Here is a 552,833-nt window from a genome sequence, read left to right as displayed (position 1 = left end):
TTCTCTCCGCACCTTCAAGACCCCCGAGCCCTCCTCATCTGGTACGCAGTTTCCATTTAAAATGTCACGTCCCGAACTGCACATTACATCAAATTGTACTTAATGGCATCCAGACAAACTTTTATGTCCTTCCAACATTCTCGCGCTCACTTTCGCTTACTCCCTCCTATTCCCCCGTTGCTTTTCTTTTCTAGCTCGTATCGCAGAGCAAGCAGTATCTCCCTCTCCCTCAGCAACATCTGGAGTCCATTCCAGGTGGAATAAAGAAGAGGGAATATAAATGGAGAAGTGGGCCTCCGTCTGCAGAGAGTGAAAGTTATACAATGGACAAATACGAGGAGGAAATGACACAGAGAGTTATTAGGCTTTAGAAAGAAACAGACTCTATATCATTTTTATACAGGACGTGCAGACCCAAAAAGACAAGAAAGCCACACTTGAAATCGGTCTAATATGATTTGGTGCTCAAGTAACATTTCTTATTATTAGCACTGTTGAAAACAGTTGTGCTGCTGAATATGCTTGTGGAAACCGTCATACATTTTTTTTTGGAATTCTTTAATGAATAGAAAATAAATTTATTTCAATTGGAAATCTTCCCACTGCGCAATGTGACGTCGGAATGACGTCTTTACTATGTCATTTTTGGACGCCCAATTTTGGTCGACTGAAGGGGTTGTTTTGTAATGTCGCCAGGCAACGTCTTTTTTCAATGTCTACCGCACGTCTAATGTTGAAGTCCATGGGACTTCCGTGGGGTTATTTATAGTCCTAATGTGGTCGTCTGTGGACGTCTTTTCAACATCAAATTTAGACTATTAGACTATCTATTAGACGTGGTTTTTATACAACTTCTATAATAGTCCCATGTTTCAAAAGGGTGGAGGATCTGTTTTCTGTACTATGTATTTACATTTGGCAGACGCTTTTATCCAAGTGACTTACACTTACACTCTTCAGTTATCACCTGCTGCTGAGACAATCAAATGGAGTTTTTGGAAAATGATCTTAAAAAATTATAAATAATCTGTATTCATATGTATTAATCATGTTGATTAAAACAATTTAGATATTTGTAAATAAAAAAATATTACATAGTAATTGTGTAAATTTCCTGCACATGTCATAGACGTCCAAAAAAATTACCCAGTTCAAAGGTCAAATGTTGAACGTCAATATGGCATCTAAGTTGGGTCATTTGGACGTCCAAATAGTGGACTAAGTTCGCACGTCGAATAGATGTCTAGAATTGGTCATGGACCGACGGACCCAATATAGACATGATCTGCACATCTATCCGACGTCCAATGTGTAATGGGTTTTGTAACATTAATGTAACAATAGGTTTTTACTGTCACTTTTGATCAATTTAATCCGCGCTAAATTAAAGTATGAAATTCTTTTTTTTTTCTCTTCTTCTTCAGAACCACTGGGTATATATAATTGATTTATTCACAAATCAGTTATGAAAAATAATAAATAATTAATGTTATATATATATAAGGGGACTAATATATATATATATATATGGGTGTAACTGAGTAAATGTAATTGGGATTACATAATCAGATTCCAAATTGTAATTAGATTATATTACATTTTAAAATGCTTAAAACCACGTTACAGTTACTTTTTGTGCATTACATTATTACATATTATTCACACAATGGTAGTACATTATTCATAATTTGTTGATTCTAACTAATTCTTCAATTTACTCTTTTAAATGGCCCTTCTAAAAAAATATTAATTTTCATTTGACATTTTTATGATTAATCAATCAACTCAGAATCCCACTGTTCCTTAACCCAGATTGGGAAGCCCTGTCATAATAATGCTTAATGCTTTTTATGTTGTTGATAACAAATAATGGAAAATATCAGGAAAAATCAAGAATGGTACATTCAAATCTAAGTGATAAATGAGTCATCCAGATTACGTTACAAACAAAAATTTGTCTCATGTAATTTGTGATCAGTAACAGACTATATATATATTATATATATATATATACACACACACTTTAAAAAAAAAAAAACTTGTAAGTGCTATATATAATTTAATTATATTTTATTGTATTATTTTTTATATAAATGTTGAGTGATTTTGGTTTTCGGTCATGTGATATCAAAGACAGCTACTGCAATACTACTGACTTTACTTTTAGACACTACACATTAGACAGTTCCTCCCAGGGATGAAGGTATTGACCCCTGGTGAGTGATGTTATTTCCCGTCTCTCTATCTCTCTGGTGAGGTCACTATCTGCCTCCAATCCACAGGGAGATTTAATACTGGTTGAAAAACACAACCAAATGTATGAAAGGCACAAAAACAAAAAGGCGGCCAACAAATATATAAAGAACACTTTGTGAGTTCATTTCAAAGCAGTGTTGGCCTGTGATAAAAGGATATCTACTTGATCTGAAGTCAAGTGACTCAGATATGAAAGTTTTCAGCAGGCCAGTGTTTATGTATAGCGCCACCTTGTGGTGTCTGTCTGTTCTTGCTATTCCCGTGATCTGTGCCTATATGGATGAGTTTCAGGGGTGAGCATCTCATCACTTTTCTTCAACTATAGGCACTATCAATACGCAATGGGGTATATAACACAGGAGAAATTTTTTTTTTCGTTCATCTTTTTTCTTTTATCATTTCCACCAAATGTCACTTCCACTAGATATGGTGTAGGCTATTGTGTTTAAACTCTTTTGTCTGGCTAAGACAAATAGATAGCATTTTATATATATATATATACATATATATATATATATATATATATATATATATATATATATATATATATATATTTATTTAACCTATTTTTATTAATTTGACAAAATTCTAAATTACAAAAATATTCTGTTCACAAGTGATTTTTTAGGTTGATTTTTTTACGTTTTCCAATTTATTCCATGCATCATATTTCATCTGCACTCTAAAAAATGCTGTGTTGTTTCAACCCAATTTTGGGTCAAATATGGACAAACCCAGTCGTTGGGTTACATTTTTAAATTACATTTTTAACCCAACGTTTGGGTTTCTCCATATTTGACCCAAAATTGGGTTGAAACAAGCCAGCATTTTTCACTGACATGGTCTTCTTGGTAAATGTGTACAATATCTTCATAAGTCGCAAATTTGTTCAGTGTGGTGGAAATTGTCACAATTGAGAGACAGTCACAAGTTAAATGGTATGAATCATTTTCACACAATATACACTGGTTTGGTTCATGTTTAATTTAGATTATGCTACTATTATATCATTTATAAACATGTATTGATTCATTTTGTTATGATGGACTTGGAAAGTAGGATTGAAAGTCTTGAAAGTAAAACAATACAATCTGTACATAAAAGACAACAAAATAAATTGAAGGCAAATCAATAATAAACCCAAAACAGATTCAAATAGATAAATAAATAAACAAGTAGCTAAAACATTTCTATAAAATTCATATAAAAAAAAAATCTGTTATTTTTAATAAAATAAACCCCTGGTTCACAAGTTTACAAAAAGTTGCAGAAACACCTATAGATAATAGAATGATTCTGAACTTGAATCATAAATGATTTTGTGTTTGGATAAAGGATATATTTCCACAACGACATAAAACAGTGTGAAGACCAAGTATGTGCATGTGAGCCAATATTTGACACACTCGCTCCATATGAAGTTGGGCCTCGACAATGAGGTTAGAGAGCAGGAGTTAAGTGCGGACCACTTGAATGTCCATCAGCCATTCCGTCAGCGTGTCCCATTAGGAAATCAGTCTAACAAATGTCTGATTGCTCCCATTTCCCTGTTCACCAGGGCACAGTTCCTGTCTTTAGTGTGAACCGCTGATTCTGTTTAATGGGCTTTCGGGGAAAGATTGATTACAGCGATGTCTGGAAACAAGCATGACCTCACACACGTGAACAAAACACCAGAGATAACAACCCATGACCTTAACTGATTGCTGGGAGAAACCGATGTCCAAAAATATCAAACAGCGCAGGCAGGTCATTCATCTCCGCCAAACAATGTAAATGGCTCCGGCACAGGTTATTTTTATGAGAGAGTAAGTCTTAAATGAACTGAAAATCCCCATTACTGTAACTGAAATGATTCATAAGGCTGGGTTAAGACTAAGAGAGGATGCATGTTTGACTTGCACTGCACCACATGGATGTCGTACAAATTTCTTAACCAGTGTCAGAATAACAGACTACACTGGCATCAACACTTTAAACTAATACACATGTCATCACGTGATTCAGATGTCTTTATAATGGTTTGGAGATAGCTGGTGCGGATTGACAGGGAACCAGCCAACCTCTGTGATGCAAAGAAGCCAACCACTCGCTTTGGAAGAAGCCTGATTCCCTCAGCCATCACATACCTTAACAACACACATCGCTGAGTGGAAAAGAATTCCCCCCTGGGGACAATAAAGTCAAAGTTAAAGGAAGCATCACTGCTGTCCCCTAGTGGTCAAACAGAAAATCAACAAAAATATATTTTTTTCCTTTTCTTCACAATGCCTTTGTGAGATGGTTTTAGTTGCTGTTAAGCTGCTGCTGCTGCTGCTGCTGCTGCTGCTGCTGCTGCTGCTGCTGCTGCTGCTGCAAAAAAAAAAAAAAAAAAATATATATATATATATATATATATATATATATATATATATATATATATATATATATATATATATATATATATTATTTATCTCACTGTTCAGATCTTTTTTCTTTTTTTAGAAAAAACAGTAGAATTGTAATAGTAACAATTTTTTAATGACCACTGACAAAAAATGCTGGGTTGTTTCAACCCAAATTTGGGTCAAATATGGACAAACCCAGCCGTTGGGTTAATTCTTTTTTTTTTTTTTATGTTAACCCAACGGTTGGGTTCGTCCATATTTGACCCAAATTTAGGTTAAAACAACCAAGCCTTTTTTAGAGTGTAAAACATAACTAACTATGTGATGTCTGAAATATTCCAGCCTCAGGCCGCTCCAGATCCCGGAGAGCTGCTTCCACTCAGACGGCCGGTCAGGAGGTTTGGAGACTCAGTTCTGGTGATTTAGCTTCTAGCTTTGTCTTCTGAGTTTTCTGGTTCTGTGTTCACAGGTCCGGCTCACAGGAAGAGGCAGAGAGGCAGCCAGCAGAGCCCAGATGATGGATGTCTGTCCAGGCGGTCATGTGGAGGGTTGAGCAGCAGAGGGACGTACATCGTACAGTTGTGGCAACTGGAGTTTGTCCAGGTCCGACAGCCTCCAGGAGATGATGTGCCCTCCGCTGCCAGGTCACGTTCCTGTGGAGCCAACAGTGACCTCGACTGGCCTAACAGCTCAGGGTGCCGTGGAGGTGTCTCCTGCGAACAAGAGCTCAACAGGTGAGATTGAAATAAGGCTGGGGGGTGTAAAGGATACAGATCTTGCTATTTCGTGCTTAAGACTGCTTCAAGTTTTTAACAGGTTCAGGTCTGGTCATATTTGCCGTTGCTCAGACGGAAACTTTTTTTTTTTTGCAGAATATTTCTTTCAGAATTTTGTTTTTCCAAAATATTTTAGTTGGACGTTCGTCTAAAATATGTGTATGTTTCAGAACATTCAGAGAACAATCAAAAGTAACGTTCACATAATGTTTGCAAAATAAAAAAAACAGAATGTTCCCTTAACATTCGCATAACCAAGAACAAAAAAACTGGATATTATTACTTAATATTGTGAAATAAGACTTTGGGGCATTTATGCAAGCATTAAGCAGAAGCAGGGCTGTCGTATAATATATTTGCATTGTTTGGATTTTTACAGATAAGAATCGAACAGTAAAATATAGCCTAAGTCTAAGTGTAATTTTGTCATTGTTTAATTTGAGGTCAGAGATGTTTCTAATAGTTGTCTTTCAATAGTTTTTCTTCATTTCAGAAAAACCTGCAGAATGTAGGAAGAGGAAAGGAATTTGTAGTTTCCTCTTGAGCGCGTGGAAGGCTATGAAACGTAATTTCGGCTGCTGTTGTCACAGTGCTGTGGATGTTGTGGAGCCTTTCGTCCCTCCACCAGATCTGGACCCAGAGCCTGATCCAGATCACTCGGCCGTCAAGCCAAATAATGGTAAATCCATAGTCATTATTTCATGAACATTATTTTAAACAGTATTTGCGTCTTGTTTTCCACTAAAAATATCTTAAGGCTTGTTTTCCGAGAATATTAACTGACTGGATGACTGGAGATGACTGGATCGGGAGGATTTGGCAGGGTGTACGAGGGAACACGGAAATTTGATGGCAAAAAGGTAAATATTACCAAACTGTACAAACATTTTCCTCTTGCATGCATCAAAACATATTTAAAACAATGTACAGATGGTTTAATACTTGGTGCAAGGTCAGGTGCCTGAACTGTTATTGATTGTCGTTGTTTTTTTGTTGTTTTTTTGCAGGTTGCCATCAAGCAGATGAGCAAGATTGACAACAATTGTTATCTTGATATTGTAAGTTGGTCAAAACCTGAATGTGTATTTAGTAGTTTGAGTGCTGATTACTGTAGTTATTAATACACACGTAGGAAGCATTAGCTGTAAATGTTATAGACAAATAAGCCTGGAACCACCAAATAACTTTGAGCTGCAAAGGCTCTGTATCTACAGATATAAAAGCAAAGTACATATAAAAATGACATGTTTTCTTCAGATTTGTACCCAGCTAACCTTCTGTCTGCTACTTTTCTCTAGCCTGGGCATCCCGAACCTCTCGTAACAGAACAACTGCTAATGATGAGGCAAGAACCCAGAAGCCCCTACGTCATACAGCTATACGAGTGGTTTGAACACCCTCGAACATTGCCATAGAATGGAAATCACACAAGCCAAAGTTACATTTGAGAACTCCAACTTATCCAAAGGTGAGTGAATAATATTGATATCTTTGATAAACACATGAAGCAAAGGCTCTATAATTAAAAGTGAAGTATACTCTATCTAAGATTTTTCTTTTCACCAGTAAGAGTACCGTTTGTGATGTTTGAGTTGGGAAAAGGCGCCGAAGCATATTGAAAATATGCTCTCTTTTTGTCGCTCTAAAAACAACATTTATGAGTTGACATGTTCATACAATTTTGTATTGGATAGGAAATAACATACTTGCTGACCTTGGTGGAGGACTTGAGCTTGTGACGTGAATCGAAACCCGAAATCCAACCTCAACTCGACAGGGAACTCAAGCCGACCCACACCAGACCACTCAGATCCTGTGAACATGAGAGACTGCAAGACTGGAAACAAGTCATCAAGTCGTCACAGCCATATTCCCATCCTTCTCCTCCTTATCCATGTTCACCAAGTATAGAGTTAGCCGTAGCCACAATGCAGAAGTCAAGTCAATCTGATCGTCAGAGACATCATTATTCACGTACCCACCAGAGATGAGACCGATTCAATCCCATTTCCACAAATATACCAGTGACTTCAAATAGAAGGTGGCATGGTCAAACAAACTGTAACAATTATAAATCAACATGTGTACACACTCTTAAACTTGTTAAGTTAACTTGTTTTATCAGGCTGTTAGACAAAACAGAAAGGGTGGTGGGTTAGCAGTTATGTTCTCCTCAAAGTTAGTAAAATAAAAGGTAGTTGCAGCACCAAAAAAAAGAAAGAAAAGAAAATCACATTATGGAGGAATTTCAGTTTGGCTTTAGAGCTTATCACAGCAGTGAAACTGCCCTTAAAAAAATAATTAGTGACCCCAGAATAAACTCTGATAAAAAATAATGTGTCAATTCTAGTTCTTTTGCAGCGTTTGATACGATCAATCATGACATTTGAATCGATCGTTTAGAAAAACTAGTAGGTATTTTTTATTCTGTATTAAATTGGTTTAAAATGTATAATAAAGTTAGACATTTTTGTGTCAAAATCGGAGAGCATGTATCTGAGTAACATGAAACCCACTTTGGAGTCAAGCAAGGAAGCTGCCTTGGTCCTTTATTGTTTTCATTGTACATGCTGCCAGTTGATGACAATACCAGAGAACATACTGTAATGTTTCCATAGTTACGCCGATGACACACAACTGTACATATCTGTGAAGCCAATTGTCACAGTTTTGGGATATGTTCCCTGGTGTCCACTAGAGGTCCCCTTTCCCCACGGTGTCATTCTCACTAGGAACTTCATTCCCCACAATCCTTGTCTGCACTCATCACTGTTCATTGTACCCAGCTGTTCCCCGTCATCATTGTCAGTTCTGTGTGTATTTATACCCTGTCTGTTTTAGTATTTGTTACGGAGTCCTTGTTATTCGTCACACCACTTTGAGGTCTGTTTTCCGCTCATTCTTGCCTGTTCTTGTTTGGATTGGCTTATGGATTTTGACCCCTGCCTGGACTGTTTTTGTATCTCGGATTTCCCTATTAAATTACATACTACTGCACTATTGGATCTTCCTGTGTTTCCTTGAGTGTGGATCGTGACACCAATTGACACTGAGGCTATTAATTTGATCACTAAATAAATGTATGAGTCCCAATTTTCTAAAATTAAATGAGGACATTTCATTACTTGGCCCAAAAACTATAAGAGAACTGTTGTTTAAGAATCTAGTTCAATTGACTCCTCGGGTACGACCAGAGGTAGTCTTGGGGCATTATTTTAGATTAATAAGGTAACAAAATCTTCTTTCTTTCACTTTGGAAACATAGCTAAAATTGGTCCTTTTTTAAACCAGAAAGATGGCAAAAAATTTTTTTAAATAAATAAATCATGCTCTCTTCTCAAGTAGGCCTCATTATTGTAATGCACTTTTTACTGGCCTCCCACAAAAATCAATTAACAGACTCCAGCTTATCCAAAACTCTGCAGCTCGGTTATTAACTAGAACCCCCAAAAAAGAGAACATATAACACCAGTTTTGGCTGCACTGCAATGCGGCCGTTGCAAATTATGCCCTTAAACTATGGAATACACTACCGTTAGACATTAGGGAAGCAAGTACACTTTTTTTTTTTTATTAATGTTAAAAACATATTTTTTTTACTCTGTTCTACTCTGGATTATAGTTTATAATTTATTTATTTTTTATGTTTTACCATTTTGTGTGTTGTAGATGATTACTTTCATTTCATGGTTTTTCTTTATATGTTTTATGTTTTGTAAAACATGACCGGGATTTTAACGGTAAAAGACTAAAAATGCTACAGTGAAAAACTGTTAATTGGTTAACAGAAAGTTTCCTAACTATATACGGTAACTGTGATAGATCTAATGGTACATTTAATGTAATTTTACTGTAAAATACCGTTAAATTGACAGTTTTTGAAAGTGGAAAAAAACAACTCTTTGTATAATTTACAGTGAAAAAGCGTAAATTGACATTCCAACAATTCCCTGCGTGACACTTCACATTTGATGTATTTTTGTTGAAATAACGTTTTTTTCATAGTTTTCTTAGTTTTTGTCCAATCAGTTATGTAAATTAGGGTTATATGTTACATTTAATGTTGTTAAATTAATGTTTAAAATTTAATGTTACCATGATGGTGTTTAATGTTTGTGTGAATCACACTATGCAGCTTCTATTAGTATTAACTTTCTTGTTGAAGAGCTGCTTGTGATGAGCTTTGATTGATCATGTGACTCATCACTGCTGTGATTATTGGTTATCAGTGTATTACAATGGTACAAAACAGACATTAATACTTCACCAGGTCGGTAAATTAACATTATATCAAATAATAAAATACGGTTTATTACTGTAAAATTTAGGTTAAGTCTGTAAAACCTAAAAGATTGCTACCGTATTTTATACTGTAAATTTCTGGCAACCACAGCTGCCAGTATTTTACCGTAAATTGAACAGATTTTTTTTTTGTATGTATCTTTATGCTCAATGGTATTTTTGCTGTTGATATTCATCTGTGCAATTATGATCATGTAAAGCAATTGAACATTTTATGTCTGAAAGGTGCTATATAAATAATTTATTATTATTGATTATATTTGCTTTGTTTTAAAAGCAATTTTTGTATAGTAATGTCATTTTACACTACTTTATCTATAGATCTATATATTTAGCTGTTTTTTTCCTTCCCTTAAATTGTGTGTATATACGTTTCGTTGGTCTCTTACTTTGTATAACCAGCTAGGCTATGTCTTAATAAAAAAGTAAAAAAAATACTTTGTTTTTAAAAGTTAAGAATCATCTTTACTTATAAAGTGCATACAGATTGTTTCAAAGCAGCTTTACGGTGACAAACTGGAAAATAATAATCAATGAAAACAATTCAATCCTCTAAAATTCAGCTCTAAGACAGTAGTGTCATTATTCTGTTCATAGTTCAGTAACTGTGTAAAGTTCATCAATTATGTAATGAGTTCAAAGCAGCTCTGCAGAAAACATTGTCATTATTCAGCTCAATAATTTTGACAAACATTAGAAGTGGCTCTTAGCAGGATTATAAAAGAGTATGACATGATCCCTTTAAATAAATGCTTTCAAATAATAGAAAACGTCTCAAGTTACGACTGTAAGCTATGTTCCCTGAGAACAAGGAACAAGACACTGCGTCGATGACACTATGGGGAATGCCCTCCACGTGAACCGGTGTCTGAAAGCTTATCCAATCACGGCAATCGTTTTTGACCAGTGACAGCCTATGACGTCACTATTTGTGTGACCCAGAAGTATAAAAGAGATCCTTTAAGGGGATTTGGCCAGGGGGTCCGAAAGGAGTCCTGTCCAGTCACTTTCTGAGGGGGACTAAAGTCATCCCCATTTATTTATTTATTTATTCATTTATTTGACATGGACATTGCAATTAAACATAGTACAAAACAAGTCTCTCACATTTGCCACCAGGGAGGCTGATCTGGTCTAATTTACTGACCTAGTCTTGCCAACAACCAGTCTGTTTCCTAAACAGACTCTCTCACATTATTTGCCTCTACCTGTGGAGGTATCCGATAGGGAGAACTGCATAAAATGGAAGTAGTCACTCACAAACGGGATCATAGACACAGGCATCCTGGAGAGCAGAACTTGGCATAGAGCTTTTATAACCCTTGCAAACGAGGGGAGTTACTATACTCAATCCTGGATCTACACAGTGCTTTGAAGAATAGTGGAGGCTGGGCACTCTAAACAAGGGACCCTAATAAGGGGAGTGTCTCCAGCTCTAGGGATGATCTAACATGGAGGCCTCGTTAGAGTCCTTCGACCTCCTGACCAGACTTAGGGTTAAATTTGGTGTGTATATATATATATATATATATATATATATACTACGTGTACTAGGAGTGTAGGAGTGTAGGAGTGTATATATATTATTGACCAGGTTCTTGGCCAGAATCAGGGAGGCTTGATCAGGGAGATAAACTGAAGGGCTCTAGCTCTAAAGAGCCTACACTCCTAGTACACGTCTAAGCCAGATATTGAAGAGGCCCCTGCGAGGGCAGACACCTGAATATCATACGTCTGAAGTTTACAGCTATAGTCTCATTAAAACGACTCTCTAAAGTGAGAGGAGACCTGCTATATAAATACAACGTGGCAAGGTGGCCTGACGAGGGCCAATGCTTGGTGTTTTGGTCTATCTGGAGCTTTATACAAAGCGGTGGCCTCAGAATAATAACCCCCAAACGGGAGGAAGCCATCTCACACTAAACTGAATTTATCTGTTTGAAGCTCATCTGCACGATGGCCTCACTAGAGAATATTCTATAAGATGAAGCAAACTTGTACACTACTGGGTGACCACAGATTGGCACTACCTACTACATAAACCTGATGACTGACACAAGAACCTATGAAAAGGTATGCAAGCCTACCTATAAAGTGGGGACTCCAGGGCCCTATTTTGTAATACTATAATAAACTTCCTATTAAACACACCCCTTAATACTTTCTAAACAGGGAACCAAGGTCTATTTTTTTTAACAACCTTTTTATTTGGACCTACCAAGATCATCCTGCTGCTCGATTAGGGACATCTTGTCGATTAGGGGCATCGACACATAGCAGTGTTCACGCATCCCATCAATACCAGCATAGTTTACTCGCTGATGGCGATGGATGCGTGCTGAATACGGGTTCTTCAATGCCTTCTTGATCTCAGTGTGTAGCTCATGGGAGCTAGGGAATTATGGCCAGAAAGGAACAGTTAATCAAGCCTGCTGCGAATGGCTCCATCCCTCACACACTCCCACGGCAGCTGAAGCACGCTCCATGGCTGTTAGACAATAAGTGATATGAGAGATAATCATGGAATGAACATACAACATAGCTGCCTCTGTTGACATATAATCTCATATCTAAAATTTGATCGACTAAATTTGACCCGGTTCAGAACTTTTTAACTTGAGCCTTAAAAGAAAGTCTGGAATCAAATCACAACTCCAAGGTACTTATATTCAGATACAACTTGTAGCCTTTCCCCTGATACAACCATATCTGACACTACACTTGAGCTGTTTGTTTTGGTAAAAAAAAAAAAAAGAGACTGTTTTAGAGATATTTAATTGTTTGATTTAATTGAGATTGATAATTTAATATTTAACTGTAAACAGCATTGTTCTAGCCAAGCTGTGACATTAATCAGAGATGTTCTAAGATTGTTTGTGACTTGTGACAGTGCTCCCGAGTATATAAATAATGGTGTCATCCGCATTTGGATCTTAGTGTTCAGGACAAACGGATAGAAGATCATTGATATACAACGTAAATAGCAATGGACCCAGAATAGATCCTTGGGGAACACGTGTGGATATACTTAAGAGGTCTGATTTATAATTCTGAACAAATATAATTTTATCCACAAGTCTCTGAAGAAAAATTAAAACTTAACTTCAAATTAATTTAGACATACTGTAAGAATTGCGTGGTTTACAGTGTCAAAAGCTTTCGTGGTCAAGAAACAACGCCCGACAAACCCACATTTGTCTAAGAAGATAAATACAAAATAACTATTTGCCATTTCAGTTGAATAATGTGCTCTGAAGCTAAATTGCATTGGATGCATAGCAAATTAACTAGTAGATAATCAGTGATTTGCACCACCATCAATTTCTCTGCCATCTTTGAGACTATTGGTAAAATACTAATAGGTCTAATTACGAACAGCATGAGAATCTCTACTTTTCAATATAAGCACTACAGCAAATGACTTCCAAGCACATGGGAAAAGGTAAAAGGTAGTGTAGTGCATCTCATTTTCCCCTCCAACTTTAAAATCGTCCGAAATTGTTGGTTTACCTTTGATTTATTTAATTTTTTTTGTAAATGCCGTTTGATTTAGTCTTTGCACGTTCGCTTTGTAAACACTAGGTCGGTACTTCCGCCTATGTCACGCGTGACCTTTCAACGGGATTACATAATGCGCGACGAATCGCAGAGTTAAAGCAAGACCAGCATTTGTGGCTAAAAAGTATATAAATGTTTATTTGTTTTAGAAAATGGGCGATCGTTTCGCTAGATAAGACCCTTATTCCTCGGCTGGGACCGCAAGCCCTTCGAAGCTGCATTGAAACTGCAATTTCGGACCTTGAAAACCGTTGTACCCCATTGAAGTCCACTATATGGAGGAATAATCCTTGAATGTTTTCCTTAAAAAAACGTTTCTTTTCGACTGAAGAAAGACATGAACATCTTGGATGACGTGGTGGTGAGGAAATTTGGTTCCACTTTATTTTGATAGTCCACTTTAGACATTCTACTAACTATAAGTAACTTTACAACTACAAGTCAACTAACTCTCATTAGACTATTAGTAGACTGTAGTAAACTGTCAGTAGACTGTTAGGGTTCAGGTTAGTAGAATAAGTTGACTAGTTGCCAAGTTACTTATAGTCAGTAGAATGTCTATTGGGGGACCAACAAAATAAAGTGTTAGCAAATATTAAGCAGACAGTCTACTAATACTCTAATGACAGTTAGTTGACATGTAGCTGCAAAGTTACTTATAGTCAGAATGTCTAAAGTGGACTATCGAAATAAAGTAACCGGAAATTTTAATTCTGAAGTGAACTAATCCTTTAAATTCTCTGTTTAGTTATTTTATTACTACATCTGTGAGTCAAACATTTTAATGGACAAATATCAGTTCACTTTAACTATAAGATGCTTCAGTAAAAATCAAATGAATACGGAATTTAACCAAAATACCCTAACGAAGCAAAATAGACAAAACAATTCATCCGCTGATAATCAAAGTTTTTATTTGAAACTGAAAAGGTAAAGAGAGGCAACCCTACAAACACAATGTGAGGATTCACGATTCATCTGACCTTGGCTTGATGTTTTCACTCTGATGCTCTTTTCTCCTGCATTCAAAGGACACAACTGTGTATCTGAGCATGATCAAACCTCTCTCACCCAAAACTACACAATACAGTCAAAATGAAACATGCAACCCTGAACACAAACAAGTGCGTGCAAACCCCTCCGCTCAGTCCAAATACAGTTTAAAGTGAAAAATAAACATATTTACACATTTATCATAATTTCTTAGATTTCCCTTATTTAATACAAAGCAAATGGCAAATAAACGAATGCTTGTGGATGGAGGATTTGTTGTGGATGATAGTTTCTTTTTATGAAGGGAGAAATATACATCAAACTAAGAATCACTTCCAAGTAATCATCAAACCCTTCAAACAGGTGCAAACTGAAATACGTGAAACCGTTTGCAACTTCACAAACACACCAAGGAAACCAGTCCTGTATGCATTAGCGCTGCTGATGCCCTCTTGTTGCATCTAACCATTTGAGTCATGGTATATTGAATAGCTCTACAGATTTCAGCCAAAAATACAAACTATTTAAGATAAACCCAAGTTAAATGTCTATCGAAACAAGCTGTTTTCAAAGCATAATACAACATGTGGAAGTGGCAGGCAATGTAGAAATTCAACTGTAATATGCTCACTGTTATAGAAATGGCACGCACTCTAATGCAGACGCCCTCTTCCAAATCCAATAGTCTCTAGTTGTGGGGTGTAACAATAACTGGAGGAGAGGACTTAACTGTGCCAGGTCCCAAAGCTTCAAGTGACATTATGCCAAACCACTCTTCTTTGGCTCACATTGGACAACGTAACAATGAAATCATCTTCTCCTCCCTATACTCCTAGCCAACTAGAGGAGTTGGTGGTGGTGTCAGGAGAGCGGCTGATTGGGCGTCTCAGTGGTGTGGGGACACAACAGAGCGAGGGCTACCGCCGGGAGCCAGGTATCTTTCCCTGGCGTGTTTCTCACAGAACATGTTGTCCTCCACCCAAAAGTGACCGCGCATCTTTAGGTTGAGCCCACATTCTGTACAGGTGTAGCACTCTGGATGACGGAAGCAGTCATCTGTGATCCTCACAGCCTGAGTGCTGAAAGGAGAAGGAGAATTATTTTAAAGTCACTGAACACAAGGTCTGTTCTATAACTAAGTGAGCTATTTGCTGACTACCAAGTAGGCAGCTATCTCCTTAACGCTGGAATACACTACATGACTTTTGCCTAGATTTATGGTCTGGTTGATCAGAGCCAGTCTGCAGATTTTGAGCAGTCAGAGTTGACAGATTTAAGTGTATGATGGGCACAGACTCCCATTTTCTTTAGCTTCAGACTCCGATTTCATCCAGTTGGAGGATATCAAACATGTTTAATATTTTGAGTTGATTTCAGAACACATTGTTTTCATTTGTCAGGCATCTCCTAGCAATGAAGCACATGTTTCTGTGTTAGTTTGTTGTGCTCGGAATAACTTGAAAGTCTGGTAGTGTGTGAACCAAGTTCATAAGGTGCTTTATGAGATGCCTTTTAAACAGCACTGAAGTACTGGCACTGAAGTAAATTAGATTGTTGTCTATCTTTTGGAACAATGTTCTTGTTGAGGACCCACCTAAGGTGCCTTAATGTCTAGGTTTTGAAAAGTGTTTGTCTCACTTCATGAAGGTGTTGAAGTGTAATTCTCACATGGTAATATACAAATGAATAACCACTGAGATTGTTTTGTCTCAGTCCTACTCAATCATCAACTTTAATAAATGTGAAAAGATGAGAACGATTCTTCCCTTAAGGCTAAACATCACACAATACTCATCAAGTTATCGGCTCAATGACCTCTTATGCATTATGCAATCCCAGCGTGCCTGTGCAAAGGACATTCAGTACAATGGAGTGTGTGCAGAAACTGAGGAATCCAGGCGTTTTATCTTACACAATACTGGTGCCACATTTTTCACAGGTGTGGTGTTTCTGCACTCCAGATACAGAGGACGTGACCTTGGAAGGGCTTGGTGACATCTTGCTTGGATAAAGGATGGCACCCTCTGTGAATACAAAAATAAAATTACAGCGTCTGGTGGGACATCATTTCCCTTTTACCTCCACCCACATTGACTTTGTCCAAAGCTCACCTTCACTTACAGCAGTTTTCAATTTAAGCTTAATGTTCTTTAAAACATTAGGCATGCACTAAAAACTTTAACACCATGGTGTCTTCTGACAACACTTCAGAACACTTCTGACAACACAAACAACACTTTCTGATGTTTTTCTTTTTCGATTGTTTTTTATAACCAACACCTAAGTTGGTCTATTATTATGGTTTCAATAATTTCGGAACAATCTTGAAAAATGTGAACTAGACTTTATTAGACATTCATTCTAAGCCTGTGACATTAATTCCCCAACACACTCCGTTTATGCTGTCTTACAAACCTTTCTCATCAGCCTCCAGCACCTCCTGCAGCATCTTGAAGGTGTTGGATTGGCGAGGAGCCGCACGCGATTCTTTGTTCTCCTGAATCATCTTGTACACCTCTGATTCTCTGTCAAACCTCTGCATGGCAAAGTCTGAGCTGAAAGAGAGAAAGAGTTCAATCATCTACAAGTTGAACTTGACACCACCTTTAAAACACAAGCAACCAGCAAGACACAATCCAACAGTGATGTGTATATCTGTAGTAAGAATGAAGGGCCTCAGTAATCTTCTTTCATCTCAATCTATGGATTATTTAGAAAATATACCCACATTAGTGTAACATTATGGAGGGATCAGTCCTGGTTTTGTACTACAGAAGATATAATTACAGTTGCCTGTAAGGCAAAAGTGCGTATGCTTTCATGGCAACTTCATAAGTGAATTTGAGTCTATGGATATTGTATAATGTCTGCTGTGCTATTTTGAGCATATTATGACTCGTCTTGACAAGAAACTAATATTTTCGAAGACAACACTTTGACAAATTTCATATTAAAAATCTATGGTGTGTTAGGTAATTGGGTATTTTACATTATGGAAAAAAAATATACAAATTAGCCTTTCCACATTCCTTGGTAGCAGAGATCTCTGTATTAAGTAAACTTATGTGGATTTGAGTCATTCCTGCCAGGTAAATCTCAACACATGATGTTTCCATCAAAGTATAAGACTTTTTCTCTCCAATGTTCTTCCCTCACTCCCGTGGTCGACCCTAATCTCTCTGAATGCAGCAATCAGCAGAATGTACTCGGGGAGTAAAAAGATTGGGGTAGAATATGAGTGGGGCTTTGAGAAATGGTGTGTGTTTTAATGACAGGGTTAATGGGCTGATTAGAGTGCAATTACAGTAGCCGTCCAGCGGGAGGTTTATGGCTGCATTTTTATGCATAGTCATAAACAGAGCTTTCTCGCACACATGGGCATCCTATAACTGCTTTACACATATTGGACCTTTGCCGTACAGACAAACTATACAGCCTAGAGGAAAACATACATGCATGAGAATAAACACTTTACCCACACACATACACAACTGTTCAAAATTGAGATCAGTAAGATTCAACTTTTTTTAACGAAATGAATAGCATAAAATGTATGTGAGTGTGTGAAGTATTCATTTAATCATGTTAATTTTTTTTTCTTTTTTCTTTGGCTAGAAGTAGTTCTGAATGGCCAGTAACTTAATTTAGAAGCCAAATATGCCGGTGAGTAAAAAGGTTATTGAAACCCTGCATGTCTGTATTTATCAGTTTTGCCTGGATTTAATATGTTTGTTGGAATAAATGTTTGCTGTATCAGGTTGCAATTGTCGTTCCTTTTTTATCAGCAAGCACACAACAGGATTGACAGGACTGGCCTTGTGATAGTTTGCTAATGAGTTAGTTGTCAAAACAAATGTTATCAGGATTTCGGTGTTGTGCAAAGGCCATGACATGGGGTGAGAAATGATTTACCAGTAGACAAAATCCAACAGGACTCTTGCCCTGACAAAAAGTGAACGCTTATTACTGTAATGTCAAACAGAGGCGTAAAAACTACAATATCAGAGTGAAATGAGATTTAAAGTGTCCGTCATGAGGGTTTTATTGAGTTTCTGGGTGTGGTTGTCACAAGAAACCTGCACGACAGCATCTCATAACTGACATGACTGTTTGTGTGTTGGAATGTGTGCTACCATATGATACTTGACAAAAAGTAACATGTCCAAGAAATGACCGAAAATTTAAAGAAAGGAGCATTTGGAATAGTCATCAGTGAGAAAAAAAAAAGTCTGAAGAGTGAAGACACTATAAATCTCCCAAAAAAATGGCATGTTCACTATCTTAATGCAGGCTGTTCAATGAGACATGCTTCAAATTGAAACCAGACAGTGAGTTTGAGTTTCCGCTGAAAACTCTCCCAGCACCTCTCAGTTCCCCATAGGGTCGACGGCTAAATTCATGGGGCACAGGAGAACATTTTTATGGGTGCGCCACCTCAACTGTCTGGGACCAAAGAGTTGGTTATAGAATAGGGGATCATAGGGGGTCAAAGGAACCGGTTGTCCCCCTCGTGTTGCATCCACAATCCCCTGACATGAATACTACCCAACTGCAGCACTCATTTATGTTTTGCATTCTGAATATATAAACGGCACCATTTACTGAAGTAAAGACGACATGCATAGAAAAACATTTCATCCATCTGCAACCCCCCACAGATGAAATATGATTACAATCTTGCTAAACAGGCTTCAGATTGAAAAGTGAAAAGTCGACGCAGCATCATTACATTACAGTGAAGAGAACAGAGCGGAGCGCTAGTCTCACATTACAATATTTCATCTTCCCCTGCAGACTAGCCTGTCATTTGCCATGTAAGTTTGAGGAAAATATCTGAATAGTTTGGACTTACCTCAAAAGCAAACAAAGAAAAATTCCTATCCAACTAGTTCAACTCTTGTTGGAACAACAACAGAGCCTACGGTGACAACTGCACACACATACACATCTAAAACTCCGGCATACACGCACACGCACACACCCCTCTGTCGAGTCTTGACGAGATGTAAGAAAGTTGAGAGATTCAGTCTGAAAGGTGTGACTTTAGGCTGCCTAGTATTGGTTGACAGCAGAAAAGGGGTGTAGTTAATAGTTTGACATTTTCGTATTGGTTGAGCAAAAGGGGGTGGGGTCATTGGTATGTAGAAGAGGGAGAAGTGTGTGTGTGTGTGTGTGTGGGGGGGGGTAATAAAAAATATAATCCATTTCTAGAAAGCAAGACAAAGTGAGAAAAGTACAGTAAATGCATTTTTGGGTCATTAGCCATGCAGTGCGATCATTTAGCCATCTGACAGGAGCCAAAATAAATCTGTTCTGAGAACTGTTTAACTGATTTAAATGCATTATGAAAACTATGCAATTGAACCACACCTAACCTTCTTATTCTCATTTTTAAGAAATAATCTTAAATAAATAATTCAATACTGTGTCCAATTTATTTCCGTATTACATATTAATTTGTAAAAGTATAATTTTAATAGTAATGTAGATTTAAAAGTTCTTCTGGGTGACCTGAGAGGAGAGACCAGGCAAATGTGCATATATGTACCTGCGTCGAGGGGAAACGGGAGGCTCTCGATCGATGGGGCTGTGTGGAGAGTATCGCCCAGGGGGAGTTGGAGTCCGACTTGATACTGAGTTACTGCGGAAATCCACGGAAGAGATCTCCTGCAGAATACACAGACAGGTCAGAATAACGCACTTTGCAGTGTTAGCTGTACATGCCTAAGACTGTGTGTGTGTATGCTCAGCAGATGTCAGAAAAATCCCAGGATCTTCCCTCGGTCTCATACCCCATGCTGAGGCACCTGCAGTTGCTTAGAGACGTCTGGGGTTGAGCAACCTTGTGTGCGTGTAAGCTCAGTCCAAAGGCCAGAAATACTGCCACCCTTGTTTTTTTCTTAATAATGATAAAATCCAGGGAGTACCAAGATATGTAAGTGCAAATGTAACCAGCATCAGAAAGCGGTTTTCAAAATGGTTAAAAAAAAACAAATGATTAAAAAAAAAACATGAATGTGAACTACTGCTCTTCTTTCAAGTAGCCAGCAAACAACCCAGATCTATATTCCATTGAAAATCACACTCCAGCTCACACCAGTACAGTACAGTAAGAACAGTGTGACAGTTTGAACAGAAATGTATTTCAAAATCCAAATGAAATATAAGTAGCGTGGACTTGGTTGTTGATTGGATGAAGGCGCATCTGCAGTGACTATAAGAAAGGTAAGGGCATTAAACGGACAATATGATTGGAGAAGTCCTGCATACGTCTCCAGAGAGAAGTATGTGGTTTCAACGGAGGGTCGAATTACAAAATTATCTTTATGTTATACCTTCACACACAATACAAAAATTCCACACCATAAATCACACTATACCAAAATCCACATCATGGATGTTTAAGGCTGCGTTTACACTTGGCATTAACATGCGACCTGTATCTGAACAAACGCATAAGAAAAAGCTGATAAGAAAAAAAAAAACGCATAAAAATGTCAAAAGGGACAGAACTGCATTCAGATCTGTAAGTCAGACTTTGTACAGGCAAATTCCTTAAGAGTTTCCTCATGAACATGATTTGATCAACTCTGGAGACCGTTTAAAAGAATAATTAATGTAGAGACAGAACACAAACAGGGGGACAAAGATGATAAAACAAACAGGGGGACAAAGATGGCAAAACAGAGCAGGTGGGAGAGACTGATACCCACAGTGGTGTTCCTGGAGAGCCACAGCCCTGCAGAGTTTAGTTCCAACCCTTCAACAACTCATAACCTGTAGTTTTCAAATAAGCCTGAAGGACTTGATTAGCTGGATCAGGTGCTTTTAATTAGGGCTAAAGCTAAACCCTGCAGAACTCTGGCCCTCCAGGAACTGAGTTTTGCACACCTGACTTAGAGTACGTTTACATGACAACAATGTAAAACCGGTTCCTGTGCTTTTTTGCGTACAGCCGACAATGTTGTCAAAACCATTCCCTTTCATACGGATCCAGGGAAATGACTACAAAGCTATATTTAGGTCAGGTCAGTTTTTGGAGATGTCACAGTAAAGAAGCACTACATGCCTATAGACTGAACACGCCTGTGCATGATGTCACCGCTTTTTTGTAGTTTACACAAAGATGATAAAAGTAGTGTTTTCAAAAACTTGCGTTTTGAATCCCGTTTTCAAAAGGTTGCGCTTCTGACTAAAGCTGAAAGTATGCAGATCTGTCAACATTTCAGCTGGTCTTAGTGTCCAGATAATCTTTGACTGTGATCTTAGCAGGATTCTTGGCCACAGAGACCGAGTACAATCGATTTCACATTTACAAGAGGAGCAGCTGTGTGGAAAGTTTTTCGTGCCGGTCTTGTGAGTTCCTGATGGCCGTGCACATCTACTGGAACTGTTGGGAAAGAGATGAGAGTGATGGAGAAGGCATGCTTACAGATGTTTGGCCCTAATGCTGATTGATGTTGTCCTGGGCAGCTCTTTTGACACCAGCTGTACTAAATAGAGGAGTCTGTTCCCAGGCCAGCTCCAAGATGACAACTTCCACCTGGGGCTTTTTGGCTCCATCCATCAAGTTTCACAAAAGTGCAGCCAAGAGCATTTCCGCCCACTTGAAGCAATTATCAGCTGCTGTGACGATCAGTTACACTGCTGGAAAGTTTTGGCGGTAAACACTAAAGCAAACTCAACTTTAAACACATTTAGGAAGTAAGAATACAGAGAATTGAGGTAAACTGTGCCACTTTCTGTGAACGGTCAAGTCATGGGAAAAAAGTTAAATTTTAAATAGAAATCAACAAATACAAGTGGGAATCAATGAACTAATGCACAATCCCACTCCAAAGCCTTATTGGCGGCACATTATTTTCTTATGCAGCAGGAAAAAGTCATATTTCAATATGGTAAAACAATTATGTATATCTATATAAAAATGCTTCTTTTACTAACTCTTAATAAATTTATTATATTAATAAAAAAAAAGTTTTATACATTAGAATTGTATATAGTTTAGCCCATACAATTGTTAGATTAATTGGAAAACTAGATGTATTAATTTTGGCGGTAAACCAAACAGTTTGACATTGAGGAGGGAAAAAAGGCAGGAGGGGGCGCAGAGAGGTGTATATTAAGAATCCGACCACTAGGGGGAGTCATATACACGTTAAATATCAATCTTATGAAGGAGGACAGTCAGCTTCCAATTTTTTTTCCTCAAGCATTGTTATGGTTTTTATGAGTAACTCATTGCTCACAACATTTCTCCGAGTCAAAAAAATGGATTAGTTTATTTGGATAAGTTGTACGAAGGAAAGTGCCCATTTTCCCTTGATCCAAACAAAAGTTTCCTGTAGTCTAAACAACTTCTGGATGGCAGCAATGGCATCCAGGCATTCAAACAAACTTCATGGAAAAGTTTACAAGTATTTGCTTTTGAATGTCCATAGTTTGGGAACTCCTTTCCCACCATGTTGCTTTCTTTTCTCCCCGCCACCCCCACTCTCTTTCTCATCATTCTCACAATTTTATTCAAAATAAGTATGTGACTATTAATTTCAGTGCATGTTCATAGGTTTTAATTGGTCCAATAATCAATGTGAATCACACAAAGCACACTTGTGGTATTTTCTACATTTTCAAACTCGTATCAAGTGCAACCACTAAAAATATATATTTTTCTAGTTTTCAATATTTTCATCCATCAACCCTATCCCTTTGTTTCTTCCCTGTTATGTAATATAAAGCTGTCACCTGTCATCGGTTAGCAATCGGTTAGTTCTATCCTAAAACAAACGAGTCAACCTAAATAAAAAATCAAGCAGATCAATGTTGCCGTTTCTTAACACAATCTGTCAAGATTGGCAGAAAATGAGTTTCCCAGAACACACACCCAGGCACAAATCTCTGGAAATAGACCGTGCCAAGGACTTCTGTCACAAACCGACACAGACCGGGAGTAAACTACCTAGTCCAGAGCGTTGATGCAGGGTTGCCGTTAGGTGATGGAGAAACAATGCAACAGAATAGAGTTTGAAAATGAAGAAAATTAAAGTGGGTGATGCTCAGGGTAGTGCCCTTACCAAATTGCAAAAGAAAAGTCTGTGAACTGCATGTTTCAGAGTAAAGCGTGACACTCAGTGTCTGCTTGTGTGAGCCAGTTACGCTGTATGTATTGTTGCACTTTGTTATTGTATTACAGCATATCATAGATTTGTAATTAGACGTGTTTGTATCGGTTTTACACCAAAATAAAAGCTCAAGTTTAATGCATGAAAGTGAAGAAATTAAGACATAAGTATTGTAATTTTACTACCATAAAGTAAATTAAGATACTGATTATGAGGGGAGACTTGACAGCTGGACATACAGTAACATGAATCTGGTGAAAAGAGGAGGAATTTTCCAGGCTAGGTAGATGTATGACAAGATTACACCCCCTCCCAAAACAGTGACACAAATGGCCCGCTGAGGGCTTGCAGCTGTAACTCACTGAGCTGGCACTGCTCTCGCCTGCTTATATGCGGTACCCATCAACAGCACACAGTTAAGATCTAGACAAGCTTGCCAGGAATGCAGTCAAACCCAAACATGATCAGAATGGGAGAAACAAACAGACTCAGACATGGAGGCGGAAGGAAGAGAAGGTAAACCGCCTTTGCCACTCCATTAATTGACTTGAAATTGACCTTGGCTGTTCAGTCACCAATGAAACGCAAAGTAAATCCAAACAGGTCAATCGCATTTGTGCTTGACCATTTATAGTGTTGGTGAAGTGTTTTACTGGGGAAGGGGTGCATTCCCTTCTTGCCCTGTGTCTGTGAGGATGTAAGCTGTGTTTGTGTTGGACTGAGGTTATGAGAAGGAAAGGAAAGGAAGTCCATGTGCAATCACAGGCTTTTCCTCAAAGCCCAAACACACACACACACTCACTCACTCAAGTCTATCTTCTGGCTGGCACAGGTCAGTGTGCTTGATTAGCTTTCATCCGTACCGTAATCAGGACCTTTAAACATCCCCAGGACAGCACTGCACATACACAAACATTCACACACACACAACCAGCCTATCTACAAGACCATCTGTGGCACTTGGGTTTAAAAAGTGCACAGATGTGCTGCTTTTGATGATTTAAAATGGTCACGAATGAGCTCATTAATATTAATTAGAGTATGCACTAATATTAAAATTAGAACATTCCCAAAAAATAAATACAGACAATTACAATAGGGTGTGTGTGGTAAGGACCCTTACAATAATTTACCATGGTACCACTGTTTTTTTTACCACCGTCCACAAAAATACAATAGTTAAAGAGGATGTTAAAACATATCAGAACTCTTTCAAACAGTGTTAAGAACATGTCAATTTGTTTCACATGTTACCACAGTAACCAATGTCTTTAATGTAGAAAAATAGCCATATAACCAAAAATATCTCTAGTAACTATGGTATTTTGATAAACTATGGTTACCATAAAAAATGTTTTGTAAATTCAAAGAACATGTAGGTGAAGGCAACTAATGTGTTATATTTGTTTTCTCTTCTGATAAAACTGATGTTTTTCTAGTCCTCTTCTTGCATTCAGGCACTAAGCATGTTTTTCTGAGTTTCGACGAAAACTTTCAATATCTGATTTGTCCTGCGTTACTAATAAGTGTGTAGTACTTTGAGCAGATTTATTAGGTTAAAATTATGATGTTCTCTAAAAATAAGCACTTTTCCATTCAAAAAGGTGAATTTTCTATTTTTTGTCTAGTTTTCATTCATGTAATTTGAGAAAATACAGAAACTCAAGAATATAATTAACATTACATTATTCCCTATTTATTTTCCATTTTCCATTCATCTTATGACAACAAGGTGGGGTTGTTTTCACATTCAGCCTTCGGGGGTGGGGGTGGGGGGTTAATGACAAATGGGGAAAGAATCAAACGTAATTGGCTCTTTTTAACTGAAAGTTAAGACTGCCTTACATGCGTTATATTGAGCTTTACAATTTCTCTCATTCATTTCTATGAGTTTATCTGCCCCTCCTTACTCCGTCTCTGCTTTTTCCATACAAAAATGTGCACACAATTGCATGCGACTAGATTTAGCCTGCTTTTTATGATGGTTTCAATTTTCAAAGCTATCACCGAGTATTTTTATAGTGACGTGCCATGGGTTTGTTTAAGATAATAATGTAAAAACCACACGTATGATTTTGATTTAGCACCCTTGCGGCACACTTGAGCACGACAACTCCCTTCTACACACGAGCCATAACATTTCTGATTGGGGCTTCCTGCCGCATGATTAATTTTGTGTGGTACATATGGCATGAATATGTATCAGAGGACACAGTGCAGCACATGGTGGGGGAAAAATAAACACTGTTCACTTTGAGATTAGGCACAGGGGTCTAGCACACTCGCTGTAGCCAAGTCTTCAGCAGAGCTTCATGGAGATGTAGAGAGTTTATTCGAAGTAGTTAAGATCGCTCGCTGCAGATCAGGATTTACAGATGCTGTAGTCAGCATGTTTCATTTTGAAATACTGAATGGTTTAGTCTGATTGGAGCAATGCATTGTGGATGCTTCCCAAAAGAACCTTAAGTACAGCTTTAGGGTTACCCACCTAGATCTTAAAACACTTAGCTGCATCACAGTGATATGTAAAACACGAAAATGAGGAAAACTGGGGGCATATGGACGATCTGAAACACCAGAACCAGAGTATGACATCACCACCGGCTAACATTCATCTACCTCAAGGGAAGATCATCACAAGACTAATGGAGAAACAGATGGGAAAAGGGGAGTAATGAGGATTTCCTGGTTATTTTCTTTTTCCAACTTTATTTCTGGAAATTAAATTAGCTTGTGTTTCATTAAGTTGTAAAATGTGTTCATTTATTTGTAGTCCCGTTTAATTTTTGTTAGTTTCAGTTAACTTCTATCTTTATGTGTGGACTTTGTTTTAAAATGAGTTTCATTATATCTGTCCCTGTATATTTCTTTTGATCCTTTTGGTTGGAAGAAAGAAATCTTATCTGGTCAATACCTGTCCTGCCTATTCTTGGTCCTGTTTATAGAAGTTTTACAAACGTATTAGAAAAACAAGAGTCTCTAGATCAGTGGCTATTAACCAGGTGTCAGAAAACTTCAACCTCAAGATGACTTGATTAAGATAACTATTTTGCACCCTCAAAACAGGACTCCTACAGTCTTGAAAATCTTGAATATATGAGGAAACCTAATTGTTAAAATGTAATTTTTAGACTTAGACAAATTCTCAGTGTTAAGCGCGATGATATAGTAACATATTATGCTGAAGGCTGCTTTTAAATGAACATTTTCTCAAAGCAAAACTTACAGCTAGTTTACGTTCATTGTGTTTTACCGTGAAATGACAGGTCCGTGTCTTTATTAAAATCAACACATTAAATGATTTATTTCTCATCCACCCGTGACCCACCCACAATTTTTGAAATGTTTTTGTTTTTTTTGACCTGCCGATTTGAGTCAAAAAGTTAGAGAACCACTGCTCTAAATGATACATGCAAAACAAATTGGACCAATGACCTTTATATGAAAATTATATGAACAAAATTCCAAATTGGAAACCCACATGACCATCTGATTCATGTATGCTGTAGAAATCTGAGTTACAAGCGAAAACATCTGTCGAGATTCGAAAGGGATTGTCTCACCGTTTTGGTCCGTTAGAAATGTTAGAAAAGCATTTTTTAAAACAAAACAGTGGAAATTGATCGAGACAGAAATAGGATATCATTTGACCATCTGATCCAGGAATGTTAAAGCATCCGGAACAAAAAAAAAAAAAAAAAGTAAATTAAATTAAACCTAGATTCAGATAGATGTGGTAAATGCGTGTACATAACCCATGCCCTTCTTATCTCCTTAAACTAATTCAGACAATCTTCATTGGGCAGATACATGTGACTTTGAACTCATTCAGATGCCTTTGATTTGCGTGTGAGTGTGGTGTAAGGACACGCATGTTTACTAAAAGGACAAACGCAGACGTTCAGCATGTGTAGAGAAACAGAGACAATGGAAGAGAAATTCTAAGCATGTGTTTGCATGTTGCTACTCCAGACAGCGTGACACGGTCCTGACCCAAGTGTCACAAGATAATGTTATTATGTTTATGTGAGGAATACTATACAGCAACTATGCATGACAGCTATAGCAAGTCAAAATTAAAATACAATTTCAACAAATAACCAAAGGATATGCATCATACAGCTGCAACGAACACATGCGGACATGGTTAAGATGTTTAGTTGAATCTGTGATGGTAGTTGATGCCAGCTGTGCTGGTTTCTGTAGCGCACAAACGTGTGACCTCCAGAGACTTTTATGGTCTCTACAGTTTAAAAACGACGGTGCAGTAACCTCAAAAACATCCAAAGGGTGACCGTTTTACAGGCAGATGGGAAATTGACAAGACAAAGGTGTATAGAATTACAGAGTGAGACTTCCTCTGGGCAAAGAACGACTCGCATAGACTAGGGATTCTCAACCAGCGGGCCAAGACCAAAGGAAGCACACTTCCCAGGGATGACTTAAAATGATTTAATAGAAGACAAACCAAGCTTTACAATAAGCTAAATGGATAAAAATTACATTGTATTTCTTATTTTTACTTATTTCTTCAATCTTCAAGAAATAAGTTAAAAAACTATTTTCTTTTTTTTCTTAAAGGAGTCATGATGTCACGGTGGGGGAATTTTCACACCGGCAAATAGACTTGCGACACCGACCAGGGGCGGGGGGTGGATTTACTACTTATGCCTGTCTCCCTTGCCAGGGTATGGGCCGACCAACCACAGATCTCCAGATTCCTGTCTTTGGCCATTCTTTCCAGCTGGTTCCAGGTGTAGCCCATCTTGGTGATGTCAGCCTCAAGGTCACATCGCAAGGTGTTCCTTGGATGGCCTCTTCTCCGCTTTCCTTGGATGTTCCACTTCAATGCCTGGCTGTTGATGTTGGTTGATGTTTTACGAAGTGTGTGCCCTATCCATCCCCATCTTTTCCTGATCTCTTCCTCAACATGGAGTTGGTGAGTGCGGTTGGTACTAATGGTGTCAGAGAATTCTTCTGAGACAGCTGTTAATAAAGTTAATCATCCTCCAGGCTTCCACTCCATGCAGCAACACTAACTTCATGTTGGAGTTAAATAGGCAGATCTTTGTTGCGGAGGACAGGTCTCTGGAGTTCCAGATGTTGTTGAGCTGTATGTAGACCACTCTTGCTTTGCCAATCCTTGCATTAACATCTGCGTCTGTTCCATACTGTTGGTCAATGATTCTGCCCAGGTAGGTGAAGGACTGGACATGACCGGATCTTTGTCTTATTCAATGTTAATGGTGAGGCCAATCTGAGATATAGTTGACACTACATCCGTTTTCTCTTGTATCTGCTGTTTGTTGTGGGAGAGAAGTGCAAGGTCGTAAGTCCAAGTCATCGAGCTACGTCCACAAGGTCCACTGTATTCAGTTCTTTTGCTCTCTCGTGGATTCTTTCATAATCCACTCAATGGTAAAAAGGAACAGGAAGGGTGAGAGGCAGGTATCCTTGTGGATTTAGGGTATAACATTGTTTATAATTTGAGGACATCTGAGACTCTGTTAATGTCATGGATATTTAAATCACTTTTGCTTTTGAATTCGCGATTGTGGTGGTAGTGGTACTGACCGCACATTTTACAAGATATTTGTCAATGACCCAAATGATCAGGATCTCTTGTGCATCAAATCCTCAACCATCATCTTTGTCAGTCATCTCACCTTAATTTTGTCACGTGGAAAATTATCATTTATTTAACTGAGCTCCAATAATGGCTCGTTTTGTGGGATTGTTTTGAAAGTAAAAATTATTTGATAAAAAAAAAAAAAAAAAAAAAAAAAAAAAATCACGAATGACTAGAAAAGTCATGTAAATTCATTGGTAATAAAAATGTTAAACATTCAGCAAATGAAACTTCTGAAATTATGGAATCCATTTCATTAAAAAGTTATTGCATATTATAATAACACTCCTGGAAAACACACAGAAGAACTATAGAAGAAATATATTTGAGGGCCTTCAAATACTGTCTTAGACTATGGGATTTTGGTACAAGCAAAGTGACCCAGTGCAGATCTGTGCAAGAACCCATTTTACCCAGTGTAAAATGTGGCAGATCTTCTCTTGTTGATACCATGTTCAAAATTAAGTCCTGAATTAAGTGAAGGGTTCAAAAAAACCTCAAAAGTTGACCTCTTTAAAGAAAAAAAATTTAAATTGCGCTCAGAGACGCAAGTACTCCGCTGTTGGTACACCTACATGGTTTGGTGGTTGATGCATAATATGACTATTGGTGTCCAACTGGATTGCAGTTTTTCCATTTATGTGAAACATGTTTAACAGTCTCACATTCAGAAATAAATACTGCCAGAAGACTAAAACGTCATGTTGTAAACAAGGTGAACTGGGACATTTGCATTTGTGTGGCCAGAAACTGTGATGCACAATTTAACAGGTGGACAATGCCAAGGGCATATTTTCAAAGTACGCCACAAGGAATTCAGTGTGCACACGGTGGTCGAAAACAGTGCTACCATAACAGCCTCAGAGTGCATTGCATGCTGGACAATAGCAGCACACACTTCTTTTCTAATGAAGAAATGTGAAAGTGGTCCAACTGTAGCCGAGAATCAAACTCATTAGGCATCTGGTAATCATTAGGACCTTGTTAAAGCTGTGGACTTCATGAAGATTATCATGGCCCCCAACCTCCTTTCCACACTTGAATCTAACCCCAGAAAGAGGAAAACTGAGTGACAAAAACAGCCTCAGTCACCACTAGTTACCATGTCTGACTGTCCATAAATGGATGGAAGTTAACCTTTATTCAATCTATTTTGTTTTTGTTTTTAGGACTCTTTAATGAATGAAATGCTTCACATGCAAGTCATAGCTAAGTCATAGTAGGTCGAGCTTAAACCACGTTAAATGTCAGTTCAAGTCGTGACATCAAAGTGTGTACATTCAGAAATGTACCATTAAATGGTCCTAAAGGTTGAAATAATATACATTTTAAGAGATACAAATTGTAATTCACCGTAACCATGCTTTCATTCCTCTGAAAAGAGGGTATGCGTCAAACACAGGCATGATATGTTGTACGGTCTACAGTATGAAGAATGAACAGGAAAGATGACAAAAGAAAAACAACAAGTTATTGAATTAAAGCTCAAAGTCTGGCCCGGCGGCTCTGTATCACTCATGCTAATAGAGATAATGATCTCCATCTAAACCATGCCTGACAGTTGATGTGGTTATTGGAGTAATTAGTGAGCTTTATAAACCACTGCTTGATAGGAGCCACCTGGATGAACAGTGTCTCCTGTTCTCTGCTACTGGTCTCAGTATCACTTTCTTTGTCTGTCTGCCTTCGGTTTAATTTGGTGTGTGTTGTCATGTCGGTGTTAACGTCACAAATACTTTTCTTTAGGCCCTGAACCTGGTCCCTTGTTTTCAAAAAGTAAGCTGCACACGCACGATGTGCGCACCAAAATTTTGTACTGTTCTTACGATAAAAATTACATTATCTGGACTCTCTGTGAAGTATAAGAAATGTACTTATATCTTGAATAGTATAAGGAATACTAACATATACGGCTTTAGAAATTACTTTTGGAAGTAATTCCTAGTCTAATGTGACAGAGCAAGAGAAAGATTCTTGGTTACCTCGACAATGTATGGAATGTTGCCAGTCCATTCAGGTCTATTCAGTAAAATTGCACAAAAAAAAAAAAAAAATACAGGCCCCATCTCTGCACGAGCAAAAACTGCCCCATAAACCCCAGCAGGTTTAGGTCTTTCAGATCAGTTGCCATGGGACGGTATGGTGACTCTGATATGGTAAGACCCCTCTAGATTTATCAACAGCAGACTAATAGTGTCTAACACACTTGCAAAGTTCAACACAGAGCCCCCATGTTTTCAAGTCCAACCTGAAATAGTACTTTGTCCCTGTGGAGCGTCTCAGGAAGCGAGAAAAGGGAAGAGAGGTGGGAGGAGGAAGACAGACCAAGCCAAAAATGATTTTAGTCTGTGCTCTGGAAGCGCAAATCTTATTAAGTCTTCAACGAGAAGCAGTCTAAGGAAGAGAGGAAGCTGACGGGTAAGAGACTTGTTTTGAGGCTGGGACAGCAACTGATCGACCGTCTGCTGCGGGCCAAGCCTTTATTTGTGTTCTGAGGCAGAGACCGCAAGCGAGCGCTCCATTGAGCCACACCCCCTGCCCTGAGTGAGTGTGCTCAGACAAACACACACACGTCTGCCATCAAACACAAAATAGAGGGTGAGCCCATCTTTTTAAGAGTAGGGCCACTTCACCCAGCTGAACTGATTGAGAGAGGAGATGGAGCATGCCAGTATTCTGCCACACTGAGTGGAAACAAATGAGAGAAAAATATTTAAGAGAGGACATTTTTGTAAAAAGAATATAAATATCACATTTGCATATGATACTTCTGATATTTTGATTATATATGGCTAAGAGAGTGCGTTTGCACCCGTGATAGATTGTAACTACCGTATTTTCTGTAAAATAATTGGTACCGGCTCAAAATCGCATCGGAGTCCAAAAATCACGTGATGTCCGAGTTGGTACTACATTTGAATTTAAATTTACTTTGTGACCGCTAAAAACTTATGTTATAGTATAAATATCGGTAGTATGAATTTAATCTTGATGTACTAGATCCGCTATGCTGTTACGGTCATGTGACCTACCAGCATCAGTTAACTTCCATTCATAAATCCTCTCCCATGGCCTGATGGGATAGTAAAGTGTCCATCGAATGCGCACTTCAGAATCTCGGCAGTAGTAGTAGGTCATCTAATGAAGTTAGATGGACTTTTCACCAACTGTTTTTCGAATACTATGTATTTTGACATACTACTCTTCTGGCGTACCTTTTTCGTATACTATACAGTAGGGAAGTAGTTGATTTCAGATGCAGCGTACAGTATATATGCAGGCAATAGTCACCAAGTGAGCTTTAACATATTTTTATGCAAAATATTTAGTTAAACAATCATTCTATAAGTCGAAAGCAGTGACAACAGTGTTTAAGAATGAATGTTAGTTTTATCAATTGTATTTAGTATGATGTTCTCAGTTTGGAATACTTGGAATACTTGTAATACCCTCAGTAGTGCTGTCACCTTAAATGTTTTCTTTCCAGATAATACTGCTCTGTAGAAACTGCTTAGATTGTAAGTACATATGGTTAGATGACTTCAATGATGTAAAATGCTTTTCTTTAAACAGTAGCTTATATTGCAGATATTTTTGAACATGACTATTGTATCTATTTTTAACTCCATTCATTTAGCTCGCAACTTTTGAAAGCAGTTTCAGAACTGTCAACACTGTCTGTGCACAGGTACTTGGGCAAAAGCAGGCATTAACTGTGCGATTTCAGCAAGGTTACCATCTCACGCTGTACAAGTAGATCACATGCGATGTAAAGCCAAACCTCACAATTTATGTGCTCACACTATACAGTCCGATTGTCGAGCTGCTACTTGACTGCTCACTATGTTTGAAATATGCACGATAACCAACCGTGACGGGTTGCGCTGATAGACCATGATATTGAGTATCCAGAGATATCGTCAAAAGCATCAGCTATCGATATCAAGAGGATTTGGCATTTCCAATTTATGTATTAAATTGTTATTATTATTAAGATTAGGCCTGCTTTTATTATTAAATTGCCAATTCAAATAATTTGCCCCGCAATAATTCATAGCACATAACCACATAACAGATGCGATGCAAGATTAATAAAAGTTTAGATGGATTAGCTTACTCATTTAAAATTATTTAAAAACATTTAGATAGGTTATACAATGAATAAAAGGCCTATAATCTAAATTATTATCCATCTATAATATGTCCGAACACTGCAATAATCAGTCAATGACAATTAAGAGCAGCTTTATTTCAAAAACAAAGTTCGCACATTGCTTGTGTGATATCCACTGACTTGTCTTCATGACTTAAACGGAAAAATTTCCATTATTGCCACATGCCATTTTTCTTTATCACTAATTGCAAAATGATAAACAAGTTCACATTTCCAATGATAATAAAATAAAGTAATTATTAAATAAATTAGAAAATAAAGTTAAACAGGGCGAAGAGGCGCCGGTGTACCCGCAGATGGCTTGGAAGACGTGGGTAATGGTTTGTCCATTTTGCAACATGAACCGAAGGTAAATTGCAGCTAGTTTGATAGCGAGTTTATACATCTTTTAATTTTATTTCTTGCTGCATTAAATATGAAATGGTTTAACTTCTGTTTTCTCGCAGATGTGAGGGAAAAAACACTGTGTTTAGGGCAATCGGTTTGCAGCTCTGCTTCAACTGTGCGATTCCCTCATGAGTGGAGATCAAAATTTCAGACATGCCAGAAATTCATCTGACCATCTGATTGCCGGTTGGGAGAGGTTAATTGCCTCTCGCTTCCCTCTGTACACTGCACGACAATCGTCGCACGACAAAGCTAAAAATCGGCCTGACTTCGCACAAGTAAGAATTTGACTCAAAATCGGACGAAAATCGCACAGTGCATGCCCAACCTAAACCAGCTTGGTGCATTGCTTATTTTTATCTGAACCCTTAAGCCCATTCACAGGAGGCGGCCTGCCACTATGGCAACCCTCAGCAACCACAAAACAGTCACCACAGGCAACCCAGCTGGGTGATCGGGCACTAATAGCAATGGAACAGGGAGTGATCCGTTGCCAAAGCCACTCTAGGTTTGGCTGCACATCTCCCTCCCAAGAGTACCATCATCAGCATGGGCATATCCTAATGGACTGAACACTTCTTTCCACCCACTGTTTTCCTCCTCAAGGTGAGTGTGCTGTAAACAGGATCATTCTCAAATGAAAGCCCTCGGAAAGATGAGTGGAAGGCTGAGGAGAGATGGTAGATAGAAAGTAGTCGACATATAAGCAAACAGTTTATTGACCGTATGATTCATAAATATGGCAAGAGCTGGTTGAAATCATCAGTTTGGTAATTTCCAAAAAAAAAAAAATTACAGTAGAAATTAAACTAGACATCCTTCAGCACAACTACTGTATATGCTTTGCTTGTTCTCAGTTAGTGCATGTCTAATTTTTCCACAAGATGTTACATAAAAAGACGATCTCAGCCAAAATAAGCTGCAAAGTTGACCAAACTTTAGCTATGTTCCAAAACTAGTGAGCGGTCATGCTACCTTGCAAATGGTGAAAGCTTTATTCTCACGGATACAAAGCTAAAGCATTTCTACAACAGAAGGCTCAACACAGGCTTTCACAGTAGTTATGTTTCAATTATAGGGGTCATGAATTGAGAATCTTTGATCTTTTGACATATAAAAGGTCATTGTAAAATTGTAAAAAAGACCGTACGCTTCAGAACCGTAACTTTCTTGTCCAAAACAGCTTTTATTGAAACCAAGCTCAGACCAAGATGTTGTCATTACGTCAAAGTGCGACGAAAAACTGCCTCTGCAGAAGATCAATGCCTACTTCACCATTGCCTCTTTAGCCCAGCCCACTGATTCACACATCTAGTAGTAAATACGAAAGAGATGCAAGTACACAGGATTACTCCAGCAACAAAACCATAGAGATACCTGAGGATTACAAGTCATTTTGAAGTGCTAAGTGTGGAAAAAAGTTATTTGCAAAACAGAACTTTAATTTTAACGAAGTTCCAGTCAGATTACGTCAGTAAGGCATTGTTCGTTTAATCACAACATTTTGGTGTGGATTAGTTTTTTTAAACAAGACAGTTCGACACAGGCTTTTCAGAGAGACTGAAAATAAAAGATGCAGTGACGACAGTAATGTCGAAATACTCAGTGTTTTTACCATGTGTAGTTTAGCACTATTGAATAATAACACTAAATAAAACACTATACTGAATAAAAAGCATGTAGAGAATTCTGCTTTTGTTGTTCCGATCTAAGCCATTTGCTGTTATCCTGAATAAAAGTTTCAGTGGCAGGGCTCAGACAGGGGTGCCAGGAATTTAGTGATTCTGGATTCTCTGCTTTTAGTGTTATTTTTATTTCTTATGCAGCTGTTGTGATTATTTTATGACTATTTGAATTACCGTTGTGTATGAAATGTGTGCATCTGATTTTAAAAAAAATAGTTGGATTCAAGTGTTTACATGTCCCGTCAATGCTTTATAAAAGCTTACGTTGCAAACGATTGTTAATAAAAAGATTAATGCCAAAACTCACATTTCTGATAGGCTCCAGCTACGCAGCACCGCTCTGCTCATACGGGTAGCATGAATAATGTAACCTGGTAATATGGGTGCCAGAACAAATACTCAATACAGGCCTAAGAGTGATGTAGCCATTATGTTCAAGCTTCTGGAAAACTTTTTTTTTCTGCTAGAACAGGAAGTAGATTCAAAGGCACTTATTGCAGTCTTTCAACAGAAACATGATCAGTCTTCCTATTTCCTTACAACCCTTCTAGTCTCACTCACGTCTCATCGTCTATCACTCTCACAGAATGATGGAGAGGACGGAAAGGGAGCAACAGAGAGAGAAGTGGAAAAGAGGAGAGTGGTACAATGGCCGCCTCTGTGCCTGTACAGCCGCCTGAATGTGAGGAGAGGAGGGAGGAGCGGAGGGTCTGACCAAAACGACCAGTGTCGAAAGGGGGGAGAGAGAGAGAGAGAAAGTGAAAATGAGAGACAGCAAGCAGACGGGATGAATAAGGCCTCCTCAGCCCATCTCCACCAGGCTCAGCCGCACAAGGACAAGCCTGTGCCTCAGAAGGGCGAGAAAACCAACACCACACACCTCGAACGATCTGCATCAGAGGCCTTATTGTACACGCCACTTTTCCCAGGATACCCTACACCCCCCGAAGCCGCACTAATGGATATTCCTGCTATCTTTTCCTCCCTTAACTCACTCTCTGGAGATTATACCTCTACCTGAACCATACTTAAAGATCACAAAGGACCATTAGAGGAAAAAGACCCCCTGCACCAGGCACAACTGGTGTACAGATGTGTGTACACATGAGTATGAATGTAACAGACAGTGTTAAGTGGGGACGCTACCAAGTATTTCAGTAGTATTGATAAATTTGTGTTTTTAAAGATCAACTAAGTGACCAATAGATGGTGGCATGGTCAGAAATAAACTTTCCATCAAGGGGCAATATTTTATTTACAGGGGCATTTTTTTTACCCAAAGGCAATTTTTTTTTATTTCCTTATTTAAAATATCCGTGTTGTCTTCATTAAATTTTTGTATTTAATTAATTAAATCAGAACACTATAGATTGTTGCCAATAAAATGATCTCCAAAAGTCATCTTTATACTGCAAAGAACATACAGAATCTGCTTCTGATATGGCATGTTCAATCACACAGACTGCTCAAAGGTAGCATACAGCAATTTCATAACAATTTCACTTAATGTGCTTACAGTAGCTTCAGTGTATTTGTTGTTATTAGCTCATAGTATAGCTAACTTCTTTTACATAAAGGTAGCTGGACTGTAACTTGTCAAGCTATAGTTTTAAAGTGTCTGACGCAGTGGTTTAGGTTGATCCAAACAACACCCGATTAATTATATATAAATCTAAATTCATGTCCAGGTTACATTTTCCCAATTAATTTTCCATTTATTAAAACCATGAATAAATCTCATCAAGTTTGGTCAAAATCTCAATCAAAATCTCAATCATACACATTTTTACATTTATTCCAAAATTCCAAACTTAAAATGGTAAAAAAAATTTAACAATATATTTCATTTGTGAATTGATGTTGAGCTGTTCTTTTAAATAGTCAATTTACTTACATCGGTCATCAAGCTTGGTAAAATTTCACAGACACGATGATGTATACCTTTCATTTCAGCAAGCTGATTGGTCGCAAAAAAAAAAAAAAACAGCCATAATGTTTTCATGTCATTTCAAGTTTGATTTTGACATGACTTAAAGCGATGATATCTAAGTGGTCGAGTTTACTTTTTAATTAGTCTTCTCAACAACGGCATAATTTTGTTCATTCAGCCCAATTCGTGAAAACGCAGGAACTAATATCCTATCATGTCACATGACTTCCCACCATTCATTCTCAATTACCCCTGTTAAAAGTCAATGGGCTCTGGGGAGTCAAGAGAGACGCGGACTCCTGCTGTAACTTTACCTGCGGGTGTCGCTGTCGAACAGTGTTACTTTAGAAAAACAAGTGATTTATACACTTTTTAATAATCACACTTTGTAATATTTGTGTTTTAATTTTGCAATATGGATTTTCTCGCCCAATTTTTTTGAGGCGGCACTGCCTTTCTCGTCGCCTTGGAGGAAACACCCCTGCTAAAAACATGTACTTGTAAGTACAGAGAAAGAAAACTCATTTGGTGCACAATGTGCTTTCCATTCATTTCTACAGCCAAACCACACACAAAAATGGAACTCTTTGCACCAATTATGCCACAAAATTTCAAAATAATGCGTGTAAGATGTCAGAAAGATCACCACACACACACTAAGCACATCCTTACACAGATATTATGCCAAGACTCTCAGTGTTAAATGCTGGAGCTAACTAAGACTAGAAGAATGCAAGTTTTCCCTGAAGAAGAAGAGAGGAAAGAGTAGGACTGAAGGGATTCCAGTCTGAGGATAAAAAACGAGGAGAGAGCTTGAACAGATCTTAAAATTCCAGTAGAAATATGTGAGGCAAAGATCCTAACACTCTCTGGCATCAAAGTGCCTTTTGGGATCTAACAAATACCACAATTATACTAGAGTCCCCCACAACAGACCTTCATGACAGACAAACATAAAAGACTCTGAGCCCACTGATAGTAAAGAGCAAGCCGACTGTTTATGTGCATGTTTGCGTGTCCAGTGTATCTGACCACAGACGAGGCAGCAAATCAACCCTGCTGATACACCTCATTTGCTGCTGTTTGGCATGGACCAGCCTTTCATCCCTCCACTAAAACTGCCTGCTCTATAGCAAAACAATCTAAACAACAGATGCCGCTGTACCCTGTAACATACATGTTATGAGAGAGCTTGAGAAAGAAGAATGAGAAAAATGTTTTGATTGTGCAGAGAGAGATTGAGGGCTATGAGCAGAAGGTGACGACCCTAATTTGGACTGGATTTGTTTCGGCAGTAAATTAGTTGGGTTAACTGGATGGCTGGCTTAGATTTATTGGGAGGCCCAAAGTTTGGATGTCTGCGGGTCAAAATAATAGCTGAGATATTTCATACTTCAACAGTGGCATGCAAGTAGGGTGTCTTGAACATGATGGTTAAGTCTCCGTCTGCACCACACTCTCCCAGTAAGCACATGTGCACTGGTGGGATATCTGTGTGAGAATGTATGATTAGGGCTGCACTATTGTGCCAACAAAAATCCTATTGCAATTATTTTGTCATATAATGTGGTTTGAATTGTAATATAATAAACCTCTCATATTGCTGATGTCTAATAATCCAGGAAAAATAGAACAAAATCTAAAACTAAATTGAAATAAGATGTGCAAAAGCTAAATAAAAAAGAAATGCCTTTTTTCAAAATCAACAAAAAAGACAGTTACTCTTTACAGGTGTTCACGCCTACACGCCACACACCAAATCAAAACATACCAGTTCTCCTTGCATACAGTGTTATAGTACACAAGTTCAGACAAGACCACTCTGCATCCGAAATCGAACACTTCCCAAATATACAGTATGCGAAAAACAGTACGCCAACAGAGTATTATGTCCAAATACAGTTTGAAAACAGTAGGCAAAAACTACCTGGATGGCTTACAACGAGATTCTGAAGTGCACTTTCAATGGACACCTAAACATCCCATTAGGTCACAGGAGAAGATTTGTGAATGGCAGTAAAGTGACACAACTGATGCAGTAGGTCACAATGACAACATGGCGGATATGCCATTTGGGAGGCATCGTCAAACTTAAGTCCAAGTCCATATTTTCAGGAGCATCGTCTTGGACTGACTCGAATTAGCAGTCTTGGCTAGTCATAAAGAATATGATCTTATACTGATTGTTCACATGTACCTTGACATAAAATGAACATAAATCTATTTTTTGGTCCACTTCAATTGCAATAGTGTCTCCATATTATGTCTACACTGCTAAATCTGTTGAGTGTCTTGTGTCCAGATGAAAACTCACGCATGCAGGACTGTGTATATCCAAATAAGATGGCGATCCCCTCTGAACTACATGAGAACAAGTACATTACAGCTTCATCATTTTTGGACAAACTATTCCATTCTTTCTCCCTGCCTAGTGTTGCATGGATACGGTATTTTCACAGCATAACGCATCTATATTGAGACGTTTTGTTGACAAAAGCCAGTGCTCAGTGTCACTATCACCATGCTGGCTTCTCCCAGACCTCCCATGAGTTTCGTTTAGAAGCATTCAAACGGTCATCTTTAAAAGGACCAAACATTTCTGACAGGGGAATTGGGATGTTATTGAGTTTAATAAGCTGTGTCATGAATGTGTGTTTATTTAACATCTACAGCAATGATAAAATGACTGGAATGTTTTCAACCATCAAAGGTCCTGGCTGTTTTTTCCTGCTCTGACATCTGCCTTGTAGAAACATCTATGGGACTGAGCCTTTTAGTAAATAGCTGACATATCTCGGAATAACTTTCCCACAAACTTTATTTGCTCAATTTTCGTTTTTTGGGACAGGCTCTGGAATGCTTTCCCTTCAGATTATTGCCCATTCTACCTTCCCATTTTCTACATATCCCCCAAGATGGTACAGAATCAGTGTAGCAGAGAATAGTGGAGCAGCACTAATAAGTATAATAAATATCTCATGGGCACTGCACTACTTATGATGCTAATAAACCTGGGGTTAAAAGAAGTTACAAGAAAGGTCAACCACATTGTTTCAATGATATTCTAGATTAACCATTTCCAGGTTGCGCTCCCATGAACATCAGCATATAGTGAGGTGACCTTTTTGAGTTTATGTACTCACCGCCCCCTATGAAAATATTGGAAATGCTAACCCTTTTATTGCAAACGGTTTTTACGGATGGAAATCATAATCTCATTTCCTGAGAGTGCGATCCTGGAGCTTGTTGTGAAGAGGCATCCCAGTTAAATTGTGCCACTGAAACCCTGCTTTTCCCATGAAGTCATATATAGGCAGCGACTAAAGGGATTTATGGGCCACATTTCAGGAGCAGAGCATAGCAATCCTATTCCGTGAGAAGACTCAATGTACCATGTACTACGAACATGAACGCACATGGAAGCCCCTCAGAAGCATTAGGCAGAACTAACATCAATTTTCCGTTGCAGATCCCATCAACATTGAGACTTACCAGACCTCATCTCACAAGCTTCACTTGCTCGTTTTTGACAACTTGTAATGCATCCAGTACTGATTCACTAGTATAATAATTGAATATGAACTGCAAAATATAGGCTATTTGTTTATAGAAAAAATGTATAATCCTAAAAAAGATATTGATGACTCATCTTGTTCATATGGGTATTTGCACATTTTTGTCCGATAAAATAGTCTTCTAAATGAGAATGGCACATCCTCCTAAATGTATATGTGTTGTGTTTGTATAGGACATTGTGATAGTCTTTTTTACATCTGATTGAAACTGGTAAAAGCAGAACCTTAAGTTTTTCACAACCTAAGACGTCCTGCAATCAGTGCTCCAGATCTCTCCTCACTTGTGTGAAGGCTACCGGCTATTTAAAAAAAGAACAAGCCCTTCAGAATGTCCTGCCCTCACTTTCTGTTTCAATAGGACATACATCAACACAAAAGAATACTTGTCAAACCATTTCATGGAAACATGATTGGTTCATTTGTTCATCTGTCATTTGTTCTTGGGGTTTATATAAAAGAGTTCAGAGAGTGATTGTACCTGAGAGAGGGGTCGGGACAGTCTGTGACTCTGTACGTTCTTCTCTTCTGAGGACCAGGAATAGAGCTGCAGGCTGAAAAACAAACAACATTTACCTTAAGTACACCATACAAAGAACATTTCTGAACTGGTGTTGAATTCAAGGACACTTTGAAGCAAACTACAGTTGACATGAAATGGGTTGCAGTTACATGAACTTGAGCCATATAGTTTAAGTTTTTTAAACAATTCAGAAGGCAGAAACTGGACCAAGAAACTCAAGAAGTAAACAATAATGTGAAAACTACACAGACATGTTAGAGAAAAATCATGATTCACAGGCACTTACCTCTACCATAATTATTGTATAATATACACTACCATTCAAAAGTTTAGGGTCAACTTTAAAAAAAAAAAAATATTTCTAATATTTTTATTCAGAAAAATTATATTATATTCAGTAATGTATTAAATTGACCAAAAGTGACTAATAATGTTACAAAAGATTTCAATTTCAAATGTGTGTTTTTTATTTTATTTTCTATTAATTTAAGAATTCTTTAAAACAACCATTTTCAACATTAATACTGTAACTGTACGTTCACACCGCCGGCGGCGAGAGCGTCAAATTGGCCGGAAGCCATTCATTTTCAATGAGAGCCGGCGGCGACCTCCGGCGAGGGCGGTGCGGTGCGTCTTGGATGGCGAGAGCGGCAAGAAGAGTTGAAATTTGTCCACTTTATGGTAATAAGCTATGACGCGGTTCGGCGGCAACCAGCGGCAACCAATCGGAATGTAGAAGTCCTCCGCCTGAGAGGATACCAGAGAACACAATCCTGTAAACTTTGGTTCCGACCACATTAGTTCCTAAGCAAAATGGAGGAAAAGTTAATTATTTCTGTTGCGGTTTTCCCGTTATTGTACGACGTGTCCCTGTTTACATACAGGGACATTAATAAAAAGAACGACGAATGGAAAAAGGTGTCTGAAATTGTTGGTGTTTTGTTACTTTCACATTTAAAAGATTTTAATAGGTTAACTTATACCCTACGTGTGGCCAGTATGCACAAAATAGGATACTGATTTAGGTTCAGTTCTTATTTGCTTTGCGGCGCCTTTAAATAAAGTTTTAAAAAAATCACGCATTCTAAAATCTACGTCAGAGCGCCAGAGAGTCCCCGAATCTCACGGCGTCGATGGGAGGGCGGCGAGAGCGAATTTTGCCGCTCTCGCCGGCGGCGGTGTGAACGTACAGTAAGAGATCATGAAGCTCACTTGTCAGAAATATTACTTTTTTTTCTAATTTTGGAGCCTGCTCTAGTACCAGTACACTTGTAAATTAAGTACATTTTTAATAAAATGTACCTTTTGTGTTAGAGAAGAAAATAAGTAATACACACTTAAAAGTGCATCACAGGGGTGAGCAAATGACCGAATGGGTGACTATCCCTTTAAATGATAGAATTTAAAATTATACAGCATTAATTGTAATGCACAACAATGATCTTATTGGCTGGGCGATATAAAAAGCAACAAGTTATTGTCTCAACACCATGCTGTGCTGTAATGCATTTGCCAGCTTAATCCAAAATTCATTAATCTAGTTCATAATCCATCGCTAAATCCAATTAAATGAGCTTCATCAGCAGTTACATGTGGAATGTGCTGCAGCCTGTCAGGGGTCATTTACAGTGTTAAGTCTGAGAAGAACAGGTAAAGAGAGAGTGTGTGTTTCTGTCTGAGTGTGCGTGTGTGAGAGAGAGAGGGCTTCAGGAAACAGACAAACGAACATTTCACCTGCAGTCAAGCACTGAGCTATGACCCATTCATCAACCATGTGCCGACTCTACTGGAGACCTGGTACAAAAAAAAAAAAAAGATCTCCACAATGAACTTCTTGAAGCAGAGGAGTCTTAACATGTCCCCTGTAGAATAACTTTACCCTCTAATCATAAAGTTCCCTTTGTCTGTTAAATTTAAAACTGCACTGTCAGAAACTGCATCTATTTTGTTGAAAATGAAAAATGAAAATAGCATGCCCTCATACCATTCCAAAACCATATGACTGAGAATGTCCAATCTGCTCTTTTCCATACAATGAAAGAGAATGCTGACAGAGGTTGTCAAAGGCAATATTATTAAATTTATAGTATTATACATGAAAAAACAACAACAGAGTACCAGTGTCACTGTCAAGTAGAATTGCAACTATAAAGCAGCTCTCCTGTGTTCATGTTCTTAAAATTACATCTGACCTTGATGGACTGAACAGGAGAATTAAACCAGAGAAGATTTTAACGTCAAATGCGGAGCCCCAGAGCACACCAACGGTGCCCGTTGCATAATAGACACAGACCAATGGTAGTTTGAAGGTGTTTACCAGCGATAGTGAACTTTTCTGGAAAGTGTGCTTTGGCAGGAAGTTTCAAACTCCTGCCAAATAAATAAAAACAAATTAGATAAATACAAACAAACTTTGTTTTGGACTGATTTTGTTCAAAATGACATTAGACCAGTTTGTTCTTTGATCCCTAAATATATCGGGGCCTTTAGTCAATAATGACTTAAATTGAAAACGAACATCTAGAATAGACTGAAATTTAATTTTTCATAAATAGCTTCGGCTCTGTAAAAAATCGTATGGTTTGGTGGAAAAACAACTGCAGTGTTTTACCGTTGCTGTCAACTAAATTTATTTTGAAGTGAATTCGAGAGGAATTTGTGACTTTTACACCCGTTTATCCATCAAAGTTTCATAAATCGGTAAGCATGTGCTTTTTCTCTTTTGCAGTGTGCGGACTGCTGAGGGGGCCACTGTGTCTTGATAAAACTGTCTGTTTACTGATCGTTGCATGCAACTTCGGGTTTGTGTCGGGCTTTAAATGTAACTGTACTGGTCAAGTCAGAATAACCAATCTCGGGTACGGGCTGAGTTCAGGCTTCATTTTAAAGCCAGTGCAGACCTCTAGTCAATCCCTCACTCAAATTTCACATATACCTTCAGGAGACTTGGAATACAGCACACGAGTCATTTGGCCCACTTTTAGTGTTCCTGGAGCTTGAAAGACGTAGTTAAAATCCACTTTCAATGCATGTAATAAAGCAAGTTGTACATTCTTCTAAATATCTCTTTGTTTTCAACAGAAGAAGAAAAAGGAACATTTGCTTAATATCAACTAATTTCAGTCATCCAATCATCTCTTAATTAATGGATTGTATTTTCTTAGCAAACACTTCGGTTACAGAAATACTCTCTCTGTTTGTACAGCTGAACATTTGAAGTAAGTAATTAAAAGCACGGTATAAAGCATCAGTCATGAAAACATCAGCCGAGTGCTAGAACATGATTTCCTAATCCTCATGGTACATTAATCCTAATGGAGTTTGCATTATGCATGTTTCATAACGCATTTCACTACTGCATTATGCTTCAACAGTGCTGACTTTTCCTTTTTCAATAATACTGAAGGACCACAAAGAGAAAAAACATGCTCATTTAAATGTCCATTAGTGGGTCAAGGTACAATCCTAAAAATTGGTAAAAGCACTGCCAGCAAGCAATCCTGTACCAAAGTAAATCCATCTTGTTGTGTTACTGCTATAGTAGCAAACCTCAGTACTCTACTAACGTTGTTCAGTTGTACCTCTTATTGGTGGGTGTGATCCTGCCCCCTTTGCGGTCAGGGCTGGATGGAGGCTCAGGTGAATATGGGCCAGGAGACAGAGACGCTGGGCTGGAGATGGTGTACTCTCTGTAGTTCTGGTTCTCATCTCGACTCACCTGCACAGCCTCCTGCACACCCAAAGGGAAAAACCATAGATCAGTAACAGATCCTCCTCTTTGAATCACATAGTTTTGACTAGTAGTAAACACGGGATATGTTGATCAAATGTGAACATGATGTGGTGACGACTATTGAGACCATTCCATCTCTAGGCCTGGGCCTTCAAGTCTTGCTCATTGTTAAACCCTCATGTGTGCCTTCTTTACAAGTTCTCACATGGTCGTACGGAAGGACTACGAGACTTATGGGGCTCCCAATCCTTTCGATCATAGTATCTGTTACAACAGAGACCCGTCCAGTAGCCCCTTTAGCATTTAAAACACAGGAACTCTGTCTGATTTATAACATTCCCAAGTTCCTTTCTCGTGTCACGGATGCAGACATGCAGAATTATTGCCGTACAGAAATGAAAAAGAGGGAAATAAAGACTCAAATGTCTTATTTGAGCTCAACCTGTCAAACTATAAATCACTGATAAGCAGATAGTGGTCCACCTTCTCCTAATGGATACCATGCAGGCAAGCTTCAAATCTGAGAGATCCAAACACTAAGCCTTGGGTCAGTGGTTTAGTAGAGTAGCACTCATGACAGGCCTGTAGCAGCGATGGACTGCTGTTTTGTTGCTTCTTGCACTCAAAGCAACATTTTGAAAAAAGAAAAGAAAAGGATGTTACTTCAATATAGTATACACTACCGTTCTCACCAAGGCTGTATTTATTTGATTAAAAATACAGTAATTTTTTTATACATTTAAAAAAAAGAAGAAATTTATTACTGTGATGGCAAAGGTGAAATTTTTGGCAGACATTAATCCAATCTTTAGTGATCCTTCAAAAATCACTCTAACATACTGTTTTGTTTTGGCGATGTTGAAAACAGTTGAGCTGCTTAATATTCCTGTTGAATCCGTAATAAATTTTAGGATTCTTTGATTAATAGAAAGTTCATAAGAACAGCATTTGTTTTAAATAGTTGATTTTTTTTGCAACATTATAAATGTTTTTTTACTGTAACTTTTGATACATTTAATTCATCCTTGGCTGAATAAAAAATACATCGTACAGACCCCAAACTTTTGAACCGTAAAATAATATTGTATAAATCAGTGGTTCCCAAACTAGGCACTGCATGCAGACTTATAAAAAGGGGGGCGTGACAAGGCTAAGGACTGGTGTACAGTCAGCAGATTGCTATAGAAAAGAAACTGATAAGAGCCCTCTGCTAAATTTTGCCGCTTGTGGGACAAAATATGACATTTTACATCATCTTGATTTCATCTTTTATCATCTCAAGATGACTCGTAGTACCAGCTTGAGCAGTCTATTATCAGTTGTATTGCTGTTGTCGTGGAATAGACCACTAGATGGCGTGATTGAAGAATCCGAATATTATTTAATGATGCGTGGTTCTGCACGAAGCATGATCAAGTTTGTAAAATGACTGTCAGTGCCAGGTAAATGTAAAGCAGACGATGAATCTACTCCAAACGTCACAATTACCAAAACAACATCAGAATTGAGAATAATAATGCGACCAAAGCAGATAAAACCCTTTATAATCTTTGATTCGGTCTACTGGAAGTGGTGCGAGGTCACATGACAAATTTCCGACAGTAAACTGATGCCCAGTTCCATTTCTGATGTACTCCAAGCACTCGCGCAACTTCTGACTGGACAAAGGGACAAAATGGATTTGGAACATTCGCTTTGTTGCGTCCAGTGTAGACAGCATCCAGACAATAAAATATGACAGCATATGGCCCTCTGACTCACAGTACAACAGTGTGTTTCGTGCCATTTAAAATATTAAACGCAGAATATAATCATTAAGATAAAGGCATAACAAATATAAAGTTGTTATAAAATATAAAAAGCAAACACCAAATCTGTGACTGAAGAACTACAATTAAATAATAATAAAAATTATTAGTTTAGCCAGTCCTCTCTCTTACAACCTCTGATCATAAGCACAGCCCCTTTGCACGAGTCAAAACTTAACAGTTAAAAAGGTATAGTTCACCCAGAAAGGACAAACGTAAATGATTCTGTCATTTGCCCATAATCATGTTGTTTCAAACTTTCTTCTTCTGACTTCTGTCCTCTTTGACTTCCATTGTATGGACACACACACACTTTGATATTTGCTTTTTTTACTGACCTGGAAGCGGCCAACCAGTTGCTCTGTGATTCCATTGGTCTGACCAGGAGTAGGAGGAGCAGGTCTGTGTGGAAAGATTCAAACATTAATACAAGGCTTTTTTATTTATTTTATTTTATGAAAAGGATCAGTGTGTTTAAAACCAAAATCTGTAACTTTTGGTGCACTTTTAATCTGGGTCAGTTTCTGAGCATAGTTTTATGATAAAATATCTGGACAAATTTGACAACCAGGAGATGCAAGCATGTTTTATAAGTCAGATACCATATGCTCCTTTGATAAAGTAGCTGGATAAACTTATTAAATTCCTTCAAAAGGAAAGAAAATCTCATGTTATCCTGAGACTTTTTCGGCTATCAAGTAAATATGACAGACTGACAGAAAGAACCACATTGGAATCTCCACTGCCTTACTTCAGGAACTAAAAGTTAATGACATTTTCTTTCTCATCTGGAAGTGCAGATACTAGCACATTTAACAAAATGCAGAATGATAATGACCATGAATACAAGTTGATGAAATTAAACCGAGAAAAGACAGACTTATTTAAATACATTAGCAGAACTCGTGACCAGGAAGCACCACATGTCTGAAAACGTTTATTTATCTTAAAATTAATCCCTGGCATATGTTCGCTACAGACAACTCTTTATAGCTTCATGAGCAAGGAATTCCACACAAGGGCCTTATTCAGAGCTGGTGCTCTGCATCTTCAGAAACCAGTCAAACCCAGGAAGGCTTTATTTCTTATGAAGCCAAGATCGGTTTTTGGAAAGTATTTTATTTCTTGAAAATTCTGCTATATAAAACACCCACTGGCTGCACTTGTATTCCTTCACTCCGCCAGTTACTTAATAAAAGTAAAAGTTCATCAATTAAGAAAATGGATTCCCTCAGGCCACAAATCTGGTTTATTTGTTGAACTATTTCCGCTTCAAACTAAACTAAAAGCTTTGGTCCAATGAAGATGCTTGACACTCCTGAAACCCACACTTCATTAAGAGTGCTTTAAACAGTCAGATTTAATCCTGACCTAAAGAAATTGAGTGTTTCCATTCCTGTTAATGAAATGTTTTACTGCGAGGTTAAGGGAGAGCATCCTCCTAGTGATGCCAGCAAAAACAAGACGTGAACAGCCCTGGCGGACACATACATTTGACCAAGCCTCTACCTTTTGCTGCTTCTACTTCCAATTGCTTTCTCTCTCTTACTTTGTTTCACTCAATTTCATCCTAATGTCATACTCCCTTTGATTTATTTTTTCCTCCTATTGGATATTCCGTTTTCCCCCTTCACAGTTTCTTCTGTCTCTGGCTCAAAGCTGAGGTCTGTAGATGAGCTTTGGAGGCATCTAAATACAGAAATATTGTTGATGCGTGTGGTGGTATTTTTAAACAAGAGACTCAACAGTACGGTAATACATTATAAACATGACTGAAGCTCTTGTAAAATACTGCACTGTGCTGATCCACACAAATCGGTCTCAGCATGACTGCACATCAAACTGTAAAACTAAATGGTTTCCATTATAACAGCACAGTCCAGGACACCCTAGGCCGTAGGTCGATGATCGACTTTGTGGTCGTTTCATTTGACCTCCGGCCGTGTGTCTTGGACACTCGGTGAAGAGAGGGGCGGACCTGTCAACTGATCACCACCTGGTGGTGAGTTGGTTCCGATGGCGGGGGAGGAAGCTGGACAGACTTGGCAGCGTACTGTAAGGGTCTGTAAGCGTACTGTGAGGGGTCTGCTGGGAACGTTTGGTCGAGCCTCCTGTCAGAGAGATCTTCAACTCCCACCTCCCGCGGAGCTTCGACCGGATCCCGAGGGAGGCTTGAGATATTGAGTCCGAGTGGACCATGTTCTCTACCTCCATTGTCGAAGCGGCCTCTCAAAGCTGTGGCCGTAAGGTCTCCGGTGCCTGTCGAGGCGGCAATCCAGTGGACACCGGAAGTAAGGGATGCCGTCAAGCTGAAGAAGGCGTCCTATCGGGCCTGGTTGGCTTGTGGGACTCCTGAGGCAGCTGACGGGTACCGGCAGGCCAAGCCAAGCGGCCAATCGGCTTCAACTGGTACAAAACGCGGCAGCACGTCTTCTCTTCTACACCTCCAAACGCTCACACATATCGTGCTTCATTGTCGCCACTGATGAGGCCAACTGCCGATGACACAACGGTAGTTGGCCTCATCAGTGGCGACAATGAAGCACGATACAGAGAGGAGGTGGAACTACTGTTAGGTTGGTGCCACAACAACAACTTATCTCTTAATGTGGACAAAACACAGGAGATGGTTGTTGACTTCCGCAGAAGACAAGCTGACCATCTTCCCTTGTTCATTAGTGGCTCAGAGGTGGAGAGAGTCAGAAGCACCAAATTTCTTGGTTTGCATATTTCTGACGACCTCACCTGGTCTATCAACACCAGCACTGTTATGAAGAAGGCACAACAACGCCTGCACTTTCTGCGGAGACTAAAGAGAGTCAGGCTCCCGCCATCCATCCTCACCACCTTTTACAGAGGAACTGTGGAGAACATCCTGACCTACTGTATCACTGTGTGGTTTGGAAACTGTAAAGCACATGAACGAAAGTCCCTGCAGCACATAGTGAGGACAGCTGAAAAGATTATAGGGGTCTCCCTACCACCCATCCAAGACATCTTTCAGTCACGCTGTGTGCGCAGAGCTTCTGCCATTATAAAGGACCCCTCCCATCCCTCACACAGTGTGTTTGTCCCTTTACCATCGGGTAGGAGGTTATGCAGCATCAGGACTCGCACTGCAAGATTCTGTAATAGTTTTTTCCCTCAAGCTGTCAGAGCCCTGGATACCCGGGTCCCATTCATCGTTTCATTGCCATAAACTGCTGCTTCTCACTCCCCACCCCCCCCAATGAAGGACTAAGAGCCCATAAATGACTGTGAACTGTCACCTAAATGAAATGGGCATTAAAAAATGGTCACTTTAATGGTCTTAGGACTTTCTGCTATGCTTGATTTCACTATTTTACTGTTTTATTGAAATTGTTTATTGTTGCTATGTATTGTGTGTATCAGATGTTGTTGTTGTTTATTTTTGTATTGGTTGCACCTCGGTCTGTATGGAACGAAATTTCGTTCGACTGTATACATGTATACAGTAGAATGACAATAAAGTTGACTATGACTATGACTAAGCACACTTACGAAGCATCACCGTGTTGAGTGTTTTTAAAAGTACAGCTGAAAACATCTATTCAGACAAGCTTTTAATACGTAGCCACCGACTCGACTGCTATTTTTATGTCTCTATGTTTCATGTTTTACTAGAAAGCGCCTTGTGCACCTTTTGGATGTTGTAAGGCACTCTACAAATAAAATTTGATTGATTGATTGATTGAGTGCATCCCGGCTGGTTGTGGAGGCAAAAGCTCGGGGCTGGGAGGAGTTCGGTGAGGCCATGGAGAAGGACTACCGGCTGGCCTCGAAGAGATTCTGGCAAACCGTCCGGTGCCTCAGGAGAGGGAAGCAGTGCCCCGCCTATGCTGTTTACAGTGGAGGTGGGCAGCTGTTGGCTGTTGAAGTCGTCGGACGGTGGAAGGAATACCATTGAGGAAGCAGAGGCTGAGGGCTCGGAGGTGGACTCGTCCATCACCCAAGCTGAAGTCACAGAGGTAGTCAAAAAACTCCTCGGTGGCAAGGCACCGGGGGTGGATGAGAACCGTCCTGAGTACCTCAAGTCTCTGGATGTTGTGGGGCTGTCTTGGCTGACACGTCTCTGCAGCATCGCGTGGCGGTCGGGGACAGTACCTCTGGGATGGCAGACCGGGGTGGTGGTCCCTCTTTTTAAGAAGGGGGAGTGGAGGGTGTGTTCCAACTACAGGGGGATCACACTTCTCAGTTCGCATTGCCGGCAGTAAGTCAGACTTGTTCCCGGTGCATGTTGGACTCCGGCAGGGCTGCCCTTTGTCGCTGGTTCTGTTCATAATTTTTATGGACAGAATTTCCAGGCTCAGCCAGGGGCCGGAGGTTGTCGGGTTTGGGGACCACACGATTTTGTCTCTGCTCTTTGCGGATGATGTTGTCGTGCTGGCCCCTTCAGACCAGGACCTTCAGCATGCACTGGGACGGTTTGCAGCCGAGTGTGAAGCGGCTGGGATGAGAATCAGCACCTCCAAATCCGAGGCCATGGTCCTCAGTCGGAAAAGGGTGGCTTGCCCACTTCAGGTTGGTGGACAGTTCCTGCCTCAAGTGGAGGAGTTAAAGTATCTTGGGGTCTTGTTCACGAGTGAGGGAAGGATGGAACGGGAGATTGACAGACAGATCGGTGCAACTTCTGCAAAAATGCGGTCGATGTACCTGTCTGTCGTGGTGAAGAAAGAGCTGACCCGCAAGGCGAAGCTCTCGATTTACAGGTCAATCTACGTTCCTACTCTCACCTATGGTCATGAGCTTTGGGTCATGACCGAAAGGACAAGATCCCAGATACAGGCGGCCAAAATTATCTTTCTCCGCTGGGTGGCTGGGCGATCCCTTAGAGATAGGGTGAGAAGCTCGGTCACTCGGGAAGAGCTCAGAGTAGAGCCACTGCTCCTCCACACCAGATGCCTCCTGGATGCCTTCCCGGGAAGGGAAGCTGGAGGGACTATGTCTCCCGGCTGGCCTGGGAACACTTTGGTGTTCCCCCGGAAGAGCTGGAGGAAGTGTCTAGGGAAAGGGAAGTCTTGGCATCTCTGCTTAGACTTCTGTCCCCGCGACCCAGCCCCGGATAAGCGGAAGAAGATGGATGGACAGCACAGTCCATCTAATCTACACTAGTGTCCATGGTTTCTGCTTTGTTAAAAATCACACTGTCAAGACACATTTATGTTCAAACACCATGTAAAAGTGAATTTTGCATAATATGTCCCCTTAAAAGACATTTTCAGAGACAGGAGAAGAGATATTCTGAGAAGAGACAGTTGCACTTGACCGTAAAAATTAACTAAAATTCTCTCAACATGCCCAACAATAAACACGTCTTAATTGAACGTAAACAGTCAAGAAAGACAGCGCATGTTTTCAGTATCAGGTGTACTGGCTCCATGCATTATGTCTTAAAGTGACAGCAGCCTAATATTCCTACTGTGTTTTAATGTTAATCAAACAACAAAAGACAAGAAAATCACACACTTCTTGACTGAATAGCTTTTGTAACTTAAATGATTAACCTTTATTTAATTTATAGTGAAGATATGCAATGTTATTTTACATTTGATTACTTTATTCAATTTCTGTACCTGAAAACTACTATTAGATACCTTATTTTATTTGTATCTTCTTGCTCTATTTATTGATTTATTTATGTTTGTACTTGTAGTTTGATTACTTGTTTTTATTTTCATTATTTTTATTTGACATAACCGAACAGTACTGAAACCATGACCCTAAAAGCGTGATAAAATCCGAACCATGAGTAATTTGAAACATTACACCCCTAATCTACACTGTACAGATACATACAGCGATACCAGCCCGACAAAGAACTTGAGGAAACGCTGTTGGAACAGCAAGGCATTACACTGACGACATTCACTTGTGCCCCGTTCAGTCCTCAGCAAAGATTGACACTCAATGACACTCATATGAGCCTCAGACTAAAGACGACTAAAACAGCTTGTCTTCTGATGCTCCTGGGCAAAGATCTACAGCATGGCTGATTTCATGCATAAATTCCCAGCAAAATTCTTAGAAACTTCGTCCATATTACAACATGGTTTCTGAAGCAACTTCTTGCAAGACGTTTATTATTTGGAAGGCGTTGCATCAGAGCGTCTTAACACACTACATGTACTGCAGCATTCTGGTCATATTTTCAACTCACTAGAGATTAAATCCTTACATAGAATCTACATAAGAATGTCACAGAAAAATGTGAGATAAAATAAGAAAAGGAAAGAAAAAAAACTATAAAACCACATGAGACAGACATCAAAGGGTCTTCACCAGCTGGAGAGTTAGCACAGGAGCCATTAATACTAGATTGTAACCCAAAGCCAAGAGTTATTCGAGACAATAAAGAGACGACGACCTCCTGACCAGTGTTGGGAGTAACAAACCAACTCTAGCAGCAATACCAACTACATTTTACAGTAATGTGAAAGTAGCTCAGATACCTTCAAAACCGTATACAGTAGCTTTTGCAGTAAAAGGTTAATTGTGTTCAGGCCTATGTTTTGTGAGAGTTTCAGTAGGTGTGCTGATAAACTGTCTGATTTGCAAGAGGAAATACTTAACGGCTTAAGGAAACTCTCATTCATGCCAACAATTCTTCAAATTCTTCAAACTGAATTCAAGACACGAGTCAATGTCCCTCCACTATTACATAATGTAGGCAAGTTTTTTGTAGATGGATTTTTCAGAAAACTAAAGGAACAAGTAGAGCAGGAAACTTCCATAACTCTGTATCTAAGTATACTAATTTGAACTTAGAGGGCAGACACACTTCCTCCAATGCTGTGGGCTACAGGAGATACACACACACACACACACAGCTAGTGTGCCATTGTCGGCCCAGTGTTGTTTCTGGCCTGGTCAGAGACATGAGGTCAGAAGGGAAAAATGTACTCACATGGACACAGGGCTCAAAGTGCATGTGTGTGAGAGAGCAAAGGTACATTTGAGGCCAGAACTTTGTTTACTGGTGTTGACATCTAAAGATGAACAAAATTGCAGACTTCGACTAGTTTTTCAGTAATCTTACTGATTAGTTGATCTAATTGAAAAGTTGACTAATTGATCTTTAGAAAGTCCTGTATAATTAGACTGGCTTTGGGTTCATCTGACCCCAATGTGTTTTAGGGGGTGTTTATGGAACTGGTGTTTAGGAGCAGTTTAATCATACGGAACAAATTTCTAGCTCCTTCAAACATTCAGTTGTTACTTAAAGGAGAACTCCTTTAAGTTTGGAGTGCTGTCAATACAGAGAACAACGATAAAAATCAGTGTTGCCTACACTGTGTTATCCTCTTTTTAAAATTTGCACCCTGTTGACTTCAATTTTGGCAAGTTTTAAACCTGCTTTTAGCCTTTTAACATCCTTGATGTGTCACTACAAGTGCCCAACCATGTGAGTGATTATTTTAGAGTGAACACGGTGAATCTGACTGCAGTAGATTTGAAAGATATGAATAAAAATTATGTTATTTCAGCCAGCGCAAATACCTGTATTTACTTCCTGTTTTCGGTCGAAGTCCAGAGTAGTCAATTGTCGAGTTCAGGCGCGTGATCATAGGTAACTAAACCTATGCGCGTGAACTCGACAATCGAGAGAGAGTTTATGGATAAGACTTTAATGTACACTTTTTATACAGTGTTTATTCCGCTCTTACAGGGATTTTCTGGAGTAACTAACGCTTGATATTTTGTGTGATGTACAATAAACTTCATTGAACTCAGTATTTTTGGCCATCATTCAGACGGGGTGCGCTACAGCAGGCTTGTACTAATAGTGGATAAAAGCCGAAGACAAATATGTTATAACCGTAATTAAACTAAACTATACCCGTTCTACCTCCATACAGCATATATTCTCTGGCTCTGTGGGCATTATTGTCAGACTCTGGGTCGAAATGAACACCACTATCCGTTTTGATATTATTCCGTAAGATGACACTGAGCTAGAGTTTGTGAGGCTCCGCCCTCTTTGCCAGCAGCAGCTGCTCATTTACATTTACAGGGATACACACTAAAACGGTGCGTTTTTCTGAGCCCCAAAAAGTGACAATTTAAACATGCTGTAAAAAATGATATGTTGGGTATTTTGAGCTAAAACTTCACATACACACTCAGACTTATTTTACATCTTGTGAAAAGGGGCATAATAAGTGCCCTTTAAAGCACTGTTTACAAGGTTACAAGAGTCTAATCAAGTGCGCTTTGAACCGCTGTGCCTGGTCAGTATGGATCAACTACAATCCCTATACTTGACATCCTGCGATGTGACATCGCAATATCGATGCTAAAACGTTAGATCGTGCAGCCCTATAAAAACATATTCAAAACTTTAATGTTCGGCACGATTAATCACGTATGAAAAATGTGCGATTAGTTAATTAAAACGTGAGTTTGGCAAGCCATTTTAGAGACTTCAGTATTCCACAATACAAGTATAGAGGAGTTATGCATGCCCAAAAGAGCTGCCTGGAGCCATTGTCAATATGGACCTGAACGAACTGAAGTCACTTTTGAATGAAAAGATTTTGATTTCGATATTTCAAAATCCAACCATCGCTGTCATTTCAGTCAAGTACTAATGAAGTCATCTTCATTTATATAGCGCTTTTAACAATGTAGATTGTTTCAAAGGTGCTTTACAGAGATAAACGTATAATTTAAGGTAACAGATTGTTTTGGCTTTAAAATTGAAAGAAAAGTAATGTAAATAAAGAAAAAAAGGGACCCTTACCTTTCTACAAGCAGTTGCAGTTGTGTCGTGCAGCTCTTGATTTTGTTTTGTGCCTCTACATTCAGCATCTCGCCAGTATTGAGCCCATTAATCTCCATGATGATGTCACTGGGCTGAAGACAGGCCATCTCTGCCTTACTGCCAGCGTTCACCTTGAGAGAGAAAAAACATTCAACCAATTGAACTCTTAGTCTGAACAGCTAATAGACCTTCAAAGAATGTAGCCCAATAAGAAGAAAGCTACTGAATTAGTGTCAATAAGGTATTCCATAATACATGCAATTATTTTTGCCAATTCTGCTCATTTATACTAAGGTAACAATATGTAACTTACCAACTCGTGGGTTGAAATATTAGTAATGTTTTTTATTGTGTATATTAATTTTTTTTATATATATTTTGTTTTATGTGTAAATTTAGTTTTAGCACCACAGACTTTACTTTTACAATATCAACCTACCAATGGGCTTACTTATAGTGGTGTTATAGTTGGCAGAATCTTAAAAACAACTCTACAAGGACTGCTGTCTATTGAGCAAAGCTTAGAATTCCCTCAAGAATCAGTCAATAAGGCCACAACCTCATTAGTAGCAAAAGAGGAAGGCAGCCTGACTCAAAACACTCAAACAGCATGGCACAGAGAGGCCTTGAGGACTGCCAGTCAGCTGTTGATGTTAGCTGAAAGCAGTAGGGCAGAGGTGCCATGTCTGAGTACCTGCTCGAGAGCCAATTAACTGTTGCTACAGAGACGCACAATGGAGCACACCTTATGTAATCAGAGTGCGCCTCGCTTCACGCGGAGCATCAATATACCAGTGGTGTAAGTATTTGAGCAAAATGTAATTAGTTACTGTACTTGAGAATCTTTTTGGCTACTTTGTCGGTTTACTGAGAATCAAAGATATTAGCATCTTACTCTCTACTTGACTACATTTTTTAATAAGTATATATACACTTTACTTCAATACATTAGTGAGGAGTAGTGCAATTACTCGTTACATTTCGCATGGCACCTTTTTGCGCAAACAGTACTTGTTGATACTCTCGTGCAGTTTGCCCTTGCTCATCCTAACTTTTCAAAAAGGCTATATTATTACTTCATTAAAGGGTAACTAAACCCTAAAACAACTTTTTTTAGTTAATGATCTGTAAGACTGGGGCTTTATTAATGCGGTTCATCGATTCAAGTAAAAAAAATTTACATTTGGGTATAAAGTGTTTTAATTCTACAATATATGGTGTAAAAACGTCTGAGTGCTGCCCTCTTCAGGTTGAACGGTGGCTACTGCAGTTGAATTTTCCTATTGGAAGTTGTGGGGCCATGAGACGTAAGAGGGTACCAACTAACCATGCCCTTGCCTACAGAGAGACGCGTCTCAGGTGCACAGTTTCAACAGCTCTGCACATCGCGTCACCAGTCTGAACCAACACTAACAAAACAGTCCACCAATGGTCAAATGGAACGCACCTTGCATGTTTGTGTACATCTCACTCCTTTTCCTGAGAAGCGTGACTGATGCACTACAAACAGAGAGAATGTATATCTCATTTATGCTTGCCCTTAGCAGAAATAGACTCCCACATTCTTAAGACTATTTGCAGTACATCCACGGCAGATAAAGACAGTGCTGATGCTTTGAAAACAAAACCAAAGGTTAAAAAAAATATATATATAAAAGTGATGTGAGCAACGCTATGCATTTTGCCACCTTCTCCTGCCTCGTCGTTATAAAGCAACAAGAGTAAAAAGCTGCTGCTTTGATGACGCAAATGAACCGCGGTTCTGACCCAAATAATATAATGTGTACACAATCCAACGTGGGTGAAGGAGAGGGGGTGCAATCGGGTTCGGACCAGGGAATTAAAGCAAGTGTGCAAGCACCCTTATATACGAGATGAGGACAAATGAGGCTAAACCTTCCAGTACAAGTAGGCTTTGACTATTTAATTTGACTAAACATATGAAGAGACCTTTCTGAAGAATATTGGTTTACTTATGCCTTCGAGCACTTTGTTGACATTTAAGAGACTGTTGAGTCGACCTTGATTTTTTGCCATTTTGAAGTTCAAATTTATTTTTATTTTAGAAAATAAACGTGATTGCTCTCCTCCTCACAAATATTGTTTTTCACCGGCATGTCTCTTGCGTGTAGAGGACTAGTGCATCTTCAAGCCTACAATGAGTACGAGTAATACTTAAGGGTACCGGTATCTGATTTTAACAGTACTTAAGACTTTTACTCAGTCACACTGGAATTAGTGACTTGTAACTTGTCATTTTCGCTGCAATTTATCTGTACTTTTACTCAAGTATGGTTTTCAGGTACTCTATGTACCTCTGGAATATACTTACCCTCAGTGTATGATGGCAAAAATTGACCTGAGAAACAGATTACCCTCATACTAAACTGCAGAATTTAAATTATGCAAAGACTGTCAGTGGTGTCAAGTATTTTTTAAAGGAATATCTAAGTCAATTGGTAGTTTTCGGGAGACAGTTTCTGAAGTGTGTCTCACGCAACCCAAATCACAACAGTGTGAAATCCTGGAGGGTCAGGAAGGGTTAGTTCAGACAAAAACAATGCAAGGAGGGGAGCACAATATTTGTGCCCATGCCAAACTCCTGCCACTATACTCTGACTTGGAAAATTGCATCAAGCAAGCATGTATGACCTGTTTACCATGATAGATAGAAAGATGTGCATTGATCAATGTTTATGTGTGCATAAAAGTCAATTAAATCTGTTCATCATATAAAGCGACCGTGTCTCTCCAGAAGACCTTTTATGATGGCTTTATGAACATTTTGAAGCGTCAAAGGTTTGGTTACCTGGACTTTCAATGGAGGGACAGAAATCTCTTAGGTTTCATAAATAAATAAAAAAGGAAAATCTTATAGGTTTGGATTGGAACAACACAAGGGTGAATAAATGACAGAATTTACATTTACTAATACTAACCCTTAAAAGCAAGTTTAAAACCGAATAATGAGAAACAATAAGGAAAATGAGAGGCACAAAATTTTGAAAGTCTCAATGTTTTAAGTGGTTTAAGTTTAAATGCAATGGTATTCTGGATTCCAGTGCAGATGTGACCAGGATATGAAATGAAAGGTTCCATTAGCTGCCTTTAATTAGAAACACTGTGGTGTATTTCTGGATCACAACATGGAATTAGTTTTGTAAAAACTGAAAAACTTTTTTTAGTTGAGAGGAACTGTTTTAATTTAATTGGAAAACTGTCCCAAAGCCCATGAAAAACAAAAATAAATGGGTTCCAGACTAGGTGGCAGAAGTACAGCGGATTCTAAACTTCTCAAATGAAAAACAGTCTTTAAAAAATGCCAGAGCCTTAAAAGCTTGAATGCAGAAAAGTGGATTGATAAACCTGTTGTGAGACTCGAATTCACATAAAAGTGTGAACCTAATGATTCATACTGTGGCTAAACCTAACTGTAGCTTAAGCTCAAAATATTTTCTATTATTCTAAAAAGAGAATGGAGAATGCCGGTAAGGAATAAGAAGGGGAAAACAATAGCTTGACCATCCGCAATGCAACACAATAACCAGGAACTTCCACTTTAATTATCCAGTTCTTGTTTGGTTGAAGTAGTCAAGGAGACAGAATGCAAAACAGTAAAACACCAGTGAATAACACAAAAAGTAAGGCATCATATCAAGGGTTTAGGTATGAATGTTCATTGCCTTGATCACTAATGCAAAAATCAAGGAGATGAACCATGTTCTCTGGACTGGTGAACAGGGAGGAAGATTACCTTGGAAACAGTTATGGCCTTCTTGAAGTCTCGCCCTCCAGATATTCTGAATCCCCAGGGAGACGGGCCAATCAAATTCACTGTAAATGGCATCATGTGACGACAGGCTGCTACACAATGCTTTCAGGAGTGCTGTGGGATGATAAAAAGGGAGTGTGAGAATAGAGGCAAAGAAAGGTGAAAAAACCCAACAGATGCAGAGACTCAGTCAAGTTTAATTTGACATCAAGCTGAAATGCCACAGATGTGTCTCATAGTTTCCACAACTCTGAGAAACTGGCTGCTGTTGAAAGGTAAACTGCTTTCACCTGTTCTTCAGAACACCTTTCATCCCTTTCCACATGACTGAAGCTCAAATCCACCGACACTGTAGCAACCAAGAACCATAGAAAGGTGCCACATGACTGACATTCCAGGAGTGTGTTGTTAAAGATGTTGCACCCATAAGGAGAGTGTGAAAGCACTCGAGTCAGTTTGAGTTTAACTCAAAAATGTAATATTGTCTTCATTATTGAGGATTAAAAATAGATATAATTTTAGCTAGGGAATGGGATGCACTAAAATTTCAGAGGCCAAAATCAGTGACCGAAACGGATGTTTAATTAGTGCTTCTCCAATAGCACATTTTGACGGTTCATGGATAAGCGACAACAGTTAAACATGTCAGCTGTGTGGACACTAGCTCTGGATTGACAATATTAATTCGGTAATGAAATGGTTTCTTATATCTAAAACCTTTTAGTCTGTTCTGTTTTCTGTTGATGTGTGAACAAAACTTCACTAAACATTTGTAGCGAGCCTGCCATTCAATAAGTAGTCTCATCTTTAAAATTTATGATTTTATTAGGAAATTCAGACAAAGGTCTTTTTGGCGATCTTTAAAATAGTGTGACAGATCACCACCTCAGCTTAAGTGGCATCACGGATCAAACCATCTCTTTACTAGTTACAGCACAAAATAAACATGTCTGAACACCAGAAGGTATGTTGAAATATATTACAACATACCGAAATTAATCATGTCTTGTGTAAATCGCTAAGTGTTTAAACCGGGGAAAGACATCAATAAAACATCTGGTAGGATATACATTGTCACTTAACGTTACATTATCCTCAAGAAAGCTATTAAATGTCAATAAACTCAGTTAGAGCATTTTTCTAAATAGGCTATATGCACTGTATTACATACTTATATTTTTACTTTACTAAAGTTAGTGAGGTCTTCATTTAATTTATGTTTGAATAAATCTAAATTATGAAAACAAGTTATTACAGTTTATTGTTTAAATTTCACAAACTGGGGTAGAAACAATTGTGAAAAACTTGATATAGAATTTTGGGGATTTGCAAATAGTTATACAAACAATTTAAATGTTTGTACAACTCTATTTTAGCAAATTATTGTTTATTATTAAAACTTTGATTATTATTTATTAGTCTTTTTTCCACTGATGAGCCATCATTATAAAGTAGTCTGACACAGCTCAAAGTAGATTTAAAATGTTAAAATAATAAATCCATTTTAGAGTTTGTTTTAAACAGATAATTAGATTCAATCCGAATTTTAAATCAAATTTAAAATGTACTTATTCACAGACATGAATGTCTACAGAGCTACAAAAATCAAGAAAAATTCATGGCACAATAAAAGTGCATTAAACCATAACAAACTTCGCAATGTTGGTAATTTTAGATCAACAAAATAATATTGCAGCTTCAGCAAACATTCATATTAAAAATTCAGCCAGCCCTAGTGTTGATTTTAGTAATCTTGAACATTCAGCGATGAGCTCTATGGAGACATGATGGTTCATAGTTCCCACTTGAATGCCAGAATGCCATTGGGACCAAAGCAGATTCTTTTCATTTACACAGCCTCATGTCGTTCCAAAACCACAAAACTTTCCTTCTTCCGTAGAACATAAAAGGATAAATTAAATTCCATGTTCGGCCAAGACTGCGCCGGTCGCTCTTCAATATGCAATGGACTACTTGCACTGAGCTTCGTGACGAGAACTTCATTTAAAACAATCATTGCATTTTTCCTATATTTCATATTTGTTTATTCTGAATATATATATATATTTAAAACATTAAATCTCAAAACATTATGGAGTCTCTTGAGCTTCATTAAACAGTCTATGTAAATGCATCTAAACCCCACTTCAAATGCAGCTTCTGTTTCCTCAAATGTAGAAAGATGCTGATTTCAATACCCATTTGATTGGAAACAGCCCTACATTAGTGTCTTATTTAATGATAAAATGTAACATGAAAGATGACATTTAATAAGGTTAGGGGGGGGGGGATCTTCTTTCTAAAGATTAAAGATGCTTTGGAAATCAATTAAAGGGGGCAAGAAAGAACTGATAGATTATTGATAAGAATATTGTTTCAGAAAAAAAGACAAAAAAAAAAAAAAACATTTACACCAAATATAAAGCACATACAGTAAGGCTTAATGTGTCGAGCCCTGCAATGGGAGTGCATTGTAGTTATAATACAGGCTTAAATTATGTTTAAGGCAGTGGTTTTCAATCAGGACCCACATTTGAAAACCACTTTTTTAAGAGATATTCTAAGAATTTTGTATGATCCCTTTAAGAATACTGAAGACTTAGTGAAGCACTGGCCTGCAGCGGCCTTCAATATCTCACAAGGTGTTGAACTATTTACCTTACAGCTAAAACATGCCTGGACGCTTCAAAAACCAAGACAAGTGACCTACTGTATGAGAATCGTATATCTTGTTAGCATATTGGCTCTGAAATGTTATCTGTAATCGTTTTACCAACCTTGTTTTTAATGCAAGAGCAGATGCAGCCATTTGTATCTTAAATGTGTGAGGCTTCTGGTTTAATGTATTGTTATAATTATAAAACATACTGGGTTTGTAGTGCAAATAACTTGCACTGCACTTTGTTATTCCTCTAGTTACTTACCTCGAGCAGTTTCTTATCTTACTTCTGTGTTGCAAAATAAGGTGGATAGCTAAATATCTCAGATTAGGAATACGCTGTAAAACTACTGTTTTAATGGGTGGGCAGATTGTTTTCTCCTTTGATACTTAACTAAGGTTTACAGCCTTTATCTCTCCCTGTCTGTCCACTTACTCACCCTGATTTGACCTTTGATAGTATCGATATTCTTATGCAACACCGATGTCTCATCAAAAGTCCCCAGTCATTAAAGGGCAGGTCCATCATACTCTTGAATGCACACAAAGTCATTTTATATTGGCCATTTATTTTGGCTATCTGATATTATACATTAGGAGTGCTATGACAAATATTTGATCACTTATCTTATACATCATAATTTTTTTCTGGAAATTCCACAGCAAAATGTTTCACATTACATAAGCATGTGTTGTTTTTTTAATTCAGCCTATACACAAAGAAGCTGACAATTTTTACTTGCATTTTTCATAAATTTGCGAACAAGTGAGCGTGCATTTTAATACCATGCATATTGATAGCGGCTCATTGATGCCCGCAAATGATAGGCCTATATACACAGTTAGTATGTATGTATGTATATATATACAGTATATGTATATGTGTGTATATATATATATATATATATATATATATATATATATATATATATATATATATATATATATATATATATATATATATATATATATATTTATTTGTATATATTTATATGTTTTTGTATATATATATAAATTTGTACAATTTAAAAGCGAAAGTGAAATAAAGATATATTTCATATAGATATATTTTCCACATCTATGTTTGTTTTATATATTTTGTGCAAATAATTAACAACATAAGTGAACCTCAAAGAACATGTCAAAATAAAAAAGACCCTAAAATATATGCGCATCACTAAATGTAATACTTTAAGAATAATAGTTACAAACTAAGAGGCAATACAACTACTCTAAAACATTTGAAACACACCTTTGTATTGTTTTTACTAACTCTTACGTGTAAAGCATTTAAGATGACTACTAATAGCATAAAGCAAATCCAGTATATTCAGCTGTAATATAATATGCATAATCTCTACCAGCTGACACCTTTGTACAGTTACACGGCATAGTGTCATACAATCTGACCTTATTGCATTTACAGTATCAACTGCATTTTGAAAGCACCACATGGTTCATTCAACCTTGATAATGATGTAATTAAAGGAGGAATTTAAAGAATTTGGACATGTAAACACAGTAGATAGGTCACCGTCTGTGTCACGCTGTCCTGAATTTAATATCAACAGAAGAAAGTGTGTGAAAGCTTGAAATTGGCTCCATTCACGGGACAAACATAAACCCACACCAAGAGCAGTCTCCCCTACCACCATGACCCAGTTGAGGCTACGGATGTCGCTGCATTCTTGGAGAGTTTGGTCCGAGGGAATGCAAATCTACCCCATCATTAGCTCTCCAGGCAATTAGCAGCCTTAACGAGGCCTCTGTCGGGGAGGATCTCTCTTAATTACTGTGGGCTCCAGAGACTCGGGCTGCTCTGCGTAGCTATTGAGTTATGATGTAATCACAGTGGAGGCGGCAGCCACATTTCCCTCCCTTCAGAACCTCAATTAATCCAACATGTTAGAGTGGATCCTCGGCTGCTCTCATTAGCACCAGCTGAACAGAACAGAACATTAAAGATTCACATAGAATCAGTGTCCTTTTATCATGTTTTTGTTTTTTGTGCACTGAATGTAGAAGACAAATTCTTATGGATTGATCTGAGAATGGCAATTCGAAATGGCATACGATTTTAAATTCGAATGATATTTACATTTATAAACTATTCTTTTCACTGTATTTTTAACCAAGTACATACGGTCTTGGTGAGCAGAAAAGACTATCAAAAACATTACAAACTCTTACCAACCCCACACATTTGAGCGGTTGTATATTTGAGTCGACCATTCGAAATTTTCGCACAAATGATTAATCAATATGTTCTATGCATTAATATAGCATCTAAACCGAGAAATGCACAAAAGTTGGTCTGACAACTGTTACCAAATGGAACTGCTGACAACTGTTGCCACAACATCCAAGATTTTGTACCTGGTTTTGAACTTTTTCCTGTTAAATTTCTCAAATCAGTCATTTTCAATCACAAAGGGAAGGAAAGGCAGGGAGGGAGAGTAACTAAGCAAGATAAAAATAGACATTGTTCAGCTGACTGGGAAAGTGAAAGTATTTGCCTCTCAAAAATAAATGGCAAGTTTAGGGGAGTCCATGTTTCCATGTGTTGGCATTTGCCAAAAGTCCATTAGTTTAAGTTTCTTTTGCTTTTCAGTGGGAGGAAATTTAAGGAGATGTGAGCACGGAAAACTGGCAAACTAGTGAACCTGTAATGCGCAGTTGTGCCATTTAAATACATAGTAACGGCACATTGGATTTAAGCTGATCCTCTTGCTGTTCTTATACAGTATTAACAGTGAAAGGAAATTGTCTTCTTAGGGCAAATTTTTGAGTATTGAGCAGCTGTTTTCTAACAACACGTCTGATTTTGTTCATGTCAGCATGGGTCCATGTAAACTAGCAGACAATACAACATTCCATCACAAACAAAAGCTCACAGGTTACGGCCATCAGAGACTGGTATTACTGGTTCAAACTGGCCGTAAATGGAATGGAGCCAACTTTCCCACATCTTTCATGTTTTCACAGACTACTCACAGTGGCCAGTGTCATGACATTTTTATTAGTGAGGTATACTGCTATAATACAAGGAGGATAAATCAAAATCCCTCAGAAGTATTAGCAGGTATTTGTTTCTATTTAAAAGCTATTGAGAGGATCGGAATGGAATGGTGATGTGGATGAATCGCGGCTTTAGAACGTTGTTGTACCAGTGATGCACTAAAATAAATTCCATACATCTCATTTTATAAATGCCATTCTTAAAATGAACATCAGAAGTAAAAAATATGCAATCCATTTGAAATGGCCAACTTAATCTAAGAAATCAAACAGTCAAATGGGATAAAGAATGCCACTGAAAAATATATGCCATGTAGTTTCCTTGCATTATGATTATTGTACATTAAACATGTTCACTTGGTCAACTAAAAATACAACAATCGATGCAGGACCAATTCATACAAACTCGATACCTTATTATGAACAGGATGCCTCAAATAAAAGCGTGTCAGTCAAGGTACACCAAGGTATTGTTGTTTGTTACCACCGTTAGCCATTTGTCCAGGTTTGAAAGTGAAAAATATCAGTACACATGGCAGGCTGTTGTTGTAAAGTAAGTTTCATTCATAATGGTTCCCTCTTTGAATTGGTATAAAATTTCATATCAGCAGGCTATTTTCCCTTATAACAAGCAAGCTACAGTATGATTGTCATATTCCAGTTTGAAAACAGATATAGCCTACAATAATGCATTTTAAACATCAACAAGAATAATTTGAATATAACCTTTGTAATAATATAAAGCAAAACATAAATGTGGAAAGAAAGTCAAATGTAAAGACTATTTTTTTTTAAGTGTTGACTTGTAGAAGCTGTCTAGTCTTTACTATTCTAACCACATGATTCTGGATAAATTGAGGAAAAAAATGTCCTTATAACAACATCTCTTACAAAAAAACATGTTTATTTTAGTAATTCGCAAAACCTCAGACTTAATTGCACACAATATAATAGGGGTTCTAACAAAATTTGAAGCAGTCAATGCAACAAACAAGTCAATCAAAAATACATGTAAAAAAAATATTTAGCTTACGCCAAGGTATGTCAGACCAAATTAAAGAAATAGTGAGGAATAGACTACTCAAACTGAAAGTGTCTGTTATAAAGTATTTTTCTACTCATATTTTCAACTTATTTTGCAATTCAATTTAAAACTCAAAGTAGCGAGTTAAGGCTTTTTTTTTTATATATACCTAAATTACAATGGCTGAAATTTCAGTGCAAAGCTCTAAGTTTCAGCCAGTGCCTGGAGGTCTGTATTCTGAACTACATCATGAAGAAATAAAAAAAATTCTAAATCAGACACTGGCCAAGGCTGAACGTTTGAATCTTACAGGACATAAGTCAAAAACATTACAACCCTTTCACATCCAAGTGAGGGGGTGTTCGAACCCATAAAGCTGCCCTTTTTTTTTTGAATGGTACGTTGGCACTCAGTTTAAATTTGAGAAGGTCAGAGGATTTCTGAGGAAAGGCTAAAGAGCTAGTGAAACATTATATAGCCAACGATAGTTTTTAGCACCTATCATTACAAAGTTAGATTGAGGATGGAGAAAGGGTAGAATCTCACAAAACCTGTCAAACATGGAGTCATATTTCACCCCAAAAATAAAACAATAAAAAATTTTCTAAAAAGAAACTAAAGCCTATTTTAGAACTAATGATGTTTTGCATTGTCAAATTCTCAGAACAAATAGGCTAAAAATACATACCGAGTGACTGAAACAATCTTTGTCATAGAATAGACTTGTTTGTTCACACTAGATTTACAGATTGAACGTCCTTCCATTTATTTTCAAGATCTGAGGTGGAATATCCATTGTTGCTTCCACTATAAAAGGTCATGCAAAATGATATTAAAACTCACATTAGACGCTTTTTAACATTAAATAAATCACATAAACAGTACCTGGGATTATCAATGTCATACTTTGTGTGTTGTTCCAGCCGCAACATAACAGAAAAAAAAAGAAAGCGTTTCTAAAAAAAAGTAGGCCTATGTATTGTTGCATATCACAGTCGGTTAGCTAAAAATCTGATTAACATGGAGATACCTTTTATCACATGTTGCTTTGTCGTGTTGCGTCTGGTTAGAACAATGGTTAGTCGCATTTAGCAGATTAGAACTGTGCAATTATATGGTTCATAATCAAGCAGCTGAGATATTATAGTAAAGTATATCTCTTTACGTGATACAGTATACTGGTAAAGTTGGATATGCTTATAGTTGTAGCAGGTTGGATTGGAAGTATTAGTTTGTTATGTGGTAATGTTGAGGGTTAAGAAACTTGGACGTTTTTTTTTTTTTTCTCAATGGTACACACTGTACATCGTTCATTAACATCTATAGTCCACTAGCATGCAAGCCAAAGTACACTGTGAGAAGGAATGAAAAACTCAATTGCTATTTTGCATTAATTAAATGAGAATCGGATTGCAAATGTTGCCAATTTTGCATAACTGTCATGAAAAGTAATGGTGCAATGCATAATCTTTTCTTTAAGCAAAATATCATTTCTTAAAAACAAATTCTGTGAGATTAATCCAGATTAGCTTGATTTCCAGATCTACTGCTGTTTTATAAATTAAAAGCACCTCGTCAAGCTTTTTTAATAATTTCCCACCCTGGCACATTTTCTCAGATGCTCAGAAATGCTTACAGAAATCCTACTCTGCTTCATTCACGGTAAAAAACGAAGTGACCAGACAGTAAGGTCAGCCAGGAAGCTCTCAGACTCTAAAAAGAAACAAATAAGGCTGAAACATAAATTAACTATATATTCAATGTAAGCATCATAATGCTTTAAGAAAAGTCTGGACGCCTGGTTCTGCAGTGATTACTGCTTCTGCTTATGGCCTACAGTCATCAAACTATCCAAGATGCTTCAAACTGTTTTGCAAAAAAAAGGTTTCTCATCTCATGTTATTATAATGCTCTCCCAAATATCTTGTTTAAACAAGTTAAATTAGTGCTAAGTTCAGCCAAGGCAATTGTCATGCACTGCGATGTGCACACATTTACCCTGAGGTACATCTCTGGCATTTAATAAAAAAAAAATTGTGACATGGTAAATAAAGCATGATTATTTTATTTTCACAATGGAAACACCTTAAGTGACTCATGGGCTAAAAAGCAGTTCTCCAAGAGTAACGGGAAAAGATGCCAATTTCAGTATTTGGATCTGTGGGAAAGTTATTACATCGGAATAGGAAGCAGTTATATAACAGTTTTGATTCAATGAAGTGAATGTCTTCAGTGGGTGCTTGAGTGCCTGTGCGAGGCTCTATTCCTAAACTTTGTCCTCATTTGACTGGTTATTTTGGATTACAATTACGGTTAACAATTCTGGTGGAAGATGTGAAAGAATTCCGGTACAACAATAAATGACGATATGATCAAAATTAGATGTGGCATGGTGTATTAGCGTGCGCACGCACGCACGCACGGACACACGCACGCACGCACGCACGCACACACGCACGCACATAAAATAGCCAGGATTTTTCTCAATGATTACAGAGGATTAAAATATGTACTGTACACTACACGCACACACACTTCATATTTGTAGTCAAACTCATTCACACTTGTCTCAGACTGATATTACTACTAATTGGGTTCATTTCACTGGGTCGGAGAGCAGTTTGCATACATTTTGGCTTTTAAATGGACTTTAGAACAAATCATATTCAGACCATCTCAGGAAGTGGACAGTTTTTCTAATATTGAAAACATTGCTTTTGGCAGAAAAACTTTAAAGACTTTAATAAGTCCCCCACAATTGAACATGAACAAAGTTCAGCATTAATAATGTTTTCTTAATTAAATTAAGAAAAATAACTTTATAAATTATTTTAATTACAGACCTGCTTCTCAGTCCAACTTCAACAATGTTCACTAATTTATTACATTTGACAGTCATGTAATGGGGAATAAAGACTGTCAATAAGTAGTTTTATTTTGCATTTGATTACATTTTTCAATTCCTAAATGTTGATTTGATATTGCTGTTTTTGTGATAGAACAGAAAAAAAATACAATCTATAGGACAAATCCTGTATTTATTACTGACTGTTTACGTGTACTGAATAATTACTGGAAAAAAATGAAGCAATGTTTATTTGAGAATTATTAGATGCTACAAGTACAAGCCATTATTTATTAAAGTTTAACTTAATACTATTAGTTATTGGCATTGATGTGAAATTGGTATCAAGAGTTGTGAAATAGTGTGAAACTACACACTCCCATCACCACAGACTCATGTGACTTTTCAAAGTCACACTTGCACTACAATACATTTAGACATTTGGCAAATGGTTTTATCCAAAGCAATAGTATACATTGCTAGCATCTTTACCTTGCAATACCTTGCATTGCTAGCACCTTTAAACAATGTGACCAGGGTGTGTTCTGAGTTTGAAATTACTCTACAGACGTAGGAAATATTTAGTATTACAATCAAAAAGATTCAAAGAATGAGCAGTACAGTAGCAAATCCATACACTGATTCTATTCTCGCATCACACACCAACCCTACTGAACATACTGTGCTTTTTCTCACATGATCCACTCCCATGAGTGAGCTTAACAGTCACACCTGCCTAACACACACCCAGTCAGTACAGCAGCGCACTAATGCCACAGCAACACAACACCTCCCCAATCTGGTGAAAAAAAGCCAAAATTAATCATTCCTCACATTTTATCACATTCAATGTCAGTGAGTCAACTCTGCTACCTTCCATCTTAATGATGTAGAAACATCAAACAGGGTACAACAACGTGGACAAGAAAAGATTGCAAAGGGCGTTGGGTGGGGACGAACAATAGAAGACATGACCTCAGTCTGAATAATGGACGGTGTGTTGGTATTTGAAAATTTCACTAATGAATCATTACAATTCCACATTCCAGTATCGGATAATTACTGTGAGTTGTCGATTTTTGGTTGCTTAAAGGATTCACTCCTCGGCTGTTGTGTTTGGCTGTCATAGAAACAGAACAAGAAAGATGTTATGATCATGACTCAAGACCAGGAGGTATTCACAAGCTCTACGTTCTGACAAGTATGATACATTCTTACCCACAGGCCACAAAGTCACAAAAAGCTTGGAAAGAAAAAAATAGAAAAGAAAATTAGTTAATAGGCTACAATGGTGGTCCTTTGCTTTACAAGACATAGCATAATGTAAGACTGTCACGACAGCAACGTTTCAGTAGTTTATACCAAAACCTATATACCAACAAGTAAATATTATACCAATACAGTCAAATGTCACACTTCTTGATATAACAAAATCAAATAAATAAATATATATCAGGGCTGGGCAAAACATTTTTTTTTTCGATTAATCAATTTTTAATATGTAGTCAATACAAAATATAGACAGTAATTATAGAATCTTAAATCTCAATCCAGATCCATTGTGCAGGTTTCTTCTTTAAAGGGGTGGTTCGGGATTTTGGACATCGGACCTCATTTTCAAGTTAGCCTAGTTGTTATTCATCAGTGGAGACAGTTTTCAAAAATGTTCATCCAGTCCTTCCAGTTGCTTAGTTCGCCGATGCTAGGCTAGCGCGAGTCAACGGTATAAGCTAGCCTGCCATTAAAAACTGTTTTACCCACTCCACAGTACACCAAAAGCAAATAAATTATAACGCCAGACTGTCGATGTAAATGTCTATTGAGAGAATAATGTTAGAAATCAAACTACCGGTTCTCTTACATCTCAATGATCGCATTACATTTACAGGAACTAGTTTCTCAGCAGCGGCGGAATTTTACTTTGCTCCGGTTAGTAGTACTGCGCCGAAAAGTAAACACAGAACAGAAGCGCGCACTACAGACGGGACGTCTAGCTAGCTAGTAGTAGCCATGAACAACGATATTGAAAAACATTTGATTGTAAACTAAGGAATTGGCAACATGGTGATTCGTTGTGCATTTCGAAATTGTAAAAATAAACCAAATAGATGGTCATGCAAAAAGTTTCCACAAATTTCCATTGAGAGATCCAGAAAGGAACCAACTGTGACTTCTTTCTGCTGGCTTGGACAACGAGACACCGGCAGAGACTATTAAAGTTGCGAATTTGTAGTGATTATTTTAGACCAGACGACTTTGAAAACCCCCATCATCGAAACGTTCATAAGTCACTGACAAGGAATGCAGTTTCAGCCGTCTTTCCATATGCACCAACAGCAGATGAACAGGTAATAACTTTTGTCAGGCTACTAAAGCTATCTATGAAGCTAGTCCCTTTCATAACTGATAGAATGACAATGACAACGTTAGTGGAGATAACGTTACAGTTCAATTTATGCCCTTTTAGCATTCATCTCGATTAGTTCTTCGTCTGTGTATTCCGGCTCATACATGTACAGTTCGTTGATTAAAACACATTCCTCGTCTCCAAAGTCTGAAACATTGGCATGGCTTTCAAACGTGGCCATAGTCCTATGTTGATTTCTTAGTGAAATATCCTCTGCTTCTGTAGTGATGAGTGTCAGCGGCAGGTAAACACACTTGCGTCATGTGGAGACTCTCTCGGTTGCCTAGGTAACTTAATATCACTCCGCCGCTGCTGTAGACTGTGCTAATAAATACAGGGAACAAAGTATAACTCTTGCAATGCAATGAAAGGGTAGTTTGATTTCTAACATTATTCTCTCAATAGACATTTACATCGACAGTCTGGCGTTATAATTTATTTGCTTTTGGTGTACTGTGGAGTGGGTAAAACAGTTTTAAATGGCAGGCTAGCTTATACCGTTGACTCGCGCTAGCCTAGCATCGGCGAACTAAGCAACTGGAAGGACTGGATGAACATTTTTGAAAACTGTCTCCACTGATGAATAACAACTAGGCTAACTTGAAAATGAGGTCCGATGTCCAAAATCCTGAACCACCCCTTTAAGCTGTCCAAACTCTGTCATAAGGAAGGGATTGCAATGATTTATATATATGCAGACACAGCCATGAGTTCAGATCATCTGATTCTGAATGGACTCAATAGCAATGATAGGCAGTGGTTAAACTGCCGTGACTCTTTTTGCAGAGGAAGTGGTAAGAGGAGACCAAGTTTTTGGTAAAGTATGGCTGGAATAGAGCATAAGTTCAATTACAGAAAACACAGGGTAGATTTTTCCCTGAAGAGAGAAACTGTGGTGGTGCAGACAGACACGCCATCATTATGACTACCATATTATCCTGTTCACTGACTTTAAATAAGAACATAGCCTTTTAACTGCTACAAAACAGAGACGCAGCACACAGGAAATGTGGTAAGAGACAGACAACCAGCAACAAGATACCACATTGTGCGCACAAACAACTGAGTACTAGAAATGAGAAACACAACCACTCTCCATCATGCAGAGTGTGATCTTCAGTGAGTGCATCTTTTTTTGCCCTTGTACGGAGATGGTTTGGGCGTATATTATGCTAATAACTGTGCACCCTCATTAAAGATGCAGTCACTCATACTTAACTTCACAGTTAAGAGGAAATGCAAGCTCATGCAAAGAAGTGTCTCGTCTTCGAAAGTTCAAGTATGATGCAATTGCGACTTGCAAATTCATACAGAAAGGTGATGTTTAGTCAATGAGAATCTAAATCTCAAACATTTACCCTGATTGAAGGCAAAGTAGATGGTATATTTTCACATTTGGAATTTATTATTTGTGATTTATTACAAAATATCCCTAGAGTGAGATGTGATATATCCTGTTGTCAAATTCCTTGCAAACTTTATTTGCTCAAAGCATATGTGTGAACGCACCTTTGTATAATTTAGATCATTCATTCATTCCTTTAGAACAAGGCTTAAAGACAAATTTGTGCCTGTGCACCTCCTTGCGCGAGAAACTTCTCTTAGTCTGCACATACAGTATAAGAAAAGACAATTATGAATTGAAAAAGGTTTCTTTCATCATCAACAGCTGATAACAGATCATATCAGAGTGTGCCATTTCCTTTCTATTCGAACAAATGGTGCAAATTCTTGCTCAACCAGAGAGAGACAAGAAATTTTAGTCCCAAGTCTAGGTCTGCCCCACCAGATTAAATGTATAATAAATATTATTTATATTACCTCTAATGAAGTCTTATTGGTAGAAATATGCCAGTTGCTATTTTAAGTTTACTCTGTATGGTTACTTCTCGTTTTATTTTAGCACTACTGACTGAGCTATTTTAGCATTTATGCATCACCAGTTGTATTGATATTTTGAATTAGCTAGTATATTTATATTTTCCATTCTTATTTAGTTTATTTTTCATAAAATAATTTTTATTTGTTTTAGATTTTTGTTACTATTAAATATAGCAGTTTATAAATATATAAGGTCTGCAAAGTTTTAAAGAACAAAGTACACAACGTTATTGTTTCTTAAAGTTATTATCTCCTAAAAGAACGAACTGATTCTGAACTGCCGAAAGTTCCAGTCTTAGTTCCTGTTACATACCTACGTAACACAATGTAACAAATTTGCATAATGCCAGCCAATGCTCTTCATTGGCTGCTGGTAAACGTCTACTTTGACCCAACCTAATACACTAGTTGGAGCTGAGGCCTGGAAGAGCTTGGTTCATGTTGTCGAAATGTCAAGAAATCACCGTTTTCAGCGCTGGGGGAATCCACTTTCCTCACATTTCAAAAGGATAAGGATTGACGCTGAAATTGATACTGATTAAAAACAACACCATTGTTCCTGTTTGTATCACTGTATTGTATGATTCACTGAGAAAGCCTCCGGAGCAGAAATTCAGGTTTGGTAATGGGCGTTTCGTTTCTGATATGCGCTGTAAGTGGTAGACCAATCATAACTAACTGGACTGTCTGACCAATCAGAGCAGAGTAGGTTCACGAAAGGGAGGGGTTTCAAAGTACATCAAAGTACCGCGATTAGAGCAGACGGCTCCTTGTGCTTTTCATATAAACTTCCCTCGTCCACTTCACGAAGTGGAACTCACTTCAAAATGGCGGCAGGGATTCCCCCGAGGGGAAGTGCTTAGGGAAGTTCGCTAGTGCGTGTCTAAAAGTGGACTGGAATGCACGCTGCACAGACCGATCGGTGAATGACATCAAAGTACAGCGAGACCGCTTCAAAAGCACAAGGAGCCGTCTGCTCTCTAATCATGCTCGTGGTACTTTGATGTCATTCACCGATCGGTCTGTGCAGTGTCGGTTCAAGTCGAACAAGCCTTAAGGCTGCGTTTCAGTCCACTTTTAGACAGGCACTTGCGAACTTCCCTAAGCACTTCCCCTCGGGGGAATCCCTGCCACCATTTTGAAGTGAGTTCCACTTCGTGAAGTTTATATGGACAGACCCTCCTGCCCTCAATTTTGACAGTCTACTTTATATGTACACTTCAGGCAGCTCCATATACCACAATGCAACATGATTGTGACATCACCGCGTAAATTAATCGCAATATGCATTGACGTCACAATCGTGTTGCATTGTGGTATATGGAGCTGCCTGAAGTGTACATATGAAGTAGACTCGCTCCCTCTGTCAAAATCGAGGGAATGAGGGTCTGTCCATATAAACTTCAATCGTTCACTTCACGAAATGGAACGGGCTTCAAAATGGCGGCAGGGATTCCCAGAGGGGAAGTGCTTAGGGAAGCTCGCAAGTGCGTGTCTAAAAGTGGACAGGAACGCAGCCAGAGACTGTCACTGCATCCGAAATCGCATACTTAGTTCCTACTGTATAGTAGGCGAAATCGCATACTTCCTACTGTATAGTAGGCGAAAAACAGTATGTGACAAAAGTAGTAGGCTATGTCCGAATTCACAGTACTCATAAAAGAGAAGGCAGAAAATACACGGATGATCTACTACTTCCGTCAAAGATTCTAAAGTGGACACTTTACTATCCCATGAGATCATATGCGACGTAACTGATGCATGGCAAGCATGGCGGATGTAGTAGGTCCGAATTACATTCATACTATGGAACTAGGGCTGTGCGATATTGAAGAAAAATGCGATATGCGATAACTCCTCAAATAATGCGATATTCGATATGCGATACGATAATGCTTAAAGTGTGTCAAATAAACTTAAATTATCTTTAAAATATATTTAAAATGATATAACCTACATGTGTTTCACATTCTTTTTATGACTAGAAAACATCCTTATAACTTCTGAAAGTGAACATCAGTGTTTTACTGTAGCATAAGAAGTGTTATTTTAACATCAGTGTAAACCACAGGGGTTCAGGTTATCCTACATTAGGTTTATATAATAAAAGATACTGAATCATAAAATGTAAAAATAAAACATTGCTTAGTTTTCACTGTATGAATTAAATATATCCTGATATTTATTAAAGCTAAAAAAAACTTTGTCTTTTGTTCATGACCCCATTTATTGCATGCTGTTGCGATATGCATATTGCGATATATGCATTTGTGATATTTCGATAAATTCGATATATTGTGCAGCCCTATATGGAACATACTTTTTTAGCTGTTTTGAAGTAATAAAGCACCTACTCAAGAGAGTATGTACAATTTCGGACGCAGCCTGAATCTTCAAACAAACCGTAAAGTTTTTTTGTAAAATGACTGTAAAGTGTTTCCAGAAAAAAATTAAGAACTTTTAAAATAGCATAATTGGGGCCCTTTAAGGTTTAATTTATTTTTATTTTTAATGCTTCAACTTAAACTTGTTCCAGATAGTGGCCAAGGTTAAGTTTCTTTAATTTATCTTTTTATTTTTACTTTAAGAAAAATGTTTAACGATAATCCTGAGACTGAAATTTAGACTATTGTTTGCAGAACCAATAATTTCCGTGCCAAAAAAAGTACAATGAATTGAAATGTAGACAAAACAAATGAATGAGAAGAATGTGTGTTTTAGGTGATGGAAATTGGGTAAAGCGGAGTAACAGAGAGGGAGAAGGTAAAATCGAGGGATGACAGAAGAATTGCACAGGTGGAGACAATAGAGAGGTACAAAAGCACTTCCAATGGGTTGGTCATGTGAATACAGAAACATGTCTGGCTTTTTCCCCCATCCATTCAAAAGCACTGCTCAGTCATCATTCACATTCAGTGCCCAGCCTCAAAACTGCTTTCTGCTCACTTTAAACCTACAGAGAGCTGTGTTATATCAACAATACAACAGCAGCTGGTAGAAACTGGTGATTTTTTTTTTATACAACTTCTGATAAGCCAGACATCTATATTCATTTCTGAGGCTATACTGTACCATGCGCCTTTGGACAGTGTTGATGCCTGATGTGTTAAGCTGTAACCCTTCACATTATTCTGCATAACTGAATACAAATTATTCCAGTCTATCCTGGGGTAAAACCTCAACCAGAATACAAGAAAATACATATCCTCAAAATAGTAAAAACAACTTGTGTACATAAACTAGTTTCTTATCGCTGTCAATTGAAGAAATTATGTCTCAAAACCAAATGAGCTGCCTGACAACATTTTTGGTATCATAGGCACAACAAATTAAATGTTCAAATGCAGTGCACACTGACATACAGAATCTCATAATGTTTATCACACCAAAAATAATAATAATATATATATATTGTCTCTCTTTACTACTGTCTCAAATCCGAGTCCATTATAACGCAACACGTTTTAAAGCTTTAGATGGAATAACATCTGGTTTCTAAACTCAACTCCTTGGTCATGTTCAAAGTGTAGTGTGTCCCAACACTAGTGTGATCACAATCCATTAGGACCTCCACCTCCAATTAACTTAAGTCTAATGTGTTCTCTTTGGTCTTTGTGAGAGCATAGTTTGCAAGACAAAAGAAACGTTTGAACCCTCTACTTGTATCTATTTATTAAGTCTGGCTAGTTTAAATCTCATTAAATGTACAGTATAGTTTTTGTCTAATTTTGAAGTTTTTAAAAATCTGCTTCAAAAATATACACACAAACCGTAAAGTATCCCATTGAAAATGGGCTTTTGAGTGATGGAGAACTACATGCTCTACTCTGAATCAAGCTGCAGTGTTACAGCTGTTGTGTCGATTTACATGGCACATTAGACGCAATTCATCACTTAAACGAGCTGAAACATTCAGTTTTTCGACAATTTCTAGGTAGGATAGTTAGACTTTTCAAGAAAAAACTCTGGATGCAATAAAACAGTTGCGTTGCAGCAGTAGTAACAGTGAAAGAGGATGCTGAACTGATGCCACGTTTCTCACCTGAAGTAGGCTACGCAAATGCACATGAATATAGGTAGCACTTCTAAAAAAAATTAAAAGTACAACATAATAACGGTATATGTCTGATAAACTTGAAGACCTTAAGGTAAAAAATGCGCTTACCTGGTAAAGAGTAGTCGCACTGTGAGGAGTGTAATCACAACGCGGGGTTTGACACCTGTGCGGATGACGTCAAAACCACGCACGCGTTCTGTGTGAGCGCGGATAATCGCCGCTCTTCTTGCACAGTCTCACTCAGTCAGTTTCCTAATGCAGAACTGATTGAGACACTCTCAGCGAGTCAGTTTTTAGGCTGTGCACTCCATGTGACCAAATTCTCACACCGCCCAGGTTTTTTTTTTTTTTTTTTTTTTTTTTAACTTTTACCAAGAATGTTTCCGCTGTAGAGATGATGATGAAGCATATCATGCGCGCGGTCCACACTCACACATGCCACGTGTTGCTGTCAAAATAAAGGCTGGGGGTGGGCACGCGGGGGTGGCACGCGGGGCGGGTCGAGTAGGTGGGACGAAACAGAAATATTATTTTAAAAGCAATTATTATGAGACTCCGTGCTAGTGCGCCACCTGCTGATGATGATAACTAATGTGCCTTATTCTCTGTTTAAAATACAATTATTTTATATCTTATAAACATTTAGAATTAAAATTATAAAGTCTCCTTATACTATATGCAGAATATATAACTATAAATATGTGTATATACAAATATAATATTACAAATATTTATATATTAAATAAATGCTGTTTTTTTTGTAACTTTTTATTAATCAAAGAATTCTAAAAACAAGTAGCCTATCATAAAAAATATTAAGCAGCACAACTGTTTAGAAACTGTTAGAACTAACGTTGATAATAAATCACCATATTAGAATGATTTGTGAAAGATCTTGTGACACTGAATACTGGAGTATTCAGTATTCTGAATTTCAGAATACTGAACATACACTGATTCAGTACACTGAATTTCAATGGCTAATGAAAATTCAGCTTTGCATCACAGAAATAATATAAAGTAGTTTAAAGCTTAAAGTTTGATTGATATACAGACAGATAGACAGATAGTTTACAAACTTTTGACTGGAACTGTATATAAATTAACATATTATATTATATTAACAGTAGATATACAGTGTATTTACCATATATAATATATATAGGCCTACTATATGTTAGTAATTTAATTGCAATAATTGGATAATTATTTATACAAATCTAAGGTACTAAAAACCTATGTTATATATACATTTATATAATTTTTTTCACAAGTCTAGAATTAGTTGGTTATGGCATCATAAGTATAAAGCTTTTATCAGTGCAGCGTCACAAATCTACCTAAATGTACTTTAAAAAACTGCAGTCTTTAAAAGATGTATTATTATTTGTCTGTTTTGTAACATAAACATAATGTGTCATTCGGCATTCCAGATCTCATAAAATCAGTCTAAATCGATCATGCAATCTCAAAACACATTAAGTTAAGGTTGTTCATTTGCGTATGTGTTTTGGAAAATGACAATTGCCTTTTGCTGAAAGATAGACGTCTGTTCTCAGGACTAAATTTGTTCTGTAGGTGTGTTGACTAATGAAAGACAGCTTATGAATAACAGCAGAACCATTTACTGTAGACCAGCCACTGAAAGGTAAGATTGGACTGTGTAAAAAAACTGCAATGAATTCAAATTAGGCTCTTAATGAAAGTAACAAGCAACCAATGTTTTTTTTTTTTTTTCATTATTTATTTGATCATTATCAAAATCTGTGAGTACCTTACATACTACAATACATTGTGTGTCAATAAAAATATATTATCTTTTTTTCCCATTATTCGATAACTGTGCGATAACGATTCAACAAACTGTACAACAAAATGCAATCAGCTACTTCAGTTCCCAGAAAAATTTAAACAGAAGACAAAAGGAGTTAATGATGGAATTCAAATGAATAGAATGAACACCGGCATCTTCAACAACCATTTTTACAGCTATAATAAACCCACAGTAAAAAGACCTCCAGCTCTTAAAACCTGTGCACGTGTGTTTTGACATGATAAACACAAGCTGACTTCATCTTAAGGCGTTGCTTTCAATTAGTAAAATCACAAGAGCTCATGATACAGTTTTCTTAGTTCTTCTTTTAAGCAAATTAGTAATATGTAAACTCATTTCAAGATATATTCTCTAAATTTGACCTAATAAAATTTTGCTCAAGTAGCACACAGTTAATTACTCTTGTTTTAATAATGTTTAGATGTTTTTACTGTATAGTTATTATTATTTTTGCACTGTGAATGACTATAACTGCAAATCATGATGTTCATTTGATCAAGACTAAAAGTCCCGTTCACACTAAGAATGATAACGAAAGGTAACAACAGTGATAACTTTATTAGCATCCACACCAGCAAACGCTAGCGGTCTGTTTATTCTATGGCGCTGTTTTTATCGTCTGTCACTTTAAAAGCCGGATGGATTCTGATTGGATGTCAATATTTTTATCGTTCTTCAGCTGGAAAAAAATCCAACAATATCGTTTCACTGTGCCGTTACCGTTGTTGTTATTGTTGTTGTGATGTGGACTCTGCTATTCTTTTATATTTATAACGATTTTTATAACTAACTGTATCTTTATCGTCAAGGCCTATTAACACCAAGGACGATGACCATAACAATTACGATAGTTCTAAAAAATCATTCTCAGTATTAAAGAATAGCAGATCACACCAAAGCTATAATGATAACAGCAGAGAAACTAATCACTTTCAGAACGATTTTATACAGCTGATCAATGACAGCCAATCAGAATCCATCCTGCTGTAACAAGCTTGAGCATTTAAAGTGACAGAACTTTATAGTTATCTTTATAGTTTATAGTCTTTGGTGTGAACGGGCCTTTATAGTTATCTCATTGGTGTGAATGGCCCTTAATTGCATTAATATGTTCAATTGAATATGATTTTAGATAGGCCTATGGATTTAAATAGTTTATATAGTCAGAAACCATGTTTAATCTAGTTTGGAAGGAACCCACATCTGATTTTTCTCTGAGCAGGAGACTTATCCATACAAACGAGTTTGAAACAGCACTGTCTCAACTCTTTCCCTGTCCTAAAGCTTAAGATAATGTTGCATGCGTGTTACACAATAAACGTGAACCAGTTTAAACATTTGGAGGCAGTTGCATTAAGCGTTTACAGACACTTGATAATGATTGCAAAGACTGCGGCTGTTATAATATGATGTGGCGGTCAGCTAAGCCAGCAAGTAAATGACAACTGTGATGATCGTTATTTTGTAAAAAATTATGTGTTTTTTTTAAGCATGTCTTAGATCCAGATCCTCAGGATAGGCTATGTAGTGTTCATTGCGAATCTGAAACCAAAATGGAGGTAAACTTTACAAAGACATTCAAATTGGGTAAGTCAGCTAAGATAACGTCAATAGTGTTGGGGGGGATATAAATAAATGTAATGATCTTTAAAGCATAATGCAGTGAGGATTCATCACAAATACACACATGTGAGTGATCATACTGTGACAAACTCATCTGTGTCCAACATCTGTAAGAGTTACTATGGGAACATGGGCGCCATAGTAATAAGGTGAGGAGTGCACATGCTTGGTGGATGATGTGAAGGAAGAATTTGTATTTATTTGTGTGTGAAGAGGGGCAGTAGTTTTGTGTATAGTGAACAGTGACAGTACAGACATAATGTATATTGGATTGATTAGTGGTTCAGCCTGTAGTGTCAGTGAAATAGAATCTGCCAGGAAGAATTGGTGGAAGCTCTTAAACTGGTGCCACATAGTTGCCAGGGAATGTTCCAAAAGCTTGGGTCCTTTCAGACGTACCTGACAGGAAGAGAAAATAGTTGTCATTTTAGCAAGAAAACAGATGGCACAAATATCTACCACTCTGCTAACACACACAAAAACATGTTCTGTTGATTATGAGATGCACCGATGGTGGAAGTTACTGTAACGTCACAATCGGCCAATAGAGGGCAGTACAGGGAAAGTCTTTAAAAGATACATATTTCAGTTTTGTTACATGCTGTTTATGAGTAGAACTGTATATTCCGCTGTGATATTATCTGAAACAATTTATATACACTACCATTCAAACCTTTGGATTCAGATTTTTTGTTGTTGAAAGAAATGAAAACTTTTATTTATCAAGGAAACGGTAAATGAAACAAAAATGACAGTAAAGACATTTACAGGGCCCTATTTTAACAATCTAAGCACATGGTCTAAAGCGCAAGTGCACTGTCCGAATCTACTTTTGCTAGTTTAACGACGGAACAATGGTCGGTGCGCCCGGCGCATGGTCTAAAATGGTTGTCCCCATTCTCTTAATGAGTAATGGGTGTGTTTTGGGCTTTACGTGCGTTAAACCAATCAGAGTCTCATCTCCCATTCCCTTTAAATGCCAGTTGCACTCGCGCCATGGCGGATTCGCTATTTACATGGCGGAATTTGATAGTGGAAAGACCGAACGAGTCTCCAGAGGCAAACGGATCTGCTCGTGCGCGAAGTAAAAGTGTGCAAGCAGACCATCTACGGGACAAGCCGGATTCCACCATATCTTTATATACACAATAATAAATCTTTTACGTTTTAATCCTTTTATTTTTAATATTTGACAGCAGCCCTGTGTGTGTAATAAGCAGATTGTACGCACCTATAGGCTCTTTAAATAACAAAAAAAAATACTGCACCATTGACTTTAAACTAGGTTTGTGTTGGTCAATGGCGCAGTCTGTTTCTGTTGCCTCAAAATACCAACACGCCAACAATGTGCCTGAACACACCGCGTTTTAAGACCAGCAGCCCATGGGCGCACAAATGGGTGCAAATGCATTTGCTATTTAAACAATGTGGCAGCAGGACGTGAAAATGATAACTGCGTCGGGCTGAAACTGGCACAAAAAACTTGCGTCGCGTTCATCAATGCTGAGCAGTTGTGCTGCTTAATATGCTCATGGAACCGTGATACAATGTTTCAGGATTCTTTGATGAATAGAAAGTTCAAAAGAACAGCATTTATTTTAAATATATATTTTTTTGTAACATTATGGGCTGCATTGCGCCAGGTGTATGATATAGGGCCCATAATGTTAAAAAAAAAAAAACTATATTTCAAATAAATGCTGTTCTTTTGAACTTTCTATTCATCAAAGAATCCTGAAACATTGTATCACCGTTCCATGAGCACATTAAGCAGCACATCTGCTCAGCATTGATAATTATAAGAAATGCACCAATTCAGCATATTAGAATGATTTCTCAAATATAATTGATCTATAATACAAGCGATAGATATGATACAATTCCACCATGCATCCCTAGAAACGGTGATTAGTCTCGTTACCTGTAAAACAGTGGCCGGAATAAGCTGTAACGTGGAGCAGACTTTATGCTAATAGTGTAAGTAGAGTTTTCTTAAAGGACGATTACCTACAAACCAGCCGTCGTCACACTTCTCTATAACCTGAACCAGGTCTCCTTCTCTCAACTCCAGCTCGTCTTTATTCTGGGGGTTATAGTTGTAAACCGCTTTATACCTGAATGCAAAGAGAAAGAGTGAATGAAAAAGAATGATATCAGTACAATATAGCTGGATTTGTGTACAGTTTTTGGCACATATTTGAAGGAACAGTTCGCCCAGAAATGACATCCTGTCATGATTTACTCAGCAAACCTTATGACTTACTTTCACAACGTTGGTGAGTAAATAACAAGGAAAGTAAATAACAATCATAAAACTAATACATGTACAATTATATATCCATGTCTGCTTGAATTAGGTCAGACGTGGTGAATAATGTACTCACAGTGGTCGTGAATAACCCTTGTTCACAGGAGACCGTGATGTGGAGGGAATCTTAACCTGTGTGTTGGGCTGTGGAGATTGTGTTCTGGTCCCATCCTAAGAATGATTGTTCAAATTTAGTTTTTGTTTTCCTATAAAATATTTGTTTTCTATTTTAATATATTCTAAAAACGAATGTATTCCTGTGATGGAAAAGCTGGATTTTCAACTCTTCAGTGTCACATGATCCTTCCTTCAAATATGCTGATTTGGTGCTTAAGTAACATTTCTTATTATTATACAGCCTGTAATTGACAATGTTATGCAGCAAGCACAGCGGTAACGGCGAGTTAACAAACAAAGTCTTTATTCCAAGTAATAAATACGCAGGAGATATCCTTGGAAACACAGGCAAAAACACAAACTAAAACGAGAGCCAACAATTTTATCAATAAGATCGTTTTTCTCACAAAATCTATAACTTCCTGTCACTGTTTGGATGTGGTAAAAGACCCAGAGATGTAGCAGAAAATGTCTGGGAGATGGATTGCATTTTATTCTGTCACTGGCCATCACTCTAAACCTTGAGATCAGGATTAGGCATAAAACAATGTGAAAATGGGCTGAGAATTGAACAAACAGATGTGGCCTGTCTCAGTGGAAGACAGGAATCATGTTTTTGTAATTAAGGGATAATACGAGAGTCCTTCACCTTACAAACTGTTGTCGAAAGCAAAAATGCTATGAAATGCACGTCATATTTTGCGAGAAAGTGTGACATTCTAGCTAAGCAAGTTGTGCTGCTTAAAGGTGCAGTGAGTGATTGCTGAGAAACACTGTAAATCAACACCCTAGCAAACCATTTTGTGACTATTTGCTAGATGTCTGTTCTGTGTGTGCTGAAAACAATATATAGGGGACGTATCTGCTCATGATGGAGAGAAAGTGAGAGAGCGGGATGTTTGTGGAAAGAGAGATGGCTGAGATATTACCAAAGGTTGCTTTTTTTCTGCTCGATACTAGAGTGACATTGGCTGTTTCTAATTATGCAAATTATGCGTTCTCACACTACGTCATCATCAACCGTCGAAGTTCAATTCCAATTCTCAAGAACGCAAGTACAGAGGATGCATGAAAGTGTCCGGATGCGTTCTTGATATCGAATACAGACTCGAGTGAATCGAACCATTATAAATCCCAGAAGACGCTGCGGGCGGGTGACGTACGGAAGCCTGTGAGCTTCAAACTTCTTGTTCACTTAAGAGATTCCCCATTCACGTTGCAAGCTCGCAAATACGTGACGGCTCGTGAAAGTAAATTTGTCCGTTTGTTTTGCTTAATTTTAATAAAGTGATAACCTGAAGAAACCCTGCAGTATTTGTATTGGCATAATAAAAAAGAATCTTACAATGCATAGGTTACACATAAACTACTTATTTTCATAAATACACGTGTTAAAATAAAAAAGATATAAAATTATATGCAAACAATGTCAATAGTAATATGAAATAAATGTTTTATCAGGTTATGACACTTGTTTATGATGTTATGTAGTATTTATTGTGCATTAGCTGCTACTTATAATATGCTGGGACGGTCAGTTGAGCAGCAAGATCGCAGCACATCTCAATTCTCACAAATATGCGTTCTGTGTCCTCGCGTCCTTCTGAGTTCGTTCTTTCAAGGTTGTCTAGCAAGACAAGTATCCAGGAGAACGCAAGTCCGTTCTTTGCTTTCTTGGAAGTGAGAAACAGCTATTGGTTATTTTGCTGTTTCACAGAACCAAGATATGCTTTTGTTGTTGCTGAATCACAGCATATTTGCGTGAGATGTCTGATGTTTTGTTGCTTGTGTTGCATGGTGTGTTTGTTATTTTGGGAGCGGAGAAATGAAGGGAGGGGTTTGTTTGAGTGTCAATTTCATATATCAACAGTGTTTCTCAGAAAACGCTTACTGTACCTTTGATATTTTTTATTGGATTAATAACTTTTTTGGGATTTATTGATGTAACATAAGTGTCTTGTCTTTACTGACACCTTTGATCAATTTCATGCATACTTGCTGAATAATATATTAATTTCTTAAAACATCGTACTGACCCCAAACTTTTGAACAGTAGTGTACCAATGTATTGTACATTGGCCACATTATTTACCACAATACAAAGTATTTACTAAAGAAACATCGGTAACACTTCACGAGGTTAATTAGTTAACATTAGTTAATGTATTAACTAACATTGAGCAATACATTTGTTACTGTATTAGTTCATCTTTGTTAATGTTAGTTAAAGGGCACCTATTATGGAATTTTGAAATTTACCTTTCATGTAGTGTGTAACATAGATCTAAGTGAACAAAAACATCCTGCAAAGTTTGAAATATGAAAGTGCACCGTATATAAAGTTATTGTCTTTCAAAAGTAAGAGTCGACTCGGAGTCATTTTTATGAATCGTTAGAAGACCGAAGCTTTTTCTCTGACTAGATGACGTCAACTTGTCAAGTTATTTGAATACGATACGCCCACTTATTGCGCTCCAAGGCAAACTTGAAAACATCATGGCGACGAGACGCTGTGTTCTGAAGTGCGACTCAAAAGCCAACTTTTTTCATCTGCCCAAGGAGGAGCATTTGAAGACTAAGTGGCTACAATTCATATATACAACTATACCACAGAAGTATAGTCCGAGCCTTGTGCTTTGTTCGCGCCATTTTGAAGACGATTGCTTTTTAAATGCAATCAAACTTGGATTCGCGAGTCGGCTGATATTAAAGGAAGGTTCATTTCTAAGTGTATTTGCATCAGCTTCCTCCTCCGTATCACAACCTGTAAGTGTTATTAATAATTGTTGCTTTTATGTTTTATGTAGCATGCTTTATTTAGCTTCTAGGTCTTCAATGACAATTGTATTGAGATATGTGAAGTGTTTGTCGTTGTTTTCGGAGTTGTCTTAAAGAATAGAATAATACCTCTTAGTAACGTAACTGCATTTTTTTTTTGTAAAAACGTTATGTTTATGCATCGGGCTAATGCAAACAAAGACTGATTGTGCTTTTACAATATGAACTCTGGGCTATGCTCGCTAACATAACATTAAATTCTTTATCTTATTTTTTGTTTTTTTACTACAAAGTACAAAGCAGTGGACTATAATCATTATTATAACACGATTTAATTGATAAAAGCATTATTGTACTCCGTGTTAAACAATAAGTATTATCTCTGTAAACACTACTGGGTCATCTGACCAATCAACGCAGATTAGCGTCGCGCAAAGGAGGGGTTTGGAAAAATGAGTCGTTGAACGAATCATTTGGGAGTCGGTGAGCAAATCAGGTAAAAATAAATGCATATTATACGACAACAAAAGTGTTTTTTGACATTGCATGCACGTAAAACTGTTGTTGGGGACTCCATAAAACAACATTAGGAACATTTTAAATGTCATAATAGGTGCCCTTTAATAAAAATATAGCTGTTCACTGTTTGTTCATGTTAGTTCACAGTGCATTAACTAATGTTAACAAATACAACCTTTGATTTTAATAATGTATTAGTAAATCTAAGATTAACAAATGCTGTTAAAGTATTGTTCATTCTTAGTTCATGTTAACTAAGGTAGTTAACTAATGTTAACTAATGAACCTTATTGTAAAGTGTTACCAAAACATCTGCTTAATAGGGCCTGGCTCATACAGAAGTTCATACTGTACATGTAAATATACAGTATAGTAGTGTTTCTCTGCACAAACCTGTGTGATGTACGGAGGACTCGCTGGCAGTCCCGGGCCCTGCGGAGATGTCAGCACATGATTGGAGGGTGACACAGGTGATCTGGTGTCCTTTTCCAGTGGGTTGTGAGGGTGCAGCAATCCCGTCCAGTTGTTGCTGGGTGGGGTGGATGAAGTGGGGCCAGGCGAGAACAAAAAGTGGTTTGATGGTTTTGGGGAGATGGGCTGTGCATGTGACAGAGGGGAGCGTGATTGGCTGGAGTGTTTGTGAGGTGAAAGCTGGGGTTCGGGGGAGCGTGACAGCGGAGACAGGGGGGAGTGCTGTGGCCGGCCGGGACTGAGGGGCTCTGGTGTAGGAGTGGGAGAAGATGGAAAGTCATCACTGCTTTTAGTGCGGGGCATTTTGTTGACCTGGACGTAGCTGATGGGAAAGATTCCACTGCGGGTGGTGCCAGCGATGCGACCCTCCAGCCAGTGATCATCAACACGCCTGACGATTGAGATAATCTCGCCCTGAGACAGAGACACAGAACAGAACAAGAGAGAAGAAAGCAGTTGAAGCTGTGTGGATGTGAAATATCATCGCTTATTACACGGTTCTTCTGAATACTTGACTCTGATTGGTCATTTGCAGCGTTCTGTGGTTGGATATTTGTGTATAATGGTGAAACTGTATAATTTACTATAATTGTTCCAAGCAACCATTTTTACTACATAGCTATGCTAGTTAGGGCTGGAAGTCGATCACAAAGACTTGATTTACATGTCTGAACATGACATGATTAAGATTCATTACCGAAGTTACCAAACGTAAGCCTTAAAGCAGTGGTTCTCAGCCTTCTTGACTCCAAGGCTTCCCAAGTGTTCATGTTCATTTACTGGAAAGGGATTTTAATATTTAAATTTGATTATTTATATATATTAGGCTAATAATTAGGCTATTTCATATATTCAGTTTTTCAAGACCCTCTGGTGCTTTTCGGCCATTTTTTCCCCCCGAAATTTTTACTTCATCAGAATGGTATGAAACTTTGTATAGGTTTTGGCACTTGCTATGTCAAAAAGGTTAAATGGTCCTGTACTCCTCACAGTCAAAAAATGACCGCATTGGAAATGATTGGGAGACGAATTTCATCTAGTGAAAACTTTTGGTACTGCACCCAACAAAATCTTACTGAAAGCTCATTTTTTGAGATATCAACTTCAAATTTGGAACAAAACTTGTTTAGATTTATGGCTTTGATTTTCTGTGCAGATTTAGAGTAAAATGTGTTTTTTTTTAAATATATATTCATATTATATTCATATATATTATATTTCATATAAAAATTGAAAATAGTATTTTTGTAAAAAAAAATAATAACGTAAAATTCTAACTTTTTTAAGTTTGCGTTATTAAACTTTATTCACCTGCGATAATTTGTCAAGTGTCGTCTTTAAAAAGAGATCAAACTCGAATCTGTGCTCTAAAGTGTTCAAGATTTACGACAGTTTAAGTTGGAAATAACATTTTCAGGTCTATGCTCAAAAAGTGAATAAATGGATTATAAATATATATAAATACCGGTATATAATTTAGTACCAAAAAAATCCCCTAAAAATACAAAATATTAAAATAAAAAATATTTCCGACCTACAATATAGTACTTTCATTCTATTAAAAAAAAAAAATGTCCAGACCACTGTCTTAAAGGGATATTCACTGTAATGAAAATTGTCACCATTTATTCACCCTCATTTCTCCAAACCTACGGCAGTGGGAACTATTCCTTTAAATCTAGCAATGGGGATTTTGATACATTACAGTGATTCAAGTTGATTACAGTTCAAGTAAAATAAAGATTTGTTCATGATTGAAATACTAAAATGGATGGCAGCTACACACTTATTATTACTTGAGTGATCAACGCAACTCGTGAAATAAGAGGTAAGTGAACACAAGAGCATGATTAAAGGCAATGAAAGGTCACAAAATGTTTATACATTTCAAACCAGCTGCAAATGCTATTAATAAGGTTTCCACGGCTCACTTAAAAAAACGAGAATAAAATATTTTGTGATAATGAACTGTACATAATAAATGAGTTGTAGTGTATGGTAGAGTGTGTGATGTTAATGGCACCTTTCTGAAGGACAGTTCCACAGGGAGGTCGGCATTGAAGTTGAACAGGGCAGCAGCCTCTCCAAACTCCAACACCTGGACGGTAGGAGACTTTATTGGAGTGGGCTTCTCCGTTGGAGGAATAATCTGGAAAGAAAAGATATTAATGACAAAAGACGACGAGATGCAGCGTTTCATTTGCATACTCATGGACATTGATTTGACTGCACTGACACTATCGAAAGTGAAGTAAACGTGAACTGAATCGAGCTGGATGGTGACATCATGAGCTACTTTAAAGCTGAATTGAACTCATTTCATTGATGAACTTTACACAGTTATTGAACTGAGCTGAATCAATACTGAACTGACTTCATGAAAATGAAAAAATGAAAAAATGACACTATTGTCTTTTTTTGAGCTGCTTTACATCTTTGATCATTATGTTCTTGTTTATCCCATGTAAATCTGGTTTGAAATAATCTGTACTGTATAAAGCACTATATAAATAAAGGTGACTTGACTTGACACACCTCCACATAGCTGGTGGGAAAGATTCCCACTCTCCCATGATGCTCTCCTTCATACCAGTTGGCATCCACCTGTCGGTGTATGTACACAACATCACCTTTTTGTATGGTCAGCTCCCTATGGATGGCAGGTCAGAGACAATAATAATGGATTAGGGAAGATAGCTTGTGTGATTATAAATGTGGTAAAAATTTATTAAATTAATAATACTGAATAACAAATCAGAGAACTTTGTTTAATTTTATTTTTAGTAGCATTTGCCTTTTTTTTTATCAGACTTCCAAGTAACCATCTACCGTATCCAGTTCTGAAAATAATTATGAATAATGAAATATGAAATATGTGTTGTGTCTTTTGTTTCTACTTACTTTGGTGACTGTGCTTGGAAACTAAATTTGGCCCGGGCTGCTCTCATCTGTGTAGAAGAAGAAAAAACAGGCGTTCTTTCTCAAAGTGTGTGTCAAATATGTACTTTCCATCCAAACTTCAAGGAAAAAGATCAAATGCTGTACCTTTCTCTCTTCTTTCTTAGGTAAGAAATCCATGTCTGAGGATGTGCGACCTGGGCAGGGAAGAGAAGAACAGATATCAGCCCATAATATGCCAAAATCAATAGCAGAATTGTATTTAATATCCATGTTTGTTTGCAATTATTGGTTGCTTCTTCAACTTTAAGCACTTTTGCGTCCCAGGGTGAAGAATGTAGTGGTCATGTGATGTACTTGCGGATGATATGCGCCCTGGATGAGCACTTTTGAGCTCCACAACAGACTTACAACTAACAGTCAAAGCGCAATTACATAATGAAAGTGCGGACTCAGGTTCAATTTGGGACAGGGTCTTCTTTTTCATCAAAATAACGTTTTTTTTCACTCAAGACCATTTCAGTGGGGCTCCAGCTCTGCACACGTTAATGTGTTTAGAGTGGCGGACTCTTTCTGCATTAATCTCCAGGAAAAACAACTGGAAAAATCTAATCTGCAATCAAGACCTCCATCCTGCTCCTTGTTACACATTTCCTGTCCTGATGAATAGTGATTGACTTCATTTGTTTTCCTCATTTCACAGAAACGTGTTTACTTTGTATTAATTGTGCAAATTGTGCCTCGGGGAATGAGAGGAGAGGAGAAGATTGGCAAGAAGTTCAAGGAAATAGGAAATGGAGGACAGGAGGGGATAGGAAGATGACCGTATCTTACCATCAGCATGCATGAAGCTTGTTGCTGTGCCCTGCTTTACAGCTGAGCAGGGGATTATGGGATAGCTGGAAAAGAAAAACAAAATTATCATGTGACACATCTATACCATATAAATGAAGAACACTGAAGTCAAAAACAGTGAAGCGAAAATTCACATTAAGTACACTGACATTATTCCTTAAAAACAATTATTAGTTATTAGTATGTAAGAAGATCTATTTCATGTCTCGGATGTTTTGCCTGGACAGCAGAGATTAAATGGAGATCAATTGGAGACGTTTCTAGAGTCTCCTCAGGTTTTCCCCCCAAAGAAAGAAATCTTTAGATAAAATCTCAACAATGTCTCAAAATGTGCTCAAATTTGCCATGCAAGACACCAAAATCTGCAATCGAGATGAACATGAACTCCAACATTTCACATCAAAATCTCTCAAGACCAAACAATCTAAGCTATTCACGTTCATTTTCAACAATTCCATATTCATTCCTATTTCACATTCATAAATGGAGACAACACTGATACACAAATGAACAACACAGATCTCAGTCTCCTGAGCTTTGAAAAAAACAAGCTTCCTCTGAGCTACATAGGAGACTCAAGGAAGACAGGAAGAATTCCATAAAACACAACAGATGGTCTGTCTCAGCTATGAGGATCCAGTTTGAACTATGGGAATATTTATGAATATGGGACAGACCTGAGAGATTTAACTAATGGTAGAGGTTTCTGCTGCTCTAAACAGCTTTAAAATATAATACTGTGCAAGATAACACTGTATATATAAAATATCTCTTGTTTTAAGTGTTCTTTATCCCATGTATCCCAAATAGTTTTCCTCATTTTAAGCATAAACATCATACTTTTGATCAAGTAAATGTGCCTTTTTAACAATACTTCTACATATTACAGTTTTTTTTCTCTTGTGGAGATGAATGTTTGACATTGAACTGTATAATGAGTTATATATATAAAAAAAATAATGATGTTGATGAAATGGCAGCATAACAATTTTTGAACCAGTTAACAGGTTTTCAGCCCCAGGGTTGATAATCATTCCAGAAAGAGGGAAGCTGTAAAACTGTCCTCATTCTGTATCCTTTTTGTAGCATTTATGGCATTGTGAGGGTGGGGAGGTAGTCAGCAGGGGGCTGAAGGGGGCAGAAAACATCAACATGCCACAGAAAAACAGAGGGAGAACTCAAGAATGTGTCAGATCCAGTGAGATATGGGCCCCTGGCGAGCAAATACTGAAGCTTAAGGTGTCAGAATGGGCATGAACATCTGAAGTATAGGCCTGGAGGGACCTAACTTTGCCTTTTATAGCTCTGCTGTGTCAAAGCACATAAAGAGGGGGATAACTGCATGTGGAGCAGCGATGCGGGCTGAAAAACTGTGGAGACACAGACATCCAAACTGTGTCTAATACAGTTTAAGAACCAATACTGTGCCACTTTATTAACAGGATGAACAAGGTCATGTGAGTAAAGACTGAGGCATCCTCAATTTTAATGCCACACACACTTAGACACTCTCACAAATACACGAACACATGTACAGGCACACAAAGAGCTCAGCATGGGGTCGGGTATGTGGGCCGACGGCCAAAGAGTCAACAATTAACCAATCAGATGAGGAGACAGGCCGGGCATGTCATATGACCTTAATAAGAGAGTGAAAACAACAGGGAAATCTGCTGCATTTGTCACACTATTATAATTAATTAGTCAGACGCATTATCAGATATAATTTATACAAAACATTCCAAAGACGAAACTTGTAATTATGGCCTTGTCAAAAGATTAAACTACTTCATCCCACCTGTTCACATAATATTGTGATATAATGGTACAGATAACACATACACAGATAAATTATGATGCAGGATGATTATATTATATTATACTTCAAACATTACTTATATTTCCATGACTTAAAAGCCATTTATGGCTATATAACTTATATAAAATACTATTACTATAGATTAAGACTGACCCTATCTCCTAAGTTTCTATTAAAAACAACTTTTTTTTAAGTTTATTTATGAGGTTTTGTTATATTTTGCTGACTTTTCGGAGCAGATTTCCCCCAAAGTATAATTAAGTAAACTCAGAGACTTACCTGTTTCCTTGTCTGCTCTCTTCTGTTCTTGTGGCTGCTGTGTTGGCTTTAGCTCCCTGAAATTAGAAAATCACTATTTCATTCACCTCTAACACACATGAACTCTCCTAAAGACACAGTTCAACAGGAGTATTTGGGAGCAGCTCGAAAGCAATCTCAAGAGGCGGTGACCATTCCTGAACAGAGAGCTGCACTGCTCCCCTGGGTCCTATACTCCATACATTTAGGTTGCAATTGTAAATTAGAGGTCTGGGTTTGGGTTAATATTTCATAAATAGCTTGGGGTTCGGGACTAAAGAAAAACTCTATCTATCTATCAATGTGTGTGTGTGTGTGTGTGTGTGTGTGTGTGTGTGTGTGTGTGTGTGTGTGTGTGTGTGTGTGTGTGTGTGTGTGTGTGTGTGTGTGTGTGTGTGTGTGTGTGTGTGTGTGTGTGTGTGTGTGTGTGTGTGTGTGTGTGTGTGTGTCTTGATGAAATTGTGTTTGTTTACAAGTATTTGTTTACTGATCGTTGCATGCAATCCTAAAATACAGCATATAATAAAAAGGTATTTGCTGTGAGAAACGGACTTCGGGTTCAAGCTTAAAATGTAACCGTACCGGTCAGGTCGGGTGGGGATAAACGCTCTCGGCTAAGGGCCGGATTCGAGTTTCAGTGTAAAGCCCGTGCAGACCTCTATTGTAAATCTGAATCAGATGGAACTGGTCATGTGAGGTCATCAGCTAAGAAGTTTGTAATTCACAAGCACATGGGGAATCATAAAGCCTGCACAATTAAAGGTGCAGAATTCGTTGAACCAAAAGCTTTTAGATTGAAGGAATTGTTCAAATTTTAGCGAAAAGCAATTTAAATATCAGTCTGTTTTCACATAAAATCTATGGATTTATATTTTGTTATTTTTGAAATTGTAACTGATTCAGTGTCGTTTAATTTGCATGGTATGATACAGAGAACTTATGTCTATTAATATTGTCTAATATATCTTTGTTCGTTTTTATGTATTTTTATTAGTGCTGGGCAACGATTAATCGCATCCAAAATAAAAGTGTGTGTTTACATAATATATGTGTGTGTGTACTGAGTATAATTATTTTTTAAATATAAATACACACATTTGCATGTATATATTTAAGAAATATATACTGTATATATACATTTATACATCATTTATATTACATATAAATATTTTATATATAAATAACACATTTTTGCATGTGTATTTATATATACAAAATAATTATACACAGTACACACACATATATTATGTAAACACAAACTTTTATTTTGGATGCGATTAATTACCGATTAATCGTTGCCCAGCACTAATTTTTATTTTATTTATATGTGTGTTTGGAAAGAAATGAAGGACAGTTGATGACAGAATTTTCATTTTTGGGTGAACTGTCTCTTTAAGAATCACAGAAAGAGAGTCATGGCAAGAAAAGGACCAAATAAACACGGCTGGGATTTAAAGAGCAGACATTGTGCAGGCTGGCGTGATTCAAAGGCAAGATCAGCGGTGGGCGGCTGCAGACTTTGGCTGTTCAGCGTGACAGGATGTCATAGAGAGGTTCAGCATGACAGGAAGTGATAGAGAGCATCAGCATGCACAGCTGTCAGAGTAGGGCCTACATCCAGCGACCTGAAGCACGCTGGCAGGAAGGTAACAGCAGTGTCCAGAAACGGAGAAAAAAGCCTTTGACTTTTCTTTTTTTTTTTTTTTTTGGCACAACAAGTACGAGATTATGACTAATACCTTGTCTGAAGGGTGCGGGAATTTTTAAGAAATCGGTGAGGTCATAATGGATGACTAAAGTCTGACTAGAAGTCCAAAAGATTAAAAAAACATTTAGAGAGATTGATACAGCACGCCAAACACAACTTCTCAAATGATCTCCATGTCTTATCTAACTGCAGTGTCTGTTTTTCTTTGACGCTCACTCTCTAAACCCTATTTGTTTTGTATTGAAATGAACAGGCCACAAACCACAAGAAGTTGAACTGAAATTTAAATTGGAATGGCAGGAATGGCCATATATATATATATATATATATATATATATAATATATATATATAGTGAGTGTAATGTGTAGAATGGAGAGTCAGTACCTCACCCCTGCCTCGCCGCTGCTGCTTCTCTGACAGTTTTCTCTCCAGACCACGAATGTCTAAGTCCAGCTCGGCCTCAAAGCGGTTCAGCTCCGACACCAGTGTCGCCTGGACAACAGCATGACAACCAGTTCACACACACGGCATATGCATTTTTATGTAAAACTATTGGTGTGGTATTTAGATTTTATGTAAAACTCAACACAAATCTAAATGTAATCTGGAACTTCATGCGATTTCATGGTAATTGAACTTTGACAGTATAAAAACACAAGGTATTTGGCGATTAAGAGCATCTCCAGTATTTGCAGAAGAGAATGCCAGAAAAGGAATAGCCTTCATTTATTCAGATTATGCTGAGTACACAGGAATAGTTCAACAGCATGAACATATTTTCTTCAGAATAAAGACTTAACCAGATCATGGACCTTTAATCAGAAAATGATGGGCATTTTTGTATATTGTAACAAATGTACCTCTAAAAATAGCCATATTAACAGTATTGCATTTATTTGTAATAGATTCGCTATTGATATAATAATAAAAGAAAGCGAGATTTGTTCAGATTGATGTCTGCTGTAGAAGTGCAGACACTCACCTCTATAGATGGAGATCTGGGTTGAGGTTTAACCGGGGTGTGATATAAAGGCAGCTGTGACGCAGACCTCAGAGACTAAAAACGAATCAAATACCAACTGAGACTACAACATCATACAATGTAATTAAGTCACATTTAGACAAATGTAATTGTTACCTAAAGAGCAGAATTCAATGGCAGCTAACAACATTACTAAAGCCAGGCCAGGCATCCAGAACACATAAGACATGATAAGTAATTCATCTTTCAAATATGTTAAAGTCCCCCTGTAGTCAATCATTGTATCCCTTAAAACTCATCTTTGATCATCAAAATGACATATTTAAACTTTTTTTCCTTGGAAAAAAATTCTTCATGCCTTAAAATAGCTTGAATGAAACTTTACAACCTTGCCTCATTCAGTATACGCTGTTCTATGAATATGCAAATTTGCCCCGCCCCTACTCTCTCACACCAGCTCAGAGATCCACTCGTTGGAGATCACACGTTGACGTGATTGGTTACAAGGTAGTTTGTGACGTCAGAAACACCAGTGATTTCAAACTGTGTTTTTGAGACTGTCTTTGTATACTCAGCAATGGTGTTTGACTTATGAATTTGCAAATGGTTTGTCTTAAAGCATATTAAAAACACCACATAGACAGATAAACAACATTAAAAGCTTGATTTTCAACACGGGGGACTTTAACAAAGCAAAGCTGTCTTTAGTAGATGAGATGATAGCTGTCACATTAAGGCAAATGAGGGAAAACAGAATGAAAAGAAGAACCAGCACTTGGTGCTTTTAAATCACACAAGCGGTTAACAGGTTTAATACGAATCACAAGACAGCCCTCCTTCACACAGCTCCACAACTGGAGATGAAACAATAGATTCTTTTATTCTCTTATTCACACAAAACCAGGCATAAAGTCAGTCACAAACAATCAGGAGTCCTGACAAACATCTTAATCTGAGAATTTTCGGAGAATTTAATAATCCCAATTCTCTCATGGCCCCCGAATGACACCACTTCATAGCCCTCTGTGAAAAGTTTTGAGAGTGAATGTAATCGAGACTGAAGTCTCCAGATATTTAAAATGTATACACTACTACACTACACTACAAAAAATGTCATTTGTTTACAGTAACAAATTACTTTGTAACTGGCTATAGTGTTATATTATCCTGACATTAAAAAGGAGTTTTATTGTACATTTATAACTAGCATTCAAATTAAATTAAATAACATTGGGGACACTCAATATTCAACAATTTTATTGATTTTACTGCACTGACACTATTGTATGATAACTGAACTGAGCTGGAAGACGCCATCACTGTTTATCTGCAGAACTGCTTTATAGATTAAATGAACTCAGTTAATAATTAGTTGATTTAGTTTGAAATAAATTATATTTACAACAGAAATGAATCAACACTAACTGACTTCAGCTGAACAATGACACTATTTTCTTTTAGACCGAAATGAACTCTGTTTGCATCATTTAAGTCCGCGTGAACCGGAAGTTGCAAACGACTTTTCTCAAGTGTTGTGACGCATTTCCGAGGGAAAGGGAATATTGAACAGAGGGCAGGGTTTTACTTCAGCGCTCCTCCTCCCCATCTCTCGCCCATAGCAGAGTAACGCTTTGAGGGGAGTGGCTAAGCGTTTAAGCAACCCAAGTTGTCAAGCCTATGTCATCAGAAAAGAACGCCATTCCAGACCCGGAAGTAACTTTTCAGACTTTGATTAAAGATAACTTCGGCAAACAATTTTTTTCCGTGTATTAACTTGCACAGATTAATTGTTTACCACAAGACGAGTAATATCTGCTAACAAAGTAAATAGGGTCAATTTTGATTTCATGCCGACTTTAAATCATTTTCCTGTTGTCACTGTAAAACAATCTGTATTGTATAATGCGCAATATAAATAAAGGTGACTTGACTTGATTTATTGTGTTTATGCATTTTGAGGTATATTTTTGTGCGAGGGGAACACATGGATAGCACTGTTATAGAAATCCAATAAGAAGTCCAATAAATTGGCAGCTTTAATTGTGTGATTCTGCTCATTATCATCAGGTGTCTTCAATAATCAAACAATCATAACTCAATTAATCACTTAAGTACCTAAATAACTCGGTTACACTTTATTTTAAGGTGTCGTTGTTACAGTCAGTGTAATTATGTATTTAAGGACTGAGTAATATTAAGCAACTAGCCTACATGTACTTACTATAGGATTAGGATTTGGTTGAGGGTAGGGCTGTAACGATTAATCGCGATTAATCGAAATCCAAAATAAAAGTTTGTGTTTACATAATATATGTGTGTGTATTGTGTATAATTATTTTGTATATATAAATACACACACATGCATGTACATATTTGAGAAATATTAGCATTTATATACTGCATATATATTTTATATGATTTATATTATATATACATATAACTATTTTATATATAAATAACACATTTTTATTAAATATATACATGCATGTGTGTATATTTATATATACAAAATAATTATACACAATACACACACATATATTATGTAAACACAAACTTTTATTTTGGATTTCGATTAATCGCGATTAATCGTTACAGCCCTAGTTGAGGGTTAGTTGCATGTAAGTATGCATAATTTGCTGTTATTACTATGGTAAGTACATGTAACATGTGTAACAAGGACACTGTAAAATAAAGTGTTACCATCAACTCTAACACTGCTTCGGTGTTACTTTAACACCCACAACACCGTTATTTTGGTACTGATGTGTGAATGGACTGGTACCTGTAACGAGTCGGAAGGCTTGTGTGAACAGCGCATGTATTTACCGGGAAAGTAATTCTGGTCCTTTTTACAGTAATATACCAGGACTGCTTCTTGAAAGGAGCAATTGATACAGTGTCTTTTTTTAATGCCTCTCGGGAAGCTGTCATCCTCTCCTCACCCAGATTCTGCCCAGCAAAACGGTCACAACTACTGTACTTTCCCCAGCACCTTCTCACCCTTTTTTCCCACTTCTAGTGTTCAGTCCAACCCACTCACAAATGCCAATGGACAGTAACAAAAAGAGCATTCAACAGACACAATAATGCTTTGGACGAACTGGCAAACTAAAAAAATCAGAATACTTTTCCTTACAAATCATTATAATACACGGACCCCACCAGTCTTTTTGCATGTTTAAATGACAATATTTCTTGTTAAACTGCTTTAATGCTCAGGTGATGGTGGATGACAGCTGTCTCTTACCTTGTTACGATCTTCTATCGGTTCTCCCTTTCCAGGCTCAAAGTCAAAAATACTCTTTGGTTCTGGGTGCTTCCCTCTATCGCCCAGATCAGCCCTGTAACAAAACCCCACGCACACACACACACACACACACACACACACACACACACACACACACACACACACACACACACACACACACACACACACACACACACACACACACAATCATTGTTGGTTCTTGCAGCAACAGATTCTAACCTGCCCAGTGTCTCTGTAACTTCTCTGTCTCGCTCACCAGTCAGGCAGGGCTCCGTGAGGGGTGAGAGTGAAGGGGTCCGAGCGCCCGTCCTGCTGGGCAGAATCTGGGGGAGGCGATGAGGATGATGACAGATTCCCTGTACGCATTAAAAATGAACGCTTGCAGCACAATGTAGGCTTCTGTCTGGCTGAGTTACAGAATACAGAGCCCAGGGAATAAGAATAATGTTTTCATATAAAATATAACTATTTTGCTACTTACTTTCTCTCCAGTCAAGCTCGGGCTCTACAGGAGTAAAAACAGACAAAATGAAATTAGAAGAAATGAAACTATGGTTATGAGCCGACACTTGAATTTTTAAAATGTAGTAGTATTATATTATATTACATTTGATATTAAATAGTAAAGGCTAATTTTTCCTATTTCTACATTTAAGTTAGCGTTGCTGTCATTTAACACTCAAAGTTAATATTTACAAAACACTAATGATTTTTCTCAATTTTTATTTTACATTTATCTAGAAGAAATAGTATAGAATTGTATACACTACTGTTAAAAACATTGTGTTCAGTAAGATTTTTTGGGTACTCTTTATTTAAGGTGGTCTATAATTAAGTAATAATATTAATTAACAACATGTTCTTACTATATGTTTGGTTTAAGGTTAGTTGCATTTAATAATTTACTGTTATTAATATAGTTAGTACATGCAAAATGTATAATAAGGACACTGCAAATTTATCAAAACTGAGTATTTTTAATTTATAAAATGCAAATAAATGCTGTCCTTTTGAACTTTCTATTCATCAAAGAATCCTGAAAAAATATATATATATATATTAAATATTAAGTAAGTCATAATAGGAAATGTTTTTGAGCAACACATCAGCATATTAAAATGATTTCTGAAGGATCACACTGACATGCTGAACATCACACATTGATTAAATAAATGCAGCATTATAAAATAAATGCATTATATCAAATAAAATCTTGTATGCTTGGTGAACAGAAAAGACTTCTTTTAAAAACATTAAAAAACCTCCTCAACCTTAAACTTTTGACCGGTAGCATAGATTGATTAGTATAGAATTTTAACATCATTGTGTATCAGTTATTGGCCATTACAACAAAAAAGAAAAAAAAGAAGAAACATGCCAGAATGATTATACTGAATGCCAAATCAATATATCCCTATAATCAATTAAATGCATGAAACTAAGAAAACATGTTCTATCTGTACTTAACTTGGCTGTATCTTTATAGTTATTAGCTAAAATAATATCAATATCTAAGGTTTGATGTGGTCTGGTGAGTTGTGTGGTGAGTTTGAACTATCACCACCACTATCACAACAAGGCAGATTGTCTGTGTAATAATTGTACTCTAAGTCTCTTTGGATTAATGTGTCATTTCAATGAACTACTTACTGTATTATTTAAAGACCAGATAGCATAAGCTTATCATAAGACAGCCCGCTCTTAACTTCTTTCTCTCTATAAGCTCAATAAGTCTGAGTCAAACAACGTGTCTATGGAAATACATTGAGAAAGCTGTGTTACACTGCCTTACGCCATTCATAATTACTCAACTACATCAGTGCTTTTCCAGTTATTAAACTGCAACAGCAAACCTCTGAACATTAATCAAGCTCAGGACTCTGGCCAAGTGTCCTACAGGGTTTTTGTGAAGTTTCGTAACAGTAATTAGTGGTAAAGCACTGTATAAATTTCAGCGGGAGTTTGTGTTACAGCAACACTCCACATTTCTGATGCTGTTCTTTTGCTGTTGTCCTAAAACCAGTTTTATTTGTTATTTACAATTATAGTTTGTGCTCTTGAAATCGGTATCTTCTAACTCAGAGTGTTCACTGATGAAGGAGAGGCACGGTGCTGTATATCCTAAATCCCATCATGCTCAGTAAAGCCTATCTGGTTCCCACTTTCAAAGGGGTCGATTGTGCACTTTCTCATTGAGTTCCACGTGTGGTGAAAGGTTTAACAATGTTCGCGAAATGAGGTCTAACATTTCTAAGCCGGAGTTTGGCTTTATTCTTTCTGGACCATGCAAAATGTGACAGACAATAACAGAGAGGAATTTCCTCATTGTTTCTGAGAGAGAGAGAGAGTGAGAGCACATACCCTCTGGTCTCTTGTGGATTTGTTTGAACATGCTCTTATACCAGTCCTTAGGCTTGTTTACGCTCTGGTGAAAGACAAAAAATGCATTGTTCAAAATAAAACATATAAATGGCATAAACTCTGTACAAAATATTTGTGATTATTAATATTTTTGTATTGTTTACAAATGAAATGTCTCAACAGAATAAAAAAAGCTCAACGATGCATTCTTATAAAGTTCTAAAAATCAAATACTTGAATATTAAAATAAAGAATGCATAAAGTGCAACATATGCATTTATTTTACCAATGTTAATGAAAATTAATTTAAAGGGCCTATATGTAAGAATTTCCATGTATTAATCACAGCTTGTAATTGAACTTTAATAAGGCGAGGCCTTCCCCGATTTCTTAGGTTGTCTATAAATGAAGAACTCGGGACGTTTTTGCAGGGAAAATCATAAGGATATGATTATGCACGCTCTTGAGAGCCTCACTTTCGTTCTATGAAACTAATGCTTATAGTTTATGTTATCAATGTTCAGGATAATGCCGAAAGCAGGGCCGGCGATTGCTATAGGCGAACTAGGCGGTTGCCTAGGGCGACAAATGTGTTGGGGGCGCGGTAGAGATGCACGGTAGGCGGTTACAGCCGGGCGGATGACGTGACGAAAAATTATATTTTAATTAGATTCGGTCGGGTGGCGGGCGGGCGGTTGAACCAATCAAATGAAAAATATATGTATACATTGTTAAATATTATTATCTGACTATACCTACATCCAAAAAAAGAAAATAGAGGAATGATATTACATGCCCTTCATGAGGCACACGTGCGCGGTCTCTTGCTCTCTCTGCCGTGCACGCGCTACGCGGTTTGGAGCACAGTCTCTGTCTCGCGGGCGCGCTCGCTCTAGATTCCGGGAGATTTTAACTAATTTGCGGGCATCAGTGAGCCGCTATCAATATGCGGGAGACTCCCGGGACTTCCGGGAGACTTGGGATGTATGCATTTCTATACTAAAATAATATCGGCATTATAATTATTGATTTTTCATTAGGCTATTTTTTTGGTGCTCCCTCAGCTCTTGGTGCTCTACGCACATGATGATGCGCGTGGTGGGAGCGGCGGCGCTGTCCTATAGTCGTCACCCTGACATGACAGTGCATAGAGTTTGCCTATAATGTAAATTACTTGTTATTTTATTCAAGCTTTCTATCTATTTGCTAAAAAATAAAGTGAAATATGCATTTCTTTGCAGATGAAATAATAGCCCATCCGCGCATCTCTAGGGCGCGGGCTCCCTCTTGGGTTGCCGTTACGTTACGGGGGCGCAAAACTCAATCTCGCCTCGGGCAACCAAAGGGCTAGAGCCGACCCTGGCCGAAAGAGACCTTCTGTAGGCTAATATCAATGTGTCATGTAAAGAAACGGGATTAATTCTCACACAGTCAGATATATATAGTCTATGGTCTCAAATATACTTAGGCTATAATAAAAATCATAACAGTGTAAATTGAATCACCTCATTTGTGATTCCAGTGAATTGCAGAGCTGGTGCAAACATGCAAACACTATGAGATCAGATGCTTTCTGAACTGCTGTTTTCTCTCCGCTGGGTGTTTATTTTGTTATTGAGAGGAAAGCGTGCAGCACGTATTTACGTTACATATTCATCTCAGCAATTCTCTGTTTGTGTTTTTCAGGAAGATGTAGCAATGGCTTCTGACGACTTTTGCCGTTTTTGTAAATGACAATTTTAAATCGCTTGAAACAGATGCGATAGCTGATTCGAACGAGTGATGTGCCACGGCGGCATCCATCTTTGTAATGTACAAAATCTGCGTCACCGTCACTGCTCTGTCGTCATCGTGTAAAGCCCGCCCCAACGTTTCTGATTGGTGCCGCGATTTCGACGTATTAGAAATGGGTTTCAATGGGCTCTTTGCCAGACCCACTTGCAGAGCAAATCTAAATTTGCCGGAAGTGGTCTGGGTTTTCCCAGGCTAGCATCACCATTCATCTTCAGGAAATATATCTTGTATTATATAATATTTTATATCTTGAATATGTCTATTTAAAACAAGAAAAACAATTTGATAATGGGTTAAGAAAAATAAACAATATACAAGAGATGTTCTTAATATTTGCTTCTAAAGTACATTAGTCTTGTTTTAATGGGATAACTGGTATGCATGCATGGCTGGTTTATACAGCTATAAGTACAGTACAACAGGATAAAATGGCCATGGGTTTTTATTGTAATTTCCAGCTCACTGAAGGTGTGAAGCATGAATGCATTCTGGGATTGCAGTGGTTCAGAGAGAGTATGCTGGGACTCACAGATCGGGATGCGATTGGCATGCCCGTCTCATCTACAGGACCGATTCCAGAGAACTTTATTAAGCGCTCCTCTCGGGTAGCAGAAGTCCTGGGCAATGTGGCAGAACCTCCACTCTGTATTATTCCACCATTGGACAATCCAACTGAAAGGGACGAGAGGTGACAAATTAAACACATATGGAATTGCATATTGCCTATTTTATTTCTAAATTCCAATTTTACAATTCTAATTGTAGGACAGAAACCTATTCTTATATTTACTTATCACCACAGATAATACATATTTTAATTCAGTCAAGTAACACCAACACTAATCAAATGTTTTGATACACTTAATATGACAGATTGAGTCTTGTAATTAAGTCGATTATTTACCATTTGTCTGAGTCGTTCCATAGTAGGATCCGAAACTGTGTGATGGGAATCCACCTCCATTGAGCTCTGCGACCTGATGAAACATTAGTTCACAGTCAGGGATATATTACAAATCACAGTGAATTAAAGAGAATCAATGCAGGTAAATAGGAAACATTAGATCAGTAACACTTAATGTGTTATCATAACACATTATAAATGTCTGAATTTCATAGCATTATAAAATATATATCCAAGTGGCATGTGCAAAGAAATGCTTGTGATATCTTTAAAACTGTAAAAAGGATTCATTCTGTAAGAGTCCTTTTTTAATTAATGCCACAAGGGGGCAGAACGATACAAATGATGTGCCTGAAAACCATCAGTCCAAGTCAGCGTGTAACAAAGTCAAAGCAGTGATTTTTTGGTATTATTACGTAATTCACTATTATAGTATGTATTGATACTTTAAATTAGCTTTTATTTTTTTATTTTCAGTTTTTTATTTGAGTATAATTAGTTAGTTTAATATAACATCATTAGTTAGTTTAGTATAATATTCTTTTTTAATAATATTTATATAATTATTTGTATTATTTTATTATTAATTTGTATTTAAGATTTTTAAGTTACATTTTTCCATCTACTATTTATATTTTATTTCAATCAACAATTTTTTTTAAACTGAATAGAGTTGAAAATAAATTTGAAATAAAGTTGAAATGTAAGAAAGTATTATTATTTGGTATGTCTCCTTTTTGCTTTAATAACAACAGATCTCAAGCTGCATAAACTCCACAAGTTTGTGTAAAACCTATAATCATCATGTTCTCTAGAATAATTTGAGCATTTTGTACTTCAATGGAAACAAGAACTATAAACCCAATATGATCAATGTCAGATATTTACTTTATATATATATATATATATATATATATATATATATATATATATATATATATATATATATATATATATATATATATCAATGGGTTTAAGTTATATTTAGAATCCTAGATTTTCAATATGTCTTAGACCTTTGGATACAAGTGTATATGAATAGTAAAGTTCCCAGCATGCATATGTAATAATGTCTGCAACAGTAGTGTGTTACGGATGTGCTCTTGCCTTGTGATGTGAAGACGAAGAGCCTGAACTGTTGTGGAACGGACTTAACGGAGGCGTAGGAAGACCAGGAGAGATTACTACTACTTCCTGGCTCATATCCGGAGTCATGAAGTGCTGTCTTGATCCACTGACGGGAAGAGCCTCATCTGAGAAGATGATCCGCGAGCCGTTTAGATGATCATACACCTCCACACTTTTCTGAGAGAAAAACAGAGATTTTAAATGACTTAGAATCACAGTTTCCGTGAAATTAAATAATGCATGAGACATTCAGTCTTTATTGTCAAAAACATGAAGCTGTCTAGCTGGTTTGCTTCAGCAGTTACCGGTAGACACTGTAACTACACCGTTCAGTGTTTATTCCTCTATTGACTACACTTGTGGAAAAGAAGTGCACTTAATTGTGTTGAATGTGCACATGTTGCTTATCAAATAAGCAACACTGAATATTTTTAAAAAACTGTATTTTCAAATATTACAATATTATAGGTCAACTTAAAGGAGAACTCCGGTCAATTTTAACATTGAGCTCAATTTTTAGTATATTTGGAGTGCTGTCAATACAGAGAACAACGACAAAAATCGGTGTTGCCTACACTGTGTTATCCTATTTTTAAAATTTGCACCCTATTGACTTGAATGGGGCAAGTTTTAAACCTGCTTTTATCCTCTTAACATATTTGATGTGTCATTACAAGTGCCCAGCCATGTTGAGTGATTCCTTAAGAGTGAACACGAGTGAATCTGACTGCAGTAGATGTGAAAGATATGAATAAAAATGATGTTATATCAGCCAGCGCAAATACCTGTATTTAGTTCCTGTTTTCGGTGGAAGTCCAAAGTAGTCGATTGTCGAGTTCACGCGCGTGATCATAGTAACTAAACCTATGCGCGTGAACTCGACAATCGACTACTTTGGACTTCCACCGAAAACAGGAACTAAATACAGGTAAATTGAGCTCAATGTTAAAATTGACCGGAGTTCTCCTTTAAGAGTGCTTAGAGTACTGTTTGTTAACACACTCAAGTACTTTACAAAAAAGCAATAATGTCAAATTAAAAGTTTTATTTTGAAGTACATTTTAAATCATTATGCTTTAATAGTCATTTGTCAGGCTTTAAAGCACACTTATTTTGATGTGTTGACTAACATACTAAAGCACATGTAAATACTTGATTATAATAGATTATGAATGTTATTCAATATTACAATTAAACTATTTCAAATGTACTAAATTACTTAATCGTTACAAATGCGAAATTAAATATATATTTAAATACATGACATACAAGTTTCAAGAGAAATAACATATAGTATATTACATTTATAATATACTATAATAATATTATATATTATTACAGTAAGTATATTTTAGTGCTTCATTTGGCAGTACACTTTAACCATATTTCAAAGACAATGGGAGTAATTATGAAATTACATATAAATATGAACTTAAATCCTATCCTAAATGAATCAAAGAAGCAAGCTTTACTTTAACTAATTGCATTTATTGTCATTTAAACCATAATTAATTTGAATTTCAGACAGTTCAGACTTGGCAGGTTTGGTTCAAGTACAGTGAACTCTGGTGTGATTGTTCTGTTAGTGCGGTTCATTTGAAGAAGTGTGAACGCTGCCATCCAAACCTTCCAGTCCACTTCCAAACGAACTATGGTACGGTTCGAATGAAATATGAACGCAGCATGGACCAAAGACATCTAAACGAACCAAAACACAGGGTGCAACCCTAAAGGGTTTTACCTTATGAGTTCTCAGCTTGTAAAACAATATCACATGTACGCAGATACAACAAGGGCATTTAGCCCAGCACACATTGTTTTGGATGTTCTGTCGCAAAATATACGCCTTTTGTTTTTGCTTGTTTGTTTTGTATTTTTAGGTTGGGTTTTAACAATGACAGTGTGAACGCTAAGAACTAAAACGACTAAATGCATCTCTTTCTTTTTTGGTCTAGATCAAAAGAACCAAGAGAATTTTACCTGTGACTACACACTTGTAGTCCAAAAGAACTACAAGTGTGAAGCCACCCTAAGTGTCCGAAAGCATTACATTCAGTTCACAACTAAGAATATTCGTTTATAGTATATCATTTCTGTAATAAGTACTCACAGGGGTCGTTTTCACAAGGGTAGTGATGCATCAAATGTTCCAAATAATATTTGGCCAAAAAAGCAGAATTTTTCAGTTTTAGTCAAAATAGTATGGAGGGCCAAAATCATTGACTGAAATGGTTTAATTAGCGCTCTGATGACACAATTGAAATTGCAAACATTGCATTGCAAACAATGTGGAAATGCTTCAACTGGTAAACATGTCAGCAGTGTGGACACAATTCACTGTGCTGCTAAAATAATAGCAATGGTAAAATATGTTTGACTGGAATATTGAAGTAGTTTGTTGCTGAAGAACTGGTTTAATTTATCACCCAAGTTAATCACCCCAATTTAATTAGTGAAACTTTCATTTCGATTTCAGTTTTCGGCATTTCTGTGCATCACTACTATTGACAGCTATTTAAATGTTAAGTTATGTTATGCTATGCTATGCTATGTTGTTATGCTATGCTACAGTATATGTTAAGCTATGTTATGTTATTCAATTCACATGAATTTGTAAAGCGCTTTTCACAATGCATAGTTATGTATTTCAGAAATATAAAAATCAGACGGTTAGCTAATACTGTATTCATTTAACAAAGTATTAATTTAAGGCAGAAACAATGAGCTCATTGAAGTAATGAATAGGTTTGTTGACAAATTGTAGCATTGGTGCATTTTTTGCTATGTTGTGTTATGTAATATTTATTATTATGTTTTTCCTGTGACCAATTAGAAGGGCTTTGAGATTTTGTCCAAACTTTAGCAATGACGATATCTCCTCTCCTGTCAGTTTGTTACCTTTTTTTAAGTATCAAAATGAAATTATCAATCTGTTCCCATTTAGATTTAAGACCATGTTCCACCTTCTTACAGAAAACGGGCCCTTTGAGGTCTTAGTTAGCGGTGCCACTAGTGGCAAGTCATTACTACCTCATTATAATGCCCTGTTTAAGTGAGGTCCCTCATTCAATCTCACTGAGGAACGATTCTAGACCAACTCGGTCATGGTGAGGTCACCACAGTGGTGATAACAGGTTAGGATTTCTGGATAAATGTTGCATTCCCAAACGTCTCCCTGGCCTTCTTTCCTCTCCCTCTTGACTCGAACCCCACCATACCTCACTTTCTGCTCTCTCTGTGACCTGAATAATGCTCCTGTTCTCTGTTTGAACTCTAGGGGTCATGGGAAGATCCCCGTGTTCTCACAGATGGTGAAACTGTATATTGTTAAATCATGGAGATGCCTTTGTGAGCTGGGGGAACAGGGACTGGGGCTTTTTCATGGAAATCCAAGTCTAGTCCATAAATAGCTCTCTCTTTCTCTCCTCCTGTCATTGTGTAATGGGTTGTTTGTAACGTTTCTTTCTTTCTGTGTTTCCAGGGCATCTTTCGAGGTGATGCTGAACGGCCCAGGAGCTGCCAAGGATCATAAGTAGGTACAAGTGCAAAGTACTTCACATTAACAGAAGTTACGCAGTTAGAGAAATGCAGAGAACAAGCTTTGAATTTCAACAGATGCTTTGAACGTTTGTCTTACCTGAGACTGCATGTCATCAGCAGGGATTCTAGTCAGTAATCTCTCAGATCTTACACTTGCTGCCTAAAAAACACACAGTACATAATGCATTAAAAATACTCTTATTCCTTGACAATGCAGCCATCATGTAGACACTTTAACTCAAATACATATTGTGATGAAGCACCGTTTACGGAGGAAAATCATTCAATAATAAATCATGAGGACTTTTTTTTTATATAATATATATATATATATATATATATATGATTTATATCAGTGATTGACAACAACATTTAATAACTGGTGTAATTTTCAAACTGTCATAAAATAACTAAATCACTACCACTATTGCTAACTATTTAATGGAAAGTAGCTAAAGTCTGCTAGAAAAGTTGCTATATAACATCATGCAATAATTAGTATATGTATGTGATTGTGTATTTTCATTCTGTCAGATCAATTAATCATATAATCACGATTAATTGCATCTAACATAAAAGTTTATAAATATATATGTACACACACACACACATTAAAAATCAGATTTGATTAATCGTGATTAATCGTTTTGACAGCGCTAAAATTTGTAAATATATTTCTATATAATTATATTTATATACTGTATTTTATATACACATATATATATATATATATATATATATATATATATATATATATATACATATATATACAGTGCTATGCATAAGTTTAGACACCCATGCTAAAGTTGACTAAAAAGAGGAATAAAAAATCATCTTTTGGATATTGAACTTAATGCCTTAATTTAAAAAAATAGGAAAAATCCAACCTTTAAGGACACCAATTTTCTTTGTGAATGAATAATGTATCGTAAATAAATAAATGTTCTTCCTTAAAATACAGGGTGCATAAGTTTGGACACCCCTATGTTAAATTCCCATAGAGGCAGGCAGATTTTTATTTTTAAAGGCCAGTTACTATATGGATCCAGGATACTCTGCATCCTGATAAAGTTCCCTTGGCCTCTGGAATTAAAATATCCCCACATCTAGAGATTGGCATGGTTTTATTTCAGTTAGCCTAACAGCTGGTTTGATTTGCATTGAGAGATTATCTTATGGAAAGTACTCCATGCCAATCTCTAGGTATGGTGAAGGGTGTGTGATGATGTGGGGCTATTGTAATTCCAAAGGCCAAGGGAACTTTATCAGGATGCAGAGTATCCTGGATCCATGAAGTAACTGGCCTTTAAAAATAAAAATCTGCCTGCCTCTATGGGAATTTAACATAGGGGTGTCCAAACTTATGCACCCTGTATTTTAAGGAAGAACATTTATTTATTTACGATACATTATTCATTCACAAAGAAAATTGGTGTCCTTAAAGGTTGGATTTTTCCTATTTTTTTTAAATTAAGGCATTAAGTTCAATTTCCAAAAGATGATTTTTTATTCCTCTTTTTAGTCAACTTTAGCATGGGTGTCTAAACTTATGCATAGCACTGTATATATATACATATATATATATATATATATATATATATATATATATATATATATATATATATATATATATATATATATATATATATATATACACTGTCCTGAGAAAGCACAAACCCCATTGCAGAGTTCTTTATTATAAAACTTATGGTTATAAAGTTTATTAAAAAATAAATTAAGTTTGGAATTTAAAAGCTCACCTTAAACTTGCCAATGAAATAATATTCAAAAGACTGGGGCACTGTTAAATTAATTTATGTTATGTTTATGTTATTTATGAATGTGTTTTATTTCATTTACAAATGTTAGTATAAAAACAGCGATGAATTAACAACTTAATGATTTGGACCATTTTAAAATTAAAATTAAATTAAATGGTCCTGAATGTTGATTGGTTTAATAAACCATTACAGTATGTTTCTCTCTCATCGACACACATTGATACATTCATGAATTCAATGAAAATAATGTTTGCATGTTTTGCACTCTTAAGGCCCATTCACACCAAGGATGTGTGAACTATAGCAATAACAATAATGAGTTTTAAAATAGCTCTAAAAATCGTTCTAAATATAAAAGAATAGAGTCTAAGAGTCTACACCACAGCTATAACCATTAAATAAATTGCACAGTGAAATGATATTGTGGGAATCACTTTCAGAACAATTTTTCCAGCTGATGAATAAATCCATGATGCTTTAAAGAGCTCGAGCATTTGGTTGGACGGAAGCTTTTTGTGATGATTTTGTTATCACACTCTGTGCTCAATGTACCACCATTTAAACTCAATATGTGGTGTGGACTTCTTAGAGTTTGTTTTGCTAAACACTTTTTTAGTATTTTTTGTCTGACAATAATTAATTGTGAAAAATCAGAAAAAACTACAAAAATCCCAGGACTTTGAAACCAATGATGTGGACATTCCTGACCTGTTGCTGTGGCAATTGAATAACTAAACAATGACCAGGGGTCAAACTTTCCAACAACCATAACCGTGTGAAAACCACAACGAGAAGACCCATCAATAATAACTGGTGTAAAAATCTTCACAAACAACTGAACCAAAAATGTTTAAAACAAGCAAATTTCAAATAAGAAAAGTTGCTGCTCTACAAAAAGTGGTGTTTATAAACCACATAAAATGTAGTCATCATGGCAACCGGTGAGTTGTCATATTTCATATGACTTTAGCTTTCCATTTGACATCAATGTTTCCGGCTCTGAGAGCAAAACCCTAAACCTACAGTAGCACTCCTAGAGATGTGTTTTCCATGTGAGATGATTAACTATGAACAGGAGACCATAATGATTGCCGTCAGTTTCCAGAATGCTGTATCCACTGCTATGAACACTGGGCTTTTCACACAGAGGATTATATGTTGGGTTATTCTCTTTCTCTCTCTCGGTCTCTCGTTCTCTTGGCCCAGATGACTCACCAGTCTTGAATGAGTTCCATTACATAACAGAGAAAACAACAATTGAGTGTGGGTTTATGTATGTGTGCTTCACAATGATCTCTCAGTATGTGAGGGTCCCACAATGGGGGTGTGTTTATTTGCATGAGTGATGCTGCTTATTAACATAGATAGTTATGTCTTGTATCAATTAGTGATAGTGAAATCTGGGACAAGTGAAATACATTAAACTTGAAAGAAAGAGTTCGCTCAAAAATTAGATTTTCATTTATTCACCCACATCTGATTGGAAAAAAAGAAAAAGATATTGCATTGCTTTTGCATTCGGTCGTGAAAGTTTTGCGTTCCATCAAGGGACTTATTTTCTTCCAAAAATACTGCATTCCCCAAAGAAACTTTGCGATCTCTCGCAAAACTTTGCGTTCTCACTCAAAACTTTTGCATTCCCCCAACAAACTTTGTGTTAAAATAACGTTTTCCTTCAGTCTCATTTTACTTCCATCATACAGAGCCCCTAAAGGTTCATGGTGGTGGAAAAAAATATGAGATGGGAGTCAAAATAAGTTAACCCTAGTGAAAAAAGACCAAAATGTTTTTAAAATACATTTACTTTATACTAAGTATACTACAAATCCATATTTACTGACATATCGCTTGAGACTTACAGAACTGATGTAAATATTATAATTCAACTTTTTTTGGAGTACTTCTTTATTCCACAATGCACATTTCTTAATATAATGTGTTTACTTTATAATGTAAAGTAAGGATAGTATGACCACTGTATAATATCAGTCTTTAAATGCAAGATATTTAACCTAAAGAATACTTGCAATAGCAAAATCAAATATACGTAATATATCTTTGGACCTCAGCATTACTTCTGGATAACTAAAGTGTATTAAGTACAAAATTAGTTGTTCTAATAGACTTGAAGTATATTAATGCAGACTTTAAGTTAATTAATTTACTATACCAAAAGTACAATTGCAGGGTATTTATATTAAGTTACATAAATATGTAAATGTATTTTTAGTATACTTTGCATAAAATAAATGTATTTCAAATACAGTTTGGGATATATATTTATTTTTCACTAGGGAATACTTTTGCGTTCTCTCGCAAATATTTAGTGATCCCCAAAAAAAACTTTGCGTTCTCTCTCAAATGTTTTGTGTTCCCCCAAAAAATGTACCGTTCTCTCTCAAATGTGTTACGTTCCCCCGAGGAACTTTGCATTCTCGCGCAAATGTCGTGCGTTCCCCCGAGGAACTTCCTCTGGGGAACACAAAATATTTGTGAGAGAACGCAAAGTTTTTTTGGGGAAACGCAAAACATATGTGAGAGAACGGTACGTTTTTTAGGGGAACGCAAAACATTTGAGAGAATTCAAAAGCATTGAAATCCAGTTTTCTCCCATCACAATGTCCCTTTAGGGGCTCCACTATTTATCGGTGCAATGCAACATTTATTTGACAGCAAAGTTCTTGAGCCAACTCAAAGTTTTGCATATTTTCTCTGTAAATGCAACAAAAAAAAACATTGCAATACAATTCCTCCCATCACAATGTCTGCCGTGTTTCATAAAAGTTTTGCAAGGGAATGCAAATGTTTTGCAAATGAACGTTAGGTTTCTGGGGGAACGCAAGTTTTGCCATTTTGCAACTTCACATTTCATATTTCTCAAACCTGTATGACGCTTAGCAAACACTTTTATCAGAAGACTTTTCTAAAGCATTTTTGGAGTTTGGTTGCATCCATCCGCATTCACTTTCATTGTATAGAAAAGAACAGCCAGGACATTCTGCTAAACTTCTCCATTTGAGTTAGTAAAAGGAAAGTGGGTTTGGAATGTGAGGGTGAACATAAAACATTACAAAAACATATGGAAAACCAAATTTTCCATAGCATGCGCCAAATACCCTGTATGTGTGTCTTTCCTTTCATGAGGTCATGTGACACACGCAAGGATCACGGCTGTATTTGACAAGTCAAAATCTTACAAACAAATTATTCATGTTCATTCTCTTCAGTTCAGTTTGTAAAAGGGCCAAATATTTCAGTTCATTGAATTAAACACTAAGACCATTCATTCATACAGCACGTTTTAGAATAAAGATGAGGACGCCCAACCTTTTGCCTGTTTTTGCATTTAAAAATATAAAAAGCTTTTGTTGCAGACTGGCGTGCTTTGGGAAGTCATATATCAGAGTTATTTAGTCAAGATAAAAGAAAGAATCATGATACTCAATAGCCAATTCAGAAACTGTACAACGGAGAGTGAAGGCGTGTTGATTTATCGCACTGTATGTCTCCACATGTATGGAAGAAACAAAGAGATTTGTGTAGATGTGGGTGTGTGTAATTCTACATGTGTATGAACCTGTCAGTGAACTACATCCTGCACATAATACCACACTAAACTAGGGATGGGTAATGGTTGTCATTACTGAGGTTGACTATTTACAAAAAAAAAATGTATTTATTGTTTTTTAGTTTATATTTTTACTGAGTTTTTTTGTTGTTTGTTTTATTTTACTTTATTTTATTACAATTTTTTTTTTTTATTCTTCTTGCACTCTAAAATGCTCTTGCAGCAGCCATACACACTAACATTAAAACATTTGGGTTCATTATATTATAAATTATACTATAAACAATATCATAATATCTTTACGATCACCAAAACTTTTTGGGCGGTAGTGTACATTTCAATTATTTTAAGACTTATGGGCCCCCCATGAAAGGGGCACTTTTGGAAGGTTAGTTGTTTTTTAACACAATAACGTGTCTAATATAAGCTTCCCCCAAAACAAACAACCAATCATATTCAGGTAAACCCACAATCAGACTAATTATGTGGGCTTCCTGAAGACCAATTAGTCGAATAGTTGTTAAGTAAACTTACTGACTAAGTTAAAGGCAAGTAAATGTAAACAGTAAACAGTTTACTTTACACCTTGACATGCGAGTGAAGAGACTGTACATTATTAGAGAGAGAGAGAGAGAGAGAGAGAGAGAGAGAGAGAGAGAGAGAGAGAGAGAGAGAGAGAGAGAGAGAGAGAGAGAGAGAGAGAGAGAGAGAGAGAGAGAGAGAGAGAGAGAGAGAGAGAGAGAGAGAGAGAGAGAGAGAGAGAGAACCCAACAACATTCTCTCTGGAATAGTTAGAGGACTCCTGAAACACAGCCTAATACGGTCACGTCTCTCAGATATCCGTTGGTAAAATATGTTCAGATTCCTCCTAAGAACACGTTGAGCATTAAAGTTGTTTGTTTTGAACGCTCCAAGCAATTTTTTCAGATTACAAAATTTAAACAAGCATCTGCAATGCATAAATGCTACATTCTTCTGACTGCAGGCTAAAAGGCCTGATTTATCCTTTGTTTGCGCTGGATTGTGTAAGGTGTACGTGCACATTAGAAGTATATCTACTAAATCAAGCTTTCCCACAATATTAATCTTCATCAATATTGACAAAAAATCTGATTTTAGATATCAATTCAGTAGATCAGGTACTACACTACCGATCAAAACTTTGGGGTTGGTATTTTTAAAAGAAATGTACAACAGTAATTGATGAACATGATCTATCATAATGATCTAATTAAAACATACTTGTTGAATAAAAGCATTCATTTTTAAAACCTTTTGAACAGTGATGTATATTTGTATATAACACAATTCTGAGTTGTTCTAGCTTGGAACAGCCAGTACAGACTGAAGAAAAGGGGAGATATTGGGATGATGTGGAGAAGTGGGATGAGGAATGTCCCTGTGGAGGACTCTGTAAACTTGGCAATGACATCACACACGCTTCCCACAACTTTGAGGTCACTGGCACAAGACGGGACCACTGGCCTGTCCTCTGAGAAATGATCTGAGAATGTCTTTGAAGCTCCACATTGCAGCATGTGTTTGTCACCTGCACAGTATTTACTAGGGATGATCTAAACAAAGTTTGGCCAATCAAAGTCTTAAAAACCTTTATCTAGTTTAGATAGATAAAATAGATTTAAAAAAAATGAAAATCGTCCACTTAGACCGGAAGCCGTCATATTGCATAACACAGTAAAGTGGATCCTGATTCAACATAAACACCAGTGCATCCTGACTTTCATCAGCCAGCCTATTACAATAGAGCTTCTGATTTTAGAAAGCTTGAAGTGTGCAGTATGCATCAGACAGTCTCTGAATGTCCAATTAAAGGGATAGTTCACCCCAAAAATGTTGATTCTGTCATCTTTTACTCACCCTAATTTCGTTCCAAAACCATATGACTTTCTTTCTTCTGTGGAACACAAAATAATTAAAATAAAAAAGTATCTTTTTTTTGTCCACCCAATGAAAGTCAATGGGGTCCAATTTTGTAATGGACCTTATTGACTTTCATTAAATGTACGAAAACAGCTGAACCATTCTTCAAAATATCTTCTTTTGTGTTCTGCAGAAAAAAACATGAAACACCATTGACATGAAGGCTAGTAAATATCTCTTTTAGGCTGCGACTACTCAAGGATAGACCAACGTTTTACTCCCAGGTTAAAGTTTGTCCTGTTTCATGGGAAAAGAGCAATCTAAAATGTCAAAACACTGTTACTCTGCTCTTAATTTAGCTCTTATCTGCGTTTCATCTTGTTTTATAGGAACAGACATGCAGGAAATCTGTGACACGTAAATGAAAAATCATTAGCATTTAATCAGGGTTCTGCTTTTTACGAGCCACTAAGAGTTCCGGCACCAACGTTAAGCATTAAGGTCTTTCGCTCCAAGCAGCGAACATGTCTACCATCTGTGAGGAGAAACGAGTTTGATTAGGACACAAAGTCTGCTTAATGAATGTCTGGTAGACTGCAGGGGTCAGTAAGTTAATTACTGAGGTCAAATCACTTGCACATGTTGATGATAAATCAAGCTGCGGTGATGCTCTGTGTTGCTTTAGTCAGACTGTTTTCAATAAAACCTTATAAAGCACAAACTCCATTCATTGTATAATTGTATTCTAATTCGTTTACATCAATGAGATGATCTACTTAAACCCACAGCCTGCATTAGCCCTGCAATGCAATGTTATATTGATTCATCTATTCATCTATGTTCATAGTGACCCATGACAAGCTCTGACAGAACGGTATCCGTCCGCATTCTCCTGTCTGTAGCACATACTCCCAATGACATCATGTCTGGAACGCTCCCCTGTGTTACATTGGCCTTCAGGTGGTTTTATTTTCGAGAAAACAATTGAAAACCCAATCTTATTACATCTTTCTTTTATGGCCTTTCTTTTATATCTTTTTAAATGGCACGGGAAACTATCCACATGTTCAAACTCTGAGGGAATCAAAGACTTTTAGGAAATAGGTAGAAAAGTGAAATCATGTTTTCCACGGGAAACTTTATAGGGATAGTTCACACAAAGATGAAAGTTATGTCATCGTTTACTCATCCGCATGACGTTAGCATATGAATTTCTTTCTTCCGTGAAGCACAAAAAGTGAATTTATGAAGGAAATCCTGGAGGCCTTCTTTTTTTCAATATAATAAAAGTAAATGAGGATGGGGCCGTCAAGCTTCAAAATGGCCATAAAAGTAGTTCATATGGCTTAAGCGCTATATATCAAGTCGTGATGGAATATGATTTCTGGGTGAAGTAGCGACGTCAGATTCATGAACAAATTCCTTTGAGTTGGATCTTTTCAAATTGAACAGCACATTGGAAGAGAAGATTATTATACAAAACTATAGTTTGACTTGGAATACAGTGCATGAGTCATCTGGACCACATTTATGATACTTTTATGGTGCTTTTTTGTCCCTTTTGAAGCTTTTATGGCTTTGGTCCCCAGTAATTGTAACTGCATGTTAAAGTAAATTTCTCCTTTTTTGGAGATAGAAACCTTGGAACAACATGAGGAGGATGAGTAAATGATGACATTTCTGGTTGAAATAATCCTTTAAAAGGCAACGTCACCAGTGTCCTGGTATCCGTAGTTCAAGTCTCTGATATGAGGGAGTGAACTATGAAACATTTATGAACGAGCTCCACCCGTCTACTCAGCAGATCCACTGACTTTAGTAGGGAAGGAGTGCACTACAGTTTAAACACATGTGAACAGCTCTTACATAATACTGAGTCACATGTTGTACACCGGGTATGATACGTTTTTACAGATGCTTTTTGGCCACCAGTTGGTGTACTTAAACTATAAGTGTTTATCAATTTATCTATTATTTATTCTAGACATCATGACATTTTGGTGAGTGTAAATGAATATATTGTAGGAGACGAATCTTTCCTCAAAGATAATGACTGCTAGTGCTCCTGCCAGATGTGATGTGACAGTTTGTTTTAGCATGCACAAGCACATTTACACATGATTGCATTTGATAAGATAAAGACAATCTGTAATTCGTGTAGTGATCAAGGCCTGCGTGTTTAAAGCTACTTGTTTCAACGAACCAGGAATATCTGAGAGTAATTTAAATTTGAGTGGTCAACAAAGGGTTTGATCCTTAAAGAAATCTTTATATTAATTTTTATTTTGTTTTCCAGTTATCTATATATCTAAAGGTAAATATCCATTTGTGAAAAAGTGTGACATTTTGATTAATTATATGATATTGTACTTCAAACTAGAAGTAACTTTGCAGCTACATGTCAACTTACTGTCATTAGAGTATTAGTAGACTGTCTGGTTAATATCTACTAACACTTTATCTTGTTGGTCCCCAAACAGACATTCTAAGTAACTTGGCAACTACAAGTCAACTTGTTCTCCTAACCCGAAACACCTAACCCTAACCTAACAGTCTACTGACAGTCTACTACACTACTAATACTCTAATGAAAGTTAGTTGAAAAGTTACATAGTTAGTAGAATGTCTAAAGTGGACTATCGAAATAAAGTGCAACCTAAGTATTTAAAAACTGTACTTGCAGATGTCACGTTTGGTCTGTGTTTGAGTTGGTTTTCACTGTTTCCTTTGTGTTCATTTGTTACCATGGTTTTGATTTGCTCTTATGTGTCAAACCTGTGTTTATTTATTACCTTATTTCATCCCTAGTGTTTATAGATGTGTATATAGCCCTCAGTTTTAGGGTATGTTAACACAACAACGATATGCTTAAAACTGAGACATTTTTCCTTTGATTTTTCCCATAGACAGTATATAAGATGGACACAGCTACCCCATAGATTTCAATGGAGAAAAGTGAAGCCCATTTGAAGCACTGATCGCCAGGCGTACTGCGCAGGCTCAAACTGAGCTTGGTGACGTGAGCAACGTGTCTGACAGTTGTCCGTCTTCTAGTAGCTGTGCCGAGAGAAATCTGAATAATTTCCTTCCGAATCTCGTAGAGACGGAGAGCTTGAGTATCAGCTGTCCATGAGCTAGCAGCAGGAGCAACTTTATCACTCTCTATGGGCTTCTCCCTTGACTTTATCGGACTTTATGCCTCCACGTCCCCCCGATTGCTTGCGAGCATCTCCGCCGGTCTATACGGCAATTTCTCTACAGTGCGACAGAGAGTCGCGTGGTTATGACGCAATCGTTAGCCTATTTTTACAAAAACGGCTTCTACGGGGCCATAAAGTAAGGTACAAGGTAATGGAGCCTTTTATACATTGTCGAGTTTCTTTAGAAATAAATAATGGACAAATTAAGTCTTTGGATGTCTCAGATGTAAAGTTATTCGCTGTCAAAGTGACGCCAAAATGAATGGGAGTCAATAGTATGCTAACAGCAGGTGAAGTTCCGCTACAATGGCGGCTCCCGGGGAGGCTTCAGTTTCCGGCGGATGGATTACCCCCATGATTTTTTTGTGTACAGACGACACCATTGTCAAAACGATCCCCATTCACATGGATCTGCGAAAAATACTAAAAACGCTGTATTCTGCTGCCAGGCCATTAGATGGCGGTTAAACACTACAGACTGAACACGTAATACGCATGTGCATGACGTCATCGTCTTCAGAGGTAGCGTTTTTGTTATTTACACGGAGAGCGTTTTCAAAAACTTGTGTTTTCAGGCACCCAAAACTATGTGTCGTGTAAACGAACGGCCAAAGCGCATTTTTACGTTTTTAGTTGAAAACGGTCTCGATGTAAACATCGCCGTTACATTAAACGCCATTTTCGTTTCAATACGCTCTCAGTCCACACTAGCGTTTTCAAGCGTTTTCCAAAAGTTTCTCGCCCACACTGAAACGTCGGACAATGCTAAATTCATCTAACTGCGCATGCTTGAACCCTTACGGAGAAGCTCACTGAGATGATACAAACAGAACAAGACAATCAAGTTATCATGCAATTCTTCTGGCAGGAACATTTAATTTAGAAAAATATCTCACCATTCACTGATGCTTCCAGGTCGCACTCAGTCACATGTTTGGTCTAAAACGCAACTGCTCTCATGTTTTGCCGTAGGAAATGCGAGTAAATTCTGTCATCTTTGTAGGACTGTGATATGAAGAGTGTGCAAAGTGACATTTTAGCAACTGTGTGAAAGTGAATAGCACATAACAGGCACATTACCGGTATACACATGAATATCTACCTGTACAATATGTGTCACATGACTAAACGTGCATTGGTTTCAAATGCCTCTGTTTTCACAGTCTATACTACAATGCGAAAACTGCATTTTTTTCCGTTTTTCAAGTTTGAGAGCGTTTTCAGTTTTCGTTAATAAAAACGCTGTTTCAGTGTGGCCTGAAGGCCAAAACGGAGAAAAAAATGTGTTTTCAAACGAAAGTGAGGACAAGGCCTTAGTTAGTCTTTTAATATAAAATATTTATATTAAACTCTGCCATGGAAACTATGTATAAACCTTATTGAAATAATTTTAATAATCAGTTAAAAAGGAATTTATGCCTGCACAATATATCGTAGTAGCCACATTGGACCAGTGGTTTGGAAAATGGTCAGACTTCTGGTCAGACGTTATTCGGCGTGCAATTCTCACAGTGCATTGTGGGTATTATCTAGCCGTTGAGCATACATTGGTTGTACCATCGTTATTGCGTTGCATTGTGAGATTAAATGAGTGCACTCATTAACGTCCACTATGTTTTCGGACACCACCACAAATGGTTGTCCCTCCATAATAGTGTCCTATTTAAGGGTATAGGGGCCCAATTCGGACAATTTGTTTTTATGTTACCCTAAGAAGTGTTATTTTGAGTTTGTTTTTATAAAGAAAATATGTAATTAGATCCAGCTCTTTTTTTTCCTCTTTGCTAACTCAATCATGCTGACAACAGATAATATAATATTACCGGTAATTAAATAAAAGGCCACTTGCACTTGAGAATGTACACTTAAACTAAAACTTAAAATGCTTATATATATATATATATATATATTGCAGTGAAGCACGTTGAACATGCAAGCCACTGGCATTATTATCAGTGAGGGAATGGAATGGTGATTAATTCGTCTTGTTGACAGCAGTTTGGATCTTTACATCATTGTCCAAAGATCAAAGGTCAAAAGAGGCACAGGTCACTTTGAGGCTAAACATTCTGCTTTTCAGGACAAGTGAAATTTATGCACAGACCTTTTTATCAAAAGCCATAATAGACAAGCCGAAGATAGAACTGTACTGACAAGATTTCATTGTTATGTCAAAATACAGAGGAAAAACTTGTCGAATTTGTCCGGTGGCCTTGATAACAATAGCAAGTCGATTATTTGGTGTGAGAAAACCCCTTACTGGAAATGACTTACATGTGGGGGTAATGCACACTGAAAATGACTAAAAATAGATTTGATTCAAGAATTAAACTGACTGACCACACCTTATTGTTATTATTGGAAAGGTACCAAAGTAAGGGGTCACACCGAGTATGCAGACATTTATTACTTCTTCAGAGCCTTTAAGTGTCTGTTCAATCATTAACAGACTCACTGGATTAATGCGAGTCATTGGAACCATGTGTTTAACTACAGTTTATAGTCAGCATGAAATTACAATTTTGTTTAACTAAGAACTGTCTCTCAGCTCAGTACATTTTTGACCATTTTTGTGAATCCCAACTGTCCAAATAAGAGCGCTTGCACGCCATTCCCCAGCGAGTGATCAAATGAACTCTACCCTGCATCTCCATTTATTTTCACAACGGCATCTGGAAAATGTCCTGAGCGTAGGCGGGTTTGTTTGTTGCACTGGGGAAAATGACTTTTCAATCATGTAGTTTACATAAATATATCAGCAGATACAGTATAGTATACTTTCATGAGGAGTAATTAACTGTGCCTTTCAATTCGGTGTACACATGTACTCTAGATTCACATCTATTATATCATTAATATTTTCTACTATACACATCTACATCCTACATGCAGTGACCCCAACAACTATCTGGATGCTCAGAATACACAAATCTATCAATGTATTTGCATTATATAAGAAAGCTCTGAAATAATTAGCAGAAAATATTTTGTATGCAACACAATGGAATTCATACATTTTACTTGTGGCTTAATTCAAATAGTTTTTGGTGGCCACTCTACACATTAACAGGCTATAGCAACATATAGACTATATTATTATATATAGTACATGTATGACTATATTATTTAATGAAAAACTTATTTCATTGCAAGTAATTCATGTATTTTGTATTAATCCTCATGTAGTTTATCAGTAATCCTCTCCATTGTCTGATAAAATCTGAATGAGTCACATCAATCTGTTGCCACTTTGTTTATCAAATGAAGGTAAATGTCGGAGAGAGCTTTTCTGTAGTGATGTTATGCATGCGTGAATGTTATAGAGATAAAAGAGAGTAGAAAGACAAAAGCATAGTATGAGGTGAGATTGAGCCGAAAGATTCAACATCATGACTAGATCATATCACTTAATCGAATCTGTCTGGACGATACGAGTCAGATCTTGGATAAAATCAATGGCACATTGTGCGACAAACAACCAAATGTGTCAAACTGAAAACATCGTAGCCAAAACTTTGGTCCCAATTATCGCGGTGATGTTAGAAAAGAAATGGATGAGATTGAACAACAACAACAACAAACTACTGGAGACGCAACAAAAATAAATGACCATGTTGAGTGGTTAAGAGTTACTCGCAACTCTAGTTTAAATGTGTACATAGACATTTTTGTTGCTCATGACTTCTGGTAAGAAATAGCACAGAAACTGGACAAATAAGAAACTTTCTAGTGTTTGTGCGCACCGTTAAAGTAAAGTATTGAAAGCATTTGCTAGCATTTGTGTCAAACCTTAAGTATAGTCTGGGCTTTAGAAACTAAGACAAGAACACAGACAGAGACAAATTCTAAAGACAAATACTTAAAGTGGAAAAGTGTAATTTAAGTGCAAAACATAATTGCAAAAATAATGATTGTTTTCAGACAGGTTTTTTTAGAACACTCCCCCACTTCTGCCATTGGTTAAACAAAAGAGGTTGCCCCGCCCCAAACACTTCATTGGCCAAGCTGTTGCTGTGCTAGGCTGTTTGGATGCTCAAGCAAACAATGTTTAGATAACACCGAAATGTCCAAACAAACAGTCCCTAACGAAACGAAGACAACCCATGCCACCGATGAAGAATATTGTAAGAAGATAAACACCCCCTCTGGTGAAAATCAAGTTTTTAAAGTTGTTTATATGTCTATGTGGTGTTTTTAATGTGCTTTAAGACAAACCATGTGCAAATTCATAAGTCAACACCATTGCTGAGTATTTTCAATTTTAAAACTGCAGTGAAAAAAAGACAGTCTCAAAAACACGTTTTGAAATCGCTGATGTTTCTGACATCACAAACTTCCTTGTATTGTAACCAATCACGTCAATGTGCCGGCGGGCTTTAGCATATCATTAACAGCGAACTAGCAGGGGAGTCTTGAGATGCCAGGTTGTCCCGGTATATTTTTTTGTTGATATGAAAAATCGGGTGGATTTAGCAATATAGCGTGGTAATGATGTATATTACGATGGTATGATGAAGTATGCCTTTCTCCACCGACATTTCAAAGTGTTTCTGATGATTGTTAGAAGGCAGACTGAAATGGCGAACGGGAACATAGTTTGTGTCACATTAGCAACATGATTTGATAACTTAGTCAAGCAAAAGGCTAATCATATTAATTACCGTTATGTGTCCGACGTTGTAAAGAGTGATACCATTGTGCAGCGTTTACCTCAGTAAGTTGGCCGAGTGAATCTCTGAGCTGGTGTGAGTGAGTGGAGGCGGGGCTAATTAGCATTTTCCACGTATACTAAATGCAGCAAGGGTGTAGAGTTGCATTCAAGCTATTTTAGGGCATGATGATGGGTTTTTTTCAAAGGAAAAAAACATTTAAATATGTAATTTAGGTGATCAAAGATGAGCCTACAAATGGCTTACTTATAGGTGTCTCTAAGAGAAAGTATTCTAAAATTAAAAATAATAAAAACAGCGTAACAAAGCAAATGTCCGCCTCATATGTTTCATTGCTAACTTTTCTCCTCTCTCTCTTTTACAGGTCTGTTGCTCTTGACTTCTTGATGAATGCAAGCGGACACCATACAAGGCTTTGCTGTGCGTCTGTTTACAATCTCCTGTTATTACATGATACACACATTAATCAGCAGCAGGTCCATCTGATCACCATGTATGGTCGTCCATCGCTCGACTCAGGAGGGATGCATCCCACAAACAATTTGATAGCGATGAGTCAAAATGGGCTCCTCCACATGGACTCTGTGCACCATCCAAAATCAACTACATTCTAAAGTGTGGAGACTGCGAAACCCTTTTGGACCTGTTGAAGATGATTCAAATCAGCAAGACGTCTCTTCGTAAAGAAAATGGCATTTTTTGTACCCTGATGTATTTATAGATCAAAGGCAGGGAAATGCCCCATACTATGAGGGTCCCCATAGAATGGCATGCTTATGTAAAGCACACGTGCACACACACACGCACACACATATATGTGAGAATATTCTCAGAGGGATCAGTGTGTGTTGCTTGGGTCGTTCTCATGGACCTGACAGGTTCAGAGGTGAGAAAGTACACCCTTCCCTCCATGCTTTTGTCACTGGAACACGCAGTAATGGAGCTGACACTGAAGTTTGCACTCATTTGCCTTGCAACGGTGAGAAACACCCAGATAGACGTGTGGAAATGCAGGACATATTCAATGAGATTAAGCTGTCAGTCACTGACTAGAGCACTCTGGGAAAATATTTTAACTAGCATAAACTATAGCATGGGGATATGTGAGGTTGAGAAAAGCAGTATTACACTAATTATTCATTTATTTCAGTCTTAATATTAGCTTGATATCTTGATGTTTTATATTATATATCTAAGGCCCACAATACAGTATGTCGGTTATCTGAGTTTTTTTTTTTTTTTTCTCATTTATCAATATCAGGTGATATTGTACATTATAATTTCCCCCTTTTTTACATTTATATTACCTTTTGGTAATATACGCTTATACGCTCACTTAGAGTTGCAATGTAACAGAAGTAGTGACAGATCTTTTCTTCTGTATTGTGATTTACATCCAAGTAACAGGTTATCGAAAAAGAAAAAGAAAAAGAAAATTTAGTCCAGGGATTGGATGTTGACAAATATGAAAGCGAGGTTGAAGTCTATTGTAAGAAAGTGAAAGGGTTTAAGTGGAATAAATGAAGAAGTCTTTCATTTCAACAGAAGATCGACATTTTATAATTGTTTATGATTTATATATTTAATATTTTAATAATTTAATATATATATTGAATATATACATATTTTGATTTTTTTTTTATGAAACAAATCGCTCACAGTAAGATCAATAGAATGCATTTAGAAAATTGACAGGGTGAATTTTCATTTCATGCCAACTTTAAAATGAATCTTTAAAACACTGATAATTAAAATATACTGTTAAATGTAATCTTGAGAAGATCTCAGAATAATCCACTTGTCATACTCTACATTATAATAGGCTAGTGTGATGCTAAAGTTCATTTCAATTCATTACAATTTTAGTTTTTAGTGTTTTATTTTGAATTGATAGAAAATAGTAAAGATTTTTAAATATAACCCTTTTTAATGGTTTATAATGAGCACATTTTTAATGGTTTAAACCATTTGCATTTTGTACATCCAAAATGTTTGCATGATTTAATAACATTAAATCATGACATCAAACAGAATGAATGTACAAAAGTATTTCAAATGAAAATGTAAAGACAACAAACACTGTACATGAACAGAATGAATTTGAGGTCAAACTACAATAATCAAATGTCAATCAAATCACACCACTCTAAGCAGGCAAATTCATTACAGGAAAAACAACTGTCTTAAGGTCCAGCCACTTCAACATATACATAGAAAAATCACTGTAAACGCAGAACACCATACAGGACTCCAGATTTTGGCTTTTCTGCAGTATTAATGCTCTTTTCCACTACTTTGAAAACTCCCACCAAAGACCTTTAATCCTTCAAAGAGAGTTAAGAATCAACTTCAGAAGTAAAGCGGTCTACCAGCCCAACACAACCCTGACAAAACTGGGCCAAAAAGAACTGCATGAATAAATGAGTTGGTTTACATTATCATTGTGCTTTACAATAATCATGCTAACAGGCTGATGGCTGTCAGATGGAAAAAATCAACTCACCGGTTTGTGTGGGTGTGTATGTGTGTGACACGCACAGATTTCCCAGGATGACACACACAATTCCCTACGTGCTTTGTAGAAGCAGCCTGCTTTTTCTCTCTTTTCGTCTGCTTTAAAGTCAGTTCCTTCTCTCTCTCCCTCACTGGTTTTTGCTCCCGTCTACTTAACCTCTGTTAAGTCCCTCTCACATACTGACACACACATGCTCTCGATCTCTCGCTCTCTCTCACTTTCTCTCTCTCACTCCACCACTACAGGACTTCCTGGTTGACAAGGGTCGCTATGGTAACATACAGACTGTGTGCAGAGGCCTGGCTCACTTTTGGCTGCCTTCACTAAAGAGCATTTGAATAGGCAGTCAGCCTTTTGTGGCCATAAGGTGATATTTCACAGCACGGGGTTAAAGACTGGAGAATTCAAAGACCAAACCACATCCACCTCCTGACGTTTCTCCTCTCATTCCGCTCTGTTCTGTCCTTCCTGTGCTCCCACCCCACTGTTTTTCTACGAGCCACTGCTTATGTGTGTCTGGCCATACATGGCCAACCAGAGGAGAACAGAAGTGACTAAGTGAAAAGTTCATTTATGCTTGAGAAATTTTTTAACAGATAATTTACAAATAAATTGAGGCAGAGGGCTTGAATTGAGAAACATGCTCAATATGTCAAGAAAGTGTAAGATTTAGTGGAATGGTCTCAAACTACGGGAAAACATAACTTGTGAAAAAAGTAGGCCTACACTGAAATGTATTGTGTACAATTATAGAGTACTTTTGCACACCATAGTTGCAATTTATTTGATCAAATGCAGTAAAAACAGTAATATTGTGAAATAACTGTCAAAATAACTGATTTCTACTTTAATATATTATAAAATGTAATTAATTCCTTTAATGGGAAAGCTGAATTTTCAGTAGCCATTATTCCAGTCTTCAGTGTCACGAGGTCCTTCAGAAACCATTCTACTGATATGGTGATCAAGAAACATATTTTATAGATGTTGACCTTATCATTATATAAATTACTACTCAGACATTGTACATAGACATGTCCTGTCATCTTCTTAGGAACTGTGCTAAAGGATACTGAGGGTAATTGTGGATTATTACAGTACAGGTACAAAGTACGCATGCTTTGATTTACAAGACTTAAAGGGATAGTTCACCCTAAAAATAAATTTAAGTCATAATTTACTCACCCCGTGTTGTTCTAATGCCGTATGCCCTTCTATCTATACCATTCTAAATTGGCAGCACTAATACTTTATAGTAAGTCAAAAGTACCCTACTAATAAATGGCATGCAATTAAAATATATTGTATGGTGGGGAAAATTATGTTTACTGTCACTACAAATAAAGCTCTTTCAGATTTTGCTAAGCCATTTGACAAAATAACATCGTCTCTGAGGCATGGTACACACATGTTACTCGCGGTAAATCAAGAAAACAAGAGATTCAAACAAGACTAACCGTGTTGAACTATATAACAATGTTTAGTTTTCTGTTGATAAAGGTCTCCAAACAGCTGCTCACCTGCCTAATAAAACATAAAGCATCTTTGGTGTTTCTGTGGTTTTTACGGAAGTAAATCAAGGGTAGCACAGATATGACGTAATTGACAGGCGATGCAATGACAGGGTCCATTACATTTAAACATTTTTAGAAACATTTGGGATAATGTCAATACACAAGACAACAAATATATATACGTCTTTTAGTGGTTTTTGGATATTTGAATCCAAAATATCTTACATGTACACATTTCCCCAGTTGCTCTGTTCCCGGGAGTTCAGGGGAGAGTTTGCCAGGACGAGGTTCTTCTGCTACTGTTCAGGCCAGCACAAGTATTGTTCTCAGACCTGATGGCTCTCCTGGATGGCTCTCCATTGGCTGATTTCCCTCAGGAGGGATCTTCTGTCTCAAGCTGAGGGCACCATTTATCACCCCTGACTGGAGATATGGATCTCCATCTGTAGGTTTGCACCTGAAGGGACCAAATCTTGAAGTCTAGTCTCTCAACCAAGGTTGTTGAGACCATTCTAAACTCTACAGCCCTCTACCTCCCCTCCATGAGGAAACTGTGCGCATTGAAGTGGAGTCATTCAAGAGTTTCAGCCTGAGATTTGTCCATTGTATTGGTCTTTTGAGTCAGCTACAGAGACATTTCTGACTCCTCTTAATATAGCATTCTTACTTGCAATTACTTCACTGAAAAGGTTAGGAGATCTGCAGGCCCAGAAAAAGATTTTCTTTACCCTAGACCGGGTTATGTGCCTAAAGTGCCTACAAGTAGCACACTACTGTTTTGCAGGCTTTTTGTCCTCCTCCTTTTCAGATGGAGGACCAAGAGAAGCTCAATTTGCTTTGCACTTAATTGTTACATCCACTGCTCATCTCAGTGGCGTAAATATGACCAATTGTTGGTCTGATTTGGTTCACCCAGGCGGGATCCTTGGCATCTAAGCAAAGAATAAGCAATGGATTGAAGATGCTATCTCTCTGGCTTTTTAGGCGCATGGTCTTCCTTTGCCTCTAGTCATAAGAGCCCACTCTGCGAGAAGTATGGCTCCCTCTATGGCATTATTATCAGGGGTTTCCCTTCAAGAGGTTTGTGATGCGGTAGGCTGGTCCTCTCCACATGCCTCCATCAGATTTTATAGCTACCAGGATAGAGTCCACGGAAGGATCTCAAATGCTTGTGACTTAAGTTTGTGCTCATCATTATGATTCACACTTGGAGAGGCATTTGTTTAGTATAGCGTAATGGGTATGATCATTCCCTTTGCGTTAACATTATGATGCAGCGTTGAGTTGCCTCAAAAGGGAACATCTCAGTTACAATTGTAGAAGGGAACGAGTGTTGTTTTGCCATAACTTCCTGCATACCTGAGAGCGATTTACTTCAGCCAATACATTATAGCTTCAACGGTGCACCGTCATCCGTCACAGGACGATGTCTCGCCAATGATGAGATTGGAGTGATTTCACACATGCTTTAAAGGGGTGGTTGAGTATGATTTAACTTTTCTAACTTCAGTTAGTGTGTAATGTTGCTGTTTGAACATAAACAACATCTGCAAAGTTACAACACTCAAAGTTCAAAGCAAAGGGAGATATTTGCTTTTAAAGAAAATGACTACAACAAACAGCTGGTAGGGACTACACGACATTCCTCCCGGGTTAGTGACATCACCAACCCTAGAATTTACATAAACCCCGCCCCCGGGACCACGCAGTCATTGTTGAGAAGAGGAAAAGTTGTTGTATAAGAGTACATTTGTGAGTCAGTTTAAACTTTAGCACCCATCTTTTCACATGCAATAGAAAGTCACTCTGTGTGCATCTCACAACAGTTCCTATACGAGCGATTTATAGATTACCATGACAGAATATCCTATTTGAAGATAGTTAACTCCACATCAGCAACATAAATTCATCAACTAACCATTCAGAGACGTCCTGTTGCATTCTACATGTTGTCACTTCTTCTTGAGTCTCTCCATCTTTGTCTGACTCCGTTTTAACATTAAAGCCAGAACAGTTTCTGTCATTTTAGTGTGTCTGTGTGAGGTAATCGCAGCTGCTAACACACAGGAGCTATTGAAACCCCGCCCTCTGCTGGAGCTCATTTGCATTTAAAGGGCCAGGCACAAAACGGTGCGTTTTTGCAAACCCTCAAAAAGTGACAACTTTAACATGCTTTATAAAAATATCTGTGGGGTATTTTGTGCTAAAACTTCACACACACACTCTTGGGACATCAGAGATTTATTTTACATCTTGTGAAAAGGGCATTTTACCACCCCTTTAAATGCAGTTAGGCAGAAGTGTTCCCATTGCATCAACATTCTCATGCAGCGCTGAATTCCCTTCTGAGTTACCAGGGTTACAGTCGTAACGAGATGTTTTTACGTTATCATATCATCATTCATAAGTAGTCATTTATCGTATGCATTGATCTGAAGTCTCAGGGGAGCAACTTGAAGTTTCAAGAGCACAACGGTGATTGTTCTTTAATCCCCCCTTGTGGAGTCAAACCTACAATCAGGTCTTTAACCACTCAGCCACACCACCATCATAACAAGCAACAAAACAATGATAAAATGTATCGGGCACAACTGTTTTAGTTCTGTGTGTGTGTTTTTATGAATTTTAAAGAGTGAATTCTTGATTACCTGAACTTATTTATGCATGTGTGGCATTTTCCATTGCTGGCTATTTTCCACTGGATCTTGGGAAGCCAGCTCGTTCTTAATAATTCATTGGTTTGGCTCAGTAGGCCAAACCAGTCTTAAATGGTATAGTCTTACAGCGTGTGTGTGTGTGTGTGTGTGTGTGTGTGTGTGTGTGTGTGTGTGTGTGTGTGTGTGTGTGTGTGTGTGTGTGTGTGTGTGTGTGTGTGTGTGTGTGTGTGTGTGTGTGTGTGTGTGTGTGTGTGTGTGTGCAGCAACCAGACTATTGCAAAACAGAAGGAGAGAAGAAAATACATTTCACAACTGACAGTTTAAACAGGAGAATGCATGAGGTGAGACCAGACGAGAGGAGAATACAGGGGTCTTATACTGGAATGAAAGTTCAGCGTGAGACAGAGGAAAGAGAAATAAACCATTGAGAGGGCAGAGAAGAGTGAGTGATGAACTATAGAGGAGAGGAGAGAGGGCTTAATAAATGAGAGGCATGTTATTAATGGCCGGTCTCCTGCAGCGAGCAGATATTTGTGTCTGCCAGTATGGTGATCACTGGACCGAAAGAAACCTCATCATAACCTGATAAACAATCTACCATTCTTTTTCAGTTCTGTACTAAATGAAACGTACAGATAAACCTCATAAAGAAAGAAAGCACATAAAAGGCCTTCTTTAAACCAGGGTTCTACTGCATTTGTGAAAACATTTGCATAAAAAAGCACAATACTTCAACCAAAGCGAATGTTAAAGGGCACCTATTATGACATTTAAAATGTTCCTAATGTTGTTTAGGGAGTCCCCAACAACAGTTTTACGTGCATGCAATGACAAAAAACACTTTTGTTGTCGTATAATATGCATTTATTTTTACCTGATTTGCTCACCGACTCCCAAATGATTCGTTCAACGACTCATTTTCCAAACCCCTCCTTTGCGCGACGCTAATCTGCGTTGATTGGTCAGATGACCCAGCAGTGTTTACAGAGATAATACTTATTGTTTAACACGGAGTACAGTGATGCTTTTATCAATTAAATTGTGTTATAATAATGATTATAGTCCACTGCTTTGTAGTTTGTAGTAAAAAACTAAAAATAAGATGAAGAATTTAATGTTATGTTAGTGAGCATAGCCCAGAGTTCATATTGTAAAAGCACAATCAGTCTTTGTTTGCGTTAGCCCGATGCATAAACATAACGTTTTTACAAAAAAAAAATGCAGTTACGTTACTACGAGGTATTACTCTATTCTTTAAGACAACTCCGAAAACAACCACAAACACTTCACATATCTCAATACAATTGTCATTGAAGACCTAGAAGCTAAACGGTGCTTACTCAACAAACAAAATAATTATTAAGCATGCTACATAAAACATAAAAGCAACAATTATTAATAACACTTACAGGTTGTGATACGGAGGAGGAAGCTGATGCAAATACACTTGGAACTGAACCTTCCTTCAATATCAGCCGGCTCGCGAATCCAAGTTTGATTGCATTTAAAAAGCAATCGTCTTCAAAATGGCGCGAACAAAGCACAAGGCTCGGCTTGGTATAGTTATATGAATTGTAGTCTTCAAATGCTCCTCCTTGGGCAGATGAAAAAAGTTGGCTTTTGAGTCGCACTTCAGAACACAGCGTCTCGTCGCCATGATGTTTTCAAGATTTCCCTGGCCTTGGAAATAAGTGGGCGTATCGTATTCAGATAACTTGACAAGTTGACGTCATCTAGTCAGAGAAAAAGCTTCGGTCTTCTAACGATTCATAAAAATGACTCAGAGTCGACTCTTACTTTTGAAAGAAAATAACTTTATATACGGTGCACTTTCATATTTCAAACTTTGCAGGATGTTTTTGTTCACTTAGATCTATGTTACACACTACATGAAAGGTAAATTTCAAAATTCCATAATAGGTGCCCTTTAAGGGATTAGTTCAACTTTTTAAAAAAAAAATTGCTGATAAAAATGCTGATAATTTACTCACCCCGATGTCATCCAAGATGTCCATGTCTTTCTCTCTTCAGTCGAAAAGAAATGTAGGTTTTTAAGGAAAACATTCCAGGCTTTTTCTACACAGAATGGACTTCAATGGCAACCATCTATCCCAATGTTCAAAAGAAGGTTCAAATGTCCGTCTCAATGCAGCTTTAAAGCCTCGACATGATCCCAGTCGAGAAATAAGGGTCTTATCTAGCGAAACGATCTGTCATTTAAAAAAAAAAAAAAAAAAAAGTATATACTTTTTAACCACAATTGTTTGTCTTGTGCTGGTCTGCGACACGTCACGTATTACGTCATCACGTTGGAAAGGTCACAACATTTTTTTTTTTAATTAAAACAAAGATGTCGGACGATATTTAGATGGTTGCCATTGAAGTCCATTCTGTGAAGAAAAATCCTGGAATGGTTTCCTCAAAAACCTTAATTTATTTTCGACTGAAGAAAGACATGGACATCTTGGATGACATCGGGGTGAGTAAATTATCAGCAAAAAATATTTTGAAAGTGAACTTATCCTTTAAGCAGCTAAAGTTCAGCTTAATGTTTCCCTCCTACATTTAAAGGTTTCAAGACGATTTCAATTGTAATCTGCATTAAAATAAAGTACATGGCTTTGTAGATGAATAATGATAATACGAATGAAATGTTAAATGTACACTACCGTTCAAAAGTTCTGGACAGTACGATTTTTTTATTAATACTTTTATTCAGCAAGGATGCTATAAATTGATTAAAAGTGTCAGCAGAGACATTTATAATATTACAAAATAATTGTATTTCAAATTAATGCTGCTTATCAAAAGAATCCTGAAAAAAATGCATCATGGTCTCCACAAAAAAATGGTTTGCAGCACAACCGGTTTCAACATTAATGATATAAAAAAAATTCTTGAGCACCAAATGAGCAAATAAAAAAAAATACATTTTCAGATATTCAAATGAAAAACAGTTATTTTAAGTTGTAATAATATTTCACAACACCGATTTATTTACTGTATCTTTGATCAAATAACCTCACCCTTTGTGAATATAAGATTCTTTTTTTAAAAATATTACAAATCTTACCCATCTCACATTTTTCAACATTAAAGTAATTAATATAATACTATACACATTATTACAGACTTATACAATACATTTTATATAATATAACAGGGGGTCTGTCTCTGATCTGAAGGTTGTCAACCCTTACTTTAAACAACCCGCTGAAATTACACTCTGAAATGGCTATGTCAACTACTTCTACACTAAATGACATGTTGCACCAATACTGACAAAAATATAACCAAGGGCTTAAGAGATACTGTGAATGGCAGCTAACCACTGCTGAATAACAGCATGACTGGCATGACTCAGTGTTGCGTAAGAGGAAACTAAGTTCACCACGATGGTAAATATTTACTCTTGACAAGTCTCAGACCGCACCGCTGATATATAACACTCAATAAAAATTGATTGATTGCTGAGTTTGTGACCTCAACGTTTGAATGTTGTGGAATAAGGAGTGGCTACTGTGCATAAAATGTGCAAGATACTAAAACTGTGCAAGAACTACAGCCTATACCGATCAAATTCAAGCAGCCTCAAATCTATGAAACAATAACAGCAACAATAGTCCAGACAGCACATCCATCTGATGCTTTAATAGACACAGACTCTGCACATTCAGTGGAGACATGGTTTAGCGTAGGGAAAACAAATCACGGTTATAGTTACCCCATTTCTATGAGGAAAAAGAAGAGAAATATCAGCAGCTTGTACTGCAGCATAATCGCACCTCAGGCGACCACAGTTCAAATCCAAGCTCATGGTCCTCTCTCTCCCCCATTTCACTTCCTGTACAACATATATGCTATTCTATCTATAAAATAAAATAAATTAAACAGATGAATTATGTATGATAATTACATGATTGTATGATAATTGACAATTATGTTTATAAAATGACACCACAGGAGATGACCATCCCTGGCAAAATTATCATGGAGTGCAGCGTTCTGCTCAGTGTTATTTTAGTCTTATTTACTGTACAGTATACTGTTATTTATTCATATTTAAAATTAGTTGTCATTTTAATTTTAGGCAAATAATTCATATTTTTATTGTGATTTTTAGTTCAGTTTTTTGATACATAATTCTATTTAGCTTTATTTATTTAATTTTGTATGTTGTATTGTGTATTAATTTAAGCCATTTAAAAAAAAAAGTCTCCGTTGCCAACATTTCTAATTTTCATTTAAGTTTTTTATCTAATATTTATACAAAGTTCTGTCATTAAACTCTAGATGTCGCAGGCTGAGAGGTGATAAACTCAATATACTTGAAATCCACATGGTTCTCTATAGGGCACAACTGATTTGTTCCTGCTGTATCAGTAGCCAATGAGCTGCTTGCTGCTCAACTTTCAAGTACTTGGTCAGCAACTGCCCATAGCAGTTTGCAATGCCCTTTTAGAAGCCCTCCACCTTCCCCAGCTCCACCTGTATAGATCTGCTATGGCAGCATGTCATACTTGCTCACAGCAGAGTGTTGTGTATGTATTGGCAGAAGCAAGTCCCGTACTTGCTCTGCAGCAGCAGCAATAACCAACAGCAGCAGCGTAGCAGATATATTCCGACAAGACCAAACATATCAACATTGCCATATCCATTATCATGCCAAACACTCTGATAGTTGTCAAGACATCAATATTTTTTTTCAGCTTTATTTCAATTAATGATTTTTTTTTTTAAGTTTTTGTTTTAATTAACAGTAACAAGAGTTCCGCTGTAAAAAGTAATTTTCTGACACTTATCTATTTCCTATTTAATTACTTTTCACTTTTATCTTTACAAACAGTCAAACCAGCTTCTGACATGCTCATGCTGAGATGTGCGATTCCACCTGCATCTCTTATCATCCTGTCACTCACTGTCTTCTTTTAGCATCCATTGGCAAAAAAATAAGTTCTAAGAGAAAATAAAAAATAAGAGAATATCCTTTCAATATTTTTCCTTAAATTAGTAAATTTGTTTTCTCCCACGTAGTGGACAAGGCCTCCTTGCCAACTGTATCTGTATGAATAAAAGACCGTTGCCAAACTGTCACACGGGAAGTAGTATGACAGGAAACACAGACTGACAGGAATCTAGCAGATCAGGCTCAACAGCTTCTCGTGGGACGATACCTCTGACAGCTAATTATAATATGTAGAACTTCAGACAACTGGATGTTTATTTATGTCCTCTAAATAAGGTAACTTTTACACACTAAAACATAGCAGCTGGTTAATGCCAGATTTTTTTTTTTTTTTTTTTTTTTTACTGAAAAACATTTTTATTTTTACTGATTAGTTGGAGGAACATGCAAAGACAAAGAACCCTAGAATCCTAATAACCATCTATAAAACCCCAGTTCACATTGTCACTGACCAAGTGGATCTGTTTTTGGTAAGTATCAATCCCTTTAGCAGAATAAGATGTCTTACAGGCTACTAAACGAAATTGCCAGCCAATTCACACAAAGTACCAACATTTGATGGCTGGTGGGTGTGAGTCTCACTCCCTGGGTGTAAACCGTCAAGCATGCGTCTCCACAAATGTTACAGCAAGAAGGAAAGTGACAGAAAAGTTTATAGGTGTTTCAAGATCACCTTAATACTTACTTCAAAACATAACAGAGGCATACTGTTGAGTAAAAGAGAGTGAAGTTTGAAGAGAACTGAAAGAGGCGTATTTACCGTGAGGAGATGTTTCCCAGGAATGAGTAGCACAGAAAGAAGCAGAGAGAGGGAACAGATTACAGCCAGCTCTGTTTTTGCTGGGAGGGCGTTTGCAATTTAGTCCGATTCTGTGACTCAGCCTTTGTGTGTGCGCGCGTGTGTGTATGTGTGTGTGTGCGCTTTTTTATGTGATTTATGAGGACACAAATTTGTATAATGACATGTGTATTACACTGGTATTACACCTTAAACGTGATTTATGAGGACATTTCATGAGTCCTCATGATTCAAATAGCTTAAGAAACAATGTTTTATTAAAAATGTAAAAGTGCAGAATGTTTCCTGTGATGGGTAGGTTTAGGGATAGGGGCAGTATAAGTGGATAGAATATACAGTTTGTACAGTATAGAAACCATTAGGCCTATGGAGAGTCCTCATAATGTAGTTGCACCAACAAGTGTGTGTGTGTGTGTGTAATACACCATTCTGGGCAAGCCAGGATCATACATGAAACTCTCTGTGCCTAACGAGTCCAACGCTCCGTAATAGTTTCCATCCCATACTCGCATACATATACACACACATGCACAGCTGGAAATAATAGAAAGTCCCATGCAGGCAGAGTAGAAACAGCCTCTTGTGTGTTAAAATCAGAAGAACAAATGAGTGCACTTCCCTTCCCACACACACAGACGGCCTGTTTGATCTGCAAATACATCAGCTCATTGTTCACTTGAGGACAGATAATCACTTTCTCTCTCCCTCTGACATACTATTATCTCATGCCTTCATGTCTTTTCTGTCATTCAACCGAACACAGCCTCGGGGCTTCCTTTATTCCAGTCATACTGGAATAAATACTAAGGAGTAATACTAATAACGCAACACATGTCAATTGAATTGAAGATGTGCTCTCTGCTAGAGCATGAAATGACACAATCAAATAACATCACGATATATCCTTCCAGTTCAGCCACACAACATGCTTTCTGACTATTTCCACTGGCAATGAGGTTTAGTGACCACTTATGTCCATTAAATTAGAGGATACTTAAACTACTGGGCTGACCGGCTAAAATGAGACACTCTATATTAACATCAACCTAAAAAACACATTTCAAATTACTGTCTATGGTTGCATGATGAGAATATCTTGACATCCGCCTGCTTTCTTTGAAGTGCCAATGTTCAATTCATGAATGAGTGAGATCTTTTCATTGAATTGTGTAAAAATCACTAGACTCAATAATCCATTCGCAGTTGGAAGATTATCAGTAAAGATCTTAAATTTCAGTGTTATTCATTTACTTATGAAGGTAAACAATGACAGACATTTTTTTATTTTATTTTTTTAAATTCCGTTTAGGTTGTAAAAATATTCTTAAACCAGCACTTATACACAAAATGAGTAATCAGCATATGATGTTAAAACATGCCTCTTTTGAGGAAGTAGTTTTGTACAAATGTGGATAGAGCTGAGGTTAACTGTAAAACTGAGCATAAACTGTAAAACAATGACAGCTTTGCTTTTTATTCTGAGAACTTGTTGGAAATAATTCTTTGGAAACTAATTCTTACACACAGTGACGCATGTAATGCACACTTCTGAAGAACCCTTCATCACAGTCTTATTTCAGGTAAAGGAGGTTTGACGTGGATGAGATCATTCATCCCTATTTACTTAAACCATCCTTATGTCTCTGATATCTCACAACAATAGCCTAATGAGTGGTTGAATGAGTCACAAAAAGACTGTGATTCAAATGAATGAAGTCATTCAAGATGGGAAATGACTAAAACTATATATAGAGTTGCACTTTTGAATGGTAGTTTTACAGTATATATATACATTCAGACCAAAAATACTGGAGGAACTGTTCTGTAGTGAGCCAAGGACGCCTACCGTGCTGCACGTCTGCTGATGATGAGGATGTTTGTTTTCTTCATCAAGTGCAATCTTCAGTTCACTCAGAGGCATTCTCTATCCCCCCACTCGGCTTTGACTCAATGGCTTGGTAAGCCCTCCCTCGCTTCTTTTCTTCTTCCTCAAGCTCTGTTCTGCCATCCAAAATAAATATTTAACAGTCAGACAACGTGATCAACAACCAAAGGTCACGTCCTACTCACTACGCCATTCTCCTCCCCATATTTTTTTTTTATGAATTTCTCACACGTATACAGTAATTAGATTTCTGGGGTGTTACTGTAACTGTAATTTAATGCTGATAACTCATTGGACTCAATGCCCACTGCAGAACCCAACTGGAACAAGTTATAGAGGGGTGCATGTATGACATCAGAACCCGGAAGACTAATTCGCCGCTGGCTCCTTTGAGATTTTCCTATGGGTTTTTTTTCGGTTTATGTGTAAAATAAAGCCTGTGGTAAACATTTTAAAAAAAAATGTAAATGTACACACACCCATAGTGAAAACGCGATTTTGATGCATTTTTGAAAACAAGTAACCAGATAAGACAGCTTGGGGAGTGTGTGCAGTGTACTGTACGTTGTAGAACAAAACGTCAAAGTTTCGTCAAGTTATGTTTACCACAGGCTTTATTTTACTCTTACATTAAAAAGGAAAATAGGAAAATCTCAAAGGAATCAGCAGCAAATGAAATCAGTCTTCCAAGTTCTGACGTCATACCTGCACCGCTCTATACAAAAAAAAAGTAGAAAAGATTTCCATTACAATTAAGTAAATATTTCACCTTACTTAAGGCCACTGTACTAATGACCCTCAGTGAATTTCAGATTAATTCGGATGATCTGATGTAACCCAACAGACAAAGTAGCAAGACGGACTGTCACAACTGCATTTCTTGACATAAAAAATATTGGCAGCAAAAAAGCTATTGAACACTTCTGCCATTATTGCCCAGTACAAAAAAAAAAACATAGTTAATTGAACATGTGCTAATATTTTAATTTAGCAAAGACATTTTCCAATTGTGGGGCATGTTGTTGTGACACTATGTAAGTTGTCACGATGGAAATGGCCATTAAAGGAACACTTTTTTTTTGGAAATAGGCTCATTTTCCAATTCCCCTAGAGTTAAACAGTTGAGTTTTACCGTTTTCGAATCCATTCAGCCGATCTCTGTGTCTGGCGGTAGCACTTTTAGCATAGCTTAGCATAGATCATTGAATCTGATTAGACCGTTAGCATCTCTCTCAAAAAAATGACCAAAGAGTTTAGATATTTTTCCTATTTAAACCTTGACTCTTCTGTAGTTACACCGTGTACTAAAATTGACAGAAAATGAAAAGTTGCAATTTTCTAGGCCGATATGACTAGGAACTATACTCTCATTCCTGCGTAATAATGAAGGAACTGTGCTGCCGTACCATGGGTGCAGCAGGCACAATGATATTACAAACTTAGTGCCGGTCACGTTGGAAGTTACCGAGCTCGGGACTATTTTCAGGCGCAGCGTAATATCATTATCATAAAAATATGATAATGATAAGTAAGAATTGATGAGCCAAAATATTATGACCAGTCACAGGTCAAGCAAATATGGTTGATCACCTACTAACAAGCTCACGTGTCAATGTCTGGGTAGATGTTAAACAAACAATCAGTTCTCGAAATCAATGCGTTGGATGCAGGAGAAGTGGGCAGAAATAAAGAACATGCAACTACCTATCAGATCTGGGGTGGCCACAGGGGTGGCCAATGAGCTTTCAGGGGTGGCCCTGGCCACCACAGGCCACCCCCTAGAATCGCCACTGGGAAGGCCATGTTTGTGCGCGCCATTTACCTGGGGGAAGTGATGGCACCAGGATGCAGTGGAGGGAGTGTGATGCTCTGGCCAATGTTCTTCTGGGAATCCCTGGAACCGCTCCCATTCGTGTGGAAGTAAATTTGACACATCCCACCTACCTAAACATTGTTCCAGACCATGGTACACGGTACACCCCGTCGTGACACTGGTGTTCCCTCGTGGAAGTGGCCTCTTTCAGCGGGATAATGCAGGATGTTCAGGAATGGTTTGAGGAACATGATAAAGAGTTCAAGGTGTAGCCTCCAAATTCCCCAGATCTCAGTCCAATTGAGCATCTCTAGGTCTTGGTACCAGATACCACAAAACACCTACAGGGTCTAGTAGAGTCCATGCCTCGGCGGGGCGGAGCTGTTTTAGCAGCAGGTGGAGCACAAACAGCATTAGGTAGCTGGTCATAATGTTTTGGTTCATCATATGACATCATATCATCACACACACCGGCCACTTTAATGGTATATCTGTTCAACTGCTATTAAAAAAATATTTAAAAAATTAACAATACAGATTCTAAAAAATTTCGGACACTTAAAAAGTGTAAACGTTCTACATAAGCAAGATATCATTCGTTAAATTCTATAAAATTATGTTATGTTTTATGTTTCTGACAAATATATGCCCCAGTTTATTAGTTTGTATTAAAACCATTTAACCGAATGAATGAAAAACTGTAATTAAAATACATACTGTAGTGTATACCTTTAATACTAGGCCTTTAAACATTTGTGGGAAAAGGCTTGCCCTGTGAACGCACTTTTAATCTTTGATTTCGAAAATTACAATCTTTCAGGTATAGCTGATTGTTGTGTGAAGTGTCAGTGTGGTTTTATTAAGTTCATTTTTAACCCAACAGCTAAACGAAAAATATGATACAGGAATTGTAGTTTAGGACATGATTCACAAATATTATTCTAATTCTAATTTAAGTACTGCTATAGAAGCACATATTTGTCAAATACGACTTGTGCAAATAAAAACTCAAAAAACTTCCATGTGGGTCAACCAGCCCCGGTAGCCTACTACCGTATTTTGGATATTTTAAGGTTGAAAGGTCATGTGTGTCACAATGTTGACAATGTAGATTTGTATTATCAAATTCCTCCTAATTTCTTCAGTATTTCTCCGTATTCAGTAAAATTAAAAGAAAACGATAGTGTTAACTTCTAGACTGTAATGTCTAAAAGCCAGCCAACATGCAAACAAACGAAACCAAATATAGCACTTTCTCTTATTAGTAGCAACTCACTGCATTTCTCACGCCCAAATCCGTAATTCCTCTTCCCCACCCTTCCTGGATATTTTCAACTAACGTTACTATTTTAAAGGAAAAAGCTCACCCCCTTTTAAATGTAGACTTCTTCTGCAGCACTGAGCCTCACATATTGAATGTTGAACATGAGCGTCGTAAAAGAATTATGATTATTTAGAATAAACGCTAATCAAACTTTTGTCTGTTTCTTCTGTGTTGTTGGGAGTTTTTGTTTTCCTACACAATACTGACACCTGGCGGAAATGTTCAGTAGTGCAAGACTTACGCTTTTTGTGAGGTCACATGAAGCATGACAAGTCAGTCCTACAAACTGTTTACATAAAATGTATTTAATACAAAATTAAAAAAACATAGTTCATATTACATACATACATATTTACAATACATATATTTCAATCATATTACATACATATTTACATAATAGATTAAGAACATAATTTGATATTTTCGCAAATATATTAAATAATCAGAGTGTAAAATGATTTACAAATGAGAAATAGTGCAACTTACGGAGCCCCTAAAGGAACTTTTGCAAAAATAAAAAATATACAGACTTTCACATGCTCACAAAAAAACACATTTGCACAGTGCAGTGATAGATTTGTACATTAAAGCAATTCTGAAATGATTTGTACAAAATACATTCAACAAACAAGGCCATGTGGCCACCAGTTTAAATGGGATGAAATCTAGTCATATGGTTGGAAGGAACCCAAGGTCTGACGACACAGAGGACAGGTCCCAAACGTCATGTAAACCCTCATGCCGCACGGAGTACAAACACATTTATGACCACAGCTCAAACGAACGTTTGCCACATCACTGTAACACACTACACATTCCTCACAGTCAGGAGTTTGGTGATCTGAGGGGGGGGGAAGAGAAGTGATCAGGGGCTGAAACTACATCTACTCCTAACTCCACCATACAATGACTGGCATGCACTTATGTGATTCTTACCTGTGTTGACAAGATAAGGGTTTCTCAGGATTCTCTGCCCCAGCGTGCTCATGTGTTCCTTCTTTATTTGTAGCATTTCTTTATCTTCAGTGTGTTTGATGTGTGTGAGAGCAGGACAGGACCTCCTGGTGAAGATGCAACGTCTCTTTTTGGAACCTATAACGCAGATACACAGATCACATACACTGTTAGCAAGGGGGAAAAGAACAGACATAGATGATGTACTGTATGTCCCTAGTTTGCTTAAGCCTCGGGCCGCAAGGGTTCTGTGAAATCTTGAAAGAATTTTTTTTTTTTACAAACAATTTTTTTTTAGAGCGGTCAAAGTTAACACGTATAATATTATTTCATTAGTATCTTAAGTGTACGTGTTAACTTTGACCGCTCTAAAAATATTTTTTGGGTAAAATTTTTTTCATTTTTTCAAGATTTCATATATATATAGGCTATATATATATATATATATATATATATATATATATATATATATATATATATATATATATATATATACTAGATCATATTTGGCATCAAACATTTAAAAAAAAATGGCTCTTTTTAACAGAAAAGTATTATGGCGGTGCAGTGATGATACCAGAGTAATTCCAAAAATATAGCACAAAAATAACCTGTTTTTTCAACAACAACAACAAAATAACTTTTTATGCTCTCAGAACACACATATTCACACATCAGAAGCCTCACCAAGCATCATCACTGACGTGGTCTGTCCATAGACGTCCATCATCGCCCAGACGGGCCACTTGGCGTTCAGAGAGGTTTGCTCTGTGAGCGTTCCGCCATCAGAACTCCGAATGCGCAGACAGCCGTTCTTCTTCAACCAGAACTGAATCTCTGAGCCAGGGCGACAAATGCCCACGGGAACCACCACCGCCGCGAACAGTGGAGAGTGGGTCAAGTCTGGGATGGCCAGAGGGGGTAAAGTTGTCTGCTCGGGTAAAACATGCGTGAATCCGACCCGCAGTGCTCCGTGCCAACCCCGCACGCAGTGCTCGACTCTCAGGCGCACTTTCTCCTGTATCTTCACCTGTCGCGCGCTGAACGTCAGTCCGTGGCAGAATGTGGAACCGTCCCTGGTCACGCGACGACCCCGGTCACTCAGCGTTATCAGAGGACCCTTCACTTCTGAGTGGAAACAAATCGCTCTCAGGCTCCCGTGCGCGTGACACACGCACTTCACTTTATCTGGAAACGAAATAAAGAGTTTGTCATTAAGTTGGCTTGTGAAAGCCAATTTACTGAAATCCTATTTAAACTTATTAATGGTGCTTGCCTATAGGCAAAGCAACATTAGTGTTATTGCTCATACTTATTATATTTATTATTATTCTTCCACACAAAAGTTCGGCGCGTAACTCGCCCCGCACGGTTTGTCACAGACCCCTGAGTGAGGCGTCACATCGACTGGCTCATTGAGGAGAGGTGTGCTATATCTTTTCTTAGCGATCGGGGGTGCGGTGTTTGCCCCAGGGGCAAAAAAGTCGACGAAAAATCCCATAGACTTAACATTGCGTCAAACTTTGACGAGTCATAGCTCAGAGCGAGGATTTCGTAGAAATGTAAAATTTACCACATTTGAAGAGGCTGGCAGGCTCTGTAAGAACATACCTCACAATGGGGTAAAAGTTGCACCCCTGGGGGGCAGGAGCGGCCCAAAGTTTCCCATTGACTTACTATGGTGAAGGACGGCCCATGTAATGCATGCGTTTTGTAATGCATGCGTTTTTCCTACTATGGTAAATTGCATAGGGATTTTGTATTGAACATAGCTCTGGATTACAGTGTCATAGAGACAAGGGGGCGGGCTCATTTTACTCAGAAGACCAATCAGCATCTCAGGATCATTGTGAAGCTATCAAGCTACGCCCTAGCAACCATTGTTGAGCAGCTTAGCAACCAAAATTCACAGACTCATAGCTCAGAGCAAGGATGTCGCAGAAACGTGTAATTTGGCACATTTAAAGAGACTGGCAGGCTCTGTAAGAACATACCACACAATGGGGTAAAAGTTGCACCCCTGGGGGGCAGGAGGGGCCCAAAGTTGCCCCAATGAAGTACTATGGTGTAGGACAGCCCATGAAATGGGCTGTCCTACACCATAGTAAGCGATATTCTATTGAACATAACTCTGGATCACATTTGAAGAGGCTGGTAGGCTCTGTAACAACATACCACACAATGGGGTAAAAGTTGCACCCCTGGGGGGCAGGACCGGCCCAAAGTTGCCCCATTCACGTACTATGGTGTAGGACAGCCCATGAAATGGGCTGTCCTACACCATAGAAACCGCATTTGTATTGAACATAACTCTGGATCACAGTGTCATAGAGACAAGGGGGCGGGCTCATTTTACTCAGACGACCAATCAGTCTCTCAGGATCATTGTGAAGCTTTCAAGCCACGCCCTAGCAACCATTTAGAGCTCATTAGCAACAAGCTCCATAGACTTCCATTGAAAGACATCAAAGGGATATCTCAGGATATAAGTGTCATAGAAACATGAGGGTGGGCTCGTTTGACTCGGGGCAGCAAACAGCCAATCCCCAATCACCTCAACACTTCCTAGCCCCTCCCTAGCAACCATTGTCGAGCAGCTTAGCAACCAAAATTCACAGACTCATAGCTCAGAGCAAGGATGTCGCAGAAACGTGTAATTTGGCACATTTAAGAAGACAGGCAGACTCTGTAAGAACATACCACACAATCGGGTAAAAGTTGCACCCCTGGGGGGCAGGAGGGTTCCAAAGTTGCCCCAATGAAGTACTATGGTGTAGGACAGCCCATGAAATGGGCAGTCTTACACCATAGTAAGCGATATTCTATTGAACATAACTCTGGATCACATTTGAAGAGGCTGGTAGGCTCTGTAACAACATACCACACAATGGGGTAAAAGTTGCACCCCTGGGGGGCAGGACCGGCCCAAAGTTGCCCCATTCACAGAAATGGGCTGTCCTACACCATAGAAACCGCATTTGTATTGACCATAACTCTGGATCACAGTGTCATAGAGGTAAGGGGGCGGGCTCATTTTACTCAGACGACCAATCAGTCTCTCAGGATCATTGTGAAGCTTTCAAGCCACGCCCTAGCAACCATTTAGAGCTCCTTAGCAACAAGCTCCATAGACTTCCATTGAAAGACATCAAAGGGATATCTCAGGATATAAGTGTCATAGAAACATGAGGGTGGGCTCGTTTGACTCGGGGCAGCAAACAGCCAATCCCCAATCACCTCAACACATCCTAGCCCCTCCCTAGCAACCATTGTCGAGCACCTTGTCAACCAAAATCCAGAGAGGGATATCTTCCATTCTGAATGTCACAGAGACGTGGGAGTTGGTTTATATCATTCATACTGACAAGCAGCCTTTGGAGTTTCATGATTGGCAGCTTCCAAGCCACTCCCTAGCAACAAAAGAGAGTACCCTAGCAACCATTTTGCAAGACCTATATCTCTGCATCAAAACATCGTATAGAGATGGGGGTTGGTTTATACATTCACACTGACTTTGGAGCTTCATGATTGGCAGCTGCCAAGCCACTCCCTAGCAACCAAACAGATTACCCTAGCAACCGTTTTGCAAGATTTATATCTCTGCATCAGAACATCGTATAGAGATGGGGGTTGGCTCTTTTGACTCATGCTAGCAAACAGGACTTGCTACATGCTACACATGCTAGCAGTGAATAGCTACATGCTAATATTGATTAGCTAAGTGCTAAATCATGCCAAGAATATGCTACAAACTCCATAGTAACCATCTGTGACAACTACCAACCACCTAGTAACACCATAGCAACTACCCAGAATACCATAGCAACTGCCTAGCAACGCCCTAGCAACCACCCAGAACACCCTAGCAACTTCCTAGCAACACCCTAGCAACCACACAGAACACCCTAGCAACTGCCTAGCAACCGCCTAGCAACCACCCAGAACACCCTAGCAACCGCCTAGCAACCACCCAGAACACCCTAGCAACCGCCTAGCAACCACCCAGAATACCCTAGCAACCGCCTAGCAACCAACCAGAACACCCTAGCAACGCCCTAGCGACCACCCAGAATACCTAGCAACAACCTAGCAACACCCTAGCAACCACCCAAAATACCTAGCAACCACCCAGAATACCTTAGCAACCGCCTAGAAACACAATAAAACATGCTAGCAACATGCTAATCATGCTAGCATGACGTTAGCAAGATGCTAATCATACTAGCATTATGCTAGCAACATGCTAATCATGCTAGCATCTTGTTAAAAGCATGCTAACATCATGCTAACAAAATGCTCATTTTGTTATCATCTTGCTAAAATCTAGCTAACCGCACACTAGCAACCGAGTGTCGAGTTTTGCCACTGCAAGCACCATTCACATTTTCTTCTGGAAATGTACATTCTAGTTAATGGTGCTTGCCTATAGGCAAAGCAACATTAGTGTTATTGCTCATACTTATTACTGGTGCTTGCTTTAGCAAGGCAACAGTATTGTTATTGCTCATACTTATTACGATTATTCTTATTCTTTTTATTCTGGACAAAGTTCGGCGCGAAACTCGCCCCGCACCGTTTGTCACAGACCCCTGAGTGAGGTGTCAAATCGACCGGCTCTTTGAGGAGAGGTGTGCTATATCTTTTCTAAGCGATCGGGTGTACGATGTTCGCACAGCGGACGAAAAAGCGGCCAAAAAAGTCCCATTGACTTAACATTGCGGAATTTTCAGAAATTCGAATCCCAACTGTCATTTTTCACACACACAGACACAAAGGGCCTGACACCCCTGCATGTCTCCCCCTCTCTCTCCCTCAGAGGATTTATATTATCCAGCAGCCAATAAGTAATGGCCTAAAATCTTCATAGGCACACCATAGCAACCAGTTACAGCACCCTAGCAACCATAGGCTATAGGCACGAGGCCGCAGGCCTCGTGCACTCATTATAATGCACTCGTTTAATAGAGATTTTAAATACTCTATAAAAACTCACTCATAGGCACGAGGCCGCAGGCCTCGTGCACTTATTATAATGCACTCGTTTAATAGAGATTTTAAATACTCTATAAAAACTCACTCATAGGCACGAGGCCGCAGGCCTCGTGCACTCATTATAATGCACTCGTTTAATAGAGATTTTAAATACAGAACTCCCTAGCAACACCCTAGCAACCACCCAAAATACCTTAGAACTCCCTAGCAACACCATAGCAACCACCCAAAATACCTTAGAACTCCCTAGCAACACCATAGCAACCACCCAAAACACATTAAAAACACCCTAGGAACCACACATAACACCCTAGCAACCACCCAAAATACCTTAGAACTCCCTAGCAACACCATAGCAACCACCCAAAATACCTAAGAACTCCCTAGCAACACCATAGCAACCATCCATAACACCCTAGCAACCACCCAGAACACCATAGTAACCACCCAGAACACCCTAGCAACCGCATAGCAACCACCCAGAATACCCTAGCAACCACCTAGCAACGCCCTAGCAACCACCCAGAACACCCTAGCAACTGCCTAGCAACCACCCATAACACCCTAGCAACACCCTAGCAACCACCCAGAACACCCTAGCAACCAACCGAACAACATGAAAAAGCCATATCTCAGCAGCAGAACATCGTACAGACATGGTTGTTGGCTCGTATGCAAAATCGTATGCAATCATGTACCACACTCTAGCAACCGGGTCGTGTTTTTTGCCACTGCAAGCACCATTCACATTTTCTTCTGGAAATGTACGTTCTAGTTAATGGTGCTTGCCTATAGGCAAAGCAACATTAGTGTTCTCCTCCATACTTATTATTTTTTTTATTATTATTATTCTTCCGCCCAAAAGTTCGGCGCGAAACTCGCCCCGCACCGTTTGTCACAGACCCCTGGGTGAGGTGTCAAATCGACCGGCTCATTGAGGAGAGGTGTGCTATATCTTTTCTAAGCGATCGGGTGTACGATGTTCGCACAGCGGACGAAAAAGCGGCCAAAAAAGTCCCATTGACTTAACATTGCGGAATTTTCAGAAATTCAAATCCCAACTGTCATTTTTCACACACACAGACACAAAGGGCCTGACACCCCTGCATGTCTCCCCCTCTCTCTCCCTCAGAGGATTTATATTATCCAGCAGCCAATAAGTAATGGCCTAAAATCTTCATAGCCACACCATAGCAACCAGTTACAGCACCCTAGCAACCATAAGCTATAGGCACGAGGCCGCAGGCCTCGTGCACTCATTATAATGCACTCGTTTAATAGAGATTTTAAATACTCTATAAAAACTCACTCATAGGCACGAGGCCGCAGGCCTCGTGCACTCATTATAATGTACTCGTTTAATAGAGATTAAACTCACTCGTAGGCACGAGGCCGCAGGCCTCGTGCCTGACCTTAGCCCTAACCCCATAGTAACCATCTGTGGTGCCCTAGCAACCAACCAGAACACCCTAGCAACTGCCTAGCAACCGCCTAGCAACCACCCAGAACACCCTAGCAACCGCCTAGAAACCACCCAGAACACCCTAGCAACCGCCTAGCAACCACCCAGAACACCCTAGCAACCGCCTAGCAACCGCCCAGAACACCCTAGCAACTGCCTAGCAACCGCCTAGCAACCACCCAGAACACCTTAGCAACCACCTAGCAACCACCCAGAACACCCTAGCAACCACCCAGAACACCCTAGCAACCGCCTAGCAACCACCCAGAACACCCTAGCAACCGCCTAGCAACCACCCAATACACCCTAGCAACCGCATAGCAACCACCCATAACACCCTAGCAACCGCCTAGCAACCACCCAATACACCCTAGCAACCACTCAGAACACCCTAGCAACGACCCGAACAACATGAATAAGCCATATCTCAGCAGCAGAACATCGTACAGACATGGTTGTTGGCTCGTATGCAATCATGTACCACACTCTAGCAACCGAGTGTCGAGTTTTGCCACTGCAAGCACCATTCACATTTTCTTCTGGAAATGTACGTTCTAGTTATTATTATTCTTCCACACAAAAGTTCGGCGCGTAACTTGCCCCGCACCGTTTGTCACAGACCCCTGAGTGAGGTGTCAAATCGACCGGCTCATTGAGGAGAGGTGTGCTATATCTTTTCTAAGCGATCGGGTGTACGATGTTCGCATAGCGGACGAAAAAGCGGCCAAAAAAGTCCCATTGACTTAACATTGCGGAATTTTCAGAAATTCAAATCCCAACTGTCATTTTTCACACACACAGACACAAAGGGCCTGACACCCCTGCATGTCTCCCCCTCTCTCTCCCTCAGAGGATTTATATTATCAAGCAGCCAATAAGTAATGGCCTAAAATCTTCATAGCCACACCATAGCAACCAGTTACAGCACCCTAGCAACCATAGGATATAGGCACGAGGCCGCAGGCCTCGTGCACTCATTATAATGCACTCGTTTAATAGAGATTTTAAATACTCTATAAAAACTCACTCATAGTGCACTCATTATAATGCACTCTTTTAATAGAGATTTTAAATACTCTGCGGCCGAGTGCCTAACCTTAGCCCTAACCCCATAGAAACCATCTGTGAAAACTACCAACCACCTAGTAACACCCTAGAAACCACCAAAAATACCTTAGCAACCGCCCTGAACACCCTAGCAACCGCCTAGAAATGTCCTAGCAATCACCCAAATACCCTAACAACCACCCAGAAAACCTTAGCAATTGCCTAGAAACCACCCGGAACACCCTAGCAACCACCCAAAATACCTTAGAACTCCCTAGCAACACCCTAGCAACCACCCAAAATACCTTAGAACTCCCTAGCAACACTATAGCAACCACCCAAAACACCTTAGAACTCCCTAGCAACACCCTAGCAACCACCCAAAATACCTCAGAACTCCCTAGCAACACCATAGCAACCACTCAAAATACCTTAGAACTCCCTAGCAACACCCTAGTAACCACCCAAAATACCTTAGAACTCCCTAGCAAAACCATAGCAACCACCCAAGACACCTTAGAACACCCTAGGAACCACACATAACACCCTAGCAACCACCCAAAATACTTTATAACTCCCTAGCAACACCATAGCAACCACCCAAAATACCTAAGAACTCCCTAGCAACACCATAGCAACCATCCATAACACCCTAGCAACCACCCAGAACACCCTAGCAACCGCCTAGCAACCACCCAGAACACCCTAGCAACTGCCTAGCAACCACCTAGAACACCCTAGCAACTGCCTAGCAACCACCCAAAACACCCTAGTAACCACCCAGAACACCCTAGCAACCAACCGAACAACATGAATGAGCCATATCTCAGCAGCAGAACATCGTACAGACATGGTTGTTGGCTCGTATGCAATCATGTACCACACTCTAGCAACCGAGTGGTGAGTTTTGCCACTGCAAGCACCATTCACATTTTCTTCTGGAAATGTACGTTCTAGTTATTTTTCTTTTTATTCTTTTTATTCTGGACAAAGTTTGGCGCGAAACTCGCCCCGCACCGTTTGTCACAGACCCCTGAGTGAGGTGTCAAATCGACCGGCTCATTGAGGAGAGGTGTGCTATATCTTTTCTAAGCGATCGGGTGTACGATGTTCGCACAGCGGACGAAAAAGCGGCCAAAAAAGTCCCATTGACTTAACATTGCGGAATTTTCAGAAATTCAAATCCCAACTGTCATTTTTCACACACACAGACACAAAGGGCCTGACACCCCTGCATGTCTCCCCCTCTCTCTCCCTCAGAGGATTTATATTATCCAGCAGCCAATAAGTAATGGCCTAAAATCTTCATAGCCACACCATAGCAACCAGTTACAGCACCCTAGCAACCATAGGCTATAGGCACGAGGCCGCAGGCCTCGTGCACTCATTATAATGCACTCGTTTAATAGAGATTTTAAATACTCTGCGGCCGAGTGCTTAACCTTAGCCCTAACCCCATAGTAACCATCTGTGAAAACTACCAACCACCTAGTAACACCATAGCAACCACCAAAAATACCTTAGCAACTGCCCTGAACACCCTAGCAACCGCCTAGAAATGTCCTAGCAATCACCCAAATACCCTAACAACCACCCAGAAAACCTTAGCAATTGCCTAGAAACCACCCGGAACACCCTAGCAACCACCCAAAATACCTTAGAACTCCCTAGCAACACCCTAGAAACCACCCAAAATACCTTAGAACTCCCTAGCAACACCATAGCAACCACCCAAAACACCTTAGAACACCCTAGCAACCACCCATAACACCCTAACAACCACCCAAAATACCTCAGAACTCCCTAGCAACACCATAGCAACCACTCAAAATACCTTAGAACTCCCTAGCAACACCCTAGCAACCACCCAAAATACCTTAGAACTCCCTAGCAACACCATAGCAACCACCCAAAACACCTTATAACACCCTAGGAACCTCACATAACACCCTAGCAACCACCCAAAAAACCTTAGAACTCCCTAGCAACACCATAGCAACCACCCAAAATACCTAAGAACTCCCTAGCAACACCATAGCAACCATCCATAACACCCTAGCAACCACCCAGAACACCATAGTAACCACCCAGAACACCATAGTAACCGCCTAGCAACCACCCAGAACACCCTAGCAACCACCTGAACAACATGAATAAGCCATATCTCAGCAGCAGAACATCGTACAGACATGGTTGTTGGCTCGTATGCAATCATGTACCACACTCTAGCAACCGAGTGTCGAGTTTTGCCACTGCAAGCACCATTCACATTTTCTTCTGGAAATGTACGTTCTAGTAATAATTATTATTCTTCCACACAAAAGTTCGGCGCGAAACTCGCCCCGCACCGTTTGTCACAGACCCCTGAGTGAGGTGTCAAATCGACCGGCTCATTGAGGAGAGGTGTGCTATATCTTTTCTAAGCGATCGGGTGTACGATGTTCGCACAGCGGACGAAAAAGCGGCCAAAAAAGTCCCATTGACTTAACATTGCGGAATTTTCAGAAATTCAAATCCCAACTGTCATTTTTCACACACACAGACACAAAGGGCCTGACACCCCTGCATGTCTCCCCCTCTCTCTCCCTCAGAGGATTTATATTATCCAGCAGCCAATAAGTAATGGCCTAAAATCTTCATAGCCACACCATAGCAACCAGTTACAGCACCCTAGCAACCATAGGCTATAGGCACGAGGCCGCAGGCCTCGTGCACTCATTATAATGCACTCGTTTAATAGAGATTTTAAATACTCTATAAAAACTCACTCATGCACTCATTATAATGCACTCGTTTAATAGAGATTTTAAATACTCTATAAAAACTCACTCATGCACTCATTATAATGCACTCGTTTAATAGAGATTTTAAATACTCTATAAAAACTCACTCATAGGCACGAGGCCACAGGCCTCGTGCACTCATTATAATGCACTCGTTTAATAGAGATTTTAAATACTCTGCGGCCGAGTGCCTAACCTTAGCCCTAACCCCATAGTAACCATCTGTGAAAACTACCAACCACCTAGTAACACCATAGCAACCACCAAAAATACCTTAGCAACCGCCCTGAACACCCTAGCAACCGCCTAACAACCACCCAGAACACCCTAGCAACCGCCTAGCAACCACCCAATACACCCTAGCAACCGCCTAGCAACCACCCAGAACACCCTAGCAACCGCCTAGCAACCATCCAGAACACCCTAGCAACCACCTAGCAACCACCCAGAATACCCTAGAAACCACCTAGCAACCACCCAGAACACCCTAGCAACCACCCAAACAACATGAATAAGCCATATCTCAGCAGCAGAACATCGTACAGATATGGTTGTTGGCTCGTATGCAATCATGTACCACACTCTAGCAACCGGGTCGTGTTTTTTGCCACTGCAAGCACCATTCACATTTTCTTCTGGAAATGTACGTTCTAGTTATTATTATTATTCTTTTTATGAGACTAAAATTTCTATATCTAACTCCTCCTAGAGCTTTAACTCTACATACTCCAAACTCGGCCCAGACACTCAAACTGTTCTGACTCGCGTTGCTATATCTTTTTAGACTGATCGGACTTACGGTTTTCCTATAAATGACGATCAAACTCGGAAAAAATCCCATTGACTTAACATTGCGGAATGTTCAACTAATTTAAACTTTAATCTAATTTAAACTATTTTTAACTGTAAACTACTTTAAACTTTAAACTACTTTAAACTACTTTAAACTTCAAACTAATTTAAACTTCAAACTATTTTAAACTTTAAACTTTTTCAAACTATCTGGTCCAAACTTTCACAAGCCAACTTAAAGTTTGTTCAACGAACTTTTTAATCTTTATTATTATTATTCTTTTTATGAGACTAAAATTTCTATATCTAACTCCTCCTAGAGCTTTAACTCTACATACTCCAAACTCGGCCCAGACACTCAAACTGTTCTGACTCGCGTTGCTATATCTTTTTAGACTGATCGGACTTACGGTTTTCCTATAAATGACGATCAAACTCGGAAAAAATCCCATTGACTTAACATTGCGGAATGTTCAACTAATTTAAACTTTAATCTAATTTAAACTATTTTTAACTGTAAACTACTTTAAACTTTAAACTACTTTAAACTACTTTAAACTTCAAACTAATTTAAACTTCAAACTATTTTAAACTTTAAACTTTTTCAAACTATCTGGTCCAAACTTTCACAAGCCAACTTAAAGTTTGTTCAACGAACTTTTTAATCTAGTTTGAAATTCATATCTAAGTGACCACGCGGTGTATTGTGGACATTTCTGTTATGATTCATCTATCTTTTTTGCAACTTGTGTTTTCTCGGACTTTCCAGTAGCCTACATCCGATTCGCGAATCGTTCTTTTGAACAGAATCAACCGATTGAGAAAAGCGGTTCGACCGACTCCGTCCAAAGATCGGACTCGGGCGTTTCTCGAGGTCAAGTCAAAAATTCAGGTCGATTTGGAATCTTTTCCCAGTCATCCCAATGGCAAAAACGTCACATTTACGACGACGAGACAGATTGGTTTTATCAATCAACACACACATGAATTAAGGGTTTAATCTTCACAGAGAGAATATTGTTTAATGTAAATGCAAATTATATTAAAGGTTCTAATTAACATGAATCATGTCTGCAACAACCTGAAGTGGTGGGACACATGAAATGAAAATAAACACCCTATTGAAGCTTAAAAACGTAATACATGTATAAAAAAGTCACTCCGGCATAAATGTAATTTGCATAAGAATTTAACTGGTTCTTTGTTCTGTTCACAAGAACCGATTCGCGAACTTATAGTCGTTCCGGCTGTTCACTTTATAGCCACCAGAGGCCACCGCTGCTCAACTGTCAAAATCACTGTTTTAGAAAGTGTCCTTTCATGCATCACATTCTCGTATATACTTGCTAAGTTGTTATGATCACACTACGCACATTATTGAGCTCGGATTCTTCAATGTTGCACAGTAAATAATCATTTAATATTATTGACGCATAATATAATCTATAATCTATTTATTTATTTACAATTTTATTGTATAAATTACTGTAAATTAATTGGAAGGTTAATGTTCTAAAAAAAAAAAATTTACATTTAGAAACTTGCTAATTATTTTTTTTTAATACCAACAGAACTATTTTTAAGATTGACATATTGCTTTTTCATTAAAGTGATATTGTTGAAAAGTTCAAATTTGGCTCTAGTGTCATCTTCTTACCTTTCCTTTTCTCTGTCATCCTGTTTTCTTAAGCAGCTCTTGGTAGGTTATCTTCTATATGCTATTTTAGTTTCTATATCTAAGTAGATGGGGGACTTTGTTGCTTTCTAACTTGCATGAGTTGTGGTTTTCACCTAAACACGAGGATATTATTGGATGGAGGGACTAGGGGGCGGGGCTATGGAAAGTTTCCTTTGAGAATGACAGCAATAACCGCTCGGAATCTTTTAGATATTTAGTGATCGATTCGTTTTTTGTACGTATAAACTGGCAAGCAAAAGAAAGTATTTGGGTAGTTTATTTATTTTGCCTAATAGTCATGCATAACATAATTTGTCTTTTTAGTCATAGTTTGACTAAATTATACAGCTTTGCAGGGAACATTAGTAAACCTGAATAGCTTTGGATGTAAAGCGAATAAAGAGGCTCATCAAATTGGAATAAGTAACTTCATATAAGAAATATCAGTAATTCAGTTAGAATGATCTAAATAGCCTGATGCTGTACAGCATCAGCAGTGTATATACCAAGGAACAAAATAGCAAAAATACTATTTAGCATAATTTTCCAGTTTAAAGAGTGGAAAATCATCAAATAGGCAAGATGTTTATCAGATGTGATCTTCCTGACACAGTCGAGCATGTTTTAATAAAGTGTAAAGGTTATGGCAATGAAAGAATAGAACTTATAAAGCACTTAGAGATATCAGGGTCAGCTTATACTGTAGAATTTGTTAAACAAAGATACAACTGTAAGAGTGTTTAATATTCTATTTAAATTTGTGGGATTTAAGATGTACGTGTAATTTGTTGGTTTCTTTTATTACTATTATTATTATTATGTAGTTTTCCCTCAAAGTCAATGCTCCACACTCCATCCCAGTAAACCTTCAAAGAAGAAGAAGCAGAATTATACAGATTGGAAATGCATTCTATAAAGTGATATTTATTTGTCTGTTTTCTCCACACAGTCAGTCTCACATTTTATTAATTTTATGTTCAAGTGGTAAAACTCGATAAATTCAGTGTAAATTATTCACTTTTTCATTCAGCCATGCTGCATTTCAATGAGCCATAGAATGGTGTAATTTCGCACGTGATCTGTCGCCGTCTAACATCTGCTGGGTATCAAATTAGACGTCTACATTTCTATGTAACTGTCTTTAAAAAGTTATTAACACTCTTAAAGTAAAACAAATTGATGACTAAATTGTAAGACTAGTTTATGCAACCGGCACAAGGTAAAAATATCTGCGTGCACGCGCATTTCCCCCAAGTTAAATTTTAAATAATCCCCATTTGATCCATAACAACATCAATACATTCGCTGGGCTATCCGCGTACAGGTTATAGCCTTGATTCTGTGGTTGGTTTACGAGGCACACGTGAACAAAGTTGTCCATTACAGACTCCACCTCCACCTCCACCTCCTCCCCCTCCAGGCCACTAGTCACGACCTTCAGCTTGACGGATTCAGCTGCTCATATAAGCGCCAACCCCACTGTCTGACTGTACCTCATGCTGTAGGAAAAATACTGGATACGTTGCAAACTATTTACTCCCAGAAGACCGTTTCCGCTCTTTCACTCAGCTCACATGATAAAAGTCAAACTAATAAGACAAACTGTCATGTGATTTCCTTGAAATGTCTAGTCAGTGACATCATCTTTTGAGCTCGTTGTAAACTTGTTCCTCGGTTAAACCCATCAAAATAAAATACTTTAGTGACTTGTACATTCTTAAGAAATATAATTAGATTCAAACGGCCGGATGATAATAAATAAGTAAAGTTTAATTCAAAATATATTGTTTAACATCCTAAAACACATTCTGAAAATGTATAGACTAGATGTAGAGGGCAACTAAAAGAGTCAGGAACCTAACTGACATGATCAGGTAGCCTACGCGTTTCCCAAAAGCATCGTTAGCCAAATATTGGCTTCAGGGAATGCACCGCTGTACGGTGTCCTTTAGCCTAGCCTACATTTCCGACAGTTTGAAACGTAGCAGACATAACCATCTTCTGAACTGTGAACAGGTGATTCATTCTGAATCCGTTCACTTATGGACTCCATAGTAGCTTGTTTGATCATGGACAGTCTCATAATTTAAGTACAAAAAAAAGCTATAGGCTATTAATATTAAGATATTATGATATTTTATTTGCAGGGTACTGTCAACTTCAGAAACCGTTGCAGTTATAGGCCTACGGTAGGCTAGCTAGCCTATGTCTAATAAAATAGGGTCATAAATTAAACAAATTGCGCAAGACTTACAAGTCCAATTAAGACTTTTATAACGTGAGAAGATTGAGAATGGTTCTCTTTAACATGTATGATATTTTATTACAGGTTGAACTTCATCTAAAACTGTGATGGCACGAAAGAAAACACATTTATTAGGATGCATATCACACAGCTGGAATGATGTTGGACTGCGCAGACCTCATTTACATCGAGTGATAAAACAATAGCTTTTTTTCTGACAACATATTTTAAACCAGAGCATTTAATCATAACTGACCTCATGTCAGGCCCAGTTCTAGACTGTGGTTAGTCATAGTCATATTAATATGTTCACTATAAAAATTAAAACGTTTTAATACAGCACATGCTGTGTATGATTCATTTGTAAATTTGTAAAAAACACACACACACACACACACACACTTCTCTGAGCATCTTTTAGTAGCTTATTTACTTTATCTATGAAGCTTATCTGAAGATAAGCTTTACACCAGAAGTAGAGATGAACAGGCTGCATTTATTGACAACATCAATACATTCAGTAGGTTATTTCCTTTACGATATGTGATAAGTGATATGAAAATATGATATGGCATTATAATTTATAAACTTATCATCAGTTTAAGAATGCATCCATTCACACATCCACAGTAGTTGTATTGACAGCCGTACCCTTGGCCTGAAGTAAGCTCTAAGTAAGTTCAATTCACAATGCGCTGAATCAGAAATGGTTTAAGGGGAAAAGATGTGGCCAAAAGTAACATTTTTGACATTTCATTTAAAAACAATGGCTGTTAATAGGGAGCTGGTCTTCTCTTCTGCTGTTCTAACAGCTTCTATACTGTAAAGGCTGCAATGATTTGATCCCAATCTGTCATAAGATCATCAATGGGGTCTGATTTTGGGTGATGTCACTCAAGCATCAGACAGCAACATAGTGTCGGACTCGGCCCTTGGACTGTCCGGGGCACATCTGGTACATGTGGATTCAAGGCGTATCAGATGTGGATCAGATCTGGGTCGACATGTGTGTATCAAGATGCACTACATGTATGTTCATGTGCATAACTCTGGACTCTTGGTTTTACCTGTTAGTAAAGGGCATAGACTTTGGTATACACTTTTGTTATATGTACTTTATGTGTGTGGTTTAAATGTGTCTGCCTGAGGAAATTGAGTCCGCAGGATGATTCCTATTGGTGCATTGACCAAGACTGAAAATGGCAATCGTAGAGATTAAAAAACAGTAATGTAGATCAGTGTGTCATTAACCCTTAAGAAGTTGAAGTAAAGAACTATGTGTATTGGATCCGTAAATTAGGTCTTAAAGTGACAGCAGCCTAATATTTCTGCTGCAGTCAGTGTTTTTAATGTTAATCAAACGACAAAAGAAAAGGAATATTTGTAAAAAGAAAAACAATTATTTGTAACTTTAATAAGGATTAATCTGTTAATTCATAAACCGAAGATCCATTATTTATTCTGCATTTGATTACTTTATTCAGTGTCTACCTGAAAACTATACTGTTAATTGTCTTTAATAATGTTTTAAATTTATATTAGTTAGGTTAGTTTTAGATTTAAATTTTCACAGCAGGTTATAGATTTTGGTGTCATAACTGCCTGTTTTTGCCAAAACAGTTTCATGGCCGGTAAAAAAAAATTTTATATAGCCGGTAAATTTTCTTAAGTCATCGGCCATTGGTGTGGTAAAAAGTGTGTGTGTATATATATATATATATATATATATATATATATATATATATATACTGTACATACATACTGTATATATAAATTGAATAAATGTATTTTCTGTTCAAGCATGTACACACACACACACACAGATAGATATATATGTGTGTGTGTATAGTGTGTGTACATGCTTAAACAGAAAATAAATACATTTATTCAATTTATATATACAGTATATATATATATATATGTGTGTGTGTGTGTGTGTGTGTGTGTGTGTGTGTGTGTGTGTGTGTGTGTGTGTGTGTGTGTGTGTGTGTGTGTGTGTGTGTGTGTGTGTGTGTGTGTGTGTGTGTGTGTGTGTATAGTGTGCATGCTTGAACAGAAAATACGGTAACACTTTATTTTGATGGTCCCTTTTGAACATTCTGTTAACTATAAGTAACTGTGCAACTATGTCAACTAACTCTCATTAGAGTATTAGTAGACTTTCTGCTTAATATCTGCAAACTCTTTATTGTGATGCTCCTCCAACAGACACTCTACTGACTATAAGTAACTTTGCAACTACATGTCAACTTATTCTAACCCTAACCCTACCAGTCTACTAATGCTCTACTAACACTCTAATGATAGTTAGTAGACATGAAGGGGCAATGCAATGTTATAGACAACAGAATGTGTTAAAGGGACCATCCAAATAAAGTGAAACTGAAAATACATTTATTCAATTAATTTCCACATTTCTCCTATGAAGCAATTATAAACATACAAAATAGTGGTTATCATGAGATAAATGAATGAGTAAATGATATCACAAATATAGTGACCTTTACTCAGACACTCGAAGTGAAAGTTAAATAATTCTGTGTTTTCTGAATATGTTGTTGACTGCTTTGCAAAGCTCTCAAGCTTCAAACCCACCAAAGAGCAAAACACAAATGAAACTGCCCACATTTCAAGAAAAATTCTGTTGCCAGGTATTTCCCAAAAAATTACATTACACAATTACACAAATAATCCCAGCCAATGACCAAATTACCAATAGCAAATGTGCAATAAACTGTACAGGAGGGGTCAAGATAATAGCGATGCCACTGATTGTCAATATTGTGGATTAACTTTTTTTCTTACCCTAATCTGGCAATGTATGTCCCTATCTATATCACAGACAGACTTTTCAAAATGTGGTAAATAACAGCATGAACAATACTATATAACTTAATTTTCTTTTCCAGCATCTTAAGACAATGTTCACAATTAATTTTAGCAGTTGTATTGTTTTTTTTTACTGAAGAAAAGTAAGATTAATATGTAGGCCTAACTACTTTCTGCAAAGTTCGAATGTTCATCTCCATGAGCGGACATGTTGATTTTAGGTCAGACTGACTGACAAAATGCCCACTGAAAATGTAAAAATAAAAGTCGTATGACCCACATATACTCAAAACAGACGCAACTATGAGAAATATAACAGTATTGAGTGAAAAATTATTTCTTATGCCTCCTTCACTGGACTAAAGAGTATATATCTTGTGGTGTACACACGTTGCCTGTTTAATAGCATGCTATACGGTCACTGTTAATGATTACACTAGCTCAATAATACTTTTTATGAGCGTGCAAATAATGTACCTATCCATTCTCACCACAATATTTAGGTTTCTTTTTGACAGTTAAGGTAAGGTGTGGCTCCTTAAACATCCATGCAATACTTCATTTTAGAAATAACTTGCTGTAAAATACACAATGAAGTAACATACTTACATACTTTCATCGTGGTGTGAAACAAGAGAGCAAGGGACTTTTCTTTTCTTTTCTTTTAGTTATAAGTTTTATACACACACACGCACACAATTATAGGTCTATAAAAATGTTAATATATATATTCTGCTTAAGCATGTATATACACATTGTGAATGTACATGCTTGAAAAGAAAATACATTTATAGATTTAATTCATTTCCACATTTACCCTTTTGAAACAATTATAAACGAAACAAAAGTTGTTGTCATGAGATGAATGAGTAATTGATATCATAAATATAGTAACCTTGACCCAGACACTCAAAATGAAAGTTAAAACAATACTGTGTTTTCTGAATATGTTGTTGACTTTGCAAAGATCTTGAGCTTTAAACCCACCAAAGAGCAAAACACAAATTCAAGTGTCCTTGATCCAGTACATTTTAGAAAACAGTTTGATTTAAACGCATATGGCTCATTGAAATGCATGGCCGAATGAAAAAGTGAATAATTTACACTGAATCGAGTTATACCATTTGAACATAAAATTAATACAACGTGAGACTGTGGAGAAAACAGACAAATAAATATCACTTTATAGAATGTATTTCCATATCTGTATAATAATAGTTTTCTTGGGATGGAGTGTGGAGCATTGACTTTGAGGGAAAACTACATCATAATACTAATAATAAAAGAAACCAACAAATTACACGTACATCTTAAATCCCATCCATTGACCCTTTCTTTGAGATATTTAAATATAATATTGAACACTCTTGCAGTTGTATCTTTGTATCTTTGATATCTCTAAGTGCTTTATAAGCTCTATTCTTTCATTGCCATAACCTTTACACTTTATTAAAGCATGCTCGACTGTGTCAGGAAGATCACATCTGATAAACATCTTGCCTATTTGATGATTTTCCATTCTTTAAACTTGAAAATGATGCAAAATAGTATTTGTGCTATTTTGTTCCTTGGTATATACACTGCTGATGCTGTATAGCATCAGGCTATTTAGATCCATCTAACTGAATTACTGATATTTCTTATATGAAGTTACTTATTCCAATTTGATGAAAATGCTGCAAAATAGTATTTTTGCTATTTTGTTCCTTGCTATATACAGGTCCTTTTCAAAAAATTAGCATATTGTGATAAAGTTCATTATTGTCCATAATGTAATGATAAAAATTAAACTGCACACCAACTGAAATATTTCAGGTCTTTTATTGTTTTAATACTGATGATTTTGGCATACAGCTCATGAAAACCCAAAATTCCTATCTCAAAAAATTAGCATATCATGAAAAGGTTCTCTACACAAGCTATTAACCTAATCAACTAATTAACTCTAAACACCTGCAAAAGATTCCTGAGGCTTTTAAAAACTCCCAGCCTGGTTCATTACTCAAAACCGCAATCATGGGTAAGACTGCCGACCTGACTGCTGTCCAGAAGGCCATCATTGACACCCTCAAGCAAGAGGGTAAGACACAGAAAGAAATTTCTGAACGAATAGGCTGTTCCCAGAGTGCTGTATCAAGGCACCTCAGTGGGAAGTCTGTGGGAAGGAAAAAGTGTGGCAAAAAACGCTGCACAACGAGAAGAGGTAACCGGACCCTGAGGAAGATTGTGGAGAAGGACCGATTCCAGACCTTGGGGGACCTGCGGAAGCAGTGGACTGAGTCTGGAGTAGAAACATCCAGAGCCACCGTGCACAGGCGTGTGCAGGAAATGGGCTACAGATGCCGCATTCCCCAGGTCAAGCCACTTTTGAACCAGAAACAGTGAAGAGAAGCAGCACTGGACTGTTGCTCAGTGGTCCAAAGTACTTTTTTCGGATGAAAGCAAATTTTGCATGTCATTCGGAAATCAAGGTGCCAGAGTCTGGAGGAAGACTGGGGAGAAGGAAATGCCAAAATGCCTGAAGTCCAGTGTCAAGTACCCACAGTCAGTGATGGTCTGGGGTGCCATGTCAGCTGCTGGTGTTGGTCCACTGTGTTTTATCAAGGGCAGGGTCAATGCAGCTAGCTATCAGGGGATTTTGGAGCACTTCATGCTTCCATCTGCTGAAAAGCTTTATGGAGATGATTTCATTTTTCAGCACGACCTGGCACCTGCTCACAGTGCCAAAACCACTGGTAAATGGTTTACTGACCATGGTATTACTGTGCTCAATTGGCCTGCCAACTCTCCTGACCTGAACCCCATAGAGAATCTGTGGGATATTATGAAGAGAAAGTTGAGAGACGCAAGACCCAACACTCTGGATGAGCTTAAGGCCGCTATCGAAGCATCCTGGGCCTCATAACACCTCAGCAGTGCCACAGGCTGATTGCCTCCATGCCACGCCGCATTGAAGCAGTCATTTCTGCAAATGGATTCCCGACCAAGTATTGAGTGCATAACTGAACATAATTATTTGAAGGTTGACTTTTTTTTTGTATGAAAAACCCTTTTCTTTTATTGGTCGGATGAAATATGCAAATTTTTTGAGATAGGAATTTTGGGTTTTCATTCTAAAATATATGAGAGTTTAATTTTATCATTACATTATGGACAATAATGAACTTTATCACAATATGCAAATTTTTTGAGAATGACCTATATGTATGTACATGCTTGAAGAATACATGTATTCAATGTACTTCCACATTTCTTCTTTGAAGCAATTATAAACATACAAAATGGTGGTTATCATGAGATAAATGAATGATTGAATGAGTAAATTATATCACAAATATAGTGACCTTTACTCAGACACTCGAAGTGAAAGTTAAATAATTCTGTGTTTTCTGAATATGTTGTTGACTGCTTTGCAAAGCTCTCGAGCTTCAAACCCACCAAAGAGCAAAATACAAATGAAACTGCCCTCATTCCAAGAAAAATTCTGTTGCCAGGTATTTACCCAAAAATTACATTACACAGTTACACAAAAAATCCCAGCCAATGACCAAATTACCAATAGCAAATGTGCAATAAACTGTACAGGTTTATATATTTTGGATTCACTTTTTTCTTACCCTAATCTGGCAATGTATGTCCCTATCTATATCACATACAGACTTTTCAAAATGTGGTAAATAACAGCATGGACAATACTATATAACTTCATTTTCTTTTCCAGCATCTTAAGACAATGTTCACAATTAATTTTAGCAGTTGTATTGCTTTTTTTTTTTTACTGAAGAAAAGAGGGATTTATATGTAGGCCTAACTACTAAAAGTTCTGCAAAGTTCGAATGTTCATCTCCATGAGATGTTGGTTTTAGGTCAGACTGACAAAATTAACACAGAAAATGTAAAAATGTAAAAGTCGTATGACCCCACATATACTCAAAACAGACTCAACTATGAGAAATATAACAGTATTGAGTGAAAAATTCATTCTCATGCCTCCTTCACTGGACTAAAGAGTATATTGTGGTGTACACACGTTGCCTGTTTAATAGCATGCTATACGGTCACTGTTAATGATTACACTTAGCTTAAATAATACTTTTTTATGAGCGTGCAAAGAACGTGCCCATTCTCACCAGAATATTTAGGTTTCTTTTTGACAGTTAAGGTAAGGTGTGGCTCCTTAAACATCAATGCAATACTTCATTTTAGAAATAACTTGCTGTGAAATACACAATGAAGTAACATACTTACACTTTCATACTTCGTGGTGTGAAACAAGACAGCAAGGGACTTTTCTTTTCTTTTTACACACACAAACACACACACACACACACACACACACACAATTATAGGCCTATAAAAATAAAAATATATATATTCTGTTTAAGCATAGGCCTATATATATACATTGTGAATGTACATGCTTGAAAAGAAAATACATTTATAGATTTAATTCATTTCCACATTTACCCTTTTGAAACAATTATAAACTAAACAAAGGTTGTTGTCATGAGATGCATGACTGAATGAGTAAATGATATAGTAACCTTGACTCAGACACTCAAAATGAAAGTTAAAACAATACTGTATGTTGTTGACTTTGCAAAGATCTTGAGCTTTAAAACCACCAAAGAGCAAAACCCAAATTCAAGTGCCCTTGATCCAGTACATTTTAGAAAACAGTTTGATTTAAACGCATACTGTCTATGTTCTATTCTTGCCAGGTGCCATAGTTTACTTTACTGCAACTATCTGTTTCTGCTTCTTTCTCATATAGTGTGTGATTTTATAAAATACCTTATATCCTACATCACATATTTTGATTTGGACATCTGTCACTTTATATATTATATCAGAATACTATATTAATGGTGTTGCCTACTATGAATATTAAAATACGCCGAACCATGTGTCCTCCTGTATCATAGCTACATGAATGACATTTGCAGAAAAAAACCCCGCGTGAAAATCAGTTCGGTATTCAGTGATGTATGAAATGCGCTGACAGCTCATTGCACCTGCCTTACAGATTACACTGAGTGGAGCGGGTGACCGGTCTAAGATGGCGGCCCCACCGCACCATAGGCAGTAGCGGTCGATCTATCTATATGATGTCTATGGTTGCCACCCCTATCCGCCCCTCAGCGTACTCCACAGCTGACAGCTCAAAGACCACATGGGCTTTCCTGAAGCCAAATATGATCGCAAGTTCCGTCGATATCAACACAATTCAACCTAACGTTAACTTGTAGCCATAGTGGAGGCTTGCGAGAGACAAGTGTAACTTATTATCCCTTAACCTCAGTGAAGTAGTCTTGTCAAAAGTAGCCTACCGGTAGGCCTACTTTATACAAAGTAAATAATTAAATTGTGCAAATGTGACGATACAAGTCTTTCTGCACGGTTTTACCGAGTAGTTAATTAGATACACGCAGATAGACCGAGATAGACGGCTGCATTCAAACGGTCCACGTTTACAGCGTTCCTGTTTGCAGCGCTGAGCACTGGAACCAATCAGAGAGAAGTCTGTTGAGCACTGTAGCCAATCACAGAGAAGTCTGTTGAGCATTGTAGCCAATCACAGAGAAGTCTACAGAGTGTAGCGACAAATCAGAATTCCCGTCCGCTCAAAATGTAAAAATATTTGAAGGGTACATTTTAATGTAGCTATTATTTACATCTATATTATTAATGTTAATAATTAACTTATTTGATTTATTTTTTTATTTTATAATAAATAAAATAGTTAAATAGTTCAAATTCTGTTTTAAAATGTCTTGCTATGTTATTGCAATTGGTACTCTGAATTTAACCTTGTGAATAATAAAACAATTTTTGAATAATAGTAAAAAATAAAGCAATTTTGGGTGTTGTAAGGGGCCCATCCCTTGGTTCTGTGACTGGGGCCCAACATTTGGTGCTACGCCCCTGGGTTTGGCGTCTGGCAAACTGGTTTGCACTTTGCAGAATGATTGACAGATCCAATTATCTTTAATCTGCTAACATAACTTTTAAGTATGCAGTGAATTAAAATAAAGCCATAAAAGATTCAAATAAATATTAAAGAGGAAAATGTTTTGAGGTTTTACTCTACTTGAAATATTTTTATAGACCTAATAGTTCCTAATCGCCATTGTATGAAAACACAGTTGATTCGCTGAATTGCTGTTGTTTATCCCTCCTCCCCACCAAACCAAAGAAATAAACTCTCAATTTGTTTCTTTTTTTAAAAACAGTTTTTAGAGGCGTGACTGACATTTGAGTTGCACTTTATTTTTAAAGTACATGTACTTACAGTGTATACTTAGCCTAAGTGAATACATATATAATACATATATACATAAATATATAATAAAAATATACAAGGTACAACAGGGGTTAAGGTTAGGTTTAGGCGTAGGTTCATGGTTAGTACCTTACCCAGTTATTGTAATTACACATGGGGAACAGGGCTGTAAAATGAATGTAAACATGTAAAAAATATACAGCATGTACAAATAGATACGCGCTTTCTTTTCAAGTAATATGAATTATTAGCTTGTAGTAATTATATTTTGGATGTGAATGTTTCCATTATATACGTTTATGTCCTTCCAAATTCAGCTGAGTCCCGGATTGCTCTCAGAAGCATTCTGTAAAGTTCCACTTCATCTTTTACCACCCTGGGCAGGAACAATCCCATCATGCACGTGTTGGCATATGGCAGACGGCATCCACGCTCCTCTGGCGGGTAGAAGTGAATGCTGGGCTTCTGGGAGAACCCAAGCGGTGGGACTTCATCCGCCCCAGTTACGAAGGCCAAAATCTCCTCAAAATGCAACTTATTTTGTGGAGCTTTTTTATCTGTTGAGGGAAAAATGACAAGCTCAAGTCTTAACAAATTGCCAATTACAAGCACAAGTATGCAATTGCACCGTTTATTTCACAGTTCACTTGCTGACTAGGAAACTCACCCTCAATCATCTGAAGCACCAGTTCCCAGTAATGTAAAGTCTCCTCTTCAGCCGCCCTCTTCTTGGTCCCTGCGTTACTCCAGTGGATTTGGAACAGGGCTGTGAATGTGCTTCTGGAAAGGGGCTCATGCATGTTGGTAAAGATGGGCAGAAACTCAATCCAGTGAGATCTTACCATATCCCAGAACTGTCCATAAGCATTCAGTCCCTTTGTGAACTGGTGAATCATATTTGATGTTCTGTGAAAATTAGCAGAGACTTTTTAAATGACTATTCTTATAATTAAGCAATATCACACCACAAATATTACTACTGTAAGTAGATAATTATATGTATAAATACTGAACAGAGCTCTTGAAACGACTAGTCAAATTACAGGACCGGAACTAACTGTCGTATAAGTTCTATGAATCGCCTACGAACGGAGCTTTCACACTGAACGTGAAACAATTGATTGCCTTCAGCTAATTCACGCCTGAACGATAGGTGGCGCTGACTAGGGCTGCACGATATGAGGAAAAGCTGCGATGTGCGATAACATTGTTTAATATTGCGATGACGATATGACTTGCGATAAATGTGATTGTTAACTATACTGTTCCCATGTCTTAGTGCTTTAATAGGTTCTTTGCGTGATAGGTCAAACGTTTATTACCTGCCTGGTTCAAAATACACGATTTTAGCGCGATTTTGGCACGATCCGTTTGACGTATGGGTGTCGTGGAGATTCGTAATAACGACAACGGGCGTCGGGACGCAAGATTCGATCGTAACATCTCGTATAGTGTGTCATAGTGGCCGACAACCTACGTCGCGGCTGCAATGCTTTACGACAGAAAGACTATAGCATGTTTAATTCTTTAACGGTCCTCCACGACGGGTTGAATATGTGAGCGAGGCGAGACTTGAGTGAGTGCAACAGTGAGTGTGTGTGTGCGCCAGTGAGTGTGTGCGTGCGTGCGTGAGCGAGTGAGTGAGCGAGCGAGGGACAGTGTGTGTGTCTGTGCGTGCGAGTGAATGTTTGCGAGTGAATGTGTGTGTGTGACGGCACGCGATGACTGGTCGGAAAGCAACGTGTAGTCTGACATGTTTCTTGTCCACGACAAGATTTTAGGAGTCAAAAACGTGTAAGTTAGTGCTAATCTGAACCAGGCATTATTCATCGTGTCAGGCTGTCTGTTGCGATGTGTTCATCGCGGGAGTTCATATCGCGATGACGATGAAAATTCGATGTATCGTTCAGCCCTAGCGCTGACTGAGAATTTTGTATGCGTTTTCAAGCTCTTCAGATCGCATAATTCAGTGGGAAATGAATACAAATGATAATCTGTATAAAGTAAGAATAAATCTGTTCTCAGACACCAATGATACAAGAACTCAACATCCATTCTATTCTCTTCTGGAATACTTTTCTTCAGTGTTGACGCAGGTTTTCAAAACAGCGGCACCACTGTGGCTCAGGTAAGCGCAAATCTAATTGGACGGCTCGTTTCATTGTTGACACACTGGTCATAAAAAAATCTTGCTTTGTCATGTTGCGATTGATCGCGCCCGGTATGAATAGTTCCATAGGGATCTATTGTTTCTATCCAAGAGTGTCCTCGCGACGTACATTCGCGTCACTTAATCTCACTCAGTGTAAAAAGCCCTTTAATTTGATAAAAGCAAGAGTAAGTAACGTTTATTATATGAGTGATCACATTTTAATATAGATACATACCTAAGATATATGCAATGTCGAACTGCATAGGAGTAAATCTTTGGTACATCTCGGATGGAAATTTCAGGTCTGTATATTCCAGGGAATCCACAGTCACAGATCCAGTCGCCATGCTCTCTCTGAAGCCTAGAGAGGTCTTTCGTCGTTTTACATGACAAAATCTGAACGCAAGATAAAATGGTTAGAGATCATGTAGCTAAAGAAGGAACAGATTGATGGAGAAAGGGATATAAACCTTTTTCAGTTTGTCCTGAATGTCAGCATCTGGTATCAGGTGCCAGTCGAAGTCTACCAGTTGACATTCTTGGGTGCACATCAGCTGGTACAGGCAAGGGTCAAAAGCTTTGAGTCCTGGTCCGCCATGAGCCACAGACCACGCAATCAGCTTCCCTGCCAACTCATACTTGCGTTCCTCCAAGGCCATCTGGTCATAGGTGAAGAACAAGTGTCCAGACGGTCCCTCAAAGATCCCCAGTGAGCTTTGCATTTCCATCATCAGGATTCTGAGGCAAAGATGAGGTAAAGATGAAACGAGATGCCATTCATGTCAAAGCTGTAACCTCACTAGTGCAAGTTTCATGTTTAAGAATGAGTTTTCTACTCTTTAATGAATCCGAATTTTTCATCGTAAGTGACATACCTAAAAAACTCTCTCCGTGGACCTCCACAGTCGAGTGCTTGCTCACCAACAAATGTCACGAGGGGTGTTTTATTCCAAGTGAAATCGCAATTGGAAAGCATATCTTTAGCACTCTGCAGCAACTTCTTGCGAGAAACCAATACTGAAACTTGCCCACTGGCACTGAGATGCATAAGCTGAAACTCTCTGAGCAAAGAGCCAACGTCCATGTCCTCCTGTTGAAGAGATGTGAACACTGCCTCATGCTGCCTTTCCGCAATGTCAATGTCTGTAAGGTGTGTGTCTCAAAATAAAGATAATTACCATTGAAGAGTTTCGGCTTGAATCTGAAAGAAAACTGTTGGTTGAAGTCAGCCGGTTCCTCTGTTGTGCAGGATCAGGAGGAGAGCGTGGTGGTGAGAAAGCATTTGTGTTCATGACTGACGATAGTGTGTGCGCAGTCATCTGTGGAAAATGTAGTAGCCTAGTTTAATTGTATAGTATTGTCAAGTAATTGTTAACTAGCAGGTTGAGGTGCAAAAAAAAAAAGTGCCTGTGCTTAAACATTGACCTTAGTACTGTGGCACTTATTACAGTATTTCAGAACTGATTAAATAAATAAATAAATAAATAACAATTTCCTACTATACCTCATTTAAAACAATGTCCGTCTCAGGAATTATGTAAAGTTCGCTATCACCAAGCTCCTTTTTTATTTTCTTCAGAGTGTCTGCATGTAATAGGCTAAGTCTTCCACGTTTATCAGCCTTTGCAAAATGGAAACCAGTCAGATTGACCAATGGATAACTGGAGCAAATGAAGCGATTCAGCTCTCTCCAAGTCCAGTTTAGATCTAATCCTCTTGACTCCTGACTCCTTTGGACAGGGATGCCTAGAAAGCATCACATAAGACATATGGTAAGATTCTTAATGTTTCAAACTGGGGTTATTTGTAAATGTTATGCGCACTATGAGAACTGTCGATGTTCGATGTGTCGACAGTTCACGTAAAGTTCCATCATCATTTACTCACCCTTGTGCTGTTCCAAACCTGTATGAGTTTCATTCTTCTGTTGAACACAAAAGAAAATATTTTAAAGGATGTTGGTAACCAGACAGTTGACAGCAGCCATAGAAGTCAATGCCTGTTTGGTTACCAACATTCTTCAAAATATATTTTTGTGAGTTCAACAGAAGAAAGAAGCTCATACAGGTTTGGAACAACTTGAGGGTGAGTAAGTACTGACAAAATGTTTTATTTCTGGGTGAACTATCCCTATAAGCTGAAAGTAGACAGATAATGTACCTAAACCAGCTCTTGTGAGATTTAAACGTTCTTTGGTGCTTGGGAATGTCGTCTGTTTGGCGTACTGTACAAGGAAGAGACTTGGTTTCCAGTATGATGCTGTTTTCTGGACCGTTCTGGTGTCTAAGCAGAATACAAAAAAAAGTCAATGGAATCAGAACACTGGGTTCTAAAACTAAAAAAATATGCTTGATGGATGGTTCATTATTAATGTTGGCGTCTTAAGAAAATCTTTTCACCTGTTTTATGGCTATAAATGTGCTCTTCCTCTGACATTTGTCTCTCAAACTTTCTCGTCAACCAGTCGATCCCACCGTCAACGGGACAAACCGGACATGATGTTCGACTCCCCCTCCTTGAGCCTACAGCACATTTTTACAAAATATTTTATAATCAATTCTGACTGAACATGCAAAGAAACGTGTTTTTTTTTCTCATCCTGTACTTACCCAGAAGGCGAACGGCACTTGTGCTCCCGTACAAATCAATGAAAACCCACAGTGGATTGTTCAGGTTCAGTCCTTTTGTTTTGAGGTAATATTTCTCCCCACCTTTATCTTGGATAATAACCATGCTTGCATAGTTAATCCAAAACTGAAGCTCTACACCTCTCCTACACAAGTCCTCTGGCACCGGCACAACGCAGTATCCCTGTGCGTCCCTGAGGTCTGGTATAGAAGCAGGCGGTATATTGTTTCTTTGTGGGCAGATGTTGGTGAAACCCACACGGAGAGCTCCATCCCACGATGAAGTGCAGTCCTCAATACATATACACAGCTTTTCGTCCACCTTTACAGTGCGGCTAAGAAACGCCAAACCATTCAAAAAGGTTGAGGCGTCTCTGGATGCGAGTTTCCCTCCTTGGCTGAGGGACACATATTGACCTGTCTGGTCCACATTGAAAGTCATCGGACCCAGACATCGACTGCCACACATGCGATCGTGCCCTAAAAGAACACAAATGAATCTTACAGTCAGACTGACAAACCGATGAACATACTGTAGAACCACTCATGTATTTTGACCAGTTATACTCACTCATTGTTGGTTTGTCTTTGCCTCATGAAAAGGTCCTGATGTTCAAGACGGTAAACTATACCAAAAAACTATGTGTGACTGCTTTTACAGTTCAAGTCGTTGTGAGTACCACAGAACATGAAGCCTGTTTTACTAGTTATACTGGCTGAATGAAGAAAAGAGAAGAAGGGGACGGGCTTATATGCAGGTGAAGCCCAGTGAGGAAAATTACTGGCTTACTGTTTGTAATTTGGTTTTGTTATTACACTGTAATTATATTACAATATATATTTTTTTGAATCGGATGTTAGGCAACTCCCGATTCAAATAATGTATGTAATTTTGTCAGTTTCATTTCCTTAGAAATGTTTGAGAAATTAGGTGGAGTTGAAAGGTGTTGGGATGGGGTGTTGGGAAAGGTGTTAGGTGGAGTTGAAAGGTGTGGAAACTCAACATAAAAACATGTTGAGATCCCAATTTACTCCTAAATATATACAGTATATATTATATTATTATATATATATAATTGGGATCTCAACATGTTTTATATATAATATAATTTAAACACTGGCACAGATGATAACTTATTATTTCTCATCAGTTTAACTCAGCTATAAGCTAACAATAAGCAATATGTTTGTAACAGTATTTATTAATCTTTGTTAACATTAGTTTAAAAAATAAAACTTTTCATTGTTAATTCATATTAGCTCAGGTCAATTAAATAATATTAATGTAATATCTACCTGATGATGTATTAGTAACTGTTGAAATGAACACTAACTAAGATTAATAAATGCTTTACCAGAATTGTTCATTGTTAGTTCATGTTAACTAATGTTAAGTAATATTAACAAATGGAACCTTATTGTAAAGTGTCACAGTTTAAACGTTCACATATAATCACAAATATTTCGGATGAGTTCATCCAGAGAACAACAATCTTGACCTGGGAGTTTATTTTTATTTTGAATGCTTATAATCCAAGCTACAATAGAACGTTTAAGTTGTCACTTGGCTCGTTGAAATACTGGGGGAACAAGACGTGGCGAATAGTTTCATGACAGGTTTTTTAAGAAAATAAACACCCAACACACTGTATTATTCTTAATGATGTTTAGGGTTTCAAGCTAGAAATATGAATCTGACGCTGAGATTAATGCAGGGATTTCACATCATTTGAAATCGCCAAAAGGGGCTGCATATCACTTTAATAGAATTCCAACGCAAAATATGTTTATTTATGACTCACCTAATTATATGAATGTATCATACAGTAAATAGTTCAGGTGTGTTTGAATATTCATGAAAAGCCATGCTGTAAAACCTGAGTTTCCCTTAAACAGCAGGACTTTTCTCTGAAAGCACAACATGGAAAATCCAGGGGTTGGGACCATCCCACTTTCCATTTCTTCATAAACAGGTGTGTGGCAAGAGATACTGTCATAACGAAAGCAAAAGTATGACTCCTGTCCACACGTGAGCTCTAAAAAATATATCTTTGTGTTTTGGCATGTGTTTGGTTTTTAATCTTTAGACATAAACATTCATGAACCAAGCACTAGACACAATCATAGAAATCGCAATCGACAATAGAAACAATAAAAACTCAAATCAAATAATAAATAAAATGTGAAATGTGAAACTAAACCATTTACTTTCTCCAGCGTAAGTTCTGAATGTTTTCGTTTTAATCGCATCATCTCTTTCTTTCATCATCTCATTTTTTATCTTTCGTCGTTCTGTGAAGTAAAGCAGTGATCTGTAAAAACACGCGGAAACTTAACAAGTAAATAATGATGAAACCTGATCATGTCTGACATGAGGGTTGGAGATCTGTAAACACAGCAAATGACTTCATCTGTCTATTTATAATAAATAAATAATTGCTGTGGACTATTTTTCAGATTAGCACAATCTACACTTTTTGTATTTGACCCCTCAATATACATGGATACACAGACAACCTAAACATTTGTTAAAATATATACACAATTACATGTGCAGTGAGCGTCTGACCTTCCATTTCTAGCTTGACGGATGAACCGGGTGTCACGTTTATCAGTCACAATCTTTAACATCTTTTTTTTTTTTTTGCAGTATTGCTTGCGCAATATGCAGTAGTTGAAAAATTCCTTCACATCCACAATTTTCCAATGAATCAGTTGTCAAAAAGTCTATAATTATCAGCTCTATTTAACATATTTATTTCAATCCATTCTGGAGAATAATGGAAACGTTCACACACTGTGCAAGTCCAGATTTTACAGGGATGTCATTTCCAATTATGAAGAACTTGCAAGAGCTTTCTGCAAACATTTGGTATGTGTGTTGAAGCAAAACAACAAAACAAATCCAGAACTTTCCGAAACTATAAATACCCTTAGAGAGCCTAGAGATGAACAGATGAAGAAGCCCTGACCAGTTGAAACAAGATATGGAAAATTCCATGTAATTTGTACGAAAACATCCCCTTTCTCTTAAGTTACAACATATAATGGTAACACTTTACAATAAGGTCTCAGTTAACATTATTAATGTTGTTCATGTTAGTTCTCAGTGCATTAACTAATATTTTCTATTAAATCTCTTTGTACTAAATGTCTTAATTCAAAGCCAAGTTCAAGTTGAGACAAGTTCATCAGAGTAATTCTCCCGCTGATCACAGATTGCCAGTTGTTTTTAAAGCATTGACAATCCTGTGTGAGTCAGCTTTATATATTGTATTTTCCAGAAATGAAACAGTACAGTACAGTATTACAGTACATGTGCACTTATGAGGACACATTAGTTTATAAATGTACTGATTGGTTGATTAACTGCTTGTTGCTCTTGTCTCCATGCACTGACAGGGATTGTCAAAGGTCTCATATGGAGATTGTTGATGTCTGACATCATGACTGTCATCTATCGCCCTCTACAGGGGAAATCAGGTTATAGCCCAAACTATAAAATACAGACAGGGAATGTATCATTATAAAACCTAAAAGTCAGTGGAAGAGGTTTTTAAATAAATGTCAGGGAATCCCTGCATAATATATATATATATATACATGGTGACCAGACTGTGCATAAAGCATTGATGTTTTTTTTTTTTCTTAGGGGTTTATTTAGCCTAAATTAAAACTAACATATTTTACCTTTCTTATTTTCTCTCTTTCTTTCCTCCTCCCTCCTTCCTTATTTCCTTTCTTTCTTTCTTTCTTTCTTTATCGTTATTTACTTTTGTCCTCATGTCCTTCCTCGTTCTCTCCTTATTTCCATTCTTTCTTCCTCCCTTAATTCCTTACTTCCCTTCCTTGTTTATATTCTTTATTTCTTCCTTCCTCCCTTATTTTCTTTCTTTCTTTCTTCTTCCTACTTATTTCCATTTTTTCTTCCTTCCTTATTGCCTTTCTTTCTTTCTCCTTCCCTCCTTATGTCCTTTCTTTCTTTGTTTGTTTGTTTCTTCCTTCCTTATTGCCTTTCTTTCTTTCTCCTTCCCTCCTTATGTCCTTTCTTTGTTTGTTTGTTTGTTTCTTCCTTCCTTATTGCCTTTCTTTCTTTCTCCTTCCCTCCTTATGTCCTTTCTTTGTTTGTTTGTTTGTTTGTTTCTTTCTTCCTTCCTTCCTTCCTTCCTTCCTTCCTTCCTTCCTTCCTTCCTTCCTTCCTTCCTTCCTTCCTTCCTTCCTTCCTTCCTTCCTTCCTTCCTTCCTTCTTATTTCCATTCCTGCTTTCTTCCTTCCTTCTTTTCTTTCTTTTATTATTTTATTTTTTCTTATTATTATTGTTATTATCTTTATTTATTTTTTTCTAACACACACACACACACACACACACACACACACACACACACACACACACCTTTTTATACCTAAAAAACAACCGCTGACCCTGCACCACTTGTGAGTGCTTGTGTGAAGAAATTTAAGAATTTATGCATGAACCTACACAATCAATATCTCAGTACAAACTGTAATTGTAAAACCCTTCTTGTGCTGGACAGAATATCAAACAGACTAAGACCAGAAAGTCAAGGACAATTCCTAGTTAAAGGTCAGACTGACAATTTAACTTTTGCTCTCAGAAAATGGGTGTACGTTGCTCTAGATTCTTTACACTTATTTCATTAAATAACATCATTTTGTTATTTGTCATTATATTTGTGTGCGCTTGTTACACTTAAGTGTAGAAACAATTGCCTACAAACCACCTTTACATCTTTGAATAAACACATTAAACATTTGACTTTTTCCATTTTTCCATTTGTTGACCATGAATCAAAAGTCCTTTGATACTTTTGATTAAAATTGTAAATTGCTCTACAATCCCAGAAATACAATTTAGATGCAAATGCATATTTTGCGGAACTACGCAAGTAGAGAGGGGAAGATTTTGCAGCTCACATTAGTAAGAAAAAAAAAGATCTGTCAGACATAGTCACCAAACATCTTATTCATCTTCCACAATGCCACAATCATTATGAAGAAAATGATTATGTCAAATATATTCCCAATGACCATTGAAGATGACAAAAATCCCATTTCCTTGTGTTACGCTTCCTAGCTGCTCCTCCACAGCCACGGCAGACGGCCCATTAAAAAGCTACTCATTCTCACCCAGACTTTTTAAAAAACTATTAATCTGTTGACAACCAATCAAAGGCTGTCCCACTGCGAAAACAGACCAATGAAGAGATCAGGCACGTTGAGCGCTTAACCAATCAAGACAGGGCATTCTAATTCTGTCCATCATTATGTTGGACTGTGTAAGGTACATCTTATTTATGACCTGCAACCAGAGAGCCAGTGGGACATTTGTCTGTGCAACTGAGAGTGGCGCTGGGTGTTCACTTTGGAGTTCCAGCATCCATTATGGACTAGTTAAAAGAGTTGAGAAGAGGAAATAAAAACAGACTCTTACCTGACCTTTCAGACCTTTGGAACCTGGTGTGATGTGAGGACCACACTGAGCGCTGGAAATACTCCAGATTATTATATCAGAACACCGATTAGAACTGGACTAGACCCTCCGGAGTGCTGGATGTCAGGACCTCGGTAAGAATCAGTCTGGAATCATCATCATCCTAGTCATTGGAAACTGAAGAAGAGCGCACAGTTTCCATGGAGTCCAACATTTCAGGGTCTTTCCTCTTCAACAACAGCTTGAACCAGTTCCCCTCAGACATCAAGGCCCCGGTGTGCCAGTACTCCATTCCCAACTCCTTCTACAAGCTCAGCCCCGCCAACATCAACGCTCAGCTCCAGGCTGGCACTCCGCATGGCATCAGCGACATCCTGAGTCGATCCCTGATGGGCGGCCCGGGAACCCCTGCGCTATTGTCCGGGTACCCCACCATGGGTGGCTTTGGGACAGCTGTGCCCAGTCCGGGGGTGTATTACAATCGGGATTACGCCCCATCGGGACTGAGCGCTTTCCCTAAAGCCGGTGTTGAGTGTTCGGGTATGAAGGGCAAAGGCAGCAGCTGCTGGGTGGATGGAGGGTACGAGTGGAGAGGAGCGAGACAGCAGTGCGCCAACAGTAAGTCATTTGAAAAGAGTGTTATGTGTGATGTCATACCAACAATGTGACATTTACTTATACTAATTATTTACTATTTAGTACATTTGTGTAAATTGTTTGGATATCATACATGCAGAATAATAATAATAAAAAAATTTGACTGTATTTAAGGACTTGACTTGATGTCCAGTTAGTGCAAAATGATTTAATATTAATATTTTTAAATTACAGTGGAAATGTTAAGATTTAACAAATCAGTGTGATATTATCACTGTATATAAAATTGACTACTGTATATTATGTAAATTATAATTAAATGAAAGTTTGTGGACAATATTTAAAATGACCTTTTTCAATAAACAAGATACACATTTTTTTTAATAAAAAATACTTATTAAACAGTTTATTATTTTAAGATTTAAGTGTAAAGTTTTAACCAATCAGCGTGATATTATCCGTGTTTATAATATTGACTGTATATGATGTAAATTAAATTTAAATGAAAGGTTGTGGAAAATATTTCAAATGACTTTTTATCAGTAAACAAGATATAAAGAATAATTGTTTAATTTAAATAACTGTAGGCCGATTGTTTTAAACAGATCATTATTTTAAGCTTTAAGTGGAAATGTTAAAAAAAGATTACAATATAAAATAATAATATCAAAATATTATTATATTAATATCATATTAAAATAATTATTTGTATACAATATAATAAACATGATAACATAATTCTTTCAAACATTTGACATTTTCATAGACATTTGTTGTCTATGAAATAAAAAAACTTCTATAATACCAGATGTTTCTTTTATTTAAGGTTATTCTATTTATTCCAAGATCTCTTAGTTTCAGTAACTATGAATGTTTCAAACATAAAATAAAATTGTTTTAATTTCACCGATTCCTGCTTTGAAGTCACACGGTTAAATAAAAGAAAAATGAAGTCATGTAAAATGTGTCAGCAGCACATGCAGATTTAGTTGGGATACACAATCTGGTGTTTTCTCTGTAGACGGTGGGCATCACACTGAGACGGCGGGGAAAAAGAAGCACACAAGACCCACTTTCAGCGGGCACCAGATCTTCGCTCTGGAGAAAACCTTCGAGCAGACCAAGTACCTGGCAGGACCAGAGAGAGCCAGGCTGGCATACTCACTAGGCATGACTGAGTCACAAGTTAAAGTAAGATACTTAGATAATACTACACTGTAAAAAATATTTTCATGATTTGTTATCACAACTTTTTTTCTTTTGTCAAATCAACTTCGATAATTAAAGGGATAGTCAAGTTCCCCAAAAAAATCTGTCATAATTTACTCACTCTCATGTTGTTCCAAACCTGTATGAGTTTCTCTCTTATGTTGAACACAACATTATATAATTTAAAGAATGTTGTAATCAAACAGTTGATGCAGCCATTGACATCCAGGGAAAACATAAAAGTCAATGGCTAGTCAGTGGTGACCAACATTCTTCAAAATATCTTATTTAGTGTTCAACAGAAGTGATACACTCATAAAGGTTTGGAACAACATGAGGGTAAGCAAATGATGACAGAACATTTTCATTTTTGGGTGAACTATCCCTTTAATGTGGTTCAGATAACGTATTTTGAGTTTCTGAAATCTCTTTTTTTCTAGGCTATTAACTCACATTTGTGATTTCAATAAACAACCAGGTTACTTAAAAAAAAAAAAAAAGTTAAACCCACAATAACAGTTCAGGACTGTTTCAGACAGTCAAATTGGTTGTGGATTAAAGTTGGTAAAGTTGTTGAGGAGCAAACAGCTAAGTGGGTTATTTCTAACTGACATTCTCAAAGGTTTGTTGTGAGAGTTTATTTATTTGTAACGAGTTTTAACAGCACCTGCGTGACTCTGACACGATAATGTGATTCCTCTCAGGTGTGGTTCCAGAACCGGCGCACTAAATGGCGGAAGAAGAGCGCGACGGAGCCCAGCTCCACACAGGCCTCGCGGGTGGAGAGTGGAGGAGACGGCTCAGAGAACGAGGTGGAGGACGAGGAGTACAACAAACCGCTGGACCCCGACACGGACGACGAGAAGATCCGACAGCTGCTCCGAAAACACCGCAGAGCTTTCTCAGTACTGCGCCTGGGACCGCATCACCTCTGAAGGCGAACGCACGTGCAACAGGCCGCTGTACCATTATACCAACATACAAACACGCATAATCGTAGCCTACACTCAAAAATAAAAATAAAAATAAAAAAAAGGATCTCAAATTATACGAATACACAGTATAACCGTTCTCGGTAAGACTTCCTAAGAAAATGACCACCATTTGTTTTACCAAGGGAAAAAAGTTACAGAAAATGGAACCTGCTATTAAACAGTCTATAGGCTTTTCAGCGGAACACGTTTAAACAGTAAAATAAATAATAGGCCTATACAACTATTAATGAAATGGCTAAATGTTTTGGGCAGTGTGTAGCCTATAAATGTATTAACGAAAATAAACACATTTGGGGACTAGAATTGTGAATAAAAAGATTAGGCTATTGGGATATTGATTTCTCTTGTGTGACAACTAACTTAGGCCTATTATTAGGCTACTCTGTATAACTTATTATTTTAATCATTTTATTATTGAACTATTCATGGCTATTCATTTGATTATGCATTATAACATTTTATATACCATTGTTATTGATATTGTGTTGTTGTAATACAATGTATTATCTAAATATAGCCATGAATAAACCGTTATAATTTATTATAGGCTGTAACTGATGACAATTATTTACGAGAACATACAATTGACTAAATTTACAAGGCCTTATGAATCAATTTTAAGGCATTAAGAATAGATTTATGTTGCATTATAAAAGCTTCAAAGAAAGTGTTACACTGTAAAAAGTGATCAGTTGACTTAATTAAAAAAAAGGAGGAAACCTGTTGCCATAAAATTAAGTAAATAAATTATATGCGTAATTGAAAGAAAAAATGTCAAGTTCCCATAACTTATTTTTTTCAATTACGCATCAAGTTTATGTACTTAATTTTATGGTAACGGGTTACTTCACTTTTTTAAGTTAAGTAAACTGACCCAGTTGTCTTTGAATTCTGTATTGAATATTGCTCAAACTTATTCAGAGATAAAATGCATTATAAATGCTCATGAAACAAGCAGATATGGTCAAATGCAATCAGATACATGAATCAACACCGAATGAACTGTATTCTCACTCTCTTTATAGCATTACGTCACTGTAGATGTCATTCTTCCCTTTCTTCCAAGTTACAAGCATTTCATGTTGTGCCAGTGAAGTTGAACTAACCTGCAACTGCAACCTTCTCAGTCCATAAATCAGGTCAAGTTCAGACAGGGATGTTTAGTAATAAGACAGCATGTTTTCCATAATGCACATAATGCATAAAGCACTGTATTTATTGATTTTTTTTAACTCTTGAAGACAGGGTATTACCCTGATATTACCCCAATAATTAATAAATTAATCTCAAATGTTTAACATCTAAAATGCATATAATCTAATGTATATGATCTGTAAATTAATTATGAAGGAAATGCACAATAAATTGCTGTTTTGAATGTTGAGTTTGTTCTGTTATTTTGAAAATCTGTTCAATCTTTTAATGTTTTAAAGAGGTAAATCGAAACTTTTCACCATGCTAGATAGTGAACATTATGAAAGGAATGAAATCTTGAGAATATTGAGTTACATTTTAAGTTAATGCCCGAGTTTAACCTGTTGAGGAGGGGAAAAAAAGGCAGTTTGAACCATCAATAAATGTAAAACTTACTCTGATAATTTTACAGCAAATCAGCAGGCACTGGATATAAAGTGGTCATTGTCAGTTTGATGAATATCATTTAACTAATGGCTCCTTTGAGACCAGTTGTCTACAGGGAAGCATTAGTCAGATCTCACATCCTTTAATCTAAATGAGAGAGCAGATGGTGAGAGAGAGAGTGTGTGTGTGTGTGTGTGTGTGTGTGTCTTGTTTGGCATCTGCTTATGGACGTCTTAACTGCACACCTCAATTAAAGTGTCTTATAATGATAATGACTCTGGATTGATCAATTAATGTGAACGGATTGATCAATTAATGTGAACGGAGTCAATGTGAAACAATTGACTAAACAGGCATCAATGGATCTTCTCAGTGATGCTAATTTTAGCACCAGTTGCAATATTTAAAATATGGAGAAACTCAACGGCTGCGTCCGAAAGCTGAACAAGGCTGCCTCCGCAGGCAGCATAGGAAGGCAACAAGGCACATCCGAATCCAATGATCGTGTCACATCCTGCCTCTATCTCTATCTAATGTATTTTTGTATAACAATATTAATAGTTCTGTAATAGTTAATACTTCCATCTCTAAAAGATTTAACATTAACCGTGGTGTACGTCAAGGTTGCCCAATTTCCCCCTTTTTATTTTTGTTGGTAGTTGAATTATTATGCATTGGTATTGTTAATAATCATGTAAGAAATTATAGTCTGCCCCGATCCAACTTCCACTCCAATATATACATTTATATCAGAATGTTCCTTCACTTAAAAGAGCTTAATTATCATATAGAGACAATTACATCCAATCTCAGTAATATGTAAATAGTATCACAGAGGGCAACCAACGACCATTTTGATTACAGGGACTTCAAATAGCTTGTCACCTTAAGCATTTGACCGTTCTAACAGAAGATCAAAGATGTGATCACTTCAGATAGATTGTATTACCTAAACCTTTTGCTGTTCTGATTTCATTTACATTAAGAGTTGACCATTTGGGTTGATCATATCCTGAACAAATGGTAGTCAATTGTAGAATGGGAATGGGACACAGAGAATCTTCTCAGACAAGGGGGTGTCTCAACTTCATTAACATACAGACCACAGCTGTCACAATAAGAGCAACTTAATTTACATTAAGAGTTGAAAACTGTATTAGGATAAAAGGTTTGAGATTTGGATGATCTGGGTTCATTCTGACGCCGGTGAACCCAAGGTGCTTTTGTGTACCTTGCCACTACTTTGCTGTAATAAACTTCATTTTTGAGATCTTCGACGTCCACATCATTTTTTCTTACAATCAACAAATTCAAGGTCTCACAATTTTTGGAAAAAGAAATTAAAATATCACAATTAGCAGATGACACAACCTTATTTTTAAAGAATATATCATGTATTCCTGATGCTATCTCCTTCATCAATACTTTCTTTAAAGCTTCTGGTTTAACTCTAAATTTATCCAAAAGTGAATCCTTCCGTTACACAGTTTAAATGATAAAGTTGTTGCTGACATTCCAGTGAAACCCTCTCTTAAATACAACAATAATTATGGTAACAAAGGATGTCCTAGAAAGACAAAGTTTAAACTTCTCCTCTAAATTAAAAAAGACCAAAGCATTATTAAACTGTTGGTTATAACGCAATCTTTCTGTTTATGGTCGTGTCCTATTATCTAAAGCAGAAGGCTTATCTTATTTGTCTATCCCTCCTTCCTTATCTTTGTATGTTAAAGACTCCTATTGTAAAGATATCAATAATTTGTTTTACTCTTTTGTTTGGAAAAACAATTTAAAGAAATTAAATTTTAAAATGCATTTCAATATTTAAAGGGGACTAACCAAGCAGTCTTCCAATTAATATTATCAATAATAGAGTTCCACAAAAGGTTCCTCTAGGTGGTATTAGGATAAAACCCACTAGTAAGAATCTTGAGACAAAACAATGGCATTGACATATTTGAAGATATACCAGAGCAAGTTTCTTTAAGTTAAAACAGCTCAAACATGCACTTTAGTGATTCTCGTCTGTGAAACCGGACAAATATGTTTATTAATAAAAGGAAGACTGGGGTTAATGGCTGCTGAAAATTCAACTTTGCCACCAGAGAAATAAATCATACTTTAAAATAGATTCAAATGTTTTTTTTAATTGCAATTCATTATTTTTTAAACATTTTATACTGTACTTTTTTTTGTAAATAAATGCCTTGTTGAGCCTAAGAGACTTCATTCAAAAACACATAAAAATCGTACCGACCCCAAACCTTTGAACATTAGTATGTGTGCATATATTCAATAGCTATTCAAATTTTTCTATCTATCTTTATTTACCCAATTTAAATATTCTGTTGTATGTATCTATTAGGCAACAAAAACAAAAAACGCACAATTCAAATGATCAGTTGATGAATATATACATTTTATTAGGAAATAAGACATAACATATTTGAGAAAAACATTCATTGGTGCTGCAGAATGTATAGTACAGTAAGAGGGCCAGTCTAACATTCGACAGCACATTCGTACACTAAATGCACTGCTACTGTTTTACTGCATCTTATGTCTGTTACAACCGATCTGCCAAACACAAGGTCTGTCAAAAATCATAAAATGGAGGGGGAAAAAATAGGAAAAAAATATATTTGGCACATTATCAAGCATCATGTAGCCTACATCTTCAATCACAAGAAAGTCGAGTCTTTTTTTCTCCTGCAGTTTTTAGGTATGAATGTGAATGTTTAAATGGATAGTTTGCCCCAAAAATACAAATTATCCCTCAAGTTGTTCTAAACCGGTATGAGGTTGTTGTTTTTTTCGTTCTGTTGAACATACAAGAAGATATGTTGCTGGTCCCCAATGACTTCCACAGTGTGAAAAAAAAGAAGCAATATCTGCTTTTGTGTTCAACAGAAGAAAGAAACACAAGTTTATGACAGAATTTACATTTTTGGGTGAACTTTCCCTTTGTTTACTCCGAACAATCTATAATTTCATAATGGCAAATGTTCTGATCCTATCGACAAGTTTCCTCCTGGCCCAGCAGTCACCATTTATCTTAAACTTTTCACCATCCCACTGTCTATGTTCCTGATAGACACTATATAACAATATATTTTTCGATGTTTCTAGGGTGGGTCCATGGCAAAACCTGATTTCACCAAGTACAACATGTTCCTGCATCAACATCTTTGCTGATCCTGGAACAACATTTTAACCAATAAGATTTGAGAGACGAGTTTGCAGTTTATGTCAAGTTTAGGCTTGCAAACATGGTTAAGTGTTTCTACATCAGTGGTATTCACAGATTTGTTACTCTTTGATTTTAGATCCACTGATGTAGAAACACTTAACCATGTTTGCAAGCCTAAACTTGACATAAACTGCAAACTCGTCTCTCAAATCTTATTGGTTAAAATGTCCATGAAAATGCCTCAAAGTCTATTTTTGTTTATTTTAAAGAAGAAGAAGAAAAGTCAAAGACACAGAAAGTAGAAATAACTTAAAGGTTAACATACAATAAGCAATGTGACTGATTTCACAATTGCTATGAAAGAAAGATCCCTTTTATTACGGACTATGAATGCTCACATCACTGCTAAGTAAAATACTTCCCCAAGACCAGTGCAAACATGAATGGCTACATACACGTGTAACTTAGCATGCTAATAACAGTGCTCATAAATCTCAAGAGACTGTAGTGTTTGTGTTTATCTGTAAAATCTCAAATGCTAAACGACATCGATGCCGTTCCTACAGCGGCTCCATGGCCTCCTATTGAACCACGGTTTGAAGCGATGCCCCAGAGAACAGTAAATTATGTTGACCGTACCATGAATCAACTTCAACAAGTCCATTATTGACAGGTGGGCTGTACGATTTTAACCCTCACGCGTAAATTATGCGTGGGGGGTGTTCAGATTAGATTGATTTAAATCAATAAATTCCGGTTTGGTTAAGAAATCACGGCCCTGTCATATCTGGATATAATCCCTTGTAGAGATGGTTTGTTTGATTTGGGTTTGAAATGAGAATCATGTTGCTGAGGACATTTAAAGGGATATTTTACTATAAAAGTGTGTCAACTTAAATCTTGCAAACGTTGGTTTGATTATTAATACATTTCTGAGCATCAGTGACTCCAAACATCTCCAGATGGATAAACAAAGTGATTCAATAACAGTTACGTAGCCCTACGTATTTACAATTTAAAGTCATTACATAAAGCATAACATTACATAAGGTAATTTACCACACAGAATCCTACTATATGAAACATGGTAATTACAACTAGCTTTAAACACATTTAACGCTGGACCAACACCAATGAAAACCTATATAGAGTGGTTAAACTTTACTAAACAATACGAAATACCCTAAATCCAACGCAAATAAAACAACAAACAGATCTCCGAACGCTATGCTCCACATTAGCATTCCACATTGCACTAGTGCTCTAATTAAAAGTCTGGGGGCTTCCAGGCCAGGGCACTCTGGGTGGGATTTCCATAATTCACAAGTGCTAATGGCTTTATAACTTGTCCCTTGCTGTCCTGTACATATTCTATTGATCCGAGAGTCTTGACTAACAACCCCGCAGAGACAATGACTGAAGCTGAAGAACACGCTGACAGCCATAAGTGCTGAGGCGAGTGTAAATGCAAAAACACACGATTATGAATCCATGCTCACACATGCAGGAAGTATAAGAACTGAAAAGCAACTAGCTGAAAGCTACAGTGTCAGGCCGCACTTTACTCGACACACATGCGCACGGATGATGAACGTCAATGCAAAGAGATTCAGGAGTGAAACAGCAACCAAAGCTTGTGAGTCGCAGCAGCTTGCGTTTGGATACGGTGTGCGATTTTCAGCATACTTGTACTTGCATTCGCATACAATGAGCAAAAGCAAACGAATGAGGTTGTAATTCCCACTCTATGCAAAGTCTTAAGCTTAGTTGTTTGTGAAAAGTCCGGAGTTGAGAGCTTTGAGAAGTCTTTGTGTTCTTTCTCTTGGTCCTTTTTGATTTTGTCCTATTTTTCTTTGTTCAGACATTTCTGAAGTCACGCTGACTGAACATACCTGAAGTCTTTGTTAAATGTGCATTATGATGAAAGTAAAACATATCAGAAAATGAAGGACAGTTCTTGTCCTTTACATTGCGTGCCCACTTGAGTTTGCCAGGAGATTTCAGGGGGTCCTGTAGGGGTTTTCTCATTGTCTCGGTGTGTGAGAGTGAGTGTGTACTTGTTGTAGAGCCCTGGCATGATCGGAAGAGATGACCACAGAATAACCTCTAGGAACACGTCATTAACACAGGAAGTCCTAATAAAGAGAGAAGGAGTGTTAATCGACTTGAAATGAAAACAAATTAATCTTGCACATGACACCTTTGTAAATTATATTTTGGTTTTACTGAAGGAAAAAGGTGAATAAAAAATGGTATGTGACCAGTTACTTGTGCTAAGACATACACTTCCCATTATATATGAAATCATTTTAACCCAAAATCTTTATCTTGATAAAAGCCACTCTATGGTTTTGTTCATCTAGCGGAAATGTGTTATTATTATTATTAGTAATTGTAGAAAAAATTTAAACTGTGTAAATAGAAAGAATGAAATTGTGTTTATGAATGGACTGAAATGGATTTATGAATGTATAAGAATTAAACAAAAAAGCAGAGAAGTTTGTGTCATTTTGTCTTTTTATTTATTGTAGTGTATTTCATTCCATTTTAGTTTTGTCCATTTGAAATAAAACGGTTCTTTTATCTTTCTTATAAATTTGTTCTTAAATAATTTAAAATGGTCATTTATAATGTTTGCATTATACCAATGTAAAGCACTTTGGATTACCAATGAGTATTAAGTATATACACATATGCTATGTAAATGAACTTGCCATGCTTTGCATGCTCTTCTATAATCTGTCTGTACGGTATCACAATTTGTGCAGTTTTGCATTGCTTGGTATCGTCTAGTATTGACATTGCTTTTGTACAATACTGAACTGAATGTACAAAAATGTTTATATCAACATCTTTGTTTCCAGCCATTTAACGTTTTTGCAGACTGAAATGTTTTACAATGTACATTGTATTGTCTTGCACATAATATATATATATATATATATATATATATATATATATATATATATAAACTGCACAATCCACTTTAGACCCCAATTCTTAAATTTAAGCACCAAAGAATACTAATGTCCATAATTTAAGTCTATTTGGAGATTAAACGACAGACCAGCTGCAGTAGCAAACCCATCTAAACAATAGACAAGCGTAACCTATAGAACACACATAAAACTGGCAGCAAAACAAAATCACTGCCCTAAAAATGCCAATATGCGACAACAATGCAGGATAGATTAGTGTTCTGTGTATCTGTAATTAATGAACACTGGTGCGTTTATGGTCCAGCGCGGTGGAATTGCTTGCGTAGGCTCGAGAGCCAGGGAATCCAACAGACATAGATCAGGAGACGAGCAGCGGGACCCGTCTTCCATCATCTCGGCTCAGCGCCACAGTAAACGAGGGTCGAGGGGCTGCTAACGGCTCCTCGGGGAAGATCAGAACAGAACGCTTAAGTGGACTGACGGACATTCTGCGACTCAATCTGGAAATGGGAGAGGTGTACTTGGGTGGTTGACAAACAACGTGGACATAAACCTTTTTTCAACATCGAGATGTTATGCCCTTTTTTAAAGTCTTGATTTTGTTTAAAGGGCACCTATTATGGAATTTTGAAATTTACCTTTCATGTAGTGTGTAACATAGATCTAAGTGAACAAAAACATCCTGCAAAGTTTGAAATATGAAAGTGCACCGTATATAAAGTTATTGTCTTTCAAAAGTAAGAGTCATCTAGGAGTCATTTTTATGAATCGTTAGAAGACCGAAGCTTTTTCTCTGACTAGATGACGTCAACTTGTCAAGTTATTTGAATATGATACGCCCACTTATTGCGCTCCAAGGCCAGGGAAAACTTGAAAACATCATGGCGACGAGACGCTGTGTTCTGAAGTGCGACTCAAAAGCCAACTTTTTTCATCTGCCCAAGGAGGAGCATTTGAAGACTAAGTGGCAACAATTCATATAACTATACCACAGAAGTATAGTCCGAGCCTTGTGCTTTGTTCGCGCCATTTTGAAGACGATTGCTTTACCAACTTAAATGCAATCAAACTTGGATTCGCGAGCCGGCTGATATTGAAGGAAGGTTCAGTTCCAAGTGTATTTGCATCAGCTTCCTCCTCCGTATCACAACCTGTAAGTGTTATTAATAATTGTTGCTTTTATGTTTTATGTAGCATATGCTTAATAATTATTTTGTTTGTTGTGTAAGCACCGTTTAGCTTCTAGGTCTTCAATGGCAATTGTATTGAGATATGTGAAGTGTTTGTCGTTGTTTTCGGAGTTGTCTTAAAGAATAGAGTAATACCTCGTAGTAACGTAACTGCATTTATTTTTTATTTTTTAAACGTTATGTTTATGCATCGGGCTAATGCAAACAAAGACTGATTGTGCTTTTACAATATGAACTCTGGGATATGCTCGCTAACATAACATTAAATTCTTCATCTTATTTTTAGTATTTTACTACAAACTACAAAGCAGTGGACTATAATCATTATTATAACACAATTTAATTGATAAAAGCATCATTGTACTCCGTGTTAAACAATAAGTATTATCTCTGTAAACACTGCTGGGTCATCTGACCAATCAACGCAGATTAGCGTCGCGCAAAGGAGGGGTTTGGAAAAATGAGTCGTTGAACGAATCATTTGGGAGTCGGTGAGCAAATCAGGTAAAAATAAATGCGTATTATACGACAACAAAAGTGTTTTTTGTCATTGCATGCACGTAAAACTGTTGTTGGGGACTCCCTAAACAACATTAGGAACATTTTAAATGTCATAATAGGTGCCCTTTAAATAAAAATTATTTTTCCACATATTTTAGATTGTTGCAGCACCTCTCTTCCCGGACTGCCAGCAACGCTCTGTTTAGTTCTGGTTTCTGTAAAGCCCATCCTTCTAAAAACATAAAGTGCTCTGATTGGACCAGTGTGTTGTGATTGGTCAACCGCTTCCAACGTGTTTTGGAAATGTCCCGCCCTTCCCATAACTGCGAGGTTCAAAACACTACTAACACAACTCAACCAGGCCTCACCCCCTTTTTTGCGTATGCCTTGGGTGGGAATTATTTAAATATTAGGAATATTGTAGCTTTTGTTACCTGTCAAAACCAATTTAATCACCTTTTTGTCTTTGTTATTTCCCTTGTGTGACGAATATATGTGTAAAAGTACAAACATTCCATATTTACTCAATGAATATTAAGACATGCATGGAACCCTGAAAAACAGATTTTATACTTATAAACAAAATCTGTGTTGTTTCAAAAGTATAAAACCCAACACAAACAAACAAATGAAATGCCTCACCCTTTGACTCTCCTAGTGTCGATGTGCAATTTTCTTCAGTGGAAAAAACAGGAAAACAGGCTGGAGAAAAGACATAAAACATAACCAATAAAATAGTCATTCATTGAATCATCCATTAACATTCGTTGAAACATATTGATTTGTAGGGGATGTTTGAGAGATCTGATCACCTTGTGGTCTCCCATGCAGATGTCGGAGCCCAGTGTGTTATAAACAACACCACTCTCACTCTCTTCCCTCTGCGGACAACACACAATACATCAACAACAAGCGATACAAGTCGCTGTTCATTCATCTCAAACACGCATATTGCATATCCTTTGGAACCAGATGATTATTGATTTAACACATGGATGTGTAATACAGATGAACATATTTAGTTATGGTGTAAAAGAATATGTAAGAAAAGAAGAAGATGAAAAAAAACTTCATTAAGATCACAATAAAAGTTATAAATGTAAACCGACCCGGTGAATGATGTCTACAGCGCCGTGGGACATTAGGATGCGGTCACACCATGCCGGGCATCGTGTGTTCATGTACTGTGTAGGTTTAGTGTAGTCTTCACTGTATGGGTAACTGGAACATTAAAACCATACAAGCAGAACTCAGACATGAACTTTACACTGTTTTGGACTGACAATTACAATTCATTATTTAACCCCTCACTTTGCAGGCACGTTGAGAAAAAGTCACAAAATGTCAAGAAAAAAAATCATAGGTTAACCGGTATTTCAAACATTTAAATGGGTCAAATTGACCCACAACATATTTAACTACTGTAATATCATGATGACACACTACCGTTCAAAAGTTTGGGTCCGGAAAGTTTTTTTGGGGGTTTGAATAATTCGCTTGGTTGGGTCCTTACCATAGACTGTAAAAAAAAAATAGGTCCTTACATGCGCTTCGTGAGGCACACACGCACACTAGCACACACACGCAAGGTCTCTCGCTCCCTTTCTCTGCTGTGCGCGCGCTACACATGCGCGCTCTTGCTTGCTCGATCTAGATTTCGGGAGATTTTTTAACTAATTTGCGGGCAATTCTGAAATTATCGTACATTATGGGATTTTTTTCATTATTGATCGTACATCGTACAGAGGTCAAAATTATCGTACAAATACGATAATTATCGTACGTCTGGCAACACTGGTTTTCCCATTTATTGACTGACAGCTCTCCTGTCCTCATGTTCAGAGAAATCAGGAGTAATAATTAAAATGTTGAATAATATACTATTTATGTATTTAATCTCACTTTATTAACCAGCGCCTTTGCTGTTGACTTTCGGTGGTCCATACAACTATACAAATAAGCAAACATGACTTTAGTTAAACATCACATTTGTGTGTCTTTCTTCTTATTTTTTGCTGAAGTGAAAGTGTTGGACTTTCTTCTCCTGTGTCATCTCACATTTGATGTGAAAAGGCCATTGCATTTGCCAAAAATAGAACCTTTGTTCAGTTTGTTGTGGAGAGAAAAAGTAATGTAATGCATTTTTTTTCATAAAAAGCAACTAAGTAACCTTTTTCCTGAATTTTTAGGGAGTAACGCAATATTGTACATTATTTTTAAAAGTAACTTTCCAAAATACAGGTCTTCAGTGTCTCATGATCCTTCAGAAATGATTATAATATGGTGTTTTGATGCAAGAAACATTACTTATTTTTATCAATGTTGAAAACAGTTGTGCTTGTGCTGCTTAATATTTTTGTGGAAACCATTATTTTTTTCAGGATTATTTGATGAATAAGAAAGTTATTGATGAATAAGACATTTTTATATTTTCTAACATTATAAATGTATAAATGTAACTTTTGATCAATTTAATGTGTCCTTGTTAAATAAAAGTATTAATTTCTTCCCAAAAAAAATTAAATAAAATCTTGCCGACCCAAACTTTTGAATGATAGTATTCAAAAGTAATGTATTTCTGTAAAATGCTAATAAAAAATTTTAATAAGGAAATGATGTGATGTAGGACCTGATTTTACAGTGTCCATACAGATCTGATTGGTCAATGAAAAGTACAGCTAATAATATTATAATATATATTTTGTTAAATTATATACTTTGCTCTGCTTCTGAAAAACGTTTCTTTTGTCAACAAGTCTGATGTTATGTTTGATTTTTACCGTTGGAATATTATGTACTTTACATTCTCAGGTGTTTTTAAAGTTGCTCACCTAGGAGGAAAGCGGATATCCTCCTCTGTGATGACGTCGTGGAACGCAGAGCTCTCCTTATCATACTTCAGCAGCTGAAAGACAGAACTCATTTCTAGTGACACACTCTTTTGATTCAATTCTAGTCAATGTCCAATTTCTTAAAACAAAGTTCAGACCTCTTTTCCGTTGTTTTCTCGGAACGTGGCCTGGTGCAAGTAAGCAAATAACTTGGTCTCTATTTGAAGGAGAACCTAGTGATGGAGTGATAAAAAGAAGGACAGAAAAAAAGAATGAAGTATTGAAAAGAAAGCAAAGGAACAAAACATGAGTAAAGAAAAAATAAACACAAGGAAAGACAAAGAGTAAAGACAAAGGTGAAAAGAGAAGGACAGAGGTTAATGCAGGGCATAAAAAACTAGCAAAGAACCGAGAGTAACTCCAACTTTGCTGGCACAAAAAAAAAGAAAAGAATCCCAGGTCTGCAGGAGTGATCTAAATGCAAGCTCGCATTTTCAGGACTGGCAAGAAGTCAATATCAACCGTCCAAGAACCATAAATCTGGCTGGACAGTGTACTGGATATGTCTGAGCGCACACAAAAAGAAAAAATTAATCATCTCCTGGATGCTAAGTCAGAGCCTTTAACATCTATGTTTACAAAACCTCAGGAAAGCAAATCTCGGCAGATCTGCTGGTGGCTCTGTAATTCTGCATATTGGTGAATTAAGATTTGATATATATAAATCCTCAAAAAAAAAAGCCTCACGAAGGCTGAACTTATTTGATCAAAAAATATAGTAAAAAGTGTAATATTGTGAAATTTGAAATGACTGAATTTTCAGCATCGGCATTGTGAAAGTGTCTTATTTAATTTATCTGTGTCCGCATTTAATTGCAACAGATTGTTACAGAGGATTTCTGTCAATTTTGCTCAATTTAATGCATCCTTGGTGAATTAAAAATTTTGTGAAACAAAAACTGTTTATGTACAACAACCAACATTTAATAGAATGTGTAAATGGCCCCTAAATTTACCTCAGACAGACTCAAGTTAACGTTTGCAATGTCTACTGAATGACTGAATCTAAATCTGTAGGCTTTTCTCAGAAAATATTGATATATGCAAATTTTTGTGGTTAATTTGATGAAGTAATCATCTTAAAATATACCTAATTCAATTTCTCTTTTTATCAAAACAGCTTTAAAAATAAATAATCACCTGGTGGTCTTTCTCTTCACAAATGATTTTTTCTACCTCGTTGCTACAGTCTTTTTTTACCGTCTGGATATCAGCTGACATGGAGAGGTTCTGAACACAAACAAATACACATATTAATCTTTACATCATTTATGTGTGTATGGTCTCTGGTGTGTGTGTGTGTGTGTGTGTGTGTGTGTGTGTGTGTGTGTGTGTGTGTGTATGTGTGTGGAATATATCAGTCAGATTTACCTGTACTAGACTGAGTGTGTCAAGGCGGAAATTGAAATCCCCAAACAGGAAGAAGGGAAGAGGACTGTAGCTGTTATCTTTTATCCTGCGAGACAAGAGAACGAGTTTGATATGGGACCACAAACCACATTACAACTCAAAGTCTTTTCTGCTGAAAGACAACATAACAGCATTTAACTGATGCATTTCTGTATGTAGGAGAAAACTCAACTGCAAATAATGTTGACGTGGACTCGATACTATGCAGGCTTTGATTTGATCATGATGAGTGAACTATGATATTATAGGTTGCAGTTTTCTTCGATTGCTAAACGACAGTGAGCACAACTGGAGCTACATGTGCAAAACTCTAACTACAGTCTGCACAGCAGCAGTTCATGTGGACCAAACTCTAGTTCGTTTTTCATTGCTTGAACACAGTTTTCAAAACTCTACACACTTATCCCATGACTTTAACCACAACCTGCACAACACTGTGGATTTACAGCACTTTGTTCAAATGCTAACACACTGCTGTCAAAACTGTGAACCACACATTCAAAACAGAATAGATTTCAGCCTTGTGTCTTTCAAACACTGCTGATTGCAATTTCAGCCGAAACAGGTGAGAGTTACATCCTTACAGTAAATGAGAACATTACAGGAATATATTTGTATTGCAATTATAGAATATTTACAGAGATATATATTACAGTAAGTTTGACTGTAAAATATATTTTTAGTATATAATATACAACAGGACCCAATGGCTGGCCCTAACAGGAGGAAGAGGAAAAATATTTTCACATGCGCAGGAAAATGCTATTGTTGACATGGTTGTTGTCAACAATGCAATACTGTAAAACTGCAGGAGATTCAAGATAGAGTGCTGGCTGATAATGATATATTTGAAAATTTTTATTCTGTCAGCACAACAACTATTGCTCGAGTCCTACAGAAACACCAAGTTACAATGTAACAGTTATACACTGTACCGTTCGAGAGAAACAGTGAACAGGTAAAAGAGCAAAGATACCAATGTGTCCAGGTAAGACGTCTGAGGTTACACACACAGCAGAACAGGGGGAGCCAGTAAGAAACCCCCAAGTTTTTGTCATAGTTTGCGATAACGTTGCTTTTCACTGCTCTGCCGCTGTCACAGACTGGTTTGCAGCACATCGCAGATTTATGGTTTTGTACCTGCCTGCATATTCACCCTTCCTCAACCCAATAGAGGAGTTTTTCTCTGCCTGGAGGTGTAAAGTGTTTGGTCACCACCCACATGACCAAATGTCTCTTTTGGAAGCCATGCGTGCCGGATGTGAGGACACGAGTCCAGAGGACAGGGATGGATAAGGCACTCCAGAAGGTTCTTCCCCAGGTGCATGGCAAGAGAGAACATTAGATGTGATGTTGATGAAAACCTGTGGCCTGATGCTAGGGAGAGGCAGGATTAGCCCCTCAATTATTTGTTAGAATTACAGTATGTACTTTTAGTTTCTACTTTTTTTTCCTCATTACTGTAATTCCGTAAATTACTACAGACTATTGAAGCAAACTGCTCATTTTCATTTACCTTAAAGAATTGTTATGTTCTAAAAATGTAAATAAATCATGCAAGAATGTCAGTCTTTTCTTTGAAGAAAATATTACTTTGTATGGAGTCACTGAAATTGTTCAAACTGTAAAGATGAAAAGTTTGTATTTTCTGTATTGATGTTTGATGCTAGTGTTTTTACTCTCAGTGTGTTCTGAGTGACAGTGTGTGTTATCTCAGTGAGGGTTGTGCATAGTGTTTGGCTGCACTGAGCCTGTTTTGAGCCATGTGTTAAGAGTTGTGTTGCTTGGAGTGAGTTTTGAAGGTGATGTGAACGGTTTAGCTTAGGTGACTGTTGGTAGTGCAGACTGTAGTTAGAGTTTTGCACATGTAGCTCCAGTTGTGCTTACTGTCGTTTAGCAATCGGAAAAAACTGTAATATTATTATACGTCAGGTCAGAGGTCACTCTTCCACCGGAACTAGACTCGCGTATGGCCGTTATCGGAAGCCAGTGATTACCAGTTTATAAATATGGATATTTTTCTTACAGTTACGCATTGCTTCGCTTCAGAAGGCCTTTATTAAACCCCTGGAACCATATGGATTACATTTATGATGAATGAATGTGCTTTTTTGGGCTTCAAAATCTAGGGTACCATTCACAACCTGGGAAGAGCCAGGCATATTTTTTTTATATAACTCCAATTGTGTTTGGCTGAAAAAAGAAAGTCATATACACCTAGGATGGCTTGACGGTGAGTAAATTATGGGATATTTTATAAAAATATATGGTATCCATTTTTGGGTGAACTAACCCTTTTCTGAATGCAGTAATAACGTGCACTAATGCATGCTATTTAATTAAATTTTCATGTTGTCTTTGCATCCATTGTCATTTGTATTACTTGAATGTATTTACACACATAATTCAGAAGCACAAACCTGTTGATGACATATCGGAGAGCTTTCTTGCGGTTTGCGGAATACTCTGATGGACTAGCGTTGCAGGCTATGAGGTTGGAGGCGTCGTGAAACAGGTGAACGTTCACCAGGTCTAAACCCCTGCACACACACACACACAGATAAACACAAGATATATTATATATGGGGGTCTCTGTGTGACTGATGTGGGACATTAGCAGATCGGATGGAGTTCACAGGCTCCGTTCATTTATCACTCAGTCTTCAGGTTCCTGTACTGCTCTATTATACTGCTGTCATGCGTCTGCTATTAATGCGCTTCTGATGACATACTATTCCACTAACACACAGCTAACACAAAGTGAAGCCAAAAAACACTTACACGATAGACTGTAAAGAAAATTACGGGGGACATCTCAAAAGGTGAAGAAGAGTGTGAGTGAAAACATACTGGTTGTGAATGATCCATCGTGTCCTCATGTAGCCTTTTCTGGACCACTTGAACTGTAATAAAATGCACACACACATGCATTATAGAATTAAGGAGGCGTCCATTTCATTTTATAGACAGAGTTCGAGTAATGACAGTATAAAAAAAAAAGAATGTTAATACATTTAACATTTTAGCAATAACTGCATGTTTAATATTTAACTTTAATTTAAATGACCAAACATTTTGATTTTGTATATAACCTTGTTTCTGTATGATTTCCCCCTCATTATAAAATATGTAGCATTCATTCAAATTGTGAAAAACATAATTGTGACAACTAAAAAACATAATTTGGACCATTTGTACAGCATGATGGGAAAATCAGTCAAAATGAATGAATTAATGAAATGTCTTAAAATAATGACTGATAGTTTGTTCTGCTTCCAGTTTCTTTGTGTTTCAAAGTTTATGTAACAAATGCTCTAAATGAGAGCATTTAACCAGTATAAGTATTAGTAAATTAAACTGGAGCATCCCGAAAAATGTAGTCAAAACAGAAGTGTGTGACACGGCAAAGAGAAAATTCACTACAATTGTTTGAACACTACACACACACTTACATCAGGCCAAAAGTTCTTGGGGAATTTCTCTTTTTTCATGGTAGTCACTCCTTCCAGGGAGCCCACGTACTTGTTATGGCCCGAGACAGCTTTAAACTCCTTCACTACAAGGAGGAGGAATAAACAAACAAGACATATTGTAAGAAAAACATGCAAATGCAAAATCAATATACTAATGTTGGAGTTGTCGTGCAGCTGTAGGCTGAGAGAGCAGGATCTATGAGACACTGATTTGATAGGGCACCACATTCATTGGTCCACTGATCTTAATGGCTCTTCTATTAGTCCTCTTCTTGAGAGCTTATTCATGAGATGCTGTGACTAGAACAGATGAAGGCTCGAGGAAAAAAGCTTATGAGGTTAAATCCTGTTCTATCAGAGACAAAGGAGAACATTTATTTCTGTTGTGTTGGTTGGAAATTCATCTCTGCTAATAGCATTAAATGTCTTGTTTTTCGACCAGTAAGATTGTGTGAATTTCACAAATTAACTTTTTTTTTCTTCTTACAAATTGGGGAAATCATTGTACCATTTAACCCACTTCATTACACAATTTCCACGAAATATTTAATCCTGATCTTAATCGTTAATATTGAATAAAACATTCTGAGACGCAACACTGTTCTTCAACTGAATTCTATGTATTCACCTGAATTTGTAACTTTTGAATTATTTTTGATGTAAAGCATCTTCATATTTTTACTTCACTTTATTAATTCACATTTTTTCCAATGGAGATTGATTATCATTTGTTTTTCATGACTGTAGTTATGTCTGTTAATACAAAGTTTTTAAAGCCAGTTCATAAACGATTTAGGATAAAAAAATATAAAAAATGTTCTTTATGTTATACCATATTTGCTCTTTATGTTATATTACAACAATTTACATTTTTGGGATGTACTTAATTGTCATGAAAATAATGTCACAATGCAAAAATCTTAATGGTCCTAAATATATTTATATAATTTCCTATTATACAGCTCTCCTAAATGCTTGGCATTCAGCGTTCAAATATTTCTGAATAAATCGCAGCTCCACAGGTAACAATGTATGACCATCTGACCACTCCATAACTGCTAAACTACTTTGTTTATTTATTGATTTATTAAAGCCATGTAATAAGCAGGATAATACACAATCAGTCATTATTGCAAAACAAACCCCAACGTGGTGATCAGGATTTTGCACTATGACCAAGACTTGTTCTTGACAGGTTTTGTGAAATTCAACCATAATATTTGAAGTAGTATAAATACTTAATAGTACATTTATCGAAATAAAACTCTTACCATTGAAGTCATATTGTTGGATATTTTTCAGTGACTTGTGGATGAAATACATGCTTCCCAGAGCCTAAAATCAAATAAATCAATCAGTCAAGCAAACAATCATACATGATTTCGTGTGATCTTCTAATCGAAGCCCTAATAATATCCCGAGTGGATACAGGGCTAATGACCTGACAGCTTATAGTCATGCACAAGAAGGGGTTAATGGAGATCTCCAATGTCTGAAGAGCTGCTTTGATTTTAGATGATGTTGATGATGTACTCGCATCATAATCATTAAGCCCTGACTTTCAAGACTTTGTTACAGTCGATTTTCTTCTGTCTGTAAAACAGAACTACCCAATCATAAACTTGCCCATAGTTTTGGTACCCCAAAAACACCTAGATGAGCCCATGCAATACTCAACTCACAAACCTCACACACGCACACTCCCCGCGTTTTCTGACAGCACGCAGAATGAATTTAATGTACTAGCTGCTTGCTCCGGTGAGCGCACATCAATCCAGCTCCGCAGAGATCAATACAGACAGAAAATTAAAACAATCACACAGGGATTAAACACAGGGCCCTGCTGTTGGCCTAACACGAGCCGCATGGATGGCAGAGAAAAATGACCTGCCATTGAGGGATGTTTTGACATGAAGCACACCACACCGTAAACACACATACACACACACACACACACACACACACACACACACACACACACACACACACACACACACACACACACACACACACACACACACACACACACCACACACACACACACACACACACACACACACACACACACACACACACACACACACACATTTACTTCAAAATATCCATCCCAGGAGAAAGAAAGAAATCTTGTGAGAGAAATTATACTTTTTTAATATGACAGTGCTTTCTAGATGACCAGTCTTGAGAGACTGGACATTACAACAGGCACATGTGCTACTCGAGCTCAACAGCTCCGCCAGGGAACAGAAATTATTGGGGAGAGAGATGAAAAAATTGGACTGGGAAATGACGCAGACTGGATTAACCTTTTTTGGGTTTGTCTGTTGAGAATGTTATATTATAAGAGACTTAAACATTTAAAAAATCTTACAAACCACAGAACATTTGATCAGTAGTGTATTTGTTTTGTTAGCCATGAGCAAAGACAACAGACTTCAAATTACATACTTCCAGATTTAAATTCTTTAACACTAACACTAACTAAGAACTAAAAGCCAATATATTGTATTGCTGTAAAGTGGCATTAATGTTGATTGACTGTATTTGAAATACCACTGGGCTATGGGGAAAAATTGTTAAAAAAATTATAAAATCTTGCTAAAATTTTGCAGCTTTTTATAATGAAGGTCCTCATTGCAGTGCATGAACTCTCACACACAGCCATCGGCTGTGTTAACACCCACCTTCATTCTCATTTGTCTCACATCATCTGTATTGATTTGTAATTAGTTTTCTGAGGGTTGTGAATCATCGCTTGACTGGGAAGAGAGTGTGTGTGTAAATGCAGAGAGCGTCTGGCACACATCGTACAAATGGTGTTTAGATAAAAAAATCACTTTTAAGTCAATACATTTTTATTAAACTCTGCACTGGCCTGATTGATGAAGATAGGTGTAAAGCTGCAAGTGTGCTGATCTCTCTTTAAGTGTGAATGTGTGTGTGTGGGGCTGTGGGTCCCGTTGAAACAGGCTCATGATGTGATGAGCCAATTTTTTGACATTTGTATATTTGACATAAATGTATAATTTGGGAACAAAAACTGAAGCAGGTGTGGCAAAGGGCCCCACATACAGAAAAACTCACTAACCCTCCTGCATCAACAAAACAAATACACTCACTCACTCACTCACTCACTCACTCACTCACTCACTCACTCACTCACTCACTCACTCACTCACTCACTCACTCACTCACTCACTCACTCACTCACTCACTCACTCACTCACTCACTCACTCACTCACTCACTCACTCACGTACACATTCAGTTTATTTATCATGTTCAGATGAGAGGGGCCTAATCAATAGTTTTAATCTGGAGTTAAACGTATTGACTCGGTCTGCTGCCTGGCCACTCCCGCACATTAACCCAGTCCATCAAGGTACAGACCATACACATTGTGTACAAACACACAGACAGCACCTCTCACCTGGGTGGGCTGAGGGTTAATACCCTGCCAAACACCAGCAACTTCTCTCTATTCACAGATTTTACTAAGTTACTTTGAGTAATGAAAGGGGTGCCCCCGGGCTCTATCTTTGGTCCATCACTGTTTTTAGATAGTAGCTGGCCAATAATTTACTCAATAGGTCTTTGTAATTTTATATTTTAATACGGTCTCCCACTGTATGTTCCATTTTGAATAACTTAAACTTTTCAAATCTGTTGTAGCACTTTGAACAGTTAAAATAAATTCAAGGGTTTTGAAATTATGAATCAGATTTTTTTTCAGAAATCGGACTGATCTAGTTTTTGAGTTCAACTCACTGACTCAATGATCTGGTCGCAGTCGCTAACAGCTTACTGTGGGGAACAATTATCAGTTTAAAACAAAATAATATATATTTAATAATATACAAAATACAATTTATTCATTCTTTTGCAACATTTAAGTAAGCTATTTTCTGTGGATGTGGGAAAGACTCCCAATTCATTAGCCACTAGAGATAAACATCTACACTACAAGAAAAACAAAGTGCAGTAAACAGTAAAACTATTTGCACAATGTGGTTTTATGTTTATGATAATACATTAAAATTATATGATAACAAATACGATCTTGCAATATCCAGCAGCATAGTGGAAGCGAATAGCAATGCAAGCTTCGCAAAATCAAATTTCAAAGGCCAACGCTGCTGTTACATTAAACATAAGGTGGACAGATTAATATTAATGTTTTTTTATGTTTTTTGCACCTTGAAAGCAATTAATAAATGGTGACAGAATTTCTATTTTAAGTGGACCATCACTTTGAAGCACTGCTGTGAGTGTAGGTAAGAATAGCACTAGAATCACAGGAAGGTGAGTAAGGTGAGTATTGGAAGAACAATCTAAAAATGGTTGTAGAGCTCTATCTAGTGGACATACAAACCAACCACAGCACTGATGTTGCAAAAGACAACACATTAAGTAAGTGCATGACAGTTAAAAGTGTTCCCCTTGAACTAAATCAATAGGGAAACAAGTGAAAATATCAGATATTGCAACAACTGTAACACTCACCGTGAAACTGTCCACAGCCTTGAAATGACTGTCTACATAGACACAGACTCTATCGAAGTCTGCCATCTCAGAGCTGGACTCTATGGTCCTGTAATCAGAAGAAAGGAAAGGATGAAAACAATATAATTCTAGCATATATAGCAAAATGGAAACAATAAATCCTTTGTAATCTGTTTAATACACTGCTATCACATCATTCAAAAAGGACTGAAAAAAAATGCTACTATCACATTATTTGGATATTTCTGGACATGCAACAATACATCAGAATACCATGTAAATACCACATGAACACGGTAATCAGTGATCTGAGTCTGACGATACTGCCACAGTACTTTTTAATAAGGTGACTCATTTATAGCACACGATCCATATCCTCACCAGAAAAAGTTCTCTGCGTGGCCCATGTTCATCATATAGTCCTTTCCACCAACTTCCTGAAAGTGCAGGGCGACGAAGCGTGGCTTGTACATGTGGACCGTCTAAGATGAGAAGATTTACATTAGACATACAATTAATTCACTATTGTATTTATCAGCTGTTGCATCACTGAATTCATTAAATGGACCAAATCATGAGATATAATATAATAATGGCATGTTTTTTTAAAATAAAAAAACATACTGTAGCTAGCACTGTAGTGTAACTTCTCCAGTCACATAGATGTAGAATAGATAATATAACTCCTAACCCCAGAAAGCCTAACCATTAGAGTAAGTAGAGTAAGATTTGGGGGAAGTCAAAATTGTGTTCATGTCAGTCTGATCTTAATAGTGTCAGGGTTCTTTCATTTCTTGGTTTTGTGACAGAGCCCTGACACTCCTGTTTTGTCTTGTCTATGTGCCTTGTTTCATGTCTTGTTTTGTCTCGATTTGTGTAAGCACATGGCTTGTGATTTGTTTGACTTTGTTTAAGTCAAGCCATTTGATTTCCCCCACGGGGTAGTGTTTGTTTGTATTTGTTTTATTTTATATACTTAATAAAAACCAATTTTTCTGCGATTGAGTCCTCGCCTCATCTCCCCAAACCTGACAGAACGAACCAGCTAAAAAGAGGATTCAGCAGAAAAATGGGCATCTTCCTTTTCCCATCTCCCTGCCCCTCCGCTCAGCAGATGGTTTAACGAAGCAAACTCCTTTCTCTTCGACAAGGGAGAGCTCACCAGTTTGTGTTTGTAGCGGAGGGGCTCAACATCAGCGACGCAGTGCTCAAGGACATCTTCAACAACAGCCTTAATAAGCCTGTCCGTGCCTGGGAGATGGGAATGCTGGGGATACTGTCATTCTGGCAGTTTGTGGGGTATGTGTACAACCGTGGAGAGGAGGTGGCCTTCCGCCTCTTGGCCCACCTCTCATTCACCTTACAAACTGCCAAGTCCCTAGTCCTCCGATGACCCCTTCTGGGAGAGGGAGGAAGAACAGGTCTGCTTCATCTGCCTTCTATCCAATGGCGGCTGAAGCACCCCCATTGGCGGCTGATGAGGCTGCAGCACCCCCAAAGTTAACCGAAGAGGCTGCAGCGCCCCCTGAGGTGACCGAAGAGGCTGCAGCACTCCCTGAGGCGGTAAGTTCCTTCCCGCTGCCTCGCCCTTGCAAACGGAAGAGGAAGAGTGTCTTCACTTTCACCTGGTCTGGTGGTCCTAGAGCCCCCATGTCCTGTGGTCATAGAGCTCCCAAGTGCGGTGCTTCCAGAGCTCCCTGTTATGGCCATGGAGGCCATCCCTGACAAGCCTGCTCTCCCTGTCTGTCCTGTCGAAGATGCTACCCTCACCCTTTACGTTGCCGCGCATGCCTCCCTGTTGGCTACCTCAGCTCTAACCTCTCCTGAGCCAACCGTTTCCACCATCAGTCCTGCCACGGCCAAGAGGGCTGTCTTCACTTTCTATGCATTGGCCATTCTGCATGCATGAAGCACATGAGTTCTACTGACCACGGACCAGTCTGTCACCCAGAGCAGCCCCCTGTCGTCCCAGAGCAGCCCCCTGTCGTCCCAGAGCAGCCCCCTGTCGTCCCAGAGCAGCCCCCTGTCGTCCCAAAGCAGCGCACTGTCGTCCCAGAGCAGCCCGCTGTCGTCCCAGAGCACCCCGCTGTCGTCCCAGAGCACCCCGCTGTCGTCCCAGAGCAGCCCGCTGTCGTCCCAGAGCCCCCCGCTGTCGTCCCAGAGCACCCCGCTGTCGTCCCAGAGCACCCCGCTGTCGTCCCAGAGCAGCCCGCTGTCGTCCCAGAGCAGCCCGGTGTCGTCCCAGAGCACCCCGCTGTCGTCCCAGAGCAGCCCGCTGTCGTCCCAGAGCAGCCAGCTGTCGTCCCAGAGCCTGTTCCAGAACCCCTTGCCGTCCCAGAGCCTGTTGCTAGTTTGATGGCTGGCCCAGGGCTCCTTGCTGGCCTGGAAGCCATCCAAGAACTCACTCCTAAGCCCTGGAAACACACTCTTGTCCATATCCTGAAGGCTGGCCAGACCTCTGCCCACTGCACTGGCAAAACTACCCTTAGGATTGTCACCTTTATGATGTTCCTATTCCTCACCCTGGTTCCTGTCATGCCCGAATCTAACCAGTCTGGACCGCCTGCACTGCTGGCTCCACCCAAGCATCTTGCCTTGCCAGCTCTGCCTGCCCTTTCGACTCTGTCCTTGCTGTCTGCCCTGCCGGTACCACCCTTGCTGCTAGTTGTGCCGGCTCTGCCTAAACTCCCTGCACTGTCGGAGCATGCCTGGTCCGTCTCTCCGGCACCACCCTGGCCCTCAGCCAGGATTCCAGATCCGCCGGAGCCCGCCTGGTCCGTCCCTCCGGACCCGCCCTGGCCTTCTGCTAGGACTCTAGCCCTGCCTGAGCCTCCTTGGCTCAACCCTCCCGTCCCTCCCTGGTACCTTCTAAAGACTTCCAGGACTGTCATGCTGGCACTGACTTGTGATTTGTTTAACTGGCCATGTGCTTGTTTTGTCATGTATGGTGTGAGCACATGGCTTGTCATGTGTTTCCTTGTGCCATGTGCTCTCCTGTCAATTGTCTAACCCGACCACCTTGTTACCAGATAATTGACTAATTTGCCCCACCTGTCCTCCCTCATTACCTGCTTTGTTTGCTCTCCCTATTTATTCTCCCTGTGTTTTCAGTCCTGTGCTGGTTCGTCGTCATTTATTCACCCTTGTGTGTGTGTGTCAAGTCATTTGTTTCCCCCCACGGGGTAGGTTTTGTTTGTATTCGTTTTATTTTGTATACTTAATAAAAACTTATTTTTCTGCGATTGAGTCATCGCCTCATCTCCTCAATCCCCAAACCTGACAGATAGTTTGTGTGTTTTGTAAATTTTTATAGAAAAATACAAATAAATATATAATTTTGAGCCAAGTGAATTTTAAAAGCAACTTCCAAAAAAACGTTATTGCTATCTTTGATAAAGTTGCACAAATAATGTTACCAGGTAAAAAGACAAACACAGACAATTCAAATACAAGGTAACAGATTTTGTATGCATTAGATCCAGAGTTTTTCCAGCAGGAAAATAATTAAATCTGTGATTCCTCACAACGTGACAACAACAGATAACATAACATGATTTAATGGTGTTCCAAAGACAGGTTGTATAAATGAGACAAACACTTTTAGGTTTACAGTGGCTGAGTAAAGTTCACTCTGCAAAGGTGTGTGTGTTTATAGCAGGTTTGAACAGATGGAGAGCTTAGACAAAGAAATCTCCGTGTGAATATTAGAACAGTAAAGAGCATGTGAAAAAAAGAAGCTTGTGTTGTTTAGTTTTTCTACTTTGCTACATAGAGCAACATCAGATGTGAGTGTTTGAATGAGAGACACGTGAAAGGCATCAAACTCACCTTGAAGAACTCTCGCAGCCAGTCTCCTTCAATTTCACCCACCTGAGAAAAAGAACCAGATTTCCCTGTTAGTGCACTTTAATAATACTAATAACATGGTCAGGTAATAACCACTGCTTTAACCCTTGTGTTATGTTGCGGGTCAATTTGACCCGTTTCGATTTTCTAGTTGTTGGAAATACTGGTTAACCTATGTTTTTTTTTCTTGATATTTTGTGACTTTTTCTCATTTATCATCATGAACATGCATGCAAAGTTTCAACATGCTGATGTGTTTTGACAAACAAAATTACTATTACGTTCGTGATGTTCGCGGGTCAATTTGACCCGCATATTTTAACGCTCTAAGGCAACTGTACCGACCCAAAATAATAACATTTATTGGTTATATTTTGTTATTGTGGCTTTTTACTACCTTATGAAGCTAAAAAATTAGCTTGTCCATATTTATTTCAATACAGAAAAATATTTTGTCAGCCAGATTGTAAAAATTAGCTATCATTTATTTTTTCAAGCTACCTGAAATAAAATTAAACCTTTGTTTTTTTTTCTTGATATTTTGTGACTTTTTTTCATTCATCATCATGAACATGCATGCAAAGTTTCAACATGCTGATGTGTTTTGACATATACAAACAAAATTACTATACGTTCATATTATTACTAATAGTGTCAATTTGACCCTCATAGACAGCTATTCAAAAGAAACTGTACAGACACAAAATAAAAACATTTATTTTATGTATGGCAGGGCACTTGTGATGTGAGGTGTGCCCATCCAAGTGTGAGAGCAAAACCAGCACCGTGTGTGAAGTGCAAGAAATTCATATGCAGAAAACACACACTTGCTGTGTGCTCATCATGTCAGAAGTAACTTCTTGACTTTATGAAATGAGTCTACAAAACAAAAGTTGAGCCAACTTAGGAAAAGTAAACATTATTTTCATTATACAGCTAAATTTAATTTATCAGTTATTATGTTCTAAGCATAAAATGTAAAAAAAAAAAAAAAAAAAAACGAAAAAAAAAAAAAAACAGTATACTGTTAATCAATAATAATACAATTTTGTCAAAACAAAACAGTTTTAAAAAATGGTTAAAAAACATTTTCATAAATCATATGTTCATATATTTTTTGTTGTTGTAATGTTTGACAAATGTTTATATTAAAAGTTTACAATTTGTACCTGAATCTTTGATGTTTTTCATAGTGTCATTTTTGAGGAATTGTATTGAATCCAATTAGGGTCAATTTGACCCGAACCATAAGGGGTGTACACAGAAATCCAACATAACACAAGGGTTAAGCTTTGAACTGCATTGTGGATTACATTTACTGGGTAATGGATCTCATTTCAATTCAGAGATATTAAGTTTGAGTGCTTTGATTGTGTCATTACAGGTAAATGTGCCACTGAAGGTCTTTATCAAACCAGTCCAGTAATCACAAGTGCCATTTTAGTTCTCTAGACAGACAGACAGATAGACTTGAGGTGTGTTATGCACTTTGCACATTTACTTTGTATTTCACAGCTGAATTTTAAATGATAATAAAACAATAAAGCAGCTGTGAAGCGATATATATCACCAAGAGTCTGAATGTTGTCACCCATCCATGGGGTGAAAGTACAGTACATCCCTCCCATTAGATTATCGAGTTACTCTAACCCCTTTACCAAACTGGACAAGAATAAATACATATAATAACAAACATAATATTACAAATATGATCGTATATGCAGCATATGCTGCTGACAGAACAGATCTAAAACTCGAAGAATGAAGCTATTGTGTGTTAGACAGGCAAACATTAACATTTAAAAAACGGAATGAATAATTTAAGAACTGAAAGCAAAAACCATTTAAAAGTGAGTGTGTGCGTGTGTACTGGCGGACATCTTTGTTTAAAAAAATGTTAAACAGTAATCTGAAGGCTTTGAGAAGCAGGTTTCAAAGTCTGATACTTTAGACATAAATGTATGAAAAGTAAAGGTACTGTTTCAATATCATAAACAATATATTATATGTCACAGGCTCAATTTTAAGACAATAACTTAGCATGTAATTATAAGTGGAAGAGATTAGCTTGAATTATAAAAACATATGGACCAGGTTGAGATGCACAAACAAAGAGCGAATGTTTTGATAAAGGCACAGTGTTAAAGGATAATTCCGGTATTTAACACCTTGAGTCTATATTGTAGTTTGTTTTGGATGAACAAGAGTGTTGGACAACATTTTTTTGACAATGGTTCCTCTCTCGAGTTTTTGACTATAAAAGAATTGGCCATGGACCCATTTAACATTGGAGTCAATTGGGCATGTCCGAAAATGTCATTAAAACAGCCAATAATGTTCGTTTACAAAACTGTTAAACTCACCGAGTGGTTAGTGGTGTTCGTTGATGATTATAAACAATATATCGTCACAATATATGATTCCAATCCGTTTATTTTGCTATAGTGGAACTATTTTTTCAACAATGGGATTTTACAAAATGACGAATAAAACACGACAGAAACTGTATTTCGCAACACTTTTTGTTTCTGGAACATCAACTAACATCACTAATCACTCAGTGAGTTACACAGTTTTGAAAAATAATGTTAAAGGTTGTTTTAATGACATTTTCGGACATGCCCATTGACTCCAATGTTAAATGGGTCCATGGCCAATTCTTTTATAGTCAAAAACTCGAGAGAGGAACCATTGTCAAAAAAATGTTGTCCACCACTCTTGTTCATCCAAAACAAACTACAATATAGACTCAAGGTGTTAAATACCGGAATTATCCTTTAAGCTTCTCAGAAAAATTTACCTATATGAATGGCCTTGTATGGCAAACAGAACCTCAGATCTTTGATCTCCTGAGATATGGACAACACAAACACATACAGTCATTTGTCTCCTCACCCCTTAGAGTGAAGTTGCGTGAAATCTTCCTTCGCTCCTGCCCTCCCTTCACATTTGTTACTTCTCCCCCACTTCCTTCCCTTTACACATTCTTCTCTTCACTCAGTTCACTTAGAAAGATTATATCAATTATTATAATGTTCTATGTCAGTGCAAATGAATTAACAGTCACGTTTGGTATCATTTAAAATGTCTCAGTGAGACTGGTACAATGGCCTCGTCTCCACAGAAGTGAACCAAAAGGTAAAAAAGATTTCAAGAGTTTAGAGATACTTTGCTTACTGTGGTGGATGTGCTAACTCCTGTTCCCTGACAAGGGTCAAACCCCCAAGGTCTATAACCCTAGTCAATGCAAATTCCTGTTGTAAGTTCATGCACCACATTGGTGGGATGTTTTGTCTTGGTCTAGGTATTTAAAGAAATGCTTTGACTCATTATTCAAGAGCATTATCTTTGAATTGATTATGTAATTGACATGACTAATAAAAATGTTTTACATTTGGATTTATTGTGATTTACTGAAATTATTATCTCTACTAGATTACGTTAAGTCTATAACACCACAAGCCTACACTCAGGTTAGTAATGGACTAAAATACAGCTCAGCTGAAGTTGTAGAGCTCCGACTAACACATTGGTATTAGTGTATACTTAGAATGTAGAGGCTAATAATGGGTTTTTCCATTTAGAACATCAGAGTATGTTAGACCAATCTAAATAGGGGTGAGCCTCAACCTCTGATTATTGTATAGTATTAATCTAACTAAGTGTACGTGCGAAACCACGGTATGATTATACAAAGTTACCATTAGAGGACGTTAAGTTGGTCAGCTTGGTTCTATGGTGTGTGCAGATCTATATGGGGACTACATATATATTTTTATAAATTAACAAGCATGGTGCGTTTATCTAAAAAGTAGTAGTAAATCGCCTCTGTTAATGACCAAGACTGACGAGTTTGTGATTATGAGGTCGTATACCCGGCCGGTGCGAGACTCAAAGTATTTTTCGGATTATAGGAATCCGGATGAATGATCGATTGTAATTTCAATAGAGTTAAAGAGTTAAATAGAATAATCAAATGTGTAGCTAAACTATTATACAAATGGCCAATAATCAATTATAACCTAAATTCGTGGTCATAATAAAATGAGTTAAATTAGTTAAATTACTTTGTCAGTGAAAAATAGAAACGAACACGCAGAAACCTTCACCCTAATAATAATTAGTTGTGGTTTTACTTATTTTATTTATCCAGACTGTGATCTATTTCAAAATAATTATTAGATATTGTCTTTCAGAAGAAATGAGATAAATGAGTTTTCATAAAGACATTTAAAAGGGTGGTTCTTGGCCAGACTGAAATTAAAACTGGACCAAGCTTTCTGCTGATAGGCAAACGTCTGATTGTGCAAGACTATAGTTTGAGGCAGTCTCTAGGGAATGAAGTAGAGCATACAATATGCGTATATTTGAATCTGAAGATCTGTGACCTGCCGCTGCAGGCCATGCATAGCAGAAATGCCTTGTATTTAGGAGAGTAGGCAAAGGGATTAGGATCGACTTGACAAAGCCAGCAGCCATATAGCTCTAAAACATTATATGGGTTCAGGAAGGAGCTTAGATATTTCAGTTATGAAGGTTGATATTGAGAACTAGGTTTATATTTTAGACGTGTGATGTTTTTTAGCACTTCAGGCATTTCAAGCGCACCCTTGTGAAAAATAAGTACACTTTAACATACTTTTAAAAACTGGGAATGTCATGTTTTTGGACACTTAATTACATGTTAATTGTGAAAATGAAAAATTATTTATTATAGTTTAAATTGTTATGAAATCTAATTAGCTGAACTTGCTTTTTTGACCTATGTGATATGTGATTATAAATGTAATATTCAATAACACTACAGTACAAATAATAATCACTTTTAAACTTTAAAAGCATTTTTAGTCAAAGAAAATAAGTGTACTTCTTTCAAACATTTAAATAAAAAGTTTAAAACACTTAAACGTACAACTTTTCATTTGACATAATTTCAAACGTTTACTTAAGTGTTATGAAAGAGTCATAAAAGTGCACTCGTTTTAAAGAGGTCATATGATGCTTTTTAATGTCTTACTTTTCCTTTAGTGTGTACGGTAATATACAGTGCTATGCATAAGTTTAGACACCCATGCTAAAGTTGACTAAAAAGAGGAATAAAAAATCATCTTTTGGAAATTGAACTTAATGCCTTAATTAAAAAAAATAGGAAAAATCCAACCTTTAAGGACACCAATTTTCTTTGTGAATGAATAATGTATCTTAAATAAATAAATGTTCTTCCTTAAAATACAGGGTGCATAAGTTTGGACACCCCTATGTTAAATTCCCATAGAGGCAGGCATATTTTTATTTTTAAAGGCCAGTTACTTCATGGATCCAGGATACTCTGCATCCTGATAAAGTTCCCTTGGCCTTTGGGATTAAAATAGCCCCACATCATCACATAGCCTTCACCATACCTAGAGATTGGCATGGTTTTATTTCAGTTAGCCTAACAGCTAGTTTGATTTGCATTGAGAGATGATCTTATGAAAAGTACTCCATGCCAATCTCCAGGTATGGTGAAGGGTGTGTGATGATGTGGGGATATTTTAATTCCAGAGGCCAGGGGAACTTTATCAGGATGCAGAGTATACTGGATCCATGAAGTAACTGGCCTTTAAAAATAAAAATCTGCCTGCCTCTATGGGAATTTAACATAGGGGTGTCCAAACTTATGCACCCTGTATTTTAAGGAAGAACATTTATTTATTTACGATACATTATTCATTCACAAAGAAAATTGGTGTCCTTAAAGGTTGGATTTTTACTATTTTTTTAAATTAAGGCATTAAGTTCAATGTCCAAAAGATGATTTTTTATTCCTCTTTTTAGTCAACTTTAGCATGGGTGTCTAAACTTATGCATAGCACTGTATCTGTTTGTGCATGTATTATATCTGCAAAGTTACAAAGCTCAAAGTCTCCCACAAAAGTATTTATAACAGAGAACACTGATGACCTGCCTAAAACGCCTTGATTGAAGTCCAGATATGAAATAGTATATGATATATTGGCATAATGCCCGGCCAAAGGCATATGCAAAGACAAAAAGATGAGCCTTCAGTAAATTGTAGTGTTGTCTTTATGTCTGAGAATTTTATGTGAAAGCAAAACCCCTTTGTTTGGCCTTCTGAAAATGGATGAAATTAGGGATCTGTAGTTCAAATGTATTTTATTTTCAAATGAAAGAATGTAATGCTTTTTTAATGTGATATGGTATCACAAGCATATCTGTGGCAAGAGCTCTTTTTTTAGTCTTCTGCTCTCCTCATTATTATTTTCTCTTTTTCTTTGTATTTCACTGTAACAGAATGAAAAATGACAACATATGTTGCATTTGTGGTCTGCTCTCCTGGTTTACTGTACGATACATCACTGGAATGCACTAAGAATCTCTCGTTTTCTCCCCAAATCCTCACGTCTCTTAATACTCACGTCTCTTTCCAGGTCTCAGACGCTTTAAAATGTAATTATCTCCCCTTTTTACCTCTAATCCCTATTAGCAGGACATTTCTAAAGCAGGTAACTAACTACAGCATTTGTTATCTGTCAAAATGGCACTTGCGGGGCTTTTACGGAATACCCAAAACCTCGCGCCAAAAGGATAGCCTATATACAGTTCATTTAGTAAGCAGAAATCTGAAATTTACCCTAACAAGTTAGAGAAAGAAGCTGATCTCGATTGAAGTCACAAGACCGATTATCACGTTGATGGATAAAAATAAAAAGGAAATTAGCAAGAATTACACAAATACTGTAGACAAAGTATCAATTTATCTATACTGTAGATAAAATAACTTAACATAGTGCCTTCCCCTTTGTTTTCTTTAAATGTTTAAGCCATGTGGGTAAACTTGCAGATTTCTTTTTAAAAGAAGTCCGTGTTGTTCCACCCAATGTTGATGGCTTTAAACAGTTCATGAGTTGTTGAAATATTTCTCCAAGCTAGTTTGAATTTATTGTGAGACCACAATTGTGGTGGACTTGTGCTCAAACTTCTTGGTTGCCTTTGCAATTTGGGCTGTATCGGCTATAATAAATAAATAGTATCGGATCATTCCTCTTTAGATAACACCTTTTCAGTTGTGGGAAGCAAGCCATTCTGCAATATTCTCCTGTACTCGATTGTAAATGATTTTCACAGTGAAGAAGCTCGCCAATACCAGCAGCTAAAAATGCTCCACACAATGAACCTCTTCCTCCATAATTCACTGTGGTAGAGATGCACGTGTTTCATTGTGACTCCACACAACTCTTTAGACCCACTCTGAATCAAACTTCCCATATTCTGACAAAATGTTTTTCTGAGACGGCAATGGCTTTTTAAGAAGTGCATTTGCTTAAATTTGGCTAATTTCCTGACCAATAATTTGTGGTTAAGAGTAAAGGCCATTGCCAAATTCGCATCCGAAATTTTCGCACGTTAAAAAATAAATACGACCTCACGTTATGTCAATCACGCCTCCGAAACTTTCGTCCGTCATAAAAAAAATCGAAACAGGTTCGATTTTCTGCGTTTTTTGCATCCGTAACAAGCAGTTTGAATGGTGTTTGAATGGTGCTTTGACAATTCAGAGCCACTGAATCACGAATACGAAAAAACGCATACGAAAATTTCGGACTCAGTGTGCAATGGCCTTAAGACTAATAAAAGTTTAGTGTTTAGCCATTTTGGGCTTGACCCATTTTCTACTTAAAAAGTACAATTTCTGATTAAAAATTACAGTAACATTACAGTAAGGTATTTGTAATTCGTTACTTCACACTCTGCTCATGGATTTAGTCAAATAAATAGTTTTAAAAAACATCAGCCGCAGATGACTGATTGTTACACAACATATTCAAAGATATCTGTATCTACTTCCTAATAACACAGGCTGCTACAAAACAGACCAGTTTTATCAGTGTCACACTGACAGTCACAGATATGTGCCCCGTGGTCTGCTATATTATAACCACAAGTGTGAAATTCCTGTTAACTCAACACAGAATAGTAAGGTACAGGACCTTTCAAAAATCATTGTCTAACTGTGTTAGAGGGCAGACCACTGCCAGTCTGTCTGCAGGTTGTCTAAAACATAGGCTACTGTTTAACATATTGCAGTTTCATTTTCTTTTGTGTCTCTTTGATGCAGTGACCACTAAAAAAAAGTAAAAACATAGACCACTCCCTTCCTCAGCCTGTCAAGCATGCAGTGAAACCAGGTCACGCGAATTTGACTGCACAGCCGTAAAAGAATGGATGGAAACAGCAGACCCTAATTGTAGAGAATTTGACAGAGCCCAGAATAGAATTGCATCTGATGCAATTTACAATGTTACTTTGATCTTATAAAGACCTTTTATGGGCTGTCGTTCACTATCTTTGTTTTCTTAGTTCCACTGAATTTGAAAGGGTGGGGAGGCCAATGGAAACTTCCTTCATTTCAACTCTCAAGAGGATTTCACAAATTTGCAATGCATCATTTCCTGTTCCCTGCTCCTTAAAGTTGACTTAAAATAGCATAGAACTAATTTCATTGAACAAGCGTACTTTTAAGTGTCAGGTAAACACTGCAGTATCACTAGCAGAGGGACAAGAAAGCTTTAACCAGCTTTGATGAAGTGTTGATAAAGAGTTCATCAGATATAGTTGCACCTCTGCATTCGGTTATTCCATCACAGACTGCATGAATGTATGATTTTATCTGATATACATGTTCAACTCTCCAAAAGAAGCCAACAGTTTTCAAAAAACGATCACTCATTGCATAAAAAAAGGGCATTGACAATAGAGTCAGCCAGCTTCACGCAAGTATGCAAAAACTAAATGGTTGTTATTCAACTGTTGCTCTGCAATGACAGCACAATAAATACAAGATAGTTTATGAAAACACGCCCTAGGCTCCTTAATGTGCACTATGACTTGCGGTCATACATTTTCTGATACATTTTTGACAAATGTGATAACTGCTTATGAGATCTGATATGTATTGGAAAAACGAATAGCCTAGACAATTTTTTAGTGAATTTTGCAACAGAGCACTTTAAGAAATATTTGGATTATTAAGAAGAAAATACATTATTAAATACATTTATATTCTGCATGAGAATATACAACATGAGGTTTTATTTTTAGGAACATGGAGGGTTTGTTTAGCACTGTGACATCATAATTTTACAGTAATGCAGATGAAATGATTAAATATTTCAACATTTGGTAACACTTCATTTTGACGTACTTACACATTACTACATGTACTTACTATAGTAACTGTAAATCATGCATAATTACAAGTAACTAACCCTAAACCAAACCCTAACCCGAACTAGAGTAAGTAGGCTACATGTAGTTAATTAATATTGTATAAAGTAGCCTACAATTTTTAGTAGACATCATGGTGATATTTGCTGACCACTTATTACTGTTATATTTGTGTATTTATTTACTGAAGACTGAGGTGAACCACCAGGGCTGATTTGATCAAATGCATTGTAAGTCTAAGTGGATCATAGAAACCATTAGCACCAATTGTCTCTACTTACTGTAGGCTCAATGCTTTTAGGAAATGCCCTTTGTTTTGATTAAGCATTTTCTGTGAGATCCGCCCTTTCACTAAATGTTATCACCTCATTAGACATGATGAATCACAGCTAAATGCACTAAACTCAAGGATCTTGCTAAACTTAAAAGGTCTGGTAAACCCTTCTTGTAGATAAGAAAAATGTAACCATTTTTGGAAGTCTGCTACAACCAACATTTGCTGGCCTATTCAAAAAAAGAAGCGACGAAGGGTTGAAGTACTTTGGGAAAAGATATTCATCTGTTTACAGTCACAATGGGCTGTGACATGTGCTTTTTCTCAGCCAAACATGGCCCGAGGAAACTGGGTACGGGGCCAAATTTCCACTAGTACCCTCAGTCCTCCATACACACAATGAAGCCAATGCTCTAACAAATACAACTAAAACACAACCCCGGAAAGACTGGGCTGAACATACATAGTTGGAGGCAAGATTTTAACTAGATTTAGATTTTCAAAACAACAAAAATAAAGCAACAATGCTATAGGGGGTTGTTGGACCTTCAGACTGACAGCAGAAGGTCTGGACTCTATCGCAGCTTTCATTGGCCAAGGACCGCCCACGAGGACGTTTGACTGACATGTAACGCAACCAATCACAGTTTGTTTTCTTCCCCAACAGACCGGCGTGCATCTATACATTTTTCATTCCAGAATGTTGTGCAAATTTACCACAACAATGGAGCCACGAATTTCACATACGGTACTTTTGAAAATCCCATGTTTAGTTGATTCTGGTAAGCACTCATTGACACAATTGTTAACACAACGGCGTTCTTCTTCCACGAGGGAGTTTGGCGCCATGGCATTTGTTTCAAGGCGGACTGTTAAAAAAACACAACACACACGTCTCCTGGACATCCAGTAGAATTCAACCAATCAGATGACGACTTTGAAACTCCTGAAGTGTTTCCAGATAAGTGTGCCATATGCTTCAGACGTTTAGCCAACGGTCCGTGGGCATTGCCTGGCTTGGGCCCTCCTTAAGTGTAAGTGTGTAGTTTTCTATCCAGTTTTAACATCTGGAAATGTAATTATATAGAAATGTAGTATAGAATCCTTCACCTCATCAAGCCTCATGATTTGACATGGGATCAATCATGCCTTTAACGCAAGCAGTGGACAAACTACTTACGTTAAAAACTTGATGAAAAAATTGAGCAAAAAGTTCTATCCAGGTCAACTCTTTTACCATACTTGACAGAATTTTACAGCAATCCATGTTTTCACTGTTATATGGTGGGGGGGATGCTATTACAAATATTCTGAACATAGTACAGTCAATCTCCGGATCCAAAAACAAGCGAAGAAGCAGAAACAAGCAAAAGAAGGATTGCTTATGCACATGTAAGCTAACACGATCATAAAACATTAAAAAGCATATAAATCAAAACTGCCAAATGCTACTGAATGAAATGTCGACCCAGGATGAGGTGTAGCACTGTGAGGCTTTGGGGGTGTTGATGGACGGCATGTCAACAATGTTAACCCTTAATTAAAACTTATCTTTGATCACTACAATGACATACTTAAATGTTTTTCCTGTGAAAATAATTTCTTCATGCATTAAAAAATATTCAATGTTATTAATGTTATAATTAGCTAATTAGCTCCGCCTCCCATCAATCACACGAGCCCAGAATACCTGATGCAACTTTACAGTAGTAAACGCTACACGATAGCAAGTGGAAATACTGGTTTATTCAGCCATATATGTTTGAACTAGAAACTGATTCAGGAGTAGAAGTGGAAGATTTAAATATAGCTACAGGCTCTTCGAATGGTAAATTGTTGTATCGTTTTCTACACTCCCCTGCACTCCCCTGTGTGTTTCTAAATGTTTCCAAACTGGTGGGTGTTTATAAATCATCCAAAGAAAATGATGCCCTTCACCAGACCCGACCCCTAGACCCTACTCTCACTGTGATCTGGGCAAATCAGGCGACGCGGTCGAAAACGCCCCTCTGTTTATGGCCTCGCCTACTGATCTGGTAACTCCCATTACTCTCCTGCAGAGACCTATAGAGTGTTTAAGGACTTAAAAGTGGATCGGGCAGTTGAGACAGAGTGTAACGTGTCTCATTACTCTGAGAACTAGCGTACGCCCGCTGGAGGAGAACGTAATCGGCAACACAGGATAGCTTATCTTACAGAAATATAATATATAAAACTGACATTTGGATATTTGACTCACCAGTGACCAAATGTTTAACTTACTGCACACGTAACTGTATTTTTAGTGCATACTGAGGGTCAGGATCCCACAATTTACCCATTCGTTCCAGCCTGTATCCACTTTTAAGTCCTTAAACGCTCATTTTTTTAGGTCGACAGCTTATAAAAATGTATTTCTGGGTTTCTTAGCTTGTTTGCTGTACACCTTGTCACACAGCAGCTTTTAGGCATTTTTCTGTCTTTTGTTAGAAGCAAGAAATGACAAGGAGGGAGCCTCTCGCAATGCAAAGTCAATGGAGACGGTTGGACTATTAAACAAGTAGGCCTACAAGTAAAACTGAAAACAAGTACTAGTAAAACTAGTAATAAAAATGTATGGGTCTGCCAGTTTTAAAGAATATAAAAAACAACTTGCAATAAACTATTGCATTTTTATACACACGCAGGAATGCCAACATTACTATTCACGCTTCATTGTGAAAGCCCATGTAGCCTTTTTTTTTTTTTTTCAGTATAGACTAACATTCTCCCGTCGTATTCTAGTTCATAACTGCAGGCCAGAGTTTGTAGTAGTAGTCTAATGTTGCAACAGCTCAACTCCACAGTTTCGCGGTAGCGCTTTGAATCATCTCACAACTGGCTGTCAGTTTCCTGTTTTATTTGAATACACACAAGGGCCGGTCGCGCGGTGTGTGATAGGTCGTTAGATCTGTGGGGAGGTGCAGTCAGACAGCTCACAGTGAATGGGAGAGGATATCACTCTAGACTGGGGACTCGTGTGCTAAAGGCCCAGTGGAGCGAAGGAAACCTGAAGTGGGTTCACAGCAGTCCCTGCGATATGGAGGAGCCGCCTGAGAACGTCCAGCTCTATCACTGATGAGAGAGAGGCGTCGGAGCCGCTCGCGCAGGACGCGTTCTTGCGTTCAAAAACAGCGAGACGCAGCGCTACAAAACGCTGGCGTCTCGAGAAGCGTTTTAAAAGTTGAACTTCTTTTAGATACGGTGACTTAAAACGAGACGCACAAAGCTGAAATGAAACGGTCAAAGATGCAGTGTTTACATAAAAAATAAAAAAAACAGCGCAGAATGACGCATGGCGGCGTCCCTTGTGAACGGCCCATTAATATTACAACGGTTTGAGTTATACAATTATACAGACTTAAATATAGCGCATTTCAGAGCCGTTTAAAATCCAGGAGGGTGATTTGGCCTACCTATATTCATATAACGACTGTTTTTAAGATTACCTAAGCAAAGACAGAACAGCAGATTACTAACGTTAGTCAACTGCGTGCAGTTGCAAAGGGACCGGTTTAAATAACAAAAGTAAAAAACAATTCGTTGCGTTACTCATTTATGATGTTGAGCAATATTCCACATGGAAAATTATACGGAAAGTAAACTGAGGCGACTTACATTGTCAAACAGTGATCCAACGTTTGCAGTGACTAGTAAGACGTCCGTGTACATCTCCATGATAAGAAGCAAGCTGGAGAAAAGTCTTATCTTACGACGGAAATCCCACTCGCAGGTCTTTATTGCAGGAATAACAAACGGCTTAAAGATACGATTACAAAACTCTAGCTATCTCGCCCTGAAGACAGAGCCCCCGAGAGCAACGCTCGCATCTCTAACGTTACTCCTGCTGTCATGAGGAAACATTCACATTCACGGCGTTTCTCTTCTTCAGTTGCTCAGCGGTGGACACGGAGGGATTTCTTCTCCTGTCTTCATGGTAATCGGACTATGTTCTTAAGCTGAATTAACCCAGCGTCGAAGCATCTGTAGCCTCGGAGTTCCTGTCGTTTCAGACTAAACCAAACTAGTTGCGCTGTCAATGTTATGTTGCACGCGAAGCGCCGCCCTACACATGTAGTACTGTGAGCTACTGTACAAATGAGAAGCGTCAAAGTTTCCGTGTGTCATTCAAACCTGACTGAAGCGAGGTATCTAGGCCTTCTGTACTTACTGAATTTGTGTCAGGTCACGTACACACACACACACACACACACAAACGTTTTATGGGGACTTTTCACAGACAATTATTTTTATACTGTGTAAACCTATACCCATCACAGAAAACTTTCTGCATTTTTACATTTTCAAAAAACTTTATAATTTTTTAAATAAAAAAAAATGTAGGACGACGATTTCAGATATTTCCATCTTTGTGTGGACATTTTTTCCCCATAATGTATAATAACACCACAGTATATATATATATATATATATATATATATATATATATATATAATATGTAAATTCATGTTAGTTACACTTAATGTTGTCACATCTTCCTGGTTAAATAAACATATAAAATGATAAACCAAATGCAATTATATTTTGTATTTTTACATTAGCCATGATGTCATTAATTCATTAAAACCAAGTATAAATCCCACAGTAGCACTGTGAAGCTTTGGGGATGTTGATGGACTTAATCTACTCCATCTATGTTTTGATCATAGTTCTGAATCTGACCCAGACGTGGTCTTTAACAAAAAACATGATTTACTCAGTATTTTGTTTAAAATGTTGCTTAGTGTTGATCAAAAATGTAGATAGAATAAAAAGTTGTTGTTGTTGTTTTTTCTCCAGAGCAGAGGCTCTGTTCTTTGTTCAGATATTCGTACAAAAAAATATTCTGGGGGCCATTAAAGTTTTGTGAAAATGATCAAAAATTCTGCGGTGCTGGGGAAAGAGTTAAAAGTGTCTTACGTCTGTCTATGGTTTCACAATATGATATCACCTGGTGCTGGCATTAAACCTATACAGTCTATTTAACCATTGTTTTTTCACCAAAATATCGACTGTCCAGTCCACCATAAAGAAGAAGTGGAAGATTTAAATATAGCTACAGGCTCTTCAAATGGTAAATCGTTATGTATCGCTCTCTACACTCCCCTGCTTCACAGCATAGTAAATTATATGCAAAAGCCCGGCCACATGTTCACGGAATTGGTTACAACATATTTGTGACGTAGACGTAGAGAACAAGGGCGATTTCGCAGAACAAAAGTGTGTGTTTCTAAATGTTTCCAAAATGGTGGGTGTTTATAAATCATCCAATGAAAAATGATGCCCTTCACCCGACCTGACCCCTAGACCCTACCCTCACTGTGATGTGGGCAAATCAGGCGACGCGGTCGAAAACGCCCCTCTGTTTATGGCCTCGCCTACTGATCTGGTAACTCCCATTACTCTCCTGCAGAGATCTATACTTGATTTCAAACCAAGTTTTTGAGATTGTTTTTGGACAGCTGACAGATGAATTTGCATATGGTTTGTCTTAAAGTATATCTTTAAGACAAACCATATGCACTGTAACACATATAAACAACATTAAAAACGTGATTTTCACCACGGTGGGTCTTTAAAGATTACGAGAACACATTACTTATCATAAAAAATATGATGTGCACGGATCAATCATTTATAATAAATACTGTAACAATCCACAAACATACAATCCACATCTTAAAAAGATTTGCAAATTTTGATTTCATGGTGACTTTAAATCATCACATAGATAGGTTACAAATCACTTGAATAAGGACTAGTAAACAAGTACTAATGAAACTGAAAATAAGTACTAGTAAAACAAGTAATAAAAATGTATGGGTCTGACAGTTTTAAAGAATGTAAAAACAACTTGCAATAAACTATTGCATTTTTATTCACACGCAGGAATGCCAACATTACTATTCACGCTTCAATGTGAAAGCCCATGTATATATATTTTTTCTTCAGTATATAGACTATTTTCCCGTCGTATTCTAGTTCATAACTGCAGGCCAGAGTTTGTAGTAGTAGTCTAATGTTGCAACAGCTCAACTCCACAGTTTCGTGGTAGCGCTTTGAATCATCTCATAACTGGCTGTCAGTTTCCTGTTTTATTTGAATACACACAAGGCCCGGTCGAAAAGCGATTATATTTAAGTGGCGGAGTTGTTTACTTAGTTGTTAATTAGTCTTCCCATTGGCATCATTTTGTTCATTCAGACCAATTCGTGAAAGCACATGAAAACAAGAGGTGGGATTTATCGCACAAACCACTCATATTTAACCATAACCAGGCATTGCCTCCTCTCACGTGATTTTCCCCCCATCTCAATTACCCCCCATCAAACCAAGCGCACGCTAAAGTTTAGGGGGTCTGTTAAAAGTCAATGGGCTCAGGGGAGGCAAAAGAGACACAGACTCTCACTGTAACTTTATTTGTTCCTTAAAAAAACAAGTGTAATATTTCACAAGTGTAATAAATCACATTTTGTAATATTTGCATTGTTTTATTTTTATAATATGGATTATATTCTCATACAATTTTTTGAAGAGGCACTGCCTTCCTTGCCTCCTCGGAGGACAGGAGGAAAAAAAATTTTTATATACACACACATTTATTTTTTTATTGTTTGAGAAAAGGAGAAGAGCATTAAAGTAAAATGTCTGCAACCACATTTAAATCGGTTTTTGGAGTTTGGAGATTTTAGGTCACTAATCCAATAAGTAATTTTGTAACATGAATCATGTGAACTCTTTTGTTCAGAAGGTCAGATTTCTTTCCATTGAAGCACAAGATGCTATTTGGATCGTTCTCACATCAGGCTGGAAAACATGATAATCAGGTTTTACACAAACTTCTGTGGAGTGCAAACAACAGAAAGCAATTGAAAGCAAATGTCTGGGTCTCAGGTTAAGCTACAATATGCGTTATTGTTTAATAACGATGTCATATGCTATATTCATGGTATTTATAGCATCTCATGTAATATGTATTGCATCATGGCATATAATATGTTTTTTAAAAATCCCATTAGCAACAAAAACAGATGTAAATTGTTTATGTTCTGCATCTGTGCTGCTGCAGTACAACAAATTAGATAAATGAAGACATCAGTTCATAATCTAGTTAGTTTGATGGATTCCGAGCTGGTAAAGGTAAGATAATTGTGCAGAAACTGACGCACGTTCACATGCTCGGTTTGCCCTGGCAGACACTTAAAGGACAATTCCGTTGAAAAAATAACCTAGGGGTAATTAACACATGGTTACCGAGTCGATCGTTCTCTGGGATACGTTTTCATGATAATCGAATGTAAAGAGTTTTATCTCTAAAAACATATTAGCTTATAACGCTAGTGTCACGATCCACACTCACGGAGACAGGGAAGATCCAAGCGCAGTACTTTTATTGGGGAAATCCGTAAGCATAAATCCAGTCCAGGCAATAAGTCGTCATCATAAATCCAATGCAAAAACAAGAACACAAACAGGGAACAGAAGTGGCGTGATAATAGACAAGGAATCCGTGACAAACAAAGAAACAACAAGGGTATATAAACACACAGAACTAACAATGATAACCAGAGACAGCTGGGAACAATGACGGGAACAGTGACGAGAACAGCTGAGTGCAATGAACAGATAAGTGCAGACAAGGATTGTGGGGAATGTAGTTAACAATGACAGACACTGTGGGGAACGAGGACCTCCAGTGGACACCCGGGGAAACACAACCAGACACCGTGACATAACCCTCCTCCTACGGAGAGGCTACCAGACGCTTCAAGACATAACAGACAACACAAGAGTCCAGGTAGAAGGTGAAATGGTGGAGGATCAGAGACGGGACGGGGGGCCAGGTCCATGGAGGGGAACAGGAACAAGGGTTGATGACTTAGCCGGCGACCCGGGCGAAACCGGGCGGAGACGTCAGTCCATCGGGCGGCCAGGGCGGAGCAGACAGTCCATCGGGCGGCCAGGGCGGAGACGACCCCTCGGGCGGCCAGGGCGGAGAAGGCACCGACTCAGGAACAGTCACGGACACCGGCTCAGAAACAGGCACGGACACCGGCTCAGGAACAGGCACGGACACCGGCTCAGGAACAGGCACGGACACCGGCTCAGAAAGAGGCACGGACACCGGCTCAGGAACAGGCACGGACACCGGCTCAGGAACAGGCACGGACACCACCGGCTCAGGCAGAGGAACGGACACCACCGGCTCAGGAACAGGAACGGACACCACCGGCTCAGTAACTGGAACGGACACCACCGGCTCAGGAACAGGAACGGACACCACCGGCTCAGGAACTGGAACGGACACCACCGGCTCAGGAACAGGAACGGACACCACCGGCTCAGGAACAGGAACGGACACCACCGGCTCAGGAACAGGAACGGACACCACCGGCTCAGGAACAGGAACGGACACCACCGGCTCAGGAACAGGAACGGACACCACCGGCTCAGGAACAGGAACGGACACCACCGGCTCAGGAACAGGAACGGACACCACCGGCTCAGGAACTGGAACAGACACTACCGGCTCAACGGCGGCCATCTTGTCTGGAGACACTGGCTCGGCAGACGTGACGTGAAGCTCAGGCTCGGCAGACGTGACGTGAAGCTCAGGCTCGGCAGACGTGACGTGAAGCTCAGGCTCGGCAGACGTGACGTGAAGCTCAGGCTCGGCAGACGTGACGTGAAGCTCAGGCTCGGCAGACGTGACGTGAAGCTCAGGCTCGGCAGACGTGACGTGAAGCTCAGGCTCGGCAGACGTGACGTGAAGCTCAGGCTCGGCAGACGTGACGTGAAGCTCAGGCTCGGCAGACGTGACGTGACTTGAAGCTCAGGCTCGGCAGACGTGACGTGAAGCTCAGGCTCGGCAGACGTGACTTGAAGCTCAGGCTCGGCAGACGTGACGTGAAGCTCAGGCTCGGCAGACGTGACGTGAAGCTCAGGCTCGGCAGACGTGACGTGAAGCTCAGGCTCGGCAGACGTGACGTGAAGCTCAGGCTCGGCAGACGTGACGTGAAGCTCAGGCTCGGCAGACGTGACGTGAAGCTCAGGCTCGGCAGACGTGACGTGAAGCTCAGGCTCGGCAGACGTGACGTGAAGCTCAGGCTCGGCAGACGTGACGTGAAGCTCAGGCTCGGCAGACGTGACGTGAAGCTCAGGCTCGGCAGACGTGACGTGAAGCTCAGGCTCGGCAGACGTGACGTGAAGCTCAGGCTCGGCAGACGTGTGCTTCCTCCATGCATGTAGAACAGGCAATGTATAGAAGAGGAAGACCACCTTCTTGACCATGGCAGGATGACTGATGATGGGCAGTTCTGGGATGATAGCGGGCTGGACGGGCAAGGCCTCCGGGACGACAGCGGGCTGCTCGGAGGGGACGGCCTCCGGGACGACAGCGGGCTGCTCGGAGGGGGCGGTCTCCGGGTCTTTGGGAAGACTGGCGATCTTCCTCCTCCTCCACCGTTTCTGATGGTGAGGCGGCGACATCAAACCTACCGCCTCTGGGGATTCTGTGACGTCCGTGACCGCCTCTGGGGGTGTTGCAGTCTCCTGCGAGGGTATGGAAGCCATGTCAGGAGACACAGGCGGGAGTGGTGTATCCCATTGGCTACGATGATGAAGGTAACTGGTGAATCCCCAAAAGTCCAGGATCTCCAGCCCCTTCATCTCCCAGCCCGGCAATGGGTCGTCAAGACACTTATTAAAAAGGTCCTTGAGTGTGGCCTCATTGTATCCCATACCTCTCGAGAGAGTCCAAAAAAATTGGGATAGATCACCCACCGACCGGCCCTGCTGACGTAGATAGGCCAGATTACCAAAACGTCCCATCCTCTCCTCAGCAGTGCTTGGAGGAGCGATACGAATACCCGTACTGTACTGCTGGATCTGTGCATATTGACGGATTCCTTCTGTCACGATCCACACTCAAGGAGACAGGGAAGATCCAAGCGCAGTACTTTTATTGGGGAAATCCGTAAGCATAAATCCAGTCCAGGCAATAAGTCGTCATCATAAATCCAATGCAAAAACAAGAACACAAACAGGGAACAGAAGTGGCGTGATAATAGACAAGGAATCCGTGACAAACAAAGAAACAACCAGGGTATATACATTTACATTTATGCATTTGGCAGACGCTTTTATCCAAAGCGACTTACATTGCATTCAAGGTACACATTTTTACATTTTTATCAGGTCTTGCTTTCCCTGGGAATCAAACCCATGACCTTGGCGTTGCTAGCGCCAACGCTCTACTGTTTGAGCTACAGGATAGCATGTAAACACTAAACACACAAAACTAACAATGATAACCAGAGACAGCTGGGAACAATGACGGGAACAGTGACGAGAACAGCTGAGTGCAATGAACAGATAAGTGCAGACAAGGATTGTGGGGAATGTAGTTAACAATGACAGACACCGTGGGGAACGAGGACCTCCAGTGGACACCCGGGGAAACACAACCAGACACCGTGACAGCTAGTATATGGGGCATAGAATAGGTAAAAGTAAATCGCTAGTTAATACCACTAACAAGGCTCAAAATATAGCCTCACACTAACACGGTAGCATAATGAGCGTCCCTACATGCAAACCGAAGCATTGAGAACTATGTAAGTGTACAGACAGTTTAATAAGAAGATACTTTATAAAAACAGTACATTACGCGTATACAGGCAGGAGCCATCTTGGAAAACAGTCTCGACTAGTCGAGCCACGAACGCCGTGCTAAGTGAGCTGGTCGATAGGAATTACGTTTGTGAAATCTACCTACCACGGCGTTCGTGGCTCGACTAGTCGAGACTGTTCATGTTCCTGTTAGTGTGAGGCTATTTTGAGCCTTGTTAGAGGTATTAACTAGCGATTTACTTTTACCTATTCTATGCCCCATATACTAGCGTTATAAGCGAATCTGTTTTTAGAGATAAAACTCTTTACATTCGATTATCATGAAAACGCATCCCAGAGAACGGTCGACTTTGTGAACCATGTGTTATGAACCCCAAGGTTAATTTTTCACCGGAATTGTCCTTTAGTTGGAGTCAGTTTGTCATTTTGAATGTTCCACCAAAACTGATTTGGAGATCTGGAACTCATCCCATGGTAATGCAATAGTTCACCAGATGAAAACTATTGGCTATTTTAAAGATCTGTTAATATCTAAATCTAATCCTCTGTACCGAACATGTGAAAGCAATAAGCATGCGGTTTACTGCAGTTTTGTGTGTGTGTGTGTGTGTGTTGTGATCTATCCATCAGCTCTTTGGCTGGGTGAAGTCATTGTATCCCCTCTTGGTCTTCAGGATGTTACCTAAGAGTTGGCACTCTTCAAGTGAAAGTCACCATGAAGGAAATTCTCTGTTTCTCAGGTCAGACTCCAGCCCAGCAACGGCAGGCTGAATGGATGTTTATAATTCATGTTAAGTGAAAGGACTCTGGCAGAACAACTTGTCCCTCTGGTTCAGTGCTCGACAGTTCTCCAGTAATCCATCAATATAGGGCCTAAAACCAATGTCCAGTTCTCCATTTTTTTTTACAGCTCCGCTGTAGCGATGGGACATTCGAATCATTTTACTGACTCGGATCTTTGAGTCTCGTTCAGCAAAATGAATTAATCTTTTTTTGAAGTCATTTTGTTCATTTCAGCAGAATATCATTTAAACGTTACATGGTTATCGCCAAATTCCCTTACGCATTAGCTTACGCAAAGTTGATCACATTTAGAATAAGAAAAAACTATTATATGCAGCCATAAATGATGAGAAACAGCAATGATTCATTCTTTGCTTAGCCGGGTCTTCAGGCAATGCAGTCTTCTTAGTTCACCTCACCTCCCTATCCCTTTTGTCAAAAAAAACGAACTTGCTTGTAAGGAAGGTTGGGAATTATTAACTAATTGCCAAATCCAATACGGCTGTCACAAAGAACGAATGACTCAGACCCGAAGGCTTGGGAGGTGAACTAATCATTTCTGTTTCCTGTACAGAACCTTTGAGATGTTCACAAAATGAACAAATGCGAAAACTCGTTGTTCCCGAGACACATTAAAGATCCGTTCAAAATTCAAAGGATACAAGAAACTCTTCTCGTCATAAACTTGAAACTCACAGAATGTTGTGTTGAAGTTGTTTTTATTTTCTTGTATGACATATTATATATATTTGTACAAGACTGTATCACATTAGAACATGTTTGACGTACAGTGACGAACAGGTGGATGTATTGGCAGGTGCTGTTTTAGAGCGTGGCGGCAGTCAAATCACTGGCAACATTGTTATGACATTGTTATACGTTCCGTCAACACACACCCACTCACCTAATGTGGATGGTGACATTAATCCAATTCACTGACAATGTGCAAATATCACACTTTCTTCTTGTAGGATGGACTAATCTACAAGATATTAAGATTCTTGGAGTGTCTACTGTGCATAAAAGTAGCCTTGTTTACTACAACATCAAAGAAAATGTCATAGACACAGTAAATGATACAAATCCTCATGAGAGCCAGCAAAAAGAGGGTGTGTGGGTGTGTTTTTTAAAGATTCTTGTCATGGTTTAAATCCTCCAATGACATGTTTGAAACATAAAACATTATTGTTTTTTCATAGTGGACACCAGGATCTATTCATTAAAAAATAAAGGCAAGTTTATATTAACAAATGTTTTAGAACTTTCAATGACAGCTAAATTAACTATAAATAATAATGTACACACTTATCACTCGAGGATGATAGTGAGGATGCATTCAATTGATTAAACCTAAAAGTAAAGACATTTATAATGTTACAAAATCATCATCATGGTTCATGGCATCATGGTTTTCACAAACACAACTGTTTTCAACATTTATAATAATGCAAAATCATAATACGCTGATTTGTTGCTCAAGAAACATTTCTTACCGATCATGTGACTCTGGACACTGGAGTAATGGCTGCTAAAAAATAAAGCTTTGAATAAATTCTGAATAAATAACTTTTACAAAAATAATTATATTTCACAATATTACTGTTTCATAGTATGTTTATTTATAAGAATAAATGTGGCTATAGTGAGCATAACAGACTTCTTTCAAAAAACCTTTTAATGCTAGAATTACAAAATAAAACAATACTGTGCACTGCTACTTTTTCAATATTTTTTTGATGATTACGATACAGATGATTGATGATTTTGCAGAAGCAGATGTTTTTATAAATGTACGAAATTTCTAAAAACAAAGAAAGGAAGTTGTCAAGCCATTTTGTATCTCAGAAAAGCCTGCCAGCTTTAAGTTTTAAAGAGAAGACTGAATTGCTGGATCCCAGAAGGATACTGAACAGATGAATTGCAAAAAAAATATAAGGGAAAAAAGCACAATGTCAATGAATTGGAATAAGTCCTATATTATCAATGGCTCCCACAATGAAAATCTCCAGTTGAACCTCCAACATAAAGCCGAGAACTAGTCCTTGAAAACATGAGCAGCTGTATATGCTACAATCCTTGACATGTTTATACGAACTCTCACTACGTTTGCACAGAGCCGTTTATATGCACTCAGTGACTGGGTTAAAAGTGCAGAGAAAAGAGTCATTCCCACACATTGAGCCCAGCAGCTGAATCGTTTCATACGCTGGTATGCGGTCGTACTATTTCAGATCTCAGTAACGATCTAAAGCGTTAATTATACTCAATCAAACTTTATTACAGGCAGACTTGTCTTTAAAGATGTAATAAGTGGAGTAACACAACATGGCGCCAATTCAATTCCACTTTCAAGCTTGTAGATGAGGGATAATTATATTTAAATACATGTCTCACTTTCTTGAATCAAAACTCCATTGTACTGTACATGCCTCCTTGAGCTAATATCCAGGCTCTGCGAGACATGCTGCTCTTACAAACGACTAATGACATGATTATGATGATGGTTGAATGAGAGATCCTAATAATAACCATCTAGGCTGGTGCAAGATGGCTGCACACACCCGTATGAAGGTTGATATTCAGATAAATATATCACCCAATACAAACTAATCATATTCACTAGAAGCCAAAAAGCTGAAGTGACTAAGAAACCGCTTTACACATGTGGCTCATGTTTCTCAATCTTTACCACAATAAGCTAAACAAGCAACATCTTGTTTGTCATTGGTTGTAACCAAACATAGCCCTGAAATAAAACCGGTGGTATATTTTCAAAAAGGGTTCACGTTGTGAAACTACTATCGATCATTATCAATTACTATCGCCCTTTAGTGTTTCAGTTTTAGAGCTAGATAGTAGTTGCATACAGCGTTTTCTCCTGCACAGTATTTAGCTGTTATGCCAATGTTTTTTGTTTTTTGCAACAACATGGCAATTTCTTAGCTGAGTTAAGGCCTTAATGTTCTATGCGAAAATTTAGCACAATAAATATTTTAATTTGAACAACACGAACATTAGCATGCCGTAAATCCAACACTTTTCTAATCTCTTTTCCATCGCACTGAAAATAAAATTGGCCAACCAATAAGATTTGCACTTTTGGTCACATGCCCAAAGCCACTGCTGTTGCATAAAACTATGACTTGGTGGTGTTCACAAAAAGACTGTTTTGCTAAGAGACAGTGAATAGCACAAAAGGAAACCGGAAGCGGCTCTGCCTCCCAAATCAATCTTAAATAGTCCAGATGAAACTCGAAAAAATTAAAATATCGTGCAAAAGTTAATTTATTCAACTTAAAAGGTGAAACTAATATATTATATAGACTCATTACATTCAAAGTAAGATATTTCAAGCCATTATTTGTTATAATTTTGATGATTATGGCTTACAGCTTATGAAAACCTTTTCACAATATTCTAATTTTGAATTTGGGGTTTTCATAAGCTGTAAGCCATAATCATCACAATTAGGCTATAAGGCTAATAACAGACAAAGGCTTGAAATATCTCACTTATTAGTTTCACATTTTAAGTTGAATAAATTAACTTTTGCACGATATTCAAATTTTTCAAGTGATGGATGGAATTATGTGAGATTAGAATAAGTGTGTCCCAAAGCATAATATATTGAAAAGAGTGTGCAACAAGTCCCCAGATGGTCCACTATTTCTGGTATATTTTCGAAGTGTGGATCCGCGCACACTCTTTACGGCTAATATTGCCCACAACCCATTGAGAATTCAGTTCAGAACTACAAACACAAATAAAGTGTTAGAAAACTACAAACATGGTGGATGTTTAGATGAAGGGGTTTGAGAGACTTAATAATCAACATTTAACCTGATAAAAAAATATTATTTAATGTTATCCGTGTTATCTTTCATCTGCAACAACACTAAACTTTTATAAATATCCGTTTGGCCATTAACTGTTAAGTGCATCATTATGCCAAACTATTCGTTTCTCCACATGAAAGTGCTACTTCTTTTCTCTCCGATACGGTATAGGAAATGAAATGAAATGTGTTAACTGTGACAAGATGATTGGCAGGCCAGTTTGCAGCGATAAGATGCGCGTAACTATGCGACAAAGTGACTGTTAAACTTATTTGTTTGAAATAGCTTTTAATCGATGATACAGTGTCATGTTATCCGTTTTATTGTCTGTTATTTGTTTTATTTCATTGTGTTTATGTGTATGCTATGTACAGCACATTGGTCAACAGTTGCTGTTTTAAATAGTGCTTTATAAATAAAGTGACATTGACATTGTTAAAAGACGCAATTTACTAATGTGATAGTATTTCCCAAAGCTTGTCTACTCTTTTGCTACACAGTCAAAAGTATGTACTTTTTCTTCACATAAAGAGTACATACTTCTAGGGCGTAGTTTAAGTATAGGCAAATTGGGACGCTGAACACTTGTATTTGGTGAAAACATGTAAATACTGTTCCTTCCATCACTTTACATGTTCATTCAGCCGGTCTGCCTTTTTTACACATTGGTCTAAACAGGAAAAAAAAAAAAAAAAAAAAAAAAAAAAAAAAAAAAAATTCACACGAAAATCTGATAAAATGGTGGTCAATATTGCAAAATTGTTTTTAAAATACCAGACAAACAGTCATCGTCTGATGAGTCATCAGTTATCGTCTGAATCAGTCGGATAACTTACTGAATCAAATCAGATTATTTAAAATGAGAAGAGATCCAATAACGGTGTTCTGTGCACTTTTTGTTATAGCTCCAAACTTGCAACAGAGTTTCTGAGTTTTGTTTCTAAAATGTATTATGTTAAAATACTCTTGTTATTGCTTAACAAGTCGTCCCAATTTTAGGGTTGGTTGATCTAAAAAAATAAAAATAAACCCTTTAGGAAACATGTATACAGTACATGCAGCATAGTGTTGTTTAAACATCACAAATAACGTTTTTAAATCTGACTTTATGCAGTACCTGAAGAACGTGAACAGTTCATTGAGTTTTCAATTGGCTGTAGCTTGGCCAATATCATTAAGACTCTTAAGGTTTGACTTCCATATGTGAATGGAAATGGCAAAGACTTCTGGATCTGGCACACAAGGACAAGAAAGATAAAAATCGAACAATACATAACCAATTCTTCTCAAACCCTTCACACAGGCTTGATTGTTTACATGGAGGTATTGTGAAAGGTCAATGCAGATTACATGTCTGCAAAGGTCAGAATAAACTGGTCATCTTCAAATTAAATCGCAGGTTTGCCATGCATGTTTCTGCCGTTTTCTCCAGTTAAAATCCAGGATTAAAGTGACTTGCGCAGCAGAAGTATAGCAGAGAGATGGAAGTGCATAACGGAAAACTCTCGGACACCTACGTGCAGCCTGATGAGGCGTTTCCTTGAACCATTCATGGCCATCAGATTTAATAGTTTATTGCATCCTAATGATACGTTAAGAGTAAATGATAATAAGAGAAAAATAAAAATAAAATGTTAATAAAAAAATAACGAGAAAGAAATCATTAAACTATCACATTGCATCCTTATGACTCCTCGTGAGCCACCCGGCCACTAAAGTCTGAAACACGCTACACTGGCTCCGGTCAAAGGGCCATTACGCATCGAAACGCATCTCGTGGAGTGTTTTGATCACGGCCTGACCTAACACTCGACAAGCTTTGATCCTTTTCACAAAGAGGAATAATTAAACAAGGACAGCTCTTCGTGATTTGAGGTGATACAAATCCGTAACGCCGTTGTCCGGGTCTCTGAACCGTCTCTTGCCCTCCAGGTCCTCACCTGAGTCATCATCCTCTCCTCAAGAACGACTGCGGTCCGCTTGCGTTCCAACCAAAATCTTGCTGTAGATTTTTTGTTGCTCCTCTTTAAAAGCGTCTTTCACTTTCCCTCGTTTCAAACCACCATCCCTAAAGAAAAACACAAACCCAGTTTCAACTAAAAGGACATTTATCTGAGAAGACCAGCTTTCCAATGTTTGAATCAACATGCACCAATGCTAAATTAATATCTAAATGTCAATCATTTGTTAACAAACAAGTATTAATCACTTCAATGAGCTCATTGTTTCTGCCTTAAATCATTACATTGTTTAAATTAATAATTTTTCCGCTAACTGTGATTTTGTATACGCACATTTCTGAAATGCATAACTTAGAAAACAGATCACTCTAAATTGTAATGTGGACTCATGCATTTTCTGTAAAGCTGCTTTGAAACGGTGTGTATTGTGAAAAGCGCTATACAAATGTGAAGCGAGAGGCGTTTCAAAGATGGCCAGTTCAAAGACAGTGAAATGAATTGTCTTAAAGGGACTTTGCCGTGGACGCTTCCGATGACGAAAAGTGATGGAAATTCCTTAAATGGACAGCAGAAGTGTACTTTGGGCTTTAGTACGTCCGCTGGTCTGGTAGCTGGTTTTAGAAGGGTTTTGTCAGGCTAGGAGACCAGTTTAAACCAGTCGAGAGTCAAGACCAGACATTTTCTGGTTTAAGGCGAGACACTACAGGTGAATAGGGTAAAATTTTTAACTTACAGATATCACAATGAAACTTTACCAGTTGATTACTCGCATGAATAGGAGACAAAATAAATGTATTGCAAGTTTTCTGTAATTTTATGTTTAAATATGCTAATCAGGCTATATCTAATTAAATATTTGCATATATGTTGAAGTGACGAATCTGACCATTGAAAAAAACCAAGGTTAAAAATTATTTTTGCATTTTGTTGACATATTCAATGAAAAGACATAACCAGAGGGGATTATCTCCTTTTGTTATCATGTAAATCAGGAAATACTGCCAATAGCCTTAAAAAATTTATTTCCGCCCTATAAATCAGGCCAAGAATGATACATCAACAAATCCCTCTGGATAAACCTTCACATAGTTAGGAATGCGACTGTAAATTTTGGTGTATGTAGACTGTGCTACAGAAACTGTGAGAAAAAAACTCATTTTGAGAAAACGGCCTTTAAAGATCTTTATGGCAAAATTCCACTAATTTCTATTGAAAGCCATGAATTACAGACAAAATATGCTTTATGTAACCCCTCCACCCGGGTGGATAGTACAAATAGTATGAAATGTCAGAGTGCGTCATGTTACGATTCTGAACAAATCACGTTGTCAGCAATTGGCATCAGCATTTCTGACAGCAATGAGATTAGCATTGAGTTAAGCATTGGTTGCTGAAAAACAGGAAATGACCATCTTTGGATCCGACAGCATTGTAAAGGAGAGAGAGAGAGCTTTCTAACGGTATATGTGATGACAAGGGTGCAGACGGCGATCGTGGAGCAGCGGGATGATTTAGAACGCCAACTTTTGATGAATTTAGGCGAAATCTACACACGCAAACAGACAAAGTATAGTAAAATAAAGACCTAAATGTGTATTTTGGACTTTTTTTCAGCACAAGTCTGAAAGAAGACATGTTATTGAAGACAAATTGCCCAAAATCTCAAAATTGACCAGTGAAAAAAAAAAAAAAACTATGTTTTTGCCTGCCGTGCCTCGCCTTAAGACAGCCAGCTGTCACATATCTCTCCATCTACGGCTGATATTAGTATTTGTATTACTTCTCTTTGACCTTAACATAGCCGAGTCCGACTTACCACAGCAGGTCCACCAGACCACCCTGTCTGGCAATGGCTGCCTTTACTCTGTTAGCAAACTGCACGGCATCCTCATCTTCCTGAGGGACACAAAACAGACCTTGACAAAAACCTTGATCTTGCGCTTTTAAGAGTTTGAAATGTATGTGTCATACTTGTTACAATTATTTTCAGCACATTCTATTAAAGGGATAGTTCACCCAAAATGCTCTCATCATTTACTCACCCTCATGTCATCTCTGACGTGTATGACTTTCATAAACAAACAGACACAAACAAAAATTTGATGTAAGTGCGTTGTGAATTTTCATATTTGGGGAACTATCCCTTTAATAGCAGGTTTATCTATTCTAAAACAACGGTAATTTTGCTTAAATATTAAAGTGCCCCCATCATGCTATTTTAAAGGTTCCTTATTTTGTTTTAAAGGTCTCCTACAATAGGTTTGTAATTTTCTCATAATATACATGGCACTTAACCATATTTCTTAAAGAGTCTGAAAACACTGTGTAAAGATTCAGTCTCTCTAAACTCTGCTCTGATTGGTCAATTGGTCCAGTCTGTTGTGATTGGTCTACCGCTTACAGCACGTGTCAGAAATGAAACGCCTATTATCATATCTGAATTTCTTCCTCAACGCTTGATACACAGTGATGCAAGCAATCACAATGGCGTCAGTTTTTCCGTATCAAGTCCTCATCGTATTGAAATGCATGCAAAGAGGAAAACATCACTGAAAACAATCTTCTCGACATTTCGACAATACAAACCACTCTTCCATGCCTCAGCTACGACTACAGTGTTTGAGGGCAGGTCAAAGTAGACGTTGTTCACAGGTAGCCAATGAAGAGCATTGGCTGGCATTATGCAAATTTGTTACATTGTTACATAGGTATGTAACAGGAAGCGAGACTGGAATTGCTGACGACTCGTTTAGCATTTCAAAATCGATTCGTTGTTTTAGAGGACAATAACTTTATTGTTATGTACTTTGATCTTTAACCCCTTAAGACATGAAAATGCACATTCCGAACTTAAGTGGTTGGAATTCAAGAATGCTTTGGAGTATAGTATGTCTTGTTTTAAAGAAGACATTTGGCAGATTTTTGTAGAAGTGAAATAAATTAAGAAAGTTAAACAGAAAAAAGTTATAGAAGTTTGAGTTTATGAAAATGTACAATGTTAAAAATGTTATTATTCATATTTTATATAAAATATATATTTTCAAAACCTGGTGGACTCTAAAAATGCACACAAAAAAAAAATCAAAGCCAAAAATCTGAACAAGTTGTGTTTCAAATTTTAGGTTGATATTGTTTGGGCGCAGTACCAAACTTTTTCACTAGTAGACATTACTGCCCATATAAGGGCGCCTCCATTTCCATATGTTGTTTGAGTGATCTGAACCATTATTTTTACAATTTTCATACAATTTATGAAGTAGACATCCTATTCAGAAGTAGTATTGGAAGTTGGGCAGATTTTGAAATGAATTCAACCTCTAAGAAACACAAAAAGAACACGTATGTGCATTATAGCTCGCTGCCACATCACAAATGGTGAATCTATTTTTTTATTTTTTATATTTAAAACATTTTCAGACCTTCTTTCATGATTTTTCATGTTCATCACTATTTCAAAATAAAGATCTGAACACGCCTAAGGAATATTCTTGTTGCAAATTGATAAATTACGGCTCCTCTGTAATTTATTTTGAAAATCAGTCACCAAATATGTAAACTAGAGATTGCAAGCTTTTCAAACTGTTTTAAATATATAATGGCTGTGGGGTCGATGCCAATATAAGGGGTTAAAGTCAAGCTTTTAATATTGTTTACATGTCTGTGGTGTTTTTAATATGAATTTGGACATGGTTTGTCTTAAAGCATAAGTCAGCACCATTATTGAGTATTTTCTCCTTAAAAGTGCAGTATACCAAGGACAGTCTCAAAATCACGGTTTGAAATCGCTGGTGTTTTTGACGTCACAAACTACCTTGTAACCAATCACGTCAACGTGTGATAGGCAGGGCTAATTTGCATATTCATAGAACCGAGTATACTAAATGAGGCAAGGTTTTTTTCAAGGAAAACATTTTTTATATGTACTTCTGGTGATGAAAGATGAGACTAAGGGATCAATTAATGACTACCGGTACAGGTGTACTTTAAATCTTTGCAGACCTTTTGCATTCTCAAACAGCTTATATTTTATACACTGCATGAAAAGTAATATTCGAAAACGCATAATAAGAGCACTTTAAAACAAGCAATAAGTACACCAAGGAAGGGCTTCAACATTATTCCAGTGATTTTCCAGTGAACTTCTGTAACATTCAAGGTGGGGCGGAACACATTAGCACAATGATTTACCTATGGTGACCATTTCTGTTTTTTTTGAGAGCCGAGAGCCTACACATGCATTAAAAACAATGGTCTATTTGTTTATTTGCATGCCCACATGCAAAAACAGATGTCTATTTCCAATCTGTGGTGGGTGGACAAAACTTCAGACAGGCTGTCCAAACCCACTCAGGCTTATTTGTGCTTGATTTGTGTATTAAATGGACCAATGCAAAAATGGGTCAGTCATACCACAGAGATTTTACTGCATTCACAGAGATGATGAGTTTGCGTGCATGCCGGCCTTACCTGGCGGCTCATCGGAGGCAGGTACCACACACTGCAGACGATGGCCCAGCTACTCATCATTCTGAGCAGATAATTCACCATCCCAAACTTACTGCTGTTCCAGAAGGCGTCCCCAAACCGAGGGTCATACTGCAAAAGCACAAAGACACAAATAAAATACAGTGCAATCCCCATCACATCGCTGATGAAAGAAAAAAACAGAATTTCCTAATGATTTTTTTAGCAAACATATCTAAACATTCTTAAAACAAGATACAATCTATACAAGACAACAAACTGTAGACAATCGCACTTGTTTTCACATTATATTTCCTGAATTAAGTTTTGCTTTCGTTGTGAATTGTTTTCGCTTGTTACAAATACATGTTTTATGTAAGGAATAATTGACGAAGGGCCGATGAATTATGTGTGGCCGCTACACCTCGGGTGTGCATTATTTTCTAATAATTCAACAGATCAGAGTCAATTATTCTGCTTATACTACGGTTACCACACCTCGAGACATTGTTCAAATGATGTATTTCAAGACATTTGTCAGGTTAGGACTAATTTCTTACGCATCTCATCCCGTGCCTCGACCGTTGCCAATTCCAAAACGTAATTTTAGAGCTATTAACAAAGGCTTAAGCCATTGATAGCAAACTAATATAGTTACCCGAGTCTGTGCTTCTCTCAACAGTGTTCGGCAGCAGCGTCTCTACTAATAGTGACACTGTAAGTATATATGCTTCAAGAACAGCATTTTTATTACCTTGTTAGTGAGAAATGTCATGTAAATTTTAAGTTGCTAAACTATTTTTTTGATAAAATCGTCAGCAACGTTGACAACACGTTCCTGTATGCGTGTGTCCGTACTGTATGTGTGTGCGTTTGATTGAAGAGAGTGCGGGAGAAAGACTGTATGTGTTTCCGTACATAATAAAATTAAATTTTGGGGCAAAAAACAAGGAAATAATTATCCTATTGTTTACTATATTGATTTGCTTGGTCTGTGTCGTTGTGGGTTTTGGTTCTTTTGCTGTTGTAGGTTGCAAGGACCTTTAAAATAACTGACATCGTTTGGCAAAATGATTCAGGCATTCAACAGCCCCGTAGTATAAATATCATTTTTATATACAATATTTTATATACAAATCAAACTCGCTAGTGCCATGCACTACTAACTAGCCACGGGAACTTTTAAACTGTTTTAATGGGGAAATTAAGTGATGTTTATGCTTAAAAAACACCAATAAGGTGAACACACACATATAACAAAAAAAGGATATATATAAAAAATAAAAAAAATTAAGATCTTTTCTCTGGAAACAAGTCTGAGCCAGATTTCCTAACAGTTTGCTCCATCCAAACCCTCTTTTGGGGTTAGTGTTATAGTAAAGATTAGGACATCAACATCCCTAATCATCTGCTCTTCATAATTTTTCTTACCATAAAAGCTCATAAAGTATGAGAGGATGTAAACGAGGAGGAACCTTTGAAAGTAGCTTCACAGATCAAAACAAGAGAGCGAAATCTTACAGTCTACCAGCTGCAGCATTAAAAAAACAAGGCATTTCTCTAGAACATTACTCCTAGTTAAAAGAAAAATATTTAAGATTGTAATAATAAATCCAGTATGCTTCAAGCGCAAAAGGCACATGCATGGGCATTGGGCACATTTGCCTATGTAAATGATCAGTGAAAGAAAAAATGTCAAATAAAAAACGTGACTTAAAATTCACAATAATGAATATTTCTTCTTTTAAAGATTTTGATTTATTTAAATTATGCTGTATTTCCAGGTCACAGATTTGCTAAGCAAGTAGGTGACATGAATCATGTGAACTCCTCTATTCAAAAGGTCACATTTCCACAAGATGTTCTTTGGTTCATTTTGATACATGATCATCAGGGTTTCACACAAACTTCTGGAATTTATGCAGCTTGACTGCTGCTATCAAAAATGTGTGGTAATTTTTAAACTTATTAAACTTGTCAAACTGTTAACTAATTTAACTAATGTAGCACGGAAAATAACTAATAACTGAGTCTGATCTCTAATTTATATATTTATTTATTTGTTTGTAATCTTTTTTACCTATGTTCTTAGTATTATTAAAATAGGGGTTGTATGATTTAGTTAATTTTGTTCGCGTATTTGTTTTTAGTATTATCATTATAGGGTATAGCATGTTTTAGTTCATATATTATAAGGTATAGAATGCTTTAGTGAAAGTTTTGTTTTATGAATGTAGTTAAGTAGATAGATTGATGTTGTCTGTGTGAGAGGACTGAATGTGGTTGCTGCTATTGTAACAAATCTAATTTCCTGAGAAGGATTAATAAAGTATATATCTAAATTAGTGGTCTCAGACTACAGTGTGTATCAGGTATTGTTTATGATCATAGCACAACAGGGGTTTTCCTGTGTCAAAAATGGTTTTCATTGGTGGCGGATGAACACTTAATTACACTCACACTAACATCAACACTTTCAGTTCACATGGGTACTTTGTACTGCCTGTACAGTACCCATGTGAACTGAGAGCCCAGTACTGACAATGGCATTTACACGAGACGTAATGCACAGATCATTTGACATATCAGATTCAATATCAGACATAAATACGGTTTTCAGTCTATCAGCGGATATATTAGGGATCCACTGATAGACGCCTGCTTTCAAACGATACCGTGTACCTGTGTAAGCACTCGGTGAAGAGCGTCAAAAATGTCTATTTACAACATGTTTTGGAAGCGTTCATCATTGAAGTAAATCACAGAGATTTATGTTGAGAGCCAGAACACACTCAGAAATGTTGCTCAACAGCGCTCAAAATGCTAGGCGGAAATGCTGGTATCGTCACATTTTTTAAATTTTAAAATACCCAAGTCGGTACCTTTGACAACACTATTGACAAATGTATTTTAAGGAAGAATAAACTTGTAAAAATTTGAATGTACCATGTTTTTTTAAATAAGTTGATAAGTAGGTAAAGGTGTTAGTTTACACAAAGAACAGTTTAAGCTTTCAAAAAATTATAAGCATAAAAATGTTTAATTTACTTTGAAATGTTACATTTAATTTACAGACTGAAAAACGTTTTGTGCTGTTTTCTAACAGTTTGGACAGAGAAAACCTGCACTTAACCTTTTCACGGGCATTTTGTTTTCATAGTTAGACAGATATCGTGATGTATCATTATATGATTGTCTAGGAATACATTGATTATTGTAGAATTGCTGTATCGTGATATTATCGGTATCGTGAGACATGTATCGTATCGTGAAGTACCCTGTGATTCCCACTCCTAGTAAATAGAAACCTTTACGGTTCACCAGGGACGGACTGGGGCTAAAAAACAGCCCTGGACTTTCTCCTTAATAGGCCCATCATCCGGCCATTCGCACCTAGCCGTGCGCGACGGACACTAGCCAGGATGTTCTGATACTATGCCTCAATACTGTAGCCTATCAGACAAGATATTCGCAGCAAGTAACATCTCAAAACCAATGATGATAATTGGGGTTGTGTTTATTAATGAAGCCTCAGCCTTCAAATGAAAAACAAAAAAATTTACAATGCCATTACATCTGCATTGAAAATAAAATACAAATAATGAAATGTCACTGGCTACAGAAAACCTAAATTACACAAACTTGTAATTATAAAACATAAAGTTACTATATACTATAACTTATAACTATTCAAATATAATGTAAGCAAATGAGACAACTGTCTATTTCTGCAGATATATTCATCTATATTCGTCATTCAAAAAGAGAAACCAACGTTGCAGGCTGCAGATACACAAACCATAAACAAAGCAGTGTGTGCTTACCATTTTGAATATCAATTTTGCAAAACACTTTCTTTATTCCACTCTGCTCATGTTAATATTGAAATATTTGCCAAGGAACACTCAGGTAATATGACATAACATTAGAACAGCCTTTTTGACTTCTTTGCTCGCTGTTTGGCCATTATTATCGTGCACTGACTCTTCACTAAGCCGAACAGCCAATCAGAGTTCCCTCTTTCACCAACGGCTCGACGCCCGTTCAACATGTTGAATCGGCCCAAAAAAACCTGATAGCTTCAGATTAGAGCCAACGGTGCGGAATACACCAGAAAAACTACGTCGGCCGACGCTCAAAAACGGTTGGTGTGTCCCGGGCTTTATACTTTTTTTTGTGCCGACACAAAAAAACACACTCCGACACACTCTTTTTACAAACGAGTCATAAGCCGTTTCGTCATGACGAAACATTTGCGTATTACCCGCCTACTTATTGTGCGCGCAGACACCAGGGACCTCAAACCGGCAGCTGATTCCTGTGGATTCTGGACAGCATCATGTCGAGAAGACGCTGTGCTCTACGATATGAAGGTAAAGACATTTTTTTTCACTGCCCAAGGACGAGAATGTGAAGAATCAGTGGTTAAAATAAATCTTTACCACGATACCACAGCAGCATAATCCTAAACTTTTGCTGTTACCTTTATTTTACTGACGACTGCTTCTCAAATCTCACCTTTATTTTACTGACGACTGCTTCTCAAATCTCACCTTTATTTTACTGACGACTGCTTCTCAAATCTCACCTTTATTTTACTGACGACTGCTTCTCAAATCTCAGAGTTCAATGCAGGATTCGCAAACCGCTTGCTCTTGAAAGATGGTGTTCAAAATATTATTTTTTTTTTTTTTTTTAGTTTTACATTATGTAGGTCTCCTGCTAACTGGCTAACTTACATTATCACTGTCTTACTGAAATACTTCTGCTAATCAGCTGTGGGACACTATTACCTAAAACTGTGTCTATTAATGCAAATTGTCTGTCGTTCTCACTACTTTGAGGAGAGATAATGCATGGAGCAAGATTTGTTTTACCAACGTTTATGTAACAGCAGTCATTCACGCTAGAGCTCGGCTAATGTATGCACTGTTATTGATACAGTTTCCACGTATTCACCTCAATATATTAGAAAAACACTGTAAATAAATTAGTACAAGTAAAATAATCAGTTTATTGAAGGACATGCACTTGTTTATGCAGATAGTGAGGAACTACAGTTGCAACATCTCATAATGTACCTCAAACTGAGTAGTGCATCACTGAGAAAGTCCTGCTGGAGACGTCCTTGCGATGGAGGTTCGGGTTGAATAACTAGTTCTTCCAATGTTTTATCATCGGAATCGCGCTCGCATTGATAAGGTAAAATCGACGTCATTGTTCGTTACTGTCTTTAGTTTACGGTGTAGTAGGAAGCCTAAGGACACGCAGAGCTGACGTTTTTATGGCAATGGACATTTTTGTTTTCGACGCACGCGCTGTACGCGGTAAACCAATCACAACAGACTGAGCTGTCTGGCCAATCAGAGCAGAGAAGCTCGCGGAAAGGAGGGATTTAGAGAGATTGATTCATCTGACGAGTCGTTTAAGAATCATTGAAAATGTGGTGATGTGCAAATGTATATTATGAGGAAATTAAACAGTTTTTTGACCTTTTTCATGCATGTAAACCTGTTGTAGGAGACTCCAAAACAACATTAGGAAACTTTAAAATAGCATAATAGGGGCACTTTGATCAAGGTCTGTTCACATCCCTAACCAGAAATCTTTATTAGGGAAGTGATATTTTCTGACCTTTATGGCGACGGGGTAGACAGTCGAGCCAATTTCAAAGCTTCCTTTCTTGAACATCATTACTGATGTGTTATTAATGCAGGTACCTGGACATAAATTATAAGATGAACACATGAAACAAACAGAAGACCATATTAACTACCAGGTCACTTATGATTGCAGTCACTATAAGCTTACATATGTAAAACACTCATTAGAAGAGAAACTGTAACGGGGCAATTGTAATGTTTTTCCATCAAATTCTTTCTCTGCCTGAAAAAAAATCAAGAGTGATCAAAAAAATCAAGGCCAGTTGCAAAAACGTCTTACAGAAAAAGGTAGATTGGTCTAATTTGAAATCTGAAAAGTAAGACTGATTAGCCCTAACTAATTTATTGTTGGTCCAACTAGTTCTTAAGAAAACAATCTTAACACAGTGGCTATGTTTATGGAACTGGCCCCAGTTCACTTTGTAAGAAATGTTCAAAAAAACTGTCATTTTGAGTTTTGGATGTTTGGATGTCCATTATTTGTTTCCTGCTGTCAAGTTATAACGCCTTTGAATTTAACATTATATACACAACCATTCAAAAGTTTGGGGTTAGTAAAGTTAAACAAATATGTATATAGATATATTTTTTAATAAAAATAAAAAAAAGATTATTAGTTATTATGAATTGCTATAATATTATGTTATATAATAACTATAATATCTTACAGTATTTTTGATCAAATAAATGCAGAATAAGATACATCTTAAGCATAAGATCTTACCGACCCTTAAAGTTTTGAATGGTAGTGTATGTAGGAAAAAAAATGGGTAGTCTCCCCTAGTTTCCCTTTCACATCAATAATCCTTTCTGAGAATGAGTTCAGCTTACCTTCAGGGAATATGAGGATAGGCAGTTTGCTTTTGTCTTTTACATGATCGCTCAACCTGAAATAAAACGCATTAGATTAATGACAACAACGATATGTGAGAGTGTTATAAAAGAACCAGTTTCAGTGTTAAATATGTTAATTTTTTAGAATAAGAATCCAGGGACCAGTTGCATAAACGTAACCACTATATTAACCCTACTCCTCTCCTTGGGTCATTTTGACAATTTTTAAGAATCAGGTGTTCATCCGAGTGGTCTAAAGGGCTTGCTTTAAACTTTCACATTTTAGGAGTTTTTGTGGTTGTGATGAAAAAAAATAACTACACATCCTTCCCTCATGGGTCAATTTGAAAACCAGAGAGATGGAGAAGAAACGCAAGGAATGTGCAGAGAAATAGCGTGGAAAAAAAGAGGCATGACCTTCAAGTGGCTGATGAGGACAGTGAGGAGGATAAGGAGAGAAATGAGTGAGTGTCGAGAACTGCGGCAAGCAGAACTTGTCTACTTTCAGAACACTTAGGCTATGAGTGTAGGATCCCATTACCCAGTTACGCATTATTTCCACATCTGCATATTTGCCGATTACGCATTTCACCGGAATTGTAATGAGACGCGTCTGTAAACCATGTTTTCCGCCAAAATAAAAAGATCATGTGCTTATCGCTTTAAAATATAGAAATTAGTACAAAACTGATTATGAAAGTTTATTTTATTTTTCAGTGCATTTGTTTTACGATATATGGCTTTTACTATGGAATGGAATTAATTTACTCATGGAATTAATATTATAACTATTATTATGTAATGTAGACAGATACTATATCACAACTAAAAGAGTTTTGAGTTTTTCTTTGTTCAATTTGCACACTGAATATGGGTTGGAGCTCTTAATTTTGAACTCTCAAAGTGCACCAGATTGATAAATTTAACATTAAAAAGCACAACATTTACTTACCCCTCTAGAGGGACAGAGGTCCACTTTTCCAAAAATCCTGTGAGCAACATGGTATTGCTATGCCACTGCAGCTTATAGCTTGTTTTAGGATTAATCACTATGGATTATAGTTCAATTGTATTTAACAATTAGTAGTTACTTCAACTGTTAACTTACTCATTCCTACTCACTCATTACATGGCATTAATGGTTTTAAGGAATAGGAGTTGTATACATTTTCAAGGGAGTGCAAAGATCAGTTGTGTTTATGATCATATGTAGTGGGTTGGTCTGTGCCAAAATGCCAGGGCCGATTTTTTGTCCCTGTCCAGTCCTGCCCCACACACACGCTCAAATAAAGGGATACGACTATAGAACATCCCCAAAGCAGAACACACTCACAAACACAAACACACAGATGTAAACCACTCACAAATGCATAATAAAATTAATTTACAAAATGAATATTTTTTTACAAAATATTTATTTTTAAATGTCTAAATATATCTATGAATGCATAAAAAGCTAAATTTAAGTTTCAAATTTGAGTTTTGTTCTCATATTCCAGTTTATTTGCTTTATATAAAATATCCAAAGAGAAACTTTAGGCCCCTCTCCTCTAGCGGCAGTATTCATAAAAGGCAGATTGATGTATTTTTTTTCCACAAGAGGTCCGCGAGACTCTCAATGAATGAATGCATGATTTATTATTGACGTTTTCACTAGAATTGGACTGGAGTTATGTCTTTTTTGTGAAACAATGTAAAAGAATGCTTATTTTCAATTCAAATAGTACAATTCAAGAATCTAGAGGCAAATATTTGTATTCTTTATTTTTTTCACCCAAAAATATTTTTAAAAAAATGCATAAAATGTAAAGATAATCTTTTATCATAATAGACTGATATAAGATTTTTGAAAGAAAAAAAAGTAGTGTAATTTTTAGGCTCTGATTCATTTAAAGGGGTCATGAACTGCATTTAAAAAAAAAATCTATAATGTTCTCTGAGGTCCACTAATAATGTTATCAAGATTTTTACATCAAAAAACATCCTATTTACAGCAGTAGTAATACGTTTTTGTCTATCCTGTTTCGACCCTCTCTTTCGAACACTCAGGTGTGATAGGCGTGCCACATTCAAGACTTGGAAGTAAACGCCCACTGCTATGAGTGGGTAACAGTTTTGCATATTAAAATATTTTAAACGTCCCTGTCATTACATGTGTGGAATTGTTTTGAAAACGTCTATTCATAGTTCATCCTTCTCGATAAAGTGAAAAACGTATATTGTCATTTGAAGCGTTGTGTTTTAAATAGAATGAACAGTGTTGTAATGTCTTACTGATGACAAAACAAATGCTGCTTTTATTCAGAATCACAGTGAATGGCTCAGATCAGAACAATAACAAAAGCGTTCTCTAACGTGCTTTCTTTCGTGTCCTATAAACCAATGCATTAACCCCATAAATGCCATAGCAAAGGAAAGAACAGCGTATCACAACTGTTCAGTTTGACTGCGGTGCTACAGTATAAAACAATCTGTATCAGACAAAGCGATAGTGACACATGGTGAAAACACAGTTACTCACACTTGAGTATTGCAACATATCCAATGTAGTTGGAACTGCATCATCTTTTATTTTCAATCTCTCTGAAAAGCCTGCGTCTAACGGTGTCTTGTTTAAAAAGGAATCTGCAGTAAAATGAAGTCAATAAATGAACAGTGTCTTACTGACGCAATCTGACTGGAACTTCATTCAAAATAAAGTTCATCCAAGCTTCCTTAATGTTACAAAATGATGTTTTTCCATAACTTGGCACATTAAAACGTTTTGTAATCCTCACAGGGATCTCTATCGTAGTGTAGCTGGAGTAATCCTGTGTTTGCTTCTCTCTTATTTTCTTGACATGTGTGAATCAGTGGGCGGGGCTAAAGAGGTCATGTGTAGAAGTAGGTCTGATCTTCTTCTACATAGGCGGTCTTTCGTTGGACTATGGCGCAATAATGTGGCAAAATACGGAACGAGACGTTTTCTGAGCTTGGCTTCAATAAAAGCTGCTTTTGGACTAACAAGGAAGTTTTGAGTTCTGAAACTTACAGGATATTTGTATAGTACAATGACCATTTTTCAAAAGATATGTCAAAAGATTAAAGTAAATCTGATTTCTAAATTCATGGCCCCTTTAACCAATGGGTTAAATCAGTCTTACTTTTCCAATTCAAATAATACCAATCTACCTTTTTATGTAACGGACTTTAAAAAGTTATGACCGGCCTTGAAAAAAAAAAAAAAAGACTTGTCTAAGCAGTTTATGCAACTGGCCAAAGCACTTTTGTTCAAAATACAAAGAAATGGGACAAGTGTTGATGCTGAGTTACCTTTTAGCCACTAGATGGCGATCTTTGACTTCTAATCGCTCAAACCAAATGTGTGGACAAGCTTTCACCATCGACCTCTGAATGAGTCCCATCAGCCCCCCATGGATCTGACCCACCTTTAACACACACAGACAATTTATTTACCCTCTGACCTTCTTTCTCAAATACACATGAATACACACACACACACACACACTCACCATTGCATAGCATCCATCACTGGCCAGTATAATGACATCAATGGGTGAAGTGTGGTTGGCAACACAGATGCCTCCATTCTTGGGTTTATTTTCACTGTTCCAGAGAAAGACACAGATAGGAGATAGTGGGCAGAGAGTGTAAATAGTTACAGGAGAAACATGGAGAGCATTGTTTATGGTAAGGTAAACAGGTTATTGTTTATGGTAAGGTAAACAGGTTAAGAGTTTGTGTTGGCAACCAATACCGGTAGTTTATTCGCATCTTCATATTAAAAGGAACCAGTTTGACTGGTCAAGGGAGAGATCCTGAGAGAACGAACACTCTTTATTCTTATCACATTTTAAGAGGCCGAGAAGAGAAGAGAGAGAAAGAGAATGCACAGGAGGTCAGTGACCTGAAAATAGCACAACATGATCTCGTACAGGAGACGCAGGAATGACAGGATCAGGGGCTGAGATAATGACAAGGAGAGCACTGGAGAAGTTCAAAATCACATGAATCAAGTTTACCTGACCTGTAACTAAGACACAAAGCCCCCGTTAACTCACTGTCACCTTCCTGTGTCATGAACTCTGACCCCGCGCTGTTTGTGTGTCAGATAACATCAAAATCTGAACCATCTATACAGAACATGCTAGAGGACTTCACATTCTCAAGAACCAGTCCTCATTCACTGTAATTGCATGGAAAAGAGTGACTAGAAAATCCTTGTTTTTCTAAAAAACCTTTTGTGTCCCAAGGAGGATAGTCAGACAGGTTTGAAGAAGTTCAGAGAGAACTGTGAGCGTGTTATTTAGAATGTATGACTGGGTGTGCGATTGGGAGTGTCATTTGAGGTCATGATTGTGAGGGTGTTGTAGCATTGTAAGCATGTGTGTGATTGAGTGATTGTTAGAGTGAATGATTGTGAGCATGTATGTGTTTGTGTGTGTGTGATTGTGAGTGCCTGGTTGAGAGAGTGTAAGTGGGATGCATGTGTCTGACTGGGAGTGTTTGATTGTGACAGTGTGTGTGAGTGTTTGTGAGTGTCTGATTTCGAGTGTGCATCTGTGTGATTGTGAGTGTTTGTGTGATTGTGAATATGGGTGTATTTGTTTGATTGTCAATGTCTGATAGTGAGAATGATTGTTAGCATGTGACTGTAAGTGTGTGTGTCAGGACTTATCATCCGATTGTGGTTGTATCTCTCTATTAGTGCTACTTGATCTTAGTGCTGCATTTGACACCATTGACCACAACATCCTTTTAAATAGACTCGAACATTATGTTGACATTAGTGGAATTGCACTAGCATGGTTTAAATTAAATCATACTTATCTGACCGTTATCAGTTTGTAGCAGTAAATGAAGAGATGTCTTATCAATCACAAGTTCAGTATGGAGTACCACAAGGCTCAGTACTAGGACCGCTGCTGTTCACTCAGTACATGATACCATTAGGAGATATCATTAGGAAACATGGAATTAGCTTTCACTGTTATGCCGACGATACTCAGCTGTATATTTCTTCAAAACCTAACGAAACCTACCATTTCACAAAATTAACGGAATGCATAGCTGATATAAAAAATTGGATGACTAGTAATTTCCTACTACTAAATTCAGAAAAAACAGAGATTCTAATTATTGGACAAAAAACTTCCACACGTAATAACCTAGAGTACTGTCTAACACTTGATGGCTGCTCTGTCAAGTCTTCGTCGTCGGTTAGGAACCTGGGTGTGCTCTTTGATACCAATCTTTCATTTGAAAGTCACGTGTCTAGTATCTGTAAAACCGCTTTCTTCCATCTTAAAAATATATCAAAATTACGCCATATGCTCTCATTGACAAATGCGGAACAATTAGTTAATGCGTTCATGACCTCAAGGCTAGATTATTGTAATGCTCTACTGGGTGGCTGCCCTGCACGCTTAAACTACAGCTAGTTCAAAACGCAGCAGCTCGAGTTCTTACCAGAACCAGGAAGTATGACCATATTAGCCCCGTTCTATCAACACTTTATTGGCTGCCTATTAAACATTGTATACATTTTTAAATATTGCTGATTACTTACAAAGCACTAAATAGTTTAGCTCCGCAGTACTTGAGCGAGCTCTTAACGCATTATAGTCCTTCACGTCTATTGCGATCTCAAAATTCCGGCCAGTTAATAATACCGGTACCTAGAATATCAAAATCGACTGCTGGCAGTAGATCCTTTTCCTATTTAGCACCAAAACTTTGGAACAGTCTTCCTACCATTGTCCGGGAAGCAGACACACTCTGTCAGTTCAAAGCTCGATTAAAGACACATCTCTTTGACCTAGCATTCACATAATGCATTATTCTATAACTCAATGTTAGGCTGCATAGATTAGGTCAGCCGGAACTGGGAACACTTCCCTTAAATCCTGATGTACTCGTTACATCATAAGAAGAATGGCATCTACGCTAATTTTAGTGTCTTTGTTTATCCCGAGGTTTTCCCGCAGCCTGCCGGATCCAGGCCGTATCCAGATCTGACGAAGGACCTTTGCCTGGACCTGATGATAACGCAGTGCTGAAGTGCCAACTAGCCTCTCCCTATGGAGGATCCCTTTATCACACTACAGATAAAGCATTGTGGAAAATTTCGCGTATCTCCCCGTAGTGATAAAATAAATTAAAATTCTGTATCAAATTTATAGGCAGGACAAGTAGTTTGTTTAGGCTTGGTTTGTAGAGAATTACAAACATGCACACATATATTCAAACGCACATAACTATAGAATTAATTCTTAATGCGCACGTGAGCGCCATCAGCGTTTATCACAGGTTCGCGTTTAAAGTCTGTGTAGAGAGAACGGTGTCGTCTTAGCGGTCTCTAATTTAATAACAAATTATCCTTTCGACGGAAGTGAATCAATCAAAACTAACTTTAGCTGGAAAATAAGATTATTTAACATTATTTAAGAACCTCTATAAAGCCAAAACAATCTGTTACCTTAAATTATACGTTTATCTCTGTAAAACAGCTTTGAAACAATCTACATTGTTAAAAGCGCTATATAAATGAAGATGACTTGACCTGACTTAACTTGTGTGTGTGCGTGCAAGTGAGATGGTGAGCCTCTGATTGTGAGTGTATGTGCGCATTTGAGTGTTTGTGAATATCTGATTGTGAGTGATAATGAGCATGTGCTTTTGAGGGTGTGTGTGTGTGTGTCTGTGTGTGTGTGTGTGTGTGTATGTGTATGTGTGTGTGTTTTTGAATGCAAGTTTACTGATTTTGAAGATGTGTGTGTGATTGACGGACGCTATGCAATGGTGAATGTGTGTATTTGTGTGTTCTGAAATGGGTTAATTGTGTCTGTGTGTGTGAGTGTGTGTGTGAGTGTGTGTGTGTGTGTGTGTGTGTGTGTGTGTGTGTGTGTGTGTGTGCTATAGGCTGATTGATAGTGTCTGACTGCAAGAAAAATTTAGCATGTGATTATGAGTATTTGTGAGATTGGGAGCGTGTATTTTCTGTGTGTTTCAGGGTACGTTTACACGACGATATGCTTAAAACAGAGAAGTTTTTCCTTTGAGTTTTCCGCATACAGACGACATCATTGTCAAAACGATCCCCATTCACATGTGTCCGTGAAACATGAATTCTGCTGCCAGGCCATTAGATGGCAATTAAACACTATAGACTGAAAACGTAATTTGCATGTGCATGATTTCATCATCTTCAGAGATTCGCGTTTTTGTTATTTACATGGGGACCGTTTTCAAAAACTTGCACTTTGAAACCCGTTTTCAAAAGTTAGCATTTTCAGGCACCAGAACCGGATAAAAAGTTGTATGCTTTTAGTTGAAAACGGTGTGTAAACAACCCCTTATTGCAACACTCCCTGAGTGTTTGTGAGCGTCTAATTATGTGATTGCGATAGTATGAGTGTGATTTATGAGAGTGTTTGATTATGGGTGTCTGATTGTGAGCATGTGTGTGTGATTGACAGAAAGGGTTAATTGTTTCTTTGTGTGTGTGTGTGTGTGTGTGTGTGTGTGTGTGTGTGTGTGTGTGTGTGTGTGTGTGTGTGTGTCTGTGTGTGTGTCTGTGTGTGTGTGTGTCTTATAGGCTGATTGATAGGTAGTGTCTGATTGCGTGAGTGATTGATTGGTAGTGTCTGATTGCGAGAGTAATTGTGAGCATTTTTGAGATATTGTGAAATATCTGATCCTGCAAAACGCAGTTGCTATTTACATCATACGTCTGTAAACTTTTGCATTACCAAGGCAGCGACTGACGCATTTGTATTAAAGTACATTCCAAAAGAGCGCTGTTATCAACCCAGCCAAACATATCCGTACCGGCTAGGCTGGGTTGACACGGAATGGAACGGTTAAGCAACACGAACGGTTTGGCCCGATGGTGGAAATATAGATAGATAGATAGGTAGATATACACTATATATATATACTATATACACTAACTATAGTTATATACAGTATATAACTATAGTAAGGTGTATGATTGCGAGAGTGATTGTGGGTGTGTGTTATGCATTTTTGTTTGATTGCAAACATGTGACTGTCAGATTGCACATTGACACATAATGCCAAGGCTCCTGATGGTTGGAGATTTCCAGAAAGCATGCGTATGATCTGTGGCGTTTTACCTGTGATGGTATGTGATGATAGCAGTCAGCGCCCTCACACAGATACGGTAACACATCAGGTGCACTGTTTCACTGAGAAAATTTTTCAACCTGCAAACACACACAGGGATGCGTTAACGCCCATATTAAATAACACTCCTGAACAAACTTATAACTAACTTCAAAATATCTGACAATTTATTGGTCTCACATATTGGTCCAGAACTAGTATAAGAAAGCAAAACAAATGACAAAAAAGGCTTTTTTAATATAAAATCAAGTTTCTTACCTCCCATTGGGCAGAAGACCAATAATGGTGGTGAAGACAACCAATAGGCTTATTCCTGTGATAGCTAATGTTAGCCTGATAAACAAAAACAAAAAAAGAAGACATTGGAACAATCATTAAAAAATTTACCCTTCAAACATTTTTGTTTGCATTTCTCTGGATTTGTGAAAAATAAGAAGGTATGACATGATCCATGTAGAATAAAACATCTTTTTCTCGAAGACTGTCTTCATCTCATACAAGTGTATATCACTTTAATATTGTATTATTTTAATTAAATTATTGTATAAAAAAAAAAAATAATAATTAAAAGAACCTTTTAATTCGCAACAATTTACTGAGTGTACTTTTAATATCGAAGTCAAGTTTTTGATTTTCACTGGAGATACAAATAAGAGAGAACTGGAATAAATACAAAAGGAAAGAGAGGGACTGGAATATGGGGTGTGGAATCGAAAATACTTAAGGTCAGGAATTGGAAACTTGTAATAAGATGAACATTTAGATTCCTCTTATTGATTCCTGTGTGCGCATTTTAATGTGATTTCAAACCATTTTCAAGCGCAAGAAGACACGAAAGGTAAACTCACTTCTGCACTCCTGCTACGCTGTTTTCTTTGTGCACACATCCAGAGCCGCCTCTTATATACACATATGAGGCCGTCAGCAGCCATATCACCCTGTAGCCCAAGACTGGTTGCCCACTGAAGCTAAGCAGGGCTGAGCCTGGTTAGTACCTGAATGGGAGACCTCCTGAGAAAACCAGTTGCTGCTGGAAGTGGTGTTAGTGAGGCCAGCAGGGGGCGCTCACCCTGTGGTCTGTGTGGGTCCTAACGTAAGATACAAGGTAATGGAGCCTTTTATACATTGTCATGTATCTTTACTCTTTAGAAATAAATAATGGACAAATGGAGTCTTTAAACACCTCAGATGTTAAAGTTATTCACTGTCAAAGTGACGCCAAAATTAATGGGAGTCAATGGAATGCTAACAGCAGGACATGGTCTGCTAATCAATGGCGGCCCCCGGGGAAGCTTCGGTTTCCGGCTGATGGATTTCCCCCTTGGGTGTAACCCCGGCATCCTGGCCAAATTTGCCCATTGGCCTCTTTCCATCATGGCCTCCTAATCATCCCCATATACTGATTGGCTTCATCATTCTGTCTCCTCTCCACCAGTAAGCTGGTGTATGGTGGGCGTTCTGGCGCAATATGGCTGCCGTCGCATCATCCAGGTGGATGCTGCACATTGGTGGTGGTTGAGGAGATTCCCCCTTCCATGTGAAGCGCTTTGAGTGCCCAGAAAAGCGCTATATAAATGTAACACATTATTATTATTATATAGTGTGCAATACTGAATTGAGTTCTCGTACACATCTTCTCGCGCTTGAATGACCAAAATCTACAAAATCTTCCTGAAGAAGGTGCAGCACGGCAACACCACGTGACCGTAACCGCGAAAAAGACGATACTCCAGAATCTCTACCAGTTAAAGCTGCAATGTCTTTCTATCTTTTCTCGCAGCTAGGGGTCGCTAACCTCTTATAATAACAAAGGCGTAGGTTTATGACGCAGTGATAAGGTGAATGATGGGACTTGCTGCCAAGCTGATGGATCTAATAATGTTTATGGATGAGTGAAAACATTCATGTTTTTAACATTACAGAGGTAATTTCTTCACCGGTCGCGATTGCTAATAAGAGACAGATATCACACGTGACGCGAGTCCCGCAGATATAAAGGAATAAGGATTTAATTCTAAATCCTTATAGGAAAGATATTGCGTCATTGACGGGCACATTTTTTTTCCGGGACGGCAATTATCTAAAATGGGAATTTCTCTGAAATAAAAAAATCTTTGGAGACTTTTGGGATATTGTAAGTATACAACTGCAGGAAATATATCACAGTGTCACATATATCACATAAACCACCGCCGTCGGTGTATGAATCGGTGAATGTGAGGCAACATGTAAAGCGCTTTGGTGGCCATTGGGTCTGTGAAAGCGCTATATAAATGCAGTCCAGTTACCATTTACCAGTGTGCAAGTGTTTTTTGGATATTGTACTACAAAATTCTTACATATTGTACCTTTAATCGTGTCTACCGGTATTAGAATTGGAATCAATAAGTAGAATCGGAATTGATTGATTTTCAAACAATAGCCATCCCTACTGGAATTTGTCGCAGGTCGAATTCAAACCTACATCCTACATTCGTTTTTATGTATTATAACGCCAGGAGGCACATGCACTACCCACTGCACCATAACTTTGACCTAATGAATGCAGAAGTGCAATTAATCGCACAATACCCAGGTGGGCACATCTGATTAAACAGAGCTCAGATATCAGGCACTCTTCCTCATCTCAAATGTGCACACAGGATGGTGAAGTGTTTCTATTAAGGGATGTGGGTTAAGGCCATTGCCCTGACTGACATTAATCCTACAGAAGCTCCATATGGCCCTGAGGGGCAGCAGAATTAGCCTGTATTTTAAGACACTAAATTCAGACTTGTGTGCCAAAGCAGAGCAAATGTCTCAGAATGGACCAATTAGAATGATGTCAAATTATAACATCAGCCAACCAAAACTAATATTTCATATTTATTCTGACAGGACTCTACAAAGTCATTCAAAGTTTACAAGTGCTGCAGAATTTTTTTCTTTTCTGTTTTGCTATATTACATACAGTGGACCTCAAAAAGTAGTTACTGTACCCAACAATACCATATATCTTATGTATATTTCAGAGACATGTAAATGAGAGTAACAGCAGTGCCCTCTGCTCCTTTCTTCATGAAGCAGCCGTTTCTAATTTGAATACTTTGTTTGGTATTCATACTGTGTAAACATACTGTGGCAGTCAGCGCTCAGTCAGGGCAATATCATAATAATTTGTTGCATATACCATGGTGTTATTTTGCACGCCAAGGTACTTCAAAGATAACCAAGGCACTACCATGGTACATGTACAAAAAGACATAATTTTAGCATGGTACATGTGTCAAAAAACAATGGTAATACCGCAGTCCCTCAAGCATTTATGGACTTGTTTGTTGTTAGCATTGGCCTCATTTTATTATTTATCATTTTAGAATTCTTCTCGCTAATCTTCACATTTGATTATTCCATAAATATTTGAGATTGGATATATACCTGCCAATATTGGATATTTAATTGTGGTGCACAATCCCTGTTCTCTAACACTCACTAAATGTCAAATGTAATCTTTGGTAAGCCTCAAAATGAAAATCCATTTTTTCATACTGTACATTAAAATGAAGTGATGCAAAATTTAGTGATTACTTTGATTTTAGTATTTGATTTTTAATTTAGTTAGACAAAACACCATAGAATTATAATATCAGGCATTTATCGGTTATCGGCCATAAAACGAAAATAATAATTAGCATCAGCCTGAATTTGAATATCTCGGACTTTTATCGAGCCCTATTTTTCTTCTTGCTCACCTGAGGGGCAACAGGAACCCGTAACGGATGATGACGCCAAAACCCCACAGCACTGTCAGTCTGGTGCTAATGTGCTGGAAATTATAGTTGCTCCTGGTCAACAGGTTCCAGGACTCAAGTTCTTCTGCCGAGAAACATTTGGTAACCTCATCATCTACGATGCTTTCAATGCCACGGCGGCAAAAGTAGAAGGTGTCTGACATTTCAAACTCTGATGAGGAAGGGGAGGGGCCTGTTGTGGTGGAGGCGGAGCCATCCAACTCTCGACTGCTCCCGTTTCGCCGAATCTCTTTGAGCTCATCTTCCAGTGACGTGGGTTCTTTAGCGATAATGCCTGAGATAAAATGAAATGCAAACATACAGAGCAAAATTCAGGACATTATTTAACAGAGCACATAATGTCACAATGTAGGGCGTAAATAAATACATTTTGAAGAGAGTGGATTCTGGAATCCACTGCTGCTTCGATGTATATCTAATGACTGATTATAATCAAGGTATTTATCAATATTTGTCCTTCTAAATATCAAAGTTGAGTTGAATGACTTCTCTAAGCTTATGAGATTTTACTTCGTTATAGAAGTCACCAGTGTGATTACTGAAATGTTCTTTTCATGTATTCTTTAATGTCTGTATTAAATATGTGAGAGTTGACTGAGGGTCTAGCCCATGCCAGGAATGCATTAACAGTGTTTGCTCATTTAGCCCAGCTTCCAGAAATGAAATATGGATTTGTTTTGTTTGAGAAAGGTCTTCAATGTGTTAAAACAAATATATCTGTTCTTCTAGCTCACCATGACGACTATAGGTCACAAGGGTCATTGGAACCAATAATTTAAGTGACCATTTCTTAGCATTTACTTTCCTGTTCTATATTAAAGTGTCCTCTCATTGAGAGAAAAAACATGTTATCTTGATTTTTTGGGAAGAATCTCCTGTCTATAGTTAGTGCCTGACCCAATCCAACCTTGAAGAAGCTGTGTGTCTATGTGTGCGTTACTATTCTTGGTTACAGGTTAAGGAACAAGTGGCATTATTGGATATTGACTGACTTGTTTTCTTCGACATGCTGGCACCTAGACACACAGTCTTGTGACCTCGGAGGGCCATTTGTACCTAACATAGGGTCCAGGTGGCAGCCGTACAGACTATGGAGATGTGCTACTACCTATCAGTCCATGTGTGGAAATGTACTTTGTTTATCTATTTCTCAGCCAATCAGAATCCTTCAACCTGAAGCAATGATGTAGCTTAGACCTTGGTGAAGGGAATAATAACTCTGATCTTTGTAACTGTAACAGGGCGGCCTATGAACTCCTTGGGAGTCTTAAAGCTGACTTCTGCCTGATGAAACTGCAAACTATCCTCAGTAAAACTTCTTTAATTTATTATAATTCTGACTCTTGTCTTAAATTGACTGCACTTCTAACTCCTGGTCTTAATTAATCATATCTGGTCCTTGGGTCTTTAACTGTAAATTCCCTAAAAAAAAAAAAAAACATTATATACAGGATTTCCACACCTTGGTTAACTTCAAATTTAAGGACTTTTCAAGGACTTTCCAGGTCCAATACCCTCAAATTCAAGGACTTAATGTGGGGACACATTTCAAGTGAGAGCAAGGTTACACCGTGTTACCTTGTAAGATACATGGTTACAGTTTTCATTGCAACTATGCAAAAAAAAAAAAATGCAGAAAACGTCTTGCACAAAATAAATCCAAGCACTTTCAAGGACCTGTATCTATGTATGGTTATTTTCAAAAACTTCCCAGGGCCTTGACATGTTTTTTTTGTTTTGTTTTTCAGATTCACAAACTTTCAAGGATTTTAAGGACCCGTGGGAACCCTGTATATAATGACGTGCAACAACTCAAGCAAATGCAAACACAAGCAAATGGGACACAAATGTGGTGTGACCGCAATTAGTTATTGCCTGATCTTTCTGTGGATAGGTCAACTGATAAAAACAACCACAGTACAAGTCCTGTGAGATCAACCAAGCACAGGAGACACACCAAAACAAGCAATGTCACTTAGATTAACAAGCAGATGAGCACACAGGAGCAATAGATCATTTTCCCATAGGTGTAACACAGTGTACACAGACACTGACGTACTTACTATTAAGACTGTAAGGCTTGTACAGAAGATGGTTTTTCTCCTTGGCTCCTCTTTCCATCCTCACAGTGGCCCACTGGAAGACAAAGAAAGAAAAACAAACTCAATTTAATGTTATCACTGAAACATACTATTTACTTAAGAATTATCTAGTTAATAATTAGGGGTGATCTAAATATTGAATTGTATACAAATATATATATTATTTAAAATATTTATATTTAACTCTGATCATGAATGAAAAATCTGATTATGGGTAAAATATCTAGTATGTAATATAGCAAATAATGTGCAGTCAGCCAGTCATTAATAAATAATAAACCACAAAATAAATCACTTATATTTCCTCTGTGGGTTATATCAAAATGGCCCTTAAAATAAAACTGCCTATTTTGTGATTTGAAAACACATTGAGGTGGACTGCAGCACAGACACACACACACACACACACACACACACACACACACACACACACACACACACACACACACACACACACACACAAACACACATACACACTGAATGTTCCCCCAAGGAACAACAAGCACTTTATTGAAAAAGCTGTGGGAGGAGGAATAATGTCAGCATGTTAATTCAGGCATGTGGAGCACACAATACACACAACTGACTTGCACTGAGAATCAGTATCTGAGGGGCTGGTATTGATATCTTGCAAAATTTACCACAGGTTTTGCTTGACCTTCAATGGTTCAATATCATATTTTGACACAGGGATTCTTAAGGTTAAGGACAGAATGTACACGTCACAGTTGTCATAATGTTGTTCCTGGTGCTCGAGGGACAGTAAAACTTTCCAATCCTAAAAGGGTATGTTTGTTTCAACAACAATAATGTACTAAAAACGGAAACTTTTTATTTGGCGCTTTTTGCATACAGATGACAATATTGTCAAAGCTATCACTGATCACACAGAACCGCGAAAATGACTAAAAAACGCTAGCCAGCCCAGTAGTTGGCGATGTCACTTTGTAAAGAAACACGCGCCTATAGATTGAATAGTTATACACGTTATGCACGTTTTTGTAGTTTATACTGATAAATTCCCATAGAAGAAGGCATTTTTAAAGGCCTGTTATTTTAATGGATCCAGGATACTATGTATCCTGATAAAGTTCCCTTGGCCTTTTGAATTAAAATAGCCCCACATCATCACATACCCTTCACCATACAGAGATTGGCATTTCAGTTAGCCTAATAGCTGGTTTGATTTGCATTGAGCGATGATCTTATGGAAAGTACCCCATGCCAATCTCTAGGTATGGTGAAGGGTATGTGATGAGATGTGGGACTATTTTAATTCCAAAGGCCAAGGGAACTTTTTCAGGATGCATAGTATCTTGGATCCATAAAATAACTGGCCTTTAAAAGATAAAAATCTGCCTGCCTCTATGGTAATTTAACATAGGGGTGTCCTGACTTATGCACCCTGTATTTTAAGGAAGAACATTTATTTATTTACGATACATTATTCATTCACAAAGAAAATTGGTGTCCTTAAAGGTTGGAGGTTTCCTAATTTTTTTAATTAAGGCATTAAGATCAATCTCTTTTAGTCAACTTTAGCATGGCTGTGTTCACTTATGCTAAGCACTGTATACAATGATAGGCAATGTTCCCTCTAAGCTCTGCGCACTTCTGATGCCACGGCCCCGCAGAAAGAATAAAATGCCACGTGAAATGTGTGGGTTTAAGTGAGAAATAATTGCAGTTCTCTGGTCAACAGCTATAGAGTTGGTATCGCTACAGAGTGCAACTCTGCCGTCATTATGTTAAGCCCGCCCACCGACTCTAGTATACACGATGTGATTGGCCTGACTATAGTTTGGTTTTTCCAGTTCGCAAGCCAACAGAGAGTTGCTAGACGACGTTGGCTGCAAAATAAAATTAGCTGACGCTAGGGTGCGTCTAGATTTCTAGGCTACATTATTGTCTGACTCCAGGTCGAAATGAACACTGCTACTGAGTTTCTGTTTGGATATTATCATTGCGTGATTGTCCTGACACTGAGCACGGGCTCGTGAGGCTCCGCCCCCTGTGCCGGCAGCAGCAGCTTATTTGCATTTAAAGAGATACACACTAAAATGGTGCGTTTTTCTCAGTCCCAAAAAGTGACAATTTAAACATGCTGTAAAAATTTATGTTGGGTAATTTGAGCTAAACCATCACGTACACACTCTGAGGACATCAGAGACTTAGGGTGTGTATTCACACCAGGAAAGTCCACTAGTTTACTTGCTTTGGTCCAGACCAAATACAATGTTGATTTTTTTTTTTTTTTTTTGGTGTGGTTTGCTTTCACACTGCCCTTTTTGCAAGTGAACCAAAAATTTTAAACAAAACCACATGTGTGCTAAAGTCATCCATTCATTGGACAGACATTCTCAAGCAGGGAAAAGCAGGAAGTACAAAAGCAGGCAACTTATGGAGATCTTCCATAGTGCAATTTTTATTCTTTTACTGATTTGGTGTTTTCAGCTACAAACGCAATATGAAGACACTTATGAACATCATATGATACAATGTCATCTATACGATGTTGGAATTAGGATTTTGCGAAGACGAAGATGTGCTGCAAGACGGTTCTGGTGGAGAAAGCATGCTTTTTAGAACCTGATAAAGTTCTAACATTATTAAAAACAAGTGAACAGTCAGTAATAAAATAAGAACAAATACACAAATTACAAGCAGAGATGAATATGAAATAAAGTCTAATTCAACAGAAAGTCTAATAAAACAGAAACTAATAATTAAGCCTAAATGTAAAATGTAGAAATTAAATATATAGTTTCATCTTTGTTAAAGCTGTATTTTGTTGTTTTATTAACATTAATGACACAGACAACAGTAGGAATATTGGGTTTCAGCTCGGACCGAGAATTTTTTTTTAAGACGAGTCCATCTTAAGGAAAAGCAAAAGAGGAATCAATTCGGTGTTCGAGTGCTATAACAGGCCTCTCTCTCTCTCGATCTCTCTCTCTCTCTCGATCTCTCTCTGCACGCGAGTGCGATTGCTGTATTCACAGCTGCCCAAAAGATCCACACCAAAGGGGGAAACGAACTTGAGTTCGATTCAATCGAACCAAACAAGGCAGGTGCTAGTACACCCTTATTTTAAAACTTGTGAAAAGGGGCATAATAAGTGCCCTTTAATACCCAAATAACATGAAATTTGACTAGAATATCACAATTATTTCAAGAATTTCTCTGTGTCACTGAACCCGTTTGTTGAAGGACTGTGCGAAGTCACTCGTTTGCAGAAGAGCCATAGTGTCAGGCAGAAAAAAGAAAGCCACACGCAGTGAGATTGCACATCAGTTACATAACAGTTTCAGACGGATGTGAGGTGATGTTGAAATAAATCAACCACAACTGGAGTGAAGCAGGCCCCTTAGCTCTTCACTTCACCTCCATGCCAGTCTCTAAACTTCTTTATGATTACGAATACGATACGATTGTCAGCAAAAGAAAAAAATTTTTTTTAGAAACATTAACCAGATGTGCACTTGAGCAACATGTCCTCATCATCCAGATTTAATTTCTTGTAGCTGGCCTCTTACTTAAACAGAAATGGTGTTCATACTTCCTGTAGGTTCAGGACCAATAAAAACAATCCAGTGAACTTCCAACTCAATTTACTGTACATCAAGATGGCCAGAATAGAATAAGACTATGAATATGCAAAACATATAAATTCTCTACTAAACATCTAATGTCTCTACTGCTAAAAAGACTTACTAACACAACAAAACCCACTCTAAATCCAGCACATCTATAGCATTACAGACTGATATCCCTTCCACATTCATTGCTAAAACACTTCAACCAAATCTCTACCGTTCTTGCACAGAACAACCTCCTGGACAACAAACAGTCTGGTTTCAAAAGCGAACACTCAACTGAGACTGCCCTACTCTCGGTTAGTAAAGCTCTGAGACTGGCAAGAGCAGCTTCCAAATCCTCAGTACTCATCTTGCTGGATCTGTCTGCTTCTTTTGACACAGTTAACCACCAGATCCTCCTGTCAACCCTCAAGACAAAGGGCATCTCAGGATCCGCACTCCAATGGTTCAAGTCTTATCTCTCAGGTAGGTCCTTCAGGGTGTCGTGGAGAATTGAGGTGTCTAAGTCACAACATCTAGCTACTGGGGTGCCTCAGGGCTCAGTGCTTGGATCACTTCTCTTCTCCATCTACATATCATCACTAGGATCTGTCATTCAGAAACATGTTTTTTCCTGCTATGCTGATGACACAGTATCCGACGGATGGTCAGCCTGCCTGACAGACATTTCTTGATGGATGAAGGACAACCACCTTCAACTAAACCCTGCAAAGACAGAGCTGCTTGTGGTCCTGGCCAACCGAACACTACATCACAACTTCTCCATTCAGTTCGTCAACCATAACTCCATCCAGGTCAGCCAGGAACCTTGGAGTTGTAATTGATAATCAATTGAACTTCACAGATCACATTGCTTGAACTGCCTGGTCCTGCAGATTTGCCCTGTACAACATTAAGAGAATCAGGTCCCTCCTATCAGAGCATGCTACACAACTCCTTGTCCAAGCGCTTGTTCTATCCAGACTGGACTATTGTAATGCTCTCTTTCTTGGCAGGACTTCCAGCAACTAAAACCTCTGCAACTTATCCAGAATTCTGCAGCAAGAGTGGTCTTTAATGAGCCGAAAAGAGCACACGTCACACCTCACCTCATGAACTTGCACTGGTTGCCAATTGCTGTTAAATCGCATCAAATTCAAGGCACTGATATTTGCCTACAGAACAACCACTGGCTCTGCACCCCTATACTTAAACTCAGTACTTTAGACCTATGTTCCCTCCAGAAGCTTGCGTTCTGCAAGTGAACGGTGCCTTGTGGTTCCATCTCAAAGAGGAGGCACACAATCACTTTCACGGACATTTATCTGGACTGTTCCAAGCTGGTGGAATTACATGCCTAACTCAAACCATGCTGCGGAGTCTTTAGCCATTTTCAAGAAACTGCTGAGGACATCTCTTTCATCAACACTTGACCCATTAATACGAACACTTACTATATGATATCTATTTTTAAAAAAAACACACATACAAACCTTGCTACGTGTACTGTGCTAGCCTAACTGGGACTGGTCACAGCACTTATTGCAGCCCTATTGTTAGTTTGATTGCTTATATTGCTCTCCTCATTTGTAAGCCACTGTGGATAAATGCGTCTGTGAAATGATTAAATGTAAATATAATTTTGTTCTGGAAGCACATGAGAAGTACACACTACCAAATGCACTCCATAAATAAAAGAGTTTCAAAATCATATCATGTTAGCACCATAGTTTTTTGGACATGTATCATGAGAGTACCATAATAATATTATTTTATATACCTTATAATTTATATACCTTAAAGCAGTGGTTCCCAAACTGTAGAGTAAAATTATAATGAGTTCTATTTGCTTTTTTCGGGTCCCGCCACTCGAGTCGGGTATAGACATGTTGTTTCAGTAGTTGTGGAGTAGATTCATCTAGGGCTGTTTTCGACTAAGGATTTTCATAGTCGAATCTGATTCGTTAGATTTTGCCATAGTCGACTGATAGTCGAACCTTTTTTTTTTTTTTTTAGATAGCAGCTAGATTTTTTCCATTTCAAACAAAAGAGCTAAAAAACACATATCACACATATATCATAACATTTCATAAACATGAGGAGCAATATGAGAGAGAAATTTGGTGATCGTTGTTTAGGTAGGCTACATTAAACCACGTAAAGCTTTTTAACACACATGAGAACCGCGTGGAGTCAACTCACAGCCGCTCCGCAGCCCAGCTGAAAATGTGAAGCAGAAACGCTTAATATCAGATAACGTCCATAATAATTGGACTCCGGGTTCGATTTTTTTTTACCATTTTCAGTGGTTATGAGGAGCAATATGAGAGGGAAATTTGGTAATCGTTGTTTAGGTACATTAAACCACGTAAAGCTTTTTAACGCACATAAGAACCGTGTGGAGTCAACCCACAGCCGCTCCGCAGCCCTGCTGAAAATGTGAAGCAGATTTTTGAATACATTTTTATTTATTTACATTAGTAAGCTACAGGACATCGTCTTTCAAAACATGACCTGCGCGAAAGCGAAAAAATAAATAAAATTGTACCCAGCCCTTCTGAAAATGCGAATGCGTCTCTGTCCCTCTGACTATGAGGTTCATAGTCGAATCAGACCTCTCCGAATCGAATCGTCGAATCCTCGACTATTAGAAGTCAGCCCTTCATCGTCTGCTTACATTTATTTGGCACATGCAGTCCTTTTTAACAAACTTGTCCATGCTTTGTACAAAACCATTCATCATTCATTTATATTTTTACACAGTTCTCTGAAATACTCAATTTTGTGCTACAACTGATAACAGAGCACTCAAGCAGGAATCACAAAAGATCTCTCACCCCAACTTTACTGTCAACTCTATAGTGTCCGGTAAACAAATGCAAAACAAAAAACCCACAAATAAATCAGTCTGAAGAACAATTATCTTAAAGGGATAGTTCACCCAACAATGAAATTTCATTGATTCATTGAGTGAGTCATTAATTACTCACCCTCATGTCGTTCAAAACCTATTACCCTCATCTTCGGAACACAAATGAAGATCTTTTTTTTTTTTTAAAGAGAGATTTATGTTCCTCTATTGACGGCTACGCAACTACAACTTTGAAACTTCAAAAAGTTCATAAAGAGATCATAGAGCTGATCCATATGAAATAAGTGTTTTATTCCAAATTTTCTAAAGAGACTTGCTCGCTTTATATGATGAACAGATTGAATTTTGGCTTTTATTCACATAAACATTAATCAACTCACAAATCAGTTGTGTTAAACGGAAGATCAAGCATGTTCGCTTGACGTGCGAGAACCAATGAGGTTCATTCTCGTGTTATGCATCACGTTTGGTTTAAGCTTCTATAAGAACCAATGAGGTTTGTTCTCGTGCGTCAATAATGTTCGGTTGAGCTTCTGTTTATGTTTACTTATCAATGTTTAAATGTGAATAGAAGGCTAAATTAAATCTGTTCATAAAGCAATCGAGTCTCTTCAGAAAATGTGGGCTAAACTGCTCAATTTATATGGATTAGTTTTACAATCTCTTTATGAACTTTTTGAAGCGTCAAAGTGGTAGCTGCGGAGCTGTCAATGTAATTAATGACAGAATTGTTCTTTTTGGGTGAAGTACCCTTTAACCATCCTGAAATGGAACAAGATGATCTTCCAACTCACCTTAAACACCTTGAGCAGTGTCTTCATGTAGAGTCCACGGATGCCAAAAGACAGACCAAAAATGGCAGGAACAATGATGAAGACCAAAAGCAGTGTGACCCACAAAGTGAAAGAAATGCCCAACAGCATGCATATCAGATTACTAAAAGGAGATATAAAAGGGCCCATTTTTTTTCCTTTTCAAGTTTCTTTCAGGAAGAAAGTAAATAAATTGGGAAAGGGAAGTGGCCTCCCCAAAAGCCAACTTTCTCAAGCACTTTTAGGGTCAAAGTCTCCAGAGCATGATGTGGAATGAGTCCGTAAAGAAGACTGGTGTCATTATAAAGTCTTTTATATCCATTGGAGTACAACTGGATGAAGCAAACACATCTTTCGATGTGTGGCACTGCCCAGGGGCGATTTACTTCGCTTTTAATGAATTATACATTAGCAACTTTGCAACTTCAGATCCCTGTAGACTCACAGAACACGACACCTCTTCCCTCTTCTCTGGAGAGGGAAACCTGGAGAATCTGAAAGAAAACAGATACAGGTAAAGGATTACAGTTCACTCAAGTACAACCTTATTAAAACCAAACAGATAGTGACACACCCACCAAAGTAAACGCAACTGGTTGATCACAAAGTCAAACAAAGTAGCCTGCATTCAGTAAAAGCTACACTGTGATCTCAAACAAGGAGATATTTGAGCTCATAGAGCTCCCACGAGTACAGTGGTGGGAGACACACTTACATAACAGAGAAGAGAAGAGAAGAGAAGAGAAGAGAAGAGAAGAGAAGAGAAGAGAAGAGAAGAGAAGAGAAGAGAAGAGACTAATGGAACTAATGTTAAAATTTTACTCTAATAGGTGAAAGTATCCAGACAAAAATATACAAGCAATCTGTAACCAGTGTTGTTATTGTTAACTAAGGGGCCTTAACACCAAACCGTTTTCAACTAAAAACCGACAACTTTTTAAGCGTTTTGGCCGTTCATTTACACAACAACAGTGTTTTGGGGGCCTGAAAACGCAAACTTTTGAAAACAATACTGTTTATTGTTGTCTCCGTGTAAACTACAAAAATGTGAATTTGTGAATGGTAGGCCTACCCTTAATGTACCCTAAAACAATTTATGTATTTTTGGTAATCGAAATAAAGCTGAAATAAAATATTAAATTAAATATATAGATGAACGAAATATTAGATGAAAAACTTTAAATTTCATAACAAAACTTATGAAATGCTGCTTTGGCAACTGACTGAAATAAATAACTTTATAAATAAAATGGGAATAAACTTCATTAAAGCTATATAGAAATATTTCACAATATATATATTAAAAACGACTAAAGAACATTACTAAATTAAACTTAAATGAAAATATAAATTTAAATATTATACTAATAAATAAAATAAACACTATACTAGTATATAACTAATACTAACACTGTCTGAAACTGACGAAAGAAAACTGAGATACAATGATTTTCACTGAAGTAAGTTAAATTTGAAGTACTACTACCGGTAATCTATGCAAAGTAACCTGACTAATCACTTTTTTTTTTCTTACTTGTATTTATCTTTTAGAAAATGCCTGCAGTTAATTTGATTAAATTACATCTTAAAATGCATTGCTTTAGGTTAAAAGTAATTCCTTAATTTTTTTATTATTTATTTAAAAAAAAAATGTAATTGGCGGTTTAAAAAAAAGTAAAATGAATGGGGGAAATTAATTTGACTTGTCAACTAAATATGACAGACGAAACTATCTATATTATAAACCTCAAATGTAATTTTGATGTTTAAATGTAATTTTAACGAGTTAAAAACAATTCTTAGAAACGTAGAGTACAACTAATCAGTTTCAACAGTCCTCGACTAGCAGCAGTAGCCTAGTAATGAAGTACAAATTACTCAAGACAAGTACTTACGCCTCATGTTATAATCTGTTGTGTCGCCGTTTTAAAAAAAAAAAATTAAGTAATTGATCCACTTGACTAGATGACTTTATGAGCAGGTAATCTCTGCCAGCTAAAGCTTTCAGCTAGTTGGTTGATGAACAGAGGCGGATGGTCTTTTTTGCCTATCATTTTACACAGACATGCTCATCCTAGCATCACGTGTGCTGGTATCTATAGAAACACTTACTCGGCGCTTTATGGAGCTGCTTCGTCCTCAAGCTGAAGCCGCGTTTTTATCGTGCTCACCCGACACCGGCAGAACAGACTGTCACGGAAAGGATGCAAAACAGAAGATCCGCATGTCGTGAGTGACGTACAAACTGACGCGTGTCCGTGACCACACCAGGAGTAACGTATTTACATGAGAAAGACGGATACTTTCCACCAGGGGGCGATTAGAGCATAGAAATATAAGTAGAATCAACATTCGACCGCTCAAGACACGTCGGCGAGTCCGCCATGTTGGAACGGTCAGCGTTTCGTCACTCAAAGGTGCCACAACATTGGGCAGAACTGGTTGTGAAATGTGTTGTTTTTGTCTTTTTATATGTACACTCACACTGTATCTCAATATTACAGGTTTTTACTATGGTACTTTTTATGGTTTTACTTTTACTATGGTAACATTTTAATGTTGTGTTACTTACCTGATGGTTTCATCTTGTTAATTTAGCAAAGTCATCTGATATGCATACATGATGCAGCGTCTAATTACGTTTACAGACGCTCAGTCAACTCACTCTCGAGTATTCAAGGCCCGGCCGTTTCAATATGGCGGATAAAACAACCTTTTTTTTATGTAACTTGTAGCCTAATCACAAACAGATGTGTTTGGTTGATCATGAAAAGACAAGTAATAGGTTTATGTGATCACGCTGTCTCTGTGCTGCTTCCACTACAGGTTGGAAACTAATTCACATCGGAACAATGACACAGAGAAACTCCAATAGTATTTAATATTAAATGGACATTGAATAAGTTAAATCCATTCATTTTTTTTTTTTTTTTTTTTTACCAATTACAGGCAAATCCCAAGCCTCATCCCCTACCCTAAAAAGTTAATTTTTCAAAAAACATAAGAGGACTAAAATCCACCTGGTGGTGCTGCAGGACTTTACTCGATGCCAATTGCAGTACAATTGCCATTATAATTGCCACACAGACATGATTATGTCATAATAAGCATAATGTTAGCTAACATAATACCTTTTGGTAATACTCCACGATTCACTGAAAAGGTTTCAACTCATCAGTAAAAATCAAAATCAAATACTCAAATCATATAAACTAAATGTTTGTTGTGTGTTTGATATTGATAACACACATAATATGTGTTTTGACTTGATGTCAGTTTATTATGAAATCATATCCGGTTTCACCATGATAGAAATAAAACAACCTCCAAATGAACTACAATAGGCCTAATGCGATGATCATAGCTAAACAGATATGTGTGAGGTATGTAAACCAATGCCATATAATATGAACCAGTTAAAAACACTAATAATAAACATACCGGTAATTTCTGTCATGACAAGTCTTGGCAGCTCATGCCAACTCTCGTGTTTGGTGTGGTAATGGATATGGCAATGTTAATGTATTTTTGGAAGATCTGATACACTGCTGCTGCTGTTATTCATAGTTTACAGTCACATGACTGTCGTGGAGTCCTGGAGGGCAAAATAGCCATAGAACTTGCAGCACAAGCATGTCAATTTTCCATCTTAAAAACAAAAATATGTGAACAAAATGCAAGTTTTGGGCACTTGTGATCCATGCAGCAACTGCTGTGGCTGCAGTATTTCAATCACTGAAAACAGCAGAACTTCTAAAACGCATCGTTTTGCCCTATTTTACAGAATTTTACGAAAGGCTGTTAGAATTAAAGTCCCCCTGCAGTCAATCATTTTATCCCTTAAAACTCACCTTTGAACACCAAGTTCCCCCAAAAAAACTACACCCTTGCCTCATTTAGTATACGCGGTTCTATGAATATGCAAATTAGCCCTGCCTCCACTCACTCACACCAGCTCAGGGATCCTCTCGTTGACGATCACACGTTGACGCGATTGGTTACAAGGTAGTTTGTGACGTCAGAAACACCAGCAATTTCAAAACGCGTTTTTGGTTCACTACAGTATTAAAGGAGAACTCCGGTCAATTTTAACATTGAGCTCATTTTTTAGTAAATTTGGAGTGCTGTCAATACAAAGAACAACGACAAAAATCGGTGTTGCCTACACCGTGTTATCCTGTTTTTTAAAATTTGCATCCTGTTGACTTCAATGGGGCAAGTTTTAAACCTGCTTTTAGCCTCTTAACATCCTTGATCTGTCACTACAAGTGCCCAGCCATGTGAGTGATTCTTTTAGAGTGAACACGGTGAATCTGACTTCAGTAGATGTGAAAGATATGAATAAAAATGATGTTATTTCAGCCAGCGCAAATACCATAGACAGTATATAAGATGGACACAGCTACCCCATAGATTTCAACGGAGAAAAGTGAAGCTCACTTGAAGCACTCACTTCCTGATCGCCAGGCGAACTGCGCAGGCTCAAACTGAGCTTGGTGACGTGAGCAACGTTTCTGACAGTTGTCAGTCTTCTAGTAGATGAGCCGAGAGAAATCTGAATCATTCCCTTCCGAATCTCGCAGAGACGGAGAGCGTGAGTATCAGCTGTCCATGAGCTAGCAGCAGGAGCAACTTTATCACTCTCTATGGGCTTCTCCCTTGACTTTATTGGACTTTATGCCTCCACGGCCCCCCGATTGCTTGTGAGCTTCTCCGCCGGTCTATACGGCAATTTCTCTACAGTGCGACAGAGAGTCGCGTGGTTATGACGCAATCGTTAGCCTATTTTTACAAAAACGGCTTCTATGGGGCCATAACGTAAGGTACAAGGTAATGGAGCCTTTTCTACATTGTCAAGTTTCTTTAGAAATAAATAATGGACAAATGGAGTCTTTGGACGCCTCAGATGTAAAGTTATTCGCTGTTAAAGTGACGCTAAAATGAATGGGAGTCAATGGAATGCTAACAGCAGGTGAAGTTCTGCTACAACGGCGGCCCCCGGTGAGGCTTCAGTTTCCGGCGGATGGATTACCCCCTTGGCAAATACCTGTATTTACATCCTGTTTTCGGTCGAAGTCCAAAGTAGTCGATTGTCGAGTTCACGCGCATAGGTTTAGTCATAGACATGTATAGAAAGGCTAGATGGCTTACCGGCGCTGAGAGCCAATGGGACCCGACGACGTCACACGGCGGCCATCTTAGGACAGGACCGCTCGTCCAGTTATAACATTAAAGTCTATTGTGCATGTAGTGCTGAAATAACTATATTTTGCTCAATTTTCAACCGATTTTCAAACGGCTTGGTGTGTCATAAACGTCAGGGATGCGGCTATTTAACTGCATACTTGTGAAAAATTATAGCCACGGAGTTTATTAAACATCGGCATCAGCACAAATCATAGCCACGTTAATAAGGTTTGTAATAAACCAAACCGTTTGTAAATCCGTCAAGAATTCAGCAAGTTGCGAGCATTTTAGTTGGCGTATGTCACTCACCTTCCGTCCACAGCAGCAGGGAGCAGCAGCGCAGTCTCCTGACCTAAGATGGCCGCCAAGTGACGACACAGCTGACTCCGCCTTGAGCCATCTAGCCTTTCTATACATGTCTATGGGTTTAGTTACCTATTATCACGCACGTGAACTCGACAATCGACTACTTTGGACTTCGACCGAAAACAGGAAGTAAATACAGGTGCAGTCAGATGCAGTCAGATTCACCGTGTTCACTCTAAAAGAATCACTCACATGGCTGGGCACTTGTAGTGACAGATCAAGGATGTTAAGAGGATAAAAGCAGGTTTAAAACTTGCCCCATTGAAGTCAACAGGGTGCAAATTTTAAAAAGAGGATAACACAGTGTAGGCAACACCGATTTTTGTCGTTGTTCTCTGTATTGACAGCACTCCAAATTTACTAAAAATTGAGCTCAATGTTAAAATTGACCGGAGTTCTCCTTTAAAGAGAGAGACATACTCAGCAATGGTGTTGACTTATGAATTTGCACATGGTTTGTCTTAAAGCATTAAAAACACCACATAGACATATAAACAACATTAAAAGCTTGATTTTCCCCTCAGGGGGACTTTAAAGGCCTGATCAAGCAGCATAGGTGGAGGGTGAACCAATGCGAGGCTAAGGAGGTGCTTAAACCATATTGGTGCAACCCACCCTTAAGTGCCTTAATGTCCAATGATATTAAAAGATCAAATTACGTTTACACCTTTTTGATGATGCATACTATATACAGGCGAGAAGATGAGCCCGGAAAATTAAGGCAATGCATTTTCTTTAATGGTTTATAGTTTTTGTGGAAACTGTATGATGTGTCCTTGCTGAATAAAGTATTAATTTAATTTAAAACTTAAATTGATTTGGTTGTAAAATAAATAAATAAAAATCGTATTGAAATTTTCATTACAGACAGACTAGCATACAAGAAAGCGCATTTTGTGGATAATTCCACCCACCCAAATCCTGACGTCAACCTTAAATCAGGAAACTTGACTGGTCAGCTGGGAAGCGGGACTTCTGACCTCTACATGAAGGCTAACCCGGAGAACAGAGCCTGGCCAGACTGTTTTCTAAGGAAAGGTTCATCTTTGAAGTGGCACAAATGATGCCACTGTTGACCTTTAAATGTTAGGGGGACAAAATCATTATCCACATCTGATCTGAGAACAGTGGATCTCTGTGATATAACTGTTTTGGGGCAGGTTAGTGGGTGCGAGAGCTTGTCTGAAACCAGTTGTGGGGATTTTAGATCAAAAGGAAACCATTCTTATCATACACACAGAGGAGAGAGAGATGTGGCTTATAGGACATTACATGTGCTGTGATTGGCCACTGTGCATTGAAAGAAATGATGAACAGACCAAGCCGAACTTACACATTCAGTTAATCACAGATGAGCAACTCCACCACAGGTCATCCAAACAGGTAAGGGCAAAACATCATCACAATACAGTTTGGCAACAGTTCACTATAATTTGTTAACATTAATTATTATTAATGCATCAGTTAGATTATTTGTATAGATTATAATTAGATCAACTATACTTTCACAGCTTTTATTAATAAAGGTTATGACTTTCTATGTAACACACCGTTGTAAATTAACACAAATGTATTATGAACAAACGTGAATTAACAATGGGAAAAAAAATATTATTAATAAAAAAAAATATTAATTTTTATAAATTATTTAAAAATAATTTATTTGAAATATCATTACAGTTTATAATAATGGTTTTCTATTTCAATATATTTTAAATGTAATTTAGGCTATTGCTGTGATGGTAAAGCTGAATTTTCAGAATTACTCCAGTCTTCAGTGTCACATGATCCTTCAGAAATCATTATAATATGATGATTTGACAGAAACATTTCTTATTATCAATGTTGAAAACAGTTGTTTTAATATTTTTGTGGAGACCAATAAATTTTTTCTGTATTGTTTGATGAATAGAAAGTTGAGAAACTGCATTTATAAATATAAATATTTTGTAACATAAATGCCTTTACTCACAGTTTTGATCAATTTAATGAATCCTTGCTGAAAATATTTAGTATTCATTTTAAAAATTAAAAATATTAAAAATATTAATTAAAAAAACTTTTGAATTGTAGTGTAATGGTAGATGAATAACTGTAATAGGTTTACATTTTTACTTCTACTTACGAGTTATTGGTTCAAAGTTTATAAAAAATGTATGAACACTTGTTCAACTGCAACAGTAGCCTATTATGCTAATAATATGAAATAAGAATTGTGTTCAGATTTTTTTAAATAAATGAGGAACATTATTTTATTAAAGTGTCTGAAGATTGTTCTTGACTTATCAGTTGATAAATACAGTATTTTAGTAAAAATGTATCATTAAAATAACGTATGCTTAATTTTATACCAAATTAGATTTGTAATTTTTACTACTGTACTGTAGCCTATACTATAAATACTGTATTTATCAACTGATACGTCAAGAACAATCAAAATCATTAATGAGTGGTTAAAAATAATTGGTACCATACAAATATTCAGTAAAAATAACATGTATTAAAACTATTATATAACTACTTTTCAATCATTAGGATTTCTTATTTGAGAGACAGTGACTTAATATAAAAAATAAAATAAAAATTAATTGCCTTCAACTCCTTTAAAGGGGGCAACTGAAACAATACTTCTTGTATTAAATAAATTCAATATAATGATGCAGACTTTCTCAATATAAATATACATTACTATTACTGTTAGCACATATAAACGTTTAGATTTGTTTTAGTGTGTGACTTACAAAGGAAAATGCAAAACTTAACTGAATATAAGTTAAGCTGGTTATAATAATTTGCACAAGATAAAATATATTTCTTCAAATGAGGATTATAGAAATGGTCATGTTGGTGTAAAATGTCATGACAATATTGTTGATTCATATTTTTATCATGTGCATCCTTATGTATGTATGTATGCACTATTTTATATAATTTTGTAGTACAAATAGTGCAATAGTGTGTCTGAAAATTAATTGGTTACCATGATTAATGTTTTACAATGATCTTCACTTTAGAATACTGATCAAAACAATTAGTAGTTCCTTCTGAAAGACGTAATAACACAAGTCATTACTATTTAAACCTACAAAAAACTCAAAAGTATACAATGACTTCAGTCAATATTAGAGAGTAATCATGCTTTTAACTTCAGAAAACTGATCCAAATCATTAGTAATTCCTTCTGAAGGATTTGGTCTTAAGTCATTACTAGAGGATAACCATTACCTTCACTTTAGAATTAATTACATTATGCATTATTGATGTTAATTATGAACCTGTAGTGGTTCTCTGAGAGGTAGTTATTGGCTAGCTACTGTAATAGTGAACTACCGCTTTCAACTGAGCGCTAATACTTACTAAATCGTTAATCAGAGTTTCTTGTTAGTTAATAGTTACTAGAATGTTAATAGTGCATTACACATTTCTTCCTGTGTAATTATTCAATAATGACAGAACTGTATTCCAAAGTGTCACCAAATAAACTTAGTATCAGTGTATAGTGTAGTGCGTTAATACACGTTAAATCGAGTATTAACTTTTTTTTTCTTTTTTTCTTCAGCATTATCAATCACAATGTGGATCCTTCAGAAAGTACAGGCGGGAGCAGAAAGTCTTCCGATGCAGATTAATCATCTCATCAGCAAACATAAAGAGGATATTTCAGCCAAGACCAGCGTCCTCAATAAACTGCACTGCAACGTCCTCACACCCGATCAAATTCCTGACTTTTTTCTGCCGCCCAAACTGACCAAGCACTGCCTCATGGCAGACGCAGGAAAAATTGTGCAATGTCTGAACGAAGAAAAAAAAGTCCCCAGCTCAGCAAAACCATCGTCAAGACCTGGTACTGCCCAGCCACTGAGAGTGAGTCTAAACAAATCTACAGCAGCCTTGAACAAACTCAAACCCATTCCATATTCACTGAAATGCTACGAGTACGGCTTATTCGAGAGTCCGAACACGCGTCGCAAAGAGTCTTTGTTCCATTCGACACTTACCAGTTACACACTAGAGCGGATGACCATCAAAACACCCAAATTCTCCTGTAGAGCAGTGCTGAAAGCGGCCAGCACTGAGAGTGACACGCCCTCTGCTGACTCCTCCCCTTATTCCACTCCTCCACCAATCAGAAGAGAGGATTTCAACAGCGAACAGTTATTGTCTGAAGATCCAGTTCAGCAAGATATCCAAGCCTCTAAAAATGAGAAAAATAAAGTTCACTCCACTCCTGACGAAAAGTCCATGTCAAAAGTGCATCACCATGCTAAAGTTATTCAGACGTCCCGTTGCACCAAACTAGCCCCGCCCATCCAGTTCCCACTGGACATGCTGCACTGCCAGGAACGCTTCCATCAGGAACACGTGCTTCCTCTTCCTCAGAGAGGCCGTGTGCGCATTTCTGCCTTCAGGTCCAGTGCAGCCAAGTGCTCTATGACAATCCGCATCCGCGTAGTCTCTGTGGAGGGCTTGAGAGATCCTGGTGACCCTCGACCTTTGACCTGCAGCTTGACCCTAAGCCTCACCCCAGGCAAGCTGCAGAGGCAACACAGCGCCATCCTCAGGAACTGCCGCAACCCTCTGTTCAATGAAGACTTCTTCTTTCAGGAACCAGAGGAGCAGCAGGGCATTCTGGGAGATCTGGCCCTCAGACTGAAGGTGCTGGATAAGGCCTCAGGATTGGGCAGAGGAGTGGTCCTGGGAATTGTCATCAAACCTCTCTGTCAGCTACTGCCACTGTGAGACTCAAACACTCAAAGAAACATACTCCATATTTGTAGTTTTCCCCCCAAAAAAGTGTCATTTTGACTGTAATAGATCCCAATTTGTAGTTCTAAATTAGCAAGTATTAGTGTGTTTGTTTGAGCCATTAAAACGTTATATGATGTACTGACGTCATGATCAAAAATGATCTGGTTTATTGATATCGCAAACATGTTGCGTTCCCCTAAGAAACGTTACATTTGCTAGTTAAGTGTTTGCATTAACTCGAGAGACTTCTGTGAGAGAACACAAAAGCATTGAAAAAAAGTTTGTAATATCATTGCGCTGCTGCACCCATGGTACGGCAATGAGAGTATAGTTCCTAGTCAAATGCACAGAAGTCTCCTAGTCGAGAGACTTCTGTGAGAGAACACAAAAGCATTGAAACATATTTTTTTCGTAATGCCTGCTGACGCTGCGGTACACAGGGCCTTAAAAAAATAAAATAATTATGGATGTCAATGGAGGAGAAGCTTCACTCACTACGCTGAATTAATAGTTTTTAGGGGGAAACGGCTTATCATTTAATGATTCATCTGCCCGTCGGGTAATCTTCAACATGTTTGAGCTTAATCATTCATTTTGGATTTAGCTATTTTTAGAGTTTACACTGGAAAAAACACTGAAAAGTCACAGACGCTTAAAGGAACACTGCAATGATATTACACAGTGCCTGAAAATAGTCTAGGTAACTTCCAACGTGACCGGCACTAAGTTTGTAATATCATTGCGCTGCTGCACCCATGGTACGGCAATGAGAGTATAGTTCCTAGTCAAATCGGCCTAGAAAATCGTAGCTTTTCATTTTCCGTCAGTCTTAGTACACGATGTAACTACAAAAGAGTCAAGGTTTAAATAGGAAAAATATCAAAACTCTTTGGTCATTTTTTTGAGAGAGATGCTAACGGTCTAATCAGATTCAATGATCTATGCTAAGCTATGCTAAAAGTGCTACCGCCAGACCCGGAGATCGGCTGAATGGATTCGAAAACGGTAAATCTGTTTAACTCTAGGGGAATTGGAAAATGAGCCTATTTCCAAAAAAAAGTGGAGTGTTCCTTTAACAGGTATGATTCAGTTTACGGCACTTCTCATTCATTTCTATGGTATCTGCAAACAGTGATTGACTGTCAAACATCTCTGAATGAAATTCAATGATATCAAGGTTGTAATGTGATTGGTTATCAAGGCACACATGATCCAAGTTAGTCGTTATGCTTTTTCCAATGGTAGAGCCAGACCATATCTCCCAATAATAAGACCATCTTTGGTGTCCCTTTAAGGAAAAAGGAAATTTTTAGGAAAAATTTAAGGAAAAATGATGCTCATGTTCTCTCGCTAACCTTTTGTGCTCTCCTGAGAATCTTTGCATTCCCCTGAGAAACTTGGCATTAAATAGAAAAACATTTTTGTGTTCCCCAGCGAATACAGAAGAATTGAAAAAAAAAAATTCTCCCATTTCATATTTTTTTCAACATGATGTGCCATTAGGGCCTCCATAGTTTTGCACAGTTTTAAAGCTCTTTATTTTTTACCATGCTAGGTAATTACATGCTTGTTTTGAGCTGTGTGTTTGACAGTAATTCATTTATAAGATTTAAACATAACCTTTACAACCAGTCGTAAATTATGAATTGTAAAAAAAAAATAGGTCTTTTGAATTTCTCAAATAAAAATACTGATGTAGTATATCAAAAGCAAAATATTTAGCCAAGTATGTGCTGATCATTGACAATTAAGCATCATGATGTTTGTGTTGCTTTTTATTGTGTTGTAAGTATTTACTGTATGTGGCAGTGTCTGACATTTTAGAAACATTTAAATAAACATATTAGAATCTAAATCTCTCTTGATGTGGATTAAAGAGAACACCAGAGAACAAGATTAATAAAAGTTCAGAAATAATATAGAATTCCCCACGCAAATTTTTAAAGATTTAGGATTAAAAATTCGAAATGAATTGTTACCAAATAAAGATAGCCAGTTGGACCCCTCCAGTTGCAAATTGGACTTACAGTGAGTCAATCCCCTTTATGGTTCTGGAGAATTCCACCACTGATCTTATATTAGGGCACCCGTGGCTAGTGCAACACGACCCAGACCTATCCCGGACCACTGGAGAAGTCCTGAAATGAGGCGATAGCTGTGTCCCAGGATGTTTCCGTCATCTTCCTCGACCAGTACAGCCACTTCCGGTGAACTCAACATCCATTGACAGCCCTGTGGAACAGCAATCTGTGGATATTCCAGCCTGCTATGCCCCTTTCAGTGACGTGTTCTGTCCCAAAAGAGAGTCGCTGTTGCCTCGACACTGGCCATGGGACTGTACCGTCGACATTTATCTGGGTGAGCCATTGCCCCATAGCAAAATCTTCCCTATATGACTTCCAGTACAGCAGATGATGGAGGAGTGCAGAAGAGGCTTCTTCTATGTGGCAAAAAAAAAGGGTGGAGGCTTGCAGCCTTGTATTAACTACAGAGCTCTCAACTAGATGCACAGCTGAACTCTTGTTTATCCATGTGTTCAGTCTATCGAATCCTAGAAGACATTGTATCAGACAGAGGTCCACAGTTCCTCTCCCAGGTATGGAAGGCCTTTTTAAACTCCTAGGTGTGACCGTAAGTCTCTCGTCTACCATCCTCAGTTGAACGGGCAAGATGAGAGGAAGATCCAGGAGATTGGGCACTTCCTGAGAACCTTTTGCCATGGCCACCATAACTCTTGTAACCAATTCCTAGGCTGGGGCTAATACACACAGAACTCTATTTGTCAGCCTGGCACCATCACTGGACTCAATCCCCTTAAGTGCGTACTCAGCATACCAGCCTCCACTGTTCCCATGGTCCGGGGAACCACCTGATGTCCCATCAGTCGATCATTGGTTCCGAGAGAGTGAGCGGGTCTGGGACGCTGCACATCACCATCTGCAGAGAGCAGTGTGCAGACAAAGACCCAAAGCGGAAGTCTGGAGAGACGAAACACCAACATTTCAACTGGGACAGAAAGTTTGGCTATTTATCTGTGCCATCAAAATGCATCTGCCCTGCAAGAAATTGAGTCCCAGATACGTTGGCCCTTTCACCATCACCTGTCAGATCACCTCCCAGTCACCTACCAGTTAAAGTTACCTCTGCACTACAGAATTCACCCTTCATTTCATGTCTCCCTGTTGAAACCCTACCACTCACCTGTGTCTGTTTCCTCCACAGCAGAATCCCCCCTGATTCTGGAGGATAGAGCGGTCTACACAGTCTATGAGATCTTGGACTCCCGACGCAGTGCTGGCCGTTTAGAGTATATCAGGGACTGGGAGTGCTAGGGGCCAGAAGAACATTCATGGGTTTCCAGGGATGACATCCTAAATCCAGCCCTCCTGAGACTACCGTGAGACTCACCCAGATTGTCCAGCGCCTTGAGGAAGAGGCTGGACACCGAGACGTAGGGGTCCATGGCTCTCAGGAGTTGGAGGGGGAGGGGGGTGTACTGCCAGGCTCCACCATCAGCCAATCACAGAGGTCACAATTATCAGAGTACTGACACCTGCACCTGCTTCACGTTCCCTCATCATCTCCCTCTGCATTTAAGCACACACACCACACAGTCTCATTGTTTGGTCTCGTTTGCAGTGTTATTGCAGTGTTACTTCCCTGTTCCTCGTCGAGGTGTGTGCTCAGTCATCCATTCGTTAATCCATCCACGATCAATCCACCTGCATTACGTAGCTCATCTTTATTAAATAAAGAAACAACTCTTAATTTTATCTCTGTCTAGTCTCTGTTCCGTAAGAAGTATAGTACAGTATTTACTAGCTTTTTTAAAATATATTTTCAGCTTTCACTTTCATTTTTGTTTTTATAATTAACATTTTTAGCTTTAATTATTGTCATTTTTATTACATTTTTTTTTTCGATTTCGCTATATTTTTGTTTCTGTTTTAGTATTTTTTCTTTTTAAACATAAAAAACTAAACGTTTTAGTTAACAATAACAACACTGGTTTATTCTGTCACATTCAAAGATTCACTCGCCGATGAATGATTCCAATCATTTCTTTCATAGGCTACTCCACTCTTATTGGATAATATTGTTAGTTCATAACAAACAAATTGTCTAAATTACCTTGGTGGGGCATGTTGTCACATTAGGAACCTGTTTGACACAGTTTTGAATGTCAGAAAGTTACTTTTTATCAGAAGTACTACTTTGTCAGAAAAATACTATATATATACACGGGTGTGTGTGTGTGTGTGTGTGTGTGTGTGTGTATTATATGTTATTTTATGGCTTTTCAGGTAAAACTACACAGTAAAACAAATGTGGAAACAAGATGTGACAAAATGTCCCAATATCAATGTGACAATTTGCCCTTATTCATTAACTGAATACAACCTCTGAACACAAGAGGGCGAGTGTGAGTTTCTGTGTCACATCTCGGCTTTGACTTCCTCAAGCACTCTGACTTCGATCTTTACAGGAAGGAGAATGAAAACCAGTTAACAGAGGCCAAAGTGTTTGACTAATTGAGATGATTATTACAAAGGTGTACAGTCTATGAACTTTTTTCTCTCTCACACACACACAAACACACACGTTGCAGGAGTGCACATGTTGTAAGGCCAGTGTTAAGCAGATAGAAAGAGAGTCCTAATTAGTCCAATAAAAACCCAAGTGCCTGCTCTAATAGAAAGATAAATGTGCAGGGAGGCAGCACAGGACCTTTCCTTTAACTGCTGTCAACAGCCAATTAACTCTAAATGAGCAGTGTGTGCATCTCTGAACACTCATCAGACACTGGCTTAAAAAATGAGACTGCACGCATGGACACACACACACATAAACACGTTCACTTAGCTATCTAAACGGGGACATTACATAGACTTCTACTGGTTTATATATACCGCTAGTATACATTTAAGTACTGTAACAAATAAATTGTACTTTTACATATAAAGAAAAAAATATTTACTATAGGCCTAATTGTCGTATTTCCAAAAGGATTTTTTTCAGGTTTAACTTGGTTACAAATGGTAAACTTGAAGACCACACTGCAACCAGTCAAGGGAGAGACCGGGGCAGGTTGTCACAGGGTTTATAATCTCAGGAACTATGAGGTTTTGAGACAAAAGTCCAATTAATTCTTAAATGTATATGGTTTCTAACAGTGGTTTTTGTGTTTTCAAACATTTAGATTAAAACTCTCCTAAGTATTTATTTATACATTTGTAAAAGATAACCGAATTATAATATCATCATATTTTTGCTGTAGTTGTTGGTAAATAAAAAAGATTAAGAATAAAACCACACTGACATACATTTAGACAAAAAAGTCAGTGAAAATTTGCAGGCAGATGTTAACTAAAAGGTTGCACTGTGTGCTTAAAGATATTTTTCATAAATGTCATAAAAAAATTTATTTATAGTAATTTAAAAACATAATGCTTCCAGAATGTGTCTGTAAAATTTCACCTCACCCCTTTTTGGGTGAGAGCAAAAATACACCGTTTTTGTGTGCATCCCTTTAAATGCAAATGAGCTTCTGCTCCCCACCCCCCTTCAGAAGAGGGCCGATCCTTTTCACGAACTTCGGATATTCCGAACAAAAGACGCAAATAATCTCACTCATCCAAAGTCTCAGAAATAACCATCAGTGGAGTGCAGCCTTATGGAGAGACTTAGGAAGAGGTTGCTTGCACCTTTGGCACCTGGACGTTTTTGAATGGTTAGTGGATACATTTATGTAGCTGTTAGTTACATTGATTCATCTCATCGACTTGCATGTACCGTCATGTTTAACTTTTACACAAGCTGACACAGTTCCCAGAGGTCTTAGACAGCTGTGACATTTTTTTGCAGCCGACGACAGAAGTGAATGCTTTGCTCGAATTTTTGCCATTGTGTTGGTTACACTGTTGTCGCTTGCGAAACCAAATGGCGGCAGATTAAGGGGAGGTAATATTATAATAAGATCCCCTTACGCCAGAAGGGGAGCCAAATCTGATTGGCTTATTTTTTTTACATGCTTGTAGAGAAAGGCTTACCAAAACAAATTCAGTTAATACAATGAAGAAGAATGGTTTAATAAACAGAAACTCAAAATAGTATGTTATCTTCACCACATTAGTTATTGAAGTTGATTTGACAAAAGATTATAAGTTGTGATAACAAATCATGAAAAAATGTTTTACAGTGTAGCACTTACCCGATTATAGCACTTAAACACGGAAAAAGTCAGATTTTCATGATTTGTCCCCTTTAAAAAAAGATTTACTATAATAAAAAAAGTGTTTTAATTACTGTACTAAGACTGTACTAGGTCATGTCTCCCCTATACAGTTCTTTAGGACAGCTAAAAGTTGTGAAAAACTTCAAAACTTTCAAAACTTCATAAAGGCCTTAAAAAACACTGACACTATGCCTTCAGAATTCATGAAGTAATCAGAGGAAGTAGTCAAGCCCCAGACAATCTGCTATATTGAGCACCATTAACACGGGACTTGGCTGCATCTAACAATCCTTGTTAAAAGGACAACCTCCAACCATTTCAATTAGCCCAGAGGGCAGTCCGAACGTGGCTGTCTTTTCTTCGTGAATCACTAAGAAAGAGAGAGATTTAGTGATCAGCACTGCAGCTCTGGTGACCTCTACTCATCTTTTGTTAATGCATGGCAGATGAGCTTTTTATTATGAGTCGGTGACTTATGGCTCGAGGTGTGTTGAAGGGGAAAGGCAGAAGGCACATGCCAAGTAATGAAGCTCAGCCCTGAAAGAACACATCAAATGTGATTTCATTGAACTCCAGCACCTGAGAGCTGCCATGAATTAAAAGCTGGAGAACAAGAAACTACTGTATAATGTCTTTAAGATCACGTCCAGATACTTGAAGAGCTCAGTTTTAATTATAGTCTACCAATAATGTTCAACATTCATGCATCTTACAAGAATTGTTATTGTTTCTAAATCTGAATACCTGTCATTTTTACTATTTCATTGTAGTCGATGTGTCAGTTTGATGTTTGCACAAGCACTTTTTCACAAGTTGGTATGATTCTTTAGGGTCTTCATGTAAAGTTTGTAACATACTTTGGTTAAAATTCCTCATCACCCTTTTTACCTCCTCAAAAACAGCTCTTTTCACAGCGACCCGTTTCGGTGCACACCTCTTTAAATGATAATGAGCAACTGCTCACCCCACCCCCTCTACCGCCTTGGTGGACGGTATGGCTGAGGGCGGAAATATGCTAATACGAGACAGTCCGTCAAGGGTCGTGGGCGGAGCATGAGCAACATGACATCATATTGCTCAGAAAATCCAAACGCTTGATTAGTGAGAGTGTTTAGACTTTTTGAGGATTAAAGAAAAGGAGTGAATGGATTTGTTTTCCTTGTATAGTGGTTGTGTCCAATAAGCAAACACCATATAAAAGTGAATTTTGCATCCGATGACCCCTTTAAAACTAAATTAGCAATATTGCAGTAAATGATGTCTCAAACTAAGGGATGGTTGAAATTTTCAAAGTTCTGTCATGAAACTCTAGATGGCGCAGGCTAATAGGTCCTCAACCTTTATGCTCGTAATCACATCATCTATAGGGCGCAGCTGATTGGTTCCTGCTGTATCAGTAGCCAATGAGCTGGCGTGCTCAACCTTCAAATACATCGGTAGCATTTGCTTTAGCAGTGCAGCGCGCATTCAGAAACCCTCCACCTTCCCCAGCTCCACCTGTATAGATCTGCTACGGGTAATTCATGTACGCTATAGATCTTATTTAGCCCCTCCCATTTCAGCTCGTTGTCTTTTGTCTTCCAGTCTGTATTTTCACAGTGATCTTGGGTATTTATGAATGAACGGCTTGTTTAAAATCTTCCCGGTCTACTGACATTTGTTAAGACATCTGCTTTAAACATTACAATCCTCATGATAACTTTTGTTAACTTTACAATAAGTGAATCCACTTTACCAGCTAATTACTCCTCAACAGCGATGCCATAGAAATATAAAGATGGACCGCCCGCTTGTTTCTCTGGCGCATAAGGTCTATATTGTACAGCAGCAGCAGCAGCATGTCCTACTTGCTCACAGCAGTGTGTCATGTATGTATTGGCATGTAGCAAGTCACGTATTGCTCTACAGCAGCAGCAATAACCAACAGCAGCAGCGAAGCATTTCTATTCCGCCAAGAGCAAATATATCAACACTGTCATATTCATTATCATGCCAAACACTCTGATAGTTGTCATAACAGAAATACTTTTCAGGACAATTTATTATGCTCACTGTTTTTTTGTTTAAAAATGAAAAATAATAATTCTAAGAATGAAAATAAATCCAAAAGCAAGTAAATCTATACATAAAGGTATCTGAAAAGGACCAAAAATAAAGGATGAAGGCATAGTAAAAACTTTAAGATGGTAAATATAATAAAAGTAAACATGTTAAAATTTGTAAGATTTATCAAAAATAACCCCCTTAAAACAAGTACTATTCAGAAGTGTGGGATTGGTAAGATTTTTTTATGTTTTTGAAAGGTCACTTATACTCAACAAGGCTTTTGATGAAAAAAAAAAAAAAACAGTAAAAACGGTAATATTGTGAATTATTACAATTTGGAATAATTTATATTTTAAAAAGTAATTTATCCGATCCGGTCCACATGTGGTTTGTGTGTACCAGATGTGGGCCGGATCTGGGTCGACACGTGTTGCTGTCTGGGTATTCCTGTGATGTCAAATTACATTTTTAGCAGCCATGACAAATATGTTCTGAAAACTTTTTCCAATATGTTCTGAAAACATTATTTTTAAATGTTTTCAGAATGTTACAAATTTTCTTTTCTTTTTTAATGTTTTAAAAAATATTTTGGCAAACATTGTGGGAGTGTAGCTTTTTTTTTTAATGCTGAACAATTTTAAAACGAGTAGTAAGTAAAAAAACGTTGGACAAACGTGCAACAAAACTTGTCATAAATAACGTTTTTTCTGCTAATGGTTTGAAAATATTATATAATGTTATGTAAGACTGTGTACAAATATTCTATTCATTTTACTGGAATAAATTTTTTTTTCATAACTTTGAGAGAACCTTGCAAAACATTAGTTCTGAGAACGTTTCCTGTTAGCATGGGATTACTCCAGTCTTCAGTCTCACAGGATCCTTGTAATATCTGATTTGGTGCAAGATACATTTCTTATTATGTATTGAAAACAGTTGTGCCGCTTAATATTTTTGTGGAAACCATGATATATTTTTATACGAAAGATGCAAGATCTTTTGATGAATAAAGTTCAGATATTTTGTAACATCATAAATGTCTTTACCAATGTTGGGGAAAGTTACTTTTAAAAGTAATGCGTTACAATATTGGATTACTCCCTGAAAAAGTAACTAATTGCAATAGTTACTTTTCGTGGAAAGTAATCACGTTACTTTTGAGTAACCTTTTCTCACCTGGGCTGGACTTATTAATATAAAATATTTTTGCTTGTTAATATGGTTGAATTGGATCTTCGAAGGTCACATATTTATAAATTGCAGCTTTGCGTAACATTCTGAGTTTGAATCTCACTGCTTTTATTCATTTTAAGGAACACTGAATCAGTTTTTGTGCAAGTGAGAAGAGTAAATGCATGTTCACATTAGCAGAACTACAATAACCATCGTGTTTACACACAACACCTCTCCACTTACAATTTCTCTCAACATGAGGACAGGAGAGCAGTCAGTCAATAAATAGGGGGGGGGGGGGGGGGGGGGGACTTGCGTAACTTAGGCCTATATGAAAAAGTAACTCAGATATTTTGTTAAAAACTTTTACTTGTTACTTGAAAAAAGTAATCTGATTACGTAACTTACTGTCCCTTTTGATCATTTTTTTGCGGATTTATTTTTCATCTTCCTGACTCCAAACAGTGAAAATTGAATGGTGTGTGTGTGTGATCTGTTGTTGAGCGAGTACGTTCTCCATCACTATGTCTAAATATGAACAAACAGCCTTTACATAAAGCAACTTAACAGTAAAAAAAGAAAATCCCCTGATATAAAGATTTCAAGAGACAGACAGATTAAACACTGAATCTGTCAGTTCGACTATGTGTTATGAGGAATTAAGAAAATATATCAATTATAATAGTATCAATCCACACTTGATTTGCATCCAGAATTCTATAATTTATAAAGAATTATACATTTGTACTAAGTTGCCGTGCGGTTGCCGGGGCTCACGGTGGCGAGTAGCTTCATGAATTAAACGGTTCATTATGAAGGCTAGGTCTTCGCAGTCATTAAGACGGGCATGAATGTGTCACCTCCACCCCTGTTGAAGTCAGAGTAATTAACAATAATACCTCATATCAAATTCTGCTCCTCAACAAGCCGCAGACCAGCAACTTCACGATGACCTCATTCCTATTCATCATACTTTCCATATAATCCATATTAAAGACTCAAGAGTTGAAAAAAAATCTGCATATCCTTCTCATCGAAAAGTCATAGCACAGTCATAATTGCAATAAGAAGTGGTCACATATTTGCTTGAAACGGGAGGATTTTCTTGTGCACCGAATCACTTGGCGTGTTAGATTTTCACATGTCACATTTTGTTTGAAATTTACACTGCTGCTTATGGTTAAAGATGAATTTGATGTCTTTTAAGATGCCAAGAGATTCAGATGTCAACCGTCAGACTGTAATGAATCCAGAGAGTAATGAAGAGAGAGGAAAGCAAGTGCAAGAAGGAGAGACGGATCGTTTTCATTGACTAGATATGACGTGGGTGTAGTTTTCACATCAGGCAGCCACTTGTGCATCTTATTTGTTCAGAGGGCAGGTTCGGCTCACTCCTGGTGTGAGTGTGTGTGCTGCAGCGCGCGTATGAAGATGTATAAAGGAGCCTTTGCCATGCTAAACAGTGACACTCTAAATGGCCTCCCAACTGGCAGCTTTTGTGTTGTGAAGAGGACCAGCTTCTCAACTTCAAAGGTGAAATTTATGTCAAGACGAGCATGGACAAAACAACTTTATCAAACGGCTGCTTTTGAAGTCATGCGGCCGTCTCCTCCGGCGCTTTATGTGAAGCACAGACACACACACACACACACATAACCTTTCAGCAAAGAAATCTACGGTCATCCCAATTCGTGGTCTGTTATTTTCATGAAATATAATATTATCAAAATATTAAGAAAGTGTCACTTCTATCAGGCATTCAAAAACCAGACCACGGTTACATGACTGAAATGGACTTTTGCTTGTACAAAACAAATGATTGCTTCTTGAAAGTTCATGTAATTTGACTTAATTTCACTTTTTGTTCTCTAAAAATCTCCAGCACATATTATCTTTAGATTAATGTTTGATGCTTTAAATGCAGGAAATATTGCGCTGAACATTTTTTATGCAGGGAGAAAAAAGAATTCTGCATATGCTTTACTTTTTAATATCAGGTTAGGTTTTCTTTACTGTAAAAAAAAAGTAGCTGCCTTAAATTTTAAAGTACAATCAACTTGGATGTTTAAGTAATTTCAACTTAAATTATATTAAATTGACTATAACTTATTTTTAAAAAGTTGGCAATTGCTTTAATTATTTTGATGAGTTAAAGCAATGTTAAAACATATGTTGTCATAACTTATTGGTCATATCTTTTTTTACACCTGGCCAAATTAGAAAGTTGCATAAAAAAACGGATCTCAGAGAATGAATCGACTCCAAAAGAAGATCAGACATGTGAACCCATAACTTATAAACACTCAACATCAGGATGGATTATGAGGAAAATGCTCCTCTGCTGGACGGCACCATGTTTTCTGTAGTTTGGCAAACACTCTTTCGTCTCTGTGCCTTGGAGCAACAATTGTCTTAATGTTCGAAAATGTCGAGGAAGCGAATCCATTACTATTAAGCTCTTTGTGCTTGTGGACGTTCAGTTACTGTCTGTCATGGATTCACCGTTCAAAATGTGGATTTGCTGAAAGAATTCACAAAGTGGAACACAATATTGTAAATATTCTGTGAAAGCACAAAATAAATGATACTAAATAATATAAAAACTATTTCCTGTTCACAAAAATGTCAATTTTGTATTAAACAAAATGAATTTACAGATACATTAAGTATATTTTAAAGAATGTTATCTATTAGCTACTACCTTACTCATATGCGTAGCATTTATGTCTTTAATTGTACATATAGAAGAGTAAATATATATAAATATACTGTATATAGAAGAGTAAATACAGCTTAGGGAGCACTATAAACAAATAAGAAAAAGTCACATAGAAAAAAAGACATTCCACTGCACAGAAACTGGATTGAAGTGTGATTTTACTCTAAAAATACTTCATTTACAAATCGTATACAATTATACTGTTTTTTGAAACGCACATGCCACCTTAAAACAGCACACTTATACCAGGCCTGCTTTTGTTCACTATAATTGTCTATTCGATTGTTTAATTGTCATAAAATATTTAGATGTTGTGTTAGTAAATACCACGAGTGCAATTCAAATGCTGAAATTGATTATATTCTACACATATTTGCATGTATAACATTTATGATAATATATAAGAACATTTTAACATAAATGTATTTTCTATTTTACACAAATACAATAATTTAGCAAAATTCACTTTGGGTTTTTTCACGACTCTCTCTCAGACACAGAAATCCTCTTCACTGTTTGAACAGTGTCATACGAGCATGCAAGCCATAGTCGTGTGCAAACACACCATTTCTAAATTCATTTTACAGTCTGTGTATCTTTAATGTTTATAAGGCTTCATTTGTACATGTTTAAAAAATGTACATCAGATACATGTTGTTCCTTATACCAGTTTATACAGTCCTTTGTACAGTACACAGTTTTTAAAAGAAGTTTAACACATACCTCATCATTCAACAAAGCAGAAAAGCGCAGAGCCGAATATGATGACCTGCATTCTGCATGACATAAACTAAAGCCTGAAATACAGCCATAAAGCTTATTTAACACTTTTTAAAAGGACAGTGCAGATCTTCTGGAAAAGGCTTGGCATCTCAAATCAGTCCACAGCCGTCCCCAAAAGCATGCTCTACGTACCCACCGGTCCTTTTTTTTTTTGGCTCAGGACTGCAGGAGAGCATGATGGAGAGACCCGCTTTTTTCCTCAACAAGAGTTGTTGCGTCTCTCTCCATCAGTGATGCGCTTCTCGGGCACAGCTGTGTTACTCCCGCCGTCATGCCAGTCAAGGAGGGGACCGTGCCCAGGGTTGCCGTGGGTTTGATGGGCACTGGCACGGCGGGCATGCTCTGGTGTCCCGGGTGGTGATGGTACAGCCCCTTCACCGCCACACTGAACGGTGGGTAGTCTGACGACACCGGCTCGGACAGCATGCCAACGTGCGGCCACACGGAGTTGACCATGCCGCCCACGGGCACGGGATAGCCGAGGTGATGCATGACCGAGGCGATGGGCAAACCACTGGCCATCACTCCTTTATAGTCTCTGCCAATCAGGCTCTCGATGGCGAACGGGTGCTTGAAGCCGCCGCTCTGCCCGCCGCCAAGCGTGTAGCTCTGGAAGTGAGAGAGGCGGCCCATGGTGCCCAGGTACTCCGGATGTCCCACGCCCAGCTTGCTTGGATGGTGGTGGGATTGATGCAAGGGGTGCTGGGAATGGTGAGAGTGGTAGGAGTGCAGCACGGGGCCACTCTTGCAAGCCGAATGCTCGACCCGCATGAGCTTGAAACGCTTGCGGCGGCGGAGGAAGCTGCCGTTCTCGAACATGTCTCCGCAGTCTGGATGCAAGGCCCAGAAGCTGCCCTTGCCCGGTTGGTCGGGGCGCCGGGGGATCTTGATGAAGCAGTCGTTGAAGGAAAGGTTGTGCCGGAGCGAGTTCTGCCAGCGCTGAGTGTTCTCACGGTAATACGGGAAGCGGTCCATGATGAATTTGTAGATGTCGCTGAGGGGGAGCATCTTCTCCGAGGAGCTCTGGATGGCCATGGCAGTCAGAGAGATGTACGAGTACGGAGGCTTCTGGTCACTGTAGGAGTTTTTGCCTGGCCGAGGCATGGCTTTCCAAAAAATGATGTGCAATAACACTCAGAAGCAAGCCAGCATATCGTCCATTTCAATGAAAAAAGAAAATCATTCAACGTGCTATTGCTTTGATTTACGTCATCTGTTTGTTTACATCTGCTTTATAACACCATAGTCATGGAAACAGCTTAAAAGTCAAAATCCACAGGATTAAGGCAAAGCCAAAGTATGTCAAGGAAAACGGGACCGTTTTGAAAGTTACCTCTCTAAATGATACTCCCGCACGCGCGCGCGACACCTGCGTCCTCTCAGAGCGCGAGAAGTTCTCCCGGAGGATGCGCGCACTCGGCTTTGACTCGCAGTAGATCCGCGACGCTTTTGTAAGAATGGCAGAGGTCCAGACCCCCCGCTAGTTGCGTTTTATTATGATGACACTGACTTTAGGACGAATAAGGGGTAAATAGGGGGAGGGTCTGACTTCATATGCGTTTAGTCCTATTCATCTGTACCAATCAGAGGCAAAGAGCAGCACGCGCACTAATGAGTCTGATAATGATAACACACACTGCAAGACTAATGATGTGAATGTGAAATGTCCATATACTGTTTATGGAGAGTTATTAGAATTGTTTTAAACGTCTATAAAATCGAACTTTTTGGAATTTTACTTAAACAAGAATAGCCTTTAATATTTAACGTGTGTTGTTTGCTGTCAATGTAATGTCAAACTGTTTTCAATTCACCTTCAAATATTGAGCTAATTTCAACGTACAAAAAAACAATTTAAAAAGTGTGTACAGTACAAATAGTATGCACAAAGAGACATTCAATTTCCTGTGCAAACCACACTATTTATATTATTTTAAAAAAATTAGTTTCTTTTTTTTTCAGTTATGTACATTTGAATTGTTTTATTTTGCATGTAAAACTGTTTGGTTATTGTAAAACATTATTTTAATGTATATGAAGCCTGATGGGGATGTGTGAGTGAGTAACACAGTTGCTGAAGAGATGCTAATAAACTTCCATTATGCCACCTGTGTTATTACAGTAGGATTATGAAATATAAAGTCACAAAAATTCCATCTAATATTTTTTTCTGTTATAGATGAGACAAACATTTACAATGAGGTTGATTTGTTCTAAAGATGTTTTCACATAAAAATGAACCAGGCAATATAGAGAAGAATATGCTCATTTAGAAAACAAATATATTTACGTTTTTCTTCACTTTCTCCAGCATATCTTGCACAAACTTCAGTGTGTTACGTTTAATCTGTTTAAATTCGGGTCAATGCTAATATTAATTGTAAGTTGAAATAACATTATTCATAATATTAATATACAGGTGAGTAGCTTCAGAAAGAGATGAGCATTTATGTTCATTAACTGAACCACAACATTGTCCGACAGGAAACTTTTAAAGTCTTTCAACTGACAGTGCTGTATCTTGATTATAACTTATTAAATAAGGCTTTTTTTTATCACAAGTTTTATAAATGTGTTTAGTAGTTTTGGCCCTTTCTCACCCCAGCTACAAATAAACGGCGTTAAAAATAAAAAGTAAAATATTTGTCATAACATAATTCAACCAGGATCAATCAAGATTGGTCCAGACTGTGAAATGTGGAGAGAGATAGCAGAGAAGGAGAAAGGGAAAACAACAAGAAAACCAGATAGGCCTACCCAGAAAAAAATATATATTTTTAAAAAATCTATCCATAATTTTGCTTCCTGAATATGATCCATCATAAACTGCATAATATGTAACCTTGTCATAACTGGACACCAGCATAAAAACGTTTCTAACATAATTTAACTCCTTTCTCTTGAGCAATTTCAGGTAAAACATTTATGACAAATCATTCAAAAGCTTAAAGCGCACGCGTTTGCACGCACCGAGCGCGCGCCAGTTTTTCACCAAGCTGAGCGGAGTCAGAATCAACCTGTCAAGCTGTTTGCTCTTTGCTCGTATTTCACAAGGATAAACACTTCCCCACACAACCCCCGAGAACAGGTACTCGCGGTAAACAGAATAACAAAAGCTCCGGCGCTCTTGTGCGGCCAGGTGTCACGGCACGGTCCCACCAGGCGCCTTCTTACTCGGGTTCCCGGCGGGTCGCGAATACATTACATTAATTAAGCCTTCAGTGATTTACCTTCCTGAGAGAGATGTCCAACAATATAATTAAAGGCGTAGTGGTTATATTAGCGATGAATATTCAAAACCGTGTCAATTAATTAGCCAACAGATCTTTCTCATTTTGTTCCTGAAGAGCTCCGGTGTTTCTCTAGTTTAAAGGTTCACCGGCGAACGAGGCGCATGCATATTTCACGCCCGGCGCCATTATCCCCCAGGCTTAATGTCTTTTGAAATGCAACTTTAGCTCCGGACCGCTGACGAATAACGTGTGTTTATGCGCGCCTTTGACACGCGAATCATGCGGAGCGCTTGGCACCGGAAGGCCCCTGCGCGAGGCTGCAGCGGGAGCGCGCGTGTTCCTCCTCACCGTGTTGTTTAGATCAATATTAAACCTGCTCCCACAAAGCGCGGTGTTAAGTAGACAACACGCTGATATGCATAAGAAATTAATTAGACGGGGTTTCGCTGCATTCAACTCCTGGACAAATAACAACTTGTAAAGTGCACCTTCTGGGCATATTGAACATATGCTGGAATTAGCCTTAATTGACTAATTACATAAATTACTCATTAATTTTACAGCACATCAATTATAAAAGATATATCAATTAATTTTGCATAAATTAAGGACTGAACGTGGCAAAAACGGAGACGGGGAGATGAGCGCGCGAGGAGGGGGTCGGCTCTGGGCCGCGAGGCGAGGGTGGGGGGTCGAGGGGGGGTGTTTCGTCTGTTTGTTCCAAGATGCTAATAATTATTTTTTTCAGCTTTGGGCGAGAGATTCTGACTCTCGTCGTACAATAGGAAATGGAGAAACCCGCAATCACGGTCGTAATAACAATAATGTTAAAGACCCCTTACTAAGTGAGCATATAGCGTTGCCGCAAGGACGAAGCATTTAAATCAATTAGAGTGGTCCTATTGGGAAATGAGACTTTGGCACCAGCAAGAGGACTTCATGGCCACCAAATGATTTATTGATGCCGATTAACATATGATCGCTTTAAGTGTGACGAGGTAGTCCTCCCATAAGTTAAGGTGATCTGTTTAATGTCTTCATTTTAAGATGGTGCCGCATTTCAAAGTTGATAGATTCTAGATCCATTGCATCAGGGCATATGCCGAGTTCTCAAAGTAAAAGTTATATGTGAAATGCTATAAGCGATATTTCAAGAATCAACCCTAAAGCAAAGTTTTAATATGCTTTATCTGTCCATAAACTCACGATATCTTCAAGATGCCGCACTTGAAGTAGATTTAGATAATTGTCCTTCCTTTCCATTGCCTCTGGTCTATATATTTATAACAGGCAAACTCATTCATCTTCCTACCTGCGGATCAGGCCGACATACACAATTGAGTATAAAACCCATTCACATACTTAATATGGAATATACATTTAGGTTTTCTGTATTTGTATTTTTTTCTCTCTTTCGCTCGCTTCTCTCTCACTCACACATACACATTAAAACTATCTATCTCTCTCCCCTGGTGAGAGCTTAGTGAATCGTGCAGTTGGCAGAGTCTGTCTCACCCGCCACACACACACACACACACACACACACACACACACACACACACACACACACACACACACACACACACACACACACACACACACAGGGGCCCACAGTCAGTGGCCCTTACCTACTACAACCCTTTGTCATTCCTTACCTTTAGCAATCCATTCCTTACCTTCCACAATTCATTTATTTCGTATCTGCATCAACATAATCCTGCTATTCATGCCTGCTGTAATTCATTCCCAACAGACCTTCAAAAATCGATTTGATTCCTTATAAGCTAAAAACTTTGGGGCCCGGTAAAATCTGTCAGACCCTTCTTCAGCTCAAAATGTCTTTAGGATTTGCACCAAAAAATGTGGGTTGTTGTATGTATAAGTTGTATGTGACATAGTGAATCAAACCACTTTATTGTTACATATGTTACATGTACTTACCATAGTAATGACAGTAAATTATGCATAATTACATCCTACCCTAACCTTATAGTCAGTACACGTTGTTAATTATTATTACTCAGTACTTACATGTATAATTACATTGTAACAAAGACACCTTAAAATAAAATGTAACCTATTAATATAAATTATATTAATAGCAACATTTGAAGCTATAGCAGATAAAATAAACAATAAATATGATTTTAATAATAGGTCAAAATTATTAAATAATTAATAATCCTAATAAATCATTTGATATAAAGTATAATATAATATGGTATAGTATATTATAATAAAAAATAATATTAGTAATAATATTAGTAGTATTATTCATATAAAATGTTATTATAAAATAATATACTATACCATAATATATATATTAAATTATATATTGTTGAAGCTATAGCGGAGCTTCAAAGATTAACATGATATTACAATACAATAAAAAATTATATGAAAAATAAAACTATTATTTAAAGCTATAGCGGAACTTCATTTAGCGACATAGATAAGCGCTAAGATACAAGGCTCATTATTTTGTGTTATTATTTGAGATTAAAAAAACTTTATTGTGTTGTTTTATAGGTTGTATGTGATGTAGTGAATCAAAACCCTTGATACAAATACAAATGTTTTAATAATAATAATGCATTATTTAATATTATATTAGGTTACACTTTATCTGGTGTTGTGTTACAGTGTAATTATACATTTATTACTGATTAATGATAATTAACAATGTACTTACTATAGGGTTAGGAGTAGGTTGTGGTTAAGGTTAGTTGCATGTGATTATACATAATTTATAGTGTGTAGCAAGGACACTAAATATGCCATCTGGGCCGGATCTGACACTATGTTGCTGTCTGAGATAATATAATCAAAATGAATATCAGTAGTAGGCTAATACTAGAATTTAAAGCTAGTGGAGCTTCAATGGCCAGCATTGAAACAACAGAGGTCCAAGCGATTCAGGCTATTTCTGTAGAGGCTATATTGGATTTGAATGTATCCAATTCATAGATGGAAAGTGTTGCACTAGCTTGTGAGAAACAAACGAGAGCTGATGAGAGTTTTTAATTTCAGTGACTAGGTCAGTATCTTATCATAGATGTTGAATCCTACAAGACTTGGGTAAACACAAGAAAACTTAACACAATCTCCCCCCAGCCCCACGACCACGAGCGCCACAACTAAATTAACAATGTGTTTAACAACGCGAAAGATAGACATCCTTCTTAATGCGTTAAAGAAGTTCATGTGGAAACTGAACTGTGCGATAACGACCATTTGTCGGGGCTGCGAGGGCCTCAGAGTTCAAGAGAGACGGTAAGCGAAAGCCCGCTTCCTATCCGAGGGGTGTCGAGCGCGGCCCCGCTATGCTTGTGGGTGGCGGGCGAGAGACATCGTCTCTCTCCAGCGACGATGTTCTCGCTCGCCCCTCTTCCGCTTCCACTGACAGCTCTCCCCCTCCAACTCCTAATGTCCCCCGTAACACTCACTGTTCTGATTTTCATAAAGTCGTTCTTCTCCCCTCGCTGCCCAGTGTGTGATACCGGGATATGTGTAAAATAAATGATGTATATAGCTGTAGGGGGAAGCCTTCCTCCCCCAGAACTACCTTAGCGTCCAGGGAACATTGAACATTAGATCCTCGTTTAGTGAATAAATAAGCATTCAACTGAATGGCAGTGTTCGTGTTGGACTTTTTTGTGCATATTTTACCAGAAAAGGAGCTAGGCCATTAGGGAGTTAATATCAAATAAATCTCCACTGGTCGACTGGCAGAAAGGGACCGGCGGCTCTGTAGCGCCCTGTTGGGTTACTAATGACCTGAGCGGGCTTCAAATGAAGCCGTCATATGCATGTCATTTGCAGTATGTATATATTTATATATTATCTTCTAATTGTGTTTGAGAAGAGAACAAAGCCACGAGCGCAGCATTTAGGATCAGGCCGTAAATGCTTTGCAAAGGACTAAATAAGCTTGCTTTGATTAGTGGATGAATGTGTGTGTGTGTGTGTGTGTGTGTGTCCATGTGTGTTTGTGTAGAATGATACTTGCTCAGTCAAGTGTGACAATAACCATGGAAGTCTGACTCAAGATCGCAGTACTTTAGAAGGCCATAAAACACGCTAAGCTGAGACAGTATTATGTTTAGTAGCTGATACCGGTATGCTGACATATATATTTTAATTTTGATAACTGATAAATTGTTAGTATCTTGTCTAAATACATGAAATAATAAACTTAAATCAATCTTTTTTAACAAGTCAATTTAGGCACCACAACGTTAAAATATCTGTATGAAAATAGAAAATCAAATTTAGATCTGCTAAAGACACATTTAACAGTGTCAAATTATTAGTGTTTTTAAAGATTAAAGGGTTAGTTCACGCAACAACAACAAAAAAATCGGTCATAATTTAGTCACCCTCATGTCGTTCCAAACCTATTCAACTTTTGTTAATCTTTGGAACACAAAGTAAAATCTTTTTGATATCCGCTCATCATTTTTGTCTATCCATTGAATCTATTCACGCAATCAAATGGTAAACGGACTGCATTTATATAGCGCTTAAACAGACCCATGGCCACCAAAGCGCTTTACATATGGCGCCATCCAGCTCGTGGAACCGGGGATAGAACCACCAACCTTCTGGTTTGTAGACAAATCTACATGAACCACTGCCGCCCCAATCAACATTTCCAAGCTTCAAAAAGTTCATAAAGATATTGTAAAACTAATCTATATGAAGACCGAGAATGTCATCATTTATCTCATCATTGTCATCATTTACTCACCCTTAAGTTGTTCCAAACCTGTATGAGTTTCTTTCTTCAGCTGAGCACAAAAGAAGATATTTTGAAGAATGTTGGTAACCAAACAGTTGATGGGTCCCATTGACTTCCATAGTATTTTTTTCTACTATGGAAGTCAATGGTTATACCATTAACTGTCTGGTCAACATTCTTCAAAATATCTTATTTTTTGTTCAACAAAAGAAAGAAACAGGTTTGGGACAAGTTTAGTAAATAAGGTCAAAATAATTTTTTTTGGGTGAACTACCCCTTTAACTACATATCCCTTTAACTTACTATAGTTACGGTTAGGGTTTGGTTTAGGGTTAGTTACTTGTAATTATGCATAATTTACTGTTATTACTATAGTAAGTACAAGTCACCAAATAAAGTGTTACCCAAATGTCTTAAGGGTTTGGAATGATATGAGGGCGAGTAAAAGTATTTTTTGGTGAACTATCCCTTTAAATTTAAGTGAGCATTACATGACTATAAAAGCAATCTAAAAGTAAAAATAGGATAAATAAGCATGGACAGTATCCAGTATCACTCAACCAATACTGAACGCCCATAACCAATATCGCGCATCCCTAAGACAAATCTTCACCGTCTATTAACTTTTTACTTGGTAATGAGAACACAAATTCTACTTGACAACAGTCAGTCACCCACTCTTTATAGAAAACACACAAGTTTTTCCTTTCTTGTTCTTGTAGCTAATTAAAACTTAAGAAAAAAAAAATCAAACAATGAGGCCTAGTTCTCTGCGGAGCTTTGAAGCCATCTGGAGCTCTCGCAGCCCCTCTCGTTTCTCTCCATCTTATGTGAAATTAAATATGCACAAGAGAAACAGCTTAGTGAATAGTGTTGCACTTTCAAACAGAATTAACCAGCGATTTTGAAACAACCAGGCCTACTAAAACACTCAATGAAATCCTTTCATTGTAGCTGATTAGTTACAGTCAAACTATCCATATGTACACAGCGCACACTGTGTAATTGATAACTATACAGTCCTTGAAACGATTATTGCGTCAGTGTGTTACGGGGGTGATTAACCAACGATTTGTTTTTTCCCTGTATACACAGTCATCCTTCCTGTCTGAGGAAAATGTTCACAACATATTGGCCTTAGCTTGAATCACTAGATTAATGATTATAGATTAATGAAATAAACATTCACCTTTATGAAAATTCAAGTTCATTTTCATCTGGCAATTGCAATTAAACACGAATAATAGTATTTAGAATAATAGAATAAAAGTTTGTGTGTAAAAAGAGCAAATTCAAATGGGTGGCAATGTGGTTAGCTCATTAGCATTTTAGCATAAACTCCAGGCTACAGAAACTCTCAGTAATTTAAACTTTTAAACCTTTTCTCTTTTTCCCCACATTCTTACAGATAGATAAAAATCTCATAAAAGCAAAAAGCAGGGCACATATTATGATGGGAGCAGATCTGAGGTTTGAAGCTAACCATGGTCCAGTAATTAGCATGTGCAGGCGCTGCGTTGGTTAGCAGTCCTCGTGCTGAGGAGTTGATGAACTGTGCTAGAGATAAAACCCTGGAGCCACACACAAATAAATCTGTCATTTCACACGTTATCATATTCATGAGCGTGTGAGTCTGAGTGTGTATCTGTGTGTTTGTGTGTGTGTGTGTGTGTTGTGTGCGTAGCACATTACAGATGTTACAATAAGCCTACTTGTGTGTCTCAAATGTGCTAGCTATTTGGGAAACGATTGCTTTTCAGACCAGAAGTTTTTGGGTATTCTTTTCCCCGGGAGTGAGTCTACATGCTGCTAGTGTTTTTGCCGTTTGGGCGAAAATGAGCGAAGAGCTAACGATGTTTGTCATGTGTCTCCAAGCCGCCTGTTTGTTTATGCTAGGCCAGTTCTGCCCAGTGCTGCCTGTAAATAATTACCCACCCTAATTATGGCCTGGAGTTAGCAAGCGCGCTAAATGCTTTTCTGATGAGTACTGCCCTGGGTTAGCAGGTGCTGGGTGGCCCTCCTAGGGACTCAGATTGAAGAGGGGGCCCATATTCCTCCCTCGGGTCCCACAGGCGAATGGGTCGTGTCGCTTCCACATACCCCCCGAAGAATAATGTGTTTTACGCAGGGGGGCGGTTCTCCACACAGGGGGCGTAACATTGTGTGCAGCTGGCCCCTAGTGTGAGATCCATTACGCTGGCCTTAAGATCGCCTTGTTTTTAAGGACCTTTGTCATTAAGATGTGTCTTGCTGATAGAAATCAAAATGAAGTGGTGAAATTCACTGGAAAAATGTCATCTAATCCAAAGTCCTTGTGGTGATAATCAGGGGAATCGTGCAACTGAACTTGACAGCCAGTTATTGTTTTATTATTAATTTTGTATGATTTTTTAGTATGTGAGATTTTAATAGTAACTTCTGTGGAGGGTGAAGAGATTTGATTAAATTTGATTCCAATGTAATTCAGACTGGTTAGATTCAGATTATGATTAATTTGGGTGTACTTCACTCAAAATTACCATTCTGCTTACAGAAATGAATGATCTCTCTCTGCTAATGCTGTAAATTAAACATGGAGGTATTTCAGACTAACAGGCTCTTCAGTCACAGTAAAATCAAATTTTACATTTTATAATGGAATATTGTAGTATTTATTATAAGTGTTTTATCATTGCAAATCATTATTTTAAAAAAAGAATGTGCCCTCATAATGTTTCATTAAAATAACTTCTACTGGCGCTAGGGCGGGAAAACCTGTCACACATGAGATCGCAGCAATAGCAAACGACAATGATCTAATGAATTTCCAATGGACAAAATCAAGTCCCACCCTACATTTTTTCTTGTTCGAGAAGCAGTTTCACTTAGTCATACATTACAATAGGGAAAGAAAGAAAGTCCATTTAATGCCAACTTTAAGAGTCCGTAATCAGGTTTGGCCCATTCACACTGTGATGAAGTCGTGATGAACCAGAAGTAGCAAAAGAAATAAAAGTAGGTTGGGAACTTGGCTTTATGTAAGCTATCAACTGTTGATTGGAGTTTGACAGTAGCAACCTTTGTTTCACCCGTTTCACGAAAAGAGCCCCGCCTCCCATGCACACACTCAAGGGTCGGAAAATGAACGGGGGCTCAGGGCTAAAACGGCAACAAAATAATAAAAATGCCCCCAAAATTTATAGGGCAAAAAAAATGTCCCTGTATGAGTTCTTGTTTTTATTCTTTATAAATATAAAGATATAGAGTGCTGTTTCCCGAATATCAGCATGATTGCAAATGTGATAGATAGCCTACTAATTTTATACAACAGTTCAATTAAAAAACGGTAACATTATTGTGACCTTCATTTTAGCCTTAGAACATCTGTTTTTGCTCTATTTTGCCAATGAAAATAGTTTCAAACAAATCCACTGTATACAGCCATTGCGCATCTTAGAGCAACACAGTGCTGCTTTGTTCTGAATCAATCCGCCGTTCTGAACAAATTGGTCTAATGAATGACTCAACCACTAAAGACGGTTAGTTGCTTTGTCCCTGAAAGAATCAGCCGTTTTAAGCAAGTCGTTTGACTGAATGATTCAATGACTCACTCGGTAAAACAATGATTTTCCAGCACCCAATGGCAGTTTTAGTTTCATTTGAATTTTTTTCCCATAATTTCATTTTTCTATATTTCTATCTCATGCCTGTGGCTAATAAAATCATACCTGCATGCGGTCCACCATGTTGCAAGAAAGACTGGCCGCACTTGCCCAGATGTCAATTGAACACGATGTTATGAGATCTCTGGAAAATAAGGATAAACTTGTCAGACCTTGCCATTGGAAAGCCAACATCTTACCATTAAAATTACACATTGTAATGTGTGGATAGTGGTATACAGTATAAATATACTGTTAAGAGTGAAATATGACTTAACATTGTTTCTTTGAAACGTGCTTCCGAATTGCAACGGTCGCCTGTGGAATTTGAGAAATGGTGTTCCGTTAAAAAATGGAGGCAGATGAATGTAGTCAAGTCAAGTCACCCTACTATTTATATAACACTTAATACAATGCAGATTGTTTCAAAAGTTAATTTCGGTCTAAAAGCTCTAAAAGAAAACTTTCATGGTTCAACTGAAGTCAGTAAGTGTTGATTCCGTGGTTCCGTTTGAAAGATCATCAATTATCAAATTAGTTCATTTCATCTATAAAGCAGTTCTGCAGAAAAAGTGATGTCATCGTCCATCTCAGTTCAGTTCTTATCAAAAAGAGTCAGTGCAGTCAAATCAATAATATTGTTGAATAGTGTGTGTCCCCAACTGAGCAAACCTCTCCATTTATCTGTGTCTGTCATGAATGTGCGCTTTAAGGGCGGAGTTTAACGTCTGAATGATTGGAGAAGTCCTGCATATGTCATCATAAGCCTGTAGAAGATCCAGTTATGACATTTTGATTAAAAAATTTAAAATGTAAGAATGATAGGATGCATTTTCATTTCATGCCGAATTTAAGATGATAATAACTAATCCACAATGTACAGAGTACAACGTTCTGTTTACAGTGAAGTTCTGTCGCCTGCCGCTTTAAATGCTCAAGCTCAACTCTGATTGGCTGTCAATGTTGTAATCATTCATAAGTTGTTCTGAATTTTTTTCTGAAAGTGATTACAATGATATCATTATTCTATGGAAGCTTGTTTCCGCCACGGAATAAAAAATAATAAAGGTAATTGCGACTTTTTCCCCCTCAGAATTCCGTGATAACCCGCAATTGTGAGTTATAAAGTCTGAATTGAGAGATATAAACTTGTAATGAGAAAAAGTCAGAATTATATAGGCTACTTTATATCTTGCAATTCTGACTTTATAACTTGCAATTGCAAGTTTAGCCTATATTTCACAATTCTGACTTTATAACATGAGAAAAAAGTCAAGATGTCGAGAAAAGTTGAGATGTGACTCGCAATTGTGAGAAAACAGGTCAGAATTGTGAAATAAAAAGTCGCAATTAACTTTTTATTTTTTATTCTGTGGCGAAAACAAGCTTCCATGTTAGGCCTACAAGGGGCTAAAGGCGCACCGGGGTAAAAGACGCCTCTAAACCACTAGATTGCACAAAAACCTGCTACAGCACTTTCCAAAATATCCGCTTTTCAAGATCAACCTTAGAGATAATTACCATATTTATAATGAAACCATTATTTAAAAATGATATTAATCATATCATATAATAAAATATAAATTATTGTTACTACAGTAAATCTATAGCCTATTAAACAATTATGGGATCTCCAATGCTTTAAGAATCTTTCTTTTTTTAATTATTTGTGTTTTTCTTAATATATTTTTATATTACTATATTTTAATGACAGTATATTAATTGAACAAAAATGAATTCTTTTATTTATAAAAATAAACAGAAAATAGTACAAACTTTAATAAAGTGATCGGTTTGAACAAATATTAACTTGGACATTATTTCAAACAAAATTGTAATATTATTTTACCTAAAGTATTTGTAATAATGTGTGCCCACCTTGCCACCTCATACATTTATACGATTTTTAAACAAAAAATAAAAATAAAATATTTTCACAAAATCTATTGCAACGATTAGAACGAATTTTTTTTTTTTTTTTTTTTACAATTGTCCATGTTTTAAGTTTTTGACAGCTGGGTGCAACGTTTATTCCAAAAACATCTGCGCCACAACTGATTAAAGATACTCTGTAGCCTACAATCTGAAAATAAATTCCGACGTAAAATCCACAACAATGGTGTCAAGCGCTAAAATACTTTTCCAAAGAGACATGCTGAACTCCGTGTTCGCGGAGGGGTTGGACAGGGGGGCAGCTTGTGTGTGTGCCATCACGAGTGCTGTGTGTCTTGTAGCATGTCGCATCAAACTTTTACCCCCCACGGACGTGCTCAGTCTGTCTCCCAAACTTGCGCAGACTTGCATTATGTCAGCTCGCGCTTTGCCACCCCATTTGCTGTAGCTGTACTGCTGTGCGCGCAGACAGACTTATCAATCAAACGCGGCTTGATGGATTCTTCAGAACGATGGAACGATCGCCTCAGAAGAGCTGCGGAGTCTCGGAGCGCTTTTTTCTTTGACATAAGGGTATGCAAAGAGTGTAAATGGATGAACGGTTGATTGATTCTCGCCAGCGATGTTGTTGACAGCAGGAAATGTGTTTTGCATTGACTGTGTTTGCATGGGAATTTGCACGGGGCATGAGTTATCGAGCAGGAGTTTGGACCTTAGGCGATTCTACATAATGATGGCAGGTCGGAGAAGCCGAAATTCACTGTTTAACAGCCGTTACCTGTGGAGGGCCCGCAGAGAGAGAATGTACAACCACAACAAAACAAAACATTACATATTTAGAAAGGTTATAAGGCAGAATAAAAATGTTGTTCCTGGCAAAAATCTATTTTTTTGTTGGATAATAAAGATTTATCACTCAAATTGTTTAATGGGTGTCGTCTTGACCCTCAGGCCCAAAATATAGGTGATACCACAGGGTTCTAACATTACTGACTGTCCTTGACAAAGGCCCTGTGTTTAGGTATCATTACTAGAACTGGCAGAGAGATTCACATACAGTGTGTGTGTGTGTGTGTGTGTGTTTGGAAGAGTGTTACTAAGACGGGTATCAAGACCAGATATTGTCAGAGCTCTCATCAGGGTATCTGTGGTGAAAAACGATCCTGTCCTAGAGATGGTAATAATGCAATGGCTGCACACAGTTTTCCTGTCAGCTTTACTTTTCCCCCTTCACTCGCTTCCTCACTCCCTGCCTTCCCGGCAACCTCTCCATTTATCTGTGTCTGTCAGTATTTCCTGCGGAATGACCTACAAGGACATACAACTAAATTTAGTTCTTTCTTCAACGTCTCTCAGTCAGATTATCTGTAGAACAGATCTGTATAATAACATATGCACTTTTTTGTGGGTTCTCAGCATGAAATGTGCTATTTTTGAGTGTCATTTAACACACAAACTTTTGGAATGTCTCACAATTCAACTTCAAATGTGTTAACTATTACACAAAAAAATTATTCAAGATATTTAGGTGACATCTTTGTCCTTCACGTCCCTTCATAATTCATGTTTAGTTGAGTTTCTGAAGTAGTCTACTTAATCCCACGAAATGTCAACAGAATCTACATCTGAAGTGAAACTGTAATGATAAAGTCACAATAAGAAAGTGTGGTGTAAAAGTAATACATTTTTAATGCGTCTCCAAATATCAAGTTAAAAGTTTGTATCCATGTTGACCCATATCATAAAAAAACAAAATGATCAAACCAAAAGTAATCTCTAAAAGGTAACTTCTAGATTAAAGACTAATGCTTGAAATCTATATGTAAGTGCATTTTAATAAAGAAATTACATAACAAGCCTTCATTATGATTATGAGAACATAAACAAGATTTGAAATAATGTTCCTTTAAGTGCATTTCAAACAAAGTTACTTAAAACTTTGAGGGAATATGATACATTCGACGATAAACACATAAATAAGAGATTTTAACAATTGCGCTTCGCACACACACCCAAAAACAATCAAATTTTGTTTTCGATCATTTCAAAAGTCATAAAAATGCGATAAACACTGCAGCATTAAAGTAAAAAAAAAGCAAACATGACGGCATGTGTGATTAGCCTCTCCTTCAAACACGAAATAATCGTTGTAGACACTTTTTCACTTCTATTCAAAACACACATGGGGGTCCCATTACATCGCTGTAAAGCTTCTTTTAAAAAAAAGGGTTCAAAAGCAACCATGAAAAGAACAAAACAAAAAAATCCATTCTCCGGAGACAAACAAAACCATTAATTAAAACAAGCTCTCAAACATCAATCTCTCTGCCTGTCACAAAATTATCATAATCTGGGAATGTTAAGAGTCTGTAGAGTAAACAGTTAATTTAGAGGAGTATTAATCAAAAAGTCTGGCTTTCTGTACCCCCTCTGTGCTGTGGCACTTGTACTTTTTCATCTAGCACACTTGCACAGAGTGGGGGCAACTTTTATTGCACTTTTTCACACGTGGGCTTAAAGGACGCCATGTTGCAATTTTCATGAAACCCTCTTTACCTTCAGTTTTTTACAGGAAGGTTTAATCCTGAGACAAACATTCACTGGTTTGGTATGACATCCAATATATTTTAAAAACACAATATTTTCATAAATGGATATATTTTTTAACAGAATTTCAGTAGCACTCCCGATGTACAGATAACGCATGTTAAACGTGAGGTATCTGGGCTGTGTTTTCCACCACAGTGTCATTAAAGGAATAGATCACCCTAAAATAATCACTATAATCACTGGCTTCCGGCAACGGCCGTACACACGTTACCAAGAGAGTCGAGATCCGGCGGAAGCGCTTGACGTAGTCGTAGCGTACGCTTAGGTGAGAATTGACGAACGCGGAGGTGCAGAGGATAGAGCAAAACAAAATGCCAGTCATTAATTAGAAGTCTAAAACGAGAAGTTTTAAAGTAAAATGTAGGAGGATTTTTATATAAAAGAAGAAGACCCAGACAACAACATAGTGTCGGCCCAGATCCGGCCCACTTATGGAACAAGTGAAATCTCTTTATAGCCAGTGATTATAGTTTATAAAATTATAAAAATTGATATTTTTCTCACAAAAACACATTGTTTTGCTTCAGAAGGAATTTATTAACCCACATGAGTCGTACAGATTACTTTCATGATGGATGGATGCCTTTTTGGACACTATTCAATGTCATTACAAAGCTGGGAAGAGCAAGGATATATATTTTTTTTAATATAACTCTGATTATATACACCAAGGATGGCTTGAGGGTGAGTACATTTTTAATGATTTTCATTTTTGGGTGAACTATCACAAGGTGTAGTCATGAAGTGCTGAGCTGTGGGGCTCACACGAGTTATGCAGGTTTGAATCTAGCCTGCAATCTGTTTTCACTCCGATTCCTCTTTCTCTATGATCTCTGTCTAATAAAAGAGGCAAAAGCCCATAGTAGTGAAAACATTAAACAAATCTACTGAGGACGTTTGCCCTGTCTATTATCAGCCCGATCAATCGTCTGTGAGCGCTGTAGCTGCAGAAAGAGGAGAGCGGGGCAGAGATGAACAGATGGCAAGAGACTATCATAGCAGTTGAAGGTTTATTCACAGGTGTGTTTGAGGAGTCAGTGTGTGTGTGTGTGTGTGTGAGGGGAAACTATAGAGAGCTAGAGAGAGACTGCTTCTGTAATAATGTTGGAGTGGGTGTATAATGTGAGTATACAAGCTGTTAATCTCTCCTGTGTAGCTGTGTTTAAATGTGTTCATGCTTCATTAAGCATGCATTACCTGCTTCATTACTGCTGTGTTGCAACCACAGCCAGTGAGTCTCATGCTCCGAGTGTGGGTGTGTGTGGAAGTTCATCGCTTTCAGAGACTGACCTGGGCCTGACGGGATACACTGTCACACCAGCTAACTCCTTAGAGGGATTTGCTTTTTTTCCTGAGCTTTTTCTTGCTTTAGTTTCACTTAATGTTGAAGTTAACATGAGGGTGGGTCAATAATGACAGATTTTGCATACATTAATACACAAACGTACATTGATTTTTCTAGTCACTTACAATATGTCAGTCTTTTCCAATTGTTTAGCCTAACCCTAGCTTTAATTTTTTGAGTGCACAACTGAAATTTCAAAATCCAATCAACAAATGAATGACAGGTAGAAAGTCCCTGCTTTACATTTTATTCTGTAATCTGTTGCACTCGGATGTATGTCACAATGCAGGAAAAAAATGCTGTTAGTTTCATCATGATTTTAAAGTGACATTTTTTTTATAAAGAAAGAGTGCGTGTTTTGACTGTAAAGTAGGCTAGTTGTAAAATTCACAGCAACATATTAGTTAAGCTTCATTCACACCAAGAACAATGACTAACAATATCTATATTAGCATCCACACCAAACACACAATAACATTCTGTATAGGCTTTATAGGCTAACACAAAAGAAGATATTTTGAAGAATGTCGGTAACCAAACAGTTGATGGGCCCCATTGACTTCCATAGTATTTTTCTTCTTCCATAGTAAACGGGGCCCCTCAACTCTCTGGTTACAGACATTCTTCAAAATATCTTCTTTTGTGTTCAGCAGAAGAGAGAAACTCATACAGGGTTGGAACAATTTGAGGGTGAGTAAATGATGACAGAATTTTCATTTTTGGATGAACTATCACTTTAAGCACTCAGGTATGTATGCTACAGGTATGTCTTCTGCCTCTTGTAAAGCAGGATGAATTCTGATTGGCTGTCAATGTTTTTATCGTTCATCATAGCGATTCCAATTATATAGTGTCTCTGTTTCTCTAACTATCTTTATTGTTATAAACCTAGTTATCATCCTTGCGTTAACAGGCCTTAAAAGGGCCTTAAGCTACTTTTTGAAATCAGTAATGATGCACATTTCTACAACTGTAGAAGTCAATTTTATGCTTTTAGGAGCTCTCAAAATAATGAAAACATCTACTATAATGTATGGGATAATGTACACTATTGTACCCACAATGTAGCTACACTGTAACATCTCTTCCTCTATTTTGAGTTCTTTTTCATTCAGCTCTTACCAGTTAAAGGTTTCGTTTTCTTGCTTTTCCAGAAGACTCTGGAGCTTCTAGCCATCTATCAAAAGTTCAGACCACCGAGGTAATTTTACTGCAAAATGGTTGAAATTCCTGCCAAGATTAGCATTTGTCTTTGTGTGAGAGAGAGACTCCTCACGCAGTGATACCGGGAACAAGTCAAGAGAAGTTGCACCGCATATTTACAAAATTGTTACAAAAGAGTGGTGGGTTTTTTAAAAAGTGTTTCATGTTGCTATTGACCAGTCCCTGTCAAATTTAAAATGTTTTAAGCACGCAGTTTTTATGGTGTTAACCACAGGGTTATATGGAGCATTACTGTTATGTGTGCGTGGTTATTCACAGGATGTAGCCTAATTGTGAGATTGAGATTGTATGAAAATATTACATTTAATTTAACCTTAAAAGTTAAAGAGTTATATCCAACATAATACAAATTATATGATAAATCTCCCGCACAGGGGTGATTCTAGGGGGGCTCAGCCCCCAATGAGGATATGACTTAAAAAATAATTGAATATACTAGTTGCATACTAACAATACAGTTAGTTCTATCAAGCCAATCCCTGAATTTTGAATTAATATCGTTTTAAATAACCAGCTAATGTTCAATAATATTTATTAAGAATATTTATTAATAATATGAAACTGTAATTGACAATATGTGGGTAAATTATTATTTTTTAAATCAACACATGTTAGTTTTTAACTACATTTGTGCAGTAAAATTAAAAAGATCTAAAGTTGATAGATGATAATATGATAAAGATGATCTTTTATCATTTTCATTGGAGATAACATGGAAAATGTGCCATGCTTTAGTGGAGGATTTCTGTCACCTGGTGGAAAACAAACACACTTCTAATATGAAAAAGTTTACCACTTTGAAAATGACATAACCAGTAGATGACTGCAGAGGACCACTCATTAGCTCATTTGCCATTTCCACTCCCTTTTATAGTTCTTTTGAATATAAATTAATATTATTTAAAAAATTAGCTATTGGGTGGAAATTTAGGGGCCTTTCTAAACTTGTGATGACTGCTCTCGTGGTAAAGAGTTGTGAAAAATATTTTTATTTAGGTTTTATTCCGTTACATAATAATAATTGGCCCAAAAGAATTGACATAAACATGTGACGATATTATAATATTGATGAATATTAATTGTATTCATATTTGAAGATTCTTTCCTTAATTTTTTTCCATCATTTTTTCTTTTTCATTATTTATTTATTTATTGTTTAAAAAAAATTTTTTTTTATAACAACAGTATTAGTGTTAAAACAGTGGATTAAGGACTTTGAAAATGGAACGCAACTGTATTTTTGTTTGAGATTGCGTATATGTTTTAATTTGAAATGAAATGAATTGATAAATTGATAATCTTAATTTAACGACATGGCTAATGCAAGAAAAAGCTATTATTTAAGAGAGTATGAGAGGAATCTTGTGTTACTCAAATGATGGAAGAATGATTGAGAGAACGTCACAGCACTCTCACACCTCCAGATAAATGGCGACACCTTCTGGTCACTGACTAGAGAACAAGAGTAAGAATGGTTGTATAAAGTAAACAAATTTACATGCATGGCTATAGGAAACTCAATTTATGCAAACGAATAGACTGAGAAATTGTATATATAGTGATTTGTAAATATATATATTTATAACAGTACATAATAAATATATAAATTATATATAAATGTTCACATACAATTTATTCATAATTCAAATTCATACTGAAGCTATTTATACGGTGAGGTAATTAAATATAATAATAATAATAAATATATAGGACTAATTCAAAGGTATCGAATAATCATATGATATCTGACCTTTTGTACAGATTTTGTCATGATGACAGGACGAGTTGGGAAGGTCTCTGGGGTTGGTTAGTTTGATAATGTGTAGTCTACTTTATTATCCCTGCCAACATTTATGAACGGACAAAAATATGTAAAAATTATAATTTTTATCTAGTCACTTAATTAAAGTCGTACAAACTGAATTATTTATTTGTACACCAAAAAAAAAACATAGGAAAAAGTGTTTGTCTTAGTAAAATTGCAGGACTTTTATTTTGAATTATTCCTAAAGGAAATACGTAGCAAGGTCGTTGGTGAAAAAAACCCTGTAAGTATGACGTGCGACACTCACAGTTGGCCGACCGGTCACATAATGTAAGGAGCAATTCACAGACCTGTGGTATCTCAGAGGATATTCTTCATTCACTTCTTCATTTAGTCTCAAGATTCACAACAGCTGGGACTGAGACATCAAGGCTCTTCATTTTAAAACTGATATTTCCTGTATATATAAAAACGGGTATTAGATAAGAGAGAAGAGTCTAGAAGAAGGGTCACTGTCCTCACCAAAGCGGACACCTGTCTGGATCTCTGACTCACTTTAAACGCGTTGACATGAGGAGTTTGCCTTATTTTTGCCGGGGAGAGGTTGTCCACGGATTCGGACGGGGAAGCAAAGACCTGGGCATCCCAACAGGTGAGAATAACACTTAAATAAACATTTCATCCAAATAATAAAACTTCTGACATAATTTCCTCACTCTTATATTGTTTCTCACCTGTCTGACTGTCTTCCGTGAGACATAGAAGTGAGCGTTACTTTTGTTGAATGTGAAAAGATGCAATAAAAGCATGCAGTGGTGACGTCAATGCCTAACATTCGGCTTAAAATGACGATACGAAAATGAGTAACGTTAAATCATGTTTGGGGTGAAAAAAATCGTAAAGTAGTATTTTAAACACAAGATGTTATAATAATTTGATAATGTCTGCGCTTTATGAGTTAACTTATATTTGTTATGTCACGCGGAATTAAACCGCTACAATTTGTAACGTTACTCCGTTGTAAAAATCGATATCAATAAATAACGTTACGTCTGGGGTTGTTAATTCACCCCCTAATTTATTCATTTATCTATTATAATTTTTATTTGATTATTATTATAATTTTATTTTTTGTGTTATTTTATAATGACTTTTTTTTTTCTTTTCTTTTTTTTACAAGCAAACCCTGGTCTTTTACATAGTTATTTGTGGTCACACATGTGGACCATGTTCAACCTTGAAAAAATAAATAATCATTAAAAAAAAATAACAACGTTACGTTACTTGTTGAAATGAGTTCTGCCCAAATTAATCTTTAACGTGAATCTGTAAAATGCTTGATTATGAGCCACATTGAACAGTCAATTATTTTAGGATCAATAGAGCAGTCGGGTTCGGAAGTAAAAAACATTCCATTCACTTTTTTTATTTTTTATCATACCTTATAAACCTTTACAGACTTCTACTGTGAGCTATGAGGTTAATCGATGGTATGTTGAAGCCATCAGTTTGCATGATGTCAACCATTTTCTTAAATGATCATATTTAACAGCGGGATTCCTGATAGAAAAACTACATTACCCATGATTCATCAAAGTTAATTTCCCAATCAGAGACTTGCGGTTTAAAACATCATAATCAAAACAATCTCTGCTCTAAAACTACTTAAATACTTGTATGTATATGCATATTTTGCATATATTTTGTAAACGCACATCCTAATAAAATGTTTTCTTTCCATTCCGATCTCAGCAAACTTCCCAGAGTCGGTTGTGGACAATCTCCCCGCTGACATCGGCACCGGCATCTACTACGGATGGGCTCGTGTGGATAACGGAGACATTCACAAGATGGTGATGAGCATCGGCTGGAACCCTTACTACAAAAACACAAAGAAGTCTATGGTATTTCCATATCAACCTTTCTAGAGGGTGCAAACATCTACAAGCTGAAGAGTTGATATCTTTGCATTCATTAAATGTTAATAGTGACGTAAATAATTAGTAGGCCTACATTATACATGAGTCTGATATCAAATTTAATGTATTTATCGCTCTGTGTGACAGGAAACGCATGTGATCCACACGTTTAAGGAAGATTTCTACGGTCAGATATTGAGTGTGGCCATGGTTGGCTACATTCGCCCTGAGAGAGGATTCACATCGCTTGGTAAGACACTCTGACCCGCTCTCTTGAAATCACTCCCACATCACATGATCTCTTTGACGCCACAACACCCTGTTCACTCACCCAAACAAACTTGTTCACTCGGTTACATGAACTCACTGCTGTGTCTTCCTCACAGATGAGTTGATAGCAGCGATTCATAGTGACATTGAAGAGGCGAAGACAAAGCTGGACCTGCCTGAGCACTTGAAACTGAAAGAGGATAACTTCTTCAAGACGTCAGTATCAACAACAGCCAATCAGATTTTGAACGGTCATCGACTGTAACACTCACTTTCATGATCACCTCTATTTAAAGCCTGTTTATTCCATATGCAATTTGTTATTTATGTAAAAAGATGTCTGTCCCCAAGTGATGCTTTGGTCAAATGTAGGCACTATATGTGTATGTATGTTCATATAGTTCATCAGCTTTTGTTTCTGTATATATAGATAAAAGGATTTCAGTTACTAGAATGACTGAGGTATTATCAATGCAGTTCAACGTCACAGAACCCTTCCCAGAATTCCATGTTTACCACAGTCCTATCGCAATGATACTGTGTGAAAGTCAGGGAGGGTCCAAATAGATTCCTCTTTAGTTTGATTATTTTGCCTCCACCTTCAGTTTAATTTCACTATTGTTTAAAAAAAAACTCTTTACATCAATAAAAAGCTTTAACAATAAGTCAAAATCGGTGGTCCTCCTCTTTGAGGTCAAACTGTTTTTTATGGTTCTCAGAGAACCGTGAGTAGAGGTGGAAGTCCAAGGTTGAGATAAAGAGTTAAAGCCTAGGTTGTTGTACTATGAGTGTACAGACAGAACAAACAGTGAATGAAGACACTATCTGGATGTACATAAGTACTGAAATTATTCCAGTGGTCTTAAATATTGGTGTGTACAGAAGTTCTGTAGCCTATATGTTTTGACAATGTACATATGCACTAGCGCTAACCTTCACATAAAATAACGGCTGCCTTTTTTCTTTTCCTTTAGTTTAACATCTGATAGAGTTTTACATTTGTAAAGACGCTCAACAAACAAGAGTCAAGTTACATCATAAGGTTTACAAATGTCTTTTTGATTTACCCGTTTCTCCATGTATCATGTGTAATGCATGCTTGAAACGTTACAGCAATCCTCTGTAAAGGTGTGGTCACATTAGTGAAATTTCGTGGGCAAAAAAGGTTAATTGTCAATGTTGTAGCAATGACCAAAGCACAGCTCACGCAACTTTAAAACCAACACGCTTTCTGTTGACTGTTGGTCAAAGCAAGGGCATCCACCTGACCCGACTTGAACCCGTTGTGAAATCTGAGGAAATTTTCCGTCCTCGCGCGAAATTCAGATCACGTGGATTCCCATTGAAATTACTAGATTTCGCCTGTGAAAACTCACTGATCAGTGATAATACGTGACCACATCTTAATATAGGCACCGAAAATGCTGTAATTTTCACAAATATGTTTATACACTCATCTAGACAGGACCTTTATATGTTAAACTGCTGATTCTTTAAATGTTTGGTAATGTGTGCATGTATTTATTTTTTTGGTCAGGGCAGTGCCTTAGATATGTAACATACTATCATACAGTGCACAACCAAGCATTCCTTCAATGTTGATACATACTTGTAAGCATTAAACAAAAATGCCTTACATGGTGTTTTACTGTTGTCTGTTATTGTGAAAGCACATGTAACTCTTTCATGATTTCACATAAATGATAGAGATGGGAAATGTGAACCAGGAATGAATCATTTAGTTGTGTGGTAATAGTAACATCTCTATTCTTAAATGATCTTGTCAGTCTTCCTCATCTGGTTGGCTTTACTTTCACAAACAGAATCCTGTGATTTGACTCAGTTTGATTTCTGGTATCATTTCCCTTACTATAGCTAAATATTTGTTAATCTTCAGGGTGAGAGGTTGCTGTAAAGATAATGTTCTGAAAACAGCTTTAGATATCCTCAAGGCTAAGTGAACTGGCTCTGATTTTATTTTGTTCATGATACAGTACACACATATAATATCAGCTGACATGTCAGTAAGGGTTTCCCATGCAATCAAAAAGTTTAGCTGGATTTGATCTAATGGATTACTTGACTGTGTTAATCCTTGATCACATGTACACTTGAGTTCAAAAGTACGATTTTCTTTTTTTTACAAGTCTAATCCCTGAGCCCAATTTAGGAATGGTAATGCACACTCATTTCAAGGGTTTGAAAGGTTAGTTTATGGTTTACTGTGCTAAATTAATCAAATTAATGTGAAATATAAATACTTTCTGGTTTGCAACAGCAGTCTGAAGATCAGTTCTACATATAACTGAACTGATGTTATCAGCACTTCATTTAATCAAGTGATCAAACTTAACTGACAAAACCACAACAACGAGCCATATTGCTCAACTCATCATGTAGATAACAGACTGAATAATCAGCTATTGTTTGAAAAAGACTGCCGTCATTACACTATAAATCATTCACAGGTCTTAATTACAATCATAAAGCAACAGGCATGACTTGAGCATATACTGATGAAACCTCCACATGATATTTAATATAACTTATATTTGCACCATCCAAGCGACTCTCTTCCATAAGAGTAGATGGGGACCGGGGACTGTCGAGAGAGAGAAAAGCCCCATAAAAGCATACAAACAGTAGTCCATATGATTCATGACATGTGATCCATTTCAAGCCTTTAGAATTTATTTTTCACTGCATATTTAAAGGGGTCATGACATGAGAAATCAAATTTGCCTTGAGCTTTTGACATATAATCTTTTTACTATTAAAACATCCTGCAAGTTTCATACCTCATCATAAACAAAGCATTTATTTAACCAAGCTCCAAAAAAATGGCTTGTTTGGATATTGTGGGATTTGTGAGGTCACACGGGCAAATACATTTGCATATGACTTCCTCCAGAGCAAGACATCACGGTACCATAGACCCCGCACTGGCTTTCAGTCGCTAAATGGCTGACACTTGCCATCACCAGATGTGAGCGTTGCGTCAAAAGCAAATCGAACCAATTATAATCACTGACACGGTCTATACTGGATGGAAACGGTATTCAGATGCCCGTTCTCTTTGTGACATACTCCATGCGCCGGAGTCTGCCGACATGAGGACAAATGGACGAATGAATGGAAGAGTAAAGGAAAGTTTGCCTTGACGTGTCCTGTTTAAACCGCTTCAGAAGGATAACAGCATCAGAAACAAGTGGATGGTTTATTTTTAATGGAGTCATGGATCAAGTCTGAGGATTATGTTTGTTCAGAGAATATATATATATATATATATATATATATATATATATATATATATATATATATATATATATATATACACAATTTTTTTTTTTTGGTGCAACAAAAACATCATTAACATTATAAATGAACCTTAACGGAGAACGCTCAAAGAAATAAAATAAAAAAATCCATTAATCCAAGTCAAAATATAATAAAAAATTCATGAAAGTCACCATTGAAAAAGACCAGATAACTCAGAGCGTTTTATTAACATTATTAGAAGAACATATGTTCTAAACTTTGAGAGAACGTTCCCTGTTAGCTAGGAAGAGCTCGTACATTCTTCCAAATATCTTCCTTTGTGTTCAACAAAACCGAAGAAATGGTCACAAGTGTTTTTAGAACAACATCATGGTGAATAAATGATGACAAAATTGTGATATTTGGGTAAACAATTTCTTTAATGGTTGATTGATGAAACTTAGTGGGTTTCTGCATGTCAAAATATTAATAAATAAAGTATTGTTATCCACATTTCAAAGAAAGTAAGCACACTTTTTATGTTTTATGTGATAATATACATCTCGTCATCATATTCCAGCTCCACCTCCCCCTCCTCCTCCTCTTCCCCCTCCAGCATGCTGTATTTAAACTTCCGATACACTATCCCGTCCCTCCCCATGTAAACGATATCCTCGTCCACCTCCTCCTCATCCTCCTGGCCTTCGTTTCGATCGCAATACTCCGGTATGCTGTCATTGAGGGTTGCAGAGGTGAACGGGCCGTCTGAGATTTTGGCATAGCCGTTTGATTTGACGATGGGCTTTATGGTGAACCTCGACCGAAAATGCAGGAAGAGAAAAATGGCAAGCCACAAGCTCACCAACACGAATATGAAAGTGAAAACAACAAGGCCAGGATGACCCAAAGTCGCTAGGTCGTTGGTGAAAAGGTTGTAGTTCAGGGCGAGAATGCATTCATCTGAGAAAAGAGAAAAGTTAAAGGTCACATGCAGGAGTATTCAATGGTTCCTTGAATACAATGGCTTCACATTAAAAGCTCAAGGCGTTTAATGTACAAAAGCATAATTTAGTAATATCTGCCACTTTGAGTTACAGTAGTGCTATCGAACGATACAGTAGCTAGAGAATATTATGTGAATCTTACAGATTGATATTGATGGCTCATTAATGGCATGCAGTGTTGGGTGTAATGCATTAATAAGTAACAAATTACTGTAATTAATTACTTTTCCCTTGAAAAGTAAAGTAAGGGATTACTCTTAACGTTTCTGTAATTTAATTAGTTACTTCTGATGTAAATACTGTGTAGAACTAAAACAATTCTTAATAAATCAATAGTGGATTTAACATCAAAATGTAATGTCTAATGTTAAAATGTATGTTTTTAAATGTAACCTTCTCCCTTTGAATACTTTAGTCAGTTAATGCAATTTCATATTATCATTTATTTGAAAGAATCAGTTTAGTTTCTATCCTTGTATTGATCTGGTCGAGGTTGATATGGGGTTTAGAAAGTAGTTAGTAATGCACTACTTGTGAAAGATTAGAAAGCTCATTTATAATTAATAATTCCTTTTTTAAAGTAACTTACACAACACTGATGGTATGTTGTCATTACCACAGAAATTACATTTAAATTTGCACCTCAGTTTTTTGCACCCACGAACAAAACGAAAAAGAAGAAAAAAACTGTACTTACAATAGAAATTCGTGAGTTTATTTTGTCTGGGTTTATGAGCACAAGTGTGAGCTTGTATTTTTGTTGTGAGTTATTATATATATAAATATGAATATAAATATAAATCATTATCTTTCATGTAAAGCAGTTTAAATATCAGTGTTGATATTGTTAACTAAAACTATTAAAATGTTAATTGAAATAAAATATAAATTAGAATGTTGCCTTGTCATCTAAGCTTTCAAGCTAAAGTTGAAGTGCTAAAACTAAGGACTAAAACTGACATCAAAATTTAAAGCTAAATAGAAATATTGAAAGACAAAAGCACATAAGATAACTAAAACTTAAACTAAACTTAAACTAAAAAAGAAATAAACTAAAATATCAAAAAATAGTTCATTTATATAATATATTTTTTAACATTATCAGTAAAAACGAAATCACTATGAAGCATATAATCAATAATGAATTAATTTAGAGCTTGTACCATTCAGTTCGTGGCACTGGCAGCATTCCGAGTGGATTCTTGAGGAATCCATGAATGTTTTCTCTCCACAACAGGGAAGACACCTCCCATCCTCCGAGAGGCGCTGAAGAACAGGGCACCAGGTGCAGTTGTTGGGTCCCGGGCCTTTACATTCAGTGCAGGATGGGTCACATGTTCCACATGTGTTACTCTGTGCAAAACACAAAGAATGTTAGAAAGAAAATTGGTCTAGATCTGGCCAAATCCAGTAATAAGAAAAAGGTGTGTCCACACACACTGATTAACTATTAAGTGTACATTTTAATGACTAAGAAAGGTGTTGGTGCCACATTACAAGTATACACACAGTATAGTCACCAGTCAGATTAGTACATGACTGATTTGTTAAAAATGTATTTTAAAAACATTTACCACAAGAATGGGATAATCTCCGGTTAGACATGTAGATGAGCAGATTCCTCCAAACATTTCATAACCGTCATAACATGATGTACAGAAGATCGCTCCAGAGCCTACATGACACCACAGACTAGTTCAATCATGTTGAGGTATACAAATCATATCTTCATTCACTCACTCACTCACTTTTGTAAAGATGCAAAAATGAAGCTCATGGTTAGGGACTTGCAATGCAATGGATTTGAATAGGGCCACATTTGGGAGGCTTTTTGTAGAAAGCAAAATGTAAAGATAGTCATTTTAGCCATTATGTTGCCATGACAATGAAGATGTACAATTAATTAAACTTTACACAGAAAATGTGTAAATAAATTATCATATTGTTTACATCTTTGTGGTTATACTATTGAAACAGAGTATTTTAAAGGCGTCATGAATTCAGAGAAAACAATCTGTGAATCCTTTGGCTGTTATGATTTGGTTTCATTACTCAAAACTTCCTTGTTGGTCCAAAACAGCTTTTATTGAAGCTAAGCTCCCGAAGCGACTGGTTTCAGATTTTGTCTCAGTAGTCATGTGATGAGTCTTACCCTTGCATGTTTTACAGGTGGAGTGGCATCTTTTGCACTCTCGGTCCAAAGAGTGAAGGAAATAATTCGAGGGGCAAGTATGAAGACACTGTCCGGACTTTCTCATCAAAAAGTATCCTTCTCTACAACTGAGACAGAAACCGCTGCTTCCTAGGCATTCCTCACATGTGTGGTCACACGCTTGACATGCTCTGCTGGTGGCATTCACAAAGAAACTGCAGGGGAAATACATATATGGGTTATAGAATAAGGCTTTTTTAATTTTGGGAATTAATAAAATCACAAAATGTGTACATCTTTAGTTGCATCAAAAGCAATTTGGTTAGCCTAATTATTACACGGCATTTTGAGAAAAAAACTGATTCTGAGACAAATGACCCAGATTATACCAAGTCAACCTGCTCAAGCTGCATCTATTAAAATCCTCTCTGGCAGTTATGGGACATCTTGCTGCACAAAATGGATGCAGTATGCTGCCATTTAGAAATATATTCCAAGAAACTGAAATAGTCAAATATTTGTTTCAGCTAGAACAGGATTACATGCTCTGGTGAGCAGTGATAGTGACAACAGCACTGTTAATGTGAGTCTTGTGACGCATGGAAAACCCCTAAGAGGATCCACTATGTCCATTTATGGCCTTTCAACAATCTACTCTCTATTATATAGTTTAAGTAGTTGGAAATTGAACATGCTGCTGTCATTTATTCACCCTCCTGTCGTTCCAAACTCACTGTCTTCATGTGGAAGATTTTAAAATATTTGTATTTTTAATAATGGGCGAAGTAACCGTTTATTTATGCTAATGCTATTGTCATTTTGCTATTTACATTTAAAAATGTTGGGGCCTGTAAGTGTATAAATACACATATACACAGTTGTAATCTAAATTGTTCAACCCCTTTATGGCCCTTTAACCCCTTAATGACTTCTGCAGTCTCAAAATGATTCAACCCCCTGAATAAAATCCTTTACAACAGCACAAATCTGCAAAACAGGTGTTTGCTCAAGCACAGCTGAAGCAACTAATACAAGGGCTTCATTAGTTGCACCAGGTGTGCTTGAGCTAGAACACATGAAATACCTGAACTGGGTAGGTTTGTTGAGTGTCACGTTTGCTAGCATGTTAGAAATATGGCTCAAAATAATGGTCCAAAAAGTTAAGAGAATATATTTTTACCCTTCACAAACAAGGAACAATGTACAAAAAGAAAGCGAAGGCACTAAATGTTCATAGAGACACCATTGGAAGCATAGTTCGCAAGTTTTACACTACCTGGACGGGGCAGAAAAAGGAAGATATAAACGGCTGCAACCAGATTTCTGAGAAGGCAGGTTCAGAAAAACCCTTGACTGACTGCAAAAGACCTGCAGCAAGACTTGGTGGCAACAGGCACTGATGTTTCAGCGAGCACAGTAAGGTGTGTACTAAACGCATGCGGTTTCCATGCCAGAACTCCAAGACGTACACCACTACTGACCCAAAAGCACAAGAAAAGTTGTCTCTTGCAGAAAAGAACAATGTCGAAAGTTAAGCATGGTGGTGCTCAGTGATGCTCTGGGGCTGCTTTGCATCCTCTGGCACTGGAAACCTGTAGCGTGTGGAAGGCAAGATGGATTCATTTTGTATATCAGGAAATCCTAGGAGAAAACATCATGCCGTCAATGAAGCTGAAGCTTGGGCATCATTTGACCTTCCAACAGGACAATGATCCCAAGCATACCTCAAATTCCTGCTTGGTTGCAGAAGAAGTCCTGGAAGATTCTACAGTGACCATCAGGGTCTACAGGTTCCACAGGGTCCTGATTTGAACCCAAAATCTCTTTTGGGATTTGAGGGTGGTTGCAGGTAGCACGCAAACTCAAGAATATCACTGAACTGGAAGCCATTGCTCATGAGGAATGGGCTAAGATCTCTGAAACGCTGCCAGAAGCTGGTGTCTACATCTCGTTTGTAGCAGGTCATAACAGCAAAAGGGTGTCCTACTAAGTACTAAAGAAGATTGCCATGAAGGGGTTGAATAATTTTGAGACTGCAGAAGTCATTAAAAGTTGCATTTTCAGTTGAATTTGGGGAAACCACTTGAAAAAATTGTTGTGTTGAGCTGTTTTAATTAATTTTGTATGATTTGTTCATTGCAAACAACTGAGTCTGTACATTTTGTGTGAATGTATATGTACATATATATACACACACACACATTGATATTATTATTATTGTTAAAAATAGTTGCTGCTTAACATCGTGGAAACAGTAATATATCTTCATGATTATTTGATAATAGAAAGCTCAAAATAACAGCATTTACTTGAAATAGAAATCTTTTGTAACATTATAAATGCCTAGTACTTCAACTCCTAATGGCTCATTTAGGAAGGAAGAAATTGGAAGGAATGTCAGTAGCTTGTCATTTAGCTGGAGCTTTTCATCCAAAGTGACATACGGCATACTAATTAGAGAGACAGTCTTCCCACAACAGAGACTCAAGCGCACAATGACATGAGATTGTAATGATGGCAGATCCTGGAACACCCCAATTGTTGCTTTTGCATCCCCAATATTCTTAATACATAGGAAAGTATGTAGCTTACGTTGTTGTGATATAACTGTTTTAACTGACACATTTTTATTAGAAAAACAATATAGAGCATAAAGATGCTATTAGCCGGTGTTTGGAGTATTTGGATGCTTAAATCAAATTTTACAATGTCTTAATTTCATTGCAATACAAATGCAAACAAATTACATTAGTGCTTTTCTTGTGCTATATTTCTTTAAAGTAAATGTTATTTAAGCTCAGTAAAAAAAAAGCAAGACACGATGCCCGTATGTGCTTCCCCCTAGAGGCGAAGGAGTTAAAGCACACAAATTGCACTGAATGTGATTTAATTTTAAAGTGCCCGTATATAGCGGTTTGTGAATGTAAAAGGTCTGCAAAGTTTTAAAGTTCAAAGTGCACAACAAATAAAGTTAGTGTTTCCTCAAATAAATAGTCGATTCTGAACTGCTAAAATAAGTCATCAGCAATTCCAGTCTTACTCCCTTTCTCATACCGACATAACAATGTAACAAATTTGCATAATTTCTCTTTAAGAAATGAGGTCATACACAATGTATATTATGAGAAAGTGTTTTTTGGGTGCATGTAAATCTATTTTAGGAGACCTTCAAAACAAAATAAGGAACCTTTAAAATAGCATAGTAGTGATTTTTTCTTAATAAATAAATAAATATGTATATCATACCCTTGAGGACAGGAGGTGAAGCAGCTGTGTCCGAGCAGAAGCAGGCCTGGTTTACAGGTTACACAGTCATTACTGTGATGTCCACGGCATGACGCGCAGTTCACGTGGCACTGAACACACTCTTGCTTGTCCTCATCTGCATAGTAACCACCGGGACACTTGGACACACACGTTTGATCTGACAAATGACCAAAATAGTGTGTACAAATGACATTGAGCATGTATAATGGTAAACTTTGCATTTCTATAAATATTCCTCAGTGCAGCTCTTCAGACATCTTGTATGTTGAACTTGTAAGTGACAGCATTCGTGAAGCTTATTTATCTTAAGACTATTATAAACTCTATACTATAAACTCATTTCACATTTCAGTTTAGTTTTTGTTACTTAGATTTTAACATTAAAGGGGTGGTATAATGCCCTTTTCACAAGATGTAAAATAATAATTTGATGTCCCCTGAGTGTGTATGTGAAGTTTTTTGTGTCTGTCCCTTTAAACGCAAATGAGCTGCTGCTCCCGAAACACACGCACGCACGCACTGAAAATTTCAAACACTTTTAGCCTTTTATGTTCAAACCGAAGTCAGAAAGATGGAGAGACTCAAGAAGAAGTGACAAAATGTAGACAACATTTATGAATGGTTAGTTGATTAATTTATGTAGCTTATATGTAGTTATCTTCTAGTCATTGATTATCATATTCTGTCTTGATAATCTATAAATCGCATTCCCAGGGGGGCGGGGTTAATGTAAATTCTAGGGTTGGTGATGTCACTAACCCGGGAGGAATGTCGTGTAGTCTCTACCAGGCGTTTGTTGTAGTCCTTAAAAAACGATTTCTTTAAAAGAACATTATCTCCCTTTGCTTTGAACTTTGAGCGTTGTAACTTTGCAGATGTTGTTTATGCTCAAACAGCAACATTACACACTAACTAAAGTTAAAAAAGTTAAATCATATTCAACCACCCCTTATGGATTATTATCCAGTTATGGATTATTCCTAAAATGAAATGTGGTGTTCTTACTGAGCAGGAAGGTATTGGGGCTGCAGCTGAGGCACTGCTCTTCGCTCGCGCCCGAACAGCGGAGACAGCTCTTGTGGCACGACTGGCACTGCCCGTCCTCCCCCATGAATGTGCTCAGAGAGCAGTCGCTGAAGAACTCACAGTGCCCGTTAACATCTCTGCTCATGTTCGCTCTGCAGGTGAGGCACGAGGACGGGTGAGGACCCGAGCATGTCAGGCAGGACTTGTCACATTCTAAAAAACAGACATGTTTGATGACAGCAAACAGTTATGAATGACTATCATGATAACATGATAGGGCTGTGGAATTCATTGAATTTTGATTTCGATTTTGGCTCCCAACGATCACCAAAATAGTACAATCGAGTAAAAACTATTATTTTGCCATGTTTTGTTGTGCAAGAACACTCTTATTTTGTCTTGTGCTCTGAATGACACGCGAGTGCACACATCCGCCCCTCCCGAAGCCATAACCTCTCTCAGCTTGAATGTTTAAACTGATAAGACTTAAAGTAAAAATGATCAACTTTAGTTACGATGCAATGCTGGCCCGATTGTGCACTCCTGAACGCGAGAGTGTAGTTTCGACGCTTGCCTTGTCCAACCCATTTTGAGAGCGAGAGAGAGAAGAAATTGCGTCTTGGAGAAAGTGTTCAAATTATTGATTTGATTTTATAATCTCTGTGGATTAATTTAGGCTACATATACAATCTACTTGCTAAAGCGAATCAATGTTTGCGGGGGAATTTCCTGCATTATAAGTGGTAGACCTGCGGGAATTAATAAAATACTTATTGAAGTAGCCTATTATCTGTTACAGTATTTATTTTAATAGTTCAAAAAGTTAAATAAATGGTCAAATTTAGATTTTTTTTTAAAATAATTGTTGAAAGGTGTTTTTAATAAATGCAACACGTTCCCAAAGTCATGTGAAATAACAGTGTTACATAATCGTGATTTCAATACTGACCAAAATAATCGCGATTATGATTTTTTCCATAATCGAGCAGCCCTATAACATGATAGATTGAATGTTACCAAAACATGTCCAGGTGACATTTATATCTTTCTTTCACGCACTCGCTCGCCCACAATCACTCACTCTCGCCCACACTCACTGTCACTCACTCTCGCCCACACTCACTGTCACTCACTCTCGCCCACACTCACTGTCACTCACTCTCGCCCACACTCACTGTCACTCACTCTCGCCCACACTCACTGTCACTCACTCTCGCCCACACTCACTGTCACTCACTCTCGCCCACACTCACTGTCACTCACCCTCGCCCACAATCACTGTCACTCACCCTCGCCCACAATCACTGTCACTCACCCTCGCCCACAATCACTGTCACTCACTCTCGCCCACAATCACTGTCACTCACCCTCGCCCACAATCACTCCCTCGCCCTCACTCACTCACCCACAATCACTCACTCACTCACCCTTGCCCACAATCACTCCCTCGCCCTCACTCACTCACCCACAATCACTCACTCACTCACCCTCGCCCACAATCACTGTCTCTCGCCCTTACTCACTCAACTCACTCACCCACCCTCGCCCACAATCACTCTCTCACTCACCATCACCCACAATCACTCTCTCTTGCCTTCACTCACTCACCCACCCTCGCCCACAATCACTCACTCACCCTCGCCCACAATCACTCACTCACCCTCGCCCACAATCACTCACTCACCCTCGCCCACAATCAACTCATTCACCCTCGCCCACAATCACTCTCTCACTCACCCTCGCCCACAATCACTCTCTCACTCACCCTCGCCCACAATCACTCTCTCACTCACCATCACCCACAATCACTCTCTCTTGCCTTCACTCACTCACCCACCCTCGCGCACAATCACTCATTCACCCTCGCCCACAATCACTCACTCACCCTCGCCCACAATCACTCACTCACCCTCGCCCACAATCAACTCATTCACCCTCGCCCTCACTCAACTCACTCACCCTCGCCCACAATCAACTCATTCCCCCTCGCCCTCACTCAACTCACTCACCCTCGCCCACAATCAACTCACTCACCCTCACCCTCACTCAACTCACTCACCCTCGCCCACAATCACTCTCACCCACCCTCGCCCACAATCACTCTCACCCACCCTCGCCCACAATCACTCTCACCCACCCTCGCCCACAATCACTCTCACTCACCCTCGCCCACAATCACTCTCACTCACCCTCGCCCACAATCACTCTCACTCACCCTCGCCCACAATCACTCTCACTCAGCCTCGCCCACAATCACTCCCACTCAGCCTCGCCCACAATCACTCTCACTCACCCTCGCCCACAATCACTCTCACTCACCCTCGCCCACAATCACTCTCACTCACCCTCGCCCACAATCACTCTCACTCACCCTCGCCCACAATCACTCTCACTCACCCTCGCCCACAATCAGTCACTCACCCTCGCCCACAATCACTCTCACTCACCCTCGCCCACAATCACTCTCACTCACCCTCGCCCACAATCACTCTCACTCACCCTCGCCCACAATCACTCTCACTCACCCTCGCCCACAATCACTCTCACTCAGCCTCGCCCACAATCACTCCCACTCAGCCTCGCCCACAATCACTCCCTCGCCCACAATCACTCCCTCGCCCACAATCACTCCCTCGCCCGCCCACAATCACTCCCTCGCCCACAATCACTCCCTCGCCCACAATCACTCCCTCGCCCACGATCACTCCCTCGTCCACAATCACTCCCTCGCCCACAATCACTCCCTCGCCCACAATCACTCCCTCGCCCACAATCACTCCCTCGCCCTCACTGACTCACTCACCCTCGTCCACAATCACTCACTCACCCTCGCCCACAATCACTCTCTCGCCCTCACTCACTCACTCACCTCAACTTACTCACCCACCCTCGCCCGCAATCCCTTTACTCACTCTCGCCCACAATCACTCTCTCGCCCTCACTCACTCTCTCTTGCCCATTTACCCACCCACGCCCACAATCGCTCGTCCTTGCCCACAATCGCCCGCCCTTGCCCACAATCGCCCGCCCCCTCACTCACTCTCTCACACTCAAAATACAAATAGGCTATTTCAAGGACCAGAGATTCTGTAATATAATGTCATTTTGTATCGTTTTTTATATTTATTTTATAGTATTAAGTATAGTACACTATATAGTATTAAATTACATATACTATTGCATCACAAAATTACATACACTTGCAATATTTCTCAATGTTCCCTTCTTACACACACACACAAGATCAACTGATCACAAATTGATAAAGAAAGAGTCAAAATATAACAACAATTACATTTTCTTTAGACCTTATACCTTATAAGACCATTTCAAAACTGGTTTCGCAGCATGGCACATGCATCTCCTTCCTGTCCAACACTATCTAGTCAATTTGAGGCAATAAACCCATACATAAAGGAGAATAAGTATTATACCTCGACACTCTGCTCCTTCCAGGTATGTTTCTGATGGGCAGCGGTACAGGCACTTTCCGTTGTAACGTACATAAGTCGTCAAATACCCATTACTGCAGGAGGTGCAGTCATCTTCATCAGGACCGTCACATGTTGCACAATCACTGTGACAAGACATACACTGCTTCTGCTCTACATCTGTAAAGTACCCCTTAGGACAGTCAACAATACACTGATCCTCATGCAGGAAGTAGAACGGTGCGCACTCTGAAAAGCAGGAGAAAGATAAAGAACTAAAGTTTGAGAGAGGTAGTGCCACACTTCATTGCTTGACAAAGAGAAGAAAAAGGAACGTCTCTAGAATATATAGTCTCTATTGCTCACCACGGCTGCATTTTTTGTATCAATAATATAGTAAAACAGTAACATTATGAAATATTATTACAATATAAAATTTAAAGAGGCTTCTTTAAAAGAAAAAAAATCATAATTATTCGAAACTGTTGACCGGTAGTGTAGCTGTGTAAGAAATTACTTGTCTTGGACAACAGTAAACGCTACAGTTTAGTGGTTATTATTATAAAATAAAAAATATCAATCTGTGATAAATAATGTTGAGAACCTCACCACTGCATTTGCCCGTTTGTTCGCACTCGGCACAACTGTTTGGACAGAGCTCACATACTCCATCCTTTACAAAGTGCCTGGAAGGGCAGTGATGCACACAGGTGTGTTTGAGACGCAGGTAGTCTTCCTCACAGCTCAGACAATAACTGGCTTCCCCGTGACAGGAAGCACATCCCGCAGCACAGCTGTGACACGCATCAGCCTCTGGGTAACCTCTGCGAGGAAGACACAGATATTATATGACCAGTGATTGAAAAAGTATGTTAATGTGTGGCTGTGTTCACATACTTCAACATACACCTCGCCGGTAATGGGAACGTATGGTACTGTACATACTTTTGAATTAAGAAGTAAGATGCTGCACAGGTATTATAGTACTAGTCAATAAAATTGAGTCTTGATTCGCCGAACCATTTGTCATATACCATATACATATATACATATGCTTGCGTGTTTTAACCTTGTGCACGAGCAAATCCGTTTCCTCTTTTCGCTTGCAAATTACATCATGTAAATAGCAATCCGCCATCTGCGCATTACGCCCAAAACACACCCATTACTCATTAAGAGAATAGGGACAACCCCTTTAGACCATGTGCTGGGCAATCCGACCATTATTCCCGTCATTAAAATAGCAAAAGTGGATTCAGACACACGATCTAAGTGCACTTGCGCCATGCGCTTAGATCATTAAAATAGGGCCCTAAAACTCATCCTTACATAACTTTTAGAAAACATAACAAAACATGAGAAAGGAAAGGAAAATGTAAAACAATAAACATCATTCAGTTAAAACATTTATTTCTTACAATTAACAAAGTTAAATTTAAACGACATAAAAAGAAATATAACCGAATTTTCTCTACAACTGAATAAAATAAAACGGTTTTCTCTACAACTAAAAAGGTTGAAAGTTTTTATTTTTTATAGTTTTATGATTTGCAATGTACTTGCATACTATTCCCGACAGAAAAAGTGCAAACTGTTTGTGCATGAGACCATGTGTGTGAATATGAAGCATTTTTTATCAGTTTTGAAAGAACGTTTTTTACCTCTTACATTCAGGGACACATTTTCCATCCTGCAGATAGAGTGAACCATCTTTGCATTTCAAACACTTATGGGCGTCCTGACACGTCAAACAGCCTGCTGAACAACCTTCACAGCGCCCACTCGTCTGGTTCCCATGAGTCTCAAGTGGACAAACGGACACGCACATCTGGCTGTTGGTAAGAAACATGCCTGTAGAGACAGACAAACGCCCATGTAGACGACATATAGATTTCTAGTATATCCATAATGTTTTTCTGCACATCCATACTGAGAAATATGTACACTGGTCACTGGATGAGCTATTGAAGTTTAAAGGGTTAGTTCACCCAAAAATGTTAAATTTTTCATAATTTATTCACCCTCATGTCGTTCCAAACCTGTAAGACGAATTCATCTTCTGCTACACACTTTGTCGCTTCATAAAGTTCATAAAGAGATCGTAAAACTAATCCATATTAATTGAGCGGTTTAGTCTACATTTTCTGAAGAGACTCGATCGCTTTATTTGATGAACAGATTTCATTTAGGTTTTTATTCACATTAAACATTGATCAGCGAACATAAACAGAAGCTCAGACTTACTTGCTTGACCCGTGAGAACAAACCTCATTGGTTCTTGCTGAAGCTCAAACGTGCTGCGTAACACGCGAATGAACCTCATTGGTTCTTGCTGAAGCTCAAACGTGCTGCGTAACACGAGAATGAACCTCATTGGTTCTTGCTGAAGCTCAAACGTGCTGCGTAACACGCGAATGAACCTCATTGGTTCTTGCTGAAGCTCAAACGTGCTGCGTAACACGAGAATGAACCTCAATGGTTCCTGCTGAAGCTCAAACGTGCTGCGTAACACGAGAATGAACCTCAATGGTTCTTGCTGAAGCTCAAACGTGCTGCGTAACACGAGAATGAACCTCAATGGTTCTTGCACGTCAAGCAAACATGCTTGAGCTTCCATTTACCACAACTGATGTGCGAGTTGATGAATGTGTATATGTGAATAAAAGCCTAAATTAAATCTGTTCATCATATAAAGCGATTGAGTCTCTTTAGAAAAGTTTGACTAAACCGCTCAATTCATATGGATTAGTTTCACGATCTCTTTATGCACTTTTCTTACGGGACATGAGGGTGAGTAAATGATGACAAAATTTAAATTTTTGGGTGAACTATCACTTTAAATGGAGAATTAGATTTTTTTCTTGACTTGATTGTTTCTTGATTTGTTGTCTATTTTGGCCAAACTGTATTTTGTTCTATTTAAATATATGTTTAGAAATCAAGTGATCATGTCACATAACACAAATTTATCATATTATAAATGAACTCAGTGCATTCTTAAACCTGAATGCCTTGGCTTTAAAAAAAAAAAAAAATTTCATGGAATAAATTATCTCCTATCCAAAGAGCACCAGGAGAAGATTTTATAGCACATTCTTGTTTCGCTCACCTTTCTCACAGGAATCACACTGCTCTTTGTCGTGCCCTGAACACGTCCTACAGGAGGAATCACATTGCTCACACTCATCCAGACCTGCACACACACAAAATAAATTAAAATACATAATAAAGACTCACGCTTCTTAGCTAATTAGATTTATAATTAAATTAATATAATACGATAGGTTTACTTTTATTTAAATAATGAATACTTTAAATTAAATTTTTAGAATATACTGCTTTCATACTGTTTAGGAAGCTTTTGTCAGGACACTTGATCTTGCTCTTGTTGATACATTGACCCTTCTCCAGAAACACGTCATCTTCACAGGAATCACAGTCGTCATATTCCGGACCCCCACACGTCCGACACATGTGGTGACACGGCTCGCACTCCTGTTTCTCGTCACCATAGAAACCCTCCTTACATGTTGCTACGCACGTGCCATCTGCAGGTAGACAGAATTTCAGTAAACACACAAGTATTTGGGCAAATGAAGGCTTAACCCTCTAGTGCTGTTTGGACATTTTTGAAAAATAATTTTTACGTTTTGTTCTTTTAGAATATTTTACTTCATCAGAATGATACGAAACTTGCTATGTGAACGAACACATTTTTTTTAGAGTAAAACATGTTTTGAAAATTATATATTTGACTTAAAATTTAAAAATAGTATTAAAATTAAACTTACATAATTTTTTTTCTTTACTTTTTTTCACTTCAACAATAATCTGTGTTAAGTGTCTTTAAAAAGAAACCAAACTCAAGTCTGTGCTCTAAAGCATTCAAGATTTACGACAGTTTAAGTTGGAAATTTCATTTTCACGTCCATGCCAAGTGATTAACAGGTAATAAATGGATCATAACTCTTCCATAAATATAATTTAGTACCATAAAAATACAAAATATTAAATAAAAAAACATTATCGAACTAAAATATAGCATATTCATTTAAAAAAAATTAAACGCAAGCAGCACCAGAGGTTTAGGTAAAAGGTTTAATTGTTCACTATTGATCTAAAGCATGGATGCAAACTGCTGTTATTAACAATGAAAACTAAATCTAACTCAATAAAAAATCTAAACTTACTAAATTAAAACAAAATTAAAACTAACATACCTGGGAACCAAAACTAAAAAACATTTTCATGAATCTAAAACTAGTTTTTGAGAACTAACAACTAACCTACAACTAAAACGTACAATAACAGAGTGAAAACTAACCTAAATTAACTTGAAAATAAAAATACATTTTCATTTCTGGGTGAACTATCCCTTGAAAGGACAGAAGAGAAAATACCATGACTGGTAAGTTCTCTTTCAAGAGGCTCTTTCAAACACATGTCGCTCAAATACAGTAAAGACATGAATATATATATATATATATATATATATATATATATATATATATATATATATATATATATATATATATATATATATATATATATATATATATATAAATATAAGTGTTAGGCCTCATCTAACCTGACAGGAAGAAGCCTTCCTCACACAGGAAACATTCAGAGGCATCACAGGTCAGACAGTGATCATCACATCGAGAACACTTCCTCGACTCCCCTTCCTTGTCCTCAAACGTCCTCTCAGGGCAGGTTTTGTGACAGCTCGATCTCAACCTGCAGAAATACACAATCTCTTACCCTCTAAAATATCAACACACCAATTAAACACTCAAGAAGTCAAAAAGTAAGAGGCAAACTTACTGGTAATAGTCCGGTAAACAAGACATGCAATGCTCTGGAGCCACTGAGGGAAAAATCATACTGTTAATGCACTCTTCACGGAAACGGGAATATATTTCAAAGGCCGCGATTACTGAAATGACAAGGTGATTCAGGAGGAGCTTTGACTGGAAAAGCAATTTGAACAATTCAATTAATGATGCAAGAACGTAATGCTGTGACATGTTCGTTGTCTTAATTTATACAGAACAACTACTTTCCTTGGTTTGACTTTTTATCAAAGTGTTTCGAGATATTTCAGGCCTGGGTAAGATGAGCAATAAAACTGTTTAGGAGGTGCGCCAAAACATTGTTTATCTAACTGAGCTGCTGCAGAAAAAGAAATAAAGTGATGGTGTGAGCGATTATTTACCGTTTCAAGCTTCAAACATGTCTTGTAGTGCTTCTCAGTTCCAAAAATAACATTATTCTTGAAATAGTACATTGACCAGCAGAGGGAGACAGATCGTGGCTCGACGATGAATGTTATTTTACTAAACTACTCCCAGTGTGAGGTTTTTGGGTTTCTAGTGTCAGGCGGTACACCACATCTTTTTTTCTTTTTTTGGAAGGAAAGACGTTAAGTATCTCTCTTATGTTTCATCCAATTTAAATGAGCCGAAAAGCTGTGGGCCGATGTTAGACGTTTATCAGTGTTTTTACCACCTTGATCTTCTGACACACTGACTTGCTATGTCTCACAACCTGGTGAGCAGACTACCTAGACAGCATTTTGGGACATTTTTGAACTACGACGCCCAAAAAAAAAAAAATGCTGCCTTGAAGTGTAGACTATGCAGGAGGCACATGGAGACACAGACCAGTCAAACTCATAAGTTTAACAACTACAACAGATGAAAAGAGATACGGGAAGCTGTGAGACGGGCACAACCCCTATCATTTGTGCACTACACACACATCTAATAAGTGACTGGTGCATCTACAGCAAAAGGGTCCAAAAGTCTGAGACCCCTAGTGAAAATGCTTCCATTTTTTTTGTTTTTATAAATATACACATATTTATATATATGTGTGTGTGTGTGTGTGTGTGTGTGTGTGTGTGTGTGTGTGTGTGTGTGTGTGTGTGTGTGTGTGTGTGTGTGTGTGTGTGTGTGTGTGTGTGTGTGTGTGTGTAAAAAAGGCATTTATATCGTATCATATTTGACACATCAGGCATTTATGGCTCATATAGTATGATATAGTGAGAATATGTAGCTCTTACTCGGAGGAAAAAGCTAAAATTATATTCATATATATTAAATTATATTCAGAGGCCGAAAACGCAATTTGGTGCAGTTGCTGATATTTCTATGGCCAAAACGTAAAAAGGCATTCTGACAGCTTGAAATATAAATGAATGAGATCTTTATAGCAGTATAACAGACTACTTGCATAAAATGCATATAAATATCAGTAATCACTTTATATCCCCCAATAATACGTCTTAGTTTATTAACAAAGCTCTGTGATTTTTTTTGTGGGGGCAAAAAAATATGTAATGCAATACACTGATGATTGAGAGATTTGTTCCTCATAATCCTGTTTTATATTTGATATACACATTTTAACACGACTTTTCAACCAAAAAACTAATTTGTAATTAAATATTACTAACAATATAAACATTTATTTTGTTTAGTTTATAAAAATCATTAAAGATTCAATAGCAAAAAAGACGTGGTATAACCTGAAAGGAGATGTTTTTACAATTATACTAAAACGCCATTTATTAAATAAAACTAATCAGACGTCAGACGGCATGTAGTAAATAACAACAGTTTTGATCATGTTGATAATTTATGTAACAGATATGATACAGTAAGCTTTATAGGGTTAATAACATAAGAATAAAGAAATAGTGCATAATAATGCAAAAAGTGTAAAATACTAAAATGTGGTCTCACGTTTTTATTCCCTGCTGAATGTGAAACAGAATAATAAATCAGATGTTTCCAAGACTTAATGCTGACTAAAGAGGTCCTGGGTTTTTTGCTGAAGATGTGATGCACTTCATTTTTTAAGAGCAAACCTTGTTCGCACTTCCATCCAAATGATGATATACTGACCAGTGAGGCAATGCTGACAGCCCTCTTCACAGGTCACACAGTCTTCATGATCTGGATCGGCTTCTTCACCTGTACAAAAACAAGCATTACACCACAAGTCAGCACTTTCATGTTCAGAAGTAGTTTTGAGAACATGGAAAAAGAAAAATGCACGTTACAGATGTACATAAAACTAGAGCATGTGTCTGTATTAGCATGTATAAAAAGAGAGTTAAAGAGTGTGTTTGAGTTTTAAAAGACAGGAAAAAGCAGACGAGACTGAGACTGTGCGCGCGTGTGTGTGTGTGTGTGTGTGTGTGTGTGTGTGTGTGTGTGTGGTAGCTGGAGGCCATAACGCAGGACCCGTTTCTACACGTCTGCCACTAATGACAAGAATTCGAGTTTCCCCACTCTCTCATTTGTGCTGCTATTTCAGTCTGACTTCTGCAGACGAGCTCTTCCCTCATGCTCGGCACATCTTCCACCGTGATAACAAATTTGTGAAGATGATTAGATAAACAGCAGTGGGTGTCGTGAGAAGCCAAACAACATCCAGCGAGTTAGATTTACAGATATATATAGGCTAAAGTGATCCAGCACAGCACACAAAAGGAGAGAGAAAAACTTCTGTCTTAGTGGGGAGATTTAAATAAAACAAAACATGTCCTGGTCACACTGTACTGCAAAATCTAAAGATTAAAAAAGTTATAATTTCTAGAGCCATTAAGATTTTGGGACCTTATGACAATTAAATATTATATTCACAAAGCTAGAAATATGAGATCATGCGCTTGTTCATGTTTACTAACGAACTTATTAAACATTACATAATGCTTTACTGATCATTATTTAATGTAAATTGAAATGCTTACAAAACAAATGGCATTACACTTTTCAATTCATGATCATGCACTTCTCGAAAACCTACAAATGATTTTGACAGATGGTTTACAATGATTAAAAGAATTCTTAATAAATCATTAACAAACATTATATAATGCTTAACGGATCATTAGTTCATATATATACAAATAGCTAAGAGATAATATGCGCGTTAAATGTTTAAATTGACTTTTTAAACATTACACAATGATTAACAGATCGTTCTATAATGTAATAAAATGCTAACAAATGTCATTAAAGTTAAATTCATATATTACCAAAGGCACTTTTTTACATTTACAAATGTTGTGAAAAAAATTGGTTTAATTAGTCATTTTAAGCACTATAAATTTTAACATGTTCATTAACTCAAACAACGGTCTGTAGAGGTCATACATTTTATTTTCGTTTTCTGGTGTCTATGCAGACTACTAGTTCTACTATTTACACATATTTACGCTATTTATGTGTTTGCAGTACCCAATCTAAAGTTGAAACTATTCATTATCTGTAAATGTTTCTAAACGTTTAATAATCATTTAGTGCCTTTATGTGCAGTCCTCTCAATGAAAAAGTGTCCCAAATGACCTGAATTCACCCTTTTTACACAACTTTACAAATCATATTTGAATTTTTTGCAGTACCCAATCTATTTATCATTTGTAAATGTTTATAAATGTTTACTACTAGTTATTTAGCACCTTTATGGGCAATGGACGTTTAGCTACTGTAATAACGTTTGAATAAATGTAGTTAAGTTGAACTAAATGCTTGCTAAAGACATAACACATTGTTTTTGTCATTATAATTTGGGTGCAAAACACGCTTTTATTGCCTCAACACTACATCCTTAAACAGGATATTCCTTGAATCATACTTGTTCATTTATCAAAACAATGAAATATAAAGTTTGAACAGTGTTCCCTTAGTAATGAAATTGACCCCTGTACACTGTTGAACCCTTAACCAATCCTTAAACCAACCCGTACCAACAAACCTGTCCCTAACCTTTCCCGTATCACACCTCAATAGCAGAAAAAGGGTTTTGCAATAGGACATCAACACAGTAAGTACATTGTACCTAACAATGAAGTTTTTTGTTGTTGTTGTTTTTACATAAGTACATACATAATGACATCTAATATAAAGTGGGACCAGTCATTGTTATATTGTTCATTTTTCAGTTGAGCATCCGCCGGATCACTCATAACTACCAAACACCTTTTTGCACTTCTACATTAGCTAATATATAAACTGAAGTTTAATGACATTTGTAGATTGACAAGAAGTTCATGATCATATGAATTGAAAGTTTGTAATGTTTAATAAGTTCATCATTAGTAAAGATTATCTCATATTTTCTTGCTATTTTAATATATATTAACTCCGTTAAGCAATGTATAATGTTTTTTTAATGATTTATTAATCAAAGTTATTATAGTGTTACCAATTACATTTTAAAATATATATATATATAAAAAAATAACAGTAGTGTAGCAATTTACTTTGTACATTATTATTTTTCACATTACAGTAAGGAGAATGAGAATTTTTTGCATTAAGGAAAATAAAATAAGAAATTTGGGGAACTTTGTAGTGAAAAGTACTGGCAAAAAAAACATTGTTCTTATACACTGGGCCTACAGTTCATCCGATAATTTGAGTTCCTGAAGAATTTTTATAATAAACTCCCTCACATACCAAAATGAAGTAACAAGAACCTTAATAATCACACAAAAAAAGAAACAATGGAAAAAGTCAAGCAAGCCTTTGGGAACATTGTCGAAAAGTTATGATGCAACTGACCCGCTCCACACAGCAGTCTGGCACACATCCCGTCTTTGGGGTAGTAGGAGGGGGTGCAGTGGAGACAGTGGCCTGTGGACGTACACACGGTGCAATTTGAAGGGCAGGGATCACAAGTTCCCTTCGGAGAATGGAAATAACCCCCTGGACAGCTTTCACGACACTCCTCTTCAAAGAGGAACCGCTCCACTCCCAACTTATCTGTGTGAAAACAGCAACAGAATAGAAACAATGTGAATAGCCTGTATTTTTCTCTGCCAAGCGAGGCGGTCAGACTCGGTTTACCTTTGCCACAGCGAGTGCATTTATCAGGCCCCTCGTCTGAACATTCCAGGCATGTGTGGTGGCAGAGATGACACTGTCCGTCCCTCTCGTGCTTCCCAGGATCACAGCCGAGCACACATTGCCCATTATCAAACAACCTGCCAAAGAATACAAAAGTGAAATCTTTCCCCCACACACCGCACATTCTGTCTCACTGCAGCTGCATTTGGATATACTGCGGCGCTGTAAGAAACAAGTGACCAGTTCACGCCTCACCGAGTGGCCGAGCAGCTGATGCAGTCTTTACTCTCAGGTCCGGTGCACTTGTAGCAGGTTGAGTCGCACAGTTTACATTTATCATGTTCCCTTAAATACTCCCCTGAAAATAAAATACAGACAATAGACAACATATAGATCCATTAAATAAATGACATGAGCTAACTAGAGCATCCTATACTTTATCTAGTGGGAATTTTATTTAGCAGTTGCTCCATCCTTTGCCGGTAAATGAGGGTTGTTTTATCATAATATTAGTATATTTATGTAGCATCACAAATAACTTGGTATTTTTTTTAAATACAAAAAAAAAACAAGCAAAAACCCAAATGACAAATAAACAAACAAAATTAAATGAAAAATAAAACAAACAAAAACTAAATTATATATAAAATAAAGTGGAAAACGTACGGTACAAATAAACAAAATTAAATGAAAAATAAAAAACAAAAACTAAAGTACATATAAAATAAAGCGGAAAAAGTACAAATAAACAAAATTTGAAATCAAACAAAATCAAAATCAAAAATCAAACAAGCAAGCAAAAACCCAAATGACAAATAAGAACACAAACTAAATTAAATGGAAAACCAAAACCAAAAAGAAACAACAAACCAAATGATAAATAAAAAAAACAGAAAAATACAATACAAATAAGCAAACAAAAACCTAAAGCAAATGACAAATAAACAAAACAAGCAAACAAAACCAGGTGGTAAATAAAATAAGCAACCAAAACCAAATAAACAAAACCAGATGATAAACAAACAAATAACAAAACCAAATGACGAAAACAAACAAAACCAAATCAATAAACCGAAAATACAAAGCCAAATGACGAATAAGCACTTGCGAATATACATAAAGAGAGAAGAACAAAGTGCTTACCTGTTCTGGGCTTTAATGAAATGAAAAGACTTCTGGTTGAAGGATTGACCAGCTGACAATTCAGATTTCAGACAATTCAAAAGGCCATGCGTATGCAGGATTCATAAATCAGAACACTCTCAAAAGAAGAAAGCAAGCTCATGCAGGATTGCACACATACAACGCCTTAGAAAAGATGAACTGAAATCGGAATATTTCGAAAAAGGGGATTTTGTGAGTTGCAATAAATGACCACGTAAAATGATCTAGCACTGCACATACACCCAATATCTTTGTTAGCATAAACAAAACAAATCTTTTTTCAGAAATCCGTGAAAAGATTATAATAATAAAGATGACAGTAACTCTAAGTCAAGCCATAAAGGCAAGGCAACGGATTAATCTTACAAAAAAGTAACGCAATGACTCTCAAGATGCCAGAATGGATACAAAACCATCCTAAAGTGATGTCATGGGACTGTGAAGAAAGCTAAAGACATTGAGTTAACCTTTAACCCCCAGGCCGAGCAATCTATCAGTGAGATTTCCTTAGAGAGAGGGCCGACTGACCCTCCTGATGACCTCGGCTTACGCTCGGATACACTCTATTCACTCAAATCTGACAATCCTGATGCAAACGCTCACGACCCTACATGACCGTAATGGAGTTGTCAATCACTGCAAGAAACATCGGTCCAAAGCCAATGTCATCCCTGCGTTAAAGGAGTTCTCACTCAAACGGCTTATTTTAAAAATGCTTAAGATTTACTTTGATATTCGACACAGGATTCTAACATTTGAAAACGCTGAAGTGTTAATGGTTATATTTTATTCACCAGTGACAATGGCTGAGTGGGAGCTGCAAATATTTAAAAAATGTTCCTTCTAAAGGAAACGGCCACAGGTCAAAACAAGGGGCTGCGCGTTATTGTCTCTGTTAAAGTCATTGTGACCAGTGCACATTTGAGTTCAATCTCTCTGTGTCAAATGCCGAATTGTTCTCTTCTCAAAAAAAGAGCCTTTTGTGAGGAAACAAGAAGTCGAATCAGTCTCACACCAGTTCACCACAAGAATTTAACTCCAAACAATATTTTCAAAGTAAGCAAATGGTTCAACAACACTAGACTTTTCTGAGTGGGCCTTCCCGTGTGGCTCTGTCGTGTCCTGGGGAGTTGTTTATGGATCCAAGTCAAAAGTCTCAATGACATTCTGAACTCTATGGCTCGGGTCACTTCTATGCAAGTCTGTGGATTTGTTTTCGCCCATTTACGGCCAAATGAACATTTTCAGTCGGATTCCCCCTCTGGTGATCCTTGCGTGGCGGTCAAAAAATGTTTTTCAATTAAATTAAAGTACTATATTTTAGTTTTTATAATGTTTATATTTAATATTTTGTACTTTTATGGGATTTTATGGTACTAAATTATATATTTATGAAGTAGACCGTTGACCTTAAAATGAAATGTCCAACTTAAAATGGTCTCTTTTTAAAGAAGACACTTGGCAGATTATTTCTTAAGTGAGAAAAGTAAAAGTGAACAAAGTTGTAGAAGTTTAAGTTTATTGTTAGGAAAATGCACAAAAATACTATTTTCAATTTTTATTTGAAATATATATAGTTTTCAAAACATGTTTCAAAATATTACTGCAAGAAAATGAAAGCCATAAATCTAAACAAGTTGTGTTCCAAATTTGCAGTGTATATATCTTTAAAAAATGACCAGTGAGATTTTGTCAGGCGCAGTACCAAATGTTTCCACTAGATGAATTTCGTTTCCAATGTGGTCGTTTGAGTCGTACAAGTGTGTCCATTTTCAGGACCTTTTAACCTTTTCAAATCATGTCCATGATTTTTTTTCCTTTTAGTAAAAAAAAAAAAAAAAAAAAAAAAAAAAAAAAAAAATGTCATTCTATACGTCACTTAAATGAGCAAACAAAAGTAGTCTCATTTAATCTCTCTGAGTCTTGTTTTTATTTTAAAGTTCATTAATAAAAAGATCAGTAAACCATTTGTTTCGTCCAGTCTTCTCTACATAATAAAACATTTTTTTTTCTTTCTTGGCCCTTACTACAAACACATCTTCATCTAGACTAACTGTTCATGGCAGCCGGCTAAAAACAGAATTATAAAATAATTTTAGAAAACTCATCATCCGTTTCCCCCCTTATTTCAATTGAACGTGGGTGCAAAATATATTTTAAGGTTAATAGAGATAAAAATACATATATACATTAAGGAAAAACGTTGCCAGAACAGAGTAAATGCAACACATTTGAACATAGACTGATTCTCTATATAACATTAGTTATGTAACGTTGCATGTATTGAGTTCGCAGAAAACGTACATCATACTACAACTTTTTTTTGCGTCATGAATACTCAATTAGCATTAAGTGGCTGCAACGCCATCCACAAAACACAACTCATTTGGACTATGACCATTTATAAATCTTTTTCATAAATAAAAGGCTACGTCATCTTAAACCACAGCATTCATAAATTAAAGACAGAAATCCCCTTAACATTGAGCAAAAGTGGATTGGTCGAACATGTCCTTAATGAATGTAGAAGTCTAATTTGTGTTGTGTAGTACTATTAGTATAACTAAACATGTCACCTCGTTTCTGGCCTTTATTAAAATGTAATACGCTCCCCTCAAGTATTTTTCTTTTCTTTTCCCAGGATACTGCAATGACATACAGTAAAAATGGCCAGTATGATACAAATAAACATCTAAACTAAAAAATCTATTTGAATTCACAAATATTTGTTGGACGCAACGAATCCAAGACACAAATGTGAATTCAAAAAGCTCTCTCTAACAACACCATTATGTCAATAGCACCAGTTATGTGAATAAAAGACTTATTACTCCCATAAAGACATGGAATAATGAACTATAGTTCGTGGCCATTTCCAAGTTGATTCAAATGGAGCCGTTTTAACTTTTCATTTGCACGATAAATCAATAAAATATAAATAGCTGACCCTGATCTACCCGGACACACTATTCATTTCACATGAACTATTTAGGATTAATATTGTGGAGCGGTTTCATGAAATGGCAAGATACAAAAAAAATGCATGTATAGGGATTTATTTCATTTTTTAAAGGCATATCACGAATGGCCTGGTAAGGTAAAATTTATTAAAAGTGTTTCAAACCTCATTTCAGCTACCACGTCTAAAACCTGTACTTCAGCCCAGTCAATGTTTCTTCATGGCTACACTAACACCGGTTGTGGTTACGCTTAGGTTTCCCGAAACCTATTTTTCCACTTATGAAACGATAATGAAACACATGCACACGCACACACACACACAAACAGGTAAGAGACCTAAGCCTTATGTGAAGAATTTCTGAACAGTGAGACCACCTGACATGACGGCATTCATCTCATCTTGATGCTTTTGCTTGGCTAAACGGGTCATTAGTGTTAGTACAATACTCGTCCCTTCAGGAAAGTACTTCTTATTGTATCTTGTATTGATTTTACTGCAGTCGTGAAGATCAGAAGATGAACCTGCGCTATTCGTTCCTTTGCTCACAGAGGTCTTGCTGAAACTTGTAGAGGTTCTCTGAGTGCGCTTTACTCTGAATATGCACAAACTGGCTTTGATCACTGCTGTCGTAATGCGTGAAACTAGCGGAAAAATAAAGAACCGCCTCTTCAGCGCTCAGCATGTCGCTCCAAATTCTTCTCTGGACCCAAAGGGAAGAAAAAGGTACAAAAATTTTGGCATCCATGCTTTGGTCACAAAATACTGACGTATGATTTGCTGTTTATTACTGATCCCAGTCGCACCACCCTGACAGCTTCTGTCGATACGCACACACGCACACACACACACACACACACACACACAGAGATAAAGGTAGGTTTGTTGTAGTTCTGGCATCGAGAAACCTCACAATGTAGTCCCATATTCGAGGTTCCCGACAGGAATATAAATTAGCGGAACGCGAGCGGCAAGTGGGGCCGGAAAAGTTCCTTCAGCCCTTTAGAGAACATGTTCTACAGCACAGCTGCTGCAGAACCTTCCTCTGGCACAGATTGTTCTTTTTCACTAGCACACAGAAACTTCCCTCAGCCCACGATTCTTCATTTGCTTTCCAGAGAGCAGGAAGAGGAGCGAGGAGCAGAAACACAGCGCGCGATCGGGCAGCGGAGAGAGGAAGCGATGCGGATCGTAGCGAGGTGATAGATGACAGGCAAAAGTTGTTTTGTTGTTTGTTTGTTTGTTTTTATAGAATCCAGTTGATTGTTCGACGGACGGAGGATATCCCGGTGTGATTGGAATCCAGGATGAAAAGATTTGAAGGAAAGATCATCGGGAAGAAAAGGAGAACAAACATTTAGAAAGTGATCAAATAAATCATTTTTACAGTGTCACAGGTTGACGGAGTAACTTTATTTTCCTTTGCTAGAAAAAGCACACATTATGCTCCACTGTAAAAATGAAGCCCACGTTGAACTCAAGGTTCCCAAAATGCACTTGGGTCATCAAGAGGTAACACTTTACAATAAGTTCTCATTTGTTAACATCAGTTAATATCTTAACTAACACGAACTGACAATGAGCAAGACATTTGTTACAGTATTTATTACCATCTTTGTTCATGTTAGTTAATAACGATACAGCTGTTCATTGTTTGTTCATGTTAGTTCACAGTGCAGTAACTAATGTTAACAAAAACAAATTCTGATTTCCTTATTCATGTTCATTCTTAGTTCATGTTAAAGTCCCCCTGTGGTGAAAATCAAGTTTTTAATGTTGTGTTTTTAATATGCTTTAACCATGTCACCATGTGCAAATTCAGAAGTCAACACCATTGCTGAGTATTTTCTCCTTAAAACTGCAGTGAACCAAAGACTGTCGCAAAAACGTGGTTTGAAACCACTGGTGTTTCTGACGTCACAAACTACCATGTAACCAATCACGTCAACGTGTGATCGTCAACGAGTGGATCCCTGAGCTGGTGTGAGTGAGTGGAGGCGGGGCTAATTTGCATATCATAGAACCGCGTATACTAAATGAGGCAAGGGTGTAGAGTTACATTCAAGCTATTGTAAAGCATGAATAATTTTTTTTTTCCAAGGAAAGAGAGTTAAATATGTCATTTTGGTGATCAAAGAGGAGTTTTAAGGGATACAATTATTGACTACAGGGGGACTTTAAAGTAGTTAACTAATGAAACCGTATTGTAAATTGTTATTTGTTACCCATCAATATTTTTTTTTAATATAAATTAGCCTGAAATATTGGGCACATCTCATGAAACCAGACACATTTCACCTCAAAATCAGGAGAAAGGATGTTAAAAATTATATTTTGCATTAAATTAGCCTTATAACTATTTTAAATCTATAATTAAGTCATTTATATGAATACATTTTTATATTGTAAAGTATTTAAGCATCACATTTTTTGTACTGTGAATATAAATGTAAAAGCCCATTACAAAAATGAGAATCAATATATAGAGAATCATGGGAAATAAAAGTACTTTTCAAAAGTTTGGGGTCAGTAAGATTTTTTTGAAAGAAATTAATACTTCATGCATTCAGCAAGGAAACACTTTTACATTAAAAATTGATATTTTAAATATATGCTGTTCTTTTGAAATATTCTATTCATTAAAGAATCCTGAAATAAATAAATAATAATAATCACAATTACATATTGAAAATAGTTGTGATGCCTAACATTTTTATATTGATAATAATAGGAAATGTTTCTTGAGCACCAAATCAGCATATTAGAATGATTGCTGAAGAATCATGTCATGTGACACAGAAGACATTTTTTTAAATTAATTTGTAATAGTTAGTAATAATGTTGGTCAGCATAACTTCTGTACTCAGTATTTCAACATTCTGACGTTCTGTAAAACATCCACGCGCACGTTTATTTTGGGGTGAATTGTGACCTGGGGGCTGTTCCATAAAAGCCGCTTAGAAAAGCGGGGATTAAAGTCCAAAACCAGACTTGAATAAACCTAACAAATAAGTTGGGGCTAAAGCGGTTTCATAAAAGGTAATTCAAGTTCACGCAATCCCACTAATTTGATCCAGGTTTATCTAGTCTAGATAACTGTGTGTGTACGTGTTTCTTAAGCAGCCCTGGAGGTCGATCATAGATCAAATCGATCCACCATCAAACTGCATATATTTTGTGCTGTTTTATGCGTTTGAGACATGGTGTTTGCAAAACGTACATTTCACAGGAATATTCTCCATCTGAAAATCTTAGAAAGTCGTGCAAATAGTTCAATTTTGCTGTAAACTTCACATTGAACGAGCGCTGCTGCGCGCATGCGCGCCAAATAGGAGCGCAATAATTCTCACTATACATTTTGCTTGGAAAATTAATAGGCTATGTGATATTTTATAACACCAGAAATATCTTCTAATTATAATAATTTATCTTTAGGATGTTGGATCAGTTGCAGTGAACTTATATCTCATTAAACTCATATATTTTATACTTATGAAACAATTGCAGAAGTAGGCCTAATTCAGGGAAGAATTTTTTTTTAAGAAACCAAATATAATATAATAAAGATACAAAATATAGTTTTGGGTTTAGGACCTAAGCTACTTTAAAAAAGTAAGAAATAAGTAATAAGTAATTAATACTTATTCAATTAGAATGCTGAGAATTACAGCTTTTAAAGCAATCTTTTTTTTTTTTTTTGGAGAAAGCAAGAATGTTTGGTTAGATTTAGTTTATACAGTTTATTAGGGAGAGGATAACATGAAATTAAGAGCAAAAGTATACATTTTGAAAAGATATGTGCAACTCTAAAATCAAAGAATATTCCATAAAATAAAGGAATACATATTAGCCTATAACTAAATAACCTTCCCTCCCTTAATTCTAGTTATTTGTTATTTTATTTATTTACTTATTTAATATTTGATATTTAAATAATATTACTTTAATAACTTATTATGAATTATGTGTCATTATAAGAGTTTGATATAAATATGTGAATGTTTGATTTTTTTCCTTTTTTTTCATATGTAAAAGTGTCTAACTATGAACTTAATGGTTGTTGTTCTAATTGTTTTTATGTGTTGGTGGGTATTATCACAAAAGAAAAAAGTAGAAGGAAAAATAAGATTTATTGGGGGAAAATATTATGTCTTTAAATGAACTGTCCATTTGTATAATTGTGTCAATTGTATTTGAATTGAAAGACATAATAAAGTACATAAAATATATATATGCTAAAATATTGGTTGTTGGACATTAGATGTGCCTTATTTAGAATTTTAAACCTACAATTTAGTGTATTTTTAGGATAATAACTGTAAAGGGACTATTGTAATGGGGTAAATCAAGTGTAGGTTAATATAGCAATTACTAAGCTCAGATTCATCTTACCAGTTTAAATGTATACGTGCTTTTGTAATTATTTCTTTTAAATGTTGTGTTTCATATTTTTAAAACTATCTAATTAAATCACAAAACATTCAGCCAGTAAGAAAATAAAACCTGTAAGATATATATATATGTATATAAACCCCGACATATATAGCCTATGTTTTTAGGTCTATATTGTCTAATTTATCATTGTAGCCTTATTTAAGTTGATTTTCTTTACTGTATATTTATTTTTGGACTTATAGTGGTTAATAAAGTCAAATAATGGTATGAGAGATTGTCAGTAATTGTGTTCCTATTGGTCAGTGTTAGAGGATCTGTGTAACAACTGAGGCTTAGCCTGACAGTTAGCCTGCCCTGGACCAGGCTAGTTTCCCAGCATAAGTTGCCAGGGTAACTGAGTTTGAACTATTTTAAGTTTGCTTTATGAAACAGAATCAACCGACAATAAGTCTGACTAACCAAAATAAGTCTGGCTTATACTCTAATCTTGGTTTATGGAACAGCCCCCTGGACATGTTTTTCCAAAAAGGCAATATCAGAAAGACAAAATCAACAAACCATGATTAATCCCCATGCAAAAACTAAAATATTTGGTTGTACAAAAGATTCAGAGGAAAGAAAACACAAAATGAAGAGGCTAGCCGAAAGCTAACGCGGATGAATCTACGGTACTCACCATCTTTGCAGATGGTGCTGACGACACACACACCATTTTCCAGGTTATATCCGTTGACGCAAGTGCTGCAGTTCCTCTCCCCCGGGCCTACGCAGGCGTAGCATGTGGGATCACACCTGGAGGCACAATCACACCCGCCACGCGTCAAACGCATCATAACCGCAATGGAAAGACTTTCTCAGATGTCACATTCAGCAGTGAAGTACTGACTTTTGACAGGACTTTTGGACGTCTCCGTTGTCTGTTGTTTGTTCCGCCAAGTAATATCCCACGCTGCAGCCGGAGACGCAACGCCACTCCTCGAAGTAATAGCCCAGAGCGCACTCGTTACACGCTTCCACGCCAGTTCCTGGGAACATGGACGGAATAACATCAAGTTCCCCAAAAAGCAGACCGCAAATAATGTGGAATACACTTTGGAAATGTACACACTTAGAACATTCTTCCTGAAAGGGTTTCTTCTGAGAATGCTCAGAAGGCCATTGGCCGCAGTGTATTCGTTACACAAACACAAATAACTTTTGTGCTAATAGCTAATCTCAGAAAGAATGAATTCACTGATTTAGAGGCGTGGACCAAAATAAACTTGTGCAATTTACATAAGTTATACATTTCAGAAATGTACTTATACAAATCACACAGTTAGCTAAACATGTATTAATTTAATGCAGAAACAATGGTATTGAGGTAAATAGTACATGTTGTTAAATGTTTAGGATATGTAGAAAACTTTTTCAGAGTTAGCTTTCGTTTCTGCTCTGATCGCTGCGTGTTAGAAGTCAGGAATGACAAGAGAACTTTGTGCTTGGTACGTTTTTCCAAACCAAACTTGGGTCTTCAGCCGACAAAGTTTAAATCCTGTCTGGCTAGCATGCTTTTCTTAATATTTACGCATTAAGTTAGTAGGCGGAGAGTAGGCGTCTTTTGTGGCTGTTCAAACACCTTGAACCACATGAGCGTTTACACTATGAAAGCAATCCGGTTGAAAGGGTTTTTGACTAGCTCTGGAAGTGGTTGAAGCTCGCTTGTAATCCGATCGACCAAAATGCATCTTAATACCAAGTGTAAACGGCCTGAGAGTCAAAGGTTTCGATTTACAGTGTGTATTTACAAGCGTTGAGCATTTTAGCCAATCACAATCAAATCAACTTAGACTATCAGAGGTGCTAATCAGTAAGTGAAAATCCGCTGAAAAAAAACACGGTTTCATTTTGTTTGTGCGGCTTGGGATTCCTTTCATTTTAACCGACATAGTGTAAACGCAATGTACATACGATTTCCATCGTAAAATTAAGATAACTCCCGTTTTTAAAATAAAGCTTTCACGAGAGTGCAGAATTCAGTGAGCTTGCGCTTTAGAAAACGACAGCCTTCGTGATTATAAAGGGAGGCTCTTCTCTTGCTTTCTGTTTATTACTCATTCACAATCTGAATACAAGTTTAGTTTTTCACGCTGCTAAGTACACAGCAAAATTTCTGGATTGACAACCGTATTTAAATGTGAGATTAATCGGAAACTGCGATGATTGACAGTGATAACCAATGGATGAGACAAAACTGGACAACATTTTTTAAAGTATACTTAATTCTGCAGTTTTTGCTATAGTACCGAAATTGGTACAGAGAATTGCAAAATGTTACTGGTATTGGTACTGAGTAATGAAATTTTGGTACCGTGATAACCCTAACTGACATGTCACAATTATGAGTTGTCGTCATAATTTCGATTTAGCCAAAACTGGCATGAAAACTCAATTATGAAATTATTAGAACCCAAGTCAGAATTGTGAAATTAAAAAGTCAAAATTATGACTTTTTCAAATCACATGATTCCAATTTATATACATTATGAAAGATCTCTTAATCTTGACTTTTTTTAATCTCACCTTTTATCTCATTTATGCCTGTCAGTTTCAATTGATCTCATAATTTTGACTTTTTGTATTATAATTATGACTGTCATTTTTATAATTTGTCAAAGCATGATATTTTTTTCTTATGTGGCAGAAGCAGGCTTCCATAAAACAGTCTCGACTCTAAAGGTCCATCAAGACGATGTTTATTACTTAAAGATCATTTGAAACGTGATGAGCATCATAAGTGTACACACACATATATATACGCATGTATATATATATATATATACATATATATATATATATATATACCCACTGTTTTTCAAATCTGGTGCAGAATCAGAGCTAACAACAGTAATTGTGCTGGATGAACTATATTCAGAAGCTAAGCACTGGTTGTTCTGCAAAGCCTTAGTAATTAGCTGCCGTTTCTGAACACTGGAGTTAACAGCACAGATGTAATGTCTCAGAAGGCACAGTCTTGTTAAGTCTAGAACTTCAAAATTGCATCATACTGTGCATCACGATGAATATAGCCTCTCGTCATTTTTGGATTAAAAATTGCTAACCAATAGGGGCTTATATGCATTACAAAAAATATAATAGCCAATCAGTGTTCTCTCCCACGGTTAATGGAAAACAAAGGCTACTGTAAAGTAATATTTTATCAATTACATTTAAGTGAAAGGTTGTAATCGAATTCTATTGCAAACCTAAATGGAAAATAAAGTCCTTTAAATAAATGTACAATGTTTACCTGCACAGGTGGCACAAGTCATGTGGCACTTTTCACATGCCCGTCGGTGCCCATTATAATAGGTGCCAGGTTCACAGCTCAGCTGGCACTTATTCCCCTGTAGGCTGTAGACAGAAACAAAGAGAGAATTACTCAAACGGGGTTCAACACTGAGGCTGAGCCTCCATAGGGGGCGCCAGAGCATATCAGGGGAGAAGGATAGTCAATTTACAAGTAAAATCTAAAAATAAACTAAAAATATAAACAATAATAAAAAATATATAAATAATGGCATGTGAACTAAATATAATCAAGAAAATTAATATTATGTAATATTTCTAGACCAGGAAAACAAATTCTAAAATATTTTATTGGATAGAAATTGCTATTTGTGAGAAAAAAAAACCTATTTATTTAAAAATCACAAATGACTAGAGAAGTCATGCACATACATTTATGATAAAACAAAAAAACAAAAAATCACTTCCGTGTGGGTAACATTTGTAATAATTTATAATGTTTTTTAATTAATCACACTTAATGAACACACTCAATTGACAACCTAATTTTTAACATTTTAAATATAAATTATGTTGCTAAACCAACACCTTAATTTAAATGTGAGGAAATATCTCTCAAAATGGTCAGCATGCAGCATTGTAGAACAAAGGTTTTATTCTTTACATTTATTCTTAAAAAAAAAATCTATAAAATAAAAAAATATAATAATAATATATATATATATATATATATATATATATATATATATATATATATATATATATATAAATATATAAACGTGCTCACATTTTTTGGTACCCCTCCACAGAAAATGAAGAATGCTCAATTTTCTTTGACATAATTTGAAACTGACAAAAGTAATTGGCATCCACCATTGTTATTCCATATTTAATAGAAATTCAACTTTGCTTTTGCTTTTTTTATTTTATTCAACATAATATTGTAAATAATAAAACAAATGAAAATGGCATGGACAAAAATGGTGGGACCGCTAACCTAATATTTTGTTGCACAACCTTTAGAGGCAATCACTGCAATCAAACGTGTTTTCAGTAGCTCTCAATGAGACTTCTGCACCTGTTCACAGGTAGTTTGGCCCACTCTTCCTGAGCAAACTGCTCCAGTTGCCTTCTCCAGACTGCAAGTTTTAACTCTTTCCATAGATGTTCGAAAGGATTCAGATCAGGACTCATAGAAGGCCACTTCAGAATAGTCCAATGTTCTGTTCTTATCCATTGCTTTTAGCTGTGTGTTTTAGGTCATTATCCTGTTGGAGGACCCATGACCTGCGACGGAGACAGAAATACTGCCCAGTGTTTCTGACACTGGGCAGTACGTTTCGCTCCAGAATACCTTGATAGTCTTGAGATTTCATTGTGCCCTGCACAGATTCAAGGCACCCTGTGCCAGACGCAGCAAAACATAACCGAGCCTCCTCCATGTTTCACTGTATGGTGTACTTTTCTTTGAAAACATTTTTTCGTCTGTGAACATAGAGCTGATGTGACTTGCCAAAAAGCTCCAGTTTTGACTCATCTGTCCAAAGGACATTCTCCCAGAAGGATTGTGGCTCGTCAATATGCATTTTAGCAAATTCCAGTCTGGCTTTTTTATGTTTTTCTTTTTCCTGGGTCTTCTTCCATGGAGCCCACTTTCGCTCAAAAAGCGACGGATGGTGCGATCAGAAACTGACGTATCTTCACCTTGGAGTTCAGGTTGGATCACTTTGGCAGTTATCCTTGGTTCTTTTTCTACCATTCGCACTATCCTTTTCGATCTTGGGTCGATTTTCCTCTTGCGGCCGCGCCCAGGGAGGTTGGCTACAGTTCCATGGACCTTAAACTTCTTAATAATATTTGCAACTGTTGTCACAAGAACATCAAGCTGCTTGGAGATGGTCTTGTAGCCTTTACCTTTACCATGCTTGTCCATTATTTTCTTTCTGATCTCCTCAGACAACTCTCTCCTTTGCTTTTCTCTGGTCCATGTTCAGTGTGGTGCACACAATTATACCAAACAGCACAGTGACTACTTTTCTCCATTTAAATCTCACAAGATTAGAGACATGTGTGATACTAATTAAAGAAACAAATTAGTTTGAAATATCACTATAATCCAATAATTTTTTTATCTTTTCTAAGGAGTACCAACAAATGTAGAATAAGCAATAATTTATCTCTGTTCACAGCTTCTTTCCATTATTCATACCAAAGGCATGCAAGTATACATGATAAAATAGCTTTTATTTTCAGTACTTTTCAGGAGGAATGAAGCATTATTTCAATGAGCTGTAAGGGTACCAACTAATTTGATCACATCTCTGTGTGTGTGTGTGTGTGTGTGTGTGCTCTTGTTTATGTGATTTATGAGGACACAAATTTGTATAATGACATGTGTATTACACTGGTATTACAACTTCAACGTGGTTGAGGAGATTTCATGAATCCTCAATTCAAATAGCTTAAAAAACATAAAAAACAATGTTTTATTAAAAATGCAGAATGTTTCCTGTGATGGGTAGGTTTAGGGATAGGGGCAGTGTAAGGGGATATAATATACAGTTTGTACAGTATTAAAACCATCATTACGCCTATAGAATGTCCTCACAAGTATAGCAAAACGTGTGTGTGTGTGTGTGTGTGTGTGTGTGTGTGTGTGTGTGTGTGTGTGTGTGCGTGTGTGTGTGTGTGCGTGTGTGTGTGTGTGCGTGTGTGTGTGTGTGAGACTACAAAAAAACATTAATGACTAGCCATATGAATAATTACAAAGACTGTAATTGCAACCTTAAACTGAGGCCAGAAAAATGCATCTCATCTGCGCTCTAGCTCTGCAATCCTGTTTCAAACGTACTATAGTCTAAACAAGTCTGAATAGATCAACAACAACGGATTAAAGTCCAAATGAGTGGGTGAAAAACCTTTACGTATATTTACAGAACACTTCAAAACAATTCACAGAACAGCTGCTGCGTATTACGCCAGATTTTCTGCCATGGCCCATGACCCGTTTTTCTTTTCTCTCTCCATTTTCCACATCTCTCTCTCTCTCTGTCTCTCTCTTCATCTAACGCCAGAGTGGAGTAGGAAAAGCCCAAGTAAAAATCACTCACTAGAGACAGTATTTCAACATACATCTGAACTCAAGAGCTTGACAACGTGTAACAGGATGTTTCCAGTGATAATTTAGTGTCTAGCCAGCGTGGCCTTACCTTGACAGCTCTCAACGTAGAACTAGGAAAATATGGGAGTCCAAGATTCCGACTATATTTCAGTCCAAATCGTAGCCAAAAAAAATAAATCCCTAGGAGGAGGAATATTGTATTTGCAACAGGCTGAATGTGGGGAATTACCTGAGACTATTTTGGCATTCGGTGCAGATGTTCGCCGAGGTGCATTTCTTGCAGTTGTCGCTGCATTTCCGGCACATGGTGGAGTCTGCGGGAGAACAGTCACATTAGGTCTCAAGTTCAACATTTCATCTTCAGCCAATCAGCATGTACCGTATGTTTTCTGGAGTGAGATGGCGTGTGAATGGACTTGCCGAGGTCCAGGTAGAAGCCGTCGGGACAGGAGCTGATGCAGTTGTTGGCTCCCTCCACCAGGTACAGACCCGGGCGGCACGTGGAACACTGATCGCTGCGACTGCCGACGCAAGACTCGCACAGCGGAGAGCACTTCTTACAGCGCTTCTTATCGTCCCGGAAAAACCCAGACGGACACTCGGGAACGCACGTCCTGAGAGACGCACAAGGCGGAGGTGGAAAGAGAGAGGGAGAGAGACAGACACAGACAGGAAGAGCCACATGAGACCAGAAAAATCAACGTGAGGAAAGACTTTCACCAGGAAACAAAGGCAAAAGTCAGGGTCTGAGAAAGCCATCAGCTCCAGATGTGATGCGAGCACGGCTTGTGTAACTTGGGATGCCGGAGAAAATAATATCTATAAATGTAATCAGGACACGTGCACACACGTAGATGGACACAGACGCACAGCTGTTGGTGTTTTTATATTATATAGGTATATAGTTTTATATAGTTAATTTATACTAATTTATATAATTTTTACTAATAAAAGGAACATTTTCAGTAAAACAACCTTTCAGCAAACGTTAAAAACTCCCCCAATTCTTTAGTTACATATGCTTCACATTGTGGTCTTATATTTCATACCAAACTTTCTTCCGTTTTAAATAATAATAATAAAAAGCAGCATTGCTAACAGAGAAATCATTATGCCAAATGGGTCAATAACAAACAAGAGTGTACAAGAGAAAAGAGAAAATCTAGTTTAAAACACACAGGCCAAGTTTTTAGAAAAGTGCTTAAAAAAGAAAAGTTTGAGGTCGGTAAGATTCTTGTATGCTCACCAAGGCTGCATTTATTTGATGAGAAATACAGCAAAAACTGTAAAATTGTAATAATTTCAACGGTTTTCTATTTTAATATAGTTTAAAAAGTCATTTATTCCAGAATTTTCAGCATCTATTTCTATTACAGTCTTCAGCATTACTTGATTCAGATATCATTCTAATATGCTGATTTGCAGAATATATATTCTGGAACATTTAAAAAGTCGTAAATTTTGATCAATTTAATGAACCCTTGCTGAAAAAAAGAATTAATTTCTTTATTATACTGACCCTCAACTTTTGAATAGTAGTGGTTTCTTTTGTGGTTTTATTTTCACTCTAAATAGGTCTGAATACATCTTGATCATGTAAATAAATGTTAAGTAAGGAATAATTGACGACAGGCCGTTGAATTATTAGAAAAATAATGCACACCCGAGGTGGTAATGTGGTCACGACGCAAAGCGGAGCATTAAATAAAAGCATTATTTTTCTAATAATTCAACGGCCTGGAGTCAATTATTCCGCTTATACTACAGTTACCACACCTCGAAATATTGTTCAGATGATGTATTTCAAGACGTTTGTAAATGTTTTTGTCATTAAAACGCTCTTGTATGTAGGACTAATTCCTTGCGCATCTAAACCCATGCTCCGTTGCTAATTCCAAAACGTCATTTTAGAGTTAGTAACGGAGGTTTGAGCCACTGATAGCAGACTAATGCTGGACACACACTTAACGACTAGAAACTCTGACTGTGAATGCACTAGCAGATTTTAAACACCGCTGTGAACACAGACTGAACGCGCTGAAAACGCGTGCATGATCAGTCATAAGTATCAAATTACATTCATAACCGGCCTTACAGTAAGTGTGTCCCCAGCTTTATGCAGTTATTAAAGGGCACCTATTATGGAATTTTGAAATTTACCTTTCATGTAGTGTGTAACATAGATCTAAGTGAACAAAAACATCCTGCAAAGTTTGAAATATGAAAGTGCACCGTATATAAAGTTATTGTCTTTCAAAAGTAAGAGTCGACTCGGAGTCATTTTTATGAATCGTTAGAAGACCGAAGCTTTTTCTCTGACTAGATGACATCAACTTGTCAAGTTATTTGAATACGATACGCCCACTTATTGCGCTCCAAGGCCAGGGAAATCTTGAAAACGTCATGGCGACGAGACAGTGTTCTGAAGTGCGACTCAAAAGCCAACTTTTTTCATCTGCCCAAGGAGGAGCATTTGAAGACTAAGGCCACATTTACACATAGCCGGGTATTTAGAGAAACGAATATTTCTCCCCCTCCGTTTTCAATAATAACATCGTGCACACAACCCGCATAAATACGCCGTCGAGCGCCTTTATAACTATGCTAAACCTATGGGCGGCAGTGTAGGGAGAAGGATAAAGCCATGCAAGCCAATCAGAATCCTCAGAATCGACAAGAGAGAACCTAAAACCCCGTTTCTCCCAGTTGACACGACAACATATAACCGGCGTTTTCAGAAATCTCCACTTTGGCCGGAGTTTTTAGAAATGATCGTTTTCTGGGATAAAAACGGCGTTTTCGTTTAAATGACAGGCCAAAACGCAGAGAAATATCTGCGTTTTCCCATCGTGTAAACGGGGCCTAAGTGGCTACAATTCACTATACCACAGAAGTATAGTCCGAGCCTTGTGCTTTGTTCGCGCCATTTTGAAGACGATTGCTTTTTAAATGCAATCCAACTTGGATTCGCGAGCCGGCTGATATTGAAGGAAGGTTCATTTCTAAGTGTATTTGCATCAGCTTCCTCCTCCGTATCACAACCTGTAAGTGTTATTAATAATTGTTGCTTTTATGTTTTATGTAGCATATGCTTAATTATTATTTTGTTTGTTGTGTAAGCACCGTTTAGCTTCTAGGTCTTCAATGACAATTGTATTGAGATATGTGAAGTGTTTGTGGTTGTTTTCGGGGTTGTCTTAAAGAATAGAGTAATACCTCGTAGTAACGTAACTGCATTTTTTTTTTTTGTAAAAACGTTATGTTTATGCATCGGGCTAATGCAAACAAAGACTGATTGTGCTTTTACAATATGAACTCTGGGCTATGCTCGCTAACATAACATTAAATTCTTTATCTTATTTTTAGTTTTTTACTACAAACTACTAAGCAGTGGACTATAATCATTATTATAACACGATTTAATTGATAAAAGCATCATTGTACTCCGTGTTAAACAATAAGTATTATCTCTGTAAACACTGCTGGGTCATCTGACCAATCAACGCAGATTAGCGTCGCGCAAGGAGGGGTTTGGAAAAATGAGTCGTTGAACGAATCATTTGGGAGTTGGTGAGCAAATCAGGTAAAAATAAATGCATATTATACGAAAACAAAAGTGTTTTTTGACATTGCATGCACGTAAAACTGTTGTTGGGGACTCCCTAAACAACATTAGGAACATTTTAAATGTCATAATAGGTGCCCTTTAATGCAGTTATGAGAGAAAGAGGGAGAGAGAGAGAGAGAAGCATGTGCGTCAATATTATTTATTTATTCATTCAATTCGTTTTAATTAATTCGTTCATTCTTTTTTTCTATTAGTGACCATAGACTAGCCTAATAAATGAAACACAAAGCCCTTTTAACAAGTAGGCCTATCAATAATTATTTATTTGTTATATTATCTGCAATAATTACGAAAACCCGTGCAACAGGACTATCAATTTATTTAAATATTCAGTTTAATTTTCTATTGATTATATATAGGACTATACTTTATTTATTCAAATTAAACTGCATGTTTTCATTGATTGTGAAGTTAGACATTGAAAATTGCAGATCAAGCGCATGGGGCTGCATGGCTTTTCTTGTTATGAATTGTATCCTATTTTCCGTTATTACAGTGAACTATGTGCAGTGATATGGAACTGTAATGCGGTCAAGACCTGCCTGGAACTACTTTAGCCGTGCGGTTCCTGAAAATAATTGCACACCTCAGAACGTTCGTCAACCAATCAGATTCAAACATTCAACGGCCCTGTAGTATAAGTAAATATATTACATTTATCAAAATAACATTTTAAGTTAAAAAGTATTTTTACCATGTATTATTAATTCAACCAAAACGAATCTTGCCATGTCATAAAAAGACCACATTTGTTTGCACGTTGGTTATACCACAGGAGAAGCATTTTTATCACTTGTTTCTATATAATGTATCCGGGAAAAAACTATGGACGTCATGTCATTGACCCAAGAAACATTGTATGTGAAAATTAGTTTAAATGACAAAAACAAACAAACAGAAAAGCAACACACCAATCAAGTATAGTTTTTAAAGGTGTAATAATGTTATGAAAAGCAATATACCTGGTGTTGTTCTTGAACTTGAGGAAGTAGTGGAGGCAGGTGATGCACTGCTGAGGGCCTGGCCCTTCACAGCCGTTCTCGCCACACTCAGGGTGGCAGGAGCCTTTTGTAAGAAAACACAAACTGATGAGTTGAGCTCTGAGACCTTCCACAGATAGCCAGTGATGCACAATAGAATTGGAAAAAAGCACTTACCCACATACTCCTCACTGTACTCGTCATCAGGCTGTGTCTCCGCCACTGAGCGAGGCTTGTCACTGCGGAAGGAGTACGGATGCACGGAGGTACCATAAAGTACCAGAGACCACTCTTTCAGCTTGCCTGGAACAAATTACAGTCCGTGTGCAATGAAGTTAAGCTATCATCTATCATTAAATTAATATCTATCGTCTGTGTCTGTGCCTGTGAGAGAGAGAGATCCCTGTGATATATATATAATATACATTCATAGCTTTTTTTTTTAAGAACACTGGAGACTCGTAAACTATAGGCAATTTATAACAAATCTGCACTAAATCAGTTATAATAAAATTTGGCCATGGAAAGACTAACTGCAATATAACTTTCGTTAAACATTACATCTATGGGCAAATGCATTACAAACATGAATTAAAGGAGTAGTTCACTTTAAAATTACCATATAATTGACTCACCCTCAAGCCATCCTAGGTGTATTTGACATTCTTCTTTCAGACGAATACAATCAGAGTTGTATTAATAAATGTCCATCGCTTTGCTTCAGAAGGCCTTTATTAACCCACCGGAGCCGTTTGGAGTTTGTTTATGATGGATGCACTTTGAGCTTCAATATTGTTGGTTGCAATCCACTGCCATTATATCCAGCTTGGAAGAGCCAGGACATTTATTATATAACTCTCTGATTGTATTCGTCTGAAAGAAGAAAGTCATATACACGTAGGATGACTTGAGGGTGAGTATATTATATGGTAATTTTCATTACTTATCACAAACTTAATTAATTAACTTTTATGTCTCAGGTCTCACTACTGAAATATATATATATATACACACACACACACTATATTGGCAAAAGTTTTGGGACATCTGCATTTACACATGAACTTTAATGACATCCCATTCTTAATCCATAGGGTTTAATGTGGAGTTGGCCCACCCTTTGCAGCTACAACAGCTTCAACTCGTCTGGAAAGGCTTTCCTCAAGCTTTAGGAGTGTGTTTTTTACCATTCTTCTAGAAGCACATTTGTGAGGTCAGGCTCTGATGTTGGACGAGAAGGCCTGTCTCGCAATCTCCACTCTAATTCATCCCAAAGATGTTCTATCGGGTTGAGGTCGGGACTCTGTGCAGGCCAGTCAAGTTCCTCACACCAAACTCGCTCATCCATGTTTTTATGGACCTTGCTTTGTACACTGGTGAGCAGTCATTTTGGAACAGGAAGGGGCCATCCCCAAAATTGTCCAAAATGTATTGTATGCTGAAGCATTAAGAGTTACTTTCACTGGAAGTAAGGGGCCAAGCCCAACCCCTGAAAAACAACCCCACACCATAATCCCCCCTCCACCAAACTTTACACTTGGCACAATGCAGTCAGGCAAGTACTGTTCTCCTGGCAACCGCCAAACCCAGACTCATCCATCGGATTGCCAGACAGAGGAGTGTGATTCGTCACTCCAGAGAACACGTGTCCACTGCTCTAGAGTCCAGTGGCGGCGTGCTTTACACCAATGCATCCAACTCTTTGCATTGCACTTGGTGATAAGGCTTGGATGCAGCTGCTCGGCCACGGAAACCCATTATATGAAGCTCTCTACGCACTGTTCTTGAGCTAATCTAAAGGCCACACAAAGTTTGGAGGTCTGTAGCTATTTACTCTGCAGAAAGTTGGTGACTTCTGCACACTGTGCACCTCAGCATGCGCTGACCCCGCTCTGTGATTTTACGTGGCCTACCACTTCGTGGCTGAGTTGCTGTTGTTCCCAAACCCAATTGCTTCCACTTTGTTATAATACCACTAACAGTTGACCATGGAATATTTAGTAGTGAGGAATTTTCACGAATGGACTTATTGCGCAGGTGGCAACCGATCACGTTCCAACGCTTGAGCTCCTGAGAGCGACCCATTTTTTCACAAATGTTTGTAGAAGCAGTCTGCATGCCTTGGTGCTTGATTTTATACAACTGGAAGTGATTGGAACACCTGAATTCAATGATTAGAGGGGTGTCTCAATACTTTTGGCAATATAGTGTGTATATATGTATGTATGCATGGAAGCGTGTGTGTGTGTGTATATTATATAGTATATATATTATATAGTATATATATATATATATATATATATATATATATATATATATATATACACATATACATACACACACACACTATATATAATTTAGCATACGCTTTTATCCCAAACATTTTTTTTAAATAAATAAATAGAATAGTAAGGTTAGTATTAATGGGTTAGTATTAATGGTTAATCTAATGGATCCTTGATCCTTAGGCGTTTCTTGAAAATAGCTAAAGACTCAGCAGCTCGGGTTGAGTTAGGCAGGTCATTCCATCAGCTTGGAACAGTCAAGGTAAAGGTCCGTGAAAGAGATTTTGTGCCTCTTTGAGATGGCACCACAAGGCGCCGTTCACTTGCAGAACGCAAGCTTCTGGAGGGCACATAAGTCAACAACAATCATATATATATTAGGGCTGTCAATATCAATGCGTTAACGCATGATTAAAGCGTGATTAATTCAAAATCCTTAACGCGTTCAAATTATTTAAGGCAAATCAATTACTGAAGCACGCGAAATTGCGCAATTAACGTAATTCATGTCACAGTTACATTATCTTGGGAGTTGGGAGTTTAATCAATGGCACAAGCACCTGTAACACTGGTGGGCGGGAATTTGTATCCTAACCCTTTAACCCAATTCGCTTATCTGTTTGCAATCAATCACCGCTAAACTTCCCATCGCTGTATGTCCAGATTATATGCAAACTACGTTTCTCGGCTGAATAAAGCAAAGCAGCAAGTAAAGTTTTGATGGATGCGAATTATAATGAAGGTATAGACGATTGCAATGACTAGCGAGTCTGTTATATTGATGTGCAAACAAACCATATGTGCGCTTTCGACACAATGATTGCATTGTATTTATGCACCGACACATTTCAGTACAGTCACATTGTTTTCTTCACACACATTCAGGATAATGTTTTTATCTGTCATGTGCATGTTGCTGTGTTAAGTAATTCTGAATGGATCAGTGTACTGTAGGCGTAAAATGCAGTCAGGTCAAGGTGGTTGGTTTGGTTGTTTTTTTGGCATCTCCATGTGGTCCTGTTCAGTATCACAACTTGGCATGTCTAAAATGTAAACAATCTCTAAAAAGCTCTTTACTGTTGCACTGTATACATACTGTACACTGAATTCTGAAAAGTTTTGGTTTGTAATGTTTTTTTTCTGTGTGTGCTTTGGTGTGCATAAACTTATCAATTATATGGACAGGAGTCCATATAGATCTTATGTAGCCACGCCCCTTTTCAACGCAGTGCTCGTTGTCTGTTGTCTTCAGGTCTGTATTTTCACAGTGATCTTGCGTATTTATGAATGAACGGCTCATTTTAAAATCTTTCCGGTCTACTGACATTTATTAAGCCTGCTTTAAACGTTGCAATCCTCAACATGATAACTTTCGTTAACTTTACAATAAATAAATCCACTTCTAAAGATGGCTCGCGGATAGTGCGTAATCCTGATTTCAGTTCTCTTCCGCAGCTTATATTGCCAAATACACACAAAATGATGTCAAAATGCCCATCTTGGTGAGTGAGTGGAGTAAACAGAAAGCGCGCATGTAACAATATATTAGATTACTGCATCCCTAATAAACCTGCTTCCGTCTGTGTGCGTAATGTCAACAATAGACAAAGAGAAAATTGCTCACTGCTCTTGACAGAATAACTTTTGTAGCTTTAATAAGAATCAGTGTATATTTAATTCATACAGTGAAGACTAAGCAGTGTTTTATTTTTACATTTGATTATTTAATTTCTGCTGTTAAATAAACCTAACGTTAAAATGACACTTGTAAAACACTACAGTTGTAGGGATGCTTTCTTCTCACAAAAAGAATGTGAAACATTCATGTTGGTTATATAATTTTTAGTTTTTAAATATTAAATATAATTTACATTTATTTTACAAAAAGCATTATCGCATTATTTAACGTGTTAACGCATATCGCATTTTTCTTCAATATCATGATGCAACACTACAGTTTTGTGAGAATCACCCTTCAATCTGATAAAAAAAAACATGTTAAACAAGATAAATAAAGTATGTCTAAAGTATGCGATTAATCGCACAAAAAAGGTTTGATTAATCGCATTTTTTTTTTTATTATTTATTGTATCCTATATCTAATGTAAGACCAAATGGTGTTTTCAAAGGTGAAAGAATGGCTCAAGTAACAGATGGTGTGTTTTATATCGAAAAACTACCTGGTGCCTTCTGGCTCCTGAGTTGGGAAGGAGAGTCATAGATCTCTAGTACCCAGTCTCCAGCAGCTTTCTCGCCCCAGCAGTGAGTTGTCATGAATTCCCAGTTCTTAAAGCCCTCCATTGAATGATCAAACAGCCTGCAATAATAAATAGATGCTACATCACAGCACAAAATGCACTCTGCCATGACACTTTAAGCTTAACGTCGACTAGTCGCTGATCATGGCCTATAGCACTTTTACGGTCCGTTTCCAACAGTTAAAATTACAAATTAATACATACTCCGAGAACGCTTTACAAGATGAAGATATATTTGATTTATACCATCTGAATGCTCAAAGTTTATCAGGGAAATGCATGTATTAAACACGCAAGTTAATCGCCGCTCTAAACTAATGCACTGCTGACTAATGACAACCCGCAGCTCGAGGTTCAGGATTATATGTTTATTAATGACGTCATCAGCGACTGGTCGACTCAACTTTAATCACATAAATATCGACTTCGTTCAACCCCTAGAGGAAACTTGGATCCCTTCAACTGAAATTCACAAAGTGCAGTCATTCTTGATCAATGTACCCATGTACTCGATATTTGAGCATAGTCTACTGTACCTGTTGGCAAGCAGCTGTGACTTTGTCCCTGATGGTGAGGTAAGGTTGATTGACAGGTCTCCTCGCCGCGGATGAGTAATTGTGATGCGTACAACCACATGCTCCAGATAAATAACATGATGGTTTGCATTATCCGTGCAGCCTGTTGCCTTGTACACGGAACGAACGACATGCTCTGGACGGATGGTTCTACAGGTAGGAAATTGTTTTATTTGAGCATTTACTATTACTTGTATAACGTTATCAATGTGGCCTAATGCCTCATGTTAAAGAGCTGTTGAATGATGGATACCTGATTTGTTTGTCAGCATTTTCCACACAGATGTGCTGTGGGGGAACCTGTTTCCAGCGTTCTGCCTCTTTCACCATGGCCTCCGCATCCATTAGCCCAAAGCCATACAGGTGACTGACTGTAAGAATATGTACAACTTAACTGTTCAACAAAAAAATAACAATATGTACACAGATTTGGAGTTGTTATGAAAACTAAAACTACCATCAATCATGATGCAGATTGCTGTTTTAAAGGGGAAATTGTATTGTACAGCACAGTCTGGAAAACCTACAAGACTGAGCGTACTCAGAAGTGTCACTACCCATATATTGGTTAAAAGACATGCCAACTTAAAGAAATGAAAAGCCTGTTACCATTATAACCAGCTGCATTGGTTTTCCAATCAGGAGCGCTGAGATGGCCCGCACGAGACGTCTTCACTATAATGTGTTGCACATCTCGCCACGTAAGGAAAGGACTGCAACAGATAGTCAAAATTAGACATGATGGACAGTTACATCTACGCATTGGTTCAAAGCATTACTAAAGAATATCTCCAAACTACACTTGGTTTCCCCCGCTGGTCTCTGTTCACATTATTATATATTATTTGGGTCCGAGCCACGGTACGCTTGCGTCATCAAGCTGCAGCCGCGTACCAATGTTGCTAGGTAAATGGCTACTTGTGTCTATCTGCTTCAAAAGTACTGGAAATGTTCCAAAGAAAGCGGGCTGTCCGCTGAAATCAGTTTCTGCAGAGACGAGACTTACACACATACACATGAACAAGAGAATGTGGTTACACTTTATTTTGAGGGGTCATTGTTACTGTGTAATTATATATTTAAGTACTGAGTAATATTAAGCTACTACATGTACTTACTATAGGGTTAGGGTAGGATTAGGATTTGGTTGAAGAAGGTTAGTTGCATGTAATTATGCATAACTTACTGTTATTACTATGGTAAGTACATGTAACATATGTAACAAGGACACTGTAAAAAAAAGTGTTACCAAGAACGTTCATCAATAGCGGTTCACTTCCGCTATTTAGGGTGATTGCTTTCATATCAGAAGCGAACTGTACCCAAGTTCACATTAACCTTTTTTATGGCGGATTCGGGTACGGCTCAACGGTGCACACCCAAGTCGGAAAACATAGTTCACATCATTCAAAAGAAACAAACTCTGATGTCAAGCGAACCAGGGAGAACACCAAAAGTGATAGTGTGACAGCACCCTTAAATCTAAAAAACTCAAAACCTTCTATCATAATCCAAAGAATTGCACTGGCCACAATTTTCAGCTGTAGTTTGAAAGTTCACTGGCTGGCTGTCTGGTTGAAGCATTCGCTCCCATAATTCACCATACACAGTGAGATCTAACATCAAACCAAAGAGAGATGAATGCCATGTGTCCCTGAATATCCCCCCAAATTATTAAAACATTCTAACCCCATTGTGCTAGGAATATACAGTCACATGGCAGCCATATGTCGAGGTTTTCCTCAATTTCCTGTGTGAAATTAGACACAGTTGAAACTTACGCTACACGGCATTCGGAATCACACCATTTTAAAGTGGCCAGGATGCTCTTTTGAAATTGTGGATTGATGTTCTACGGAAACACACTCTATCATTGACAATACAAAGCTCTCTCACCAGTCCACCAGAACCGTTACGGAAATTAAGCAGCAAAAACTGGTGATATATAGCCATGTGTCATAGTACTGGCGTTACAGCCATGAACACTAATGATTAACCGTAATTAATTTGCAAAACGGCAAAACAATGAAACACCAAAATTCAAGCTTTCATTTAGCTGAAAACTGAAATAAAACCAAAAATAAAGTTTGAGTAAATAACTTTGAAAACTGGGTCATTTAACTTTTTATTGTAATGGCTGACATGTTTACCTTTTCTGCACAGAATAGACACTTGTTGCGTTTAAGTAATGTCAAAGAGTTGAAAACCACCACAAATCTCATAATTATGAGTGGGAAACTCTGGGTTTGTGGGTTCGGGGCAAGTCAATTAGAAAACATGGTGGACGAAATGGATGCAGCGTCTGTAGCTGACAGTAAATTTGTTGAAATGCATGAAATTCTTTGATTGCAACAAAGGCACCTTAAAGTAAAGTTCAGTGTAATTATACAATGAAGTGCGGAGTAATATTATTTAACATGTACTTACTATATATAGGGTTAGGGTTAGGAGTAGGGTTTGGTTTAAGTTTAGTCGCATCCAATTAAGTATAATTTGCTGTTATGACTGTACATGTAAGGTGTAACATACATGTAAGTATATATAATTGTAAATATATATTTTTTAGGCTACGTTGACACGTGGGCGGCATTTTTCATAAACCCGTTTTCAAAAATAACATTGTGCACACCTGTCAGTTTTCAGAAAAGTGTTCGTTACACAAATCCGTGTATATGCCGTCTAGAGCATGCCAAACCTGTAGGTGGCAGTGTAACGAGAAGCTCAAGCCAACGTTAGCCAATCAGAATCCCGAAAATAGTCACATACTGTGACGTCGGTCGGCTGCTTAAAACTCTGTTTGCACGTTTGCATCTAAACTGAGAAAAACAAAGTTTTCCAAAATCTCCACTCTGGCAGGAGTTTTTAGAAAGAATCGTTTTCAGAGGAGAATTCTCCGTTTGCGTGTAAACGAAGGACACAAACGAAGGGAAATGTCTCCGTTTTTCAAAATAACCATGTACGTGTAAACGGGGCCTTAAATTGACATCAGAATTAAAATTTCCCAACTCGTAAATATGAACTTCTCAGGACGACTTAAATGAACGAACATATTCAAAACATGTTAGAAGCGCTGATTAACCATCCCTGTTTCGGTCAATGATATCGGCCATCCAAAACCACCTCACCCCAAACAAAAAAAGTATGTATGCTTTTCTGGAAAACTTTCTTGGCATTAACCTTATAGGTTGCCTACATTTCAATGCATCACTTATTGAGCTCATATTCATACGACCATACATGTTGATCTATAAGCTGTTCAACAGCTTCCTCTCATATTACAAGTAAAGTGGTTGGTGATAACATAGATCATTTGCATACAAATGTCTGTAGATACTTAGTACAGTAGCAAAAACATAAAACATTGTTAAATTCAGAAGGTCAGTGAAAGGGTGAAACTGGATAAGGGTAACTGGAGTGCATAGTATGACCCCTTTGTGACTACATTTACATTTAGCAGATGCTTTTATCCAAAGCGACTTACAAACGAGGAGAGCAATAGAAGCAATTCGATTAAAGACCCATCTCTTTAACCTAGCATACGGTGGTTAAGATGCTAATTCTACTGACGTGGCCTGGAGAGAATATCAGACCCTTTCTAATAAACAGCTGTTAGAGAAATGAGAGCATACAACAGGTTTTGTGAGGAGTTAGCGGCTTACTTTGCTTCCAGAGCAAGAGCAATGATCCCTGCCGCCATCGGAGCGGATGCTGATGTTCCAGTGTGACTGTCTGTGCAGCGCTGCCTCAGATCTGTCGTGATCTAACAGGAGAGACAAAAACGTGACAATTATTCTTGTGTATTGTGTTACCATGTGTTTAAGTTGTGAATAAAAGTTAACATGTACACTTTATGATGTAAAGTAAAAATACTTGACTGCTCCCGTTACAATAAGCAACACGGTAAACACCTCCAACAAACCCGCTCCTTTGATGACACACAATGCACTTAACTCAAAAAATTAATCCAGCCAAAGTTTAATTTTGATTTGTTAAATGCACTTCAACATATTGCAGCACTTACTGAAGAATGAAATATGCTATAAATGTGCCATTGTGCTACACTTAGCAGTAAATTCCCATCACTGAGACATTTGTGATTCAGCAGAATTGACTGGATCCACTCAGATACGGTGTCGGCATCAATTTGAAGTTTGTGAGATTCATGTAATAAAATCTTTTAAACGCATTCAAGAGTTTTGTTTGAGGCTATTTGGATCAACTAAACGAGACTCTAATTTCAGCTGTGGGACATCTGTGTGATGGATTTCAGATTTTATTCTGCTCTAGACATCAGGTACACAAAAAAAATAGTGTGGCTGGTTGTTTTACAAGTCAACACCTAGACCCTTCCTGTCTAACTGGGCAGTAACTGGGCAGCTTTTATCTATTTATTTTGTTTAAGATAGATCAAATCAGAAGATTTACGATATAACTTAGACTAGGATGGGTTTAAAGGGCCCTCTGAAAATGTGAAAAGTGACTGATTATTACACACAAGCACGATATAGTAAATGGACAAAGTTGAGAAAACTGAGATTCCGTGAATTAAAATGACCTAAAACCTGCAGAAGACAACAAAGAGAAGTGCTAATGTCTGTAACACTGGGCCTCAGAAAGTAAACGCGTATTGCGAAAGGAGTTTGAAAGCCAATGTGGAATTTCACACGTCACTCGGAGACAAGCTGAGAGACAAGGAAGAACTGTCGGTCTGTAACTCTCAGCGGAGTGTGTAAAAGTGTGTGTGGGCTGTGTAAACCACAGCAGTTAACACCAGGACAGTCTCATGACACAGTGACCAACAAAGCGGATCAAACACACATGCCCAAAGAAATACATGAAAATGCATTAGATGTCAGAATTATTGGCAGCCTTGCTAAATATAAACAATGAAGCCTGTTAAGAAACATGGTGACTTTAAAGCTAATCCAGCGATAGACCTGTTTTCTAAAAAGCAGAAGATCTAGTTGCAGTTTTATGCATTATTTAGGTAACTTACGATTTTACGGTCGTAATTCTCTCCACTACTGTAGGTGGTGCTGAGCGTTGAGGAACACTCTTCCTGATACCAGGGCTTGCGGCCGCTCTCAGCCGTGCTGCTGATGGATATCGTGTAGATGCTGTTGGTGTAGCCGTCACAAGAACAGTGATCTCGACTCCGACCACCATTTCCTGATGCCCAAACAAAGATCGAGCCCCGTCCCTTCCTGCCCTGTGAGCAAAAACCATAAGTGAACAAGTTGTGTTAAATGTGAAATAAAAAATTAAACAAAAAAAGATTATTTACAGTACACTTATTACAGGAAAATGCTTCATGAAAAATCTGGGCTTTATGCTTAAGAGAACAATGGCTGTGGGGATCAAATTTGACAAAAAAAAATGATAAATTGAATGTTACATTTTAGTATTATTTATATACTATTATAGCATTTCTTATTATTTCAAATGAGCTTTTTTTTATTAATTTTCAGCTTTAATGGTTTTATTTTAATATTACTAAGTTTTAGTAATTGTATGATGTGCTTTCGTAATTTTTTATTTTAATTACCATGAATTTAAATTAAGTCTAAATTTAGTTTTGAATCAAATATTTATATGTTATTTAAGCTTTATTTAAATTTAAATTATATTTAATACTTTGAATTTTAGTTCAATTTTAGTTCAATACTTTGAATTTTTACAACAACAACAATATTGGTTATACTACTAAAAAAAGTCATTTGAAATGTTCATTGAATTCAGATAATGGGATCAGGACGATATCATCTTCAGGCATTAATATCCCCCAGCCCTGTCTGAGATCAGTATTATTGACACCAGTATCGTCTATGAGTCTCACACACCTGAAACATGCCTAAACCACTCCAAACACACCTTTGGCACAGGATACATGCCAATTACTGACTGTGACTCATAACTCGGGGAAGATAAACTAAAATCACGTCCTAAAGTTCACTGCCGTAGCAGGTGGTAGGGTGTGGAAAAGGAAAGGAAAAACACCCTAGGTGGGCCAGACCGATGAAGAGACGTGACTGATGACCTGAAAATTACACTTCCTGATTTATGAACTCCACGTCATATGGAAAAAGACACTTTTACTTGCAGGAAAAACATAACACACTTTCATATGAACTATGTGAACTTATGCAGATATTGTTTATACCAGTCTGATGCCGTTTTCAAAGGCCTGTCTGGCGAGGGAAGCGGGCCCGTCCACGGTTTTGCCATCATCATCTGGACCCCAGCTGGCACTGTAAATATCGATGTGTTGAGGGTTTAGACTCAGTGATTTGGCCTCTACCATGTCGGTCACATCTCCGTCCAACATGCGGACACCTGCAGGACAAGCCGAAAGTTAACCTTATACAAAACACTGAAGATCATTAATACTTTCTCAGCAATGATGTATTAAATTGCTCAAAGGCGACAGTTCTTGTGAACTTTCTATTCATCAAAGCAGCATGAAAAAAATGGATCATAAAAATATGAATCAGCACTGATAAGAAGATAAGAAGTGTTTTTACTGTAGAGCTGATCAAATAGTGAGCACGTTGTGCATAAAAATAATTCTTAGAAGAAAAAAAAATTCTTACCAATCCCAAACTTTTTAACAGTAGTGAGTTTATAAAATCTGTAATATTTTTAAATGGACATGTCTTAATGTCCAAACCATATTGATGATGACAAATCTGTTAAAGTTGTCAGATTAAATGTGCATGACTACAGTGGAGCTGTTAAATTTATGTAATAAATGTATGTTATCATTGTACGGTCATTGTGTTATTCCAACTAATGACATCCAGCTTAAAATCTAGATCTAAATGCTTTTCATTTGATAAAAAAAAGCTTTGTAGACAAAAATAAATTGTGCCCATGTAAAAGATTCTTCACAAAACTAAATAACTTTTTTGTATTATTATTATTATTATTATTAAATGGATGTGTTGGACCAGAACGCACAGAGCGGTAATCAAAGGAAGGCGACTTTGGATAAATATAAGACACTACAATTCTTAGTGGTTCAACGAACCACAAAACGTAGGATTCAGATCAGCAAGAAAATAAATAAATATTATAGGGAAGCAAATATAACTTTGCTTTACATTTATTACTTAAGGCACACTATAAGAACTTTGATACCACAGCAAAAACTACTAGCCTAACTAATACAATTCAAACATTATAAAAGGCAAGTGAAAATTAAGTTTAGAAAAAAAAAAAAGTAGAACAAATACATTAATTACAAGCATAGATAAATACAATATAACAAATTAAGAAATAAAGTAAGGTCTAACTCTAGTATTCAGGTACATGCATGTAATAATTAGCCCTAAAAGTAAAATGACAAAAGTATTCAGTGTATAAATTAAATATAGTTTAATATTTGTTAAAGCTTTTGTTTTGTTGTTTAATTAACATCATTTTATTAATGACACTTTAAGCTAAATTTAAGTGAAATGTAGATTTGGATAATTTAAATAGCTATCAACCAAATCTCAAATCTTCCCTTCCAGGCAAAACCTTTAGAACGTGTGGTTGCTTTACAGTTGCATAATCACCTTTCTGTTAGTAAACTTTTTGAGCAGTTTTAATCTGGGCTTCGAAAATTTCATAGCACTGAACGGCCCTGGTTAAAAATACTATTGACTTACTTTTGGCCTCTGATGTTGGATCTCCAACTATTCTTATTCTCTTTGACATTAGTGCTGCATTTGATACTGTGTATTATACTTAAATCGCCTTGAAACTGTTTTTGGCATTTCTGGCACTGTTTTAAACTGGTTTAGATCGTATTTGACCAGACACAGACAGTTTGTTGTTTTAGTAAAATGCAGGTCTGATTTTGGACCAGTTTCTACTGGCATCCCTCAGGGCTCAATTTTAGGTCCCTTCCTTTTTAGTATTTATTTATTCCCGCTTGGTCAACTTTTACAAACTCTAGGTATTAAGTATCACTTTTATGCGATGACACAGATCTATATTCATTGTAAACATGGACGAAGTGAGTCTCATTGCTCACTAAATGTATTACTGAGATAAAAATCAGATGCTTATTAGTTTTTCTCATCAGCTCCATTAGGCTGGCCAAACACCTATTATCATTGATGGTTCTGTACTTGACTTTCAGAAGAAATTAAGGAATCTAGGAGTGATCTTTGATCCTCATGTACAAAATGTTGTAAAGACTTCTTTTTTTTTATTTAATCTTAGAGGTATTCTAAAATTGCGTCCCATGCTATCCTTTACCCAATACAAGAGATCATTTTTCTCCCATTTTGAAATCATTGCACTGGCTATTAGTTAAATTCAGAGTTCAAGTTCTTATGCTCACACACAAAGCACTTAACAGGCTTCTGTCATTTTAAGACCTAATGCACGATCCAGTATATGATACACATCTGATTTCATACTCTATGAGGGTGCATGATGTAAATGCACTGATTATGCGATTATAATGGGATTTTGACAATATTACAATTAAACTTTACCTCATGTAAACACAATACTTCAATCAAACTAATGCAATTAAGCTTATAATTGTAGTAACCACATTCCCATTAAACTATTTTCAAATCGCATTCTTACCACTCTGACCGAAGCGCGCATGTGCTTGGTTCTACACGGATCCTTCATGAATGAACTCCCGTGACATTATTCTGAAGTTTTCTCTTGTCCAAATCGCTAAACTCTGTCAACACAACTCACTGCACAGTCTCTGCTCCGTATCTTCAACCAGACGGCGCAATGGCAGCGTAGGCAAACCCGGCATTGCGATGTTCATCACGGCGCCGAATAATATCTAGTATGTCCATAAAAATTTATTTTGAATTTGATGCGAGTAGATTAAAACAATGGTCGGTAACATGCATACAGTATGCCTATCTGAGTGTGGTATAACCATACTTATTAGAGAATAATTAGAATAATGAAAATTGCATGTAAACTGGAGTGAAGAGTCTGCTCACGTCATGTAAACATCTCACTGGAATTAAGACCGAAGTCTAATTATTAGAAATAATCGCATTATTTGTGCACATGCAAACGTAGTAGACATAAATGACTGCGTTTATGAGAATATTTGCCGAGATGGGCATATTGACCATTTACATGCATGTATCCTTTTGAGCGCAAGGAGATGAGAAAGAGGAATCAATTTTGTGTTCATCTGAAACGTGCTTCTCTGTGTGTGCGGCTGTGAGTGACGAATTGATTTCTCTTTTACCTCTTCTTGCGCTGGAATAGTTTAAAATCTTGTGTGTAAACTGGCAAGACGAAACACATGCACTCTATGATAGTTAAACTTTGCAATTAATCCACGAATCACATGCGTGCCAAACCGTGGGGTCTGGTCCGTACAGATCACAGATCAACTATGATCCTTTTAACCCCTAACTATTCACAACATACTGATTTGTGTTATTTCATAGTTCTGGTGACTTAACTATTCAGTACTGTATGTATATGTTTTTGTGCGAGAACGAACAAAAGGCAGATTTCCCAGGTACAGTCGTGGGTCTAAATCAGCTACACTCACCCCCAATCTTGGCGTTGTAAGCAATGCCCACCGTGCAGTGGGAGTTGTTGGCGGACGCTGCTACTTCGCCAGCGCACCTCGTGCCATGCCTGAACAGAACACATAAGATGTTAGTGTTAGTAACACACTCATACACACATTCACTAACTGCAAAAAAACTAAAACTGGAGACCCTTACGCAAGCACAGGCACTGTTGCTGAACTATTACACACACTCGCTAAAGAAGGAACGCAAAAGTGGACAGGAAACCGAAGAGAGAGACTGAAACAGCTGGGCTGAAACTAAACATGTGTTTCCACAGCCAGCAAAGCTAAAACACAGTGGCTAAATATTTGAGATTTTGAAGGAAAACATTTGAAGCGGTTCCTCTGCTTCAGACGCAACGTGGATACATTCCTGACCCAAACTAAACCCACATAAATCTAACACAAATCATCAGCAAAAAAATGCACTAAAACATCCACTAAAGACAAAGACCGACAGATGGAGAGAGAGAGAGAGACGGAGAGAGAGAGCGAGAGAGACGGAGAGAGACTCGGCTATGGAACCTCCAGCAGTGAACAGCTGCATAGAAAAACTCATGCTACCATGGTAACCACAGTCTCCAATCTAAGCAATTTTAAAAAAGAAAACAAAAAGAAAAAGAAACGGAGATTGTAAAGATCCACAGCAGCACCAGATTCTGGGATGAGACCAGGGTTCGGTCACCATCGCAACCATAAACATTTACAAGGTCAATAGGTCAAAAGGCCAGAGGAATTCCCAGGTGGTCCGTGTGCTCGATCCCAACGCCAATCCCATGTCTCCCGACTAAAACTATTCCAATGATTATCTAATTCTGATTCTGGTCATATGTGACATTTAATAGGAAATAATCTGTAATAAAATCCCCAAAGAATGACCACTTCTCTTCAAGTCTACACTATTGATCAAAGTTTTTAAGATTTCTAATGTTTTTGTAAAGTCGCCTCTTATGCTCATTGAGACTGCAAAAATTTTATCAAAAATACAACACAAGTCATATTGCGAAATATTTTTACAATTTAAAGTAACTATTAAACTATTTTAAAAATATTTTAAAATGTAATTTACTCATGAGACGGTAAAGCTGACTTTTCAGCATCATTACTCCAGTCTTCAGTGTCACATGATCCTTCAGAAATCATATAATATGCTGATTTGCTGCTCAAGAAACATTTCTGATTATCATCATCAAAATTGAATACAGTTAATATTTTTTGTTACATTTCTTTTTCGGGATTCTTTTAAGATCAAAAGAACAGCATTTATTTGAAACAAAAATATTTTGTAACATTATACATCTCTACTGTCACTTTTGATCAATTTAATCCTTCCTTGCTGAATTATATAAATTATTTATTTATTTATTTAAAAAAAAAACCATATCCCTAACTTTTGAATGGTAGTGTATAAAGACATTTTAAAAAACACAATGACGTAAGGAGTTTATGGATTTTAGATTATCTATACACTAGCATATACAAGACACTAACAGAATTAGCCTACAGTATATAACATACAAAACAAATGTAATTCGCAGGGATGAGCAATGCATGTTGAATAAAATGTTCTAGAATGAAACTTCCTCTCCCCCTAAATTATAAATACTAACTGCCTGCGACTTGCAGTAGGAAATAGCAAATCATGGTTTATGACTGTAATGTAAACTAAAGGCTATTGGCAAAAAAAAAAAAAAAAAAAAAAAACTTTAATACATTTCGCTCCAACTTTATGTTTCCATCCATAGAGTCAGCTATACATAATGTGTATCCTTGCATTACTTTAAAAGCCTCAATACTCAGGGGAGCCAGGTATCTAGCTATTAATATCAACAGTTTAACTAACTTTAACTACCTTGCTTAAGATTATGTAAACTAGCTATGTTTCAGAGAATTCAATTTACAGAAAAAAACAAATCTCTCTCAAACTGTTTTTGAACAAGCAGCGTTGTAGCCACTACCAAAGCTGTGACTCTAATTATTATTTGTAATTAAACATTTGAAATTTAGAGGGATTTATTGGAGCGCGCAAAGTAGGGCTGTAACGATTAATCGCGATTAATCGAAATCCAAAATAAAAGTTTGTGTTTACATAATATATGTGTGTGTATTGTGTATAATTATTTTGTATATATAAATACATACACATGCATGTATATATTTGAGAAATATTTGCATTTATATACTGCATATATATTTTTATATGATTTATATTATATATAAATAGAACTATTTTATATATAAATAACACATTTTTATTAAATATATACATGCATGTGTGTGTATTTATATATACAAAATAATTATACACAATACACACACATTTATTATGTAAACACAAACTTTTATTTTGGATTTTGATTAATCGCGATTAATCGTTACAGCCCTAGCGCAAAGGGCCTTTTTATGTTTTGTTAGTAAATTGTTATTAAATCATCGGAGCGAATTATTCATTCATATGACTTTTTTGACGCATTAGAATTTATTCTATAAATGTTTCTATTTCTACATGCTTATCTTCTCATTAAAAAACTGCTTCCACCTCGATCAAACATACATTTTTTGTAATGCACTTTATTCAATATCCCAATATTCACACAAAAATATGTATATATTATTTGTTTTTTAATGCCATGACAGCATCTTTGGCTGTTTTCATACTGAAAACCAGAAGTTCTTCCTTAAAAATAAATTATTACAATCCAATCAAATATGTAAATATGGGAGGCTTTTTTTCAGATAGTAAATATGCAATATGTAGATGGAACAAGGCCATTGTTGCTCTGCCAAGACAATAGTTGACCTGAAAAATAAAGCTGCCAACTACTGGATCTCTTTTTGATAACTCTCAGTTGCAGCAGGCCATATCTGTGGCAATGCGTGTTGCAGTAGCGCTGTCATATCTGGCTATATTTAACATGATAAACAGCCTATAAAACACACACATTTATTTATTTTTACCATTTTGGGAGGCTAAAATTGACATGTAGCTCCAACAACCAAATGCATTTACACTTGTCCAGTTTCATTAGGATCTGTTTATTAACTGTCTTACTTGAATGCTAGTACATCAACTGTATCTGAAAAAAGTATCTTCTCTCTAATATGTTCTTATCTTTAATATTAAAGATAAATTAATTAAATAAAAAGAGTGAAACGGCGAATTGTCAAAACCCTGCTACGTGACACGAAGTCACATCTGCTAGCAGAATACACGTCAATGAGAAAACCAGAAACACACACCACACCTGAACAGAGCATTCCAGCGTTTTCACAACCGCACAAGACACTGAAACGTTTCCTACAAAACCAATGGAGAAGAAACTGCTAACCGTATTATATATAATATATAAACCCATAAAGCATAGAAAATACACTGTCACACATACACACACACACACAAGGAAAACTCCACTAGTGCTGCATACAGCTTAAAGGTCAGACTGGGTCAACAAACTGTAGCTCCACTGAAAGTCTAGTCTAGTGCAAAGCCCACGTTCATCTGTGAGATATATGAACTTGCACTATTTACAATAACAGCCGCTCAGTTTGGAGCTCAAGAGTCCAGCGTCAGTCAGAACGGCCTCCAGCGGCGAAGCTCACGGTCAAAACCCACCGCAGGGAGATTAAGACTCACATTACACAAACTATCAGCGGAGGAACCAACACAAAACATTCCAGCACATTCAAGACCAACAGCTTGTGTAGGATAGACGCCAAACAACAGGGGAACTGAACAAACCGAAAATACAATACGAGCAGTATATTCTTTTTTAGTATGAAGGGAAAGGGGAGCATAAAGGAAAAATATTTTTTCTACGCTCTTTTGAAAAACGGCCACAACCATTATTCAGTAGCATAAACGAGACCCTCATTTTAATTAATAATAATATTTATTATAATTATTGTTGTTGTTATTATTACTTTATTTATTGGATTATTAAAAATAAATTTATTAAATTATTATTCAATAAGAAATTGTTTAAAAAAATATTTATACTTATATTATATTATTAAATAAGAAATAAGAGAATACATTTTTTTATTAATTAAAATATATATTTTTAAAGCTTTTATTGGATACAAACCCTATTGCCTCTAATTATTATTGTTGTTAATTACTACTACCACTAATATTATTGTTATTTATTATATTAATAAGGGGAAAACATTTTGTTTGTTTTTTTTTAACTTTTTTTTAACAGCAGTACAGAGACGTTAACCAATCATAAAAGAGTTCAGTTGCATATGTAACTCTTTAAAGCTACAGTAGCAAAAACAGCCTTTTTAATTCATGCTAAGAGGTTATATAAAACTAGAGCATTGGCGCTTGCAACGCCAAGGTCATGGGTTCGATTCCCAGGGAAAGCAGGAACTGATAAGAATGTAAATGTGTACCTTGAAATGCAATGTAAGTCGCTTTGGATAAAAGCGTCTGCCAAATGCATAAATGTAAATGTAAATGTTTATTGCAAAAACATTTTTCTGCAAACTATGAACAGACTTGAAGGAAAAAATGTTGTGCTGCGAAAGTAGAATATGCCTCATTCAAAGGAGTTAACTGCCAAATAGTAATGTTGTCTATACTTCCTGTCTGGGTGAGAACTTTTGAACTTTCTGTGCTGGAATCCTCACGGAGACAGAAGAAGGTGGATGGTATTCTATACAGCGTGTCTATACATGCAGATCTAAACCTCCCTTCTCTGGTCTCCAACACACACTTCCTCCTGACAGCAGTGACGGCTTCAAACACTCCTCTCTTCCTCGGGCCACGGAAATACTTCTAATGGGGCTTCTGAAAGTGTAAATTAAGAGGAGGAATAGTTGTGCTAAACGCTCATGCATACGTGCACTCACATGCAGAGACCTCCAGATGGGGGATTGAGGAGCATTTCTGTAATACAGCATTCAGTGGTGTCGGATACAGTCAAGAGCCACTACTCTATTGCACATTAGGAATAAGTATTACATTTCAGCACATAACTCGTCCCACACCATTTGAGTTACGGACATGAATTCAACCTCAGGTGTGATATCGCTTTCTTAAGACTATAATAAAGGGGGGGGGGTGATCCTATAGACTTACACTGGAGGAGGGACAAGACTTGGGATAAATAAATATTTAAAAACCGGTTTTTGTATTAGAGAAATAACAATGTGATTTTTTGCATTACTGTAACGTGAATTGGTGGGTGGGTGAAATAATTTTAAGTTGAAGCACTACAATTATTAATTGGAATAAAAAAACTAAACTAAAACTGAACAAACTAAAAGTGAAAAAAAAATGTTTTAAACCTAAATCATATTATTCAAAAAAACTAATTAATATGACAAAAGTACAAAACAAAAATGTATCTACCCTTAAAATGAAAAAAAAAAAAATCAATCTTAAAATTGTATTTAAAATTATGAATTCAAATATTCATGAAACAGGGTTTCCACACCTTGGTTAACTTCAAATTCAAGGACCTTTTAAGGACTTTCCAGGTCCAATACCCTCAAATTCAAGGACTTAATGTGGGGACACATTTCAAGTGAGAGCAAGGTTACATCGTGTTACCTTGTAAGATACAAGATTAAAAAATAATACTTAAATAACACTGCACAAAACATAATTTCTTTCTTTTGAATTGAACAGTGAAATATGACCCAGGCATGTTCTTAGAAATCACAAATATAGTGCAGACGTCACAAACATTAATTATAGAAATTATTATGAGGCTTTTTTGTCTTTTTACACAAAAAAGAAAGGCAGCTCATTCTATGGAAAAGAGCTTTGTGAACATTCTTCAAAATATAGTCTTTGTGTTCCCAGAAAGAAGGAACAGCATAAAATTAGGAATGAGTGAGTAAATGATTGTCATTTGTGGTTGAACTACCTAGGGGTGCGTTTCCAAAAAGCATCGTTAGCCAACTTATGGTCGCAAGTTCCGTCATTACCAACATAGTTCAACGTGTTGGTGTTTCTCGAAACTAAAGTTCCAATGAATATTCGCAAAGAGTATCGCAATGTTGAGTGGTTGGAACGACAGCTTTTAACCTGTGGTTAGAAGCATAGTTTCTTGTTTTTATGACATGTGAACTTAATCCTTATCTGGAGCAAAATTAGAAAGCTGACATTCAGTACAATTTATATCTTCCATTTCTAATACAGTATATAAGAATTTAATTTACATCTTATTGCCCTGGTTCCACAGACTGGGCTTAGATTAAGCCAGGACAAGGCCTTAGTTCAATTAGGACATTTAAAGCTACAATATGTAATTTTTTTCGCCGCTAGGGGTCGGTAACATCTTACAATAACAAAGGCGTAGGTTTATGACGCAGTGACGAGCTGAATGATGGGACTTGTTGTCAAGCTGATGGATCTAATAATGTTTATGGATGAGTGAAAACATTCATGTTTTTTTAACATTACAGTGGTATGAAGCAGGTCGCGATTGCTAATAATAGACAGATATCACACGCAAGTCCCGCGGATATAAAGGAAAAAGAATATTTAATTCTACCGAACTACCCGCAAGTACTGAATTAATACTCACACAGGTCAGTTTATTTGACGAATTAAACTTGTGAGGTAACGCAGCGCTGTTTCACTTGGTCTAAACTATCACTAAACAGCATTTGAGTGTGTTGAAAGTTATAATGTTATTCTATGTGTTAGTTCGTTTGCTATATGAAACTAGCAGTAAGCTAGATCGACATTAGAATAACAATACTGATCATATTCTAACATTTCATCATGTTGAGCTAAATAACATTGATTTGTTTTATGTACATTTGCTCACCTGTCTAATAAAGTATATGTGCAAGAGCGGTGTCGCTGTCAAGTCGTGACTCGTGAAGCTCTGTCAAGTCCAAGTTTGTCACGGACGTGGAGCTCTCGGCATCTCGAAAACGCCACGCCGATATTGATCCTCATTTTAGTTCTCCTTTTTTGTCCCCAAGTCTGCTTACCATGGTCCATAATGTTTGAATGAAATAAGAACAGCGTGCCGCTAAACGTTACACACTACGCAGTTGTCCGCGTCTGTTGCCATGGTTACGTCATGGCTATGGCAGTACGAGCGGAAACTGAGGATAGCGCGGATATTGCGTCATTGACAGGCAACATTTTTTTCCGGGACGGCAATTATTTAAAATGGGAATTTCTCTGAAATAAAAAAATCTTTGGAGACTTTTGGGATATTGTAAGTACACAACTGCAAGAAATATAGGCTATCACAATGTGCAAGTAATTTTTAGATATTTTATGACAAAATTCTTACATATTGTACCTTTAAGTCGCTTTTATAAACTCAAACAGATCAACATAAAGGAGTATAAGTTATAAAATAAGTTATTACTCCAGTAATTTGCGACAATACGGTTATGGGAAACAGTCATGACTAGCTAGTTTATTTCTTTAATAATGCATCGTACTATGGTATAAGTTTCATCTTTATTCGGGAAGCACGGTTAATACCCAAGCAAATACCCAGAACGATATTCTATCATCAGTTGCAGAACTGCAGTGCTCAGAAACAGCAACACCACAGAGGACTAGAGCCCAGGCCAAGCTTTCTGTCTGAATGGTCCAAAAAAGCTGTAGAGCCATCTGGCACAGGCTCACACACACTGGTAGAGTGAGTGGCAGCCGCAAAAACACATGGGGGTCTCCACCCACTCACCAAACACACCCATTTATACATGCAACAAACCAAATATCAACATTCACCAAATACACACTGATCTTGAGCCAACATTTCCACTCACGCACATAATCTCTTAAAGAATGCTAATTACAAAAATCACTTTTCGCCAAACAAACATGCCAAATACACTTACTTGCACACACAAGCCAAGCGCCATATTTACTCATACACCTATGAAACCCTTAGACACACAAAAAGCAAACTCCAAAAACCCACATTCACCAAACACTCTTACTAGCGCACAGATCAGAAGCCAAATACCCACATTCGCACACACCACAGAGAGGACTGTGCAAACAAAGCCTTTCCAGGGATTTAATGACCTGAAATGCTGAAAGTATTGAGCGTGTGCATGTGTAATGAACTTCACTCTTACTTGTTCTCATTACTGGCATCATATCGGGGCATGGGATCCATGTCATTACCGTTCACGTCATAACTGGCCTCAATATCCTACAAACAGATCAAAAGCAACAAAAAGACTCATGAGAACATATTCAAATGTGGATTTGTCCGTCCGTTACGTTCATGCACCAGTTAGGACATACAAAACATGCTAAAATTGAACAAAAAAAAACATAATTGTTTGATTTTTACACGTGAATGACCTTTTTAGGAACAGATTGAGCTTTTGTGCTTTTGTTTTCCTCAATGGGGAAAAACCCAAGAGTTCAGATGAGCCGAGAGAAACTAAAAAAATTGTTTTAATACGGAGAAGTATCAATAAAAATATCTCTACGAAATTAAAACGGATTATTTACGTAAAAAACGTAACCAAGGCGTTACATATTTATCTACACACAGAACATATTTTCAAAATTGACTTAAAAATGCTATTCACAATCCCTACAACCAAAACTATTTTTATTTCCAATATTATATTCTTACTGGCTGAATTAAAACGCATATGTAATGAGGTCATGTGACAACCATTTAGAATGTTTTAATATGCACTATTTTCACTTTCGACTGTTACTATTAGGAAAAAATAGCAACCACTATTCAGTATGCAGAGTATGCAATACGCAAGAATTCCACAGCCGTACATACACAGAGATACACTTACATAGTTCTGTATGAGATCTGGGTGGTTCCTCTCGATGCCGTCATCCAGAATGGTAACCACCACATCCTTGCCCGTGTAGCCTCTCTTCCATGCGCCCACGATGTTCATGTCAGACTGACAGTTATGGATGTTATCATTACAGTGCTGCATAGACACAGATAAATGAGGATGTGAAATTTTTAATTAGGTGAGGAGTTATATAGTGTATATGCTTACACTAATGTTTGAAGTTTGGGGTCAGTAAGTTTTCGGCAAGAATGCATCAAAGGTAACAGTAAAGACATTTATAATGTTACAAAAGATTTCGATTTCAAATAAATGCTGTTCTTTTCAAAGCATCCTGACAAAAAAAATGCATCACGGTTTCCACACAAAAAAAATGTAAGCAGCACAACGGTTTACAATATTGATAATGATAAGAAAATGTTTGTTTAGCACCAAATTGTCATATTAGAATGATTTCTAAAGGATCATGCGACACTGAAAACTGGAGCAATGATGCTGAAAATTCAGCTTTGCCATCACAGGAATAAACTACATTTTAAAATATACTCAAATAGATACCGGTAAGTATTTTTGATCAAATAAATGCAGCCTTGGTAAGCATAAGAGAATTTATAATAAAGATTAAAAACCTCAAAGTTTTTGAACTAGAGTATAGAAAGTGTTTTTTGGAGGATTGCCTTAATTTAGTGCTTGCGTTTGCAAAAGTATATTAAGTATGAGGCTTTTCAATATTATTATAGATTTTTTTTAAAGCACAGGGTGGACTCAAACCCACGTCTCCCACGATTTCTACAGCTCAATGTGTCGGAAGCATGCTCGCTAAATACAATGTCACAGCCGGAATAAAATCCTGGCTATTTTTGGAAAAGATCCCAAGCACGTGGTAAAAAGCAAACATTATTTTTAAAACGTATCTTTGTAAATTACTGCATCTTTTCCTTGCGTATCTCAGACACTGTAATTACATGTGTCACATGGAACCAAATGTACACTTTCATTGGGCATAGAGTTGGAATTAGACCCCATCCTGGAAAGTCAAGTTTATTAGCTCCCAAAGTACAACTTGCGGGTCAACAAGAGAAACCCGAGCCAAATGGATGCATTCAGGTCAAAGTATTAATGTTATCTGAGCCATATTAACCATTGACAGAGCTGTAACAAACCCATTAGAGAACAAACACTTAGTTCACTCTCGCCGTTTCAGTCTAAGCTATGAATACGATCGTAGACAAAGTGATGACAACAGAAGCAATGTGTGTTACGCATCAAGGTTTCGGTAGCAGCCAAAGTGCAACCTTTTGTACATTCTGGTAAATCTGAATGGCTGTTTATCATGCAAAAAGCAAGGATTTCTTCACATTCCTTATGTGCAAACCAACATGACAGCTGATAAAGGGGTAGTTCACCCAAAAATTCTGTCATTAATTACTCACCCTCATGTCGTTCCAAACCAGTAAGACTTTTGTTCATCTTCGGAACCCAAATAAAGATCTCTCCATTGACCGCTATATGTAACTACCTTTTGGTCGCTTCAAAAAGTTCATAAAGAGATCGTAAAACTAATCCATATGAATTGAGCGGTTTAGTTTAACATTTCTGAAGAGAATCTGTCGCTTTATATGATGAACAGATTAAAATTAGACAGAAGCTCAACCGAATCTGCCTGACGCGCCGAGAACAAACCTCTTGCGGAAGCTTAAATATGTTGCGTAACACGAAAATGAACCTCATTGGTTCTTGCTGAAGCTCAAACGTGATGCGTAACACGAGAATGAACCTCATTGGTTCTTGCTGAAGCTCAAACGTGCTGCGTAACACGAGAATGAACCTCATTGGTTCTTGCTGAAGCTCAAACGTGATGCGTAACACGAGAATGAACCTCATTGGTTCTTGCTGAAGCTCAAACGTGCTGCGTAACACGAGAATGAACCTCATTGGTTCTTGCTGAAGCTCAAACGTGATGCGTAACACGAGAATGAACCTCATTGGTTCTTGCTGAAACTCAAACGTGCTGCGTAATACGAGAATGAACCTCATTGGTTCTTGCTGAAGCTCAAACGTGATGCGTAACACGAGAATGAACCTCATTGGTTCTTGCTGAAGCTCAAACGTGCTGCGTAACACGAAAATGAACCTCATTGGTTCTTGCTGAAGCTCAAACGTGATGCGTAACACGAGAATGAACCTCATTGGTTCTTGCTGAAGCTCAAACGTGCTGCGTAACACGAAAATGAACCACATTGGTTCTTGCTGAAGCTCAAACGTGCTGCGTAACACGAGAATGAACCTCATTGGTTCTTGCTGAAGCTCAAACGTGATGCGTAATACAAGAATGAACCTCATTGGTTCTTGCTGAAGCTCAAACGTGATGCGTAATACGAGAATGAACCTCATTGGTTCTTGCTGAAGCTCAAACGTGCAGCGTAACACGAGAATGAACCTCATTGGTTCTTGCTGAAGCTCAAACGTGATGCGTAATACAAGAATGAACCTCATTGGTTCTTGCTGAAGCTCAAACGTGATGCGTAATACGAGAATGAACCTCATTGGTTCTTGCTGAAGCTCAAACGTGATGCGTAATACAAGCATGAACCTCATTGGTTCTTGCTGAAGCTCAAACGTGCTGCGTAACACGAGAATGAACCTCATTGGTTCACACACGATAAGCGAACATGCTTCAGCTTCCATTTACCACAACTGATGTGTGAGTTGATGAATGTGTATATGTGAATACAGGCATAAATTAAACCCGTTTATCATATAAAGCGATTGAGTCTATTCAGCAATTTTGGACTAAACCACTCAATTCATATGGATTAGTTTTACAATCTCTTTATTAACTTTTTTGAAACGCCAAAATGATAGTTGAGTAGCTGTCAACAGAGGGACAGAAAGCTCTCAGATTTCATTAAAAAGATCTTAATTTGTGTTACAAAAGAGAATGAAAGTCTTACATGTTTGGAACGACATGATTTTTGTGTGAACTATACCTTTAAAACAAGAGCCTGTTTATACAATTACCTCACAGAAATGGTCTCAGCTAGAAGTTATGTTAGAACTTACACTGAAAAGTTCAGCGTATCTCTCTGGGTGGTTCTCACATGTAGAAACTCGGCTAATCTGGTGTGACAGGCATCGTTTCCTTTGAACATTTAAACTGACAAATTAGTTTTAGTTAAAAACACCAAAGGTTTACTACCTGCCATTGCGATTTAGCTAAAAGACGTCTTCAGCAACACAAGATTGGCTTGGTTTGGCACTTAACTAAACACAACATTGTCTTTAATGAAAGCATTCGCAACACCTTTGAATTCTGTAATGGGCAGTATTGCGGACTTCAACAGAATATTCAAATAACATAGGACGTGACTTGAATTTATCCGTCAGGATTTTAAGTTAGCCTATACTTTGACTGGACAATAATATCATAATATAGTAGTCTTCATCCCAAAGTTTCATACTCGAAGAGTTTTACCTTGCTGCTATTAGAAGGAATAGTATGCATTGTGAAATAAGCTTCACAAATAAATTGCACAGAATAAAACCCCCTGTCCCTGTGCCTATTCTTATATCAGCAGAAAAGAAACGTTTTAATAATACATTTTAATGAATAACAAAATGTTTCCTTTCAGAATGAGATGTGCTTGATGAATCATTCACTGCAAGACCTCAGTTAAGCACTTGACTTGAACAGCTCTATAGCTCCACTATTTTTTTTGCAGTAGACTGGGAAATGATACAAACCATGACAATGATCAAGACTTCGCAAGTGTTTTTCAATACACAAGAACGATTTACAACATGTTGAGAATACTCACTAAGTACCACATACTGCTCCATTTAGCATCATTGAAGTAAATCGAGTTGGACTGGACCATGCTGGATTGTACAGGACCAGGATATGAGGGTTTATAATCTCGCTTTATTCTCCTCTTCACGACCTGCTGTTGCACCCATTCCACCTGAGAAAGAATGAGAAGAAGAAATCCTTTAGGAACTGACAAACACCAACATCTTTTCACAACATCCCCTCTCTGTAACAGTCTTCCGATTAAATGAAAGACACTGGAATACAATAATGAGAAACATCCTATATAGTAACAAGAGTACATTTGTGAGTCAGCTCAAACTTTAGCATCCATCTTTTCACATGCAATAGAAAGTCACTCTGTGTGCATCTCACAACAGTTCCTATACGAGCGATTTATAGATTACCATGACAGAATATCCTAATTGAAGATAGTTAACTCCACATTAGCAACATAAATTCATCAACTAACCATTCAGAGACATCCTGTTGCATTCTACATGTTGTCACTTCTTCTTAAGTCTCTCCATCTTTGTCTGACTCCGTTTTAACATTAAAGGCAGAACAGTTTCTGTAATTTTAGTGTGTCTGCGTGAGGTAATCGCAGCTGCTAACACACACGAGCTCTTGAAACCCCGCCCTCTGCTGCAGCTCATTTGCATTTAAAGGGCCAGGCACAAAACGGTGCGTTTTTGCAAACCCTCAAAAAGTGACAACTTTAACATGCTATATAAAAAAATCTGTGGGGTATTTTGTGCTTAAACTTCACACAAACACTCTGGGGGCATCAGAGATTTATTTTACATCTTGTGAAAATGGCATTTTACCACCCCTTTAATTTTTCCTTTTATAAAATATGACCTTTTGTTTTTCAAAACCGAATATTTTCTCAACTTTTATATCTTTTCAAACCTTGTATGATTTTTCTCCCGTCTGCTGAATAAAAAGCGTATTGCAAATAGTTATGAGACACAAATGTGACCCTGGATCACAAAACCAGTCACAAGAAGCACGAGTATATTTGTGGAAATAGCCAACAATACATTGTATGGGTCAAAATTATCGATTTTTCTTTTCTGCCAAAAATCATTAGGATATTAAGTAAATATCATGTTCCATGAAGATATTTTGTACATTTCCGACCGTAAATATATAAAACATTTATTTTTGTGAGTGAATGCAGCACAATCGCAAACATAAATAGACAACTTTAAAGGTGATTTTCTCAATATTTCGATTTGTTTGCACCCTCAGATTCCAGAGATCCACATAGTTGTATCTCGGACAAATATTGTCCTATCCTAACAAACCATACATCAATGGAAAGCTTACATTTTCAGCTTTCAGATTATGTATAAATCTCATGTGACTTGTTTTGTGGTTCAGGGTCACAAATGTTTTTTGAAATCACTGATGTCAAACCTGAAGAGACCACATGTCAATGAATACACAAATGTGAATGAGGTTTGAAATCTACAAAGGCAGAATTTTTCTTTGTCTTTTTGCCATTTTTGGAGACTGGTCCATTCTTGAAACCCTGGTAAGAATTCACTTTCAAAGAGCAGCATGAACAAACGGCTAAGTATCTCCTTTTGTGTTCCACAAAAGAAAGACAATCAAATGTGTTTTGAACAACACAGTGTTCAAAACAGATTTTATTTGACGTTTTTTGGATAAAACAATACAAAACAACACCGTGAGGTTTGCAATGCGTTAAACCAACTCTCCTTTTCAAGATTATTGACGAATAAACGAAGTGTTGTTTATGAGCGGAACCATTTAGTCGCTTTGCAATGTTGAGCAACAGTTGTTTGGAATACGCCGAGTTCTAGTCACAGATGAGCAAGATCAGGAGTCCATATAGACCATAGAACACACAGGTGTGGGGTTGTCATAGTGACAGCCTGACCTTTGGCTCCATGGAGATGAAGCTGTGTGAGTCTCTGCTGAAAAGCGTCGACCTTTTTATCGTCCGGCTGTGGAAGAAATGGTAGTAGTCCTTCAGATCACCAATCTAGAGGAACAACACAAAACTGCCATTTAGTGCATAGCAAATAAAGAAGCATGACATAATAAGTACAATAGATCACCACGTCACAAAATATCAGGTTGCGAAGCAAGAACCCAAACACGCTGCTATACTTAAGAGCAAATCGGGGCGGGTACATCTAATATGTAACAATATCGGTATGAATAAAAGGCAAGAGCTACAGCAATATTCACCCCAGACATGTTTAAACTGGCTTATGTCATTAATTATTTAGAATGTCATTGACTGCAAGATTGGTTACTCAAGAGGCTGTATCACTTTCCACTGAACAGATTCATTTGACAAGTGCAAAAACACCAGGCAGCCATGACACATTCTCCACAGACTACTGTACTCCATAGGGATACATAAGTCTGCCATAAAAACAATGAGTCTTGAAGCCAATGATAAGCCTTGCCAGTTTACAGTCAGTCAAATGGGCGTATAAAGCAAATGCTTCAACATTAACTTGATATAGGGCAAACTTCTGAGTTCATAAATAGCATCTTATACTTTTGTTTATTTCAGAAACACATAGACAGCTAAAACGGTCTCCTAAGGCAATCTCACATTCCAGGATCCTATAGCAGATTCCCACAGGAGGGCATGATGATTCTGACGAGTTGCAAAGTTCAGGAGTGTTTAAGCTTTCATAAGTAGTTACTTTGGATGTGACAACCTCGCAGTTGACGACGGGACTCTTAGCTGGCACAATAAGCACTGATGAACGATAAGATAGCACATTGTGAAATCAGAGATTGAACGCGGTTGCTGTGAAATCTGTAGACACACAGCAGATCTGAGATCTGGCATACAGACATGTTGCAGTAGAGCAAAGTTTAAGACGCCAGCATTAACCTATTATTTATTTAAATGCACCAGCCATTCATTTTTTACCATCAAAGTACTAACTGGATAACGAAACATATTATTAAACTAAATTGTCATGAAGATTTTTTTCTTGCTTCCCGGAAAGAAGATGAAGCTGGATTGAGGCCAAAGCATTTTATGCCACATAATGCAGTTCTTGACTTCAACTAAACTTGGCTTGACAAATTAAAAACCAGACCAAACAGCTGCATTATGTATACATTTAGCTACCAAGTATTTCACTTTATTAAAACATATGAAACGTTAAAGGTGTAACATCTTAAGCTTTTGTAACATTTTCAGCATGTTACAGTGAATGTTACATCATGAATCCTGCTGAAGCTGCATGTCATGCATGGCTTGAGTTCCTAACTTATTGTTTTAACATACAGAAGTACACCTAAAAATGATTTTGAAAATAGCAGATAGATACAAGATAGTAGATCCAAGCAGTAAAGTTTCAAAAACACCTGTTGTTGTTGGGAGTCAGTCAGTGACCTGTTTGTTCACTAGATTTTTCTCTGAGAACTGGGTGTTCTTGGGCTAAAAACTAGTCTTCATGCACATTCATGAAGATTAAAATCTATAAAACATAAATTCAGCTTTCTCAACTATCACAACACAACATGTAAAACTCTGTGAAACTTGTGTAAAGGCTTGACGTGTGAACTTCAATCAAAGCGAATACACTTGAACTGATGGGAAACAGCATTGGACAGCAAATACGATGAAATAACACATGTGAGATGCTTCACAACATCTTTGTGCAGGACACACGTACCTGGCCCAGGTTTCTATACCCATATTTATTGGCGATAAGCCCTGCTTGCTCAGGTCCGCCGGCTATCCGAACAGCCCAGTGGTTGGTGTAAATCCGAGCTTTGCACGGAGAAGACGAGAAAAAAACCAAGCACAGCGAAACCAAGACGCACGGGAGGCTGTTCAAAACCATCTTTCGCCCGCTCTCTCTCGCCTCGACTCTCCCCAGCACCCCCGGTTCAGGAAAACAACCAAACTTCGTCTCGCCGTTCAGTGGGGATTCTCATAGAAGTGTCGCTTGAGCTCCACATATACTCAACAGAGGGTGAGCGCAGGATTTAAACTGGATACGAGCCTCCGAACGCTTCAGCCTGCAGCGCATCGGCCGCACACACTCCGACGCCACGGAGAGAGAGAGCGAGAGAGACACAAGAGTCTGTTTGCACAGCTTTGGCTTGATTTGTTCTCTCTAGACAGTGCCGTTACTTCTGCCTTTTTTTGTAAAGTGGAGATATGGTTCTAGCGCCTCCCTCAAATAACTACAGAGAGAGTCGGGAGAGTACGGACAACGAGCCGTGTGGGGTTACCGGGGCTCCGCAGGGTCTTAAAGACACACCGCGTTCCATCAACACAGATCCGGCTGCGTTGTGACATTTATTCCCAGTGACATTCTTCCCATTATACCTCTGTGAAGATGATGACAAATTATACAGTTTTGGTTTGTCTGTATATTTGTGGCCAGAAATGTAGTTTTATGACAAATATAAAATGTATTAGTTTGTTTCAGTCTTTAATTTGATTGACCATGGACTGGGGTGCTTAAATTTAATATAACAGCACTGGGTTGTTTCACTATATTGACTCACAAATTCTGCATCCCAATTTAGAGGCTGCATCCTAAGGGCACATTTGAAGGCCAATTGCGTCACCGAGGTGTGACAAATCCTGATAGCACGTAGGCTAAGTCTCAGAGATGTCTAATTGATGTGTGTGTTTGCTCATCTGCAATAGCCTGGCTCCGCCCTCCTACATACTTCCGCTCAATTTTAATTTTCCTTCAGTACTACTGGGTTTGTGGTATTCATGGGTTTTCTCTGGTCAATTTTTTACCAGTCCAATCAGTGAAAAGAGGGAGTTTCTGCTCAACGATGACGTTGAGGTTGTGCGCTAGTTTGATTTGAAGTTTCATCATGACCAAACGTTAGCGATTGGTTATGGCAGATCCAGAGTTGCTCTGGGCAGATCCAATAGTTTTAAACTTCAACAGAGTACCCGGCTACAAGGAAGTTGACACTTGTCAATGGAGAGAGGCCAGACTCTCTGTACAAATTAAAGTCTGTTAAGACCAGACTACATAATACGTCTCCTGGCAGACGTTAAATATACAATAGAAATCGCCCTCCAACCAAAATTGGGTTGTCCCAATTCATAGGCTGCATCCTTCGAAGGACTCAGACTTCAAAGGCCACTTTATTTCTGTAGAAAGAGTATAAACTATATAACTATCTTAGTAAGATAGTTAACATTTGGCCCGCTTTAAATCACTTAGAGACTTAAATGGCTTTAAGATGTTTATGATTTAGAATGTCTGTGTGTTATAGTCAGAATTGCGCGATATAGGCCTAAACATGCCATTCTGAGGGAAAAAGTCAGAATTTCGAGTTTATTTCTCGCAATTGCAAGTTTATATCGCGCAATTCTGACTTTATAACTCGCAATTGCGACTTTATATGTAAACTCGCAATTGTGAGAAAAAAAGTCAGAATTGTGAGATAAAAAGTCGCAACTAGGCCGCCCTATACCTTATTTATTTTTCCTTCTGTGGAGGAAACAAGCTTCCATAGAATCATCCATTGATATGAATAGTAGCCTAGCTAATCATAGTTATCGTTCTTGATACCAAAGATGATAGCCTAACCATTTTAAAAAGTTTTAATAATTGTTCTAATTCTGTAAGAATAGGGAATTCCACAACAATAATGATAACGGCACAAACTCCTTTGCGGAAAAACAATAGGCCTAGGGTACCAACTGGCCAAGATTTTGGTCTAAAATATTAAATACTGCCAATTAACTTTTATTAATTTTTGTTTTAGAGCAACATTCACATAATATCAGCATGATGGCCTATACAGCTGCATCAGTGCCCACTGCCCAGTCATATTGAGTTTGATATTGTTTATTGTTGATTTAGGCTATTGGTCATGGTCAGATTTGAGAAACATAGTCCATCAGTCAAAAGTTGTTTTTCTGTATTCAGCTTGCTCTTGAGTAAACACATTGTTTGCCTTGTTGTTTACGTCGAGTCCATTAAATTCTGTCCATAAACGTGTGACTTACAGATCTAAGGTGGTGGGCTGCTTATAATTATTCCTCTCACAGTCGCATCCGCTCGTCACCAGACATACTTTTGATGGCATCATTATGTGGCGAGCGTTACGCGTCGTTCTCATTCACGTCATGATTGATTGATCTTTGTTTTGGTTACCCCTCCGCGCTCTGTTCCGTTTGCAGTACAAGTGCGAATCAGCATAATTGCACTAATTACGGCCAATTTCTCCGTGAATGGAGCCGCTGTCAAATCCTACAACAGACGAGGGACAAGAATATCTCACGGTCCTTATAAACGAGATGAAAGGGGGACGAAAACACCCCATGAACACGCCATTGAGTGCGAGAGCAGGATTGCAATTTAAAGCACCGAGGGTGGAGGAGAAAAGGGGGAACATGCGGAGATTTTAGAGAGGAATCAAGTACCCAGCTCACGGAGGTAGCGGCCGGGAAACCCCATTCAGCGCCGCTTCTCTACCGGGGGGCGCAAATTCCGCTTGACAGCCATTACCCTGCGAGCCCGAGTCGCCCCCCTTCAAGTGTCTTTCTCTAGCCCCTTTCACACAGAGATTCTGGAAAATACACGGATAATGTGACCCGGGATTTGTCCCGAAATCGTTTGATTTTGGTTCATTCACACTGCCTGTGATTTTCCGGGATCTGTGAGTGCGTTTTCACACACATCCCGGTAAGATACCGTAAAGACACGTGACATCAAGATGAGACGTGCAATTAAGCCTTTATTTATCACCTCTTCAGAACTGAGTAAACAAACGTAATGTGCGGAAATCACTGGATAATTATTATCCCATAGAGGGATGGGGGTTTGGGGGGTCTTGAACCCACAAAGGCGATAAAAAAAAGTTGGGGGGTACTGTTGTTGTTGTTGTTTTTTTGTTTTTTATCTAGGCCTATTTATTTTTATTATTTTTTTACAAATAGGTAGCTATCGCCATTTAAGTAGGCCTATGTACAAAGTTAGATTACAAAGGCTGGAATAGCTACATTACACGACTTTTGCCCCGATATAGGCCTACCTGGCGAGTTGAGGTTAGTTCCCGAAAGTCTGGGACAGTCTGCAGTTTTTGGTTTAGTTGGTTAACAGAGTTATTCTTTATTCTTTGGAACACAAAGGTTATTTGGAAAAATATATTATTTTTATGTTCTGCAGAAGAGAGAATAGCCTATGTCAAAAACAAAAAAAATATTATTTTTCTTTTTTTTGGGGGGGGGGGGGGGTAGAATTATGTATTCAATTTTGTAAGTTTTACAAGTATGTCATACAGTTTTGAACAAGAAGGTGACAAGGACAGAGTTTTAATTATGTGTGAATATCCTTTATTTTCCAACATGAGTGAGAAAATCCTCAACCGAAATGTACTGACAAAAATGATTGTTTGATTATATACGCCTCCTCATAACTCCTCAGACCACCTAACAAGGAGTTCTGTAGCTAATGCATAAAACCCATTTATTCATTTGTGCACTTGTTCACCAAATGCAATAAGGGAAGTGGGTCAGCAGCGTGTAAAATGATTTGACTGGTTGATGCAGTCAAGAGTAGGCTATATTACTTGATGGCTTCTCGAAATTGAATTTTTTGCGGGAAGGATTTTATGTTCTAAACGCTGTTGGAAATGAAAGAGACAGTAGTCAAACATCACACGGGATGGGCCCATTGACCTGCATTTGTGAGAGGGACAGCCAGAAAACACACAGCAGCAACACAAAAAGGGCTCTGTGGCCCTGATGGCAATGTGGGAGCCCCTCACTGGTCCCACTGGCAGGAGATCATTGTTATTCTCAGCAAATCAGAGCATGGATGACACACAACTTCATTCTTAGAAACATTTTCCCTCTTTATGAACACACATGCACGCACACACACACACACACACACACACACACACACACACACACACACACAGAGACTACATTATTCTGAGCCAGCTAGCTATTCAGCTGACAGACACTCTTATGCTATAGCAAAGTAAATGAATGAATGCAAACACCACATCAATTAATGCAAAGCCTCAGTGCATCAGAGTAATTAACCCTGCAGGCCGGCACTAAATATGTTGAAGTGGATGAAAATACACAATAGCGTGAGCCATGAAGACGGCATCATCATCTGAGGGTCACACGAGCAGTGTGATACGATGAAGAACAACAATTCACTGCTGTGTTGTTGAAACATCATAATACAACATTTAAAAGGATTTCAATTCCGTCTTCATTTACTCGCTCGCATGTCGTTCCAAATCTGTGTGACTTTCTTCTGTGGAACTCAAATATTTTTTTAAAATTTTACCATAATTTTTTACCATAAAAAGAAAGTCTGTTGTTTGGATCCCAATAAATTTCAAAACATATATTTTTTTGGTATGCATTTCACAAAAGAAAGATATTAAATATATTTCTTATATGTAAAAAAACAAACAATAATAGATTAAAAAAATTACACAATACTTGTTTATTTATTCCTTATTCGTCTTTTATTTTTATAATGACAGTTTCTTGTTAAAAGTATTTTTATTAAGGTAACAAGCTATAAGGGACAGGCTCAGTTATCTTAAGTGTGTGTGTGTGTGTGTGTGTGTGTGTGTGTGTGTGTGTGTGTGTGTGTGTGTGTGTGTGTGTGTGTGTGTGTGTGTGTGTGTGTGTGTGTGTGTGTGTGTGTGTGTGTGTGTGTGTGTGTGTGTGTGTGTGTGTGTGTGTGTGTGTGTGTGTGTGTGTGTGTAAAATACATTTATATGAATTAGGCAATAGCCTATGTTATATAAAAAATCTAAATCGATTTGACAGCACTAATATATATATATATATATATATATATATATATATATATATATATATATAATTTTACAATACAATTCACCTTGAAAAATGATTACATAATTTCAATAATGCTTAATGAAATGGAGGATGCTATAGAATAGTTCCAATCCTGGTTTATCATTGGTCAATACTTTCCAGTCATGATATATTCCACAATAAAATGCTATGGCATTACTGTTATTCCTTAGTAACGTTTGGTTGCGTAAGGGAATGTATCTTCTAAATTTGCTTAAAAATTATGTTTAAATGAACATTTGTGTCCTTAATATTTATATTTTGCAGTAAATGTTTTTTTAAGGCATTTGAGAATTAATTGTGAATGTAGTCAGTCCGCTGCACATTGTGCCTAAAATCCCTTAGCCATTACTACTATACTCTCAATATAGCTCAACCAATACACTACAGCCCATAGCAATAGCAGCATATGCTTAATTATTACAGAAGTTTTAAAAATATATAGTGTTTACATAGTTGTAAACATACTTTCCCCCACTCTGACAATATCATTTAAGCACATTTAAAAACTAGGTTACAGTTTCCAGCATCCCATCATAACACTAACACTGATGCTGGCGCCCTCTAGTGTTCTTACCACACGCTAAGCGCTGAGGGAATAAACAAATACAGTAGTCAACTTGAAGTGGATAAAAAAGTTCATCAAAGCTGTCCTAAGACAAGAACGGGTATTGTTCAAAATGCATGTATAACTGATGAAAGGGTTTTATCCACTTCAAATGTCGACTACTGTATACGGCATACTGTAGCTATATATTTATTTATTGAAAAACATGCAGAATTAGAATCTTAAATCTTAGGATAACAAAATAAAATTTTAGTTACTATATCAAGAAGCAGAGTAGTCATAATTACTGCAGAAACACCAGAGGAAATCTCTAGCCAATAGGGGTCTATGAATATTACAGTATTGGAGAATAGAGGGACGTCCAGTCAAACAGGTTGAAAACCAGTGCTGTAGCTCCACTGAAGGATTTATTGCAAATGGTCTCCAGCGCAGATGCACTGCAGCATCAGTGTTGTTTACAGAGCCAGCTTAGACGAGATAAAGCACCTAAGCTACTTCAAGTCTGTAGCCTTTGCCCTCTAAATCTATTTAGGAGATGTTCGTGAGATGTACTAATTCACTTTAACCTTGATGGGCATTTTATCGTTTCACAAATCGCGCATATGTGTAAAATTACAACGGAGGATTGTACATTAGACATCTAAATACACTAATTAAAAAAAAAAAAAAAATCCTATTTTTCCTATAATTCCCCCTTATTTTTCTCAATTTATGCCACCCGATAAGAGTTTGGGTTCCTTGCCATGGTTGTATGTTGGCTTGCTAAATTGGGGACACTTCATATTTTGCAATATTATTGATTTGGCTGCACTGACACTATTGGATGAGAACTGAATTGGATGACATCAGTTTTCTCCAGAGCTGCTTTATAGCTGAATTGAACTTATTCCATAATTGATGGACTTTATTGAATCAGTGATTGAACCGAACTGAATCAAAACTGAACTGATTTCAGCAGAATAATGTTTACTATTGTCTCTTTAGAGCTGCTTTACTTGAACTCTTTTTGCATAATTGTTACTGTTTTTCACTGTAAAGCTGCTTTGAAACAAGAAATCTGTATTATATAACGCGCTATATAAATAATGGTGACCACTTTAAAAGCAATATTTAACCAGAGAAAATATTAGAATCTGAATTACAGAACTAGAATAACTTATACCTTTGTAAATCAGTGGTAGTCATTTATCTGATGACTACATACAAATTCAAAATTACATTAAAAACAAAAATTGGAAAGAATTTTCAAGTGTCCAATGAGAAAAGAACCTCTAACACTAAAAAAAGTGATTATTCAGGACAAATATTCTGAAATATTTGTTCCTGAAGAATTGGCTACAATTATATGCAATAAAATTATCAAGCCAATATTGAGAAAATCAGGCAATTTCAAACTTGCAATCAAGCATCATATTTCATGTTAGTGTTTTCTAATGTCAACTATTACTGTTTAATTGTTAAAATTAACCAATTCTAATCTTTTAGTAAAATAATGTAAAAGATTTAAAGCTGTATCCCAGATCAATAAAAAAAAGACTAACAACACGGGTGAATAGCTCAGAACCTTTATTCAGAGGGCAACAAGAGTAAAATATAAAACTTATGGGCTGTTTTTCCTTTCTGTCAGGCGACCGAAATGAATTTCCGAACCATTGTACGGGAGAACAATCCCTAGAGGAAAGGACTCGAGTGGTTTGCGATGTCTGAATGGATGAAACCCCCACAGTTCACCCTCCTCCGCCATCAGTGCTCTAGTTCTCATCGCAATGTCTCCAAGTTTTCATCAATGCTTTTCCTTTTAATTTTTTGCTACATCTCTGCAGTTTTTAAAAAGTAAACAAACAAAAGTCCTTCAAAAAAATAAAATGGAGCGACCACATCTCAATGTTCGGCTTCTTAACATTTACAGTATATATAAATACTTACATAAATATCTTACATGGAAAAACCTAATTCAGAGAAGGAAAAAACAAAAATGGGAAAAAAGCAGAGGAGAACTTTGGAGGAGGGGGATGGGGGAGAACTGATACAGTGTGTGTGTGTGTTTCATGTTAGAGTCAGGACAGTGTGGACACAGATTTGGGCGTTTAGATCAGTAACAGTATAAACAGAGCGCTCAGTTGGCCCAGTAAGGAGAGCTGCTGTAGTTGGACTTGCCCTGACTCTTCTGCATGCTGTTGGACTGGCGTTGCCCCTGCAGAAAGACAAAAAAAACATTAACATTTAAAATCATATTTGATACCCACATTTCTAAGGCCTCTAAATGATCAAAACTTTGCTGGAAAAACTTGTACATAATCTAACATGCCCTCTCTTCTGATTAATAGTTTATACTTTTCAGTCAGTAAATTGTACAAACGTCCCCCAGTGCTACAAAGTGGTACAATCTGCGGTGAAAGATTTTTATAAAGTAAACAAGAATAACTCCTATACTGAAAGAAAAATTCAAGATGAACATTTACTTGACTGAAGCAACTTCAGTTTATTTGCATTTTAACAATTGTTTTTAAATGTATTGATAATTGAGTATTAAATATATTCAAATAAACATTCCTCAAAAGCTTGATGCATCATGTCTCAATCGTCACAGTATTTCAACGCATTATATATTTTGCCCCCACAATTAAAACTACAGAGCTTTTTGATCTCATCTTACTAAATTAATATTATTGGGAGATATAGTAGGGGTGGGCGATATGGCAAAAATATCACATGATTTTTTCAGGAAAATCATGATTCACGATTTTTTAAAAATCACGATAAGTTGATTTTACTATTTTGCAAGTGACTGAGCATTACAGCCAAACTAATGTCCCTAATTTAAAAATTAAGCCTTATTAGGTAACAAAATATATATATATAAAAAAGAATAGCAGAAATTTATGCCAAAGTGGCAAAGATAATCTGTCATTTTCTTTGTAATTAAAAAAAATGACTTCATATACAAATGACAAACAGTGCTTTTATTTTTTCAGCTAGAGTAGATCTATTTAGCAGTAGCATTGAATAAAGTAATTATGGTAAATTAACAAATATGAAATTAAAACACTACATAGACTTCACTGTAAAATGTATACATTATATTTATAATTTTTTTAATTAACATTAAAAGGATAATTCCCCCAAAATGATGTCATAATTTACTATCTCAAGTGTGTTTAAACCAGAATAAGTTTCTTTCTTCTGTTGAAAATAAGTTATTTTGAAGAATGTGGCTAACCAAACAGTTGCTGGTCCCCAGTGTCTAGTTTTTTCTCCTATGAAAGTCAATGGGGACCAGCAACTGTTTGGTTACCCACATTCTTCAAAATATCTTCTTTTGTATTCAGCACAAGAAAGAAATTAATACAGGTTTGCAACAACAATAGAGCGAGTAAATAATTACAACATTTAGAAAAAAATTGGTGAACTATCCCTTTAAGGACAAGCGGCAGCATGTTTACTATTAGACTGTCACTTTAAGACCTGCAGGAGACGCGTCTAATATACACTAATATAACAAGCACCAGATTTTCTCTCAAATGTTTGCTTTCACTTTAGACACAACCAACTGTGTTTATGTAAACCTTGTGTGTATTTAACAGTATTAGCGCAATAAGATGAGAAAGATAACAGTCCAGGAAACCAGGCGCTGTTAGACAGGTTGTAAGTTCCTGTGCGCTTCGAGTGTATGCGCTCAGAAAAGCGCATGTTAGAACAGCACATCAGCACACGAATGACATGTTTAACTAGCCTGGTAATACCAGACTCTGTCTACTTCACTTTGCTTCGTAGACAGAGTCTGGAATGGCATAATGGAATGGCTGAGGGCTGAGGGAGCACCCCGCATATTGATAGCGGCTCACTGATGCCCGCGAATTAGTTAAAATCTCCGGAAGCTAAAGGCGAGCGCGCCCGCGAGACAGAGACTGTGCTCCAAACCGCGTAGCGCGTGCACGGCATAGAGGGAGAGAGAGCAAGAGGCCGCGCACGTGTGCCTCATGAAGCGCATGTAATACCATCCCCCCCCATTGTCTAATGGGTCAATAAACAATTCCATCAAAAAAAATTAAACAATTTGGACTAATACTTCATATCTTAGGGGGTTGAGATGCATACCTGAGATAAAGCCTTAAAAACATTTTATTTACATTTCCACCTGAAAGAGTTTTTTTGGGAGCATGTTTAGATGTGATGTACCTGTGTGTCCTGAGCCATGTGGTGGTGCAGTAACTGTGAGGGGGGCTGCTGATGGGGCATTATATGAAGGAAGGGTGCGGGGGCATATCCAGGGGCACCTGCGGGGTTCAACTGGCTGGTTCCTCCCAGAGCCGAGGGCAGGCTGAACGCAGGGCCGGCTGCTGTAGGGAAACCCTGCTTGTCAAATGTCTAGAAGGGGGTCAGAGAAAAGAGATTAACGGCTTTGAAAGGACTCATTCATTTAAAGTTAATTAGAAGAAAAAAAAACATGTTAAATTTTATTCATGTGAAATATTAAAATAAATAAAATGAACTCCCTTGCAGCATTTGTTTTTTTAAGTTTCCAGCCACCACCAGCATTTAAGATTATTTTCACCATTTTCATGGCCCCCGGAATATTTTGTTGTATGAATATCTGAACAAGCAATATATCAAAAGAACCGAGCCTCTGCTTTTTAAGCTGCTTTACTCTTTATCAACACTTGAAAAGCTTGTCAAAGACTATATCCAGATCAGATTCAGAACGATGATCGAAACATTTATGGAGTAGATCGAGTCCACCAAGACTCCAAAGCTTGCACACTCAGTCCTATATCTCGTCCTGGGTCGACATTTCGTTCAGTAACATTAAGCAGTTCTTATTTATATGCGGTTTAATGTTGATGATTGCATTTTACATATGCATCCGTTTACGTATGCTATCACTTGTTTCTGCATCTTTCCTCACACATTTTGATCAGGTGATTCAGCACTCTTTCAGAAGATGTCATACCGCCTCCTAACGTACCGTACAGTTTGGGCTTTTAAAGGGTGTTAAATTAAGGCAGTTAACGCATTTGACCGTCAATTCTGCCTGGTTTTAAATAAATACTTTTAAAAATAAATAACTTTTTAATTTTACTATTTTAAAAAGGGCAGGGGACTGAAGGCAAAATATTGGCACCATACCAGGGATGGAAATTAAAAAATGACAAATTTTCAAAATTTCAAATTCTACCAGCCACTCAATGTTTTTACCAGATGTTTATCAGATGTTTTCTCTGCGGACCTCTTAACACCTGCGATGTAACATAACATTATTTTTGAAGGTGCGCCGCCTCTAAAACGTCCGGGTGACAGTATGCTATTTTTATCTACCCGCCACGGTGGCCGGTAGGTGAAGCGAGTTTACCCGCCACAACACAAAATCACCCGCATTTGGCTGGTGGCGGGTGCTAATTTCCATCCCTGCACCATACAATAATTGTAAAAGTTTAAAAGCAGAGATCAAAGTTAAGAGGGAAAAAAATACTTTTTTCCAAATGTTTGTAAACCAACGAGAGTTATAAGCTGTCGTTTCTCTGTCTGTGACTTCTGGAAATGGCTATCGCTATGTGGCTATGTGATGAACTTTCAATGTGATCGTAATGCTGCCACAAATATGCGGGTCTCTAATGATTTAATAAAATGATTCTTGACTTACTGAAAGTGACCACCCAGACTGAAACCCCAAATAGTCAATTTGTGCTTCGTTTGTTCTGATTTCTGAAACACACCCCTACTCCCTTCATTGCGCCACCCCAATATAATGAACATGCTATGCAACAGGCAACCACTAACAGCTGGTGCATCAGACATCTCACGCAAGTAAGGATGAATCAGCTGTGATTCAACAACAGCAGCATATCTTGGTTTTGTGAAACGGCAATATCAAGGTTACTCATGTATCGAGCAGAAACAAAGCAACATCGGCATTTTCTCAGGTCTTCCCGCTCTAACATTTCCCCAGCGCTCAAAAGCGTCTACGATATCAAGTAGCTCTTGCCTGATCGTAACCCTTCTTTCCAAATTATATTCCTTCGACATTTTCCTCAATCTTTTTCTTATCTCAGCCATCTCCCTTTCTACAAATGTCCCGCTCGCCCACTCTCTCCTGCCAACCATTGCTGATGATGATCCCTGCATGGATCAGTCCAATCCAGTTTTTTCTCTTATTTACACAGCCAGGACTACGTACAAACATTTCTTTTTTCAGCAAACACGTAGAACCGACATCTGACAAATATTAACAATATTGTCACCGCTTCTCTCTGAATCACTTACTGCAACTTTAATTGGCTTTGGTTGACATTACAACTATGTGCACATGAAAGCACCATGTGTTATGAACCTCACAATGGAAGTAGTCAGCCAATCATAAGCAAGCTCATTTACAGACAGAAGTCTTAAAGATACAGCATTAAAAAAATCAGTTTAATCCATTTTATTTAATAATAAAAATCAGACATACTGGTTTGTAGCATTAGTGTGACCATTTACTGCACTGTTAGCAGCTACTGAATTAGAAGACTTGTACTTTTCACAGGAAATAGCTTATTCCCACATTGAAAAATAAGGTGGATATGAAGAGACACAGAGGGTGGAAAATAGTCATTAAAAACTAAATTATGACCGTTTTGGTGCAAGAAGCCTAACACAAGTATGTCCAAGTAAACAACAATGTTTTTCCAAGCCGAAATGTGAACCTCACCTGAGTCTTGCCGTACACTGCTCCAGTGAGGTCTGAACTCGCAGATCCAGACAGTCCTGGTGCTAAGAAAAGGTTTGAAATATGTGAATGAAAACATTTTATATGACTGTTTATTCAATAAAGCCAGACTAGCAAGTAGATAAGTTTTACTGCATGACATTTAATCTGCATTTAATTGCACAAAGCTTACAACTAACTATCATGATAATGAGATAATGGGCACATTACGTTTATTTTCATATTAAACATCGCAACATACATTTATCATTGAGTTTAGGGCTTTTGAATTTGAAATTAGATTAAGTGAAATGTATAATATTTATATGGATCAATTATACACAAGTATATCAAATAAAAGTATGGTAATTCGTTTTTTACATAAGTATATTATGGCATCAAACCGACCCTCACAGTAGGGACTAAGGGATGTGCACAATGACTAATTTCATTAACGTTTAAACGGAAATTTGGAAACAGACTAGTCTAACCTACATTGTTTGAAGAATAACATTGGGCATAACGTGGAATCATTTAGTTAAAGGGATACTCCACTTTTTTTGGAAATAGGCTCATTTTACAACTCCCCCAGAGTTAAACAGTTGAGTTTTACCGTTTTCGAATCCATTCAGCCGAACTCCGGTTCTGACGGTACCAGTTTTAGCATAGCTTAGCATAGATCATTGATTCTGATGGGACCAGTAGCATTTCTTTCAAAATGACCAACGAGTTTCAATATTTTTCCTATTTAAAACTTGACTCTTCTGTAGTTAAACCGTGTACTAAGATCGACGGAAAATGAAAAGCTGCGATTTTCCAAGCCTATATGGCTAGGAACTACTCTCATTCCGGCGTAAGAATCAAGGAACTGTGCGGCCGTACCATGGGTGCAGCAGGCGTAATGATATGACGAAGCACTTGCCGTCAACAAACCAACGTGACAACCTGCTTGCACAGGGAGCGTGCCTTGTAGCATGGAGACATTTGTGAGAGACGATTTAGATAACATCTAAACAGACCCGAACACCATACAAGGGTTAATTAAACTATACGCTACCTCACCAGAACTCTACAACAAAACTACTAACGTTATATACTGTACAAGACGAATGATCGAGGAAACCTAGCACTCACTGATTGCATTTCACAGGAAGATAACAACGGCAGTGCTTTTACAAAAAGTTAAATTGTTATACAGTAGCCTTACTTCCAGTGGTGCGCGGGTTGATCCAAAATGAGCAGGTGCCTGCGGTCACCCGCGGTTACGAGTCATCCAAAAATATTTTTAATGATATTCGGGTCGCGGTCGGTCGTTTGAAATAAAGATGCCAATTAAACATTTGTAATTTATATAGTACTAGACACAATGTTCTATGAAATAAATAGGTGTAGACTTTATTGGCTGAATAACTGCGCGAGGATGACGCACAAGCTCAGTCAGAGATGACAGTGGGAAATCCTTATTTACCTTTTGAATAGGGGTGGGTATTGGCAAGGACTTCACGATACGATACGCATCACGATACATGGATCACGATACGATTTCATCACGATACATCACGATACGATAAATATTGCGATATTCCACACAGTTAACTAAAAATGTAAAACCAAAATAAAATACAAGTTACGGTGTGTGCCATCTGAGTAGTCTTACATCAGATCACATTGATAAATCAGCAGAAGAATTGAGTCAAAGCAATATATTACAAAATTTCCTTTCCAATTTATTTTTTTAGCTGCCATAACAAAATAGACTTGAACTTTTAACAATGGACACATTAAAAACGTTAAAATAAAGTGCATTAGATATTTAAAACTAAATTAAAGTGTAGTGGACAGTTACGGTAAGTTAACTCACTGAGGTTATGTGGGGCTGAGCTTGAATTAAAAAAAAAACATGGAAATAAAGTGCAGATACTCAGGTACTGTCCATGTAAACAATGAAGTGAAATATGCAGCTTTCACTACCGAAATTGAGAGTGTGTGTGCGCTACTGAGTGAGCGTGCGTTTGTGTGTGTGAGTGAATGTGCGTTTGTGTGAGTGAGTGAGCGCGAGAGAGTGCGTGTGTGAGTGAGTGAGCGCGAGAGAGTGCGTGTGTGAGTGAATGTGCGTTTGTGAGTGAGCGAGAGAGTGTGTGTGCGCTACTGAGTGAGCGTGCGTTTGTGTGTGTGAGTGAGCGCGAGAGTGTGTGTGTGTGCGCGCGCGCTGTTTGTGTGAGTGAGTGAGCGTTAGAGAGTGCGTGTGTGTGAGAGTGTGTGAGCGCTGTTTGTGTGTGTGTGTGTGTGTGTGTGTGTGTGTGTGTGTGTGTGTGTGTGTGTGTGAGTGAGCGCGAGCGAGTGTGTGTATGTGTGCGAGTGAATGTTTGTGTGAGACGGCACGCGATGACTGGTCGGAAAGCAACGTGTGTAGTCTGATATGTTTCTTGTCCACGACAAGAACATAAAGCCGCCATACTGCGACATCTAACGTTGCAGGAACGGAGGTTGTAGTTCACCAGGTCACACCCCGTTTAAAACGTGATTTAATTTATTTATTTTTTTAACATCGATTTTTTGAGCTGGAAATCGATGTTGTGTATCATGAATTTAAAAATCGCGATGTATCGCTGTATCGATTTTTTAGCACACCCCTACTTTTGAATGTTGAGCGCGTTATTAACTTTTGAATAAAAGCTGACACGGGACAAAATGCCCGATTTCCCAACACGTTGAACTGAGCAATGCCATGTGCCAATTTAATAGGCTACTTTTTAAAACGCATATGTCAGTTTTATGTATTTGCTGAGAGGGGGCGGGGTTTTTGTTGGGAAAGTCGGGGGAGAGACGCACCATGCACTTCGATTAGACTGGATAAACACATGCAGCATCTTAATTATTAAGAAAATGAAACGAAATAAATGAATAAATCAAGCCTTTATTAAAAAACACTAATCATACAGCATTCAGAAAAATGCGCACCCTAGTTCCTATGGCCCATGACGCTACGATGAGCATTTACTAGCTACTTAAAAAAAAACGCGAGTCAGGAAGCGGGTCGGGTAACTTACAATATTTTCTTTCTTTTTTTGCGGTCCGAGTTGCGGGCGGGTTAGTTGAAAACGTCGGTCGGGTGCGGTTGTTTATACATTGACCCGCGCATCGCTGGTACAGCCATGGGTGATGATGATGATGATGCACTTGGACCTGTCTGTACATTGAAGATGGTTGGGATGGCTGTATCCTTTAGACGCTGTACCGTAGCCTACTGTCCGTGTTTTCTTTATAGTCATCTGGTCCAAAATGCTTTGAGCAAACACGCCATTTTTTTTTGATCGATTCTATCGGTGTTTTAGATCAATGTTCAGAGCAGTCAACCATTGATTTTTTAGTTTCTTTTTGTTCGTTGGTATTCAGTGTAACATTACGGTAGAATATACACTCGCCTTACTATCACAGCCCTTTACTACGCACAGAACCATGCGCACAGTAATTTGCCACCTAAAAACTACACAAACTTAGTCCCGGTCATGTTGGAAGTTACCGAGCTGGGGACTATTTTCAGGTGCTTCGTCATATCATTACGCCTGCTGCACCCATGGTACGGCTGCACAGTTCTTTGATTCTTACGCCGGAATGAGAGTAGTTCCTAGCCATATAGGCTTGGAAAATCGCAGCTTTTCATTTTCCGTCGATCTTAGTACACGGTTTAACTACAGAAGAGTCAAGTTTTAAATAGGAAAAATATTGAAACTCGTTGGTCATTTTGAAAGAAATGCTACTGGTCCCATCAGAATCAATGATCTATGCTAAGCTATGCTAAAACTGGTACCGTCAGAACCGGAGTTCGGCTGAATGGATTCGAAAACGGTAAAACTCAACTGTTTAACTCTGGGGGAGTTGTAAAATGAGCCTATTTCCAAAAAAAGTGGAGTATCCCTTTAACTATGAATTACAATGCACTTCATTTTTTTTAATAGTATTTTTTATTATTTTCTCTTCCAATTAAAATAAATTAGCATAATTGATTGATGCTAATTGAACCGTTAGTTGCTCTCACAATATTGGTTTGTTTTATGGCTGCAAGATCTACCTTTTCCCACGCTGTTGCTGACTCCTTTAGCCTGGGAGCTTCCTCCATATCCTCCTTTCCCGTAATCTCCAGCATGAGCCTGGGACAACTCATCAAAAGCTTAGGAGAAAATAAAGAGATTTCAAAACAAGTGCATTTTCCAGCCAAACATTAACATTAGGACCCTTAAAGGCCCTACTGGACTGAAGCAAATTTACTTCCTTATACATACCATTTTAAGATGATTTTTTGTAAAAATAAATAAATAAAAGCATAAAAATGGTACTTTTGAGAAATGTTTATTTGTAAATCATTGTTGCATTTTAAACTGCATTTCAATCAACTGTTCAATTACAAAAATGTGATTTTTCTTATTTAAAATGAAAATGACTGAAACACTTACTTGGGCCGTATGTGTGCTGGCTGTATCCAGCCTGGTGCTGGTACTGGCTGGACGGGCCCATATTGTGTTGCTTTGTAGATGCTTGGGGCATGAAGACAGTGGGGCCGTACTGGAAGGCACTGGGCACTCCCGCCATCCCGGGGTAGTAGGGCAGGCTGGTGTAGCCGTAACCTGGAGGCAGAGGGGGGTTGAGGAAGGCCTGGGTCTGACCCTGCTGGGGTTGACCTGGGTTCTGCGGTCCTTGATTTTGAGGGGGAACAGCACTCTGTTGAGACTGTGAGGGTGGGACAGATGAGAGACTGTTGGCAGGGGCTGGGGAGTTTGAGTCGGTGCGGCCAAATTTGGTGGGTTCACCTGTACGAGCAAGACAGAAAAGTGTTTTAGGCTGACCAAGTATTGGAATGAAACAACTCGTAGTCCTTTCTGCACTAGCATTAAACAATAACGACAATGTCTGCTTACCCGAGTAGGGATTGCTTGCTAATCCTCCATCTCTGCCAGCTAGTGCTGTGCCAGGGAAAGTCATGCCATAATAATCCTGCATCGAGAAGAGACCGAAAAACAAATTTAATTCATCCCTGAGAAATAAAAATCTTAAAAAGGACAGGTCATCTAAAAATAGCCATCATTTAGTCATTTTACCTTATTATTTAAAAGGGGCATGAGTAGGCTTGCTGCCATGTACGCAATTAAATTACTTGGTACTGTCGTTTTGGTTTTGTATAGAAATAAAAACCATTTAGTTCAGTTGGATAACATGTGCTACAATTATAAACTGATCCTGAGTGTCATTGATAAATATCTTATCTTGAAAAACGTGTGGTCAGTCCTGCCTCTCCCTGTACACAAAGTACGCATGATCGCAAATTTGAAGGTTAAAGTGAAAAGCAAGTGTGCATTCAAAAGGAATTTCAATACCCCGCATAATAGATAGCGGCTCCCTGATGCCCGCAAATTACAGGCCTTAACAGAGTATGGGCGATCTCTTATACAACAATGAAAGTGAAAAGAGCACACATTTAATAATTAACCTTAATTTTATACTACAAATAATAATCATAATAAAATAAGTACAAGTATTTTAGTCATATTGATGTACAATACATTTTTAGCCAAATTGTGCAGCTCAACAAACAAGCACAGCAAACCTGGAGCATTAGAAGACAATATTCCCCAAATAGTGCAGCCCTACTTAGCACAGTTTATTTTGGGGCGAACTTCTTTTAATAGATGAAAACGGAGCATTGAGTCAAGTGTTGTGACAGTAACAGTGGACTATGAAATTGTTACCATGGGCAGGCGGGACTGCATCATCTGTAGGTCTTCATATCCATAGATCGGCTTTAGGGATGAGAAAGTACAGAAAGATCAGACACAGATCAATTCTATCAATGTGATGCAGGCGAGAACACTTGAACACTTCACTTCAACAAAGATAAACAAACCATCTGAGAGCAGATCAGCTATACACTAACCGGGTAAGCAGGAAGGAGGCCACCAGGTCCCATGATATACTGACTGGCCAGCAGCGGCGGTATTCCTTGAGCCAGGTTAGGAGGCGCCTTACCTGATAATATAAAAAAAAAATTGTGGGAAACAAGTTCAGAGTTAAAAATTGTGGGAAACAAGTTTTCAGTTAAAACAAAAAAAATGTATATTACACCAACCACACACGATTTACAAACTGACTTGAAATGCTGATACATTTTAGTTTATACATTTACTTTAAAAAAATAATAATAAATATAGCTGCAAGCAGCGATTACGGGCCCAAGCCGGTGGCACTGCCACCCCGGTGCCTTTAGTTGCACTAAAGGCACCGAGGTGGCGGTGCCACCGGCTTGGGCCCTCCATCGCTGCTTGCAGCTATATTTAATATATATATATATATATATATATATATATATATATAAAAACCGCCACCCCGGTGCCTTTAGGGTTCCTGTGCACGACGGGCAATAACGTAACTCCGCTTTGACTGTCGAGAAGAAGTCTGCTTTAGAGCTTGCATCAGTGTGGGTTCTGCAAAAGTGCGCATCGAGGGCACATATCAACCACAAAGTATGCGTGAGCACCCTTCTGAAACCTAAAATGAAAAATAAGACACCCTACAGTCTCATGGACTTAACGGCCACATGAAATCAGCAGCCATTGTAAGTACACAACACCGAAAATTCCTATGAAGTGTGGTATATATATTCATTGAAATTACTGTACTTTAAAACACTTGTTTAAAAGAAAAAACACATGTATACATAGTATAAAACACTAGATGGCACAATATACCTAGTTTTAATAGTCTTTCTGCCCCCCTCCCCACACACACAGAGACAGGGGGGGCTGTCTGTGTGTGTGCCCTCCCTCCCCTCCCCACACAGACACACACAGGGGGGCTGTCTATGTGTGTGTGTGTGCCCTCCCTCCCCTCCCCACACAGACACACACACACACACACACACACACACACACACACACACACACACACACACACACACACACACACACACAGAATGGCTGGGGGAACTCTGTCAGAGAGAGGCAGAGAGAGACAAAACCACATTCAAACCAAAATATCTGACTTCCTGTTGGTCGGAGCTAATGACTGTAAATCAGAAAGTTGTCCGGCTCGATGTGCACAATATACATACCAAGTTTTGTGACTGTAGGTAAAACTAACCCCCCCACTTTTGTCAAAAGTAACACTTCCTGCTGCCAGTTGGTGGCGCTATAACTTTGACTCACATTAGTCACATCCATGTGATCGCTCTCTTACAACAAACACGCTACTGAAGTTTCATCAAGATCAATTAATGTATGAAGACGTTATAACACATCGTGTTTCTCTTTTCTCGCCATAATTTCATTTCCTCACCACGGCCAAACTGTTCGAGATATCAAAAATCCGTCAGCAATTTAGTATCCTCAATGTCTTGACGTCATGCTGACCGAGTTTGGTTGCGATTGGATGAATTTTCTAGAAAGAGTGTTTCAAATTCCAGGGGCATGCGTTTTCATACCACCCACAATAGCCGACTTCCTGTTGGGCTGGCGTAAAACTTAGAGCACGAAAGTTGTTCGGCCCGATGAGATCTAAATGTGTACCGAGTTTCATATTATTACATGCAAGCGTGTTTGATATATACGGACAAGTGTTTGAATCCCATTCCAGGGGGCGCTGTCGAGCCCCCCTGCCACGCCCGGGTACCAGCTTCAGCCGCGGGTTCTGACCTGTGTGCAAAATTTCAAGAGTTTTCGAGCACGTTAAGGGCCCCAAAAGTTAGGGATGCATCGATCCGATATTCAGTATCGGTATCGGCTCCGATATTGCCATTTTTGCCAGATCGGGTATCGGTCAGACGAGGCAGATCCAAATCCGATATTGTGCGTATACTATTCTGTGCTATTGTTAAGCCCCACAAAAGGCACAAAAACATTATAAAGCACCATAAAGTTGTCGTGCACTATATTATAAGTGTTCGGAAGCCATTATATAGTATAATGTGAGATAGAAATTAATATTTAAGTCATTAAATTCAAGATCACGTTCACTTTTCCCTCCGCTGCGGCTGTCAGTCATTCTCCATTCAGCATCAAGCAGTGCGTCACGTTCGGTTACGAGTCAACACGATGAAAAACTCTCTCCAAGATGATTCAAAGTTACTATAATTATACTTGATCTGTAGATAAAGGGCTATGGTTTTGCATTAAACAACTTTATCTTGCTGGACTTTATTGCTGTACCTTAATCATGTTAACGTTACTTTCTACCGGGTGTCTCTCACAACACTGGAGTAGAGTCAGAGCATTATAATTGTTCTTCACGCGCAGAGTAACTGACATTTAAAACTGTTTAAAGAAAATGCTCTGTTTAAAGAAACTATTGCATAGATGGATAGATACTGTATAATACACTACGCATCAATATGCCTTTCCTTTGTGATTTGAACTTTTCAATGCGGAATCGACGCGCTGCGCGCTGTGACTCGTGTTGCTTCATGCGCATCATTCTGCGCTCGCGATGCGCATAAGCGCTGTGTGCCGCACTGTACTGGAGCCTTTCATATCATAATACAGCGACGCAATGAACGATTATTTCTAGTTCTGTCCTATCTATCATATGTTGCTGCCTCATTAAACCGCTGTGCTATAAATTTAAAACATGTCTCAATTTTATAGTAGGCCTAGTCTATATATAAAATAATTAATCTTTTTGATTTTTGTTATCTTGTTTTTCATGAATGTATTTTACAACAATACAAAGAGCAATGTGTAACGTTTTACCAAATTTAGTGTTACACTTATTGTCTCATATTTGTTCCCCACTAAATGTTTTTTTCATGTTCAGATTTAATACAATTATTGTGCACTTGTGATTTTTTTTTTGGCTAAATTTTACTGCTGAATTATCCACTAATCTAGTTTATAATAGCATTTTTGTCACAGATTATGATCATATTTTTTTTTATTTGTTGTTTTTCTTTATAATGAAGTTGTCTGTATTAAGTAGATTGTGTTTAACACAAAATAGTGACTATCAGTTCAACACACAGAGTTATAGAAATTCTACTTGATTAAAAATAAAAAACTGTGCTGGTATCGGATTGGTATCGGTATCGGTCGATACTCAGAATGTTTGGTATCGGATCGGATCGATTCTGAAAAAATGGTATCGTTGCATCCCTAAAGTGCCCGAGATTTTGCACACAGCAGAGACAGGGTTAAACTAAACTAGCCCCCCTCCTCACACACACACACATACACAGATCCCCCCCTCCCCTCCCCACCCCACACAGACAGACACACACACACAGAATGCCAGAGAGACAGAGAGAGACACAATTCACATTGAAACCACAATATCTGACTTTCTGTTGGTCGGAGCTAATGACTGTAAATTAGAAAGTTGTTTGGCTTGATAAGATCAATACACACGCTGAGTTTTGTAACTGTAGGTAAAACTATAACTAAGTTATAACACACTTTATGCATCCTTTTTTAATCATAAATTCGTTTCCTCGCCACGGCCAAACCCATGTGATCGCTCTCTTACAACAAACACGCTACTGAAGTTTCATCAAGATCAATTATTGTATGAAGATGTTATAACACATCGTGTTTCTTTTTTCTCGCCATAATTTCGTTTTCTCGCCACAGCCAAACTGTTCGAGATATCAAAAATCCGTCAGCAATTTAGTATCCTCAATGTCTTGACGTCATGCTGACCGAGTTTGGTTGCGATTGGATGAATTTTCTAGAAAGAGTGTTTCAAATTCCAGGGGCATGCGTTTTCATACCACCCACAATAGCCGACTTCCTGTTGGACTGGCGTAAAACTTAGAGCACGAAAGTTGTTCGGCCCGATGAGATCTAAATGTGTACCGAGTTTCATATTATTACATGCAAGCGTGTTTGATATACGGACAAGTGTTTGAATCCCATTCCAGGGGGCGCTGTCGAGCCCCCCTGCCACGCCCGGGTACCAGCTTCAGCCCGGCCGCGGGTTCTAACCTGTGTGCAATATTTCAAGAGTTTTCGAGCACGTTAAGGGCCCCAAAAGTGCCCGAGATTTTGCACACAGCAGAGAAAGGGTTAAACTAAACTAGCCCCCCTCCTCACACACACACATACACAGATCCCCCCTCCCCTCCCCACCCCACACAGACAGACACACACACACAGAATAGCAGAGACAGAGAGAGACACAATTCACATTCAAACCACAATATCTGACTTTCTGTTGGTCGGAGCTAATGACTGTAAATTAGAAAGTTGTTCGGCTTGATAATATCAATATACACGCTGAGTTTTGTAACTGTAGGTAAAACTATAACTAAGTTATAACACACTTTATGCATCCTTTTTTAATCATAAATTCGTGTCCTCGCCACGGCCAAACCGTTCGAGATATCAAAAATCCGTCCGCAATTTAGCATCCTCCATGTCTTGACTTCATGCACACCGAGTTTCGTGGTCATCGGATGAATTCTCTGGGAGAAGTGTTTCAAATGCCAGAACATGCGTTTCCATACAGCCCATAATAGCCGACTTCCTGTTGGACTGGCGTAAAACTTAGAGCACGAAAGTTGTTCGGCCCGATGAGATCTACATGTGTACCGAGTTTCATATTATTACATGCAAGCGTGTTTGATATATGGACATGTTTTTGAATCCCATTCCAGGGGGCGCTGCCGAGCCCCCCTGCCACGCCCGGGTCCCAGCTTCAGTCGGGCCCTAATGGCCGCAGGTTCTGACATTTGTGCAAAGTTTCAAGAGTTTTTGAGCACGTTAAGGCCCCCAAAAGTGCCCAAAAGGTAGTAAAATAATAATAATAAAGAAGAAGAATAATAATAATAATAATAATAAATATATATATATATATATATATATATATATAAATAAATATAGCTGCAAGCAGCGATTACGGGCCCAAGCCGGTGGCACCGCCACCCCGGTGCCTTTAGTTGCACTAAAGGCACCAGGGTGGATGTGCCACCGGCTTGGGCCCTCCATCGCTGCTTGCAGCTATATTTATTTATATATATATATATATATATATATATATATATATATATATATATATATATATATAAAAAACCGCCACCCCGGTGCCTTTAGGGTTCTTGTGCACAACGGGCAATAACGTATCTCCGCTCTAGAGCTTGCATCAGTGTGGGTTCTGCAAAAGTGCGCATCGAGGGCGTGAGCACCGTTCTGAAAACTAAAATGAAAATTAGACACCCTACAGTTTCATGGACTTAACGGACACATGAAATCAGCAGCCCTTGTAAGTACACAAGACCAAAAATTCATATGAAGTGTGGTATATATATATATAAATTTTTTTAAGGGACAAGACAGATCATTTGACTTGCCTGACCTGATTAGAACAGTGAAAAAATAAAAAAATAAAAAATGGGTTGTGCAAAAAGGAAAACAGAGAACTTTTGAAACTAAAAAAATAACATCCTAACTTTGACAGAAAGTAGTCTTTGATAATGTTTAAATATACATAAAAATGCAGCATTGAATTAATTGAAATTAGTGTACTTTAAAACACTTGTTTAAAAGAAAAAACACATTTATACATAGTATAAAACACTAGATGGCACAATATACCTATTTTTAATAGTCTTTCTGCCCCCCTCCCCACACAGACAAACACAGGAGGTCTGTGTGTGTGGCTGCGATGTCAAGATTGCAGTGTGTGTGTGTGTGTGTGTGTGTGTGTGTGTGTGTGTGTGTGTGTGTGTGTGTGTGTGTGTACGAGGATCGATCGAAAAATGGAGACATAAAAACATACTCCGTCATTTTGTTCATACAGGACATCATTCAAACTGCAAAGTGTTTCCTTATATTTGTGTGCACTTGCAATAAAACACAACATTGTGCTTTTGTTAAACTATAAACTCTTGTCAAACTGTAACATACAAATGTCACCCAACCAAAATCACACACACACACAACAATGTTGACTGTTTTTGTTCTGTTTCAGCAGCGAAAATAGTTAAACAAAGATCACAGCAGAACCATCGCGCATCTCACAGTGTTTTTTCATTAGTGAATGATTCCGCATTTTGAAAGAATCGCTTGACTCAAAGATTCAATGATCAATCCATAAAGATCTGTGTCATTCATGAATGATTCAGTCGTTCGAACGAATGAATCAATGACTCGCTCATTAAGACGGTCGTGTTTTTTCATTAGTGAATGATTCCGCATTTTGAAAGAATCGCTTGACTCAAAGATTCAATGATCAATCCATAAAGATCTGTGTCATTCATGAATGACTCAGTCGTTCGAACGACTCGTTTGAACGAATGAATCAATGACTCGCTCATTAAGACGGTCGCCTGGCGACACCTATAGGAGGTTTAGTGTTATGTTTAAAAGTAGCCTTTCATTCTTTGCAACGATCGTTAATTAACTTATATTTAAAACAATCTTAAAACATTATTTAATGCATTGTTTTTAATTTGATCAGCCACAGGGTAGGCTAACAGTCCTATAGTGTCTTATTATTCTAAATAATTTAATTTATTGATCAAATTTAGAAATTAAAAATGAACTATGAAGCATACATTTAATAAGAGTAGGGTGTGACTAGGTATAGATATTACAATATACAGATATTCAAATATAGTGGGCACTAGCCTATTAAAACCTGAACGTGTCCGCTTAATAAATCGTGAGCTGAATGAGTCGCAGCAAACATCAGCACAAGGAGTCCAATTTCATTAATCATGGGTGAAAAGCTGACTGAAAAGATTAAGAATAATAGGCTATTGAACACGCAATTCAAGCAATCCCACCCCCGAAATGGCGCTATGTTTAAAATTAAACTAAATGCTCACGGCTGCACGGGCAATAACGCGTTCACGGCGAGGAACGAGCAGAACAGAGTGAATGTGTTTTAGTTCATTCCTACTGGACGTCCAGTACTTACTTTGGCTTTTAAGTTAGCGATTTAAAAGCCCCCGCTTTAATTGCACATCGATTAACCGGTAGGAAAATATTCTAACAGTCACTATTTATATAGATACAATATACAATGGGCCTACCCGATTTTGACCACAAGAGGGCAGTATTGCCCTATGTATGACTTATTTTTTGACTTAAAAAGTGCATTCTGGCTGTTTTTTAACTTATACATAATTCTTAAATTGAAATAAAAGAACAAAATGGGTTTAGTTCTGATATTTGTATACTTTTATATAGAAATAAATGGTGTATAATAAATTTTTTAGAAGATATGAGGCTTTTAGTGTTTCCTTTTTTGGACATTACTTTAATCCCTCACCATAGCAAAACCGTTTGAGATATTTAATATCCGTTCACAATTTAGCATCTTTAATGTATTTTCATCATGTTGAAAAAGTTTGGTGTGAATAAAATAAACCACCGCTAAAAACTCGGAGTCTAAAATATACCAAAACTCACATTCAAACCAAAATATCTGACTTCTTGTTGGTCGGAGCTAATGACTGTAAATTAGAAAGTTGTCCGGTGTAGGTAAAACTAATACCCCATTTTTGACTAAAGGTGGCGCTACTGAGCCCCTTACCACGCCCGTTTCTGAAACTTCGCACATGTCTATTACACAATAAATGTCAAATGCATGTTGAGTTTCATGCAATTTGAAGCATGTTAAGAGCCTCAAATGCATCCAAACAGAATATAAAAGTTTAAAGCGTTGCCATGGCGACAGTATTAAAGATATCAATAATCCTTTCACAGGTCTACATCTGTCGTGTGTTTACATTATACAGATGAAGTTTGAAGCAAATCGGGTAAAAATAAGAGGGTGATTTCAAAGCATTTCGAAAGTGACACACTTCCTGCTGCCAGTTGGTGGCGCTATAACTTTGACTCACAATAGTCACATCCATGTGATCGGCCTCTTACAGCGAACACACTGCTGAAGTTTCATCAAGATCAGTTAATGTATGAGGATGTTATAACACACTTCCTGTTTTCAATATTCGCCATAAATTCGTTTCCTCGCCACGGCCAAACCGTTCGAGATATCAAAAATCCCCTCGCAATTTATCATCCTCCATGTCTTGACTTCATGCACACCGAGTTTCGTGGTCATCCGATGAATTCTCTAGGACAAGTGTTTCAAATGCCAGAACATGCGTTTCCATACAGCCCATAATAACCGACTTCCTGTTGGACTGGCGTAAAACTTAGAGCACGAAAGTTGTTCGGCCCGATGAGATCTATACGTGTACCGAGTTTCATATTATTACATGCAAGCGTGTTTGAGATATGGACATGTTTTTGAATCCCATTCCAGGGGGCGCTGGCGAGCCCCCCTGCCACGCCCGGGTCCCAGCTTCAGTCGGGCCCTAATGGCCGCGGGTTCTGACATTTGTGCAAAGTTTCAAGAGTTTTTGAGCACGTTAAGGCCCCCAAAAGTGCCCAAAAGGTAGTAATATAATAATAATAATAAAGAAGAAGAAGAATAAATAATAATCTGAAGGAAAACAATAGGGCCTTCGCCTTTTCAAGGCTTGGGCCCTAATAATAAATAATAATCCTTTGGAAAACAATAGGGCCTTCGCCTTTTCAAGGCTTGGGCCCTAATAAATAATAATCCGAAGGAAAACAATAGGGCCTTCGCCTTTTCAAGGCTTGGGCCCTAATAATAGTCAACCGCAATCAACCATAAAAAATCTGCCAACTCTGCTGCAACACTGATCATATGCAGTGAATGTTTTTGTGTGACTGACCAGAGGTGTTGGAGGGTGTGATGGTGTTCTGCAGCGGAGCAGAACGGACAGCAGAGGGAGCGGGTGGGCCGTTAGCCATGAGGTTCTGGGATCCTGCGCTCAGGCCATTCATGTTGACCGACGCGCTGGACACAGAGCCAGAGTATGTGGACAGGTGCACATTCATATCAGCGCCCATCTGGTTCTGAAGGAAACATTTCAATCCATTTAAAATCTAAAATACATCCACAATATAAAGCCCCTCAAATATCACAAAATCACATTGCTGAAATCAGAACAAATAAGGAAGAGAAGCTCAGATAAAGAGGGGAATAAAGTGAGGAAACTCAAAAAGTGGGAGGAGTCTCAAAAGAAACTTACGCTCAGAGAAGAGCTGGTGGGCGCAGAAGATCCGAGAGAGTTAACGCTGCTCACGTGACTGAGAGAACAAGCAACCACGAGACCATAAGGAGACTGATTTCCTCTCTTGAATATTTAATAAAGCTGAAATTCTAATGATGCGATAGTACCTGCTAAGTGATGAAAGAGCTGTGCTGAGGGCAGGCGGTGCTGTTGAAGAGGAGGAAGATGACAAGCCGTTCTCAGTGTGCAGGGCTGTGGATATGGGCTGAGGCGTGCTGGACGGAGCAGCTGCAGATATATCAGAAAAAAATTAAATAAAAAAATAAAAATTGTGGCTAATGCTACAAATTCACATGGCAAAGAAAGAACAGGTAAAAATGGAAAAATCTAATAAAGAACTCAATTACCTTCCTGTGCACTAGACGTCCTCATTTCACTGAATCCATTCTGTGGGCAAACCGATAAACAGATTCAGCTATACGCTAAACTAACATTTCACAGTTTGTATGCCGTTATACAAGAGAAAAACCAAGGTATTACCAAGTCATACAGGTTTGTAATAATTTATTAAAAGTGCATTTAATAGATGTGTCTTTGTTTGGGTGAATTAGTTTGATACCATAATAATTTGGTTATTTGTATGATGCAATTTTATAAACTTGAATTCCATTCTGCATAGAAACTGTGACTCAACATGGACTGATTTGGTTTGACCAATGAAACTCCATGACTTTAAGATGTTTTTGATGACTAGATAAGGACTTTGATCACACACACACACAAAAATGTATATTAAAAGATCATAAGAACCCTGTATATAATCAATCCAGCTCTGGATTCTGGATAGTTCAGTGCAAGCCATCTAATTAAAAGTACAGTCACAGTGCATAAACCAGTGAATGTGCCTTAAAATTGAAAAGATGAAAAGCGTTTGTCATACACTGAGAGGGGTGGTGGCGGATGACTCCACTCTGTTGGCTGATGGGGGAGCCAAAACAGAAGGAGCAGTAGTGCTCGGTAAACCCAGAGAGGCAGATGGGTAACTGGACTCCATTACTGCTGGAGGCAAGCCACCTAGAGACTCACTAAAAGGAAAAAGAAAAAAGAACTTGATTAGAACTGCTTTTAAGTCACTTATTTGTGGAATGTTCTGGGTTTAAAATCAATGATCTATATAGAGAACTGGTTCGCTCATGCCAAAAGTTATGCCACCATAGTGGTATTCCCTAGAAAACTCGTTTAAATTGAACTCGTTTAAAAACACGTTCTATTGAATTAAAAGGAAATTATACGATTTTACTGAGAATACATTGACTAACGAGAGCGATTTTGTATCTGAAATCTCCCTGTACATTCGCAAACGTCCCAAGCATGTAAATGGTTATTTGTTTAAAGTCAGGAAGTTCTCCTGCTTATTAAAAAGTTTTGTTCATATTCATTACAGTAGTGGACATCCGTCAATGATGCCCTGTCAGTAGGGAATAGTAAGATGGCCGCTCGAACACTTCCGGTGGCTTCACAGCCTGATGGCAGTTTATAATGCATTGAGCAATCCAGTCATTATACAGATCAGTGGTTTTAGTGGCCATGTTGATTTCCACAGTCAAACATTTTCTAAATATGGAAGAATCGCTTACAGTTAGTGTTTAAGGTCTAGTTCACCCAAAAAGGAAAATTCTGTCATTTACTCATCCTTATGTCATTCCAAACCTAAGATATTTTTAATGAAACCTGTGAGATGTCACTCCACTCCAGTCCATTCCACCAAAACCTTTAAGCTTCAAAGAGTTCATAAAGACAAATCCATATGAACAGTAGTTTAATCAGAGTCTCCTGAATGGCTGTTATTTACATAACACTGATCAATGCACATTATAATGAGCTTCAGTTGACCATATTTGACGTGACCATATTTGGCGGACAGTCTGTGGCGTGCACATAACAGAGGCATGACGACTGAGCGTGAAATCCGAACGGCACCCTCTTCGTTAAAAGCTAACGTATGGAAAATTGGCATAATTTCATTTTGGACTATAGTGTATTTTTGTATGAGAGCTGCTTTCTGTATAGTTTAGTTTTCACATCAATATGCTGTAAACAGATGTTATACGTACGTTATACGTAGGTTTACTGTTACTCAACAGTCACAGTGTGTATCAGTGCAATGCCAGTCACAAAAAGTTACATTTTGACTGTGCTCTCAGCAGATGTTCATTTACTTTTTTTGTATAAACGGTTTTGGATTGTGGTATACAGCAACAATATCAAGTAATAAATTATTCAGATTATGCGCAAGACCACAAGCATTATTTTTGTATGAGAGCTGCTGGTACATCCTTCAATATTTTGTATGAAAGCTGTTTGTGATTTTGCTAAAGCAAAATGTTTTTGTTTTTTTTGTCTGAAGGATTATATTGCTCATTGCACACAACAGGAGGATGTTGGACAGAAGTAGGGGTGGGCAATATGAGCAAAAATACATGTCACAATATTTTTCGATGTCGGGACGATATCGATATATTGCGATATGAGAAAAAAAAAAAATTCCACCTTAGTTAAATGACAGGCAAAATATGCATTTAAACCCTAAATAACTAGAAAAAGGTGAGGGATTTCATTGGACATAGAAATGAAAACTCTTTTACAATTTCAATGAGGGTAAAATGTTTACATGGTACCTACAATTTCTGGTAAGCTATGGTTTTGTATTATTGCTTGACACAAATTTCACGATTTCAATTCAATTCTTGTGATTTGATAATATTGACTCATTTGGATAAATATATTAGGTACACAAGATGGGTGTTAATTTTCACAAGAAAAAAACCCCTCACCTAATGCTGTAAACACCGAGCCCTATAACAGCTGGTAGCCTATAATTTAAATATAATGCGTTTATTATAACAACTTTATTTAATTAAGTAAAAAAATATATAATAAATGTGTAATATAGTGCACATATTTAGCAAAATCCTCTATATAGCAAAATACTCTATAAGTACCAACTAACGTTCTATATATGGTCAATAAATGGTTTTCCTGAGGTAAATGTTGTGACAATTGTTCTCCAGCTGTTATTGACCTCTTACCGTGGTTGAAAAACACTGATTGATCGATATTATGTATGAGTATGAGTAATATACATTTCGGTAAGTTGTATCTCTCATTGTTCATTCGTGTTTATTTACTAGTAGCAGAGATGATCGGTTCACGTGTCGCTTGAACTGATGCGCTATAGGATATGTCACGTCACATTTACAAGTGGAAAAAAGCGGATACTTTTTATATCATAAGTAACCTGCTCTGTCTTGTCTGTCGGTCTCCGTGTCCTCTTTGCTTCGCGATTTTTCTGTGCGTGAGAAAATGGATGTGTGTGTGAAAGTGTATATGGTGCGTTAACACCGGACGCGAATAGCGCGTCAGGCGCGAGTGATTTCAATGTTAAGTCAATGCAAAGACGCGTTACGCGCGTAAAAAATTCCTGTGGCGCGAGGAAATGCGTTGGCAGCTCTGTTAAATCTCACGCGTTTGCAAATATGCGCGCTTTCTTGCTGTTGTGTTTAAGGAGGTGGTTTGTACTCTATTAACTTGGACTGTTACCATGCTCTCGGTGTTTGATTATTAATGCCTGTGCATCTCGCGAGTTGGACACAGTAGAGGAGAAGATTTAACGTTCAGTTCAGCCTCGATTCTGTGTCGTCATTAGTAGTGTTAAAAGTTGTAAGAGCACCAAATTGAACAAAAGAATATAACTACAAATTTTGAATTTATGAATATCAAACGGTATTCTCGGTATCGCAAAATCCATATCATGGCACAACATAATACCGGTTGTCACGTTCATACCGGTATAGCACCCACCCCTAGATAGAAGTACATTATGTTAGAGATTCAGAATATGCTGAAGTGCGTTTTAATTTACTACAAGAATGCTGCTATTACAGGCACACATTAATTTTCCTGTTGGTTCTTTGCAATGTTGGGACATATGCTGGCAAATGTAACCTTACAGATGACTTGACAAATCACTTCCACTTTTATTCATATAAATTATTGGAAGTAAATTCTTTAGGTGGTCATTATAAATACTTAAAAGTACCAAGTAGTCACACACAAAAAAAAGATGCATTAATAATCGTTTTAGCATGAGGTGCCTAGAGATTCCCACCCCTAATCAGAAGACTGATTTTTGAAGATATTTGAAGGTATTTGAAGACGCTCTCCCAAGTGGATATATTTGAAAAAGTAGTCTCGAATGTGGAAACTAGGGCTGCACCGATATAATTTTTGGTCGATACCAAAAGCCGACAATTCTTTATATTTGTAAGCCAATAACCAGTGTTGAATACGTGGATGTGCTTATGCGTCTTGTATTACATCCAACTTATTGTCCGGTCCATTTAAAATTCCTCAATTTAGGCGGAAAGTAAATAAATGTCTGGTGGAAAAAACGCATGTCAAAGCTTCTTACAATTTCCACATACGCAGTACAGGAATGTTTTCAGACATTTCAGCGACTTCTGGAAAATGCTTAAAGTAGCGTGGCGAAGATTTTTTTTAAAAATGTAAACACTTTTCAAATGCATCCAGTTTAGTGTACTTGCAGCCTGGAACAAAATGAGGGTGAGTAGATGACAGTTTTAATTTTTGGGTGAAATATGAGCATGTTTACAAGATCATAAGGGGATAAGGAAGTGTCACACAGGTGATCAGACAGACCTGATAGTGGTGGGCTTGGAGTACAAGCTACACTGCGTCTGAGGAGCAGCTGCAGGTTCCTGATAGCTACTTTCTGATTGGTCGAGATTCTCCACAGTGGATTCGGATCCAAAATCGAGCGCGCCAAACTGCACGTTCAGCCCGGACACGTCAGCAGAGCCTGGCATCTCTACTGCCGAAGAGGGGATCTGGCAACACACGAAAAGCCATTAAACTATATGAATGAGGTAAATTCTTTAAAAACTTTAATGGCTGCCAAATTGAATCGCTAATGTTAAAATTAATGTTACAAGGCACACACACAATAATATGGGTGCCGTGCTACGGGTTTACTTTTGTTACCTTAGATGGAGGGGGCACTCTCCGTCTTTGTGGTCTGAAGTTTCTGGGTTGTGGTGGCTCTGCCGTGATAACGACAGGCTCACAGAAGGGTTTCAGTGTTGGAGAAGGCTCATCATACGGGGGAAGAGGGACAGGGTCTCGGGCCTGAGCCGGCAGGTCCGACTGGAGTGCTGCATTTTGATGCTGGGTCAGATGACTGAGGATGGGAGATGGGTCGGGTTGGGCCTTGAGGTCCACTTAAGACAAAAGATGTGATTAGTCTTTGTTTTTGTTTCATAGAGAACTTTCATAGAGAATTTGTTTATAAATATTAGAGAGCGTGTTAAGGATGTGTAAAACTACAAAACAATATAGACTGCAATGGTCAATGGCATTCAGTTGCATGTGTACATCATGTAATCAGCCATTACATAGTATAAACAGTATGCGAATACTCACGGTGAGCTGCTGTAACAGGGGTCTCCTTGGGTTCATTCAATGTCATTGGTGTGGATTCAATAGGCATCGGAGCAGTGGATTCAACAGAAGCAGAGCCATTGCTCAGGGCCCCTGAAATCTGATTGGACAGAGGTGCGATTCGGGGTGTGCTGATTGGCTCAGTTTTCTGCACATCACTGTGGGGAAGCCTGGATCCCAGCATGGTCTAGAAGGAAAAAGTAAGCGTTGTCATGATACCGAAATTTCAGTAGTCAAAACCAATGTCAGTAAAATTTCAGTTATCAATACCAATTTTAAAGTCCCTGTAAAGTCAAAATTAAGTATGTGTTCTGAGTTTGTCATATCACAGAAAAATATGTTATTAGCCACCCAGCCAAATTTGAATGATAAAAAAAGCCGGCAAGTACATAAAATAAGCTATCAAAATCTTGAAAAAATGAGCAGTGGTCTCTGCTCTCAAACGCTGGGGGCGTGTCCGCTGGCTGCGCTGAAACCACGCCCACTCGCGGGGAAGCTGCCGTCGCCACACTCAACTGTCACCGCTACAGCCGGAATGGATGCTCCTAGCAGCTTATTAGGTTTATAATTATAACATAAGCACACAAGGCAGCTTACCCTCATTGGTGGGCACGCACTGCCGAGGATGGCACAGTTGTCGGCGCGACGGGAGGATGAAGGCCGAGGCGGGAGATAGTCGGTTCGGCCACATTCACCAGTAACAGCGGATTATCAGAGCATCCCAGTTAAGTTGTCTCCGACGAAAGTTTATAAAACTATCCCGTGTAAAATGATCACTACAGAGGCGGGTTTTGGTGGTGATCCTCAGCTCTCCATCAAGGTGGCTCTTCACAAAATTAATCCACCTCTTCTTGATGTGATCGTTTTTAGGAAATTTAAATAAGGACACCGATCTGTTTCGTACGTGATCGCATCCAGGTAGTAGTGACGAAGGCATAGCTAACTAGCAAACTGTAGGCTGTAGTAACTAATAATAGTACTGACTGACAGTAACTCGCGATTGAGCGCCAAACTGATGCGAATGTGCTCTATTTATATTGTTAGGGAGCGCCGCGGCCAGCATCAGGGGCTCCAGTGCGTCATCAAGTAGGGGCGTGTCCAGCAGCTCAGGGGCTCCAGTGCGTCATCGAGCCCCCGTTTTAGCCCCGCCCAAAAAATCCGGAAAATAGCAATGGTGAAAAACTGTTTAACGGTCTAACTCCACAATTCAGTACTTCGCAGTTCACAGTCTTTGTAATATGTTTTAGCAATACATTTCTAACATTTATAATGTGTTTAGATTTTTTTTTTAGAATTACCTTTACAGGGACTTTAATCAAGTAAAAACTATGCCATTCAATATACATCGTTTTACTAAGTTTGGGACTTTTATAATAATAATAATAATAATTCATTACATTTATATAGCGCTTTTCTGGACACTCAAAGCGCTTTACATAGAAGGGGGGGTCTCCTCAACCACCACCAATGTGCAGCATCCACCTGGATGATGCGACGGCAGCCATATTGCGCCAGAACGCCCACCACACACCAGCTTACTGGTGGAGAGGAGACAGTGATGAAGCCAATTAGTATATATATATAGGAGGATGATTAGGAGGCCATGATGGACAGAGGCCACTGGGCAAATTTGGCCAGGATGCCGGGGTTACACCCCTACTCTTTCGAAAGATATCCTGGGATTTTTAATGACCACAGAGAGTCAGGACCTCGGTTTAACGTCTCATCCGAAGGACGGCGCTCTTTGTCAGTATAGTGTCCCCGTCACTACACTGGGGCGTTAGGACCCACACAGACTACAGGGTGAGCGCCCCCTGCTGGCCACACTAACACCTCTTCCAGCAGCAACCGTTTTAGGTTCCGTCTTTGTACCAAAGCAGTGGTCCTTTTAGGGGTGGGAATCTTTTACCATCTCTCGATTCATTTCGATTCCGATTCTTGAGGCCACGATTCGATTCAAAATCGATTTTCGATTCAAAAAGATTTTCGATTCAAAAAGATTTTCAATTCAAAAAGATTCGATTTTATCCATAATGATTTCTAATCGGGTTTCTGATCATGATCTACTCTCATCTGCTTTGCTATACAGAATGACAAACAGAGACATTAAAGTGTCTTTTTCACATTTATTAAGTTCAATTCTCAGGGAAGTGCCTTTTATAAAAAACATTGTCTGGTTCTCAATTGCTATTCATTAGTAGCTAGCTATAAAATAAGTTGGAACAAAAATAAAGTGCTTCTTCATAATACAAAATGGTTGAAAATAGATGCATTTCCCAGGAAAGTTGCAGTTTACCACAAATATCATGTAGAACGCAACCGGTGAAGACAAAAAAACATCTATATTTCTCAGTCAGACTCAGTAACTTAAAGAATAACAAATAACAAATAAAGTGCTTTTTTCAAAATGAAAAATAGTACCCCTAAGCTACCTGGCAATGAAGCAGCGATAGACCGTTTTTTTTTTTTTTTTTTGCTCTCTCGGAGTTGGCAGGGAGTTTCGTAAGCACTGCAGTGTGCGTTGGTCTGCAGCTGGCGGCTGACTGTACGTTCACACCACCGCCGACTTGGAACTTTCTCGGAACTAATGTTTTGGTAGGAACGAAAGATCTCTCTCATCCATATTTGCTTCCTCTTTGTTTTAGTGATTTGCCGCTCACGTTCAAAAACCGGCTGCGTGGTGACATCCCGTATAGGCTAGTTACAAAAATGGAGGCGAACAGCCAGCTGATTTTATTTATTTATTAAATCGATTCTTGGACATTTCAGATCGATTCTAAATCGTTGCAAATGAAAATCTAGATTATTCTGTGAATCGATTTTTTTGCACACCCCTACCTTTTAGACGTTTCTTATTTAAAAAATTGTAAAGAAAATGCTATGTAATAGTGGACAGTATATATTGGCACCAAATCTGTTATCAGGATTTTTTAATTGGTGTATCTTGTGTAAATGACGACTAAAATAGCCAGAATAATCGTATAAATCGGTGGTAAAGGTGCAGAGTCAAGTGCTGTATGTGTGCCGGTGTTCTCACCGATGCAGCATGTGCATAAGTGCCAGCAGCAGCAGAAGCGTAGCTGTGTGTGTGCGCTCGGGTGGAGTACTGCTGGGAGTTGGTGAACACCAGGCTCTGGGTGAGAGTATCAAGGGATGACGGCTCCAATCCGACCAGCTCAGAGTCGCCGTCAGCCACCTTAGGCAACAGAGAGCCGAGATCCATCCTGATGAGCAGAGACAAACATTCAGACAACTACAAAAAAAGCCATTACTCTGATGCAAAACATTAGATGCGTTATTCTTCGGTTCTGATGCTTCCACAACACAGGATAAGAGGATATTCTAGGGGACTCCACTTATATACGCCTGCTCATCTGCCATGCTTGCTTAGTTGTAAGGATGTGTGCTTCGTTTTATTTTAATCGCAAAACATAAAAGTTGTAAATTCACAAGGCTGGGAGGGGAATCATACCTGAATGCTTGCCAAATATTTTAGAGCACACAGGTAGAGAGATATAGGTCTAAACTTGCTGCTCTAAACTACTTGAACATTTAATACAGATACATTTAAGCACTAGACAAACCAGACTCTATCACGTAGTGATTTAGTGGTCAAGGCAAAACAAAGTGTCGGCATCTTTGGTCAGAAACTCTTCAAATGAAATTTCTAAAACGATACCGAGCCAACAAGAGTACAAACAAGTTGTATAGGTAATGACAAATGTGACTGACAGAGTAAAAAGTAATTCCATTGTAATCCTAGGTGTGCTACTTAAAAATTAATAAAAGTACTATATATTAGAGATTACATTAACCCCTTGAGATGAATCATCTTGATTTCGAGGGGGTCCATCGATATAAATATACTACTTCAAAATGTATATAAATTGCTTTTCAAACTGACAAATAAAGATGCATTTTGTTAAATTATAATTCAGATGTGCAGTTAAATGTAATAAGCTGCTCATTTTTGAAATTGCCCTTTAAAACTTACATATAGCTTTTCTTTATCAATTTGCATTTTCTTTATACGCCAACCACTTCATTAGCTGCTTCTTGCGTGACCTGGCCAATTACTTTAAGGGATAGTTCCCCCAAAAAAATTCAATTCTGTAATTACTCACCCTAATGTCATTCCAAACCCGTAAGGCCTTTGTACATATACGGAAGACAAATTCGAGAGCTTCAGAATACTTTCTAAAGTATACTATAGCTTTAGTACACTATGTAACTTTTTTTGTGCAAAATTAAACGAGTCAATACACCAATTCTTTTTCCAAAACATGTTTTTGTCTTGCCCTGATTGACTATAGTGACTATTGACTACTATAAGTGTTTAGATTTTAGACCTAGCGGGATGGTTTATACAGGAAATGGTAAAATACAGAAAAGTTGTTCATTATAGGTTGTTAGAGATGTGCTGGAATTTATTTTTAAGGAAGTAACAGCAGAAGTACAGTAACGTCTTCAGCTAGTCGGCTTGAGATATTTTCCATCTAAACTGGTTATATCTCTTAGGCCTAGTAGTGAATGTGTTGTGAGTAGTAGGATAACTTCTTACCGCTAGAGGGCCAAAAGTTAGTGTTCCTTTAGACAAATTAAATGAGCATTTGTCAATTTGAAGAGGGATTTTTTTAAAGCTAAAAATTCACATTTGAATATGAATAATTGAATTCATTTGAACTCCTAAGTAATTTTTTATTTTTAAGTCGCACTCCTAGGCCTCCATACATCTGAGCTCTGTGCTGGAAAGTGCTGAAGCACAGGAAGCACTCACCCCTGTCCAGGCTGCATGGGGTTCTTGGAGCCAAGAGCATAGGAAGCAGTGAACACTTTGGTCTCAGATAGCTGATAAATGGAGAAGTGAGCGTTACACATTGACATCACGATCAAGGTTTCCAGTTTAATTTTAACATGAGATCACTCACATCTTCATTCCAGTCTTCAGCTGCCCAATCTTCCAGACTGTCCTTCCAGGCTCCTGACAGGACAGCAGAGTTTAGAGAATGGTTTTTTTTTTTTTTTTTTACAGAGGATTAAATTATATGAAACCCTGTTTTAATGCTTGTTCATTTACACAAATTTAGCTTTTTGGTCTGATGACTTGCACTACATAAATCGGATATGAGATCAGTATTCTGATTTTCAATCAATACAGAGCATGTGGTATGAAATCAATACCACTAAAAACAGTCTCAACTGACGTCAATGCTATTCTGAAAATGGCTTCAGATATGATTAAGTGAAAAGCTTTAGAGAACCAACTTCCGCTCTATTAAAGAATCCAGATCAATAAACTGCACTCACCTGCTCCTTCAGTAGTCTCATTTCCAGGATCCGCTGCCTCAGCAGAGCCGGTGCAGTCAGCAGGGTTAAACGTCCTACTAGTCAAAGACAAGCAAACGAAGCAGTGAGAATGACCAAGAATGGGCCAGGTGTTCTGTGATTTTTTTATATTTATTTTTACGCTTACCCCATTCCCTGAGAGAACCTGCTTATTCCAGCTCCTCTGCCTCTTCCTCGGCCTCCTACACCTGACATGACACATCAGTATGAATACTAATTAGAACAAGTGAAAAAGTAAAAATGTAATCAAGTAATAAAACAAGATTGACAATGTTGTCATTTACGCATGCACCGTAAAGGTGAATTTAGCGTTTTTCAAAAGTTTCTCATCCACACTGAAACGTCGGAAAACGCTAGTGTGGACGGAGAGCGTTTATAAACGAAAACGCCGTTTTCAAATGTCTCCGGATTAATGTAGACATGACATAAGAGACATGACAGCCCCTTCTAATGACTCTTTCCAGTCTTTTTCTTGCTCCCTCTCTTATCTTCCCCTCTCGAGTTGCAGCTGCTTTAAACAACGCATTCGTCACATGAAGTGCCCTACAAACGTCGCTCAGTGACACAAATAGCAACACAGGAACAGGCCCCATCCTGCCCAGTCTAAGATACCAGAATGCATACCGTAGACTTACCGCAGTTCTGTCCAAATATCAAACACATGCTGATGATGATAAGTGTTACACTGTAGACAATTAAATATAATAGGTTGTTTTCTATTAAGGTTCTCTGGTGTGACTATCTAGGGTTAAGGATGAGAACAAACAAAGCAACTATTCAATGCGCCTGGTACATTCTACACCTGTAGATGGCTAATAAAAACGAGATTCAAACACTGCAAACTGACTATATTAAATTAATTGGGATGCGTCGTGTACACAAATTTAAGGTTGTTTTGATTCTGAGTGACATACAGAAAAGTAAAGACTCACAACTCAAACTATAGCAAGGAGAGTCAAAAGGTAGGTATCATTTGATCGAACACTTCAAATTTTTATGGGAAAAAATCATTACACCTGGACATTCTCAAAATCAAAAGTCCTTATCGATTAAGTCGCTTCTCATGCTTACCGGTAATTAAGCCTGCAAAAATGCATTGTATGAGCTTGTTACTGTCACTGTTCATTCTATTGCCCAATCATATTTTATCTTTAATTTAATTTAATAGTACAGCACATTTATAGCAGCTCGAGAAGGGCTCAGTGCTGAGGATTGGGTCAGTGGTACACATATTTAGACAAATATAAATTCTTTACTCCAAATTCTTTATTCCAATTTTGATACTACAACTAGTGTTGCTTTTGTCAATGAAAATCATGACGAAATATCTTCGTCAATGAATCTATCACCTGACGAAAACGAGATGAGACGCAACGTAAATGCTGGTCATATGATGATGACTAAAATTAAATGTAGAATGCAATATAGTTGACGAATAAAAATGAGAATTTTTTTTACAAAATAAAACCTACGCTAAAAGGTCTCTTCATTTTCGTTGACCAAAACGAGATGAGACGAAATGTTATAACGTCACGACGAATAAGAGAGTTGTGCGCGAGCCCAGAAATTTAAGCTTTGTCGGCTTTGAATTCTGGTTTGCGATCTGGTCACCCGTTTATCAGCGAATTTAACAATATTATTCCATTAGTTATTCCATTCAAAAGTCTCATTGATATATTTGACAATTACTTTTGCAGGTTCTTTGTGACAGCTGTTGTGCGCGTTATTGGCAGCGTCACCCTCCGGTTACATGAACGAATCACCACCGCATCAGCACCGAAAACATGGAGATTTTATTTTAGAGAATAATTGCAGAACCTATTCGATATTCTATAATTAAATAAACTAATCGAATATTAAAAAATCGTGACTCATCCCTGCATGGATTCTCTTGTTTCTTTTCCCAAATCTTCCCTCACGTCTCACCCATTTTCTAAGTGGATTAAAAACGTTTCTTCATTGGTTCGCTTTTAATTTGGCCTATTATATTCGTATTCTTTACTGTGGTAAAGTAGAAAAACGCTGTAGGACAGATAGCCTATGTTTGTACTTGCATGTCAAATTATTCTTAGCTACATACAAGCACAAACTGTGTTAAGGCGTGTCAAGTTTAGTTGTAGGCTAAAGCGCGTTTCACATTCTCTAGTAGTGTTGTCAAAAGACCCGGTACTTCGGTACCATTTCGGTACTAAAAAAATTAAATGGTTACGGTACCAGCTTTTCTTAAGTACCGGTGGTACCGAAGTATCAGGTTAATCCGGTTATTAGTTCGCTGTCCGAGTGGTGCACAGTTGCGTCCTCTTCATAAACACACTGAGACATGGCGACCGGTGGCGCTGCAAATGCGGTGGCTCTGAATCCACTTGTTGACAAGAAAGGAGGAAAGAGCCGTTCATATAGCGCATTTTTTGCACGTGCAAAAGAGGTGCAGGCGCGCCTCTGTTCATGGTTGCATAGCAACGGCAGACGCAACGGGAGAGCACGCGCTTGTGGAAATGAGAAAGCGGTGCAAACTGCGCTCTCCATGATGACAAGAGATATCAAAGAATTATTTATTTCTAGCCCTTGCATTAGCTTTACTACTAGATATATTATTTGAGATGATAAATAAAAAGCCGCCCTGTACAGCTATGATCAGCTGTTCGGCCGAACTTTCCATGTTGTTACGGAAAGGCCGCTGGTTTTTGTCACATCATGACCTGTTGAGATGCTTCTATTTATAAGCCGCGCGCCTAGATTTGAAATAACGAATTTGCACACGCATAAAAAGCGATATGTGAACGGCCCCTAAAGTGGTATTGTGTGCGGTTGTATCTGGTTTAAAAGGCCTTTTAAATATGACCGCAGTTTTGAATTGAATAAAAGGACAGTCAAGTCAAATAAAACGTTTTATCTCCCGTTTAGTTGGTAACACTACAATAAGATACCATTCATTAACATTACTTAATGCCTTATCTAACATCAACACATTGAGTGAACAATATATTTTTACAACATTAATGTATGTTTGTGAATGTTATTTAATACAAACACTTGATTGTTCATGAACAGATACAACTTTTGATTTTAAAAATGTATTAGTAGGCTACATTTTTAAATTACCATAAGGAGAATACTTGCTTCAGTGTATATAACTATTGTTAGGTCATTGTATCTAATGTTATCTAACAAATGGATATACACTTTAATATTATGCAAATTTAATCTAAATTAGCTTTGGTACCGAAATTGGTACCGAGAACCGTGGATTTTCACAGGTATCGGTACCGAACCGAATACTGAAATTTTGGTACCGTGACAACACTATTCTCTAGCAGCGCAATATCAAACATAGCCTAAATATTTTGCCCCTGTGGAGGATAAAATTCACCCTTCAGACCATTTTACATCAAGTAGAAAACATGAAGATATCAGAAAAGTACAACCCCCCAACCACCACCAGTAGTTGGTCCATTATTCCACCAGGTGGTAAAAAAACTGCCAACGTTTAGCCCTAAATATAATTAGATAACCTTGTTTGAAATTCTATATTGACTGGGTTAAATAGAATTGCATTACTTAAGAGACTAAAATAAAATTTTCAATGTCTAAAACTATAACTAAATGTCATCAGTTTGTCGACTAAAACTTGACTAGACTAAAAAGAGTATGAACTTGACAAACTAACAAAAACTAAAATGACAGCTTGACACAATAACTACCCTAAAACAAATTAAAACAGGCCGCCAAAAACAACACTAACTACAACAAACACTACAGTAATCAATCAAATGTGAAAAACCCCACTGCATACTCATTACTGAATAAATTAAATATAGATGGATCTTTTTGTAAAGTTACAAAAGGTAGCCTTTTTGATTCACATTAAAGGGGTCATGACATGGTTTTTTTTATTTCATTATTATGTTCCCTTAGGTGCAAATATAGTATTACTATAGTTTTTTTTACAAAAAACTTTTAAAATGTAGTGATTTATGACCTTTTCCCACCCTGTTTCTCATCCTCTGATTCAAACAGTCTGTTTTGGGGGTGTTTCCCCTTTAAGAGTTCAGTGTTAATGCCCACTGTTATGATTGGCTAACGTCAGTGCCTATGCATCATTATTAACGCCCCCAGCCAGAACATTTGCGGATTCGGCGCAACTGTTTAGTAGCGGGTGATGCATGCCAAGCGATGGCTCTTGCAATGATAAAACCTTATTATGTTTGAGCCGGAATCAGAGGAAAATGAACGATCACCACAACAACGAAGACTGGATCAGCCCGTGTCCACATGGAAAGTGAAACTATTTTGAATTAATAAAAAAAAATTAACCCGAGACACTTGAAAACGGATTAGCTAACAGTTTAACATTATTTAACTAATTCCAATGAAATGATAGGGTGTACCACGGACAAAAATGCATGCACAGGCCATATTTGAAGATGCAGCATTGATAAAGGCAACGTTTTTTATTTTCTATCACATGTAGGCCTACTAGAAAGGCGACATATTTTCAAGATTCTCTTATACAAATGTGTTTATATTAGCCATGGTAAAAAGTAAGTTTGCGTCGTCGTTGTTGAGCCCAGAATATTCGGCACGGACTTATCTTTGAGCAACAGTTTTCTGGCAAAGCCAAGCATCATATTGGGATTTTTTCCCTCAAAACAGTCATCCTTCAAATGTACAGAACAAACGCTTAAACTAACACTGCCGTGACTGGGACGTCCGCAAAAAATAAAGTGCATCCATTTTTTCCCTGACGACTGGATCTTTCAGCGTATTTAAAAAGTAGTTTAAAGTTTTAAATACATTACTTACAGTTTGCGTCGTCGATGTTGAGCCCAGAATAGTCGGCACGGACTTATCTTTGAGCAACAGTTTTCTGGCAAAGCTCAAAACCGTCATCCTTCAAATGTATAGAACACACGCTTAAACTAACACTGCCGTGACTGAGACGTCCGCAAAAAATAAAGTGCATCCATTTTTCCCTGACGACTGGATCTTTCGCAGCGTATTCACAGATGTTGTTTGTCCACAGCCAGGAACAGCACATCTGCGTGGCATCGTAATTTCCCTGTACACACAGACCCACTTGCTGTCCGTCAACTGAACACTTGTGAGGCGCGCAGCGCGCGGGCGCGACAACGATACGAAATGAGCGTAGTTGCCTTGCGCTTAAAGCGTAACTGTCTTCTGCTGGAGGCGGTCATTATGCAAACGCTGGTACGTCACTTCGTACCGTGACGTCACTTCTTACCATGGATCCAGAACGAGCTGTATTTAGAGCTTGATTAAATAAATGATTCGTTTATAATGGGGAGGACGTCTTAAGCTATGAAACTTGCAGGACGTTTTAATGGTACAAAGACCTCTTATATACCAAAAGATCAAGGCAAATTTGGTTTCTCATGTCATGACCCCTTTAAAACACAGCAGCAGGTTTATTAGACTGCTGCCCCCTTAAGATATGGTATTTTTCGTTTGTTTATTATGTAGTGTTATGTACTAATTTTCACTTTTTGTTTTGTGCTGCCTGTCTTGACCAGGACTCCCTGGTAGAAGAGATATTGTATCTCAATGGGACCTTCCTGGTTAAATAAATGACCGAAGGCACGGACCCCATTTGAATATACTGTCTATGTATATACAAGCAAGATATGTGAAAGACAACTCAATTCGAGACACTGGTTTTCGGGGGACGCGCTTTGAATGTTTGCGTTCGTGGAACTTCTTGACTGGCACACTTCCTGTTATGTAGGGAATCCCTCGTTATACATAAATCAGGTAACAGTTCATGTTTTACTTATGCGATTTAGTTTTAATCCAAATAACAAGTGCTCTCTCTCTCTAGTTAGCGTAAATAAGCAACATGCCTCGCTTTACTTTCTTTGCCATTGACATCTGACTAAACTACAAACTTTCCACTAATGTCTGTAAAAAAAAAAAAAGGGATGCGCTCGACCAGCTCGTGCGTCCCTCTCGCCGCGCGCTCAATTAACTGCGCTTGTTGTCCATGTTTCTTTGTCTGGACACAAACACTGTTCACACGCTGTCTGGTATCCGTTGTTGGTTTCGGGGCATTTTTACGAGTAAGAGTACATGATCTCAGTATTGGGCCTGATACCGATACTGGTATCGGTGCATCCCTAACTACAGCACTGAAGAACGCATTTCTTTGGACGAAATGCATCTACAAATAGTGGAGGAAACAGAGTGAGCAGCTGCTGGAACTGTGGTGCGATTTGTGCGAACGTGAAAGCAACTTGAATTCGGATATATTATCTCTATTATTTTACTTCCTTGTTCAGGACACCCTTTTGCTGTTATGACCTGCTGCAAACGAGATGTATAACCAGACACCAGCTTCTGGCAGCGATTCAGAGATCTTAGCCAATTCCTAATGAGCAATGGCCTGCAGTTCAGTAATATTCTTGAGTTAGCGTGCTGCAACCACCTTCAAATCCCACCAGAGATTTTCTATGGGGTTCACATTAGACGGCCACTGTAGAATCTTCCAGAACTTCTGCAACCAAGCCTTGGTGGAATTTGAGGTATGCTTGGGATTGTCTATTTAGAAGGTCCAATGACGCCCAAGCTTCATTGACGGCATGACGTTTTCTCCTAGGATTTCCTGATACTTCAATGAATCCATCTTGCCTTCCACAAGGTGCAGGTTTCCAGTGCCAGAGGATGCAAAGCAGCCGCAGAGCACCACCGAGCCACAACCATGCTTAACTGCAGAAAGAGTGATCTTTTCAGTGTATGCTTCATTTTTCTTCCTCCAGACATACCGCTGATCCACGGGGCCGAAAAGCTCCTGTTTTGTTTTATCGTTCCACAGAACAGAATCCCAAAAGTTCTGTGGCTTATTTATATGATTTTGAGCAAATTGGAGCCGTCTTTTCTTTGCTTTTGGGTCAGTAGTGGTGTACGTCTTGGAGTTCTCGCATAGAAACTGCATTCGTTTAGTACGCGCCTTACTGTGCAAGCTGAAACATCAGTGCCTGTTGCCATCAAGTCTTGCTGCAGGTCTTTTGCATTAACTCAAGGGTTTTTCTGAACCTGCCTTCTCAGATCTGGTTGCAGCCGTTTATAGCTTCCATTTTCTACCCCGTCCAGGTAGTGTAACCACTGTTCCTTTAACTTTGAACTTGAACTATGCTTCCAAAGGTGTCTCTAGAAACATTTAGAGCCTTCTATCTTTTTGTATCTTGTTCATTGTTTGTGAAGGGAGATGATATCTTCTCTTAACTTTTTGGACCATTCTTTTGACTTTCAGTTAAACGTGACAAACCTAGCCAGTTCAGATATTTCATGTGTTCTAGCTCAAGCACACCTGGTGCAACTAATTAAGCCCTTAATTAGGCAAACAACTGAAAGTCTGTAAATTGTGCCAATAAACCTGATTTGCAATGAGGGTTGAATAAATTTGAGTCCCTCAATTGTCCTCCGTGTGAATAGAAGGATCTCAAAATCATAGTCACTGGTGAAAAGGGTTTAAATTAGGGATGTGACAATGAGGAAATCTTCCTACCGGTTAATCGACGCGTGACAACAACAGTGCTGAGCAAAGCAAGCGTTTTCAATTAATTCCTATGTCGCTCTGCTAAACGCCAGTGGACACACACCGTTACGAATGTCTGTGCGGATTTTACATTTGTTTCTTGAATTAGCGCCAATTCGGGGAGGCAATTACTTAAATGGTGGGTTCATTATTATTCTCAATGAAAAACACAACTAGTAAAACAACTAATCATTTGCAGGTTCCGTATTAGCATTAGGTTTAAATCCAAAATATTGCCAAATAGGCACTTTTACATTTCCAAATCTTCAACTATCGTCTTGTCAGTCAACTAATGACTCTAGTGATTAATGTAATGACTCCTTCTGCTGATATGTGCTGCGACTCTCGTTCGGCTCACGCTGCATTGAGCAGACACATTCAGTTTTTAAGTTGTAGTGTCTGATCTCTAACTGAACTAAATTATTTTTATTTCGAAAAAAAAAAAATGGTGGGGGCGGTACCGCGGTGGGCAAGTGATGTAACCGGAGTTGCGGCTGAACACCGGTAACACGAGTATTACAGCAAGCCTAGTTTAAATATGCAGAAATGCTAAAAATGTAACAAAAAACTAAAACTAAAACAAAGAATGAGGAACCTGGAGGATTTTTCTGGAGAACAGTGCTCAGGACAAACAAGAACTATCACAAAACATAAAAACTTGTTAATCATCCAGGTAACGTGCAGTATTGAGATTCATGGGCAAGTAAACTTTTGAACCGGTTTATGCGTGTAAATTCAGTTATTACTTTGTCTTGGGCACAAAATAAAGTCAACATCAGTTATGTGAAGACATTTACTCAGGACAGTAATAATTAAATAATGATCCCAATTTTGTTAATATTTTTAACATTTTGCATATTCTTCAAGCAGTATGTAAACTTCTGAGCAGAACTGTACTGTCTTACTGACCCCAACCTTTTGAAGAGTAGTGTATGTTATACTTAAAATAAATTATTTTTGAGTGATACTTTTTATGCAGCTAATCAACTTAAAAACCACTTCAGGGGGCAGCAGTGTGTTAGTGAGCAGTAATGTCTTGGAGTGAGAATAATGCTCTGACCTCTCCCTCTTCCTCTGCGCCCACGATCTCCTCCTCTCTCTCCTGGAGCCGAATCAAACCCATTCTCTTCCAATCGCCCTTAAAACAATGGCCGAGAACAAGAAATGCTCATAAAACTGATATCTAAATCACCAAAACAACATTATTATGCAAGCCATTAGATACTCCGCCTCAGGCAAGAACACAAACATATGCATGTAAGGACATGTACACACTAATCGCACAGAAACACACCTTCCTGGTTGCGGCTGGCCCCTCGCCCGCGTCTGTTTGAACCCGCGCGGCCTCTGCTTTCCCTTTCTCCTCTTTTCTCTCTGCTCTCTGGTGCAGTCCCTTCTTTTCCAACACTTTTCTTCTTGCCAACTGTCTCCCATGAGTCCTGTGCAATCAAATTAGCACAGCATGCGAATATTTCAAAACATAATCAGTACATGAATTTATTACACTCATATCTGTTTATTAAAGATCTGGTGCAGCTTAATCACTAGTATTGGCAGGCTAGTAAAGTTGGAAAAAATCCATTACATTATTTCGATTCAGTTTAGTTTTTCTGGTATGATTAATACTTTTACAAAATACAGTGAATCAGAAACGAGTAAAACAGGATGAACTTTGTCAAGCGTGCACCTTGACAGGGACCTCCTCCAGGAGGAAGTTGATAGCCCTGTTGACGTCTCCATTGCAGTCGTGAAGGGCCACCATACACTCATCCTGATTTTTGCCTGTAACCTCCATGAGCTAGGACACAACACAACCAAATGCAATCAAACTCTTGTAGATAAAACAAAATACACAAACTATTAAGGAAACTAAGGATGGGAATCAGGAACATCAAGCATAAGGAATTTATTTTTATTCAAGTAGCCTACCATTCATTACAATAAAACTCTGGATGTGCATCTCTGAGCCAGGAATTATACCGATTAGGGCTGGGATAACCGATTCGGATTCGCAAGATCTCAACTAGATTCAATTCTCAATTTGATTTAGTTCTTTTCAGTGGCTCCACCGCAAAAAAGTAATAAAATAATTATTGTTATTGACCCATGTAACCTTGTATTGTAATAAATAAGGTTATGACACCAGAACTTCTGATACCAGTGAAATTTCATAATTCAATTTGAATCCAATTTCAATACCACATCTAATAAGATTCACGTCATTTAGATATGTTCAATGTTTGCTGAAATGCATGCGGAAAAAGATTGATTCATGGCTATTTTTTTAATGGCTTTAAGTTAATGAACTTATTACTTTATGAAATACATTCTATTGTACAATAGTCATTTATTTTTTATTTCAAGATATGTTTTAGTGGGTTGTGGTAAAGACTTCCGAGTTTCTGTGTGTATCTGATGATAGTTCAAAACAAAAGGTGAACATTTTTAAGTGAACTCCCAGAGCAGCTCTGGAGATGAAGTTCATGTGGAGTGTCTTTCATATCATGAAATCACATAGCACTAATAATGTGAATTATTTAGTCACAACAACAAAAAGTCACTGTGAGATTAGCCCATTTTACACAGTGTTTTGATCCCGGGAAATTGCCAGAACGCCTTCTGTGTGAACTCAAACACGACCCGGGATTGATGCCGGCCGGGTTGGGGACCCAGTAACATTACCGTGTTCAGCCCCAAAACGCGCACTGTGTGAACAAAAGCCGTAATCAATGCAGTGTCGTAGTGATGACGCTGAAGCTGGGATCGTTTGCCAGCCAGTGAAACGTAATGCGCTAGTTTATGATCGAATCAGAGAGAGAGAGAGAGAAAAGCACAACCATGGTTTCGAGAGAGAGAAATCGCAGCTCATAAGCAAGCTTAAGACGCTGCTGAGACATTACGTCACATCGATGTCACGTGTCTTTACGGGTTGTGCGTGAACGCACTCTCAGATTCTGGAAAATCACTGGCAGTGTGAATGAACCAAAAATCAAACGAACCCAGGTCACTTTATCCGTGTATCTTCCGGAATATCTGTGTGAAAGGGGTTATTGTTAATAAATTCAGGTCCTTGTGGTCCTCAAAGCATAAAGGGTCTACTTTTATTTGTGTAACTAACAATAACAAAAAGTTGTGCTTTTGTAAAGTAAAGAAAACCAAATGGTGTGTTTTCTGCGGTCTCTGTGAACTGGAGAGTCACAAAAATGATCAGAAAATCAGCGTACTTGCCTCACAGACATGAAAAATACATCTATAGAAAGCTTGAAATGTCTACTTAAACCAATTCAAATCAAAAACAAATACACCGTATGAAAGGGGCATTTCTCTCTAAAGGCGCATCCACTATACTGTGGAGATGGCGAATCAGCAGTCAACATATCTTTGCAGCTGACACCGACTCTAGGGGCTTTCACACATTTATTGTGTTCTTTATTAATTTGGTGCTATTATGCACAGCTGAGTAAACTACTCTTGGGTTCACTGTGTGTCGCATGAAGGCAGCTTTCTGCTGCTTGCAAACAGACTCTTTTGAGGAGACAGCTGCCATTCATTTGCCACCCTGATTGCAATCACTATGACTAACTCGCTCTCATACAAGGTAAATCCTCAACACAATCATCCCTTAAATCTGTTTTTAAACTCATAATCATCTAAAACTCCTTTTGTGTGCACCCGAAGCCGTGTTGCTTTCACATTCACTCGAATCGTGCCACAGTTTGAGTGCAAAAGAACCCAGACCACCTTCTTCATGTAGACTCGGGTTTGGTACCTCAGTGTGCACCGGAGACCACGTTACAGTGTTCACATTACCAATTTTTCATGTGAACCGTGCACCGTTTCGAACTAAACTTCCAGTGTGAAAGCCCCCTCAGAAAACACTAGATTATGAATAAATAATTAAAGTGTCTCCTAGTTATTTTGTCCGACACACTCATAATCATTACTTTTGCCGGTGCTTTGCAGCAAGCTTTATGCGAGCACCTGAGTCCGGAATAGGCCATTTTACATCTATATACATATATTAAAAGCTCATTATAGTTTAGTATTCCCCCAAGTATACATTTAAGTAATTAAATTAATATAACGTGCGATTAGTCGACTTAAAATATCTTTAGTTGCGGGCAGCCTAGATTTTTTACCATAGAGCTGCAGATTCCAACTGTGTAGGAAATATCAGTGCATTTTAGCACAGTGTTAAAAGAATAGACAAGAACCATTAAAAATAAAATTCCTTCTGATGTTGCTCACCTGCTGGACTTTGCCCTCAAAATCTGCATCGTTTTTGTCGTAAATCACCTGGGCGAGTCGGATCTGTTCCGCTGTGGCCTAGAGATAAATGACATCCATAATCAAAACACACAGTCATAGGTAGGTACTCAGGCCTGTTCATGTGTCACACCTCACTGATGGAGTGTGTGTGTTGCTCACCTGTATCTGTTTCTGTGGCTGTGAGGTGTGTGTGGTTTGTTGTAGGGCTCTGTCCCGATTGCCCCTGGCAGCATCAGTGACCACTGAAGTCATCATAAACAGTATATACAAAATAATGTATGTACAAAATAGAAAATTCTGGAGGAGAGGAGGAAACGAAGACAGATTATAACACACACACAAGACTAAGTTATAAAAAAATATTCCCAAGATGTTTGTGTAAGAAAAGGTTAGTGACAGGTGCAAGCGGGCCTGTGGCTAGTTTAACTCTCAGCTCTGTGCTTCCTATGTAAGACTATCACCCCCCTATCTGTCCAGCACTTAAATATAGCCATGCAAACATAGTCTGGACTGGTGTCCACTTACACGCCCACCAAAACCCCACTCCTGAAAAAATAAAACACGCCTGCAACAACATATAAACAGCACATCAATCTTAAAGGGACAGGTCACCTAAACTAAAAGTCAGTCATAAGGGTTTGAAACAATATAACAGTAATACATATTGTTGTGGGTTTATTTCTTTAACAAAGACTGAATTTCAAAAGCTAACGTTACTTAGACCGCACACTTCGGCAAACCGAACACGCAGTTCGGCCAAAAACGCAGTCTAGGTAACGTAACGTTAACGTTAGGGGAATTGATTAGATTAGAACGAAAACATCTCAACTAATGGCCGACTAAAATAATCGCGGTAACGGTTTAAAATCGTCGCGATCATCCTGTGTATCAACCTTCACGACGGACTAAAACAACACAGATCGCACAAGCAACCGTAAAATGGCCCTTAGCAACAGACACACGAACTCGTGCGAGATATCAAATTATTTAAGTGATGTTTTAGCTCGATTAAAACCCACTATTGCGTCACGTTTACAGTCGGTTTGGCTAAAGTTAGAATAGACGGGATTTTAAAAAACAAGCAGATGCTAACAGACTCTGCTAACTGTTTGTGCTGCACCACGCCGCGCCGTTGCTAATGCTACGAACAACCGACAACAAACTTCAGCTCATCTGCCAATAATAATGAGGCAAAATCAAGTAATGTAAACATTTAGTCACTGGCCCAATAAAAACATAAGCTCTTTTTACAAGTCGACGGTAATGGTTTGCTTTCGCTTTTTTTGCCATCACCTCTCCGCTCCCTCAAATGCTGTGTGTTTTTACCTGCCCACCGACCGCACGCGCTCCCCTACAAACAGCAGCGTGAAACTCGCAACGAGAAACAACGGTGTTTTTTCAATATAAAAGCCCAGACGACGTTACTACAATAAAAGTCCCGAGCCATTCCGCATATAATGGCGGTTGGCTCGGTGGATAAATGTAAATACAAAGTTGATATAGTGGGAACCAGAATTTTAGAGCGTTCTTCTATACATTTTTCTAATGTAATATTTTATTAAAAATGATATGGTCAGAATAATAATTTGAGTGTTTTAAGTTTTGTTGGAAAAAATAATAATTTTACCACATAACATTTTCATGTTTTAAAATGTCACTTTCTGTTTATTTCCAGCTGTGACAACAAACACGTTATTAATAGGGGAAAAAACATCAATACATCAATTGAATACAATAGGCATACATCAATAACATGTTAATAATACATATGCTATGGCTTTATTATTGGCGGCATTATGACGTAATAGAATCACTGAATCATTTTTGAACAGGTTCATTAAACTGTTCGAAGTAACCGATTCGCAGAAATGAATCGGACTTCCCATTATCCCAAATCTTCAATGTGGTCTCATAACCTACTTTTGGAAATATCATTCAATTATTTATTTTAATAATGTAATTATAATTCATTACTAGTCTAAGTATGCCTCAAACTAAGGCTATACTTCTAATTATTAAAATTATGTTTGACAACACTGAAAATCATTGTCTCAGAAAGTTTAAACAAAGCTCCTGAATAAGATAAATTAATGAGTAATTTCATAAATGAACTATTGGTTTTTGCTAAAGCATTTATATAGCACAGTGTCCCCCTCCTTGAATAGTTTAACATCATATAGCCTACTGTGATTTGAAATGTAATCGATTCATACATGAGAACTCTTCCAATATCACAAATCAATAAAACAGGCATCAACAGTGAGCCAACCATCAAACTAACCTTCTACACAGATCATGGTGTGTCAACAAATATCGTCTGTCATTCATCAACTCAGTGTTTCAGTGGGGCTTCTCCATGCTGATCAATAACCTTTCTTGTTTAATCTTTCTAAACAAGCAGAGTGTGAGACATTGGTCAATGTACAGGACGCTTTCAACCAACTTCAAACGTTATTTTTTTTTTGTCAGCCAGAATTGCGGTGGTACGGCAGATCACTAATAGTCCTAGCTGGTCCTGCTGCATTTGTTTAGCCCTGTCAAGATGTGGTCAAACATGGGAACGCTGATCTGGCTCTTTGTAGTTTCTGGCTTGTTAAAAACAGCTCTACTGATTTCACAATGCACTTTGCAGAAGGTAAGTTAAGCGCTTTTAAGCTTGGAAAAAGGCAAATGTATGACATATTTTTGGTTGTTCACTTGCTGTTGACATCAACATAATAATAAAACAATACAAATATATAAGTAATACTAGAGTAGGCTACGCCTAACACGAAGAAGGGTCACCGCACTCAATAGTTTGGGATTAGTAATATTTTTTTACGTTTTTGAAAAAAATCTCTCATGCAGGTCACCAAGGCTGCATTTATTTGATCATACATAGGCCTACAGTTAAAGCTGTAGTATTAAGAAATATTATAACAGTTTAAAATGGCTGTGGTTCAGCAGCCAGTGTGTCACATGATTCTTCAGAAATTATTCTAATAGCTGATTGTGATTGCTGAAGAAACATTTTCTATCAATGTTGAAAACAGTTGTGCTGCTTAATATTTTTTTGTGGAAACGGTGATAATTTCGGGATTCTTTGATGTATATAAAGTTCAAAAGAACAGCATTTATTTAAAAATATAAATATTTTGAAATATTATTGTCACTTTTGGTAAATTTAAGGCATCCGTGCTGAGTATTAATTTATTTGATTTCTTCTTTTTTTTTACAATTAAAATCTTTTGAACAATATTGTGTAAATTGTGTAAATATATAGGCTATATAATTTTTATTTTATTTTTAATGATCTGAGCTTTGCTTGTTGCCATCCTTAGTACTGCTGTGCAATATAATTATCTTTTTTAATGGCATTGTTTGTTCAAAATCGAATTGTGATTTGTTTGTTTTTCCTCAGGATTTTTTAGAGTCACTGAAACCACAAGATTTATTTTATTATTTTGATACTATTTCCACTAAATCAGGTGAGTCTGATTCAGATATTGAGAAATAGTGGTCAGGTCACGAATAAGGGGCCAAAAAGTTTACAGAGAGATTATTAAGTTCATACATACACATGCAAGGTTTTAAAAGACTGTAAACATGTACATAAACATAACTAAACATGTATGTCCTGACATTAGTTTGCTCTCTTCAGTGCCTCACTTTGAGCTGGTGTGGGTGAATTGCTCGAGGAATGAGTCTTCCAGAGGGATGTGGAGGTGCTCGTTTCAGACCGAAGGAGAGACATTTGAGTTGGGCCAGCACAGAGATGAACAACCAGTGTCCTGTCCCACAAGTCTGGAGATGGTGATGAACTCAACAGTCAGTGTGGTGAAGAAGAGGGAGGACATGTGCTGCGAGCAGCTGAAGTTACTGAGACCAGCACATACTAGAACTCTTCTCCCTGTCTGCCATGGCAAATTAGTAAGATGTTTTTTTTATACTATGCTCTATGTTTGTTCCATATACAGTGTTTGTGGCTGTAGTATACTAATTTTAGTCTAATTTTGTCTTCAGCAAGGTCTGATTCAGTCTGGAGAGAGGAGACTGTGTATTCGCCCAGTGCTTCAAAAACACATAGACCATCTGAAGGATCTTACTATAGATTTACCTCCTGGTGTACCTCACCTGCTATTAACCCACACGTTACCAGTGAAGACACGTCTTAAACAGCCCAAGAGTGAGTGAACAATATACTGGTTATATATATACACACAGTGTACTACCATATCACTACCATATTACTAGCCTATCACTGGCCTGTAGTCCACAGCAATACATTTGGCAATTGAACTTGTCCATATGTTCGAGGGGTCATTCACATGCAGGGCACTACTTCACTTTTCATCTTTTTCAATGTCATACACCATGAGTGCCACGTTGTTGTTGTTTTACAGTGTTAAAAAAAAGCAGCTTTAATATAGAGATATATTATTGGTAATAAATGTATTAAACAAACAGTGCGGGTTGCATCATTATGCCAGTAGGTGGTGACAAGTGACTGTCTTTAGTCAAGTCAAGTCAAGTCACCTTTATTTATATAGCGCCCTTACAATACAGATTGTTTCAAAGCCGCTTTACAGAGTTAACAGGAAAATAATGCAACAAAGTTTCTAGAAGAAAATAGCGTCACAGTCCAGCTTAAGTAAATTCAGTGATGGCTCATTTTTGTAGTAAAAAAGTTATTTATTTAATTAATTTATATATATTTAAATATATATATAATAGCCACTCTGGACAAAAACCGTGATGTCATCGTCCAGCTCAGTTCTCATATAATGGTGTCAATGCAGGCAGATCAATAATATTGTTGAATATTAAAATGAAATGTTCCCAACTAAGCAAACCAAAGGCAAAAGACGAAAAAGGCAACAGTGGCAAGGAACCAAAACTCAATCAGGTGAAGGAATGGAGAAAAAAACCTTGGGAGAAACCAGGCTCAGTCAGCCAGTTCTCCTCTGGCCAACGAACGAACAGTGTATGATTATGATTCAGGCAGCATTACAGGTCAGAAGTCAGATTGGATATCCATCTGGATAAAGATCGGAGTCACACCGGTATGGAGACGGGTTTGTTGAGGATCAGTGCCGATGGCTGTCGTGTCGATGAGGCCTTCACAGGGGAGAGTCTAGTTGACACAATCTCTGCTGACACTTCAGGGATGTGTTGTGGTTGTGTCTAGGTGCAGATCTTCCATCTGATCTGGATACGGCCCGGATCCAGCTGACTACAGTAAACCTCGGAATAAAGACTAACATTAGCGTAGACGCCATCTATTCATTCAATCAAACGATTTTTTTGAAACATTGATTTATTCAGGAATTAAACAAGTCATGGGCTGTGTCCAAAATTGCACACTCTCTTGAGTAGGAACTTATTTTGAATAAGTAATTACTTCACAACAGTGTGTAGTATGAAATAATGTTGTTATTATCCTGTGACTTACCAGTGTCAGTTGAAATGCTTCACTGCCATTTACAAATCCTCTCCTGTGGCCTGATTGGATAGTAAAGTGTCCAACGTATGCACACTTCAGAATCTCACCTGAAGAAGTAGGTCATTCGGGTACTTTTGGCTAGTTCTGTGAATTCGGACATACTTTTTGTCAAGTCAAGTCACCTTCATTTATATAGCGCTTTTAACAATATAGATTGTTTCATAGCAGCGTACAGTGATAATAGGAAATTAAAGTAACAACGATTGTTTGCTTTACAGCAGCTCTAGAATAAAGTTATTGTCCAGCTAACGTTAGTTTTGATTGATTCACTTCCGTCGCAACGATCATTAGTTATTAACTTAGGGGCTGAGCAAATCATTTGTGACTCTAATGAGAGCGTTCTCAGTACTATGGTACGGTCTAAATCCTGATTGAAAATCCTCGCAGATATCATTTCTTGCTAAAAAGGAACATATTGTGAAGATACTGCCTTTTCTATATCTTTGACAGAAAAGGCAGATTCGAGATCAGCCTGTAATTGACTAATTCTGTGGGATCAAGTTGCGTTTTTTAACAAGCGGTATAATTATAGGCAGCTTAAAAGTTTTTGGTATGACAAAGATGAATTAATGATATTAAGAAGAGGATCTATGACATCTGGAAGCATCTCTTTCAGTAGCTTAGACGGTATTGGGTCTAAAATACATGTTGTCGATTTAGATGATTTAACAAGTTTAGAAAATTCTTCCTCTCATATAGCAATGAATGAATAAAAAATTTCGTCAGGGAGACTACAATGCTCTGCCTGATCCAATACTGTAGTAGACAGTTGCATATATCATTTTCTCCCTAATATTATCAATCTTGTAAGTAAAGAAGTTCATAAAGTCATTACTGCTGTGCTGTTTCGAAACATCTGGGCTTGAAGCTTTATTTTTCGTTAGTTTAGCCACTGTTTCAAATAAATACCTAGGATTATGTTTATTTTCTTCTAATAGGGTTGAAAAATAAGCAGATCTAGCAGCTTTTAAAGCCTCTCTGTAAGCAATCGTGCTCTCTTTCCATGGAACGCGAAGCTTTGTTTTCTTCCAGTTTCGCTCCATTTTTCTGGCTGCTCTCTTAAGGGCCTGAGTGTGCTCGTTGTGCCACGGCGTTGGACTATGTTCTTTAATCTTCTTTAAGCGCAAAGGAGCAATTGTGTCTAAAGTGCTGGAAAAGAGAGAGTTAAAAGTTTCTGTCGCAATATTGAATTCTTGATGCTATCTGGGATGCTGAGATGATGAAACTGATCAGGAAGATTATTAATAAAGCAATCTTTATTGGCAGAAGTTATAGGTCTAACATATTTGTAACACGGAGTCGGCTTTGCAGCTGGGCTAAATTAATCAGGTCTGCTCCAAAAACTTTTCCAATTGTCTATGAATTCTATATTATTTTGTGGACACCACTTAGACAGCCAGCCATTGAGTGAACACAATATGCTTACTATCTCATCATTTCTGCGGACAGGAAAGGGGGCAGAGCATATTACAGTGCCTGACATCGTACTTGCGAGTTCACACACCTCTTTAATGTTAATTTTGGTGATCTCCAACTGGCGAAGTCGAACATCATTAGTGCCGACGTGAATAATAATCTTAGAGAATTTACGATTAGCATTAGCCAGCACTTTTCAATTTGCTTTGATGTCAGGCGCTCTGGTTTGACTCATGTGACTACGGTGGCTGGTGTCTCTATTTTCACGTTCTGTGTAATAGAATCACCAACAACTAGGGCACATTCAACAGGATTCTCAATGGGTGTTTCACTGAGTGGGGAGAATCTATTAGTTATGGTAATCGGAACGGAAGAGCTGTGTTTTGTCCCGCGACTACAGCGTCTCACGGTCACCCAATTGTCACATACTGTTTGTCGCCTACTAGTAGGAAAATATGCAATTTTGGATTATCATTTCATTCAGTTTTATCTGCTTCTATCTAAGGTCAGTTCAGGTTACGGAGGACACCTCTTGGGTCAGAGGTCACACATTTGGAGCTAGCAGTGGTGGTGGGTCCAGATGTTTATGATGTTCATAGGCAAGACACTGAGAGATACATCCTAACCAACCTCAACATCGTATGTGTGTGTTTAATTATGTTTTCAAGATATTGTATGTGAACAGTGTTGGGGAGTAACTAGTTACTGTACATGTAACAGTTACGTAATTTAATTAAAAACATAAATGTTACTAATCAGTTACATTTTTATATCAGTTGCTATTCTGATGCTTTTGATTGGCGGTCTTGTTTGAATTTGCAGCGCACCACATCTGTCAAATACATCAGTCCACATTGCCGCTGAAAGCTTTAGTTTTCCACCATAGTGATAAAAGAAAAGTAATCAAAAAGTAATCAAATGTAATCTGTTACATTACTTTAATAAAGTAATTAAAACTACTTATTACATTTTGGGTTACTTGTAATCTGTAACCTATTACATTTCCAAAGTAACCTTCCCAACACTGTATGTGAATATATGCTTATAAATTTGACATACAAGATATGGAATAGGATTAGTGCATATTAAATACTTTCTGTTGCAAATACTTGCAGGCCTCAGAGCTTCTGAGAGATGTTAGTCTCGGTGCCAATATAAGAGTTCACCTGGTCCGTATGGTCATTCTCACAGAGCCAAAGGTAACAATGTCTGGTTGACCTAATGCTGTACACAACAGCCATTATATTAATCCACATGGACATTACAGTTTATTTGAATCCACAGCCAGAAATCCAGATCTCTGAAAACATCACCTCTTCTCTAAAAAGTGTGTGCGAGTGGGGTCAGAAGGTCAACCCTGATGCTGACTCTGACCCTTTACATGCAGATCTGCTGCTATACATTACCAGGTGTGGTCAAAAACCATAGAGAGCATTATTAACTACAGGACTGTCATTCCTCTTTATTGTGCAATTTGGACTAATATTGTGCACTTTCCTTATGTATGTTATAAAGTAATGCTTAAAACTCTTAAATTCATTTTTGAAGCTGTTAGATATCTTGATCTCAAAAATATTTCTGCATACTTGCATTTTAGTAACTCCTTTTGACATCATTAAGGTTCGATCTGATGTTACCAAATGGAAATAAGCTTGTGAGAGGTGTAACTCAGCTGGGAGGAGTTTGTTCCACTCAGTGGAACTGTGTGATTACAGAGGATACAGGCTTTGATCTCGGCATCACCATCGCTCATGAGATTGGCCACAGGTAAGCTTGAGAAAGTTTATTTCCAATGAAACTCAGATGAGTTCTGCAGCTATGCTCAAATGTAAGTTAAAAGAATGATTGTAAATCAAGTCTTGCTTATTGTCTTTTCAGTTTTGGCATAAATCATGATGGAATAGACAACACATGCAGCTCTAGTGGCTTTATGATGGCATCTGACGGAGGTTATAACAGCGTCGATCTGACCTGGTCCCAGTGCAGCAGGGCTCAGCTCCACAACTTCTTCAGGTGTCACACTCTTTCTGCATCACAAACATGTACAGCAGCCTCCAAAAGACCATATTAAAAATGCTGCAATTGTGCATTTAATGCATTTTTATTGCATGATTTAATGGATTTTAATCCAATCTAATTTAATGCAATTGGTTTCTCTACAAATTATAATATCAACCTAACTAGTCATAAAAAAAATTATAAATTGGACATTAATTTCAGAATGTTTGTTGTTGTTGTAAAAAAAAAAAAACACCCTCCTAAAATCTTGGTTTATTTCCTGATCAATTTTTTTTTATGTTTGGACCCTTCTGTATATATTAGTGAATCTCAAAAAAAAAAAAAAAAAAAAAGAATAATTCCTTTAAAAAAATTGCTTTTTATTTTGGGGTGAAATATGAAATTTGTGACAGGCATTGGGAGAATCAACATTAAACCGCAATTACTACCAATAAAATGTCCAGAGAACCATTTCGGTTCGGGTATATTTTATATAAACCAATTTTAAAAATATACCAATCAAAGGTTTCAGGTCAGTAATATTTATTTAGTAAAAAAAAATAATACTTTTATTCAGCAAGGATGCGTTAAATTCATTAAAAGTGACTGTAAGGACTTTGGCATTCTTACAAAATTGTCTTTAAAATAAATCCTGTTCTTTTGAACTTTCTATTCATCAAAAAATGTATTACGGTTTCCACACAGATATTAAGCAGCGCAACTGTTTCCAACATTGATAATGATGAGAAATGTTTCTTGAGCAGCAAATCAGCATATTAGAATGATTTCTGAAGGACCATGTGATGGAAGACTGGAGTAATGCTAAAAATTCAGTTTTTGTCATCACAGTAAACTACATAATATATTAAAATATAAATGTTATTTAAAATTTTAATGATATTTCAAAATGTTAATGTATTTACTGTATTTTTGATGCTGGTTTGGTGAACATAAAATATTTATTTCAAAAACATTTAAAAATCCTACCAAAAAAAAAACGTTCCCAGTTATCATGTCTTGGTATTATTAAAGTGTTATTTAAGTCATCTGTAATATTCTTCATCATAAGGACATCCTTTATAATGTGACTGTGTGTTCATTGTCTGCTGTGTAGTGCTGGTAAGGCGGAGTGTGTTAAGGATGTGCCGGTACTGGGTGGTTCAGTGCAGGACTGGAGGCCTGGTCTGTTCTATGGAGTGGACGATCAGTGTCGTATAGCGTTCGGCAGCTCAGCTACTGCTTGTTCTTTCACTAATGGTGACATGGTGAGTAAGAATGACCATCATACGACATTTATCAGTGTAAATCATCAAAGAGCGAACTGCCGTGCTAGCACTTTACCTGAAAGCGCTTGACCAACGCAGTTCTCTGTTGACATGTTTCCTATTGATACAGGAAATTTGGGTGTAATATTAGAGCTCAGCCATATTTTTTTAAATACCAGTACGCTTTGGTTACATCAAACCCATGAACATAATTTTCTACTTTTTCTAAATAATTTTTTTTACATACAAAATGTATTTATTCAAATATCTTTCTATTCATAGAAGAATCCCGAGAAAAAAATATTAAAGTTTTAACTAAAAACTAAAAGCAGCACAACTATTTTCAACATTAATAATAAGAAGAAATGTTTATTGAGCTTCATATTAGAATGATTTCTGAAGACACTGAAGACTGGAGACATGATGCTGAAAATTCAGCTTTGTCATTAAAGGAATACATTGCATTATAAAATTTGATAAAATAGAAAACAGTCATTTTAAATAAAACAAATCTTTAAAACCTGTATAAGGTATTTGTATCACATTTTGATTGCGGTTTTTACTTTTACTTTAGCATTTACTTACTCAATACATATCTCACCCGGACATTGAGGTTAATTGTGGTGATGTTTTGTTTTCTCTCTGGTGTCCTCAAGGCAAGCTGCCGTGTTCTGTCCTGCCACATCAACCCTCGTGACCGTAGCTCATGTACACGTCTCCTTGTTCCGCTCCTGGACGGGACAGAGTGTGGGCCTAGTCAGGTGACACACTGCTACGACCAACACTTATTTACATTGAATGAATATGCGTATACATCTCCATATCCTTGCATTTTTTCATATTTTATGGAATATGTTTGAGTTTACAAAAAAAATTACCATTGCGTCCATACTATTTTAATATTACATGCAGATTTAAAAATGGATTTTGATAACATTCTTAGAACACATAAATTGACCTTTTTAAACATTTTATACAACACGTGAAAAATACAGATCTGTGTTACTGTTCTCTTTCTGTGTGGCTTTAGTGGTGTTTTAAGGGTCGGTGTGTGTCTCCTACTTTGGGGTCCTCCATGATGGTTCACGGCTCATGGTCTTCATGGTCTGAATTCTCTCCCTGCTCACGAACATGCGGAGGAGGAATCACTTACCGCAGGAGGCAGTGCAATAACCCCAGGTGCGAGAGTGAGAATATGACAGGGACAGCTGGTGTTAGAAATAAGAGCATACTCAATAACAACTACTCAGATACATTACAGTATTGTGAATGTGCATTCATTTATGAGTTTTTGCTGTGGTTATATATTAGATCCCACACTGATATATGTATTCAGAGTGATGTTTCTGTGTTTCAGGGCAGCCTTTGGTGGTTCCGTCTGTAAAGGACAGGACTTAGAAGCTGAACTTTGTAATCGGCAGGTAATAGCTACTGTTTACTTTGGGCCTCCGTAGGTCACGTTAGTCAAATTAAGGGTTACATCTATACATTGCCATGAGGCTGCAGTAATATATGTATGCTGGCCTGCATTTTTGTCTTATTCTTTGCTAAATAGCATTTATTCTTTCCGTGTAGATGTGTGAGCATTGTTAAACAGGTTTCCTATATTATTTTACTTCATTTTATTTTACTTTATTTTACTTTATTTATTTCTCCATACGCTAATACATTATTCAACTTTTTGTATAAATTAATATTAGATATGAATATGCTGACATGAATTAACACTTAACAATCGAACAATTTATTTAACATGCGGGACGAGAGAAGGCAGGCAGAGCCGTGGATTTATTTGCAGAAGTTTAATGAAAGAAACAGAATGACAAAAAAGAAAACGGAGCACAAGGGAAACAGGACCAACAGCAAACATTACATTCACAACAACCGACAGAGAATAAGGAAAACAAAAGTACTATATATATATATATACTCAAGTGGTGATTGGCAAACAAGACACAACTGGAAACAATCAGGGAAGTAATCAACATTAAAAACTACAAGGGACTAAAAACATGGCACAGAAACAGGAAACAAGAACAACTTCAACATAAAAGTCCAGACACTACACAGGGGATATGTAACAATTTATAGATTAACATTAACCTAGTTCATAGATACCCAATCATTTTTTTGTCAGCATATTCACACAAAATATGAACACCCTGAAATTTTAAGTTAATATTTTAATCATTTAAAAGCACATTCAAGCGTTCATGGTTCTCCACTGTTGGTAAATGTTTACATGACATGCAGGTAAACAAATAATCTATTATAAGTATAAGTTTTATTTTGGTCGTTTTTATTTGTCTATAATTTCATTAAATACTAGTTTTTCATCAACATCAACATTTACTGGTTCTCTCATGAACCCCCGGGCTTAACAAACCCCAGTTTGGGATAAACCCTGACCTAGAATAAAATAGCGTAAGTCAATGGAACAAAGTGTAGTGTGACTGCACCTTAAAGTCCCCGTCAACCAGAAGTTGCAATTGACTTTACTTCAGTGCTGTGAAAGTATTTCAAAGTAAAGCGGAATATTGAATATAGGGCAGGCTTTTATTTTAGCTTAGCTCCTCTCTATCCCTCATAGTTAAGGATATTAATAAACCCAAGCTGCACAGATGAATTGTTCACCATAAGTGAACTAACAAATGTGCGCTAACAAAGTAAATGGGGTCAATTTTGATTTCATGACAACTTTAATAACTGTGGCCATTTGCTAATGTAAGTGTTCAGGTACAGTAGCAAAAACAGGTCCGAGAGAGGGTGTAAAGTTTTCATGTAAACGGTAAAATAAATGTTACTACTGTTTTAGTGCAAGAAAATTGAAGACATAACATTAAATGACGTTACAAAGTAAACCAAGTAAATTCATGGTGACATACCTGGCTTGCCGTTGTTTGTTACAGCCCTGTGCGTCGACTCAGCTGGAATTCATGTCTCAGCAGTGCTCAGCCACGGACCAGCAGCCTCTTTCAGTGTCTACAGACTCCAGCTCAGTCTACACCTGGATCCCTGCCGTCAGCTACACCTCAGGTCGACCTAGTAAAGGTCTTCCAGTTGAATTGGTCCTTTGTTGTTTTCTCTGTTCTAATGTCTTTCTCTCCCTTCCAGGTGATGCTCAGTGTAAACTGATGTGTCGCTCACGTGAGCAGGACTTCATGGTGAGTCGTGGGTCTCAGTTCATTGATGGGACACGGTGTGAAGCTGGTAACACTGTACCACGTGGTTCCATTTCTGCCTGTTTGGGTGGAAAGTGCCAGGTAATGCCAAACACACGTAAACAAAGTTTACTTTTTTTTTGAAAAACTGAAATATGTTTCTGTCCACTGTTTCATTTTCAAATTGGACAGAGAATGAATATTTAACAAATATAATTTCTTCATATGGTTTACTTCCTGGGTTAGCTGTTGGGCTGTGATGGAGTAATGCATTCTGGGAAGTTGGAGGATGTGTGTGGGGTGTGTGGGGGCAATGGCTCCACCTGCCAGTTAATCTCAAACAGCTATTCAGGTGGAGAGGTTGGAGGTAGGTAGGGTTTATTTTCAGACATATTCATAATTTGTCCAGTTATCTGCTTTCTTATGCACAATAACCTCTTTTTGTCTGTTGTCTTTTCAAGAGTATGTCACTTTCCTCACCCTTCCTTTGAACGCCTCTCAGGTTCATGTGATTAACACAAAGCCCGTTTTTACACACCTTGGTGAGTATAGCTAGGTTTACACAACAGCAGAATAAAGTTGTGAATCCTGTAAGAAGGGCTAAACACGGTTGTTTACACATGTTTGGTATTGAAGTTGTATTGAATGATGGAATCTGAGTATCTGAGAGAATGAAATTTAGCTGGATATTTCATGATTAAATATTTTATAGTTTAAATCCTAAATCCTTGAACACTCTTGTCACAAGCATTAGTCGAGGCTATTCCAAGATAGAAAAGGGGATTGACCTCATATACACTCCCATTCAAAGGTTTTGAGTTTTTTTTTTTTTTTTGTTCACCAAAGCTGCATTTAGGTATGTGTTCAAAAATAAGAACTGTAATATTTTGAAACATTATTACAAATATTACAATTTAACGTTACTCAGTTTCACGTTCCTTTAGAAATTATTCTAATATGCTGATTTGGTGCTCAAGAAACATTTATTATCAACATCGAAAACAAATGCTTAATATTTTCGTGAAACATTTTTGTTCAGGATTCTTTGATGAATAAGAAATGACAGCATTTATTTGAAACAGAAATATTTTATATCTTTACTGTAACTTTTTGTTAAATTTAACGTGTTCTTGTTGAATGTTGATTTATTTATTTAGATACTCAATAAATTATTTTTTTGTTTTAAAAGCCAATTTATATGTATCTATCTATAAGTATTGTCTTTTTTGTGGCATTTGATACATTGATAAACACACTGATGCTTATAATACAGTACAATGTCCAACCAAATAATAAATACAGTTCAAAGACTATATGAAAGAAATGTCCCTCCTTCCCGCAGCGGTGTTATTAAATGATAAATATGTGGTGTCTGGAGATGAAAGCCCAGGGCTAAGCATCATATACCCCTCACCTCTGGAGAAGAGCCCCATAATCTATAACCTCTACCTCGCACCTGACCACCAACCTCAAACTGAAGAGCTCACTATTTCTGGACCAGTCACAGACAAGATCCACATACAGGTGTGCAGCATCTGAATTATCATCTTTCTTTGTTTCTGGACCTTTATCGTTTATGACTTTATGAATGACAATGTTCAATATTCATTGTTACTTGTAACGAAAACTGTTTATTTGCACAAATTTTAGGTGTTTCGGAAATATGGCCAAGAATATGGAGACCTCACCAGTCCAAACATCACATACCAGTACTACTCATTTGATGCTGTTTCAGTGGAGAGAGCTGTTCAGGGCAGATGGTCCACTGTCATATCTACCTGCTCAGTAACCTGCGGTACAGGTAACGTCTTGGTTACTGTTCTAACCTCCATTCTCTGATGGAGGGAACAAAACATTGTGAGGATATACTGACACTAGGGGTCGCACTTGGTAGCCCAAAACACCTCTGATACTTTGAGAAAAGGCCAATGAGAGTTAGCGATTGGAATTTGCTTACGTCACTTGCCTGAGATGGCATGCATCCACTCATTCAAGTTTGTGCTGAGGAGCCGAGACAGTGTCCTGGCCATTTCAGCGGGTTGTTCAGTGTTGTGGCAGGAGAGACACTCCGTCGAGGAACGAATGTTACAACTGTAACCAAGAAGTTCCCTATCTGTCAGTCACTGCGACGTTGTGTTGATGTACTGACACTAGGGATCCCTTGGGAAAAAGCCACAGGTAACAAGTGCACTCGCAACATCATCCCCCGTTCCACGAGGTAGGTTCACGTCAGCCGTTTCTTAAACATTTCTCCTTTTTATTTTTTTATGCTTTTTAAAAAAATTTTACAGACCAGAAATTATAGCACGGGGGAAAGTGCTCTTTTTCCCATTCAGAATAAAGAAAACTACGGAGATCACATCCTGCCAAAAGGGAGGTTAACATGTGGAGTATATATCACATGGACTTACCGACCGAGAAGTGCCACACATGGCAAAAAGTCTCGGTAGGTCCTACCTGAAAAGGGAGGAGCTCTACAAACACAGTGACTGTGCAAAGTACAAGCAACGTTCTGCCCAGAGGAATACACAAGTTGACCATCAGGGAAACTGTACCGTGAAAAAAATACATCATATTGGATTACGTCAGGAAAACACTACATATTGTCTCAAGTACACTGGTTGACCTGAAAAGATATACTACATGAGTATGAATTCGGCTGCCGCAGGGTGCTGAAGGTTAGAAGGACGTTCAGGGTTCGTCAGCCCGGGTGAACTCTCATGGACTTAAAAGCGCACATTATCACCTCAGGTAGCGGAAAGGCACTGTGTGCAATCGGTACACCCAGCCAGTTGCCTGCAGTTTACCTATTTGTCATTCACACTTAACCCACTCACGCCGCAGCTGTCTCCTGATCCTCTCTCCTGTCATAAGGAGAACTCGCTGAATCACGCCCCCCTTTGCCACAAGGAGCTTGTGCAAGGCCAGATTCAAAACTCACAGCTCTAAGATTGGTCGTAACCCGCCGCCTTTCTCCGATGCTGCTGTAAAACCCTTTCTTCATTCTGGCTGGAGGGACAGGCTCTATTGCATCCTTCGCCAAGAGGACTGCAGTCTCTGCATGTAGGACAGGGGCGTCTTTGCCTGCCACCAAAGTAAAAAAGGACGCAGCTGAACCTTGGGGGCACCTGGTGAACTGAATCACATAGCCACGTCTGACTATCTTGATGAGGTTGCAATCTCATCAAAAGATGAGTGGGTGCGTGGCGGGTTGCAGAGCGCTAACCACGCATCCAAGCTCAGTCATGTAGCTCTTTTTGTGCCTTGGCCTGATGGATCTACAGGATGGTCACGGCATGCAGGGCTGACACAGCCTTGTCCAGCAGCACTGTAAGCCTTCGACGTTGATGAAGTAAACTTACAGGCCCTTGATGGGAGTCTGGAACGGTTCCACCAGATGGCAGTGTTTTGTGGGCATAAATGCACCGCAATCGCACTCTCCTCATTTGGAACCTCCATGTACTGGCTGACCCACCGTCGAAGGGTCGTGAGGGCAGAAGAGCTCGTGAAGCGGGCCTGGCAGTAAACTTCCATGACTTCGTGAGGTCTTCATGCACTTCCGGGAAAAAAGGCACTGGGGCGTGGCTGTGAGTCGCCCTCCGAGCCCAGATACCAATCATCCAGCTGCGAACGCTCAGGACTGGGTGGAGAACTCCACTCTAGCCCGATGTTTTTAGCGGCCACACCCAAAGGTGGGAGTTCAGCAGAGTCCTCAGCATCAGAAGGCATAAGCCCGCCCTCCAATGCTGCAATCAACAGTTCATCCTCATCCAGAGCCCCAAATGAGAAATTAAGTTCGCCCTGAGACGAACCACCTGACTCATCCAGGAATTCGACTGGGCAGAATGAGCGTGATGAGGAATTGGAGGCCTTGGGGATTGACTCGTAAATTCTCCCATTGTTGACCTCATGTCGCTCTGCTTGCCGCCACAGCCTTGTGCATAGCAGACAGGGACGGGGAGCAACTGAAGCGACTGTCTTTCTGACCAGAAAAGAGAGTGGCGACCGCAACGTTGGTTGACAACATGGTCGACAACACCCTTCCAAAACGTGGGAGAACATTTAAAAGGTCTTAATAATATTTTCATTACATTTTCGAGCACTACAGTCTCTGAACAAATGACAGGTCAGTTTAACACAGAAAGAATAAAGGCATAGTTACTTTTTGTCTATTTTTCTTTGAATTGTCGGTCTACATCATTGTCTTTTGTGTATCAGAATAATCCATCGTGTCATGATCAGACGTACAGCTGTATCAGTGTCCTTATATGCACATATATATTTCATTTGAATAAGACAGGATTTAATATGTGCGCATACACTGTGCTGGTTCAAGTTCTAGAGTATATGAAATATGTCCATAAAAACTTGAAACGCGCTTTGCTCCGGCCCATATATGATCTATAATATGATCCACGTTGTGAGCGCTGTCAAACTCATCGCGGCATTCCGCGTGAATTCATGCGATCTCATGCGTAATACAGCACAGTGATTGGGTTAAAAGAGTTGATTCTCATGAATAAATGCAGAGAAGAGAGACCGTAACACCAGCAAGTTGAGGTGAATGAAATGAGCATCTGTCTTCATTGACATCCACTCGGCTCAGAAGAACAAATCTGAATGAGTGGATGCACGGCATCTCCTTTTATGTGGGTATGTCCGGGGGAGTGCCGTATTAAAATTCCTCCAGCCATTTCTCATTGTCCTTTTCTCAAAGTATCAGAGTTGTTTGGGGCTCCCAAGTTCCCAAGTAATGTACAACTGTTTATGTAATGAACCATATATTGTTTTAATAAAACTGTGTATGCTAAGTATATGTATAAACCATTTATAAATGTAATTTCTGTTTGAAATCATTGATCTCTCTTTTGTAGGCATCCAGAAAATCAGTCAGCACTGTGTAGATGAGGTCACATTCGAGCACCTGGAAGATAAGCTCTGTAGTTCATCCCCTCAAACACCAGATCTGCTGCAGCCCTGCTTTCTGCCAAACTGCCCACCCAGGTGCTTTTCAGTGTTTCAGGTTCAGGTTTTGCCTCAGAGGAACAAGTGGCCATTCAAACATACCAGGAAATTTCATAAAAATTTCAAAGAATTGTTTTCATTTATTTCGACAAAAAAATAAAAGGAAAGCACTCTGGCCCCATCCAACATGAACCAATTGATGTAGACTAATTCAGAGGCTGCATCCTTCGAAGGACGTTGAGGCCGCAAAGGTCAGACCGAGCGTTATTAAACGGGACGTTAAAGGCCTGGTCAGGGCTTAGAGTAAGCCAGTATTAGGGGTTAGTTCAATTAGGGGATTTAAGTAGCTTTTATAAACGTGCCTTAAGCCGGGTGTACACTGTGTGATTTTGGCCGCGATTTGGCAGTCTGAGACAAATTTAGCAAATCCTAAAAGAATCCTCTGATCCTAGGCTAAAATCTGAAGTCTTTGAACGTTAGTTTGACATGTTCACCGACAGCCGATTAATGACCGTTGCGATCAAATTTGATCTCCGACGAAATTTGCCTCTGTCACAACTTTTTTGTAGTGTGTTGCAGCCATCAATATCAAAATTTGTTTATATTTACAAAACAATTATGTTGTTCAGTGAAAACATTGGAAAACTTTTCTTTGTACTTTTGTCGCTTAAAAAAGATTCAAGAGAATTCACCTTTGGCTAAGCCCTTTGGCTAAGCCCCCCCTTAGTTACTGTTGCTACGTCCGTCAACTTCATATGGGCTCTGGATTGGTATGCAACAAGCAGCAAATAAAGTGTCCGATAGAAGTAGGCAAAAGGGGCTGCAATATGCGTTCGAAGGCTATATTCAAGACATACAGGTGAAACGCAAGCAACAACAAGGCATCCAAATAGAGGCAAAAGCATACCGGTCACAGTCAAAAAATTAACCACCGCAAATCCTATCGAGACGGAGGCTGGGACTAACAATATCAAGGAGCAACACTGTTCATGCAAAGCTGGGTAGGTCTCTATACACTTCTATAATCGTTATTACAATGCAAACGAACTACGCGAGTATAAAGTCGTATTATTAGCAGCGTGTGCTAGCGTATCAAAAATTAGGGTAGAGAACCGAAATCATAACCTAAAACAGTATAAAACTGTCTAACTAGTATAACTTCACAGTAAGGTTAAAAGCTAAATTTATCTTAGAGCACACAAAAGTGTGCTTGTTGATCTTGAGGGGTTTCGCTGACTGTGAGGACGTCCACACAGTTTAATCCAAAGACGACACTTGTCAGGATTTGACTTCGGTTTTGGGAAGGGAAAAAAACGGACACCCCCCTCCAACCTCTCTGGGAAATGCGTATCTGTGTTACAAATGCCCCAGGCACAACGTTTAACCATATTTTTGATAGAACTACGACGGTAATAGCCTGCCGAGACAAAAAATATGAGACGCCTGTGTTAAAGTCAATGGAGCGCTGTGAAAAAGTGTCGGACCTCTGTGGGAGCTCGTTCTTGGCTGCGCTGTGATTGGTCAATCTACATTCTAGGGTGTGGCTTAGCCAAAGGCGAATTAACAAATAACAGATTCTTGATTTTATTACATTTGACAAAATGTCCCAACTTTTCTGAAAATCGGGTTGTACAAGATTGAACAATTTTTTTGAAGTCAATTTAATGTAATTTAAGTTGAAATGATTCAAACATCCAAGTTGATTGTACTTAAAAAAGGCGGCAACTTTTTTTTTACAGTGTTGAAACTCAATATTTATATTTAAAAGTGTAATCCGGCAATTTCTCTTTTTAAAAATCCTGTCGTCACCAGCACGCAATGAAGTCTGGCATAGGCTAGGCCGCGAAGGATCCATGTGTTGTTTCCTTCATTGCCTGGGAAGCGTTGAACGCATTTCGAAGCCACATTTGACGGAGCCTTCTAATTGGGACAGCCTTTGTCGCAACGCTGTAAAGCCTTTGAAGGATGAGGCCTCTGAATTTTGGGATGTGGCTTATGTTTGGCCATGTCTGTGAAGAGAAGACCCACATTTACGTTTCAAAAGGTACTTAGGATTGTTATGATATTGCCCACAACAATGCAGTCTTTGAGAAGGCTGCAATGGTGCTGAAATTAGTGTTCCCAACAATCCACATTTCATTATTTTAAAAAAACACATTTATAACAGTAAAGTGTGAACTTGAAGGATGAACGCAAGGGTTGAAGGTATCATTTTGGGCAGGGTCTTTGAATACAGGAGTTTATTTTGTGTATTTGTTGTAGCTGGGAGTTAGATGAGTTTGGACCCTGCAGCGCCCCCTGTGGAGTGGGAGAGCGAGTGCGCTCTGTGACGTGTTTTCAGAAACGGGGTACGGAGAAAGTGGAGCTGCCTGACTCTGACTGTACGCTTGACTCCAAACCATCAACAACTGAAACCTGCAACTCCCAAATCTGCCCTGCCAGGTAATGTGCCAAAGTGTGTAAGACTGAAATGAATTAGCAAGTTAGAGTCCAGCCCTAGAACCAGATTACAGGGATTACAAAGATAACATTTTTAATGCACAGAGAAATCCTTCAATATGAGACAAGAAAATGTATTAAGACAGTATTGAGCAAAGTTATTATAGTTAGATAAAACTAAACCATAAAAAAAACATTTTCATTATTTGAAATAAAACTTAAACTTACTTTATTGCAACTAGTTGCCAAAGGAGTTTAAATTGAAGAACTAAAACTAAATAAACTAAAAACCAAAACTTAATCAAAACTGTATTGAAATGTCAAAACCTATAATAATATATCAATAATACTAAAATAACGCTGGTATTGGGACAATTTAGATGTAGTATTCACCTTAACATGTGATGTAATGACAACTGTTTACAATAGTTCGGAGTCTGTATTGAGTCATTCTGGCAGTTGTGTGTATATTTTCATGTGTGTGGGTGTGTGTGTGTGTGTGTGTGTGTGTGTGTGTGTGTGTGTGTGTGTGTGTGTGTGTGTGTGTGTGTGTGTGTGTTGTAGATGGCAGGTGTCTGAGCCTGGTGAGTGCTCAGCTGTGTGTGGACCCGGGGAGGCCCAGAGAACGGTGTCGTGTGTCCGCTCCCATCGTGGATCTGATTCTGAGGTTGACCAAAATTTGTGTTCTGAACCCAAACCCCCAGAACACGTTCACTGTGTGGTGGACGTTTGTCCTGTCGGCTGGGATAGCCAAAAAAAGGTATTGTGTTACAAAATAAATTCAGCGTCACGTCAGCTTGTATTGTTTGACATCAAGTTATAATTAAGCAGTATTACACAAGCAAGTACTTCTGTACTGAATACCCTAAGCAATTTAACGAGTCAATATCAAGTAACTTATGTTTAAAACCAACGGCCAACAAGTTTGTATATTTTTCTTTGCCAACAAAAATAGTTTTAAAAGAAGTCAAAGCATCAAGCTAAGCACTTGATCAAGTAATACTAACACTTTATCCTCTATTCTCCTCTGACTCTGACTGTACGCTTGAATCTAAACCATCAACAACTGAAACCTGCAACTCCCAAACTGCAACTCCCAAATCCCAAAACAAAAAACAATCCTACGTTAGTGTTAAGTATATATCACAATATGAGTGGCAAAGCCATGTTAAATAGTATACACAGTGACGTCGTTGTGCGTGCCTGCGTGCACTGTATATGTTATGAGCATGCGCAAAATAAACTGTTCTGTGGTAGAGAGTTCCCAGAGAAAGAGATGATGGTTGTCGTTCTGATTTTTCTCCCGTGAATAAGTTAATCATTTTGGTGACTGTGACACGCGAAAGACTGCTGCAGAAATGTCTAACGCAACAGGTTATGGGCCCAGTCAGTTAGGCCAAAGGTGGTTCCGACTTTTATTCGACGGTGACGAGAAAAATTACGAACTCTGGGAAACGAGATTCCTCGCGCACATGGAGTTGCGTGGCCTCAGAGAAGTTATTTTGGAGGACCCGCAGATAGACGCAGGAGACGAAGGAGCTCTCGCGGAAGATGAGGCAAAGAACGGAGAGGCATATGCAGAGCTAGTGCAATGCCTAGATAACAAGAGTTTGTCGTTGATAATGAGGGACGCGAAACGTGATGGAAGAAGAGCACTGGAAATTCTTCGCGAACACTACGCCGGAAAAGACAAACCCCGCGTTGTGAGTTTGTATTGTGAACTTTCCTCACTCCATAAGGCTAGCAATGAAACGGTAACTGACTATATTATTCGAGCAGAGACTATATTTACGTCATTGAGAAGAGCAGACGAGCATATTAGTGATGGACTTCAGATAGCCATGGTAGTAAAGGGGCTACCTGATTCATACAAGCCATTTGTCGTGCACATCACTCAGACTAATGACGTTGTAACGTTCGGCGAGTTTAAAACAAAACTGCGAAGTTACGAGAGTACTGAAAAATACGCGAAAAGTGACGTGAATGTAGAAGACGACAACGTGATGAAGACTAGCGGGACAACGAGGTCACGTGGAAGAGGGAGAGGAAAGAAAATGGATATGACTGATGTCGAGTGTTACACCTGCGGTAAAAAGGGACATATGGCCAGGACATGTCCCGACGAATCTCAGGCGAGAAGAGATGATCGAAAATGGGACACACCACAGCGAGGAAAGGGACGCGGTCGAGGACGAGGCCGTGACTACGTGAAGAAAGCAGATGGAGAGACAGAGGCAGAGCCTACATCTTTCTGTTTCTTCAAGATGAGTGACTGTCCCATTCAAAGAGGAAACAAGATGGGTCTCATGGTCGACTGCGGCGCTACAACACACATGATCAACGACGCCACAAAGTTCAAAACAGTTGACAAGAGCTTCAGGCCCGAGGATCACATGATCGAGCTTGCCGACGGAACCAAGGTGAGCGGGATGGCGAAGATGAGGGGTGACGCCGAAGTCTACTTGCTGGACAGCGAGGGACGGCAAGTGAAAACGAGGCTAAAGCAAGCACTATACATCCCATCGTTTCCACAAAACATTTTTTCAGTCAAATCAGCTACAGCTAACGGAGCCGAGATGCACTTCAAGGACGGTGATAATTGGCTGATTCACGAGAACGGTACCAAATTCAAAATGGACGTGTATGGTAGGCTGTATTATCTTAACACTGTAGAAAATGAAAATGTTGATGATGTGTATAGTTGTCATGACATTCAAACGTGGCATAGGATACTTGGTCATTGTAATTTTGATGATGTTGCAAAATTAGAAAAGGTAGTTAAGGGAATGACGATAAAAGGGAAAAATGACAAGTCCAATCAAAACTGTGAAATATGCACACAGGGCAAATTTACACAAAGTAGAAACAGACAGGCAGACGCTAAAGCTACAACCGTACTAGAGCTAGTACACACAGACCTATGCGGCCCTATAGAACCAGCAGATAAAGATGGACACAGGTATGCGATAGCATTTACTGATGATTACAGTGGGATGATTTTTTCATACTTTATCAAAGCAAAGAGTGACACGACAAAAGCTACAGAAAAATTCATAGCAGACGTAGCTCCATATGGAAAGATAAAGTGTATAAGATCTGATAACGGTACAGAATTTACTGGGCAGGAATTCCAGTCCCTAATTAGGAGTAACGGGATAAGGCACGAGACCAGTGCACCCTACTCCCCTCATCAGAACGGAACTGCCGAAAGAGGTTGGAGAACCTTATTTGAGATGTCACGATGCATGCTATTGGAGAGTAACCTCCCAAAGCAATTATGGACATATGCTGTACAGACAGCAGCTCAAATCCGCAACAGGTGTTACAGTAAGCGGCTAGAGCAGACACCTTTCCGTGTTTTCACAGGAAAAACACCTAACTTATCTAACATGAAGATATTTGGCTCTGAATGCTACGTATATAAGCAGGATAAGAAGAAACTGGATTCTAGATGTGAAAAGGGGATCTTTGTAGGCTATGATAAATATAGTCCAGCATATAATGTGTACTATCCTGAGACAGGAAAAGTTCTAAAACATAGGCTGGTAAAATTCATCACCAAAGGTAGCGCAGATAGCCAGACTCAAACAGATTGCGACATGGGGGACGGCATTGAGAGTTATGGAGATACATCACCAAAGGTAGTCAATCAAGGTCATGGACAGCCTAAGGAAAGTAAAGAGTTCAGTACTGAGGAAGGTCCGACCCAGACAGATAGTACTCAGAGTGAACAGGGCCAGGAAGAAAGAAGGTATCCCACAAGACAGAGAAAAGCTCCAGAATACCTTAATGAGTACCAGTGTAAAGCTGAGTGTAATAATGATAAAGCTGAAAATGTAGATTTTTTTTACAGAGTGGCTTATGATGTACCTAAAACATTTAGAGATGCTATGGACTCTAAGAAGTCAAAAATGTGGACTGATGCGATGAAAGAAGAGATTAACTCTCTGATAGAGAATGAGACTTTCACTCTGACGCCACTACCAAGAGGTAAACAAGCAGTGGGAGGTCGCTGGGTATATGCAGTGAAAGAGAGCCCAGATGGATCTGAGACTTGTAAAGCCAGATATGTTGCAAAGGGGTATGGTCAAGTGGAAGGGATTGACTATAAAGAGACCTTTTCACCGACAGCCAACATGACCTCTGTCCGAGCATTAATGCAGGTGGCTGTACAGGAGGATCTTACCCTACACCAAATGGATGTAAAGACTGCTTACCTCCATGCTCCGATGGACTGTGAGGTATATATGGAGCAGCCGGAAGGTTTTGAGACGAAATCAAAAACAGGAGAACACTTAGTGTGTAAACTCAATAAGTCAATATATGGTTTAAAACAGTCCGGGCGTAACTGGAACATGTTACTGCATGATCACCTTACAGAGAATGGTTTTGTACAAAATGATGCTGATCATTGTGTCTACAGCAGAGAATCTGAGAACGAGAAAGTGATTTTGTTAGTATGGGTAGATGACTTAATCATAGCAGCGAGCAACAACACCTTACTCAGTGATGTAAAAGAAATGTTGAAGAGAAGGTTTAAGATGAAAGATATGGGTTCACTTAAATACTTCCTGGGTATTGATTTTATACAGAGTGAGGGAGAGATCAAAATGACCCAAAAGAGACACATAGAGAAGATGTTAGCGAAATTTGGAATGTCCGAATGCAAACCGAGATCCACCCCATGTGAGCAAAAGTTAAACTTTGACAGTGAGGGTGAAGTCATTGACTCAACAGGATATAGAGAGATAGTAGGTAGTTTGATATACATTATGACATGTACTCGACCTGACCTGAGCTGGGTTGTTAGTAAACTATCACAACACCTAGCAGAACCAAAGCAACAGCATTGGGCTACAGCAAAACACCTACTGAGGTACTTAAAGGGTACTATAGATCAAGAACTACACTACCGGAAATGTGAGGAAAACCTACAGCTTGAGGGATACAGTGATGCTGATTGGGCAGCCGATAAAAATGATAGGAGGAGCACAACTGGATATTGTTTCAGCTTAACTGAAAATGGTCCAGTCATATCGTGGAAGAGTAGGAAACAGCCAACGGTGGCATTATCCACCTGTGAAGCCGAGTATATGGCACTAGCAGCCATTACTCAAGAGAGTATGTATCTTGTACAACTACTTAAAGGAATTGATAGTAGTAACCAGCATGTACCAGTCAAGATATATGAGGACAACCAGGGGGCGATAGCTTTGTCTAAGAACCCAGTATGCAGGCAGAGAAGTAAACACGTAGATATTAAATATCACTTTGTACGGTCTGCACACACAGAAGGGAAAATATCTATAGAATACTGCCCTACTGCAAACATGGTAGCTGATGTCCTTACCAAGCCAGTGACAAAGGCTAAGTTTGAGAACTTCAAGGGGTATTTGTTTGGAAAATAAATAATGTGAACTGGCAGATGTAAAAAGAAGAAGTTTTTGTTTTGAGATTACTGCCAGTATACCAAATGTTTTATTTTGGAGTTATGTATTGTTTGTTTTTGTTTTGCCACTATAGAAAGATATAAACATGTCTTTGAGTGGGAGTGTTAAGTATATATCACAATATGAGTGGCAAAGCCATGTTAAATAGTATACACAGTGACGTCGTTGTGCGTGCCTGCGTGCACTGTATATGTTATGAGCATGCGCAAAATAAACTGTTCTGTGGTAGAGAGTTCCCAGAGAAAGAGATGATGGTTGTCGTTCTGATTTTTCTCCCGTGAATAAGTTAATCATTTTGGTGACTGTGACACGCGAAAGACTGCTGCAGAAATGTCTAACGCAACAGTTAGATAGAACTGCGAAGGGTCATAGCACTTACATACTGTTGTCCTACTGCTAGTTTAATTGCTTCTATTGTTCTCATTTTCTAAGTCGCTTTGGATAAAAGCGTCTGCTAAATAAATAAATATAAATGTAAATGCATATCACTAAGCAACACATGGACTGGAACAGCTGTGAGTGGAATGGAGTGGCAGTAATTTCCCCTCCATGCTCAAGGTGTTTTGTAGCCAGTCTACTATAGTACATGTCAGGTTTTCTACATCCTGCTCTTCACTATCTGGTGAGAGGGATGCTGCTCAAAATAATTTGACTTTCAAAAAACAACAACATGCAGTCTGGCAAAATTACACAAATCTGCTCTGCATTCACTCCACAGTGACATTCCAAACAATGAAGTATCTCGCCGTACTCTAAATATCACCTGCACTCCACTTAGCCAATCAGATTAGACCTAAGTTTTGTATAACAATGTATATCTAGTAAATAAAATGTATAAAATATTGATAGAATATTATATCATATCTACACTACTAAACTACTAGACATTTATGTCACAAAAGATTTATATTTCAAATAAATGCTGTTCTTCTGAACTTTCCATTCATCAAAAATTCTTGAAAAAAAAAAAAAAACTTTTTCACAAAAATATTAAGTAGCACAGCTGTTTTCAACAGTGATAATAATAAGAAATGTTTCTTGAACACCAAATCATCATATTGGAATGATTTCAGAAGAATCATGTGAGACTGAAGACTGATGCTGAAAATTCAGCTTTGTCATCACAGGAATAAATGACATTTTAAAATATATTAAAACAGAAAACAGTTATTTTACATAGTAATAATATTTCACAATATTACTGCTTTTACATTAAATATTTATGGATTTGATAAGTAAGAGACTTTTAAAAAACAAAACAAAAATCTTACCAACCTGTGTATATTGAACGTGATATGATCTGTTCTGAAATGTCTTCAAGGCTGAGCTGACCCGTTCAGATTCCCGTGTAATTCCCCGTTCCACATTGGTTCCAGTTTATGTCTGGAGTCCTGTGATTGGCCAGTGCTCCAAGACCTGTGGCAACGGTAAATGAGACAACTGAATGCACAAGCTAAAAATATGGACAGAACTCATTTGTGATTGTGTGTGCATAATTTGCTTACTTATTTACGCAGGATCTCAGCAGGTTTGGTTCTCCTGTGTGGATCACCAATCCCGCCTAGAAGTCCCAGAGTTCCTTTGTGATCGCACCAGTAAACCAGAGCTGTACACCCAACCCTGTAGCCCATCAAAATGTCCCGCTGTGTAAGCATTGCTTAAACTCTACTTTTGGTTTCTAGACTTTCTTTTATACATTCACACATGATGACTGTGTCTTTCTCTATCAGTTGGCGCTACATACAGGGACCGTGCAGTGTGTCTTGTGGAGGTGGTTTAGCGAAGAGAGTCCTGTACTGTTCCCAGAGGGTGGAGGGAGGAGTCGGAAACAGGGATTTGGTGGTGGGAGAGTCTTCTTGTCAGTCTGTGCCCAGACCTTCAGAGGTAGTGGAGTGTAATCCTAAAATCTGTCCAGCCAGGTAAACCACCACAGACTGTACACACCTCATATCTACTGAACATGACTTCTTGTTTATACACATTACAACTAGTCATTGTTATTTCCAGACTCCCAAAAAAACTGAAGTGGGGATATTGGAACGAGAATGTCATCATTGACATTTTAATGTAGAAATTTAGACAATGTAATACAGTGTAATTCACATAAAATGAACAGTAAAAATACAGAAAAAATCCTTACGTGGCCTTTAAATTGTATAAATGAATCCAGTTTTGAATATTGTAGTGCCGCACAAACTAGGAGTGACAATATATTTAAAATTATAAAATGAAATAATAATAATAGATTAAAAAAATTCACACTCTTTTTATGCTATGAGTTTACATGACTTTCCAGTCTTTCGTGATCGGTTGTTGTTTTTTACCCGCAAATAGTAAATTGTTAGTGCATTATTAGCAGTGAATTATCATCTAAATAATTGACAAAAAACTTCACATAATTAGAAAAAAAATATTATATTCACTACTGAGATTTCCATGATTTCTTAAGAATTTCCCTGACTTTTCTAGGTTTAAATAAGATTTTCAAATTAAATAAGAAATATGCCAGTGTCTATCTTGATTGTTAGTTGTTTTAGCTGCATTTGTTTTATTTTCAATAATGTTAGTGTGCTGAGGCCCCCAGCCCCATGTTTGAGAACCAAAAGCCTATGCAGTCCTTGTCCATTTTTGTTCATTTATGACACTTTTGAACATTACACATATTTGGTATTATGTTTTAATTAAGGTCCAGTTTTAATACATATCTGTAACGTACGGAATGTAAACACAAGCAGAGAACCACAATATCATTAACATAGTTTTTGTTAATATTTTGAATGAGATTTTATTTGTATATTTTCTGTTTTCATTTTAGTTAAAGTTTTAGTCATTTGTCTGCTTTTGTAATTTTTTATTATTTTTCAAAAAAAAAAATGTCTTTAAGCAGTCTTTGTTTTAGTTAACAATATTCATGGTTGGGTCACCACTTATTGCTAAATTTTTATTATATTATAGGATTAATTCATGAAATGATTCTGTAGGTGGCAGGTGGGACAGCAGGGCGACTGTTCGGTGTCTTGCGGGATGGGTGTCGCTGTAAGGAGTGTGCAGTGTGTTCAGTATGAGGGGGGTGTACAGAGGATCGTGGAGGAGGAACGGTGTGAGTCAGGAAACAAGCCTCCTGTCACTGCTCCATGCTTCACTCAAGTCTGTTCTTTCCACTGGGATGTGCACGAATGGAGTGAGGTAATGTTCCAACACATCTATCATCCAAACCACATATTCTAAGGGCCCTATTTTAACTATCTAAGCGCACAGTGCAAGTGCACTTAGGTCGTGTCCAAATCCACTTTTGCTAGTTTAACGACGGGAAAAATGGTTGGCGCGTCCGGCGCATGGTCTTAAAGGGTTGTTCCTATTCTCTTAATAAGTAATGGGTGTGTTTTGGGCGTAACGTGCAATAAACCAATCAGAGTCTCATCTCCCATTCCCTTTAAAAGCCAGTTGTGCTTGCGCCATGGCGAATTTGTATTTACCTGGCGGAATTTGCAAGCGGAAAAACTGAACTCTTCTCTAGCGAGGAAACGGGACAAACTAGTGTATGCACGTTGTGGACCAGCCTATAGGTGCATATTAACGTGCTCATTAAATAACAAAAAAATAAAAATCAGTCTATTTCAGTTGCCTCAAAATAGAGGAACGTGCCAACAATGCGCCTAAACACACCTCGTTTTCAGCCCAGCAGCTCATGGGCGCACAAATGCATTTCCTATTTAAACAACGTGGAAATGATATCTGCATCGGACTGAAACTAGCAAAAAACACTTGCATCGTGCCTGCCGCTGCATTGCGTCGGGTGTATGATAGGGCCCTAACAATGCACAGCCAAAGTCCCATTTTATGGATGTAGTTTGGATATTATAGAATAATCTTGTAAACATTAAGTCAATGCTCCTCCATCCCTCATTTTCCTTCTGCTCTTTAATGTAGTGTTCTGTCTCATGTGGTTATGGGATCCAGTCTCGGACCGTGTCCTGTATGGGCCCATCCAGTCCTCTTCCTGTTAGTCCCTATCTTTGCCTCCACTTGCCAAAACCCATCACCATCCAGGCCTGCTATAGCCCTGACTGTTCCTCAGACCATACCTTCACACCAGAGCCCAAAGGCACCCACATCCAATCAGAGCACCAGAGAGGAGATGGGACATGGGGAAATCCAAGAGTGCGTACGAGAACCACAATAGGTCCAGCTGTCCGAATTATGAAGATGAAGAAGAGTTTTTCAGCCATTGACTTGATGGAAAGCACCATGAGCACGCCAACAGAACCACCACAGACCAGTTAGGTGGCAAGTGTCTATAGCTCCATATAAGATTGTCAGTCTTGATAACAATTTCGGTGTCTAAAAAGGCATATTGTACAATTCGTTGTTATATTTTTTCTTGAAATTCATAAAGTCTGGAATATTTGTATTGGTTACATTTAATTTTAAGGCAACATTGTCAGTGTAATTACACAAATAAGTACTGAGTAATATTAATGAACTACATGTACTTACTATACGGTAAAGGGTTGGTTTAGGGTTAGTTGTAATACATTTACATATATTGGGACCTACAGTAAAACTGTTTACAGTAAATTCAGACAAATATGTACATATACATGTTTACATTTATATATTCCCAATTATAATTTTATATTCAGGATTTATAAATGTATATTAAGACTATTTATATATTTCCTGTTTGTGGATTGTTATATGAATAGACTGAAGTCATCTATTCTGGTTTCAGGTTTCTGTGGGCAACTTCTCCTTCAAGACTCGGGAACTATTGATCTACGCAATGTCACTCAGACAAGGTGTATATTTGCTATTGGCCGACCTCTTGATGAGGTTATTCAAATCAAAATAGTATCCAGCACTCTTAACTGCCGGCAAAGTAAGTACTGAGCTTAAATTGCGTACAGACATGGGAATCTGATGCAGTACTAGTATGGCGAATTGTGTGTATTTTTGTGTATATTTTTCAGGGGATAATATCGCCCTGTATGATAGACTCATCCTGATGCGCCTCTGCGAGAGGACGACTGGTAAAACGCTGAAATCACGATCAAATGTTCTTTTGGTGCGTCAGAGCCGCCTGACCCCTGGCAGCGGAGTGGTACTGTTTTATCAGAGTGTAAAGAACAAAAAAAGCCCTCATGGAGGTGAGTTATTACAAACACAGCATATTTCAGTAATCATGTTCATATATTCATCAAATGTAATATAGATGTTATTGTAAAAAGTACATCCAAAAATTCTGTCATCATTTGCTCTCATGTCATACCAAATCTGACTTCCTTTTTTCTCTGGCACTTATAAGGAGTTACAAATAAATGCTGTTCTTATGAACTTTCTATTCAGCTGTATCGGGGGTCCACTGAAGGCGAGTAGAGATGCCAACCCAAGTGCAGTTTTATTGAAAAATGATAAACGTGATACAAATAAATAAACGATTTAAATTGTTTATTTAAATAAATAAAAAATAAACAGACCTAAAACATGACAGAAACAGGGGCCTTAAACTTGACATGAACAGAACTTGACAAAACTCACCAACAGCGGGTTAAAAGACAAAGCTAGATAAGGCACAGTGGAAACATGAGGGCTATATATACACACACAAGGACTAATGAAATACAACACACCTGAAAGCCATCAAACAATGAACCAATCAGAAAAACCCATGAAGCAAAGGAAGCACATGACAAGAAACATCACTATGGCTTCATCCGAAAACTTAGGCAGCTGACTTGTTGCCTTATCAGGCAATGAATTTTGTAGGCAGCATTTGTGCACGAAGGTACCTCACAAAACTGATTTCAGACAGACTTCTGAGGCAGTGTAAGAGTTTAATGATCTACAGCTAAATAGAGAGCTTTGGTGAAAACTAAGGCCCTGTTTACACGAGAACGCTCGCGGGTGAAAACGTAAAAATATTTTATCGGATGTGCCTTTTGTTTACACGGCGACGGCGTTTTTGGGGCTTAAAAACGCAAAAAAGTGAAACCACCCTCCAGAGTGGAAATCTTAAAAACGCTCCACCATCGCGTTCCCATCTAAAGGGTAAAAATGGTAAAAACGCAAAAGTCTGCTAGACAGTGAAGGCGTCGCGTACGCGTTTACGTCACAGGCATGCGCCAGTACAGGAAAATAACAAAACATTATCAAACTAAAATATAGCATTAATTTCATTGACAAAACAAAAAAACAAAAAAAATTCTGAGCGACACGCGAAGAGCACCGAGGGTTAAAGCAGCAGCTTTACCGTATTAAACATGACAAACTGTGTCAGCGGCTCTTTCACTTTCAGTGCTTCACATTTGCCACCTAGAGTGCACACTACATCCAATTTCACACACTTTTGCGTCACCATATGCACGCAGATTTCCCCCCCCCCATAACGCTCGTCTAAACGCAGAATAAAAAGTGATAACGCAACGCCCCTTTTGCGTTTTCTCTTCAGATCGTTTCCGTGTAAACATAGCCTAAGCGAATATTTAATTACTACAATAGCAATCTTTTTGCTAGAAAGGACATCAAAAGTGGTCAAAAATGTGCATTTACACACAAACTGACCACCAAACCCAACTTTCGAACAGCATCTTTATTTCTTAGCTCAAATGGCTCAGAATACAAAGTACATGATTGTGGGAGATCAAAGACAGCAATGGATACATCTATCCTGCCTTCAAAAAACAATCAGATGAAGGTATCTCAGGAGCTAACTTTGGATTCGGATGTGCCTTGATATCTTTCTACCTTGGAGAATTTTTCAGCTTTCGGACGCTGCCTATGAGAACTTCAAAATAAAATACATGAAAACATGAATATCATATATCCCCCCCTCTATGGGCCGCCCCAGACGCACAAACAAAATAAAGAGGGTGGTGGAGTGGAGGCGGACAACAGGGAGGGATGGAAGGCCAGGCCAGTGAAGTGGAAGGGACCATGGCTTGGTGGGCCTGGGCTGTGGAGCAGTGGACAAGACCATGTAACGTGGAGTGTAACGAGTAGTGGACGAGTCCAAGGGAGATAAGGTAGCCATGATGGAGCCAGTAGAGATGGGAACCAAGCCGGCAGAGTAGTTGACCACAAGGCACCACAGCAGAGCAGAAGACCCTTGGAAGTCAGGAGGCCATGGGGGAGCAGAGACCTGAATGGCCTTCATAGCCATGACAGAGTGTGCAGGGATGGCCTCCGTTGCCGTGATATGAAGCATATGCAGTTCATGGATGCCTCCATGGCTGTGACAGGAGACATTGAGCATTCTAACACCTCGGGAGGAGCTGTAGCGGGCGCCGCCGCCTCTCGGGAAGTGTGTGTGGCCCACATACACATAATAGCAGTGGTCATTAACGGAAGCATCTTGGACCTCTGGGACCACCGGACTAGGAACTTGTAGACTTGGGAGCACCGGACTTAACCTGGTCACTGCTTGCACTGACCTCAGAGGTGGATCCATCACACAGGAGGTCAGTCTCATCCACCCTGATCTATTGGCAGAGGAGATCCGTGGTGGGCCAAGCTCCACAGACGATACTTTTGATCGATTGTGTATCTAGCAGAATATCCAAGCTGCTCTTTTGCATTCAACAAAAGTTGTTCTACAGAATAAAGTCTTGTGAGTTTGACAAGACGGTAACACTTTAGTTTAGGGTCCATTTCTTACTATTAACTAGTTGCTTATTAGCATATTACTAGGATATTGGCTGTTTATTAGTACTTATAAAGCACATATTAATGCCTTATTCTGCATGATCATATTTTACGTTCCTTAATCCTACCCAATAACAGAACCCAATCACAATATGTAAATAGGAAAATGTTGCCGTTATTTTGTCACTTATTGGGAGTAGTATGCTAGCTGGAGCCGTTTACCTCCAGTCTTTGTGCTAAGCTAGGCTAGCGGTGGGTGCGTCAGACAGAGTTAGGGCATCCACAGAGATGAAAAGGTTATGTATGGACTTATCTAACTCTGGGGGATACGGTGAATAAGCTAAAGTCCCAAAAAGTCGGCGTGTTCCTTTAACAACTACCTCACTAACTATTAATAAGGAGTACTGTAATTAGGAGTTTATTGAGGCAAAAGTCATAGTTAATAGTTTGTTAATATTGAGAATTGGAACCTAATCTAAAGTGTGACTGACAAGACATGGTGAGTAAATGATGACAGAATTTTCATTACTGGGTGAACAATAAAAAATGGTTGTAGATTAAGCCAAACTGAAATAATCTGAAAGACAGTACATATCTTCCTCCAAGAGTGTGACGTTCAGCTGTTCTCTCCGTCCGGGCTCATCGAGAACCCGATCAAGAGTCCAGCCATCTCGCCCTCTAACACTCAGAGCTGTCGCGTGTTCATTGATGCTCCTCCAGCATTGAGGATTCAGATCAGAGCACTTTCTGTGCTCAACAATACTGATACAAACTCAACATACATACTGGTAAGTCACTGTGCATCCATCTTTTATATAAACATACACTATTGTTCAAAAGTTTGGGGTCAGTAAGATTTTTAAGATGAATACTTGTGCATTAAATTGGTCAAAAGTGACAGTAAAGAGTAAAGACATTTATAATGTTACAAAAGATTTCTATTTAAAATAAATGCTGTTCTTTTGAACTTTTTTATCATGGAATCCTGAAAAAAACAAATCATGGTTGAAAATAATTGAATATTGACAAAATAAAAATAAAATTGAGCACCAAATCAGCATATTAGAATGATTTCTGAAGAATCACGTGGCATTGTATCACTGTAAATCTGCTTTTGAAACAATCTGTATTGTATAAAGTTGTATTGTATTGTAGTGAAAACTGGATTAAAAAAAATATGATTAAATAGAAAATTTTAAATAGCAATAATATTTCACAATATTACTGTTTACACTGTATTTTTGATCAAATAAATGCAGCCTTGATGAACATAAGAGAATTATTTCAAAAAAATGTTCAGACCCCAAACGTTTGAGCGGTAATGTATAAGCATAATCATCCGTCGGACAAAGGAAGAGATGTAATCAGTCTAAACAGGTTGGAATAAAGTGTAACTCAGCAGTTTGTGTTCAAAAAGCACATTATAAGCAAACATTTGAGATGAAACCGTAAAGACAGCTAATGGTGCACTGTGTTTTGTGGGTCATTTACTAAGATAGATACTTATATAGATAAGCATATAATATAGATAAGAGTTGAGCACAAACATGTTTATGTTGTGATTCTCTGATGTTCTGTGTTCTTTTGCTTGTCCAGATTCGTGATGTGGATGCCTTAAAGACGACCATATTCAGAGGGACACGGCTCTTCCTGTGGAGCTCCTCGGGAAGCAGGGCTGAAGTGGAATTCCACGGGGAGTATCAGCAAATCAAGGGAATGTTCAGGGCCGAGTATTCGTACATTGACCCTTCTGAAGAAGAACCAGTGTAGTTTTTAAGGGTGTTTCTAGTCCATAAAGAGCCTTGGAACATTTAACAACCAATTTAGCCAGTTTAGTGCATCAGAACAGAAGGATTTATTAACATTTTATCAAAGATGTAATCTGAAGTATTCTGTCTTGTTTTGTCATATCATTTAAAAACAAAAATAATACAATTTACTGTTTATATATAAGTGCTTCTGTATATTTATTGTAATAACACGAGTTAATCTGCTGACAATAATGTGTGCCAAATCTACTCCTAATCTAACAGCACAAAGAAATAAATAACAATCATAAAATGTATTTTCTGATATTTTGATTTAGAACAGGCTGTGGCTATGAGAGTTTTGGTAAAGAATAGCCGTTGTACTTAGCAATTGTGAAACTAGCATAAACCTCCTTAAAGCCCAAGGTATATTTTGTATTTTTTATGCCTACACTTAGCATATGTGTACAGACACACACATAGTCATTTAAAGTATAGTCCATTTCAGAGCTTCCCAAACTTTTTTATCAGCCGAACCTCTAAGACCTCAAATATTTACTTGAAATACCCCCTGAGATTTGAAGTAAACATCTCAATAATTTATTTAAACATTCACGTTTTTTCACGGTTCGCTGATTTTGATTAATGGTCACATGACATGCAAACATAAAAGATCTGTATCTAATCTATATATAACCTTTTTTTTAGTAAGTGTTTTGATTGTAATATATGAAATTTAATTCATGCACACTGTACACATATACTAGCATACGCAATAAAAAAACACAAAAAAACTGAAGTATTCTTTGGCCTTTACATGATACGGACAGGACAACATCAACAGCCTTCCCAAACATACAGTTTTTACAATTGAAACTGTAAAACCAGAAATAATGTGTCTCTGAGTTTGTAGCAGCCTCTTATCTTAATCCATAGTCACTTCCGTGAATAGGGAAGTGTGTAATTTCTGTGCCATTAGCATCATTAAAATATACTGCAAAAATAACGACTGTTTTGAAACGGGTTTCCCGATTTCCACTAGCCATTGAGTGCTTTGTTCAAACAAACAGATCAAAGTTTTAAAAGCACCACATTGCTTACATATTGAATGGAATCAACCTAATAATGGTTTTCTTAGTTACTTATAGTTTTTGCATAATGAAAAAAAAAAATTCACACACGTCACGCTCATATGGAATATCAATATGAGCCAATAATATGAGCCAATAATACATGCCAGTTTAATGACACTGAAAGTGGGAAAAGCCTTCAGTCTGAAAAGGTTTCAGGGCTTCTGTGAGAGTTTCTTTTGCCATTAAAGAAGTGTCGTCACTCACTAGGCCTTAGACACCTGCTCCAGAAGAGTCTTCATGTCCAGAAGAGCATCCTCTAGAAACTTGGACAGTTTAGTAGCGTTGGTTTCTTCACAGCTATTGAAGGCCGTCACTGCAAAGTTGATATGGTCATCCATGGGGTTGTAGCAGACACCGTAACCATCAGGAACCATGGGTCCAAAACACATAACACAGTCTGTCTTTGATCCAACCTGAAAATAATACAACCACAGCTTACATAAAAATGCTACAAATCACAATAAGATAGATTTACAAAACATTCAAGCTCTTAAAGGGACAGTACACCCAAACAGCATAAGGGACGCTGTTTTTTATGTCCTGTAAAACAAAAATGGAGGTCAGTGGAACAAAAAAAAAGCTCAAAGTCTAGAGTTTTTTAAAAGCTGAATTTTTAACTTGAACGCCATGTTTTTACAATTATGTGTCATGCGCGAGACTCTGCAAAAGACGCAAGCGCAACGGTTAAAGACGTCCGTCTAGCGTGTATTTACATTGAAAAACAAATGAAATGTTCTAAAGAGCAAGTACTAATTAGAGCTGTCACATCTAACTTTTTTGTCTGGGTGTAGAGTATCTTGTTTCGCATCAGTGGCGTCACTACACTCACGACTCCTCTCCCATGGCTTCATGGTATAGTAAAGTGTCCACTGGATGCACACTTAAGAATCTCGCCGGAAGTAGTAAGTCATCCGTGTATTTTTTGCCTACTACATAGTAGGGAAGTAAGCATATTTGGATTCAGCCACTGTGTTGTCTTAATTTTTCCATTTCATGACGGGTGCCAAATAGCATTAATGTGAAATACCTCCACAACCTACTATGCTGGAGTGTCAACCAGATGCCATCCAGCTATTGCCGCTGGATTATTCACAATAATTTAATTTGCAAAGTATTGCATTATATCAGAATTTTATTTTTTAAATATCACAGTTATCATCATTACTGGTGTATTGTGACACCCCTAGTTCCAATACAGTTGTAAACACAGTTCCAAAACAATCCTTTCTTTGACTGGAGCTGAAAGATATTCCTTCATAGCACAGAAGTGTCCTCAGGGAAGCATTACTGCAACACTGTTAGATTTATGTACAGTATCTGTTAAGTGTAAACTATATCAAAGGGCAACAACATGGCAGAATGATTTGCGAGGTATTACATAAACACAGTTACTTGGAATCTTCCAGAGGGGCTTTAAATAGGACATAAGGTCTTCCAGCTCTTTGAAACAAAAAATATGTAGATATTCTAACAAAACCACCCTTATTATCAATGCCTATTGAGTATTTAGCAAGAAAATAGGATAGATAGACAAGAAAAAGATACTATGTATTTCTTTGTATCTAGATTTGGGAGTGTACCGAGCTTGTGCTAATCCTGGTTGAGGGTTAGCACTTATGCTAGTGCATAATAGCCTTTCTGAAGGATCCCAATGTTACGAGCGGCTAAAAATTATTTGTTGCAATCTCACTTCATACTTAACTTTTTCATGTTAATTAGACTTTTTGTCCTAACCAGCCACGATGAGATATGCGACAAGGGACTGATTATTTTAGAAACAGTTTCTATTTCTGTGACGTCACGGCTGGAACAACAGACAAAGTTTGACAATGATAACCTCAGGTACTGATTATGTGCTTTATTTCATGTTAAAAAACATTTTTGTGAGTTTGAATATCATTTGTGTGACCTTTTTAGCCATGCTGAAAGCGACAATGGATAATATTTATGTGCTTGTCAATTTCGTTCAGAGTCCAGTGTGCTTGCAGAGAGAGCCAGACATATTGCTTGTCGCTGGAATCTTATGGCCAGATAACTGATTATTTGCTCATTATGACCATAGCTGGAGTAGTTTGTTGCTGTGGGTCCCTTGAAATCCCACAGCCCCTAAAATAGTCAGCACCTTTCGTATCAACTGGTGGCGCGTCTGGTTAGGACATGGTGTTAACCGTTTGAGAGACACATTCAGGATTGTTTTGTGAACCTGACACAATGTAAAGCAGGCCAGCTATGCAAACCCACAAGACATAAGAAATCATTGCTACTCATTTCGCATGCAAAGAGGTTAACTAATAATAACAGAGGACATTTACATTTAGAAGTCTTAAAGGTACAGCAGCAAAAATAAACAAAAAACAAGCCTGGTGAAATATAAGGTGGCGTGGGGGGGGGAGGAAACCCTGACTTTGTAAGTAGTGGACTTTGTATATTTGTGGTTCTTTTATGATTGTCATTTTTTTACTTGACATCTCAATTTCATTTTCATCAAGATATTATTCAAAAGATATTATTCAAGATTGTTTTTAAGCAGCCACAAACCTGACTCGTGAAGAGATTAAAATGTGAAGACACAGCGAATGATGTGTCCATGAAGATCTCAGGTAAAGACGTCAGATCCTCAATGGCCACCATCTTTAGACCCAGGATGTGCCTCTCTATAGCCTGCCCATGGATGGCCTGATTACAAAGGAAACAAAAACTGAGATCAGGAGGAGGCAAAATTGAAACCGCATCAATAATTTTTAGAAATGAATTTAGATCATATTTATTGAAAATTCTTGATAACATGACAAACATGTATAAATGTTTAAAGATCACATGACGCTCACCATGTGTGTGTGCTCTCTGTGGACTTTGGTTGCCTTTTCGAGCAGTGCTGCTTTCTCACCATTCTGCAAATAAGAAAATGAAACCATAATAACATGGAAAATGAACTTAATCGAGAGTGACAAACGAGAATGATACTAAAATGTAAACTCGTACGGTTTTTGACGGATCATCCATGGCTTGTGTGAACTGGAGCGATTCTGTGGTGGTGGATCGAATGGCTTCCGTTCGGCCCAGTTTAAACATGCGTAAGGAGGCGCTCTCGTAAGTCGGACAGCACATCTGATACATCCTAACAGGAACGAGATTCAATCATCAGTGGACTGGCGTGGTTATGGGTACATCAAAATTATTTCCAAGATCACCTAGCATTAATAAATCACAGACAAGGCTCAAGCCTAGTCTCAAACTAAAATACATGTTTGAGTTGTTTTAACTGAAAGCAACCTGCATTGACGTATCTTAAAATATGCCAGTGCCATTGTTTTGTCTCAAGATGGACACCAGTAATGTTTTTTCTAAGGCATGTTTATAAAAGCTACTTAATTGAACTAAGGCCTAATCTAAGCCCTGTGTGAGAAACCAGGCCTTTGAGTACTGAAAACCACAAAAAGACCCGGCCACACTTTGATTTATCCACATGCAATTAATTATTGTGTGAAAGCATGCAAAAATTTCCAATCACATGGAAATTGCATGTCGTATCCCCTTTGGTCAATTTCTGCAACTCTCCACTTCCAGAATGCATTGCATGTTTTAAAGGTAAAGTATGTAATTTATATGCCACTCGTGGCACTAAACAGAATTGCAAAAATGTTGTTTCCACACCCCCTTTGCCTATCGTGATAGTCCCACCCTACATTAACGCCACAGTTTGAGCCAGAAGCTGCATTCATCTTCATCAAGTGGACAAGGGATGTTTATTTGGACAGACCCTCGACCCCCTCGATTTTCACAGAGGGAGTGAGTCTTCTCATATGTACACTTCAGGCAGCTCCGTAGACCACAAAGCAACATGATCATAACATCGCAACAACAACTCGCAAAAGTCACCAAAAGTGATCAAGGGCGTAGGGCGTTCCATTTAAACCCATTGCAAGGGTTTCGCCAGTAGTGGGCACTCGCGCAACGTAATCAATGACGTTCATCCGGGTGAACGAGACGGAGGGAAGTTAGCGGGAAAAGGCATTAAAAAGGACTTAAACTTAAACGCAACCCTACATATGACTGACTTATAGAAGAATGGATTTATTTTGAACAAAAAAAAAATTACATACTTGACCTTTAAAGATGCTGACAAGAAGAAATGTGGCATAAATGGCATGCATGCAACCTAGGAAATGAAGTGAGAGAAGCCATTGGGATGTAAAAACAAAATACTATCTGGAGGACTACAGGTTTTCAGGGATTTTTAGAGACCGTTGGTCAGAGACCAAATATTCAGCACTAGGGTGTCAAACGTACCTGTAGTATGCCAACTGCAGAGCCATTTGGATGAATGCGTCAGGACTCAATTTATGAGACCTCGGGAATTTTCTTCCATAGTGTGAGAAGTTTAGCACTCGAACGTCCAATTCATGCACCATTCTATACATAGGATATGAGAGGATGAAGGAAGTACATGATTTAATATTTATTTATTTATTACTGATTCAAAGCTCATTATATCAGTTTGAAATGTCCTCACATGTTCATGTTCTGTTTGGCTTTCTCAATGTCCTTCTTGATTTCTGGCGTGATGTTGAATCGAAGCTTTAGTGGCATAGGTAGTGGAATCATGGGAGTTCGTACCATCTCATTTCTCCTCCTGTTACATACATGTTGTATAACATATCATCTACAAACGTTTTGAACACCAATACTTTTTCACACAAAAAAGCAACAACTCAACTATTCAGTACCTTGTGTTTAGGGATGCACAATACTATATTGGTTAGTAAAATAGGGAATCTTTTATTTATTGGTACTGGCCGATATTTGATATTTGATTGTTCATGCTCATTTCCTTGTTTATGGATTACCACGGCCATCATATAATACTTTAAAGTTAATCTTTAATAACAACGTTAACAACACTGTTAAATGCAATCTTTAGCAAATCTCAAATGAATATCCATTTTAATACTGTTATAATGTTGTGATGCAGAGCAGGGTAAAATTTTAATATTAGTCATTTATCTGTGATCTGTGAAAATAATTACCGGCTTATCAGTATCAGTGCATATATGTTGGTTAATACATGTTCATACCATTTAAACGGTTGTGGTCAATAATGTTACAAAAAAAAATATTCGAAATAAATACTGTTCTTTTACATTTTCCAAACAAATGAAGCAGCACAACTGTTTTCAACATTGTTAGTAAAAAGAAATGTTGCTTTATCAGCAAATCAGCATAATAGAAGAATGAATTCTGAAGGATCATGTGACTAAGACTGGAGCAATGATGCTGAAAATTCAGCTTTGCCATCACAGGAATGAGTTACATTTTAAAATATATTAAAATAGAAAACAGTTCTTTTAAATTGTAATAATATTTAGCAATATTACTATTATTTTTTATCAAATAAAGGCAGCCTTGGTGAACTTCTTTCATTAAAAAAAATCATACCAACCCCACACTTTTGAACAGAAGTGTATATTTCTTGTCGAAAAATTTCCTTTTAAAAAATCAAATGGAGAATTATATGATGTCATATCCTTACATATAGTCAACAACATGGTCCACCAGGAAAACAATGGGAGGTCCCTCAGCTGCAGCATGTTCATAGGTGAGTCCACACGATCCGTCCTCCCCAATTATGAACTGTGGGAAACAGAAGAGAGTGCAGGTAAAGAAGAATATCTCAATACATCTGGATTCATATCAACTCTTTGAGCTTTGTGGACAGATATAAATGTATGATAGTAACCTGCAGCGTTTTGTCAAACCAGCGGTTTCCGCTGTTCCAGCGACTGCCTCCGCCATGGAGCATTTGAGCAGCCACCTTGTTATGGTACATCTCATCTGACACGCGCGGCTTAGGAGCATCAAGACACACTGTGAAGATGCTTTTCTGGATTGCCCGCACTGAATCCTTATTTGTCTTGTCTGGAACAATGTAAATATGAGTGGCACACAGGTATGCACAGGAAAAATAAACACCATGTCCACCAACCAACATAATCCCCACTACTGAATAATTAATGTGAGCTCTAAAGTGGAAAACAAATGAAGCAGGGTTCACTGGCCACTCCACTGTTTGGAATTGAGTTGTGTAAATTATGCAAATTTGAGGGGAAAAAATACATGAACATTTATTTTGAATAAATAGCATGTTAAGGTGATTTGTATTAATATGTAATAATGTATTAATAAACAGGATTATTTGGCATTTTAAATAATTATATGAATTTTAAATGTGAAACTTGATTATTAACAGTGATCTTACAGAGATCTTTTCTTTTTTTTGATAACTAAATAAGTTTTTGTATAAAAAAATCAGCTAGAAATATGAGTTTTGCCCAGTCTGTTCCCATTGACATACAAAGTCTCTATCAAATGTTACTTTCCATTCAACTCACCCTTGATCAGGTTGTTGTAGGCCTTGCCCCAGGTGTTACGATGGTTGGAAGTCAGGATGCCAACTGGCTCTTTATTGGTCTGAAGGGAAGTGTTCCAGATCTTTTCCAGCTGAACATAGATCTGATCTACAGTCAGTGGTGAACCATCACTGTTGTACACATCCAGAACAAAGAACTGAGGAATACAGAGAAACAGACAGTATGTGAGATAGAGAGAGAAATGGAAAGAAAACATATTCATCTTTATTCATTTTATCTCACTGGATATCACCTACAAACAAAATCGACTTTAATGTCACCGACAAATACCAAAGCTTTAAACTCAAAGCTCAAATATGTAGTAACTATTTGAAAAACGATTACGGTAATTTGTCAAAAATTAAAACTCATTCAAAAAAATACTAAACACTACTATTCAAATGTTTGGGGTCACTAAGATGTATGCCCTTTTACAAAGTTTTTAATATTTGTTTTTGTGGTCTATAGGGTCTACTAGAACATGTTTTGATGCTTAAATGTTCAAAAAACACTTTTTCCCCACATGTTTTACAGTACATTGTTATAGTACCTCTTTTCCCAGTCTGTCATGAAGCGCATTGATACTGCAGTATCAATACATCATTACTCAAACTAATCATTTGGTATCAGTTTCTTTAAAAGATATCAATATTAAAATGATATAAATACAAAACATCTGCAACACTCTAAAATGTTTTCAGTACTTTTTCTAATGTTTGCGGCTAAACACCCCAGGCATATTTTGCTGGCCCATATCACGTCTATGATAAAAGTGATAGTCTGTGTTTCTGTGTTCTTTGTATGCATGGGTAAGTTTTTCACGTTTAGTTCAGTTTCCGGTGTTAGTTTCCTTGGTTATTGAAGATTGGATTCAACACGTCAGTATAGAGACAAATCTGGTCACAGGTCTGATAGCTATGACAAAATAACTGACCTTTAGGGATCCAGCAGCAGATAAATGGCTCCTCTCGCAGAGAACCCAGTCCCTAGAGAGGCACACACAGGCATTTTTGGACCTTTATCACCTTGTCCACTATGATGACGACTGCCTGTGTGTGATTTTCTGATCCAGCTTGAATGCTGAGACAAGAGTGCGCTTGACTGGAGACGGACCTCTAGGGACCTTTATGGAGTACGTGGAATGGGTTCTCCTCCACCACGGTTCCCCCTTCACCATCTGCTAGAGCGAGGAGGAAAAGAGTGTGCCAGTCGCAGCCACTAACTCCGGTGACAGATGCGCCTGAGCCCACCGCAGACGTGGAGCCAGAGACCACAACGATACCACTGCCAGCGAGGAAAGAAACTGAGCCAAGGATCAGTTGAGTGAGCCGGCTACAACGTCAGTACCTGACGGAATTTTGATGGAGTTCGAGGGGATGAAATGAGGTAGTGGGAGAGTATATCCTGCCCATTGTGTCACCCAGCACTGAACCTGTTTCGTCACCTAAAATCGAGTCTGTTATACCACCCTGCCTTCCACTCCCACCTCCTCTGCTTGTTTCAGGTCAGCCAAGAGAAAAATGTCTGCCTGTTCCGAGTCGGCCAAGAGGGTTGTTCCTATATCTCTGTACTGTATCTATCCAGAGAACTGTCTGTGAACCCCCTGCCTGCACGGCCCAGTCCATCAGTCCTACCTGCACAGTCTCATCTCAGGCCTTCAGCTCCTCCCATGCTGGCTCCGTTTCCCCGCGCTTGGATTTTCCTTAGGCTGGAGTGTCGACTTGTGACTCACTCCACCTCGGTCCGTCCAGCCCTTTGGCTCCGTCGGGCTCCTCCTTCCCTCCAGCTCTGCCTTGATCCTCGGTCACTCCGCCTTTGCCTCAGTCCTGGCTCCTCCTCAGTTGATTGTCACTGTGGTTCCACCCTGCCCTCCAGGACCTTTGGTGTCTCCCGGTTCCTCCAGTCGTCAGGCTCCACCCTGGCCAGCTCCATCTCGGTCCGTCGGCTCCCTGGTTCCTAAGCCTCTACCATGGCTCCTCCCTCTCTCGACTCCGCTGTGGACCTGCATCCTGGCCCTCCTGCTAGGGTTTCCCCCCTGTCTCCTCCCGTCTTTGTCTCCGCCTTGGCCCCTGTCCCATGTACTGACTCTGCATCCCTCCACCTAAGCCGTCTCCCGCCTGCCTCTGTTGGACTTTTTTGTGTAGTTAATAAGGATTGAGGTTGCGCCTCCTTGTCTGCGCCTCATCTGTGTTTGTCTTCTTTGTATTTATGGTTGGGTTTTGTTCAGTTTCCTGTGCTAGTTTCCTTGGTTATTAATTGTCTGATTATAATTTACACCTGTTGTCCATTTGGTTGATTGGTTTGTTCGGTGTATTTAAACCCTGTGTTTCCTTCAGTTCTTGGTCAGTTCTCATCGCATTATGTTGAGTTCTTCTGTTCTAGTTTCATGTTCCCTGAGTTTGATGTTAAATAAACACGATACTGCTTGTGTTTAGATCCTGCATTTATATCTATTTTGCAACCAGCTGTGACATATGAGAGCGAGCATGCAGTGAAAAATTAAGGCTCGTTTAAGAAGATTAAGAATACTTTAAGAAAGTGCACGTTTTATGTTGGTAGTATTTTCGTTTATTTTATTAATTCGTGTTGTAATATATTATTTTATTGTTGTTTAATCACAATCACATTATTTTTACACATATTTACACCTACGAAAAGTGCAATGTGCTCTGAGTGGTCAGTGTGTTTTGATTGGTAAACCGCTTTGAGAGTGTTTTGGAACGCCCCTTAAATTAACCGTGTTAGATCCAGGGTGGAAAAAATAGTGTCTCTTGGACATGGTGACAAACACACTTACTAACGCAACTCAACAGGCCTTACCCACTTTATTTTACATATGCTTTGGGCGGGAATTATTTAAATGAGGAATATTGCGGTATGTACGTTTCCAGAAGAAAACTCAAGACTACAATCGAGGTGTTTCAGAGAGTTCAGAAACAGTGCTTACTGATAGTAAGAATAACTCCCTTTGGAGTTAACTTTTGCTTTGTAACTTTGCAGACCTTTACAAATTAACCTTTACAAAAACATTACAAAATAAAAAAAGTTGCAAATGTAACAAAACAAAACAGGTCCTCTTTAATGTTTTTTGAAAGAAGCCTGAAAGTGTGGCAAAGCACCTGAAAGTTGTGGACCACTGTGATGTGCGTAGGAGGACTCTTTCCAATTGCGTGGTTCATCACAGTGTCCCTCTTGGGTCCAGGGATACGACATGAAGACAGCACCTGGTAATACTGGTCCATGCACAAAGGCTTGCCACCCAGATATTCCACAGGCAATGTTTCACTATGACACAGTAAAGAATGTTGATTAAAACAAACTAATACATTTGGACATTTTCCAATTGTTTCATAAAAAAATAAAATAACTCACCTATCAATCATATTTTTGAAATCCAAAACACCAGCAATGAGTTTAGCAGCAAATCTATAAAAGAGAATGCTGGAATTGCTAAATCTGAACAGCTGAAAACATATTATGACACTTTTGGAAAGACAGGCACACAGGTTAAAAATATTGTTTTTTCAAAGAGACATTTTATATGACAAACAGTTTTCATTTTCACTAAAGACTGTCCGCTTAAAGAAGAGCAGACTAGATAAAGAGCAGACTATAGATATCATGTAGCAGAGGACAACACGGTTATGTACACATACAAACACCACATGTAATGTTTATTTCTCATGATGGTTTTACATAACCTGACACTAGGTACTAATATGAAATGTCACTATAGGTGTTGATTGCAAAGATATGAGGCCAAATCTAAAAGTGGAACACGGCCGAATCTAAAGTGCACATCCCTTTGAAAAAACAGTCCAATGCCAGGAGTAGCACATATGCCAAAAATAGCCAAGCAAAGCTAGGACTCTGTGTAAAGGTCGATGTGAAACTTAAAACCCAAAACTAAAGTTCTCTCCAAAATCAACCCAATTTATCTCTGCTTTTCAAGAATATATCCACATACATGCTCTGGGCTGATGAGGGTTTGAACCTGGAACTATCGTTGTGCTCTTAAGCAATAATCCCATGCTGATCAAGTCGGACGGTCCTTGTGAAGGTTGCTACTGTATTAGTCAATGTGGATTAAAATTTCAACTAATTCATAATAAATATACACTACATTTCAAAAGTTCAAATGTCTTTGAAGACGAAGACGTAGTCTCTCACGCTCACCAAGGCTGCTTTTATTTGACAAAAATACAGTAAAAAGAATAATATTGTGAAATATTACAAATAATTTTAACAGTTAATTGTTAAAATAACTGTTTTCTATTTGAATATATTTTAAATGTAATTTATTCATTTCTGGAACAGAATGACTCCGATTCATTCAATTTTCAGCAGCCATTACTACAGTCAAAGTACTCATGATCCTTCAGTAATCATTCTAATGTGCCAATTTGGTGCTCAAGATTTTTTTATTTTTTTCAAATCAATGTTGAAAACTGTTGTGCTGCTTAATTTTTTTTGTCGAAACGGTGATTAAAATTCTTTACTATCAATTTTGATCAGACAATCCTGGCTGAATAAAAGTAATTATTATTATTTTTAATCTTACTGACCCCAAACTTTTGAATAGTAGTGTATTTAAAATGTGTTATAAATCGGTTTATATTTTTCAAATACACTTTAGTTTTCAATAATTCAATTTGCTCAGTTGTGTCTCGTTGCCCACATAAAAGTAACCGTCGTCACCCACCTCATTTGTCCCTGGCGGTCTTGGAAGTGCATTTTGGGTAAAACGACCCCTGGGCTTGTGTACATCGCCACAGGCATTCGAGAATCCAGGTAGGCTGACTGCATCCACCAGTCAGAGAGCTGGATCATACAGAGGGAATAATTAAAAAATACTGCAAAAAAAACAACAACTGTACTTAAAAAAGTAAACTTTGTCAGTGGTTATTGTACTCTTTTGGCATTGGATCCTGTTTTTTTACCAAGTTATCATTCCAAAACACATGTCAACAAACATGTTTTTTTTTTTTTTTTTTTGCTGTTTACAGATAATACAGATTTTTAGTAGTGTGTGATTTCACAACACACTTGGATACATACACACTAAGAATATTTTATTTGTGGTATTAAAAAAATTTAAAAAATTTAGTAAAGTGCTAAAAGTGAATTAGCGAGTAAATGATTAAAAAACTATGTGGTTATACAATTAGAATGAATTACGGCACACCAGCGCACCCAGTTTTCAGTTTTGCGTGCCCGGCGCTCGAGGCTCTTCTGCAGTCTCTCTCCTACGCCACCGGGCTGGAGGAACTCCTTCATGAGCTGCTGCGTGTGCGCCATCTCCTCTTCGCAGATCAACGGCTCGAGCGATCCCATATACCGCGCACATGTCTGCTTCAGCGGCGGAACGGGCAGCTTCGGCAGACTCTCCTGATGGACCAGCGACCGGTCAGAAATTTGAACAACCGGTACTGGAGTCGGTAGTCGGCAGGGCTTCACCAGGGCCGTCCTAGCCTAAAAATACAGATGATTATGAACATTGAATTTTTTTAATAAGATTTAAAAAAAAATTAAAGTACACTTTTTCTATTTTTACAAAAAATAAGTAAATGTAGAGCTTAATAACATTATATTTTTAACATTATAACATAATATTTTCTAACAAAAATAGCCAGGCACCTGCCCAAACCAGTGAAAATTCACATTCTATTCCAATTTGATACCACAGCTAAAACTACTAGCTTATCTATAAATGTAATAGCCTATATTTTTAAAGACAATTAAACAAACAGTCAGTAAAAAAAAATAAGAACAAATAATCAAATTAAAGAAGTACAAATAAATACAATACAATACAGTACTCTTCAGGCAGGTCTAATAGTTTTCATGTAGCAAATTTTAATAAAGTAGGCTAATCAAATAAATAACAATGCATAGTCTTTATATCCTTTTAAAGTTCAAGAGCAGTGAGTGTTTTTTCTTTTCTTTGTCCTTTGTTGTTTGGTTAACATAAAAAAAAGCAGATAGTAGCACATTTGTAAGGATGCTGTCACTTTAAGACTGAATGCACGCACGATCATGCGTTTTGTGTTCACTTAAGACATAACCGAATACGTTTACTAGGATACTCGCAGAGACAGGCGTTTTTTGACATAATTTTGAGTGAATTTGTCCACTGAAGCGCAGGAAGGCATGAAAGAGAGCTCAACTTTACGCGCTGTCTGAGAGACGCGGCTTTCAGGTCATGCTCTTCGGATGTTAAACTTCCCACAGCGCACGAGTAACACATTTCTTTTTGTGTGTTCTGGTGCTTGAATATAGATTGGAAAGGCTGAAACTTCCGTGATGATGAAGCACTGAACCGTCAACTATAGTGTTGTTCACGTTTGTCAATGTTGTCACAACATTGCATTGTTAGAATTTTTTTCAAAATGACTGGCCAACTGGCGACTTTCATACATGTTCATGTTATTTTAGGCCTTGGAGGTCCCTCTCGGCCAGAACTCAACTTGCGTACGGCCGTTGCCGGAAGCCAGTGATTATAGTACCGTATGTTACAAATATGTATATTTTTCTTTAAAAAAAACCTTGGCTTTGCTTCAGAAGGCCTCTATTAAACCCCTGGAGCCGTATTGGATTACTTATGATGCATGGATGCGCTTTTTTGAGTTTCATTTTTTTTTACCATTCAATCCCATTATAAAGCTGGGAAGAGACAGGATATTGTTTAATATAACTCCGATTGTGTTTGGCTTGAAGACAGAAGTAATATACTGTACAACTAGGATGGCTTAAGGGTAAGTAAATTATGAGATAATTAAAAAATGTGGGAGAACTGACCCTTTAACAACAAGCGAGTATGGCGTTGGTGTAAAAAAGCGTTGTGCAGGATCGAAAATGAAAATACCCCCAAAATAATTTAAATACAACATTGGACGTCGGATCATGTCTATATTGGGTCTGTCGCTCCATGACCAATTCTGGACATCTATTCGACGTCCAAACTCGGTCCACTATTTGGACGTCTAACCATGACCCAACTTGGAGGTCATATTGACGTTCAACATTTGACCAGTTTGTACTGGGTAATTTTTTTCCCCTGATTCCCAGGGAAAGCAAGAACTGATAGGAATGTAAATGTGTAATGCAATGTAAGTCACTTTGGATAAAAGCGTCTGCCGAATGCATAAATGTAAACGTAAATACATGGTACAGAAAATATGTCCTCCACCCTTTTGAAACATGGGACTACAGTTATAGAAGTTGTATAAAAACGACGACTAAAATTAGTCTAAATTTAATGTAGAAAAGACGTCACACCGACATCACATTCCCGTATATTGTTTTGTCTTTTATATTTGTATATTATGATATATTTAAGCAATATCACACAAACAAAAGTGCTGTTTTCTCGAATATCAGCACGATTGCAAATTTATTGTAATACAGTTCAATAAACAATAAGTTAATATTAATTTAAATAAATTTTAAATACAATATTCTCCATTTTTAATGTTTTTTGTTCTTTTTCACAAACAAAACAGAACAGTTCCGCCTGCAACATACAGAATGGTGTTTTGTTCTTGAATTGAAAATGAATCAGTCGGTTTGAACGAATCAATGAATGAATGACTCACTTATTAAGACCTGGCTTCTGCCACCTACTGGCGGGTTCAGTTTCATATAAGTATCATATATCGAAAAGTATCATTTCATTTTTCTATATTCAAAATGTTACATTTAAACACTAATTTCATAACATCATGCAACTGTAATTGCAGTATAGGAGTGTACTAATAAATAATAGTATTTTCTGTCAGTAATGCACCACATTGATTTTGCTTATTTACTATTAACATGACAACAATGGACATATTTAAATACATATCATTTAAAGATGTTCTACAGTCTGTAGTGTAATTATTATAGTAGGCTAATTATGACTAAGAGAGGGGTGCCCTCTATTTTTCGCTTGAGCACCTGCCCAAATGTCTGTGTACGGCCCTTAAAATAGTAATAAACTAGTTATTCTTTTAATATTCTCCAGGTTAGGCGTCATATGTGCTCAAACGAGTTATTGTGCAATTAATTAAATCAATTTAAGTATCTTATAAATTCACTGTGTGTGTTTTATATATAAAATCTCCCTAAAAGTTAAAAAATAATAATAATCCCCTGAAAATGTATTTTGTCTCCTAATAAAAATCGCTTTATTCCAACAATGGTAGGCCTATGAAGGGAGACTTAATTTTGTTATGGTATTGGAAACTGTGCTCGTACACGACGACCTTTCAGCACACTGTTTACAAACATGTAGCCTATATAACTAACCTTGTTTGAACAGTCTATTTCATTATATTGATCGGCGATGTCCCGTTGTCAAAGTGCATGCAGTGGCAGTTTTTCTAAACAACAACTCTGACATTTTGTTGCTGATTTGTCCTCTAATTATGTGGGTTATCACAACATGTCATAATTCATTCGTCGTGTTTTTAGATAGGCTACTCGTATCAACAAAATGACGCACAACAAATGCATGAATAGGCTACAATGTTTCAGATCAAGACAATATAAGCGATGGATAAAAACAAACGCGCAGCACATCAAAACTACAGGGGCGTTACGGCTATTGGTGCATAACACTTGGCAAGCATAACATTACAATGAAATGTTAACTGTTAAAGTCAATGCGTTTGTTGGCTAATGTATTGTACACTATGATTATCCAGCACTTACCGCAGTTCTGGTCAGAACGCACAGCATGATTTCACGCAAATGATCTTGAGAATTCAACTGACAGCTGAAGAACAGGATCTCCCCGACATTATGCGCTACAAGGGCGACCAAAACTTTCTTGACAAGTCGCAACACGGGTCGCACACCCTCGCCCTCGCTCGGATAAGATTGACAACTGCAGCTACCAGTTTATTTTGCCCCTGAATGACGAATGACTTGCACTGAGCTGGCACCAAATAAAGAAAAAAAATAATTTATATATATATAAAAATAAAAAAACATTTGTAACGATAACGTATTTACAGGTCTTTATTTTATCAGTTAAAACATAGGGTGCTATTTAAAACATATAGCCTATGGGTAAAACAAATAAACATTGCCATCTGTCGGCCTATTTGCACGTTCACAACGTCATCGCTAAGCGACTGTCAATGCATGCACTATAAAATCTTTTTTGATCATTTAATGTACCTACCTATTTTTATTGTCCAGGAACATTAAGCTGTTTGCACTCATGTGTGGTGCTTTGCTTTTAAATAGGCCTATGAAACGTGGTCATTGTAGATATGATTATGATTTTGCCAACCGATTCACCCTTCATTGAAAAGAACTGAATGAAAATCGGCATATACTTTTAGTGGACAAAAACTTCAGGGGCCTCCTCAGTCCTCATGTATTAAAACTTTACGTTGGTGAGATTTCATCCTGAGCTTTCAGATTTATAAAACGTAAGACCAGACCTACGCCAGAACCTGCGCAAAATTCATAAAACCAAGTCAAAATAATCACCGAAATAACCTTTACAACGCCTAGTTTACTATATCTTAATCTGCATGTTATTTATGCATATCCACGTGATTTTTTTTTTTTTTTTTACTTCTGGATTACGTTATGTAATTTGAGTGATAAACTCCGATAATGAGAGTGGAATATTGTGTATCAAAATATAACAGTTTAAAATAATTATGTTTACTTAATTGCTCTCTCCAATCTGTATGCGCAGGGTCTAGTGCGGACGGTGCGCATAATCATTTTTATTTTTATTTTAAATCTCGATATTTCCGTCAGAAAGTGCGTACGCAGATTTAAATGCCTTTTTTGTGCTTAAGCAATGTTTATACATCAGGCCCCATTTCATTGGTTCTAGGCTACACTCACTGAACCTTCTGTCACGGACAAACTGCGTAACCGCTCTGACGTCAGCTGTTTATCATGGAGGAATATGCCCGTGAACCCTGGTAAAGTACATCCCGACTTCACTTCTGACGGCTCCGCACTTCAGCTGATATTTGAAGCAGTTTATATTCTCATTCGTTTTCGTGTCGTGCCCGGTTTGTTTCTCAGCTGACATTCTCTATAGCCTGCTGTAACAGTTCAGACACATTGTTGACACTTTACACCGAGTGATAAAAATGTACAATGCTCGCTCTTTTCCTTCAATGACAGCTTTAACTATTTGTTTAGTATTGATTTCGTTGACATAATAAAACGATTTATCCTTGTAAAGCCATATAAAATAATAGTAGACATTAACTCTAATAATAAAAATTATTATCCCTAAAAATGCATGACATAATAGTTTTAAATAGAGTTTATCGAATTATTAGGTAAATATAAAAGAAAATCTTGCATGTGTGTTTTTATTTTTTGTAGCCATCATATTTGATATTGGCTTTTATGGCTCATATAGTCAAGGTGAAAATATACACCTCAAGTTACATTCAGAAGCTCAAACAGAGCATAAATATGCACATCTGGTAATGTAAATCAATGAGATTTTTATAACAATTTAATAGACCACTTACATAAATTATAAGTACATATACACATTAGTTATCACTCTATATCTCTCAATAATATGTCTTAGGAAGATGATATTTAAGCGCTTATTTTTTAATTGTGGTGGGCAAAACATAAAATGCAATTCAATACAATGATGTTTGAGTGCCTATTGTATCATATATTTTTTGATAGACACATTATGATTTTTGTAAAACAATAATGTATGGATAATCAAGTAAACCTAAGTTGCTTCAGGCCAGGAAATGTTTATCTTGAAATATTAATAACAATATAAAAGTTATTCTTATGTTTACCTTTTTAAAATTGTTACAACAAAAAGACCTGAAGGGGGGACATTTTTAGAGTAATATTGAAAGCCTTTTACTTGAAAAAAAGAGTATTGACTATCAGTTAGAGAGCAGAAGGCATGAAGAAGATTTTGTACAACCTGGTTTTCAGCTAAATTTAGTGTGTTTGGTAATTTAGACGCCTCCAAAAATTCATGCATCACATATGATGATACAGTAATAATATAATAACTTGATAAAAGCTGTATAATCTTTTTTTTTAGTCCATGGAGGATAGTTGATGACTGTGGAGGTGCATTTACCATGGGGGCAATTGGAGGGGGGGTGTTCCAGTCAGTTAAAGGCTTTCGGAACGCACCTGTGGTATGCTTCACTGACACCAATAATACAACTAAGCTCAGCGATTACTATCACTAATACACAATACAATACATTTACTACTAATAAACACCCTCTGTTACTTTAGGGTGTACGACACAGGCTAAGAGGGAGCGCAAATGCTGTGAGAGTAAGAGCACCACAAATTGGAGGTGATGTTGCAGAATAATTTTTTTGGATTGTTTCTTGGTCTGATCTTGTGTGGTATAAAACTGTTGTGTCGACTAGTTTTAGCATTTTGTACTGTATATCAGTGATTCACTAGTCACTATACATTGTGGCATGGGTCCTGTTTCTCTTGCAGGTAGTTTTGCTGTGTGGGGTGGACTCTTTTCCACCATAGACTGTGGTCTTGTGCGTTTACGGGGTAAGGAAGACCCTTGGAACTCCATCACCAGTGGAGCCATGACTGGAGCTATACTGGCTGCACGCAGTAAGATTAGCATAGTGGTTATTATTCTATTATCAGTATTCTTCCATAGTATTAGACATTAATGCTATTCACATTTACCATTGTTCAGCAAAATTCATTTCAGCCATTGCAATGGGAATCCGTGCGATTGGGAATTTTGGAAATATTTTGCCTCACAGATTTTGCATTATGTGATTTCGCCACGTTGACCAACAGAAAGCTAGTGACTTCTGTGTGAGCAGTGCTTCATACAATTGCTATGCTAGTAATAGACAATTGACCTTTTTTGCCCCACAAAATTTCGGCCTGACTGCACAATATAATAATAATGTGACTGCTGGCATACACAACACGACTTTTAAAAACGTAAAGGTTACTTTTGATATGGAACATATTCTCAGCTCTCAGATTCTGTCAACCATATTCAGAAATTCAAACAATAAATACCGTTTTGGCCCTTTTAAATGTGACTGATCGCTGTAGCGCCTCAGTTCAAATGGCACGTGAACCGATCATCTCTCTTTACTAGCCTAGTTAATAGTAAATAAACACGAATGATCAATAGGTGTGTAACGTGTGTTGAAAGATACAGTAGCCTACAACTTACCGAAATGTATATGCCTCATACATAATATCGACCAATCAGTGTTTTTCAACCGCTGAAAGAGGTCAATAAAATAGCTGGAGTAGACTACAATGTCACATAAGGTTACATTTACCTCAGGAAAGCCATTTAATGACCATGGCACGTAAGATGGCTAGAACAAAACAGTATTTTATAATGTATTTAGTATTAGTATAAATGAGTATTTTGCTAAATATGTGCACTATATTATATATTTATTATATTTTTTACTTATATCATTAAACTATTATAAAGTTGATGTAATAAAAAACGTATTAGGCCTATATTTCATTTGAGTTGTTATTTTTAACCTTTAATAATACCAGCTGACAGGGCTCTCGGTAGTCTATGTTTACAGCATTAGGTGAGATATTCTTTCATGAGAAAAATGAACATCTACTGTACCCTAATATGTATCCAAATTTAATCAAGATCGGAATAAAACCACAAGAATTAAATTGAAATTGTAAAATTTGTATCAAGCTATAATAAAAGCAGTAGCCTATACCAATTATTGCACCATGCTGTCACTAAACTTAATACAATTATGTGTAGTTATAGGCTACCAAATGTTTTGACAATCACAATAACCTACACGTATTGTGATGCGGTTTATTTATTTTCATTATGGAAATGATCCAGCTATGTCTGTGTTCTTTAATTTGTGGGTCACCAGTAGATCAGCCGCAGAACTTTCCACTCCCATCAGTGTTTTTTTGGAATTGCGCTCCCGCGCTAATTTGCCCTGTTTAGTAAATCTAGCCCTATGTGTTCTAAAATCGGCACAAAATATCTCATATGTTTGATATCTTCAAACTGGATGGAATCAGAGTCTGAAACTAAAAAATATGTGCCAATCAAGCACTGCACGATTTCTACACAAAATCTGTCAACTTCGACTGCCCAAAGTCTGTAGGCATGGCTCTAAATTTCGGCAGCTGGTGTTGACTCATCCATACTGCAAATCGGGCCAAAAATCTGAGCTAAAGTTGTGTAGTGTATTCCAGTTTTTGACGTTTTTGAGGTATAATGACCTACTGGAAATAATCTTATGATGATCTGGACTGTTCTGTAATAGCATACATGCTGCATAAACCTTTAGTCTTGCAATTACCTCTGGATCATTGAAAATGTGTTTGCAATGTTTGTATTTCAGGTGGTCCACTAGCCATGGTGGGCTCTGCAATGATGGGGGGAATTCTGCTTGCACTAATCGAGGGCTTTGGGATACTTCTTACTAGATATACAGCACAGCAGTTTCAGAATCGTGAGTTACACAATACACTCTTAAAATCAAAGGCTCCTTATATACACTGATGGCTTCATGATGAACCTTTAACATCCATGGAATATTTCCATTGCACAAAAGGTTCTTTACAGTTGTAAAAGTTATTCAGATTATTGAAATATTCTTCTCACTAAGAAAATAAATAGTTATTTTAATTTAGTGTTTCTGACGTCACAAACTACCTTGTAACCAATCACGTCAACAAGTGGATCTTTGAGCTGGTGTGAGTGTGCATTTTTATTCATGCACAAACTATTCCTTTCATATGGAGCCCCATGCTTGAAGAAAATATAGATATGATATTGTGGCCATGGATTAAGAATCCATTTCGACGACATTTTAATTTGTTGCCTTGTTTTATTAATTTGTGTAAATCATGCCAAAATTGTACTAATTCATGGCAATGTAACAATTTTACTCAATAAAAAAGGGGGAACAAATTAGTACAACATGGCCACAATTTTTTACCTGCATGTCAGGTGGGGTGCTACATACTTTACAACTCTGTGATATTACATAAATAATTTGTAATAGATTATGAGATTTTTATACCTTTAGTTTTGTTCTGCACTAAGTTTTGTTAAAGCTGTTTCAGAGGTGTTCACTATCTGCATCTTCTCTTCATCTACAGCGAGTCCCTTTGTGGAGGACCCGAGTCAGCTTCCTCCGAAAGAAGGCCAAGAGACACGTGGTTATGGACAGTATCAGTAAAACCACTGTTTTGCAGTGGATACTATAATATTATAGACTGTGAATAAGAGAGGATCATCATAGTTTACAGTACCCTCCTCAGAGACAGGGGATACTCCTGCATCCTCTTTATCCTCTATAGAGTATTGCTGGGATGGTGTATTTTTGGCCAAAACCTGAAAACGAGTTAACATTGTAGCACTGGTTCCATCGTCCTAAAGTCAATGGTTTTGGTTAAATGCTTGAAATAAGGTCTGTGGTGAACACAAACTCAAGATGTAAAACCCCTTTTATTCTACGATATAAAATATATCAGTAATATATCCTTTTGTGATTTCTCTTTTAAGCTTTTACTTGTCTTGTGAAAGCCACTTGCTAACAAGTGGCTAAATGGGACTACAGAGCTTGTCAGGGACATTAAACGTCATCAGCCGAAGAGGTAAACTCATCTACTCACTAGTCCACTTCCACAGCCTTGTTGCGTTTATAATCGCGCTCTTACACACTATTATAACTCGAACTTTCAGGGAAAACGTTTTTAACCAAAGACAGAAAGAGTTGTCAGAAGCTTATGGTGATGTTGAAGTCATGCGACCGTGGTGTATTTCTATTATAACCTACATTTTGCTTTTGACTTCTGACGATTGTATTTACGCTTCAAAATTCATAAAAGTTGTGTTCATTCGTGAATATTATCATGATGAACACAACGTGTAAGAATCATAAGCTTTTGTTTGTCACAGACCTTATTTTCTGCAATAATTCAATGGAGAAATCATATTGGGTTTTTGAGGATGATGCTAATTTCTGGGTTGTCCTAAAAAATATGTCAACCCTGCACCACTATTAGATGGCCACTCAGGGGAAAGCAGCATGTCATTTTTGTTATGTTTAAATTGTAATATACACTTGTATTTGTAAGGGACTGTCACCCAAAGATTTTCTTAAGACAAATATACTGTGTAAATGTGTGCTAGAAAAGACTCTCCGTTACAGCACTTTACATTTTGCCAGACTAACTAGATCAGTTGGAGGTATTCTGGATATGTAATTAATTGCATGAGACATGAATAATGATTCCTATGAAAGTTAACATGAAATCATTCATATTTTGCTATATTATCTCTGATGCAGTGTTATGCAGACAAGGCTATGCAAAGCTCCAGTGCATTTTTATATTACGTTTATCTTAATCTAATACATGAACTGGACTCTTCATACACCAGAAATCTCTTTGAGATTTTGCTTTAGATCTTCTAAAGTTGTTACAATTTTGATCTTTCAAAGACTTTGGATCTTTTACATTCCAGTTACATATCCTCTCCTGCTTTCTTTACTAATAAACTGAAATGAATTCATCTCCAATACATAACATGCAGTCAAAAGAGACACTGCTCTACCAAATGAAATTGAAGTAATTTAATCTCTCCAGTTTGGTACTGGTATTTTTCCTACACTCTCCATTACAATCTTTGTGAAATGTTTTGTAGTTTTTTTGATGGATTATTTATTTTTTGGAGCACTTTAGAGACAATAATAAGAGAATATGTATGTATAAGTAACCTGTCTCAATAAAGAATGTAATGGTTTATGTATTGGCCTATATTATTTTAGAGATGCTATTATAATGGTGCTGGAAGTGGAACCTTATTGTATTTATTACTGTTTTGCCAAATATAATTTTTCTGCCCTAAAAGTGTTTGGACGTCTGAGACCCTAATTCATAGAGACTCCAAACTTGGTGGGATGGTTTGACTGGAATCGATCCCATTTTCCTCTGAATCCTTAGCCCTATAAGAATCTGTAGTACATCTAATTTAGATTTTTTTCCCCATTTATAATTTTCTGAAAAAAACTCCTGGCACTGGCACACGTATCATCCCAAGACCCTTTAGGACAAAAAGTTGTTGAAATAATTTTGATTTATTAAAGCACTGCAAAGATGCCAATTAAACGGTCTTGAATGTGCCACTATAAAAAGCTAATTTAAACTTTTTCTAATAAGCAGTTTACATTTTTTGAGAGAAAGAGAATTGCAACTGTGCATGATAGTATTAAACATCTTGTTTTCTCTAAATCTTTGATTAAAGCCTTAATAATTGTATGTTTATGCCAGATCTTCTCCCAACTTTGCATATGTCAGCTTTATAACAGGGTTACAAAAAGTTATGATAAGAATTCTAATCCTTTAATCATTTAGTGGATATGATCTGAAATATTTGTTGGCTGTGACACATTATGACTAACATACCTATATCTTGTGTGCACAAAGTCCAATAAAATCATCCTTGTTTACTCCCGGAGCATGACCGAACATCGTCACCACGTTGCAGAGGTCCTGAAAGTCCAACGCTTCCACAGCTGCGCCAACTTCTACAGACGTAGTTATAGCTCCATCACTAGCCCTCTCACCAGTCTGTTGAAAAACAAGCCCAAGTACCTGTCCTAGTCACCATCTGCCACCGAAGCCGTCCACCTACTCAAAGAGACATTCACCAACGCACCACTCCTCATCCACCTAGACCCAGAGAAACCATTCATTGTGTAGGTGGATGCATCCACTACTGGGGTAGGAGCGGTGTTGTCTCAGCACCAGGGGACCCCAGCCAAACTCCATCCATGCGCCTTCTTCTCCAAAAAACTATGATAAAAAGCTGAACTATGACGCCAGCAAACGGGAACTCCTCGCCATCAAGCTAGCCCTAGAAAAGTGGATGCATTGGCTGGAGGGTGCACAACATCCTTTCACTGTACTAACCGATCACAAATACCTAGAACATTTGAAAGCTAAGAGACTTTAACCTCCGCCAAGCACGTTGGGCTTTATTTTTTACTCTATTTATTTTCTCCATTTCCTATCGTCCAGGTACGAAGAATGTTAAAGCTGATGCTCTTTCCCACCTGCATACTCCTGAAGAAGTCAGCGAAGAATCTGAGTCCATCCTGCCAAAGAAACTGATTGTGAGTCCCATTCAATTGTCTTCTAACACAATGCCCTCCAATGCCTCCACCGCCGCTCCGCCGGGCTACCCACTTGGACGTCAGTATGTCACCAGAGCATGACGCACACCTCTCATAAACTCTGTCCACTTATCTCCAGGCACTGGCCACCCAGGGGCCAATATCGTACCCTCTCGGTGCTGTAACGACTGAGACAAATCAGACACAATTATTTGTTATATTTAACAAATAATCTTAAAAACTCACTCTGGGATCTATGGTCCCATCCCCCCAAATAGGGCAAGAACCATGACTACCATCAGATAAGATGGTTTTATTGCTGTTAAAAATGTGGTCAAGACAGAGGCCATAGGAAAGACAGAAATAGACCTTAAAACCAGTGTTGTTTTTGGCAGCTCTTTTAGTTTTAGTCATAGTCGTAGTCTTTTTGACGAAAATGCTTTTTAGTTTTAGTCACTTATAAACTTGATAGTTTTAGTCAAGTTTTAGTCGACGAAAACGCAAAAAGGTTTTAGTCAAGTTTTAGTCGACGAAAAACACAAAAAGTTTTTAGTCAATTTTAGTAAAAAAAAGAAAGAAAAAAAAACAGTTAACCTTAAAACCTTAAGCACACACTAGCACACACACGCAAGGTCTCTCGTTCCCTTTCTCTGCTGTGCGCGCGCTACACATGCGCGCTCTTGCTCGCTCGATCTAGATTCCGGGAGATTTTAACTAATTTGCGGGCAATTCTGAAATGATCGTACATTATGGGATTTTTTTCATTATTGATCGTACATCGTACAGAGGTCAAAATTATCGTATTTATAGGCAGAAATGACATGCATTGTGAACGTCAGACTTATAATAATTTTCGTTCCATCTCGTCTCGTCAACGAAAACTAGAAAACGTCTCGTCATGTTTTAGTCACCTTGGAGCCATTTTTAGCTAGTCATCGTAACGTTATCGTCATAAAAAAAAGGTGCGTCAACGAAATAATTGCGTTATCGTCATCGTTGACGAAAACAACATTGCTTAAAACAGACTATCCAGCATTACTTTATAGATTAACTGATCTATAAATGAACATGCATCCCAGAACATTGTGTGAATGATTAACTGTCTTGTGCAGTGTCTTTTAATTCAATTATTTTATACTGTGTATTTTCTGATTCAACCAACGGTCAATGTAACCTCACCTATACCATGTTTCGTCTCTATAAATTGGTCGAAATGATCGTGTGTAGGATATGTCGATAGCTGCGCAACATATTAGTATTACAAGAATCTTTAATAGTTTCTTCATCAGCAACCAATCCAGCTGCACATGCAAATGAGCACGCTTGAAACAAAGATTTTCCGGCTTGGAAATTCCATCCTTCTCATTGGTCAAGCAAACCCAGAGAGGTGGAACTTTTCTCAGAGGAGTGGACTTCATGACGGACTTCCCGCCTTCATATGGTAACATGCATCTTGGTAATCATTGACCGATTCTCCAAATCTTGTCATCTTTTCCCCCTCAAAGGACTCCCCACAGCGATGGAAACAGCAGAACTCCTCTTCAATCATATCTTCAGATATTACGAAGATATTAATCCCAGAAGACATAGTTTCTGACAGTGGACCCCAGTTCATCTCCAAGGTATGGAAAGCCTTCTTTTTCCCTCCTAGGTGTGACCGTAAGCCTGTCCTCCGGATACCACCCCCATTCGAACGGGCAGACAGAGAGAAAGATCTGGGAGATTGGTTTCCTACAAACCTTCTTCCATGGCCACCAAAACTCTTGGAACCAGTTCCTAGGCTGGGCCGAGTACACGCAGAACTCTCTCCGCTAGCTCGCTACTGGACTCACTCCCTTCCAGTTCGCACTCGGTTATCAGCCACCGTTGTTTCATTGGTCGGGAGTAATATCCAACGTCCCGTCTGTCGACTACTGATTCCGAAAGAGTGAGAGGGTCTGGGACGCAGCACACTACCCAGCTACAGCAAGCTGTGTGCCGGCGCAGGATGACAGCTGACCTTCGTCGATCGGTAGCTCCCTCCTACCAACCTGGTCAAAAAGTACCCTACCTGCAAGAAGCTTAGTGCCAGAAATATTCGCCCCTTCATCATCATTAGAAAGATCAACCCCGTCACGTATTTTCTCCAACTCCCTTTACACTACAAAATTAATCCTTCTTTCCATGTATCTCTTCTAAAACCTCACCACTCTCCCGTTTCCATTTCCTCAGAGCCTGGCCCAGCAGTGGAACCCCCCCTACCGTCAATCCTCCTACACCAGCCAATCACAACGCACTTCCTCTTCTGAATACTAATCACACACACCTGCACCTCATCTGCGCCCTCAGCACCTCAGCAATAAGAGCACACACCTCGCCTCAGCTCATTGTCTGGTCTCGTTCCTGAACGAAGTGGACACCTACCTTGTTTCCTCCAGCGATTGTCAAGCTATTCCAGCAAACTGTCTCAAGCGTTTTCCTCAGTATTTCCTCCAGTGTTTCTCATGTGATCCCTCTCCAGCATCGTCTCAGTCCTCCGTGTCTCTGTTCCTATCTGCATTTCCTGTTGTTCAGCGAGGTGTGTGCATCCAGCCCATCCTCCATTCAACCATCCTATAGTCCTGTAAGAAAGACATTCCATTCACTGCCTGATTCCCGCTCTCCTGATTATCCATTGAACTACTAACTTACCTGTTTGCTTCATCACTGTTCATTGTTGTCTAATAAACCTCCTGTTTACTTTCATCCTCTTTGTCTGAGTGTGCTTCTGTAACATAAATGTAGTATGCAAGGAAAAAACTTAATCTTCTTTCAAAGCAAGATTGAGTTTCTCTCCAGCATGGTATCAGATTTTCCCCACAATCACTGTTCTTGACTTCAATAAAAACTGTAATTCTATTTTAAATATTTTAATTTGAAACACATGAACTACAAACAGGCAACTCTTTTTAATTTTCTATCAGCCAGAGTTGAATCTCAGTTGTGGCCCATTCCCATTCTGCAAATGGCGATACTTGCTGATTTAGATCCAGATTTAAAGAGGGAATGCCTTGTTTGGACAGAGAAACTGGCTGCAGTAATTATATTATGTGGTGTTGCACATCAAATAATTCATGAATGCATCAATGATAAGCAAGAAACAAGTGATTTTTCCCCCAGATTTTCATGTTTATTTAAAAACAAAAAGCCTTTATTTCCATCTAAGCACTGTGAAACATGCCCAAACACTTGCTGTCCAGTGTTCTACTAAAGAAAACCGCACAATATGTATTTGTCTGTGTAATTAATTAGAAACTGTGTTCTCCTTTTCGAAGTCACACTTTTGCTGGATGCCTGGATCACAAAACACTCGCTTGAATCCAGTCTAAACATCTTGTGAAATTACTGTCCCATAAAAACACAAGTTGACATTTGGAGAATCAGTTTTCCTTTAATAAAACAAAGTTCTATATAAAAGGCTATGGCTCATTTTTCAAAAGCGAGAAAGGATATGAACCTATTTCTGGTTTCCATTCAATTATATTCTTGTATTTTTCTTTGAAAAAATACTGCTCTGAGAGGAAACATTCACTATACAGAAAAAGGCTCTGGTTATCAGATATGCTGAATGCGGGTAAAAAACAACAATATAACATTTCCAGAAGAAAAGAAAGTTGCGGAAGAGGCCAGAATAGGGTGCTTGTATTAGTTGGCTTTGGCTCGAAGCTGGGCTCTTTTGCCAGTGACGGCCTGGAAGCCAGTCTTGATGCTGGCTACAGAGCAACGTGAGTGACAGGTTTCACACTGCAGGAAGTAGAGACGAGTGTCCTTCTGCAGAATTGTATCCGGTGAACGACAGGTATGACAAGTCACATATTCCTCTGCGAAAAAGAGAAAATTTAATTTTAATTTGACATTTAAATGAAACTATGGCTGCACAATTATGGCTTATTTAACCAAGATTACAAAGCATAAATCATAGGGAAAGATGTATGTGTCGACTCCATAGCAAATGACAGAAAGATGTTTCACTTGCATGGACAGTTAAATCAATCAAGTGCTAATGGTTACAGCATACATGAACTGCTTTTAAAATGTTTAAGATGTGATATTCAGTTTATCTGAACATGGTCAAATTAAATTGTATCTAGGAGTGTTTGATGAGAGGTAATGGCACAGTACATAAAGGGTTTGAACAATAAAACTGAAATACTGATCAATATAGTGTAAGAAATGTCTATATACAGTCAGGTCTATAAATATTGGGACATCGACACAATTCTAATCTTTTTGGCTCTATACACCACCACAATGGATTTGAAATGAAACGAACAATATGTGCTTTAACTACAGACTTTCAGCTTTAATTTGAGGGTATTTACATCCAAATCAGGTGAACGGTGTAGGAATTACAACAGTTTGTATATGTGCCTCCCACTTTTTAAGGGACCAAAAGTAATGGGACAGATTAACAATCATAAATCAAACTTTCACTTTTTAATACTTGGTTGCAAATCCTTTGCAGTAAATTACAGCCTGAAGTCTGGAGCGCATAGACATCACCAGACGCTGGGTTTCATCCCTGGTGATGCACTGCCAGGCCTCTACTGCAACTGTCTTCAGTTCCTGCTTGTTCTTCCCTTCAGCAAGTGAATTGCATGCTCAATCGGATTCAGGTCAGGTGATTGACTTGGCCATTGCATAACATTCCACTTCTTTCCCTTAAAAAAACTCTTTTGTTGCTTTCGCAGTATGCTTCGGGTCATTGTCCATCTGCACTGTGAAGCGCCGTCCAATGAGTTCTGAAGTATTTGGCTGAATACGAGCAGATAATATTGCCCGAAACACTTCAGAATTCATCCTGCTGCTTTTGTCAGCAGTCACATCATAATACAAGAGAACCAGTTCCATTGGCAGCCATACATGCCCACGCCATGACACTACCACTACCATGCTTCACTGATGAGGTGGTATGCTTTGGATCATGAGCAGTTCCTTTCCTTCTCCATACTCTTCTCTTCCCATCACTCTGGTACAAGTTGATCTTTGTCTCATCTGTCCATAGGATGTTGTTCCAGAACTGTGAAGGCTTTTTTAGATGTTTTTTGGCAAAGTCTAATCTGGCCTTCCTGTTTTTGAGGCTCACCAATGGTGTGTCTTGTGGTGAACCCACTGTATTCACTCTGGTGAAGTCTTCTCTTGATTGTTGACTTTGACACACATACACCTGCCTCCTGGAGAGTGTTCTTGATCTGGCCAACTGTTGTGAAGGGTGTTTTCTTCACCAGGGAAAGAATTCTTCGGTCATCCACCACAGTTGTTTTCCGTGGTCTTCCGGGTCTTTTGGGTGTTGCTGAGCTCACTAGTGCGTTCTTTCTTTTTAAGAATGTTCCAAACAGTTGATTTGGCCACACCTAATGTTTTTGCTATCTCTCTGATGGGTTTGTTTTTTCAGCCTAATGATGGCTTGCTTCACTGATAGTGACAGCTCATTGGATCTCATATTGAGAGTTGACAGCAACAGATTCCAAATGCAAATAGCTCACTTGAAATGAACTCTGGACATTTTATCTGCTCCTTGTAAATGGGATAATGAGGGAATAACACACACCTGGCCATGGAACAGCTGAGCAGCCAATTGTCCCATTATTTTTGGTCCCTTAAAAAGTGGGAGGCACAAATACAAACTGTTGTAATTCCTACACTGTTCACCTGATTTGGATGTAAATGCCCTCAAATTAAAGCTGAAACTCTGCAGTTAAAGCTAATATTGTTTATTTCATTTCATTCATTTCAAATCCATTGTGGTGGTGTATAGCGCCAAAAATATTAGAATTGTGTCGATGTCCCAATATGTATGGACCTGACTGTATGTGCATATATAGATGGTCAATCTTCACTGAATTTACATTCCACTAGTAAGACAGAGTAAAAGGTTGAATTAGCAGAGCAATAGCACAGCTGTACATAAAATATTACAAAGGGCTGTGCGATATTGAAGAAAAATGTGATATGCGATAACTCCTTAAATAATGCGATATTCAATATGCGATACGATAATGCTTAAAGTGTGTAAAATAAACTTAAATTATCTTTAAAATATATTTAAAATGATATAACCTACATGTGTTTCACATTCTTTTTATGACAAGAAAACATCCTTCTAACTTCTGAAAGTGAACATCAGTGTTTTACTGTAGCATAAGAAGTGTTATTTTAACATCAGTGTAAACCACAGGGTTTCAGGTTATCCTACATTAGGTTTATTTAATAAAAGATACTAAATCATAAAATATAAAAATAAAACATTGCTTAGTTTTCACTGTATTAATTAAATATATCCTGATACTTATTAAAGCTAAAAAAAACTTTGTCTTTTGTTCATGACCCCATTTATTGCAAGCTGTTGCGATATGAATATTGCGATATATACATTTGCGATACTTCGATAAATTCGATATATATTGCGCAGCCCTACCCACACAACATAATGGGAGACATCAGGTGTTCAAAAGAGAACAAATTGTTGGTGCGTGTCTTGCTGGTTGATCTGTGACCAGGAGAGTTAGCCTTTATGGTGTATCAAGAGCCATGGCATCCAGGATAATGTTGATATACCACCATGCACAATTAAATGCGCTCCTCGAATCTCCCGTTTCAACCAAAACTGTTCATCGGGAGCGCACCAGATTCAATTTTCATGGTCGCCGGCTATATCCAAACCTTTGGACACTCATGTCATTGCCAAATGTCGGTTTCATTGGTGCCAACAGTGCAAATCTTGGGCTGTAGACAATGTAAAACATGTCCTTAACTTTCTTTCCCACAATCCGTGGGAGTTACAGTGTGGAGAAGCCCCAAAGAGGCTTAACACCACTGATCTGTATAATGACTGGATTGCTCATTGTGTTCTAAACTGCCAGTAGGCGGTGAAGCCACCGGAAGAGTTAGAGCGGCCATCTTACTATTCCCTACTGACAGAATGCATTGATTTACAGCCAAAACATTGACCTAAAATCACCAAATTTGCAGCATCTCAGTATCACAGGATTAGTTTTATGATACATGTAAATAAATTGTTACTTCAGATGTTATCCATGTTATTGTCTTTTTGAGAGGATAAGTCATATATTGAATTGGTTAATGTGTGAGTCTACTGCACAGTTCTGAGGGAATAACAGTGCAGTAGACTGCACTGACACAGGTAACCGATCTAACACAAAATTATATACTATAATTATACTATATTATATTAAAATCCAATACCATGCACCATCTTGGAAATAAAGCAGCCAGTGTTATTTGTCTGAATAAGTTGTATTTTATTTCCTGAATGAGCAACATCTATTTCAGACTCTTAAAGACAGCACAAATTCTATGGCGTTTTTACTAGAATTACTAACAGATACTATTAACTATTAATTGAAAAAACAATTAATTACACAATTTAAATCCATAAACACAACCGTACAAGGCGATTTCAGGTTACACGGCATATATCTTTATTCCGAATTCAGAATGCGCACTTTGACATTTGTAATACATATGCTGAAGTGTCTCGTCCGCCCGCCGAGTGGATGTCCACTACTGTAATGAACATGAACGAAACGTTTTAATAAGCAGGAGAACTTCCCGACTTTAAACAAATAACCATACATGCTTAGAACGTTTGCATTGATATTAAGATACTTATAAAACCGGTGTCTCGTTAGCCAATGTTTTCTCAGTAAAAATCATATAATTTTCTTTTAACTCAATGGAAGGCGTGAGCTTCCTAGGGAAAACCAATATGGCGAATTCACTTTTTATGACATCATGAGCAAACCAGTTCTCTATATAGATCCGTGCTTAACACCCAAACTGTTCTGTGCCCAGAGTGAAGCAGGGAGGTGGATCAGTGATGGTTTGAGCTGTATTACCTACTGTGCTTGATGCATCATGCATCATAATGTAGAGATCTCACTTATCAAACTATTTCTTTATTATCTTTCAATTTCTAAAAAAGGTGAAAAGCTGCATCAAATACTTGAAATATATGTGCAACATCACGTTCATAGCCATGTGAAATGGCAAATCTATATTAGATGCGCTGCCGCGTTAATTTTGCGTGAAAGACCCCACTTTGAGGTAATTTGGAGGAGCAAGTCAGTTAATGTTTTCCTCCACCAGCATCACATAGTGACCTAGTGGACACTGTTCTGGAAGAAGAATGGCTCAAAATCCCTCCGGCCACTGTGCAGGTCTTGTATCAATTATACCCAAAACGAATTGATTCTTATTGGCCGCAAAGGGAGGCCCTACACCAGGGATAGGCAACTTCAGTCCTGGAGGACCACTGTCCTGCAGTTTAGCTACAACCCTAATTAAACACACCTGAATAATGCAATCAATGTCTTCAGGATTACTAGAGAGATACAGGCAGGTGAGTTTTTATCAGGACTGAAGCTAAACTCTGCAGGACAGTGGCCCTCCAGGACAGTTGCCTATCCCTGCCCTACACTAATTATAAATAATTATAATTTATTATACTAATAAATTAATGTTCTCTAAAACCATGCGTTTCAGTTTCATTGTCCAACCCCTGTATATTAGCATGTAATATTGTAACACCAGCTACATATTCATACAGGAGTGTATTTTTTTTGTGGGTGGGGTTGGGGTGTGGTTTTTGGTTATTGGTGTATGGTGTATAATAACCAAAACAAGTATAGGTTCATCAGCGCGCTCCAAAAGTGAGCAACCCATTTAAATTATATTTACCACTTTAAAATGCCATGGAGAATGTCAAACATGATCTAAAACAGCGACATAAACTAAAAAGGCTGATTAAAAGAGGAGAAACCCATCCTGCACCAAAATAAATTAGAAAGCTTTTTAAACTACTCATGAACACCTTTACTAGAATTGATCACGTTCTCGTGGTATATTTTGACTAAAGCCGCGTTTCCACCGCGGGAACTTTCCCTAGGAACTAGGAACTTTGGGGTGGTACTCGGTGTGTTTACACCACAGGAACCAGGGTCTAAATGAAGTTCCGGGTAAATATTTCCCCCTCCGAAAGTCCCTGCTGGCGAGGTAGTACTTTTTCAAAGTTCAGGAACTTTCGGGGGTGGGACTTGTGCGCTGAACATGCTGATTGGTTATGTCCACGCCGCATTTTGATTGGATGACTACACGCAGCATTCTATTTTAACCGGCATTTAAAAAAAATCTATTGTGGTTCGTGGCTTCATGCAGTAAGAGTTGTCTGTCTGCAAATATGGAATTTAATAAATAAATAAAAAACACAGCTGGACCGACGACGAGGTTCAGGCTTTATTAAAGGGTTAGTTCACCCAAAAATGAAAATAATGTCATTAATGACTCACCCTCATGTCGTTCTAAGCCCGTAAGACCTCCGTTCATCTTCGGAACACAGTTTAAGATATTTTAGATTTAGTCTGAGAGATTTCTGTCCCTCCATTGAAGCTGTATATACAGTATACTGTCCATGTCCATAAAGGTAATATAAACATCATCAAAGTAGTCCATGTGACATCAGTGGGTTAGTTAGAAGTTTTTGAAGCATCGAAAATACTTTTTGGTCCAAAAATAACACAAAATAAGACTTTATTCAGCATTAAATTCTTTCCCGGGTCTGTTGTCAATCTGCGTTCAGGACTCCGCAGTGACGCTGCTGACGTAAGACGCTGATGACGTGTTATCTGGTGCGCCCGAGCTTCGTTTACAGTCTGAGGAAGACGCACGTTATATTCAAGCTATTCTACATTGTTTGCGTGGATATCATTTTTTTAATGGTGCGTAAATGTGCATGTCGCGGATGAGACACTTTTACAGCGTGCGTCTCCCTCAGTCTATAAATGAAGCTCGAGCGCACCAGATAACACGTCATCAGCGTCTTACGCCATCAGCGTAACTGTGAAGGATTGACAACAGACCCGGGAGAGAATACAATGCTGAATAAAGTCTTATTTTGTGTTATTTTTGGACCAAAAAGTATTTTCGATGCTTCAAAAACTTCTAACTAACCCACTGATGTCACATGGACTACTTTGATGATGTTTATATTACCTTTATGGACATGGACAGTATACTGTATATACAGCTTCAATGGAGGGACAGAAATCTCTCGGACTAAATCTAAAGTATCTTAAACTGTGTTCCGAAGATGAACGGAGGTCTTACGGGCTTAGAACGACATGAGGGTGAGTCATTAATGACATTATTTTCCTTTTTGGGTTAACTAACCCTTTAAGCGTATTTGTGTAACAGGAAATTTTCTGCCCGTTCGTCCCAGCCGTCTCACGGTCAATGTCCGCATCGTCTAATTTTATAGCATTACGAGCTTTCTTAACACGCTTTAGTATCAGTGCTCGTCTCTTTTCTGCCGTTTTGTTAATTACCTCGTTAGTAAACCAATACATCACAAACAACTGCAGCACAGTTTGAATCCCCTCCATACTTATTATAAATGTGGCGCTCAAAACTGATTACTGTCCACCGCAGACTGGGAGGAGCAGTTGCGCGCAGTTTATAATCTTCCCAGTACTTTAGACCGCGGTGTAAACGCAGAAAGCAACCGGTCTGGGGCAAAAAAAAGTTCCTGGGAAAAAAGTTCCTTGGACAAATTGTTCCGGGTAATTTCGGTGGAAACGCGGCTTAACTTGTTTATAGAAATTTTAATAGATAATCTGTAAAGGGAATCGTTTTTAATTTACAACTGTGACATGTTGTAGCTATAGTTTCTATGTGTAGGCTGCTATTTTTCATAACATAACACAAGACAAAAACTACTCCCTTGCATTCATACATTCAAAATATTTGACTTACTTATATATCTTCTCAAGACATTCTCTATTTGTTTCTGTTGAAAGCGTCCTTTGATAACAAGCTGGTTATTTCCATCTATGGAGCCACTAGATATAAGAAGACATTTCTTTAGTTAGAGAAAATCACTTTTTCACATCCGACAATTATGGAAATGCAATTAAAAACTCACCATGTTCCTAACTCGGCTAACAGGAATGCCAAAAGATGTTTGGGCTGTCGATGCAACCTGAAGATGAAAAAAGTAAACATGCAAATTTAATAGACAAAATTGGGCCAATAAACTAGAATCACTGGTTTGATTATATTTACATATTGGTAAATGATAAAAAAAGGGTACAAATGAAAGAAAAGGTACTGTTTGCACTGTTTGGTTCCATAAACTCACAAACTTTTCCATTATCCACATTCTGAATACATGCGTGTACACACCTTTTCAAAATATAAATATAATATAAAATCAAGAAGATTTTAAATATATTTTTCAATGTTAAAAGTTTTTTTTTATACAAATATCATGAATTATTTTTACTTTTATATTTTAATGTATATGTCATATAATTCGGTTATTTATTAATATAGAAACATCATGTCATTAACAATTAGTTTTTTTCTTGACAATTTTAAAAATTACCTTATAGAGTCATGAGGGTTTTACAAGTATGTTTTTCATTTCTTATACTTTTTGTGTTTGTTTGTTTGCATTTTAGTGCACTTGATTTTGATTTAGCAGACAAATATTTTTCAAATATTCATTTGATCCTTTTAATGCAGATTTATTTTATTATGATATTAGGACAGTTGTCTCACCCTGACAAGTCCCTTTAAATTGAATCTTCAGAAATTAAAACATGCTTCAAAGAAATAAAAATGACAAACAAAAATGTTTGTATTCAAGTCATTGTTGGTATGAATTTTTTGTGCAGCTGTATTTGTAATGTATTTTTGAATACATTAAAAGGTAGGACAAAAATAGCGTAATGTGTGACTGACCAATATATCATCCATTGTACTATTTCCTAGAAAATACATTGTCAAAATTTTCTTTTCTTTTTTTTTAAAGACTGTAAGCATTCCTAGTTTTCTCTAGAACCCAGACTCAACAGACATGCTAAGTGTTTGCACTCACAGTTTGCAGATGTCAGTGAAGTTTACAAAAGATGTTTTCTTTGTCCCAACTCGGACCACCTGAGGCGGCTTCATCACAAACTTCCTCTTCTCCCCTGCAACCATATCAGGGTTTTTCTCCCTCATGATGTTAAACACCCGGCTCAACAACTGTAAAGACGCAGACAAGTAAATAATGTAATAAATTAAAGGAAAACCTTGTAACAAACACTGGATAGAGTGATGTGTGTGCGGTAGAAAAAGAGAGAAAGTGCTCATCATATGATTCAACTTCATACCTCATCATAAGTGTAATCTCTCTTCGAACCTGCCCATGCTTGGCCTGACTGTGAACTGAATGTGATGCCTTCTGTGCTTTTATCATCCTCGATGACTGTAATAAAATATAAGCGAAGAATTCAGACATTCAAATATTTAATCAGCACAAAAAATATATATGTCAAACTCTGTGATTAGAAGAGTCATAATTTGAAACAGTACATCATGTTGTGGTGCATTAAAACCCTTAACAGATTTAAGTTTTGATTTAAATTATCTACTGTTGTAGCGTTCTAATAGTAACAGGCAGACCGTTCCACAGTTTTGGCGCTGCAACTACAAATGCCCGGTCACCTCTAAAATCTAATTTTGTCCTTGGAACGTTTTGTCCTTGGTTTGAGGATCTCAGAGACCTCCCCGAGCAATGTTCCGACAAGAGATCAGTAAGATAAGATGGCGCCAAGCCATTTGGAGATTTGTAGACCATTAAAAGAACTTTAAAATCAATTCTGTAGCAGTCCGACAACCAGTGTAATGGAATTAGGGATCTGGATCGTATTTTTTTTTGCTGACATATATAACAAAACATATGTAGAATAGAAGTTGACTTGCAAAAAAGTTACATGTAACTGATCTGAGATGTTGTTAAACATCTGTTAAAGCCAGTTTTGAGGCTGGTGTGATGGCAGTCCATGCCAACTGTTATACACACACTGTAACTTCTAACTTTTATTATAATTTTTTTTAATTGTATGAATTATGCAGCACATTCTAATTAAATGAAGTGTGTTCATACCATCTTTTCCACAGTGTCTCTCTCCTCAAAAAATTCCACTTTTTTTTTTTTTTTACCTGGAAGCATCAAGTCCAAATCATCTTCCTCCATTATTTCCTGCTGGTCTCCCTCAATTCTCAGCTCCTGGTCACCAATAAAATGAAAAGAGTCAACAGCTGTTAGAAGAACTATCAAATACAATAAAATATGCTTAATGGGCACATTGGTGATGGGAAGTCCAATTCTTTTTCCACAAACTTGTTCTTTTAGACAGTTTGTTTCAATAACCGGACCGGGAATTTTTCTAAATTTTTAATGTGGGTTTAACTATATTGTTTAATTGATATTTTACTCTTCTTTTCATGTTTCTTGTTTCTTTTGTTATGTAAAGCACAGTGGTCAACTTCTGTTGTGTTTAATTGTGCTATATAAATAAAGTAAAAGAAAGAAAGAAAGAACAAACCAGTTAAAAAAAGACAATGCACAAAATAGGGCTTTTCACACTGCACTTAACCGCTTCGCGAGTTCGCGTTGTGGTCGCATTACCACCTTGGGTGTGTCCTTGGATTCCATTTACCCAGGGTTAAGAATGACCCGGGGTCAACCATTTCAGGTGTGAAAATCCCTAATAAGAGCATTCTATCAAATTATTAATTTTAAACGTTAGTACAAAGTAGTTAAAGATGCTTAATATGAATTGGGTCTGATTTTTTAAATAATAAAATTTGTTATGCAGCACACTCTAAGTGATTAAAGTCGGCAATAAAACAGAAGTTGCGATTGTCTTTTCTTCCCCATTGCATGTCCAAGTGAAACGCAAACAGATTTTTAAAAATGTTTTTGATTAAAGATTACGAGGACACATAAATATTTTTTTAAATAATGATATGAATGGATGGACAAATCATTTAAGTGTTAGTACATAGTACTTATAGACAGTTGAAAGAGGGTCCCGTTTAATTATCCAGCTATATAGGCTACTGGTCACAGAAAACTCGGTAAACAATTCCCTGACAACATCCTTATAAACAACTGCTAACCTTCATGCCTTCTTCAATGTCATTTTCAAACACCTTCTTTGGTTTCTTTTTCTTCTTTTTCTTATTTGAGAAGTTCAGATCATCTAAATCATCCGAAGGCTCTGTAAAGATAGTTGTAGAACAGTGTCATAAAGGTCCAATCTCAAATGGCACATTATAGACAAACTCCTTCACACATGCAATTAACTTTTCAGGGTTGTGGTTTAAAACCTGTTAGCCTTCACCAGAGCGAGGACGCTCTGAAGCGTTTTTTTTTTTAAATAGTTCAAAGTTACTATCAGATTTAATGTTATTACCTTGACAAACTATACATCATTAAAAATATATAAGTCTCACGTTTCAGTATTTGACCACTATTGTATTCTGAGAAACTTATAGTGACAGTTATGTCTTAATTTGTGTCAGGATTTATGTAATGAAAAAATGAGTCGATACCTTTAATGTGAATTATGAGCATCAGCGCGTCCATTCATAAAAAAACTCCGGTGGTGTTGTCATGAGAACGCGTGACAAAACAACGTTCCTCAGGGCTTTTGGCTCAAAAATGTGCAGATTTGGAGAAATATTGATATATTCTCATAGGTTTACATCAGATTTCTATAGACAGGAATAATATTTATTGAATTTATATCAAAATGCGTCCATGTAATCATATGCGCGCTGGATACTCTGATGTACTGTGTTTTCAAACCATACAGAAGACTGAGGGCGCCAGAGATACACAGAATAATCCATATACGGATGCACTGCACATGAAGAAGAGCCCTACCATGTGACCTTCCAGGACGTCACTTACATAAACACAGCTAGCTTTCAGAGATCGTTGTAACATGCAGATAAAGATGTTTTGAAGACAATAAACATGATTGCAATGATATTTGATTTACCTGTGTTCTTCGAGCCATGTCAGGTATTTTTATAATAATAGATTATATGTATAATGTAATGCTAATCTATATAGACTTTACAATAGTGCAGAATAACATAAACTCATTTATTTTCTGTCTGATTTTCTTTTCTGAAGCCAAATAAGCTCATAGAAGATTATTTAAAACACTCGACTTGCGCTTTAAAGTAAGTTTGGAGCACAAACAAGGGTTTTAATCTCATAAATTGTCGTGTATTGATGGTGTGCTAAGCTAACATGCTAGCTAGCTCTCTAGTTGCACCTGCCATCTAGCTGTTATTTTTTATGATTTTTTTCTAAATCGGAATGCTTACTGAAATATTTATTTATTTAAGAAAGGCATTTGATACAGTTATAAATGTGAAATGTGAGAACTATGAAAGAAATTAGGGGGTGAAACGGCGTGAATAGCCAGATCGTTAGCCATTATAATGGAGACAAGGGAAAAGCATATTTATGGCCATAAGCCGGCTGGAGAGGTGTGAATGAGTGCAGGAGAGACTGACACTGAATGGGGCTCGTTTGCACCACAAAAAAATAGAGACAATAGACTGAATAGATGCTAATAGATGACAAAAACACAAGTTTGCATTTTAGAGTCAATTCAAAATAAAGTCATTTGAGATGATCTTGAAAAACATTTAACAAAATACAGAGTTTTAGACTTATCACCTTCAAATTTTAAATATAACATGGTCAGACATGTGGCTTTAGCTGGAGTGCATTTCTAGAGTGCTGACGGGCCAACTTCAATTTAATTTTCATGAAGATGTTTCATAAAAATACATTTCTAATAACTTACACAACTTTGAAGCTATTCATAATTTTTTTTTCATTATGACAATAATTCATTCTACATTTCCAATAAAGTGCCAGGTGTCAGCTTTCAAATGAGATCATGCTTGTGCTTTTAGGACAAAGGGTCAATTAACTGAATCTGTTTTAGGTTCAGAATGCAATTTCTGGGGATTTTTCAAAAATGGCGCTGAAGGCTAACAGGTTAAATACATTTGTTGAGAAACATGAATAAATCCATTGCCACGGTACAAGAGAAAAGCAAAACACTTAAAGGGATAGTTCACTTTAAAATTCTGTCATCATTTACTCACCCTCAAGTTGTTTCAAACCTGTATTAATTTATTTCTTCTGCTGAACACAAAGAAAGATATTTTGAAGAATGTCGGTAACCAAACAGTAGTCTGTACCAATTGACTTCCATAGTATTTTTTTTTCCCACTATGGAAGTCAATGGGTACAGACTACTGTTTGGTTACTGACATTCTTCAAAATATCTTTCTTTGTGTTCAGCAGAAGAAATAAATTAATACAGGTTTGAAACAACTTGAGGGTGAGTAAATGATGACAGAATTTAAATTTTAAAGTGAACTATCCCTTTAATGGTTTATGATAATAAAATGACAACTAATTATCAAACTTGCATCATCTCTCTCACCATTTATCTTGACATCATCATCTTCAGGGTCCATGTCTCGCTCCTCTCCTGCTTCAGGCTCAACTTCTCTCTGTTCGACCTGTTGGGTTTCCTCTCCAAGCCCATCTCCATCTTCGTCGAGCATGAAGGGCTTCTTCTTCTTCTTTTTCTTCTTTGATGAAGTAGGGTCGAATAAAACCTGAGGACACATAAGGCACCAGAATCATTTGCTAAAGCATGCGTTCTTTATTAGTTTTTTTTTGTTTATTAGTTTATTTGCATTTTATACAACTAGAAATACGTAATAATACAATAAAAAAAACACCAAATGCAGCCTATAGCACGTTATAATCAATACTGTAACTGCACTCATAACTATCCCAAAGTCACAACATTGAATATCAAATTTTCCACTCAACTGAATATTACCAAAATACAAATAGACCACCACAGTACGTTACCTCGTCTTCTGACATGATGATTGAATTAGATATCAATGATGTTCGTCCTGTTAAATGTCGTTCGCACGGTTGCGACTAACGTTACTGTTACTCTTAACGTTATCCACTGTCCTCTTGCATCAGCACACGTGAGCTTAGCAAGCGTTCTTTCGACGACAAAACTATTTCATCTCAACGACAGGCGCTTTTCCACTGCATGTTACGGCTCACTTTTTGAAGGGGTTCCACTGTGTACACTACAGTAAAGTTACCTAGTACCTGGTACTTTTTTTTAGTACCACCTTGTACCCAGCAGCAGACAACGGAAGTTCAAAATGCTTGATCGGCCGTCACGTGATGCGTGATTCGCGTAGACTTCAGATAGTTCCAGGAAGTGAATCGGCGGATATTCAAATACATACAGAGACAGAACCGTGATTTTTGGTCATTTGTAGTCAATAAATGCATTGATTTACAGTATCTATATAATACACCGACATGTTAATGTAGTATGTGTATGTAGTTACACCAATGTTGTTTTTAAAAGATAAAAATCTGCGAATATTATAAGGTGTGGTGTCAGCGTTGCCTGCCTTGTGAACATATTCCTGGCTAACGTTAGCTTTATGTTTACCTTGGTTAAATACCGTGTTTCAGTTTTTTTGTATTTGTATGTTCTTAAACTTGTATGTTAGTTATGGGCAATCACGTCATCTTCACTATTTCCCAAGGACAGGAGACCTGCAGGTGACAGGAGATTGTTTAATATATATATTAATTAATTAATTAATTAGTGAAATTGAATTAATCTTAATGTTTATTCTTATGCACTTATTACTAGGCCTATATAAATTAATACATAATAGATTCCATACTAAAACAAAACATGAATCATATATAGCCTGTTATTTAATATATAGCCTATATATACTGTTATACACATAATCATATACTATATAGACTTTTGCACTGATTCAACTTGACGCTGCTCCCACTTGCCCAAAAAAAGAAACATGTTTTGTTTCATCTGACCATATAACCTGTTTGAAGTTCCAGCAGTGTCAGTTACTTTTCAAACGTTCTATGAAACAAAACAACAACAAAAAAAGCTTTTTTTGGCAGCAAATATTTAATATGGGTTTGGTTAATACAGGGATAAAAAAAGTACCCCATGTGTAAAATGAAATGCTCTGCTGTACAGTCGAGCTCAGAATTAATCATACCCCTGGTAAATATGATCAAAAATGGCTGTAAAAAATAAATCTGCATCGTTTATCCTTTTGATTTTTCATTAAAAAAAATTGGCAAAAGTCTAACCTTTCATTTAAGTAAAATAATTGAAAGTGTGTGGGGGGGGGGGAGTCACATTATTAAATAAATGTTTTTCTCCATAACACGTTGGCCACAATTATTCATACCCTTTTATTAAATACCCTTTTGCAATCTCCTTTTGCCAAGATAACAGCTGTGAGTCTTCTCCTATAATGCCTGATGAGTTTGGAGAACAACTGACAAGAGATCAGAGCCCATTCATCCACACAGAATCTCTCCAGATCCTTCAGATTCCCAGATCCATGTTGTTGCTTCTCTTCTTCAGTTCACTCCACTCATCAGGTCAGGGAACTGGGACGGTCATGGCAGAAGCTTCCTTTTGTGCTCCTTAACACATTTTTGTGTTGATTTTGATGTTTGTTTTGGATCGTGGTCCTGATGGAAGATCCAACCACGGGCCATTATAAGATTTATAGCAGAAGCCGTCAGGTTTTGATTTTTTATCTGTTGATATTTGATAGAATCCACGATGCCATGTATCTGAACAAGAAGTCCAGGACCTCCAGCATAAAAATATGCCCACAACATTAAAGATCCAACGGTATATTAAATTGTACACATGCTGGGGCACTTTTTATCCTTGTGTGCACCAAACCCATCTAGCGTGTTTTCTGCCAAAAAGCTCTTTTTTTAGTTTGATCTGAGCACAGAACCTGTGCCGTGTGAAGACCCAGTCGTGTCTGACAACTGAACATGCTAGAGTTTGTTTTTGGATGAGCGAGGAGCATTTTTCCTGAAACCCTCCCAAACAACATGTGGTGATGTAGGGGTCGTTTGATTTTTTTTAAAGGGGTGGTAAAATGCCATTTTCACAAGATGTAAAATAAATTTCTGATGTCCCCAGAAGTGTGTATGTGAAGTTTTAGCACAAAATACCCCACAGATATTTTTATATAGCATGTTAAAGTTTTCACTTTTTGAGGATTTGCAAAAACGCACCGTTTTGTGTCTGGCCCTTTAAATGCAAATGAGCTGCTGCAGAGGGCGGGGTTTCAAACAGAAACTGTTCTGTCTTTTATGTCAAAACGGAGTCAGACAAAGATGGAGAGACAACATGTAGAATGCAACAGAACGTCTCTGAAAGGTTAACGTTAGTTGATGAATTTATGTTGCTGATGTGGCGTTAACTATCTTCAATTAGGATATTCTGTCATGGTAATCTATAAATCGCTCGTATAGGAACTGTTGTGAGATGCACACAGAGTGACTTTCGATTGCATGTGAAAAGATGGATGCTAAAGTTTGAGCTGACTCACTTCTGTGACAAAATACTATACAAATATTACAAATACAAATATTTGACTTGTTCCCTCAACTGCGTGTTCCCGGGGGCGGGGTTTATGTACATTTTAGACTTGCTGATGTCACTAAACCCGGAGGAATGTCGTGTAGTCCCTACCAGCCGTTTGTTGTAGTCCTTAAAAAAACGATTTCTTTAAAAGCAAATATCTCCCTTTGCTTTGAACTTTGAGCGTTGTAACTTTGCAGATGTTGTTTATGCTCAAACAGCAACATTACACACTAACTAAAGTTGGAAAAGTGAAATCATACTTTACCACCCCTTTAATAGGCTTTCTGACCCCAAGACTCAACTAATCTCTGCAATTCTCCATCTGTGATCCTTGGAGAGTCTTTGGCCACTCAAACCATCCTCCTCACCGTCCATTAAGGCAAATAGACACACGTCCTCTTCCTGGCAGATTCGTGACATCTTCAGTTGATTATAACTTCTTAATTATTGCCCTGATCGTCAAAATGAGGATTTTCAATTCTTTAGCTATTTTCTTACAGCCACTTTCCATTTTGTGATGCTCAACAATCTTTTGCTGCACATCAGAACTATATTCTTTGGTTTTACTCATTGTGTTGGATGATTAAGGGAATTTGGCCTTTGTGTTTCCTCATATTTAAATTCCTGTGAACAAGAAGTCATAGCTAGACAATTTCATGTTCACCCTGGTGTGCTAAAAAATGTTAATATTAATGGGAATATAGTTCAGAGATACTTTACTCATAAAAAATTCTAGGGGTATGAATAATTGTGGCCAACGTGTTTTGGAGAAAAATATTTATTTAATAATGTGATTTCCCCCCCACTTTCAATTATTTTACTTAAATGAAAGGTTAGACTTTTGCCAATTTTTTTAATCAAAGATCAAAAGGATAAACAATGCAGATTTATTTTTTACAGCCATTTTTGATCATTTTTACCAGGGGTATGATTAATTCTGAGCACGACTGTATATGTGGGTCTAATTTTTTGCCAGAGGTCCTGGACATCTTGTTCAGATGGCATCATGGTTTCGATCAAATACCAACAGATAAAAAATCAAAACCTGACAACTTCTGCTAGAAATCTTATAATGGGCCATGTTTGGATCTTCCAACAGGACGAAAAACAAACATCAAAACAAAAATGGGTCACTCAGCACAAAACCTGCAAATCTGCAATAGCCATCCCAGTCCCTGACCTGAACCCTATATAGAAAATGAGTGGGCTGAAGTGAAGCGCCAACATGGATCTGGGAATCTGCAGGATCTAGAGAGATTCTGTATGGAGGAATGGTCTCTGATCTCTTGTCAGGTGTTCACCAAACTCATCCGGCATTATAGGAGAAGACTCAGAGCTGTTATCTTGGAAAAAGGAGGTTGCAAAAACTATTTAATAAAAGGGTGCAAATAATTGTTCCCAATGTGTTTTGGAGAAAAACATTTATTTCATAATGTGATTCCCCCCCACCCCCCACCCCCCTACTTTCAATTCTTTGACTTCAATAAAAGGTTAGATTTTTGCATTTTTTAAAATAAAATCATAAGGATAAACAATGCAGATTTATTTTTTACAGCCATAATTCTGACCAGCACTGTATATATATCAGTATACTAATGCTCTATCAATCTGTCTCCTCTCCACCAATAAGCTGGTGTGTGGTGGGCGTTCTGGCACAATGGCTGCCGTTGCATCATCCAGGTGCATAACCCTACAATAAATGAGAGAGCATGTAAGCAATAGGCTACTAATGAAACAAAATTGGTGCATAACACCCCCACTGGTTATTAAGGTTAAAGAAGCTATTATTGTTAGAAAGATTTAGGTCAATCCTTAAGCTTATTGGAAGAGTTACCCAAAAATAAATTATATCATCATTATTTACAATTTTTTTTTACAGTGGAACACAATTTTGGGAGGGCAGTGAAGAATTGTTATGCAGCTCTTTTCCATACAATGCCTTTTCATATAGTCAACATGTCTGTAAAGCTCCAAAAAGGCATGCGTGTCACATAGTCCATATGCGGTAGGCTATATTCCAAGACTTCTGGAGTAGCTTTAAACACATTTTTATTCACTGATAGTATTTCCATAGACACAAGCTCTGAAATGTCATTGCAATCATGTTTAAAATGCTGTAGCAAAATATAGTTGACAGCATGTTATAGTGAAAACAGACAATTCTACAGTGTATGCTTATATCAACCGGCTGGGAGGCACACGCTCCCTTCAATTGCATCAGTAATAAAATAGCTGATTGTGTGGTGCGAGTGCGATACAAGGCTTTCATCCACCGGGGCAACTCATATCCTATGAGGAGAGCAAGGGAGCAGATTTATTGTCCAGGGGAAACAATGTGTATACTTGGAGTGAAACCTTGTGAGGTAGCCTACGTTGGGTGAGGGGTTTGCTGGACTATTTATTAAATATAATGGATAGCCTAATTGTGTTTGATTGTTAGCCGCCACAGCTTGATGCTGGTTGATTCACTGCCATTATATGGACAAGCAGGACTTTTTTACAAATCTTTTTTGTGGTTCGAAAAAGAAAAAAAAAGGGCGTTAAAACAACACCAGGGTGAGTAAATGATAACGTGATGTTCATTTTTAGGGCGAACTATCCCTTTAACTGCAGGCCAGAGAATCACAGGCAAAGATAAGCACTGTTTTATAACTAGCCAAATAATTTGGCATCTTTGTGACAACATGGTCTAGCCTACCACGCAAAATATAGTATAGAAAAGTATAGCCTGTCAAGCAAATCTGTTTTCAAGCGCTCTCAGCTCCCTCCAGCGAGGAAAAAGCTTTACCGATGTCTTGCTGTTTTTTTGTATTCTTATTCCTTTTAGGACATTTGGCTATGTTTACAGTGGTTGACTGACAGATAATAATTTCATAACTTCTATTGCGCTCTAGCTGAGATTTAACATTTATAATTTTTAATGTTAAAATAATTCAGATTTATGTGCCACCCCAGACTGGTTGCTGGCCCTTGCTTGGTCACCACTAAAGAAATACTGAGCTCCGCCACTTGCTCTCGCAGAACATGACTAAATGATTGACAAACAGGATGCCTGTTTAGATTTTATTGAATTTAATAATAATAATAAATAATCATATTTTGTGGCGGAAACAAGCTTCCATACTATTAATACCACTTCGACATAAAGGCAGTCTCAAGGGAGCACAATCTCTAGGCCTATATTACGTCACACGACTGTTTTGCAAGTATAAGTAGATTAATTGATGCCGACTTCAGGTCTGCGTGCGATCATTATGATTCGAATTTTAGTTGCTATAGCGACACGTGATATTTGTTTGTACACTCAAACATCGCTTTCTGTTGCTTGAGAGACGAGGCGAATTCAGAGACTTTTGCCGAGTATTTTCTGTGCAGATCTTGCGATTTTGAAGCTATATTTGGAGGATTCCTGAGAGAAAACTTACTAGCCTATATTCTAGAAGTAGTAGATTGGAGGATAGGCCTATATCCTTTCCTTTTTTTAACGTTAACGTTACATATTTTTTCTTCTTCTGAGGACGCTTTTATCTAACTGTTAATTGTTATTATCTGGGAGTTAAACTAGGAGTTTGTAGTTTTATTTAATTTTGTATTTAATTTTATTATTTGTGTTTTATTTTTTTATTTTTATTTTTTTAAAATGTTTTTATTTGATTTCTTTTGATCGTATTTCTGAGGAGGGTTGTATTGTATTTTTTTTTTGTATTGTTTCTATTGCAGGTTGGAGGAGGACGTTGATGGCTCACATGGGAAAAAGAGGAGGTGAGTGCTCTAACGTTAGTTTTTAATTTGTTTATGGCATGTTAATGATGGACTAAATGAATGTGCAGAAACTTGTTCGAGATAACTTAACGTTAACCCATTTGATCCGCCAATTTTCCCAGCTAAGTGATCACATGTATTTGATTCCTTGCATGTGAAATAAACCTTTCAATTTGAGTAACTATTGTAACAATTTGTATTTGACCACTGACATTGATCATTGATTATTATCAAAACATTACTAACGTTAATGTGATGTCTGAAATATTCCAGCCTCAGGCCGCTCCAGATCCAGGAGAGCTGCTTCCACTCAGATGGCTGGTCAGGTTTGGAGACTCAGTTCTGGTGATTTAGCTTCTGTGTCTTCTGAGTTTTCTGGTTCTGTGTTCACAGGTCCGGCTCACAGGAAGAGGCAGAGAGGCAGCCAGCAGAGCCCAGATGATGGATGTCTGTCCAGGCGGTCATGTGGAGAGTTGAGTCTTAGCAGCAGAGGGACGTACATCGTAGAGTGGAGGTGGAGTGGCGACGGATCGGACGGCCCAAGTGAACGGGACAGTTGTGGCAACTGGAGTTTGTCCAGGTCCGACAGCCTCCAAGAGATGATGTGCCCTCCGCTGCCAGGCCAAGTTCCTGTGGAGCCAACAGTGACCTCGACTGGCCTAACAGCTCAGGGTGCCATGGAGGTGTCTCCTGCGAACAAGAGGTCAACAGGTGAGATTGAAATAAGGCTGGGGGGTGTAAAGTGTACTACTGATAGAGATTTTTTTGCATAAGACTGCTTCAAGTTTTTAACAGGTGTTGTGGCAAAAATTCATCAAACAAACATCACTGTGTAAGGGAGACTCAGAGTCAAATTATAAAATTAAAGTATTTATTCTTGCAAGAATAGGAGCAGTCTAATACACAGTTGTTACCCTGTGCAGAAGAGTGACACACCCCCAGACAGACTGAACTAGCTTTTTATCCTAATCTTCAAGGCCTTCTCCGCAGAGCCCTCCCCCCACAGTAGTTTTCCATTCAGTAATTTTCCATAGACAAGGAAGCCATAACACTAGTTTCGATTCGTCACTAGAGCCAACTCCTAAGCCCTCCTTCACCAAATGGCCTTCTGACATCTAGGTCAGAGGTCCTTGTTCGTCTGTTCTCTGGAGTGTCTTTCCCTTCTGCCTTCCCAGGTACATAAAAAGAATCTTCTCTCACTACAAGTGAGAGTCACACATGTGACATTCTTTGAATCATCTATATTTTACTAAAGATCAATGAATATCATAAAACCGCCACTACAACTCCTCACTTTTTATCATTATTAATCAAACATAATAATAATAACAACAATAATAAATGCAAGTTCAAGTCATTAAAAAATCAGTCTCCTTGAACCTGTGAAGAAAAAGTTTAGAATGAAGAAGCATAAGGCTGTTTTTGTGGGGGAAAGCCCCATTAATTATTTAGCAAGCAAGTAAACAATTTACTAATGCCGGGCTCACTACCGCAGTCACACTAGTAAGGAAAAAGATTATAGCACAGTAGGAAAACAAACAGATAATAAATAAATAAAAAAAATAAAAAAATCCCTCAGTTTCAAACCCTGTCCTTGTACGCCATCTCGTAACACGGATGACTGCTACTTTTAACCCTCTTTACATATCAATCGTTCTCAGAAAGAAAAAGAAAACATCAACACATTTAACTGTAATCTCTACTTGAATCATCTGCATAATTTTGTTCATCATCATCATCATCATCCAGATAGACTGTCATTTTCAATTGAACAGACATTCCAGTTTTCTCACATTCACCCATGAATAACAAAATTATCAGAATAACACATACAATCATAACTCCTGCACATTCAACATTTTCCCCATATCCATTTCCCTAACCATATTTTGTTCTTTTACCTTTAATTCAATCAGGCAGTGGTTCTACTTAATCAGCTTCAATAATAATCCTTATAATTTACATTAATTAATAGATCTTCTCTTCCTGAAAACATTTACCTCAAATATTTTCTAATAAATCAGTAACCAATCAAATCATTTGTCATATACCAATATCAATACTAAGCTCTATTTCAATTTACTCAAATAAAGTCCTCAAAATCATCCCAAAACCACATTCTTAATTCATTAGTTGGTCCACATCCTCCTCCAGGCGTGTTGATCATCTCGTTTGCCCCATGGACTAATGGGATCACCACCACACCCCCAATGGAATGAACCATTTCCTGCTTACTGTCACCTGTGAATGGAGACTTTAAAGGGATAGTTCACTTCAAAATTAAAATTCTGTCATCATTTACTCAGCATTTGCCTTCTTTACAATTTGTCACTTGCCTTAACACATCTGTAATGAAAAAACACTCTCCAGAGGTTAAAGACACAATATACTCACTATTCAGGCGGAATAGCTGCCCCACACTTAACACCTACAAGACATAAAGTGCTGTCCCCATCACACACACTTATGCTAGACACACATACAGCATGTTAACTGCTCATTTACAATGTTCGCTTTTTTTTATATTAACTCTAAAAGTATAATATTTAAGGTTTAAATAAGATTTAAACTTCACATCTTTCTGTAGCTTTTATATAATTTTACATGGCCTCTAAAACCGTTTCAAATGTTCTATCTGTTCATTATTCATTTTTCTTTAGAAAAGTCAACTGGGTTGTTTTGGTTCATTATTATTATTTTGTTTAAACTTGCCTTACCAGGCCTGATAACAGAAAGACAAACAGAGTACCAAATCCCTTCCTCCACCCAGCAGTCTCTCTTTCACTATACACAAATAATCTTTTTTAACAGCCTCCTAAGACTGAAACTTAATTAATCATAGTCTAGAACCCTTAATAGTTCACAAATGTTAATATACAAATGTTTAACTCAAATTAGAACCATTACAACAATCTAAAATACATTATGCTATGAGTATTTATAAGGTTATCTTTAGTTTGAATACTTGTATAAATTCTCAATTCACCTAACCTTTGTTATCCAAACTCTTACAAAAACTGTCTTAATCTTTAACTATCACCATGTCTAACCTTCAGGAGTTAAAACCATCTTATAGACATATTAGTTCAAAATCAACACTTCTTTAATTTTCCTTGCCCATAAGGCAACCAACATGTTCCTGATATAAATTAATAAGTTATGTTCCCATCAGCTCTTTATCTATAATTTCCATCAGACTTGTCACAGTTGAAAACAAGCCATACAGTGAATTGCGAGGGGGGTTTTCTCTGGTGAGTGGTATAGAGGAACTCACATTTTCTCGGTCAAACAATGCTCTGCTGACCCCACAATGCTCTGCTGACCCCAGTGGCCTCTGGTAATCAGCGCTCAACTCTCATACCTTCTCACATATAACACCTCCATCCGGAGATGCAGTGTCCGGGACCCCCTGCGTTAGAATGTCTCCTGGCCAGGAAAATCATCCCGTCTTTGAGTAGCCACGTACCCACTGGTGACCCGCTCGCATCACACAATCAGTTTCTTCAACAGAACTCAGCTGTTTTTCTGGAGCTTAGGAAAGACACATTCAAGAGTCACCTCTATCTGGACTGCATGCCTAATAAATGTTAAGGGAGACAGGTTAATAACAACAGTATTTAATCACTCAAATCTGTTAGACCTGTCTGAATCAACAAAATCACAGTGAACTTTATTCACATCCATCTATTCAGTGTACATCTATAGCATGGTCATAGGTCCTGTGTCATGGTGAAGGCTAAGATCAGACAAATACGTTACTGGTCCTAAAATAACAAAGTACAAAAATGTCACTTCTGTCATTCAGGTCTACATTATTATTTTAAAGACTTCTTTAAAGTCATTCAGTTTTACAATCTAAAATATTTAAGTACAAATTGCCCTCTGAATGGCAATGATTTCCTTTAACATGATTTCTTTTAACATCTGTGTCTATAATTTTCAACTGAAACTGTGCTTTACTAAATAGCTTATTGTCATGACAGGCTAAGATAACAGCCTTCTGACATTGAATGAGACAGAGACTCTGAGGCCTTCAGGACTTGGTACACTTTTTTGTCATACTAAACATTCTCTACTTTATCTTTTAATTCTGGCAGCTTAAGGCATCTTTGCCAGAAATTACATACGCTTTTCAATTTTAGAATAATTTTATAGTTGTCTTTTGCCCATACATCAGGGAATTTAGACATTACAAATTTCCACTCATATTGAGTCAGTTTCAGCCAAGTCCCAATCTTATCTTTTGAAACCAAAACATCTTCTAGCTGCTTCATGGTCAACACTACCAAGCTGTTTGTTTAATCAGATCCCTTTCTACATTTTTACATTTAGCAACAAATAGTTATTCTATTTCTCAATAACGTTTCATTAAAACATCTACATTTTAGTTGTCAGGTTTTCAATTACAACTTTATCTGACAATATTTTTCATATTTTCTCTTCTACAATTTACCAATCTACAATTAGGATCTTCCAAAACCTTTTTTTTTAAGCGTTTCATTATAAGACAATCATATTTTTAGTTACCTTTACTTTTACAAATATTTTGCTTATCTGCAATTTACATCTACTGGTACTTTAGTTCTTTCCTTTTAAAAGGATTTCCTTACAACTTAAATCTTTCAACTTTCTTTTCTCTTTCAATCTACTTACGACTTCCATCTATCAACTTTCTTTTCTCTTTCAATCTACTTACGACTTCCATCTATCAACTTTCTTTTCTCTTTCAATCTACTTACGACAAATACTGTTCTACTTTCAAACCCACATTAATCCACGTCACTTTCACATTCCATCAACTTTCTTTTCCACCTTTCTGAGTGGTCATTTACAGTTACTGCTAAACGCAGCTGACCACAATTAAAACACTCTCTGTCCCCTTGCCTATAGTTCGATCACCTTGAGCTTTCTAGCAGCTCCAACTTACTGACACCCTTGAAGCAGTGTGTTCCAATCAGTTTGTAAACAGAGCTGATAAGCAGTTCTCTGTTCCTCTTACAGTCCACCAGTGGCGGATCACACTAGCCAAATCATAATCTTCATCATTATTATCGGCAGAACATTAATTTTCATAAACTGCACGGAAATCCATAAATTGTTTCTAAGTTGTTTTCACAAAGTTTCTATTTAACTTTAACACTTGTCCAGGGAAAATTATCCCCGACCCATAATTTCCTTTATAAAACAGACAATGTCTTTTGCCTTCAATGACTTAATATCAACAAAATATCCGACATTTTACATTATTGAATTCCAAAATATGTCTTTACATCTCTCTAATTCGGTATTATCATCAACAACACTGATTACAATAGCAAGTACACATTTAACATCCGGAAGCCGGGCTGAATAAGCACGTGCTGTTGCTGTACTCCCAGCATAGCTGGAGTCTTTAGGTTCAAAAGACACTATGGTTGTCAAACCAAAAATAAACATAATTTCACTCTTTATTTTACCATTAAAATATAGAATTGTTCCCCATTTTGCTAAATGAAACATTAATTATCTTTATTTCATGTTAATCCCTGTTAATACTCAATACCTTATTATTTTTAATCTGAACCTCACTTTTCATACCATTTCTTAATCTGACTTAACAGGCGTTCATATATAGTTCCATAAATTTTATCAGAAATGTTATTTTCATAACATACATTTTCTACAGTTGTTTTCTTCTCAAAATGGTTAGTCTGCAGATTCAACAAGTATTATCATTACTGTCTCTGTCCCACTTATCCTACTTACTGTTTTTACAGAAACCAAAATATCATATTACTCAAATCTCAATCCTTCACAAAGAGGATCAACTTTTGTTACAAAAAAAAAAATCTTCTGACATCTAATGTCATGCATCCATCTAATGGGTGAAAAATAAAAACCCTTTTATCAGTTATATTCAATCTTACTATATGGCAATACATTCTAGCCAACAACTCATTGTCTTTTCACACTTTTACACACGTTGAACACAGACACAACAACCTTTGTTTCTCACTGCCTTGTTCAACTGATTCTCGCACCATCTTGTGGCGCTCAATATCATACATTTCTGCCCTTAATTTTATCTCATTTGACAAAACACCGGTGTACCAAATTTCGCAAGCTTGCTTTTCAGACTTCCCCATATTGGCCGCTTATCTGTTCTCTGTGGATTTCTCTTTTACGCGCGTTCTCTTTATTTGTCAGGCGTCCCCGACAAACCCGACCTTTCTTTTAACCCAGCCGGACGGGTTACACTATTAGTGTCCTCCTAATTACGGTTTACCAAAAAAATCTGTTACGATTTTCCTGGTTCCCCCTAATTAGCTTCAGCACCCAAAAATAATTCGCTCCGTGGTGGAACAATTAATTTCAGGTACCTATCTGTATGAAATGTCTTGGTCTGTCACAGTTCTCAATTAATTCCAGATTATTTATCTGCTTGAAATATCTTGTTCTGTCACAGACCTCAATTAATTTCAGATTATTTTCCTCGTATCTGTTTGAAATATCTTGATCTGTACGTAGATCTCAATTAATTTCAGATTACGTACCACAGAAAACAGTTCTCAGCCAATATGGTTCAATTTCACTCTTCCCCCAATTAAACTTAATTGAATTATACCTTACCCAGAGATATGTTGTTCGGAGCCACCTGAGTTCTTTGATTCCAGTGTCCGATCCTCCCGGGCTCTGACATCGGCCGGCCTCTCTCTCTCAAGTTTACGAGGTAGAGCTGGAACTTACTCAGTCCAGGTGGCCAAACACCGTCCGATCTCAGGTCCAGGAGGCATCGTCCAAGGAATCCCACTTCTGACACCAAATTGTTGTGGCAAAAATTCATCAAACAAACATCACTGCGTAAGGGAGACTCAGAGTCAAATTATAAAATTAAAGTATTTATTCTTGCAAGAATAGGAGCAGTCTAATACACAGTTGTTACCCTGTGCAGAAGAGTGACACACCCCCAGACAGACTGAACTAGCTTTTTATCCTAATCTTCAAGGCCTTCTCCGCAGAGCCCTCCCCCCACAGTAGTTTTCCATTCAGTAATTTTCCATAGACAAGGAAGCCATAACACTAGTTTCGATTCGTCACTAGAGCCAACTCCTAAGCCCTCCTTCACCAAATGGCCTTCTGACATCTAGGTCAGAGGTCCTTGTTCGTCTGTTCTCTGGAGTGTCTTTCCCTTCTGCCTTCCCAGGTACATAAAAAGAATCTTCTCTCACTACAAGTGAGAGTCACACATGTGACATTCTTTGAATCATCTATATTTTACTAAAGATCAATGAATATCATAAAACCGCCACTACACAGGTCTAATAATATTTACCGTTGCTCAGCATAATTTAGCTGAAATTTTCTTTCCGAAAATTTTCCAAAATGTCTTTGTTGGAAGTTTGTCTAACATATTTTTCAAAATATTCAAAAGTAGCGTTCCCATAGCCTAATGTTTGCAAAATTATAAAACAGAATGTTCCCTTAATAACATCACCAAGAAAAAAACATTTTTGAAACATTGAAAAAAACTAGATGTTAATACTTAATATTGTGAAATAAGACTTTGGGACATTTATGCAGGCATTAAGCAGAAGTATAATATTTGCATTACTTTGTAACATTACAGATAAGAATCAAAGAGTAAAATGTGTAATTTTGTCATTGTTTAATTTGAGGTCAGATATGTTTTTAATAGTTGTCTTTTCTATTGTTTTTCTTCATTTCAGAAAAACCTGCAGAATGTAGGAAGAGGAAAGGAATTTGTAGTTTCCTCTTGAGCGCGTGGAAGGCTATGAAACGTCATTTCGGCTGCTGTTGTCACAGTGCTGTGGATGTTGTGGAGCCTTTCGTCCCTCCACCAGATCTGGACCCAGAGCCTGATCCAGATCACTCGGCCGTCAAGCCAAATAATGGTAAATCCACAGTCATTATTTCTTGAACATTATTTTAAACAGTATTGTCGTCTTTTTTTCCACTAAAGATATCTTAAGGCTTGTTTTCCGAGAATATTAATATTATTTTCCCCATATTGATATAAGTAGTGCAAAGTGCCCGTGCAAAATCAGTTTTTGTGTGTGTTTTAATTGTTGGTTTGGTGTGTTTGTGTGCTCATTGTTACAATTACACAGCAAAAGTTCTATGACATTTTTATTTGTGCATGGTAGACAGCAAATATACTGACATAATGACACACAATAAATATGGAAAATTTAACTACACGATTCAGGGAGCAGGCTACACAGTGAACTCCGAGAAAACGCTACGTAAGCTCCGCTGCTTTCTTCGAGAAAACGCTACTTGCTAGCTGACTTACAGATTCAGTTAACATCCACAAATGAATAAGCGCGACGATTCAGGGGAGGTTCAGACCTTGGCTGGAGCAGGCTACACAGTGAACTCAGAGAAAACGCAAATTTTGTCTCAGTTAGTTTGTGAATAGGCTACTACAAATGATGACCGTAAAAGAGACTGTGAACGCATTGAATAGGATATGTTTAGTTGGTGAAAAGCATAGGCTACTATTACACAGTAGCGATAACGTTAAGCGCACCAGAATTAAATATAATATTCAGAAGTAAACAGTCAGCAATGACTTACAGATTCAGTTAACATCCACAAATGAATAAGCGCGACGATTGAGGGAGCAAGGCTACACAGTGAACTCCGAAAACACGCTACGCTTGAGCAAACAGTTTGTGAATAGGCTACTACAAATGATGGCCGTGAATAAAATATAATATTCAGAAGTAAATAGTGTAGCTGACTTAATGTTTAGCTGACAGAGTGTTTATGCCAGAATGTTTATTTTTAAACCACAACCTTTTAAGTGCTTCTTTTACCGATATATTTACCGATATCTTTTGCATTTCTAATCCAAACAACGTCAAACTTGGCACTGCACGTACTCGTGCCCGTAGCAAGACACCTGTCAAGTTTGAAATCCATCGGACTAACGGTTCGAGAGATATGCGATTAACAGACAGACACACATACAGACTGACATTCCTGTTATTTATAGATAGATAGATAGATAGATAGATAGATATAAGGTAACTACAGGGGTTAAGGTTAGGTTTAGGTGAAGGTTCTGGGTTAGTACCTAGTTATTACTCAGTTATTGTAATTACTGTATTTAGTACATAGTATGTACGTGGGAAACAGGACTGTAAAATAAAATAACACTTAATTGTAAAGTGACAGTTACACATTACTACATCTACTTACTATAGTTATAACAGTAAATTATGCATAATTACAAGTAACTAACCCTAAACCAAACCCTAACTCTATAGTAAGCACATGTAGTTAATTAATATTACCCAGTACTTATTTGAGTAACAAGTACCTCACCTTAAAATAAACTGTAACCTTTTATAATTAATTAAAGGTGGGGTATGTGATTTGCAAAACGGCCGGCAGATTTTGAAAATACACAACTCAAATGGTCCTACCTTCTTTCCTTTGACTCCACCCATTCAAAGAACATGGACATGGATGGGGGGAGGGGGGATGGTACGACCGATTGATTGACGCACTTACTGTCTAATGATTCTAGGTGGTCTTGGAAATGATTGGCCCTGCCCTTCGAGTCCTGCCCGTTCCACAGATGATTAAATTGTTTCATTTTTATTTCAGTGCTTCTAACTCAGTGGCTGTTAGTGGGTTAGGAATAGGATTTTAAGTGATTTTGAAAAAATGGCCAAAAAAGAGAATTACATACCCCACCTTTAAAAGGATCTAGCAAGCTCATATATTTATCATATTTTTTCTGTTTGTTTTTCAGAGTCCTTTGAGTCTCTCTTCAACTTAGGAGAGATGATTGGATCGGGAGGATTTGGCAGGGTGTACGAGGGAACACGGAAATTTGATGGCAAAAAGGTAAATATTACCGAACTGTACAAACATTTTCCTCTTGCATGCATCAAAACATATTTAAAACAATTTATAGATGGTTTAATACCTAGTGCAAGGTCAGGTGCCTGAATACTGTTATTGAATTTTTTTTTTTTTTTTTTTTTTTGCAGGTTGCCATCAAGCAGATGAGCAAGATTGACAACAATCGTTATCTTGATATTGTAAGTTGGCCAAAACCTGAATGTGTATTTAGTAGTTTGAGTGCTGATTACTGTAGTTATTAATACACACGTAGGAAGCATTAGCTGTAAATGTTATAGACAAATAAGCCTAGAACCACCAAATAACTTTGAGCTGAAAAGGCTGTGTATCTACAGATATAAAAGCAAAGTACATTTAAAAATGACATGTTTTCTTCAGATTTGTACCCAGCTAACCTTCTGTCTGCTACTTTTCTCTAGCCTGGGCATCCCGAACCTCTCGTAACAGAAGTGGCGCTGCTGCTAATGATGAGGCAAGAACCCAGAAGCCCCTACGTCATACAGCTATACGAGTGGTTTGAACACCCTCAAACATTCACTCTCGTCATGGAGTTCCCCGAACCGTGCGAGAGCTTGCTGGACTTCATCATTCGTAACCCTGAACTGGATGAAACAACGGCACGGGTCATCATGCGACAGGCTGTGCTGGCAGTACAACACTGCATCGAGCGTGGAGTTTTTCATAATGACGTTCATGCTGAAAACTTCCTGATGAAGAAAAACACGTTAGAGCTCAAGCTGATTGACTTTGGCTGCGGTCAGCTACTTAGTAGTGATGGCTACGAGAGAAGAATATACCGTGGTGAGCATTTTGGCAGTGTGGAAACCTGAATGTAGTGACTTACTGATTATTTGACACTTAAAATAAAAAAGCTCAACAATGTGTGAATGTCTTCCTTACAGGATTACCGACTTACTGCCCACCTGAAGTCTTCACAGATACGAGATTCCACGCCGTCCCAACAAATGTCTGGGCTCTAGGAGTCTTGTTGTATGAGATGGTGAACGCATGTTCTCCTTTTTTCAATAGAATGGAAATCAGACAAGCCAAAGTTACTTTTGAGAACTCCAACTTATCCAAAGGTGAGTGAATAATATTGATATCTTTGATAAACGCACATAAAGCAAAAGCTCTGTACAGAAACAATTAAATGTGAAGTACTGTATGTAAGATTTTTTTTAACCAGTAAGAGTTGCGTGAAAATATGCTCTCTTTTTGTCGCAGAAACTGCATCCTTCACCTTTAAAGTAAAGATAAAGAAGATTTTACCTTACATTAATGTTAAGATGCCAAGTCACATGGTCATGACTAACCAGCTTTCTCCTTATTAATATTTGTACAGAATGCAGTGATCTGATTAGCCAGTGCCTAACAAAGGATCCAACTAAACGGCTGACGTTAGAGCAGATGTTACAACATAAATGGATTAGAAATGATCTTCTTGTAGATTGGAGAAGTTCAGGAGATTCACTCGATCAGTGATTTCAGGTGTGAGGAAGTGTAACAGACAGAGTAGGATTATTACCATTTATCTTCAATTCTGTTATTTTTTGTAGTGAGATTTTCTAATTTGTGTAGTGAACGGAGTTCATTTTAATGTTGTTGTCATAGTCTAGTCACCTTCATTTATAATGTGCTTTATACAATAAAGATTGTTTCAAAGCAGGTTCATGATAATAAACAGGAAAACAACACAATCAGTGATGCAAACAGAATTATATTCTGCTGTAAAAACATTTATGAGTTGACATGTTCATATAATCTTTGTATTGGATAGGAAATAACATACTTGCTGACCTTGGGAGGGCTTGAGCTTGTGACGTGACCCGAAGCCCGAAATCCAACCTCAACTCGACAGGGAACTCAAGCCGACCCACACCAGACAGCTTAGAGCCTGGCAACATGGGCGATCTTTCGGACAGGAAATCAATCAAGAACAATTTGGGACCCTGAAGTTAAGCCAAAGGGTCTCTTAGGTGGTCATTTGAACATAGTTTTATATCAAAAAGTGATTAAATTCATCATCTTTTACTGGACTCAAATTTGATGTTCTTTGTTTATCTGAGAAATGGCTTCATGTAAACTCCCCATCAGCAGCATTAGAAAGATAGAGTTGGTTCTAAGGGGTGGAGTTATGATCTATGTGAAAACTGGTATCCAGTGTAATGAAATCGCTTGGTCAAATTGTATGGATTTGGTTTATTCATAGGTCTGAATCTTATACTATCACCACAATTGTCCTTTGTATTAGTTGTAATTTATAGTCCTCCCTCTTCAAATATGAGTTTTTATGAAAATTTGAAACAATTTCTAAAACAGTGTGATTGATTAATGAAATATGATTCTCATGGCATCCTAAAACAAACTAGATGACTTCAGAAGTGCGGTTCATCATATGGGGTGGGGTGATGTATTGATAGGAAAAGATCAGGAGGAAGAAAGTCTAATATTCTCCAAAGTATTAGAGCACACTATTAAAGATTTTAGTTGGAAATTTAGTCATACAAATAAAAAAATATACTGTCCTCTGGAAAAATTCAGATATTTTAAAACTGATTAAAGAACAGGATCTTGCTTTAAAAACTAATAAATCAAAGTTAAGTCATGATAGCCAACATTTTGTTATGTTAAGGAACAAGGTGGTTAAAGACACTCAGAAAAGATAAGGCATAGGGATAATTGAACAGGCAAGAGTTAATAACTTAATACCAAAATAATCTGGAAACAGTTGAATCAATTAAAAAGAATAAAAAAGAATAAAAAACAAACAAAAAAAGATAGGATATCACTTGAATTGATAGGAAATTGGAAGCTGACTAATAATCCAGCTCGTTATTTTATTGATTTTGTAGTCACAACTGAACAATGTTTTTTTCTCCTTAGCACATAAGTTTGTCTAGTTAATACAGTTTTACTTTAAAGGCAGTCACTGAATTAGACATTTTAAGAACAATTATATCTTAAGAGATTTAAGAACAATCCAGAGCAAAAGAATATATTTGGTATGGATGTAGTAATACTTAAAGAGCTCATTGAGTCACTATTATAGTCTATCACTAGTTAATCCTTTCACCAAAATTATCAACCTTTGAATTTCTCCAGGGACGTTCCTATGTGCTTGGAAGTCATCATCTGCTGTAGTGCCGCCTATATCTAAAAGTGGAGGCACCTATCACAGACCTAGTATTTTACCTATAGTCTCAAAGGTTGCCGAGAAATTGTTGGCTGTGCAAATGATTATCTAAATACTAGTTCATTTGCTATGCATCCAATGCAATTTGGCTTAAGAGCAAACTGTTCAACTGAAATTGAAAATGACATTGTATAATTTTTAAGTAATTAATTTGCATTTTAAATGTTGCATGACATTTGTGATACATCAGAAAAGCAGAACTTAATATTTGGTACAGAAACCTTTGTTTGAAATTACAGAGATCGTACGTTTCCTGTAGTTCTTGACCAGGTTTGCACACACTGCAGGAGGGATTTTGTCCGACTCCTCCATACAGACCTTCTCCAGATCCTTCAGGTTTCGGGGCTGTCGCTGGGCAATACGGCCTTTCAGCTCCCTCCAAAGATTTTCTATTGGGTTCAGGTCTGGAGACTGGCTAGGTCACTCCAGGGCCTTGAGATGCTTCTTACGGAGCCACTCCTTAGTTGCCCTGGCTGTGTGTTTCGGGTCGTTGTCATGCTGGAAGACCCAGCCACGACCCATCCATCCTCCCCTCAATACGGTGCAGTCGTCCTGTCCCCTTTGCAGAAAAGCATCCCCAAAGAATGATGTTTCCACCTCCATGCTTCACGGTTGGGATGGTGTTCTTAGTGTTGTACTCATCTTGGGGAAGAACTTCCTCCAAACACAGCGAGTGGAGTTTAGACCAAAAAGCTCTCTTTTTGTCTCATCAGACCACATGACCTTCTCCCATTCCTCCTCTGGATCATCCAGATGGTCATTGGCCAACTTCAGACGGGCCTGGACATGCGCTGGCTTGAGCAGGGGGACCTTGCATCCGCTGCAGGATTTTAATCCATGATGGCGTAGTGTGTTACTAATGGTTTTCTTTGAGACAGTGGTCCCAGCTCTCTTCAGGTCATTGACCAGGTCCTGCCGTGTAGTTCTGGGCTGATCCCTCACCTTCCTCATGATCATTGATGCCCCACGAGGTGAGATCTTGCATGGTGCCCCAGACCGAGGGAGATTGACCGTCATCTTGAACTTCTTCCATTTTCTAATAATTGCACCAACAGTTGTTGCCTTCTCACTAAGCTGCTTGCCTATTGTCCTCTAGCACATCCCAGCCTTGTGCAGGTCTACAATTTTACCCCTGATGTCCTTACACAGCTCTCTGGTCTTGGCCATTGTGGAGAGGTTGGAGTCTGTTTGATTGAGTGTGTGGATGGGTGTCCTTTATACAGGTAACGAGTTCAAACAGGTTCAGCTAATACAGGTAATGAGTTCGAACAGGTGCAGTTAATACAGGTAATGAGTGGAGAACAGGAGGGCTTCTTAAAGAAAAACTAACAGGTCTGTGAGAGCCGGAATTCTTACTGGTTGGTAGGTGATCAAATACTTATGTCATGCAATAAAATGCAAATTAATTATTTAAAAAATCATACAATGTGATTTTCTGGGTAACTTGGAGCTTAAGCCGAGCCTCGGGTTCGAGCTTCCCCCAAGGACAGCAAGCCAAGTTAGTTTACTATTAACCTTTAAGGCTGTACGGGCAGGCTAACTAGTGGAACAATCACTAAAAATTCTTGATAAAAATCTGTTAATTTTCATCATTGCTTGATACAGAAAAAATACAATTTGCTAAATTGAGATAATCTAATCAAATATGTAGATGTTTGTCTTATGTTTAAGACTATACATAGCCTGTCTTCCCCATTAAAACGGAATGTTAACATTAGAACAACTGCACATCAGTCCTCAAGGGACGTAGAAAGAGGGAACTGCATTATTCCTCTCAGAAAATGTTTATTTAGCCATGCAGTCTTTCATTCAAAGCCACAAGGGAATGGAACTCCATCCCATAATTAGAAGACTGGATATACATAATGGTTCTTAAGTTTCATCTAAAAAAAATGTTTACTTAATACTCAGCACTATCACCATTATCTTAATATTCTGATTTTAGCTTCTTTGTAATAATTGCTTATTATTTGTTTTCTTCTGTCACTATTTTTCTTACCTCTTATACGTTTAGACTGATTTCCACATGGAATCATGTACTTTCTTTTTTATATATATATATACTGGTAATGTGAACATTTTTCCTTCTTTCTCTTTTGTGACCTATAATATGCTTTGTGTTTAGTAATGTGCACTGTCCCTGTGAACAAATAAAGTAAACATGAGAGACTGCAAGACAGCCATCACAGCCATATTTGCTTTGTTTTTAAAGCAATTTTTGTATAGAAGTGTTGTATTTCAAATGTATTAAATGTTTAATTTAGGTTCCAATACAATAGTAGGCTATATAAACTGAGAAAGTTTAGTAGACTGAGGCCCCGTTTACACTTACATTGGTTATTTCCCTTCGTTTGTGCCCTTCGTTAACACGCAAACGGAGAATTCTCCTCTGAAAACAATTCTCTCTAAAAACTCCTGCCAGAGTGGAGATTTTGGAAAATTTAGTTTGCACGTTTGCATGTAAACTGAGAAAAACTGAGTTTTAGGCAGCCGACGTCACAGTATGTGACTATTTTCGGGATTCTGATTTGCTAACGTGGGCTTGAGCTTCTCGTTACACTGCCACTACAGGTTTGGCATGCTCTAGATGGCATATACACGGGTTCGTGTAACGAACACTTTTCTGAAAACTGACAGGTCTGCACAATGTTATTTTTGAAAACGGAAAGGGGTGAAATGTCCGTTTATGAAAATAGCCGTCCACGTGTAAACGTAGCCTGAATGTAGCATTTGAGATGATGATATTCAAAGAAGATTAAGTCAAGCAATCCAGGTGTCTGACATTAACCTTTTGTCTTTTTGCACCTCCTGAACAGTGTCATTGTCCCAAGTTAAGCTATGTGAATGTATGGGTTAGGGATGCACCGATATGAAAATTTTGGCTGATACCGATAACTGATAAATCTTTATATTTGAAAGCCGATAACCGATATATTGGCCGATAAATCTAAATCCAATTTTTTTTTAAATCATTCATAAATCAAGACGCTGCTTACAAAAACAAAAGTCTCACCATTAAAAGCCATAAGCATATAATTATAATGTTGCACTTTACTGTATTTTCCTTTTTTGAAGTGGATCCAATCATATTTCAAGCAATTCATATTCATAACCATCATGTTGAACCGTGCGCATCTGAAGAGTCTCAGCTGAAGGAAATAATACATTATTTATCGGCTTTAATATCGGCCAAATTTTTTTATCGGCCCGATAACGATAACATTAAAACTGAACATATATCGGCCGATACCGATATGGTGGCCGATATATCGTACATCCCTAGGATGGGTGATACTGTCAGGCTGATAGGATCATTTAAATGACACTGTTATGCTGATGAGATCAGGAAATCTCTGTAAACGAGCTGACTCATGTAGGCTACTTCATTTACATGCCCCCTTTATGTAAAGCCCTCCCCCTTGGAATGTATATAAACTACAATGTACTGTTTAAGTTAGACTTGAGTTGGATGACTACAGCAACGCACAGCGAAGTCCTCAATAAAGAATAACTTCTGCTTGAAAGATATCCCAACGTCTCCTGGTCTCTGCTTCAAAGGAAAAGTTTCCAACAGTAGTATGATTTTACTCCGCAAAATATAAAGATGCATAGATAGTATTTTTTTTCCTACCCTTTATTTGTATATTTACTTTAATGTTTGTATTTGTGTGTATATATATGTCATATGGTCTCTTACTTTGTTTAAGCAGCTATGTCTTGTTAATACAAAATAGGTACAGAAATAAAATAAAATAAATATATTTTTAAAGTTAAGACAATCATCTTTAAATATAATATAGCACTTCATACAATAGAGTTTGTTTTAAAGCAGCTTTACAGTGATAAACTGGAAGATAAGGATCAGTAATGCAAAGCAAACACAATTCAATTCTATAAGATTTAGCTCTAAGACAGTAGTGTCATTATTCAGCTGCAGTCAGTTCATAGTGGATTCAGTTCAGTAATTGTGTAAAGTTCATAAATTATGTAATGAGTTCAATTCACCTTTGGCTAAGCCCCGCCCTCCTTAGTTACTGTTGCTACGTCCGACAACTTCATCTGGGCTCTGGTTCGGTATCAACATGGCTTATGCTGTGACAGCTCTTCCTGCTGAAATTTTATCAAACTTTTATAAAGCAGCAAATAAAGTGTTCGATAGAAGTAGGTAAAAGTGGCTGCAGTATGCGTTCGAAGGCTATATTCAAGACATACAGGCGAATACAGGCATCCAAATAGAGGCAAAAGCATAATGTTCACAGTCAAAAAATGAACCACCGCATATCCTACTAATCGAGACAGAGGCTGCGTTTACACTTGGCATTGACATGCGATCACCGTGATCCGATCAAGCAGATCGGATCATTAGGCAATCAGGACACCCTGCGTTTACATTTTTTCATATTAAGTAGCCTCTGTATCTGGATAACCGATCGGATTTCTGTTTCCTGCTTAATTAGGGGCCAAGCACTGAAGGTGCGGGCACCTATTGTATCTGTTCCCGTTCTTATTAGGGGCCAAGCACTGAAGGTGCGGGCACCTATTGTATCTGTTCCCGTTCTTATTCTTCTTTAGGGGCCAAGCACTGAAGGTGCGGGCACCTATTGTATCTGTTCCCGTACCAAAAATAATTCTTCTTCTTCTTCCGCTCTGGGAGTCTATGGCAGCCCATAGAACCGATCGCGGGAAAGTTGTAATGGTTTGACATTCGGATAGAGGACAGTCCCAACATTAAATACACCAATTTTGGTGTGTCTAAGTCATTCCCTCTAGCGCCACCAACTGTCCAAAGTTTCACTCATGTTTATTCTAATAACTTTTGAACCACAAGGGCTAGAAACAAAATTCTTTTTTCCTCTGATTCCTGACCTCGTGACGATTCGATTGCACCCAATGACGTCATTTTGCGCCATGAAAAGTTTTCCGCCATTTTGAATTTTCCGAAAAAGCTACTTTTTCGAACTCCTCCTAGGCCGTTGCTCCAATTTCCATGAAAATTGAATCAGATCATCTACAGACCATGCCGACAAAAAGTTATGGAATTCAAGTTGATTCGAATTACCGTTCTCGAATACCGCGCAAATAAATTTTACGTAGCGCTTGCAAAAACAGACGTAAGGCCGTATCTCCACAACGCTTTATCGGATTCAGACCAAATTTGGTACATGTCATCACAAGCATGACCTGAGGCTACATGCTGCGTTTCGGCGCAGCGCCACCTACTGGTCCGGAGATATGAAGAATTTATATTTTTGCTTATAACTTCTGAACGGTTTGTCCAAAAATCACAAAAGTGGTCTCGTTAGATTCAGGGCATCGTGCTGAGTCGACTGATATCCAATTTTCCCATATCGGCCATTTTGGCTGTCGGCCATTTTGAATTATGTGCTAAAATGCTGTATTTTATGAACGCATGAACGTATCGTTACGAAACTCAGTATGGGTCATCAGTACAACGCCCTAAAAGTACTCAAAAATGTATGAGACAGCGCCACCTTTTGGTCAAAAGTTATAATGAAATTTCCAAAAATGCTAATAACTTTTGAATAAATTTGCCTATAGTAATGACACTGATCTCAATAGATTCCTTGGGTTATGCTGAAAACATAGATACCAATTTTGCCATAGTCAGCCAAACTTCCTGTCCGCCATCTTTATTTTCTTTTAAAACCTACTTTTTCAAACTCCTCCTAGACCAAACGTCCGATTTTCACCAAAATTGGATCGTGTCATCTCCAGACCGTGCCGAGTAAAAGTTATGGATTTCGTGTCGATAGACAAAACCGTTTTCGTATACCGCAGTGGCAAAGTTGAGGCATGATGCCAAAATGACTATTCAGGCTTTATATCTGCAATGCCTTGACATATTGACACCAAACTTTGTATGTGTCATTGTCACTTCACTCTGACCACATCACATCAGTTTCGTAACTGCGCCACCTATTGGTCGAAAGTGATAATCATATTTTTAGTTATTGTATGTGATTTTTCAACCATTTTGCCAAAATTCATCTTCAAATGTCTTTAATTGCTCTTTGCTGCAGTGGGTCTCACACTCCCAGCCACTTTGGCATGTCTTGTCGTCTTGCTTGCGCTTGGCCCCGGTGATTGCTGCTTGCAGCTATATTTTTCTTTTTTTTCTTTTTTTTCTTCCGACTGGGCGTCTATGGCAGCCTATAGAACCGTTTGCGGGAAACTTATACAAATTGGCACAGTGATAGAAGACAGCCTGAACTATCACCATAGCAAATTTGGAGTCTCCAACTCATTCCCTCTAGCGCCACCAGCTGTCCAAAGTTTCACTCATGTTTATGCTAATAACTTTTGAACCACAAGGGCTAGAAACAAAATTCTTTTTTCCTCTGATTCCTGAGCTCATGACGATTCGACTGCACCCTATGACGTCATTTTCCGTCATAATAGTTTTCCCGCCATTTTGAATTTTCCGAAAAACCTACTTTTTCGAACTCCTCCTAGGCCGTTGCTCCGAATTTCACGAAAAATGAACCAGATCATCTCCAGACCTTGACGACCAAAAGTTATGGAATTCAAGTTGATTCGAATTACCGTTCTCGAATACCGCGCAAATAAATTTTACGTAGCGCTTGCGAAAACAGACGTAAGGCCGTATCTCCACAACGCTTTATCGGATTCAGAACAAATTTGGTACATGTCATCACAAGCATGACTTGAGGCTACATGCTGCGTTTCGGCACAGCGCCACCTACTGGTCCGGAGATATGAAGAATTTATGTTTTTGCTTATAACTTCTGAACGGTTTGTCCAAAAATCACAAAAGTGGTCTCGTTAGATTCAGGGCGTCGTGCTGAGTTGACTGATATCCAATTTTCCCATATCGGCCATTTTGGCTGTCGGCCATTTTGAATTATGTGCTAAAATGCTGTATTTTATGAACGCATGAACGTATCGTTACGAAACTCAGTATGGGTCATCAGTACAACGCCCTAAAGGTACTCAAAAATTTATGAGACACCGCCACCTTTTGGTCAAAAGTTATAATGAAATTTCCAAAAATGCTAATAACTTTTGAATAAATTTGCCTATAGTAATGACACTGATCTCAATAGATTCCTTGGGTTATGCTGAAAACATAGATACCAATTTTGCCATAGTCAGCCAAACTTCCTGTCCGCCATCTTTATTTTCTTTTAAAACCTACTTTTTCGAACTCCTCCTAGACCGAAGGTCCGATTTTCACCAAAATCGGATCGTGTCATCTCCAGACCGTGCCGAGTAAAAGTTATGGATTTCGTGTCGATAAACGAAACCGTTTTCGTATACCGCAGTGGCAAAGTTGAGGCATGATGCCAAAATGACTATTCAGGCTTTATATCTGCAATGCCTTGACATATTGACACCAAACTTTGTAAGTGTCATTGTCACTTCACTCTGACCACATCACATCAGTTTCGTAACTGCGCCACCTATTGGTCGAAAGTGATAATCATATTTTTAGTTAATGTATGTGATTTTTCAACCATTTTGCCAAAATTCATCTTTAAATGTCTTCAATTGCTCCTTGCTGCAGTTGGTCTCACACTCCCAGCCACTTTGGCATGTCTTGTCGTCTTGCTTGCGCTTGGCCCCGTAATGGCTGCTTGCAGCTATATTTCTTTTTTTTTTTTTCTTCTGACTGGGCGTCTATGGCAGCCTATAGAACCGTTTGCGGGAAACTTATGAAAATTGGCACAGTGATAGAGGACAGCCTGAACTATCACCATAGCAAATTTGGAGTCTCCAACTCATTCCCTCTAGCGCCACCAGCTGTCCAAAGTTGCACTCATGTTTATGCTAATAACTTTTGAACCACACGGGCTAGAAACAAAATTCTTTTTTCCTCTGATTCCTGAGCTCATGACGACTTGCCTGGACCCTATGACGTCATTTTCCGTCATAATAGTTTTCCCGCCATTTTGAATTTTCCGAAAAACCTACTTTTTCGAACTCGTCCTAGACGGTTTGTCCGATTCTCACCAAAATTGCACCAGATCATCTTCAGGCAGTGCCGACAAAAAGTTATGGAATTCAAGTTGTTTCGCTTAACCGTTTTTGATAAACGTACAAACAAATTTTACATAGCACTTGCGAAAACAGACGTAAGGCTGTATCTCCGCAACGCTTTATTGTATTCAGACCAAACTTGGTACATGTCATCATAAGCATGACTTGAGGCTACATGCAGCGTTTCGGCGCAGCGCCACCTACTGGTCCGGAGATATGAAGAATTTATATTTTTGCTTATAACTTCTGAACGGTTTGTCCAAAAATCACAAAAGTGGTCTCGTTAGATTCAGGGCATCGTGCTGAGTCGACTGATATCCAATTTTCCCATATCGGCCATTTTGGCTGTCGGCCATTTTGAATTATGTGCTAAAATGCTGTATTTTATGAACGCATGAACGTATCGTTACGAAACTCAGTATGGGTCATCAGTACAACGCCCTAAAAGTACTCAAAAATTTATGAGACAGCGCCACCTTTTGGTCAAAAGTTATAATGAAATTTCCAAAAATGCTAATAACTTTTGATTAAATTTGCCTATAGTAATGACACTGATCTCAATAGATTCCTTGGGTTATGCTGAAAACATAGATACCAATTTTGCCATAGTCAATCAAAGTTCCTGTCCGCCATCTTTATTTTCTTTTAAAACCTACTTTTTCGAACTCCTCCTAGACCGAACGTCCGATTTTCACCAAAATCGGATCGTGTCATCTCCAGACCGTGCCGAGTAAAAGTTATGGATTTCGTGTCGATAGACGAAACCGTTTTCGTATACCGCTGTGGCAAAGTTGAGGCATGATGCCAAAATGACTATTCAGGCTTTATATCTGCAATGCCTTGACATATTAACACCAAACTTTGTATGTGTCATTGTCACTTCACTCTGACCACATCACATCAGTTTCGTAACTGCGCCACCTATTGGTCGAAAGTGATAATCATATTTTTAGTTATTGTATGTGATTTTTCAACCATTTTGCCAAAATTCATCTTCAAATGTCTTTAATTGCTCCTTGCTGCAGTGGGTCTCACACTCCCAGCCACTTTGGCATGTCTTGTCGTCTTGCTTGCGCTTGGCCCCGGTGATTGCTGCTTGCAGCTATATTTCTTTTTCTTTTTCTTCTTCCGACTGGGCGTCTATGGCAGCCTATAGAACCGTTTGCGGGAAACTTATGAAAATTGGCACAGTGATAGAGGACAGCCTGAACTATCACCATAGCAAATTTGGAGTCTCCAACTCATTCCCTCTAGCGCCACCAGCTGTCCAAAGTTTCACTCATGTTTATGCCAATAACTTTTGAACCACAAGGGCTAGAAACAAAATTCTTTTTTCCTCTGATTCCTGAGCTCATGACGATTCGACTGCACCCTATGACGTCATTTTCCGTCATAATAGTTTTCCCGCCATTTTGAATTTTCCGAAAAACCTACTTTTTCGAACTCCTCCTAGGCCGTTGCTCCGAATTTCACGAAAAATGAACCAGATCATCTCCAGACCTTGACGACCAAAAGTTATGGAATTCAAGTTGAATTGAATTACCATTCTCGAATACCGCGCAAATAAATTTTACGTAGCGCTTGCAAAAACAGACGTAAGGCTGTATCTCCACAACGCTTTATCGGATTCAGACCAAATTTGGTACATGTCATCACAAGCATGACCGGAGGCTACATGCTGCGTTTCGGCGCAGCGCCACCTACTGGTCCGGAGATATGAAGAATTTATGTTTTTGCTTATAACTTCTGAACGGTTTGTCCAAAAATCACAAAAGTGGTCTCGTTAGATTCAGGGCATCGTGCTGAGTTGACTGATATCCAATTTTCCCATATTGGTCATTTTGGCTGTCAGCCATTTTGAATTATGTGCTAAAATGCTGTATTTTATGAACGCATGAACGTATCGTTACGAAACTCAGTATGGGTCATCAGTACAACGCCCTAAAGGTACTCAAAAGATTATGAGACAGCGCCACCTTTTGGTCAAAAGTTATAATGAAATTTCCAAAAATGCTAATAACTTTTGAATAAATTTGCCTATAGTAATGACACTGATCTCAATAGATTCCTTGGGTTATGCTGAAAACATAGATACCAATTTTGCCATAGTCAGCCAAACTTCCTGTCCGCCATCTTTATTTTCTTTTAAAACCTACTTTTTCGAACTCCTCCTAGACCGAACGTCCGATTTTCACCAAAATCGGATCGTGTCATCTCCAGACCGTGCCGAGTAAAAGTTATGGATTTCGTGTCGATAGACGAAACCGTTTTCGTATACCGCAGTGGCAAAGTTGAGGCATGATGCCAAAATGACTATTCAGGCTTTATATCTGCAATGCCTTGACATATTGACACCAAACTTTGTATGTGTCATTGTCACTTCACTCTGACCACATCACATCAGTTTCGTAACTGCGCCACCTATTGGTCGAAAGTGATAATCATATTTTTAGTTATTGTATGTGATTTTTCAACCATTTTGCCAAAATTCATCTTCAAATGTCTTTAATTGCTCCTTGCTGCAGTGGGTCTCACACTCCCAGCCACTTTGGCATGTCTTGTCGTCTTGCTTGCGCTTGGCCCCGGTGATTGCTGCTTGCAGCTATATTATTTAAATTAGGTCTGTAGCATGACACCAATAAGAGTAAAGATTATGAAAATGAAGCAATGTCCCAATTGTTTTCACTCACTTTAGTTTCCTGTGCAATCTCCATCCTTAAATCAAATTACGTTTTTTAAATGAAGGAATATTTTTTCCAGAGTTGATCATACAAAAATAACCATGGTTAAGTCACATCATCGATCATCTGGGTTTAAGGTTATAGCATGCAATGACTATATTAACAGAAAGCAGCGCACGCTCTTCATTAAAGGGGTCATGACATGAGAAACCAAATTTGCCTTGATCTTTTGGTGTATAAGAGGTCTTTGTACCATTAAAACGTCCTGCAAGTTTCATAGCTTAAGACTTATAAACGAATCATTTATTTAATCAAGCTCTAAATACAGCTCGTTCTGGATCCATGGTAAGAAGTGACGTCACGGTACGAAGTGACGTACCAGCGTTTGCATATAGACCACTTCCGGCACAAAACAACTACGCTTTAAGCGCAAGACAACTACGCTCATTTCGTATCATTGTCGCGCCCGCGCGCTGCGCGCCTCACAAGCGTTCAGTCGACGGACAGCGAGCCGAGTGGGTCTTTATTTTTTGCGGACGTCTCAGTCACGACAGTGTTAGTTTAAGCGTTTGTTCTATACATTTGAAGGATGACTGTTTTGAGAACAAATCCCAAAATGATGCTGGCTTTGCCAGAAAACTGTTGCTCAAAGATAAGTCCGTGCCGACTATTCTGGGCTCAACAACGACGACGCAAACTGTAAGTAATGTATTTAAAACTTTAAACTACTTTTTAAATACGCCGAATCCGCAAACCTTCTGGCTGGGGGCGTTAATAATTGATGCATAGCACTGACGTTAGTGTCACGGTTCATGAATCGGCTGTCTCATGCTGATGTGTCTGAGTGAGTGTAATTGTGTGGGTGTGGTTACTCGTTGTGTTGATTAGTGTCACCAGCTGTCATTAATTCCAGTTCCCTTTATATGCCCAGTAATACTAATTTCCCTCTCATGTTGTCAGATCGTTGTGGTTGTTCCTCGGTGTGTGTCCTGTTCTCGTGCCTTGTCTGTAAAGTTCTTCATCTGGATTTCGTCAGTTCTTCGTGTCGTCTGGATGTTCCACGGTTCCTGGGTTTCACTCGAGCACGCTGACCACCGCACCACCACCGGATCGCCATCTCGTCCCTGCTTCGTTTGCCACCTGAGTGTTTGTCCCTGACCTGTGTCTTTACATCTGACCACACCACACTATAATAAACTGAGTTTTACTTGCATCTTGCATCCTCCTGTTATTTCCTCACAGTTAGCCAATCATAACAGTGGGCGTTAACACTGAACTCTTAAAGGGGAAACACCTCCAAAACAGACTGTTTGAATCAGAGGATGAGAAACAGGGTGGGAAAAGGTCATAAATCACTACATTTTAAAAGTTTTTTGTAAAAAAAACTATAGTAATATTATAATTGCACCTAAGGGAACATAATAATAAAATAAAAAAACCCATGTCATGACCCCTTTAAGATCTCATGACTCACAGCTGTGATTGTACAGGCGATCGCCTCGTTCAGATAATGTTGCACAATTAAAATGAAAAATGACACACACAGTGTCATGTAAGTCTAAATAAACTGTTTTAAATATTGACGTTTATTGTAAGGTTCAAATAAATGTTATTTATTGTCTAAACTGCGTCTGGCCATTATTTTCTGACAGCACGTGGGGAGACTGGGCGGGGATTTAAATGACGTCCACCTGTGAATGCAGACACGATGGCTGGATTGCGTTTACATTACACTGAGATCCGATCACAATGCGTCCTCGACTACCTCCGAAACTGGACACGCTGACCGGATAACATTCCGATCAGAAGCGCGTTTACACTCGTCTTTTCAATGTGTATGTGGACAACATCCAGATACAGGTCGCATGTTAATGCCAAGTGTAAACGCAGCCAGAGGCTGGCACTAATAATATCAAGGAGTAACACTGTTCATGCAAAGCTGCAGGTCTCTATTCACTTCTATAATCGTTATTACAAAGCAAACGGACTACGCGAGTATAAAGTCGTATTTATTAGCAGCGTGTGCTAGCGTATCAACAATTAGGTTAGAGAACCGAAATCATAACCTAAAACAGCATAAAACTGTCTAACTAGTATAACTTCACAGTAAGGTTAAAAGCAAAATGTATCTTAGAGCACACAAAAGTGTGCTTGTTGATCCTTGAGGGGTTTCGCTGACTGTGAGGACGTCCACACAGTTTAATCCCAAAACGACACTTGTCAGGATTTGACTTCGGTTTTGGGAAGGGAAAAAAACGTGCTCAGAAAAATATATAAAACAAAAAAAATCTGTGTTACAAAGGTCCCAGGCACAACGTTTAACTATATTTTGTATAAAACTATGACGGTAATAGCCTGCCGAGACCAAAAATATGAGACGCCTGTGTTAAAGTCAATGGAGCGCTGTGAAAAAGTGTCGGACCTCTGTGGGAGCTTGTTCTTGGCTGCGCTGTGATTGGTCAATCTACATTCTAGGGTGTGGCTTAGCCAAAGGCGAATTCAGCTGTAAATCAGCTCTGCAGAAAACAGTGATGTCATCATTCAGCTCAATAAAAATATTGACAAACTTCATATATGTGGATCTTGGTGAGTAGTTATTACCTGGGACCTTATGTCAAAATGATTGATGGTCTTTTTTTCCCCTCCCCTCCAGTATAATCTGTCATGTTTTTGACAGTTAGTTTGACCTGTTGACCTATCTATCTATCGATCATGTGGTTTTGACAGTTAGTTTGGGCTTTTGAAGTTGTTATAATACGTCTTGGTATTGACAGAAGCTTTTTGCCTATTGACCTTGCAATTATATTTACCGGTAATGTGGTTTTTGATCGTTTGAATCCTATGCGTCCCTCCCACCCACCAAATTCCTGAGTGCATATAAATGGGGCCGGTGTGATTAAACAACGTCACAAAAGTTGAAAAACAACTCTTCATTTAAATTATATAAATGAAATATAAAAGAAACATCATACTAAAAAAATCTACTGAAACGGCTTAGATAAAAATCATCTGACATGTTTTGAGAGATGAAGAAAACATAGAGCTTATGAATGGCTGACAAAAATCTGCAATGTTTAGATAAAATAAAAATCATCTTTGTAAGTCTTGACGGTCTCTGCGATCATATACAGGTATCCTGTTTTTAATCCTTAAGGGGGTCTTTTCACACAGGCGTTTGCCCTGCCTGGGGTCTAACTCTCTCTCTCTCTCTTTCTCTCAAAGCACAGGGCGTGTGTGTGTGCGTGTGTGCGTGCGTGTGTGTGTGTGTGTGTGATCATTTTTTTCTCTTTGTATTTTTATATCAATATGGTACAATATTATCCTATTCAAATCAATGTGATAAATGAGTTAGGTCAAAAGTAGTCAGATTATATTAGGCTAAATGTGTAATGTAAGGGATTACGTTATACAATATTTGTCATGTAATTTGGAATCAACCAACTACAATTGCACTGCAAAGGTGAAAGCAACGTAAAGGACACATGAAACCAGGATGCAATTATATGGAAACATTTATTACAAAAGCAAATTACCAGATGCAAAAGGAAACGTATTTCATCAAAGAAACAAAAAAGTGAAATAACTCTAAAATGGCTTAACAGCAAATGACCCAAACAAATAACAATACAAAAATAATTAAACAGATGACACCAGAAACTGAACACATTCAATTTGCAAATGACCGCGTCCACTCTTAAAAATAAGTATTACATGCACAAGGGCAAACCTAACTAACAAATATTTAGAGGGATGAAATGAGTAATGATGTCACGCATATACGGAGGAAAATACTCAAAGCACAGACCGTAACAAATATAAATGTGATTATGCGTGTAAACCGAAAGATACATTTTTAAAATACAAATAATAGGCTACATCCTGAAGCTTTAGGTCAGACAAGGAAAAGAGACTGAGCTCTACTCAGACTTCTCCTCTGGATTGTAAAAATCATCAAAAAAGCCCTCAGCGGCTCTGAGTATCTGAACAACAGCCTTTAGAAGCAGTACGTCAGTTTGAGGGTCTATGTCCAGTTCTTGGTAGTAGTTTTTCACTGGGATCACAGCAGACAGAGAAACTCCAATATGAGTACTCACCTCCTGCACCTGTCACAAAACAGTTAGTCAGAAATACTCAAGAACAAGATGTGAAGGTGTATAGAATACTGACTATAAAGTCATATATATATTAATTTGTACCATTTTGTTGATATAGTTGCTCTGGTAGACATTTTTCAGGTCTTCTGCCACTAAGGGACAGGCCTCATCCACCTTAGTGAGCAGAACCAGCTGAGGAATACCTGAAGTACAGAATAACACCTTAAGTGCTATACAATCTCAGAGATCACTAACCTATGGGTGAAACAGCCCTAGTGGTTAAAGATTTATGCTAGTTGTACACTCAATCCCCACAAGAGGAGCTCATAAGAAAGGGACTTGACCTCAGGTTGCTTGAGAGAGACTGTAAATTGAATTTCCACCATTTAAATGACAAAATACACTCATGTCACTTGAAATTAATTGAAATCTAATTCACTATTGTTATTCCCTCACCCAGCTGGCTGGTTTTCTTCCGAAAAACCACAAACTTGTCGATCATTTTGTCAGAGAGGAGCTTGATTTTGCTGGTGTCGATCACATACACCACACAGTGAATTTTGTCCTTCAAGCCAGGAGATTTATGGAAATAAGGGGAGTCTGGCTGTATAGGCATCGATGGGTTCAACTAAGAAAAAGATGTGTCAAATATCTTTAGATGATCAAGAATAAAAAAAGTCAATGTAATGTCCATTTTTTTTATTCCTGTAACTAGCTAGTAAAACATCTTCTAAACCTATTAACTATTATGTTTACATTTTACCTAAAGTTCTCACCTGATACTTGTCTTGAATGTGACCCTTCAAAATACTGGCAAAATCATCTACATCCAGACCGCTGTTCAAACCCTCCTCCAGACCCATCGAGTCACACAGAGCGAAGGGAACATGGCTGACACCGCTGCCTGGCCTTATGTAGTAGGTACGGAACTACATGGCATACATATTTTTAATACAGAACAGAGAGATAACTAAATACTTTACACAATATATCCCTCTGTAAAATATCAGAGGTGTAATAATCAAGTTGCATTTCTACCTGAGTAATCAAACTGGTTCCAGCAGTGCCCGTGTTGGCCTGGCTGCTCACATAACCCTTGAATACAGAGTTGATAGAGTTGAAGAAGCTTGATTTCCCAGCACCAACAGGACCCACCAGTAGAATCCGAGCCTGTTTAACTGAGCTAAGAGAAGGCTTCCAGCCTGAGATGATGCTCAAGAGTGCCTCCCGTCCCCTAAAAACATTCATTATAATTGTCAAATTACAATATGTAAGATTTTTGTAATAATATATCCAAAAATCACTTGCACAGTGTGATTCCTGCAGTTGTGTACTTACAATATCCCAAAAGTTCCCAAAGATTTTTAATTTCAGAGAAATACCCATTTTAAATAATGGCTCGTCCCTGGTCATTGTCGCCTGTCAATGACGTAATATCCGCGTTATCCCTGGTTTCCGCTCTCACTGCCATAGTAACCATGTAAAAGTAACCAGTAACCAAGAGCTCCACGTCCGTGACTTATTTCGACTTGACAGAGACGCCGCTCTTGCATGTACTTTATTAGACAGGTGAGCAAATGTACATAAAACTAATCAATGTTATATAGCTCAACATGATGAAATGTTTGAATATGATCAGTATGCAGTATGCACAAATGCAGTTTAGTGTGATAGTGTAGTAGACCAAGTGAAACAGCGTTGCGTTACCTCACAAGTTTAATTCGTCAAATAAACTGATCTGTGCGAGTAGTAATTCTTTATATCCGCGGGACTCGCGTGTGGCGCTGATATCTGTCTCTCATTAGCAATCGTGCCATGCTTCATATCACAGTCACATTAAAAACATCAATGTATTCACTCATCCATAAACATTATTAGATCCATCAGCATGACGACAAGTTCCATAATTCCGCTTATGCGTCATCAACCTGCGCCGTTGCTATTGTAAGAGGTTACAATAATTTAAATGTAATTCATTTCTCCTAGCGGCGATAAAATACATATTGTAGCTTTAAACACTCCTGAGACGCAGTTAGTCAGAAGCATTTCATAAAAGACAGTGATATTAAAAACAAAGAAACCAAACCACATTGACTGATTTATTGAATCTCAATTACTTCTAAGAAGACACTGAATTTGGTTTGCTTCACTCACTCAGAGTTCCACTGCACATTTCTCCATGGTTTTTCCATGAGTCCTCCACAGTCTGGTGGCAATCCAGAATCTGGTGTTAATCACATAACCATTACTGCAAGTGCACTACTCTCTCATAAATTATCTAAACATTAGCACAAAATAATACAAACCTTCAACTCTGTACACCTCACATTCTGTCAGCTGTAAGTCATTCCCATGCATCTTATGTGGATCGAATTTGTATGTTGTTGGATTACTGTAGACAGTGGCTGTGTTATTGTAAAGAAACACTAAAGAACCAAAGTTTGGACCAGTGTCAGTGAAAGCATACTGGGGATTTCCACTGAACACACGGAGAGGAGCTTCTTTAACCTCTTTGTCATTAAAGCTGAAGAGAAATGCTTTGTCATCCACAACATTTTGTCCTGTCTGCGCATAATTTTTGTTAGTAAAAGCTCCAAAAACATATCCAGACTTATTGTAAGCTACAAGAACAGTTGGCCCCTGAGTATTACACTTTTGGTGAAATTTATTGACATGGTAGCCATGCACACTGGCTTTGAACAGCAGGCTGAGTCTGTCATGGCTGAGCAAGGAGCAGAGCTTCTTCTTCTGCCATTTGGTCAAGCTGGATGTGATGGTGCTCATAATGATCTGAAAAACATTCAAGCAACATTTAAAGCATTTTGTTATTATGGAATAGAAAGAAAGGGTCCTTTAAAAAGTATTTTGAAAAATATACTACAGATTACCGTCCACACCCAAATTCGAAAGAAGTCATTCAAATTGTCACATTATATAAATCTAAATGTAAATATTTAAATATAAAATATAAAAATACCTTGATCTTGTAAAAAGAAATCAGCTTACCTTGGAACAAGACTTCAGATTTGTCCGCTTTCCTTCGGTAACCAGAAAGATATTACTTTTTTTTTAACTGAAACTCGACATTGTAAAGGCACGTCACAAAAATGAAGTTTCAGTTTGCATTGTTGTGAAATTCCCTGTCAACAGTTAAGCGCAAAACCCCACCCTGCAGTTAATTTACCAGTCAAGTCTCGTCACCTTTTTTTCTATTGCACTTTTTAGAATACAGATTGTTTCAAAGAAATCTGCTTTGAATCTGCAAAGCAATCGTTTAGTTGGGGACACTTAATATTCTACAATATTGTGTGTCTGCCTTCATTAACACCATTACATGAGAACTTACCTGAGCTGGACGATGGCATCACTTTTTTCTTAAATTAAATAAATAACTTTTTTACAACAAAAATGAACCATCACAAAACTTAATTACAGTTTTTTACAATCGCTATGACAGTTTTTTCAATACATTTAACAAGTTTCCTAAACTCTTAACACGGTTAGCACAACATCAGTCTTTGTAGGCTATACAATTAACACATTTCTTGTTGCTTTGACACAAAATGCATACAGTTAACACAAATTTAAAATGCTTGAACTTCTTTTACACACAAGCTCAACCAATACCAAAACTATGTAATTTTACTGCCAAATTTACAAATGCTTTCCACTGTATGTCAGAACAGATAACATCATGTTCTAAACATAAATTATATAGGCTAAAGTCAAAGTGAACAGCTGTTCATATTGTGAATTGAAACACAAATATATTCCCTGTATTTTATTCCATTGCTACTGAGAAACAGCTTATTGAAGTTATCCAAATATATAAATTACAGCTGATTCCCATCTAGGAAGCACACTCAGGTGTTGAGTTTATTTCAATCCCATGACCATGTTCTAAAAGAGGACTCTTTGGGCTGATCTTGTGTGGAAAAGGGCAATATAGAGCAACACAAAGAAAGAAAGAAAGAAAGAAAGAAAGAAAGAAAGAAAGAAAGAAAGAAAGAAAGAAAGAAAGAAAGAAAGAAAGAAAGAAAGAAAGAAAGAAAGAAAGAAAGAAAGAAAGAGAAAGAAAGAAAGAAGCCTACACGAGGGAGAGGAAGACGAGTACCAGGACAAGGGAGAGGAGTTGGGCAAGGACAAGGGAGAGGTATATCTTGCAGTAATGTCCTTGTGCAAATAAAGTCTTTACTGCAGGAATTCTGTTTTTCATAAACTGTACATAAAGCTACTCTGAGATGGTCATTCATTTTTTGTATTGAATTTCTGCAACAAAATGCATGTATTTACTAAACCCAACAAAACAAAAATGTAGATAGGCTTCAAAAGAAACTACAGTGCAAAACACAATCTATGATCAATACAATACTGTCTATTGTATAAGGGCAGACCTGATACATAACATAATGCAGTTTCTGTAACTTCAGCTGATGTTAGTGTTTTTTTTGTCATTGTGTTATGATTGACTAAATGTTCCTGTTGGAAGAGAACATGTGTTAGTGTTTTGAATAATTATTTGATTTTGAAACATGTTTGCAGTGTTTTGTTAGATATAGTGTATTGTGTTAGTGTATTATTGTATTTTGAAAATTAGTTTTGGAGTTTAGTTTACAGTGTGTGATTTTGAGCATGAAATTAACCGTTTTGCCAATTGTGTGTTTTAGGTGTGTTGGTGTGTTAAGTGTTTAGGAAAATTGTTAAATGTATTGAAAAAACTGTCATAGCGATCGTAAAAAAATGTATTTGCAAAAGGACATTACCGCAAGACCTCTCCCTTGTCCTGGTACTTGCCCCACTCCTCTCCCTTGTCCTGGTCCTTGCCCCACTCCTCTCCCTTGTCCTGGTCCTTGCCCCACTCCTCTCCCTTGTCCTGGTACTTGCCCCACTCCTCTCCCTTGTCCTGGTACTTGCCCCACTCCTCTCCCTTGTCCTGGTCCTTGCCCCACTCCTCTCCCTTGTCCTGGTCCTTGCCCCACTCCTCTCCCTTGTCCTGGTCCTTGCCCCACTCCTCTCCCTTGTCCTGGTCCTTGCCCCACTCCTCTCCCTTGTCCTGGTCCTTGCCCCACTCCTCTCCCTTGTCCTGGTCCTTGCCCCACTCCTCTCCCTTGTCCTGGTCCTTGCCCCACTCCTCTCCCTTGTCCTGGTACTTGTCTTCCTCTCCCTCGTGCAGGCATTTCTTTCTTTCTTTCTTTCTTTCTTTCTTTCTTTCTTTCTTTCTTTCTTTCTTTCTTTCTTTCTTTCTTTCTTTCTTTCTTTCTTTCTTTCTTTCTTTCTTTCTTTCTTTCTTTCTTTGTGTTGCTCTATATTGTTCCTTTTCCACACACGATCAGCCCAAAGAGTCCTCTTTTAGAACATATGATCATGCGATTGAAAGAACCTCAACACCTGAGTGTGCTTTGGAATCAGCTGTAATTTATATATTTGCATAACTTCAATAAGCTGTTTCTCAGTAGCAATGGAATACAATACAGGGCATATATTTGTGTTTCAATTCACAATATGATCAGCTTTTCACTTTGACTTTAGCCTATATAAGTTATGTTTAGAACATGATGTTATCTGTTCTGACATACAGTGTGAAAGCATTTGTAAATTTGACTGTAAAATTACATAGTTTTGGTCTTGGTTGAGCTTGTGTGTAAAAGAAGTTCAAGCATTTTAAATTTGTGTTAACTATATGCATTTTGTGTCAAAGCAACAAGAAATGTGTTAATTGTATAGCTTACAAAGACGGATGTTGTGCTAACCGTGTTAAGAGTTTAGGAAACTTGTTAAATGTATTGAAAAAACTGTCATAGCGATTGTAAAAAACTGTATTATCAGCTGAGATATATTGTTTTTGAACTGATCAATGCAGAAGCAGAAGATTTTATACTGTATCTAAGGTTTGGAATATTGTTTTTGCTATTGTGGGATGTTGTGTGTTAACATTCGTAAATACTACAAAAACAATCTTTAATTTTGTTGGGAGGTATAGCTTGTCTGTTAAGAAAATGTAAGCATTGTGGAAATGTGTTCACTGACTGCATATTGTTTGAAAACGACATGAAATGTGTGAATGGTATGGCCACAAAAGGCCGATGCTGTGCTAATTGTGTTTAGAGTTTTGAAAATGTGACAACTGGTTGGACAAACGCTTGTTAGCGACTGAAAAAAACTGTAAATGAACAGAATGTTGTTTTTCAACTTTTGTGACGTTGTTTAATCACACCGGCCCCATTTATATGCACTCAGGAATTTGGTGGGTGGGAGGATTCAAACGATCAAAAACCACATTAAATATACAGTTTTTTACAATCGCTATGACAGTTTTTTCAATACATTTAACAAGTTTCCTAAACTCGTAACACAGTTAGCACAACATCCGTCTTTGTAGGCTATACAAGTAACACATTTCTTGTTGCTTTGACACAAAATGCATACAGTTAACACAAATTTAAAATGCTTGAACTTCTTTTACACACAAGCTCAACCAATACCAAAACAATGTAATTTTACTGCCAAATTTACAAATGCTTTCACACTGTATGTCAGAACAGATAACATCATGTTCTAAACATAAATTATGCTAAAGTCAAAGTGAACAGCTGTTCATATTGTGAATTGAAACACAAATATATTCCCTGTATTTTATTCCATTGCTACAGAGAAACAGCTTATTGAAGTTTTGCAAATATATAAATTACAGCTGATATCCAAGGAATTACACTCAGGTGTTGAGTTTATTTCAATCGCATGACCATATGTTATAATGTAAAAGAGGACTCTTTGGGCTGATCTTGTGTGGAAGAGGAACAATATAGAGCAACACAAAGAAAGAAAGAAAGAAAGAAAGAAAGAAAGAAAGAAAGAAAGAAAGAAAGAAAGAAAGAAAGAAAGAAAGAAAGAAAGAAAGAAAGAAAGAAAGAAATGCCTGCACGGGGGGAGAGGAAGACGAGTACCAGGACAAGGGAGAGGTATATCTTGCAATAATGTTCTTTTGCAAATAAAGTCTTTACTGCAGGAATTCTGTCTCTGTCTTTTTTATTTCATAAACTGTACATAAAGCTACTCTGAGATGGTCATTACAGTAATTTTTTGTATTGAATTTCTGCAGCAAAAGAAAAGAAATGGATGCATTTACTAAACTCAACAAAACAAAAATGTAGAGAAAAATGTATATTCAATACAATATACTGTCTTTTGTTTAAGGGCAGACCTGACATAACATAATGCAGTTTCTGTAATTTCAGCTGATGTTGGTGTTTTTTTGTCATTGTGTTATGATTGACTAAATGTTCCTGTTGGAAGAGAACATGTGTTAGTGTTTTGAATAATTATTTGATTTTGAAACATGTTTGCAGTGTTTTGTTAGATCTAGTGTATAGTGTTAGTGTATTATTGTATTTTGAAAATTAGTTTTGGAGTTTAGTTTACAAT

The 552,833-nt window shown here is 37.9% G+C and overlaps 20 protein-coding genes across 39 annotated transcripts; 7 read left to right on the top strand and 13 right to left on the bottom strand.

Annotated features, from left to right (window-relative positions):
* Positions 1 to 6,170: 6,170 nt before the first annotated feature.
* On the top strand, positions 6,171 to 7,828 carry LOC307011611 (serine/threonine-protein kinase pim-2-like). The gene is made up of 4 exons (XM_079637498.1): positions 6,171 to 6,279; positions 6,427 to 6,477; positions 6,718 to 6,887; positions 7,114 to 7,828. Exons 1-3 carry the CDS (start codon positions 6,217 to 6,219, stop codon positions 6,832 to 6,834), a joined length of 231 nt encoding a protein of 76 aa, XP_079493624.1. The 5' UTR covers positions 6,171 to 6,216; the 3' UTR covers positions 6,835 to 6,887; positions 7,114 to 7,828.
* Positions 7,829 to 14,171: 6,343 nt separating this feature from the next.
* Positions 14,172 to 77,847, bottom strand: pdlim2 (PDZ and LIM domain 2 (mystique)). 2 transcript variants are annotated; one of them, XM_079637436.1, is made up of 10 exons: positions 77,389 to 77,847; positions 59,372 to 59,503; positions 55,597 to 55,748; positions 47,174 to 47,237; positions 44,876 to 45,024; positions 41,253 to 41,325; positions 19,821 to 19,939; positions 16,688 to 16,827; positions 16,185 to 16,296; positions 14,172 to 15,351 (listed from the first exon to the last, which is right to left on the bottom strand). In XM_079637436.1, the coding sequence occupies exons 2-10, from the start codon at positions 59,465 to 59,467 to the stop codon at positions 15,159 to 15,161; spliced, it is 1,098 nt and encodes a 365-aa protein (XP_079493562.1). In that variant the 5' UTR covers positions 59,468 to 59,503; positions 77,389 to 77,847; the 3' UTR covers positions 14,172 to 15,158. The 2 variants fall into 2 exon arrangements, with proteins under 2 accessions (XP_079493562.1, XP_079493563.1); XM_079637437.1 differs by lacking the exon at positions 77,389 to 77,847 and adding an exon at positions 77,266 to 77,368 and having other exon boundaries at positions 59,372 to 59,639.
* A 1,182-nt stretch (positions 77,848 to 79,029) lies between these two features.
* Positions 79,030 to 141,285, bottom strand: sorbs3 (sorbin and SH3 domain containing 3). Of its 5 annotated transcripts, none has more exons than XM_079637398.1 (23): positions 141,102 to 141,285; positions 139,744 to 140,115; positions 137,883 to 138,037; positions 108,583 to 108,645; positions 104,925 to 105,122; positions 103,818 to 103,890; positions 103,443 to 103,585; positions 101,120 to 101,183; positions 99,240 to 99,263; positions 99,015 to 99,114; positions 98,738 to 98,831; positions 95,491 to 95,565; positions 94,893 to 95,000; positions 92,782 to 92,837; positions 90,663 to 90,727; positions 89,976 to 90,025; positions 89,832 to 89,878; positions 89,466 to 89,580; positions 88,954 to 89,079; positions 86,853 to 87,344; positions 83,122 to 83,216; positions 82,745 to 82,851; positions 79,030 to 81,136 (listed from the first exon to the last, which is right to left on the bottom strand). In XM_079637398.1, the coding sequence occupies exons 3-23, from the start codon at positions 137,955 to 137,957 to the stop codon at positions 81,075 to 81,077; spliced, it is 2,232 nt and encodes a 743-aa protein (XP_079493524.1). In that variant the 5' UTR covers positions 137,958 to 138,037; positions 139,744 to 140,115; positions 141,102 to 141,285; the 3' UTR covers positions 79,030 to 81,074. The 5 variants fall into 5 exon arrangements, with proteins under 5 accessions (XP_079493524.1, XP_079493523.1, XP_079493526.1 ...); XM_079637399.1 differs by having other exon boundaries at positions 80,523 to 80,656; XM_079637397.1 differs by lacking the exon at positions 139,744 to 140,115 and having other exon boundaries at positions 141,102 to 141,278.
* A 57-nt stretch (positions 141,286 to 141,342) lies between these two features.
* Positions 141,343 to 154,856, bottom strand: LOC307011322 (E3 ubiquitin-protein ligase NEURL3-like). Its single transcript, XM_079636837.1, has 4 exons — positions 154,746 to 154,856; positions 142,700 to 143,200; positions 141,995 to 142,150; positions 141,343 to 141,899 (listed from the first exon to the last, which is right to left on the bottom strand). The coding sequence occupies exons 1-4, from the start codon at positions 154,762 to 154,764 to the stop codon at positions 141,724 to 141,726; spliced, it is 852 nt and encodes a 283-aa protein (XP_079492963.1). The 5' UTR covers positions 154,765 to 154,856; the 3' UTR covers positions 141,343 to 141,723.
* An 11,223-nt stretch (positions 154,857 to 166,079) lies between these two features.
* LOC307011565 (uncharacterized protein) lies at positions 166,080 to 171,609 on the bottom strand. The gene is made up of 11 exons (XM_079637396.1): positions 171,474 to 171,609; positions 170,885 to 171,382; positions 170,675 to 170,797; positions 170,436 to 170,558; positions 169,780 to 170,021; positions 169,454 to 169,594; positions 169,151 to 169,365; positions 168,746 to 169,013; positions 168,511 to 168,671; positions 166,791 to 167,029; positions 166,080 to 166,680 (listed from the first exon to the last, which is right to left on the bottom strand). Exons 1-11 carry the CDS (start codon positions 171,475 to 171,477, stop codon positions 166,421 to 166,423), a joined length of 2,274 nt encoding a protein of 757 aa, XP_079493522.1. The 5' UTR covers positions 171,478 to 171,609; the 3' UTR covers positions 166,080 to 166,420.
* A 4,181-nt stretch (positions 171,610 to 175,790) lies between these two features.
* On the top strand, positions 175,791 to 179,153 carry nkx6.3 (NK6 homeobox 3). Its single transcript, XM_079638122.1, has 3 exons — positions 175,791 to 176,972; positions 177,973 to 178,142; positions 178,865 to 179,153. The coding sequence occupies exons 1-3, from the start codon at positions 176,555 to 176,557 to the stop codon at positions 179,093 to 179,095; spliced, it is 819 nt and encodes a 272-aa protein (XP_079494248.1). The 5' UTR covers positions 175,791 to 176,554; the 3' UTR covers positions 179,096 to 179,153.
* A 3,981-nt stretch (positions 179,154 to 183,134) lies between these two features.
* inpp5l (inositol polyphosphate-5-phosphatase L) lies at positions 183,135 to 218,394 on the bottom strand. The gene is made up of 16 exons (XM_079636868.1): positions 217,817 to 218,394; positions 204,661 to 204,702; positions 201,214 to 201,314; positions 200,833 to 200,920; positions 197,602 to 197,665; positions 196,310 to 196,413; positions 195,708 to 195,760; positions 195,278 to 195,397; positions 192,819 to 192,903; positions 192,588 to 192,677; positions 191,546 to 191,620; positions 191,388 to 191,461; positions 189,666 to 189,777; positions 189,369 to 189,437; positions 189,199 to 189,258; positions 183,135 to 186,061 (listed from the first exon to the last, which is right to left on the bottom strand). The coding sequence occupies exons 1-15, from the start codon at positions 217,874 to 217,876 to the stop codon at positions 189,211 to 189,213; spliced, it is 1,185 nt and encodes a 394-aa protein (XP_079492994.1). The 5' UTR covers positions 217,877 to 218,394; the 3' UTR covers positions 183,135 to 186,061; positions 189,199 to 189,210.
* Positions 201,225 to 265,952, bottom strand: LOC307011337 (glycerol-3-phosphate acyltransferase 4-like). 4 transcript variants are annotated; one of them, XR_013800404.1, is made up of 15 exons: positions 265,787 to 265,931; positions 263,657 to 264,159; positions 256,374 to 256,446; positions 254,251 to 254,584; positions 250,778 to 250,852; positions 250,510 to 250,599; positions 245,884 to 245,977; positions 245,684 to 245,799; positions 242,369 to 242,424; positions 241,509 to 241,594; positions 235,878 to 236,006; positions 233,227 to 233,306; positions 231,390 to 231,517; positions 204,661 to 204,702; positions 201,225 to 201,314 (listed from the first exon to the last, which is right to left on the bottom strand). XR_013800404.1 is itself a non-coding variant. In XM_079636863.1 (13 exons), exons 2-13 carry the CDS (start codon positions 263,822 to 263,824, stop codon positions 231,409 to 231,411), a joined length of 1,410 nt encoding a protein of 469 aa, XP_079492989.1. In that variant the 5' UTR covers positions 263,825 to 264,168; positions 265,787 to 265,952; the 3' UTR covers positions 226,318 to 231,408. The 4 variants fall into 4 exon arrangements, 2 of the variants coding, with proteins under 2 accessions (XP_079492989.1, XP_079492988.1); XR_013800405.1 differs by lacking the exons at positions 201,225 to 201,314; positions 204,661 to 204,702 and adding an exon at positions 233,453 to 233,478 and having other exon boundaries at positions 231,470 to 231,517; XM_079636863.1 differs by lacking the exons at positions 201,225 to 201,314; positions 204,661 to 204,702 and having other exon boundaries at positions 226,318 to 231,517; positions 263,657 to 264,168; positions 265,787 to 265,952.
* A 6,839-nt stretch (positions 265,953 to 272,791) lies between these two features.
* On the top strand, positions 272,792 to 277,706 carry LOC307011610 (C2 calcium-dependent domain-containing protein 4C). Of its 2 annotated transcripts, none has more exons than XM_079637497.1 (2): positions 272,792 to 273,963; positions 277,202 to 277,706. In XM_079637497.1, exons 1-2 carry the CDS (start codon positions 272,801 to 272,803, stop codon positions 277,224 to 277,226), a joined length of 1,188 nt encoding a protein of 395 aa, XP_079493623.1. In that variant the 5' UTR covers positions 272,792 to 272,800; the 3' UTR covers positions 277,227 to 277,706. The 2 variants fall into 2 exon arrangements, 1 of the variants encoding a protein (XP_079493623.1); XR_013800448.1 differs by lacking the exon at positions 272,792 to 273,963 and adding an exon at positions 276,507 to 277,112.
* A 9,382-nt stretch (positions 277,707 to 287,088) lies between these two features.
* On the bottom strand, positions 287,089 to 288,137 carry foxb2 (forkhead box B2; the record flags this gene model as incomplete). Its single annotated transcript, XM_079637721.1, has 1 exon — positions 287,089 to 288,137. Exon 1 carries the CDS (start codon positions 288,034 to 288,036, stop codon positions 287,089 to 287,091), a length of 948 nt encoding a protein of 315 aa, XP_079493847.1. The 5' UTR covers positions 288,037 to 288,137.
* A 19,501-nt stretch (positions 288,138 to 307,638) lies between these two features.
* On the top strand, positions 307,639 to 311,618 carry rfk (riboflavin kinase). Its single transcript, XM_079637720.1, has 4 exons — positions 307,639 to 308,036; positions 309,137 to 309,288; positions 309,451 to 309,553; positions 309,690 to 311,618. The coding sequence occupies exons 1-4, from the start codon at positions 307,955 to 307,957 to the stop codon at positions 309,836 to 309,838; spliced, it is 486 nt and encodes a 161-aa protein (XP_079493846.1). The 5' UTR covers positions 307,639 to 307,954; the 3' UTR covers positions 309,839 to 311,618.
* A 1,627-nt stretch (positions 311,619 to 313,245) lies between these two features.
* LOC307011415 (proprotein convertase subtilisin/kexin type 5-like) lies at positions 313,246 to 328,977 on the bottom strand. Of its 2 annotated transcripts, XM_079637044.1 has the most exons (14): positions 328,927 to 328,977; positions 328,536 to 328,578; positions 328,300 to 328,448; positions 327,059 to 327,259; positions 326,821 to 326,904; positions 325,373 to 325,562; positions 324,321 to 324,535; positions 323,715 to 323,960; positions 320,260 to 320,493; positions 319,234 to 319,411; positions 315,988 to 316,202; positions 315,410 to 315,510; positions 314,999 to 315,188; positions 313,246 to 313,791 (listed from the first exon to the last, which is right to left on the bottom strand). In XM_079637044.1, exons 2-14 carry the CDS (start codon positions 328,559 to 328,561, stop codon positions 313,376 to 313,378), a joined length of 2,445 nt encoding a protein of 814 aa, XP_079493170.1. In that variant the 5' UTR covers positions 328,562 to 328,578; positions 328,927 to 328,977; the 3' UTR covers positions 313,246 to 313,375. The 2 variants fall into 2 exon arrangements, with proteins under 2 accessions (XP_079493170.1, XP_079493171.1); XM_079637045.1 differs by lacking the exons at positions 328,300 to 328,448; positions 328,536 to 328,578; positions 328,927 to 328,977 and having other exon boundaries at positions 313,247 to 313,791; positions 325,373 to 325,543; positions 327,059 to 327,085.
* A 7,262-nt stretch (positions 328,978 to 336,239) lies between these two features.
* pcsk5b (proprotein convertase subtilisin/kexin type 5b) lies at positions 336,240 to 384,689 on the bottom strand. 2 transcript variants are annotated; one of them, XM_079637042.1, is made up of 21 exons: positions 384,032 to 384,689; positions 382,261 to 382,365; positions 380,362 to 380,505; positions 376,538 to 376,681; positions 375,848 to 375,924; positions 367,757 to 367,845; positions 364,385 to 364,557; positions 363,221 to 363,433; positions 361,884 to 361,984; positions 358,834 to 358,937; positions 358,478 to 358,595; positions 358,186 to 358,374; positions 357,572 to 357,708; positions 353,284 to 353,409; positions 353,089 to 353,191; positions 348,919 to 349,112; positions 348,728 to 348,812; positions 345,379 to 345,482; positions 342,976 to 343,114; positions 342,766 to 342,881; positions 336,240 to 338,804 (listed from the first exon to the last, which is right to left on the bottom strand). In XM_079637042.1, the coding sequence occupies exons 1-21, from the start codon at positions 384,200 to 384,202 to the stop codon at positions 338,689 to 338,691; spliced, it is 2,748 nt and encodes a 915-aa protein (XP_079493168.1). In that variant the 5' UTR covers positions 384,203 to 384,689; the 3' UTR covers positions 336,240 to 338,688. The 2 variants fall into 2 exon arrangements, with proteins under 2 accessions (XP_079493168.1, XP_079493169.1); XM_079637043.1 differs by having other exon boundaries at positions 336,248 to 338,795.
* Positions 384,690 to 391,312: 6,623 nt separating this feature from the next.
* Positions 391,313 to 435,619, bottom strand: ubap2b (ubiquitin associated protein 2b). 7 transcript variants are annotated; one of them, XM_079636730.1, is made up of 27 exons: positions 435,482 to 435,619; positions 434,315 to 434,452; positions 434,135 to 434,212; positions 431,574 to 431,684; positions 431,181 to 431,325; positions 430,947 to 431,024; positions 422,465 to 422,525; positions 422,299 to 422,375; positions 421,920 to 421,972; positions 421,769 to 421,839; positions 420,029 to 420,215; positions 416,974 to 417,178; positions 416,536 to 416,771; positions 416,194 to 416,381; positions 412,415 to 412,559; positions 411,882 to 411,921; positions 411,642 to 411,762; positions 411,493 to 411,550; positions 411,133 to 411,316; positions 402,376 to 402,467; positions 402,191 to 402,241; positions 401,363 to 401,438; positions 400,901 to 401,254; positions 400,519 to 400,617; positions 396,450 to 396,511; positions 393,941 to 394,129; positions 391,313 to 391,955 (listed from the first exon to the last, which is right to left on the bottom strand). In XM_079636730.1, exons 2-27 carry the CDS (start codon positions 434,408 to 434,410, stop codon positions 391,878 to 391,880), a joined length of 3,135 nt encoding a protein of 1,044 aa, XP_079492856.1. In that variant the 5' UTR covers positions 434,411 to 434,452; positions 435,482 to 435,619; the 3' UTR covers positions 391,313 to 391,877. The 7 variants fall into 7 exon arrangements, with proteins under 7 accessions (XP_079492856.1, XP_079492858.1, XP_079492860.1 ...); XM_079636732.1 differs by having other exon boundaries at positions 422,299 to 422,372; XM_079636734.1 differs by having other exon boundaries at positions 422,465 to 422,519.
* An 866-nt stretch (positions 435,620 to 436,485) lies between these two features.
* adamts13 (ADAM metallopeptidase with thrombospondin type 1 motif, 13) lies at positions 436,486 to 470,185 on the top strand. Of its 2 annotated transcripts, XM_079636727.1 has the most exons (31): positions 436,495 to 436,790; positions 437,556 to 437,622; positions 437,796 to 438,064; positions 438,158 to 438,320; positions 441,559 to 441,692; positions 442,169 to 442,252; positions 442,338 to 442,462; positions 442,674 to 442,820; positions 442,932 to 443,066; positions 444,166 to 444,316; positions 444,973 to 445,077; positions 445,347 to 445,495; positions 445,674 to 445,737; positions 447,226 to 447,352; positions 447,431 to 447,579; positions 447,724 to 447,844; positions 447,939 to 448,019; positions 448,820 to 449,001; positions 449,128 to 449,278; positions 452,352 to 452,481; positions 454,705 to 454,884; positions 455,446 to 455,641; positions 461,653 to 461,758; positions 461,849 to 461,978; positions 462,062 to 462,250; positions 463,313 to 463,517; positions 464,262 to 464,610; positions 465,064 to 465,210; positions 465,302 to 465,478; positions 468,579 to 468,760; positions 469,569 to 470,185. In XM_079636727.1, the coding sequence occupies exons 1-31, from the start codon at positions 436,698 to 436,700 to the stop codon at positions 469,740 to 469,742; spliced, it is 4,662 nt and encodes a 1,553-aa protein (XP_079492853.1). In that variant the 5' UTR covers positions 436,495 to 436,697; the 3' UTR covers positions 469,743 to 470,185. The 2 variants fall into 2 exon arrangements, with proteins under 2 accessions (XP_079492854.1, XP_079492853.1); XM_079636728.1 differs by lacking the exons at positions 465,302 to 465,478; positions 468,579 to 468,760; positions 469,569 to 470,185 and having other exon boundaries at positions 436,486 to 436,790; positions 464,262 to 464,618; positions 465,064 to 465,200.
* LOC307011268 (carnitine O-acetyltransferase) lies at positions 470,048 to 486,362 on the bottom strand. The gene is made up of 14 exons (XM_079636729.1): positions 485,955 to 486,362; positions 482,454 to 482,732; positions 481,963 to 482,081; positions 480,633 to 480,686; positions 480,380 to 480,545; positions 477,243 to 477,417; positions 476,591 to 476,769; positions 476,384 to 476,484; positions 475,367 to 475,486; positions 475,144 to 475,266; positions 473,836 to 473,971; positions 473,682 to 473,744; positions 473,392 to 473,529; positions 470,048 to 471,266 (listed from the first exon to the last, which is right to left on the bottom strand). Exons 1-14 carry the CDS (start codon positions 485,979 to 485,981, stop codon positions 471,057 to 471,059), a joined length of 1,890 nt encoding a protein of 629 aa, XP_079492855.1. The 5' UTR covers positions 485,982 to 486,362; the 3' UTR covers positions 470,048 to 471,056.
* Positions 486,363 to 487,054: 692 nt separating this feature from the next.
* On the top strand, positions 487,055 to 493,032 carry timm17b (translocase of inner mitochondrial membrane 17 homolog B (yeast)). Its single transcript, XM_079636434.1, has 6 exons — positions 487,055 to 487,192; positions 488,308 to 488,407; positions 488,511 to 488,574; positions 488,727 to 488,855; positions 490,616 to 490,726; positions 491,379 to 493,032. Exons 1-6 carry the CDS (start codon positions 487,167 to 487,169, stop codon positions 491,456 to 491,458), a joined length of 510 nt encoding a protein of 169 aa, XP_079492560.1. The 5' UTR covers positions 487,055 to 487,166; the 3' UTR covers positions 491,459 to 493,032.
* A 4,247-nt stretch (positions 493,033 to 497,279) lies between these two features.
* Positions 497,280 to 511,906, bottom strand: LOC307011897 (eukaryotic translation initiation factor 2 subunit 2-like). Its single transcript, XM_079637983.1, has 9 exons — positions 511,185 to 511,906; positions 510,745 to 510,922; positions 508,385 to 508,485; positions 507,422 to 507,488; positions 506,590 to 506,684; positions 506,313 to 506,461; positions 505,356 to 505,412; positions 505,187 to 505,272; positions 497,280 to 498,237 (listed from the first exon to the last, which is right to left on the bottom strand). The coding sequence occupies exons 1-9, from the start codon at positions 511,197 to 511,199 to the stop codon at positions 498,062 to 498,064; spliced, it is 924 nt and encodes a 307-aa protein (XP_079494109.1). The 5' UTR covers positions 511,200 to 511,906; the 3' UTR covers positions 497,280 to 498,061.
* Positions 511,907 to 517,485: 5,579 nt separating this feature from the next.
* Positions 517,486 to 530,182, top strand: LOC307011696 (serine/threonine-protein kinase pim-2-like). 2 transcript variants are annotated; one of them, XM_079637667.1, is made up of 9 exons: positions 517,486 to 517,548; positions 517,822 to 518,259; positions 525,255 to 525,440; positions 527,312 to 527,406; positions 527,553 to 527,603; positions 527,844 to 528,225; positions 528,327 to 528,506; positions 528,767 to 528,912; positions 529,202 to 530,182. In XM_079637667.1, the coding sequence occupies exons 1-8, from the start codon at positions 517,524 to 517,526 to the stop codon at positions 528,904 to 528,906; spliced, it is 1,497 nt and encodes a 498-aa protein (XP_079493793.1). In that variant the 5' UTR covers positions 517,486 to 517,523; the 3' UTR covers positions 528,907 to 528,912; positions 529,202 to 530,182. The 2 variants fall into 2 exon arrangements, with proteins under 2 accessions (XP_079493793.1, XP_079493794.1); XM_079637668.1 differs by lacking the exon at positions 528,767 to 528,912.
* A 14,625-nt stretch (positions 530,183 to 544,807) lies between these two features.
* LOC307011858 (interferon-induced protein 44-like) lies at positions 544,808 to 548,480 on the bottom strand. The gene is made up of 8 exons (XM_079637922.1): positions 548,418 to 548,480; positions 547,718 to 548,201; positions 547,566 to 547,617; positions 546,450 to 546,645; positions 546,188 to 546,340; positions 545,868 to 546,039; positions 545,514 to 545,614; positions 544,808 to 545,420 (listed from the first exon to the last, which is right to left on the bottom strand). Exons 2-8 carry the CDS (start codon positions 548,193 to 548,195, stop codon positions 545,235 to 545,237), a joined length of 1,338 nt encoding a protein of 445 aa, XP_079494048.1. The 5' UTR covers positions 548,196 to 548,201; positions 548,418 to 548,480; the 3' UTR covers positions 544,808 to 545,234.
* Between the last annotated feature and the right edge of the window lie 4,353 nt (positions 548,481 to 552,833).

The sequence above is a fragment of the Phoxinus phoxinus genome, assembly GCF_949152265.1.
Source record: "Phoxinus phoxinus genome assembly, chromosome: 15".
Taxonomy (NCBI): Eukaryota; Metazoa; Chordata; class Actinopteri; order Cypriniformes; family Leuciscidae; genus Phoxinus; species Phoxinus phoxinus.
The sequence above is the reverse complement of the archived record's forward strand: the minus strand, read 5'-3'. Positions and strand labels throughout refer to the sequence as shown.

Bases quoted from the DNA above. Each gene is read 5' to 3' on its own strand.
- LOC307011611 (XM_079637498.1), top strand. From the start codon at position 6,217: ATGACTGGATCGGGAGGATTTGGCAGGGTGTACGAGGGAACACGGAAA. The intron at 6,280-6,426 runs GTAAATATTACC...GTTTTTTTGCAG, and splicing joins GGAAATTTGATGGCAAAAAG to GTTGCCATCAAGCAGATGAG. The intron at 6,478-6,717 runs GTAAGTTGGTCA...ACTTTTCTCTAG, and splicing joins ACAATTGTTATCTTGATATT to CCTGGGCATCCCGAACCTCT.
- pdlim2 (XM_079637436.1), bottom strand. From the start codon at position 59,467: ATGATGCCATTTACAGTGAATTTGATTGGCCCGTCTCCCTGGGGATTC. The intron at 55,749-59,371 runs GTAATCTTCCTC...TTCTCTCTCAAG, and splicing joins AGGCCATAACTGTTTCCAAG to GTGAACGCTGGCAGTAAGGC. The intron at 47,238-55,596 runs GTAAGGGTCCCT...CTTTCCACACAG, and splicing joins CTGCAACTGCTTGTAGAAAG to ACCTGCTCCTCCTACTCCTG.
- sorbs3 (XM_079637398.1), bottom strand. From the start codon at position 137,957: ATGCCTCTGAGTGAACTGAAGATTGCACTTGATGAAGAAAACAAACAT. The intron at 89,879-89,975 runs GTACAGCATTTG...TCTTCTACACAG, and splicing joins CTAAGAAAGAAGAGAGAAAG to ATGAGAGCAGCCCGGGCCAA. The intron at 89,080-89,465 runs GTGTGTCAAGTC...TTTTCTTTCCAG, and splicing joins TTCCCACCAGCTATGTGGAG to ATTATTCCTCCAACGGAGAA.
- LOC307011322 (XM_079636837.1), bottom strand. The intron at 142,151-142,699 runs GTGAGGCTTCTG...TCTGCGTTATAG, and splicing joins CACGTCAGTGATGATGCTTG to GTTCCAAAAAGAGACGTTGC. The intron at 141,900-141,994 runs GTAAGAATCACA...CCCCCCCCTCAG, and splicing joins CCCTTATCTTGTCAACACAG to ATCACCAAACTCCTGACTGT.
- LOC307011565 (XM_079637396.1), bottom strand. The intron at 170,022-170,435 runs GTACATTATCTG...GATGCTTTCTAG, and splicing joins TCTCACAAGAGCTGGTTTAG to GCATCCCTGTCCAAAGGAGT. The intron at 169,595-169,779 runs GTATAGTAGGAA...CATTTTCCACAG, and splicing joins CGGACATTGTTTTAAATGAG to ATGACTGCGCACACACTATC.
- nkx6.3 (XM_079638122.1), top strand. From the start codon at position 176,555: ATGGAGTCCAACATTTCAGGGTCTTTCCTCTTCAACAACAGCTTGAAC. The intron at 176,973-177,972 runs GTAAGTCATTTG...TTTTCTCTGTAG, and splicing joins GAGACAGCAGTGCGCCAACA to ACGGTGGGCATCACACTGAG. The intron at 178,143-178,864 runs GTAAGATACTTA...GATTCCTCTCAG, and splicing joins TGACTGAGTCACAAGTTAAA to GTGTGGTTCCAGAACCGGCG.
- inpp5l (XM_079636868.1), bottom strand. From the start codon at position 217,876: ATGGAGATGTACACGGACGTCTTACTAGTCACTGCAAACGTTGGATCA. The intron at 192,678-192,818 runs GTAAATCTGACT...GTTTGTGTTCAG, and splicing joins ACACACTCAGTCTAGTACAG to AACCTCTCCATGTCAGCTGA. The intron at 189,438-189,665 runs GTCGGTTTACAT...TGTTGTCCGCAG, and splicing joins CTGTAGACATCATTCACCGG to AGGGAAGAGAGTGAGAGTGG.
- LOC307011337 (XM_079636863.1), bottom strand. From the start codon at position 263,824: ATGGGCCCTTTTATATCTCCTTTTAGTAATCTGATATGCATGCTGTTG. The intron at 250,600-250,777 runs GTAAGAAACTTG...GTGTGTTTGCAG, and splicing joins GGTCTTCTGCCCAATGGGAG to GTTGAAAAATTTTCTCAGTG. The intron at 242,425-245,683 runs GTAACTCAGCAT...GTTTTATTTCAG, and splicing joins CGCCATCTAGTGGCTAAAAG to GTTGAGCGATCATGTAAAAG.
- LOC307011610 (XM_079637497.1), top strand. From the start codon at position 272,801: ATGTGGATCCTTCAGAAAGTACAGGCGGGAGCAGAAAGTCTTCCGATG. The intron at 273,964-277,201 runs GTGAGACTCAAA...CCTCCACAGCAG, and splicing joins CTCTGTCAGCTACTGCCACT to AATCCCCCCTGATTCTGGAG.
- rfk (XM_079637720.1), top strand. From the start codon at position 307,955: ATGAGGAGTTTGCCTTATTTTTGCCGGGGAGAGGTTGTCCACGGATTC. The intron at 308,037-309,136 runs GTGAGAATAACA...TTCCGATCTCAG, and splicing joins AGACCTGGGCATCCCAACAG to CAAACTTCCCAGAGTCGGTT. The intron at 309,289-309,450 runs GTATTTCCATAT...TCTGTGTGACAG, and splicing joins AAAACACAAAGAAGTCTATG to GAAACGCATGTGATCCACAC.
- LOC307011415 (XM_079637044.1), bottom strand. From the start codon at position 328,561: ATGTCTTGTTTACCGGACTATTACCA. The intron at 323,961-324,320 runs GTGAGGTTCTCA...CCTGCTTTTCAG, and splicing joins ACAAACGGGCAAATGCAGTG to AGTGCGCACCGTTCTACTTC. The intron at 316,203-319,233 runs GTATGATATACA...TTTCCCCTGCAG, and splicing joins TTCACCTCCTGTCCTCAAGG to TTTCTTTGTGAATGCCACCA.
- pcsk5b (XM_079637042.1), bottom strand. From the start codon at position 384,202: ATGGTTTTGAACAGCCTCCCGTGCGTCTTGGTTTCGCTGTGCTTGGTT. The intron at 357,709-358,185 runs GTACAGTAGACT...TTATTATTGCAG, and splicing joins TCACAGCTGCTTGCCAACAG to GCTGTTTGATCATTCAATGG. The intron at 343,115-345,378 runs GTAAACATTGTA...CCATGTTCCCAG, and splicing joins GACTTGTGCCACCTGTGCAG to GAACTGGCGTGGAAGCGTGT.
- ubap2b (XM_079636730.1), bottom strand. From the start codon at position 434,410: ATGATGACTTCAGTGGTCACTGATGCTGCCAGGGGCAATCGGGACAGA. The intron at 434,213-434,314 runs GTGAGCAACACA...ATTTATCTCTAG, and splicing joins AGCCACAGAAACAGATACAG to GCCACAGCGGAACAGATCCG. The intron at 420,216-421,768 runs GTGAGTGCTTCC...TCTGCTCATCAG, and splicing joins CCCATGCAGCCTGGACAGGG to GATGGATCTCGGCTCTCTGT.
- adamts13 (XM_079636727.1), top strand. From the start codon at position 436,698: ATGTGGTCAAACATGGGAACGCTGATCTGGCTCTTTGTAGTTTCTGGC. The intron at 449,279-452,351 runs GTAACGTCTTGG...TCTCTTTTGTAG, and splicing joins CTCAGTAACCTGCGGTACAG to GCATCCAGAAAATCAGTCAG. The intron at 454,885-455,445 runs GTAATGTGCCAA...TGTGTGTTGTAG, and splicing joins TCCCAAATCTGCCCTGCCAG to ATGGCAGGTGTCTGAGCCTG.
- LOC307011268 (XM_079636729.1), bottom strand. From the start codon at position 485,981: ATGCTGTGCGTTCTGACCAGAACTGCG. The intron at 475,487-476,383 runs GTAAGGATATGA...TGTATGTAACAG, and splicing joins GACCATGTTGTTGACTATAT to GAGGAGAAATGAGATGGTAC. The intron at 473,745-473,835 runs GTACGAGTTTAC...TCTTATTTGCAG, and splicing joins TGGATGATCCGTCAAAAACC to AATGGTGAGAAAGCAGCACT.
- timm17b (XM_079636434.1), top strand. From the start codon at position 487,167: ATGGAGGAATATGCCCGTGAACCCTG. The intron at 487,193-488,307 runs GTAAAGTACATC...CTTTTTTTTTAG, and splicing joins GAATATGCCCGTGAACCCTG to TCCATGGAGGATAGTTGATG. The intron at 490,727-491,378 runs GTGAGTTACACA...CTTCATCTACAG, and splicing joins AGCACAGCAGTTTCAGAATC to CGAGTCCCTTTGTGGAGGAC.
- LOC307011897 (XM_079637983.1), bottom strand. The intron at 505,273-505,355 runs GTGAGTTTTTAA...TCTTATATCTAG, and splicing joins TTAGCCGAGTTAGGAACATG to TGGCTCCATAGATGGAAATA. The intron at 498,238-505,186 runs GTAAGTCAAATA...TCTTTTTCGCAG, and splicing joins TGTCTTGAGAAGATATATAA to AGGAATATGTGACTTGTCAT.
- LOC307011696 (XM_079637667.1), top strand. From the start codon at position 517,524: ATGGCTCACATGGGAAAAAGAGGAG. The intron at 525,441-527,311 runs GTAAATCCACAG...TTTGTTTTTCAG, and splicing joins GGCCGTCAAGCCAAATAATG to AGTCCTTTGAGTCTCTCTTC. The intron at 527,407-527,552 runs GTAAATATTACC...TTTTTTTTGCAG, and splicing joins GGAAATTTGATGGCAAAAAG to GTTGCCATCAAGCAGATGAG.
- LOC307011858 (XM_079637922.1), bottom strand. From the start codon at position 548,195: ATGAGCACCATCACATCCAGCTTGACCAAATGGCAGAAGAAGAAGCTC. The intron at 546,646-547,565 runs GTGAGTGAAGCA...GAATGTTTTTAG, and splicing joins AATGTGCAGTGGAACTCTGA to GGGACGGGAGGCACTCTTGA. The intron at 545,421-545,513 runs GTACAAATTAAT...GTTTTGTGACAG, and splicing joins GCAACTATATCAACAAAATG to GTGCAGGAGGTGAGTACTCA.